Genomic DNA, 524724 nt, shown 5'->3' on the forward strand with positions numbered 1-524724 from the left:
CAAAGCATAGTCCAAACCTAAAGAGGGATGAGTGTGTGATAGAGGGTAGAGTGAAACAGAGACTTCTTCAGTGTCTGAAAAGTGAGAGATTGTGAGAAAAATAATGTTTCAAATGATCAGAAATCATAACAGATGTCTCACCAATGAGCAAGAAGGAAAATCTATCTGGGAGAAAGGAAAGAGATGGCATCATGCTGTGTTGCAGCCAAGCACCAGGTAAGGAAAGGCTACGGCTGACAAATGGACACAGAGGATCAAACTCAAAACTTATACTAGATGGATCGTGCCTCATTCTGACCAATATCTAGGTGCTCTGTCTCTTTTTGGTTTGTCAAGGCAACAAAGTCTCATAACTGAAGCATACCATTTTAAATTGTCCTCTCCTCTTTTGCTGTGGTGTTCTGGGAGTGACCATATGGTTAAACAGTCAGGAAATGACATCACAAAACGGCAACCCCCTGAAATTTGGGCAACATCTAGGCAAGTCAAAGATTTTCTTGAAAGCATGTAGCATAGTAGGAAAATGGGACATTTGAAGAGAGTCCTTTCCTATGTTAAGATTTCTGTTTAAGAGCTATAGGAGAAAGGAAGCAATGCCTTTGCACCATATAGTAATAAAACTGCTTATTATACAATATACATTAATTGTGCAAGAACTGTTTAGTAAGTGTAATCTAGACTTATTTTTAGTGTCATTTCACTTTTTCATAGTCATTTTTATTGCCCTTTCAAAGCCTTTACTGCTTGAACAAATCTACTTGGTGTCGATCTAAGTTGTTCTACTACTTGACTATACTGATTCAAGAAAAAAGGCTTGAGCCCTCCTCATCCAGCAAAGAAAAACAGGGATTATGCAACAGAGCCATCCTCAGGGTAGACTTCTGAGTCGCTGAAAATTGGCTGAGGGTGCAACTCTGGTGGCACGAGGCTCTCTTGAGATGATCGCATAGTGAAATGAGCAGCCCCCAGAATCAGCTGATCTTTTTGGTCCGTCTATTTTCTGCCTATAGAAGTTTCATCCAAGAGGGGAACACAGACAAGCAGGAGATTTGCCTTGCCCTTCAAAAGTCCTTCTCACCTTAACTGACATCACCCCTTCCACACACTCCCTCCGTATTTATGGAAACAAATATAGGTTTATCAAAAAGATATTTCGAAAGGTAACAGATATTTTTTAAAGCCTGTGGTGAACCCTGTGACCATTGGATGTTGCTGTTGCTCTAGCTGAAGCTGAAACAGCATCTCTCTGACAAAGGAGCAGGGGAGACAGAACATACTGAATCATTCTCATTCATGTTGCAAACTCTGCATTCAAGGAGTCCTGGTCTTAACATTGATTAGCCATTCACATTTGTAAAGACATTTAACGAAAAAAAGTTCACTTTTCATTGGGGGTCACCTCTTCAGAATAAAGCATTTTGAGTTAACACAGGTGCCATAGAAGACTAAAAATTGCAATCTTAAAACCAACTAGGAAGACAAAGCTTTATCTGAACAAAACACAGTTCCACAGACTTAAAAGCCTGATCTCATAAGAATTCTCATAAGCAAGGAACTGTTCAGAACAAGCATTTGGTTTATTACTACCTAAAGTGTACCTAATTCCATTACTCAGGAGGGGAAAGAAAATAAAGGTGGGGAAAGTCTCACTAACTCTATGGCACAGATTGAGTCAGGTAAAGCAGGAGTGACTGTAGCAGGACAATGGAGACTATGAGGGGTCTACAGGCTCCTTGAATTACTGAAATAAGTAATGGGGGAAAACCATATAGACCATCGAATCCCTCCCCTGTTGAGCACAGGCTATTTTCTAGTCTCTTTAGAGTTTCAAGGGACATTCCACGGCTTGATAAAACTCACAGTCAAAAAGTCTTCCAGATACTCAGTCTAATCTTCCCCTATCTGACTTTCCTGCCATTAATCTTGTTTATATGTGTGACATGAAAGAGGGATTATGGGTCTCTTCAGGTATCAGGACTCTGAGAAATTTACTATGATGATTCCAGGCATCTTTATGTTGGAATCCAAACTATTTCAAGACAGGAAGCCCTCTGTGAAGGTGGTGTATACAATGGTTCTGATTGGCGTTGGCCTGGAATCCACATAAAAGATAATGCCAGATTGTGTCCTTGCCCCCACCCTCACCCCCATTCTCCACAGGACAGCCCTCAACATCAATGACATTAGCCCTCTTGGTAGCAGGTCTAAACTGTACTGGGAAGTTTCTCCTAAAAGCGTTTCCTGCAAAACACTGGCAACTTCCTTTCACCTTACAAAAACAGATAAATGAGTCAATTAAAGGGAACCCATGGTAAACCCAGAAAGGGGCAATAGATGAGCTACTCTAAGGTACCCTGGATCTATTTTGGGGGGGGGTATCATTAACCCCATTCCCAGTGTTAGGTCCCTGTTCACTTCCAGATCCACTTTGAAGTCTTATGGCCACTCTATGAGGCCTTAGTAGCTGGAAGCAGGCTCTCTTAGTTGCTGCCTTTCCCATTCATGCCCCACCAAGAAAGCTAGATGATGCTGAGGGAGAAACTAGAGGGAGCCAGAGGCAGAGTATTTACGGTGGTGGGAGCTAGGTTGGGAGATCAGAAAGAGCTCAAACCAGATCACTTTCAGAGCTCAGTGCAAGACCCACTTCTTTGCATAAACCTTCCTACAACAAGAGAAGTGTGAAGAACAAAAAGAGCCAAGGGTTGGCAAGAGCAGGATGCTTTTTGGGCTGAGTTTTAATACTGGGTGGTACAGTAACAGCATTACATTAAGTACCTGGAGGGCTAGTTATTATTATTGTGATCACATGGCATAATATGCAGTGATTTATCTTTGTTGGATACTGAAGACATCTTGGACCACATTCATCGGTGCTGTAATGCCATATAAGTCAATGAAGTACACCCAGGATGAGTTTGGCCTCTTCCAATTAAACCAGGTGATTGTTATCCTTAAAAGAGCATGAGACAACTCACTACAGTAATACACTTAGAGTAATTCTGCATTTTGGTGAAAGCATCAAATTCTCACTATCAGAATTATTTAACTTTTTATTAATGTTAAGAAGAGTTCAATAAAGTTTATATTGAAATGTTCACTTTAAAATTGCTTTTAAGAACACATTTTATTAACTTGTATCTGAAAAGGAAATAGTTCCAATGAAAATACCATTGCAGGTGAATGTATTTTTTCCCTGCGTTTCTGTTACCCATGTATCAGACATCAAGAAAGAAGTCCAGTTCATTGCCATTCATGTTCATTATTTTGAATGCATTTCAGTTTTCTGTTGATGATACACAATTATAATTATACATCTAATTCTGTTTGAGGACAAAAATAAATTGCTTCCAACAAGCAAGTATGAAAATAGATTTCTCTCATCAACAAAGAGCTGAGCTCTTTTGAACGATTAACAGCTCCTAGTGGAAATGAGTGGACATTGTATAACTCCTCAAATTTAATCCACAGACCCATCTCTGGGGAGCTTCTATTTAGTAAATTCCAAGTCTCCTGCACTTTTAAAAGCAATCCCAGTAGTAATGATTAGTCTGACCTTAATGACACACTGGATATGTTGTATTCTAATAAAAACCCTGTAAGATCTTGAAAAAAAATTGATCTAATTGTCTACGGGGGGGGGGGAAAGCATTAATAAGAGGAAGCCTGATGGAATGTGAAGTGCATAGCATTTTATCCGTATCTGCAATTCCTATGTACAGAGCAGGGACAGAAATGAATCTGTGGAGACGCTGGTGTTCCATGCAGTGCATCCTGGAATGAATAGCTCTACCTTGGTCCTCTTTGTGGCTGTTACTACACAAACACAGCCAAACCCTGCAAATAGCACATCTCCTGCAGATACCAAGCTGTCAGGGTTCTGGTGGGACCAGAGACACAGCTGTCCACATGGATAACTCCTGCGTTATGAATCCCAACGTCCACTGCTATAAGGCCTCATCTCCAAACACTGCAGGACTCCACAGTACTCCCCTTAACAGATTCTATATTGGAAACCCCAGGACAGATATCTTATGGAATCTCTCTGTGTCTCTGGCCCTCTTCTGAGCACTTCTCCGGACAGAATTATATTTAAATTTGATGCCACTAGTGTAGCATTCAGGAAGTTGAATTTAAGGTTACAGTGCCAAAGGTCCTTTGAATCACTAAACTGCTGAGATACTGCTAATAACTGTTCAGTAAGGTGTTAGAAGGCAAGGCAGGAAGTGAGGAATTTGTGCCAGGTTTATGGGTAGAATGTTTCAGGCTGCAGCAGAACTAAATGTGTTTAGTTACTTTGATTACTCAAAATCTTCATACTGAGAAGAGGAAAGTGCTCCATTATTAAAGGAACAGGTGCCCCAGATTGTGCATTATCAAATACTGGTTACATGCGACACTCTGGCAATAGTTTTCTTTTATGGCATTTCTTACTCTTACTGACATCTAGCTACTGTTGACCAGCTGTTAAATCTTTTAAAGTCATATTATGTGCTGAAAATGCACACACTTTTGACATTTTATCATTGTGCTTTAGGATGTCAGTCCTTTTCTTTTTTACTGGGTCTCTCTCTCTCTCTCTCCCCCTCTAGTACACTAATACTGGGAATTTGATTCACAGTAATGAATGGGAGTTTGAGTCACTTGGAGTCTGATTCACAGTAAGGTTTCCTCCTTGGTTTACACTTCTTTTAAAAACTTCCAAGTACAGTCCCTGATCAACGACTAAATTCTGCATTTTAAAAAATTTTATTCAACCTCATAGGTAATCATTGGTAAATATCCTACATAGCCCTGAAAATGAGAAAGGGGGCAAGGATTGATAGCCATCTGTTTAAAATTTATAATATACATATTTGTATATTTATATTACACCCATACCCATATAAAATACACAAACAAGATAAAATTGCCCTCACAGCAGGGCATACTGTACAGCCTACATAAATGTATGGTATACATTAATTCCTATAGTACAGCCTATGTATTTTATGGGATACATTAATAAACAATGATATATTAAAGTTTACATTTAAAGACTATAAGAAGAGACAAATACTATACACACTGGAGCTGATTCACTGCTGCATTACTTCCATTTCATGCCTGTGCAACTCTGAAGCAACATAGTGGGGAACCAGGGCCAATATATTCATAAAGAGTCAACATTATAGGAGCAATCTGAATTTTTGGAAGGTGAGTGCTTGAGTTTTCAACCTTGAAATTGAATTATCCCTAGTGTTTTACATTTAGTTTCCCTGTTTGTCTGTTTGAATATATATGGAAAGAAATCCAGAGTTATTTGGCTTAAGGAACTTACAAGCTTTGAAAGTTTCACAACTGAGGAAAAGAGACAACATTCTGGGTATTGGAGAAAAAATTATGAGCAATTGGCAAAATAAATTAGAATGGAATTCATAATTAATCTTAAGCTTCCATACCCTATACACAGGCCTGTTTCTGAATCCATTTTAGTCAACTGGAGTGGGTCCACTCGCTTAAATGGGTGGTGGGTTGACTTCCAATGAGACTTAGGTTTATAAATCACTTTTGCAAGTGGGGCGTAAGTTCCCAAGTCACTGGAACACTTTTGAAAATTCTGCCCACTGTCAACAGTTAATGTTAAATTTAACTTACCTTAAAATGGCAAGAAACTACAGATTTTACTTTTTAAATCCACTAGAGTGAGTTTGTGTGTGTGGTTTTTGGAAAGGGGGGGGTGAGAAAACCTGGATTTGTGCTGGAAATGGCCCACCTTGATTATCATACACATTGTAAAGAGAGTGGTCACTTTGGATGGGCTATTACCAGCAGGAGAGTGAGTTTGGGGGGGGGGGAGGCGGAGGGTGAGAAAACCTGGATTTGTGCTGGAAATGGCCCAACTTGATTATCATACACATTGTAAGGAGAGTGATCACTTTAGATAAGCTATTACCAGCAGGAGAGGGGGGTGGGAGGAGGTATTGTTTCATGGTCTCTGTGTATATAATGTCTTCTGCAGTTTCCACAGTATGCATCCGATGAAGTGAGCTGTAGCTCACGAAAGCTTATGCTCAAATAAATTGGTTAGTCTCTAAGGTGCCACAAGTACTCCTTTTCTTTTTGCGAATACATACTAACACGGCTGTTACTCTGAAACATGTAGCCAAGAAGTTTACCAATAAATGAACAACTCTCTCTATAGATCCTTAATCTTATTACTCTATGACTCGTCACAGATTTTTTTCTTTGTAGTAGCAATTTGCAATGTCATGAGAAGGGGTATGTTTTTCTTCTTATTTTAGCTTAGCTGACCAACTTCAAACTGAAAATTGAAAAGAAGTAACCTGCCACAGGAACAAGACCTGCCACAGGAACAGAAACATTAAATGCTGCTGAAGAGTTTTGGAGTCACCATCCAGCTGGTCCCATATATTAGTGGTAATTTTCTGCACTGCAAGAGATGCTTTTGATTTCTATATCTGCCTGACCTTTTGTTGTTTAATTGCAGTTCCGCTAGCTAGTTAGGGAGCCATGCTGATGAGATCTAAAGGCAGTTCCACTTAACCATAAGGCAGGTAGTCATACAGAATGCTTTGTAGATGGGTATAAGTGAATAAGATGGAAAAGTTATCTTCAGGGCCCTGACAGGGACATGGAGCACCCTTTGAAGGGGGGAAGGAGGCAGCCCTACAGTTTCTCCTACATTAGATTTAAAAAGTAGAAGCATACTTCATATTGCAAATCAATGTTTATTTTATCACAGAACCATTATAATCTACATGGTGTGCCACAGTGCATCTTCCCTAATCTATCCATACATTCCAAGAGCACAATTTTCAAGGATACATATTTATACATCTGTTAACCACTTTGTCCCCATTATTTCATTTAAAGAATTAAACTATTTAGAAACTCTTTTGGACACATATACACACAACAATCAATACATTTTCCCCCCAGAAATATAAAGTGCTGACGGTACATCATCGTTTTTTAGACCCGCTGTTCCCATTGGCAGACTTGTTGAAACTTCTACTCATTTGTGGAAAGTGCACCGTTGGAGTTCTTTCAGTTGGGCCATACAAACCTAAATTGCGGGCTGCAGTTGACTTTCGAAGAGGTTTGACACTGGGGAAAGGGCTAAACACTTGTAATTTAGGATTGATGGGTTGGGGAGATTTAGCCAATGTTCCACTGTCACTGGATAAACTAGGTGATTCTGATACGTATGTTGGGCAGGACTGATCGGTCATTGGCTCAGCATCAGGTTTGTTATTTTGTGTGAGTTCTAGTGCTTCTAATTTCAGCTGAACAACTGACATATTTGCATTGGTGTCCTTGTAAAGTGGCTCAGTTGACTGTCCATCAACTTTCCGAATAGTCCTGTTATCCAAGCCACTTCCCTCTCTTTCCCCCAAATCAGAATTGCTTGGAGGGTCCTCCTTTGCACTGCAGCTATTTGGTTTGCAGACTTCACGCTGCTCTTCTATGAGTCCTATGGTATCCCCATAGCCCAGCTGGCATTTGGCTCTAGCTATGTTCTTTCGATGTACTCGGATATGGGTGCGCCAGGGAGAGTTGAGTTTTGTTTTAAGATCTTCATGGGGAATGGGTGACATTTTGCCCCCTGTGTGACTTGGGATATGAATGACCGCATTCTTGGCAGCTCTATTAGTCGCTCTCATCTTCTTTCCTAAAAGAAGGTGGTTTATCACTGGAGAATGGTTTACCTGAGAGGGGAGAAGACTGGTAACTGGCCCTTTGTCTGAAAGAAAAGGTTAAAAAAAATTACATAGTCTTAAACAACAAAAACAAATCATTACATCAGTGATCACTCACCAATCAAACAGTCTTGTTGCTGTTTCTTGTGATGATTTGTAGGACAGACCCTAGTGGAAACTGAATTCCTCTAACACTATAGTGTATCTTCAAGTCAAAAACAGAGAGGAAAAGTATGGTAAAAGCTTTCCCTCATCCCACCTCCTTTCTTACTGTTAATTCCTAAATCAGTAACTACTGCTAAAATAATAGAAATCTGGAAACTGGTTCTATCATTTTAGGAATTGCAGATGGGAGCATGACAGGAGGTGGGGCACTGTGAAAATTTGGAAAGTATTGCCAATATGATTTTGCTTTGTATTTGTTTAGATCTGAACATAGCCCTGCACAGGTTTTTTTACTCTTATAGGGTACATATACCTGCTACAATACGAAGGTTAACTTTAACCTTGGCCTTAGTGAGTCCCCCATTTCTCTTAGATTCTTCCTTCAATAGCGAGAGGCAATTCCGTCTCTACAGTAGGTCAGTCACACAGGCCTCTCCTTGAGCAGAGGGCTGAAAAATGCACCAATTTATTTTTAATAGACTTCTGTCCATGCTGAACTGGAACCAGGACAAACTATCTTCTAATTTCCATCAGAACTTCCGATTTTACCAGAGTGACAGACTCAGAATTAGTGTGTTAAAACTATATATTAGCCCATTAATCATGATTAGCAAAATCAGAAAGGGTTTGGCAATCATTGGAAATGAGGATCTTACTATTGCATTGTTTCGGTCTGGCCAGAGCTTCTGTTTGCACAAGATGCATGGCCAGTATTTTAAAAATAAATATCTTTTTTTCCTTTCATGTGAATTTAACAGTCATGAAACCTGCTGGACTGACTGTTCTGGGAACTAAAATCCTCCATGTACAGAACAGGTATAGCACTAGTGGAACAAACTTTCCCACAGGGGCCCATCAACGTGTTTCAACTGTGACTTGGAGGGACCATCTTTAGCAGTGAGATGGTAGTTCAGTCTCCATGCCTATTAAAATCCTCAGCCTGTCTGCTGATGCTGCCCCCAAAGCTGCCAATCAGTGCCAATTGTGGTAGTAGTTTTTATCATGTGGATCTCTCTCCATGGGTAAATGGACTGGGAACAAACCCATTTCCCACATACTCACTACCATCCTGGTACTGGATTTGAATTGTCAATCTTGGAGCTACAATTGACTATTTGGTGGCACAGTTCCCTTCACTTCAATAAACTGATTTAAATGGAGCTATGGCAATTTACACCAGCAGAGGATCTACCCCTTGGTTCTTGAAGTATATTATTGTCATTTCTTTAACAATGTATAAGTATTGTCAAATCCAAGGATGCCGCAGATTTTAACACTTTCATCAGTGAAACCAATGTGATATACCCAGATAGCAAAGACATCTTTAGATACCATTATTCAGCTGGTCCCTGGGACCTAACAAGATCCCAGGGTCATCATCTTCAGACCCTGATAAAAGAAAAACAAAGACATCATCTTATATACAATTTGTTTGTATGAAATTGCTTCTGCAATATCACTAATGTATTGCAGGTTCATTCATTCTCTTTTGTCCTCTCTCTACATATGAATAATTTAAAGACACAAAACATTTTTGCCTCTCTTTTCAGATAGTGAAGTTGGCTTGTAAAGAATAAAGGGGAAGAGCATGTTCTGATATATTACCTGCTCTGATATACACCTGGTGAACCTGCTGCTGCTGCTTCTTCTTTATTCGGGAATACTGCCTTTTCAATGCATTAATGTCAGTGGTCATACGCTCCATCATCATACTGTTAAAAGCAGCATGGTATTCACTTCTACAGGAGTCTATTGCCCCTGGACTTAGTTCCGCAATGTTACTAGAGCCCAAACTCTGTTCTTCATTCTGATCTGTACACAGTAGGAAAAAGTGAGGGGGAAGAATGCATCAGAATATTCTGTGCTCTCCTAATCATTAACCAAGGAAATGCACAAGTAAATTACATGCCCAACTCCTGTTATTTTAACTACACTGTGTAATAAAAACAGTTATTATAACTGTATTATAATATGTCTAAATATTTAACTTAAATATAATTTATTAAACCTTGCAATATACCTTAAACATATAAACTGAATTTCTTGTTTGCATAAAAAACATACAGCGCAGTCACTAAAGTGGGTATTTCACATGACCAAGTAGTAAACAAAGATTCTCAGTTACAAAGTGATTAGAAGTTGAGGCCACCACTCCATGAACTGATATGTAACTCTGTTACAGTCAAACTAGTCATTTGGTCAAATGAGACTGACTATCTGATAGTGATCAGCAAGGAGGGAGGGAGCAACAAAATCAGCAGGTGTGGGGGAAGTGGAAGAGGCAGGCTGCGAGGGAGTTTATATGATCAAAGAGTGGCAGAGCAACAGGAGCAGCGGAAGTTATTTTCCCAGCTGTCTCTGATGCACTGCTAAAATGGCAATTCAGGGTCAAAGGGATAACTTATTTCATAGGATGTTTGTTTGGATTACATCTAGTTTGCAAGACTGGTTTAACATTCTGAGTAAGTGTCAGTCTGAGGCAGCAGCTGGGGACTTGCAGTCCTCCAAGAAAAGAAAACAAAACAACATCAAACAGAGAATTCTAGTATACAGATCTCGGCAAATACAAGCAGAAGGAATGGTGAAATTAAATCCAATAGAAATAGTTTCTGGTAAAGAGGCAGACAGCATAACTGTAACCATTCCACTTGTTGGCAAAGGCCTGGGAGATCCAAGGAAGATTTTTGACGTTACCTGAACAATAATAAAAATTAACAATGTTATTGACTGCCAATCAGGGACACCAAGAAGGTTTTTCTTGTAACCACTCCTGTGCATCTAAAGAACTATTGAAAGAAAATGACATAAAACCTGAGAAAGTTACATCTTGAGAGAAAATGTTCAGAGAGAATCCTGCAGTGGGGATCACAAAAATCAGACTCTAAAGCCATTATATCACAAATAGGAAAGCTATTTTAGGTAAAATTTTACATTTCTAAAATGTATTAGAATTTTGCTCTCCTTTTGAGGCTTGCACAGTAGGACTCATGGTATTGAGTGAAAGATTGAGGGATATGAAAATAGGATCAATGAATTTCTGTATAACACTCTGAAACATATCAAAATAGTTTTCTATAAAATTTGTTATTTACAGAATAAATGATGGAGTGGAATGGTATAAAGGTTTTATGAGAGTGGGGTGGGTATGACCTGCATAACTCACTCGTGGATTCTGATGCTATATAAACATGTGGTAACAAAAAACAGTTTGTTTTTTTTTAAAAGTTAGACTCTTAAGGCCATATTTCATTATTTTTGGGATCCTCAAAAGTGCTGAGCACCTAACAGCTCCTATTCAGCTTAGTTTTAGGATTGTTGGAATATTTTGGGTAATAATCATGGCTAAAATCTTTATTCCACACCATCATGCATTGTACACACACACGCATTCAATTTAGTAGACAGAGTATCCAAAGATTGTACAGCAAGTTACAGAAGATCCATAATGGTCTCTGCATACAATTCAAACTACAACTTTCATAATTTCAATTAACCTGCAGGTGAATCAAGCTCACACAAATATGACTGGATAATTCAGAATGAACTGAAGTTGCATTTACCTTTGATTTGTTTTTGATACTTCTGTAGCTCTGGTGCCAAGAGCCCACTGAACGGTCCAAGGCAGCCAACTGCATTGGCAACCGAATCTTCATCATCCAGGTCATTCTCCTCATCACTATCTCTGGTTCTGCCGAGCCTTCTGCCAAATGAAAAGAAATGGAAAAGAAAGCAGATCTTAGATACATCAGTGAACTGATCATTACTAAATGCCTTCATCTATTTTAGATGTGCAATGGAAAAAGCAACTATTAGCCTCTCGGTTGTACAAACTAATAGTGGCTCTATTAGACTACAGGGAATAAAAGATTTTTCTGGATGTATTTCAGACTTACCCTGAAACTGAAGTTGATTTTACTGCTGCAGGGAATGGAGTAATGTTGTATGTATATTTCTCCCTTAATTCTGCCAGTTGTGGAAAAGGAAACTGAGCCATGGAATAAACAGTCTAGAAAAAAAAAAAGCACCTTTTAAAATTATGCTGTTAACAATGGCCCCACTAAAAACTGCAGCACTGTACAGATTTCATAGGCTTGCAGGATTAAACATTGCACATTCACATGAAGAAAAGGAAATGTGAAAGGTCTGATTTTATGATGTAATCGACACTTCCTCTAGGAAAAACAAAGAATGTCTCACTAGAAAAATACATAGTCCAAAGAGGAAACATACATAACTGGTAACATGAGAGCTAGTGTATAAGCATATGCCTGTACAATGGTTTGCGTGTCTCAAAGAAATACCTCCTGGGTATATAGGATATTTTGAAAGAGACAGTTTATGAAAATGTGGTTTCTGACACGATTGTTCACTTGCCCTAATACAAGGTCAGACCCTTTCAACTACTGTATTTATTTAGCATCACTTCTAATCCACTCACTGCCAGCAACTTACGAAAACCTCAAACACTGATTTACATTAGAAATTACTAAAATAATTGTCATTAAAACAAAAAGCAAACAAAACATATGGCAGGTCACACACTTAGCAAGAGCCTCTAGGTCAGGGGTGGGCAAATTTTTTGGCCCAAGGGCCACATCGGACAATACAAATTGTATGGCGGGCCATGAATACTCACAAAATTGGGGTTGGGGTGCAGGAGGTGGTGCGGGTTCTGGGGTAGGGTTGGGGATCAGAGGTTTGGGGTGCAGGAGGGTGATGGGCTGGGATCGAGGATATTGGAGAGCGGGAGGAGGATCACAGCTGGGGAAGGGGGTCGGGGCATGGGGAGAGGCTGAGAGGTGCAGGCTCCGAGCGGCGCTTACCTCAAGTGGCTCCCGGAAACAGTGGCATGTCCCTTCTCCAGCTCCTACATGGAGGCGCGGCCAGAGAGTTCTGCATGGTGCCACATCCGCAGGCACCACCCCTGCAGCTCCCATTTGAGCATGTAGGAGCCAGAGCGGGGCCATGCCACGCCTTCCGAGAGCTGCGTTTTGCGGCCCCCAACCCAGCATCTCGGCCGGAGCAGGGCCAAGCTGGGTGGTCCAGCCCCCGACCCAGCGCCCCGGCCAGAGCCGAGCCGTGTGGTGTGGTTCACGGGCCAGCTTAAAATGACTTGCGGGCCGTATCTGGCCCACGGGCCGTAGTTTGCCCACCCCTGCTCTAGGTGCTTTTGTAATACAAATAATAATTATAGCAGACTTACAGATGTTGTTTGCAGAGGCAGTGGAGAATAAATACAATGGAACATTGATAATGCATTTTAACCAATGGCATAATAGTAAAAGATTGGAAAACAAAACTTATGGAAAGTTACCCACAACAGCAATTTGTTTGTAAAAGCATCGAATTCATTATCTATATTGAGGCTGAGAAAGACACTGAATAGTTAATTAGTTTTCAGTGCTCCTCTTTAATTTGTGTTTTCTCCACCTGCCTAGATAATTACAGTTTCTCAATCCCTATGGGTGAAATTCTGCCTCCATTCAAGTCAGTACGAGTTTTGCCATTGACTTCAATGGGACTAAGATTTTACCCCTATTTATTATTAATGGATTCTAAAGGGGGGCATGGATCGGCATTCATGTCGTGCTCACCATTAGTACCTGGCTCGGGCCGCGGAAGCTAATGATCTAATCAGTGGTGGCTGAATCCTGGTCATGTGCCACCTGAGGCATGTTGGGCATATTCTAAGAAGAATGGATTCCAATTACAACTACTGCTGATGGAGGTGCATATCAGGTTTTCCCTGCTCTTCCTGTACTGCTCTGCTCAAGTGACAAACAAGGGCTGACCCCATTAGAAACACCATGGGGTAGGTCCTCAGCTAAGGTTGCCAAACCTCCAGGATTGTCCTAGAGTCTCCGGGTATTAAAGATTAATGTTTAAGTAAATATTATGTCATGTGATGAAACCTCCATGAATACGTCCAGCCAAAATTGGCAACCCTATCCTCAGCTGGTGTAAACTGTCTCAGGCCCATTGACATAAATGGAGTTATGACAGTTTACACCAGCAGAGGATCTGCCCCCACGAGTCTCAGAAAAGGAAATCCCAACACTTCCTCAGCCATGAAAACCATAGCCAAACAGGAAGGTCTTTGGCAACACAAGTTTTATCAGAGTCCAGACAAACTCTGACCTTATAGCATAGCATAGCATATAAAACTTCTCAACATTAACATTAAGTGAAGCTTGGTAGAGTTCTACTACATAGTGACCAGAGAGGAGCTGAAAGAGTATAGATTTTTAAAACAGACAAGAGTCACACTAGTAGGAATTTTACTTTGAAAGGTAACTGCTTCTCAAGGGTGATAAAAGAATATGGTTGCAATGTGGACTGATGACAAATTGGCAGCTATTAAGTTATCTTTGACGGTAACTAAGGACCTGATCCAAAGCCCACTAAAATCAGTGGAAATTTTTCCATTGACTTCAAAGGGTTTTGGAACAAGCCCTAAGTGCCTGATCCTGCAGGATATTGAGAAATTCCTGTAAGTTGCTGAACATCCTCTACTCAAGGCCTTATTAATAGTAATGTTGGATCTGCAAGTAAGTTTGGCATGCATAGCAGATATGAGAGAATGGTACTGCACTTCAATATAAAAGTTGAAATAAATTTGGCAATTATTTGGCAGTTATTTGGCAAGCTAGCATTATTCTGTCCATTATCAGATCAATAAAAATGTTTCTGCAATTAAAAAAAAAAATCCAGTAAACACTTGTTTTTAGTAAAACCAATAATCCCCTAAGTGTCTGATATCCAAACAGTGCAGCCCTTAAAATTGGAAATAAAGGTGACTATAAGTAAAAGTTAAATGGATTTTATTGATTTTGTTGCCCAAGTGGAGATAAATGCAAGTAAACAAAACATAATGACAAGTGCACTGAACTTTAAAATTCTTTCACTTTTAATCATTTTCTGAAAAATGGAATTTGTGGCAGACACATTGTGTGGTAGCATCTGACACATTTTGGGGTGCAATCCAGACCACTGAGAGGTTGTGTCACCATGTGCCCTACAACCTTGAGCATGTCACAATGCTCTGCTGTTGTAGCTCCCCTCCTGGGCTGCTCACAAAGAGCTAAAGAGCATGCAGATCACACCCTGAGAGTCTGTGCATAGCTACAGTCCTGGCCCAGCAACAATGACCCCAGCAGCCCGTCAGCAACACACCAGCCACACTCTGGCTTCCACCAGCCTTGGTTACTATCTGCAGGGTGACCTCAACACAGTCCCAGTTCCAAATTTCCCTGAAAACATGTGTTCTCTACTCTCCAGTCCCCTCCTGGACAGTCCAGATATTAGGGGTTCATTGCCCCTATAAGGGGTCAATATCCAACCGCCAGCTACTTTGAATGGCATTACCAAACAGCTTGGTTTAAATACAACATTGGATTAGTTTAGCTTGAAAAATAAAAGGTTTATTTAACTACAAAGAGATAGATTTTAAGTGAGTACAAGTATAAAACATTGAACTCAGAAATGTTTACAAGAGAAATAAAAAGATAAAACGCTGTGATTGAGTGCACACTTCTATTCACACCCTACACACTATTGTAACAATCTTTGTACAAAATATGCCTCGTGGGATATCATTTGAAAACTAGACTCACTGGTCAACAATCTCATGGCGAAATGTATGTACAAAATGCCTGTTAAGAGTTATGAACATAAGCTGAAATTATGAGTCAATGTGTTTACCAGACAAGTCTGGGGAGTGGGTGTATCACGGTCTCAAAGACAGAGGACAAGCTGACACCTCTAGTCAGGTGTCATCAAAGCTGATGGGCAATCACCTGTTAAGTGGCCATTCTTTGGCAACGAAGGGGGGCAGGAACAAATACATCTGCATTTTAGCAAGCAACCACATGGAACCTCTTTCACCACGAGACTCCATGTCTCCATTCTCACAGCAGGAAGGAACTTTATCTAGGGCAGTGGTTTTCAATTTTCATTCATTTGCAGACCCGTAAAAAAATTAAAATGGGAATGCGGACACATTTGTAAGTCTGAGATATAGTCTGTGGACTTCAGAGTGAAAACTATTGTTCTATGGCAATGACAACCTTTCACAGATCTCTTACGCACAATCCACAGACCCCCCCCAGGGGTCTGCAGACCACAGGTTGAAAACTGCTGATCTAGGTATAACCCTCAGGAAAATGCATTTCAAAGGGTGACTGGACTATAAAAGTAGAGGGCAAAAACATCCCAGGGTCTCTCTTTTTACCTCCCCCTCACACTCTCTTTCACCAAAGACAAGAACGGAACCAGCCCTTTGACTTCAGGGGTGGGGGGGAGGTCCTAATCTGATAATTTGGTCAGCAGTGTTGCTGGGAATATGTGGTGAGGATTTTACCTTGAACCAAGTCTAGCCTATTAAATTTAGCTACTAGAAAGTGTTTATCACATTCCAGGGTATTGCCAATCAACTTTGATGATACCTGGCTAGAGGCGTTAGCTTGTCCTTTGTCTTTGAGAAACTGGTTTACATCCCCTTGCTGTCCTGAGGACCCTGTTTCCTATTTACATGTAAACCAAGGTAAACATACATTCCTTTGTTTACGATAGACCTGTTAACAATGTCTGCCTAGTCAGGGCTGCCTGGGTTTGAACATGTGCTACCAACATAGATTCATAGATATTTAGGTCAGAAGGGACCATTATGATCATCTAGTCTGACCTCCTGCACAACGCAGGCCACAGAATTTCACCCACCACTCCTGCAAAAAACCTCTCACCTATGTCTGAGCTACTGAAGTCCTCAAATCATGGTTTAAAGACTTCAAGGAGCAGAGAATCCTCCAGCAAGTGACCCGTGTCCCATGCTACAGAGGAAGGCGAAAAACCTCCAGGGCCTCTTCCAATCTGCCCTGGAGGAAAATTCCTTCCCGACCCCAAATATGGCGATCACTTAAACCCTGAGCATATGGGCAAGATTCACCAGCCAGATACTACAGAAAATTCTTCCCTGGGTAACTCGGATCTCACCCCATCTAATAGCCCATCACAGGCCATTGGGCCTATTTATGAATATTTAATTACCAAAACCATGTTATCCCATCATACCATCTCCTCCATAAACTTATCTAGTTTAATCTTAAAGCCAGACAGATCTTTTGCCCCCACTGCTTCCCTTGGACAGCTATTCCAAAACTTCACTCCTCTGATGGTTAAAAACCTACGTCTAATTTCTAGTCTAAATTTCCTAGTGGCCAGTTTATATCCATTTGTTCTTGTGTCCACATTGGTACTGAGCTTAAATAATTCCTCTCCCTCTCTGGTATTTATCCCTCTGATATATTTATAGAGAGCAATCATATCTCACCTCAACCTTCTTTTAGTTAGGCTAAACAAGCCAAGCTCCTTGAGTCTCCTTTCATAAGACAAGTTTTCCATTCCTCGGATCATCCTAGTAGCCCTTCTCTGTACCTGTTCCAGTTTGAATTCATCCTTCTTAAACATGGGAGACCAGAACTGCACACAGTATTCCAGGTGAGGTCTCACCAGTGCCTTGTATAACAGTACTAAAACCTCCTTATCCCTACTGGAAATACCTCTCCTGATTCATTCCAAGACCGCATTAGCTTTTTTCACAGCCATATCACATTGGCAGCTCATAGTCATCCTATGATCAACCAATACTCCAAGGTCCTTTTCCTCCTCCGTTACTTCTAATTGATGCGTCCCTAGCTTATAACTAAAATTCTTGTTATTAATCCCTAAATGCATGACCTTACACTTCTCACTATTAAATTTCATCCTATTACTATTACTCCAGTTTACAAGGTCATCCAGATCTTCCTGTAGGGTATCCCTGTCCTTCTCTAAATTGGCAATACCTCCCAGCTTTGTATCATCCGCAAACTTTATTAGCACACTCCCACTTTTTGTGCCAAGGTCAGTAATAAAAAGATTAAATAAGATTGGTCCCAAAACCGATCCTTGAGGAACTCCACTGGTAACCTCCCTCCAGCCTGACAGTTCACCTTTCAGTAGGACCCGTTGTAGTCTCCCCTTTAACCAATTCCTTATCCACCTTTCAGTTTTCCTATTGATCCCCATCTTATCCAATATAACTAATAATTCCCCATCAAACAGGAGAATTCATAACTTTGCATGTAATGTTACTACATACATTCCACCATGATATTATTGACCAGTGAGTTATTAGTTTTCAAATGATACCTCAAAAGGCATATTTTGCACAAAGATTATTACAATAGTGTGTAGGGTATGAATACAGGGGTGCATTCGGTCTCAGCATCAGTACATCATCCTTTGAAATGATATTGCTCAGCTTGTAACTACCTAATTCAGCAGTGGATAAAGTTTCCCTGTTTTCATGTGTACAATTATTCAGGACTTCCTCACTCCCTTAGAAACTGGTATTAAGAGTAAAACACTGTAAATGAAACATTGTTTCAGAGCATTTTTAAAAGTATGACTTTTACCCATTTTGAAAATAAGTGGCTTCTCAAAGCCAGGTATTTTGAAATTTCTCGTTAGCTCTGGGAGGAACTCTTGGTTAGTATGTTTTTCCTGTGCTATAGTCAGTGACATTTTGATCTGAAGGCAAAATGGTCTCAATTAAGATAAAAGTAAATTCTGAATGATTTCTAAATAATCTGTTCATGACTCTGTGCTTAATGCATAAAGAATGTCACAAATATTGATTCAATGCCAAGTCCTTCCTGACAGAGGAGGAAAAATATGTTTGTCCAGATGCGGTGATGCAAGCAATTAGAAGCAGGAGTTGGAACATTCATAGCTGGATTAGAAAAAGAGGACAAGTGGTGCAGTAGACCAGGTTTTGGCATTAAGAAACTTGTATACCTTGAGGTATGTGCACATATCTCAGGTCAGAAGAATGCCCCCAAAATCCCACAGCATGAAATCAAGCTTTCCCTTTAGATGAAACTACAGAACCTTCCTGCAACTGTGAAAGAGAAATGTTCTCTGGGCCCCAAACAGTGATACTGCTCAAATCTACCAGACTAAGACTATGTCTACATTACCACTGGATCGACGCTTTGGCGATCGATGCACCAGGGGTCGATTTAGCAGGTCTAGTGAAGATCTGATAAATTGACGACAGAGCGCTCTCCAGTCAACCCTGATACTCCATCAGGAACGAGAAGAGTAAGGTAAGTCGACGGGAGAGTGTCTCCTGTTGACTCAGCACAGTGTAGACACTGCAGTAAGTCGACCTCAGCTACGTTAACTCCAGCTATGTTATTCACATAGCTGGAGTTGCGTAACTTAGGTCGACTTACCACAGTAGCGTAGACATAGTCTAAGAAATGTTGTGGTTTGGGGGTGAGGGGAGAAACCATCTCCAGCCCAACATACCTACCCATTTTTGTTTGATCACCATCATACCTTCCTGCTTTTTACTATATCCCTCAATCCCCACCCCATGGAGAAAGAACTCTAGATTTGTCTGGAATTAATCTCTATTCTTTATATCAGTACCCTTTCCAGACAACATATTCCATATGCTTGTTACCCTTTATGTGAAACAGTTCTGCTCAACTCCTCCATTTGCTCCTAGTTTCCAGAGCTTTAATTTATGCCCCATGATACACGCTCGCCAATCCCCTTCCCCTTTTTCTATTATCTCCCCATTTCCTTCCAGAATAAAATGTTTAAAAAATACCCCAGACTTTTGTATTAATTTCACTACAAGAAGCAAGCGTTGTTATAAAGTCATTAAGACAACTTGGCAGGCTAACACAAATTGTTGCAGATACTTGGCATGCAGCCTTGTGCTCAACCTCAGAACTAAGGTGTTTATTAACAGACCAATAATATTGTATTTGTTTAGCTTCTAGTCCTAGAAATGCTATTTTTGTCTATTATTTAAAACTTGTGGAGCTGATGCTCACTTTCCTAAATTGTTTAATCTGAAAAATGGGTTTACTTTGAGACTTGTTTGCTCCTCCAGTCTAGCTCCTCCACCACCACCAGACAAAACCCTCACCACTGAAGAGTCAAATTTCCAAAAGCTTGCTTATGTGCTGAGCCCTTTGTGTATGCATATTCTCCATGCAAGAGGAAATGTTTTTTTTAAAGGAGTGGCTGGGTGTACACAGAATATGTGCATATGAGAATAGGCAGAAGAGTGCAGTGATTCTCAACCAGGGTACGCAGAGGTCTTCCAGGGGGTACATCAACTCATCTAGATATTTGCCTAGTTTTACAACAGGCTACATAAAAAGCACTAGTGAAACCAGTACAAACTAAAATTTCATAAAATTACTTGTTTATAGTGCTCTATATACTGAAATATAAGTATAATATTTATATTCCCATTCATTTATTTTATAATTATATGGTAAAAATGAGAAAATCAGCAATTTTTCAGTAATAGTGTGCTGTGACACTTTTGTATTTTTATGTCTGATTTTTTAAGAAAGTTGTTTTTAAGTGAGGTGAAACTTGGGGGTACGCAAGACAAATCAGACTCCTGAAAGGGGTACAGTAGTCTGGAAAGGTTGAGAGCCACTTGAATAGTAGGTGCAGAGACTAACTGTCCTTATTTAAATGATTGGGAAAACCAAACAGATTACCATGCTATAGCCCAACCTTTCCCTTCTCCCCCCATTAAACAAAACAAACAAAACCCTCAACATTTGTTAGACAAGTGTTCGCTATATTTGTAATTTGGTAAAACACCTTTCAAGTACGTAGGAGCATCACTCCCAAACACACTTCTGGCTGACTCCTCTGAAGATGCTGAAAACAATCTGCAACACCAATTCTAGTTAACAAACTTGGTCTTTTCAATACACTGGTTCAGGAATGCCTGCAAAAATTTTTCACAGAGAATGGCCCAGGACTCCCACCACCTCTCTCCTGGTAGGCTCCCCCTTGTGGACATATACCACCTCTCGTGAAGCTGTAGAGTTTGCGCAGAGCAGAGGGGACACTGGCTACTGGAAGAGGAGTCAAGTTGGGCAGGCCCCAGAGGGAGCGGGGGAGCCCCTGTTGAGGGAACTGGCCCCATAGCAATGGCAAGGAAGGGCAGTGCTGGCCACTTCACTGCCCACTCAGGTTTGGCCCTGCAGCCCTCTGTCCAAACCTGAGTAGCACTGAGCAAGTTACAATGCCACCCAGTTTTGGCACTGTAAACCCCAACCCCATCCTGATGGAGGGGCCCTGGGACCAAAATTGAGTGACGCTGCAACTCCCTGTACCAGGTCACACGACCACTCACCCAGTTTTGGTCCCGTGGTCCCCCTGTCATTATGGAGGGGCCACGGGGCCAAACCTGAGCAGGTAGTGACGCAGCCAGCACTGCTCCTCCTCACCACTGCCATTGGGAGGGCTCAACGCTGATGATTTGGCACCCATGCCAATGGTATGCACCATACTGGTGCCAGTGCACTGGTTTACGATTGTTTTCCATTTCTTCTTCTGTTTAGAGAAAAATTAGTTCAAGTGCATTAAGACATAAGACCAGGTATGCTTTCTTTAATAGAAAGGTCATGGGAAAATTAAACATACTATTTATACTTTTGAAGGGAAAAGTATCAGAGCCTTGCTGGAGATGCTACAACATTAGCCTCTCCTAATGGTTATCATTGCTACAGAACAAGTATACACTTCACACTGTTTACGACTTTCGCTGAGATCAGAAGAAATTATTAAGTAAGTTAAATATAAAGGGAGAGTACCATTAATAATTACAACAGTTAAAAGACTCTTCCATCCCTTTCTTTCCCATAATCCTACACTTACCTGTGGTTTGTCTTCTATTATGCACAAACAGAAAGGAAAAGAAAAATCTGTCACTGAGAGTCACTTTACCCGCTTCAGGTCCACCACCATTATTTTTGTGACACATGCCACATCTCAATTTTGTATTGCTCATCAAGCCCGGAATTGAGACATAATGAATACAGAGAAGGTAACAGCTTGAACTGGCATTCATCATTTCCTCTTCAGTATTTGACTTACATTGAGAGGAACTGTAAAATCTGTTTAGAAATGTATGTGGGCAATTCACATAGTAAATTATCCCTTTTATTTTTTAAAAGGAAACTAAAGCCAAATTATTCACCTCTTCCATCCCTAACACTTTCAACAAGGAAAAAAGGAAGGCAAATTGTCCAAGATTACATATTGTTACAGTGATTCTCTGCTTCAGCGGTAAATTGGAGTTTGGAAGATGATTCTACTGTATAGTCAAGAAGAACTCTCAGAATGAATGCACTGGTTAGAGAGTGACAAAATCTTACCATAGGCTTCTTATTTTGAGACAATCTAATTTAAGATATTTAGAACCAGAAGTTTTTAGTTAAGCCTCAACACAGCCTCCAATACTACAGTTGAATTATTCAGTCCCACAACTGCACCCATTTAGTCACTGAGGCCCTGATCCACTATCATTAAAGTCAATGGGAGCTTTGCCACTCAGTTAAATGAGTGTAGGATCAAGCCCCTAGCTCCCAAGTTTATGTGCGCACACATTTACTTACGCTTCTAACTGGGTGCAACTTCAGGGGTAAGAAAAAAAAAAGTGTCTGCAATTTAGTACTTGAACTGCAAGCGTAAAACTGCATCTGCAGTACTGAAGGCCTTTTTTTAAAAACACACTTAGGTTTCTGTTTATTATTCAATGACTTTGGTTTAAGAAGGTAATTAGAACAATCATCTACATTTTGTTTATAATTCACAACTAACAGTTCGATGGGTTTTATTTTTATTTTTTTTAAACAAAGGGATTTTTTTTAGTTGATGAGCTAGTCAACCACCAACAAAGTCTACTGAATGCAAAGATTACACTGTAATGAATATAAGAGAGAAAAATTAGAAATAAAATACAGAGCATTATATAGCTCACAATTTAGATAATCCTATTGAGTGTAACGCACAAATGTAAGCAATTGACTGGCACCTCCTTGTCCAATGAGGTCTAGCTGTTTTCTACATCTAACTTATAATTGAGGGGTATTTTAGCTTTGACCGCTGATAATGTTTATGTATCTGCTCCACTGATAGGTTAGTTTGACAGTAGGGTGTTATCTTAATTTTTCTTCTTGAAACAAAATTTTAACAAAAGTCTCATCCTTTAGACACAGGAAGCTGAAGACTGTTTACAATATACAAATACACAAACAAGAATTACATCATTAAGCGCTGCTTACTAACCTGCATGAGTTCATTGCTGTCAATCAGATTGTCTTCCAGCATCTCCTGGGTTAGTTTGCCCATGGTACTGTAGAATTCATCTGCAGTTTCACAGCATTCAATCTGCCTGTATCACAACACAAATTTTTCTGTGATCTAAACTAATTATACATTTCATAGTGAACTGTATTCTCTGTAGGGTAATCATACAGAACGCCCCCTATATTACTGACTTAAAAACTGCGGTTTTTTGCAAAGAAAACCACCATTATAAAAACCGGAAGATCACAAGAAGTCTTATATGATAAGGGGGATGAGCGCGCACAGTTCACTGTACTGAGAGAGTAGGCCACTCTCACTCTGTGTTAGTGCATGTCAGGAATTCAAATATGGATTAACATGTGAAACCCTTGATATGCTAGGAATGGCTGCCATAGTATAGTAGCAGAGTAGGGAAGGAGAGTATTTTTGGTAGGGAGATTATTTTTGTAAATTCAGGCTGAATGCTGGATAGTATGGAGTGGAAAAGAAAAATCTGCAGTGTCATAATCTGCCCGTCACTAGTGTTACGCACTCTTAGGGCCCTACCAAATTCACAGTCCATTTTGATCAATTTCACAGTCATAGGATTTTAAAAATAATAAATTTCATGATTTCAGCTATTTAAATCTGAAATTTAATGGTGTTGTAATTCTAGGGGTCCTGACCCAAAAAGGAGTTGAAGGGGGTTGCAAGGTTATTGTAGAGGAAGTTGCAGTACTGCTACCCTTACTTCTGTGCTGCTGCTGGCCTTCAGAGCTGGGCAGCTGGAAAGCAGCGGTGGCTGGCTAGGAGTCCATCTCTGAAAGCAGAGCCGTCGCTTGCAGCAGTGCAGAAGTAAGGACGGCATGGTATGATATCGCCACCCTTACTTCTGTGCTGCTGCCTGCAGAGCTGGGCCCTCAGTCAGCTGCCTCCACTCTCTGGCCGCCCTGCTCTGAAGGCAGCAAAGCAGAAGTAAGGATGGCATGGTATGGTATTGCCACCCTTACTTCTGCCCTGCTGCTAGGGGGGTGCTTTCTTCAGAGCTGGGCGCCTGGCCAACAGTTGCCACTCTCCAGCCATGCAGCTCTTAAGGCAGCACAGAAGTGAGGGTGGCAATACTGCGACCCCCTAAAATAATCTTATGATCCCACCCCTGCAATTTCCTTTTGGGTCAGGAGCCCCGATTTGAGAAACTCTGGTCTCCATTGTGAAATCTGTATAGTATAGAGTAAAAGCACACAAGAAATGAGATTTCCCAGGGAAGACCAGATTTCATGGTCCGTGATGCGTTTTTCATGGCCCTGAATTTGGTAGGGCCCTATGCATGCTATATGGAAAGTTGTAAAACGTTACAGCTGTGAAGGCTATAAGGATTACATTTTTAATTTTAAAAGTTGCACAGAACTGCATTTTGTCAGCACAGCAGCACATACTGTATAGAAAGCTTTATTTTTTAATGGCAGAAGATGAGTCAGGCCTGTGACTAGACCCAAGTGTTGCTGTAATTACACAATTAGAAGCTAAAGGTGCCAGGGAGCAGATTTTCAGGCTTATTTAGTTTATACAATCAGGAGCAAATCACTTTAAGCAGGGTAAGTCCCCTGCAGAGACAGCAGCTCTCCCAAACGTTATATACCTGTTGTATAAATGGGAGACGTATTCTTCCTGTGTGAAAGAAATTATGTGGAAAGAAAGGTCGAAATACACTTAACATAGAGATATGATGAGAAAAGAAAATGAATATGTGGATTTAAGTCACCAAGATGACATCAGAGAAATAGTTGCAGGCGAATATTTTCGTAAGTGACCAGTGATTTTGGGTGCCCATCTTGAGACACCTTGAAAGGGCCTGATTTTCTGAGGGCAGGTGCACAACACTTTCTGGAACGCAGGCCCTTTGTCAGGTGTCTCAAATTGGACACCCAAAATCACTAAAAAGAAAAGGAGTACTTGTGGCACCTTAGAGACTAACCAATTTATTTGAGCATAAGTTTTCGTGAGCTACAGCTCACTTCATCGGATGCATACTGTGGAAAGTGTAGAAGATCTTTTTATATACACACAAAGCATGAAAAAATACCTCCTCCCACCCCACTCTCCTGCTAGCTTACCCGCAGGAGAGTGGGGTGGGAGGAGGTATTTTGTCATGCTTTGTGTGTATATAAAAAGATCTTCTACACTTTCCACAGTATGCATCCGATGAAGTGAGCTGTAGCTCACGAAAGCTTATGCTCAAATAAATTGGTTAGTCTCTAAGGTGCCACAAGTACTCCTTTTCTTTTTGCGAATACAGACTAACACGGCTGTTACTCTGAAACCAAAATCACTAGTCACTTTTGAAAATCTTAGCCACTGTTTCTACCAAGTCTACTTTATTTTATATTACCTTTATCCATGTCAAAGTTAAACAAACAAACAAAGAGGACTTTACAAATCCCTTTACAAGCTGGCTATAGTATAGAGTTTCCTGGATTTCTAAAGAACATAAACACACTCACTAAATTTCAATCTTATAGGGCTCATCTTCATGAACAGCTCTGTAGCAGCACAGCTACACCGGTGCAGCTGCGCCACTGTAGCGCTTTAGTGAAGATGCTCCCAAGCCTATGGCTTCTCCCCGCTGCGCAGTGAATCTACCTCCCCAAGAGGTGGGAGCTATGTCGGCAGTAGAAGCTCTCCCGCCAACATAGCGCTGTCTACACGGTGGGACTAGGTCAGTATAATGTCACTCAGAGGTGTGGATTTCTGACATCCCTAAGCAACATATTTATACCCATACAGGTCTGCAGTGTAGACCTGGCCTTCGCCTCCATGCTACCAATTTAAATCTACTGACATTGAGGGACACAGGGATGGTACTGGAAGAATGGTATCAATGCAAGTCTTCCAACCCTGCAGAAAGTGACTTCCATTGGTCAGTAGAATCAAGGTCTCCTGGGCCAGCATGGAGTAAGGAGTATCTTTCTAGGAACTCTTGACAGAAAAGGTGTGGTGGGGTGTCCACTCCACACAACTCTGGAGTGGGTTAACGTGGGCCAGAAGGGGCCAATTCATTTTATATGCTGCACCTGGAGGGAAACCAGAGCTTGATAAGCACGGATTGCAGATGAAGCCCAGTGGGGGGAAGAGCTGGGATAGGAGTATAAAGCCAGGCACTGAGAGCAGGAAGAGGCAGCAGGGAGGAGCTCTTCAGTCACTCCCCTTGAGAGTAAGGGAATTGGCCAAGGACAATGAGGAGATCTAGGGGGAGAGTAAGCTCCGGGGTCCTGACACTCACCAAGGATTTTGACAAGAGGCTGAGAGGGGCATCGTAGCCACACTTTCAAGCAGAACAGAAGTTGCATGTTGTGGCTCGAGGCAAAGGGGTCTAACTTGAGAAAGTGCCCATCTGGATAACATGCCACTGAACATCTGCTGATCTAGCTCCAATTTGTCAGTGACAGACTTCCTACTGAGCCAGTCTTTCTAGGAATTCAGTTCACTGACAATAGATCCCGCTTTGAATGACTCCTTTTGATCTCTAACAGCAATGAGACTTTTTTGACCTCCTGGCTCAGCAAAGAACTCCAGGTGTCTTCTTATTTGTTTACATAGGAGTTATATGTAGAGCTGCTTCTGATATGAAGGAGAATCTTTACTGCCTTGACCTTCACAATTTTTCTCTCTACATTGTTGAGCAGGGAGGAAGTAATCAATTATAGAGTGGTATTCCTGGAATTACAACAAATTAACCTTTCCAGATCATCTATGACTTCCAGCAGCCACTGAAAACACTATAGCCTGCCTCTTACAAAGGAGAATGAGTACAGAAAGAAAACCTGAGTCACCTACTGTGGGTGTCTAAATTTGGGAGTTGTCATAGGAATTGGAGCTGCTACTTCTAACTGAAATGTCAGGACATGTTAGCTGAAATGAACACTGATCAGTGCAAAAGAATAAAGATAGAAAGTTTTTCATACAGTGTTCATAAGTACATGTTTATTACATGCATGTGATATTACAGCTTCTTCGGTTTCCAGATACTTGATTCTGACTGTTTATATCTGACGTTGGTCTACATATGTACAAGATCAGAGGCCAGAAAAGCAGTGCTCCATTTCCTCCAAAACAGCACCTCCATGAGCTCCTGAAGACTTGAATGCAAAATGCTGACATTACTTCACTTTTATTTCCAGACATTTCTTTTGTTGTTACTACTACTACTACTAGAGAGTGAAAAATTCTCAAAGAGAATGGAGAGAGACAGTTATAGTCTAAGGGATTAAATACAAGATTGGAAACCTGCCTGAGCTCTTGGGGAAAAGTCATTTCACTTACTTCAGTTACCCAATCTATAAAGTGGGGATAAGACATCCCCTGCCTACCTAACAGGGTTGTTGTGAGGATTGACCAATTCTCACTATAATAACTACAACTATGAGCTAAATATATAATTATACTTCTGATGAGAAGCACCAATGTCTGCAATCCATGACAGAGCTTAGGGCAGCAGTCCTACGCATTCACAAATTAATTCATTTTATACAAAAGCAGAACAACATGAGTCTGTGCATTATCTCAAAAGAAATTCATTTGCGAAAGATCATGTGAAACTAGATTGCAGAGGTGGGCTAAAACTGTCAAAGATAAGACCAAAAATAGAATTCTGACTACAATATACCGTTACTGAGAGTGGTGATCTATTAAAAATTGCCTTCCAGATAACACCTACCCCATGTGAAGGGAAAAAAATATGTTCTCTTCTTCCAAGTAAAACTGCATGTGTTTTATCCTACTTCCTTATCAGTGACACTGAGGTTTCTTGTCTCCTTTCCTCCTCTAACCCTTCACCTGCTCCAGTCAACCCATCTCCTCCTGCCTCATGATATTCTTTTTGCCCACTCTCCATACCACCCCTTTCTCCTTAACCTCTCACTTTCATTAGGTTTCTTTCCCTCAGAACAGAAGTGTGTTATGGTCTCCCTGATCCTAAGCAAAAGCACCTCCCTCTCCAACTAACAGCCCATCTCTTTTCTCCCCCTTCACCTCTAGATTCAGTGAATGTGCCATCTATAATCGTTGCCTCAAGTTCCTCTCCCCCCAGCTCCAACCTTGACCCCTTACAATCTAATTTCCTCTCTCTCTACATGCTACTGAAAAAAAAAATCACTAACAATCCCTCCTCAGCCAAATCTCAGAACCTCACCCTCTTTCACCTCTTGGCTGCCTTTGACATGGGTGCTCAGAACCTCCTTCTTGAAATCTGGTCATTTGGCTTCTATGACTCTGCCCTTCCTGCGTCTCCTCTTACATCTCTGGTCACTTCGGTATCTATTTCTGTGGAAGTCCCACAGAATTCTGTCCTCAGCCCACTCCTCTTCTCCCTCCATGCCTCTTCTCTAGGTGACCTCATTTTCTCAAACAGCTTCAACTACCACATCTTTGCTGAGGACTCTCAAATCTGCCTTTCAACTATCTGACTTTCAGTCCTGCATTGCAGCCTACCACTCTAACATCTCTTCCTGGCTGGCAACCGAAACTTAATGTCCAGGCCATGCCAAAATCTTGCTGTTTGTTCCTCCATCTCTTTGTCTACCCAAAGAGAACTCATCCAAGTCCTCATCATCTCTTGTCTCAACTATTGCATACTCCCCTCTTTGGGCCTTCATGATACCACTTCATTTTCCTTATGTCCATTCAAAATGTTGCTGTTAATATCATTTTCTTGGTCCATCATTCTGACTATGTCACTGCTGACTTTGAGTCTTTCACTGGCTCCTCCTCCAGCACATCAAGTAGGAGTTTCTGATCCTTACCTTTAAGGCCTTTCACAACATAGCTCCTCCTTGCTTATTAGTATCCAATCCTTTCTACATCTATTTAGCCAGCATCTCTTGCCTATTTGACTGCTTCTCCCTCAAGTACCGCTGAGGTTTGTTCCCTTATGCTGCCCCTTACATTTGGAACACTCTGCCCAAACTAGCCCATAAGTCCTACCCTTTTCTCCAAGTCCCTCATCACAACCTACTTCCACCATGATGCCAGCTAACAATGGGTATAAAGATGCCCTGTATGATTTCTGATGTTTATCTTATTTATTAACCTTTCCCTCAACTGCCTGCTGCCATTCTTTCCAATTGTTTGTTATTTCCACTTTGTAAGTCTTGTCTTATTTAGATTGTTGGTAAACTCTTCACATCAGAGAACTTCTTTTGTTCTATGTTTGTATAATACCCAGCAAGATGGGGCTCTGATCCTGACTGAGGCCTCTAGAATTCCAGGTGAAGTGGGAAGTCCGTGCACAGAGGTCCTGTGGGACCCATTGTCTGTAGATAACATAATACAAAATAATAATAACGCTATGTCTAGTTTATTCTAAATGCGAACAGCTCAATTCATGAATAAAGCCTGAGTAAGAACAGGTCTTAGCTAATTATTCACCATTTGCCAGTTACAAAAAAAAGTAATTATTTTTCAGATTAAACATGCAAGATACAAAACCAAATATAATGTAAAAGCACTTGCCTGTGGTGCTGAAGTTTTAAGTGGTAATTTATTTTGCAAATTTAGAAGACCTCTTGGGATACTGCTACATATACATTTTGTCAATATTTTTAATATTTTAATTTTATATTAAAGAAAAAGGTTTGTTGCTAGGAAGGTAGGCGGTGCTGGGTATCAGAGGAAAAGATTGGATGCAGCTGCTGAATCCAACAGAGTTTTCCAGCTGACACTAGTAGATACTTGGCCTGCTCCTGCTCACATTTCCCAATGAAGTCAGTGACAAAACTCTCATTAACTCCAAAGGGATTTGGCCCTCTGTTTGGAATGTAAACATCTGCAGTGATGAAAGCAGTTCAGAAAAATCATTCCATTACATGTGTCCTTAAAAAAAAAAACACCTAGATTTGTATTCAATGATTGATCCCTTACAAAATGAGACAGCTTGCATGTTGCAGATTTCTCAGCACCTATACATTATCCTTAATAAAATCTTGGTTAAAAATGTTCTTTAAAGCAATTGCTTCCACAGATAGTTTCCAGAAAACTTATTGGTTAACACCCATTCACCAGGCAATGCATTGTATAGAGGAACATGAGGCTTGTAATGAGCTCAGCACTACTGTAACTACACTTTAGCAATGTATGTTCCTTTCTCAAAAAAAGCACAAATTTTAACAGTGAGGGTAATTAACAATTGGAACAATTTACCAAGGACTGTGGTGGATTCTCCATCACTGGCAACTTTAAAATCAAGATTGAATGTTTTTTTCTAAAAGATATGCTCTAAATAAACAAGAATTCAGAGAAGGCCTGTGAATCTAATGTTTCTTAAATACAGTACAGACAAGGAGCCTCTATGCACAGAACTCCCATTGATTTCACCTAGAATTCTGTGTGCAGTGGGCTTACAGAATCAGACCCAACATTTTAACATAGATATTATATATGCTATGTAATTAACTATAGACATTTAATAGGGTGAAGCCCAATAAGTCATCCCACCCTTCTTTCTGTCATTGCCAGATTGTTCCCTAGAATACATTTTATAGAATGCTATATTGCCACTTTGTACATCTATTTTAAAAGTAATAGTTTCCTGCAAGGCCATGCCTTGTTTATATCTGGAATTTGCACTTCAGAAAAATAATACGTATTAAAACCATATATGTTGCATGCATTGCACAAAAAAGAAAGAAAAATCACTTACTCGCCTAACTTTGCCCAGATAGCCAGTGCTACTCTCAGTATAACTTCAGACCCTTCAAAGAATACTGAATCCCAGATCTTTAAAACTGTATGGTTAGGAAGGCATGTAGCAAAGAGGGTCAGGAACCACTGCATTGTGAAGACATTGGTAAGTGGGGGTTCATAGCCTCCTAAAATGGAAAAATTAAGATAGCAAGTCATTCACAGTTCATTATTCCCCAAAGTTACTTTACAATGTTGTGCAAACTGGTGCAGTGCCGCATTCTGAAGACTGCCAATAGTTCCAGTGCCTCTGCTGCTGCTCAAAGCTTTCCCAGTCTGCAGCTGTCCACAGGGTTCTGAATAACAGCAGTGAAAAGTAACATTGCAAATCACTCTGCTGCAGTATAGGAAAACTGAGGCTATACCTACACTAGAGACCTTACAATGGCACAGCTGTACCGATGCAGCTGTGTCACTCTAAGATCTCCCGCATGCCCACTCTATGCTGACAGGAGAGAGTTCTCCCGTTGACATAATTAAACCACCTCCAACGAGCAGCAGCAGCTAAGTTGGCAGGAGAAGCTCTCCTGCTGACATCGTGCTGTGCACATGACCACTTATGCCACCGAAACTTATGTCGCTTAGGGCTTTGGGTTTTTTTCCACACCCAGAGCAACATAAATTTTCCTGACATAAGTGACATGGCCTAAGCAGCAGCAGAGGTGCTGGTGATGTCTGTAGATTCCAGAAGTTAGCACCACTTAGTTAATACCCATTTCATATTTGGAAGGAGGGTTTTTTTGTACCCTGCAATCACAACAGCTCGATTTATAAGAAAAAAACAAAACTCAAATTCTGCAGAAGTTGATGACAATTGTCAAAAAAAATCTCCTACTTGCCCGATGGGGACTGGTTCTTTTAAGTCCTGTCTATTGTATTAAAATCCTAGTGTCCTGCCTCAGCAGACACAGCTGTAATTTATTCGGTTTTCCTTTTGGTTTCCTAGCAGTTTCATAAAAGATTTAATCCTTCAGTTTGGAATTCTAAAGTTTCACTTTCTGGTGCCTGGAGCATGTTTCATGAATTTTGGTAGTGTGGATTGATTCATAGGAGGTCAGCGACGCTCCTCATCACCCACCAAAATTACTTGATCACCAAGCCAGCAAACATGAATTAAAGGCTTTTTGTTTATCTGTTTTTACACAGTTCAGGCAGCCATTCACAAGACTATCTCCTAGAAGATTCATTCTTTACAGGGGCCTTCGTAATGTTCAGGTTTGGAACTCAAGGGGCATTCAATTGTAGAATAACAAAAAACTCGATCTTGTTAAGGAAAGAACGTTCTGAGGAGTGTTACGCCTCGGAACTCAGAGTGCAAAGCCATTTTCAGATAACAAAGATCAGCTCTCAGATTCAAGGACATTTTACATCCTATGTCACTAGGCATCTAATCAGAAAAATAACAACTAGACATGATCCACTGCCATGAATCAGTCTTCCCACAAGGATAACATAATTCCAATACAGATTCCACCAAGAAACTGAAGAGGACATCAAAGGTCATGCAATTAGGCAAAGAACTTTCCAGGACATCAGCTGTACTATGCTATGTGATGTGGTATTGTCAGATACCTAATTTATGGCATTGTCAACCCAATTCTGTCCACAGCTACTTATGGGGCTAAAGTATCTCCTCATTTGCTTCACTTGAGAGAGCTGTTGGTTCAAGATATGGTCACCAGTATAAGAACCATCTCCTATCATGTTAACTATGTTAGTCAATTAGTAAAAGGTCAACTGTATTCTTACACAATTTTTAAAAATGTTGTTGTTCTCAAACTTTTAATACATACACATTTAAACCACAGTGTTCTTAAAACTGATGCTCAATGAGGCAAATGTGAAAAATAATTCAACACCATTTTTGTTGAACGCACCTCTACTTTCCCTATTTGCAGCTCTCTGAAGCGTATCCAAGTGCTGGGACAGTTCAGGAAGTTTCATTCTTAAAAGATCTCGGAAAACAGCCATATCCACAGACAATGCACGAAGATTATTGACAAAATAGCTATCAGGCAGTACTTTATCGATTAGGTAAATCATGATCTGTAAGAAAATGAGAAAAAGAGCAGTTAATCATTTAGGATTGGTAAGAGAACAAATGATCTTCCAAGAACAGCAAAAACTCCTGCTCTAAAATATAAAATGCACTAACATGTTCTATTCCACTGAGCTATAGCTTAGATACGCTGGCAAGATGTGCCTTAGGTATCTGATGTTTAATTCTATATCTTATAATGAAAGAAGGCAACGTTACTTTAAGCATCCGTAGACATTCCAGGTGCAAAGCACCTGCAGGATTGGGTCCGAAGTGTCAACTCTTCAACAGCAGCTTGCACTGCTAAGAGAGGAGTCTGGATAACTTCAAAAAATAACAGAATGTAAAAGACTGAGATCAGTCTAACAGAAGCCACACCACACAATAATGGAAGCAATATTCTGTTAATCAAAGCCAATTTTTGATACTTCTGTTGTTGTATGTGTTAGTGAGATGCCCTGAATTATTTAGGAAATTCTTAAATCCATTAAGTCTGTGCTTTTTAAATGTCACAAATGGAAGACTTGCTATCCTGGTCAGCATCTAAATTAATGGTTATGTATGTGATGCTGCTCTTTAGAAAGCACTCTTCCTGCATTTTAGCTGGCGTGATGGGTTGCACTTCATCATCTCATTATACAAGGTAATAAACTGAGAAATATAACAATGCACAGCTCAACAAATATGTTTAATTATATAAAGAAGGCAACTATATTGACAATAGTTCACCAGCTGATTATGGTGAAATATTTAAGGATTGTAAAATGAGACAAATATAATTGCTACCATCTCAATGGAAATTGTTATATGCAAGTATTTAAAGGACTGATATATCACCACCTGCCCTTCCAATATACATACAGATGTTTTTGCACTGAATGACTGTGTCTTCCCTGCCAGTGACTTTTTAAGCATTTATTAGAAATTTTTACACTTCTACGGATTTCATAGAATTAGCAGAAAAAAGTGTTATATGCAAATAAGCATGACATTTATTTTGCAGCAATTCATTATTTTTTTCTGCATGATTCTCAGAACTACCTTTATTCTTTCTTTGCAATATAATTAAGAGTCCCTTATTTCTCAGAATACATTTATCAATCTTCTGTTTGCATTAGGATTTTTTTCTCCCTTGTGAAAAAAAAATTGTGCCTTATTTCTTTATCCTGTTCCCAAGCTTTTGGAACAAGTAATCTAATAATATGAATTAGATCTGTAATAAATATCCTTGCAGTTCCGCTAATTTCTTAATACGTCAGTTGTAAAGTACTATATTTAACAAAGCCACATGCACAATGGGTTCTATTTACATAATGGATATTGCTTTAAATACTCCGGACATGAAATAGAGAGCTAGAAAGAAAACAAAGCTTTTTATAAGACTTAAATATCCATTTCTGCCTACTTCATTGACATCAAAAGTGTTTAGGGGAGGGATTTTTTAAAATAGTGATGTACTTTATTAGCATCCTGTGGTACATTTTCCAGCAATTAGGATATTTCTCACTGGTGTTCAATTCTGTAATTTCTTCCCCATGCCAATCTGTTGTTTAATCTGTTTTTATAAAACCTCTTTAGTATTTTTTTTAAACTAGATGAATCACATGTGTGATTTTTTTTTCACACAAACTATGGCACTCTTACCCATCATATCCATTTCTACTTCAGTTAGGTTAATTTAATTTACAGAATTTATAAGCAGTTTCTATCTGTATTGAACTGGAGATTTAACATTAACATGCTTACTTTAACTAGTGAAGTGTCTTAGGAACTGCTCCATTAATAAACTGGAGAACATGTGGTTGTCATAAAATAAGAGATTATAGTTGTAAATTATTAAGGCAATCACATAAGGCAATTATGTGGGGAAAAAAATTATACAAGGCAAATTTTACTCCATGATATATATTGGAACTGTTCTAATATTTTCCTAATGTTACAACTCTGTCTCTATAATAAAGCAACATATAAGATATCTATCTAGAAATGTATATGTGCTGGACTTTGACTCTGAGAGCTGTTATTTTTCCCACAGTTTCTAAGACTTAAATATATATAATAATATCTAGAGCAAGTTAAACACCACAGTATCTGAGAGAGTCATGATCTCCTTTAACAATTCAACCCCCATGGTAAACTCCTCATTTACATGAACAAGCTGTATTTTAGGAAGGTCATGCATAACACTGGCAAATCTTGGTCCTGATGCCCTGTAGCAAGGCAGGCGTCAGTTCTGTGGCTTGGACTCTGGAAATATAGCAGCAGCAGCTTTAACTTAAAATGGGAGGGTTCTAAACAACTTAAACATGGAAATGAGTAATACACTCAGTACAACAGACCCAGGATAATTATTTTGATATTCAATTCTACTTACTTCACACTGATCTCACACTTTGTTTCAAAGTGCTGCAGATTTTTGGACTGACAACACACAAATTCATCACAGAAGTTGTCAAGGAAAGTTGGAGGCTCTGGTTGCTAAGAAAAGGGCCAGTTGGTGCTTTGGAGGCAGTTTGGGATTGGATGAAATTCTGGCTCCACTGAAGTCAATGGGAATTTTGCCATTGACTTCACCGGGGCCAGGATTTTACCCATTATCTGGGTATTTTTGCAAAAATGGTCATCAGTGGACGTTAACAGGAGTGACATTTAAAATGACCCATTCAGATGGATCAGTTCTCTGTGAGCTGCTGTTTTAGGCTGTCTGCAAACGTATGCATTGTTTACACTAAGTTCACCTTTTAAAGGTAATCCTCACGATCACAAGGGTTAGAAACATAGCACACAGTTTCACTCACTTTCAGGGCATCCCCTTCATTGCCTTCCATTACTTCCAAGATGAGTGCAGCTAGTATATTAAAGCCTTGGCAATATCCAACTGATTTGTTCCATCTAGCATAAGCCAGCAGAACTCGTTTCAACACGACTCGGTCCTGCTCTGCCTCCTGGCCACAGTAAGAACTGCAACCAGTTCGGTGAAGATCCTAAAATAGGAAAGATATTTGAGATGTTCTCCTATTCCACTCCCTTACTTTTTGTCTCCCGCATCCTGTCAAACACACACATAATTATGTTACCACTGTTTGAAGAGATTAATTTTTATTTTAAAATGTTTAGCTGATTGAAGGAATGAAGTAGTTTGAGCAAAGGGCTGGAATCCAAGAAAGCCCCGAGTTCTAGCAGGAACTGAGCCACCAGCTCACTTGACCTCCTTGTTCCCGATCAACAGAGCAGGAAAATTGGGTGTAAAGAAGACCACTCTGTAAACCAAATGGTGCCTCTGAAACTAACCTAGATAAATAAATTACCAAAAGAGATGCCAGTATCTGATTGTCCCTGAAATATCAATAAGGTTACAAGCTATCTTCAAAGAGATAAAACATAGCTGCAAAATTATTTTTAGAACATTCTCATTTGTAAAGTGCTGTTTACTTCTGAAAAATTATCAAATCCAGAAAAAAGTGTTAAAAGAAAGTTGTACCCATATCTTAACCAGAAGCCTAAAAGAGAAATATTACATATCTCTTTTTTTCAAACACTTTTCTGCATAGAGAACGAATTAGAATGTGAATTTTAGTCAATGGAATATCGTGATTTGTTGCCACTATAAAGTATGGAACAAGGTACTAGAGTGAGTGGTTGTAGGCAACTAACATTAAAATTAGCAGCTGCAATTTCAAGTGCAGTTCTAGAGCTGAATATAAATGTTATCCTGTTAAACATATTATTTTCTAAAGACTCTTTTTAACACTGTGCTTTAGCAAACCCTTAGTCCTTTAGACATTAACAGTGCATTCTTTGTAATTGCACTTTGTGTTAGCAAATGAATAAAGCCAACATCTTTTTTGACATGCGAAGAAAAAATAGGAATCATTTGCATCAAACTGCAAAAATATTGCCAGACTCCTCATTTTTTATGCCAGCAAAAAACACATTGTTCTGGAGGTTGTAACTCGTTTGTGAGTGAAAGGCATAAACATGTACAGCACTTTTAATTTTTAATAAGGCATTGTACAGCCAATATCTATAATTTAGAGTTACCAAGTCTGGGTACTGTTTTTCAAACAAATATTCAGAAATGTAAGCATCATCACTTAGGTATACTGGTGCTAAAGCAAAGATGGATTTAGAAGATATTCTTTTCATGAAATTATCACTGTAAGAAAGACTAAGCTGCAAGACACTAGAGCTATCGAAACCATAATTTGAACTATGATGTTCTCTTCCCAAAATTGGCTCTTATTTTAAAAAGAAAAAGAAATGACACAACAACTGAAACACATACAGAGTGAAGGACATTTTACTACTGTACGCTAAGTGACAATAGGGTCAACTTATTACATCACAGCACGGTTGGATACCAGCAAATATTTTCTTTATAGAACACAAGGTCCACCCAAACCTTAATCAGAAATTTGCTAGACCATTATTAAATCAGCAAATATGATCCTCAAGCGAGCACGCAAACATCACTTTATATATCAGAACATTACATCATCTCTAGGAGGTCTAGAAAGTTTCTTTACAAACACAACTAAAACAACTCTGGGCTACAAACTTTACATGACCGACAGTACAGTATACAATTGAGAGAATGCAGACAAATGCAATTTACTGAAGGAAAAGATGAATTACCCTATGGCAGCTGGTCGTTTCTCTGCTAGTAGATGCCAACAAACAAACAAGTATTTTGCAAAAACTCTCTCTCCAATACAGGCTCACATTGTGCCCCCAACATCTGTGCATAGAGGGTCCCCTCCATATGCAGATATCCCCACTCTCCCAAGCGGAAGAGAGGACTCAGCTTCCTCCCTGGCACCACTCCCCTCAGGCTTCTTCAAAGAGCCAGAGATATGAACTGGGGAAGGACAGGAGACTGGGTGGGCTAGAAGGGCTGTCTCCCAACCAGCTCCACAGACTTTGGGTAAATATATTATCCAGCCCCAGGATATATTGTCTTTTCCATGTCACCCTCCCAACTGCTGCTAGAGTAGCACATGACCAGAGGCAGGAGACCTTTAAGGGACTGAGTTGTATAGGTCCAAGACTTCTGCATGGACGTGCCTGGAGATTTGCAAGGTTTAGGGGCAAGTGATGTGACCATTTCTGCAAGATGAAGAAAGAAGCAAATGGGCCCCTCCAAATAGGACTATGTGTGAGGACCTCCACAAATAGATCCCCATGGAGATTTCCTCCCCCAGCCCAACTTTGTGTGTTGGGAGGAGACAAACTGAGCAGATGGCATCACTGGCAAAGCAAGAGCAAAATGTGCCTTTCATTAACCTTTCTCTCCACTACTTCTCTCTGAAAAACAGGAATGCTGGAGGTGGAAATCAGGCAAAAAGAATTTTCTACCAATAGCAACAGCACTGAAACAAATTATTTTCTCAAATTTCAACAATTAATATGCAAGAATGCCCAGAGGAACAGTAACACTTGGCCAATAGACAAGAAGAAGTAACTTTTAGGAATGCAGTAGCAGAAAATTAAACAAATTCAACACCTCCCAAAAAACAATTATTTATTTTCCATTGAGAAATTTTAAAAAATTATATTTTATGCACACAAACGTATCAGCTGAAATGCCAATTACCTTTACAATCTGAATGCCCATGGAGTCATCATCAGGATTACTTCTGTCATTGAAAGTGAAGCGCATAGTTTTATCCCAGTCAATTGCTATACTATGTAAGTAGTGATCTGCTAGGGTCAGCCAAACCTAAAGATACATACAACATGACAATACGATGCATTATTCGATTCCTATTTTAAAATAAGATCAGTTTATACATACTGGTATGTAATTCTATGAATCTCACAAGTTCTAGCCAGATGTGATTTTCCTTTAGATTCAACAAATGCAGAAGGGGGAAAAGAAGGATATACATCTTTTCTGAGTCTAAACAATTTCTATATAATAAAAGCGATACCCCTGCTTTCTAAAATGCAATAGATGGCTCAGTCCTGAAGGTGTTACTCAGGTAGAATTCCTACCAACTTCCAGGGGAACTTTGTGTGAATAAAAACCAAGGCCCCAGCCATTTCCTGAGGATCCTCCATATGACTGTCTTCCGTGCATGAGAAGAACTGAGGGTGCTAGCTATCTTCACAGCACTCTCTCTCACAGACATAGGGATCAGGAATCCAAATGTAAGGGAGAGTCTGATCTGCAAGACTGGTAAAGGTAGGGCCAGGTGTACTGCTCACATCATCTCTTCCACCACATGGTAATCAACAGGGAATCTGTTGAAAAGATAACACAGCCCCAAGCTGCCCATTCCACAAACTTCATGCTGGAATGATCTGCTGGAAAACCTGCAAGAGAAACCTTGCAGAATTTCTCTCCCTGATAGAAAACCTGGATTTGTGCTGGAAATGGCCCACCTGATGATCACTTTAGATAAGCTATTACCAGCAGGACAGTGGGGTGGGAGGAGGTATTGTTTCATATTCTCTGTGTATATATAAAGTCTGCTGCAGTTTCCACGATATGCATCTGATGAAGTGAGCTGTAGCTCACGAAAGCTTATGCTCAAATAAATTGGTTAGTCTCTAAGGTGCCACAAGTACTCCTTTTCTTTTTGCGAATACAGACTAACACGGCTGTTACTCTGAAACCTCTCCCTGATAGCTCTCTTTGGGCAAAGGAGGGTTCTGTTTTTGGTTTTTGTTTTTTTTTTAATACAAAGGAGCAGGTGATTTGCCCCAGAGTAGGGACTTCAGGGTTGGATCCAAAGAATTATTTGGTTTATACTAAGCAACTGTGACTAGATGGGTTCATGAACTCTTGGCATCCAGATGTATTTTTGAAACATTAGCCTGGTTTCAAGCACAGGGACTACATACATAGCATGCTCTGAGGCGCATCTGTGACTCTAGGCTAGTATACAGCCTATGAAGTTAGGAAGAAAATATTGGATTCTGTAAAGAAATGCTGGACTTTAAACAAAGATACAAGGAACCTTACAGAAAGGGATATCATGGTGAATGTCATTTTCTCTAAATGATAACTGGATGAGCCCATCTTTAAAGGGGAGATTTCTACATCCACACTAGAAAAATAAAATCAGTGCTTAAAATAGCGGAACTTATCAGAAGAGCCCACAGGTACAATGCAGATTCAGAACCTCTTTGCTAAGTAACTTTTGAACTCCCACTCCAATTTGTTGATTATTAACAGGCTAACAGATAACAATTTAGTAAAGAGCATTGGTATATAATTTTACCTAATTCTAGGCAGGGTGGTAGGCCACAACATAACAATGGTTAACAATGACAAAGGATTGCTTTGCAGGGGGGTGGAAGAAATGGTGAAAGGGAAGGGGAGTTGATCTACATATTCCAAATGAGAAAAGCCATTCCCACACTTCCCCCAGTAATAAAACACTTAAACATTCACCTACAGCTCTCAGAATCAGAGATTCCCTGCATTTCCCCTCTCCCACACACTACAGATCTCTGGTGTAGAGGAACTACTTGTGCTGCTGCTGCACCTCCACACAGCATTTGCTAGTCGGGAGAGCAGTAAAATGAAACTCCACTTATGCTTGCTGGTTTCATACTCCATTTCTGTTGGGCCAAGAGGAAAAGTGTCCTGTACAAAAGGAGCAGCATGGATACTGTCCTCCACCTGTGCTGGAGAAAGTTTAACCTTTGCCCTGGCTCTGCCCACCCCTATCAGCTGAGGAGGATCTCTCACTGGGCTGGAGCAGTGTAGAATGCTTCCTCCTAGTTCAGCAGAAATGTGAAAGAGTGTGAGAGAGCCAATGCCAGTTCCATTCCACTTGCTCCTCTGGCTAGCTAAACAACGAGTGCATGAGCAACAGCATAGATATGGTCTAGGTGAGGGGGAGGAAAAAGAGCCTGTACATTGCGTCACTCTTTGCAAAGCTTCATAGAACAAGTAACAGAGCAATAGCAAATGGGTTATTAGAGGGGAGGAGGGAGAAAGACTTCATTATAGGGAAGAAAATGACAGCTGAAAGACTCCAATGTGATGCAAATGGACTACTTATTAAAACAATTAGGGGGGAATGATACCCCTATGATTGTTTATTTTATTCTCTCTTAACCTGAAAGAGCAAATGGTTTGGGTTGGAGGGATAGGGAGTGTGAGACTATCCACCCCGGTGAGACCTAGGTGAACTATGGTTTTAAACTGAGTTAGGATATTAGCAGGAGCAATAGGCCCAAAGCCTGTGACCAAAAAGAATGAGATCATGAGAAAGAAGAGTTGTGTTAAACCTGTAGTGATCCTGTGAAATACCAGTCTTATCTTAAGGTTTGGGCTGAAATAGAAATAAAACACAGTTAACTGGGCATCATGTGCAATAAATAATTGGCTATGTGAGAAACTACTTCATACCGCCTTAGCTAAGGTGCAATAATTTGCAGTGACATCACTTGTTTCTTAAAGGGTATAAAAAAGTAAACTCTTCAAGGGTTCATTGCTAATACCTGCCTGACCACGTTGGGAGTAGACCAATATGGGTCTAAGCATCCTTAGCCCATTTGTAAGTAATTTTGATCATATGCCTATAAATATTTTGTTACTGTTTGGCTGGAGTAAATTGCTATTATTTAGGCTTTACAGGCATATTTAGAGTAATTGTTATAAATACCATTTGCCCTTTGGATTTAATAAAAGAATTTATGGTTAAATTAGTGTCATGGTAATACCCTGCATAAATAATAATAATAATTCCAAAAGGGAGTAAGAAAGGAAAAGGAGAAAGATCCCAACATACAAAAATTATATTAAACCATGTATATATCTTACGTATGTTTTAATCCTTCTGTAGGGTTGCTTGCATGAAATTGAGGCCAGAATATGTCCCACATTTAGTCAATGTTCAGCTATTGAGAAAGATTCATCAGCACAAACTCTTGGTGTAGATGGAGTAAAGTGATAAAAGCCAAAATCTGTGCTGGTACAGCTTATGTAAATTTCAAGAATGAGCAACACCACTAGTGTAAACAGCAGCTTTGCCTGTCTGTGCAACAGTGCAGCTCCACGAGTGGCTGGTCCTTGATAGTTTTGAACCAGCAAAAATCCCCAGTGCATACAAAGCCTAAGACTCTCAAATTCATACCATCTCTAAACCACATGCGATTGCAATTATCTTGTGAAGTGTACAGATCTACCTACCTTCCTTCTCCACTCCTTTGGTATTCCTGTTGGCAGTCTGGCCACTGCTTTGAGAGCATCATACCACTAAAAGCAAAAACATCCAGCATAGGAAACATATGGAATTAGTTTAATTCAGAAATGTGGGCATATGTGCAATACTGCAAGTAAGAAACATTCATTTTATTTCCCATGTTTAAGAAATTAAATGCTTAGCCATAAGATGGACCAGTGCCTAGAGTTAATACAGAAACCCTAATTAAAGGCAAAATATAATCTTATAAGACTAATACTTTATGTATATAAAAAAATATAAGACTCTGACATTATGAGAATTCTGAGATGTCAGAGAAAACAAAGGAATTGCATTACAATTTCCAAAATGTTAGTTGGAACAAATCTTTATGTAGTGGCAACTAATATACCCACATTAAGATACAAAATAAAGCAATGCACATTTCAAGTAACACAAGTACACTGAAAAGGAAATTTTAGTCTGCTAAAAACAAGTGAAAATAAATGAAGTTACCTGCTGAAAACCATTTTGACCTAAAGATGGTTCAAGAGTGAACTTCAACTTTGTATCAACCCCTAGAGACAATAGTAAAACAAAAGGGAAAAAAGACAAACCAAAATCATTGGTTTACTATTTAGAAAAGGAAAAAATTAAATCAAGTCAAAAGAAAATACAGAACTCTAAATTGAACTACTGTATGTAATTCTGAATGACTGCATTCTATTCCTGTTTCCATCAATTCCTGTTTTCAAAGCAAACTGAAGGTGTATGTTAAAAAGTGTACATATAACGCTTTAAAAATGGAATAATCCCCTGTTCAGTATATTACTGTTGTTCAGCATAACATATTTTGCTAAGATCACTACATACTGAGGGATCCCCTACGTGGACATTGTACACTCTGCGCACATTGTGAGAAAGTCAGAGCTCTTTTCCATTACCACAGGTTTTATAATAAATAACCTGTTGTAATGGAATGTTATATAAATAAAATAAAAACTTGTTACAATGGAAAAGTCCACAAGATAAGAGAGGGAAGGTAAAGAGCTCTGACATTTTTATAATTTGAGCACAGTGTTCAATGTCCATGTAGGGATTTCTCAGTATGCAGTGAGCTGCATGACCCTTAAAGTATCTGATGCTAAACCACAGTAATATACTGAACAGGGGATCATTCTGTTTTTAAAGCATGATATCTATATATAAAAATATAAACTAGCTTTTCTTTCCATATGCTTCAATTTATGGATATTAAAACACCGGATGCTCATTTTTATTTTGTTACATTAATAAAATCAGTATATTGCTCAGTATGTAATATTTAATAACTTATCCTTTATCCATATTCTATTTAAGTTTGGCTAGTACTCCCATTTAAACTTAAGAGTTTCTTCTGGCTATAAAAGCAATCAATGTTAATTAATCTTTTTAATATAGATAACACATTTTTAAAATGCAAACTCAGGTGTGAGACTGGGATCTCAGGCTTGGCCTGTAATAGATTCTGATTATGGCATCTGGACACAACATAATATATATAATAATACATATAATCTGATTTATGTCTGTATGTTAGATTAAATCAGTCCTCAATCATTCAGAATGTCGCTGTCCAAAACCAAGGTGCTGAACAGTCCAATATTTCATTCTTCACATTCTCTTGCACTAACTGATATCAGAGGAATGCATACAAAAGAATAAAGCCCTTCTTAAAGACATTTTTCCGGCAACATTTGATTAATGGCATCATGTGTGCTCTGTATTTAAAATGTTTTCCATATGAAGGTTGTCTTTCCAAAGATACAGATTCATGGATCAACACTTTGTACATAATTTTTTATATCAACGTAAAGAGCTCAGTGCTGCAAGCTGCCAAATGCCTTAAATGTAAGGTAATTCATCAGAAACACTCCACGTTTTACTGGATTAGGCCTTGTGTGTTTGGAAAAAAAAAAGTAGCGCCATTTGCTAATGCTTGGTAGTTAAGTTTTGACAGTATTTCCATATGAAACTAATTATGAGGTGTTTAGAACCTAACTGGTGGGGGAAAGGTAGTATACAAAGGTTTAGACTGAAAACAAAGTTTAAAAAAAAAAAGCAAATCTACCCTAGATTTGGCCATTTAAAAACTGTGTCAGGGAATTTACCATTTGGATGCTTTTATCTACACTGTTCATCTAATAACAGCCTTACTGGGTTTGGGGATATTAAAGCATTTGTCCATATTAATATTTTCAATACCTTAAAAAAAAGGAGCCGTTTTTGAACATTTTGGTGCTTATACCTTGCAGTTACTACTTATTGGGATTCACTTCCCACCCCCCGGGACTCAAAAAGAGCCCGATCACATTTGCTGCAAACACGTGTCAGTTGAACAAAACAAGGTCTCATCCCTAAACAGTCTATTACTGAGTACAGGAAACAATAAGGACTTACGGCAATTTATGTAAATTCAGGCCAATAGCTAGCTGCAACTTTTGTTAAAGTGTAACTCCAGATGACACTTTAAGGTAACATGTTCTGGTATCAGCAAAAGGTAGATGGAAGCAATAGCCCTCCAGAATAGTCATGCACTCTCCCCCAACTGAGTACACAAATACAGAAAGCATTCCAGCTTTCCAAGGCTTAAAGACCCACCTAATACCAAGGCCTCTGTATTCCTGCAATTTACACGAGGAAAATACCTCTAGCAAAGCCAGCCGGGAGTAGTGAAGGGTGTGTCTGGACAAATACAATCTTGAAAACAGGCAAAATGTTATCCACCTGGTGTTTGAACCTCAAGATCGAAGACCTCAGACATGGCAGCAGATACAGTGGAGACTTGTTCCAAATAAATGAGATCTAAGGACTCCCAGATCTCAACTCACAAATATCTTCCAGATGATGGCATTGAATTAATAAAGGTATGATGTCACTAGGCAGAAAAGAGAGACTGCTGTCTGCAGAGTGCCCAGGGAGATACACTGACATGGCCATCCTGAGTTAGACCAATTGACTGGGCATCTCTTGAAGATTAATTAATGACTTCTTACCATATTGTTTTGCCTTATATAAAAGAGCCACAGATCAAAATTTGGAGGCATAGAGTAGGCGTCATCTCCAAGGTGAGTGTCAGAATGAGGCCTGCCCAGTACCCTAGCAATCTGCTCACTAATTCACAGCACACCAAAAATTGCTGTAGAGAAGCCGTTTGATGTAGGAGAATCTCCCCCTCCACAAGTTAGTCAACCAGACAAAAGCTGCCGCCACATATCATTCCAGTAATTTTCCACTGTTAGGACATCCATCCTTTCAGGAGTCCCAAAACCTAGTACAGCCCTCCATTTTCTGTCTCATGAGCATCTGACACACATCACGGACATCAGCTACTTGAGCACAGAAAGATATAGTAGCCAAGTAAGAAGACTTGGTGGAATAATCAAAACCCCATTCCTCAATTTCAGCAATGAACTACTCCACAGGGACAGGAGTATTGGGCCAAAAGTTTGGGAACTCTTCAGTAGCTCCAAAGGAAGGATGCACAGGAAGGTTGTGTGTTATGACCCCCATGTTCTTGGGGGCATGGATTAGTCAACTAGTCTTAACCCACCCAAACATTTCCAATCCAATCATCACAGGCTCTGACTGTATCATAAGAGCAGCTGCTGAAATCTCTTCCACTGACAGTAACTGAAAGTGAACAATGCTAGTATCAACACCTAACCTGTACCTAACCAGAAACTGATGTTACGTCCTAAACAAAGGAGGAAAGGCCGTACAGCAGCTGGGCTCTCAAAATTTAGTGATGCAAACTACAGTCTAATTGTTGGTTCAAAAACAAAAAAAAGCCATGCTGTTTTGTCCCACAATTTGTTTTATAACTTATATTCACCCATGTAAGGGGTAGTGAAAGCAGTGTCCGGAGCAATCTTCCATGCAATCCACTACCCTAGCAACCACCGCGCACACCAGGACATAATGAAGTATGCAATGAAACTGGCCCCCAGAGGCTTCCCAATACATACGGATATCAGCAGATACATACAAAGCCAGAATGAGACCCTTTAAGTTTATTCAACAATGAGGCACAAAACGTTCAAATCCTCCCTGATCTCCAGGATGATGATATGGTAGCAGGTAACCCCAGCTATGGCATCACTGGGCTTCCTGCTAGCAGCTCACTTTGGGACTACAGAAACTCCAAACCACGACCTAATCCACTGCTAGATGTGAGACGGTGATGTGCTTCTGGTATCAGCTCCTCTACCCTGTCCTGGGGATGAAGGATGAGTGTCACAGCTGCAGGCAGGAATCTCTTTGCAATTTATCTTTAAAGCTTGACAGAATAATGGCAGTGTCTCCAATATTAGGAGGCTACTGCATGAGCTGATGTCAGCTGGGGGCAGGACCCACAGAGCAGTTGGGACCTGGGGGCATATTAAAAAAAATACAATGAAGTCTGTGTCAAAGAACCCTATTTTTGGTAACCAGCAGCCCTATGAAACAGGTTATCCCCAAGAACTTTACAATGTAAATATATTAAGCAACTACTTCTCCAACATAACCAGAGACCATCCAGAATTGCTCTCAAATACAGAAGAAATTTGCTTAAGTTATCAGCTTACTCACTTTGCATTTGACTGCTCATAAGGCACATTGTATATACACATGTAGTGCAATGGGAAACTCTGCACTTTGTATAGAGCTATGTATTCCTTTAAGTTTTAATACTCATTCATGAGACACTAGTTAAAAATAATTATGTTACAGTTTTACTTCTTTTATGTTCATGATAACCCGCAGACAAATTAATGTTTCACCTACAAATGATTAAACATCTATTATTAAGTATATGTATTTCTAGTATTTTATAAAAATAAAATGATTTAAATATTTATATTTTCAGTGTTTTATAAACAAAACAAAATTTTGGAATTAAATAACTGAGTCCCCTTGGCTTTCTAGTAAGCTGCAGATCCACCTTTGTTAAAGGCCACCTTGCTTAAGAGATCTCATTTTGCTGGTCCCCTGAGCAGCCACTTAATAAAGGCTTTGCTTTATTTGAAACTGAAGTAGTTTCTAGGGAAAAAATAGATGCAAAATTTATGACTGCCCCTTTAAGAAAACAGTCTTCTTTGTAAAAAGAAAAGGAGTACTTGTGACACCTTAGAGACTAACAAATTTATTTGAGAGTAAGCTTTCGTGAGCTACAGCTCACTTCATCAGATGCATTCAGTGGAAAATACAGTGGAGAGATTTATATACATAGAAAACATGAAACAATGGGTGTCACCATACACACTGTAACAAGGTGAGCTATTACCAGCAGAAGAGCGGGGGAGGGGGGGACAGACCTTTTATAGTGATAATCAAGGTGGGCCATTTCCAGCAGTTGACAAGAATGTCTGAGGAACAGCGGGGGAGGGGGGAGGAGAGGGGGAGGAATAAACATGGGGAAATAGATTTACTTTGTGTAATGACCCATCCACTCCCAGTCTTTATTCAAGCCTAAGTTAATTGTATCCAGTTTGCAAATTAATTCCAATTCAGTAGTCTCTCTATTTCCCCATGTTTATCCCCCCCCGCCCCCCAACGTTCTTGTCAACTGCTGGAAATGGCCCACCTTGATTATCTCTACAAAAGGTCCCCCCCCCCCCGCACTCTCCTGCTGGTAATAGCTCACCTTAAGTGATCACTCTCGTTACAGTGTGTATGGTAACACCCATTGTTTCATGTTTTCTATGTATATAAATCTCCCCACTGTATTTTCCACTGAATGCATCCGATGAAGTGAGCTGTAGCTCACGAAAACTTATGCTTAAATAAATTGGTTAGTCTCTAAGGTGCCACAAGTACTCCTTTTCTTTTTGCGAATACAGACTAACACGGCTGCTACTCTGAAACCAGTCTTCTTTGTGTATTTAGACAATACACTTCTTCAAAGAGCAGATAAGACAAAGGAATTTCCCCAGGTCAAGTGCTCCCAATAAGGGTGGGGAAATGTGGAGAGTAGGGCTCTGAGAGCATGGCTTCCACAGAAAGTGGAAGGGAGAGAGAAGAGATTGCGCAGATGCAGGGAGCTCTGCCATTCAGAGGAGGATAAGTAATGCAAAAAGACCCACCCAGCTACAGTGTGGCTGAAGTGCTGTCACAAAGAGGGATAGGGGATGGCAAAGCAATGCAAGGCAAAGAAGAAAGCAAAGACTAGGCGGGGGGGGGGGGGGAGGAGCAGGCACGAGCCTGATGGGAGAAGAGCTAGAGCAGGCCAGCTGGACCAAGAACCCTTCCCAGAGAAGGTCAGGAAATGAACAAGCCCAACTGCGGGTGGCATGGCCCATTGCGGCAGGCCTCCCCATAGACTGCACAACATTGCCGGGGGGCAGGCGGGCGGACGGACGGACGGACGGGGGGGGGGCTGCTTCCACCCATCCCCTCGCCAGAGAGGAGTGGCCATCTGCCCTTCTGGGAGGGCTCATTGGCCGGTGGGTCCTGCCATTGCCCCCCAGGGGTGAGGCCGGTCCTCAGGTACCACCCCAGCTGCCAGGGCCCAACGGCTCCAAGGGCACCTCAGAGAGCCACATCCATACGCGGCGTTTCTCCCTGTCTTAGCGGGGTGCCCGACAGGGCCTGTCACGGAGGGATGGCCAAGTGCCCTCAGCCGTTCCTCCCAGAGGCGCTGACTCTCAGCTCAGCGGCAAAGCCCAGACCGTGCGGCCAGGACCCGGCCTGGCCTCGCCGCCGCCCGCCCTGCCGCGCCGCAGAGCGGCCCCAGCAGGACACGGCGACTCGCGGGCGGGTCCCAGGCCGGCCGGACCGAGGCGGCGGCGGCAGGGCGGGGAGCTGCGCGCCTGGGGGGCTTCACAGTGGGCGCGGGGACGGGACAGTCGCCTCTCGGCAGCCCGACGCCAGCGGCACGAGGAGGGGTTTTTAATGCCGATGCCGAGCGCACTCGCTGCCTCACGGCAGGGGGCCGCGCCGCCTCTCCCAGCACAGCCCTGCAGCGTGGCGCTGGAGCGGCTGCGGCTGAGAGCGAGCGGCCATTTGCCGTGGGCACGTCCTTGAGAGACACGCCCGAGGCGCCCCCGGCCCCTCGCCCCGCGAGCGGTGCCTACCCGGGGATTTCATCTCCGTCCTGCTCCCCGCCCGGGAGAAGCGCGTGTCCGTGACGGGCAGCAGCCGCCCGCGCTCCTCTCCGCCGCCCCCCACGCCGCGCCCCCGGCCGGGGTAAGCCTGGCTCAGAGCATTAGGGAAGCAGCCGCTGCACAGCGGCGCCACTTTCAAACCCGAGCCCAGCCCGGCCGGGCCAGCGGAGCAGAGCCCGGGGAGGTCCTTCGCCCGCCCCTGGCCCACGCACACGCTACCTGGCTCCAAGGTGCAGAGCAGGCGAGGAGCCGTCCTGGAAATACAGCTCCTCTTCTTTAACACATTGCTCAGGATGGTGCCCACGCCGCCGCCTGTGTTTTGCCTCTTTAAACATCTTCCCCCACGTCTCAGGGAGCCCGTCAGCTTGTCTTGTCTCATGGGTGCCCACGGGGCTGGGACCAACCATCCACGCTGTGCCAGCAGCGGCCTCTCCCCGGCAGGTGCAGCCCAGCTCCCTCCGGGAGGCAAATTCAGCTGGAGTTCTGCTTTATTTACAGCTTTGCAAGGCTTCCCTTTGAGGCCGAGATCTCTCTCAAACAAGGCACTAGGGCAGCAGGCGGGCCGGTCTGCGAGACACTACAAGGAGACAGGGCGTAGGGCGCTGGAGTATGTTGCAGAAGCTCTCTTTGCTGGAGGACATCTGCAGTGCAGAGACAGCAAAGTCGAGGTGCCGAAGAGAAGGGGGGAAGCGGAGCCCGCCCACAATCCCTCCCAGCATCACTGACTGAAAACCCAGCAGAGTTCCCTCCGCCTCCTCCAGCACCACCTGGGAGCAAGCAGGCAGCAATCTGAAGGAAGCAGCAGCTTGGTTTAAAAATAAAGTGAATCTCAAGAGTAACTGGATTGCAGCATCTATCAAAGATTTTGTCACAGCAACACAGGAAGGGTTGGGAGGAGCAGTGCCACTGAACACTTGGGTACATTCTGTGTGCTACGTATACAGCACTTTAATAATGCAGGAAAGCAGCTGCTGCTGACTCTGCTTTGTAAACAGATAAACCAGCACAAGCTATAATGACATGTCTAAGAACCTATATGCCTATTATTTTTCAACAATGGTCAAGACTGATATTTCTGCAAAGGATTAATAGCAGTTACACCCTTACAGGCCCAGATTTGAATGTGTTTTAAAATCATGCTCAGCATTAAATTCCAACCTAAATGCATAGAAACACATATGATATGTACTGTATCATCACCCACTGCTGACAGCCCTCCTGAGAAAGAGGCCCATATGTGCTGCAATACCCTGAAGCAATGAAAGGAAGAAGGATGCTACTGCTTACTCCTTTCACTAGGACAGTCTGACACCAAGTACTGCAGTCCAACCCTGGAGATAGGAAGCGTGCCCAGAATGTCAGTTTGAAAATTCAAAAACTGAACTCTACCCAGTAAAAGTCGTTAAAATTTAAATTTGAAAATTTAGCTATTTCCAACAACATTTTAAGCAGGCTTGTTACACAAATAAGGAATAACTCCACAGAATTTCACTTCAAACTAGATTTTGATTTAATGGTTAGGGGAAAAGCACTTCAAACAAGGGTAGTTTTTACAATTCTTGCTGTTCTATTATTCAGTGAAAGGTTAACGGATTTATGTCAATTTAATTGACTCAATCTCAAAAACTGAGTTACAAGTTGTTCCAGCTACTAACACCTACTTCTGATTGCACCTGAAGTTTGCTATTTTTTTAAATACATTTTTATCTCCCTTGTTTCTTTGTGAAAGACATACAAACAACAGGCAAACTGACTACAGTGAAACACACAAAGTGGGCGAAGTAATATCTTGTACTGGCTCTTCTGTTGGTGAGAGAGGACAAGCTTTTGAACATACATAGAGGTCTTCTTCAGTTCTTCCCAGACCTGAAGAAGAGCTCTGTGTAAACTCAAAATCTAGTTTCCCTCAGCAACAGAAGATATTACCTCACCCACTTTGTTTCTCTAATATCTACTCCTGGGGGAATTCTGTGCCAAAAACATAAAAATTCTGCAGATATTCTACAATATTATAAAATTGTGCATATTTTATTTGTCAAAATAACACAATAAAATCCCTCTGGTTTCAATTATTTCAGTTATTTATTTAAATTACAATACAATGGATGGAGAATGGGAGTGGGGAGCATTGGAGGAAATCCCCAACGCCGCTTGCCTAACAGTAATATAATTAGGTTTGACCATCTATTTCTAGTTAGTACTCAACATTATAGGTAAGGCTGCAAGTTTGCCAATGGGAGCTGTGAAGCCAGTCCTGTGGGTGGAGGCAGTGCTGAGCAAGGGGGATGTCGCTGCTGCTGAGGAGCCCCCCAGTAAGCACCGCCCAGAGCCCACCTCACTCCATCCTGTACCCCAACCCCCTGCCCTCTCCCACACCCAAATTCTGTTGCTGCTGGGGTGGGAGGGGAGGCACAGAGCTAGATAGGGAGTCTGCCATCCCCACCATCCCTCCCCCCCCGCCCTCCCCCGCAGCACCAGCGAGGGTCCTGGGCCGCACGTCACTGCCCACCCCCCACTCCAGCACCCAGGCCGCCCTCCCGCAGCACCCCCAGGTAGCCCCCCTCCAAGTTTTAGTCACAGGTATTTTTAGTAAAAGTCATGGACGGGTCGCGTGCTGTGAATTTTTGTTTACTGCCCGTGACCTCTCTGTGACTTTTACTAAAAATACCCGTGACTAAAACATAGCCTTAATTATAGGCAACTGAAGATTCAGCAAGTGAGGGCTGGATTTATATTGGCTACTGACCTTCTCTAGAAAGGTAAACAGCAAACAGTTCGTGGAGCACATTCTGATATGAAATTATTTCAGTCCAAAAATTTAGACCAGTTCTAATCACTAAAGCACCATAAGCATTTATAAGGCCATACTGTCCTTTACACCACTCTGGCAATGTAAAGGAGCCTTAAAACTTTTACACATGTTTTATACTCCTGGGGGAATTCACAAAGAAAATGGGAACAATTCACTAAGCAGGCAGGCTGCCATATTCTGCTCTGCCTGAGGGGACAGTGCCTGTCCCATGCCTACCTCTTCAGAAACACCCTGAAGCCCTGCTCCTCCGTGCCAAAGGTGCTGCAATAGCAAACGAGAGGGACACAGTTTCTCTCTCTCACACAACTGCACATTTCTTCCTCCCTCTCGCCAAGCATATAATTTATTTTAAATGAAGATTAGATTCTACAGGAGTGGATGGTACTGGTCCCTTCCCATGCACCAGCAAGCTTCTTACTTCCCAGCGAGGCCTGCTCTTTACTGTTCACCTATCAGGATAAAGGCTGCGATTCTCTCACGGAGGTCACAGAAGTCACAGATTCTGTGACTTTCCATGACCTCCGCTACTTCCACAGCGGCTGGTGCAGCTGACTCCAGGGCCACCCGGGGGGTGCCTGAGCAACAGCCTTCGGTGGTCCCCCAGGGCCAGCCACACTGGCCACTGCTGAGGCATCCCTGGGCAGCTGGTTCTGGGAACTGCCTGAGCAGCAGCCGGTGTAGCTGGCTCCTGAGAGCGCCCAAGCAGTGGTCCTGGGGGCACCCTGGGGACTGCCCGAGCAGCAGTGGTCCCAGGGTGGCTAGAACAGTGGCTCTAGGGATGCCCAGAGGCCATCCGGAGAGCAGTGGTGGAGGCAATCAACTCCCAGCACTGGAGCAGGGCCCCCTCAGAGCTGGGGGCCCCTGGAGCAGCAGGATCGCAGAAGTACAGATTTAGTCAGGGTTATTTTTGGTAAAAGTCATGAACAGGTCAGGGACTGGGAAATTTTATTTTTATTTTATTTATTGCCTGTGACCTGTCCATGACTTTTATCGAAAATATCCGTAACTAAATCTTAGCCTTAATCAGGAACCTTGTGGCTGCAGACACATTGAACCTGGTAAACTTCTGCAATAGAGCATATAATCTGCTGGCCTGCTCCACACCAAGCTACAGATTTCCTGTGTTTCTCATACTTTACTGCTTTGCACACACTGCAGCATCCCAGTGAGGGGATAAGTAACAAAACTTTGAGGGAGAGGGAGACTTGCCTATCCATGCTTTTAGATCCCACTGGTGGTGAAACTACTCAGAAAAATGTACCTCTTAATCTTTATTTGGCAAATTCTGGGTTAGAAAACTAGCACTTAGAATCTCTCACACATTTAAACATCTGATGAAAACACCTATAAATATGTACACATAGAGAAAACATCTGATATTAGGAGTTCTCAAATCTAGTAGCCAAAGGCATAGCAAGATCCAGTGTCTGGAAGTTGAAGTTAGAAAAATTCAGATTGGAAATAAGATGGAACTTTTTAATGAGGGGCAATTAACCACTGGAACCAAGGAAATTGGTAGATTAATATAATTTAACACAGAGATTGTACATCTTTTAGAAAGCTGTCCAAACAGGTATTGGGCTTACATTCACTTACAGGGTAGGGAAGAATACATTTCCTATTATTAATATTATAGTAGCATCTAAAAGCCCCAACCAAGATCAGGACCTCATTGTGCTAGGCACTGTACAAACACATAGTGAGAGACAGCATCTGCTCTGAGGGGATTACATCTAAATAGTCAAGAAAAACAGAATGTGGGAAAGAAAACACTGAAGAATTACTGGATGAAATTCTATGGTCCACATTATGCAGGTCAAACTAGGGAATAATGGTAGTCCTTAAAATCTATGAACCCTTAAAAAAATCTATGAACATTTAATTACCGGGCACTGGCTAAAAGCACATCGTCGTTCACAACCATGGTCATGTTGTTTGATTGACTCAGGACATGGTGCCCTTCAGCCTGGGCTGGAACTTTTGAAGCACCAGCTTGATTGCTCTTAGTTCTAAGGAAGGCTATGCTGTGGGTCCTTTCCTCTAAGTTCCAGATGCCTTGAGCTGTTTGGGTCTCCTGAATTGTGCTCCTCAGCCCTCTAGGCTGGCATCAGTTGTGACAATCAGGGGAACAGGAAGGCATATGGGCATGCCCTTGTGGACACTGCACTGAGCTAACCACCTGTGCAAGAACTCTCACTTGATCTCTCACACATTCCAGGAAGTGGTCCCATACCTTTAAGAGGAAGTCTTGAAGGCGCCTGATGTGTGAATGAGCCCATGGAGTGATCCCTATGCACAGTACTAGGAGGTTGAAGTCTCAGCACCAGCAGTTCCAAATCAATGCCAGGAGGTTTTGAATCTTCTGAACCTCTCTAGAGATGGATATATCCTTGCTATTAAGCTGCCTGTGTTCACTTCCAAGTGAGTTATTTGGGTGGATGGAATCAGGGAGCTTTTTTTGATGTTGATAATAAAGCCATCCACCTGCAGGAGATTCAAGGTCAGGGATATAGCTCTGCATGCCCTTGCTGGGGATGGAGCTCTGATTTAGATGTCACCATGGAAGGGGTACAGGAAGATCTCCTGTGACCTGAGTCTGACTATGATTACCACTACCGTCTTTATAAAGACCTGGGGAGGTCGAAGGACAAGCCAAATGGGAGTGTCTGATATTGATAATGCTACCATAGGCAAACCTTAGGAATCTGAGATGGCAGGGTCTGATCAGGATGTGGAGGTATGTATCCACCAGATCCACTGAAGTCAGAATATACCCCTGGGGCAGGAATGCCACTGTAGAGATTAGGGTCTCCATCCAGAATTTCATTTTCTTCATCTGCTTGTTGAGCTTTTTGAGATCTAGAATGGCTCAGATTTCCCCCTGAATGTTTCTGAACAATAAAGAAAATGGAGTAGAACCCTGAGAATCTTTCTTCTGAGGGAACACTCTATTACTCTGATATCCAGCAGGTTAGAAATGTCATTCTGGATTAGACTATTCTTTATGGGGTCATTTGGGATGGGGGACTATGAAAAACAGATGGGGTGGAGCCTGTAACACTAGGGATTATTCCTAAATCGCTATCACCCTGAGGCACTGATCCAAAGTCGAAGCAAACAACCCACCCATTCCTTCAGGAAATGGGAAATTCTGCTCCCAAACTTCCGCTCTGTGTAAAGACCTATGTAGTCTTTGTAATAAAGTGGCTTTGGGAGTGGCAGGGTTCCCTGGGGACTCCTCTCCTGAGCCATGGTAACATGACTTTCCACTGGAGATCCTGCTGTCTCTTTGCTGGTATTTCTGCAAGGATGAAGGCTGAAAGAAATGCCTTTGTCTGAAGGCCAGCCTGTATGCTCTCTTAAAGGGCTGATGTGGTGTTGGGAAGGACTGTTTAGATATTGCAGCATTGTCCTCCACTATCTTGTCTAGTTTCTCTCCGAAAAGCAGGACTTCTGTGAATTTAGCAGAGCACAACACCTGCTTGGAGTGCCAGTCCACCTTCCAGGGATGGAGTCATAGGTGGTGCCTCGTCACTGAGCCAGAGCCCACGCCTTTAGCTGAGAATCTCATGTCCATTGAGGCATCTGCAATAAACACTGTTGCTAGGGGAACTTTCTTTAAAAGAGCCAAAAATAGCATGATCTCTATTCTTGAGGGCTCTGAGATCTTCCAGCAAGGAGAGTGACAAACTCACAAAGCAAGTATCTGATCGGGACACCCTGAGGGAGGCTGAGGAAGCCTCAGAGTGTTCTTTGAGAGTGGCCTCAATTTTTCTCTGTGGGGTTCTTAGGACAGAACTCCCCTTCTGAGGGGATAACTATATCTTTAACCAGGAAAGTACATCAACATCAGCCTTCGGTATCTCAGTATTAGGGACTTTTAGTTCCTGAATCCTATAGAACCTAAGATCATTTCTGTTCATGTGCTTGCCCTGGTCTGGCTTATCCCACTCATCCCTGAAGGAGGACTATAGGGGAATTGTGGCTTCCAGGAGAAGATTTGGAATTTGCTCAGAAGCTTACTCCTAGGATTTTGTTTAGGTTGAATCTGAATAGTAGATAAAACTTTATTGTACATGGCCTCAAATTTCTCAGAGTATAGAAAAAAACAACAAACTTTGAGTCTTTCTCTGGTCCTGATCAGAGTTAGAGCCCAACAATTCACCACCCTCTGTGGAAGAGGAAGTGGAGTCAGGACTCATACCTCCTAGATCTTTTATGCTTCTTCTTCCCCCTTTTCACTTTCTTTGATTTTTTTAGCTCACTTAAAGAGTGGATGAGCTCCATTATGGCTTTTGTGAGGCCTTTTGTGGCTAGCCTTGCTGAGGGCCTGAAGTCCTCTTGCAAGATCTTCTGAGCCCTCACCTGCTGGCTCCCATTCCTTCAGGGAGGTGGGAGGGGAAATCCTTCCACAGTCTTCCTGGACAAATTTGGAAGGAGTGGAGGATGCTTATGAGCCCAGGGTGCTTGGGACATATGTTAAGACTTGTGGGGAATGGAGTTGTGACCCTGCAAGTCTGCTCCAGAAGCACATTTGGGCTTACAACCTGAGTCAGCTGAGTGGGATCCCTCCTCATGTTTCGTGACTCTCCCTGCTCTTCCCAGAGACTCCTGGTCCACATTTACCATGTCAGAGTCATGCTGCTCTGCTAGATAGGGGATCCCATTTGCCTGTCCGCCTCATAACCCTTGGACCTAACAGAATTAGGGACAGAAGGCTGGGTGCAGGCTGGACACAACTCACTGTATGTGCTAAGTCTGGTAGGGCAGTCTCATGATGGAGCATCATTTGGATTTCATTTGGTGCTTTTTAGGCTATGCTGCCATACCTGGATGGTGAAGAGAAGCCAGCAGGGAGCCATTGCAACTGAGGGTTTGGGGGTTCCAACCCCTGGCTAAAAAACTGTGCCGGGGAAGGGGAGCTGAGGGAAATCACTGCTCACCACTGCCCCAAATTTTGACAAAAAAAGTCGATCATCAGCAGATGCAACGGTGGGAGCTGTAAAAACCAGCATCCGCACATTGCCATAAACGCAGAGAAACTGGAAACAAGCAGGAGCTGAGGGTGCATGGCCAGAGCACGTGGCTCCAAAACTCTGATCTGCCTCTGTGAGCTGCAAACAGAGGAGAGCAGCCTAGATGTCAAGAACTGTGGGAGACGCTAGGCTGCAAAATGGAAATATTTTTTCCTGTGGGATCAGTAAAGAGAAGAAATCCTGAAAGAAACCCTTTATGCAATATGATTTTTCCTCAAAATCATGAGCATGAATATTAAGAAACATCCCTTTGTCTTGACAAATGAGGTGTTTTGACCGATGTTCAGGTCACAGAACACTACTGTAACTAATGTCATACAGTATTTATTAAAAATAAATCACCACATTAACAGAACAAGGAGCAGCACGTGTGCAAACAAACCCACAAAGAACCACCATTTTGACAGTTCCAATTTGTAATTAAATATAAAAAGATATTTGCACTGGGATGATAGTCACATGATGTGTTATGGACCCCTCAGCTCTAAAACAGAGCTCTTCTTCTATTCCTTGAATTTGATTATTTGCTTGGCAGCTGGAGTAGACATTGAATTTTACAGCTAACTTAATTAGTCTGGACTACTATAGCAGAAACAGTGAGGCTTTAATCCCCAAACATGACAAATGAAAGCAAAACCAAATCATGTCCCCCAAAGCGTATTACAAGATCTCTCCACAGAGAGCACAACTTCAAAAGGCAGCCATCAGTACTTTTTAGACTTCTGATTAAAAAGTAACAGTCATAGCTATAGAAACATTAGGACACCTTTGCACTGGGCTGGGAAACAAGTTAAGGAACTTGTTTAACATGCACGTTTTCATATGTTATTTACTATTTGTATTGCAGTAGCTCCAGGGGCACCAATCAAAGATCAGCACCAAATTAGGCTAGGCACCATCAGACACACAATCAAGAGAGGTTTCAGAGTGGCAGCCGTGTTAGTCTGTATCCGCAAAAAGAAAAGGCACCTTAGAGACTAACAAATTTATTTGAGCATAAGCTTTCGTGAGCTACAGCTCACTTCATCGGATGCATTCAGTGGAAAATACAGTGGGGAGATTTATATACACAGAGAACATGAAACAATGGGTGTTACCATACACACTGTAAGGAGAGTGATCAGGTAAGGTGAGCTATTACCAGCAGGAGAGCAAGGGGGGGAAATACCTTTTGTAGTGATAATCAAGGTGGTCCATTTCCAGCAGTTGACAAGAACGGCTGAGGAACAGCGGGGGTGGGGGGGTTACAAATTGGATACAATTAACTTAGGCTTGAATAAAGACTGGGAGTGGATGGGTCATTACACAAAGTAAAACTATTTCCCCGTGTTTATTCCCCACACCCCCACTGTTCCTCAGACGGATCTTGTCAACTGCTGGAAATAGCCCACCTTGATTATCATTACAAAAGGTCCCCTCCCCCAACCCGCTCTCCTGCTGGTAATAGCTCACCTTACCTGATCATTCTCGTTACAGTGTGTATGGTAACACTCATTATTTCATGTTCTCTGTGTATGTAAATCTCCCCACTGTATTTTCCACTGAATGCATCCGATGAAGTGAGCTGTAGCTCACGAAAGCTTATGCTCAAATAAATTTGTTAGTCTCTATGGTGCCACAAGTCCTCCTTTTCTTTTTACAATCAAGAGACAATTCCTGCCCGAGAGAACCCAGTTTCTAACGTGGGACCAGATCATCCCTTTCTGCAGTAAACCAGTGGAAGGGATGGAGCAGTAAGGAAAATTCTGCAAGAGTCCTTTGGTGCAGTTTTTTACTTACCTATCATTACAGATAGGAGAGGGGTGCATCCCAGTGGAACAGGTTGCAGGACCCACCTACAAGCCACAGGGATCCCCAAGAGAAATCTTGCGGGGTGGGGAGGGATCAGCATGGAGGCCCTGTACCTCTATGCTAGCCCAAAGCTCCAGGCACCCTGGTCCCAGGGGAACTCCTCTGTCTATGGCTGCCACCAGGACCCCCTGAAAGGAGAAATCCAACTGTAGAGGGGGTTCAGTGGAAAAGCTAATATAGCCCCAACTCTTCTCAGCCTACCTAGTCACTGACCCCATCCCCATATGGGCCACAGACCTACAAAGCACATTCTGTAGTGTTTGGAAGAGCAAGTGACTGCTATGGAAAAAGCTGAGCACCCACCCCCACCTTTGCGAGGTGGGAGGTCCATGGTTGGTTCTAGGGAGCACAACCTAACCATCCCCCAAGAATTTCGCTAGTCAGTGTGGACGGGGCCAAAAACAGGGTAGTCCCATCCATGTTGGGTGGGATGCACTACGTTAAACTGGGTTACAATAAACTGTTTTAACTTGATTCTTTGCCAGCGTGGGGAAGATCTTACGTCTGGGTTCTGCTGAAAGCCCCAGCTTCAAAGGAAACAGACACATTATTGGCTGTTGCAGGGGGAGAGGGGGGGAAGGTGGAGGGAGAAATAAAGACAACAAACTTACAGTCTGACTCAAAGTCACTCTGGTTTGCTTTAGGGGGACTCTCTTGAAAATGTCAAAGTAATGACCCCAGAGCTGCACTGAGAACTTCCACTGAAATATTTACAATATAGTCACAGGCGGAACATGGAACATCAGATTACAAATGAGTTTTACAACATTACAGGGCAAATGCATTTATACATGTTAGAGTGGTGGTGGTTCTTGGAGGGTGGCTTTCTTAGTCTTTTGGATTGGTAACTGAAAGAAATTTCAATGCAATCTCTTCACCTCTCCATCCCTGCTATTCATTTCTGTTTCTCTCAATTGCTTCCAACTGTATATAATGCATCTCTCTCACTCTTGGGTCAGATTCCACAATTTAATAGGATGTCAGAATAAAAATTTAATAGCTTGCCTCTAGATTACTATGCAGTAAAATAATTTGTTCACTCATTTTTAGTTTAAAAAGGTCATGATACCAGAGGATACACTGATTCACCCTTTATCTGATTTTGCAGGATAGTAATCTAATGGATTATATACTTCACATAAACAGAAATGAAAATATGAGGAAGTTTCCCTGATCCTTTTTAAAAAGGGAAACTGCCACTTCAAATAATCAAACATGTCCTCCTCCATTATATTAATTTTACAGTTCAGCAGTCAAATTCTGCAGGATTAGATTGGATTTGTAGAACATATTGACAGCTATTCTCTTCTGTAAAATACAGCCAGCAATTATTCAGCATTGATCTGATACAGGATTTTGTGTGGCCCTAAATATGAAATTTGGAGGACCTGAATTAACAGGAATAGACTGCTATACATCTAAATGTCAACTCATTATCTTGCTAAAGAAGATTATTTTAGATTAACCCGGTACATTTCTAATGTGAAGAAGAATTAGATTTTTACACTGTGGCTAACAACAAATATGTACTAATGCCTAGTGGAAACTATCAGAGCAATAAATATATTAAACAACTGGAAACAAAAGCAAGTTGGACCAATAGACAGATTCTTGGACTATGTATAAGAATAGCATAGGATAATAGGTTATTATGATTACTCTTTTTATTCTAACTTTAATTCCTGGGCAAATGAAACAAGACTTTGAGATTTATGTTCTCCTTTTATAAGGCAAATTTACTGATGTGACTATTCTGAAATCCAAATGTTGAAAATTAAATAGTTGTTAAATGTATGGTTGCTCAAAAGCTAATCAGCTACAGGTTTCTACTATATTCAGCCCACTAGGGTTGTCAGTACATCACTTTGAACATGTACAGTAGTATATAAAGTGCTAAGTACTGTTAAACACTCCTATCAAGTTTCTCTATAAGAAAGAATGTCCCTTATCACCAGCGACCTAGAACAACTGCTACAGCAAAATGGAGGATTTGTAGATAATTCAACTCTTCTTGCTTCCAGAAAAGGGAGAGATGGAGATGAGATATTTGATAGTCAAAAAGACACAAAGTCAATACTGCAATTTTACTAAAAGCTACTGTACTTTGCTGAAAGCTGATGACAGATTTTTTAAAGGGACAGAGAAAATGCTTTAGCCTCAACAAGATATACCATTTACATCTGCCTGTGGAATCCAATATATAATCAGAGTGCTCACAGAATCCTACTTTAATCATCATAGAGAGGGAACAAAGCTCATCAGCTACAGGTTTTGATTTCTGGCAAACACAACATGCAGTTTCCAGCCTCGCACAAAGAAAGACACAAATAAATAAAATAATGTGCTTGTATGGATTTTTGTTTGTAAATAAGTATTCAGTAAAATGTATACTCAAACTAAATGCAGCCTTCACATTCCTACCAAGTTGTGAGTGCAACCCGTGGCAAGCAGTTATTCAGGCATACACACTCAACTCTGCAAGTCCACAGCAGACTCAGTTAAAATGACCAATCTCAGAGTCATAATGCAACTACAGTGACCATAATATTTTAAAATCTAGTTGCCACATCTTTCATCCTCTCCAGGGCTTCTTTAGTACACATTATAAAAAGAAACAGATCTGAGTGGACTAAATTTGATAGACAGTTTTGCATCACCTTGTTTTTAAAGTCAAATCTATCTTGCAAAGCTGCAGTTCAGTAGCTGCTAGCACTTCCTGCCTCTCCATAAATTAGTAATTACTAGTGTTAATTACCCCAACAGCTGTTCCCTCCATTTGATCTTCAGGATCCAGGAAATCTCTCTTTCACAGAATAACTCAAGGAAACAATTTATAGAAAAACAGTTACTAATCTTTCTGTAACTGTTGTTCTTTGAGATGTGTTGCACGTGTCCATTCCAATGTAGGTGTGTGCGCGCCCTAAGCACAGTTGCTGGAATTTTTTCCCCTAGAGGTATCCATCGGTTCGGCTCCAGCACCGCCACGCGCTAATAGCACTGATATAAAAGGCCTTGCTGACCCTGCGCCCCTTCCGTTTCTTCTTACCAGCTGACTCCGATAAGAGGGGAAGGAGGGTGGGGTTTGGAATGGACATGTGCAACACATCTCGACCTACTTGGTATGCCGCCCTTGATTTAAAGGAGCATACTTCCACATATCAATTTTCCAAAGCCACAGAAGGCTTCTAAGATTCATCATGAACCAGGTATATTACCAGTCTGCGGGGCTTCTGTTTGGCATGTTGGCTATTCCACAGGTTTTCACCAAATGGATAACAGTGGTGGTGGCTTTTCTCAGGAAATGGGGAGTGCATGTCTTCCTGTACCTTGATGACTGGCCGGTCCAAGGCCGGTCCAAAGCTCAGGTGGAATCCAACATCCATCTCATCCAATTGACCTTCCAGGCCCTAGACCTACTGATAAAACACACAGAAATCCATTCTTGTCCCGATGCAGAGGATAGTTAATTGGTGTAGTCCTCGACTCCATTCAGGCAAGAGCCTTGCTCCTGGAAAACCAGCTTCGGACAATCATGGTCTTGGTAAGGTCCTTCCAGATCCACCTGGTCCCAACAGCTCGAAAATGTCTGAGTCTTCTGGGCCACATGGCATCATGCACTTATGTAGTGTGACACAGGAGGCTGTGTCACAGTGTATTCACCTACCTGGCATCTTCTGGATTCAGTGCTCACCGTGCCTGCTCAAGTCCTTGCTTCACTTACTTGGTGACTGAACCACCACATGGTCTGTGGTGAAGGAGTGCCCTTTTCGCAGCCTCAACCATCATTGTCTCTGGTCTTGGATGTATCAGCGCTGGGTTGGGGAACCCACTTGGGGTCCCTCAAGACTCAAGGGCTATGGTCCCCAGAAGAGCTCTCTCTTCATATCAATGTCAGGGAGCTTGGTGTGGTCCATTTAGCCTGTAAAGCATTCCTGGCCCCATGTTACGAACAAAGTCATTTTGGTTGTCATGGACAACACAACTGCCATGTTCTACACCAACAGGAAGAGTGGAACTCACTCCTCCCCCCTACGCCAGGAAGCAGTCCAGCTGTGGGAGTTCTGCATAATGCATTCAATCCATCTCCAGATGTCGTACCTTCTGAGAGCGCAGAACCAGCTGGCAGATCACGTCAGCAGGTCTTTCTCCTCTCACCACAAATGGTCCCTTCAGCTGGACATTGCAAGGGGCATTTTCCAACAGTGGGGGAACTCCCCTCATAGACCTGTTTTGCTACTTGTGATAACAGGAAATGCCACCAGTTCTGTTCCCTGCAAGGTCAAAGCCCGGGGTCTTTTAAGGACATCTTCCTGCTATCCTGGATAGATCACCTGTATTACACCTTTCCCCCATCCTGATGATACACAAGGATCTGATGAAAATCAAGCAGGACCAGGCACAGGTGATTCTCATAGCCCCAGCATGGCCCAGGCAACATTGATTTGCAACCCTGTTAGACCTCTCAGTGGAGACCCCACTCCTGCTACACCTAGACCTGATCTCAACAGCACTGTGAACTGATTGGTGTGTTGTCTGCCTGAGGGTGGTGTCTCTAACGCTGGAGTCAGTGGGGCCTGCATAGGTCCTGGAGTTGCCAGTACTGATTGTTGCAGTGCCAGGGTGGAACAGCAGCCTGACGCAGGTTTCACTTTAACCCGGTCCCCATACCTGCTTGACTTTGGCACCGGGGATCGACTCTTCTCTGGCTGCTTCCTATGTTTCTTCTTAGGCACCGGAGATGGGGACCAGCACCAAGACTCATGACCGGTGAGGGGAGTGCTCCACAACAAAGCTGAGGTACTTGGTGACAAGTCTGAGTGCGGCTCTGAAGTGAGTCTCAGGGCTGCCTTCATGAGAAGGACCTTCAATCTCACCTTCTGGTCCTTTCTGGTGTGAGGTTTGAAGTCCTTGCAGATCTGGCAGTGGTCCCTTTCTATGAGACTCCCACAAGAACTTGAGACAATTCAAGTCCAGGTCACTCAATAGCATCTAGCATTGCTGCAAGTAGCGCAGGGCTTGAAGCCTGGTGACCGAGGCTTGCCCTGGCACCAGGGAGTGAACCAACCTCACTAACTGAGTGCGAAGTAGTCCAACAAATACATAACTAAAAAAACTGACTATCACTACTATAACAACTGCATACACTGGAAAAGAAGAGAAATAGCAGAAAACTACTGGGAAGTTTGCCTGAAGCAATGAGAGAAGTTCCAGCAACCGTCTGTCACGTCACATGTGGTAAGAAGGAACTGAAGGGATGCAGGGTTAGCAGGGCCCCTTATACTGGCGCTATAAGTGTGTGGCACCAGAGGGTGCTGGAGCTGACCCGATGTATACCATTAGGGGAAAAAATTCCAGCACTGTGCGGTCAGGGTGTGCACTCACCTACATTGGAATGGACATGTGCAAGCACTCAAAGAAGAATACGCAGTTTTCTGAGATTAAATTCTTCAGTATCATTTAAAGCCCCAATATCCCAACAGAGTTTGTTGGACATTTTTAGTTTTACTCCGTCAACAGTTTCTTCAAATTTCACCTACAGAAAAACTCAGGAGTTTTTGACAAAACATTTTTTTCATTGGCAAGGTTTCTCAGGTTCAGGAAGGAATGTCTGGTCAAAACAAGAGAGAGAAAAAACAGCCAACAGTCTAGTGGACAGGGCATTGCCTGATTTAGAGCAGGGACTTAAATCTGGTCTCCCACAAAAAAGACAGGTACCCTAACCTCTGGGCTATTGACTATTCTGGATTGGGTCTCTCAATCTCTCGATGGAGCTATTCTACTTTGTATACATAACTCTAACCCTCACATTAATCCTAAACTCTAGCCCTCAAAGCTGTGCCTCACCCCTGTATACTGAGTGACAAGATGGTGACTTTACTGGAAATCCGTCTTTTCTGGTTTTCACATAAATCAACAGGTTTCTGTCCACTGATGCCTTGAACATTATTTGGGAGACAAGGTAAGTGAGGTCATATCTTTGACTGGACCCACTTCTGTTTGTGAGAGAGACAAGCTTTCAAGCTTATGCAGAGCTCTTCTTCAGGTCTCAGAAACTAACTCAGGCCTGGTCTACAGTACAGAATTAGGTCAACCTAAGGCAGCTTACATCAACCTAACACTGTAAGAGTCTATACTACAATGTTGCTCCCACAATATAAGTCACCCACTACACTGACTTAATAACTCCATCTCCACAAAAGGCATAGCACTTAGGTTGGTGTAGTTAGGTTGATGACTGTTCCAGCTGACAGCCGGAGCCAGGCAGGGGGCTCCAGCAGTCAAGAGCCCCACAATGACGGTGCAAGCGCTCCTGGTGAGGACACACACTGCCGACAGAAGGAGCTAGTGTGGACGCACAAAACTGATTTAATTACTGCAGTGGCTGTACGTTGACGTAACTTAAGTCGACTTAATTTCATAGTGCAGACATGAACTCGAATGAACTCAAGCAGGAACACACCACATCACCTGTGGGTGAACACAAAGTGATCACTCTATCTCTGACCTCTATGTCTGACCACTCAGTCCTCATCCTCAGAGGAAACCTGCACAACACTTTCAAAAGATGAACTGAGGAGCTGAAACGGGCCATCGAGTTGAGTTAGGCTTCACTGCTTCTGGCTAACTAACCAATAGGTAGAAATAGTACTTGAACCAAATGCTGGTAATAGTCTGCTACCTTAAATATTAATATAAATATATCATATAACAAGTATTATATATCAGTTTATTAAGACACACTCACTTATATGTTTCACAGCAAATATATCAAAATTCACATGCATCAAATGAATAATCATAAAAAAAATATGAAGTCAACCACCAGCTTGTACCAGTGCCCAATAATGTGTTCAGAAGGAGGAATCTGGAACAGAAGGTAAGAAGTCAAACCGTGAGTGTAATTCCACAAATGGATATCTAAGATTGAAAGTGAATAGATAAAATAGAGCGGAATTTACCACTTCAGTGTTACCATGGTAGCTAACAGACCATCAAAGAAAATAATGCTCATGACCGCTAGTCCCAAAAAGTCAAGGATATAAATTTGGCAGAGATCCAGGAATTCTAAACTTACATATGTTTAACGACCTGGGTACTCCACAACACATTGAGCCTAGACTCTGCAGCAAAAACATACCAGATTCTGGAGGGTTTTATTGAATTAAATATTCAAATACCCAGTAAGCACTGTAGCCTCTTATTTATTTTGTTATTAAATAGCATTTATTTTACTGTGTATCCGCATTCAGCTTTTGATAGTCAGCCAACTTTTGTATAATGCATAAGAGCACTGCAGATGTTTTCAGGGAGAACTGGAAATTGTGACAGCTGGGTAGAGGATAGCTAATGCTTTAGCACCTCAAGAGATGGAGGCAATTTGAGACTGTGGAATAAGCACAGAAGCTGATGTTTCTGGTAAAGTGATCATCACTGGAATGTTAAATTTAAGAGTCATCTCTAGGATCCACAGTTAACAATCCATGGGCATAAATAGAGTGATTTGCATTTCCCAGAGCTATTGTTTTGGGCAGTCTGCAGACTCATGAAGACAGCTTGGTCATAAGTTACATTTGTTTAACTTTTTTAAGGTTTTCTTTATAACGATAAGGACTAAAAAGAAATATTAGACTCTGGAACATAGTTTTGCAGGAAAGGATGAATTGTACAGCCATAGAATCTCAGAACATGTGGGGTCCTGCACAGAGTTCCCTCTAATTTTTTCCATCCATGTGCGGAATGAATTTTATTATGTGCACCATATCGAGGTAATGTGTGGATGTGCACCATCAGTAGAAACCGAAAACCTAGATATAATATATATTTTCTAAAAGTTACCAGAGGGATAATTACCCCAGCCAGGATGGGTTAGGCATTTTAGAACTCACTACTCAAAGAATTAAATTTAAGCGTCAGAGAGTAATAAGAGTTATGAAATGCATAGACCAGTCAAAAACTAAAATAACACACTTTGAAAGAAGTATCAAGAACAACAACAACAACACAAGTATGTGTTGGGAGGTGTGAGAGTGTGTGTGTGTGAGAGAGAGAGGCGCGTTGCCCCTTTAAGTACACTGACCTTTTAAGTAGATAGGCACGTTCAGACACAGCAACAGCTGCCAGCAAGCTCCCTCTGCCCTGAACCCTGTTGTGTCGTCCCCCCACCCCACTGCTCTATGGAGATGGGGTACAGGGGTGGGGTCGGGGGACACCTTGATATCAGCACCCCCTCCCCCAGCACAGCAAGCAGGAAGCTCCTGGGAACAGCTCCAAGGCAGAGGGCAGGAACAGCATGGTAGTGAGGACAGGGACACCTGAAGTGCGTGGCACTTGATAGCCTGCTAGGCGGCCACCGAGCAGCGTAGCTTAGAGGGAATTTAAGACCTGTATATATTTTATGTTCAACAGCAAAAAGTAGGGTGCTGAGCCACATAACAGGCAGTATTATTGCATTAAACAGAAACAATTTATTCTTCAAATTAGGTAAAGTAAGTGCACACATTCTAGTTAGAAATTAAAGCACATCCAGGAAAATGTCCTGGGGAAACAGGTCTCTGGGCAGGACATAAGCCATGTGAGCAACACAGCTTTTCATAATGGGAAGCAGGGCTATTGCTGATGGTTACTGAGGCAGTAGTGCAAGGTGCACTTTAGGGCAGGGTAGACTGAGGCGTTAGCAAAGGGCCAGGGCTCATGGGGAGGGTGGAATGGAGCTCTGTGAGGAGCTCCCCGTCAGCTGCACAACCCAACAAAAGCCCCATGTTACACTCCTGTACAAGTCTCTGCTTTGTATGGGATTTATGTAGGACTGTGCTGATGAAGGGGTAGGTGGGCTGAGATTTATTAAGGTGGGGCAAAGGAGCAGAAGCTGGGGGTATCTATAGCAGAGGTAGAAGTAGGAGAGGTTCCAGGGTCTAAGGATATGCCTACACAGCAGTTAGACACCAAGAGGGTGGCCCGTGCCAGCTGACTCGGGCTAAGGGGATATGTAACTGCTATGTAGATTTTCAGGCTTCCAGTGAAACAGCCCCAGCCCTGGGAGCCCAAATCAGTTGGCACAGGCCAGCTGTGGGTTCTTCTTTGCAGTGTAGACATACGCTGAGAGATTTGGAAGAGACACACTAGAGCAGGGGGAGCTGGGGCTTACACGAGGAAGCAGGACTTGGGGGCAGCCCAGGAACACTTGCACAGGAGAGTAGGAGGGTCATCAACAGCCTGAAACAGGCAGCAGGAGCACAGCTGGCTCAAGGAACAAAGCTTGGCTCCTCAGCAACCTGAACCAGCTAGGAAGTCCCAGTGCAGAATTACTTAGGGTATGTCTACACTGGGGAAAAAAAAACACCACCACAGCAACAAGTCACTGGCTATGTCTACACTACAGCCAGGATCGACGCTCTGAGATCGATCCACTGGCGGTTGATCTAGCAGGTCTAGTGAAGACCCACCAAATCTACAGCAGATCACTCTCCAGTCAACCACTGTACTCTACCCCTGATGAGAAGAGTAAGGTAAGTAGACGGGAGAGTTTCTGACGCTGACCCCTCCCCCCCACCCCCACACGATAACTCAACCTAAGGTACGTAGCTGGAGTTGCATAGCGTAGGTTGACTTACCACAGTAGCGTAGACATAGCCTCAGAGCCAGGGTCTGCACACTCGGGCTTGTGCTATGGCACTAAAAATAGCAGTGTAGACTTTTCTGTGTGGGCAGGTGCTCAGGCTCTAAAACCCAGCAAGAGGTGTGGGTCTGAGAGCCCGGGCTCCAGCTTGAGCAGGAATATTTACACTGCTATTTTTAGCACCACAGCATGAGCCCCACAAGTCTGAGTCTGTACATCCAGGCTATGAGTAGGATGGCAAGATGCCCAGTTTTCACCCAGAAAGTCCAGTCGAAAAGAGCTACTGACCAGACACCCAAAGTCTGATTACTGCAGGCGGGGAGGTGCCGGGTCATCACATGTGCCAGCCCCTACTCAGCCGAGGCCGCCTCCTACTTGTGTCAGGTGGCTGCAGCTCCCAGTCCCACCTCTGCAGACAAGTGGGTGATGGAGGCAGGGGGAGGGACAGAAGAGTGAATGTGGGGGCTGGACCTTGGAGGGGAAAAGGAGGTTCCGGCACTCCTGTTGGAGTGTCCGGTTTTCAAATATGACAAAAGTTGGCAACCCTAAGAGCTATGAGACTTGCTACCACCTTTTCTTGTTTGGTTGGTTAGGGTTTGTTTTTTTTTGCAGAGTGGACGTACCCTAAGAGACTCCTGGAAATGAGCTGCAGAGGGAACTGTTTCTATACTCACAGGAAGGCCACTGGTAGACCTGGCCCTAAATTTTCCAATGGAAAAATTTTTCATTGTAAAATGCTGATTTGTCAAAAGTGCAACATTTTGCAGAAAGATGTCACCTTTGACAAAAATTAATTTCTAAACAAAAATTTTAAAAAGTGGTTTTATAAAGTCAAAACATTACACTTTTACCTTTTCAAAACTTTTTGATTTTCCATTTTGAAATTACTCTATTTCTTTTTTAAAATTTGAAATTATAAAATGTAAACTTAAAAAGCCATAATCAGAACAAAATCTTCCATATTTTATCAAAACAAATGTTTCACTTGACCCAAACCAGATTTTTTTTCAGAATTCTGGTCTGCAGAAAATTTCTAAAAATGGTCTTGTTCTGTTCCAGAATGGAAGAAATTTTGAAATCGCAAAACTTTCCCCCCACTCCCAAAAATAAAAAAAGCTGGTTCCCACACAGCTCTAGACACTAGTTTCTGACACCTTTTGTGTTAGGACCACCTTGGCAAGTACCGAGACCACAGGAAATGTTTTAGGTCTCATATGAATGACCCAGGCATAGCACACATTTGTGCCTTTTCCTTTTTGGCTAGACAGAGGGAAAGAGAAAAGCATTTAGCACCAAAAGCACAAAGAACCTTTTCTTCCTCTTGATAGCTCAGAAATGAAAATTAGATCCAGAGCCTAAAGTGGTCTCAGAAGAATTCCAGATCTAAAGTTGCCCAACAACAGAATTTCATTAGTATGTAACAAAGTGAGAGAGGTTGAACAGATTGTTAAATTAAATTTCTATAGATATTGCTTCCTTTAAAAGTAAAATATTAGATAGCAGAAGAATAGATCGCCAGTGGATGTTCTGAATTAGCCAGCCAGGGTGTGTTATACAATGACATCAGCCAGCACAAAAGGCTAGCAACAGGTAAGCCCAGAGAAATAGCATAAGGAAATTAGATATGGTACTTCCCTCATTTGAATTAGAAATACTCCTCTTTGCTAGAGGACTGAAAGTCAGAACAAAATAAACCTATAAGATTCATTGCCAACCTGAACTGCACACAAAGTACATACCCAGGGCACATGCCCCAGGCAACGTGCACACATTATAGCACCATTGATGAGAATGTTATATCCTGAAACAAAAGCAGAAAATTCTTACTGGGAAATCCCTCAGGAGATGTGACGACGATTCACTACTATGTTTGCTGGTCAGGGAGTTGTACTTGAGACTGTTAAATAACTGCCTCATAGGCAACAGATACACGTCAGTTCTCAGAGTCCTATCTGTACTGTGTACACACTAAAGATCCCAGGATACTTTTGATAAGAATAGGAAATAACCCTGGCATCTCTGTTGCCTAAATGTTCCCCTATGCTGTTCTGCATACTAGCTGGACACCACCCCGAGTACAGAGGTGGCTGTATTTCAGTGGTGTAGTGTGCACAGAGATTGTAAAATGCTTTAGCACCCTCTAAAGCTCCACTATAATGTACTCAGCTTTCAGCATTTGTAGGCAAAGAGAGGTTTATGAACAAAAATGGTTGGTCACGCAGAGTTTTATATTTTGTAGTTCCCACAAGTGGCCATCTTGTTGCTCAATATTCTATACCTCCTTCTAGACTTATGTTGTTTTATAGTATTCACTCTTCTTTCTCTTGCCTCTCCACTAACAGAGATATTTAGCATTTCCAGCATAATTTACATTGTCAAGTGTTATAAATATAACAAGCAGCTGTTCACTGCAACACTTCCCCATGAACAGCTATGCAAGGAATAATGGTGTAAGGGTGCTGTTGATAGTCCCCTAGGCAACAGAGTTACCATAACACCTATTTTGTGTTTCAATTACAGTACCTTCTGCCTGGTGTCAAAGGAATACAATATACAAAGCTTGCTTCTCATCCCAGGAGCCCAGGCTCTAACCACAATAGAACTGGTTAACAAAACGTGCTTTCAAGTTCCCTGAAGTCTGGGATAGCTATAGCCACTGGTTACGGAAATATAATACTCCAATGGCATTTTATTTTACAGTTCTATGTTTGTTATAGCAGTGGTCTCTTTTCAAACGTTTTTTCCTTACTATTTTTAACTACTGCACAATTCAGTACTAGCTTCTATGCTAGATAACGTTGGGTGTTTAGCTTCATTAAATATTTTGCACAAACAGTTACATTCACTTCATTTACATACAGTTTGAGTAACTGGACCCAATACAGGGGTTGGATCCAAAGATGAAATCTACCACCCCCAACACAGGTACAGTCAGCAGAACTACAGCCTATAGACGAGTACTTACAGTTGCCAAGTGCAGTATGTTTGGGGCCACTAGATCTGCTTAAATATAGCTTTCTATGGTCCCCTATCTGTGGCTGCCCCAGCACTCCACTCCTTGCCAACCCATGTGGGGACACAGAAACTCTCTCCATAGCATTCAGGGGATGAAGAAGCCCAGTAGTGGTCATAGATGACCTATTTAAAGCCCTCCGAGCTCACCCTCAAGTAGCCCCAATGCAAATCTTAAAGTGGTGCTGAGTGCCTTAACCATCCCTCTGTACCAGGGTTAACTTCACTCCATGGAGAGAAACCAAGTGTTTGCTATTGAGAGAGACTAATTAAAAGCATAGGAGTGTAACAACATTCCATTTTCATTTTTTATTACAAACAGGCCACCAATCCTGAAATCCAAAGGAGGGGGAAAAAAAGAGTAAGAGCAAACAGCAATCATGATAGCTCATCCCCAATACCAGTCAAATAACAAAGCAACTAAATATGATTTGTTCTGTATGTGAGGTGTATGATTCTTTCTATTCCCCATTCTTCATAGACCCACATGCAGGACAGAAGATCAAAAAGAATTAGAATAACCACCAGTCATTGAGACAGAAGAGAACCAAGCACACTCAACATTAGTTATGTCTGTATTTTTAAAGGACACAGTATCTCAGATATGAAATTCATAATGCTTTTGAAGCACAGGTAATAGTAATTTGACTGAATAGAGAGATACAAATGGAGAGAGAGAGAGAGAAAGGTCAGACACACTTAACCAGTTGAATCATTTGACGATGCCTCAATTAAATGCCTCAGAGATCAATTTCTGTAACAACCAAACAGTCTACTATAATTGCATCAGACGAGAACATATTCTTGAATAGTTCAATTAATTTGTTTCTGTAAAAAGTTACTATAGAGAATTTGCTTTATTTCACACATCAGAACTGCGTGTGTTCGTTTTGAAGTCCATTAACCAAACCCATAGACAATAAGGGGTATTTTTCAAAGTGAGTGATCTGCTTCACGCTCACTTGGACACCTAAAGACAAGTTAGATGCATACTACTAATCTTTAACTCACGTTTGTGGAGGAAACAGCAAGAGAAAGACATCATGATTTTATACTCCTGAGGGCATTCTGGCCAAAAAAATTAAAAATTATGCACACAATATTTTAAAATTCTGCAAGTTTTATTTGTCAATAAATAAATGCAGAGGCTCCAGGATGGCAGTGGGGAACACAGGCCACTGGCTGCATGAAAGTGGAAGATCACCCTGCAGCCTCTCCACCCCCCACCCCTGGGACATGGACTCAGTCATGAGGCTGCACCCTACCCTGATACAGCACGAGGCCTGGGCCTGCCCCAGAAACACCCTGGGGCCCTGCCCCTCTGCACCAGGTGCATGGCAGGCAGCCTCAACCAGGCAGGATCTAAGTGTGAGGGGCTCAGTGCAGGGGGATCCAGGTGTGGGGCGAGAGAATTCTGAGTGGGACAATCTGGGTGCAGGCAGCTCAATGGAGGGTCTGGGGGGGGGGAGGATCTGGCTGCACAGAGGCTCACTGCGGTGGTTCCAGGTACAGGGGCAATGGGACTCTGCTGGGGCTTCCCGGTGAAAGTGCTTGGGGCTCAGCGGAGGGGTCTGGGTGTGGGGGTCTCAGTAGGGGGGTCTGGGTGCTGGGGGAGTGGGACTCAGTGGGGTGGGGGTCTGGGTGCAGCTAATTGGGGGTCAGTGTTGTGGGGATCAGGATATGTGGGCTCAGGGTGGTGCAGGGTGTGGGCTCAGGGTTTGAGTGCAGGGTGCTCAGTGGGAGGTGTTCTGGGTGCAGGGGTGGGGGTCTGGAGGTGGTGGGTTCAGGTGCAGGGGGCTCCAATTGCAGGGGTTGAGGTTCAATGGGGCGGGGTTTGGGTATGGAGGGCTAGGGGGGTTCTGGGAGTATGGTGTGAGGCTTGGTGGGGGTATCTGGGTATGGGAGATCCGGATGCACAAGTGCTGGGTGGATGGGGAAGCAGCTCCCCAGACAGTGACCCCTCCCCCGGCAGCTGAGGAGCTATGGGGGCAGAAAGCAAGAGAGGATGCTGAGCTTCCTGCAGCTGAGGAAGGTTTCTGGGGGTGGGTCTGACACAGCCCCAGCCACTCCTTGCAGGGGGAGAGGAAATCCTGTCCTATTCAGTCTCGGCTAGGCTGGAGGCAATCAACTGATCCTTACTATCAGCTCAGGGTTGGAGCCACTGGCTGGGGTATCCCCAGCCCTGCAGTGATTTACCTCTCTGCCGGCTGCTCCAGATGCCTGAAAGGATGTACGTGCGCAGCTAGGGAGTGGTGCATGACTGCTCTTGCAGCTTCCCTTTGCTTCCCTGTCAGAAAGTCATTTTTCTGCAGGGAAGCAAAGAAATCTGCAGGGGACATGAATTCTGCACACACGCAGTGACGAAGAATTCCCCCGGGAGTAATCTTAGATTTCGAAGGGCTTGTCAACACTATAAACTTAAGTTGACCTATGTTAGACTGACTAACAGCCACCGAAGAAATTACTGCGGTGGTTGATGTCCACATTGCTTTTTCGTCGGTGGTGCGTGTCCTCACCAGGAGCGTTTCTACCAACTTAACAGGGACAGCATGGGAGGCTGAGAACCAGGGCACCCAGCACTGCGTGCAGCTCCCTGGCGGCAACCTGGCTCCCCACTCCCTGCCAGGAATGGGAAGCACCCCCCCCCTTCCCCCCAGTTCTCAGCTCCCTGCAAGGAGCACAGCAGCCAATTGGACTCTGGGTATGGAGCTTCCCACTGGGCACAGCTGTACTCCAAGTGGGGACTGGGGAGCCGAGAGCCCGGAGGGGTGGGGGGGCAGCCAGACTCCTGGAGGGGAAAACTACACCCAGAGTCCAGTCAGCTACCATACTCCCAGTGGGGGTCAGGGAGCTGAGAGCCCAGGCTGCAACCCAGCTGCAAGCAGGGAGCCAGGACCTGGCGGGGGCAGCAGGGCTCTCTGTGGGGAGGGAGGAGCCTGGGAAGCAGATTGAGCCTGAGTGACAGCCCAAGCCTGAGTGGCAGCCCGACTAGGGAGCCAGCTTTCTTGTCAATTTCAAGGCTCCAGCCCTGACTAAGACTAAGAATGACAGCCCACAGATGTAAGTAACGCAGTGTCTATAGGGACATAAGCCCTCCACCTCTTGTGAAGGTGAAACTATTATGTTGGTGTAGCATGGCACTTATATCAGAAGGAGCAAGGCTGCAGGGTGTACACTGACATAATTAGGACGACGTAAGCTGTTTTACGTCAACCTATTGCTGGAGTGTAGACCAGGCCTTTTGCAGACACTTCTCTTTCTTCAATGAAGAGGCAGGAACATATTTAAACAAGTGTGATTTTAAACCCTCATTTTATATCAGCCACTAGCCTACAACAATGGAGACCCAGATTTCTTGTAGGCCCAACCTGCATAGGGAGCAACAGTCATTGATTACAGGTTCCTCCTCACAGAAAAAGGAGGGAAATGGGAATTGTTCTTTGTACTATATAATGCTAAGTGCTCTGAAAAAAATCAAGTACTAAGTGTCTTAAATTAGGCACCCAAAATTAGTGGGATACTCTTGACCTTAATCACTCTGTGCCTCAGCTCCCATCTGTAAAATGGGGACAGTACCACCTCCTCACTTCACAAGGGTGTTGTCAAAATAAATTCATTCATGTTTATAAAACACTCAGATATGATGAGTGCCATAGAAAATCTCCCCAAAAAATTAATATGTTTATATGCTGAGCACGTTTGAATATTGTGCAGTCAACAAGGCCTGTGGGCTCATCGAACAATGAGAAGAAAACAAAATATTGAATAGCTGCTCATTAAATGTCAGTCCTGTGCATTGAATGAGGTATGGGCCTGTGGAAAGAAATAGTATGTAATTATGTAATAAAGGACTGTATCATAATGCACACACACAAGGGAGCTGAATTAAGGTTGCACAGGCAACCTTAATTCTGGCATGTCATAATTTTGAGTGCTTGACTTTGCAACCATAATAATGTTCTTTTAGGATCGTTTTGTGTGAATATAGAACTACCAAAGATGGACATTTAAAAACAGATAAATCATCAAGAGACTCCTATTTAAATCTAGCTATTTAAAAAAATATACAGTTACCTTTGAGTGTCTCTGTAAATCTATTAATTTGACAAACCATGTTTGTCTTTATTTCCCCAAGTGTTTTGCTCTCGTCTGGTGCTATTTGTGAAAGATAAACAAAACTGGGAAAGAAAAAAAAGTGTCCCTGCTTTGTCATTTATAGTAAATGTAGGTTTAAAAAATGCATATCGAACTGTCCTTTCTAAGCTGATGATGTACCTTTAAAAACCACCCAGCCAGGCACCTATGCAATTGCCATCTCAAGTGGGTCTTTCACAATTTTCTTAGAAGTCCCCAGGGAATGTATAGTAGGGAGATAAATATATATTATGAGAGAGAATTTACTAGTGGTAAACAGGCAGCATAGGCACAATCCTTTCCTCTACTCATGGTATCAAATGTTTCCTGCAATAACACATAATAAACTCCTATACACTAAGATGATTCCAGTATATGGTGGCTTTATATCAGTTTAAATCAAACTCAAAGAGATTACTAATACTGCAAGTCAGCAGATGAAGAAACCATTATGTATCCATATAGTTTAATATGTTCAGCCACTGAAATCCAGAATTTCTAAGAACATAAGAACGGCCATACTGGGTCAGACCAAAGGTCCATCAAGCACAGTATCCTGTCCTCTGACAGAGCCCAATGGCAGGTGCCCCAAAGGGAATGAACAGACAGGTTATCATCAAGTGATCCCTGCCCTGTCAACCAATCCCAGCTTCTGGCAAACAGAAGCTAGGGAGTAAGTCAGTAGCCACGCTGAACATGCACAATCCAGTCAGCACTAGAAACAGTGGGGGATGGAACATGCTCAGTGGGGATGAACTCTTTGGAGATTTTTATCTGCTAAACCCAAAGAAGTCTGTACTAAGCACATGCAAACAGATTTTTTTCCACCCCCAAAGAGCAACTCAGCATGCTCCAAACCAGGACTGTAGGGTGAAGTCAGACTTTCCCAGGGCAGGGTGATGCCAGACACCAGAACTGAGAGCAGGGAGCCTATCTCTCCACTGCTCTCAATGACCTCTCTACTGATACATGGGCAGTATGGAGGAAAAATCTGTCTGTCTCTAATGGAGAGAAGACATGACCCAGAACAGCGAGAATGGGAAAGGAGAAGATTAGGACATGCAGCTTGGTAAGACTGTGACTGGGCAGAGGGGATAAAGAAACTGTGACTGGCAGTTAGAAGGTGAAGACTGGGCCTGACTGGGCAGGAAGACTAGGATTGGGAGCTGGGGTGTGGTGGGGAGAAGGACACAGGGAGCCATTAAGGGAAACACAGACACTGGATAAGGAGTTGGGGGCAGGGGCAGAGGGGGACTAGGACTGAGAACAAGTGGGCCGTGGGAGGTTATGTGTGTGTGAATTCACCAGTGTCAGCTATAAATTTAAAGACATTTTTCTATTATTTTTATACCTGTTTTATATCTTATTTCTGGAGCCAAATACACTCTTCATGAATACTATTTAAAAATCTCAATCTGTGCCTAATACTTATCAATGAGGTTCAGATCAATCTAAGAAATGCCATATTGCAAGTCATTTCTGAATCCTTTGAAAAGAAAAACAAAAAGGAGGGACAATATAGCCATCATTGTAACTGGGGGAAAAAACAAAAGAAAACAAAAAGCTAATGCGGTCTTGGGATGCATCAGGAGAGGTATTTCCAGTAGGGATAAGGAGGTTTTAGTACCGTTATACAAGGCACTAGTGAGACCTCACCTGGAATACTGTGTGCAGTTCTGGTCTCCCATGTTTAAGAAGGATGAATTCAAACTGGAACAGGTACAGAGAAGGGCTACTAGGATGATCCGAAGAATGGAAAACTTGTCTTATGAAAGGAGACTCAAGGAGCTTGGCTTGTTTAGCCTAACTAAAAGAAGGTTGAGGGGAGATATGATTGCTCTCTATAAATATATCAGAGGGATAAATACAGGAGAGGGAGAGGAATTATTTAAGCTCATTACCAATGTGGACACAAGAACAAATGGATATAAACTGGCCACCAGGAAGTTTAGACTTGAAATTAGACGAAGGTTTTTAACCATCAGAAGAGTGAAGTTTTGGAATAGCCTTCCAAGGGAAGCAGTGGGGGCAAAAGATCTATCTGGCTTTAAGATTAAACTCGATAAGTTTATGGAGGAGATGGTATGATGGGATAACATGGTTTTGGTAATTAAATATTTATGGTAAATAGGCCCAATGGCCTGTGATGGGATATTAGATGGGGTGGGATCTGAGTTACCCAGGAAAGAATTTTCTGTAGTATCTGGCTGGTGAATCTTGCCCATATGCTCAGGGTTTAAGTGATCGCCATATTTGGGGTCGGGAAGGAATTTTCCCCCAGGGCAGGTTGGAAGAGGCCCTGGAGGCTTTTCGCCTTCCTCTGTAGCATGGGGCATGGGTCACTTGCTGGAGGATTCTCTGCTCCTTGAAGTCTTTAAACCACGATTTGAGGACTTCAGTAGCTCAGACATAGGTGAGAGGTTTTTTGCAGGAGTGGTGGGTGAAATTCTGTGGCCTGCGTTGTGCAGGAGGTCAGACTAGATGATCATAATGGTCCCTTCTGACCTAAATATCTATGAATCTATGAAAAATGAAAAAAGACCACCACCTTTAAGTCTTCACTTGTGCATGAAATAAAATATTCTAGCTCCCCCTGCTGGCTCAACAGTTCAATACTTGACAGAGGAGGCTGGATAGGAAACCAGAAGAAGGGGGGAAAAAAACCTGAAAAACTAACACATTTATTGTGTCTTTAATGGAACTCTGCAGGAAACAATGTTTGCAATATTGATAAAATAGTTTATTTTTAAGTTTCTAAAAAGGCATTACAACAGAAAATATTTAATATCTTTTTAAAACATATCAAAAGAAAAGTTTGTACCTTCATGAATAATTTTATTCCCTATTAAATCTCATAAAAATGTTCACAGAAAGGAAATTTCATTCATCTGGTTCTGCTAAGAAAGTATATTGCTTCAAAGGGAAAAATACTAGAAAATGTTACTACTCACTCCTTTGACATAAATTTCAATCCAGTTTATGCAATAATTTTAGTTTTAAACATCCCTATTAGGAAACCAAATTAAATGTGTGGAAATCTAACTGATGGATGGCTAACCCTTTATTTACAAACAAAAGTTAAATGGAAATAAAATTAAGCCACTCAAACATCTCTTAAAAAAAAAAAAAGAATATGGGGTTAAAATTTGTCGTTTCAAGCAACTCTGGTTTACACTTTGGCCACTCAGAAAGGAAATGTAATAGGTGAAACAAGCATACTGTCAAGAAAGCAACCAAAAAGTTTGTGTAATCTCATTAGAGAAAAAAAGGTGTCACCCTTACACATTCTCTGAATGAGAACTGCTAACATAATATTCGGCAATTTTCTAATTTCAGATATGTGACACAGACACATGCCCCTTCATTTATTCTTTATTGAAGTCTATTCTACAATCCCGGATTGATATAAATATAGTATTCTTTGTGATTAAGCAAGCATTGTTTGCTTATGGCACTTTCGTGCACACACCAAATGTGGACCTGAAGTAGTTCATCCCTAATAGACATCTATAATGCCCCAGCATCATTCCTACTATACCAAATAAATACAATAAAGTTACTAAATTACAGGTAAGTGTCTGCTTGGAAAAAATATCTGGCATCAGGAGACCACTATGGCATTCTATCCCACTGACTTACCCCTTAACATTTTTTTCCCCCAAACAGATTCCATTGAAATAAAGGTAGTCAACCACTAATTATTTCAAATTAAAACTCCAACATGGTGTACTGTTCTTAGCATTTATCCACTGTCTAACAGAACCCTGGCAATGTATACTTCTAATCAAAATGCATTTTATTCTGCAATACATTTTATATTCTATAGCAGTGTCTACTTGTGACCACAATGCATTTCATTCTACAAATGCATTTCATCTGCCAATGACAAATGTTTATATCAACATACAAAATGTCTAAGTATATGAAGTGCATTCTGTTAGAATCCAGTGTTGCAACATGCATGATGACAGTTCATTCCTGCACACTTGTTCTATTAGTTCTTTTTACTACCAAAGAAGTTACTATTATGTGCATTGTACTGATTCTTGATGGCCCTGGAATAATAAAGTCAGTCATGAGCCTCTAAAGCTGCCAGAAGACCACACTTCAAGTATTTAATGAATTCCAGCAGAGACCTGAGAATGAATCCCGCTCAGTATTTGATCCATCCAGCAGTTATCTGCATGGTATAATAAAAGTTTTAAATTTTAAACTCTTATGTTATCACTTAGAATTTAAATGATCATTGTAAAAGGTTTTGACAGTTTATTCACTGCAGAGGAATAGACAAGTGTATAGTATGGTTAGCCACAAAATAATAGGCCAAATTTATCCCTGTCATATAACTCCACTGATTAAGTGGAGTTGCATAAGGGATGAATTTGATTACCATGTTCAGTTAAGGGTTTGAATTATATCACGTAAACAAAGCTCGGAATTGAGGCAGAATCACTACCATTAACTATTTCACCACGGTACTTGTTTGCATTTGATCTATTATTATATGTGGGAGGGGGCCACTGAGCATCTGAACATCACAGGCAAATTAAGACTGGATTCTTATCTTTAGATGCAAATTTCAGTGCTGTTGTGTGCAGCATTTTTTTTTAAATATAGCACAAACATAGTGTGAAACTTTGTACACCAGACACGGCGCCATTGTATAAATAAGTAGGTTTAGGCAACATTTTAAATGACTTAACTTATGTTTCCAAACAATTTTTTAGCCTGTCACTAAGAAAATCTTTTTAGACATTTTTTAGAGAGCAATGTGGTTTGCCCAATTTGCCTTAATGAGTTCTTGACACAAACATTAGTAATACAAGACACTGCAATACTAATATGGAGCAGCACATTAGAAAGCTTTACTGCCCATAACAAAAACATCGCAAGAATATATTTTTATTGTAAATCTTTTGTGATGCTTACCAACATTTTTCTTTAGATACTTTTAAAATAATTATTGGTTCTTCTATCAGAAACTGGATATTTAAAAATGTAGTTGAAAAAGAAATTCAGTGCCCATTAGAAACAACATTTGAACTTGCTTTCAAGTTGGCTTTCAATTGCTTTCACTTGGCTTTCAATTACAAGAACTTTTGATGAGTTTCAAAAATAAGTTATGCTTCTAGTACAATAATGTACTATGTCCAGTGATTTCTACTAATATTTTTAATAGGTACTGAGGCACGTAGACAAAATATGCATTCATGAGCGTGTGTATAGCTGGAGCGCTATACACTAAAATAAATTCAGTTAAATTTTGATTATTTCATATTATGCATTTATTTCAATGTCATCACAATGTATTCTAAAAAGTCTTTTTAAAAATTGAAGACAAGTGGAAAAATCTATGTTAATGCCATAACATTTCTGAGATTTTAGATGCACAAAATGTCAGAACATTCAAAGTTGTATTCCCACAGCAAATGTAATTCTGTACATATATGGTGTTAATATTTTTACATTAAGGCATAAAAATTAACACTTTGTGGACCTGATCAAGAGCCCACTAAAGCCAACAGGAATCTTTCCACTGACTTCAGTGAGTGCTGGATTACGTCCTAAATGTACAAATTGACTAAATTACAGTTGCTTTGGGATACATTTGAACTTCCTGATTTTTGTGTGTGTATCTAGATGTCTACCACAATGTTAAACAACTTTTACTAAATATAAAAGCCTAATTTAGAGAACTATACGTAGGGCCCCACCAAATTCACAGCCATGAAAAACATGTCACGGACCGTGAAATCTGGTCCCCCCGCCATGAAATCCGGTCTTTTGTGTACTTTTATCCCATACTATACTGATTTCACAGGGGAGACCAGCGTTTCTCAAATTGAGGTTCCTGACCCAAAAGGGAGATGCAGGGGGGTTGCGAGGTTATTTTAGGGGGATCATGGTATTGCCACCCTTACTTCTGCGCTGCCTTCAGAGCTGGGGGCCAGAGAGTGGCGGCTGTTGGCCGGGAGCCCAGTTCTGAAGGCAGCACCCCGGCAGCAGCAGCCCAGAAGTAAGGGTGGCAATGCTATACCATGCCACTGTTATTTCTGCACTGCTGCCTTTTTCAGAGTTGGGTGGCCGGAGAGTGGTGGCTACTGAGGGCCCAGCTCTGCAAGCAGCAGTGCAGAAGTAAGGACAGCAATACTATACCATGCCATCCTTACTTCTGCACTGCTGCTGGAGGCTGCTCTGCGTTCAAAGCTAGGCTCCCGGCCAGCAGCCGCAGCTCTCCAGCTGCCCAGCTCTGCAGACAACGTCACCGCCTGCAGCAGTGCAGAAGTAAGGGTAGCAGTACCGCAACCGCCACCTACAATAACCTTGCGACCCTCCCCACACACAAATGTTTTTTGGGTGAGGACCCCTACAATTACAATACCTTGAAATTTCAGATTTAAATAGCTGAAATCATGAAATGTACAATTTTTAAAATCCTCTGACCGTGAAATGGATCAAAATGGACTATGAATTTGGTAGGGCCCTAGATATACTGCATGCCTGTAACCAGACTTCAAACATACACACACACACACACAGCTGTTAAACAATAACTGCACATTTCAAAACTGAAATTGCTTTCTCAGGGATAGCTAGTTTGTTTTCTTTCAGACAAAGGTGCCACTTTCCAATAGTATGAATAAAAACAAAAACATCTAAAACAAAGATTCACAGTTCTTTTACACTTAGGGTGAAAAATCCTGAATCTAGTAAAATCAATGGGAGTTTTGCCATTGACTTCACTGTGGCCAAGACTTCACTGTCAGAATTTAGGACCCAATCTTGGGACTACTCACAAAGTTAAAGTTATGTTTGTGCTGAAGCATTTACAGAATTGAGGCCTTGAAAATTTTTCTGGGGAAAAAGGAGAGATTAGAGGAAGAACATGTATTTTAAGTACTATATATCGACTGAGAACTCGTTTGCTAAATTTCATGTAGAGCACATCAACATTTATAAACGCTCAAAGATCTAATTTTACAATAGAACCAGACAAACCCTTAACTATACCACATTAGCATATATGTCACTACAGTAAGTTTTTAAAATAAACCTTTTACATGCACCTCAAAGCTGCTGCAGGCATTTTTGTAAGTGGTCATGCTTATATTTACTTTACCTGAACATTTACTGTACCTGTCACGCTGCGTGTTAATAAAAAAATAAGACTGAATATTAGGCAATTTTCATATATCCTTTCTAAAGGTATGACATGGTTTTAGATATGACATTTTACAGTTTCACTGTACAAGAACCTGCTGAAAGTAGTTTAGTGCCTTTCGACAATGATCAAAAATTAAATACAAAAATATTCTGTTTAGTCAGAGAAAAAAACTAACACTCAGAAAGCAACATTTCTCTTCTTCCCCACAGCTCCTATTTTGAAACCCTTGCATAAATGACAGATGTTGATATTCAAGCTTCCTAAGAATATCTATAGTTCTGAATCCACTTCGTAAAGAAATGGCATACTAGTAATACTGCTCTGGAATGAAAAACATACATACAACACACAGTTACTAATGAAGAGAAAATAATGGCACTTACTATCTCCCCCCAGCCATACAAAAGATAACAATTAAACACAGCAAGCAGAATCAACATGTTTCCCCTATGCTAAAGTTGAAAAGGCATTACAGAGCGTACTTTATGAGAGAGAGAACTTCTTCAATGCATACATCTTGGAATATTATAGCATATCTTATCAATTATTTGGACCAATTCTTTTTAACTGATTCACATGCAACTCGCATTGACTTCAATGGGAACTAGGTACATGAATCTAATAGCATCAACTAGATTCTTGATTTTAGAACTTGTTTAGAAGTCTCATGCTAGGAAATTCAAGGGTTTAATCGAAATACTGCCATATTAATTAAATAAACTACTCACAACTAATGCACACATACACAAAACAGTACTTACGGCGTTTCTGGGAAACAGCCTGCAAACAGGCTGTGACAATATCACAGTTCTTCTGCACTTTATGTAAAAGCCTATCTTTCTGCTTCAGATGACGAAGCAGCTTTGCTGACTGAACACAAATTCTGTAATTCAGTTCTCGTACTATAGTTGCCAGTTCATCAGCATCTGTCAATAAGCAGAACACAAAATTATTACAGTCCAGCCTGAAACACATATGACTTGAGTTGACTGAGTCATCTATGGTAACTGCTATAGCAGCCACTCCAAGGACCCATTGCTGCAGATATTTACATATGTAGCTTTTCTAATGATAGTAGCTTTATTGGATGGGACTATTCTAATGTATAAGTGCTTTCAGGAGCAGGGCCAAAGTCAATAATTAACTTGCACACACTGTATAAGGGCAGAATTTTAATTTTTCTGACTTATAAATTTGTGCTTATTGTGACAGATGTAGCCAAAAATACCTACTAGTTATGCTGTTACATGTATGCCTTAAAATATGGTTCTCTCTGAAAACAGTGTATGGAAAACTGGAATGTTCTTATTCATAGATCTGATCCCTGTATGTATTCAGAACCACGTTCATGGACTTAGGAGTAATAATTTATTTTTTTACTCTGGTTACCATGTAGAATCAACAGAGGGAGTGACATTGATTTTATTCTTTCTTGTGTATCAGAGCCATTCACTAAGTTACAGTTACACTCATGCAAACACTGACAAGTTTTGGTTCATTAAATATATTCTAGACTGAACTAATAGTATGCTGAAATCGCAAGTTTCCACTAGAGACTGAGATTACCATCCATAAAATCAGATGGAGCAATACCACCTTAACAGGCCAGATACAGAAGCAAAAAGCTTTTTGCACAGATTTGAAGAAATTGGCAGGTTTCACTTCCTGGTTTTTTCCATGTCAACAACAAGACTGATTTAACATCAGGAGACAAGAGGCCTATGTATAGTCCTCCTTTCCTTAATATCTAGTGTCACGGTTGCTTACTTTTCATGAGCATTCTTGGATAGGTTCATTTTGCTATTGTCTGAGTTCAAGTTTTCCAAAGTGTAAGACAAATGCTGTAACAGCTTTGTTTACTTTTTACATTTAAAATTTCCCCCACCCGACTCAATTTATTTCCAAATAAGCTAACATGTCAAAAACTTCGTCAGAAATAAAAAAGTGACCCAAATATTGACTACCTTTAATAATGTGGAATTTGTAATGCATGACCAAGTTTATAGAGTTATTATGCTTCGCTAGTTTAAAACTATAGAAATTGTGCATAAGGTCACACAGAGCTAAATAAATTCACAAAACCGGTTTCCTGAAGGCGCCCTCTATCTGGCAACGTTAAGGTCAACAAATCTTTCAGGAACAAGTGACAGCTGGTCACTATTTGAGATTTATGTAATTTCAAAAAGAAAAAAATCTGGAACCCATGTTTTGTGAGACAGATTCCAGAAAAATATGAACACGTTTAACTGAAAATAATGGCCCAACACACTCACGCTGCACCTGACATTATCATCATTCAAGCACTGAATATTTTGATAAAATCCTGATTATCCCACCCTCCTTTCCCAGGAGTTATGCAGGTGGAGGAAGGGGCAGTTTCTCAGAGAGGAGAAGCAGCTGTGTAGATGGGAAGGAAAACCATTCTGGTTTGTTTTGTTTGTTTTGGCAAGGGCGGGGGGAGGCTGGAGAGGTAATTTTTGTGCAGATGGAGGAAAAGGTAACACTTGCACAGGCAGAGAAGGTGAAGAGGTGGGTGGAGAAATAAGTCCAGGATAATAGAGAGGAGGAGATGGGAGTGGAGGGAAAGGAGGCAGGATCAAAGAAGGTGTCATCCATAAGCAAATGCGAAGGATTTGAGTGATATAATCACTGTGCCTCTGTACAAGGAAGAGTTTGACGCAGATTAGGGAAGGGGTTGTACAGTGGGCAGGGAAGAGGCTGGGGGCAATGGACAGAATAGGTTACTCCCTCTGAAATTATGGATAATTTTGGAGCAATGTAACCCGCATGTTGGTGGCTGGCCAGGGATGAGTGTAGGGTGCAGATCAGGACACTCCCAATGCTAGTGGAGCGGCTACACAGGGATAGACTCATAGACTTTAAGGTCAGAAGGAACGATCATAATCATCTAGTCTGACCTCCTGCACACTGAAGGCCACAGAACCTCATCCGCCCACTCCTGTAATAGACCCCTAACCTCTAGCTGAGTTACTGATGTTCTCAAATCATGATTTAAAGACTTCAAGTTATAGAGCATCCACCATTTACACTACTTTAAACCCGCAAGTGACCGGTGACCCATGCCCCATGCTGCAGAGGAAAGTGAAAAACCTCCAGCGTCTCTGCCAATTTGACCCAAGGGTTCAGGTTGGGGTGCAGGGTAGGATACTCTTTGTGCCAATGGAGTGGTGGGGCAGGATGTTCCCCATTCCAGTGGGGCAGGAATTCAGATTCGAAGGCCAAAATGGACCATTGTGATCTTCTACTCTGACCTCCTGTATCACACAGGCCATAGAACTGCTCCCTAACTATCCTAGAGCATAGTTTTCATAAAAAATATCCAATCTTGATTTAAAAATGGTCCAGGATGGAGAATCCACCATAACCCTAAGGAAATTGTACCAATAGTTAATTATCCTCACTGTTAAAAATTTGCACGTTATTTAAAATTCTGAATTTGTCTAGCTTCAACTTCCAGCCATTGGATCATGCTAGATTGAAGAGCTCATTATTAAATATTTGTTCCCCATATAAGTACTTCGAGATTGCAATCAAGTCACTCCTCAAGCTAAATATATTGAGCTCATTGAGTCTATCACTGTAAGGAAGGTTTTCTAATCCTTTAATCATTCTCGTAGCTCTTCTCTGAACCCTCTCCAATTTATCACATCTTTCTTGAACTGTGGACACCAGAACTCACACAGTATTCCAACAGCAGTCATACCAGGACCAAATACAGAGGTGAAAAAACCTCTCTACTTCTAATCAAGATTCTCCTGTATATCTCTGAGGATCACATTAGCTATTTTGCCCACAGTGTAACACTGGGAGCTCATCCTCAACCTATTGTCCACCGAAACCCCTAAATCTTTTTTCAGAGACACCGATTCCCAGGATAAAATCCCCAATCCTGTAAATATAGCCTACATTCTTTGTTTCTATATGCAATACATTTACATTCAGCTCCATTAAATCGCATAGTGTTTGCTTGCACCTAGTTTACCAAGTGATTCAGATCATTCTAAATCAGTGACCTCTCCTCTTCATTATTTACCACTCTCCCAATTTTCAAGTCTTTTGCAAAATTTATCAGCGATGATTTTATGTTTTCTTCCAGGTCACTGATAAAAAATGTTAAATTATGTAGAGCGAAGAACCAATCCCTGTGGGACCTCACTACATACATACCGACTTGATGACTATTTCCTGTTTACAATCACATTTTAAGATGTATTAATTAGCCACTTTTTATGTGTACCATAATTTTATATCATCCTAGGTTTTTTAATCAAAATGTCATGTGCTACCAAGTCAAATGACTTGCAGAAGTCTACGTATATTACATCAACAGTACTTGCAAAGTTCATCAATCAAACTTGCAATGTCACCAAAAGAAATACCCAGTTAGTCTGACAGAATCAATTTTTCATAAACCCATGTTGGACTTTCATTAATTACTTTACTCCCCTTTAATTCTTTATTAATCGAGACCTGTATAAGTCGCTCCATTATCTTGCCGAGAATCAACATCAAGCTGACAGGTCTAAAATTACCTGGATCTTCTTGTTTACCCTTTTTAAAATATGGCACAAAATTAGCTTTCTTCCAGTCTTGTAGAACTTCCCCAAAATTCAAAGTCTTATTGAAAATCAGCATTAATGGTCCAGCAAGCTCCTCAGCCAGCTCTTTTTAAAGTCTTGGATGCAAAATAACTGGACCTGCTGATTTAAAAATGTCTAACTTTAGTAGCTTTTGTTTAACATGCTCCAGAGATACTAGTGGAACGGAAAGAGTGTTATCACTATATGATGAGACTATATCATCTGTGTTTTCTCCAAATACAGAACAGAAATATTTACTGAACACTTCTGCCTTTTCTGCATTATTATTGATAATTCTACCATTTTCATCTAGTAATGGACCAATACCAGTGTCAGGGTTCTTTTTGTTCCTAACACATTTAAAAAACTCCTTCTTATTGTCCTTAACTCAGCTGGCCATATATTTCTCCTTGTGTCCCTTTGCTTCCCTTATCAATTTTCTACAATTCCTAAGTTCTGATTCATATCCATTATCATGAATTTCCCCTATCTTCCATTTGTTACATTTAAAAAAAATGTATAGCTACTTTCACTTCCCCTCTAAACCAGATTTTTTTTTTAAACCAGCACAGCTTCTTCTTCAATTGTGAGTGTGTGTTTTTTGGAGCATATAGTAAGATGTTCTTAAAAGATTCCCAATTATAGTTCAAATTTTTCTGATTAAATCCACTCTCCCAGCTGATTGGGCTCACAGTTGTTTTCAGCTTTATGAAACTGCTGCTTTAATAGGGTCATGTATACATGTTGCGGGCCTGGACTTTATTCTGTTTGCAGGAATGAGTTTGACATGCAGGTGGCAGTGGGAGGGCCGGGCAGGAATGAGGCTGACATGGGGAGAAGGATACTCAGTGCTGATGGGGTGGCCGGGCAAGGATGAGATGGGGGTGTGGTGCAGGATACCCCCAGTGATGGTGGGGTGGAAAAGGCAACATGAGGTGGGGGTCAGGGCAGGGTACTGCCCGTGCCAACAGGGTGGCTGGGTAGGAATAAGGTAGGGGTGAAGGACAGGATGTTCTGGTGGCTGGGCAGGGCTGAGGTTGGGCTGCAGGGCAGGAGACTCCTACTGCTGTGGGGTGGCCACAGTACCGGGTTTACAATGGTGCCAGTGGTGCCAGACCCACACTTGGAAGGGGCCCATAACAACAACTTGGAGGCCCACAAATGGTTAATCCAGCCAAGCCACTGGCAAGCAACGTGCTGCATGGTGCGTGGGGAGTTGTAGTTCGCGTGCCGCTGCCTTCCACTGGGGCCCTTGGATCTGCGTCACCAGCTACACTAGTAGTCCCATAATGCCCCGCACCATGCTGTGAGCTGCTGCCCCAGTTGAAGTGAGTGGCAGCAGAGTGGACCCAAAAAAAAGGAAACGGTGCAGGGAGAGGGTTCCCAGTGCTAAGGTGCTGAACCCGCCATGTCGCCCTCCCTATGGGGCACAGGGTAGAGACTCCTGGCTCGGCCCTTCCATCCCCGGGTCTCCCCCACTCTCCTGGGGTGGCAGCAGTGCTCTGACTCCCAGTGTGCGGCCCCCTGGCAACCCAGATACCCAGCCATGGGCTCCTGGGCACCATCTTGACCCTGCAGCTTCATGCCTGGGGTGTGTGTATGTCTTCGGACACCATGCAGGGTGGCGTGCGGGAGGCTGGTTGTCAGTGGCCCTCAGGACGGGGATGGCGGGGGGGGGGCAGTGACAGCAGGGCTGGCTGCCGCCCCCCTGCCAGTGGGAATGCCCAGAAACTTCTCCCCCACAATCTTCCTCCCCACACTCCACCCCAGTAACTTTACTGTTTCACTTAAAGTCATGTGAGATGGTGAGGCAAAGGGAGAAATAGGCTAAAGAAAATAAGAGTTTTTTTAAAGTTTTTTAAAACATTATTGTACCAAAGTAGAAAATCCAGCTTTAAAAAAAAATGTATTTAAGAAACATAACTTTGGGTGGAGGGAGGTGGTGGTGCAGAGATGCAGGTGCAACTCCACTGACTGCTACATCCAGGATTAATATGGCTCATAAATGTGAAAATTAAACACTTGTATTCAGGTCCCCAAGCAGGCCCCAAGTCTTTAAACACAAAAGGCAAAACTAACAAACAACCCCCTCCCAGACAAGTAAAGCAAATTCAGGAATATTCTGGGTATATTGATGCTAGCCCAGTTTGTTCTCTATGAACTGAGTGGAGGTCTCAGTCAAGCATGGCTCAGATATCTTATTTTGTTTTTAAATAAATGTTTTCATCCCCATCCCAGCAGTACCATATTTACTGTGCCACCAACGGTTCCATCGCGCTGGGCCCACACTCGGAAGGGGCCCATAACAACTACATGGGGGCCCACAAATATGTTTGGTGCCGGGCCCAAAAAAAGGTGAATCCAGCCCTAGGTGGCCGACCAACATGAGGTGGAGCCACGAAGCAGGGTACTCCCAGTATGGCGGGGTGGCCGGGCAGAGCGGAAATGGGGGCAAAGGGCAGGAAACACCCAGTGCCTTGGGGTACCCGCGCAGGGCAGAGATAGGGACAGGAGGCGGGAGACTCATGGCGCCTTGGGATGGCCAGGCAGGGCGGAGATGGGAGCCAGGGCAGGGTACTGCCAGTGCAGGTGAGGTGGCTAGGTAGGGATAAGGTTGGGGTGAGGGCCAGGATGCTCCCAGTGCTGGTGGGGTGGCTGGGCAAGGCGGAGGTGGGCCTGCAGGGCAGGAGACTCGCGGTGGCCAGGCAGGGCGGAAAGCGGGCGCGGGGGCGGGAGACTCCTGGTGCCAGCGGGGTGGCTGGGCAGGGCGGAGGTGGGGGCGGGCGGTCCGTCCGGTGCCTTTACCTTTCTGGCCCAGATACGCGATCTGGTGCCGCTGGCTCGGCCGCTGCTGCAGCTCCTGGAGGAAGCGGGACTCGGCGCTGCTGCCTCTGCCCCCGGGGAAGACATCGGAGCCCGCGGACGCCTCGGTGGAGCTGTCCACGCTGTCCCGGTGCCGGGCGCGGCCCCCGCAGCTATACAGCTCAGTCAGGAGCCCGCTCACCAGGGACGAGGTGCTGCGGTACCTGCCCGCAGGATCCTCCTCCTCCTCCTCTTCCTCCTCCTCGGCCAGGCTGTCCGCGCTGCTGCCGCCCCTGCCCCTAGCGCCCTGGCGCTGCGGGCCGGGGCTCCCCGCGCCTGCCGCGGGTTCCCAGGAGCTCCCGCCCTCCAGGTCTATCTCCAGCAGCTCCATCCCCCGGGGCCGCCGCCCGCCCCAGCTGCCGCCTCGCCATGCAGGGCGGCTCGCAGCTCCCGCCCCTGCCTGCGGCCGTCGGGCCGAGTTCCGGGTTGAGCCAATTCTACACCGGGCAGCGGGGGGAGACTCTGTACCTGACATGAACTTGTCTCCGGCCTGACGCAACACCCCCCGCTGAGTGGTACAGGCCACCCTGGTACAGGGTTGGGGCATTGCACCTGCTGCGAGGGACCTCGTCCTGGGACACTGCACCTGTTGCAGAGGTGTGGGGACCCGGACCCCCCGCCCCAAGAACACTGCAGCTGCTGCGGGTGGGGGGGACTTTCGCACAGCCACAAGCCCCATCACCTGTCAGAAAAACATGCAGACTAAATTATGGATATTTGAGTTTGATTAAATGTTATTTATATAAACCCGGTGAGAGTAGGTTTGTACCTATGTATCTAGCTGTGTGGGATGGGGTGGGGGCCCTGTTATGAATTTGCTCGGGGCCCAGCGAAATGTTATTTGGGTCTGCTGTGGAAACTCATCATGAAGCACCAGGAGAAAAACCACACTAACTTTCAGTACTGGCTGAGCAGCTAAAGTCTCCCAGGAATGAATGACCTGGTTGGAGAGAAAATGCAGAGTGAGTAAAAAGAAAAGGAGTACTTGTGGCACCTTAGAGACTAACAAATTTATTTGAGCATAAACTTTCGTGAGCTACAGCATCCGATGAAGTGAGCTGTAGCTCACGAAAGCTTATGCTCAAATAAATTGGTTAGTCTCTAAGGTGCCACAAGTACTCCTTTTCTTTTTACGGCTGCTACTCTGAAACCTGTCAGAGTGAGTAAGTAGTGTTAGAGAGTACACTGATTTCTTTATTCTAATACAGTTCTTTGCTAATATTAGAAGGAATCAATTGTTTCTGTGATCTTTTCGCCGTTGACACGACATGACAACCTAGCACCTGATTACCTTTCTTTTTTGAACAGCCTGCCAGGTGTATACGTTTGTGCTACTGTACCTGAGCCAGATATGAGAGGAAAAGCAAGCCATGTCCACTACTCTCTCTTTCCCTTACTCATCAGTAGCCAGCTGCACAGATGGCATTGGCCTTTTGAACATAATAACAATAAGTAATATTTAGTTTTGTTATAATAGAAATTGTGATTCTCTTCACTAGCTCTGCTACACCGGACTTCAGTGTAGTACTAACAACCTCACTTTCAAAATTCTCTGTGTAGTGTATTTCTTGGCTAGACTCCTGTATAATTTTCTCAGTTCAGAAGCTGCAGACTCACAAGACTGCACCTGAATTTCATCCAGTCCTCAACTCTGCCGAGTCATTCATCAAGGTTATTGTTTTTCACAGTTACCATGGCAATTTTATTTTCAAAAGAAAACAAAAGTTGCTGAAGACGACCTGTTCTACTGTACAGTTGTCCCCAGGGGGGAGCAACTGTAATAGCAACCTATCCCAAGCCTAATACAGTAATAGAAAACAATGCAAGAAACTGTCTTTTATGACCAGAGATCATCCACAGCGCATTTGCCTCAGCTGTTCACAACAGCACCCACTCCATGCAGTATTTTTCCAAATGGTTTTTATGTTCTGTTTAATGTATTAATTACAACATACTGTGCAGCAATCCAAAAATGTCCTAAGCTGTCTGTCACAGACATCATCTGTGAGCTCTGTATCTATCCATATCAAATGATTAATGAAGGTCTCTCTATTAAGTCTCCCACCTTTGTTATATCTTCACTGTAATGTGCATTGCTGAATCTCTCATGTACTTCTTTCTTCAGTGTTATCGGTTATCTCAAAGGCAGACCAGAGAAGGGAAAATTTAATGACATAAAGTATACCAATATATTTAGACTACTATAGTTATGGTTAAGTTTAAGATTTTGTCAGGGTTATTTTTAGTAAAAGTCACAGACAGGTCACGGGAAATAAACAAAAATTCATGGAAACCGGTGACCTTTGACTTTTACTAAAAAAACCCTGACAAAATGGGGAGGGAGGTCGAGCAACCACTGCTGCTGTGGCTCCGGGGTTCGCCAGGCACCCATAGTGGTTTGGAGATCCAGGGTCCTCCCACTCCCACAGTGGCTGAGAGCACCAGGATCTCCCCACTGCCTATAGTGGCTCAGAGCTCTGGGGTCCTCTCACCACCCACAGCAACTGGGAGCTGCAGGGGCCTCTTGCTGTGGCTCAGAGCTCTAGAGCCAGAGGTTGAGAGTTGGGAGTGGCCCTGCCACCTATGGGGGCTGAGAGCTCCAGGGTCCCCACTGGCTGACAGCTCCAGCCCCACTGCCCCCGGGGCTGAAGTGGAAAATGTAATGCAGGTCTCTGCAATTTAGATTCTGTGACTTCCATGACCTCCATGACATAATCGTAGCCTTAGTTATGTTTATTCTGAAATAAGAGTGTCTACAAGAAGAATTATACTCGTATATCTATAATGGTATAAATATCCTGGGATACCAGGATACCAGTATAATTATGCTGTTAGATTTCTGCATGTAGACATGCCCTTCGTCTTTGAACCTGTGCCAGCTCCCATTGAAGTCAATTGGATTTTTGCCAATGACTTCCTTCGATGGGTTATTTGTAGTGCTATTGTAGCAGTCTTGGTCCCAAGATATTAGAGAGACAAGATGGGGGAGTAATATTATTGGACCAACTTCAAGTTGGTGAAAGAGACAAGCTTTAGAGCTACACAAAGCTTATCTCTTTCACCAACAGCAGTTGGTCCAATAAAAGATATTACCGCACGCACCTTATCTCTTCCTTTAGTTGGGGCAGTATTAGGAGCTATTTTCGTCCACTTTTCCACCTTCACTTTGAAAAAACACTATCACTAGATATCATTAACAGCCCTTTCAACTCACTTGCATTTAGTGGACTCCCAAATAGAAAATGTCATCCTCCCACTCAAACAATATCTATGATCATAAGACCTAATTTTATCTGCGGGAATCTCACATGGCATCCTATTTAGAATTCCTCAGGGAGGATAAGCAATTGTTGACATATCATAACCCTCTGGATCATCTTTGAAAGGAGGGTTGTTAGCATTACCTATTACCAAAAGGAATTTTGCAGCAGCATGTACACCTTAAAATAAAAAAAGAGCTACCAAGACAAAACACTACATTGTGTATCACATGTGACAGATGTTAGTTATATTGCTTAATGCATTAGTGGAAAGTGTTCAGGTACTTCTGTGATGAGAGCAAAATAAAAACCAGAGTAGAACAGAATAACAAGCACAAACCTTGTAAATATCATGATGTTAGAAGTTCATTTAGTGGAGCTGTGTTTTTTTTAAAGGACACCTTTTGGTAATATAACAAACAAAATTAAAAACAACAAAAACAAATAAGACCAAAACCAAGAAACAAAAATCAATTAACCAAAGCAAATAGTAAAAATAATAATCCTACCACAAACAGATTTTTTTTTACCCTCAAAAGAGAAAAGCCAGAGGTTCCATGATGTCCATTAAGGACTTTGCTATTGTTATTGTTTTTAAGTGGAAGGTTCCAGATACTGCAGTGATGGGCAGCAGTATAAAACCCTGAGCCAGGCACTCAGGCAGGAAGATTTTAAAGAGGAGGTGAACACCCACAGCTGCTATTCACTTTAATTGGAACTGTGGGAGCTCAGCACATCTGACAATGAGCCCCAAGGTGAATACCTGGGGCCAGGGAGAGAAATCCCAGCACCCCAAGCAGGCATGTGGTCATGGTGCCTTGTGAAAAAGACCCACAGGCTCAGCACAGGCCAGTTGCTAGCTTTACCCAGCACGCACCAGTGGCTGTATGGCCTGAAGTGTGGAGTACCAACAATGCCAAACATAGCGCTGCTGTGGGCAGTCACTGGCCCTGTGCACAGGCTGGACCTCCGTCCTCAGCTGGCTGCCTCCCAGCAGGGTGACACCAAATGTGGGGGCTTGACAGGCCTGCCTAACAGAGTCCCAAGCCCCAGGCGCAGCGCCAGGTCCCAGTAGGATGACCAGATAGCAAGTGTGAAAAATCAAGACAGGGATGGGGGTAACAGGCAGATACATAAGACAAAGCCCCAAATATTGGGACTGTCCCTATAAAATGAAGACATCTGGACACCGTAGGTCCGAGAGAGCACGTCAGGAAACCCGGGCCACACGCTGCGCCTGGATGTCACCTATGAGGGGGGCAGTGAGGTGTGGGTGGGTGTGTGGGAGGGAGGGAGGCAGGTGGGTGTGTCGTCCGGGGCTGTGAGTGAGGCACCGTAGGCCAGTTTGAGGGGGAGGGTGTGAGGTGGGAGAGGGCATGGCAGGTTGAGGGGCCGGGAGTGAGGCGGGGGTGCGGCTGGCTGAGGGGGTGTAGGAGTGGCGCCGTCCGGTAGGAGTGAGGCGGGGGCGGGGGCGGGGCTGGCTGCGGGAACGTAGGAGCGAGGCGGGGGCGAGGCAGGTTGAGGGAGGCGAAGTGGTCCAGCCTGGGGAGTGGGCGTGGACGGTCTGAGGGGGCGGGGTCGAGGCTGAGGACGCCAAGGCCGCGGCTGAAGCCGGGGGGTCACGTGACAGCGCCTGCTGCGCTCCCTGGTCATATGCCGGGGGCGGGGCGCCGCCCGAGTCGGTTTCGGTCTGCGCTCGTCTGCGGTAGCGCCGGCTCGGAGGTCACCGCGCCGCGCCCGGGTCCTGCACGATGTCTCCCGCGGTGCGGGCGCTGGCGCTGGCTGCGCTGCTGGTGCTGAGCCGCGACTGGGGCTGCGCGCAGGCGGCCGGGACCAGCGGGGCGCGGAAGCCCAGCGTGGTGCTGATCCTCGCCGATGACCAGGATGTCTGCCTCGGCGGCATGGTAACCTGCTCTCCCTACCGCCCGCGACGTGGTGCGCCCTGGGGGCCCGGCCCCACTGCTGGGCCTGGGGGGGAGGCGCTGTGTCCCCGTGGGGGGCTCTGCTCCCTGCCCAGGGGTGGTCCTGCCGTGCCGCCCGCCTCTGGCGCAGGCAGCCCCGCGCTCGGGCCCGCTGGGCGCGGCAGCGTTTGCTCCTGGCCTGACCCGGCTGGGGGTGAGGGGCGGGGGCTCGGTGGGGCAGACGCCCCCCTTGCCGTTACCTAGCTGGAGGGCAGGGAGGGTCTCTGCTGCACCCAGGGCCGCTCATCGCCGCCTTGGCAGCGGGCCCCCCGCATCTTGGGAGCGGGAAAAGCGCTTTGAACTCAGGCCATTTTGCGGGGGGTGGGGGGTATCTGGCTGCATAACAGGTGTTCTGAGGCTGTCGTGCAACTCCCCTCCGGTGTGTGTCTGGGCTGGGGGCGAGATGTCGCCTCTCACGCAAGGAAAACGTGTGCGCTGGCTGACCGGGGGCTTGTCGTTAGTGCAGCGTCCCTGACAGAACGGGTGGTATTTGGCTTGTGCGCTGCTTTATTAGCTAAGCTGAGTGTCAGCCCTCCTCTAGAAAGTCCAGAGAGTCCGCTAGGGTGGCGTGTAAATGGAAACGTCTGCCGGTGCCTTTCTGTGACCCTGCTTCATTGCGTTATTGCAAGCGTGACTTAGTTAGGTATGGTTCACTCAGCTGTAACATAGGGGTTTAATTTATAGGGCAAATATTGAGACACTGTTATCAGAAAGGCAACATACTGCATTTTGGGGAGCAAGTCCTCCACGGTTCGCAAGAACATGAGGTAAAAAGAATACATAATATGCCTTCTGGCAAGAGAACTAGTACATTCAGAACTTCACACTTAGTTATCTATATTAAAGAGAGAGAGAATGAGAAAATTCTTGCTCACAGTGCTTTAGATTAAACACTCTAAAAAATCCCCCTCTTCTCATATTTTATCCTTCCTGTTTTTTGCTCTTCATACTAGTTGGGCAGTGAAGAAAATCATTTCCCTCTCCCTCATCCACCAAGACTGACAGTGTTCTGTAAGCCTGGCTGTGGCATGAGACACGCATGGATTCATTAGTTTTAACTTGCTCTCTCTCATATATGTGTTCCCTTTTCCTCACAACCTGAAGTAACAGGTCTTCATCAATCTAAGATGTTTTACGATTTGCAGTTGACTGTTTTAAACTGACCAGCATCAACACACGCATGGTTTGCTATATGCATAGTGTTTATCACGCCAGGATCACTTAATTAGCCTATCTGTATGTAGTTCTTCACTTGGGATGTTGAGTGCTTCAGGATGTCCATTGAAGGAATCGACATTAAAACAGAAATGACTTGGCAAATTCCACAAATAAAACAATGAATGTTACTTACTTAGAGCACCTTTTCTTTCAAAGATCCCAAAAGGCTCATTTTATTGTAGTCTTTAAATTCTACTTGCCCAGGGTGAGTACCTGTTTTTGATAGAGTAAAATATTAGGGATTTCATTCCAGTGAGGGTGGGAAAGTAAATCTTATGGCTGGGCTACTTAGTTTTAATGACCATTCTGAAAGATCGTTTCATTAACTATATATGAGGAATCAATTCACACTATGAGATTGTAGCAGTTTGGCTCCAGGATGAAAAGTGGCATTTAAAAAAAACAAAACACCATTTTCTGGCTAGAAAATGATGTCTAATTGATCCATTTGAATGAAGAAACGTTAGGTAGAATGTAATTACTTAAAAGGCGAATTCTGTCAAAACTTGCAAAAAATAAACTAAGAATTTTGATAATAAATTTAGCCTTGCATTTTAGATGTAGCGTTTGAAGTTTCACTGCAAAGAAATGGAGGCATTGGTTTGGTCTAGCCTATGCCTAAATACTGTGGTGATTGGTACTCTATAAATACCTCCCATGAAATCAACTTAAGGTTGCCACTTTAGATAGCACACTAGCATCTCAGTATCCAGATATTTTTAGCTGATTGTACTAATTACTACCTGTTACAGATACCACTAAAGAAGACCAGTGCCCTTATTGCAGAGATGGGGATAAGCTTCTCAAATGCAGTAAGTGGTGACATTGACTTCTGTAACCTTCAGTGGCATGTATTTATTTAAGCTATTTTAATTTAAATACCTATGGTTGTAATGGTATAAGAAACTTAATCTGTGACTTGGCTCTGAAGTAGGTTTAGTTTCAATTTTTTAAATATGGCGAATACAGGGGGGCAGATTAATTCCTGTGGTAAATTGTGACTTGGACCCAAGATCACTTTCTGTGCCTGGGATGGAACATTTCAGAACACTTAATTTGATGAATATTTTTAGGAAATGAAAGTTTTGGCTAGAAACTAATAAGGAAATTTTCAAAAATTTGGTTTTGTACAGATTTGAAAATTGACTAATGGTTCCCCATTCTTCCAGTTTACTGGAATTGTTACAATAATTAGTATTTAAATAAACTGTTCATTCTCAAATAACTGATGCTTCCTGCTTGTGTGTATAACATGCATTTTCTAAATTGCAAACTCTAAAGAAAATATAAACCCAATCCCATATGCAACCTCTAATTGATAAAAATATTTGGGTTGTAGTTCTACATGCCTAAATAAATGGGAGTAATCTGATCTATGATGTGAGTGACTCATCAGCATATCTTTTAATGTCTCTTGCTATTGGCTAAAAGCTAGATTTCCCTCTCTCCCCCCCCCCCCCAGATTCAATTTACAATTTGTATTTTTTCATTCTGTGTTCTAGTATGTCCCCAGTGCATTGTGCTGTCCTAGCAGAGCTAGCATCTTAACAGGAAAGTACCCACATAATCATCATGTTGTCAATAACACTCTGGAGGGAAACTGCAGCAGCAAATCATGGCAGAAGATACAGGAGCCATATACCTTCCCAGCAGTCCTCAAGTCTATGTGTGGCTATCAAACATTCTTTGCTGGGAAGTATTTGAATGAGGTATATCTTACTCATATTTGCTGTGACACAGGTGAATTGCCTGTACTGAAAGTAACTTTGTGAAATAAAGTCTTAATCCTTATTTTTGTAGATAAAATAAACCCCCAAAATATTTAAAGTACTACTGTTTTTAGATGAAAAGGTCCTTCTCAGAACTGTTAAAGAAATAGAGGAAATAAGACATGCAATGTAACTTTTCTCAACTTAGTTTTGTCAAAGTATCAGCATCCATTTAACAGGTAGTCTTGAGAGAGTCAGTAGGTTAGTCCTCTACTTCAGGAGTACTAGAATTTGAGGATTATATTTGGGGAAGGGATGTGGGACAGCTGGACTTCTTTGGTTAGTGCACATGCTGGGTTTTCCCCCACCATAGGCACCACATGGTCAGTGTGTGTTCATCAGATTAGAACTGGGCCTTTGCATTTCTGGCTGCTGTGGAGGAAAACAAATCCCCCTAAACGTCTGAGACTGTGCTGGGTCACTTTTTTTTTTTTTTTTTTTTCAGTATGGAGCAGAAGATGCAGGGGGAATAGGCCATGTTCCTCCTGGATGGAGTTTTTGGTATGCTTTGGTATGTGACAGCTCCTATTAAATACCTAGTTGTAGGTACTTTACAAAAGTAAATCTAGCTTAATTGTGCTGAATTATAAGAACTGATCTGCTTTTTGCATGCTTCTGTTAACTAAAAGAGGAAATTCCCTTCCTTGCATTTTCTCAGCTTTGTATGGAGGCTGTTGATGTTAATGAGGAGTTATTTCTAATGCAGAGAAGTATCTGAAAACCTAATTTCAACAAAGAAAAACTTGCAATTATTATAGTGTAGAATCACTTTGGTTTTACAAAAGGCGAAGCTTGTAGGCCTTTTGCAGAACACATATTACAAATACTTAAATAGGACAAATTGTTTGATAAAATCATGCTTGACAAATACTTGCTGACAACTTAGTTTATTTAAAGTGGTCAATGAAATAGTAGATTCTTGTCTTTTTATATAAGTGATACCTTTTTCTTCTCTCATAGGAAAAAAATTCAAAGTACTATAATTATACTCTTTCAATAAATGGAAAAGCACGAAGGCATGGTGAGAACTACAGTGCAGATTACCTGACAGATGTACTGGTAAGAACATCACAACAGCTGCATTACTGTTCTATTTGTGACGAAACACTACTTTATGCTTGGCTCTGTTACTGAATGGATATTGCCTAATGTTGGTGTTGTCATTACTTCACACATAACCAGTGAAGCAAGATTCCAGCTCTCTTTAGAGGGCAAACATGTATATGCAAATATGGGAAAATGAAATTGTTAGATAGCTGTTAGCCAAGGGCCGGATTTGAAGGTGAACACTGACTTCAGTGGTAGTTCAGGGTGCTTGACCAAAACGTTGCTGATTGGTAGGTCACAGACTTCCAGTTAGAACAAGTACTTCAGGCTACCAACCTGTGAAATGGCAATTTGGCTTAAGACCTAAGAGGATGTGCTTCACTTCAGCAAACTGTTGTTGTAACTGAGTTTTAACATCACGCTCATTTGTTTTTTAGATGTTACAGTATATCTAGATACATGATTTCAAGAGACTTTTATTAAGATAGGAACTTAAGAATGGCCATCCTGGGTGAAATCAATGGTCCATCTGGCCCAGTATCCCTTCTTCAGACAGTGGCCAATTCCAGATGCCCTGTTCTGTTCATTCCCTTTGAAGCAGCGATCAAGTGATCTGTCTCCTGTTATATAGTCCCAGCATCTGGCAGTCAGAGGTTTTGGGACACCCAGAGCATGGAGTTGCATCCCTGACCATCTTGGCTAATAGCCATTGATGAACCTGTTCTCCATGAACTTATCTAATGCTTTTTTTTTGCCCCAGTTATACTTTTGGCCTTCACAACATCCCCTGGCAACAAGTTCCACAGGTTGACTGTGCGTTGTGTGAAGAAGTACTTTACTTTTTTGTTTTAAACCTTCTGCCTATTAATTTGATGGGTGACCCCTGGGTCTTGTGTTGTATGAAGGGGTAAACAATACTTCCTTATTCATTTTCTCCATACCATTTATGATTTTATAGACCTCTATCGTAGCCCCCTTTAGTAATTTCTTTTCCAAGTATAACAGTCCCAGTCTTTTTAATCTCTCATAGGGACGCTGTCCAATACCTTTAATCATTTTTGCTGCCCTTCTCTGTACCTTCTCCGTTTTTTAATATCTTTTTTGAGATGGGGTGAGCAGAACTGCATGGAGTATTCAAAGTGTGGGTATACCATGGATGTATATAGGGGCATTATGATATTTACTATCTGATTATCTGTCCTTTTCCTAATGGATCCTAACATTGTTAGATTTTTGGCGGCTGCTGCTGCACTGAGCAGATATTGTGGATAGGTTTCAGAGTAACAGCCGTGTTAGTCTGTATTCGCAAAAAGAAAAGGAGTACTTGTGGCACCTTAGAGACTAACCAATTTATTTGAGCAAATAAATTGGTTAGTCTCTAAGGTGCCATAAGTACTCCTTTTCATATTGTGGATAGTTCTCTGAAAACGACTCCAAGGTCTTTCTTGAGTGGTAACATCTAATTTAGACTGAATCATTTTGTATGTGTAGCTGTGTTTTCCAGTTTTCCAGTGTGTTACTTCTCATTTATCAACACTGAATTTCATCTGCAATTTTGTTGCCAGTTTTGTGAAATCTCTGTAACTTTGCAATCTGATTTGGATTTTACGAGTAATTTTGTATCATCTGCAGTCTTTGACACCTCACTGTTTATCCCTTTTTCCAGATCATTTATGAATATGTTGAACAGCACTGGTCCCAGTACAGATCTCTGAGAGAGACTGCTATTTACTTCTCTCCATTCTGAAAACTGACTACTTATTCCTATCCTATTTCCTTTCTTTTAACCAGTTACTGATCCTTGAGAGGACCTTCCCTCTTATCCCATGACTGCTTGGTTTGCTTAAGAGCCTTTGGTGAGAGACCTTGTCAAAGGCTTTCTGAAAGGCTGTTTTGCTGATTTACCCTTGTCCACATGCTTGTTGATTCCCTCAAAGAATTCTAAGAGATTGGTAAGGCATGATTTCCCTTTACAAAAGCCGTGTTGACTCTTCCCCCAACAAATTGTGTTCATATGTGTCTGATAATTCTGTTCCTTTTCGTAGTTTCAACCATTTGCTTGGTACTGAAACTAGGCTTTCCAACCTGATATTGCCAGGATTGCCTCTGGAGCCTTTTTTAAAAATTGGCATCACATTGGCTATCCTCCAGGCATTTAGTACAGAGGTTGATTTAAGTGATAAAAAAAGTTACATACCACAATTAGTAGTTCTGCAATTCCATATTTGAGTTCCTTCAGAACTCTTGGGTAAATACCATCTGGTCCTGGTTACTTATTATGGTTTAATGTATCAATTTGATCCAAAGCCATCTGGGACAGTTCCTCAGATTTGTCACCTAAAAAGAATGACTCAATTGTGGGAATCTCCCTTATATCCTCTACAGTGAAGACAGATGCAAATAATTCATTCAGCTTTTCTGTAATAGCCTTGTCGTCTTTGAGTGCTCCTTTAGCACTTTGATCATCCAGTGGCCCCACCGACTGTTTGGCAGGCTTCCTGCTTTTGATGTACAGTAGAACCTCAGAATTACAGACTCCTCAGGAATGGAGGTTGTCCGTAACTCTGAAATGTTTGTAGCTCTGAACAAAGCGCAGTTCAGGCTCCAGATCCAGCAGCTGACACTCCGAGATAGGAGTCAGCAGCAGCTGAGCAACCTAGTCAGCCCTGGCATGAGTTTGCAAGCTTGTCCCTCTCTGGGCAGGGGGAGGGTGGGTGTGTGTGTGTGTGTGAGAGAGAGATAACAGTGTGGCCCCCTCCCAGCTGGGAGAGTGGGGGTAAAAACAATGCATCCCTCTCCTGGCTGGGGAGGGGGAGGTAAAAACCATGTCCCCCTCCGGGAGGGGTGGGGGGAGGGTGAAAGCTGCACATACCCAAGCATTGCCCCTGCTCTGCAGTCTCCAGCTGCCTTGGCCTGGCAGCTCCAGCATCTTGCTGTAGGTGGCTGTCCGGAGGTGGGGGTGGGGGCAGCCGCCCAGATGTGCCTACCATTAAGATGCAATACAGGCACAGTACAGTACTTGCTCTTTTTTATTCATCTCTGCTGATGTCTGACTGGTTACTTCCGGTTTCACATGGTATCTGGTGGACCAGTCAGTCCGTAACTCTGGTATTCGTGTCTTTGAGGTTCTGCTATACTTAGAAAAAACATTTTGCTGTTAGTTTGTCTTTTGCTGGTTTTCTCCTCACATTTTTTGGCATACCAGATTATACTTGACTTGCCAGAGTTTATACTCCTTTCTATTTTCATCATTGGGATTTGACTTCCAGTTTTTTAAAGCATGCCTTTTTGTATCTAGCTACTTTTTATTCTGTTTAGCCATGGTGACATTTTGGTTCTTGTACTATTTTTTCTTTTTTTAATTTGGGGTATACATTTAATTTGAGCCTCTGTTATGACATTTTTAAAAACTTTCCATGCAGACATTTTACTCTTGTCATGGTTTTAATTTCCATTTAACTAGCTTCCTCATTTTGTAGTTCCCCTTTCTGAAGTTAAATACTACTATGGTGGGTTTCTTTGCTATTTCTCCTCTTCCCCCTGCCCCCCGGATATTAAATTTAATTATATTATGGACACCTATTACTGAGCGGTTCTGTTATTTTCACCTCTTTGACCAGACCCTGTGTTCCACTTAGGGCTAAATCAAGAATTGCCTCTCCCTTTGTGGGTTCCAGGACTAGCTGCTCCAAGAAGCAGTCATTAATGGTGTCTAGAAACTTTCTCTGCATCCCATCCTGAGGGTTGACATCCCCATATTGACTGGATACAGTTGAAATCATCCATTATTATTGAGTTTTCTATGTTTATAGCCTCTCCAGTCTATCTGAGCATTTCACAATGACAATCACCATCCTGGTCACTACTATATTTCTCCTGCTATACTCTTATTATTCAAGCATGGAATTTGTGTCCATGGAGATTCTGAGATACAGTTTGATTCATTTAAGTTTATTATATTTGACTCTGTGCTTTCTTTCACATGTAGTGCCACTCCCCCACCAGCATAACCTACTCTTTCATTCCTATATATTTCATACTGTGGTATTCCTGTGTCCCACTGATGAATTGTCATCATTCCACCAAGTTTCTGTGATGCCTATTTAATCATAGCATCACTAACTATCTATGCAAAGAGAACCCTCCTGCCCTGCTATACATTCTCAGGACAGTTCTCTGTCGATACGGTTGTAAAATACTTAGTTATCTGCCTTCATGTGATGTAACTGAATGGGACTTTTTCATTTGACTGATGCTTCAGTTCCTACCTGTACTTCGTTCTCCAAGGTGATAGGCAATTTAGAAATACCAAAGAGACTAAAAGTGGATAGAGTATTTTACAACGGTATCAACAGAGAACTGTCCCTGAGAATGTATAGCAGTCGAGGAGGGTTCTCTCGCACAGGTAGTGACGCTATGTGATTTAATGTTAAATATTTCAAATTAACTTGTCTCTATTAGTGATCCTGAAAAAGGCTTGTGTGTTGGTGCCTGCTGGCTTGTTGCTTTTGGCCATTAAACAGTGGGGACTCTGGACTGACAAAAGACAGCACTCGACTACACAGACTTCAGAGGATGTATTGACATGTCCTGAACTGCGTGGAAGATGAGAATTTAGTGTGATCACATATAGCACTAGACTACCAGTCTTCTGTCAATAGCTGCAATATTTGCCTCTTTGGTGGGAGTTGGTCTCTCATTGGTCCTGCAGGCCATTAATCTTATTCTAAGTTACTTAAAGGTCAGGAAGGCTCTATTTGTGGGGATATAGGTTTATTACCAGTGAGCCACAAAATCCATAATTGATTTTAATAGCTTCTCACAAATGGGCAGTAGACAATCTATTTATGTAGCGTTCTTAGAGTCCATTGCTTCAGAAGTAGAATAAAGAGCACACCAGACCTGGATGACTCATCAGGCAGAAAAGGAAAAACATGAGACTAGAAAAGGGAAGAACTGAGATGTAAGTGGTAACTGTGCACATACTAAGATTAGTTCTAATGATTGGCAAAGGGAAAGCTACAGTAATGGGCTGAAAGGAATAGTAAGTGAGACTTGCTGTCATGTGTAGGCTAAGGTGAACAATAAGTATTCAAGACACGACTTGAAAATGAGTGGCTTGGTGAGGGAGATCAAATGGAGCAGCACAAGTGTGAATGAAGCTTAAAGCTATACCCTGTTGGTGCCTCTTCCCTAATCACCTTTTACCAAAAAAAAAAGTGGATCATCATCAAACTGGCACAAGATTGGAGGATGGATGTAACAAATAAGTTGGCAGCAGTAGAGCAGGGAATGAAACATTGACCAGCAGAGCGACTGCCTCCTGAGGAGAACAAACTGCCAAATTCCCATCTAACATTTAGGGTCTGGATCCTATATCCCCTGAAATGTAGAAAGATTTAGGAAGGGCATGAAATGGAATTGTACTTGACAGTATGAATAAAACTGTCAGTGAAGGCAGAATTTGAAAGGGAGCTCTGTCAACATAAGGACTGAGTGAGATAAGAGATCAGAGTCCTTCTTTACATGAAGCTTTCCAGCTCTGAATGACATGAAGGTCTGAGGCATAGTGGCAATTAGAGGTGTGAGGGACAAAAGACATCTTATGTTGAAATAGGATTTATAAATAACTCGTAACATTTGGGATTGATTTACCACAAGTTCTACTTCAAACAGTTGTAAAAGTTCAATCAACGAGATTGTAAAATAGTCTACAAGTGCTTTTTGTATTCATACACTTCTAGTCTTAACTATTTTGGACAGTTCACAGCTTAACATTAGGGTTTGTTATCACTAGTGTTGGAGAGCTTTTAAACAACTAATTTTGTGTGTGCAGGCTAACATGTCCTTGGATTTCTTGGAATATAAATCTAACTTTGAACCCTTCTTCATGATGATCTCCACTCCAGCACCACACTCTCCCTGGATACCTGCCCCTCAATATAAAAAGAGCTTCCAGAATGTCAGTGCACCAAGAAATGGCAATTTTAACATTCATGGAAAGGTAAGAGGATTTGCAAGAATCCAAACAGATTACTACATTAATTGGTGGAAATAATTAAACAGTGGGTCTGAGTTACATGTGTAACACTATGAAGTTTAAGTGGTGTGAAGAATGGGTTAACGTTGTTCTGCTGCTCATCTGATGCCAGCATCAGATTTTTAAAGGATTGTGATCTTAATCTTTCAACTCTTCTGTGAAACATCTGATGTGGAAATCTGAGATTAAGATCACAATCATTTAAAAAACTTGATTTTTGCTAACCCTATTAGTGATAGGAGACTGGCTATCCGGGCCTTCAATAATAAACACCTGTCGCTACACACTTGTATTTTAAGATTCAAGAACTAAACGATTCTTCAGTAGGATAGAAATTATGATTTGTTACTAACTTTATTGAAGTTTTACCTTCAGCTTCCAATCCATTAAGAACTTTATTCTTCCAGAATGTCTTGCACTCATGTGCATAAGCTCTAATGATGTGCTTCCATAACTTGCCAAGTTGTTCAGCTAGAGTGCCACCTTAAATAGGTTTCACACAGAATGAAGAGGGAAATGCCTTAAGTTGCTCTGTCAAGTGCCCAATGGAGATGGGTGTTGATGAGCATTACTGTCTCTACCAAAGAGACTCGGATCACTCCTTTTTTAATGGAAAACATTACCAGTAATCAATTTTACCAAACTAATTAGAAGACCTCTTGGTTAAGTCATGAATCATAGGTCCCACTGCCACCAAATGCTGTTGACATTGTTTTATTGTCTCTTCAGTAGACATGGTGGCACCATCCAGGTGTCAGCATATGAGGTTAATGTGAGAAGCAGTTGTCTTGGTAGAGTCAAATTTAAACCAGTGGTAAAAGAAAAGCTCTCGAAGGAAGTAACTGAGCAATGACGTGATCTTGACTATTTGCCTTTCAGTTATCAAGGTGGTTTGCAGTCTTGGGTCAGACTCGCTGAATTAGTATCTGTTTATAAAACACATGGATAATGAGTTGGACAAGATACTTTCACTTTAGCTAGGAGATAGTAGCCATTCTTATCTGAAAAGCCAGCCACAGTAATTCACATGGTCAGCTCCATACTAGATGTTTGCAGTTTGTCCTACCTCTAGCTGAAGGAGAAGGCCATACAAACCGCAGCTAGTAAGACCTGTTGCCTTCTTGAGGCTTTTTTGGGCCGAGATATACATTGAACTGTGATTTGGTTCAAAATCCTGGTCCAAATCTTGAAGACCCTTAGTGGGCAATATGGAATCTCAAACTTCCTCACTGTTTACTAGAAGGGGTTAGAATGACTCCAAGCTTGGTGTTCAGAGCATGATGTACAGCCCAGCTTTTTGCAAACCCTTTGATAATGATGGGGGCGTGAATAGAAAGAGGGAAGATGGCCATTGTTGTTTAGCAGAAGCCACCAAACCAGGCAGTATGGAGCAGAACCACCTTTTTTCCATAAAGAATCCTTCGTTCTATCTGGGGTTTAGGTACTGCAGTGGTTGGGCGCTCTAAAAATAGCGAGCTAGAAGTGGTTATTTGGTCAGCAACCAGCTAAAAAAAACAGTGCTGATTGGCTAATAGTGCGGGAGTTGCCCTTTAATGTGGAACAAAGGCAAAAACCTCTGCACTTGACTGCATAGCCGTCCAATGCATAAGGACAGCCGCAGAGATTTGCTTAATACTGGATGCTTACAGCACTTACTCAGTCCATAGATATTGAGGATTCCACAACAGGGGAGGGAGGAAGTGTTAGGCCTTGTCTATACGTACAGTGCTGTAGTGGTACAGCTGAGCCGCAGCAGTGTGCCTGGTGAAGACGCTATGCCGATGGGAGAGAGCTCTCCCGTCAGCATAAAAAACCCACTTCTGTGAGCGGCATAAGCTATACTAGCGGGAGAAGTTCTCCCACTGACCTAGTACTGTGCACATGAGCGTTTATGCCAGTGTAACTTATGTTGCTCAGGGAGGGGAATACTCACACCCCTGAGAGACATAAGTTTTGCCAACATAGGCTGTAGTGTAGACATATCCCTAGTCCCAGCTAGAGACTGAAATGAAACAGCTGCATATGGTCCTCAACAGTCAAATGTTTGTTGACAGAACCGTAATAGACAAGATTATTCCTTTAATTTGCAACAGGATGTTGTAATGAGGCCTTGTGGACTCCCCCCACCCCCTCACCTTCACTATTGGTTAATCTAAGATGAGTTAAATTCAGTAATAATCTTGTAAATGAGGCCTAAATTCATAAATAGGTTGGAAGGGTAAGACTAGGGAGAGCAGAGTACTGCAGGACAAGAGGAAGACTTTCAGCTCCTCAATAAATCTTTAGTTCTCTTGGTCAAGTCTGTAATTGCAGGCTGGGTATTTGTTCTTAATTATCCTAAATCAGCTTTCTTGCCTAGGCAAATCTCAAGCATTTAGGTGTTTTAATTTGAATAACAGAAACAGAACAGTTGCCAAAAAGGCACATGGGTGCTGCATGTAATTGAACTCTGTTACGAATTGGATTCATTAGCTCTGCCCCCATGCTCAAACACCAATCCCTCCCCAGTCTGTGCAAAAATAGAGAAATGGGGACTCGAAATGGTCATAATTACATGACTCATAGGAAGGATTTAGGAGTTCTAACAGCCTCAGTTCTAACAGATTGAGTCTAGGGGAAGAAATTGCAAAGCTGAAGTTCTACCACTGAGAAGACCCCACTCAAGCCAAATCCAGGCTGGTGCTTGGGATAACAAGTAATCAACTCTGCTGATCTTGGTTGCTTTACACGTTAAAACTGAAAGTGAAAATTTATGTAACTTGTATACACTTGATTTTTGTCCCTTTCTTTCACTTTTCATTAGTATTTGTTTCAGAGAGCAAGCTTTTCAGGTCTAAATTTCTGTGTGTGTGGCAACTAGCACAATTCTGACTGGAGTTTCTGGCTGCTTGAATGTGTGGCTTACCTGTCCTAGTCAGGTGCATGATTGCTGCCTCAGTTTCTCCCCTCTGAAAATGGTCAGGCTGGGAGGATGATTTGACCTTTTGGTCAACGCAAGAGGCCGCCTTCTGGGGTTAAAAGTCCAAATGAAAAGCTATAAAATCCTTTCACTCTCTGGCAGGGCCCTGATAGTCTCCTGCCCTAAGTGCCTGGACTTGCCTCTCCTTGTACCAGGGTCTGACTGCTGTTCCTGTTGCAGGGGCTCAGTAGTCTTTTTTTCTTTAGTGCAGGGGGTTTCTGCATCACCTCTCTAGGTAGTGTCAAAAGGCCTTAGCAGCAATCTGTTCTAAGCCCAAAAATACTCTGCTCCACTGTCCTAAGGCTGTTTCTTATGTTGTTAATCTCTTAGGCCTCTTCTAGCAGTTCTCTGCTACACCCCTGCAGGACTCCTTCCTGGTTCCTTGTCAGGTAGAGAATCATCACTGGTCTCAGTCTAGGGAGTCTTCCCCAGGCAACAGCTATCCTTCCCAGCTTTCTCCAGGCAGAGTTCCTTTCACAGTCCTATTTCTTAAGCCACTAAAGTGATTCCTAGGCACTTCCTGTTCCCTGTGGGTATGTCTACACTGCATCTGGTAATGAGCCTCAGTCTTGTGCTAGTGCTAAAAATAGCCTGGGGATGGTTTTGGCTTGAGAGCCCAAGCTCCATTCTAAGACACAATGTCTGCACAGCTGTTCTTCGCATGCTACTGCAAGCCCTGCTACCAGAGGTCAGTGGGCTCAAGCTGGGAGGCTCAATTCTAGATGCCATGTGAACATACCCTATGGGGTCCCTTTCAAACTGAGCAGAAACTTACACAGTCCTGCTGTCATAATTCTCAAGATACATGATCTAAGAGGTTTCAGAGTAGCAGCTGTGTTCTGTCTGTATTCGCAAAAAGAGAGAGTACTAGTGGCACCTTAGAGACTAACCAATTTATTTGAGCATAAGCTTTCGTGAGCTGTAGCTCACGAAAGCTTATGCTCAAATAAATTGGTTAGTCTCTAAGGTGCCACTAGTACTCTTTTTTTTTTCTTTTTATGATCTCAGAGGAAAATTGAGTCTAACTCCCACCTGTACTTGAACTCAATGAGGGGCGGGAAAGACAATAACAGAAAATGTGGAAATGGCAGAGGTGCTTAATGACTTTGTTTTGGTTTTCACCTTTGTTTCCAGTTCTGCATGCCATATTTCAGGAAAGATGTGGATAAATTGGAGAAAGTCCGGAGAAGAGCAACAAAAATGATTAAAGGTCTAGAAAACGACCTATGAGGGAAGATTGAAAAATTGGGTTTGTTTAGTCCGGAGTAGAGAAGACTGAGAGGGGACATAACCGTTTTAAAGTACATAAAAGGTTGTTACAAGGAGGAGGATGAAAAATTGTTGCTCTTAACCTCTGAGGATAGGACAAGAAGCAATGTGCTTAATTTGTAGCAAGGGCAGTTTAGGTTGGACATTAGGAAAAACTTCCTACCTGTCAGAGTGGTTAAGCACTGGAATAAATTGCCTAGGAAGGTTGTGGGATCTTCATCATTGGGGATTTTTAAGAGCAGGTTGGACAAACACCTGTCAGAGATGGTCTAGATCAGGGGTGGGCAAATTATGGCCCGCGGACCAGATCCGGCCCACAAGATTGCAACCCCATTGGCACTGCGGGGCTAAGGCAGGATTCCTGCCTGCCCTGGTCCTGCACCACTCCTGGAAGCAGCTAGCACCAAGTCCCTGCGGCCCCTGGGGGAGCAGTTGGCAGAGGGCTCTGCACGCTGCCTTCGCCTGCAGGCACTGCCCCACGCAGCTCCTATTAGCTGGGAACAGGGAACTGTGGCCAATGGGAGCTTCGGGGGAGGTACCCGCAGGCAAGGGCAGTGCACAGAGCCCTCTGCCCCCACCTTTTCCCCAGAGGCTATAGGGACATGGTGCCAGCCGCTTCTCGGAGTGGTGCGGGACCAGAGCAGGCAGGCAGCCTGTCGTAGCCCCTCTGTGTGCCACTGCCACCCCGGAGCCGTTCAAGGTTAGTGGTGCCAGGCCAGAGCCTGCACCCCATCCCCCTGCCCTGAACCCCCATCCCCTTTCCCTGAGCCCCCTCCTGCACTCTGCCCCCCAACTCCCTGCTCTAGTCCTACATTCATGGCCCTGCATGCAATTTCCCCACCCAGATGTGGCCCTCGTGCCAGAAAGTTTGCCCACCCCGGTCTAGATAATACATAGTCCAGGGGACTGGACTAGATGACCTCTGAGGTCCCTTCCAGTTCTACAGTTCTATTATTAAAGTGACTAGTTACTCTGCTATTCTAATGTAAATACTTTATTGTAATGCAAATACTTCACTCAAACTATTACTGTTGCAATTAACAATTCAGTGAAGGTTTAGCACTTAACAAAAAAGCTCATTTTATTTTGTTTCTGAACTAATCTCAATGTGTTCTCTTTTAGGACAAGCATTGGCTAATCAGGCAAGCAAAGACTCCAATGACTAATTCTTCAATACAGTTTCTAGATGATGCTTTTAGAAAAAGGTAGGAACTGCTGCTTGAGGCCATTTAATAGGTTTCCTGGCAAGACTAATAGCCCCAGAGGCTATTCTGAGGAAAACAAAAATGAACAAATTTTAAAATGTGTAACAGGTCTAATCATAAGAATTAAATTACCTGCAATAGTTCTCTGGATGCTGCCTGTAGAGTCATGTCCCCACCCCTTTTTTGGTAGTCAGACTCATAAGTAGTCTGCTAAACATACAAATCTCTTGTATCTAACTGCTACTGTCATTCAACATATAGAGATCTAGGAAGTCTTGCTCTGTCTCTTTACTGTTTCTTTGAACTTTAGTGCACGAGACCGTAAAATGCATTCACATTCTCAAAATGAGTAGACAAATATGATCTGATCTGTGTTTTTTTTTGTTTGTTTGTTTTAAAGACACTGTGGGAATTCATTATCTCCATGACTTTCATATCAAATGTGCTTAGTTAACAAGTTAGAAAATATCTTAACGTCTAGCTCCCCCGGCCAGCTAACCTTGGATCTGAGTCTGTTCTGTCCTCTTTGTATATTACTGTCAATAAAGGTTCTGAGTTTGCACTTGAGCAGTCCCATTGAGTGCAGTAAGTTTTTAGACAAGTGTAAATGATTGAAACTTAGGAACCAGGTTCTTTTTAGCTGTACTGGCTCTGTAGTGCTAAGTAAAAAATGAACAATTAGAAGAACTTTTTACTAAAGGTGATGGTGGAAGAGAGTATCTTACTTGGCAGAACTGCCCCCTGGGTATACTATGCATATATCTACTCTGCAGAGTTAACTCTAGCTGTCCTCTCGGTATTGTTCCCATACCTACACATCTCTCACACACGTTTCATGGTGCTTTCAACTGGGGCTACCTGGCATAGCTGAGACTGTGAGTTAGATCCCGGGTTCTTCTTTCACTTGGGCTGGTAACTGGTACAATTTGCTGGGATGATGAGGGCTAAATGCTGATAGTCCTCCAGTGCCTTTCCACAGTTCCCCCTCTGTCTCAGAAGAATTCAGAATTCTTCCACTATTCACTGGCAAAGAATCAGAGTACAACCTTACTTTAAACTTACTGGTAATTAACACAGCAATTTACCTGTTTTCAGAGCTGATCTGTCTAGTGGTTAACCTTATAGGATCCTTGGGCAGTCCCTCTCTATAGAGGGAGATGTGATATTTTAGGGCACTTTTCAGTTACTACTTGTGATCCATTATAGATGGTAACAGCAGCTAAGAAGTGTACAATATGAAGGCATAGCTAGCTACTGTGTGTAAGTTTAAGTAAGCTTTTTAGTCTCCTCTTTATTCTTGATCTTTGCTGTAAGGCTAACTTCTAATGAAAAAGGTTACAAAACTTTAAATAGTAGAACTCAATTTTGGACATGTTGACAGGGTAAAGCTTGCTATCTTGGAGAAGGAAAACTCTGGGCTGGTTTTCAGGTCATTGCTTTATAAAGCATGCTGGTAAAATAATGCAATTAAATCTTAAATCAAACCCTGAGTGCATGCTGGGAGACCTCAGAACCCAATAATAAAATCTGACTGGTTAACCAGTAATGAATCTAAGCACTTTGTGGAGATTCAACCAAACATCACTTTTCTATCATGAGGTATGCTTGCTGAGAAGATGGCTAGTAGTGTCAGAATAATGGATCCTGGCATTGCAGGAGCAATATAAAGAAATGGATAGACCTTGCTACTCTCTTTTGTGCACAGAAGAGATCACTTAATATAGAAACCATTTAAAACATGATATACTTTTTAAAAACACTTCAGTTCTGCTTTTATAAAATGGTGACCTTGCAGGAGAACACTCTGACGCTAACATGCTGGTTTGCATTACTTCAGAAATGGTCTGTGGCTACTTCTAGATAAGATTAAATGCAATCTGCTTTTTGACCTTTCAGGCACTACAGAGTAAAACCAACAAAAGCAGAATAAGACAAAACAGAAGATCTGTGTCTCTTTTAGAATGGCTGGAGCTCGCTATATGTTTGGCTTGTTTCCAGAGTGTGTGGTGATAGGCTACAAATCAATTTGGACTTCTGTTATGCACCGTAGGCATATCATGCCTAATATGAATGCCCATTTACAACTAGTACTATACACTTTAAATGGAACAATTTTTGCTCCCATACAGATGGCAAACACTACTGTCAGTAGATGATCTGATAGAGAAACTGGTGAAGAAACTGGAATTGCTTGGAGAGCTAGATAATACTTACATCTTTTATACCTCAGACAATGGCTTCCATACTGGTATGTATACTTATCCTTTGCAATTCTGCTGCATCCTTTGCAATTCTGCTGCAAACTTTTGGTGAAATCTTAGTTACTTAACTTCTGCCCCTATTTACTCATCTGTGAAATGAAGACAATAATTGTATTCCTCTGGTGCTATGGAGATAAACTAATTGACTGCAAACCTACAGTGCCATCCATCTTCAGAGTATTTTATAAAGTGGTGTTCTGTGCCTAAAATGTAATGATGTGTGTAAATATAGACCTTTCCTTCATTCCTGCTCTGACACACCAAGTTATTTTTACTGGTGAATTTCATTATAGCACCTCTTTCCTTTCTCAGTGTTAGAGCTGCCCTCTGTCTTGTATGTAGATTTGAAGTTTTACAAGTAGCCCAACTTGTACAGCATCAGAATCTGACTACAGTAATAGACTGAAATAAAGGAAATCTGGGTGAATATGGTCTGAGGGTCTGTGTATGTAAGATCAAGGTAAAGGGGACATTTAAACAAGTCATTGTTCATCAAAGGCCAGATCCTGAGCCATGTGAGGCCCTGTTTTTTATAAATTAAACCACAATTAAATGGTGTCTCATTCTTAATGTTTTCTAGGACAGTTTTCTTTGCCAATAGACAAACGGCAGCTCTATGAGTTTGACATTAAAGTTCCATTGCTAGTTCGAGGACCAGGCATCAAACCAAACCAGACAAACAAGGTAGGATTATAAGTGAAGGTGCAGTAATACAGGTCTCCATATTCTGTCACAGTAATCAGTGTCTGGCATATATGTTGTAAAGGGGTCTAGCAACACATTAGTGTTCTGTAGTATAAAGGGACCTCACTTTCTTGTTCAGACAGACACTAAAACTTGACAGTTTTTAAGAACATTAATCTTTTTGTGAGTCAGTAACACTTTGTTTCCCGCCACCATCCAGATGCTCGTTGCAAACATTGATTTGGGTCCCACTATTTTGGATATCGCAGGGTTTGACTTAAACAAGACACAGATGGATGGGATGTCACTGTTGCCACTTCTGGTAAGAGTTCAGACAGGATTAATAACCAAGCAATTTGCAGATTACTCTTGTACAGATTATTCTTCAGAGTGAATAAAGTTTCCTAAAATGAATTAGGAAGATGCGCATTCCAAATCTCTTCTCCCTCATGGTATTTTCATACAGAGCCCTTCTGGCTTAATAAAAATTTCATTGCTTATACATTCCAATAAACTCTGAAACTCCCTCTCAGGGAGGATACCTTTTTTTAAGGAAAGCTTTTTCTTTGACTAGTTGCACTACTGGTAATGAATGACTCTTGTTTTGATCGTTGTACTACTTGGCTCTTCAATTCTGAAATGCTCTTGTTGTTGTTACCAATAAAGTAAAAACTAGCAGGATCTTATTAAAGAGGAAAAGGCAAAATGCCACATTTATTGTGAATACAGAAAGAATCCTAGTAAGCAGTTAGTTATAGCTGTAACATTCCATTCAATTTCATATTTATTCACTTGCACACCACGTTCTGCAAGGTTATCATAGTTACCAGCCTTACAGTTGCTCATGCCAAGCCACTGGCCAGGTGGCCTGGACACAAGGAGGGAGCAGGGCCTTGTCAGAGGCACATCTGATGCTCCTAGAAGTTGGTTTGCAGAATCAGACCCCAAAGTTCTCCGTTTCTAGAGTCCATTTTTATAGGAATGTATTCCTATGCCAGTCTATGGGAATTGCTTCATCATGCTGTTGCTGAATCAATCAGTAGATGGCACATTCCTGACGGCTCTGTGCTGCCAGATGTTATCTTGTTTTTCAGTTCTCCCATCCTTGAGGCTGTTGGGTGGATTCCAGTCTGCCCTCCAGAGGGGTCCTCTGGTTGTCTTCACTCTGCGCATTCTTCAGCCGATCCATACTGAACTCGGAGGCTGGCACCTCCCTGATCATTCATTTATTATCCACACCAAGCATCCATCCACATACATCCGCAATCTCCACTTTAATCACAATGGTTAACAAAAAAGCGAGATAAATGCAACAAAAGGGCGGGGAGTCTGCTGTTTCTGTTACAAAGTATTGCTTTGAGAACAGACTGTCTTAGGATGGACTAACACAATTAGCAGCTTGCAAGTTTCACTAAGAGAGGGAGAGAAACAGTACCAAAAACCAAGAGACCTTAGTTTAAATTTCAGGGTATTACTAATTATGGGGAATCAAACTCATTTGTGATTTTAATACAGAACTTCTTTAATATGATCCAACACTCTAAGACCTGCATATGTGACCAAGACAAAATTATGCCCACTTGATATTTATTTAAATCCTAATAAGTGGGATATTCGTAGTCTTTTTCCCACTGACTGGGGGGAGAGGGAGGGAAATAAAACTAACCTTTCCTAAAGGTGAGCAGAAACCTATTTTAAATGAAGCTTCTTGTAGCTAATCACTTTACTGTTTATACTTGGTCTATAAATTGGAGGTAGCCTTCAAGAAATTGCAATGAGTCATGATTTAGAACCAATGCACTTTTGTGGTATAAGGTTTCACTAGCAAACCTTAAAGGGACATCATCAACTTAAATCTAATTTGTGGGGGGGGTGGGGGTGGAGGGTGAGAAAACCTGGATTTGTGCTGGAAATGGCCCACCTGATGATCACTTTAGATAAGCTATTACCAGCAGGACAGTGGGGTGGGAGGAGGTATTTTTTCATATTCTCTGTGTATAAATAAAGTCTGCTGCAGTTTCCACGGCATGCATCCGATGAAGTGAGCTGTAGCTCACAAAAGCTCATGCTCAAATAAATTGGTTAGTCTCTAAGGTGCCACAAGTACTCCTTTTCTTTTTGCGAATACAGACTAACACGGCTGTTACTCTGAAACATGTCTGACTTAGTTCTACGGGCTGTTACAAATAATGAAGATTGTGGGTGTTGGACTTCTGTCCATTTATGGTGTGCATTTGTGATGGTACTTTTGTGTAGTTTTGTTTCTCTTCTATAATCTGCTCACCTCTGTATAGGTTTTTCATGCCTTTTTAAAATGATTCTAAAACTGCAAACGTGGGAGGGATTTAAAATTTTCAGCTCTCTTTTTGAAATAGACTGGCTTTCCAGTTGAGTGTGCCCTTTTATACAAGTATTTCTGATTGTCTTGTGTAGTTCTTAATCTGGTGATACCGCCCCAAAGGAAGAGGCTATATTATAAAACTTTTTCTAGAGACTTTGGGTTATAATTTACTGGTATTTGGCAACATGGCTTGTACTTCATGACGATCCTCATCCTTCAGTTTAGTGCTAGCTTGTATATGAACTGTCATTAGCGCACTCTTCAAATGAAACAAAATACTCATGTCCTAAACCAACTTATCAGTTTTTGGGACTGGATCCCTAATGTGGCTTCCAGTTGTTGTTACACAGTGCACTTTCACCAAGCTTCGTTATGCTTTTGTATTGGTGCCACTGGATGTGCATTTACGTACTCCTTGCTGGTTACAGAGTAATTTATCTCAGGCATGCATGATTTTTACTTATGGCATTATCAGAAGAACTAACAATTAAACTTCCTGTTTTAGAGAGGAGACAAAAATGTGACCTGGAGATCAGATGTCTTAATTGAGTACCAAGGAGAAGGACATAACAGCAGTGATCCTACCTGCCCTGCTCTGGGACCTGGTGTTACTGTAAGCAGAACTGAACTTAAGCATGAATTATTTGTAAATGTTTCCTTGAATCGCTTAAACTAAAACCTCAGTACAGAGTCAGGCCTGTTAGTAGCCTAGAAATTGTCTTCTAGTGATATGGGAGATCTGGATTTATTTCCTGGGTCAGTTGAACCTCAATTTTACAAACACTAGAGGCTTACAAACAACCAGTTTTGCAAACCATTTTTCTGGACAGGGAGTGGGGGGGAAAATCACATTAAAAGGGATATCAACTTGTTCTTTGATGTACCTTTTAAACATTGGAAATTACTTTGCAGTGGGTTGAAGGACAAGAAGGCAATGCAGTATACCATACTGCAACGTATGCACAGTAATTGTAACTTCAAGATCAATTTTATGAACTTTTTGGTTTTATGAACTCCTCAGTACCCAATGTTAAAATAGGGTTTTTACTATATCTTGCTCTGTATGTCAGTCGGAGCTATGCCTGTTCTGAGTGCAACATGCCTGGTTCAGAATAGAATGTTTTTGAGTGGCTGGACATCTGCCTGTTTGATTTTAAAATAACTAGTGCCCCAAGAATCCCATTGGAAAGATGGTGGCTGCAACATAGGGCCATGATCTCTTACATCTGCAATTCTGATGGCCTCATCACACAATCAAATATTGATTTGAAGCCAGTAAGTAGGTGGCTACATTCTGCAATACACTAGCTGTGTTCTGTAATTCTGTCATACTAATGCTTACAGTAAATAGACCCTACCATAACGTTCTATTTTAGGGAACTGTTCCCACTGTGTTTAAGTAGCCTGTTTTGGGTATTGAGCACTGTTTTCATTTCCTGGGCTACTGTATGTATTCACCAGAAAAATAATACAAAGAAACTATCTCCCATTTTAAAAACTTCTCTGACACAGTGACACTTTCAGATTTTTAGAAAAAATGGTATTTTTGTTCCATAAATCTCTACTTGGGATTTTTAACGTTTAGTTTTCAGTATTCTGTCTAGTGTCCATGAACTACATGCAGCTGGCTTCAGCAGGTACAAGTTCTGGGGAGGGAACTGTTGCTTTCAGTTTCACCACATGAAGTAAAAAAGAATGTTCACTCTCCTTTTTCTGTTTAACCTCTGTTTCTTTACAGCATTGTTTTCCAGACTGTGTGTGTGAAGATGCGTATAACAATACATATGCTTGTGTGAGGACGCTGTCAGCTTTGTGGGATCTGCAGTACTGTGAATTTGATGACCGGGAGGTAATACTTTCTGTCTCATTTACTTTAATGGCACACTGTGTTGAATGTTCAATTCTCTTGCAGTTCTCACTATTTGAGAATAATTAGCATCTATTATAGTGTAACTCCATTGATGTCTGTCTGCAAAGTTTATCTACTCTCAAGGTTGGCATAAACTACTCTGAAAATGAGACTGTGGCTTCGCTCGTAGGCTAAACAGTCAGTTTTTTTAACTGTTGGTGGAAATAGTTAACCAAAACATACTGCATGATCATGAGGGGGAAATGGGTTAAATTATCTAGGGCCAAATTCACCTTTGGTGTAAGTGGAGCTTAAGTAGGAGTTGCAGCAGGGCTGAATTTGGTCCTCCATATCTAAATGACAGACAACTTTATTGTAGATCATAAACTAAACTGGTGGCTAGCCACGTATTTCAGAGCTTACTGCACATTCCTAGCAAGTTCTCAAGCAGTGCAAGTGTGTGGCCTTGCCAGCAAAACAGCAAAAATTTCACCTTTCCCTTATAATAGATTCAATCATCAAGCCATTTCAGTTCAGCAGAAGACTAGGCAGTTTAGTCTTAAATTGCTCAGTTGCTGAGGTAAACTGCTAAGTGTTAATAGTTGGGGGGCAGTTGGTATGGGGCAGCATGTAGTCACATGATAAATAAGGTTGTAACAGTATTTGTCCCAAGTCATGTTTTCAAACTGCCTCGTTAGGACTGCCAAGGAGAATTGGGAACCCTGCAATGCATTACCAATCCCTAACAAACTGCCATCTTTGTGCTCACTGCAATGCCAAATTTGGACTCCTATTCATGCACTACAGGGGACCCTCAATGAGCTTTGTGCATCACCATTGATCTGGGAATGATCTGCTCCTACTTCCAAGAGATCCCACTAGACAAAGGCTGAGAGAGGGATAAAGTACATATCTCCCTAAGGAGATCAAGGGGGCTGAGTGGAAAAGTGTAGCATATAAAATCTGTGTGAGCACTTCCGAATGGTGTAAAGCCCGCTGATGGGGAGATCACATTTCTACAGCTAACTCAGGCCATGACCACAGAGGAGAGACTAAGCAAGCTGCAGTCTAATAGGCTGATTGCTGTTTACTTTGGAGGAATGCAGCTGCCTGGCCTGAAAATGACAAGGCCAGCTCTTCAGAAAGTTTTAGGGCAATTGGTCTAAGAGGCTCTTTGTCAATAGGACACAGACTTTTCCTCCATTTAGAAGCAAAATTCATTAGTAGTATGTTAGCTTCATGAACAGTCTCTTTCAAAGCATCCCAGGGAAGTTACTCTGTGTGTGGTGCCACCAAGGAGTGTAAACAGTGAACCCAAAGTCCCAGCTCTTCTCTTAAATCCCTTCCCTGTTCCCAGTCTCTGACAACCATGATCAAGCCCTTCCTCCCTGATAGGGGAGCTGTGTGAGTGCTCTGCCCTTCCTAAAGGCAGACATCAAAGCTAATCTGCTGATTTAATTGCATGCATGCTTTAGTTGAATTCTTGTGCCATGTCTGACCTTTACTGCCCCACAGAATGGTCATAGATATATTTTGAATCAGTGTCTTGTCACTGCATGCTAACCCATCACCAGTCTGCCCCATAAACTCTTAAAAAAAAAACATAAATATTGTGACACTAAGCAGACCACACAAAGGTTTTACTGCTTTAGTTGGAGTTTATATAATACACTTATGTCCAATTCTGTTATATGCAGTGTTGGATGGGTAAAAAGATGTGCTCTGTGGGAGTTTAAGACTCCACACATATAGTTCTGGTTAATGAAAGTTCTTACCTACATGTGCTTATCTTAGGATCCATTCATAAGATGACATTCCTAACATTTGACATGCAAATAATTCACTCCTTAATATTTGCCTTCTTTTAATTTGCCACTGCCCCCTCAAGTCTGTCCTGAAATTGTGAGCCCCTCAAGGAAGGGTCTATTTCATGGCTGTCTGGTAAGCACTTAGCCTGTAGTGTCCACTACATGCTAACTGAAGATATAAATCGAATACATAACCCTTTGGCCTGCTAAACCCAGGGTTGTGAGTTCAATCCTTGAGGGGGCCATTTGGGATCTGGGGCAAAAACTGGGGATTGGTCCTGCTTTGAGCAGGGGGTTGGACTAGATGACCTCCTGAGGTCCCTTCCAACCCTGGTATTCTATGATTCTATGAACAAAGCCAAAGTAGAAATAAAACTCAAAACCAGAAACCTCTATGAACAGTAGAAAATAAGTTGTCGCTCTACCACATACGTTTCCTCACTGATTGTGTACTAAGTATTCTGTTGTAATAGTGACATTTAATAAAAGTACAGGAACTGTTTCTTCCACTTAAACAGGTGTTTGTGGAAGTCTACAACTTGACTGCAGACCCACACCAGCTTACTAACATTGCTAAAACAATAGATCAAGAAATTTTAGAGAAGATGAACTATCGCCTAATGATGTTACAGTCTTGCTCAGGAGCAACTTGTCGCACACCAGGCGTCTTTGACCCAGGGTAACCTTTTTCGACTATTTCAGCTTTTAATTTTGTAATCATTCACAATTGTGTAGCAGTTTAGGAATGTGTCTTACAAAATCAGTTCCCTTGACAAGAGACTCAAAAGTTTTACTTTTTCCCCTTTTGTTGGAATTAGGGACTTCCCTTCTCTCTAAAGGTTAGTAGCTGGATGGTGCCATAAATGCTTTTAAACTTAAATCCTTGGAAATTGTCAGGCAGTGTAGACACTTGGTCTGAAGAGGAGATTGTATTAATGGAAAGGAAGGTGGGTATAGGACAAACTAAATTCTAAAGCTGAATGTTTTGTCTCAGACCTACTATTGCATTTTTCATCCAGGAAACTCCATCTAGACTTCTAATTTAGTATCAATTAATTTAAAATGTAAATTTAGGACTATAAAGGCTAAATTTATATCAATTAACTGTACCTGGTGGCTGTAAGATATGAGAAACTATGGACCTATCAAATGTATCTTCAGTAATGGTGTCATTAAACACCCCTTTCCTGGTAACTTTCAGTCACTGTTGGTTTGAAAAGAATGCTGCCTGTCTAGCTCTTCAGCTGTGCTGACTAATCAAAGGAACAATGGGTTAAATAAGGAAATAATCACTTGCAGATTATTAAAAGCTTTAAGTGTGTGCTCCACACAGGAACTTTCCAACTAAAGTATTTGGTAGCCTTATCTCACTTCTACTTTGGATTAAAGTCTTGAATATTCAAAACTGTCAAACTGCCAGGAAAACGGAGCTTGTATCATGCAGCAAAACAATCTGTGCAGTTAGAAGGTTGCTGCTTTGTTTTGAGTTCAGAAACCACTTTTTGAGAATTTTTACAGCACTTAAGAGGCTGTTAGCCTTTATAATAGGCTTGCATTTACGTGCTAAACTGCCAAAACATTTTGCTGCTGTAAATACTGCAGAATATTGACAATGCAGCTCCTGGACACCCTTTTTCCTTTATTCATATGTAGTGCTTCTGCAGATACACCCTAGTGTTGTATTTAGCTGCAACATCTACACTGTTAGCTAGAAGTGCCGCTACACTGACTTTTGTCAACTTCTGTAGTATTTGTTTGTGACCAAATTGAAATGCTGTAGCACTGTTGTGGTAGAGGAAAACTAATTCCCTATTGTGCACTGCTGAGGGAGGCAGCCATTCCAATGAACTCTGGTTTAGTACTATATGTTAACCTATTATGTTGCTGGTAATCCTTAGTCTAAATGTAGCTCACACAGACCTTCTCCCTACTCTTAGGTACAGATTCGACCCACGCCTAATGTTCAGTCATGGTATTTGGGCTCACAGACTTTCCACACAGTCTCTGTAACAGCATTTATCAGCCTCTTCAGTTGGCTTCCTGTGCTCATTTCTTCAGAGGGACTCCAGCAGGTCTGTCTGTATCTAACCTACAATAATTACATCTGGAATACTCAATCAACTGGCTTCGTTAAAACTTTTAGCGGTGGGGAAGGGCAGAATCCCTAGTCTTTAGAGGGCTGCTTTGTGCCCTGTGTATATTTTACAGCGGACCTGTAATTCTGAACAGTCAGACATGGCTAATCTGTTCTTGCTCATATACCTTGTCTTTCAAATACTTTTTCATATCAGAGGTATAGTGTTGACCTGTGACCTATAAATCTGACTTGGATTTATTTTGTTTTTGTATGAATAAAGACCAAGTTTATAAACTGAATCATGTTAACCCAGGGCAGGTCATATTGCACAGAAATCTTCACCCATCTTCATTCACTCTTGTACAAACTTTCCTAAAAGCTAAATGTTTAAGAGGAGTGTTGAACACCTGTATTAAGTTAAGCTTGAGCAAACTACCATAGTATGGCATGGGAGAGTATAAATCAGAGAGTTAAGAGATCTGACTGGAAACTGTCCATCTTGCAGACTTCAAAGCACTGTACTTAATAATCTCCATCTCACAGGTCTGCTTAAGCAGCTTTCAGACACAAGGATACTCTTTCAGACTGTTTCCAATTCAGAACATTATTAGATACAGAGGTAACTACTTTTAAGTTTTAATTTAACTTATTTTGAAATAGGCTTTATTAATGTGTTAAAACGAATCTGAAGTGTTGGAATAAAACTGAGTGCCTGTATGTTGATCATGATGAACCAGCTCTGCTTCACTAATCTGAACAGGAGTAAACATCAGAAAACAAAGAAATGGGCACCACAATAGTTGTCATGTGCATGTCATCTTCAGCCTTCTCAAGTATCTTGTGAATAATGAAACATTTCAGATTGACCTGATGCATACACTTAAATTGGCTTTGCTTCCTGAAAGATAAAAATCCATAAATCCTTGCTTAGCAGAAATCATGGTAGGATGACAACTTAGGTCAGTTTGATTTGCCTCTGCCAGAGAGCTACTGCTATGCTGAAAACTACCTCCATTATGCCCTTTATGCCAAAGGATTCTGGTATGTTACGGCTTTGGTATTTGGGTGAGGAGGTAGTTGTCTGTCTTCAACTGACTGATAACACTATTTTCACCCTTATTTATTCCATATGAATATTGAAGTAATGTTTGCATTTTCAAAATATCGATTGCCTTTCTAAACTTAAGTGATTTTCTAAGTTCAAAATCCCAGCAAGCTTACTAAATTAATCTCCATAGAACTGCATTACCAAACCAACTGCTAGAAACCTACTGAATTATCATCTTGATCTCACAGGATCCTATAAGAAAATCATCCTGCTTGAAGGTAGTTGAACTGTAGCTTACCCTTAAATATTTTTTCATTGTCAAATTAAAGCTCTCCTTATTTTAAGCTGTTACTATTTACTGTTTCTGTTTTTAATATATCTACTTATCCATTTAGAAAACAGTATCCTTAAGTCAGAAGAGTAGGTACTTCCTGAATTGGTGCATTGTCAAATACATGAAGCCAAGTAAGTTTTTTCAGACAGCTGAATCGTAAGAATAGATCTAATTTCAGAAACCAAAAAGTACATCCCATTTCACAGCTTCTTGAATCTGGTAAAAGCAGCACTTATGAACATGGTATTGACTACATTTTACTTCAGTACTGACAGACTTGACCAGCTACTCTTCATCCTTCTTCCTTGTGTGACTTCCAACAGGAGGTAAACTTGATTCCATCCATAATCATATGGTGAACAGATTAAATTTTGCCTCCCAAATCAGAACATATTTATTGTTGATCCAGAGGAATTAGAGATACCTGGGGAAAACTAACAGCTGCCGAAAGGGACTCTAAAACTAAGGGAACATACTGAGAGGGTGTTTCTCTGAATGCATATTACAACACCCCACTACTTTAAGTCTTCTTCCATTAAATTACTTGGATCCTTTGAAATATTCAGTCTTCTTTATCTACCATAATTATGATTTTTCAACTTCTTTTCTCCTCCATTCACTAAAACATCTTATCCCACTTCAATGTCTTTGAGCCTCTGGTCTCTTCTACAAACACCACTCCTTCCTAATCAGTGTGTTCCCTGGCATCTTACCTTTTTCCTTAACCATGTGTTAGGTCCTGTAACAGTTTTTGCTTGTATTCTTTGGCCAAGCCAAAAGTGATCTAAACGCTCATTTAACAATATATTTGTCTGACACTACTACACTAAGATTTGTGTTCTGCTTTTTAGTTAAGTTTGCTGGTGGCTGTACTTAATTGTAGGTTGTGAAGGGTCTGGTGAGGTAAGTCTTCAATCAGCGATGTATGCATTAAACTTTGAGCATCTCTGTCTGAAGTATTCTAGCTGGTCATAGAATTGAAGTTCCAGTGTATATATTTACTAAGTGTCAGCAGTGCAATGGTGGCCATTGTCTGCAACACTGGTGTGTGGTTTTTTTAAGTAGACATTTCTCTTTTTGTAGAAAAAGCTACTATATAATCATAACCAAAAGTATAATCTGATATAACCACATTTCCTGGTATGGCATACTTGGTTAGCAGGAAGAATTTTAGTCTTTAATAACTATGTATTTTGCATATTCTACCTCTACAATTCATTGACATGGAAATTGATTGTATAGAACTGGTATAGAATATCCAATAAGGCTGATTAGCAGGAAGAATTTTGCCCTAACTTAACACATTCTTAGTATTTTCATGCAGAAAACATACTGGTCATTCATTTCAGTTGCTGCCAGACTTGTCCCCTTATGTTGCCTTTTTCTCAACTTACCATGAGTCTACCACATCCACATCTGAAGTCTGCCAGTTAACAAATAATGTGATTTACCACAGAAAACCTTCACATCACCACATTCTACTCATCACTCCTGTTGGGACTTAGCAAAAATACAAACACTTCTGAAGAAACCTGCACTGGAAGTGCATTTTAAGCTTAGTTGAATATCAAAGGCACACAGCTGAAGGAAGAACAGTAACAATCAACTGCTACCCTGTTTTTTGCTCTGATTTAACTGTTCAGTATTTTTTTCACAGGATGCAATAAATCCTATGGATATTTTCACACTCCTAAATGGTCAATATTCACTTTTTCTTGATAACTGAAATAACATGTTATGAAGGAACTTTAAATTACAGCTAGACCAAATTCCAGAACACAACTGGTTCAAAAATTGAGCCTTCCTATGTTTGAACATGGCTGTGTCCACTTGCACCTTATTACTTGAGCCATTTAATTGTTGAAAATGAATAGAAGCCTTACTAAGTACTAGTCTTTCATATAAAATGTGATTATAGGTCATTTTTAAATGTAAACTGTTGCTTCTCATGATATTCTAATCTGATTAAGCAGATACGTTTTTCTGCAAAACATTAACACACATTCCTTTATTGCAGCAGAAGCAAAACTGTTGCGTCTATTAACACAAATATCCTTAGTCACTTAACTGAAAGTATTGTCACTTTAGCATGAGTGAAGATATCTGATAAGTGCTTAGGGGCTTTGGAATTGACTTCTTGCATGTCAGGGAGTAAAAGTTGCTTTCACAGATTGTTGTTCCCTAGAGTGCTGATCTTAAATAATCTATAGTATGGGCAGTAGTCTCTTAAAGACTACGATAACTTGGTAAAGTCTAAATCTGTTTAAATTGATAGACTAAGGCAAATACAGACATTTGGTTGTAATACTGCTGAATCAATGAAGATGGCTGTTAAATTATTTTTTAATGTGCAACTTTATATGTATTCCTAACTTGTTCCTTTTTTGTAGTATCTGACTACTTCACTGTGGATTTACTAATTTCTGCTCTCTATTGTACCATAACTATTTTGTTTAGAAAGTGCCCTTCAAAGGACCCTGTTCACTGCTGCACCTTTTTGAAAATAAAAATTGTCTACTATGAATCTCTCTCATACCTTTTATGGTGAACTGAAATTGTGAACATCTTCAAGGGAGGCAGTTGTGTGTCAAAAGTTCTAGAAATCTACTGCCTAGTTTATAACATTCTAGGGCCCAGTGCTCTGGTATCTATCCACCTTACAAGGCCTAAATTGAGACATTAAATACTACTTAAGACTATTGCTTTTGGACTTAATGAAATCTTTAATCACTTAAGAAAAGTATACCTTGCAGTTCTTTCTCTTAGGTCTTCCTGATAGAGACCATGTCTGAACCTAATTCTCCATCTACCAGGAGCAACTGCAGGCCTACTTAAAAGCTCCAGCATTAAGACAAAGTGACTGACTTACTCCTGCAGGGAATGTTCGCATTCATCCAAATCTGCTTAGAAACTGATGTTGAATTGTTGCAAAACCCTAGGTTGGACACACAGACTTGTTGAAGTGCCTTACTGATTTTAACATAGGGAGAACTAATCTGTTAACATTGCTGTTAAAGTTCTTAAGTGAACTGGAAGTTGAGGTACATATTGCTACTATTGCCAACTCTTTAGAAAGTGCTGGAGCTCATCTTGTGATGACATAAGAAGATCCAGCCCCTTGGTAACATAGAGCCATGCTTGAAGCCAGCAGTCTCACCCATCTGCTCACCATTATCACAGCAGGTCCACTCCTACTGCCCCTCCTATAAGACACAGACAAGATGGCACATCTGATCCTCCCCCTGCAACTCCCAGGCCAGGAATGGGGGGCTGAAGAATCCCAGGAGGCACAGAGGTGAGGATGGGGTGGGGTGCATAGGGAGTGGGAGACAAGATTAAATTGCTGGGAAAGAGACTGGGGTGGGAGTTGAACTTCAGCAGCAGGAGCTAGAATCAATTTTACCCAGTAGATTCAGGAGAGATCAAAAATCAAGACAGACCAAAAAAAGTCTTTAAAATATCATTACTTTTGATCTCTTAATGCTGTATTGCTTTTCAGTACCTAGAAAGGGAAGTGAAGTATTGAAATGCCATTGCCAGTTGAAGGTAGCAAAGAATGGAGGAGTGTCTTTTTCCTTTAGCTTATCACCCCCACTCAAAACCTGAAAAACATGGTAGTGTCTCTTAATACCACCTTAGCTGTCACCAAAGTAAGTGTTAATACCAATTTAGCTTAAGTTAACATAAAACAAGTGGCCAGAGGTAGTTGTATACAGTGTTATATTCACTTTAATTATACCTGTTTCTAAACTACTTTAGGTCAACTAGTATAACTAGCTTATAGGTGCATTTATACTTCTGTCTGGCTAAGGACCTAGTAAGGTATCTAGAGCATAGGCCAGTTGTCATACCTAAGTGTTAGCTTTTCTGTGAAAATAGTTGATACCCAAGATTGCCAGCTTTAGAAGATTCCTTGTGGCTTGCCTATTTACTAAGCAAAGGTCTTGTCTACACAAACAATGTGTGGCAAGCTGGGGTGTAAATATACCCCACCCCAGCCTGATACCAGTATCTGTGTGGACCCTACTGCCGTACACTAAAATTCCTAGCACACTTTGATCTACCCTTCTTTGAAATGGGGAGTATGTCAAAGCACACTAAGGAACTTCTAGTGTGCAGCAGGCTACTAGGGAATAAAGTTACTACAAGCCCTTAGTGCAGAATAGAGTTCTAACTTTCCCCACACTCTTAGAGGGCAAATGCACACCCAAAACATAAGTAGTTGGTGAGAAGAACATGAAATGTATACTCAAAGTAACCTCTAAGTATCATGGATGTCTAGGCCCTGTGGAGATTAGCCTATATTCAAGCAATCTGAGGAAAGCTTAACTTCTACATCTGCCTGTGCAACTTCACAGCTTATACAATCCCTTATTACTGGATTTCAACCTTAATTTAAAGTGGATAATTGCTTAATCATCAGTATAATCCCTCTGCTACCAGAGCCAAAATGGAGCATTACCTGATCTAAGTTCTAGCTGAAATACTTGTACAATGTTAGAGGAAAATTCCAATATTAAAGTAGTATGCAGAAGAGCTGTGTTTCTGAAAATGCTTTTAAGTAGTTTGAAGAAACACCATTGTTTTTCTTTCCATGTACATGAGTTAGGTATATTGGAATCATACAAAACTAGACAGTTAGGTATTAGTTTAGCACCGCAAGAAATGGCTGTTCTGTATTACCTCTGTTTCCCCATTGTGCTCAAAGACATCTCTAATGGCCATGTCATGCTACCATCAGGGTCATGAAAACTCTCTACAGTTTCTCCTTGGTCATTAATTTCTAAGAATAAGTCATGTTTATGTAGAAAGATGCTATAGAGTGATACTGGCAGAACTTGTAAAAATGTAAGACGGCATTGGTTATTTCAGAACATGGTCCATTAAAGGAAAATTGGTATTACTATAAGGGGATGATGTAGGTACAGATGTAACAGTGCAGATCTGGCACTTGCCAGATAACTTTACTGTTGTGGGCAGATGCAAATAAACCAACAGCTAAAGCACACTGATAACTTTCACTCAACTGTTTCTGCCACAGCCGGATGTCTGATAGCTCTATGGTAAGTAACAGGTTGGTAACTCCTGAAATACAGTCACTGCTTTAGCATCTCAGGAAAGGGTGGGCATTAGTGGGGCTTATTATAAACTGGCAAAAAGGACTTAGACTGGAGTCCCAGGGGAGCCACACTGAGGTTACTCAATTAGGGCAAACTACAAAGAATGGGACAGACAATCCCCAAAGCTGATGGGTATTCCAATACTTAGATTTACCAAGCCAGCACAGAACAGCTTCTATAATACCTTTCTGGATCCCCAGAAAACACAGTTCCCTTTAGCAACCCAGCCTTGGGCTTCCACCTAGACTCACAAATCACATATGATGATTACTGAAAATCTTATTAAGCATATAAGAAAGTTCTACCAATCCCAAAGGATTGGACACATTACCTCCCAAGTTAATGAATATTTCAAATCTTACCCAAATACACGCTTACAGCCAATTCTTACTAACAAAACTAAAATTTATTAAAAATATATATATATATATTGGTTAAAAGATCATGCACAAGAATATAGTTTTGAGATTAGCTTCATAGTAGGGACGGTGAGCTTTGTAGTTGCAAAGAGTTGTTTCACAATTAATCCATAGGTTGTAGTCCAATGTTCATATCCAGGTGGGACTGGATATCTCAAGCTTACCCTGCATAAAGCATTAAGCAGATCTGAGATGAAAGGATCAGGTCTCAAGAGTCTTTTTATAGTATTTTCTGGCAGCCTCTTATCTATACAGTCCTGGGTGAACAATAGGCTTTTGAAAGTATCCTTCTATTTCCTAAACATCACCAGTAATTACTACATGGATTAACATAAGGAAATTTATCCATTAAGCAGTTTATCAAAAATTTTAAAGAGACATAGACAATGACATTTCACTCAAGATTCATCTAAATGTTGAATATTCCCTTTTGATCATTGAATCAATAGCTATAGTAATAAACAGGAACTGTTTACATGGCTAATATCTAACAAGACAGAAGTAAAGATACTATTAGTATCACCTTTAATTCTCTAACAATACAGGTTTGCATTTCAAAGTTCTAGCCCATCTAACATGGAATTGCCCTAATTACCATTTACATAGTTCCCAACATGTCTCTAAAGGTTGAACCTGGGTCATTTAGCCTGCGAGCTGCTTAACCCTTTTTGGCCATCTGTCACAATGTGGACTTGCTAAAGCAGAGTTGAAATCACTTACCGATCCGAATCAAAATTATGTATCAAGTACTACGAAAGAAATGAGGAGCTGAAATTTCCCTAAGCAATTTACTTAATCTCAGCCAACTGCAGGGTGATAATTTTACTCTGTGGGAGAAAGATGAAGTCTTAGCACTGACTCTGTACATGCAGACAAATAACGGTGCTCCAATAGCAAAATGCCAGCTGGGCATCATAGTTTAAGGCTTCTTCAATTGCCTTAGAATAGAAGTAATCAAAATGCAGGAGGTAGCATACTTAGACTATAAGAGCTTTCGGGTGGGGACAATGTTTGTATGGCAACTCAGACAATGGGGTCGTGGTCTATGATATCTTGTCTACACTAAGGGCTTGCTTCTGGAGTGGTGCACCTTCCTAGGTCACACACAGCTTATACCAACAGTGCTTTTGCCAACACCACTTATATCAATTCCCTGGCCAAGAAAGACACTGCCAACATCACTTCTTTGCTGGTAGAACTTACAGCAGCACAGCAAAGACCATTTAAAACAAAAGATAATAGCCCGAACTAACAGTTCTCCAGAAGTAGTTTTAAGTTTAGGTCAGGCCTGAGGTTTGAACACGCTACTGCAATGCTACTATTACACAATGTCAGATTTAATTCACCTTTGCAATAAATTTCTTCAGGGACAAAGTCCTAAAGCATTCAGAAAAGGAGCAAAAGAAACTAGGAAAGCAAGAAGTAGATATTCCCAGTCTGTATGTGCCTCTCTTTGATAGTCTGCTGTTACCTGGATAGCCAGGTAGGCTTCAGACCAGCACTAAATCCACTCAGCCAATAGCTGCCAAAAAAAGTGAATTCATATTTTTATATCCGTTTAGGTACAACAGTCATTGAGGGACACAGTACAGATTGAAGTGACACTAGAGGAGGTTTTGGAATTAATTGAGAAACTGAACAGTAACAAGTCATTGGGACCAGATGGCATTCACTCAAGAGTTCTGAAAGAACTCAAATGTGAAATTGCAGAACTATTAACTATGGTTTGTAATCTGTCCTTTAAATCAGCTACTGTACCCAATGACTGGAAGATAGCTAATGTAACACCAATATTTAAGAAGGGCTCTAGAGGTGATCCTGGCAATTACAGACCGGTAAGTCTAACGTCAGTACCGGGCAAATTAGTTGAAACAATAGTAAAGAATAAAATTGTCAGACACATAGAACATCATAAATTGTTGCACAAAAGTCAACATGGTTTCTGTAAAGGGAGATCATGTCTTACTAATCTATTAGAGTTCTTTGAGGGGGTCAACAAACATGTGGATAAGGGGGATCCAGTGGAAATAGTGTACTTAGATTTTCAGAAAGCCTTTGACAAGGTCCCTCACCAAAGGCTCTTATGTAAATTAAGTTGTCATGGGATAAGAGGGAAGATCCTTTCATGGATTGAGAACTGGTTAAAAGACAGGGAACAAAGGGTAGGAATAAATGGAAAATTTTCAGAATGGAGAGGGGTAACTAGTGGTGTTCCCCAAGGGTCAGTCCTAGGACCAATCCTATTCAATCTATTCATAAATGATCTGGAGAAAGGGGTAAACAGCGAGGTGGCAAAGTTTGCAGATGCTACTAAACTGCTCAAGATAGTTAAGACTAAAACAGACAGTGAAGAACTTCAAAAAGATCTCACAAAATTAAGTGATTGGGCAACAAAATGTCAAACTAAATTTAATATGGATAAATGTAAAGTAATGCACATTGGAAATAATAACCCCAATTATACATACAATATGATGGGGGCTAATTTAGCGACAACTAATCAGGAGAAAGATTTTGGAGTCATCATGGATAGTTCTCTGAAGACGTCCACGCAATGTGCAGCGGCAGTCAAAAAAGCAAACGGGATGTTAGAAATCATTAAAAAAAGGGAGAGAGAATAAGACAGAGAATATCTTATTGCCCTTATATAAATCCATGGTACACCCACATCTTGAATATTGCGTACAGATGTGGTCCCCTCATCTCAAAAAAGATACACTGGCATTAGAAAAGGTTCAGAAAAGGGCAACTAAAATGATTAGGGGTTTGGAATGGGTCCAATATGAGGAGAGATTAAAGAGGCTAGGACTTTTCAGCTTGGAAAAGAGGAGACTAAGGGGGGATATGATAGAGGTATATAAAATCATGAGTGGTGTGGAGAAAGTGAATAAGGAAAAGTTATTTACCTGTTCCCATAATATAAGAACTAGGGGCCACCAAATGAAATTAATGGGTAGCAGGTTTAAAACAAATAAAAGGAAGTTCTTCTTCACTCAGCACACAGTCAACCTGTGGAACTCCTTGTCTGAGGAAGTTGTGAAGGCTAGGACTATAACAGGGTTTAAAAGAGAACTTGATAAATACATGGAGGTTAAGTCCATTAATGGCTATTAGCCAGGATGGATAAGGAATGGTGTCCCTAGCCTCTGTTTGTCAGAGGGTGGAGATGGATGGCAGGAGAAAGATCACTAGATCATTACCTGTTAGGTTCACTCCTTCAGGGGCACCTGGCATTGGCCACTGTTGGTAGTCAGGATACTGGGCTGGATGGACCTTTGGTCTGACCCAGTATGGCAGTTATTATGTTCTTAGTATATCAGTTGCTGTACAATTCACACAAGAGGATTTTCAAAATGTAGCGGAAGGGGCTTCACCAGAAGCAGCAAATCTGTTTGAACAAAGGGGATACTATTTATTGGCTATCCATCACAATGCTAATTGCATACAATTTACATAACTTAAATCTGTTCCTCAGAGCAGCACCATATAGTGGCTCCAGGCAGGGAAAACTACTTGCAGAACTCAACACATTCTTTGTAAAATGAGAACTCTGCTCTATCATGTTAAAATTAGCTCTGATGTTGTATGAGATGACCAAAATTCAAGACACACACGTGCACGCGCACACACACACAAACTTTTTAAAAAATGGAAAACCATGGTAAATTAAACTTATCTTAATTTGAAGAATGGGGTATTTGGCTAATAACGGTAATCACACAAATGTTCTCACTTTCTGAGGGCAACTTTAGGAAGTCCAGATGTGCAAATGTTTATAAGGAAGGATTATTTAACCAGGACAATTGCAATAAGGTTTGATGAAATTAGGAACCAAAGTACAGTAGCCGTATATGAGCAAGTATCTAGAAAAACTTTATACTGGGTGGAGTGGCTTTCCACCTCCACTTAAAGCATACTTCCATTTCAAAATTAACTAAACCTCAAGCATTGGCCTTCAAAAAAGTTAATTTTAAACATTTCCAATACTATCATTTTTAAATGGATAGTTTCAGCGAAAGCATTGGAAAATTATGTTTGGGACTAGAAATTAAATCAACAAATCAACAGGCTAACCTGATTTGCAATGTTTTAATTCCAGGAGGGAAAATTGAGGTTTTACATATGGTATAATTCTGCATGTGCTGGTTTCTGAGATTAATATGTAGTCTTCATTTGGAGACCATGCATGTGCCATGTACAGGCCACTGAGCAGAGTTCTGGCTATTCTTGTTACAGGGTCATAGGCCAGCAGACATCCAAGATGGTTAGTTTCTATGACCTTAACCAAAACAAGTCATTAAAAAATGAAAGGACTTAGCTAGATATTTTAAAAGAAATCTGGATTCAATGACTAACAGAAAATCGCCAGCAGTTGTTTTAACAGTTTAATTAAAAGCAGACCTTATACATAGTACCGCCATCTTAATATAAAAGACAAGCTTGCAACACTGTAAAGGAACAGACTGCTCTGTTCACTGTTTATTTCAATGAATCCCCAGGGTTGTATACCTGGCTGATCACAGCCCTCATGAAGTGAGAGAGAAGCCTCTCTGCTTCCTCTACAAGTCAGAGGAAAAAGTTTGGCAGTAAAGCCCCGAATCAGAACTCACTCTGAGGCATATCCTGCTTTGTCAAGCTGCTTGAAGCCTCTCCCTCAAGCCAGGCAAATCAGGAAACAGCATCACACCTGCTTGTCATGGCAAATAAAGATTTGACATTTCACTTCAAAATACCCCAGATAATTTAAGCAAGCTTCCTTTACTAAATGATCTGTATGACAAATTTAGATTGTTTTAACTGTAAACTCCACAAGGCAGGGGCTGCTTTTATGTTTATCTCTTGTGTGCTGCCAAGCCCTTTGTCAGCATTTAAATAAGGAGGAGACTACACGATACTATAGGACTGCAGCACTGATGATTTAAGGACTATTAAATTCCATCACTTGATTTCCAATCTCTAACAGGAATCTTCACACCCTAAAAAGCTCTGTGGATTCACTGCACCCTAATATTCCTCTGATTTAAATTACCAGTCATCAAGTTCTCACATCCTTACAGCCAAGGAAGACTGGATGAGACTCCGTTGAAAGTTCATTAACATTACTTCCATATGGCCAGGGAGGAAGCTACAGAGCAATGCAGCATGTTCATCACCTCCGGAGCTGAGCATATTGTCTCTACAGCTTGCTTAGTTCAAACCAGTCAAACAAGCAAGAGACCAAAACTAGAAATCAAACCCATTTCTTCCAGGTGGTAGTTCAGAGTACCACCAGCACCAAATGATGCTTTAAATATATTTAATCACCCCTACAAATGGCTAAGGAGAGCATCTCACCTCATATCTGTGAGGTCCCCATTTTCTACTTGAATTAGGAAATAAATGGTCCTGTTACACGATATTTCTAGTCCAAGAACCTAAAAGGAATTCCATCTACACTTGATTAACAAAAATACCTAATGATCAAATGCAACGGACAACGTCAAAGTCAGAAAGTGTTCCTGATCTAGCTTTTAAATGAAACTATCCACTTTCACTCATCCCATCAGTCCGTTTTCTGAAAGTGAAACTATTCTAAAACATTCAATATGTGACAGAAAGTAAAAACACAATATTTGCAGTCTTGTATCCCTGTTGGTCCCAGGCTACTAAAGAGACAGGGTGAGTGAAGGAATATGTTTTATTGGACCTACTTCTTTTGGGGAAAGAGAGAAGCACTCAGAGGGTGTATCTACACTGCAAAGAAAAATTCACAGCACCACATTTCAGAGCCTGGGTCAGCTGACCTGTGCTTGCAGGGCTTCAGCTGCAGGGCTAAAAATAGCAGTACATATGTTCCCACTTGGGCTGGAACCTGGACTCCAAAACTCTCTCCCCTCGCTGGGTTTCTGAGCCGTGAGGGAACACTTTTCACAAAATTCTCTCTCCATACCTGACCTCAGTACTCATCCTCAAAGGAAACCTGCACAACAACTTCAAAAAACGAGCCTGGGAGTGTAAATTCATAACTTTGCTAGACACTAAAAATCATGGCATGGAATGCCAAATGTTTTATAATTAATGTCACAAAATGTTAGTTTTCAATTAAAAGAAACATATGAAATTACTTTCTCCTCATTTAGCATCTTGGTCTCCCTCAAATACTTCTTACTGAATCATTTTAAGCACTACATGCCTATGAGTCATTAACACATTGGGCTAAAAACTGGGAGCAAGAAACTATATTCATAAGGCTAATTTTCTTAGAATAGTACTGCGATTTTCTGAGAATTTTCTTTTAGGAGAGAAGTTGAATAGCTCCAGTACCACATTTTTCCAAACTTCCTCCAAAGCTCAGAGGGGCATTCTGGAGGTGGAAGATGGGTGTCTAAGAAACTGACCAGTTGCTGTCAGTGAGGATGCATCTCAGTGACCTTTCACATGGGTTTAGCACCAGTGCAGCTCCACTAATGTAAGTAATGTTGGAAGCACTAACGTAGCTCAGGAAAAAGTGTTTTACCACTGCATCATTTAACTCTGCACTTACAGCAAAATAGAGACAAGGCCTCACCCTCTGCAGACATTTTAACAGTGCAGAAATTTTTTTAGTCCTCTGTACACTAATAGTTAAAACAGTTTTCAGCACTCGTTCAAGGAGCAACCAGTGTAAATAACAGTTATTGTCTACAGTGGTTCAATTATTGGTGTAGATGGGAATGGAAGTTGTCTGTAACTCTGAAATGTTTGGAACTCTGAACAAAGCACAGTTCGAGCTCCAGATCCAACACTGAGACTCCAGGCCAGGCTTCAGCAGCAGCTTCCTTCCCTGGGCTGGACTGAGTTTACAAGCTTGTCCCCCTCAGGCTGGCAACACCAGTGTCTTCACCTCCTAGCTGTAGGTGGCTGCCCTGTGCGTGGGGGTGGGGTGGAGACAGAGACCCCAGATGCACCTACCTTTAAGATGCAATTCAAGCACGGTACAGTATTTGCTTTTTTTTTTTTTTTTTGGGTGGGGGGGGGTGTCTCTGCTAATGCCTGATTGATTACTTCCAGTTTCACATGGTGTCCTGTTGACCAGTCAATCCGTAACTCTGGTGTTCATGTCTTTGAGGTTCTATTGCAGTTCTCTCCTTTCGAAATCAAGAACCACTCTTGTTTCAGTCATCATATGGATTTCAAACGAACAACAACTAGAAATACTCCAGATCTGAGTCTACAAGAAACTACGTAGTGTTATCAGTCTTTAATAACTTTGCATGTAAAACTCAGAAAACATTAACAGCAATTAAAACAGTATTTCTGCCCCTTATTCAGCATTGTTATACAAATGAGTCAGTCTTGATTATCTCATTGGGAAAAAAAAAGATCACTCACCACATTCAAACACTTCCTGCTCTACTGAGTAATGAAATGAAATTGGTCACCACAGATCATCTACAGCTTCCCATCCACAGTGCCAATGTAAAGATTACCTTAAAAAAAAAAAGAAAAAAGACTAGTTCAGAAGTGATTCTGTAAGTCAGATAAAATATACCATTGGAGTGAAGAACCTGGCATTATTTGTTCCCTTCCTCCTCCCCAAACACAAATTATTCTCTCCAGCATAAAGGTAAGAAACCCTATACCTTAACAAGGAGCTTAATAGAGCAGAGACAGAAAGAATGAATTATTTTTATAAGGGATCTTGTACTGAAATCTGAGTTTGACAAAGTGTAGGTTACTCAGGAAAACATATTTAAGATTTATTTCAGGTCTCTGCTGGATCAGGGGAGAACAAGCACAAACACAGAGCTGGACTGCCTGGATTTGCCAGGGTAATGTGGTCCTGTCAGTTAACATTAAGGAAAGCATCAGTGAAGCACATACAATCTGTCCCAGCTCATAAGGGTTCTACAGTTGTAATCAGCTAGCAGAATGTGGGGTTGACAAAGAAAAGCAGGGTATCTGCATTTTCAGGTAGATTGCAATGGCTGGGCTAGTACGGGAAGGTAACCTTGCTTATAAAATTGTCAACGTTCTAAGCACTCACCTTGTGCAGTAACACATTCTTCAAGATGCATGTTCCAGTTCATTGCGCATGCACCTTGGGTCAGAGATTTGCTGTAGCAGTACCTGTTCAGCCCATCCTCATGCTCTGTAATGATGATATATAGGGGTGCGCGAGCAAACCGCCTCCAGTTTTCTCTCCATCATAAAGTCCTGCAGAGGGCACTCCAAAGTGGAGGGGAAGGAGGGCGGGTAGTGTAGCACCTATAGGGACAAAACATCTCACAGAACTCATTACTGCACAAGGTGAGTAGCCTGTCCTTTTTCTTTCAGTAGTGTTCCTGTGATAACTCTTGAGCAGTATCCCCAAAGGAAGGAGGGAGCTTCAGAATGTAGTCTAATACTGAAGACAGAACTGCATTGCTCACCACAGCATCTGATCTAGAGGAATGCACCATGACACAGGGCTTGAAAAAAGTATGTTCTGAAGCCCAAGTTGCTGGTTTGCAAATCTCGGTCACCGGAATATTCTTGAGTCACGCCATACAAGTACATTGAGACATTGTAGAATGGCCTAATACTCTAGAAGAAGGTTGAATGGTGGCAGAGTTGTAACATGAAATGATACAGCCAGAGAGCCATCTTTAAAGCCTTTGGGTGATGACTGTGGATCCTTTGGATCTGTCTGCTATTAAAACTGCAGTCTGGGAGACTTTTTGAATGGTTTGGTTCTGTCCAAATAGAAGGACAGTGGTGGTTCTTGTTGTGTGCCGGTGTTGCCAAGAAGGTCAATGGCATTTTGGGATGTATAAGTAGGGGCATTGCCAGCCGATCGAGGGACATGATCGTTCCCCCTCTATTCGACATTGGTGAGGCCTCATCTGGAGTACTGTGTCCAATTTTGGGACCCACACTACAAGAAGGATGTGGAAAAATTGGAAAGAGTCCAGCGGAGGGCAACAAAAATTATTAGGGGACTGGAACACATGACTTATGAGGAGAGGCTGAGGGAACTGGGATTGTTTATTCTGCGGAAGAGAAGAACGAGGGGGGATTTGATAGCTGCTTTCAACTACCTGAAAGGGGATCTAGACTGTTCTCAGTGGTAGCAGATGACAGAATGAGGAGCAATAGTCTCAAGTTGCAATGGGGGAGGTTTAGGTTGGATATTAGGAAAAACTTTTTCACTAGGAGGGTGGTAAAACACTGGAAGAGGTGGTGGAATCTCCTTCCTTAGAAGTTTTTAAGGTCAGGCTTGACAAAGCCCTGGCTGGGATGACTGAGTTGGGGATTGGTCCTGCTTTGAGCAGGGGGTTGGACTAGATGACCTCCTGAGATCTCTTCCAACCCTGATATTCTATGATTCAAGGTATGGAAGGCAGCTTCTTGCCTAGTCTGATGTTTTGAAGAAAAAAACTGGGCGATGAATGGTCTGGTTAACATGAAACTCTGAAGACATCTGACCTTAGGAAAAAACTTAAGGGTACGCAGGGCCCTGATTAAAAGATACCCTACGTGCAGCTATTTGGGGCCTTCTCCTGGAGTATTTGGGTGGGCAAAACTTTCATTGGTTTTGATGGGCGCTTTATCCAAGTAGGATCAGGTCAGTCATTAGCCTCACTGTCACCAGCTCTCAACCTAGTAAAACATTAATACTGTACTGGTTTATACTGTATTGATTTAAACACACTTTTTAGCAATGTTTCTCTTGTCTAATTTCAGCTGAGAAACACATTTGTGGCACATTTTCTTGTACATGAGACCAACTAATGTGCTTTATTTGCTGCTACAACATGAATATAGAAAATGTATTGAAGAGAAGGTTACTCACCTTGTGCAGTAACTGAGGTTCTTCTAGATGGTTGTCCCTGTGAGTGCTCCGCTTGAGGTGTCTTGGTGCCCTGTGCTTCTAATTGGAGATTTGCAGGAGCAGTGCCCCAGTTGGCTGTGCACGGCAGCCGCCTCCCACCGCTCCGTGTGCACAGCCAACCATTCCCCAGTTCCTTCTCTACACCAGAGGATCGACGTGAAAGTCTGAAGTACAGGAGAGGAAGAGGAGTAGTGGAGCACCCACAGGGACAACCATCTTGAAGAACTTCAGTTACTGCACAAGGTGGGTGCTCCATTTTAGGTGGCTGTAAAGCAGTGCCCCTCAGTGGAGAGGAGGGGCTTCGGAGTTCATTTATTTACAGTGGAGAGCACAGAGAGTCCGAAGTGAGCATGTGCAGCTGACTGCTATTCTAGGGCATAGTATTTGGTGAAAGTATGGGGTGATGCCCAGGTAGCTGTTTTACAAATATCAGTGATGGGTACATCTTTGAGAAAGGCTATCAATGTGGACATAGCTCTAGTGGAGTGTGTGCAAAGTCCGGAAGGAGCTTGCACGTTGTATTTTTGGTAACATAATTGGGTACAGTTAGAGATCCATTTAGAAAGTCTCTGTTTGGAAATGGTTTGACTTTGTGACCATTCTGTTGTGGATACGAATAGTCTGGATGTTTTTCTGAACGTTTTTGTTCTCTCTGTGTAGAACGCCAGCGCTCTGCGGATATCCAGCATGTGTAGGGATGCCTCCCTGTTGTTGGCGTGTGGCTTGGGGAAGAATACAGGTAATTAAATGGGTTAGTTGAGATGGAAGGAGGAGGTGACCTTGGGTATGAATTTAGGATGTGGTCGTAGGACTACTTTGCCCTTGAGGAATGTGATATAAGGCGGGTGTGCCATTAGAGCACCCAACTCTCCCACCCTTCTTGTTCATGTGATCACTACTAAAAAGGCAACTTTCATGGATAAGTGAAAGAATGACCAGGTCGCTAGCCGTTCAATGGGTTTGCTCATGAGGGCACAGAGAACAAGGTTCTACATAGGGGTCGGGTCCCTTAGTGTGGGTAAGTGTTCTCTATATCCTTGCGAAAGTGCTTGGACAGCAAATGGGTGAAGACAGTGAGTCTGTCCACCTTAGCATGAAAGGTAGTGATAGCTGATAAGTGCACTGTGAGTGAACTAGTGGAAAGGCCCGATTTTTTGAGAGGTCAATATGTAATCGAGGATTGTGCGTAGTGGGGCCAATTGTGGAGTAATTTGCTTGTCCTGGCACCAGATGGAGAATCGTTTCCACTTGTGCGCTTATGTTTTGTGTGTGGACAGTCGTCGGCAGTTTGGTAGAATGTCCTGCACTTCCTTGAAACAGCGTGTTTCAAGTTCTGTCATTCATGGATTATCCAAGCCTTGAGATGGAGTATTGGAATGTTGGGGTGACTGCGGCATCCTGCATCCTGTGTCAGCAGATGAGACACCGGGGAAAGGGTTCATGGTGGTCTCACAGCCATCTGGTCCAGGTATGGGAACCATGTTTGTCTGGGCCATGTTGGTGCAATTAGGATGACTCTGGATTTGTCTTTCCTGATCTTGTGAAGGCTCAGTAAGGGGATTGTGGGGGGAAGGCATACAGGAGCGGGGCTTCCCATTTGATAAGGAAGGCGTCTCCCAAAGAGTTGTTCCCCAGTCCAGCTCGGGAACAGTATTGTGGGCATTTGGCATTGTGGGTCATTGAGGAAAATCCCCATTGTTTGAATATAATTTGCAGTATTCCTGGGTCCAGCTCCCAATCATGCATTTGTGAGAAGTTCCTGCTTAGGTCATCTGCTGTAGCATTCTGGCTTGCAGGTAGGTAGGATGCCGTGATATGTACATATTGTTGGATATGCTGCATTGCCAGAGGTGAACTGCTTCTCTACAGAGCAGGTAAGATCAGGCCCCTCCTTGGTGATTTATATAAAACACAGTCACCAAGTTTTCCATGAGAATCTAGACAGTTTTGTTGCTCATAAGGGGGAGAAAGTGGTGGCAGGTGTTTCGGACTGCTCGTAGCTCCAGTAGATTTATGTGGAGATTAGACTCCGTGAGGGACCAGCAGCCCTGGATGGTGTTTTTGGACAAGCGTGCCCCCCCATCCCACCAGAGAAGCATCCGTGGTGATAGTTACCGATGGGGGTTCCCGTTGGAAGGGGACACTTGAGCAAACGTATGTTTGTTTTGTCCACCATGTGAGCGAGTGTTTCACTCTGTTGGGCATTGTAAGACATCTGTTGATGGAGTGTCTGTGAGGAATATAGACAGTGCATAGCCAGGTTTGTAGACATCTCATATGAAGCCTGGTATGTTTCACAACAAATGTTGTAGCTGACATGTGCCCTAGAAGTTGTAGGCACATTCTGGTGGACGTTTGTGGGCTGTCATACTGTTGTAATTAGGTTTGTTAAGGTAATAAACCATTGTTGGAGTAGCCGTGCTGATGCCGTGATACAGTCAAGGTGTGCCCCTATAAAGTCCAGTTGTTGGGTTGGAGTTAGGATGTATTTCTGAAGGTTGATTTGTAACCTTAGGTTTGTAAACAGGGTTAAAGTGGTGTGAGTGGTGTCAGCTGCCTCCTGGTATGCTGGTGCTTTGAATAGGCAGTTGTCTAGGTAGGGAAAGATTATCACACCCTGCCTGTGAAGGTGTGCTCCTGCAACGCTGAGAACTTTGGAAAATACCCTTGGGGCTGCGGATAGGCTGAAGGGGAGCACCCTGAACTGGTAGTCCAGGTAATGAACAGTGAATCAGAGGAACCTCCGGTGGATAGTGACGTGAAAGTGAGAATCCTGTAGGTCGAGGGCCAAGAGACAATCTCCTTTCTCCAATGCTGAAACTGTGTTTGCTAGGGTTAACCATCTTGAAGCGCTGTGTTCCCATGAATTTGTTTAGTTTGTGCAAGTCCAGAATGGGCCTCCATCCACCTGTTTTCTTCTGAGTAAGGAAGTAATGTGAATAAAATCCTGTATGAGCTGGTACAGGTTCCACAGCTCCTAATTGCAGAAAATGATTTATTTCCTGCTGTAGCAGGTGCTCGTGACATGGGTCCCTGAAGAGGGATGGGGAAGAGGGTGGGTAGGTGGAATGGAGACAAAGGGGATGGAATAGCCCATCTGTAGAATTTCCAGAATCCACTTGTCTGAGGTGATGGTTCTCCAAATGGGGTAAAAAGTTGTGAGGCGGTCCCTAAATGAGCTGGAAATTAAAAGTGACTCTGGAATTGGAGAATGTGGGGCTCTCGTGTTCTCGACCAACACTTCAAAACATTTGCCTGGAAGTGTATGGTTGAGATGTATACGACTGTTCTTGTATTAGTCGGCATCTCGTCTGGTGCTGCTTGCGGTGTTGGTCATAATTTCTTTGAGGCTGGCTGTATGCGGCAGTCTGGAATCGCTGGTTATAGAACATGCCCTGTTTCTTTTTGTTCGCAGGGACATATATTCCCAGTGTCTTTAACGTTGCATGTATCCTTCAAGGTGTGTAAGGATACATCTGTGCTCTCTGCGAACAATTTTTGGTCTTTGAAAGGTAAGTCCTCTATGGTAGCCTGAACTTCCCTGGGGAAGCCAGTGAGATAGACCCAGGAAGCCCTCTGCATGACGACAGATGTGGCGATTGATTGGGCTGAAATAAGAGGAATATCTAGAGTTGTTAAGGGGACTGCTGTCATTCTGACTGAAGCCAAAGGTGGTAGAGAAGGAACTGAGGAACGGTTGGCCGCGCACCTGTGGTAACCGCTTGGAGTGGGCTCCGATTAGAAGTGCAGGGTGCCAAGACGCCTAAAGTGGAGCACCCACAGGGACAGTCCTTGAAGAAGAAAGTTAAATTACTTCTCAGCAAACATACACATTACTGAACTTAAAAGTAAAAATAAACGAGGACCTACATGAATGGCTCTGGATCAATAGGCGACAGCAAAAGGTAAATACCAATAATGTTTGAAATGGCAGCAAGAAAGTTACCTCTGCCAATTGAGTTAAAGGGTTCTCCTTTGTTATTTACATTCAGAATCGGGGAAAAAACATCTTAACTTTTGAGGTCAAATCAAGTTTTATAAATATGTCATATTACATTCAGCCTCTACATTATTTTCAGTCTTTACAGTGGCACAAAGGTTGACATTTACATATTTCCAAACGTCCGTACTTTCAGTTTCTGTTTGTGCAGAAAAGCTTTTCCCTTAATTACATTTGGTTTCAGTTTAGCTAGCAAATGCAGAGAGTATTTTTGTCATTTGGACTTGTTAATTCAAAGTTGAGAAACTGGGAGTTGAAAGAGCAGAAAAACTTTTGTTTTTCTTTTCCAATCTATGAATAAAAAACAGGTGGGAGAGGATATGATTTGCTAGTTCTAAAAAAACTTGAAGTTCATGGAGCGAGATTTTCAACAATATTTAGGCACCAAAAGATGCAGATAATTGACTAGTGGGATTTTCAAATGAAGGTTAGGCAGCTAACTCCCACTAATTTCAAATGGAGGAAATTTTTCCTAATGCTTACATATCAATACTAGGAGTCTAGGTAGCAAGCAAGAGGAATTGGACTTTTTCATGGATGAGAAAAAATGTTATATAGTCGGCATTACTGAAACCTGGTGGGATGATTGGAATGCAAAATCTCTGGTTATAACCTGTTTAGGAAGGACAGAGTGGGTAAAGAGGTGGGCATGGCACTCTACATTTAGAGTTTGAGCATTATTGATAACTCAGAACTGCAGGATCTTGAATGGATAAGGTTCAGAGTGCTAACTGCAAACCCATGATGTACTGGTCGGGGGGATCTGTTAAGATAACCAAATCTAACTAGAGAACAGAATGAGTTACTCCTTAAGCACCTAAACATGTAGTGACTTGATTACAGTGTATATGTACCTTCACAGGGAGAAAATACCAGATACTAAAAGGCTCTTTAATCTAGAGGAGAAAGGCATAACAAGAACCAATAACTGGAAACTGAAGTCAGATAAATTCAAGTTAGACACAAATTTTCAAGAGTGAGCTTGAATAATCACTGGAACAAATTATCATGGCAAGTGGTGGATTCTCCATCTTTGATGTCTTTCAAATCAAGACTACCAGCCTTTCTGGAAGTTATGCTTTAGTCAAACAAGTTATTGGGCTCAATATGGGGTAACTTGGTGATAATTAAGGACCTGAGAAATACAGGAAGTCAGACTAGATGATCCGATGGTCCCTTCTGGCCTTAAACTCTATGAATTCATGAGCCTGCTTAAACACTTTTGAAAATTCCATTGGGCACCCATCTGCATCTTTAGAGACCTAAAAACCTTTGAAAATCTGGCCCCTGGTGACCAGAATCAGTCTGTCAATTCACTAACTATACTTAATAGTTCCTTTGTTTAATAAATCAGGTAGTTTTAAATGCAAAACGTGTTTACGTAAAATTTTTTTCTTATGTATCCAGCACATTTAATGTAGTTTTATTAGCTCAATTTTTTGTACATGTAATTGAATTCCCATTTCTGTCCAAATGCATCTTGACACACATCACGAGTAAACAAACATTATCTAGTGCGACAGGGTTGGGCCGGATGGCTACAGGAGAGTAATAGAAAGCAGATACATTAGCCCCAGGTTAAGTAGGTCCCTTTTCCCTGGGTAAGGTAACAGGGAAGGTTCCAGAACAATCAGGAACCTTTTGGAGACAATTAAGACAGACAGGCTGATTAGAACACCTGCAGCCAATCAAGAAGCTGCTAGAATCAATTAAGGCAGGCTAATCAGGGCACCTGGGTTTAAAAAGGAGCTCACTTCAGTTTGTGGTGCGCATGTAAGGAGCTGGGAACAAGAGGTGCTAGGAGCTGAGAGTGAGAACGCATACCGTTGGAGGACTGAGGAGTACAAGCATTATCAGACACCAGGAGGAACGTCCTATGGTGAGGATAAAGAAGGTGTTGGGAGGAGGCCATGGAGAAGTAGCCCAGGGAGTTGTAGCTTTCGCACAGCTGTTCCAGGAGGCACTCTAGACAGCTGCATTCCACAAGGCCCTGGGCTGGAACCCAGAGTAGAGGGCAGGCCGGCTTCCCCCCAAACCTCCCAACTCCTGGTCAGACACAGGAGGAGTTGACCTGGACCGTGGGTTCACAAAAACGGCCAAACTGAGGGCTGCCATGAAGCTCCAAGGCGAGCAAATCCGCCAATAAGCGCAACACCCACCAAGGTAGAGGAGGAACTTTGTCACACTAGTAAACAAGAAACATGTCACTCACAATTCTCTAACATAAAACATTTAAAAATTAAGAATTGGAATAGATTTATTTTGTGCTATATAATTATTTAAATGTATATAGATAAGTGTCCTCCTGTTTAGCAATAAGATGTACAAAATTAAGTACAAAGGCCCTATTTGGTTTCAAATCAACATTTTTTAATAGTTATACCAACCAGTGAAAATGAACTTATCTTTAGGAAAAATAACTAAAAAGTACAAATGCAAAATAAGGCTAAAATCAAATATTTAAATTAAGGTTTTCTCCTTGCTGATTTAAGTCATGATTAAAATTGGTGCTTTAAATCACTGATTTAAAATCAAACCACCCAGGCTTTAATAATCCACCCTTTACACTTTTTCAATGGTTCTCTCATCTATAATTTAAAAGTTTGACTAGTATTTTGTCATAAAAATTAAAAACAGCAAATTAGCATTTAAGGTTTAATAAATTTTAAAGGGCAACAGATTTTTAAATAATTTAACTTTTATGTCCTTTAATGGTTTAAGAGGTACACTGTTTAAAAACAGGATTTAAAATGTCAGTTTCTTTAATCATGATACTAACAGAATATTAAAACCAGATAATTTTAAATACTCCAATCCCTTGTTGTTTTTGCTGTTTGTTTACTTTTTCCATTTTATCATCAATTTGGACAGTGACAAAATCTCAATGTTATAATGTTTAAAGTACAACCATTACCAAAGAAAGTGTTTAATTTGTTAAAAACTTTCCACTGGAATTTTTTAAGAAAACAATCCATGAAAACATTTCTTCTGATTTCATGTTTCGTAGAATCATGTTCTTCCAAAACCTAAATTTTGGGCCACCTTTCAGTTGAACGTGTCCCTTACAAATTCAAAGCACCCTTAATCCAAATGCTGGTGCTAGAAAATAATGTACTGAAATAAGCCTTTTCTTAACAAGGTTCTTCTTAGGAGTCAAGGAATTTTTCTTTTGTTTTATAAATAAATAGCAGCTAGCTTTTAAGTAGCGTTTTTCATCATTAGATCTCACAGTGCTTTACACTTCACCTCCCTGTTCCTTGTAACCTCCATCTTACAGATAAGAAAACAAAGGAACAGAAAAGTGACTTGGCCAGTGTCAGCCAGGATGACAGTAGAGAGGTGGGAACAGAACCCAAGTCTCCAGAATCCTAATCCAATACTCGGTCCACTAAGCCACTTGGAGTGCTTATATTGTTAATCAAACTAGGAGCCAAAATAAAAAACAACTTTCTACTGATGGTGTGCATATATATACCAAAGTAAATATTTCTTGTCTCATAAATTATGCCTTGGGGAATTCTGCACCACTGTGCAATGCAGAGTTTTGCAGAAATTAATGTTGTGCATGCAGAATTTCCTTTCCCCCCACAGAAATGGGCTACAGTGCTGCTGGCTGTCACTAGGGGCTGCTGGACCCAGTATCACTCAGCTCCCCCATAGAAGACATGGCCAGGGGAAAGGGGAGAGAGCTAGAGGGTTCCTGGCAGCTTCAGTTCCCAGCATGCCCTGAAGGAAGGAGGCAGTGGTGCACAGGAAACTCCACCCAAGCACGGGACTGAGCATCAGGCTGTTTTTCCCTCTGGATCCCTGAGCTCTGAGGGGCAGAGGGGGGGTGGGTGTCTAGGCTGGGGGGCCCTATGACTGGGCTCTAGGGAGAAAGGGGTGTGGGTATCTGGGCAATAGAGGGCCCTACAGCTGGGCTCTGGGGGGAGGGGTTGCGGGTATCTGGCAAGGGGGGGCCCCATGGTTGGGCTCTAGGGGAGGAGGGGTTGTAGATGTCTGGACCCTTGCCTGGGCTCTGGTGGGGCGGGGGGACGGGACAGAGAAACAGGAACTGGGTTGTCATAGGGGTTTCTTTAACTCTCTACTCCTGGGGGAATTTGTGTGTGTGTGTCTGTATTGTTACAGACATACTTACTGACAAGTATTTTGAAATAAATTACCAAAATAATTGAAACTGGCGTGATTGTGTACTGTTATTTTGACAAATAAAATTTGCAAAATTGTAAAATATTGTTTGCAGAATTTTAATGTTTTGGAACAGAATTGTTTATTTTTTGGCACAGAATTCCCCCATGAGTAATAAATCTTAATTTGTGCTTAAAAGGAGGCTATATTTTGCCAAGTAGCTTCCTTATAAAGAGGTCTTATTGAGCATTAAATGAACACAACATGAACTTCAGGTAATACAATATTAGCAAGGTAAAACACCACACAAATGATAAAGTACTGCCAACTTCAACTTTAATAATGGAACTATCATTTGCCATTCAATAACAACATCAAGGGGAATAAAAACTTCCCTATAAAAATAAAAATTAAACTTGTCAAAATTATAAATAGTATAACTTTTTTTTAAAGACATAAATTTTAAAGGTTTCCCTGCATTGTCCCCAGGTCATTTAATCATAATTCTGGTACCATCACATAATTAATACAAAACAGTTCTGCAACAAAGGTTTGACAGCTTGATCATTTGATAATAAAATTAAAAAGAAAAAAATGAGCCAGATTTGACCATTTCTTTTAAATTAAAGCTGTTGTAGTAACCAGTGTGTAAAAAAATAAAACAAAACAGTCTTAACAACAATTAACTGTGGACTACGACAAAATTAAAATACAGTAAGTTTTTTTTTTTCCCCAAATTAAAACTTGTAGTGCATAAGACACTGATTGAGGTTTTGGCTAAAGCAAATGAAGATGCCCACTTTAAAGACAGATAATTTAGTTCAAGTAAAAAAGATTCACATATCTATAAACTACAGACTCAAACAGTGTTGAAATCTGAAGAACAAATGGTTCAACGTTAACTATTATCTAATGATTACATTGTTATAGTTAACACTACATAAATTAAGTGGATGTTAATCGAATATCCATCCATATGATGTAGTATTTATAGAAAAACAATGTTAACAAAATGTAAAAGTACTCCCTGAACCATTATGATAAAGTGTCTCACTTCGATGATAAACGTCCCACATGCCCTACAATGTTACATGTGAAATAAAATAAAAACAAACAAGATATACCATATATATTTTTATAGTTAGTCCTACTTTTTAAGTTCTCTTAACACTTTAAAACATATGATTGTCTTGCTGCATCTGCAAAAAAATATTTTGCCAAAAGAAAAAAAAGGAGGTGTCCATTACTAAATAAAGGAAACAAAGGCACAATGATGTCAAATTCATATAAAGAACAGAAACATCTTGGAGTTTCACAGAGTATCCACTAGGTGTCACCAAAGTGTCAACTATTCCTTGGGAATTTACAATGAACATTTTTACAGTAAGAGAAACAATTGCTGTTCTTGAATCGCCAGCACTATTTATCCATTTCTTTACTAGCATAAATCCTGACTTTTCCCCACCATGTGGTTATGACTAAAACTTGTCAGTTATTCAAACCTTCTTCATACTTTTATTGCACACCCATTTCTTTGGTATCTTTGAACGTGCTTCTTTCGATAAATATTTCTGAAAGAATAACAATGACAGTTACAGTAAAGTACAAAATTTTCTTTTGCTACATTTTTTTCCTACTCTTAATCAAGTAAATCAGCAGTGTACAGAATTTGGTAATTAGCTGTTGGACCATTTTTTTAAAATAATATAATTAGAAAAAAATTTAAATTACCAAAACTGGAGTTATTAAGCGATTCATCTACAACATGACCAATATATTCTAATTCTCTGCTTCCTTGGAAATACAGACAAGAAATTCTACTTCTCTTTGCCTTACTGAGCCTTTAAATAAACACACTAGTGGAGGAAGCTTTCATGTCTTCATAAGATTGGACAATTTGAAATTGTCCATCCTAAAAAATGTCTCTTTGGACCTCAGCTGAAAGATCTGATTTCAGTTAGACCAATGTACCTGCATCTATATTTCTAATTTAGACATTCAGTGACCGATTAGGTGGGTGTTCCTTATAAAAATGAGATATACTCACTACCCACATTTCAAAATTTAAGCAGATAACAGCTCATTATATTTGTTGCACATCTCAAACCATATATGCTTTCACATGTTTAGGAACTAGCTTCTCCAATGTAGGCAGTTTAATTTCCACTAATATGTAACCTCCTTCCTTCCTTCCCTCCCAGTCCTTGTATAAATTATCCTCATTTCTATTCTAGTGAGAATGTACACAATTCTAAAAACTTATTCATAATATTAGAACATCCTAAAACTTTATTCTTTTACAACTACTCACTAGGAAAAATAAAATTCCATTTCTTCTTCTATATTAGTATTTCCACTTTACATCAATCTTCCATCAGCTGTTATAGTCACTTCCTCTGCTCTTGCTTTCTTTTCAACTTGCTCTTTACTTTCTCCAGTAAGACTACTTTAAAATCTTCCACAATTTCACAGAACCTCAAAGGTTTTACATCCCTTCCACCTATAACTGTTTTCTCACAAATTACACAGTAAATATTTGAAAACAGAAAGGTAGTGCAAATCTATTTAGTCTCAAACATAATGCTCCAATCTGTTTTTGATCATACATGGCTAAGCTGTTTTATTAATTTTTAAAATGATCAATTTGCACTTCCTTACTTTTAAAGCTATCATTAATATTAAAGCAAATAATAAAAAGTGGTCAAAAAATTCTTATTTGTTAGCATCCTAGATAACAGATTTAGAGCTTACACAAAGGTAACCTGGAAAGCCCTTGAAGGCACAATAGGGGGTTGCAAGTTGATGTACAAACATGCAGAATTCCTTACTTATGGGTGCAAGACACTAAGTGCCCTGATTTATGGGTCTAAATGTATAGAAAAGTACAGGTAACCCTCACTTCACAAACCAGTCTTCTGAATAAAGAAAACTACTCTTTGCTGCTGTTCTGTACGGTTAGGTTTGGCATGCTCCAGGGCATTTTTCCTGAGTGTTCTTTGGCCCCACTTTAACCTGGTTTCCACACTCCATCAAGGGCTTCTTCAAGTTTGTCTTTGTAGGCTGCGTAACGCCTCTTTAAGATCTGTAGTTGCTCATCTTCCTCTTTGTCCAGTATACGCAAGAAGTTCTGCAGTTCAGGAAGGCTAAAGGCTTCCCACTGGGGGAAAAAAAATGGGAAAGCCTGATGTAGTGAACAGGAAATACACAAGTTACTCATATTGTATTTTTAAAGGGACACTGTCAACTCAGAATCTATTCTGCATCAAGAAAAGAGCAAAAAATAGTTTCATACTAGGCTGGAAGTCCTCCTGCTAATTTCTGTGGTTTTTGCAAACATTTTTTCTTTTTGAAACGTTTCTCTTCTCTCTTCTGTGAGAAACAATGGGGCATCTAACTACACATGAAGTGTTTGCAAATCCACAAAATAAACACAATGGGGGAAAAAAACAGAAAAACATTTCTCTACACTCTTTTACAGCATTACCTGTAACAATTAGTACATTAATACAATACATTTCCAGACACAAGACTGAGTTTTAATTTGATGGTAGCCACTTAATCCTAACAAAGTCAATGAATGAAAATTGGAACTAAGTAATTTCATCTACATCCTAATAATAGTGTTACTATTTGGCAGGGGTAATCAATAGGCAGACCATGGGCCAAATCCAGATCGCTGGAGACTTCTGAATTAATCCCGGAATCTTTTTATTTACTTATTATTGTTTTTTTTTTAATTATGTTTTCTGGAGTCTGGACCCAGACTACACCCTGCCCAAGAAACGTGGACCTTGAGAAAAAAATAATTGACTACTCCTACTATATGGTGTACAAAAGCCAAGTTAGCACAATTTCCACAGTTAAGGAAATATAAAGTTAAGTTTCCTACAGAAACATCAACTTGGCCACATTACACGGATGTATAAACTTCGATCCCTGTTTTTCTTGTAGCATACCATTTTGACAAATGGTAATATATTATAAACTATACAGAATGTGCAGAGTAGCAGTTAATGTTGCTGTATTTACATTAAATTTCACGGTTATTGACTATTTTAATTTACAACTTGCAACTTTAAAAATGTTGCACTGACATAGTTTTTGCACTTCATTTTCATCTCTTTTTTTAAATGGTCTGATACTTAATAATATTTGTATTGACATGGTCCCAAGTAGGCTTTGAACTTCACACCTGACTAAGGTAAAAGGATTGGGAGGGAAGAATTCCAACCTTTGCTGTTGCTGGAGCTGTCTGGTTAACAAGGCAGCAGCACATTGGTTTGCACTGTGGTGATTTCAGCTTGACAATGGAAAAAAAAAAGAACCATAGGGCCCAGTCCTCTGTAACTACACTCATTTGTGCAGCTCCACTAACTTCACTGGGTCTATTCATGTGATGAGAGATACACTCAACCCTAATCATTTCCAAGTACTGATTCCCAGTGGGATCTGCTTTGGGGGTGAGGGTGGAGGAGATTTTGTTCCAGTGAAATATTTACAAATCACTGTAATGCAAACTATTCCAGTAGCAGCTTAAGAGCACCAGCCAACCCCCTGGCCAGGTTAGGCAGGGAAAATGTACATTGTGATGTCACAAAGGGGGGGGGGGGAAGGAGTTGATTAAATGCTGCTAAAAATGTGAGATATCCAAATATGCTCACAAGTGATTTTTAGTGATTTACACACTAACTTCAGTACTCAGTCATCATAATTATATACTTTTATTATCCAACCAGTTATTTTAAAACTTGGTTGGTTCGGGATGTACTTTGAGTACTATTTAATTTCAAATTTCAGTAACTTTTTAGTATTGGGGGAGCGGGAGTGTGTGTTTTAAAAATGGGAAGTTTTTCTCACCATTGTGGAACTCAAAACATTAAGAGATGTTGCTTAACCTTCCCCCATGTTCCCTCCAAAAGTATGTATTCAGCTTTGAACAGAGCCCAAGAATGGAAAAATTCAGCGCAAGGGGAATTGTTCAGAAAGGTGTACCCCATGTGAAAGGGGGGAGCTGGGGTGTGTGTGTGTTAAAATTAACACCTGTTTCTAGCTGCACAGCAGAACTCACTGCTTTAATATTCCATGTGTGAAATAACCTGCATAGCGACTTTTGGTCAGTATTTCACAATTTTGTGTATAGTTACATAGACACTCAAATGAATCATCATGCAAAGACACTTGGGAGACAGAGAATGAGTGTATTTAACATATCAGTGAAGCTAAACCAAAAAAACACTGATGTAACTTACCATAACCTCTCCAGTTTCATGTTCACGCAGAACAAAACTGAGTGTTTCTGTGCTGGGGCCTGCCACCAAACGCATATAGAGGGGATGTTCTCTGTCTGAGAGCTTGCATGTATAAACTGCAAAAGGAGAATGTTACAATTATTATTCACTTTTACAAATAAAAGATTTCAACTATTAATAGAAAGCGTGCTAGGGAGCAAAATCTTTAAAAAGCAAACAATCCAATCTCTACCCCAAAACATACACTTGTTGCTACAAAACCTTTGCGCTGCTGGGGATATTTTTGTACAAACAGCCGTTGCTGGGAAGGCTGAGCAGAATGTGTTGTGCATAATAGAGTGCAATAACTGAGACTCCAAACTGAATGAGCTGGCTCTTAGCCAACGTTCATATTTATTTTAATGCATAGTCAAAAGAAACAAGAAAACAGCAAAAAAACAGCAGCATAATAGCACATAACAAGAACTGAAACAAAAGTTTTAAACCTGGGAAATTAGCTGGTAATTTGCTGACTTCCTTCCACATCACTATTCTATGTATGGTGTCCAAGGGCACAATGTGGCTACAGGTATTTCCCACCCCCACCCATTCAGTGACAGGAGGAGAAACACAGGGCTTCAATCTTGTGGAGGGAAGCAAAGGCCTTCCCTCCACTTCCATGTCTGTATGACATGGGGGCCCTATTTACAAGCGGTAGAATTGGAGCATCTGGCATTTTGTATTTTAGGTCCCGTCCTTGCTGGGGCAAGCCACTGCCATTAGAACTTCTAAAGAAAAGGCTTCAGTGAAGGTTCCACACACACCCCTTGAGACATGCACACTGTCTACAAGACAACACTGCCTGTTTAGATAGAATGCCTGCTGGCCAGAAGTGTCATATTTCAGCTGGCTGCTGTCATTGTCAGTTCAAGCAGCTGGATTCCAAGTGTGAGAGCAAGAAGCTGACAAAATGAAAATGCTCCTTGAGTATCTATTTTTTATTTTTATTTGGCACTTCCTGATGTACATGCACTCTTAGCTTTTAACAGCATTTAGTGCAAGGAGAGATTCCTCTGCGTACAGATTAACTAACCCAGGAGAAAGAAAAGGAGTACTTGTGGCACCTTAGAGACTAACCAATTTATTTGAGCATAAGCTTTCGTGAGCTACAGCTCACTTCATAAATTGGTTAGTCTCTAAGGTGCCACAAGTACTCCTTTTCTTTTTGCGAATACAGACTAACACGGCTGTTACTCTGAACCCAGGAGAGAATCACATCAAGCACATTAACAGATTAAAAAAACACCTGTTACATTCTAGGGGAATGTTACCTTTGAAACTCTACTGCTACCTGTTTTCCAATATCACTAAGCATACGTCAAAAAACATAAGAAATTAATATTTTCTATCTTGACATTGAGCCACATTGTAGACTGTAGGTGACAGTATATAGATGCCTATTCATTTTTGGAGCATTAGCTATTCAGCTAAAACAGTATTTTAAAAGAATAAGTTCATATAACTATCCAATTCTTCCGCTTGCTTCCTCCAATTCATTAAACATTATCTCAGTCTTGTCATAAATCTCAGCCAGCTACCAAGTACATCTCATCCAAGTCCCAATTTCTAGAAGATATTGAGTCAATCCATTCCACTCCACCACCGGGATCCATCATGATGGAAATCTACAACTGCCCGTACATTGCAGCCACCATTAACTCATGTCTCTACTACCCACCTTAGCAACCTCATGTTCGCAATGAAAAGCATCTTTGAGGAGATTAGTGGTCACCCAAAATCACTCTCTGGATCCTCCTAGATAGGAATGAAACCACCTCAGAGTGGTTCCCGACTCCCTTCTATGAGACAAACTGCAAAGTCCTACTCCCACACATCACCTACCCAAGAGACTTACACTCCCACCATATTATCATCCATTCCAGCAAATCCTCATTCCCCATAAGTATAATTATAAAACAACAAATACCGTTCCCTTTATATATTCTTATCCCCTTATGTCCTTATTCCCAAAACATCTTACCATCCATTGCCTAAACCAAGATGGCTCTACAAAGGAACAAACTCCAGGGCCTCACTCATCAGATAATAATGCTTTCTCATCTTACTCTCCAAATACCTGAAAAATAGCCAATCTGATCACAAGGCACTCCTGCTCCCACAACCAGAAAAGACATCCCCCCCACACACACTATCTCTCACAGAGTACAAAATAAGAACCTGTAACCTGCATTTATAAAATGAGATCATTACCATCACCTCTGCCGTATCTGCTCCCTCCCATCCTGCTTATCTCAGACATAGCTATAGTACACACCTCCCAACCCTTTCCCCATTCCAACATCAAAAGACAACAAATCTAAATTATACCTTGATCTTCCTTGTGACAGCGTTTATAAAGTGCAAACTTGGCAGGGTTGTCAAACACTACAAATTTTTTGAGCAAGGCCTCAATAACTTCACGAACAGTGTTAATGCTGCTTATATGAAGCTTATTCACATAGCCTGGGGGCAAGTAAAATGAAGTCTCGTTGTTATTGTGAGCATGCTCTCCTGGATTCACAGCAGTCTGTATAGTAATAGGTCTGCATAGTTCCATCTGAACTTTGATGAAGCCAGTGTAAGTCCCATTTGAGTTCTGCAGCAGGAAGACAAGCACAACATTTTATAAAATTAATAAATAGTGACCTATTTATTATGACAGCATCAATAGCAATAAAATACAGATTGCAGTGCACTCTTTAAAATGTGCTGTCATAATACATGAGGCAAATAATTTTTATAAGAGCCAGACACATTCCCTTATTCCTCCATGCCACAAAATTCACTTTAGTTTTTGGAATTACAGTTGAATTCTAAGAGATCTAGATAGGCATCAAGCAAATAATCGTATGAAAGCTAATGGTAAATTTTCAGTTTTGGTAGAAAAATTAAGCAGCTGCATCACCAGGCTACCAACTAATGGTGGAAATGGGGAAACACTGCCAAGAGAGAACTGGTATTCCCAACAAGCTGCCAGAGCTCTGCTTTAGCAGGTTACAAAGTGGAGATCCCACTACTGTATAAAAACAATTAATCCATGTTTTGAGCTCACACTGTGGTTAGTTGGGGAAAAAATTGAGATAAGTTTGCAAGATACTGGTTTGTTATTTTATATTATAAATTTATTATTCATATTAGTCAGGAAGCATGTGAGATCTTGTAATTCAAACTGTGACTTCACAAATTAACCTTTACAGTTCATAACTCAGATGTTAGAAAATTTATAAAAAATTTTAAAAATAAAAACTTGTTCAATGGTTTCATTAACTTTTAAATATAAACTTTTTTTTTAAAAAGCACAAAGGAAAAAACTTAACAGTTTTGAGAAAAAATGCCACTGAAAGACTTTGTATGAAAGGAGAATAAAACCAAAGCATCTCCTTTTTACCTATCCCTCTTCCACCTATTTGACTTGTTCTATGGTATACTTCCATAAGAAACAAAATCTAAACTAGAGAGAATAAATCTTGAGATTATCAAACTAGTATAGTCATGAACTCCCCCCCAAACATATTCACACACTTTTTAAAATTTAAAATAGGCAGAGTTGGTAGCAATACCTAATATTAAGGTTACCCAACATTTCCCATTACAAGACCCTGTTTTCAGTAGCTTATAACTTGCCGAACCCACTGGGAAAGCACATCCATCTATCTGTTCTCCCTTCCCCCCTGCTCCGCATGCTGGTCCTCAGAGGATGACATCCTACTACTGCTAGCAGTTACTCCATTATCTCAAGTAGCAGGGGTGGGTGCGTGGGTGTGTGTATCTAAACGTTCCAACCATGCTAATGACCCATGTCAACATGGTGGAATTTGTTTTTTCTGTTTGCTTTTTTAAAAAAACCTAGGAACACACACACTTAATGTTGTAGTTATGTTCCTGAAAAATGCAACTTTAAGTGAAACAACATTAAACTAATCCAATTTCCGCATAAGATTTAATGTAAGTGTGGGGAGTTAGGTTCCAAGGAAATTTTTTGGGGGCAGACAAATGGCTTTATATACTGTACAGTACTGTACTGTGGTTGGGAAGTGTCCCTGGCTTACCTCACACAGGCACAGCCCGCTGCAGGCAAGGACGCTAGGAAGCACCATTGCAGCAGCAGCTTCCCTGGAGAAGAACAGGCGCTGACTTTGCCGGGGGATGCTCAAGACCCACCTCTTCCCGTCCCTGCTCCACTCCAGGCCCACCTCTTCCTATGCCACCTCCTCTCCGGAGCACGCCGCATCCCCACTCCTGCCCCCACCCTGGAAAGTCGTAAGCACCGCCAAACAGCTGTTTGGCAGTGGTGGAAGCACTGGGAGGTAGCGGGAGGAGGCAGAGAAGAGGAACTTGTGCAATGCTCCCTTGTAAAGTCGGTGCTCTTCCACAGAATCCTACAAGCAGTGGACAGAGCAGGCAGCCAAACAACATAATAAGGGAGCATTGCACAACTTTAAACAGGCACGTTCCCTAATTGAGTAGCGACGTAACTTTGAAACAACATTAAGCAGGAGGACGTTAAGTGAGGAGTTACTGTATTAAGGTAGCAAAGTCAAGCACTCAAAAATTAGGAAATGCCAGAAGTTGCTGTACATCCTTAAATCAGCCCCCTTGTGCATATGCATTATGTTACAGTCTTTAATTACCTAATCATATACTGTTTTTTCCACAGGACCCCTGAAGGACTGGCTGTGGGAATAAGTCCGGGTTGCGTGGTAAAGGAAGCTGTTGTCTAAAGGTCTCCTACCTCATTTGTTGCAGAAGCTGGAAGGTGTGTAGTAAATGAAGCAAGGGTTAAGGTAGTTGAATGCTGCCCTGGAGCATTGGATTCTATTCCTGCTTCTGCCGCAGAGTTCCTATGGGATGCTAGCCATGTCATGTAAGCCAAAAACTTTTCACTAATTGTGTGTTCTTCATTTTCTAGGGGTCTGACTTGAGACCCTGGGGTCAGATTTGCAGAAGTGCTAAGCTCTCACAGTTGCAATGGAAGCCAGTGGAAGCTGTGCTTTGAATATGTGAAGTGCTAAATAATACTAAGTATTCTGAAAAGTCGAGTTCAAGGTGTCTCAAATGGGGCACCCAAAATTAGTAGGTACTTGTGATCTCTCTGTGCCTCAGTTCCTCATCTATAAAATGGGGTAATACTAGTCCCTCACCTCATGGGGGAGTTGTGAAAAATACCTTCATTAATATTAGTGAAACATAATACTATACTGATAAGTGCCGCAGAAAAGCCTGTGAGGAAATTAATAATTCTGTTCAAACCCTGCTCTGAATATACTGTGCAGTAAATAAGGCTTGGGGGGCCAAACGAGACAACAAAATATTGAATACCTGCTCATTCAAGACTGCATAATGCATATGCACAAGAGAGCTGAAATTCTGGCATTTCCTAGCTTCTGGGCGCTAGACTTTGCAACCTGAATAATGTTTTAACAGAGTTTCTGTTTGTAATATTATATATGTCAGATACATTTGCATACACTTTATATTAAAAGCACGCTCTACAATATAATTTTGCACACATACATAACACAAGGTCACACACAGCTGTGCAATGCTTAAAGCTGTGATTGTCAAAGGGGGTTAGGTGCCCAAATTCTATTGCAATTCAGTGGGAATTGGGTGCCTAACAGACTTAGTCCTTTGAATATCTCAGGCTAAATGCTTATTTTAACCTAACCAACGTGGAAAGTTTCTTACTATAATTAGTTCTGAAAACAAATGATTAGTCAAATATTACTGTGTTACAGGACTTTCGGCAACATGATTTTACAAGTATTAATTCCAAACCATATGAAAATACATAACAAAAATCAGTTTAGTAGATAACGCTTGCATATCTAAAGTAATTTGGAATGTAACAGAACTTCTAAGTTTGGATGTACAGTACATCTAATGGAACATAAAAGGATCTGACAGTTTATATATAGATTGAGTTATAACATTTTAGCCAGGTAAATGTCGATTTTATTAATAGACAATCCTAGAACTACTATAGAAGATCAGTGTGCATCTTAACTTCATTATGTAAAATTTTTATTTATATTCTTATCACATTGAAAACCTACTTCTTAAAACCATCCCCAGAAATCAAACTTTCTGAAATTAATGTAAAAAGTGTCATAACTAAAAGAGTTATTTTTGCTTGATTTAACATATTTGGGTGCCATGGTAATGTAGTTTTATAGAAGACATACTTATAGACAGTCTGATAAAAATAAACAGCCATATTCTCCCTGTGCTGGTTGTACTGGTATAATTGAGGGTTTCTGACGGAAGGAATCCATTTATTTATTGACAGTTGAGAGTATTTTAAACCTGTTAACTTTTCACAATACCATGTACAAGTTTGTGGTTTCTACCCTTATTATCCTTTAACCCCAAACATCTGAGGGGTGAAAGTGGCTTACATACATTTCAGGGCTAAAAAACGGCCGGTTTCCTGTAGTACACTACAAAGTCATTATGCCATAGTTTCACACGAAAAATGCTAAAGACAAAGTGACAAATAATGCACTATATGAGTTACACTCAGCTATTCAATTATAAACTACAGGAGTTCTATGTGACTCTTACCAAAGTCATCTTTAATTTGTCAGTAACAGATGAATTATAGTTTTGAATCTTCTCTTTAATTTCTTCTTTACTGAGATACGTGTGGGTCTCTCTCTCTTTCTGAACATCCTAGAACAAAACAAATGCAGAAAAAACAACAAGTTAATTTACATTCTAGGCTCTGAGCAAACAGTGCAATCAATCATTACCTTATACAGGCTCCATATACAGCAGTTATCCATGTAGTAATACAAAGTTCTAGCAATGAGGTATGTCAAAAAAGCTGCTGTGCGGATCATAAACAGTTAAACTGACACACCCAAAAACACGTGTGTCATTTTTTGCCAACTATTTTTGTTCAAATATTTATGAGCAGTATGCAAAACAGCTCAACTCATTTCATGCTTAGATTTTTTCATTTCAATGCTAGTAATATTTTCCAATCACAACATTTGTACAGTATTACATTTAAGGCATATGTAATTAAAAGAAACTCTCTGCACAAAGCAGAAAAATATATAAGAAATCCAGTACCTGATAAATAAGTAAAATCAAGAATTTATAAGTATTGGAATATGGGCATCTCAGCATTCCAAAGGTGAAAGCATTTATCAACTTATAATAGTCTATCATCCTGCTTATATGACACATCACAAGTATGCCTCTAGGCATATACTGTTTCTCCAAATTCAAGTGGTTTTTTGTTTTTGTTTTTTTAAGAAGCCCCTATCACTTTTTCAACTGTTGTCTTTTACAAGCTATATACTGATTTTACAGGGGCATGTAAAATCAATCTTAAGCACTGGCTATTATCCAAAAAAGCATTTGTTCCCAGTCCACATTACTGCGGCAAACCAGTGTTATAAATACACTCAGATTTCTATCACTTGCACAAACACCATATATAGTATGAAACTGATTCAGCTCTCAACTTTAAAGATTTTAGACCTCTCTTAGGAGAGGAGTACATTGACTTGGAAACTTCTGGGTACCTCTGAACACAGGAATACTCATGCACCATGTGCACAATGGTCCAGGGTCAGTATTTTAGACTACCCATCCAAATGGACCCTGGAGGAGTTTGGCCTAAGAAAAGGATTTTCCTGACCTCAAAAGCCACTCCTAGAACATAATCTCTTTGAGACTTCCCAGCACAGCTGGCAGGCATTTCAGTTTGCCAGAACTGAACTCTGTGACAACATTGTGTGATGCAGAGCTATACATTTTTGCCTGCCAGAAAGCTTATACAAAGCTGAGAGTTTTAGATTCTTTGATTTTTTTACTATATACATGAATAAAGAGACATGCCTCCGCCATCCTCCCTACAGCTAAAAAAGAGATGTGGTCTGAGCAAAGGATTGGAAACAAGGAACTCCCAAACTCTGATCCTGGCTCAAACACTAACTTCCTTTGGGGTCTTGGATAAGACACTTTCTGCCTTAGTTTCCCCCTTTGTAAAATAAGGATACCACCTACCTTAGATATGAACATTACAGCTTTTATGAGAAGAATGCCATTAGTTCCTTAATTACAGCATTTTTATCCTGAAGTTACAATATTCTGGCACAGTGATCAACTCCACTACAAGCAGGACCAAACCACCTGGGAAGTTTTCAGAATCAAGACTCCCCCCTCTCACTAGAGAAATTAAGAATCTTGATCATCATTTTTTCCCCTCCTGTAACCTGTTCCCAGAGAGCAGTAAGTACAGTAATACTTAGCACTTTAATATAATGCTTTTTATTCCCTTACTCCTTTAGGGGCTTCTCTAGTTTTGCGAAGGGTTCCCTTTGTGCTAAAACTAAAAAATAAGTAATTTTTTCTTTAAAATAAGAACAAATTTGTTGGAAGAATTTTAATGTTTAGAAATGATTAAATATAAAAGATTGTAGAGATATCACATGTGTAGCAAATAATAAGAATCTGAAAACACCAGCATTCCAAACATTATGTTTTTTGTTTTAAATTTAAAAAAAATATTTTGAGGCAACTACTGCACCCTCAATTTTAATCCCATTACAAAAGATATGTTATAAGTAGGGAACAGTGTATTCTGTAATTATTTGGCCACAGAATTTATGGAGCAAGCACCTGCCACAGAATTGTGCTCAAGAATCTAAACTTCAATTTTAAAAGTTTTTAGCCTTTATAGTTGTGAACATGTTCTTCCAAATGGGCACTGATTCCGATCCATATTCCTGAGGGGCAGACAGCCTGAAACATTAGCTTTGAGAGATCTGAACCGCCCCATTCATCTCGATAGTGGAAATTCTGAACCCTAATAATGCCATTTGAAAATCAAAACGTATAATTATTTTACTGCTGATTGTTTAGCAGATACTTCTACTCAGGGGTGGGCAAACTATGGCCCGGGGCCTGCATCCGGCCCTCCAGACATTTTAATCCTGCCATTGAGCTCCCCCTGGGGAGCAGGGTCTGAGGCTTGCCCCGCTCCAGCCAGGGAGCCGAGTCTGGGGCTTGCCCTGCTCTGCATGGCTCCCGGATGCAGCGGCATGTCCCCTCTCCAACTTCTACACATAGGGGCAGTCAGGGGGCTCTGGACACTAACCCTGCCCCAAGTGCCACCCCCGCAACTCCCATTGGCCGGGAACCCCACAGCCAATGGGAGTTGCAGAGGTGGCACCTGTGGATGGAGCAGTGCGCAGAGCCGCCTGGCTGCGCCTCCGTTTAGGAGCTGGAGAGAGGACATGCTGCTTCTTCTAGGAATTGCTTGAGGTAAGCGCCCCCCAGAACCTGCACCTCTGACCCCCCCCCGCTGCCCCACCCCAATCCCTCTCCCGCCCTCCAAACTCCTCAGTCCCAGCCCGGAGCACCCTCCTGCACCCCCAACCCCTCAGTCCCACCCCAGAGCCCACGCCCACAGCTGGAGCCCTCCCCCTCCCACCCCAACCTCCTGCCCCAGCTCGGAGTCTCCTCCCACACCCTGAACTCCTCATTTCTGGCCCCATTCCAGAGCCTACACCCCCAACCGGAGCCCTCACCCACTCCCACACCCCAACCCCCAATTTTGTGTGCATTCATAGCCCGCCATACAATTTCCATACCCAGATGTGGCCCTCGGGCCAAAAAGTTTGCCCACCCCTGTTCTAGCTAATGTGTTTGCCCATTTTTGTTGCATGCAGTCATGGATGGGGAAGGAGGGAGCTGACCAGTGTCAAGGATTGCTGTGGTGGGGAAGCTTGTATCACCATCCACAACTACTGTCCGGAGGAGAAAACAACAGGGAACAGGAGGGAAAGAAAAGATTAATCTGCCTTTTCCCAGTGTCAAAAGCCTCAACCCATTTATCTGGTTCCAAAACCAGCTTCCTGTTTCCATGACAGGGCTACACAGATCATGGAGGGCATAATTTGGCCTGCAGAACGGCTATTAGTGGAGATAATGAAAAGAACCCAACCTGCCTTTAACAACAAAGGGTAAGTCTACAGGGCTGACAGCTGAAAAAAAATTGTCTACCTGCAATCTGAGCAAATTTGGTATGGAAATCAATGAGACAATGAATAGGAAAGCCCATTAAGCCATTTTAGATTGTGTGTTTTATTTAGAGAAGAACAAGACTTTCATATGAAAATAGCAATGAATATTGTAGTGGTGAAATTACTCACTCATATATTTAATTCAATAAGACCCTCTATTTTGAACATGCCTCAGAAATTCCAGTTTCTTTCACCAAAGTACCACAGAAAACCAGGGAGCCTTGCGCAGATTTTAGTCCAGCTTGCTGGAGAGTACGCAGGGCCTTATGGAAAGGCATAAGATGCATCATTACATAACAGTTAGAAATATAAAGTAATCATTGAGTTTGCCACCATGTGCATCTGAACTGTTAATGGAGCATATAAACAGTATGCAGATTAACCCCAAACTGCAAATTATATACAAAAAAAGTGGTGTCGGGGAAAAAACAGCAAAGCAATAAGGATCTGAACTTTGAGGTCTCTATGAGCATGATCCAACTCTCCTTAAATTCAATGGAAAGACTCCCAATTTACTTCAATCAGTGTTCTGCAGCCTATGTTAGTTTCAGGTCAGTTAACAGCAACGAAACTGATGAAACTGTGGAAAATATTTTATTTTCAGCCAAAAAAAGTTATGTCTCCACTTCAAGTCCATTATCCCAGGAAACCCAGGTCTGGGAACTTGAAGCATATATAGCATTAGATTCAAATGATAACAAATTACATAACCAGAGCTCAAACACTGCAACTGTTTGTGCAGTGAGGGATGCACTTCAAACCAACAAAAAAATTCCTTCACAAGCAATCTAACACCACAAATTGTCTAATCAGCAAAGGTTATACAAGAGAGGGGGAAAATCCTGCACAACTGCAACTGAGAGGCAACAAATGAAGAAATACCACATGAAAGTTGTAAGGAATGCTAGTGCAATCAAGTCTACTGTGATCAAGGAGTCAGTCATTCTGATTAGGAATCTCCAGCTAAGTGTTAACACATCTATCTACTCCTGGATATCTGTCGCACCCGTGGATTTTGATCTTTAGTTATATTTAATTCAAACATCCAACATCCAAAATCTGCTGGTAAGATACCATGTCATTTCTTCCCAATACCCACAGAGCCAAATCACTTGCAGTACATAATTAATCTTTATCATGTTCTCTGATCCAAAGTTTGGCTAGACAAAGCTACAGTAGCAGAAGTAATCTTCTTTTGGCCAGTGTGCCCAGGCTAAGATCAAGGAAAAGAAGTATTTGGTGAGAGCTGCTAAACATTTTCTTCAGCTTCCCACAATCCTCTCCTTGCCTTCTGTATTCTTTACCTCAGGGGTTCTCAGCTGATCCATCTGTAAACCCTGATGGCCTGTCACAATCCAGAGACTTCCTGAGATTGCCCCAGAGCCGATGCTCCCCCACAGGCGCTGCTCAGCTGCAAAGCGGGGGATACATCAGGGGCCAGTACTTACTAGAGAACATGACACCCCCTCCTGGCTGCTGTCCCACGGGCTAGCTGGGCTTGGCTCCCTGATCTGGGCACTGCAACCTCTGGGATCGCAATACTGGTCACTGAAATTTGGCCCAGATGCCCCCCATCATCAGGACAGAGCAGCAGTGAGGCCAAACCTGGAGCAGTGCTGTGACCCCATGCACCAGGTCATGAAGCCCAGAGCAAGGAGCTGAGTCCAGCCAGCCCCGTAACCTTTCGATGCAATTTTGGGTCACAACCCACAGGCTGAGAATCCTGCTTTACCTTACAGAAAGGGTCCTCTGCCTATTATACTTTGATTCAATGTAAGTCCGTTTTCAGTTACATCAGTACAACTCCACTGACATATAAGGAAATAAATATCCATTACAGTTTGGAAACCTTGTATGCATCCAACATAGCATGTACAGAAAATTAACAATGGAAACAACTAAGTACCATGCTGTTCACATGGATTATGGGGGACATGATCAAGAGGCCAGTAAACTCTTCTCTGCAATGACTATGTGGCTGATACTATGAAAAACATTCTTTCTGAGACTGGGAGTGCTGGCAAGGAACTCATTCCTCCTCTATTGCTTTAGCTACACTAACAGGAGGGAAAAAACTATTGCAGATTATGTGTTGCAGCTAAGCAAGTCTCACTCCATTTGTTCCTGCAACAGTTCTCACTGGCCAGTGAGAGGACAGACCGGTTTGCGTAAACCGGTTCAGTTAATCCCCAAATAGATAAGAGTACTACTCCCAACTGTTGCTTTGTCTGTGACCTGAGCACCTGTTCTGTAAGTTCTGGCACAGCTCCTTGGAGCAGGTGCATTACAAGTGTACAAATAGTATCAGACGCATACCTCACAATGCATTTCATGTATTACACAGGTACAACTGATATACGCATACTGTGCATCTAACACAGCATACATCACGGGAACAGATCTATATAAATTTCATATTTTCATCAGTTAATACAGATTTTGCAAATAGTTGCTTCAGTAGTTAGTCCCAGTGATTGCGTCCAATGGTCTGTCCCACTCACAGTATGTGTCATGAGCGCAGAAGTGAAACACAACCACGTCAAGCCATCCTAGCAGAGGCCATAAGCTCTTCTTCACCCAATGCTAGACAGGTGAGCGGGTTAGTTTTACAGTATTTTTGTATAATTGTATTTTGACCAAAACACAGGAACTATATGAGGTGTGGCATCATACTATCACCAACTGCATGCCAGAACATGGGAATGAAGTTCTCATTAACAGCTGCAGGCCATGTCATCATCATCTGCTGCTCCCAGGTCAACTGAGAAAATGTGTTTTGCTGCTCAGTGTTCTGGGCCTGTTTCCATTCCTGTGCCTCACATTTGTTGTTTTCTCGTCTTGAGGGCAATTATGAATGGTGATAAAAACAATATCCAGTGCAATTCTAGGGAGCCTATGTATAATTTCTTCAGATACACACCACCAGCCTCTCAGCCCAGGGCAAGCTGTTAATTTGCTATGAAATTCAAGAAATATTTTCAGTAGTCTATGAAATAAGCACACATCTCTGGTGCCCAGAACTTCCATTAAATTTGGCAACAAACCTTCAAACTAAGTATAAGAACTCCTTTGAGTCTCAAACACAAGTTTCTAAGCAATAGTAGCAGGCAGGAGATGGGGGACGAGTGTGCATTTGTTTCCATCAGGGAGAACAGCTGGGCTGTGATTAAGATACCGGAGAACTGGGTTCAGTTCCCAGCTCTCCCACAGACTTCCTGCATGACCTTTCACAAGTCACCACCTCTCCATGCTTCAGTTCCCTATCTACAAAACGGGGAAAATAACACTTCCTTTTCCCCTCTTTTATGGACACCCAGCCAGCCAGTTAGCTGTAAAGTACCTCTTGGTGGCTGCTTGCTTTACCTGCGAAGGGTTAAAAAGTCCCAAGGTAAAGAAAAACCTGACCAAAAGAGCACCTGACCAAAAGAGCCAATGGGAAGGCTAAAACTTTTTAAAATGGGAAAAAAGCTTTCCCTTTGTCTCTCTGTTGTTCTCTCTGGGCTGCAGGGAAACGAAGCAGCGATGCTATAAACAGGAATGCTGTGCAAGGTTTGAACCAGTTATGAAAAATTATCTTTCATACCTAGAAGGAATCACTGGGACAGGGAATGTTTAGACAGACGCGATCAGGTTTATTTCTTTATTTTGGCTTGCGGATCTCCTCTGTGCTAACCCCAGATGCTTTTGTTTGATTGTAACCTTTAAGCTGAACCCCCCCAAAAAGCTATTTTGGGTGCTTAATTTTTGGAATTGCTCCTTTAAAAACCTAGAAAAAGCCTCAGTTCCAGATGAATTTTCTTCCTTCTTGTTTTTAATAAAAGGTACTTTTTTAAGAACAGAATTGGATTTTTGGTGTCTTAAGAGGTTTGTGCATATGTTGTTTAAATTAGTTGGTGGCAACTGCTAATTTCCTTTGTTTTCTTTCTTAGCTCTTCCATGGAGGAGGGTGAAAGGGCTCAAGGGTACCCCACAGGGAGGAATTCCCAAGTGTTCCTTCCTGAGTTCAAGGGGGTCTTTGGCATTTGGGTGGTGGCAGCGTTTACCATGCCAAGGTCAGAGAAAAACTGTAACCTTGGGAGTGCAATACAAGCCTGAAGTGGCAAGTATTAATTTTTAAAATCTTTGCAGGCCCCCACCTTCTGCACTCAAAGTGCCAGAGTGGGGATTCAGCCTCTAGATGCTAACATGATACAAGTGCACATGAATAGTATTAACATCATGCAAGTAACTGTTCAAGTGAGCTGCAGAACAAAATGTGATTCCAACCCCCTCCCCATCAGTGTCACATGAAGTCCAAGCTTTGGTCTTAGGTGAGCATCTTGTTGCTATACCCAAACAGCTAGACACCCTCACGCTAAATTGAAAAAAAAACCAACAATCCAGGACTTGATCTAATGAGTTCTAGATCACATTCCAAACAGAATTCTACTTTTCTACTTGCATCCACAAGGGAAACCAACTTTTCCAGTGAAGCAGTGACCTTAAGTGAGAGCTCTAATATAGGAAAAGCAAGCTCCACTAAACAGAACACATCACAAAGGCTTGATAGAAGAAGGGAGACATAATGGAGGGAAACTGTACTTGAGCCAAAAAGGGAATAAAGTATTTTCTTAAGAAATTCAAAGAACCAAATAGCCTTGGGAGCTAAAGCCAACTTTTAAACAATGCCAGCACTCTACCCCCTCCTGTCCTCAGACCCACGCTCACCCCAAACACAAAGCAACACTTGATCCTGTCATATCATGAAGACTCTATGATCTTGGATTACGCTATAACATGTGACCTTGAACACGTGGTTCAAGATAGAGGGGTTAAAGTTTAACCTATGAGTATAAAATCCATCCACTCTTCCACACCAGAGACCAAGACATGTATACCTGTGAAGAATACAATGAAAAATAAACAAACTTAATACCTACTGACTACAGCACGTCTCCATTAGAAAAGGGACTTCATTAGTACCAGGTTTCAGAGTAACAGCCGTGTTAGTCTGTATTCGCAAAAAGAAAAGGAGTACTTGTGTCACCTTAGAGACTAACCAATTTATTTGAGCATAAGCTTTCGTGAGCTACAGCTCACTTCATAGGATGCATACTGTGGAAAGTACAGAAGATCTTTCTATACACACAAACCATGAAAAAATGGGTATTTACCACTACAAAAGGTTTTCTTTCCCAAGGGGAGTGATCACTTTAGATAAGCTATTACCAGCAGGAGAGTGGGGGGGGGGGAAGAAAACCTTTTGTAGTGGTAAACACCTATTTTTTCATGGTTTGTGTGCATAAAAAGATCTTCTGTACTTTCCACAGTATGCATCCGATGAAGTGAGCTGTAGCTCACGAAAGCTTATGTTCAAATAAATTGGTTAGTCTTTAAGGTGCCAAAAGTACTCCTTTTCTTTTTATTAGTACCAGGATGAACATGGAAAAGTCAGTGTTTGTTGGGGGCTTTTTTTCTGGGGAAGGGGAAGAGGAACGAGGGGTAGAAACATATCCTGATTTCTTATGCACGGACCTCAATAAAATGAACGGCCAGCTTAAATAAAATGAATGCACATTCTACCACCACCAGAGAGATGTATAAAATTTAAAAATCACTGACTTGAATTACTTTTAAAGTAAATATGTTGTTTCCTCCATATACTGATGTTCCTGGGAAACAAAGGAACTCAACACCACCTTTCCCCTACCCAAGAAATGCCACGCTGTCCTCAGAAAATGCCCTCAGACTTCATTTGGCAACCCATCTGTGGATCATCAGGTGGAGAGACCGGCTGTATCTATCTGTTAATTGACAGATACAACCTCCAAACCAGAGACAGGGAGGAGACAGAAGAGACTAGAGGTGTTAGCCGAAGAACTGTGAGCAAAGCAGTTCCAAGATCTACTCATGCCCAAGCCCATGATCTATCTATGATCCACAGAGGGCACTTTCTGGAGTTGGGAAGGAGACATTTCTTGGGAAGGAGAAAGATGATGGGGTGGAGGTAACTGACTCTACCGATTGAGTTTTCTTTTTGCAGTCAGTGCTGCTTGTGGTGTCTGCCTCCTATTCCATTGCCCTAGGAATAGAAAGCAGTTTATGTAAACCCATCATTTTGCTGGGCAGAGATGCCTCCTCTTATGCTGAATAGTAGTTTTAGAAGACCATATGATTTCAAAAGCGTTCTACACCACAGCCTGTTAACACTGCAACACTTCAGGTGTTTGTGCTGTTTGGCCACTATAAAAGGGTTCTGAAAAAAGGTAAGAGACTCACATCATTAAATACTCAAATTCAGGATTTTGTGGGGATTATATTGCTAAGCAGAGGTGTAACTTTTTTTTATTCTTTCAGAAATGCTTTAAAAAATGTACAGACATTCTAGAGAGTATTTGTCACTTTACATTATTTAAAAAGAGAAAAACCACCAGTTTGTGTGTTTACCGGCATATTGTCAAAGCCCTGTCATAGGGAAAACTAAGACATAACCTGAACTGTGACAACCTGCTAGCAGAACAAATTCCTAAAATGTTTAAATTAGTTGTATATTTTAAGAAGCACAGAACAAGCCAAAAAATCCTTACAGTTTACTCCTTTAAATATTCCTCTCCACAAACCAGAGGCAATATAAATACAGTATTCATTTCACCGTATGAGTGTATTTGTTAGAAAGATTAATTGTATTTGCTAGTGACAGTACAGCAGCAGCTCAAGTTTCATTTAAGTTTATCATGACCTCACTCTGAAAACCCCTTAGCACAAATTCTGTCATACCCTATATGGCTGTACTTTAAAACTGGGTTGCATGCCAATTGTTAAACAGCAGTTATTTGTTTAGAGTCCAAAACTAAACTGTATGAAGAATAGCATTTGAAGCCGTGGCCCTAGATTTTCTATCAAAAGGCATAGCAGGTTACAGGCCATTCTGACACATTTTTAAAGTAATACATTGTATGGTTTTTGAATTAACATTTCACAGCTGTTTAGGTCTTGCACAGATTTTAATCAAACTAGATTTATAAACCTGCAAGAACAGAAAATAATCAGCCACTGTCAAATACCCTGCACAGGAAAAGTGTAAGTTAGACATTTGGCTATCCAAATACAAGTGGCTTAATGTAGTGAAATGGATTAGCACCCTCTCCTCACCCTACTCAATAGGTCTGGATTTTAACTGATAAGGTTATATGGTGTAACAGTACTTAACAAACAAGCTTATATGGGGGCTTGTCTATACTACACTACACTACTTTTTTAAGTACCCACAAAAGACACAAGTTTTGGCGACAACTGTGCAGTGTAGACATACCCTGAGATACAGTGTAAAGCTAATCAGTGGATCTTGAAAGACGGTTAAGCACTGACAAAATTGAACTATTCAGTTATTAACAGCACTAAATAATGTCAGGGGCTCGGTTAATACCCATAAGCACAGCGGATTCAGAAGGAAAACTAAAAATCCATCCCAACATTCATAGTCTAGAATTCCCTAGGGGGTAAGGAGCCACTGGCTGAGCTGGAGTTTTACAATTTGCACCAACAGAGAATTAGGATGAAATCAAATTCCATTTCACCTGTAATCAAACCCAGAATCTGAACCTGGGTTGGAGTAGTTGAAAGATTAACTCATTAATTCTTTATTCCACCTAGATACAGACTATGTCTACAAGGACCAGGTTAAAAAAGAATTCCCTACACCTTGGCTCTAACACCAGATTTGGTATTAGAACCGGGGAGAGTTAGAAGGTAGACCAGGTTCTGCCAGACAAAATGTTTTTTTTTAAAGTTACTGTTTTGATTAGACTTGTTTTAAAGCAAATTTAAAATCACACAGTGAAAATGTTTCTGGTCTCTGGAGCCTTGTCTAACACTACAACTCCCATGAAATGGTATTAGACTCAGTAGGTAGTTTCCCCAGTGCAAGCAGGCCATAGCTTTAATATAAAACAGTAGCATTTAAAAGACAGAGTCCTCTGAAGCAATTACAGTCCGCTAGGTAAATTCCTCAGGGGGGAAGTGTTAGCTCTCTGAATGCTTCTGAGAAATTATGGGATCTCTTTTGGTCAATGTGTGTGTGCAACTCATGTAGACCACATTCATGTGCTGAACATTTTTATGAAGTCATTGTGACGTTTCACTCCATATTTTTATGAAAATATGCTTATGATATGAATATGACATAACATATACTTTATGCAAGATACATCTTGTAAGATATCATTGGAAAGATTATAATTCACTGAATGTGATTATCCAATTTGTATGCCTGTATCATTTCTGTATCTCAAATTAAGAATATTGACTATGTATCTGTATTTCAACTATGCTACTTTGGAGTGACACCCCTGCTAACACTTCAGGTACAACAACGGAAAAGCCCGACAGAGCTGATGACCCATCAGTGAGGACAATGGACCGTGAAAAGGCTTGGCCTTCCTGCGGGTGCTCCATACTGCCGCTGACTCATGGACGCTGTGACACTACAGAGTCAGGTGGTCTTGTTACCGGATACTAAACATTACCTGAAACTTCTTGTAACTTTCCACTGGAAGGGAAGGGGAGTCAAGTTTGAGAAACAAAGGATTCCCGCCTTATGTAAATCCTATTTAAGGATGGGGGGGAAGGCAAACGGGACTCCTCTCCATGGCCAGGGTGCCCAAGAGAAAAGACTGCTAAAGCCACCTGCAGGGAAGGCAGTGTGGGGGAGGTAGGGAGTCCAGACTAAGACAAGGATCCAGTCTGAAAAGAGATATAACTGGAACTCTGAACCACAGAAACTTTTCAACCTGCCTAAAATAACATTTAGGGTAAGAAATTACATTTTGTAACCTGTTCCTTAAGTATATTGATCTTAGCTTGTGTATTTAGCTTTATTTGGTCAGTAATCTGCTTTGTTCTGTCTGTTACCTCTTATATTCATTTAAAATTCACCTTTTGTAGTTAATAAACTTATTGCTTGTTTATAATATAACCCAGTTTATGTAATTTCTAACGGGGGGGGGAGAAGGGGGCAAGAAGTTGTGCATATCTCCCTCCACATTGAGGGAGGGGGGTCGGATTTCATAAAACCTTTGGGTTTGTACCCCTTAAAGGGAGTGGGCACCAGAGTATTGGGGTGAGCCCCTAAGGCTCAATCTTTCTAGAGTGGATCTCTGTCTCTCTCTGCAGCTGGGTGTGGCCGTGCTTGGCTAGAAGAGGCTTGTGAGCCTAACCCAGCAAGGCCACGTAAAGGGGATCCAGGCTGACAGAATAGGATGACTTCGTGGCACCCCAGCACATCAGGTGACACCCGAAAGGGCCCAAACCCGTCACAGTCATAACTAAAAGAAAAAAGCCCCCATTCTTTTTGAACAAGTGCAGCCAGCTATCTATTTTCAAAAATAAAGTCTCAGCTTTATTTTGCCCTTTTTTTTAATAAAGGACAAGCAGTTTACATTATAAAATGATCACTCCTAAAGCATTAAACAATTTTTACAATGATGACCTCCTTAAAAAAGTATACATGTCTCTGTCCCCCCAAAACACAAAACTTTTCCTTCATATTTTTAATCTGACCACAGCAGACAGGCATGTCTAGCTTCAGTCTGGTATAAGTTTACAGCCAACTTACATACCTTCTGAGATGTCTTTTTAAGGCAGTAAAGTTAAGAACTAATCTGAACTTCAAGCTCCCTTCCTTTCTGAAGTTTTTTCTCTTTTGCAGCTATTTTTCATTAGAATAACTGTCTTTCAGAAAACAGTCTTCACAAAGTACTTTTACAGCAATGTTAATTGTCTCAATAGGCCCTGTAAAATAACTGATCTACTGAACTACTACAGAAATATTTAAAATCTTTGGACCCCGCAATGGCCACTCTCTTCAAAACAAGCACCCAAGCTTGATGCAGCAGAAACAAAAGAGAAGCCTTTGCAGTTGAGACTGTGTCTAGGAGTTACATTTGTTCTTATGGTTTCAGAGTAGCAGCCGTGTTAGTCTGTATTCGCAAAAAGAAAGACTAACCAATTTATTTGAGCATAAGCTTTCATGAGCTACAGCTCCCTCCACTGAATGCATCCGATGAAGTGAGCTGTAGCTCACAAAAGCTCATGCTCAAATAAATTGGTTAGTCTCTAAGGTGCCACAAGTCCTCCTTTTCTATTTGTTTTTATGTTAGGTAATTCAAAGCACTTTACACCACCATTAGCTCAATGTTAGCAGTGTGCTGACTGTGTGAAAGCAATATAAATTCTTCACTCACTCTCTCATGAACAGTCTTAGACATCAGAACCTGTTTTATTAAGAAGATTGATATTTGTGCAATCATCAACACTGGAAAATTGACAAGACGTCCATAGGATCATTACCTTCACCTAGATAGCCCGAGATGAGCAGAAGAAAATTCAGTTTAATATTTCATGGCACCTAAACATTGCCGACTTTTTCCCCCAAGTACTGCATTTTTCTCTTTAATGAAGGAAGGCCAAAAGACTGCTGCTAAAATTACAGAGGATGAAAAGAGTAGCTTACTCACAACCTGATTCAATGGCTAGAGTCCAAAAGCAATTTATTCTGCTGGGCTGGAGAAAGGCCACCAGGAAACAAAAGATTAGTTGCTTTGTTCTTAAACTGGCACATGGAAGAATGTGTTGATTTTATAACAAAGTTCAAAAAGTTATTCTCTCTTCATTCCAAACAGCAATTTCCCCATTTGTATGCACAGGAAACTAAAGTCACAAGGAAGTGTAGCTGCTACTCCACCTTTCCTTAAACCCAACTTATGTTTAAGGTAATTCAATTATGAAGCCCATCAAGACATGAGAAACCCATAATGGTTCCTACAGTTTGTATGTGAAGAGAAGCGAGTCTATGGAAAATGCAAACTTTCTCACATTTTGAAAGTGACTAGAACTAGACCGACCAATATTAAAGAGGTAAGGTAGTCCAATCTAGAGTCAGATTCTAGCCTAGACTTTTGATAGGCAATCGCAGAAGTTATAATACTAAAGGCTGTGTAGGCTTGGACTGTGACTAGCATGGGAATTACCCAACAGTAATAGCACCTTTAAAAAGCTTAAAGGCTGCAAATTAACAAAAAAGCAGAAACATAGTCAATTACTTTAAAAGCCTCACAAATATTGTCTGACACTTTACTTTCTGCTATTTTGTCAGATATCCTAAGATCTATGCCCGTGTGAAGCCATTTCACAAAAGAAGCATTTTGATATTTAGCCAACATACTTAGAGAGAAAAGGAATGTGCTTGATACAAATAGCTACCTAATTTTAATACAAGAGCAATCATTTTACAGACACAATAAAACTGCATAGGTGCACACATGCACCCTAAGTTTAACACCTAATTGAAAAACTTTGTTTACTTATTTAAAAACAGGGTAACTTCCTGAAAAAAAATCCCCCCAATGCTATATAAAGTCCTGAGTAAAAATAAAATAAAAAAATTTAAAAAAACCAACCCCACACAACCCACAACTACCATCATGATTTACAGAAAAAAAGAAAAATGGAGCCACATTAAAGAGTTAGAGAGAAGATGGAAGAGTTCAGATTTCTAAACCACTGAACTCCCGTAATTCAAGTTGTGTGTTTGGTTTTGTACACAAAACATTGTGACTGGTCTATCTACAGGGCTAGAATTTATTTACATGTAATGTTCTTGGTGGAAGAGGAGGAAGTTACTCACCTGTAACTGGAGGTTCTTCGAGATGTGTGGTCCCTCTCTGTATTCCACATGTGGGTGCGCATGCACACCTTGTACCTGAGTCCAGAGGTGTTTCCAGTCAGTATCTCTTGACCTGCACATGTGTAGTGCATCTCCTCGTTCTCCTGGCCGATGGTATAAAGGGCAGTCTGGGTTGACACCACTCCAGTTTCCCCTCTTACCACTGTAGAATAGAGTCTGAAGCAGCAGGGAAGGAGGGTGGGTAGTAGAACACTGAGAAAGACCATACATCTCCAAGAACCTCAAGTTACAGGTGAGTATCCTCCTCTTCTTCAAGTGATGGTCCCTATGTGTATTCCCCACAGGTGGGTGACTTACAAGTCATAACCAGTGAAGAGGTGGGTGGGAGGATGCTAATGACATAGCCGTCTAATACAGCGTGGCCCACATCCGTGTCCACTGCTGCTGTGTGTGTTATGGTGTAGTGCACCATAAACGCGTGGATAGAATGCCACATCACAGCCTTGCAGATGTCCTGCCATGGGACATCAGCTAGAGAGGCTGAGGAGGCAGCTTGCACTTCTGTAAAAAGTGCTGTCATAGCCCTGGGAGGGAGTAGATTGGAGCGTTTATGCCAGCATGCACCCTGAGACCCATTTAGAGATCTTTGGGAACAGATGGCTAGTCCCTTTAATCTCTCTGCAATGGTGACGAAGAGTCTCAGCGAACTCCTAAAGGGTCTAGTCCTGTACAAGTAGAACACCAGGGCACAGTGAATGTTGAGAGAGTACAGGGCTCTGTCAGTAGGGGAGGCATGTGGCTTCAGATGGAACAAAGTAAGTGGATGGATTGATTGAGTTGGAATTCGGACACCGCCTTAGGAATGAATTTGGGATGTAGTCTTAAGGAGACCTTCTCCTTGTGAAATACCATGAAGGGAGGATCTGTCATCATGGCAGCGAGCTCACTGACTCATCTGGCCAAGGTGATGGCAACCAGGAATGTCCCTTCCAGAGGGAGGTGGGTCTAGATAATACTTAGTCCTGCCTTGGGTGCATGGGACTGGACTAGATGACCTCTTGAGATCCCTTTCAGTTCTGTTATTCTATGGAGCATGTTGTCATGAGTTCGAAGGGTGGTCTCGTGAGGGCAGAGACAATGAAGTTAAGGTCCCATGGAGATGTTGGCTTCACAACTGGTGGAAAAAAGTGTTGAGCAGGCCTTTCATGAAGCGCAGTCATGGGGTGCGTAAAGACAGGTGCCCTCCACTGGTGGGAGGAAGGCACTAAGTGCTGCCAAGAGTACCCAAATAGACTTGAGAGCTAAGTCCGATGTATTGAGAGTGAGGAGATAGTCCAGGACAAGTGAGATGCTCACTGTGTCCACAGAGTTGTGGTGATGGGCCTGTTCTAAGAAGTGCTGCCAATTAGTGCAGTAGCACATTCTGGTGGACTCTTTCCTACCCTGGGTGAGGATTTGCCGATCCAGGGTGGAGCATGCATGGTCTAGCATACATACCATGTTTACTATAGTTTCTGTTTCATTACTCAGCATGTAATTACATTACAATTATAAAGATAAAAATCTCAGGTCTGTTCACAATAAGGAAGGCAAGTTTTGGTTTAAAACAAATAGCTGCTCTTAGAACAGTGGTTCTCAAACTTTTGTATTGGTGACCCCTTTCACACAGCAAACCTATGAGTGCGAGCCCCCCCCCCCAATATAAAAAATGTGTTTTTAATTTATAACACTATTATAAATGCTGGAGACAAAGCAGGGTTTAGGGTGGAAGCTGACAGCTTGCAACCCCCACGTAATAACCTTGCGACCCTCCAAAGGGTCATGACCCCCAGTTTGAGATCCCCTGTCTTAGAAGGTGGCAGAAATCGGGCCTTCACTTATGTTTAGTTAGTCCCCTTGAAATCAACAGAACTATTCATGTGGTAAAGCAGGGATCGGCAACCTTTGGCACACAGCCCGCCAGGGTAAGCTCCCCGGCGGGCCGGGCTGGTTTGTTTACCTGAGGCATCCGCAGGTTCGGCCCATCGCAGGTCCCACTGGCCACGGTTCACCATTCCAGGACAATGGGGGCTGCGGGAAGCGGCGTGGGCCGAGGGATATGCTGGCCGCCGCTTCCTGCGGCCCCCATTAGCCTGGAGCTGCAAACTGCAGCCCATGGGAGCTGCTATTGGCCAAACCTGCGGACGCAGCAGGTAAACAAACTGGCCTGGCCCGCTAGGGGGCTTACCCTGGCGGGTAGTATGCCAAAGGTTGGCGATCCCTGCGATAAAGGGACTACTCAATGTGAGTAAGGAGGCAGAATCTGGCCCACAGTCAGGTACAGAAAAAGGGTATAGCTTTTAGCCAAGAGAATGTACAAATACCACAGATGTGCAGATATAGGAGGATTTAAAGGAGTTCCTCACTAGTTACATGTTCTCAAATCAAATGTATGTTATGATGTGAAGCTGGGAACAAGCCAGCTGCAGCTGGCTGTGGTATCTAATTATTTTCAGAAGAACAAGGCTAGTCTAACCAAGCTAATTACACAGAGTAAGTCATTTTAAAAAAAGAGATAGTGCTGTAGGTAATATATTTTTAAGATGCAAACTATGCCAGCTTTTGCTTCAGTAAAATATTATATACATCTCTCACGCTCAAGCTATAAAGTGATTTACTAACAAATCACTAATTATATTTTACATTCGCAGTATAATTAACAAGTCTAAAGGCAACCAAACAGTACTTTTCTAGCCAAGCATACATACTACAGCATCAGCAGGTCTGGAAAATATCACAGTACTACCAAACTGCAGCAAGATTCATCGTATCCAATCAGAATACATTAGTCAAAAAGGGCCACGTCTTGAGGTTAATGGCAACATACTGAGAAGGTAAAGTAAGACTAATTTTTTCTTAAGTAGCTTCATACTATTTGCCTACCAGTTCTATTAGATATGAAGTGCATCAGCTATTTTTCCCATCACAGATGCAATCTTGTTAAGATAATGAACTAATCATAGTCACAACTGGATAATAATACTGTCACTTTTCTAATGCGGGAACTTGGGGATGATTAGTAATCACTATTTGTTCTTCTTTCCCAGTCCTGTCCATTCAAACCATCTGCATCTGATTTCATTTTAGAAGTCTGCTTGAAATATCTTCTCTAAAACTTCATCTTTGTACAAATAGATAGGTGCACCACTGTCCAAAGAATCATACTACAATTTTAATTCGTTCAGGTTTCCTAGGATAACTGTCACCGAGTTTGCTAACTACTGTGATGGTAAAAATGGAGAAAGAGCTGATTCAGCAACAGTGCAAAGTTTCACAGAGCAACTGTAACAGTAGTCATCTTGTGAGTATGGGATTACTTGTTCCACAAAGGCAGAGGCATTTTAGGCATTTGTGGTGTCATGGAATTAGCCCATCTGCTCTGGTTATCAAATGCGCTTCTTTTAGCCAGTAGTTATTCATATACAGGGCTCCTATTCCTTCAGGAATTGGAAACATCCTTGCAAACTACTCCTGAAGATTACAGGGAATATTTTGAAAATCCACTGGCCCCTCTAAATTTAACGAGCTATTTTAAAATCAATCACACAACTTAGTTGCATTATCTCTAACCCATAAAGTCTCGAGAACTTGTTTTGTTTTATCACTACAAAAGTTCTTTTCTCCTGCTGATAGTAGTTCATCTTAACTAATTAGCCTCTCACAGTTTGTATGGTAACTTCCATCTCTCTCTCTCTCTCTCTCTCTCTCTCTCTCCTTACTATATGTTCCATTCTATGCATCCGATGAAGTGGGCTGTAGCTCACGAAAGCTTATGCTCAAATAAACTGGTTAGTCTCTAAGGTGCCACAAGTCTTCCTGTTCTTTCTGCGGATACAGACTAACACGGCTGCTACTCTGAAACTTGTTTTGTTTTGCAATTTAAGACTGTGCTTAAGAGCTTACATTTGTCTGCTTAAGGGAATGTTACTGAACAAGATTATACAAACCACAATAAGTAGCAGTGTAACTCACCTTTTCACATTGGTTTTCCTAGCACTAGTTAGGACCACTGATGTTTACCGCTTAACTAGATAGATCTGCCTTTGCCTCTGGAATACAAAAATGTCAGACAAATCCAGTCTAACAAGATTAAAAACTAGTAACTGATGGTAGTGAAGGGAGCCAGGAGGTGACAGCCTTCTTCATTTGGATTTAGGAGTAACATAGAACACAGAGCTACCTCTGAAACTAAGCAAACCTATAAAGTCTTAATACTAAGCCTCCTTTTTAGAAACAAGAACAATCTAATTGCTTAAGAGACCCTCCTCCATTTTTCTCTTTTCACAGCTGAATAAGGGGGACTCAACATTTGCATTTCCCCACTTTAACCAAGAACAAAAGCCCATTAGGATTTTACTCTGAGTATACTTGGGATCTTAAAGAATGATGATTTTAATCTAGCAATCATCAATTAAATCTTTTAAGGGGGAGAGAGATAATGTATGGGGTAGCATGTGTTATTGTAAGGCACAAGTTTCCACGCTACTAAAACTACTGGCAATAGTTTTACTAGAAATGAGCATGTGGGGAGACGACTGTTGGTTAAGCATGTTTCTAGAGAAAAGTATAGCATACCCCAAAGTCTGAAGTTAACTTACAAAATTTTAAGGTAGAAACTGACACAGGAAATTGAAAACAGTCTATTTAAGAACAACATAAATTTAGCTGTCACTTTTTTCTCACTTTCCTCATTGTCAAATACATGTGCATGAAAATCCAATCTTTGTCTCTTAAGAACTCATCCACGTTTATTGGCTTTGCTATGTGACAGCACAATGGAGTCTGTGTTATGTTCTCAACCAGGAACTGTGCCTACAAAGTTCACGTATGCATTTGATACCAGTATGGCTTACCCAAGGACTGTTCTTCCACCATCCCTGCCAAATTAAAAAATAGAATAGCTGTAATATCTAAAATAATTCAAAACTTTGACTTTGCACACAGTTGGTTTCTTTATTAACTACATAAAATACTGTTAAGTTCACTTGAATTCTGTACAAAACAAGGCTCAGTGAATACAAGCCAGACCTATGCAGCAGAAGATAGGAAGGGAGACTGGGACTGGCAGCCAGTGGGGACAGGGAAAACGGATGAGATGTTGTCCATAGGACCCTTGCTTCATTTGTGGCAGACGTTGGCTGGGGTGTAGTGGATGAGGCAGAGGATTACAGAAAGAGAAACAGTGGTCTCCTGGTTAAGGCAGCTGAATTCTGCCCTTGAAAACTGGATTCTATCCCTGCCTCTTCCATAGAGTTTCTCTGTGATGCTGGGCAAGACACTTAAACCAGAGCTTTTCACCTGTGATCACTAATTGGGTGTTCCTCATTTTCTATGTGCCTAACTTGGGACACTACAGTCTGATTTGCTGAAGTTCTGAGCAACTCACAGCTACAACCAAAATCAATGGGAGCGGTGCTTTGAACAGATGAAATACTATATCATGCTAAGTACTCTGAAAATATCAGATTCTAGGTGTCTCAAACTGGGCACCATTAATTTTTGGATTCTTCTGACTTTTCTTCTCTCTGTACCTCAGTCTTCTATCAGTAAAATCAGGACAACGCCCTCTGTGACTGACATGGAGCTGCTATGTAATAATTTAAGAATACGGAGACGTAATAATTTTATACATGATGTCTATGACCAGCAAGATGAAGCTGTTGTACAATGGGTTATAAGATTTTCCTGTACAAATATATTCATCTGGCTTAATAGAGAGCTCTTGGAAAAACATCGTAATAGCTACAGATAAGAAAATCTCCCAGCAAACATTGAGGGAGAGGGCAATTACAGGACAGTGGTATACTTCCAGGCTCTAGCCTGAAGTGACACAGCTGTTTTGCCATGCTGGGAACAAGATCAAAGGGAACTAAACAGTTAAAAAGCCCTACTCAGAAGGAGGGGTGGGGGTAGGTTAATTATCAGGAGCTGTCCAGAGCGAACTTTCTATTTGCAGAAAACTGAATATCCTTGCCCCACCTGAGGCCACACCCCACCCCTGCCCCTTCTCCAAGGCCCCGTCCCACGCTCACTCTATCCCCCTTCCCTCTGTTGCTCACTCTCCCCTCACCCTTGCTCATTTTCACTGGGCTGGGGGCAGGGGGCTGGGGTATGGGAAGAGGTGAGGGGTACGGGAGGAGGTGCAGGCTCTGGGATAGGGCTGAGGGACTTGAGGTGTGGGAGGGGGCTCCAGATGGGAGGTGGGGGTGAGGCCGGGGCTCGGGATTAGGGTACAGGCTCCAGGTGGCACTCACCTCAGGCAACTCCCAGAAGTGGTGACATGTCCCTCCGTCTCCTAGGCACAGGGGTGGCCAGGGAGGCTCCACGCGCTGCCCCCATCCACAGGCACCGCCCCCGCAGCTCCCATTGGTCATGGTTCCCCACCAATGGAAGGTACAGAACCAGTGCTCAAGGCAGGGATGCATGCGGCGCTTCCCTGGCCACCCCTGCCCTAGGAGCTGGTGGGACATGTTGCCGCTTCCCAGGAGCTGCCTGAGGTGAGTGCCACCTTGAACCCACACCCCAACCCCCCCACCACGCCCCAACCCCTGCCCCAGCTTGGCCGCCCAGAGCCTGCCCCCCGAACCCCTTCTTGCACCTCAGCCTGTCAGCCCTGCTGCGGCCAACCAGACTTTTAACGGCTTGGTAAGCGGTGCTGACCAGCATCGCCAGGGTACCTTTTCAACCGGGCGTGCCAGCTGAAAACCGGATGCCTGGCATCCCTGAGTCTGACACAAAGGGTACATGTATACTGTAATAAAAAACCCATAGCAACAAATTTCAGAGCCCAGGTCAACTGACTCAGCCATATGGTCCTAAAAATTGAAGTGTAGATGTTTGGGCTAGAGCTGGAGCTGGGCTCTGCAACCCATCCCCCTCGTGGTGTCTCAGAACCTGGGCTCCAGCCCTAGCCCAAACATTTACACTGCTGTTTTTAGCCCCGCAGTCGGTGTCCCATGAGCCCAAGACTGCTGACCTAAGCTAGTCATGGGTCTTTTATTGACATGTACCCAAAGAGATGCTTGGTGGAGGGAGTCTGAAGCAAGATCCACACAATGGTAAGCCCCCAAGATCCACACAATGGTAAGCCTATGGGAGAGGCAGATATGAGTATGGACTTTATTGGTTTTAAGATCTATTTTTTTAAAAATACGTTTGTTCTAAATAAATACCACTGTGCTTTAAGAAGTCTCTTTGATCACTGGACACCACTGTCATAGTTACCGGAAGGACACAAACAGCAGGTACTGAACCCAAGTCAGGCTTGCTGAGTTAAATCACAGTTGATAACAGGGGACTGAAGCCAAGGGTGCAGTCAGAGTGGGATAATTGCATAATTCCACCCCATTAGAGAGATGAATGCTTGAGGCCCAAGAGCTGTTTGGGGTTGTGCTTGAAAAGACCAAGAGGGGTCAGAGGTGCAGTTGGCCTGGAAAACATGACACTTATCTCATACGAGTGTTTCTTTGCTCTATTTCCACCACTGCAAGTGGATAATGAGTGCCTCCTTATCCATTCAATCAGAAAGAACAGAAACTAACAAAATCCTTCTAGATTTTAACATCATCTGTTTAGCTAGGCTCTGTTCCCTTTTCTGCCTCTGCAAATTGAGTTTCTAGAGCAATACTTTAAATTCTGCACTCATCATTACAACTACAGTCTTACTTACAAAACAGGACTCTGAACTAAACAGAGGGTACCTGTGATGCTTTTCAGGGTGCCTAAGGTTGTGGGGCACCTCACCACCAACTGTCCTTAGTGTGAGGAAGTTATGTCTGTGCCTGCCATGGAACAGCTCCCTGAAACCATAAGCCTGTGGAAACACAAACCCAGCCTTCCAGGCCTTGCTCTCTCTGTGCAGGTTAACAATAGGCACACACCAACTCTTGAATCCTCCAACCCTCTGAAGTGCTCTGACTCTGTTCCACTGAACGCTCACAGATTAAGCAGGACCACTGTTCCCAAGTGGGGAGGGGAAAATGGTTATATAGAAAACAAAATCATAACATGCTTTCTAGAAACTAAATTTAACTAACAAGTTATCTTCCTGGCTAAAGAACCTTCTCTCATTCAAAGTTCTTTCCAACGTTTTCAGCTAAGCCTGGCTGAGATCCCTCTTTCGTGAAGCAAACTCACTGTCCGTTTACTTCCTAGGTGAAGGATGACAGGGTGTCTCCTTTGTTCCTTAACATATACTAGAACAAACCTTTGATGTGCACCTCAAGATAGGGTGTCCCTGCTCCCCGTTGTTTACTTCTTCCTGGTACTTCTCTCTCTCTGTGAAAACTTCAATCCTTCATTAGCATTTGGTTCAGACTGGTGAGTAGACACTCATTTTGAACCATAGATTCATAGATACTATGGCCAGAAGAGACCAAGAGATCATCTAATCTGACTTCCTGAATAACACAGGCCATAGAACTTCCCCAAAATAATTCTTACAGCATATTTTTTAGAAAAACAACCAATCTTGATTCAAAAATGGTTAGCAATGGAGAATCCACCACAAGCCTTGATAAATTATTCCAATGGTTAATTACTCTCACCATTAAAAATTTATACCCTATTTCCAGTCTGATTTGTCTAGCATCAGCTTCCAGCCATTGGATCATGTTATACCTTTCTCTGCTAGACTGAAGAGCCAATGATTAAATATTTGTTCCCCATATAGATACTTCGGTACTGTAATCAAGTCAGCCCTTAACCTTCTCTTTGATAAGCTAAATAGACTGAGCTCCTTGGGTTTATCATGGTAAGGCACGTTTTCTAATCCTTTAACAATTCTTGTGGCTCTTCTCGGAACGCTCTCTAAATGATCAAGATCCTTCTTGAATTGTGGGCACCAGAACTGGACACAGTCTTCCAGCAGTGGTCCCACCAGTGCCAAAATACAGAGGTAAAATAACTCTACTCCTACTCAAGATTTCCTGTTTGTGTGTCCCTGGATCACATTACCTCTTTTGGCCATAGCATTGCATTGGGAGCTAATGTTCAGTTGATTATCCACGACGATCTTCAAATCTTTTTCAGAGTCACTGCTTCTCAGGATATAGTCTCCTTTTCTGTAAGTAGAGCCTAAATTCTTTGTTCATAGATGTACACATTTACATTTAGCCGCATTAAAACATATTGTTTGCTTGCGCCCAGTTTACCAAGCGATCTAGATCACTCTGAATCAGTGGCCTGTCCTCTTCATAAGGCCAAGATCCCTGTGAGACTGCACTGGAAATAGACAAGACAGTGACTGCTCATGTCCATTCAGCTTAGGTTTGTGCGCTTGCCACATGCACCTGTGCCGGAAGTTTTTCCCTCAGCAATATCCGTAGGGGACCAGCTCCAGCTCCCCCTGCAGTGGCACGCATATGCCACAGTATATACAGCGCCACCAGTTCCCCCACCCTCAGTTCCTTCTTGCCGGAAACTCCAACAGTAGGGAAGGAAGGTGGGTTGTGGAATGAACATGAGCAACACATCTTGAGGAACACCAGTTACGTAAAAGGTAACTGTCTTTTCTTCTTCAAGTGATTGCTCATGTCCATTCAACTTAGGTGACTTAGGTCCATTCAACAGCAGTACCCCTTGGAGGTGGGTAGGAGTTTACGGATGTGCAAATTGCAACACAGCTCTGCTGAACCCAGCATCGTCCCTGGCCTGTTGACTGACGGCATAGTGAGCCATGAATGTGTGCACCGAGGACCACATTGCAGCTCGACAGATGTCCTGGATCAGGAAGGGTGCCAGGAAGGCCACCGAAGATGCCTGCGGTCTGGTCAAGTGGGCTCTGACAATTGGCGGTGGAGAGACTCCCACCAACTCGTAGCAGATCCAAAAGCAAGAGGTGATCCACTTAGAAATCCTCTGCATGGACACTGGGAGGCCCTTCATCCTATCAGCTGTAGAGATGAAAAGCTGAGTTGACTTACAGAAAGGCTTTGTCTAATATAGGTAGAAAGCCAGAGCCCTTCTTATGTCCAAAGCTTGAAGGCACCTCTCTTCACTAGTCTCATGGGGCTTAGGGCAGAAGACTGGAAGGAAGATGTCCTGGCTCATATGGAAAATGGCACCACTTTGGGAAGGAAGGCCGGGTGGGGCCAGAGATGGACCATGTCCTCATAGAAGACCAAGTACGGTGGTTCTGAGGTCAGGACTTGCAGCTCAGAGATTCGCCTTGCCGATGTCACCTCCACCAGGAAAGCTACCTTCCATGATAAGTGAGACAGGGAGCACGAGGCCAAAGGCTTAAAGGGTGGGCCCATGAGCCTGGACAGAACCAAGTTGAGATCCCACTGAGGGGCCAGGCACGGGACTTGAGGAAAGAGTCTCTCGAGGCTTCTAAGGAACCTGAACATCGTGTCATGGGAGAACACCATCTTCCCCTGGATTGGTGAATGAAAGGCCAAAATGACTGCCAGATGCACCCTGATAGAGGAGTGCGCCAGGCCCTGGCTCCTTAAATGAAGCAGGTAGTCCAAGATCAATTGCACCAAAGAATGCAAAGGGAAGATGCCCCGTTTGGCTGCCCAGTGGGAGAACCTTGTCCACTTTGGCAGGTAGGTCTGCCTAGTCGAGGGCTTTCTACTCTTGAGGAGGACCTTCTGGACCCTTTCCGAACAGACCCATTCATCTGGGTTCAGCCACACAACATTAATGCGTCGGAGAGGGAGCCCTTACCCAGATCCCTTCTGGAGCAAAATCTGTGGCACCTCCTGTTCTGCCTGGTGGTGAACAAATCCACATGGAGAGTTCCCCACCTCTGGAAGATCATGCCGGCTACCTCCGGGTGGACCACCCACTCATGGTGAGAGAAGTCCCTGCTTAGGTGATCTGCTAATTTGTTCCGGAAAGTGACATGCTTCTAGATGGATTCTATGGTCGATGCAGAAGTCCCAAAGACGGAGTGCCTCTTGGCAGAGGGCTGAGGATTGTGCTCTGCCTGGCCTGTTGATGTAGAACATCGAGGCTGTGCTGTCTGTGAGGACTCTGACCGCTCTGCCCAACAGGTGAGGTAGACTGTGCATGCTCTGCGCATCTCCCTGAGCTCTTTGACGTTTATGTGTAGCATTGATTCCCCTGGGAGCCACATACCTTGGGTCTGGAGGGTGCTGAGGCGTGCCCCCCAGCCAAGGTCCGAGGTGTCCAAAACCAACTCAACTGAGTGAGGAGTACTGATGAAGGGAACTCCTTCCAGGACTTTTCTGGGGTCGGTCCACCATCGCAGCGAGGTAAGTACTGTCGCGGGGATGGTGACAACATTATCCAGGTGGTCCCTGGACTGGGAGTAGACCGTTGCCAGCCATTGCTGCATTTGGAGCCTGGTGTGGAGCACCCAATATGAACATGGTGCCATGTGACCAAGTAGGCGCAGACAAACCCTGGCTGTGGTCAGGGGAAATGTGGAGACTTCTGCAATGAGGTCCATCAATGCCCTGAATCTCTCCAGCGGCAAGAATGCCCTGGTGCTGGTCGAGTCAAGCACTGCTCCGATGAACTTGATCCTCTGTACCAGAACGAATGTGGATTTTTTGTCATTCACCAACAGGCCAAGGCGATGGCAGGTGGCTAACAGCATTGCGACATCCCTTTCGACCTGGGACTTGGCTCTGTCTTTGACTAGCCAGTCGTCGAGGTATGGATAGATCTCGACACCCCAATGTCTGAGGTAGGCAGCCACCACCACCATGCGCTTGGTAAATACCCGCAGTGCTGTCGCTAGGCCAAAAGGGAGGATTGCAAACTGATAGTTGTTGGGAGCTACTGTAAACCGGAGGAAGTGTCTGTGTCCCTCAAAGCTAGAGACGTGCAAGTACGCATCTTTCAGATCGAGGGCAGCATACAAGTCTCCTGGATCCAGAGAGGGGATGATGGAGGCCAGGGAGACCATGCAGAACTTCAGCTTTGCTAGGAGGCGGTTCAAGTCTCGCAGGTCCAGGATACATCATAGACTGCCCTTGGCCTTTGGGATTAAAAAGTAGTGGGAACAGAACCCCTTGTTCCTGAACTCTGGAGGAATGATCTCCACCATACCTAGCTGCAGTAACCCCTCTACCTCCTGTGTGAGGAGACTCTTGTGAAAGGGTCCCTGAAGAGGGACGGGGAGAGGAGGTGTGGAGGGGTAGAAAGCAACTGAAGGTTGTAACCCCGCACCACCATTCTGAGGACCCATCGGTCCGATGTTATAGATGCCCACACAGGGAGGAAAGGAGAAAGGTGGTTGGCAAAAATAAGGGAGAGAGGGATCCTGGGAACAGTTTGGTATGTCACCCTTGGGTGTACCCTCAAAACGGGTGCTTGCCTGCCTGCTTATTGAGGGTCAAGCTTGACTGAGAGGCCTGCAAAGGCTGTTGGCTAGGACGCCACTTGTAGCCTCTGGATTTCTTATGGGGAGGCTCCTGGCGAGGATGGCTCCCCTGCCTTGAGGCTACTGTGGCTTAAACCGCTTGCGGGCAGGGCCGGGAACATACAGGGCCAGCGTTTTAAGGGTCATGCGGGAGTCCTTTAGACCATGGAGCTTACTGTCCATCTGCTCCGCAAGCAGGGCTTGCCCATCGAAGGGAAGGTCTTGCATCAACTGCTGAGCCTCTGTGGAGAAGCCAGAGAGGAGCAACCAGGACGCATGGCACATGGTGATAGCCAAGGCCATGGTTCAGGTGGCAGTGTCCACCGCATCTGACGACGTCTGGAGTGTTGCCCTGGCCATAGTCATGCCCTCCTCCATGACAGCCTGGAACTCTTTCCTAGAAGCCTCAGGAAGAAAGCCCTCAAACTTGGCCCTGGCTTGCCACATGTTAAAATCATAGCATCCTAGGAGGGCCTGATGATTGACCACCCTCAACTGGAGGCTAGAGGACGAATAAACCTTAAGCCCAAACAAGTCTAGTCTCTTGGAGTCTTTGTTCTCAGGGTTAGCCCTGGGCTGACTGTCACTCTCTGTGATTAACCACTTCCACCACTAGGGAGTTGGGAGCAGGGTGGGTGTACAGGTATTCGTGGTCTTTGGATGGCACAAAGTACTTGCGCTCAGCCCTTGGAGATGGGTGGCAGGGAGGAGAGGGCTTGCTATAGGGCATTAGTGATCTTAGAGACCCCATCATGAAAGGGCAGAGCCACCCTGGCCAGTGCTGTGGAACAGAGGACATCGAAGAAAGAGTCTGAGGGCTCCTCCAGCTCCTCCACCTGAAGACCCAGGTTGGCAGCGACCCTCTTCAGTAGTTCCTGGTGCACATTAGCGTCATCTGAAGGAACCAGGGGAGGGGGCCCCGTGATTTCCTCGTCGTCACCAAACGAGGCTGATGCTGGTGCCATAGGGTCCTCCACAACCATTGATGGCCCAGTGGCTTGCTCCCCTGCTCCTTCTCGGACTTGCAGGGCCCTTGCGCCTGAGGCTTCGTGCACTGGAGGAGGGCAGGAGAGAAAGGCAGCTAGTCTCTCCGAGGCTCCGGACACCGAGCAGGCAGCCTGGGAGGACTGGGTGAACTCCCATGGGTTCCATGGTACCACAGCACCAGCCACCGTGCCCGAGGCCATGGGGCCGGCTTCGGTGCCGACAATGTAACCAGCACCGCCAATACCGGAGCTTGTCCTGCCATCAAGGAGCTTTGCTCCAAACCAGGGCTGGATCCCGAGCGGTCACTTCCAGGTGACCAGGACGGAGCGGAATGGTGGCTCTGTCCTGACCGGTGCCGGTCACTCTGCCTGGAGTCCGATCTGGAGCAGGGTCTTAGGGACTGGTGGCACTCGATGGATCCGTGACAGCTTGGGATTAAAAAGCAATACCAGGATGAGGAGTGGGACCAGGAGTTGGAGTGGGCTTGGTGCCAGGAAGCGCCTGCATGCGGTGATGCCTTCCTAGTGAATCAGTGACGGTCTGAGGAATGGTACAGTCGATCACTCAAAATGGGTCCCTGAAGCGGTACCACAGTCTCGGAGATACCAGGTGCCGGGACCGGTACTCCTGCAGGTGGGCGCATGCCTCCAAAGGTCTGCGCCCGGTGGCCGGTGAGCAGCGCCTCGAGCCTCTCTGCCTGTGCCCAAGGTCCGGGAACCAAATAGGGCTGTGCTGCATCTGCCTATTGCAGTCAGATGTGTGGCGGCTACAGGAGAGTGAGTGCTGGAGGGACATCCCCTGCGACGGGGAACGGTGCCACTGAGGTGGGAACCAAAGCGGTCTGAACGTGGGCTTACCCCGTGACCAGGGAACTGTGGGAGCCGGTGTGGGTGGCACCACGAGGGACATGATCTCCTGTGCTGCCTGCAGGGCCTCTGGCATGAACGGCACCCAGAGCTGATGCAGGCCTCTGCCACTATCTGGGGTAGCTGGTGGGGAGTAGGTTGGGCTACATCGCTCCCCTGGAGCTTGGGCCCAAGATCCCGACGTGGGTGAAGAGTTGCCCGGCATGGGACCTTGCTCACACTCAGTCTTATCCTTTCCCTTGTGGGAGGCTGGAGACCAGCCTTGTCTCACCTTCTTGGGCAGAGCCACAGATGGGGACCGGTGGCGATCAGTGGACAGTCCCCATGGGTTGCTGCGCACAGAGGTCACGATACTCTGTGCCGAATCGGAGCATTGCTCCAGTGCCGAGGTCAGGGCTGATTCCATAAGGAGTGCTCTTAAACTAATATCAAGCTCCTTCTTCGTCTTTGGCTTGAAGGACTTGCAAATTTGCACTTCTCACTAATATGTCCTTCGCCCAAGCAACACAGACAACTGCCGTGTGGATTGCCTAATGGGCATGGGCCTCTTGCAGCAACCACAGGGCATGCCCCGTCCAGAGGCAAAGTCCTGTTCAGGACCTATGAAGTCTCTAACTATAGCTAAGGGATTTATAAACACTAATAAAAACTATATACACCGTATAATACAAAAGATAACTAGTTCATATGAACAAGCAGCTACAGCACTAACTGAAGCAGCAACAGTTCCAGCACCGTCACTGGCGGCAAGAAGGAACTGAGGTGGGCAGAACTGGTGGCACCCTATATACTGCGGCATGTGTGTGCCACTCCAGGGGGCGCCAGAGGCGGTCCTCTACGGATACTGCTGAGGGAAAACTTCCAGCACCGGTGCATGTGGCGAGCACACACACCTAAATTAAATGGACATGAGCAATCACTCAAAGAAGAACCTCTTGATTCTTTTTGCTGTTTATGATTACATTTTGAGACTTACCAGCCAGTTTTTAATCCATTTAATGTGCGCCATGTTAATTTTATATCATTCTAGTTTTTTTAATCAAAATATCCTGCAGCACCAAGTCAAATACCTTACAGAAGTCTAAATATATTACATCAACACTATTACTTTTATCAAACTTGTAATCTCACCAAAAAAATAAAATAAAATCACAGTTTGACACAATCTATTTTCCATAAACCCACGCTGATTTGCATTAATTACTGTACCCTCCTTTAGTTCTTTATTAATCAAGTCCTGTATCAGCGACTCCATTATCTTGCCCGGGATTAATGACAAACTGACAGGCCTGTAATTACCTGAGTCATCCTGTTTATCCTTTTTAAAAACTGACACAACATTAACTAACTGCCAGCTTCTGGAACTTCCCCAGTGCTCTAAGACTTATTGAAAAATCAACATTAATGGTCCAGCAAGCTCCTCAGCCAGATCTTTTAAAATTCCTGGAAGCAAGTTATTTAGACCTGATAATTTAAAAATGTCTGTCTTTAGTAGCTTCTGTAAATCCTCCAGACATATTGGTGGAACGGAAAGAGTGTTATCACCATATGATGAGATTGCATCGTCTGTTTTTTCCACCAAATACAGAACAGAAATATTTACTGAACACTTCTGCCTTTTCTGCATTATTACTGATAATTCTACCATTTCCATCAAGTAATAGACCAATACCAGTCTTAGAGTTCTTTTTGTTCCTAATATATGTTAAAAACTCCTCCCTATTGTCCTTACCTCTGCTGGTCATAGACTTCTCCTGGTGTCCTTTGGCTTCCCTTATCAATTTTAGAATTCTTAACTTCTGATTTATATTCATTACTATCAAATTCCACTTTCTTTCTTTCTATATATATTACACATATATACATATACACACACACACACACACTTTACAGTTGCCTTCACTTCCCTTTTAAACCAGGTTGGTTTTTTTAAATCAACACAATCTTCTGCCTTGATTGTGGCTTTTGGGACATCTAATGAGGTGTTCTTAAGTGAGTCACAATCATCTTTCATATTTTTCTGATTAAGTTCTTCCTCCAGCTGATTTGGCTCATAATTGTTTTCAGCTTTTTCATATTGACCCTGTTAAAGTACTAAGTCTGGACTTTATTCTGCTTGCACATTATAAATGTGATCAAGTCATGATCACTTATACCTAAACTAGCTACCAACAACTTTTTTAGTAGTGATCAGTTCCTCTGATCTATTAGAACAAGTTCTTAGACACAATTCTCATGTTCGCTGCAACACTTTTGGGAGTTAGGAAATTGTCACCTATAATGTTTAGAAGTTCCAAGGGAGTTTTAGTACTGGCAGGATGAGACCTCCAAAGTATCCTACTTTAAAAGAAGTCCCCCACAATCACACAGTTCTTTTTCCATACACATTGTACATAGGTGGGTAAAGATGTGGTCATCCCATTCCCTAGTGTGATTTGAAAGTCTGTAGCAGATACCATCTTGTGCTTTATCTGTTAGGACACTGGCCAATGTGTATTCAAAATCACTTTCATCCTGGTTATCAGAGACTTGGAAACAGGTAATGCCACTTTTGACAGAGTGCCACTCCCCCTCCTCCCCTTTTGCACACTTGATCCTTCCTAAATAGATTATAACCATTAATTTTAACATGCCAGTTGTGCAGATCATCCCACCAGTTTTCGATAATACACCGAGATTGAATTTATGCTCATAAATAAGCAATTCCAGTTGGCACTAAGCAATTGCTAGGTCACAGTATCTGAATTAACAGAAATGGGGCACAGAAAGAAATTAGCATGTAAAAATTCTCCCCTTTTGCCACCACTGGAGACAGATGTGATCAGCATATTATAAATAGGGCCCTACCAAATTCACGGTCCATTTTGGTCAATTTCAGTGTCACAGGATTTTAAAAATCATAAATTTCTGATTTCAGCTATTTAAATCTGAAATGTCACAGTGTTGTAATTTTAGGGGTCCTGGCCCGTAAAGGAGCTATGGGGGGGGGGATCACAAGGTTATTGTAGGGGAGGGGTTACGGTACTGCTACCCTTACTTCTGTGCTGCTGCTGGCAGCGGCGCTGTGTTCAGAGCCCAGCTCTGAAGGCAGAGCTGCCGCCAGCAACATCACAGAACTCAGTGTGGCATGGTATGGTATTGCCACCTTACTTCTGCACTGCCTTCAGAGCTGGGTAGCTGGAGAGCAGCAGCTGTTGGCCGGGTACCGAGCTCTGAAGGCAGCACCCCGCCAGCAGCAGTGCAGAAGTAAGGATGGTAATACTGCAACCCCTCCTAAAATAACTGTGACCCCCGCAACTCCCTTTTGGAGTCAGGACCCCAATTTAAGAAATGCTGGTCTCCCCCATGAAATCTGTATAGTATAGGGTAAAAGCACACAAGACTTGATTTCATGGGGAGAGACCAGATTTCATGGTCCAGGATGCTTTTATCATAGCCATGAATTTGGTAGGGCCCTAACTATATACATAAAAAAAAGAGGAAAGAGTCCAGGTTAACAGATTACTTTCAAGTGAAGATTCCCCTGCAAAATATGCAACATATTCAGTGGAAAGGGAGCCCACAGAAGGACAAAGATGCCACAAAACAACCAACATTAATGTTAGCATCTTCGTGGATAATTGCCAGGACAATTCAAAGAAGTTTCTGGGGAAGAGAGATGGTCAAGTTCTCAAAGAAAGCCTACATGTTCAAAATGACAGCCCAGCACACATCTTCACTTAAGGCATCTCCCCTTTCAATCTCAGAGCCAGATGTGAAAGTAATACATTTGGCTTTAATTATGACAGGGCAATAGAAATCTGCAATCCTGTAAGCCTCTGCAACATGAGAATGAATTTATTTCACCAGGACAAAATGAGAAGAAGCTTGTTTGCACTCTTCAAAGAGCACAAAGATTCAAATTTCCTAAAATCTGCCATTAAAAACAGGCAAATGTCAGTAACTCTCCAATACAGACTAAATAGTTTCTCTTTCTACAGGAACATTGGAAAAGAAGCTAGGTAATGTTATCTTCTGATTTAAACAAAATGGGGAAATTCTGCACAAAAGTTAAGCCAGGGGCATAAAATGACCTTATCCCAATGGAAAAAAAAAAAAAAATCAAAGAAGAGGAAATTTCAGAAAAGAAAAAAACCAAATGCTGTCACCTTCCTAGCTACAGCGATGGCTAAAAGAAAGGCCACTTTCAGGGGCGGGGGGAAAAGAGAGCGTGTATAGACAGGTCACCTAGTCAAGAGTTCAACACTGCAGTCAGGTCTCAGGGAGGCACTAGTGATCTATGTGGAAGCTTAACAACAGAGTAGGACACCATCCTAAACAAATGAAAAATTATTGCGTGGAAACCAACAGGTAGTTCCCAATGGTGGTGTGATGACTGTACAACTTATGAATTCTGATTGATATAATGAAGTTGTTATGAAATTGCTGGATCATGGAATCTGACGGTGCTGATAAGGCTGTAAGCATGATCCTCCCAGAGGAAGTACAAAGGAGGGGTTCGCAGAACTCATCCACCACCTATTCACATAGAAGCACGTGAGGACAATGGATTAACACATGCCTGGGAGAAGCTACTTCCTCCTATTTGTCTGCAGGGAGCTGCCTTTCAGACAGTTGAAAATTCTCAAAACACCACACAATGAAACCAAGCTGTTGATGCTAGCCTTTACAAATCACAGAGACCGGGTGCATTGAGGAGAAGCCTCAGAGTTTTGGGCAGGATGGAAAGAGCCAGGCATGCTTTCATAACTGGGGGCGGGGGAGAAGGAGTTTAGCTGCAGGACCAACCAAGATCAGAATAAGCAAGCTGCCCTAGGGAGAGAGGCTTCATTGTTCAGAAGTCAAGCTATTAGCAGCAGCAGGAGGTTCCTGACACACACAGAGAACCCTGACCCCAGTACAAGAATGTTCAAAGTGGTGAGGAAACCAAAGCAGGGAAGTGTGTGTAGGGGGGTTTTTTATTTGTTTTTTTTTTTTTAAAAAAACTAGATCTGTATATTTCTCATTTCATAAAAGGCAAGAAGTGGTTGTTTTTAGACTCCTATGTAAGGTCTCTCTGCATACATTTTATATGTTTCACCTATCACACGCTCCTAAAGAGGTAAACTGTGGACCCACAGTCTGCACATGGCCAGTGTTTTGTGAGAGGGTGTGCTTAAGCTACAGGGAACTCTGGGATGTCAGTAGTTGTCTAGGGGTGGGACAGCTGGATCACAAGGTTTCAGCTCTCAGGAGACAGGGCTAGATTGAGGATCAGCACCCTGAGAGTATGCCTGGTGTCCCTAAGAAAGGGACACTGCCTGCATTCTGTTCATATTGTGGAGTCTTAAAGCAGATGGTTCCCTCACCGCAGTCTGGTGAGTGCCCAAGAGGGATCGGGCGTTTGATGAGATCCTTGAGAAATGTTCCTTATGGAAGTGAGGACCAAACCTGGCTTCTGAGGTAACTAGAGGCTAATCCCTCATTAGACACACATTGCAGGATGCGAAATGCTGATGAAGGTCAGGTTTTTTTTTAGCGGCAATCCTTATAGTAACACCAGTGAGAGAAAATAGTCCAGATTCTATAATCAACGATTGCATTTTCTTCTTTTTTGGATAAAATAAATAGAACTTTGTCCAAAAACCCTTATTACACATGTGCACAACAGCCAGAACAATAGATAAAGCTGTTCTGGATGTTGGTAGAGGCAAACAACTAACTTGTACAATGGACAAATTAATTTGATGGTGCTAAGACTTTTCCATTAGGCCTGCAAAAATAAAAATCAAGCCAACCTTCACTTGGTCCTTTTAACCTTTTTGCAATGCCTTCCCCAGTAGAGGGAGTAAGGGAGAAATCTGCTTGAAGTACCCTGGGAATGAGAATTCAGCTTGGGTGAAAGCCAGAGGGCCCCACCACCTGTTGCATCTTGCAGCAAAGATCTATTTTAAAACAGACTATTCCGGAGACAGAATAGGACACATCATTCCTCTGACAGTGCTCTCATGGAAGATACAGAGAATTCTGCTTTGAGTTGTAGGGAATACATTTCCTCATCCTCTTAGCCAGTGGATTGGACTGAGGTGGAAATGTGACTTACAGGTCTGGTAGCCAAAGGCAAACAAATCTGTAGAAATGAAAACTGCACATCTCTAACCTGCCTTGTTTGCTCTAACATTGAACTCTGTCCACATAGGCAGCAATGCAGCTGAGCTGCCATGAGTCAGCCTCACTCAAGGTGAGCCCTAGGAAAAAGGTTGGGGTATCTGGCACAGTTGTCAGCATGACCGAGAAATAGCGTATTTAGACTCAGGCACTACTGGAGTCGTACTAGCTAGAGCACGGGTTCTCAAACTGGGGGTTGTGACCCCTCAGAGGATCACGACCCCACTTTGCCTCCAGCATTTATAATAGTGTTAAATATAAAAAAAATGTGGGTTTAAATTTATGGGGAGGTGCGGGGTTGCACTCAGAGGCTTGGTGTGTGAAAGGGGTCACCAATACAAAAGTTTGAGAACCACTGAATTAGACAGAACTGCAGTATCAGCAACCCCAAGACTTCAGAAACCAAGAGTCAGACACCCCCCCCCCCAAAATCACAAGATTAGCCTAAAAATCATTATTCTTTAAAAAGTTAAATCATGATCTTTAGTCAGAGTTTTGAACTCCCCGGCCTACTCCAATTGCGTGTGTGTGACAAGTACAGTATTGCTAGCTCTTGCTTATTTATTGCAGGTCTAAGAAGATCTTGGCCCCTCTCAAAATAATGCAAAGAGCTCTGGCCTTTCCAAAATTTTGGAGCAGGTGCCTGCAGGTCCCACTCCCTAGTTCTCACTCTCCGAGGCTGTGGCAGCCACCTGTCCCCATAGCTGCCAAAGTCTGTGCAGCTCCACATATGAGATTTCTTAACAGCGTGAAAAAGTCACTAATCTCACCACCACTGCTTGAGTGGGACATTAGAGACTCTCACGGACAAGAAAAATCACACATGGAGCTGCACAAAACTTCACTGCCCTCAAAGTCAGTTGTTACTGCCACCTCCTTCCCCCCAAACACTCAGTTAGTGCCCCCTAGATTTTTGTGGACCCTACTACTGCCCCAGATCTTGCTGCTTGTCTGCAGGAAGCCCTCAGTCAGGAGTGGAGGGATGCAGAGGAAAACAATGGAATACCAACTCCCACCCCCATCCCTTTGATGGACAGGGCCCTGGGAAAGCCTTTTTTCGGTATCAGGGGATTCACACACACATATACAGGCTATCCCAGAGAGAATCCCCAGCCTTTAGAGCTCAGCTGGTTAAGTATGGAAACTGGCTGTGCCAGCCCAGCAAGAGAGAAGGGGTCCTTCCTCTGATGCTGATGACAGCAGAACCCCACTGGATGCGTGGACTGTGGGGGCAGGTCAGTAATCTCCTTGGACCTGAGCCAGACACTCGCCCTCAGAAGCCTGCAGAGGGGAGAGGGGACTCAAGACCAGCCCCCATCACACAGACTTCCAAGGCAAGGTGGGGAGCAGAAGCAGGTTGGGAGATGGGGCAGTGTGAAGCTGATGGAATTGAGGGGAGGGGGGGAGGAGAAGCTCTAGCTGGTTGGGGAAGCAAGTGGCTGCAGGGCCCAGCAAAGGCTCAGGGCAGCAGGTTCCTGCCGGGGAGCCCAGATTGGGGAGGGAAAGAGCCAGGAAGCAGGTACCTGTCAGGGCCACGGAGTGGTCAAGACTGACAGGAGGGATCAGGGAAGCAGAAACTCTGAAGCAGGGAGTAGGTATGGCTGAGGTGGCGGGAGGGGATGGAATTAAGGATCTGAGTTGCAGGTACTTGCCCAGGCCAGGTCTGTGGAAGGAAAAGGAAAGGATCAGGGAAGCATAGCTCTAAGGAGAAGATAACAGAGTGGGATGGGGAAGGGGCTTTGTAATAAGTACCTGCTGGATAGTAGCGAGAGCTGCAACTAGGTGGGAAGGGGTGGGAAAAAAGTGGGTGGAGGAGCACGAGGAGTTCAAGAGATCTGACACCAATCATAGGGGAGGTTAGGTGACAGGGAATCGGATACATGATGGAGCCAAAGACAGGGACAGTAGGTGGCTGCTGGAACAGGAAGAGAGAAATCAGGTAGCTACTGTAAGTGGGAGGGAAGGGAGGGCAGCCACCTGCTGCCTTATCAAGTAAGGCCAGGAGCTCTTCAAGCCATCGCACAAGAGCGTGGGGAATCATGTGATGGCGATACATTTGTGAGAACTGGCAATACTGCAATTATGTCAAACAAAACTGTTTTCAAGTAAAGTAACGCCATAAGAAAAGGGGGCCCCATGGACTCCAGATCCAGGCGAGGGAGCTTTCTGGAGGAGAGGAATCTTAAAAAGATTCCCATTGGACTGTGCTGTAAATTTGGATAATCCAAGATATTATCCCAGGAGCAAGTGTTTTTCTTTAGCCCAGCCTCTTGGTTTGCTGTGCAGAGTAGGAGAAGTCCTGGAAACCCACTTCACAACCTCCAGCTGTTTGGAATTCAAAAGATTTCTCAATAGAAGGCTCTGCCCTTGCTTGGAGGCTTCCCTAGTGTTGTGCAGTCTGGATTAGCTGAAGCTTGTCCTTTGATTTCCCACCAACAGCCATGCCTCTTTGGACAGGCCTGAGGCATTCTCAGATTGCACAGAAGGAGCTGGCTATAGTGGCTGCAAAACACTGCAACTTCTTTTCTTTGGGGTTCCTGCTTATGCTGTGAAAAGAGTACCGGCAGGGTGGGGAAAGAGACACATCTGACTAAACCTAGACAGATTACCAAAAGGGCAGAAGCTTCCTCTGCTGCTTTGCTCTAGCAAGAGGTAGGAAGAAAACTGGAGGCAGAAAAAGCAAGAGAGCTTTGTTTGACCAGGGGGAGCCAAGACTTGAAAGAATATTGGTTCTCACTTGGCCTGACTAATAAAGGAGGCGCTACCCATCTATCTGGATTGGTGGGCACCAGGGCACAGAAATTAAGCTCTTATTCATATATAGTTATCATAGAGTTAAGGGATCTGGAATTGCACATTAAAGGGGAAATGAAAAGTAGATCTCCTCCAATGTTTGCACACATTAACTGAATTCTAATGTTCTCTAAAACCAGCATCAGGGAGAAGCCATCACTCAGACATCACACCCAACCAAACAAACCATTTGGAATGCATATAGCCATTCATATTCTCCAACTGGAGGTTGCCAAGTGTCACCGACTTGAACTCTATGTGCGTAAATTAAAGGTCAAAAGCAAGATTGCTCCTACTGTCATATTCAAGCAGCACTTCCATTATTAAACTTGTTTTGACTTCATTGTTTTAAAAAGTGCCTAATAGCTAGAGACTTCTTAGCACTGTAAATATGTTTGTTAAAAAACAAGTTACACAGAGTTTTAAATTAGACGTCTATAGGCCTCAAATATTGTTTGTTACACTCAAATTACCTTTAATTTAAATAAAAAATTTATCAGCTCACTAGGTCAGAATGCAGAGAAGGCTTTTTTGGAATTTGAACAAGCAACCTGGGACCTAATTTTCAAGGGTGCCACGCACATGAGCTCTCACGGACTTCTGCTGAACTTGTGGTGCTCATAAAATGATCAGGTTCTTTTAAACACCAAAAATCTTTCACCTTTTCCCACAGGAAGAAAAATAACAAAAATATAGTATCTGCTTAAACAATTGTAATATGATTACAAGTGTCAAGAATTTTAAAGCTAAGACTTAAAGTCTTTTCTTTAACATTTAAAATCACAGAATGCTTGTGACAGGGTGCCCACAAAATTGAAAACAAAGCCTCAGCCTTGTTTAGACCTTTATTATGATCTTAACATTACACTCTTTCATGCAGCATATTAAGCCAAGGGGTATTTCATGCAATTGATCAGCTTTGGTAATAAGACTATGTTCCCTATGTAAAACAAAGATTGGGGTTTGTGGGGGAGAAAAAGGAAATAGAAATTTAGTTAGATCAGAGACTTTCCTAGTCTTATTTAAATACTATATTGCTGCTTTATGGTGTATTAACTACAAAAAGAAAAAAACATATATACAGTATTTGAAGCCTGGGAACGAGAAATACTCATGCTTCCCCTCACAGCTCCTTAAGGTTGTTACGTTCCTCACGGGAAGAGCAAATGAAAATGTGTATTAAACATGTGAAATTCATATAATCAATTTGATACTGGGAACATATGTAGTGTCATGTGCACCGTCAGGCTCAGATCGAAAATCATCATTTTGCAATGGGTTGCAGGATATCCAGCAGTTACAAAGGATTCCCAGTAGCCCCGCGTTCATGTTGAAAATGGTAAGAGTAGCATGGGAAGAAAGAAATATCACATCCCCTGCTCTGGATACTGATAAGTAATCCCTGTCATGTGACTTCTGTCCATGGCTCAGAAATACACTTTTAAAGAACAAATTTTGTTGATTTTTTGTAACACCAGATTGCACCAAATGGCGAGTTTTCAGGTTAATTGTGTTTTTTAAAAGAGTTCTCAAGAACGATATCCTAGTCCCCTACAGAGACTTCATCCCTTCTCTCTCTGCAAGTAGCAAAAACATTCTCTTCCCTTCCCTTTTCACAGCAAACGTGTTAATGAGATAAGAGGAAGAAGAGGTCAAATCTATTCTCATAACAAAGAAATGCCAAGGTGTGCTTCACATAGAAGTACTTTGCCTGGTAAAAAGCCCTCTAGGTTCCTGCCAGAAGTTCCATTTTTCCCCTACACACAGATTTTAACAAACTATTGTCATTCTTTTTTAATATTAAAGGTCAGTAACTTTTGAGGCTGCTCCAGAAAATTCGTTAGAAGCCTGCCACACTGTTTGCATCCGGGAGCCATTACTATGCTACAGTGTCCATCAGGAAACATCTCCAATATTGTACAAAACATTTATCATGGGGGAAGAGGAAGAGAGAAGACATAGAACAATACTGAGGAATGGGTGCAACAGTCAGTTCCAAGAGGGAGAAGACAAGTTTAATATTGGGATGCCTGCTTTAAAATGAAAACTATGTCCTTCAGAGTTTGTAACTCTTAGATGCACATTTTGTCTTCCCCTTTACTCCACTAACTATTCCTTCCTATGGCAGGACATCCTGAAGGCTCTCCATCTGCTCAGTCTTTGGGTGAAGAATAATGCTTCATACTCTAAAGCCTAAAAAGGCTAAACAGAAAGCTTTCTGGCCAAATAAAGAGTAGCACTTGAGAGGGAGTCCTGTACAGCCTCTGTCTGGAAAAGCAGATATTGAAATTCAAGATCTTTTTAGGGGGGAAAAGAAGACCAAGTATGTGGCATTGGAAAGTGATCCTCTGCACTCCAATAAACTTATGGAATTTTAGGGAGGGTGGGGAATTGTCAGACCATTCCTCACTTTTCAAAGACATTTACAGACTTCACCTCATATTTTTATGAGTTGTAAAGTGGAATGACTGCTCCTAATAAGAATAAAATAATTGAAAAGGCTATTAGGTCTGTCTACAATAAGAATTGCCAATACAGCAGTTAACTGTGTGAATATGCAAAACAAGAAGCTTACTGTGCACTAGACCAGTGGTTTTCAAACTGCAGGTCGTGACCCAGTACTGGGTCATGGAATTTAAGGCACTGGGTTGCAGTGGCTCTGGTCAGCATTGCCAACTAGGCTGTTAAAAGTCCCATCAGTGGTGCTGCCTGGCTAAGGCAGGCTAGTCCCTACCTCTTCCGACACCGCGCTGTGCCCCGGAAGCGGCCAGCAGCAGGTCTGGCTCCTAGGCTGGGGGGCCACGGGGCTCCACGCACTGCCCCTGCCCCGAGCACCAGCTCTGCACTCCCATTGGCCAGAAACCAAGCCAATGGGAGCCGGGGGGAGGGAGGAGAGAGCGGTGCCTTTGGGTGAGAGCCGCGCAGAGCTGCTTGCAACCCTCCACTTAGGAGCTGGACCTTCTGCTGGCTGCTTCCAGGACACAGCACGGTCCATGTTGCCAGGACAGGCAGGAAGCCTGCCTTAGCACCCCCGCTGCACCACTGACCGGAAGCCACCCGAGGTAATCCTGTGCCCCAATCCCCTGCCCAAGCCCTAAGCCCCTTCCCTGCACCCCAAACCCCTCATTCCCAGTCCCGCCCCAGAGCCCTATCCCCTCCTGTACCCCCACTCCCTGCCCCAGCCCTGAGCCCCCGCAACCCAGAGCCCCCTCCTGCACCCCAACCCTTCATACCCAGCCCAGAGCCTGCGCCCCCAGCCCAGACCTCCTCCTGCACCCCAACCCCTTGCCCCAGCCCAGAGCCCCCCCCCCGACACCCGGAACCCCTCATTCCCAGTCCCATCCCGCAGCCCTCACCACAACCCTCTGCCCCAGACCTGAGCCCCTCCCACACTCCAAACCCTCATCCGCAGCTCTGTTGGGTCACGGGCATCAACAATTTTCTTCAACTGGGTCATTCATCAGAAAAAAAGTTTGAAAACCACTGCACGAGACTTCCAGTATCAGTGAGAGTGCACTGATATAGGGCAGTTTGTCCTAAAGAACTGAATGGTGTTTGCATTCTGCAGACAGAGAGAGCGCGAGCTTGGGACTTTCAAGACAAATATTTTTTAAACATTATTTTAATTGACTACATTTAGTACAGATTATGTTTATTCTTGATACTATTTTACTAAAATAAAAATATTTGTGCAGTCTTATCCCTCGCAGCCACTCAAATTATAATTTAAAGGGTAAGTGCACAGCAAAACACAAACACAAAAATAGCAGTTCCTTTTGCTCATTGGCTATATTATTTTTTTCCTCCAGAGACAATATAAAAGGACAGAGTTCACCTGAATTGTGAGTAATGCACAGTCAACACACAACACTACTAAATGAAAAAACAGAAACAGCTTCTCCACAAAAGGAAAAAAGAGCAATAACTGAAAAACCAAAGGCTTCCAGAAGGAGAAAAAGCAAGGAGAATTGTAACTGCACACCCTCTGTAGCGGGGGAGAGACAGATTACTTAGACATATAACTGTGATAGTGTGGGCATTTTCTAAGTAGATCTGTGTATTCTCTTGCACAGAATAAAAATCTCAGGAGATAAGCACTTCAGACTGCGTAAAAGACTTGGACGCTTTCCCAGAATTCAGACGGTCATTAGCAGAGAATCTAAAAAACTAAAAAGGGTGGCAGAATGGACCAGCTTCCACTCAGTGCTCCATGACTGTTTGCCTGGCCCAAAATAAAATGATGCACTTTTCTACATCAACGCAGCGACAAAGAAAAGTGTGCATGTGTCTGTTAAAAGCGGCAATATATCAGACTTCAATCACCTGCTCACTTCCACACTATTTCCTGGCTTATATGTTTGGTCTCAAACAAGATATTTGTAGGAGTACAGCCTGAGCATACCGAAGACTTCGTCTTTCTCAAGCAGCTTGGCTCCAGCTTTAACCAATCATTGTCTGATAAAAGGAGCAACTACAATTACCCAAATACTCACGTTTACCAATACAATTGCTTAACAAAGGTCTGTTGTAAAGTGGAATTAATGTTTTCTAAAAAGCAATTACACTGTAATGTTTTATGACCTCTTAAGGAAGCACAGCCATGAAAGAGGCCTAAAAAGATATGCACAAATATCGAAGGTGGAAGTGATGGCACCAACTTCAAAGCCAGTCCAACAGATATCTCAACAAGTACAATCTCCCACACACACCCCCAAAACATGTGCAGGGAAAAGATGACAAAAAGTAATACACTGACCTGCTCTTCCCTGACTTGTCTGCACAGCACAGAGCCAATCTCTCAGCAAGGCGAAGACACAAGGCTTTAAGCATTCAAATAAGCAGAACCACACTGCATTTTATAAACATCAAGACATTTAAACCCATTTCACAGATCCACCTTCTCTGCATACCTTATTTATCCCAAGTAAGGTGTTGCTAACAACGAATCTCATCCTGCAAGTTATTGAGACCACTTATGTCAGTACAGACTTATATCAGTAAAACTATGTTGGATTTTCCACATCCCTGAGCGATGGCGTTATACCAACCTAACCCCTGGTGTAGACAGCGCTATGTTAAGGGGAGGGCTTCTCCGGTTGACACAGCTACTGCTTCTCAGGGAAGTAGAGTACGTATGCCAATGGGAGAAGCCCTCCCCCTCCCATCAGTGTTCATAGCATCTTCACTAATGCTACAGTGGTGCAGCACTGCAAGTGTAGACAAGCCCTTGGTGAAGTCAATTAAGAGATGAAGGCTCTAAGCCTCTCATCATTATTGGGTCCCTTGTTACCAACCTGCAGGTTTGAGGTATTTTTACATAGGCCTACTAGAGTCAGTTTCAGAGACTTGTCAGGGCAAAAAGGGAAGTGGGGGAGGGAGGCAAACACAAAACAAAAAACTTTTCTCCTCTGCAGTTGCTGTTTAAATGTTATCAAGGTAGAAACTAGCTTTAATCCTCATAAAAGAGCAGATCATTTTACACTTTATAAAATTAAGCTATTCCAGATATGGTATTGGTTCAAACTAAACCATTCTCCACAATCCTGGTCATGAGCAGTGCCTTACTCAGCTGAGTCTTGTCCTATTTTTTGTCTTCTCCCTTTCAAGAGAAGGGCTGATATTAATAGTTCTGACCTTGATAAAAATAATAATAAAAAAAATACATAGACAAATTGGTCAGTATTTTTCCTGAAATATACTGGGCAAAACAAAACAAAAATTGTTTCACTCCAACATATCGAAATTTTTGATTTTACAATTAAATAATAATGTTCAATGCAATACAAAATGAAAATATTTTGGTTTTCTCCAACGTTTGCTTCCCTGGTCCGATGGGAGGAAAAAAGGGGAAGAGAGAGATGGTGGGGAATAAGGGAAGAGATACCAAAAAAGAAAACTAAACAGCTTTTTTTCCCCATTAATTTGTTTGAAACCTTTAAAAAACTCAAAGGAAATGAACATTTTTTCCACAAGTTTTAATTTCCTTCCATAAATAAATATATATATATATATATATATTTTTGGTCAAAATATTTTCTTATGAGTCTGAAGCAGGATTAATGTGTTTGACTTCCATTGTGCTTTGAAAGTAGTAAAAGAGTACACGGTTAGATCTAGTTAATGCAAATCACTTGACAGTCAATTTTTATGCAGATTAACAAATAAAGAGGACAAAACAAATTACACTGGTGGCACACTAACACCTTTGGATACAAATCTAAATTAATCAGTTGTGACTGTAGTAACTTCTACATCAGCCTATTAGCAACTAATGTACTGTACCAATTAATCCAATACTCTCTTACAGGGCTTGAAAAAAATGTAACCAACACCAGCTACCAATGAAGATTAAGCCTATTGGCCATAGTGAAAGATACTTCTGCTCTATATCCTTACAGAGCAACAGCAGAATGAAACTGAACTGAGACTTTTGTCGGTTTAATTGTTGAATTCACAGAATTCTAAAAAAAACAGCAGTAAACATTGAGACCACTTAGGTCAGTAGTCTCTACAGTAGGGTAGGTGGCAGAGTTATCCATCTTCACCCTTGGGAAGACAGCACTGTTTTTCAAGCCTTACTTTATCATTTTATAACTTGACTAAGGCACAAATCTATGAATGCAATAATAATTACAGACAGATGGCTTCAGATGTTAACATTTTGTTATGTGAAACTACAATGATGTAATATGCAGTCCTTTCAACACGTATGCAACATATTTTCTCCACCCATCTCCCGCTACCTCCCGTCCCCCCAAAAAACCCACCACCACCTGCAGGGTTTTAAAGGTAAATCAAAGACTTTAGTACTAAATGTTTATTAGCAAATACATTACTGAAATAGAAATTTTGAAATACTTTTGAATAACTATAGTATCCAAGTCAGGCAAAGAGTGCAAGATGTAGTTTCTGATTTGGCAGGACTTTTTTTTTTTTTTTTTTTTTTTTAAACAAAGTGTTACTAAGTTTAAGTGAAGTTGAAGCCACTCTTTCATTGTTCCCTAAATGAAAAACCAAAATGGCTTCTAAAATCTTGCATCTAACATATATTTAAGGACTACAATTAGATTGCAATTTTGAAGCCACAGAAGAAAGACTTATAAAAGATAAATATAGAATAAAGCAATTTTTTTTATATCATGAAGTAGCAAGTATAAGTTAGATTTAGGTTATTATGGTCCTGCTCAGCATATAACTAGTATTCTTGTCTTATATGTATATAATTTTTTCCAGTTTAGTTAATCTTAATGTCTAATCAATGAAATACAGGAAGAAGAGCAAAAATAAATTAATAATATTCATGGGACAAGTGACAATGCCACCTTATGGTTATCTGTAACATTACTGCGAAACATTAAGTGAAGAAGCTTGTCTAAGTGCATGTCTTGACTGCAGAGTTTACTGGAGTTACCTGCACCCAAGTTACTCTTCTCAAACTAGCCTAGTTTGAGTGAGAGCAGTCACACTGCAAAGTAACACAAGCTACTGTGTCCACACTGGGGCTGTACTCACTCACTGCACAATTAAGTCAAAGCCTTAAAACAATTAATAGATCAGTTATAATTAACATTAACATTACATTTCCAAACTAAGAAAATACTCTTGAATGCACCAAAGCTTTGTACTTACCAGATTTCTGATGCTGTAATATCACCGTCCATCACTCATCTTCATCTCTCCCCCCATCTCCTAGTACACACTGTAGCATGGATCTCTGTTCCATCCTCATTATCCTTTATCTGTCTGCTGCTTTTGACATTGTTGATCATCTCCTTTGTTGACATCTTCACTGAGTTTTTTCTCTTGCCTCTCTCACTCTGCCTTCAGCATCTCTCTTGGTGGTTCCTCCTTTCTCACAGTATCTGGGGGCAACCCTTAGGCTCGGTCCTTGGCCTTTTCCCCTTTTCACTTTACAGTCTCTCTTTGGACAACGTTAATCACACACAGCTTCAACTATTGTCTCCACAACCCTCTGTCTGGTTTTAGATTGTGAGCTGCTTCGGGCAGAGACCACTCCTCCCTTTCTGTTTGGAAAGCATCCAGCACATCATCATCATCTAGTATGTGTGAGCACTACCAGAAATGATGACTGCAAGGAAATACAGCTATGTCTTGTCTTTTGTTTGCTTCACACAACTCAACATCCCATTACTGGGCCAATTGTGAGAAAGGACAACTTCTATTCCATTTTGTGATAGTGCTTTGATGTTGATAAGTGAGACAAGGCTAAAACTAAACACTCTACTAGAGCCCCCAATTTAAATTTGAAACCAACGATAGAGTATAAGCGCATTAAACATAGCCCCTATGGAGCTATTTTGAGCTGTAATTACAAAGCGAAAAAAAGTCTTTCCAGGTCTCCCATCAACTTTGTTTAAGAAAAACCACTAGGCTCTCTGTTGCACTTCTGGTAACTAGATACCATGCTATTTTCATGGAACATGTTATTTTATCATCTTATTCTTGAGCCACACACCTGTCTAGCTGTGGATTTATTATTTTCACAATTCAAAAGCTAGGTCTTCATATCCTAGTGACAATTAGAACTTTATGAGCTCAGCTCTAAGAGTGGGGAGCATATATTTATTTCTTCATTAAAAATAAATATGCTTTGAAGAATTTTTTTAACCAGTTGTGAGTTTTAAAGTTCAGAACTTGATATTACATTTGGAAACCACTTTGATGTTTCACTTCATACAACAATCAGCCTTTCAACACAGTATAAACAATCATGTTTCCCCATCTTGAGATAAGACTTGTATCATGTGAGCTTGTAACTGCATCAAAAGCAGCTGCCAACTTAGGCAGAATATATCAACCCTACACTTAACACAAAACACCAGCCACCAAATTCCTCTGGTATTCCTACTGTAAAATACTGCATCATTCAATGGACTAGACAGATGTGTGCTGAAAACAGAAAAAGCTACTAAAAAGATGCTAACAAAGGCATTTCATAATCTTCATTCCACTAGAACACTTTATATCATAGTTAGCCCTCTAATGTTTATTTTAAGACATGGCATGCTGCTTTCTATGCTTGTGAGCAGCAATGGAACAACAACATCAGAGACACCTGACCAACTAAAACTCCTCTTCCAATCATTTAATTAAAGCTCTTAGATAAACCTGTCATTATAGTTGTAGAAGTGGCAGAACAATTTGCAAGATGGCACACGGAAAGATGATGTAAGTGCTTTCCTAGAACTCAACTCAATAGATGCTGCAGTGTTGAACAGGAGAATTTTGTGCTTACTTTTTGCAATTAAGTCATGCAGTAATAGCAGTTAAGAATAAACCAAATGTTTTCCCGTGGGAACAAGCCAGCAAAAAGCACTGCCAATAGATTTCACTGCTATTGAACATTATTATAAACAGCTCACAAATTCACCCATTGATTTTGGAGAAAGCTATCCAGGAAGTATTGTGACAAAACACAGGACTAATATCTTATGATTCTTATGTGTTTTTGGAAGGAAAGTATTCACAGGCAGTATTGTATTACCAGATCTGCTGTGTGGTCAATTGGATCTCTTACAGCTTGGCTGTAATGGAGTTTCCAAACAGTAACAGTTTCATAGTCAAGCTCTTTCTAGCCCACATTTTTGAGAGGCTGAGAATCAATAACTCTTTCTCTCAGTATTTATAATATGTCCATCATTTCGTCTATGTTGCTATTAATGCACATTTTATCATGGCTTATTGGTTTATTAAGCTCTAGGGAAATTCCTTGTAGGGTATGCTGCATTAGCAGCTACCTGGGTCATGTCACATCTAATTACTACCTACATACAAGTATTGTTTTCCCCAAATATTTAACCATTTGTCCAGATGATCTCTTGCACCTTGTGACCAAGCTCAAGAGTGTGCTAGCCCAGTCTGGGAGCCAGTTTGCCTGGATTTAAAACGCTATTGAACCACCATCATATTAAATAAAAAAATAACTTTAAATATATTAGCTGTCTGAATTTAAGTCACAAGAGCCAGAGAATTCAGAATTAAGACAAATAAGTCCAGGCTGAGGTCCTAGACCCATATCTAACTCATGCCACCACCGCAAAATCAAAATGCACAATGCCATGAACTAGCATGGGAGCATTCATACTGTGTTTTTACCTTTGATAACATTCTTTACTGAGATTGGTCTGTAGAACAATGCTGTAGTTACAGCCATATAAAACTATGGGTACTGTAAAAATGAACTATTTTTCTACTTTCTTTACTTCTTTATATTTGAATTAGGACCTGAACATTAGGTAGTTTTAACTCCCACAGACCTTTATTTATTTATTTTTAATGGTAAAATACCTCTTTCATAATAACGGATGAAAGAACATTCAGCCAATCAGATCACACGATTGGCTGAACATCCTAATACTGTTTTTCAAATTTTATAAAAACAAATTTCCCAGGCTGAGAACATGTCAGACAAGTTAAAGCCCAGAGCAAATCTTTACAGCAGAGATACAGAATCTCTAAAGAAGGTGTTTATAACAGAATTGCAGATAAACCTGACATGTAGCAACACAAACTGGGCTCAGACTGAAATCAGAAGTGGATAGTGATTTTGCTCCCACACCTTAATGAGCATATCAGAAGTTCTCCATCCTGCATCTCGAAAACAGAGGCCTTGAGGAAGGAGCAGACAGTGGAGAGAAACAGCACATTGCATCATGACACTTGTGGAGCCTCTGTCAGGCACCAACATGAGATAAACACAACGTAAAGAGCAAAAAAAGGAATTTAAGAAGGGCAAGGCCATTAAATAGAACCTGAGTTTAAATGAGGACAGCAGAATAATGTAGTGACGAAATACTGTATTTAACTCAGACTGTTGTCCTTCGAGCACTTACTGGTGCTTTAAGAGCTGGCTAGATATATGGTACTAGCCCTTCATGGTTCTGGCTACTAAACTGCACTGAAAGACAGCTAAAAATACATTAATTCAACAAAGCTTTCATAATGTTACTTTTCCATGTAAGCAATTGCTGTACATGCAAATGCAATCATGAATGGGTGGAATGCCAATGATAAATGGGAAGAATAGGTTACAGCTGAGAAACCTTTCATTTTAAAAAAAGGCCTTATGTTCTGCTTCACAAATCATGTGGCAAAAGGATAAATTCTGTGCAGTACAATACATGGGGCCCTGATTACTTGCAGTGTAAGATTATTTGTACTGATAACGCCCCCTACGACTGAACTCCTGGAATATTTCCAATGCCAATAACTGTGTACAGGGATCGGAGGCTGTAGTGCTGCAAGTGTGGAACTCTCCTCCTTTTGTGCTGTGTGTACACATCACCTAGCAGAATAGGGTCCTGGCCCATGACTCGGCTCATAGGCACTATAGTAACACAAATAATAAATGATAAGAACTTCCCTTTTAAAGTCAGTCATTGTAGCAAGAGGGCTGTAGTCCCCTTTCCTTCTTTTTTTCAGTCTGTCTTTCTTAAGGTAGCAAAGAGACTTCAATCACAAACTCCCTCCCAGTCTCCAGAGTGACCCTTATTGGGCCCCTCATGTCATCCTGCCATTTTGTTCTCAAGGGCTGACACAATGTCCTATTGGCCACTTTGAAACAAGGATCCTGTTACAGAATATACCTTGGTCTTCACACCCTACACACTATTGTAATGATGTCTGCACAAGGTATGCCTTGTGAAGTATCATTTAAATACTCAACTTGCTGAGCAATAATGTGATGGCAAAATGCACATAGCAACATTATATGTAAAGTTATGAATATAAGGTGAAATCATGACTGAAGTATGTTCCCCCCACATTTATTTGGGTATGGCTAAACTAGTTCCTCAGAGATAAAGGGCAAACCGATGCCTCAGCCAGGTGTCAACAAGGCTGATGCACCATTACCTGCTAAATGGCCATTCTTTGGCAAGGAAGTGGGCAGGGACAAAAATCTACATCTTAGCAAAGAAAAACAGTAGAGAGTTTCCTTTCTTCATCAGACTGCCTGTCACTTTGCTGCCAGCTGAAAATAATTCTCAAAAGGGGGAACAAGACCATAAAAAAAAAGGGGCAGATACCCTAAGACACCCTCCTCTCTCCCTGTCTGCATCTGGCAATACACCTAAGATGATACAGGACCCGGGGGGAGGGTACGGTAGTCCTGACCTGTAAGACTGGTCAGTAATCTGCTGGAGCATGTGGTGAAAAAAACTTTCTTTGAATCTAATATAGTTTGTTAAGTTAGGCACTAGTAAATGTTTTAACTTTATTTTTCTTGTAATCATTTCTGACTTTGATGCCTCATTACTTGTACTCACTTAAAATCTCTCTCTCTCTCTGTAGTTAATAAACTTGTTTTACTGTTTTATCTAATCCAGTGCATTCAGGCTGAAGTGTGTGGGTTTAAAATAATAAACTGGCATATTATTCCCTTAAATGAATAATGGACTTAATGTGTACTGTCCTGGGCAGTAGAGCACATAAATTTCCAGAAGATCCAGGACTGGGGGGGCGGGTGTTGGGGTCACTGTGCAGTATAACCAAGGTTGGTGAGAGCCAATGTGTAGCTGGCTGCAGCATACACAGACATATCTGAGAGTGACTTATAAACTGGAGGCTCTTGTGAGCAGTCCAGGTTGGAAGCTATAGCACCAAGGCAATGTAAAGGGCACCCCAGGTTACAATGTAGGGGTGACACAGCCCACAACTAGTCTGGATTGTGATCCAGTATGTCACACCTCCCACACTCCAAAAATATAGAGTGCAATACCCCTTTTTAACCTTTATTTCAATTGAGGCACCCTCTGTGGCTGGTATATATCTAAGATGGACTCTGCCATTCCCCATACTTTTTCTTCCTGTTCCTAACTTACCAGCTCAATAAGGGAGCTGTTACAAGTTAACTCTGCTCCTGCTGCTAACCAGGGTTGCAATCAAATTAATCACCTGCTTCAGAAATGGTAAAAGTCAGCATTCACGTATTCTTATTTATGTGCACAAAAATTCAACGATGTAAAATCCCATTGTCATCAGTGGCCCAAGTAACATCTATTTCAAGTAAGTCTTGCATCAACACTTATACTAAGTCACTCTATAGTATTATACCACGCACAATCCCATTCACTGCAATCACTGTGCGTGCAGTTAATGACCCAATACAGGTCACGTAATACATACCATATTTTTACTCTTATATTGCACCGCAGAATACATAGGTTGCATGATCACGTCATGTTGAAATCATTAACACAGCCACTTACTATTAATTTACATAGAATTTGCCAGATATGCCACAGAAAGAATTTGAAGGTTGATGTTTGCAATTAGATGGGATTAGTTCAACAAGCAGAGAGCTTTCCATTTTCTTAACTTCTTTATACGTGAGTATATGAAAGTAATAAATAATCCCACCAAGTCTGTATGGGTTTTAGATAAATTCTGCTCTCTGATTAACATCATCCTTCAGAATGTAGTTAAACAGTATGAAAAATACTACTGTTTTCCTTGAAATGCTTTTCTAAAGTGGTGAGCTGTAGTCCAGTGCACGTGTTACAAAAAAAGGTAATAAGAGGACATGCGCTGTAATAAAGGTTACTACCTAACAACTTGGTATGAATATTGCAAAGATAGCTTAACATAACATAAAAAACTTAAAGCCCCCACTTTTTCCACTAAAAACAAAAAACTAAATCCTGAATTTTTTAACTCAATGCCTAATCCTGTTGCCATGTACGTCTATGGCCAATTTATCATTAACTTACATGGGAGCAGGATCTGGTCATCAGTTTTCACTAGCACTTTAGTAGAATCAATCCACCAAGGAGGTGGGCCGGGGGCATCCCAGGATTTTGCCTGATATTTGGAGTGACATGGCCACTAAAATACCCCAGTGAGGGTCATGACTTAAGAACCTAGATGGCAAGGGGAGAGTGTACACACACACAGAAATACAGTACACCTACAATTAGATCAATACAACGCCTTAATAAACAGGAGTAACCACAGTAGTTGTAGACAACAGAGAGTAATTATTAGTACTGTATTGAAACAAGCACTAAATAAAAAAAAATTTAGTCACGAAAATTCAGACAAAAATGAAAAAAAAAATCATTTTCATATAAAATTTCCACAGAAAATATTTGACTTTTTCCTTTTTTGGGACAAAGTGTCAAAAACTCTGAGTTTCTGAATGAAAACCAAGAATTTCTATTTGGAATTGCTGCCACAGTGCCTCATGCCCCCATTCTCCTGTATGGGCTGAGCTCCCTGGCCAGGCTACATCTCTCATGATGCACCACCATCTCCCTGCTTGCTGTTCCATCATGGGAGATGTAGTCCAGGTGGGGAATCTGACCCATAAAATAGAATGAGGGCATGAGTCACCCAAACCACAACTCTCATGCGGTACCACAGTGCTATTTCTGAATACAAATTTTTTGATTTACAGACAAAATTGTTTATTTTCATGTTTGTTTGTCTTTTTAAAAAAAAGCCAAAATTTTTTCTGGAAAGCAGAATTTTTTTAAAAAAGTTTCATTTGGTGAAAGCCTAATTTCCTGTTGGGAAAGAGTTTCAATGGAAAATTTTCAGCCAGCACTACTTAAAACTTAGTAACTAATGAGGAGGACCAAAAAACAAAACAAAAAAAACAAACAAACAAAAACCCACAGAAAAACATGATGGAAAAGCAGTTATTACACATGCTCTGTACCTCATATAAAAACATACATCCAATTGGTTTTAGAACATTTACTTTTATTGTTATACACCTTTTTGAAGAGGAATTATTTCATTTTAAGAAAGGCTAATGTGTTACCAAATGTCATTTTCAACAGTTACACAGAGTGGAATTTTCAAAGCTGTCTAGGAAACAGGGGAAAAGAGAGCAAGACCAGTCTTTGAAATCCTCAGACTTCCCCTCTCCCCAACTTTAAGTTAAAAATGGCCAAATTACTTTTTCAGAAAATTTTGATCAAACTACACCAAGCCTAACAATGTCTGTTAATAAAACCCCAATAAATATGAAACAGATAACATGCTAACACACCGTAAGTACATCAACCCTATTGTAAGTGCAACCTTGAAGCAAAGGGCAATGACCTTGATTTAAAAAACAAAAACAACCCCTCCCCCCCCACACACGGTAACTGTAAAATACTCCCACATGGGTGGGGATATTTTACACTTGCCATTTCTTCTGAACTAGACATGGAGGAACTCTTATTGCTTTTACTCTGACTGCAGCAAACTGTTTATATGCAGGCTCCCAGATTCCTCTCCTGCACACTATGTGAGGTTTGCTACAAAAAGCACATGACTGTTTAACTTATCCAAATACAAGGTTGTACAGGACACTCTTCAAAACCGTCTGCTGCATTTTGTCAACCTTACAGAAAAGCAATTCTCGACTCTTCCCAGGAGGAATAAAAGAAAACACATGCGATGTCACTTGTCCCAAAGCAACTAAAACCTACCATGTGGTAGGAAATTTGTGTGTGCATCTATATGTATGTATGCCTCTTGACAACGTTGCACTAACTACAACAGCAACAGAACAGTGCTTTGCTGAATTTAGGCCTGAGTGAAGTACATGCTTAACTTGAAGCGTGTGTTTATAGTTCCATTCAAGTCAACTGGACTTAAGCAAGGGCTTATGCTCTTTGCTGAACTGGAGCCTTAAAGGAGGAAAATTATAGCTACATGGATATTGCTCTGCAAATGTTCTTATTTCAAATTTGCTGCACAAATTCTACCATTTTTACCCTCAAATAGAAATTGAGCATATAAAATGAGGGACAAATTCTGCCCTTACTTACACCCTATGCAATCCCACGGATGTCATTCCAGATTTACTTTTCTATATATGAAAGTAGAATTTAGTCCAGATTCTTGGATGTAAGGCAACGGGATTTGTCCACCTCAATTATACCTTTATGACACTTAAATTGCTTAGATTTGCTCCTAAGGATATTGCTACGAGTCTGTGCTGCATTACACATCTATTGCCTCACTTCAAATCTTCTTCTAATAGGTTTACCCAGAACTGTTAATCCATACCGGCGTTAATGGTTTTTGCACATTGTGACAAGATACTTTTCCAAGTAGTATCCGTTTCAACTTTCCTTTTCTCATACACACACACACACACACACACAGAATATTGTGTGCATCTCTGTGTCTCTCTGCATCTGTGTGTGTGTCAAACTCCAGCCATCAGTGAGCATCTGCATCTCTTCCTACCTCTGGCTGCCCTGATACTGTTTATACAGAGACGTGTACAGCAGAAAAGAAGATTAGGAGGACAGGGTTCCCCTCTTCCCCATTAAGCAGTTATTAGTAGTTACTATTTACTTTGTTTTCACTAATTCAGATGCCCCTGTGGCCTACTCATTCCGTCTACAATAGGTGTACTCAGAGGGACACACCCAACACTCCTACTGATGGCTGGACACTTGGAGTCTTTTAGACTAGAAAACGAAGTCTAGAGGACATTTCTGAACCTTAACCATATGTTACCACCTGGCAAAATTATAGTGGAATACTGAAATCTATATGTCTAACCATAGAGATATACTGTACACTTCTGACGACTTATGAACTCTTCAGCACAACGCGTCTAGTTACTGTACTTCAACACTTAGATCTATTAAATCAAAGGTCTTCTGTAACTGAACAAGACGTGTCAGTGCATGTTTGGCGTACATGACTATCACCAGCCTGAAATTTCTAACAAATCCTATAGCACACGAGTGAGGCTCTGCAAGGGTTTGCTCAAACAGATCAGATTTCAGGAGAAGGGCCTACGTGCATTGATATGGTAGAAGGAAACAAAGTAAAGGGATAACATTTTAGTCACCCCATTTGCACACTATCCTTTCTCCGTGCCCTGTTCTTCTATCTACAATGTCACTGCACGTAAGCTAGGACACCTTTAATTTGATTTGCCGAGTGTAACAGCACAGGTTAGATGTTCCAGTAACTCAAACCATCTTAGGGACATTACACTCATCTCCTACCAGCAAGCAAAATATTTAGGACACAAGTTAGGAACTTCTACCTCATTTCTGGAATTCAGGTACTGACATGAGATAAGCCCCCAAAATACAATCCCATGAATATCAGACCCCAACTGTGATCATGCTCAGTTTATAGTAAGCCACTTGCAATAATTCTGCTATGTACAAAAAAAGACACCTAATGTACATGTTAAGACATTTTGATTGAAAAGTACTCTGTGAGCTTCTGAGATTGTTACAAATGCATGGGTGGGTAAAGATTTAATGCTAAAAGCACATCAACCTTGCTCTAAGGCCAGGGCCGGCTCTAGGATTTTTGCAGCCACAAGCAAAAAAATTTTTGGCTGCCCCTGCTTTTTTTCGTGCCCCCCCGCCCCTGGCTCCTCCCCAACTCCGCCCCTTCCCAACTCCTTCCCCAAATCCCCAGCCCGACCTCCTCCCCCGGGCATGCCGCATTGCCTCCCACACATTGCTTCCTGCGGCTCCCCACCACAACCTGCCACCCTAGCTCACCGCCGCTCCGCTTCTCCCCCTCCCTCTCAGGCGAGGGAGAGGCAGCGCGTTCAGGGGAGCAGGCAGAGCAGAGGTGAGCGAGGGGGAAGGGCCCTGCAGGAAGTAATGGGGGGGGGTAGAGGAACTGCTCCCATCCCCAGCTCACCTCCGCCTCCCGCGAGCACGCTGCCGCTCCACTTCTCCTCCCTCCCTCCCAGGCTTGCCGTGCAGAACACCTGTTTCGCGCGTGACAAGCCGGGGCGGGGGGAGAAGCAGAGCAGCGGTGGCTCGCTCAGGGGAGTGGGCGGAGGCGAGCTGGGGCACATTTCTAGGGGCGGCAGGGCCGGCACCAGAACGCCGCCCCTAGAAATGTGCTGCCCCAAGCACCTGCTGGTTTTGCTGGTGGCTCTGTCTAAGGCAAGCAACATGCACCTAAACTCCACACCAGTCTGCCCAATGACAGTAACAAAAAAAGATACAAACAAGAGATACAAACATGAACCTCAAAAAGGTTTGCTCCATTAGTGATGTTGGCAGTCAGAGTCAATTTTCACCTATATACATAAAAAAAGCTCTCAGACCTTTTAGCATCTCCTTTCCCAGCATGGGTATGGAGAGAAAGTATGTGGATGGAGCGCACGGTCTCCTCTTGGCTAAAACAAGAGCAGTATGGACAGCAACTGATTTTTGTCCTGGGTTTTGTACTATGTTCATCACTACAGAGTTAAAAGGTCTCTCTTGACTTTCAGTTTTTTTAGCTGTAAGAAAGAAGTTTTATAGCATAATATCCACTGACTGCCAAAGGAATTATAAAGAGAATAAGCCACATTATTAAAAGTAAAACTAAAAATATCCAGTAAACTTCATGACTGCTTGTCAAAAAAGTCTAACCTTTCAGGGTAAAAAGAAAATCTAAAAATAGAATCCTCATTTGTTCTTATCATCAGGGGAGATGTTTTCTCCACTGAATGTTACTGAGAGGAAACTCCATGGGATTCTGTAGAAAGGGTCACAATGGCCAACTGACGTGAAATTCAGACTAATTGTGGACATTAAAGTATAAAGCCAGCATCAGATTCATAATGTAGACAATGCAGAGGAAGAAACCACAATTTGACTCTTGGGAAGGGCAAGAGAGGCCATGAAGGCCCTGTACCTGTAAGAGGAAAAGGGAGGGAGGGAACCAAGATCTAGAATGGAGAAGTGGGACAAGAAAGACTAAGACAGGACGTAGGGAATGAGGATTCGCGGGGGAAGAATATCTAAGACTGATGGAAAGAAATGGAAAACACCCACGTGCACACTTCACGAGGCCCTATGAAGTGGGTGAAAAGTGCAATGAGAAAACCTTCAAAATGTCAAGCAAGTTGTAACCAAATGCATGGCTGTCTGCATTAGTATGGAGAAAGTCTGAAACAATAGCTCGGAGATATGAACTGTCCCAGGCATTTCAATGTAGTGCTACATTGGATTCCAGTGAGGATACTTTAAATACCAACACTTAACTATTTCCCCAGTTATCAAAGCCTGGAAGAAAAGCAAGGAAGTCTAATGAAGAGCTACATCAGAATTTCCCAAAATGGGGGAATGCACAGGACTAGCTGGGAAGGCATAGAAAGATGTATAAATGAAGATCCGTAGGCCTCTAACACCACCTGATAGGTTTGCAGACATGATTGTGCTTTCCTGAAGAAGGGGCTCAACTTTCAAAAGTTTGAGAAACATTGCACAGGGAATGGAAGACCCACACAGACTAGATCATATAAAGTTACAAGACCTGATATTGCGGAGACTTACACACCTGAATAACTTCACATACTAATAGTCTCAATGGCTGAACCCAACTTTCTACAGTTCTTCCTATTTCATCTAGAAAACATATAACAGTGATACAAGGAGCTACAGTAGTCCAGGCCCTCCTCGATATTTATATAGTCTAGTCCCTCCACAGTTCCTTCTGTCTCTGTGTTACTGGTACCACAGACGATATGAGAAAGCACAGAAAAAAGTACCGTAATATCCCCTTCCATGGGCCACAATGTGGCACAAAGCAAGCTGCATTTTGAGTACCCTACCCTAACCATGAAAACATATTTTCTTCCCAGCTTAATTTCCCTTTTGATAAGATGACTGATTTAATTTGAAAAATTGAGATAATTAGTTTGACTATTAAATACTTTAATTTACTTAGAAATCCTGTAAAAGCTACTATGTTTGCATAACAACCCCTTGGAAGCTTAGTAGTGATTTCATTTGACTTTATATCAAAACTTTGTGTTCTTCCAGCATGCAGTGTTACAATGGTAGGCTGACGGAATTTGGAAAAAGTATTTATTCTAAAAGAAAAGCATTAAAGCTTTAGTTTTGGGAAGAAAAAAAAGCCATACATGTGAATAATGACATGGACATGGCATTCAAGTTGGGATCTACCACCTCCAAGAGTGCCCCTTTAATTGCTTCGTGTCATATAGTAGGACCATTAATTGCAATCTGTACTACATGAAAGGGAAAATGCTTCTTATTTATAGAGTACCAACAGCACAATAGACACTTGACAGACAGCTATGAAGACAAGATCCCTGCCCTGAAGAGACAGTGCTCAAACTCAGCGACAGCAATGTGATGCAACAAATAGGGTTTCATCTCACATTATTTCAATTTCAGTAGTTCCATTTAGATTTTTTTTAAGGTGGGAAAAGGAAAAAAAGGGAGACATAATAACCTGTTACGTTGTTTTTAAAGAACTCCACTGAAGACATTGCACTTTATAAAGATATAAAGAGGGGCCATTATGAGATTTTTAAACTTCTATCCCAGAAGTGGTTTCATTTAATTCCTCTTGTTATGCAACTTAATTCCTGTTGTTATGGTGGGCAGCCTATTAACTGCAGGAAAAAAATTCAATAGTCCACTAATTATACAGATTAACTGATCTTTGCTTCCAATTCCTTTCTCCCTGCCCCCTTAGCAACTTAAACATGACCTAAAGATCCAACGTGAGTGCTGATTTCTTTAGACAGACAAAAGAAGCCTGCAAGCCAGTACAATATGTCTCTCTGCATGCAAAGCTGTAAGCTAAAAGTTTTCACTCTTTCTTTTGGGTGGGTGTGTACAGAGAGGTGTAAAACAAAGTTAAGATGGAGCATTTAAATTGATTACATTTAAATATGAGTACCACTGGTTAGTCTTATGCGGGGGTGGGGGGGAGAAAGAACTGCAAAATTACAGCCTGTGCATTTGAAAAGAGACATAGGAACAGCAACTTGTAGCTGCCCGCTAGCTATCAGGGGATTTACCATGCCTTTTTGACTACGCCTCAAACCCAAACCAAAGTAACATCCTCATATATACACAAAGAGCCTTATTATGACAGCTTCCCTTCCAGGGAAAAGAATCTTTCAGTAGTCACATGACCATTGAAATCTCTGTTCGGTTAAACAAAAAAGGAGGACCAATGCAACTGATAATAAGCATAAGCTTTGTGAGTAGAAATATTTAGCTGAGTATTTCTGGGACTGCAGAGTCACGGATATAGCTGAATTCTATTTCAGGCTGCCCAATATCAAAGTCTCACTGTTTGTACTCTGTGACAACGTGTTGTTTCACTATCAAGCATCATTTCTGGATTAGACACTAGAAGTGCTACTAGGTGAAACATTTATTGCTGGTAAGAGCTTTAATGTTAGACACAAGGGCAAACACTGTCTAGCCTTACTCACGTGAATAGTCTTCAATGGGAAGACTCATATGAGCAGAGTTTTGCCTGGACATAGCTTGCAGGCACAAGGCCTACAACTGCTAACAACACAGGAGAGGAAGATGAACAGTGGTAAGAAGGAGTAGTAAGAAAGTGAAAAGAAATAAAAACAAAAGCCAAAACTACACTACAAAATTAAGTTGATCTAAATTATATCAACATACAGCCAACGCAGTAATTAAACCACTTTTGCATGTCCACACTCTGCTCCTCGTGTCGATGGTGCACGCCCGCACCAGGAGTGCCTCCACTGATTTAATGGTCAGTGTGGGGCATTGTGGGATGGCTTTGGAAAAGCCACAACATTTGATATAAGCAATGCAGTATCTACATTCAGACTGCATCGACTTAACTACTTCGACCTAACTCTCGTGGAGCTAGAGTTATTAAGTTGGTGCAGTGGGTGAATTACATTGGTGGGAGCTATATTTTAGTGTAGACACCTACAGAGTTACGTCGATGTAAGCTGCCTTACGTCAACCTAACTCTGTAGTGGGTGTAGCCCAGGCTTAAAAGGGAACATTTAAAAAAAAAAAAAGGGGGAGGGGGGAATGGAAGCAGAGCTCCACTAAGAAAAGACGCACAAAGAAACAATGGCTCATCAGTTTCCAAAGACAAGAAGAACCATCTCTTTGTTAGTCTCTAAGGTGCCACGAGTACTCCTTTTCTTTCTGCATCTCTAGAAAAGCCAACTCAGGCTTCGGGAAGCAGAAAGACTAATGAGGGAGGGCTGAATCCCCTGATTAAAGACAATCAAAAAAAGAGGAACAAAGTTTACTATGGAATGCTGGACCCCTATTTTGCATCTTTTGTGGGACACTGCATCTATTGAACATTTTTTAATTGAATCCTGGTACTGGTAGAGGTGGGTTGCTGCTGCTTCATTTTCAAACCTCCAAACTTGCAGTATTTTGAACTCATAAGACTAAGGTACACCTAGTTAATGAAATATCTATTTGATAATACGCCAGTACTGACCCTTTAGGAGAGTTTAAAAAAAAAACAAATAAAAGTACAGAGCCACACTACAACTAAAAGGAAAGCTGGAAACAGAAAACTGAGAGCATGATTACTCACTACCAGGAAATTGTGATTTTTATCTCAACACCCAGGCTCCATAACTTTGTTTTCACACTGAAGAATTTTGAGTTTATCTAAGTTTGTATAAGATTGTCCATTAGCCTGGTATCTGGTTGCCTGTCACAAAAAGTAAAACACAAAAGTATCCAAAAAAAAAATGTAAACTCCTAATCAAAATATTTGTTAAATTAAATTAATTATTAATCTAGTGTCAGTGTGCTCCCTCTCGGTAGCACTCTTACTTCTAAACCAGACCAGAGAGCTCAAGTCCCAGTTTTAACAAACATATCCAGCGTTATACTTGTTGAGCACTATTAGGGTCTGCGGCACTATTAAAACTTGTGTCCTTTCCCTACATGTATTGGATATTAAAGATTCCAAGACATTTCCCCAAGTGGAGTAAAGGAATGTTGGCCAGATCCTCTCTCAGTAAGCATTATTTCATATCCAGGCTGTGTGAATTGTTGCAGAGCACTTAATGATGCCACATTGCTATCCCAGCATCAGTATCTGAAGTGTCTGTAATGCACTTTGGGACATCTAAAGCATTGAAGTCAGTACACATAATCTATTTTTATTTCATTTCAATTCAATATACAGAAGAAAAATCTGCCATACTGCCATTTATAGAACATGCCTCCAGCACTAACACTAAAGAAAACAAGTTGTCAAGTCACACCTTAGTCTAACAGATCAGATTAAAAAGAGAACTGCAACACATTTAATACATTAACCGTTGAGATCCCATGTGCATACTGTTTCAAATTACTGATCATGGCTTATCTGTAACAGAATATTTGAAAACCTTTATTTCAGTATTTTATATCCATCTTAATCCAGAGGGGTAGAGGGTTTACTGGGAGGGAAGGGGTTGGGTTTGGAAGGGTGCAGAGGAGGTATCAGTGTTACCTCTAGAGAGGAGGATGGCTCATTACCACCTAAGGCGGAATAAGGAGACAGATGCTCCTGATCTCGGTGCCTGGAATATGTCACCCACTCTTGTCGGCTACCAGGCAATCCTGGAGCTGGGTTAACGCCTATTCAGATTTATTTGAGCATAAGCTTTTGTGAGCTACAGCTCAGTTCATCGGATGCAATCAGCTGTAGCTCACGAAAGCTCATGCTCAAATAAATTTGTTAGTCTCTAAAGTGCCACAAGTCCTCCTTTTCTTTTTGCGAATACAGACTAACACGGCTGCTATTCTGAAACCTATTCAGGTTTAGTGGCTGTTCCACTGCATCCATGCAACAATTACTAACAGGGCAGGACCGGACAGCGGGGTCGGACCCTGGCCCTGACCAGGGCGATGCGGATCAGGCTGTGCATGCACTATCCCAGCCTTTACACGGAGGAGCTTATTCCACAGCTCCCCTACAGAGCATTTTCTAAATCAGGGGGGTCCCAGTGAGGACCAAGGGCAAATATTCCCTGTCCCCACAGGGGGAAGGAGCTCCGCTGGGGTGGAAAAGACATCGGCAACTTCTGCGGCTGCCTCACAGCCGGGCCCGGGACACGTGGAGGCCTGAAATGAGGCAGCCGGGTGGGATCAGTGCCTGGCGAGCGGCTGGCCGGAGGCGGGCGGCAGCCGGGAGCGGGGCGAGCCAGGGCACAGCCCGAGGATCTGGGCCAGCCCGGCTGCACACGCTGCCCGCCCGCCGGGGGGAGCGGCCGGGGCTGCCCCGGCCCGGGGACGTTGCACTCACTTGCAGATCGGGCCTGGCTTTGGCCGGGGGCCTCCCGAAGAAGGAGGTGCGGGCGGTGAAGAACTCCTCGGACTCCTCCTCCTCCAGGCTGCTGTAGCCGCTGCTCATGCTGCTAGCCCAGGGCAGCGTCAGCGGCCGCCGCTGCTGTGGCAGGGGCCCGCAGGCGGAGACCCCCTTCCCTGCCGCCGCATGGGGGCCCGCTGCTCTCCCTCCCGAGGCCTCCGGGACGCGGGCGCAACAGCTGAGGCGGCTGCCGCAGCCGGCACCCGCCTGCCCAGCCTCCCTGCAGCACAAGTTCACACGGGGCAGCGCAGCCCAAAGGGGAGCTCCGGCTACGGCGCCGCCCTCGCCCCTGCCTCCTCCCCCGGCAGCAGGGACTGGCCTGGCGGCCGGCAGCGCCCCCGCCTCGCAGGAGGGGCCGGGTGGTGCAATGCAAACAGCCCGGAACCCCCCCGGCGCCTCTTCCGGCTCACCTGGGGCTGGGATGGACTTTAGTCCCCGAACAGCAGGTGAGCTGGGCGGAGGCACCGTCTCCTGCAGAGCCTGCCCTGAGCAGTTCGTTTCTCTGCGACGAACTCCACATCCAGCGCCCGCGCAAGCCTTTGTTATGGACACCTGGCCGCCCGGGGTGAGAGTGGGAGCGGTAACGCGGAAGGAAGAAGCCAGCGCAGTGGGAGGGCCAGTTTGATGGCTCAAAACCCCACAACTTCAGAGCGTTGATTACTTACGCTGTGCCAATAAGCTGCCAGCCAGGCACTTGAGCAGGAAAAGCGAAGACAGAGACCCTGCCCCTGTCTAAGAGCTGCTCTGCTCTCAAACTAGCACCAGGGCAACAAAAACCATTTTAACTCCCACTTCTTGTTATTTCGGGCCAAGTCTGGGTGTACAGATACTCTTCTTGGGAAACAGAAGTGGCTTATGTTTCTGTCTCTCTAATAGCCAGGGACCAACAGGGTTATAACAAAACTGCAAACCCAAAGCCTCTGACTACCAGATGCTGTGGGACTAGATGATGGATGGCTCCCTCAATTATTGCCCGGTTCTGTTTATTCCCTTTGAAGCATCTGGCATTGACCACTGTTCTTTTTGCGGATACAGACTTACACAGCTGCTACTCTGAAACCTGTCTAAAGCCAGCATATTGGGCGAGATAGGCCATTGGTCTGAGGCAGTATGGCCGTTCTTATGTAGCTTGTCCATTTTACATCAATTTAGTTTAAAGCAATTTTCCAATTTAAGCAAAATCAAACACTGTTATCGCCCAAGAAGAATGTCCACCCCCAGACTGACACTGTGGTAACAAAAGGTGTGAATTAAAACTGATTTAGCTATTTTGGGGCAAGTCTGTGCATACATCAACGCTCAGATGGGGGTAGGGTGTCTGTCTTCACACATCTTTAAAGTGTCGGGCATGCTATTGGCACAATATAAATGTCAATTAACTTAGAGTTTTGGGATCTTTGCACGAACAAACTGTATCATGTTCGTGGGGGTGGAGGGGCAGAAGGAGAGGCCCCGAGATAGGATAGCTGCTTCTGCTGGGCTGAGAGTACAGTTGGATAGGTTAACAATATTGCTGGGTGGGTTGAGGGAACCATTGCCGTGGCCCCTCGTAGCATGTATAACTATTTTACATTTGGGGACAATGTATACCTTCAGATCAGCGGCACTGCTATGGGTACCCGCATGGCCCCACAGTATGCCAACATTTTTATGGCTGATTTAGAACAACACTTCCTCAGCTCTTGTCCCCTAAAGCCCCTACTCTACTTGCGCTATATTGATGACATCTTCATCCTCTGGACCCAAGGAAAAGAAGCCCTTGAGGAATTCCACCATGATTTCAACAATTTCCATCCCACCATCAACCTCAGCCTGGTCCAGTCCACACAAGAGATCCACTTCCTGGACACTACGGTGCTAATAAACAATGGTCACATAAACACCACCCTATACCGGAAACCTACTGACCGCTATTCCTACCTGCATGCCTCCAGCTTTCACCCTGACCACACCACACGATCCATCGTCTACAGCCAAGCTCTGCGATACAACCGCATTTGCTCCAACCCCTCAGACAGAGACAAACACCTACAAGATCTCTGTCAAGCTTTCTTACAACTACAATACCCACCTGCGGAAGTGAAGAAACAGATTGATAGAGCCAGAAGAGTTCCCAGAAGTCACCTACTACAGGACAGGCCTAACAAAGAAAATAACAGAACGCCACTAGCCGTCGCCTTCAGCCCCCAACTAAAACCCCTCCAACGCATTATTAAGGATCTACAACCTATCCTGAAGGATGACCCAACACTCTCACAAATCTTGGGAGACAGGCCAGTCCTTGCCTACAGACAGCCCCGCAACCTGAAGCAAATACTCACCAGCAACCACATACCACACAACAGAACCACTAACCCAGGAACCTATCCTTGCAACAAAGCCCGTTGCCAACTGTGCCCACATATCTATTCAGGACACCATCACAGGGCCTAATAACATCAGCCACACTATCAGAGGCTCGTTCACCTGCACATCCACCAATGTGATATATGCCATCCTGTGCCAGCAATGCCCCTCTGCCATTTACATTGGTCAAACTGGACAGTCTCTACGTAAAAGAATAAATGGACACAAATCAGATGTCAAGAATTATAACATTCATAAACCAGTCGGAGAACACTTCAATCTCTCTGGTCACGCGATCACAGACATGAAGGTCACTTTCTTACAACAAAAAAACTTCAAATCCAGACTCCAGTGAGAAACTGTTGAATTGGAATTCATTTACAAATTGGATACTACTAATTTAGGCTTAAATAGAGACTGGGAGTGGCTAAGTCATTATGCAAGTCACTGGGAGTGGCTAAGTCATTATGCTATTTCCCCTTGTTTTTTCCTACCCTCCCCCCCCAGACGTTCTGGTTAAACTTGGATTTAAACTTGGAGAGTGGTCAGTTTGGATGAGCTATTGCCAGCAGGAGAGTGAGTTTGTGTGTGTGTTCGGGGGGGGGAGGGAGTGAGAAAGCCTGGATTTGTGCAGGAAATGGCCCACCTTGATTACCATGCACATTGTAGGGAGAGTGGTCACTTTGGATGAGCTATTACCAGCAGGAGAGTGAGTTTGTGTGTGTATGGGGGTGGGGGAATGAGAAAGCCTGGATTTGTGCAGGAAATGGCCCACCTTGATGATCACTTTAGATAAGCTATTACCAGCAGGACAGTGGGGTGGGAGGAAGTATTGTTTCATGGTCTCTGTGTGTATATAATGTCTTCTGCAGTTTCCATGGTATGCATCCGATGAAGTGAGCTGTAGCTCACGAAAGCTCATGCTCAAATAAATTGGTTAGTCTCTAAGGTGCCACAAGTACTCCTTTCTTTTTATCTTGGAAAGCTCAGTTTAAACATAGCATATTTTTCTATGGCAGAAGTGCTAGATGGTCAAGTGATTCCCAAGGTCAGATGGAATAAGTGTCACAGCCCATGTAATCAAACAGAACTCCTGCTAGTTTCTAACTGTTTGCTTAATGAACTGTCTTTACTAACCATATATTTTCTCCTGAACAATAGCAAATCATAATGTAATTATTGGGTCATATTCTAGAGTGCATTGGCTGTCAATTAGTCATAGAAAGAAAGAAACTAAATCTGCTGAGAAATAAGTCTGGCAATCCATTGTTGTGATCATTTGAGCAACCGGCAAGAGGACAATAGAGAACACATTTAAAAAAATTAAAACAGAATTTAATCCAAATAATACTACAGATGCCCACGTAAGATGACTTGTGAACAACATTATTTAAAAAAGCATAGTGTCTATAGAAATCTAATTTTAAAATAGGTTTTTAAACTACTGACTTTCTAGGGTCAAAATCAGTTAAAAAGTTTGAGAACCAAATAATACACCTATGACCAGAAACAGTAACAAGCATACAGTGTTCTGAAACAATGTTCTCATGAATAATCATTAACATAAAGCAACTGTAGGAAAAGATGAACTGCGTATAATATAGCTGCATGTATCTTATACAAAGAAAAAGATGCATATTTTCCATTATAGGTAGAGCTAACCTGCAGTCTTATACTTTCATCAAGGATTTTAAAGTTCACTTTATTGAAATGCAACACCAGGTTCAGCTTCATAAGAGCTGCACAGGTAAAGCTGAGGTTTTCCTTAAAACAGGAAAACAAAGGTGAACATTTTGACTAACCTGGCAAGGACTCTGAATTGTCAAACATCAATTCATGAAGTCAGATGTCTAATTTAATAAAGGTGAAGTGTTCTTAGAGTCTAGTGACTTCATTATGTAAACATTTTTTGTTTGCTTGTATTAAAGTATTTTATTCATCACTGATAAACTGTGGTGTTTACATCAGTTCCAGCAATAACTGTGTTGTGTTTGCTCTTGCTTTCTGTGTCATAAACAAGCGCCAGTCCTTTCTCTTGCTCAAAGCTGGAGTATGGGAAAGGTACTGGGCCCTTGAAAGCAAGGAAGTAAAAGATGGGGTGAGAAGTGGGCTTAGAGGGTCCTACAGCGTTTAAGAATGACTGAGCCTCTAGCTAAACAAAACAATCAGAAGGACAGCAGAGTTTTAAGCATGTACATGACTTTGACATTGAAGATAATAAGTCTGCTCTTGTGCTGCATCCTTAGATTCTGGGCTGCTCAAAGGTCCAAAACATCCCCTGGCAATCTCCCGAAAGCTATGTCACAGCCCATAATCTCCATATTGCAATGTCCTATAGGCCCACTCCCTCCCCAACTCTCCTGCACAATATCTATTCCAGGGCCTGTGAGGGGGAGTAGCATAGGACCACTTCTGGTGGCCCTATAGCATGCCTGTGTCAGCCTCACTTCAGTCCCCAGCAAAATCATGGAGCAGGTCCTCAAGGAATCCATTTTGAAGCACTTGGAGGAGAGGAAGGTGATCAGGAACAGTCAACATGGATTCACCAAGGGCATGTCATGCCTGACCAACCTGATTGCCTTCTATGATGAGATAGCTGGCTCTCTGGATATGGGGAAAGCGGTGGATGTGATATATCTTGACTTTAGCAAAGCTTTTGATACGGTCTCCCACAGTATTCTTGCTAGCAAGTTAAAGAAGTATGGATTGGACGAATGGACTGTAAAGTAGATAGAAAGCTGGCTAGACTGTTGGGCTCAACGGGTAGTGATCAACAGCTCGATGTCTAGTTGGCAGCTGGTATCAAGCGGAGTGCCCCAGGGGTCAGTCCTGGGGCCGGTTTTGTTCAACATCTTCATTAATGATCTGGATGATGGGATGAATTGCATCCTCAGCAAGTTCGCAGATGACACTAAACTGGGGGGAGAGGTAGATATGCTGGAAGGTAGGGATAGGGTCCCGAGTGACCTAGACAAATTGGAGGATTGGGCCAAAAGAAATCTGATGAGGTTCAACAAGGACAAATGCAGAGTCCTGCACTTAGGAAGGACCTGGGGATTACAGTGGACGAGAAGCTGGATATGAGTCAGCAATGTGCCTTTGTTGCCAAGAAGGCCAACGGCATATTGGGCTGTATTAGTAGGAGCATTGCCTGCAGATCGAGGGAAGTGATTATTCCCCTCTATTCGGCACTGGTGAGGCCACACCTGGAGTATTGTGTCCAGTTTTAGTCCCCCCACTATAGAAGGGATGTGGACAAATTGGAGAGAGTCCAGCAGAGGATAACAAAAATGATTAATGGGCTGGGGCACATGACTTACGAGGAGAGGCTGAGGGAACTGGGGTTATTTAGTCTGCAGAAGAGAAGAGTGAGGGGGGATTTGATAGCAGCCTTCAACTACCTGAAGGGGGGTTCCAAAGAGGCTAGAGCTAGGCTGTTCTCAGTGGTGGCAGATGACAGAACAAGAAGCAATGGTCTCAAGTTGCAGTGGGGGAGGTCTAGGTTGAATATTAGGAAAAACTATTTCACTAGTAGGCTGGTGAAGCACTGGAATGGGTTACCTAGGGAGGTGACGGAATCTCCGTCCTTAGAGGCTTTTAAGGCCCAGCTTGACAAAGCCCTGGCTGGGATTATTTAGTTGGTGTTGGTCCTGCTTTAAGCAGGGGATTGGACTAGATCTCCTGAGGTCTCTTCCAACCCTAATATTCTATGATTAAACTATAACAATGGTAGAGACTGTAACAATGTATGAGAAAATACAACTTTAAGGAAATTTATTCTATAATAATGTGTACTTAAAAACAAACAAAAGTTATTCTGCTTTTTACACTTTTTCTAATTGCTAACAGTAGGCAAGAGTATTTGGAGCAATAAAAATGAACCAGACCTTCTGTTTTAAGTACAGACACCACAACTGTAGAAGCTTGCATGCTTATGAATACCAGGAAAATGCCACTCCTAATATACTATAATTACAATTTGATTCCCAGAATCTCTCCTGAAGCCAGTAAATAAATAAATAAATGAGAGGTGGGACCTTCCAGTCAGGCAATCAAATCAGCAGTGTAATCTCTAAGGCAAAGAAAAAGAGATTCTCTTGTTACACTTTAGATGTGTCATTTTTTCTATTTTATTACAAACTTGCTTAGCAGTGCAGTGGAAACTTTCTAGGGGTCATCCACACTGCAGCTTGGAACTTAGAGTATTATTTTAATAAACAGTATTGGAAACTGTTGATTAACACAGTGACAAGAGAAGGGTGTATAACTTTTGATTGGACCTAACTTCCCACTCATCCTTTACCACCATCTTTAAAAAAAAAAAAAGTTTGAGGTCATCCTCTCAACCAATTTATGAAACAGAATCGCATCCTCAGAAGGAAATGATACTGTCACTATCCTGACATTGTCATCAACAACTCTGTATCTCTGTAATGTTGTGTTGAAAGTTATCCTGTGGAGGTCCTCCTGATAATCCTCTACTGAGAATACCTCCTGTACCTAGGTGGAGTAGGATATTCCTTATGATGCATTTTTTATGTTTGTTCATTTACAAAATTCAGTTTCCTAGTTGCTAACACAAATTAATGATAGTTTGCTGTACTTCTACAGCACAGCTATAAGGGCAGAATGTTCAGGACTTTCACTGAGACTTGGGTATCTTTGAAAATTGTGCCCTAATTCTAATTTTGCTTTAGCCAGGGCTCACCAACTCACGGCATATTTGGAAGCCAACATCTACAAATTTATTCCATCTCCTGTTCACCATACAAAAGTGTTCTCATCCCACCACATTTGGATGGTGAGTGCTACTGCCTCTATCCAAAGAAGATGAGGGTAGAAGTGGAGTGGACTAAGGAGGGTCAAAATGGTGTAAATACAATGAACAAATACACAAAGGAAGTATTAGGCCAAAGAAAAACCATATCAGATAGGTAACATGTTAAACAGAAAGTTTTAGGAAGAAAGAAAGTGCTGACAAAAGATGTATCAAGACACAGAAGGAAACATGGACATAGGAAAAAGCAAAGAAAGAAAATGGAAATATATTAAAATAAATTAAAGAGTGATGCATACAGTGTCTTGAACCCACATTTTAATGGATTTAAGATCAATTTCCTGGCTTTGAACTGATGGCAGGGGGCATACCCAAATCCCAAGTTTTGACCTACTCATACATTACTGATGATGTTCATCTTTTTAAAAAGCTGACAGGAATGTCTGAGATTGCTGTAAGAGTTCCCTTGTACTAGATTACCCGTTTTCTCCTGAGTCTTGTCTACAGTATTCATTGGTGGAGCGCCATTGGTGGGGAATTATGAACTCCAATTTTCTTAGCCTAGACTCATCCCTAGACAGCAGAAAAGAGCAGGGAAGAAAGGGAAAATGTCTTTACATTAATGAGTTGTCCAGCAGTGTAATGGCTTTAGCTCTGGTCAGGCACTGATGTAAGGAGGCTTCCTGCTTTTGTACAGCTCTGATTCTCCTTTACTTTCCACATAGCAATAGGCACTGCAGCAAGAACAGAGAACAAGAAAAACTCAACATTTTCACAAATTACATAGGTCAAGAGCCCGCCCCACTATCGGGGGGGTGGAGGGGCTAGGATGAGTTACTCTGGACTACCTCCTAGACAGAGCACATGGTGCTAGCAGCTTCTCCCCCACACCGGGATAACAGCCTTCTCCTACTGCTACCTACAGTGGTGTAGCTGTGCTGAAGTTTCAAGAGTTCAGACCTTGTGATGATGCAACAGAATTCACCTTTCCCTGAAAAGGCGCACCTCCCCTCTCCTGGAAATTATGTACAAAAGCTTACATCAAAAAAGAATACAGATTTCAGTGACAATCAGTCAAAAACTAGGAAATGCTAGATTTCCAGTTGCTTGTGCGTCTTTAATTCAGAATCAGCCCATCATGATTTAGTTTTTAATTACATGATCACATTCTGTTTTCCACAGGGCCCCGCCTCATTCAGTCTATAGGTACAGCCAAGGGGTCAATTTAAGGTTGCACTGGCATATGTAAATCTGGTGTTTCCTAATTTTTGACTGCATGTCTTTGCAACCTAAACATCATTGTTTTCACATATGCTTTTTCAAAGGAATAACTAATTGTTTAATTGTTAGCTCTATACTGTTAGATTTACAGAATTTGCAACATGTCTGAGTTAGGTGCCTTGTATTGCATTCCCTGCCTATAATTTTAAAATTGAAAAAAACACCTTAAAGTTTGATTTGTTTCACATATAATTCCCATGTTTTAAAACAGAAAGCATGGTCTTATTAATGTTAATATTTATATGATCCATATCTGTATTATGCTTTGAAGGTCACACCTCATTGATGAGAATGGGTTGGAGTACAGAGAATGTATAACTTTACTCTGGTTATAGTTGGCTGGAGACCAATTTTTCCCACCCATGTGTGGAATGAATTTTGTTGTGTCACACATCACATCACCTCCATATTGGTGCACATAACAAAATCCATGTGGTGGGGATGGGGCCTAGGGGTTCGGAGTGTGGGAGGGGGCTCCGGGCTGGGGCAGAAGGTTGGAGTGCAGGGGTGTGAGGGCTCTGGGTGGGGCCGGGGATGAGGGGCTCAAAACTGGGGTAGAGGGTGAGGGATGGGGGGGTTGCAGTACAGGATGGGGCTCTGGGGCTATGGCAGGGAGAGAGGACTCCCCTGCAGCTCTCCCCCACAGTAGCACCTGGGCTCAGGGTGGAAAAGGCACCTCTCCCCGCCATGGCAGCTCCAGGGCTGGGTTGCCAGGATAGGCCCTCCTCCCCCAGCGTCCAGGCCAGGGCTGGCTTCGGGCCGGGGAAGGGGTGTCCTGGCCGTGGCAGGTCCAGGCGCCCCAGCAGATTCAGGGTCAGGCTAGTTTGGGGCTAGGGGTGTAGCGCCCCTCCCTGGGCCACAGCAGGTCCCCAGGCGGGTTCTCTGAGCACCTGCATGGCGCTAAATAGGCTGCTGTGGGGCGGCGCAGCTTTCAGGGAACTTAGGTGGAGACAGGGGTTTTTTTGTTTTTGTTTTTTTAAGGCTGGGGTAACAGAACAGTACCATATATGTTTACATTGTGATGTGCATGTACGTTGGCAATTAAGATAAACAGTATTTAAAGTAAAAGCTCAGAATTTGCAGCTTATAGGAAGATCTGTGGAGAGGTCCCAATGTTTTCACACCACAATAGTTTCTAGTTCTGGATGTCCAACCAGTGGGGTTTTTTTTTTTGTTTTGATTGTTTTGAAGCTTGAGATGTCTGTAGACATCTCACCGAAACAATTTCAGCTGCAGCTTGGAAGCAGTTGGTGAGGAAGTGAGAATGTTCATTGGATATCCCAAAGGAGGCTAGGACTTAGGCTCTGCTAACAATAAAAACCTTAGTTGCAAGAGGAGCACACTCAGAAGGGAATTTTCAAATTGCTTGTAAGAATCTTTATCCAAATGTGTTCATGGAGAAACTCCAAAAGAAGTACTATTTACATTCACGAGTTTCAGAATTCAAATGTTTGAGTTCTGTGTCAAAAAAAAAAAAAGCGGGGGGGGGGGTGCTTTTTTTCTTTTAAACATACAATGGACAGTTTCTATTTCAGCACTGCATATCCAAAATGGCTGGATAGATTTTCCTCAAACTTTTTTTAAAAATTCACTGTTCAGCTAAGATCAAGTGTGGAAAATATTATACCCCAAAGGACAATTTTTTTTGAAGTCTGAATGAGTGAGAGCAGGCACTTCTAACTCAAATTGTTTCAAAGCCATATAAACTAACATTTCAGTATAAAAAAAAAGTTATGTTTTCCAGATGAAAGCTAACTGCCTTTAAAGGGGGAATTGTTGTATGTGAATTGCACTATAAAATTAAATAGGCACAAAAGTCTGCACTAACTAGCTGTTTACCTCTGTGTTTTACTACACCACATAAGTTATAATCAGAGGAAGGAAACTCATAGGAGGTCTGAAGGTTTTTAATTGTTCTAGAGTGCAGATGGTTTGAATCACTGTGAATTTACATAGCTCAAGATCAAAATGTAGAGTGCTAATAAATGCTTGAGTAAGTGATTTTAGCTTGTTTATACCTCTTCTGGGAAAGAGCTTTTCCAACCATTTTTAAGGGCTTTGTTAGTTACTTTGAAGAGCTCTGTGAAGTTTGAAAGCTTGTCTTTCACCAACATAAATTGGTCCAATAAGAGAGATGACCTCATCCACCTTGTCACTGTGAAAGTAGACATCGCCATAGCACAAAATGAAATTTAATGAGCAAAGATGCCAAAGACATTTTCTTTACTACTTGTACCACTGCAGTAGCAAGATTTGCAGTGGTAAATCTTGCTACTATATTTCCACACTGTTTGATTTAACGTACTTTCTTCTCCAGTTCCTGGCACTCTCATTGCCAGTATAAAACCAGGCTTTCTGCTGACATCTCTGCATCCATCACACTTGGTTCACAGTTTAAAAGTTTTCTTTACAACCACAGAGCTAAAGGCTTAATTTTAAAAAAGTAAGTGAGATTCCAGCAAACAAGATAGCAACTTGAGAGGTACCAGTACCATGTACCAGCTGAATGGAGCCCTACCCTGCTGGCTACCATCATGTGTTAATGATAGCAGTATTACCAATCCCAAACATTCAAAAAATCATGAGTCAGTCCTCAGAAAAAACAAAACCCACCCATCCCCACCTCCATGATTTGGCTTAAAAGTTTTTTCTTCTTTTGTGGTTGGACTTAAGTTCCAACTCTCCTAGAATGTTATTGGGGCAAGTTGTATGTCCCGGATATTAAGCAATCAATAAATGATTATCATGTGCATGTCCATTTGAGACCTTCAGAGTATTTCATGAAACATTCATTTGGCCTTGCAATACTGCTGTGAAGTATCTAAAGAAAAAAGAATACTGCATGCTCAGCTATTTACACAAAGCCATCTTGTTTGTGTTTGGACTTGAGTCCTCTAAAAATAATTTGTCACCCCTTGAAAGCTCAGTTTTTACATGAAAACTGAATTTCTTAGCAAACCCTACACAATTTTAATGAAAATATTTAGACCTTGTTGCAGCTTTAGTAGGGCTGTAGGTCTTACACAGAGTCTTACTTCCATCCTCATTCCAAAGCGTCCCTCTGTGTGCATTCTGTATGGACAAGTTCCTGATGTGGCCTTCTCTCTTGCCCGAGTACCTCTTCTTAGGGCAGCCTCTGGCTACAACATGGTTTAGAAGAGCTGCCTTCACTTGCATGTAGTCCTGATGAACTGCATCCAGGGCCCAGTAGGTGGAGGGGAGCTTCCTTACTTACTTATGGCCCCAGCTTTTGAAGTCACCGAACTCCCTTTTGAAGGTGACCAGAAAAAGTCTCCAGCTCATTCTCAGGCCGTTTTCTTCAGTGGTCCTGTCACTAAAGATGGTCTTGAGCCTGCATTAGCTAATCTCTTCATAGGCCTGCTTTTCCAAAGATGCTCAGCTGCTAGCTCCTCTCCAGGACCAACAGCATATACAATCCATGTGGCAGGTACTTTTCCTTCGTGGGAAATGTATTCACTCCATCTTCTTGTTGGGAGTGTGGTGCATTTACAATATCATCTGCCTAAAAACCATCTTTACAGGGTCCTTTTAAAATAGCTTCAGGGGCCAATGGCTGTGTATTCTTTGGTTCTAATTCTTCACGTGTAACATTCTAAGAGCCACATCCTCTTTCAGTGTAACACTGACAAGAGACTGCAAATGCCTGAGCCACCAGGTATCAGACTCTGCCAAAGTGAAACAGACAGATGGGAGTGGAGCAAATATTGAACTGTCTATAGCATCCTTGACAGCAGATTCTGCAGGGCACTTATCAAATTTATTTTCAGCACACTTCGCATTTTGGATGCAGCCATCTCCGACCATGGTGAAAATATGGGAGAGTGAGGGAGGGGAATGCTTTTGAAAAGAATCCATTTCCTAATCAAAACAAGAAGGAGGGTTTTCCCAAATCTGGCACTGACAGCCTATCTGTGACAGGGACATAATTCCTGGAAGTAACTAGAGTGAAACTGCCAAAACTAGAAGGGAGTTGGCAAAATTTAGCTTCCCCCTGCTTATTGTAGCCAAAAAACACAGGTGCCTTAAAAGAAATGAAAGTGCACGGAAGAGTGTAGAATGACCAGGAAATATTACTCTTGTAGCTTTTGCTATAACATAGCCTAATGGACTCTCTGTGAAATGCTGCTCTAGCACATAGTGTAACGGGTAGATGTCAGTTATTCTTAAAGTTACAAAGGTTTTGGGACGGGTGGGGTGCAGGCTTACATTCCTGACATAAGAGGTCTTGTGCCAACCAAGCCAACCTTCTGGCTGAGGAGGGAGGGGACAGGTTCCTTCCCCTCAGCCCATCAGTGCTCTGGGACTAAAGTATTCTAATCTGCAGCAGGCAAGCACAGTTTAAAGAGGAAATGAAGTTATTAACAGAGGAGCATTAAAAGTCAAATTATAATTAATAAATGCTTACCGTTTCCAGGTGAAATGCTGAACCTACTGACATCAATGGGAGTTTTGCCACAGGCATCAATGGAGTCAGGATTTCAACCTCATTAAGTGACATGTACAAAGTCTAGTGTAACTATATGCTCAGTTTGAAGCGTGAGTTTCAGGTGCTTCTAATTCACTTGTGTCTTCCAGAGACACTAGGGATTATTTCTGTCAGTTATTTCTGCTGATCCTAACCTCAGACATAATTAGCTATTGCAATATCACCACTCACAAAGGACAGGGTCAAAGACACCCCAGAATTGATACTCACTGGAAATTGCCCTATTTGTAATACCTTACGCTCAAGAATTTCCTCCCCCAAAATAAAATGTTTCTTTAACAGATACAATCAAAGCCTCTTCCAAGATAAATCATTCTACAGCAGTTCTTGAGTGAATCTTACGCATATCTAGATTTCCAATACAGTAAAAGCATACTTATGGCATAGATTAAGAAATAAATTTCAGAATATACCACTAACCATTTTTATAGTATTGTATATCTTCAGTATTAAACATACTATGAAAATTGTACCAAATGCTTTATAAAGAATAGTTAATCTTCACAATACTACTGTGAGGTAGGTAGATAGTAAGTATTGCTATCCCCACTTTCTATATAGGAAACAAACAGAGGTAATTACCACCATTTTTGAAATGTCTGCTAATTCTGTGTGCCTAACCCGAGACATGTTGAAGCAGGACTTGGGGAGGAGGAAGGGGAATCAGACCCAAGCTGTCTCAGGTTGAGCACCCAAAAAATGGAGGCACTCAAAATTAATGGGTGCTTCAGAAAATTGTGGCCTAAGTGACTTCTGAAGGCCACACAGTAAATCAGTGGTAGAACTAGGCCTACAAGCCTGGTCTCTCAACTCCTAGTATCATGCTCTAATCCAGGGGTCTCAAACACACGGCCCACGGGGTTATTTTCTGCAGCCCGCCAGCTCCCCGCAACCCCCCTGCCCCCCGAGCATTTACCGAGAGCAGCTCTGGCCCGGTGCACACCAGGGGAAGGGCAAGCTCTGGCGGTTCCCCATTCCCGGCCAATGGGAGCTTTGGGGGAGGTACCTGGAGGAGTGGCCAGGGCAATACACAGACCGCTGTTCCTCCCACCCCTCCCCCAGGTCCCGGCTGCTGCCCAGAGCCACGCAGGGGCAGGGCAGGCAGGCAGCCCAGTGCGTGGCAGGCTGGATCCGCCCCCTGAACCTCTACTGCACCCCGACCCCCTGCCCTGAGGCACCTGCCACACCCCTGCTGCACCCCAACCCCCTGCCCTGAGTCCCCTGCTGCACCCCGACCCCCTGCCCTGAGCCTCCTGACGCACCCTGTACTCCCTGGGGGCAGGGAGGGGGCGGAGTTGGGGCAGAGATTTCAGGGAAGGGATTGGAATGGGGGCAGGGAAGGGGTGGGAAGAGGCGGAGCAGGGGTGGGGCCTCACAGAAGGGGCAGAGTGGGGGCAGGGCCAGGGCAGCAGGGGTCAGTGGTGTGGCCCTCGGCCAATGTACTAGTTCTCATGTGGTCCTTGTGGTCATTTGAGTTTGAGATCCCTGCTCTAATCCCTACATCATTCCACTTCCAACAAATTGCTTCTTAATAATCATATGATCTTTCTGATTAGTTATATTTGTAGGCAGAGGAATCCTATAAAAAAAGATAATGATCGGGGGGGCAAGTAGAAAGAGGTTGAGGAGGGGAAAAAAAGGGTGGATAGTGTTAATGAGAAACACTACTTTATGAAGGAGCGGTGCTGAAAGCCACATTCTGGGAGGTGGAATAGGGGTAACAAGAGTCCTCTCCCCGCACCCCCAACTCAGAAGTCAGTCATTTGACTGCAAGTGATGGAATGCATTTTACATTACCCACTACCCATGCTGCCAAGTCCTCACCTTTTTAGCACCTATCTTGAGCAGAGCTAGCATGAGTCTGGCTACTCGGGCTAGGATGCCTGTTCCCAGCTACAGTGTAGACATACTGTAAGGCTATATTTTCACTGACAGAAAGTGTGTTTTTACTAAAGGATAATTAACCTATCCCACTTTAAAAATAAAGTGGCTTGTCTCCACTATGTTTTTATCATGACGTAAACTAGGCAGGGTCAGCCCTGGGTTGGGGGTATATAGTTGACATCACCTAGCTATCTCACAGTAAAAACTACAAGTAACTTATCACCACTTCGGATTTGCCAGATAACTATTGTGCATTAGTTATCTCAATGTTAAAAATATCTGTGTGTCTGTGAAGACAAAGCCTTAGAAGGGGCATGGCCATGACTCCACACACATCCAGCATGCTGGCAGGCAAAAACAGGTCAATACTAAGGGGAGCACAGGCTACACTTTTTCCAAAGGTATAGCAAGTACTTCTGCTGACCATACTCACTTCAGCACATCTGCAGGCAATATATCTTAAAACAAGAGTAATGCCTCTCTGCAGGATCAAGAAAAGGAGTACTTGTGGCACCTTAGAGACTAACAAATTTATTTGATGAAGTGAGCTGTAGCTCACGAAAGCTTGTGCTCAAATAAATTGGTTAGTCTCTAAGGTGCCACGAGTACTCCTTTTCTTTTTGCGAATACAGACAAACACGGCTGCTACTCTGAAACCTGTCTACAGGATCAGACATCACAGGTCTTTCCCCCTGCAGTTCTTCACTGGCTTATAGGGCTACTACTGATGTTCTGGAAGGGTTCGTGGGGTCCTCTCATTAAAGTTCTCCCAACAAACTGAAGGGAGGGTTAGGCTGTTTTTGCCTCCTGTCATGCAGCCCCCTGCAGTATCCACAGGAGGGAGACACACAAATGTCCAGTACTTCTGCACTCTTCCCGGAGCACTTTCTGGCTGCCAAGCAGCATGGCTTCAGGGACTCCCAAGCCAGCAGCTTCCCCAGAACTCACCCAAGAGAGATTTACAGATGCAGAGGAGGTTCACAGAGAAGCTGATACAGACTTACGATGCACACACTTTCCTCCAGATTCTCCATAAGTCTTAAGGACAGAGCAATGTGCATCCCCATTCCGATACCTCCTCCCTTCATGACCCCACCTTACTCCATCCCTCTAACTAACTCCTGGCCCTATGGAGGGCCTGTCCCTGTCAGAACAGGATAGTTCTGTAGAGGCAGCTGCACCCCACCATACATGCACACAATACGAAGATAAAGTCTGCACAGTTGGTCTTTTCCATGATGGTCTAGTTGAAGAATGTCTGGGGGATTATATATGAAATGTTTGTAGTGATACCTATGGGAAATACCTTTAATAAGAGGGAGATTTCAAGCCAATTAATTTCATTTGCTTGGTGGATGTGTCACATTGAGTACAAGCTCCCAGCAGGGCAATTTGCCCCTTTTGTTCTGGCCGACTATGCCTGAATTCATTTTCTAATCAGCATACCAAACAAGATGTAAATATCGTGGCTTAATAAATAGAAGGACTACTGTGAAAAAGTCATCCAAACCCAGAACGCAGAACCCAGAAGATCTGATTAAAGATATCACAGCCATAATACGAATATGTAGATCATGAAGAAGGTTAGGTGACAATGCTGGATTTTGTTTGATGGAATGGATACAACATTCACATGATAAATGAAAACTAGAGAACCCAAGTAATGGCATCTGTGAATCAGCATATCAGTTTTTAAATACTGGCTGGCATTAAAAACAAAAAAATTCAGAACAGTGATGCTTGCAGGAAAATATTCCTTAGAATTGCTGTCACACTGCTTTTGAAAGCTGCAGCCTTTTGTCTTATGACAGGTTCTGTAGCCCCAAGTGCTCCAAGGAACTTGCAGGGTAGTGGAAGATCATAGTCACAAGAATTAGGAGATGAAAAGTCTCTACTTGAACCTACATCAAGCAATGGAGGTATACAAGAGACTGAATGAATATAGTACTTGTGGCACCTTAGAGACTAACCAATTTATTTGAGCATAAGTTTTCGTGAGCTATCCAATGAAGTGAGCTGTAGCTCACGAAAGCTTATGCTCAAATAAATTGGTTAGTCTTTAAGGTGCCACAAGTACTCCTTTTCTTTTTGCGAATACAGACTAACATGGCTGTTACTCTGGAAAGAGACTGAATGACAATCAAGACCAAAACATGACACCACATAAGGTAATTATGACTCCCAAGCCCATGAGGAGCTGAGCTTCTTCCTGATGAGCTCAAGACTCCCAGAATCTGGTTTTATGTTTTCTCCAGGGAGAGTCTGCAACTTATTTATCTTGGGTAAACACAGTGGCTTCACCCAAAAACTTCAAACAACATGACATCATTGCCATTGCTTTTAAAAGACAGTGACAGTACAGCTTCCAATAGATGTGTCATTAATAGCTAGGGCATTAATACTACCTAATATAATTTTACAGAAATTTTACTAATACACATTTTTATTACACAAATACATGCGTTTATATCCATATGTGGTTATTTGTTTTTCCATAACTTTGGTAGGCTAAGATATAAAAAGCTATTCCTCACCTTTCTTATAACCAGAGTGGCATTACTGGGCCACATCAAGGGCTTGATCCAAAGCCCACAGAAGTCAATAGGAAGAATCTGATTGACTTTGAAGGACTTTAGATATGGCCACTGCTGCACTGAGTCAATAGTCAGCAGTGACTATCTCTTTCTGCAGGTTCCAACAGCTGCAAATAGATCAATAGATGAACACTGACATTAGAACTGGCAAAAAATAAATGAATAAAGTTTCAAGTACATTCTATTTAAATTTAAAAAAAAAGATGAAATTTTCACTAAAAATCTTGATAATTCTTTTGACCAATTCTACTTGCTACTTTTTTAATACTTCAGGGCTTGTCTTCATAGGGAGATTGTCTGACATAGCTGTTCCAGAATAGCTCTGGAATATTCTCCCTAGATGGATACACACTACTCCAGAATAAAAGTCACTTTTATTCCAGAGTAATTAGCACACTTCCAAAGTAGAGTAATTATTCTAGAATTTAAAAAAAAATATCACTCATTTTGGAACAGTGTGTTCATCTGGGAAGCTCGCAGTTTGGTGTGCCCATGTCCCTTTTGAAGCACTTGTGCCCCCCCTTCTTACCACCCTTTTAAATGGTTTATCCTGATCACTGCACCACCCCTGATGCAATTGTAGTCCTTCCCCGTCCGAGTGCAGCCGGAGAAGCCAGCGCCCCGCCCTGCGCCCATGATTGTTCCCCTCTCCTTTGTTGTCCCCGTGTCCTTCTGTTGTTAGCACCCTCCTCCCCTGCCTGCAGCCTAGCGGGGAGGAGTGGTTGCTTCTTCCCTTCCACTGGTGCCCCTCTACAGTTCCCCGCCCCCAGCTCACGCTGGTATCCTCCTTCCTGCATACAGTCTAGCAGAGAGGAGTGGTTAGCCCTGTCTCACCTATTCCCAATACCCTGTTTCCTGGACCTTCCTCCCCTGCCTGTCGTCTAGTGGGGAAGAGCAGCTGTCCATTGTCCCACCCCCGATTTGGGGCCTCCTCCTGCCTCTTTCCACTATGGAGGAGGACCCTACCCCTGCCCCTACTGCTCCCGTAGTTTCTCCCTTGCCCACCCCAGCGGCTACCCTCTCAGCCACCACTAGCCTAGACTCCGCCGCTGCCATGGCTGCCCCTTCCACCGGCAAAAAGGGCCAGGGGAATAAAAAGGGCAAAGGCCCCGCCCGGAAAACAAAACCTCCCATTGGCGGGGCTGCTCTCCCTGCCACGGCCCCGACATCTGCCATGGCCCCTTCCTCCCCAGCCGTTCCCTCCACCAGCTCTGGGGGCGCTCCATCCCGAGCCCCCAGAGCGTATGCCCAGGTGGCCACCGCCCCCCCGTATGCCGCCGCGCCATCTGCCCCGACTGCCGTCTCCGGTACCATTCCTGGTGGCTGGGACCCATTCCCCTCGCTGACCAGGAAGCATGACGTTCGCTGCCTCCTGGTGTCCGCGTCACCCCACGTTGAAACGTAGGTGCAGGCATTGGTGAGGGTGGTAGGGCCCACGGCCATCGTGGCGGCCTCCAAGATGTATGGTAAGGTTGTGTTCTTCCTAGCATCAGAGGCCGCCACTCAAGAGGCAGTAGAGAAGGGCATGGCGGTGGGGGGCGTGTTCGTTGCCCTAGAACCCCTGGAGGACTTGGGCGTACGGGTGGTATTGACCTCCATCCCGCCCTTCCTGCGCAACGTTGCCTGCCCTCTCCACCCTGGGGAAACCCATCTCAATCATCAGCCCTCTCCCACTGCGCTGCAAGGACCCTGCCCTCCGCCATGTTCTGTCCTTCCGCCGGCAGGCACAGATTCAAGTGCCACCGGTGACGTGTGGCGGGGTGGCGCTCGAGGGGTCCTTCTTGGTGCCCTATCAGGGGGCCCATTACTGGGTCCATTATTCAACAGGGGAGGCCCGGTGCTTTCTCCGCCGGGCGACGGGGCACGTCCGGAGGGACTGCCCCCTGGCCCGGCCCGGAGGAGCGTCCAGGACCCCCGACACCCGGGAGAGCACCGGCCCTGTCACCACTGGTGACCCTGGCAGCCCGGCTGCCACTGCTGCTGCCCCTCCTCCTGTGGAGGAGAGGGCAGCAAGACCTCTGTCGGCAGAGGGAGAGGGCCCGCCCCAGGGGGAGGTTTCCTTTCCTCCCATTGTCCCGCCATTGCTGCCCCGAGCCCCAAAACAATCACCCTTGCCCCCTGGCCCTGCCCCTGCTGACTGGCCCTCCACCTCCACTTGGGAGGGCTGGGTGCTCGTCTGGGGGAAGCGCGGCACCCGTAAATCGTGGGCTCGATCCCTCCCCTCCGACGAGGGGGGAGAGGAGGCCCTGCAAAAAATGCTGCGGGGGGCTGACGCTGTTACATCTTCTGCCGCGCCTCCGGATGGAGCTCAGCAGGAGACGCTGGCTATAGCAGCCATGGCAGCAGACAGAGGTGTCACCGCCCCCCCTTGTTGAGTCCCCTCCCGAGGAGGCCTCTGTAGGAGTTCCCCTGGCCCCTTTGCCACCTGTGCCCCCTGCTGTTGTCGATAGCAGGGCTATTACTGCCCCGGCTCCTGACGCGGAGAACTCTGGGGCCGCGAGGACTGGATTTACCTCCATATTAGAGGAGATTGAGGCCCTGGGTCTGACCCCAGTCACCCAGGGGGAGGACGACCCCCAGTCAGCGGGCCTCGATCTGGGAGGCGGCTCTGTTCCACTGCCCCCTCCTCCTTCTCCCTGCCCCTCACTCCCAACTGTAGCCTCCTGGCTCTCCCTATTTGTCCGGCCGCGGATGGCACCTCATCTGAGGCCGTTGAGCCCCTTTAGGTGACGGCCAATGCCGAGCGGTCGGGCCCCGAGCCTGTGGGCGTGCCCTCTACCACCTGGATGGAGCGGTTTTCTTCCCCTCTGGAGGGGGGCCCCACTGAAGTTTCCGTAGTTCCTGACGCCGTGGCTGTGGGTGACGTGTTTCTCACAGCTCCCGTGCCCAGCGTCAGTGCAGGCCCCTCTCTGACCTCGGTCCCGTTGTCCCCCACTCCCAGCCGAGAGGAGCCGCACCCCGATAGCCCGGTTGCCGGGGACCGTGAACCCATCAGTGTCCCTGCTCCTGTTCCTACTGCTGCTCCCGGTCCCTTTCCTGCCCCAGTCCCAATATTAGCTCTTGTCCCTGCTCCTGCCCCTTCTTCTGTCCTTGCCCCTGGCCCAGTCCCCACCCCGCCCCCGATCCTATTTCCGTCCCCAATGAGTCGCTCGCCCCCTTCCCTGCCACCGCCCATGTTATTGCCGCCCCCAAGGTTGTCTCGTTTCCTCTGTCTACGGACAATTCTCAGGGGGCGGTTTTCGTGTCCCCTCTTCCTAACATCATGGCTGCACTATTCCCTCCGCCACCCCCTCCTGTGCCAGGGATGGGGACGGGCTGCCCAGCGCAACTGCACCGGGGTTCCGCTCCATGCTTGCCCGTCTCTGCAGGCCGCGAAGATCTTTTAGGGGCCTTACCGGAGGATGGCAGTGGGTTGGCTGCCGCGTCCCCCTCTGCGCTGAGGGAAGAGCTGCGCCATTTCCTGCTGGACACCCGTGGCTCAAAGGGCAAGGTGCAGCTCGCCCTCCAGCGCTGGGGGGACTTCCATCGCATCCTCCGGGCCATGAAGGGCCTTTTTGGGGAGGGGAGAGAGACTGGGAGGCAGGGCATCGTGGCCTACTGGCGGGCCCGTAAGTTCCACAACTCCCTGATGACCTTTGGGGTTGAACATGGGTTGTTGCGGGGCCCGCTGGAAGCCGTCGATTCCCCTGCCCGTGAGGATTCACCCCAGCCCTCCCTATGAAAGATACCATCTTTGCCACGCTGAACACCAGGGGCTGTAGCGTGGGTCTCCGCAGGAGCCAGGCGCTCTCCTTCCTTCGGGGGGGGGGTACTCTGTGATCTTCCTGCAGGAGACCCACACGGCTCCAGCTGTCGAGGCTAGCTGGCGGCTGGAGTGGGGGGACGAAGTTTGCTTTAGCCACCTCGGCGCCCGTTTGGCTGGGGTGGCCACCCTGTTCTCCCCCGAGCTACAGCCTGAGGTGCTAGGGGTAGCTGAGGTCGTTCCGGGTCACCTGTTGCACGTCCGAGCCTGCGTGGAGGGGCTGAGATTAAACCTGGTCAATGTTTACGCCCCAAACACGGGCCCAGAACGACTGCGCTTCTATCAGCAGGCGTCGGCCTTCCTCGGCACCCTGGATCCTCACGAGTGCCTGGTCCTGGGCGGGGACTTCAACACCACCCTCGAGGACCGGGACTGCTCAGGAGTCGAGACATCCCAGGCAGCCGCGGGTGTCCTCAGGGAGATCGTGGATCATCACTCCCTGGTGGACCTCTGGCGCGACCACCTCCAGGACGATATTACCTTTACTTATGTCCGGGTGGAGGGGGATCGATTGCGCCACTCCCAGACGCATTTATATCTCGCGTCTCCATCTGGCACGAGCCTACGCCTCCAGCATCCGGCCGGTTCCGTTCTCGGATCACCACTTGGTGACCGTGACAGCCTCTCTCAGTCTGGAGAGGCCGGGGCCGGCCTATTGGTATTTTATTAACAGCTTGCTGGAGGACGTGGGCTTCATGGTGTCCTTCCGGGAGTTGGCTGGCCTGGAGGGGGCAGTGGCATGACTTTCCCTCGGCGAGGCGGTGGTGGGATGTGGGGAAGGCGCGCGCATGGCTCTTCTGCCGCGACTACACTCGGGGCGCCACCTGGCGGAGGGATGCGGTGATAGGGCAGTTGGAGTGGGAGGTTTTAGAGCTAGAGAGGTGTCTCGCCTCCGGCCCCGAGGATCCACCTCTCTGCACAGCATACCGGGAGAAGCGGGAGGAGCTCCAGGCCCTGGAGGACCATCGAGCCCGGGGCGCTTTTGTTCAATCCCGTATCCGCCTCCTTCGGAAGATGGATCATGGCTCCCACTTCTTCTACGCCCTGGAGAAAAGGAGGGGGCCCAAAAAGCACGTCACCTGCCTCCTGGTGGAGGACGGGACCCCCCTCACGGATCCGGAGGAGATGTGTGGAAGGGCCAGGGCCTTCTACGCTAATCTTTTCTCCCCGGATCCGACCGATGCCGATGCCCATGCCCGCAGGGTACTCTGGACTGAACTCCCGACAGTCAGCACGGGTGACCTGGACCGGCTGGAGCTACCTCTCTCTTTGGCCGAGCTCTCGGAAGCCCTCCGTTGCATGCCCACTAATAAATCTCCGGGCATGGACGGGCTGACCGGGGAGTTCTACCGCGTGTTCTGAGACATCCCAGTTTGTGGGTTTTCTCCAGGTGCTGTACACCGACATGGAGTGTCTGGTTAGGCTCAACTGGACCCTGACCGAGCCGGTCAGCATCGGGCGGGGAGTATGGCACGGGTGCTCCCTCTCGGGCCAGCTGTATACTCTGGCGATCGAGCCCTTCCTCTGTCTCCTCCACAGGAGGTTGACGGGGTTGGCGCTTTGGGAGCTGGAGCTGCGGCTGGTCCTGTCAGCGTACGCCGACGACATGCTCCTCGTGGTCCAGGACCCGCACGACCTGGTGCGGGTGGAGGCCTGCCAGGCCGTTTACTCGGCGGCCTCCTCCGCCCGGGTCAACTGGGTCAAGAGCTCTGGCCTGGTGGTTGGGGACGGGTGGCAGGCGAGCTCCCTCCCACCCGCGCTTCAAGCCATCCAGTGGAGCGTGGGTCCGCTGCTCTATCTTGGTGTTTATGTATCCGCCACGCATCCTTCTCCGCTGGAGAACTGGCAGGATTTGGAGGCCAGGGTGGGTGAGCGGTTGCGGAGATGGACAGGACTGTTCCGGTGTCTCTCCCTGCGAGGGAGGGCGCTGGTGCTGAACCAACTGGTCCTGTCTGTGCTCTGGCACCGACTCAACACCCTGAGCCCGGCCCCGAGGATCCTGGCCAGGCTCCAGAGGATGGCTCTGGAGTTCTTCTGGCTGGGGCTGCACTGGGTCTCTGCAGGGGCTCTGAGTCTTCCCCTGGAGGAGGGAGGACAAGGCCTGGTTTGCTTGCGCAGCCAGGTCCATCTCTTCCGCCTCCAGGCCCTGCAGAGGCTCCTTTACAGTGCAGGTAGTCCGGCATGGAGCACGTTGGCGCACGCCTTCCTCCGCTGCCTCCGAGGGCTCTGATATGACTGGCAGCTCTTTTTTCTCCACCCGAGAGGCCTTCTGCAAGACCTCTCCGAGCTGCCGGTCTTCTACCAGGACCTCCTCCGGACCTGGAAGCTTTTTTTGGCGACAAGGTCATTTGTGGCCACCGAGGGAGCGGACCTCCTGACGGAGCCCCTGCTACACAATCTCCATGTGCAGGTGGCAGAGTCTCCCTCGGTGTGTCGGAGGGTGGTCCTGGCAGAAACCACCAGAGTCGGAGACCTCCTGGACTACGACACATGGGGCTTTCCACCCTTCCGACCCCTAGGCGCGTACTCCAGGGGGTGAAGGCCGCCTTGTCACCCGATTCTCTCGCTTTACTGCGGCGAGCCCTGCGAGAGGGCACTCCCTGCTCACCTCTGGCCCTCCGGACATTTTTCTTGGCCCCCTGTTCCGCCTGGCCCTCCAGCCTCCCCGCTCCCACACTCCGAGCCAGCTGTGTATCCTGCAGCCAGTCCGGTTTTGAACCGCGCCCAGACACCATCTGTACACGCTCGTGCTCCATATGTTACATTTCCTCACCCTCATGTCCCGCCCCGACACCAAATGGCGGGACTGGCTTCCACCTAGAGAGGGCGAGGAGCCCCGGCGGGCCAGCCTTTATTCCATTTTGGTCCCATGGCCCGCCGGGGACATTAGTTGGTGGCTCCTTCATGGAGCAGTGAGCACGGGCATGCACCTGGCGTGGTTCACCCCTACACCTGAGGCCTGCCCCTTTTGCGGCGTGAGGGAGAACCTGGCGCATGCCTATCTCAAATGTACCTGTTTTTCATTAGTTGTCCCCCGTAATCAGTTGGTCCCTGGGTCCAGTGGTCCCTCCCGCTAGGCTGGGGGAGGGGCCTTTAGCAGTGGGAGGGCTTGCGCCCGCCCACTTCCCAGGTTTTCCAATACGACCCCGCTACAGATGCCTATCCCCAAACAACTGGGCATCTGACACATTTAAAAAGACATTCAATCATATAACAGCAAAATATCAGCCTTCCAGCTTTCACCACAACTCTTTTTCCAGGCAACTAAAACCCACTTGTCTGAACACATCCCAACAAAAAATTGTCTCCAGTGCTGCCCCAACCATTGCTGTCCTTGTTTGCACTTTGAAAACGCATATTAAAGACAAGAAATAATAATAAAACTGCAATCTAATCCACACAATGCAAAATTATCATAACTGCATCTCTTTGCACCCTAGCAAGTTGCAGTGTTCCCCCTCCTCAGGCAAAGTAGGGCTACCCCGGTTATGTGTGCATGTATACTATTATATAATTTGCACAAACATAGACAGCAAAGATTTAAAGAATCATTTCTGCTTAAACTCTTCACTGCAGCAAGTCCAGCAATAGTTTTTTCAAATTACAAGGCACCACCTCCCACTTATAGAATTTCACAAACCTATATTACTTGCGTAAGAGGGGTTTAAATATGATGTAGGTGCTGTTAGCTCTACAGTTGCATTTTGCAGGCAAATTAACAACTCTGAGTTAGCAAAAAAACTTATGCCACAGAAGCACAGATGGCATTTTACATTAAATATTTATTGTGTTCAAATTACCCCTGGCCCGCACTGCCTTCTCTGACCACGGGCTGACACCTCCCTCCCATAGTCCCTGACCGCTGCTATCTCTTCCAGCACCGGGCTTCAGCTGTGATTTGGCCCAGGATTTGGCCATAGGGCTTTGGGCTCAGAGCCCAGGATCTGGCCACAGGGCTTTAGGCTCAGGCCCTGGAATCCAGCCACAGGGCTTCGGGCTCGGGCCCCCATGCCGTGTGGCAGCAGGTGTTGGCCCTGAGTTCACACCCCCTTTCTCCAATTGTCCCGGCGCCCCTTGCTACCCCAGGCTTTGGCCGCGTGGTGGCGGGCTCTGTCCCCCAGCCGCAGGGCCCCAAGCTCACAATCCCTCCTTCCCATCACTCCTGGCCCCCACCGCCATCTCTGGCCATCTCTTCATCCCCAGCCCACGGGGCTTCAGGCTTGGGCCCTGCGATGTGGCTGCAGGACTTTGGCCTCTGGCCCCCAGTCTAATTCCACTGCTAGTCAAAAGGAGTTACACTGATATAAAAGGTTTCAGAGTAGCAGCCGTGTTAGTCTTTATTTGCAAAAAGAAAAGGAGTACTTGTGGCACCTTAGAGACTAACAAGTTTATCTGAGCATAAGCTTTCGTGAGCTACAGCTCACTTCATCGGATCCGATGTAGCTCACAAAAGCTTATGCTCAGATAAATTTGTTGGTCTCTAAGATGCCACAAGTACTCCCTTTCTTTTTACTGATATGAAAGTGGTGCAAGAGGATAAGACAACTGGAGATGCCCTTTGATGGAGAGGTTAGATCATCAATTTATTAAGCGACAGCCTATGGAAGAGCCTATGGTCTTGATTTGTCTATCTCATGTTTCTTTGAATATTTGCCTAACTGTAACCCTTGGCCTTGCAGTAACCCTAACCCTGCATGTGTTGCCTTGTCAATATATTGCTGTTTTTGATTAATTCTTTGATGGCATTAAATGTAAGGCAATATAATAATCGTGGGGTCTGTCTACATGTAAAAGTTGCCCTGGTTTAACTGAAGGGGTGAATTTAAACTGATTTAGTTAAACCAGTGCAAACTCCTGCGTGGCTGCTCTTATTTCAGTTTAAGGCTATGTGTTTACTGCAAAAATGATATGTTTTGATATCAGGATCACTAACTCAATATAAAATTGAATGGAGAGAAGGCACAAATAGTTCTGACCTTGATGTAGCTAGTAGGGCTAAACCCCAGTTGGGGGATATTGGGTGACCTCATCTAACTGCACTGAGGTGTAAACTACAGTGCCTTGTTCCCACTATGATTTTACATCGAGATAGAAATCTCGAATTCACCACGTCTGTGTAAAGCCACAATTTCTTTGCAATAAAAACACAATCTGAAGTGGCTTTTTCAGTTTAGTTTAAGTTGCCTGGGAACAAGTTGAAATTAAACCAAAATAGGGTGCTCAAACTAAAATCAGACTGTCCACGGAGAAGTTTGCACCAGTTTAACTAAACTGGTTTAACACTCGATTTAAGTTAAAGTGATGCAACTTTCCTCTGTACACAAAAAGTAGCAGTGTCTCCCAGAGAGACAGCACCCAAAAGACAGTCCTTGTCATAAGCTAGGTCTTCAATGGCAAAGAGTTGTTTTTACTACTTTTGTGCTCTTCTCTCCGTCTGTATTTATCTGTTGTCTCTTGTCTTATACTTAGATTGTAAGCTCATGGGGGCAGGAACTATCTTTTTGTTCTGTTTGTACAGTGCCAAGCATGACAGAATCTTGATCCATGACTAGGGCTCCTGGGTGCTATGAGAATACATACAATAAATAATAATAAATATATTGATATCTCTATCTTGATATGAAATCGCAGTGGAGACAAGGCACAGGTAGTTTCTACCTTGATGTAGCTAGTCAAAGTCAACACAAAGCCTCACACCTAGGGGGCTGACCTCTACTAGCTACAGAGACATGGAGGTAAAATCTACAGTGCTTTGTCTCCACTAGGATTTTATTGCAAGAACGCTATCTCAGGTTAGTTATCTCAATGTAAAAATACATTTTTTTGCAATGAAGATATTGCTGGAGTGATTTTACCCCACTAGCTGGGCAGACTGAAGAGCTGGTCAGAAAATGGTAAGTATTTTCCAGACATTTTTTTTTTTAAATAAATGAAAAAAAAATTGCAAAATCTTTCCAGGTTTCGATTGAAAAAGTGAAAACATTTTGGTCTGCAGGAACATTTTTTGATTTTTGAAAACTGAAAAAAATTACCGAAAATGGAACACTTTTCAGTTTTAGGTTAAAAAAAAAAAAAAAGATTCTGTTTAAAAAAACCTCCCAAACCCCAGAACATTAAAATGGCCATTTTTTGTCTAAAAAAAGTTTTGATGGAATAATTGTGACTAGCTGTAATGCAATGCGGCCCATTGCCCAGAGCAAATCCCTTTGCTTATTCCAAGACAAGCTGAGGAGATTGTAATGGAGAGGGGTATAACCCAGCAATCAAGCAAAGGCCAGTACTGATCAGACAATGTCAAGAGGCTTAGGAGGAGGAATCTCCCAAGATTCAGCTGGTGAAGTCTGAGAAGAGGGTATCATCCCAGCGGCCAGGTCTGAACAAAGGCACACAAGCAGTGTCAAATCCTGGTCCCTCTGAACTTCACAGGGGCTTTGCCATTGCTTTTAACAGGACTGAGATTTTGACCTTTCGGGCCTGACCCAAAATGAAGCATAACCAACATCAGACCCCGACCCCAGACCAGGAGCTGGACTTGGCAGGCCCATCTCTGCATAAAGAGGGAAGAAAGGGTGACTGGAATGTTCAACTTAAAATACCGTGCGGGAAGGAGCTGCTGTGAGCTCTGGGGGAATGTCAGGTGCTGAATATTTCATGGGCCTTCCTATCCCTGCATTATTTATCTGGCTAGAATGGAGCAGGCACCCAGCTGTTCTATACCATCCGTCAAAAAGGAAAACATTAAGGTAAGTGAGTGGCATGTGACTCACCAACAAGCCAAAAGGAAATGATCCCAGCCCCGCCACTTTGGACCGACAGTTCTGCCTCTGTCTTTGTTCATGTGTATTACATAAAAACTTCAAAATAAACCCCACAAACCACAGTCACAATGGGGACAATACACAGCTACAAAAGAAAACACTGGAACCCTCCCCATGCCAGACACTTTGTCCTTAGAATGAAAAGGTCATTTTGATGCCACAAGGTTTTGTGCCAGCTGCCATTTTGCCAAATTCATCTGTTTTCTCTCCGCCATTGCTAGCAACTGAATGACTGTAAGAATAGTCTGAACTAGAATTTCAGGTGAGTCATCCTGTGCCTGAAAACTGGCTGAACAGCTTTGCTATAGGTAACACAAAACTACTGTGTTAGCAACTGCCTGGGGCTCAAAGAAACTACATGGCAAAAGTCTGTTCTGCCTTCCTTTGCAAGGTAGATGCTGAATCCTCTGGTGTCTGAAAAAGTCCAAAAGCCAATTGTCCATCAGCCTGCCCACGCAACAGTGAAACTCTCAGTGTTGAGGCCAACAGATTCCAAATGTTGACATTAAAGGAGCAGCAAAGTATAAAACATTCCATCATCTCCTGCTCAGGGGCCAGTGGTAGATTAATGCAAGCCCAGCCAATTTGGGGGCTTCCATAGGAGCGCCAGAACCTGTGTAGAAGTAGCGGAGGCCACCAGTGCTGAAATTGTGGCCGCACCCCTTACCCCTCCTCTTCCCCCTCAGTGGCCTGCCCCCTGCTCCTCCTCTTCTCCCTGAGGCCTGGCCCCCAGGCCAGGTCAGAAGCCAGAGCCGGACAGTAGTAGGAGCCACCCAAGGAGGCTTGGTTGCTGTGGGGAGCCCTAGACCCTCCACCTGCCCTGGGCAGGGGGCTGGGGTGCCTGAGAGCAGCCCCTACCTTATGTCCCCACCTCCTGGGGTGCACTGCCCACAGCAGGTGGAATGTCCAAGATGGCCCACAGCAACGCAAGCTCCCTGAGTGGCTCTTACCACTGCTCAGCTCCGGCTTCTGGCCTGGCCAGAGGGTGGGGCCTTGGGAACATAATATAAGAACATAAGAATGGCCCTACTGGGTCGGACCAAAGGTCTATCTAGCCCAGTATCCTGTCTTCTGACAGTGGCCAGTGCCAAGTGCCCCAGAGGGAATGAACAGAACAAATAATCATCAAGTGATCCATCCTCTGTCGCTCATTCCCAGCTTCTGGCAAACAGAGGCTAGGGACACCATTCCTGCCCATCCTGGCCATTGATGGACCTATCCTCCATGAATTTATCTAGTTCTTTTTTGAACCCTGTTATGGTCTTGGCCTTCACAACACACTCTGGCAAGGAGTTCCACAGGTTGACTGTGCATTGTGTGAAGAAATATTTCCTTTTATTTGTTTTAAACCTGCTGCCTATTAATTTCATTTGGTGACCCCTAGTTCTTGTGTTATGAGAAGTAGCAAACAACACTTCCTTATCTACTTTCTCTACACCAGTCATGATTTTATAGACCTCAATCATATCTCCCCTTAGCCATCTCTTTTCCAAGCTGAAAAGTCCCAGTCTTATTAATCTCTCCTCTTATGGAAGCCATTCCATACCCCTAATAATTTTTGTTGCCCTTTTCTGAACCTTTGCCAATTCCAATATATCTTTTTTGAGATGGGGCAACCACATCTGCACACAGTATTCAAGATGTGGGCGTACCATGGGTTTATATAGAGGCAACATGATATCTTCTGTCCTATTTTCTATCCCCTTCTTAATTATTCCCAGTATTCTGTCTGCTTTTTTGACTGCCGCTGTACATTGAGTGGATGTTTTCAGAGAACTATCCACAATGATTCCAAGATCTCTTTCTTGAGTGGTAACAGCTAATTTAGACCCCATCATTTTATATGTATATTTGGGATTATGCTTTCCAATGTGCATTACTTTGCATTTATCAACATTAAATTTCATCTGCCATTTTGCTGCCCAGTCACCCAGTTTTGAGAGATCCTTTTGTAGCTCTTCACAGTCTGTCTGGGTTTTAACTATCTTTAGTAATTTTGTATTATCTGCAAATTTTGCCACCTCACTGTTTACCCCTTCTTCCAGATCATTTATGAATATGTTGACTAGGACTAGTCCCAGAACAGACCCCTGGGAGACACCACTATTTACCTCTCTCCATTCTGAAAACTGAGGAAGAGGAGTATGGGGCACGGCCCCATTGCAAGGGGGGTCCAAATGTTCTTTGTGCTCAGGGCCCCAATAAATCTTAATCCGCCTCTGAGCTTGGCTTCTGACTGGTTTTGTATGTACCCTGTGTTTTGAATGGTGTCTCCTACGGTTTCAGGTATCTTACTCCAAAAAGGCGCTTACCTGCTTCTTATATTTATGCTGAATGAAGGGTGGCCATCGCACCAAACAGCTTCAATGAGATTTCACCCAACCCCCAGCACAACATCTCCCCACCTGTCTCAATTCCACCCATTGTGCCAATTGAGTCCAAAATGGTGATGTCTTGTATGACCCAATTGTGGTCAGGTGTTCACCCCATGCTTGCCCTGAAGAGGTTAATGTAAGCTAAGAAGGGGGTAAGTTAACCAGACAGGCCATAGCTAAGGGGAATCAGGTGCCTTATGTAATCTCCAGAGTGACCAGGAGGAGGTGCACGAGCGGTGAGCTGGAACCAGGAGTAGAGGATGGGCCCAGGTTCCCCTGCCAGCCACTGGGGAAGTGGCACCAGCTGTGCAGCAAATAGGAAGACTGCCTGAGCCTGTTTGGAAGAGACTTTGATACCCTGGAAGGGGAGGACACGTGACTTGCCTCACTGAAAGCTAGGAAAAGAAGGCAGGACATGTGGCAAGAGGTGGAAAGGAGGTGTCAGACTTAGCATCAGCTAATCACCAGAGCAACTAGGAGGAAGTGCACTAGTGGTGAGCAGACCCCGTGACTTCAGTCCAAACAGAAAGAAAAGAAATAATTTACAAATTACAAATGACACAAGCATGTCTATTTACATAGTGTTTTTCTGCCAGGACTTCTTCAAATCACCAACCCTGACTGAGTTACTCCCATCCAAATCTCCTTGGGGTGTTCTCTCTCCCTGCCCAATTTTCTTTCAGCTATCCAAGGGAGGCCTCTTTCAGTGAGCCCCTGGGGATTGTCTCGTTTCTGTGAAATCTGTTGTTTGGGACAGACCCTGCCTATGTTGTTCTAATGGGGAATTCATTGTCATAATAACTGTTTCACCTCCCATTTTAAATCGCACTCTATGTATTCTCTTGAATTTGACTGCTTTCCATTTCTTAGGGCTGCAAGTGCAAATGCTTTAATTTTCTCATCAGACTGTGGTTTCTTACCACAGCAGCCATTTCCCCAACTGTAAGACACTTTAGGCATATGTTCTCCTAGTCACATAATTTCTATTAAGAAGGAGCGTAACATACAAGCATCAAATATATCCCTTAGTTAGTTTTTGTGTGTGTGTATATATATGTATTACACACAGAGAACAAAACTATGTTGAAAGAACATTATTTCAATACAATGTCAATCACTGAAAAAGTTAAAAATTCCCGGAATTAAGGTTGCCTCTATAACCTTAATTTGGCCCCCTTATACATACACATTATGATGCATTAATTATATAATCACTTGCTATTTTTTACGCGGGACTCATTTCAGTGACCCGAAAGGACAGTACTCACTCAATGAGCAGCTATTCAATATCTTGTTTTCACCTTGTTCAACAGGTGATTCCAGGCCTTATTTACAGCACACTATTCACACTCTGCTGTGAAAACAAAATTATTCATTTCCTAATGGGCTTTTCCATGGTGCTCATCACCATAGTATCTGTGTGCTTCACACACATTAATGAATTTATTTTCACAACACACCTCTGAGGTTAAGGGGTGTTATCTCATTTTACAGATGAGGGAACTAAGGCACAGAGATATTAAGGTCAAAGGTGTCCAAATTGAGGCACCTAGGACCTGATTTTTTTAGAGTACTTAGCATTATATAGCAGTTTATATGTTCAAACACTTTATATGTACAGCTGCTATTAACTTCAGTTGTAGCTCTGAGTTTTCAGTAGCTCTGCAAATCAGACCCCAAGGTTTAGAGTCTGGCATCCAGAAAATTAGGAATTAGTGACCACTTATGAAAATTCTGGCTTAAAGTACTTGACTCACATCACATAAGAAATCCATGGAAAAAGCAGCCATAGAATCTAATTTTCCAGGGCAGCATTCAGCTACCTTAACCCTGAGGCCACCCTTTTTCTTCCTGTAATCTCCTGCCTCATTCAGTACATACCTGCCAACTTCTGAAACAAATGAAGCCGGGGTCCTACAGACAAAAGCCTTCTTCATTACACAACCTGGTTTACCCCCAGAGCTCGGTCCACCCTGTACAGTGAATGAGCCAGGATTCTCTGGAAAAATGTGATCATGTAATTAAAGATATCATAATGCATACACACAAGGGGGTGGAATTAAGGATGCAAAAGCAAGCATTTCTTAACTTTTGCATGCTTGACTTAGCAATCTTAGTAATGTTCTCTTAGTATAATTTTGTGTGTATAATTTCCTTAGTTTTTAAAAAAGGAATCTGAAAAAACTAGAAGTTCCATCTTGTGGCATCATATAGACACCAGCATGGGTCATCAGCAGGGTTGGAACCTTTTCATCCATCACAGACCTCTGTCACTTGGCCTAAGAGAGTGATAGATAACAGTAGTAGGTTGTCATCCTCTATGGGTATGTGTACACTGCAAAAAAAGACTTGAAACAGTACATCTCAGAGCTCGGGTCGACTGACAGGAGCTCATGAGGCTCATACTATGAGGCTAAAAATAGCAGTGCAGATGTTTGGGCTTAGGCTGGAGCCTGGGCTCTGAAATATGGTGAGGGGGGTGGGTCTCAGATCCCAGGCTGCAGCCCGAACATCTACATTGCTGCTTTTAGTCCTTTTTGTAGTGCAAGCCCCATGAGCCTAAGTCAGTCAGAAACTTGCTGTCCTATATCTCTTCCTGCACTGTAGACATACCTTATGTGTACCAGCACTAGAAAGGGATGGGACCCTTTGCCAGTGGGTTTCACAGATATTTGCTTACAACAGAGGCATGGTGAGACTCAGGAATCTTGGGTTCTGGATATGACTGTTATAGTGGGAACAGACTTTTCTGCCTGTTCCTCCCAGTTTGGCCCTTCTATCCTCTCCCCTCTGCGATCCTAAGAGCTCCTTTATGCCAACTAGCAAAGGGCGCACCCAACACATTGTTGTCAGAATATTTAGCCAAACAGCGTCTTGTAAGATATCATATGAAAAAACAATGACATGCTGGTAATGAAGATCATTGCATGATGTATGTATGGTTTGTGTATAAAGAGTTATGTATGTATGCTGGAAATACGGTCTTAAAAATGTTGTGGAGACAGCTAATAAGCAAGTCTGCCCTATTCAAAGGAATGTGCATTCACCTATCTGCATGGATCAAGCTAGCAGGCAGATAAGAAAAACAGCATGGTTTGATCACAAGCAAAAGAAAACAAAAGTATATTTGCATCTAAGGTAAACAAAGTAACCAAGCCAATCGAGAAAGCAAATTAACCTGAGGAAGAAGCAATCCCAGTCTCTTCCTGACTTCCAATCCCAGTCCAAGTCTCCTGACGCAACTAGACCAATCTCCCCCCAACTCCCAGTCCCAGTTTTCCTCTCTCTCTCCAGCCCCAGGCTCCAGGCCTAGCCCCCTGCCCCAAGGTTCCTTGTCCCGATCTACTCCCTTGATCACTCATAAGTCCTAGTCCCCTCTGCATTTGATTTATCTGCTTCCTCTTCCATCAGCAGGAAGTCCTTGAGAACACAAGAGAGACAGGCTCCTTGCGCTCAGGTCAGATGCCTGGACCTAGCATGGCCTGCAGTAGCCCAGAGCTACAATTGTAGGAGTCCTGCTCAGCTCCTGGCTGGAGCATGCCCAGTGGGGATGGACTATTTAGGGCATCTAGCTGCCAAAATCTAAGAAGTCTCTGCTAAGCATGTACGAAATGCCATTTTTCAAAGCTTATGCCACTTGGCTTTTAACTTGGCCAAATTTGGGTCGATTTTCATGGGGATGGTAAAAAGCACATCCCTGACACAAAGACTACTCCCTGCCAAATTTCAAGTCCCTTTCCCAAAGCTTGGGGGCACTAGAGCTTTAAAAAAAAGTCACCAGAATGTAATAAGGGCAAAACAATGTATTTTCCCCTAGCCTTGTTTTTGGAAACAGCTGAACTGTTTTGGCTGAAATAAAAAAAAAAAATTAAAATAATAATTTAAACTGAGGCAATGACCTGGCATGGAAAATTTCAGCCTGAACAGTTAAAGTTTGGGAAAGCTATAAACAATTGAAAATAGGGTCTTACCATGGGAAGTGTTGGGTAACCTTAATAATAGGTGGTGCTATCTGCCCTAGCTATAGAGCAGACTGACAGGGAGTGTGAATGCATGCAGTAGAGTGCATTAGTCATAGGGTGTAAACTCCTTGCCTTTTCAGGTGAGGAGAAAAACTCTGTTGGTACTATTTTGAAGTACACCACAAGTAAAAAGAAAAACATTAATATAAGGCCATCCTCGGGGTGGAAAGCAAGCAGTAACGTAACACAATCGTTATGGAAAAGAAAGGAAAAAGCACACTGTGTCTATTTAAAACTTGAGAAGAATCTACGCAAGCAAATATGAAATTACCCAAACTGGAATTTGATCACAACAGAAGGATTAAAACCCTTACTCTCTTGCAACAAAACTTGAGTAGGATCTTTATCACAAATGGTCACGCCCTTGGCCTTATTTCTTATCCAAAATATAATACCTCCAGCAGCACAGAACTTCTGGTACATTTATTCTGTATTGACTTAGCAGGAAAGTGTCAGCTACTGAATTACCAACAGAAGTACATTTTGATCTTGAATAGATGGGTGGAACAGGAAGAAGGTTCTTTATTATGTAACTGACAGATGGAAAGTAGCAATTCTGCAAATGCAAAACATATTACCTGACCATTGTTGGTTTGATCTAACTCGTCATATATGGAGACATATTCCATTAATTTTCCATTCTGCTGACAGTCCAGATGCACCAGATCTCGACAGTGAGAGTGACATGTATATCTGCAATCTGAAACATATATATAAAGAAGAGATATTTAGAGAAGAACTTCCTGTTGCTTTGAGTAACATAAATTATTTTAATGCAAATTAGAGTCTGAATCATAGAATCATAGAATATCAGGGTTGGAAGGGACCCCAGAAGGTCATCTAGTCCAACCCCCTGCTCGAAGCAGGACCAATTCCCAGTTAAATCATCCCAGCCAGGGCTTAGTCAAGCCTGAATGCAAATGGATCTCTTTCCAAAATAGCACATCTTTAATGTAACGTATGCTACAATTTTTTTTAAATCCCTCCCACAAAGTAAGCTACAAAGTGAAATTCCTAAGCTGTTTAAACAGTTTATGTTTAGACAACTTATGAATTTCATGATCTATCTTGTATACCTGTGAGAGGCAGTGTGGTCTTGTGGACAGGAGATGAGACTGGGGGTTAGAATCAGCAACAGAAACCAGATCTCAACACTGATTTCCTGTGTGACGTCAGGCAAATTAATTAATTCTCTGAATTTCAGTTTCCCCATCTGTAAAATGTGGCTAATAATAGTAATCCACCTTTTTAAAGAGAACTGAGGTCTACAAATGGTATGTGCTAGGTATTATTAACTATTATCATTTAAATACCAGAGAGGAAATATTGTCCAAAGCAGAACAGGGGATTTTGTCAAGTTTCCTGCATGATTTTCCTAGGATTGCCACTGACTTGCTGTATGATCTTGGGCAAGTCATTTAAACTCAATTTACCAGTCTGTTAAATGGACATAACAACACTTAGCATTTTTCAGATCAAAAGTTCAGATAAAATGTGGTAGATGACCCCAGCTTCAGTGCCCTTTAGGAATAAATTAATGCACACTGACAGCTGGATAACAAACACACATCAAGTCAAAGGTACTCTGGTAAAGTATTACCATCAGAAACCTGCATTCAGGAGTGATGTATAAACCTCACTTCCCGGCTCACAAAGATCAGCTGTGATGACCACTGGATATTTAAATCAATAACAATAGGTATGTAGAACATAATTCTATTTTGACAAAAGGCTCATCAGGTTTCAATTTTCTACCCTCAAACCTATAAATATTTATTTTTATGCCATTTTTAAAGCAACTGCTGGCTTGCTCAGAAACATTGCTAGATTTGCTGTTTTCATATCTATCAAAAACCTGCAGCGCTGGTAGTGCCAACTATAGTTAAGTTTTCACAACACTTTCCATTTTAAGACCTTGTTTTAAATTGCTTATAGTTTTCCCAAACTTTAACCATTCAGACAAATTTTTCATGCTGGGTTGTCTACTTTAAGTTGAGTTTTTTCAAAAAATTTCAGCTAAAATGGTTCAGCCATTTCTGAGCATGAGGTTAGGAATGTTAAAAAACAAAAATGTATAACCATTTAGTTGAAAACTTTAGTATCTCTATCCTTTGGAGCAAAGGTTTGAAATTTGGTAGGGGCTTTGCTCTGGTGAAAGGGTTGTGCCTTTTCCTGTTCATGTGAATACAAATCCAGATTTGGCAAAGTTATAAGACTTTGAATCTTAGTTCATGTGTTTAGTAAAGACTTGTTAGAGTTAGGCAGCCAAATTCTCCAAAGAGTCCATCTGCAATGAGCATGATCCAGCTTAGGGCTACAGGGACCAAGCAGGACTTTCCCTGAAACTGCCCATTTGTTGTGGGCCGTATCATCATTAAATAAGGAGTTAGGTGGGGGCACAGAGACTGGGACCAGATTAGCAAGGACACTGGAACAGGGAGCTGTGGGGTAGGGAAGACTGGCATGAGGAGCCTAAGCAAGTTTTTTTGGGGAGATGGAGAGACTGAGATGATAACCTAGTGGGGAGATACTGGGGCAAGGAGTCTGGGGGCAAGCCTGGGAGCCAAGGTGGTAGTGATGGAAGACTGGTTGGGAAAAGAGACTGGGATCAGGGAAGGACATTCCTGAGTCTCATCATTCCTCAGCTGTCAGCAGATATTTGTGAAGCCCACTAGCAAAGTGTGTGTGTCTTATCCCTTTCTATTGCTGTCAGTTTCTCCATTAGCTCAATTAGCAAGAGGTCTATGTAGTGGATCTAAAAGTTCAAACCCTGCTGATGACCCATGTGGGTGTCTACATGATGGAATTTGTGTTTTCATTTGGCAGGGTGTGTAATCAATAAGGCAAGAGACTAAAGGAAGAGAAAGGATAGTTCATGGTTAGGGCAGCCGAATGATGCCCTGGAGAATTAGATTCTATCCATACCTCTGCCACAGAGTTCCTGTGTGATGCTGGGCAAGGCACTTCAACCAAACATCAACTAATTGTGTGTTCCTCATTTTCTGGATGTACAATTTGAAAACCTGGATCTGTGCTAGACATTCAAAGCTGCATCTGAAATCAATAGATGTGCTTTGAACATATAAAGTGCTATATAATGCTAAGTCCTCTGAAAAATCAAGTCCCATGTGTCTCAAATTGGGCAACCAAAATATATGGACGCTTTTGACCTTGAACACTTTGTGCTTCAGTTCCCCATCTGTAATATTAGATACTACCCCTCACTGCACAGGTGCATTGTGAAAACAAAATCGTTAATGTCGATGAAGACCTCAGATACTACAGTGATGAGCACCATAAAAAAGCCCATGAGGAGGTTAATAATTCTATATTCAGAGTAGGGTCTAAGTACCATTCAGTCAATCAGTCCTAAAGCACACACTCATGAATAACAAGAATAAAATAATACATTAAATAGATGCTCAGTTAGTGAGTATGGTCCATTCAGTACACTGACTGAGGCAGGGATCCTATGATGGAAAAACAGTATGTGATCATGTTATTAAAGACGGTCTCATAATGCATATACACAAGGTGTGAGAGGGGGTCAAATTAAGGTAGCATTGGCATTCCTAACTTTTGAGTACTTGACTTTGCAACCTTAATAATATTTTTATGTCGTCTGTGTGTGTGTATGGAGCATGTTCCCATTATATACACAATCATTTTGACAAATCATATTAAGGAACAGTGTGTTGGTTAAATAGTATTCTAAGACAGGATTAACTAATGAAATTAGGAAACATTCTCTTTCAATGCTATTTTGTTTCTTATTTATAATTCATTTCAATCTGTGTATCTTTAATGTCATTTATAAGACAGGCCCATAACTTCCTCCTGCCTCCTAGAGACATAATTGCAGAAAACATAAAAGCTTCATCTCTGTAAATCCAATTAAAGCTTTCTGTCATAAACTAGATTTTAACAGACTGAATGTAAGTTTAATGAGTGAGACTGGAAAAGAAAAGATTATCTCTACTATAACATTTTACCGATGCAGTTCAGTTTTTTTTTAAACTATTCCACAAATAAGAGTACAATGTACAACAGAGGTACAGGTATTATCAAACAAAAGGGAATTTACTTATTGGGTGATCTTTTACTGAAAGTTACTACTCCCACTCCCAAAATATCTGAACTTCAGAAAAAATTATCTGTGCTTCTAAGATCAGTATTTTGCTAGATTATCAATGGATTTCTGCTTGGAAATTTATCAGAATCTGGTACTCTTTTCTGATGGCATCTGAAATGTCTGTTGTCCTGGAAGAAATCAAAATCTTTAACAAGTACTGCTAACAAAAACATTCACTGACTTTTTTTAAAAAAAGAACCTGCTCAAATGAATCAGTAAGGATATTCGCAAAAAGAAAAGGAGTACTTGTGGCACCTTAGAGACTATTACCAGCAGGACAGTGGGGTGGGAGGAGGTATTGTTTCATATTCTCTGTGTGTATATAAAGTCTGCTGCAGTTTCCACGGTATGCATCCGATGAAGTGAGCTGTAGCTCACGAAAGCTCATGCTCAAATAAATTGGTTAGTCTCTAAGGTGCCACAAGTACTCCTTTTCTTTTTGCGAATACAGACTAACACGGCTGTTACTCTGAAACCTGTCAGTAAGGATATTAAGTCTGTCTTCTGAAATAAACCTATTGTAAAAGTGAGGTATACGTATACTGAAAACTGTTAGCTATACTTATCTCACTGGTGTTATAAATTAAAAATGCAAATGTAAATGTGTAAATATTTATTAAATATACAAATATCTTTCAAAAATTGTGTTGTCAATTGCTGAGGCAAAATCTAACATTTTATGTTACTTAGAATTTCACTACAGCATTAGATTCAAGTTGCCTTATTCAGCAGCCTAAAGTTGAAGAAAAAAGCAATTCAATAAATTCTAAAATTATGTGAAATTGAGACCACTTGTATTTTGTTTTTGTGGTAAACTGTGAGAGTCCCAAGCAGTCATTTAGGTGCATAGTCCCTACCTGATGCTTGTGTTTTCTTCACTTGAAACTTGATTTTGCTTGATAGCTTGTAAATAGCAGTTCCCATAACCGATTCTCTGCAGCGTTGTGCAGAAACAGACAAGCAACTGAACCAGCAGGCAGCTGAGCAGATGCTACAACAAACAGACCTTGGTAATTGAGCTTCATTGACTCAGACAGGAGCAAGGAAGAAATATGGTGCTCAAGAGTACAAGTCCCTACATTCTGATGTGGTCTTTTTTCTGGCCCTTGTAAATGAGAACACTAATTCCTATGATGACCTGGGCAAATTTGACTTTCAAATGAATATGCCTACTATAGATTGTGTGCAACCAAAACAAAGAGTACAGAGAAAACAGACGTATGCTTGGATCTTTTTTAACTGAAATAAATCCTTCAGAATAAGTCTTTATTTCAAGGAAGCTATGGTGTGTAGTTCTACTACTCCATAAGATTAGGAAGTTAGCCAGTACAACCTATGTTACTTGATTGATTGTGGTTTGCTTCCCAGCATCACGAGAAAGATGACTACTACAGTTGCTGCAAGAGAAGTATACTTTTAGAGCGTCCTGGAAAATACTTCATATTTTTATTCAAAAGTCTATTTTCAGGCAACAGGTCACAGAAGGAAGGAGAAACCAATGTAATTTCCATGTGGCAATGACTCTTTTTGATTTAGACTGTATTTATCATAGAATCATAGAATATCAGGGTTGGAAGGGACCCCAGAAGGTCATCTAGTCCAACCCCCTGCTCGAAGCAGGACCAATTCCCAGTTAAATCATCCCAGCCAGGGCTTTGTCAAGCCTGACCTTAAAAACCTCTAAGGAAGGAGATTCTACCACCTCCCTAGGTAACGCATTCCAGTGTTTCACCACCCTCATAGTGAAAAAGTTTTTCCTAATATCCAACCTAAATCTCCTCCACTGCAACTTGAGACCATTACTCCTTGTTCTGTCATCTGCTACCATTGAGAACAGTCTAGAGCCATCCTCTTTGGAACCCCCTTTCAGGTAGTTGAAAGCAGCTATCAAATCCCCCCTCATTCTTCTCTTCTGCAGGCTAAACAATCCCAGCTCCCTCAGCCTCTCCTCATAACTCATGTGTTCCAGACCCCTAATCATTTTTGTTGCCCTTCGCTGGACTCTCTCCAATTTATCCACATCCTTCTTGAAGTGTGGGGCCCAAAACTGGACACAGTACTCCAGATGAGGCCTCACCAATGTCGAATAGAGGGGAACGATCACGTCCCTCGATCTGCTCGCTATGCCCCTACTTATACATCCCAAAATGCCATTGGCCTTCTTGGCAACAAGGGCACACTGCTGACTCATATCCAGCTTCTTGTCCACTGTCACCCCTAGGTCCTTTTCCGCAGAACTGCTGCCTAGCCATTCGGTCCCTAGTCTGTAGCTGTGCATTGGGTTCTTCCGTCCTAAGTGCAGGACCCTGCACTTATCCTTATTGAACCTCATCAGATTTCTTTTGGCCCAATCCTCCAATTTGTCTAGGTCCTTCTGTATCCTATCCCTCCCCTCCAGCGTATCTACCACTCCTCCCAGTTTAGTATCATCCGCAAATTTGCTGAGAGTGCAATCCACACCATCCTCCAGATCATTTATGAAGATATTGAACAAAACCGGCCCCAGGACCGACCCTTGGGGCACTCCACTTGATACCGGCTGCCAACTAGACATGGAGCCATTGATCACTACCCGTTGAGCCCAACAATCTAGCCAGCTTTCTACCCACCTTATAGTGCATTCATCCAGCCCATACTTCCTTAACTTGCTGACAAGAATACTGTGGGAGACCGTGTCAAAAGCTTTGCTAAAGTCTAGAAACAATACATCCACTGCTTTCCCTTCATCCACAGAACCAGTAATCTCATCATAAAAGGCGATTAGATTAGTCAGGCATGACCTTCCCTTGGTGAATCCATGCTGGCTGTTCCTGATCACTTTCCTCTCATGCAAGTGCTTCAGGATTGATTCTTTGAGGACCTGCTCCATGATTTTTCCAGGGACTGAGGTGAGGCTGACTGGCCTGTAGTTCCCAGGATCCTCCTTCTTCCCTTTTTTAAAGATTGGCACTACATTAGCCTTTTTCCAGTCATCTGGGACTTCCCCGGTTCGCCACGAGTTTTCAAAGATAATGGCCAATGGCTCTGCAATCACAGCCGCCAATTCCTTCAGCACTCTCGGATGCAACTCGTCCGGCCCCATGGACTTGTGCACGTCCAGCTTTTCTAAATAGTCCCTAACCACCTCTATCTCCACAGAGGGCTGGCCATCTCTTCCCCATTTTGTGATGCCCAGCGCAGCAGTCTGGGAGCTGACCTTGTTAGTGAAAACAGAGGCAAAAAAAGCATTGAGTACATTAGCTTTTTCCACATCCTCTGTCACTAGGTTGCCTCCCTCATTCAGTAAGGGGCCCACACATTCCTTGGCTTTCTTCTTGTTGCCAACATACCTGAAGAAACCCTTCTTGTTACTCTTGACATCTCTGGCTAGCTGCAGCTCCAGGTGCGATTTGGCCCTCCTGATATCATTCCTACATGCCCGAGCAATATTTTTATACTCTTCCCTGGTCATAAGTCCAACCTTCCACTTCTTGTAAGCTTCTTTTTTATGTTTAAGATCCGCTAGGATTTCACCATTAAGCCAAGCTGGTCGCCTGCCATATTTACTATTCTTTCGACTCATCGGGATGGTTTGTCCCTGTAACCTCAACAGGGATTCCTTGAAATACAGCCAGCTCTCCTGGACTCCTTTCCCCTTCAAGTTAGTCCCCCAGGGGATCCTGGCCATCCGTTCCCTGAGGGAGTCGAAGTCTGCTTTCCTGAAGTCCAGGGTCCGTATCCTGCTGCTTACCTTTCTTCCCTGCGTCAGGATCCTGAACTCAACCAACTCATAGTCACTGCCTCCCAGATTCCCATCCACTTTTGCTTCCCCCACTAATTCTACCTGGTTTGTGAGCAGCAGGTCAAGAAAAGCGCCCCCCCTAGTTGGCTCCTCTAGCACTTGCGCCAGGAAATTGTCCCCTACGCTTTCCAAAAACTTCCTGGATTGTCTATGCACCGCTGTATTGCTCTCCCAGCAGATATCAGGAAAATTAAAGTCACCCATGAGAATCAGGGCATGCGATCTAGTAGCTTCCGTGAGCTGCCGGAAGAAAGCCTCATCTACCTCATCCCCCTGGTCCGGTGGTCTATAGCAGACTCCTACCACTACATCACTCTTGTTGCACACACTTCTAAACTTAATCCAGAGACACTCAGGTTTTTCTGCAGTTTTGTACTGGAGCTCTGAGCAGTCATACTGCTCCCTTACATACAGTGCTACTCCCCTACCTTTTCTGCCCTGCCTGTCCTTCCTGAACAGTTTATAACCATCCATGACAGTACTCCAGTCATGTGAGTTATCCCACCAAGTCTCTGTTATTCCGATCACGTCATAGTTCCTTGACATCACCAGGACCTCCAGTTCTCCCTGCTTGTTTCCAAGGCTTTGTGCATTTGTATATAAGCACTTGAGATAACCTGTTGATCGCCCCTCATTCCCAGTATGAGGCAGGAGCCCTCCCCTCACAGACATTCCTGCCTGTGCTTCCTCCCGGTATCCCGCTTTCCCACTTACCTCAGGGCTTTGGTCTCTTTCCCCCGGTGAACCTAGTTTAAAGCCCTCCTCACTAGGTTAGCCAGCCTGCTGGCAAAGATGCTCTTCCCTCTCTTCGTAAGATGGAGCCCGTCTCTGCCCAGCACTCCTCCTTCATGGAACACCATCCCATGGTCAAAGAAACCAAAGCCTTCTCTCCGACACCACCTGCGTAGCCATTCGTTGACTTCCACGATTCGACGGTCCCTACCTAGGCCTTTTCCTTCCACGGGGAGGATGGACGAGAACACCACTTGCGCCTCCAACTCCTTTATCCTTCTTCCTAGAGCCACATAGTCCGCAGTGATCCGCTCAAGGTCATTCTTGGCAGTATCATTGGTGCCCACGTGGAGAAGCAGGAAGGGGTAGCGATCCGAGGGCTTGATGAGTCTCGGCAGTCTCTCCGTCACATCGCGAATATATATAGTATATATATATATATAATATTATATAGTGCCTTTACTATTAATGTCCTACATTTGAATTTGTACTTAACGTATACTTGACTTAAGTGTTTGGATTTGTTTTGGTTATGTTTACATTACTGAATAAGTCTCAGATGCTTACATTCTATTTTTGTTTCCAAACTGGGGCTGGTGCCATGTTATATTCACCAGGTTCATTAGAAGTCACGGGAAAATTAGAAAACAAATTGGATTACTTGGGTTTCAAGTAATTGCTAAATATAGGTTGTTTACAGCCCAGTTCTGCTGTTATGCTGGTTCTACTTCTCTATAATTTCCTTTGCTCAATGGATTTATTCCTGATGTGCAGTATCTTTATGCTCCCAGCCTAAATATCCTGTAAGTAGTGGCAGTGCACCTAAAAATTTATTCAAGTCAAAGAGACACTCAGGCAATGAGCAAAAGTTTCTAGCCTAAAGAGAACTGCATCACAATTAACCGTATTTCTTCCAGGATCTATCTACTTATATATTCAATTAAAGAGAACTTCTGAGATTATCTGTAATAGCACCATCTGGTGACTCCCAAAGTCTCAGTAGGGAGGCCAGCCTTCCTGCTTGTCTAAGGTGGGAGAAGAAGCCACAGAGGAGAAGTTACAAATGTGGGAGTAACATTAATTTCTATGTGGACTTAAACCTAGAAATCTATAGTGAAGACGATGGAGCCTCCCTGGCTTTACCCACCACCCGTATCTGCTCCCAAAACTCCCAGATGCCCTGCAGTATTCATAGACGCATTTCCATAAGCTTGAAAATTTTTAGGTGCACTGCCACTACCTACACTACCAACTCTGGAGCTGGCCCAGGGTTAGCTCAATCTGTAGCAGAACATAGAACATTCTCCCAACTGCTGCAAATTGTGCCCATCTACAATAACCCTCAAAGGTCATTCTGCCAGCCAAGGATTGTCTGCAGTAATATGGCCACTCCCTTCTGTCTTCAAGCTCACTTCAAAGGCCATGAGGCCTTTGTCATCTGGAGAGAGATCCCACATAGCCATTCCAGAGGAATAAAGGGAGTATGAAGTTGGCTTAGCTAGGTTCTAAGGGAAATTTGCCAGGAAACTAGCTAAGACAACTGGAAGAATCTCCAGGAAGGCTGTTAAGCCAGCTTCACAGCACCTTTGTGCCACTGAATGGCACAAAGGAGATGTACCAGATCAGAGGATCTGGCAGTGGGGGTATCTTTACAGTGCAGTTAAAAACCCACAGCTGGTCTGTGCCAGCTGATTTGGGCTTGCTGGGCTCAGGATAAGGGGCTGTTTAATTGTGGTGTACACATTAGGGCTCAGCTTGGAGCCCAGGCTCTAGGACCCTGCGAGGTGGGAGGGTCCCAGAGCTTGGACTGCAGCCCGATCCAGATAGTCTATACTGCAATTAAACAGCCCCTTAGCCTGAGTCCTGCGAGCCCAAGTCAACTGGCATGGGCCAGCCGCGGGTGTCTAATTGCAGTGTAGACATACCCTAGGTTTCTTATCTTTCAAGCAACTAATGCTCTGCTGGAAAGTACACAGCTCTTCTCTCTTTCTATAACTGTTCCAATCCACTTAAAAATACTAGTGGAAATATATATATAAGCAATAAATAAGTAACAGTTTACTATCTGGATACATAAAGTTAGTCAACAAAATCCGTATTTAGACACCTAGAAACGGGCAGGTTTTCAGAGGTGTTGAACATTCAGAATCCATATTGACTTCAAGTGATGTTTAGGCTGTTCAGCACCTCTGAGAAATCAAGTGATTATTTAGATGCTTAGGTTTGAAAACTTTGGCCAACATGCCAGGCATATCATCTGCTTTTCCTCATTTGCAATGCAGATCAGAGCATGGGATGCCACACAACTGACCTTCGTCTCTTTCCTGTCTGGCATGCAAATAAATAAGCTCCAGTGGCCAAAACAAAAAAGATGCAATAAGCTTATTCATTATTGTAGAATAAGAATAAAAAATGGAACAGCTGATCTATTGTATTTTAAAAATATAATCTTTGCTCTGTAGCAGATAAAAAAAGTTGATCAAGAAAGTATGTAGTTATGATATAGGGTCTCATAAAAGGACACTGTGGGCTTATAAGTAATAAGAAAATATATATAAATCCACTGAGCTTCAAACAGAAAAGTGAAGGATGTAACTGCAAATGAAAAAATTGCTATTTGATAGTACATATTAATAGTATAAAAGGACAAAGTGCAGTTTTTAATAATTTTTGATAAAATAATCTTTTTCTTTTATACAGCTGCCAAATATAATTTTGATCATTACTATTTTTAATTAATGTAAAACTAAAACACTAATCCATCATTATGCCTGTCTCCTGCAAAAGCTTTTTACTGGTTACACTGTAGACTGACAAGCCGTGTATTTGCTGTATAAAACTAAATTTCAAGCTAAAAAATCAAAGGGGTACAACTGCAGATAAATGGTTTCGCAACAAGAGCTAAACTATAATCAACTTAAAGAGTTGTAACCTTGTTGACATTCATAGGAGCCAGGATGTAATATGTTACACCTCATGTTGAATTCTGATTGGCTTCTCAGATATGGTCCAGTTTACTAAAATCAAGTGTAGTACTGAAAAACTACAGTGAGCCAAATTATCCATTCTAACAATATTGTTCATGATAGAAGTGGGGGGATGGGACAAGGTGGAAGTGTTTGCATTTGAAAATATCTTGAACACAGACGTGTGATGTTTAAAATTTTTTGCCTTAATCTGTACTTATGAGGGGAAAGGGATATATATATAACAATGTTTTATTCCTTCTTATATTTTTCTCCTTAATAGAAATTAGAAAATAAAGATTTTTCTATAAATCTATGACTTAGGCCTGGTCTAGGCTACAAAGCTGGGTCAACATAAGTCACCTAGCATTACCCTAGTTGTATGTGAATCTACACTCACATTTGTCTCTGGTTGATGTAAAGGCTCCATTATGGCGATACAGTAACATCACCTCTGTGATGGGCTGGGTCACAGAAACCCGCTTGGGACGTCCACCTGATGTGCTGGGACTAACTCTGAGCCTGTTTTCCCTGGCAGCTTGGGACTTCAGTACCTTGCCTTGTTCAAGCCAGACACGCTAGCCTGCTGCAAACACAGACCCAGGTCTGAACCACGTTCCCCGCAAGCTGCAGGCTTAACTGAAAACAGATTAAGAAGTGCTCCTGTCTCCACATCCCAGATACCCAGCTCCAAATGGGGTCCAAACCCCAAATAAATCTGTTTTACTCTGTATAAAGCTTATACAAGGTAAACTCATAAATTATTTGCCCTCTATAACAGTGGTCTCCAAACTTTTTGGCTCGCACACCCCCAGGGTGAAGACCAGAAGACCTGCCGCAGACACGCCGCCAACGGAAGAAGACCGGAAGACCTGCTACAAGCGACGTAAGAAGACCGGAAAACCTTCCGCCGACGCGCCACCAACGGAAGAAGAACGGAAGACTTACCGCAGGTGGGGTGCCGGAGGGGAACACCAGCCGTGGACGTGCAGAGCTGCCGCTGAAGAAAAAACAACGGCGGAGTGCTGTCTGGTGGCGCTCCTACTGCCGTGCACCTCCTAGGATCATCTTGCGCACCCCGTGGGGTGCACGTATCCCAGTTTGGAGACCACTGCTCTATAACACTGATGGAGAGATATGCACAGCTGTTTGCCCCCCCACCCCTCAGGTATTAATACTTACTCTGGGTTAATTAATAAGTAAAAAGTGATTTTATTAAATATAAAAAGTAGGATTTAAGTGGTTCCAAGTAAAGACAGACAGAACAAAGTAAATTACCAAACAAAATAAAATAAAACATGCAAGTCTAAGCCTAATACAGTAGGAAACTAAATGCAGGTAAATCTCACCCTCAGAGATGTTCCAATAAGCTTCTTTGACAGACTAGCCTCTTTCTAGTCTGGGTCCAGCAATCACTCACACCCCTGTAGTTACTGTCCTTTGTTCCAGCTTCTTTCAGGCTTCTCTTTGGGATTGAGAGGCTACTCTTGAGCCAGCTGAATACACAGTGGAGGGGTTTCCAGGGGCTTAAATAGACTCTCTCTTGTGGGCGGAAACCCCTTCTGCTCTCCTTTGCAGAATCCAGCTACAAGATGAAGTCTTGCAGTCATATGGGCAAGTCACATGTCCATGCATGACTCAGTTCTCTACAGGACTTCCCAGGAAAGCTCAGATGTGGATTGGCATCTATCAAGGTCCATTGTTAGCCAAGTACTCCCAATTACCTGAATAATCCCCTCACACTATGTTGACCAAATCTGCCTTAGGTGCTTTCTACAGCAAACACTTTAAATACAGGCATAAAACCAACACTCATAACTTCAGATGTAAAAATGATACATGCATACAAATAGGATGAATACATGCAGAAGAACATAACTTTTGCAAAGATATGTTACATGGCATATCTAGCATAAAACATATTCCAGTTATGTCATATTTACACTCATAAGTATATTTCTATAAAGCATTATGAGGTGCAACGTCACAACCTCCCTGAATTGTGTTGAGCCTTGGTCAACCGACAGTGTGAGTATACGCATTGCGTTACCTATGTCAACCCTAACAGTTCTCCAGCAGCTGTGCCACAATCCCTAACAATGACCATTCTAGTCACAATTGTCAACTCCACTGGCCAGGGGTCAGAGACTGGAAGCCATTTAGCCAACCCCACCCCGCCTTTAAAAACCTGCATGTTTTTAAAATGCATTTTCCTGACTGCCCAGCTTGGTAAGCACACACAGAAGCGTTCCCTTGCGTGCAGCTACCCAACCGATCATGCTGGCTACATGCTTCCGACATGCTCCTGCCTATAGCAGACAAGAGGTATTTGATTTCTTGGGCCTGCAGGGAAAAGAGGCTGTGCAGATAGCGCTATGGCACAGATGTAGAAATGTGGACAATCGATGAGCAGAGTGCATGGGGATGCAGGCGAAGGGGTACAACAGGGATCAGCAGCAATACTGCATGAAAGCAAAGGAACTGCAGCAGGCACGCCACAAGGCAAGGGAGGCCAACAGTCGATCTGGTACTAAACTGCAGCTCTGCCAATTTTACAATGATCATTTCTCCAGCTTTTCCAGATCATTATGAATTTTAATCCTATCCTCCAAAGGACTAGCCGCCCCTCCCAGCTTGGTATCGTCTGCAAACTTTATAAGTGTACTCTCTGTGCCATTATCTAAATCACGGATGAAGATATTGAATAGAACCAGACCCAGAACTGGTCCCTGTGGGACCCTACTTGATATGCCCTTCCAGCTTGACTGTGAACCACTGATAACTATTCTCTGGGAATGGTTTTCCAACCACTTATGCCCCCACCTTATAGTAGCTCCATCTAGGTTGTATTTTCCTAGTTTATGAGGTCATGCGAGACAGTATCAAAAGCTTAGTTAAATCAAGATATAACACATCTACCATTTCCCCCCATCCCCAAGGCTTGTTACCCTGTCAAAGAAAACTATAAGGTTGGTTTGACGTGATTTGTTCTTGACAAATCCTTGCTTACTGTTACTTATCACCTTATTATCTTCTAGGTGTTTGCAACTTGATTGCTTAATTAATTATTTGCTCCATTATCTTTCCAGGTACCAAAATAAAGATGACTGGTCTGTAATTCCCCGGGTTGTCCTTATTCCCCTTTTCATAGATTGGCACTATCTTTGCCCTGTTCCAGTCCTCTGGAATTTCTCCCATCTTCCATGACATTTTGAAAATAATCACAAATGGCTCAGCTATCTCCTCAGTCAGCTCCTTGAATATTCTATGGAGTATTTCATTAGGCACTGGTGACTTGAACACATCTAAGTAATTTTTAACTTGTTCTTTCCCTATTTTAGCCTCTGATCCTACCTCGTATTCACTTTGTTAGATGTCCAATCACTACTCAGCATCTATGCTTTGTTTTTGTTCCGAGGATGCTTTCATAATGCAGGAGCACTTGCCTACTATACACAGGTGGAACACACAGAAATGTAGTGATATTTTTAAGAATCTGTGGCGCAATATATTTTGTATAGCCACTGTACTAATAATTGGTTTTGCCTACATATTGGCTGGTACATCACTACTATTTCAGATGGAATGACAGACTGGCTCAAGCTTGTGACCATCTTGTAGCAGGAAGACTAAGATTTTACATTTCAGCTGCTACTACTAATGACAGCATATTTCTTCATTACTTCAATTGGTAAAGGCCTATATTTCTGAAGTAGGAAACTGTAAGATTTATTCTCTGTGCTACAGGTTGGCACAACTGGAGCAGAGATCCACCACAAAAGAACCAAAATAATAGACCTAAAGTTAGACTATTAAGTTCAATCTCACCTGAATAACAGTTTCTAGGATTTTTTTTTATCGTCTGATTTACCGTAATATGAGTAATATCTCTTCCTTATGCTCATTTATTTGTATAGGATTCTAGGAATTATTAGGCAGCTCTAAACATTGCGATATTATATTGTAACTAAATGAACTACAAATGCAGTCTAGTGATCAGTCTTAAATATGTTGCAGAATGGGAATTGCGCCTGAGAAAGAACTGAGCCCTGGTTCAGCAAGGTATTTAAGTACATGCACAACACCTTTTAGGCACGTGTTTCAGTAGACCTGCTCATGCACTTAAAAGTTGTGCGTGGATTTAAGAACCTTGCTGAATTGAGGCCTGAAGGATTTGACCCTGTATGTTTAAAAATTGCTTTCCCTTTACAAGAACACACTTATTTTGCATAATTGTAAGAACAATTTTTACCCATTGTTTATTACAGTTCCTAAAGCTTAAAACAAACCCCCAATATCTATGGCAACCTACAGCTCAACTTAAAAAAAAATTAACACACACAAAAAGTAATTACTTTTTTTTAAAAAAAGCATTGTGATAAGACAGGGCTTCTCTCCAGATGACTCTCTGCCATTCCCACAGTCTTTTAGGCAGTTTCATTGTCCAACATAACAAAACAGGTCCTCAACTCACTCATCTGGGGCTCTCCCTGCCTCCTCTCACAGGGGATTTTGGCAGTTCTCCTTCCTGCAGCTTCCCGCCTCACTCTCTTTCTCACATCCAACTCTGTTCCCTTCCAGCTCTTAGACTCCCTCAGATCCTTTATAGACCAGGTGCAGACCGACTGGGAGCACCTGCTCTGGCACAGGGACCTACTTCAGTTACAGCAGCCAGCCACCCTGTGACCAGTATTTATATTTTCATGCTGTTTATGAAGTATTGCTAGAGCTGAGCATTTTCTAGCAGCTAATGAGTGGCTGAGTTACAATCCTACGGTAAAACTCAAGGGTCCACAACTCCAACCAAACTGATCATTAACTGCAAGGAAATGCTTGACCTAGAGGTTATTATTGCTAAAATTTGCATACTCCTGCTGCTTGATTCAGGAAAAGCTTAGATCTTCATAAATATTATTTAAGAGATGGGATCTACAGACAATGGGAAAGCTCATGGCCATGTAAGACCATTACACAAATTATTATAATACATGGACTTGTTTTAGTGAAAACCGAATGACAATGAAGTCAGCATCTCTGTAATCTTTTTTTTCTCAACTAGTAGTTATTTGTGGCAAGGATACAAAAGACTACATATATTTTATCTTAGACTTCCATATTGCCAACCCTAAGAATTAAAAAATCATAAGTCAGACCTCAAAATATCACAAAATTGGTTTTAAAATAATAAGATTAAAAAAAATGGGGTTCATTTTATTTCTCTTCTGACTTCTAACCCTTTAGGGTGCACTTGGGTCAAGTTTTCAAGCTACCACAAAGGCTATCAACTTACTTTTTTTAAAAAATGAAAGCTAAATTTCAGCACTTGAATCCCAGAGCTGGGCCTTTGAGAGAAACACAAGATTTGAAATTAAATTGAGAGATGACAACATTAATATTTGCATTTTTAATCTATTAAAAATGTATGAATAATTAATAACAAATAATGTATTACACAAATTTTGCCTCTTGTAATGTTTGTGATACCTTTGTGAACAGATCATGGTTTTCTCAAATTTTTTTATTATTTAAAATTATTTGGTAAAATCCTTTATAGAAGTAATTTATTCTATTGCTTGCTTTTTGAAATTCAATCTCTATGTTCATAGTTGTGATTGACTCCTTAAATCCTATAGTAATTTTTCCTGTTTCCTTATTGGATAAGTTTTGTACTGATAACAAGGGTATTTTTGTGTGGGTACTTTCAGAAAATGCATTTAAATGCATACTTCTAAGAGTAGTAGAGTCAACAAGCTTTACATTCACTTTCAGCAAACATCTGTGTTAATAAAACATAGTTGAATAAATTTCTGCAGAGGTAAACACAAAATATGGTAGAAGATAGCAGATGCAAATTTGTTTAAAAATTAAAAATAAAACCAGAGAAAATGGTTTGCAATATTTGCCTAGATCTACTGTCTCTAATAATTGTCTTTCTGGAATTACCTGTGCACTAATATTTTCTCTTTGTTACATTTAAAAATAATAAAGTGGAAAAAATTGACACTCTAAGCAAATTTCTTCCAGCAGTTAATTGTTGCGTGTGAAAATTACAGCAGTGCAAATTAAACTGGTTTCAAAAATTATTTACTCTAGTGCCCTCTAGTGCTGAGTACCAAAATGGCAGGCATAAAGTTAACAAATTTGTACTCTTCTTTCATTTGTTCTTTAATTTAAAACAAAATTATCCAAAATGAAATGACATGAAAGGGGAAGCTGAGTTTTAGTTATTTGTAATGCAAAGGAAACTTGAGTTAATTCCCAGTAGAGTCTGTTGTTTCTTACTTGAATTAATAACATTGCAGAGGCAACATTTTCAATTCACTGAGTTATAGAAGTGATTATGCCCTTTCTAGATGATTTATAGAACAGTGCTTAACATAGCTTTGAATAGAACTATGATACAGCTATCCTGTACAGCCAGGAAATTCAGTTTGAACATAAGAAAGGATAGTTTCTACTGGGGGACAATTAATACCCCTTAAGGTGATGGATTTAAATGCTAAAATAGGACTTACATTCTAATAGGCGCAGAATAAACCACTTAACTGGAAGACTAGTCTTCATGAAAGCTAAATCCTGGGACTTCCCTGCTAAATAAATCCTGGATCCTGTTTCCTCTTAGGATTCAAATGTGGGTGGGGGCCAAGAGTTGAGTCAAGCCAAAGGAGGTGAAGTGCCAAATGATCCACATAGGAAGGTAAATATGCACGTAAAATAGGTGATGAAATATGTATGTTATATTTAAAATATGATGGTGAAGGAGCTAGAAGTACAGATCCCATTAGTGATCACTCACTAGACTCCTCATGTAATGCACCGGGAATCTAATCAGATCAGGCCCCTTATTAGGGTATGTCTACATTGCAATTAGACACCCACAGCTGGCCCGTGCCTGCTGACTCATGATTGCAGGGCTTGGGCTAAGGGGCTGTTTAATTGTGGTGTAGACGTTTCGGGCTTGGGCTGCAGCCCCAGCTCTGGGACCCTCCACCCTCTCAGGGTCCTAAAGCCTGGGATCCAGGCTGAAAGTCTACACCGCATTTAAACAGCCCATTAGCACGAGCCCCTTTGCCCAAGTTAGCTGGCATGGGCCAGGAACGGATTTTTAATTGCAGTGCAGACATATCCTAAAGTTTCACTGAGAACTTCCACTATGCAGGCAGCAGAGTTGGTGGGTGGTTGAGGAACAGAGGGGGCAACAGAAGGGAATAGACAGACTAGAAAGACCAGGTCCCCACACCCCACCCCACCCCACCTCAACCTGACCAGCATTGCGATAGTGCTCCATACTGTAATGTTTTATATGCCCTCAGGCCTCTAGTTTCTCAGGAGAGAAGGTACAGCACTACGTATTAATTGCATAAGCAAGTAGCTCAGTCTGAGTCTGCACACACTACTAGAAATGTGAATTCACACTGGGCTTGGAGGCTTAACATATTTATCGGCATAATCATTCTCACACTAACACTCCATCAGTTTATTTGGTAAGTCACGCCTATCTAGTAAACTAATTACTACTACTTTACATACACCACTGCTCCACAGCTGCTTCTCCAGATAACCTGTGATGGCCACTCCTCATTTTGCACCCTGAAGCACATGGCCAAACTGAGCGTTGATGAGGGAAGTGCTTTGTTTAATACTACAGCTGCACCTTTCTTGGCTTCCTATTCCATCCAAATTGTTACAAGACATATAAGGAATAAATCTTGCCAAAAAATTGGAGGTTTTTTTATTTAGTGGGGAAAGGGAAAAAAGATATCTACAAGTATACCATGGGGACTGGTGTTGTCTAGTCTTATTAAACATCTTATTTAAATTATCTGAAAGCAGGAGTAAAAAACCCCATTAATGAAATTTGCTGATGGTATTAAACTGCGAGAAGTTATGAATACTAATCAGTCCAGAGAAATTATGCAAAGTAATTTAAAAAGATTAGAAGTGTGGGCACAAAACAAAATAACTTTTCCCTAGAAAATATAGCAGGAGAAAACTAACCCAGTACAGAGATAGCAAAGGGAAGAGGAAATAAAAGGAAAGCAGTGACACTGAAAGACGATTGTATTTCTCTCTCCCCTTTGATATTGCACTTTGGGAGTCAAATAATGCAGTCTCACTCAAAGGATTTGTACCACAATATAACAAATTACAGACATGCTCTGAATAAAAAGAAACATGTAAAACAAATGCAGAATATATTTTTAAAGGAAACTGAACCTTAAAGAATACACTTACTGTAATCAGAGTCTTAAAATGGTATGTTTTCACTAACAGTCTATGTATACTTATCTGATCATTAGATGTGGAAGTTACTCAATGAACATTAAGAGCATTCAGATCAGTAGGGCTGAATTTTCAAAATCAGACAAATAAGTGTACCTGAAAAGATTGCACATGGACATATTTCATACATTTGCAATTAGACTGTAAAGTCCTAAGGGAATGGCCACTGTTTTTTACTTGTCTGTAATCTGTTGAAGTACCATTTACATCTATAGCATTGCATAATAATAAATAATAATATTAATAATAATTAATAAATAACTACTACAACAAAATGGAAATTATATGTGCATCTCAACACTAGGTAATTAAAATTAAAATAGTGTACCATAATTAAATTAAATAAGTGTACCATAGCCTATCACTTTTTAAAAATTATTATCTATAGAAAGTAATTACAATAGAACCTAAGCATTATGAAGACCAGAGTTATGAACTGACCGGTCAACCACACACCTCATTTGAAACTGGAAGTACGCAGCAGGCAGCAGCAGAGACAAAAATATACAGTACAGTACTGTGTTAAACATAAACTACTAAAACAATAAAGGAAAAGTTAAAAAAAAGATTTGACAGCTTCAGGAAACCATTTTTGTGCTTGTTTCATTTAAATTAAGATAGTTAAAAGACGCATTTTTCTTCTACCTAATAAAGTTTCAAAGCTGTATTAAGTCAGTGTTCAGCTGTAAACTTTTGGAAGAACCATGTTCAGAATTATGAATATTTCAGAGTTATGAACAAACTCCATTCCTGAGGTGTTTGTACTTCTCTGAGGTTCTACGGTATTCTAAATTTGTTCCCTACAAGGGAAAATAATTTGAATGCAACACTTTGTTTTGATAAGAATAGAGTAATCTAGTGACACCGTTTATTTCTTTGTTTCCCAGCTATGTATTCTTACAAACAGTAGGTCAGATTCTGCTACCTTTACTCAAATGGAGTAGCCCAGTTTAAGACAATAGGACTATTTGCGGAGGCAGTGCTACTCCATATAAGCACGGGTGCAGTATTAGGATAAAAGCTTTAATTCACAAATAACTATAAAGTAAACACAGAAAAAATGCATATTCTTATCACACCAAAATTATATTCTTTTAGTAGCTCTGTGCACTCATTAGGTATCAGGGCTCTGTTGGTCAATTAAACATTTTGGATAGGTAGTTAAAAACAGGCTTTCCTTTTATCTGGTCAGTTTTCATATTATTTTAACTTTAGTTTGTATAGAAGTTTAAACCTTCATAAATGTATTTTTATGGTATATTCATTTAAAAGGATGTCATAATGTTTCTATACTTGTTTCAGTTTATTGTGCAGAACATGTATTCTTACATGTCTGTACCTTTAACACAGATTTATTCGATTGGGTTCCAATGACCTGACCCAAAATCTATTGAAATCAATGAAAATACTCTCACTGATTTCAATGTGCTTTAGAGGAGGCCTCAAAATTGCAACACATAGGCCAAAAAATCATACGCAAATTCCTGCTGGAGGTAAAGTGTAACATTTTGCTGCTGACTGTGAGAAAGATCTGGCTAGTTTATAGATCTGCTAATGACTTCTCATTTTCTTCTCACTGAAAACTTTTTCAGATGTACACAGAACTGCTAATCTTTAAGCATTCCCTTTAGTTGAAAGCTTAGAATAAAATTCTTACAAGACTCAATTTGGGTTAGAAACAGAGCTGTATAAATCTCACTGATATGTGTGCCCCTGTTTGAACATTTTATAATAGTTTCAGTACAAGTGGGATTCAATTCCCACCCACCCCCACCACATAAACTGTTGTCTTTTATACTTCTGGGGGAATTCTGCGCCACCATGTGGGCACAGAATTCATGTTGTCTGCAGATTTCTTTGCTTCCCTGCAGAAAAATGACTTCTATGGGGAAGAAAAGGGAAGATGCAAGAGTGGTCTCTCCTCCCCAGCAGCTTGGAGCGGCTGGCAGAGACATAAATCCGCATGGGAGTGGGGGAGAGTGCATGCGTATGTGGGGAGACATCAGTTGCTGTAGGAGGAGGAAGCAGGGCTGGGCATGCATACGAGTTTAGCGAATGAGAGAGATTCTGTCCCTCTGGCTTGCTATTGCGGTGCACCCGGTATGGAGGGGCAGGACTTCAGGGTATTTGGAGGTAGGCATGAGGTGTGCAAAGGAGCCTTACTGTAAATGACAGTATGGCCTTATAAATGCTTATAGTATTTAGTGATTAGAACTGGTCTAAATTTTTGGACTAAAAAAAGTTCCTATCAAAATGTGCTCTGTGGACCTGGAGATGGTCAGTAGCCAGTATAAATAGTAAGTTTGAGTCCCCAGCCCTTATTTGCTCTTCGGTTGCCTATGATGTAATACTGAGCATATGGCTGCATATATTTGTTGACTAATAACTATAAATAAAGGGTCAACCTAGCTACATTATTATCAGAAAAAGGGGATTTGGGAATTTCCTCCAATGCTCCCCACCTCCATTCATTGTACTGTAGTTTAAATAAATTATCAAAAGAATTGAAAATGATTATATTGCATTATTTTGACGAATAAAAATGTGCAGAATTTTGCACAATTTTAAAATATTGTGTGCAAAATTTTAAAAATTTTGGCACAGAATTTTTAATTTTTTGGCCAAAATTCCCCTAGGTGTAATTTTATATGTTTTCCAGATGAAGCCATGCACTGGGGCCCCTGTTCCTATAAACAGGCCTAAACTTTGTTTCCCTTCCGTAGCGCCAGAGGAACTGCCATACAAGATCAGAAATATGTAGACCCTAATCCACTATCCTGTCTCTGACAGTGGCCAGCATTCAGGGGCACAGACACAATTTTCCTAAGGAGGGGCCCAGAGCTCTCCTTCATCTCACCTGCACCCAACTTCTCCACAAGCTCCCTTTGCACTCAGCCCCCCAGTTTCCCCTCCCACACCCAGCTCTACCAAGGTCCCAATGCTTCTTTTTCAGTGGACAATTATCCTATTCTGAAACCTGATGCATTTCAGGTCTCACTATATGTATCTAGAACCTCCAGTCAGGTGATTTGCATCACAAAACACAGATTCTATGAGGATATTGTGAGGAAAAATTCAAACATTTCAAACAAAGAAACACAGAATGCATTTTAAAAAGGAAACCATAACCTTAAACAGCGCATCCTCCTTGCCTAACATCTTTTAAAATGTTTTATATCGATGAATAAACTAAGTGCACTTAAAGCATTAGCAGCAGCAGTTAATCAATAGATGTGAACAGTGCCTAGAACCTATTGTTTTAGTTGTGCAGCAAGTGCCTAGAGGATTTGTGCTGTAAACTGTAAAGATTAAGAATTAAAACCAGCAGATCAGCTCTGATTCTATTCCAGACTTTACCAAACATTTTCTTGAAACAAATCAATCAATCTAATTGTGGCAATTTCTTCCTAAAAAAGGCTTCTCTCTTTCTGAGCCCTCCTCAAGAAATGGTACATTGATTTTGATTTCTCCAACATCCAAGCAAAAAATTAGTATGATAGCTATAGAGAATTTTCACTGATCAATAGGTAGTAGATTTGAAATCTCCAAAATGTTTTTACAGTTGATTTTTTTAAACAAAATGACTTCATATAGTACTCCTCTCCCTCTCTCTCTTCAAGGTCAGCAGCTGAGGGCAGGTTGATCTACAGGGCCTCTGAATCAGGAGCAGACGCCTAATTATACCCTGATATATCTTTTTACATGTGACACTATCAAATTTCTGCCTTTTGAATATCAAGGCCGACCGTAATCATGTGACACAATTAACTTGTTTCTTCTTGCTTAAGTTAACAATAAAGGCAAACCCAAGGGAACTATTGGAACTGGAAATAAATGGGATTTGGAGCAGGCCCAAGTGTGAGTGTACCATATTAGAAGCAGGGTGGGAATGCCACTAGCTTAGATTGGGCTGGGGGTGGGGGAGGGGGAGGAACTGGTTGGTCTGTTAAATATGTATATATGGAGATTGTATAATGTCTCTTTAAAGAAAAACTAACTGTAGTAATGATTGTTTTGATTCTGATATTTACATGGCAAGGATCTGTAAACTTGTTAAAACTTCCTAAATAAAGAGGTTTTTGTTATTGTTTTTTTTTAAAAGTGTTTGGGGATCATCAAAGGCTAGTTTGATGATCATGGGTGGAGGAAGGAACCCTGAATGAAATTCTGGCCCCATTGAAGTCAACAGCAAAATGCTCAGACTTCAGTGGAGCCCACATTTCCCTTCTCTTGTGAAACAGGAATTCTAGTACAACTCTTATTACATTTCTAATGTCCAGATTGGGTTATGAATTGTATCAGTGCCTTTGCAACAGAAACTGATAGGTTCTCCTTAAAAGTTTTTTCAACCTCTGGTGTGTTAAAATGTGCCTGAGTCCTACAAAATGGATCAGGGAATACCACTTATAAAAACATTGTGTTGATTTTACTGTTTATTCTTTTGTGTTAGGGTACAACTTTCTCCAATATTTCTTCATGCGCCATCTTTCCAGTAACACCACAGGCCTTGTGATCATCAGCACAAGGAACTGATGGAGAATGATACCCAGGGCATTTCTGACAGCATATGCACCTTTAATGCCAAAGTAATAAAAATACATATAAAAATTAATGCAGAAAATTAAGTCTTATTCCAATAAAACTACTGGATGTAGGGGGGAAGGGAGAGAAAAAAATACACTGGAGTTTATTGTTTTAGGTGCCTGGCCCTCAGAATCCTCCTCCTTCCTCCTCACAAACTGTAGACAATGTTACATTTCGGTGGCACTGAGAAAAAAAGACCTGCATAATCATTTTGACATATACATGACCTGACTGAATTAAAGTTTTCAGTAATGTGTCTATTGTTACCGTCTTACTTGGTTTGTAGATGTACACAAGAGTAATATTTAACATAAAAAAGCATCATGGGTAAAGTTTAAACTTATCTTCCAGGAGTAATATTATTATTCTGGGAGTGACATTATTATTATTTAGTACTACTGAATACTTTAAGAGGAAGGGAAGACTAGGGTTGAAATTCTGGCCTCAGTGAAGTCAGTGGGAATTTTGCCATTAACTTCGATAGTCAGGATTTCACCCTGGATGTTTAAGGGGTGTGGATTCTTTCACAGAGGAGGATGTCAATCTGCCATTTAGTCATGTTCCACAACAGTGTTTCAGTGGTAAATTTCAGATGGTCCAACTTGTTCAGATTCACAAATACATCACTTGAATTAAAACACTGCATTTTTCAGCTATAATGTTGATCAAAGAGACCATCCCATACAAGTTAAAATTTGGTTTTCAGACTAGAAGACCTTCAAAACTAACTGGCTCACCATTTTACATCAACTTAGTGCCTGTCAAAAGTGCTTGTGCTTTGTAGAATGAAGTCCACTATTATTAACAGAACAAGTGCAGCAGCTAAAGCAACAAAAGTGTCTGCTTCTGCAAACTGCCCAAGCAACATGCCTCGACCCTGACCTTAAGGGACCATCTCTATGGGACAGGGCAGTCCTTGGCCTTTAAAGCTAAAGATTCTATTTATTGCTGAATGGGGTGTTGAGAGTCATGGATTCTTTTCCACTAGTAAGTGGATTGAAACCACTGACTCATTTCACATAGAGCACTAAATAGTCTTCAGATGCAATGACATTCAGTCACTGCTGAGCTGGGCTGGATTACAAGCGGTAAACAGAAATTAAAGACTGTATCTCATTACCAAACCCAAGTCCTCTTCTAACTTGCTTCCCATTTTGTAAGACCAGCTAGTTTGACATAGTAGTTCAAGGTCCTCAGCAAATTCTCTCTTCATCTAGCATTCTGACATTTTAGCACTAAATGAATGGATGTTAAAATTTAAAAGAACTGATTGATCGATCTTTGAGACAGAAGTTCCTGACTCAGAGCGCATAAGTACACATATGTGAGAGAGACAAAGAATTAAACCTAACCCCATAAAAAGGAAAACCAAATATTATAGAAAAGAAAGTTAATAAGATTGAATGATAAAGCTGTAGTAGTATCCTGCATCTGAGCAATCCTGACCAATACACTATATGTACCTCCAAATAATTTCAACAGTTGTGTCCATATGGACCTTGTACGGGATGCCAAAGAGCAAAGAATACTATTTTGGAAAAGTTTTCTCAATAAAGTAAACATACTTTCATCTTTAGTTTCTCTTCTTAGCAGAGAAAAAGAAAGAAAAGATAATTGTCTTAATCACAGCAGCACTTACCAGCAGACTTCCAGAGAAGCTTGAATTTCCTTCTTCTTGAGCTGCTCAGTGATTTTGGGAACCAGTAAAAAAACTGTGCTATCCTTCTGATGGTTTTGCTAAAATCATTTCTTATTGCCATAGCTAAAGTACTCTGTAGTTACATCAAGAACAACGGAAATATGCAGACAGGATGAGAAACGAAAGCCCATGAATACCCACACATAATATGTTAGATGTGAACTGAGGCTCAGCCAGTATGTCTCGAGACCACCTGTTAGTCCTAAATCCCCTCCCTCTCAGTCATTCAGTTGGATTTCCTTTAGACCTTCCTCTTTAAAACAAGAAGCAGCAGCTATATTAATAGATGCTTTGGCTAAAGAAATAATAATGCTTCAGGGCTGATGAAGAATCCTAACCTAGTGCTGTCTTTTCAATAATTTCAAAAAAATAAAATGTATTCCATGGAAAGGCTTTTTAAAATCCCTTGTTGCCCTCTAGCTGCCTTGACTAGCTTGCAAACTGAAACTAATGTCAGACAACTGTATAATAATTATCATTGCAAGAGCTCTTTTTGAGACAAAAGGATTTTCCTCTAAACCGTGTCATATGGATGGTTTCTTGTAAAATTATTTTATGAAGCTTCTCTGCATTTAAAAAGAGATTTCTATAGAAGAACACTAGTTTTTAAAAAACCCAACAGTATAAAGGCATTATAAAGCAGAGTCAAAGTCATTTAAGAGTCTATTTGTTTACTACTATCTAGTTTTCTAAGGTTTTTATGTGGCATCTCACTGCTATGTGCTTTCAAACAAGACATGAATTTAAATATAGCCAGAGATACAATATACTAATATATGCACCCATGCACTAATATACAAACACACAGCATGTGTTCTCGCATGTATTTTTTAAACTGTATGAACATTTACATTTCCAAATTTTGGTATGTTTTCCTCCAGTTATGTTACATCTTCCAATTCAGCTCCTCATATCCTATTTGATTTTTTTCTGCTAAGCCCGAATGTTACAGCATATTGAAAATCAACACTAACTAAATTATTGAACACAGATCCTTTCAGATAAAATTTTAAAATACAGTAAGCAAGTGTTTTAAGTTCACAAAACTTCAGTAAATAGAGCTCATGTTGTACTCCTATAGGCTAAAATATGTCAAATATTTAACCCCATTTTATACATCAGGCATTTTAACATACTGCTCTTTCTCAGACACAAGCTAGATAGATTGCATTTCCTTTGGTCAATATGACTCTGAAAACAAAACAAACATTTCCATTTATACCAGATCTGTCACAATTCTTCAGTCAGTGTCAATTAAAGTGGAGGAGCCAGGACTCCAGCTGAGAGAGCTGTCTATTGTTCTAGTTACACACATGCGTGCCATCAGGCATCTAGTAACAAAGTGACAGTTTTAGCACAAATGGGTCACCAGTTCAGAAAATGCAAGGACCAGAGTTAAAGACCCATTAGATAACTTGTTTCTCGCATCAGATGAAATAATTTTGAGTTAAATAAACAGGATTTGCCAATTACTGGATAAATGAATAATCAATAATTATGTCACTGAAAATTGAATCTAAAAACCATATGAAAAGATGGGAGCATATGAAAAGATGGGAGTTGTCTTACCAAGTGGGGTGTGTATTTATTCCTCCCTACAGTATGTTCCACTCCATGCATCTGATGAAGTAGGTTTTAGCCCACGAAAGCTTATGCCCAAATAAATTTGTTAGCCTCTAAGGTGCCACGAGGACTCCTCATTGTTTTTTTTAGAAATCAGTGTTTTAAAACTAATACTTCAACGTAAGGGCTTTACTGTTAGTGCTAGCAGGGGGCTCAGAAGACAGGAATATTTGTTCATCTAAAAAAATTAAAACATTAATATTATTTTTGTTAGTATGTGTCCCTTTTAAGATAGAGTCTCTGAGCTGCTGATGGCTTTAAATCGAAAAGCAGGAAGTGTCTGTGAAAATGCAAATTACCTAAATGATAAAAGAAAAGGAGGACTTGTGGCACCTTAGAGACTAACCAATTTATTAGAGCATAAGCTTTCGTGAGCTACAGCTCACTTCCTCAGATGCATATCGTGGAGACTGCAGCAGGCTTTATATATACACAGAGAATATGAAACAATACCTATTCCCACCCCACTGTCCTGCTGGTAATAGCTTATCTAAAGTGATTTCCAGCACAAATCCAGGTTTTCTCACCCTCCACCCCCCCACACAAATTCACTCTCCTGCTGGTGATAGCCCATCCAAAGTGACAACTCTTTACACAATGTGCATGACAATCAAGCTGGGCTATTTCCTGCATAAATCCAGGTTCTCACATCCCCCCACCCCCATACACACACAAACTCACTCTCCTGCTGGTAATAGCTGCCCACCCCCATACACACACAAACTCACTCTCCTGCTGGTAATAGCTCAGCTATTACCAGCAGGAGAGTGAGTTTGTGTGTGTATGGGGGTGGGGGGATGTGAGAACCTGGATTTATGCAGGAAATAGCCCAGCTTGATTGTCATGCACATTGTGTAAAGAGTTGTCACTTTGGATGGGCTATCACCAGCAGGAGAGTGAATTTGTGTGGGGGGGTGGAGGGTGAGAAAACCTGGATTTGTGCTGGAAATCACTTTAGATAAGCTATTACCAGCAGGACAGTGGGGTGGGAATAGGTATTGTTTCATATTCTCTGTGTATATATAAAGCCTGCTGCAGTCTCCACGATATGCATCTGAGGAAGTGAGCTGTAGCTCACGAAAGCTTATGCTCTAATAAATTGGTTAGTCTCTAAGGTGCCACAAGTCCTCCTTTTCTTTTTGCGAATACAGACTAACACGGCTGCTACTCTGAAACCTGTCTAAATGATAAAGGAAGGAAAGAACTAGCAGCACAAAGGAGCTGCAGATAAAGGACACACCTGATCAGCAAACAAATTGTCTAAATAAAAGGCATGGGATAACAAGATAATTTTAATAAATTTAATGATGATAAGTACCCCTGTAACTACGTATAGTGTGTATGATTTTTGGAAAAACCCTTTAAAGTCGTACGGTAATAATGCTTCTCAGCTATTACCGGTAAATAAACTTAAAGCTTAACACAGCAGGAAAAACATTATAAACTTGGTCTGCTGTATAAGAAAGGAAACTGAGGTACCCCACCTCAGGGATTTAATGACTAAACAGTGGGATAATTTCCCCATAACCCTTAATAGATAAAAGCCATTGAAACCTGGCCTGCCTATAGAAAAAAACAGGAAAATATGGGGGTAATTCCTCTGTTTTGCCTGCAATCAGCAAGGGTATTTGTAAAAGAAATATTTTAAGCAATAATCTGCCACCCCAAAAGGGGTAGAAACATGTTCTTTTGTCTTTCAGAAAATCAGGAAAAGCTGATGCCAGTTGAAGAGCAACCCAATATCATGAATCTACTGTCGCAACAGAAATTGTGTTTTGTGTTCTATGTTTTGTCTTGTCTTGTTGCTAGCACTGTTGTGTGTTTAAAAAAAAAATACTGCAGACCTGCAGGTAATTAAAAATAAATTAAGCTCTCTGTCCCAGCTACAGGACAGCCTGATACAAAAACAAGTACATGCCAGTGTAGACTTGGTCCAAATTGGCCTGGGTAACCTAAAAGCCCGATGGAATCTTTGGCAATGGCTTAATACTACCGCGTGGCTTATGCATAGGAAAAAATTTAGAAATAGGAAACTACACAGCCATAGCTATGGGATGCACTGAAATGCAGATACTTGCCCTAGCTACTTTGGAACACGAAATGTTCTGGGTCATATTGGGAAATATTAAGCGTTAAGAAAGAGATCATTGTTTGACACTTATCAATATGAATGGAGGCAATATGTTTCCAGTATTGTAAAACCAGACTTGTTAATGGGAGAAATTGTTGTCAAAATTGCACACCAACAGTCCCTGGAGGCAAAGGTATTGAAGGTTAGCCCACTCCCCATATTACACATGGGATCCTTCTGGCTACCCTGGACCTTGAGCCAGTGGGCTCGGGAAGGAGGGAAGCTACTGGACACTAGAGGTTGTACCGAATGGACTCCTCAAAAGTAGGTGTGCTTCACCTTGCCTGTTACCCCAGAACCTTGTAGTAAAGATACATCACTAGGATCATGTATGTGGGATGAACTGGAATCAAAAACTCAAATTGCCTCACAGTACCTTCTCTTGAATAGGCTACATAGAAAGTGACACTGACGATTATAAATCTTAGTGTCAAAAGGGGGATTATGTTGGATCATATTAAAGAAGTTCTGTATTAAAATCAAAAATGAGTTTGATTCCCCACAGTTTAAATTCCAGGGTATTACTAATTAAGAGGTCTCTTGATTTTTGGTACTGTTTCTCTCCCTCTCTGTGTGAAACTTGCAAGCTGCTAATTGTGTTAGTACATTCTAAAGACAGGGTCTGTTCTCAAAGCAATTCTTTGTAACAACAACAACTCACACAGAGAGAGACTCAAAGCAATACTCTGTAACAACAGAAACAGCACCCAGAGACTCTCCGCCCTTTTGTTGTATTAACAATTGTGATTAAAATAGAGATAGAGGATGTATGTGGATGGATGCTTGGTGTGGATAATAACTGAATGATCAGGGAGGTGCCAGCCTAAGAATCCAGTGTCCATTGGCTGAAGAAGGTGTCAAGTGGAAATAACCAGAGGACCCCCGGAGGACAGACTGGAATCCACCCAACAGCCTCAAGAATGGAAGAACCAAAGAACAAGATAACATCTGGCAGCACGGAGCCATCACAAATGTGCTATCTGCTGATTGATCCAGCAACAGCATGATGAAGCAATTCCCATAGACTGGCATAGGAAGAAATTCCTATAAAAATGGACTCTAGAAAGTGAGAACTTTGGGGTCTGATTCTGCAAACCAACTTCCAGGAGCATCAGATGGGCATCTGACAAGGCCCTGCTCCCTCCTCATGTCCAGGCCACCTGCCCAGTGGCTTGGCATGAGCAACTCTCAGGCTGGTAACTATGATAACAACCTTGCAGAACCTGTGTGTGTGTGTATGAATGAATGTGTGAATAAATATGAGATTGAATAGAATGTTATAGCTATAACTAACTGCTTACTATGATTCTTTCTGTATTCACAATAAATGTGACATTTTGCCTTTTCCCCTTTAACAAGATCCTGCTGGTTTTTATTTTATTGGTATAACAATAGCTACTTTGGAAGTACTAGTGTTTTACTAGTGATTTTAAAAATTCAGTATAAAAAAATCAAAACATATCATCTCAATGAAGTGGTAAAATGGCTTTGCTGATAAGAACGACAACTGAGAAGTTTTACATTTTACAATTTTCAATATCTTAATATCTTCAATATCTTAATAAAACATATATTACTTATGGCAGATATTGTCCAGTCTGTCAGATAGCAATTATAGTTGCTAAACAAATCTTAATGATTTTAATTCTTAGTGTTCTGTAGTTAGATTCATAAATGGAGGTTACTTATCTGTACCTGCAGGATCTTTGAGATTTGTGGTCTCTTTCTGTATTCCACACCATACACCTGAGAATGGAAATTTGTAGCGAGTAGTGTCTGTTAGTCCTCACCTGTACAATTGCCCTCCTTGTGCTCTGAACAGAGGGCATAAATAACAGCATGGGCCGACATCTCTCCAGTTCTTTCTTCTACCACAAATCAGATAAGATCCAAAGCAGAGGGGAAGGAGGATGGGTAGTAGAATACAGATAGGGACCACACGTCACAGAGAACCTCTACAGTTATGAGTAAGTAACCTCTCATTCTTCTTTGAGTGCTGGTCCCTAGGTGTATTCCACACATGGATATTCAAACAGGAGGAGGGTGTGAGGCTGTAGCTGGTATGGATGTCTATAATACTGCTCTCCCCAAAACTGCATCTGCAGCAGAGTCTTGGACTATGGCATCCTGCTTCAGAAAGGTGTAACTGGAGCTCCAGGAAGCTCTTACAAATGTCCAACATCAGTACTTCACAAAGAGATGCAGATGAGGTTGTTTGTGCTCTTGTAGAGTGGGTCCTCTCCTCATTGCGGAGCGGAGGGCGAAGAACAAGTGACACTGATAAAGAATGATGCATCCGGAAAAGCACTTAGAAAGTCTAGGGACAGATAATGCTTGTCCTTGTGAAAAAGCTCTGAAAAAGAGGCTTGTGTTTTCCAAACCATTTTTGTTCTTTGCAGTTAAAAGGCCAAGACCTGTCTGACATCAAGGGAGTGCAGTCTCTTTTCCTCACTGGATTCGGAAGCATGAGGTTTTGAAAGAATACCAGTAAATGATAGGTTGGTACACATAAAACTCAGAAATTATCTTAGAGATGAATTTTGGGTGGAGGTGAAGGACAAGTTTTTCTTTATGAAATATGATGTAGAGTGGGTCAGCCATGGGTGCTTCCAGTTCACTCAATTGTCTGGCCAGTCTGATAGCTACTATGAAGGCAACCTTCATGGACAGGTACAACATGGAGCATGTGGCCAATGGTTTGAACGGTGGTCTGGTAAGAATCGAGAGAACCAGATTTAGGTCCCATTGCAGCATAAGTTTCACCAATGGGGGAAAGGTCCTAATAAGACTTTTCAGGAAACAAAGTGTGATTTTATGAGTAAAGATAAAATGGCCTTCCATTGGAGGGTGGAAGGCACTGACTGTTGCCAGGTGGACTCAGAAGAAGATAATAGAAGTTTTGACATCTTGAGGAATATGAGATAATCTAAAATAGCAGGAATACCTGGTGATTCTGGTGAAAACTCTTTCTATTGTGTTCAGGTAAATAAATGCCTCTGTGACCGGGGTCCTCGTGGGGAGCCAGCTGTGGTCACTCAATTAGGGTGAACTACAAAGAATGTGGCAGGCAATCCCCATAAAGCTGGTGGATATTCCAATACTTAGATTTACCAAGCCAGCATAAAACAACTTCTTTATTACCTTACTGGTTACTCAGAAGTCCAAACAACACAGTTCCCTTAAAGGTTTCAGAGTGGTAGCCGTGTTAGTCTGTATCAGCAAAAACAACGAGGAGTCCTTGTGGCACCTTAGAGACTAAAAAATTTACTTGGACATAAGCTTTCATGGGCTAGAACCCACTTCATCAGATGCATGGAGTAGAAATTACAGGAGCAGATATAAACACATGAAAAGATGGGAGTTGCCTTACCAAGTGTGAGGTCAGTCTAATGACACAATTCAATTAACAGTAGGATACCAAGGGAGGAAAAATAACTTTTGTAGTGGTAATGAGAGTGGCCCATTTCAAACAGTTGACAAGAAGGTGTGAGTAACAGTAGGGGAAAATTAGTATGGGGGAAATTAGGTTTAGGTTTTGCAATGATCCAACCCTTAAAGTGATCCAGCCTCAGGCCTCCATCCAGGTACCCACGTCAAATATGCTGAAATTTTCTGTAAATCTTATTTCATCATGTAAAAGAAAAGATTCTACCAATCCCCAAAGGATCAGACATATTACTTCCCAGGTTAATGAATGTTTCAGATCTTACCCAAATACACGCCACAGCCAATTCTTATTAACTAAACAAAAATTTATTAAAAAACAAGAGAGAGAGAGTATGGTTAAAAGATCATTATACATATAGACAACTAATTGAGGTTCAGATTCATAGCATAGATGGTGAGCTTTGTAGTTGCAAAGAGTTCCTTTAGAATTCAGTTCATAGGTCATAGTCCAGTGTCCAAATCTCATATTCAGGGCGAACCAGCATAACTGGGACCTCAGTCTTGAGACTCAAACTTCCCCTGACAAGGTCTAAGCAGATCTGAGATTACAGAATTAGGACCCAAGGATCTTTTATACAATTTCATGTCCTCTTTGACAAGTTGAGAGTTCCTTGGGGAACAAAAGGTAATTAGGATTACTTTGAAGGAGGTCCACCACCAGTACTTAGCTATACTAATTTACATAAGGCCATTTGCTTGTTCTTCCCCCATTCACAGTCTAAATGGGCCATCTTGATTATCATTACAAAAGTTTTTTCCTCCTGCTGATAATAGCTCATCTTAATTAATTAGCCTCTTACAGTTTGCATGGCAACTTCCACCTTCTCTTTATGTTTCAGAATAACAGCCCTGTTAGTGTGCATTCGCAAAAAAAAAAGGAGTACCTGTGGCACCTTAGAGACTAACCAATTTATTTGAGCATAAGCTTTCGTGAGCTACAGCTCACTTCATCGGATGCATACTGTGGAAAGTACAGCAGATCTTTGTATACACACAAACCATGAAAAAATGGGTGCTTACCACTACAAAAGGTTTTCTCTCCCCCCACCCCACTCTCCTGCTGGTAATAGCTTATCTAAAGTGATCACTCTCCTTACAATGTGTATGATAATCAAGGTGGGCCATTTCCAGCACAAATCCAGGGTTTAACAAGAATGTCTGGGGGGGGGGTAGGAAAAAACAAGGGGAAATAGGTTACCTTGCATAATGACTTAGCCACTCCCAGTCTCTATTCAAGCCTAAGATAATTGTATCCAATTTGCAAAAGAATTCCAATTCAACAGTCTCTCGCTGGAGTCTGGATTTGAAGTTTTTCTGTTGTAATATCGCAACTTTCATGTCTGTAATCGTGTGACCAGAGAGATTGAAGTGTTCTCTCTGGTTTATGAATGTTATAATTCTTGACATCTGATTTGTGTCCATTTATTCTTTTACGTAGAGACTGTCCAGTTTGACCAACGTACATGGCAGAGGGGCATTGCTGGCACATGATGGCATATATATCACATTGGTGGATGTGCAGGTGAACGAGCCTCTGATAGCGTGGCTGATGTTATTAGGCCCTGTGATGGTGTCCCCGAATAGATATGTGGGCACAGTTGGCAACGGGCTTTGTTGCAAGGATAGGTTCCTGGGTTAGTGGTTCTGTTGTGTGGTATGTGGTTGCTGGTGAGTATTTGCTTCAGGTTGGGGGGCTGTCTGTAGGCAAGGACTGGCCCGTCTCCCAAGATTTGTGAGAGTGTTGGGTCATCCTTCAGGATAGGTTGTAGATCCTTGATAATGCGTTGGAGGGGTTTTAGTTGGGGGCTGAAGGTGACGGCTAGTGGCGTTCTGTTATTTTCTTTGTTAGGCCTGTCCTGTAGTAGGTGACTTCTGGGAACTCTTCTGGCTCTATCAATCTGTTTCTTCGTTTCCGCAGGTGGGCACTGTAGTTGTAAGAAGGCTTGATAGAGCTCTTGTAGGTGTTTGTCTCTGTCTGAGGGGTTGGAGTAAATGCGGTTGAATCGCAGAGCTTGGCTGTAGACAATGGATCGTGTGGTGTGGTCCGGGTGAAAGCTGGAGGCATGTAGGTAGGAATAGCGGTCAGTAGGTTTCCGGTATAGGGTGGTGTTTGTGACCATCGTTCGTTAGCACTGTAGTGTCCAGGAAGTGGATCTCTTGTGTGGACTGGACCAGGCCGAGGTTGATGGTGGGATGGAAATTGTTGAAATCACGGTGGAATTCCTCAAGTGCTTCTTTTCCATGGGTCCAGATGATGAAGATGTCATCAATATAGCGCAAGTAGAGTAGGGGCGTTAGGGACAAGAGCTGAGGAAGCATTGTTCTAAGTCAACCATAAAAATGTTGGCATACTGTGGGGCCATGCGGGTATCCATGGCAGTGCCGCTGATTTGAAGGTATACATTGTCCCCAAATGTAAAATAGTTATGGGTAAGGACAAAGTCACAAAGTTCAGCCACCAGGTTAGCCGTGACATTATCGGGGATACTGTTCTTGATGGCTTGTAGTCCATCTTTGTGTGGAATGTTGGTGTGGAGGGCTTCTACATCCATAGTGGCCAGGATGGTGTTATCAGGAAGATCACTGATGGATTGTAGTTTCCTCAGAAAGTCAGTGGTGTCTCGAAGATAGCTGGGAGTGCTGGTAGCGTAGGGCCTGAGGAGGGAGTCTACATAGCCAGACAATCCTGATGTCAGCGTGCCAATGCCTGAGATGATGAGGCGCCCAGGATTTCCAGGTTTACGGATCTTGGGTAGTAGACAGAATATCCCAGGTCGGGGTTCCAGGGGTGTGTCTGTGCAGATTTGATCTTGTGCTTTTTCAGGGAGTTTCTTGAGCAAATGCTGTAGTTTCTTTTGGTAACTCTCAGTGGGATCATAGGCTTGTAGAAAGTGGTGTTGGAGAGCTGCCGAGCAGCCTCTTGTTCATATTCCGACCTATTCATGATGACAACAGCACCTCCTTTGTCAGCCTTTTTGATTATGATGTCAGAGTTGTTTCTGAGGCTGTGGATGGCATTATGTTCTGCACGGCTGAGGTTGTGGGGCAAGCGATGCTGCTTTTCCACAATTTCAGCCTGTGCACGTCGGCAGAAGCACTCTATGTAGAAGTCCAGTCTGCTGTTTCGACCTTCAGGAGGAGTCCACCTAGAATCCTTCTTTTTGTAGTGTTGGTAGGGAGGTCTCTGTGGATTAGTATGTTGTTCAGAGGTGTGTTGGAAATATTCCTTGAGTCGGAGATGTCGAAAATAGGATTCTAGGTCACCACAGAACTGTATCATGTTCGTGGGGGTGGAAGGGCAGAAGGAGAGGCCCCGAGATAGGACAGCTGCTTCTGCCTGGCTAAGAGTATAGTTGGATAGGTTAACAATATTGCTGGGTGGGTTGAGGGAACCAGGGCCTAATAACATCAGCCACACTATCAGAGGCTCGTTCACCTGCACATCCACCAATGTGATATATATGCCATCATGTGCCAGCAATGCCCCTCTGCCATTTGCATTGGTCAAACTGGACAGTCTCTACGTAAAAGAATAAATGGACACAAATCAGATGTCAAGAATTATAACATTCATAAATCAGTTGGAGAACACTTCAATCTCTCTGGTCACGCGATTACAGACATGAAAGTTGCGATATTACAACAGAAAAACTTCAAATCCAGACTCCAGCGAGAGACTGTTGAATTGGAATTCATTTGCAAATTGGATACAATTAACTTAGGCTTGAATAGAGACTGGGAGTGGCTAAGTCATTATGCAAGGTAACCTATTTCCCCTTGTTTTTTCCTACCCCCCCCCCCCGACGTTCTTGTTAAACCCTGGATTTGTGCTGGAAATGGCCCACCTTGATTATCATACACATTGTAAGGAGAGTGATCACTTTAGATAAGCTATTACCAGCAGGAGAGTGGGGTGGGGGGAGAGAAAACCTTTTGTAGTGGTAAACACCCATTTTTTCATGGTTTGTGTGTATACAAAGATCTGCTGTACTTTCCACAGTATGTATCCGATGAAGTGAGCTGTAGCTCACGAAAGCTTATGCTCAAATAAATTGGTTAGTCTCTAAGATGCCACAAGTACTCTTGTTCTTTTTGCAGATACAGACTAACACCTGCTACTCTGAAACATTTCAAAGAGAGATGAATACCTAGATATGCCATGTTTACAATTCATTTAAATGATATCAGAATACTGAATAGACAGGGTCTGTTGATTACATTATCGACCGTACTCATACGTATGTAAAAATACAAAAACATAAACATTATCTCCCTACATGTCTTTTGAGGGTTATTTATTTTGCAGGAAGTTTAACCCTTTCTAGCCATGCATCACAGCCTCCATTTAGCTAGATAGCACTTTCTGGTGGAGACTTTTCTGCTCTGATTGAAGATAGTGTGGAGAGCCTCTCAACATGAACATTTAAGGTCTGGGCCTATAAGTTTGCGTGTGGTGTTTTATCTTCAGGGCTCAGGTATAAATGACCAGGGAGCTGAGGGTAGTCTCTGAGTCCTTGAGAGAATGAAGTGACTTGTCAATCCTCTCATTGAAGAGATTAGACTCATCAAAAGGCAGGTCCTTGATGGCATTCTGGACCTCCCTGGGGAACCCCAAAAGTGAAGCTATGATTTGTGCTTCATGACTATGGCTGTGGCTATGGCCTTAGATGCAGTATCAGCTGCATCTACTGCCACCTGGAGTGATGTTTTAGGCATCAACCAGCCCTTGTTGATGAGAACCCTGTCTTCCTGGAGAACTTTGTCTCTGAATTCCAGAAATTGGAATAATGTGAGAGAGCATATTTTGCTAACAGTGCCTGAATTGGAAGCTGGTTGATGACAATACTTTTCTCCCCGCAAGATCAAGGTATTTAGTGCCCTTATCATTTGGAGTCATCCTGGGTTGTTGTTACCTGGACCTCTCTGAAGCTGCCTGCACTACCAAAGAGTTGGGTATAGGGTGGGTAAATAGGAATGCCCCTTTAAATGGCACAAAATAGCATTTTTCAGTCTTTATCAAGGTAGGGGCACAAGGAAGCAGGGGTATGCCATACATTCCTAACAGGTTAAAAATGGCCTCCGTCGCTGTGAGGAACACCCTACAAGGACCAGAGTGTCACAGGATGTCCAAGAGACTATGCTGGGTGTCACAGGCCTCCTTGAGAGGGATCAGGAGCTCAGCTGCCACCCTCTGCAAAAGCTCCTGGTATTGCCATTGGTAATCAGGCAGAGAAGGGGATTATGGATTAATTGCCTCATCTAGTGATGAGGATTCATAGATTCATAGATATTAAGGTCAGAAGGGACCATTATGATCATCTAGTCTGACCTCCTGCACAATGCAGGCCACCGAATCTCACCCACCCACTCCTGCGATAAACCTCTCACCTATATCTGAGCTATTGAAGTCCTCAAATCATGGTTTAAAGACTTCAAGGTGCAGAGAATCCTCCAGCAAGTGACCCGTGCCCCATGCTACAGAGGAAGGTGAAAAACCCCCAGGGCCTCTTCCAATCTGCCCTGGAGGAAAATTCCTTCCCGACCCCAAATATGGCGATCAGCTGAACCCTGAGCATGTGGGCAAGATTCACCAGCCAGATACCCAGGAAAGAATTCTCTGTAGTAACTCAGATCCCACCCCATCTAACATCCCATCACAGGCCATTGGGCCTATTTACCATGAATAGTTAAAGACTAATTAATTGCCAAAATCACAGCACAGTCAGTTGGTTGGCTTCACCCAAGCTCCCACACCACAATGTTATGTAAGAACAGCCCATTGGCCGACCTGAGCAGTTCAGTGTACCCCGATTCATTTATGTCAGACTGTTTATGTGACACGGGTCATGTATGGTTTCATTGGCAAACTACCACCACATTGGTCATTAATATTTTTGCGTGGCGTGTGTACGGGAACTGCCCAAGAGACCACACAAATATGAAGAAAATGTGATGCTCAAATGTGTTTACCAGACAAAGGACAGGCCTTTGTCTAGTTCGACTTCCTCCTCCATGGACTCTAACGGAGCTGGATGGTATTTCATGGGAGAAGAGAACCAGTGCAATTCTTGTATGGCTCTGGGGCATCTAATGTTTGGATCCCAAGGACCCCAGGAAAGGCCAGAATGAAGGACTGACTGGTCGTAACCAGGAGGGGTTCATTCCAAGACCTCCAATAGTTCTGCCTGGGCTTGTCTCCCTCAGAGGGAAAAGCTTGTCAGGAATATTGGAGTCATCCAATGGAAAGGTAGGTTCCTAGCCTAATAGCGGTGCCAGCGGTACTGGAGGGAGAATGCTCTGGCTAGTGGATGTGTAAGGGAGAATCCTCTTCTCCTCAAGATGGTTTCTGCTGGTGCTGAAATACCTCTGAGGAAGACCAGTCCTGATAGAAGAGAAGATTGCCAGTAGGGTAAAGCAAAAATATACTCCAGGGAGGTAAAGGTTTCAGTCCTTCCCAGAGTTCAAGGAGACTCGGAGGTTGGAGGCAGCAGATCCGGTGCTTCCAATGTTCTGGCACTTATAGGATCCCAAATGGAATATACCAGAGGTGTAGAATGGGAATCTCCCAGTGGAGCTCCCAGTTTGAACAAGCAGGTGCTGATCTTTCGGTCTATGAGGTGAAGCTGGAGCTGGTACCAATAACTTCCCTTCTTGGATGGAAGATTTATGTGGACCTAAATCTTTAGAACCCATTTGCAAGTACTCACCCGGCTTGGAGCAAGACAGGGAGGGATCCTTTTTCTTAGAGGCAGATCTGGACAGGGATCTGTCTTGGTGCCTATGTTCATTTTCCCTCCTCTCGAGAGAGGGTTTATTAGGCTTAACAGTTTTGGCCTCTGCTCTGGAACTGATGCTTGGAAGGGTGCTGCTAACCATCTGAGGCTATTGTACAGGAGGGTCTCCCTGGTCTGGATCTGATAAGGGTCTCATGGCCTTCTCCGGGAGGTGGTTCTGCACATGGCACTCTCATCGTCCCTGGGTTCAGGAAGGGAAGGAGCAGCAGATGTTGCATTTGACAGAGATGTGAGCCTCCCCAAGGAAGTAACAGCAGCACTGGTGTTTGTAACTCATGGAGAAGGAGCAAGGGCAGAAGATACAGTTCTTAAACCTTGGGACTCTGGGCATAGTCCTCCTCTATGGGGAGAAGCTCCCCAAGAAGGGGAGGAACTATACAACTATACTAGCTATAAAAAATACTAAACGTACTAAAATTATAAATAGTAGGTCTAATCTTACTAAAAACTACTTACACTATATATTTACAAATTCAGAAGCAGAGTAGGATAGTAATGGACACAGAGGATTCCCAGGCCATGTGGAGGTAAGAAGGAACTGGAGAAGCATTGGCCTGCACAGCCATTTATGCCCTAATTTCAGAGCATGAGCAGGACAACTGCACAGGTGCAGACCAATGGACACTACTTGCTACATATCTCCGGTCTCAGACACATGGAAGGCATGTGTACCCATGTGGGGAATACACATAGGGACTAGCACTCAAAGAAGAACAAACAGGTTAACCTGCAAAATTCAACCTGAAATAAGGTTCAGTTTTTTAACCGTCAGTATTTAACCATTGGAACAAGTAATGTGGTAGACTCTCCATTACTTGAAGACTTTAAATCAAGATTGGATCTCTGTTTCTATAAGATATGCTCTATTTTGGCCATAAGTTTTGGGCACTATGAAGGAACTAGCGGGCAACACTCCAGAGCCTGTATTACACAGAAGTCAGACTAGATAATGATTCCTTCTGGCTTCAGAATCAGAAGGTGGAATCCACAAAGGAATTTAGGCATATCAACGCAGAGCATCATGGCACCTAACTTTTAGGTATCTTGGAAATCACAGGAACAATATTGTGTTCCAAGAAGCCAAGTTAGCATGTAGGCGCCCTATATAATGAATGTGCAGAGACAGGCACCAAAGAAAGTGATCCACAAAAGCTGGCATGCTAGGTGATTCCCTGTCTAAGCTACCCAATGGGAGACAGTGTTTGCTAAGCCCCACCCCTTTCTCAGTGACAGGTGCCTAAATCCAAGCTGTAGGGTGCTGCCTAGTTCTGTCACCAATGCACAAATGGGAACCCCTCTCCTGGTTTAACACTTGCACAGTTTCTCATGGGAATGAGTTAGGTGCTTGCCTTGTTCCAGAAGGAGGAAGTGATGGTGGAGTCCCAGCTTCAATTCCCTCTTCCCTGGAAGAGGGGGAGAAAGGATTGGAATTGGAGTTCTAACCACTGACCTATGACATATTCGGATGTGGGGCTCCCTCGGTCTCTCCTGTTGAAACTATTCTATTCTGGATAAATAAGAAAGAGTGATTGGGCCAGAGAGACAGAGAGAGAGCTACAATGGAACGTCATCCATTAGTTGGGGCATCCATCTGGGGAGCAGAAGATCCTGAGTCCAGCCCCCTTTCTCCAATCACTCTTTCATAAGGCCCTACTTAATTCGTGATATTGCGGATCACGCAATATTACGCTTCCACCGCAATTTTGATGCTGAATTCAGATGCAAGTATGTTACATTTTAACAGTCAGCCCCACGTGTGGCCGGGGCTCCTGCTGTCAGCCCCAGATGCAGCCTGGGCTCCCATTGTCAGCCCCACACACAGCTAGCTTTTCCAGATTACCTCAATTAATAAAGGTCCATTATTACTTTTCCGGGATTTTCCATGTCTTGTCCACAGCTCAGCCACAATTATTTGACAATCATCCTGCAATTCAAGTAGGCCCTTACCTTTTCACTATTTATCCAGAGCACAACTTCAACAGACGAGACGGAGAGAGACCTGTAATGCTGGTAGACCAGGTGCCAGCTCATGCCAAGGCCCCTCAGTCTCAACTGAACATTGACAAATACATAGCTGGAACCAGCCTGGCCCATCTGTATCTCAGTATTGTTAAAATAGGCATTAGAGTTATAAAAATGTACTTAGTGTTTAGACTTTAAGGAATGCTTGTAAATTGCTGCATGCATTAATCTCACTTATAATATCTGTATTCCGTGTTATATGGTAATATCTGAGTGTTTGCTCTGTAACTGTAAATCACCAGACAGGAGAGAAGCATTAATGAGTGTGCCGGCCAACAAAAGAAGGCCCATTAACACCAGATGAACCATTGTCGAACAGAGGACAAAATACTTGGCTGCCCCCGCCCCATGAAAAAGAGACCTACTGCAGGGCTGTTTCACTGCTGTGTAGACATCTAGGCTTGGGCTGGAGCCCAGACTCTAGGACCCTGGAAGATGGGAGAGTCCCAGAGTGCGGGCTCCAGTCCGAGCCAAGTCAACACAACACACCAATGAAATAGCCCCGCAGCCCAAGACCCATGAGCCCGAGTTGGCTGGCACAGGCCAGCCACAGGTGTCTAGTTGCTATACAGAGATACCCATAGAGTTTGCTTATTACAGAAGCTTCTATTACCTTTTGAAACTTTTGAAGACTGTAACTCATTTGTGCGTGTATGTTTACCTGTTTCAGCCTTGTAAATAACTTATTTCCTTTCTCTAGTTAATAAATCTTTAGATAGTTTATTAATTATTATTATTATAATATTGGCTACAAGTGTTGTAGCCATCTACCACAACGACAAGCTTCCCCACTTACCTACTGAATAGCTTTGCTGGATCTATTCACCTGAGCTGAAACAATAGAAATAAGTCAGGTTCCAAGAATGGGGTTCCAGAGCAATGGATCTTCTGGCTGAGCCATGGAGAAGTTGTAAGTCCCCTCCTCCCACCCATGCAACATAAGAAACCCTCTTCTTGACTGGTCATCTCATGTTGCAGCACTACAGGATGATATTTACGTTGCAACATCAAACTATTGTGACACACATTCCTTGCCAGAGCATAATTTCTTAACAGTAACAATCCTATGCCTGTCAAGCCTATGCAGTTGCTATAAAGACTGAGATAAAGACTATAAAAACTACAGTTCCTGCATATTTGTTCAGCAAATTCCACCACAGATGGTTCAGATTTCCACCTCCACTGTTCACCCGCTCCTAACAGAAACGTTCTCCTAGCAAGTAGCTATATCTTTGTGCTTTTTTTTAAAAAAAAGGTTTTCTCAGCAGACACACACACACACAGACGGGATTAAATATTAACCAGCAATCAGTAATCCATGACTCTTCCAGACTCTTGCTTCCATTTAAAAGAGTTTACAAATGAAAATCTACTGTATCTCCCTGCCTCTCCGTAACATAAAACAAGTTGTCATACAATTTAACAATTTATGCCTTTGTGAATAAACTGGCATAGCTCCAGTGGTGGGATTTTTTGTTTTGTTTTGTTTTATTTTTGTACTTTTATGTAGGTGTGAGATTAAAGGTCTTTCACACGTATTGGCCCCTATGTTTACCACTGAAATACTGAGATTTCTCATTATTTATATACCAGAAATGTAAATGTCACATTGAAACAAAGAAAACAAAGACGAAGAAGGGAAAGGAGAAAAATGGCAGAAACCTTATAAAAATATTACATGAATTATAGTTATAAGTGAAAGACATAAAAATGTGCTAAAACCAACCAAATTAACATTGCACCTGACAATCATGCTGGTGCACCAAGATGCATTACTTGGTGTATTTAAATCACTGAACACTGAACACCCTGCAGCTGTTCCATACACAATGCTCCTACTGACTTCAGTGGGAGTTACACAAGGAATGGGGCTTTGGGATTAGGATGTAACCTGTTGTTAAAGTGCCAAAATATTGCCTTCATTTTTTGGGTCCAAAACTATACAGAAAGCATGTAATGGGCAAGATGGTCTTAACCAGCTTTGTTCTCTTTTATAAACCTATGCAACTTTCTCTGTGCATTTCCTCTCTGTTAACCCATAGAAATTCTAGCATGTGATATGTTAATGCTGACCAAAGGAGCCATTTTGTCCTGGGGGATGGCAGAACAGTGAATAGCATGGATGTACCAGTTCTCCCTGCAGCTGGCCCACAGCAGTTGTAGAGCCATAGTACCATGTCCTTGACTCTCTTGTGCACTGGGAATGCCATCAGGTCAACACCCTAGAGTTTTTCAGGTACGCCTTCTTCTGTGGGAGGGAATGATACGGCCAAAAGTGTTTAATACAACAGGATCTCTATAAACCCAGTCAAATAACAAATCTTTCAAGTTGAGGAAGGAATAAATATTATTTAGATATCCTGAGATATATTACTTATTATTATAGCCTGAAAAACACTTCTAAAATAAAGACTTAAACAAAGAATTGAGTCTCATACTATATAGCTGTGTCCATGTCCAGTCCTGCCACTGTAGTAAACCAAAAATGATTTCAAGTACTCTGGCAGTGTGATCTAGTGCAGTGTTTCTCAACCTTTTGGATACCAGGGACCAGCTTGATGCCTTCCTAAACTGTATCAGGGAGATCTCAGGGACTGACGCCAATCCACGGACCAGTCGTTGAGAAACACTGATCTGGTGGACTCAGTCCAGGGCAGACAAACAGAAACTCAAGTTCTAGTCCCAATTCTAATGAACCTTGGTGAGTTTGCGTGAGTCAGTTAACCTCTTTTGTTTTTCCAATGTTCACTTCTGTAAAATGGGACTATATCAGCCTGGGATTCAAGGCAAGCCTCTCTACTTCCTTTCCCTCCTAACCTACTCCCTCCAGGATTAAACCTTCAGGCCATCTGCTTGAGAGTCATAAATACTCTAGATTTTCCCCCCACCCCAAGGATTCCTTCAGGAGCCTTTCTACTCCCTGCTACTCCCTCCCCTAACTCCACTGAGCTACTTGCTGACTTTTCTGAAGATAGAAAATCACACTGCAAAGTACAACTTTAACTTCAACCAGTTAATTTATTATTTCATTATATAACATATTATGAACATACATGCAAAACAAGTGTCTTTGCGTACATTTCAATAATATTTGTGGCTGTTTTTATTTGTTTATACTGTGCACTGTACAGTATAAAAGCTGATTTTTTTATAACTCACAATGTAAATATACAGGAGAAGTTTGCTTGCATTTTTTATAAGGTAAGTAACTTGGAGTATGTGATTTATTTTGTATTATTTGGTGTTTGGAATGTGAAGATGTCAAACCAGAATAGTGATAATGCTGAAACGAAAGTTAGAGAGGATATACATACGTTGATGTGGTTAAGTATGATGGTAATGGGCTAATTCTTGGGAAATGATGTGGTGCTTCACATTGCAACTTTAACATTCTTTAAGGTAGTTTGTTGTAGATGTACTCTTGTGTGTGTGTGTGTGTGTGTGTGTGTGTACGAATTAAATATGAATTAAACATGAAAAGCTGTTAATGGATTAAAAGAGAGCGTTATAATGGAAACAGCAAATTAATCTTAATTTTAGCCAGCTATCAGGTGCTGTTGTCATAGTAATAATAATTAATAATAAGTGACTGGTATTTGATTTGACAGTCAGCAAGAAAGGTCACTCTTGTAAGCAGTTCCATTCTAGAATACAGAGGAAAATAAAGCCAAAGGCTAGGACTGGAGAGGGGATATTGAGCAGTCTTATAATATGATTTGACACATAGCATTAGACTCAGTGGATGATAGATCACCTTGCCTGTAGACTTTGGTTTACTCTGTGCCAAAATGAGTAGATTTCTCTTTGGGAGCTTGCACAGAGCTATCTACAAAGGGAGCGGGGTCAAAGACAGAAAACAGAAAATATTACTGTGTTAACCATGAAGCATTCTTATATTATTGCATTCTAATTTGGTCAGTTTAAGACAAAATTAGTTTGAACCTACTTTACTTAGTGTAATACTGTAAGTATCCTTTTTTGAAGCTTGCATTTGGAGTTTTGAGACACTAATGAGCAAAACCAAAAAGGTGTTTGTCAATATTCAGAGCCAGCTAGGAAAAACTAAACTGTCAGCCCAAAACTCCATCCAGACAAATAAAGTGTCATTATTTACTTCCTGAGAGACGTTGCCAACCTACACTTAAATATCCTGGTAAGTCCATCCAATGAGATAGCACACTGATCTCCCACCTCAATTTCATTATCAGTCAGCAGGATTGAGGCCCTGTTGTGCTAGATGTTGTACAAATACATCTGTCCTGAAAAGCTTACTTCCCATAAAGCTTACTACTGCCCTAGGACAATCAGAGAGAGAGAGAACCACTGCAAAAGTGGCTTCTGTAGCCAAGTTAGGAGGGAGAAAGATTAACAAGGGGAAGGAAGAAACTGTCCAAGAGAAAAGGAGGGAGGAGAGAACTTGACAAGGGGAGAAGGGAAATGATGGATCCACTACAATTAAGTGCTGAATGGCCTGGAGCCCATTAGGCCAAATGACCAAGTAGCAGAACACTTTCTCTACTAAATATTGAGCAGCATGAATTGCTGTGTAACAATAGTAAAATAAAATATTCTGAATGCAAGTATGACCCATACACAATGCAATTTGATTTTCAAAAAAACATTTTTGGGATATTTCTAATGTGGAGAATCTGGATCTTGTAAGACAATTCACCTAAGAAAAAACTAAACAACCCTTTCTAGTTTGATCCAGAGGCTGTTTCAGTTCTCACTCTGTAGAATAACATTTTAAGAGCGCGCCTGGAGCCTAAATTGCTATTGTATAAAATTCAAGAGTATGTTATACACATTTGTTTCAAAGAGAAAAAAATAAATATTTTTGAGAGGAACATGTTAAAAACACTTAAGCTTTCCCTCTCCACAATCTACCTTCACTTCTTCAGGAGAGGACCTCAACCTTGTTGCTAATTAGGAGGCATTTAGAATACCCTGATACACACTGGGTTTTTATTTGTTTGTCTGTTTGATTTAGGTGTTTTTCTTTTTCCCACACACCAAAAAGACTTCTGGTTACATACATATTCTACATATTGAAGGAGAATATCTAAATCTTATATCCCTTTAATCTGCACTGAGCTTGTTATGCTTCAGTAATAGCTTTCTATTGAATATTCTGAGTATCATCATAAAATACTGTTAAAAATTAAACTTGGCTCCTTTATCCCAGGATAGCAGGGTCTGCAAGTGCTATGAGGATATTAATGAGCTCTTCACATCCTTCTCCACCACATCCTTCTGGTGGAAAAATGCAATGTCACCAATGAGCTCCAAAAGAAACTATGCCAGACCTCTAATGTCCAATGAAGACTGAGTGAACAAGGATCCTTTTGGTGATGAGAAGTGGAAAATGGAAGATCCTCTGAATGAGAGAGAGAGAAATGCAAATAGTAGATTCTTGTTTGGGGCATTTCAACTGTAAAAGACAAACCAGCACCCTACTATAACCCAATACGCTTTATGCAGCATAACGTAACAATCAAATCTAAGCAGTAAGGAAAGAACTAAAGAATATAAAAGGAACTACAAAATGGAGCCTCAATCCTGCAATCAGATCTGCCAGCATGGAAGTCAATTGAGTTCTCCAAGGGAGCAGGGGTCTGGCTGTGCAAAGATCTCTGCAGCATCAGGGCCCAAGAAAGTCTATATAGCCCAAGTTTGACATATCTTTTAGGCTGCGTCTACCCTAAGGGCTTCTGCCAACATAGCTATGTTCGTCAAGCAACAGACCTCTTCACACCCCCCAACATAGCTGTGCTGGATTAGTGTAGATGCAGCTATACCAGCAAAGATTTTACCAGTATTACTTGTCTTGTATATATTTAATTTCATATACAGAGTATGGTCTTCAGAAGCACTAGATTTCATTTCATAAGTGCCAGCTTTTAAACTGGTTTCAGAGTAACAGCCGTGTTAGTCTGTATTCGCAAAAAGAAAAGGAGTACTTGTGGCACCTTAGAGACTAACCAATTTATTTGAGCATGAGCTTTCGTGAGCTACAGCTCACTTCATACTCTAGGGTACAGATGTGGGGACCTGCATGAAAAACCTCCTAAGCTTATCTTTACCAGCTTAGGTCAAAACTTCCCCAAGATACAAAATATTACACCCGTTATCCTTGGACTGGCCGCTACCACCACCAAACTAATACTGGTTACTGGGGAAGAGCTGTTTGGACGCGTCCTTCCCCCCAAAATACTTCCCAAAACCTTGCTCCCCACTTCCTGGACAAGGTTTGGTAAAAAGCCTCACCAATTTGCCTAGGTGACTACAGACCCAGACCCTTGGATCTTAAGAACAATGAACAATCCTCCCAACACTTCCACACCCCCTTTTCTGGGAAATGTTGGATAAAAAGCCTCACCAATTTGCATAGGTGACCACAGACCCAAACCCTTGGATCTGAGTGTCTGGCAGTTCCCAGAACTGCTTCATCACTTAATGCTTAAAAGGAATGGCTTATTCTTAACTGATGACGCCTCTAAATATCATCTGATTTAATCTTTTCCTAAAGTTGGGACTCTCCTCTGTATAGACAGTTAGGTTCCCTAACTTGTCTTTGTTCAGATACGCAATGATTTGCATATTTTAAAAGTATACTTATAATAATCACAAAATATAGCATATGGAAATACACACCCATGCTGTTAATAAGGCCAAAAAAAAACCAAAAAACATTTAATCACCATGGATAAATTTCCTGAAAATAATCAGTGACATTTTTCTATGATTTAATGAACCAGTGTATTATAAATAATAATGCCAACCTCCAGACTGAGGAAAGGGAAAAAGAAAAACTATTCCAGAGATGTGTGCACTAGGAAATGTAGAGCTAGTATATACAAAATCACTCACTTTACTCCCATTGCAACAAGCATGCATCCACTCTGTGACATTGCACTCCATATGATTTTATGACAATATGCTGATGAGTGTGAGTATAATGTAACTGGAATATGCTTAATGCAAAAGGTCTCTTATAAGGTATTATTACAAAGCTTATAATCTACTGAGTGTGGGTCATCCAATTTGTATAAATGTACCATTCTTGTATCTGAAACTAGAAATATGAAATATAAACTCTGAGGTCCTATTGTAATTATGCAAAGTGTGGGCCATTAATGGTGTTTTGGAATCTTGATGGCTCCTATCAACTAGGACAACTAGTTGTAAATGGCTCTGTTTACTTGCAAACCTTCCTGTGAGTCAGGCCAGGAAGAATGAAGGCTTGCAGTCTCCCAGGACATGTGACCATGTCACCTGGTACTGGAATCCATCTTAAACCTGCTTTTCCATTTAGGAGGGGGGGCAGGGTCCCAGAGAAACAAAATATTCCTGCCTTGTGCCAAAGCTATATAAGGGGGTAGAAAAGAAAAAAAGGGGCTGCAGTCTTGAGAAATCCCCTATCTAGCACCTGAGCTGGAACAAGGACTGTACCGGGGAAAGGATTGGGCCCAGACTACAAACGAGTCTAGTCTGTGAAAGAAGCTTATTGGAATATATCTGAGGGTAAGATTTACCTGCATTTCGTTTCGTACTATATTAGGCTTAGACTTGCATGTTTTTGTTTTATTTTGCTTGGTAATTTACTTAGTTCTGTCTGTTATTACTTGGAACCACTTAAATCCTACTTGTTATACTTAATAAAATCACTTTTGTTTATTAATTAACCCAGAGTAAGCAATTAATTCCTGGGGGAGTAAACAGCTGTGCATCTCTCTCTATCAGTGTTACAGAGGGTGGACAATTTATGAGTTTACCCTGTATAAGCTTTATACAGAGTAAAATGGATTTATTTGAGGTTTGGATCCGATTGGGAGCTGGGTGTCTGGGTGCTAAAGACAGGAGAACTTCTTAAGCTGTTTTCAGTTAAGTCTGCAGCTTTTGGGGGATGTGGTTGAGACCTGGGTCTGTGTTTGCAGCAGGCTAGCCTGTCTGGCTCAACAAGACAAAGTACTGAAGCTGGCAGGGAAAATGGGCTCAGAGGTAGTCTCAGCACATCAGGTGGCAGTCCCAAGGGGGTCTCTGTGACCAAACCCATCACACAATCCATGAACCAGATTAAAAAAAATGTTGTTCTTCCAAACCCACAAACAATATTCCAACTCCTGGCAGCCTAAAGTTAAGAATCTGTCTTTTCCACCTAACAATATAAACACCTATTTTTTTCCCCAAATGCCAGAACAGGTCACATGATACAAGAACACCACATTTTCTACATAACACTAAATTATGATGCCAATAGCAAAACTCAAGCAATTAGTGATTATTACTTCATTGAATTCTTACATTCAATATTTTGGATCTTTAAAAAAAAAAGACAAAAACTGTATTTTATTATAACTCATTAAATCAAGTTAGTTTCAATCTGAATAATCCAGACCACACAAGTCTCAAACCAATTTGTCCGTACAGGTCAAATTAGACAACAGCATTATGCATATCTGGAGTATCTGTCTATTTCTTAATCTGGAAAATTAGGAATGGGAAGGTTAGGAGGGCTGTGTGCAGCTTAGGTCTCCTAAAAAATGAAAGACTTCTCTTGAAAAGTAACCCAAAACAGCAACAAGGGCTCAACCACAAAGTCCCTTGTTAACAGAAGTAGTTCATAACACTTGATTTGTCTTTCTGGGCTGATGTCCTTCCAGATAAAGATACAATCAGTGTTGTTTTAGTTTATTCTAAGAAATACAATCTGCTTCTTTGCTGATTGAATAATGTGCACCTTGTCCCTTTGCTTCTGAAATTGAAGAACTTTTTCCTTTGAATTGTAGGTTTCAATCCTGATCTTATTCATTCAAGTTGTTCAAAAATATGTTTCAGTCTGTATCAGATGTCTGAAAACAAAAAGTTACAAGACTTTTGGGTAGGGGGTTGGACTAGATGACCTCCTGAAGTCCCTTCCAACCCTGATTTTGTATGATTCCCCACAAAACATCAGGTTCCTTAGTATTTAGTTGTGAGGGAGCCAGATGCAGCAGGGGCAGTCTCCTAGCAACACACTGGACACAGCTGATCTTTACAGGGGCTGACTAATTGACTGCACTTCCTGATTGATGGAGGGGTGGAGCTAACTACTATTAAACCCAGCAACAGCCACAACTTGCTGACTGCTCAATGTGTTTCCTAGCCACAGTAGTGCTTGGTCCTGCTTCCTGTGCCTCCTCCTGCCCAACCTGCTCTTATGCCTGTGTCAGACCCTACCCTTCTCCATCCTTGATACCCCCTGGCTCTGCTTCCTGACCAAGTCTCTGGCTCAGGTATTTGGCTTCTGATCATGGTTCTGACCCTCTCAGTTCTGCTCTTGACCATGCCCTGGGGTATCCTGTGGCCCTGATTCTTGGCTCTGCTCTAAACTCCAGGCCTGGCTAACCCCATGGCTCTGACCATTAGCCCTGACTGAGTTCTGACCTGCCATCCCGGTCATGTCCTTGACAGTCCTTCAGGTAATGTAGTAATTCTGTATTATTATTTGTACTGTGGTAGGGCCCAAAAGCCTCAATGAAGATCATGGCCCCATTGTGCTAAATACAACAGACACAAAGACAATCCCTGATACAAAGATCTTGCGGTCATTTTCTCTTAGTTGGTACTACATGCATGGCTGTGCACACACACTATTTTAGTGCATTGTCTTGATATGGCCATAAAGAACTTGCTGAGTTAATTTTATTTTGACATTCTCTTTAATTGTATGTTCCTTTGTCTACAGTGAGAGCACCTCAAACTCTGATGTTGTCTGAACTGTCAAGCCAAACAGATTTGATCCTGGTCATAAGTTGGATGGATGGAAAAAACTTTAAAAAAGAAAACAAAAAACCCCAAACAAAAAAAACCCAACCACCTCTGGTGATCCTGGAATATCTTGGTGATTTGGTACATGGTTACTTCTTTCCCAGTAGCATACCAATGATCCAGCTGGGAGATGCTGCTGTGTTGGAGGTGCTGACTTTCAAATGAGACATACAACAACCCTTGTGGCCATTAGAGAACCCAAGACATTTTTGGCAAAAGTAAGGCTGTTAGTCCTGACATCTTAGTCTAGTTTTTGTTTAGGTAAACTACATTGTGATTAACTAAATTCTGAGTTTTAATATAATGTTGTTGTTTTTCACTTCCTTTTCTAAAATGTCGTGTAATGGTGTGGTCTACTGTTTAACACACTGGGTACATACCATTTTAGTGGTGGGTAAAGTGAGTTTTAAAGCATTTAGGAATTCCTCTGACTGCTAAATTCTGTATAACTATGGAAACATTTATAGGTTATTGGAATTGCAATATCAGACCTAGCCTGCTAGTCAGCCAGTCCTCCCTCTGCTTCAGCTGTCAGAACATCTCATTGTTGAATTGTGGCAATATAACACAAGTGAGTTCCCCTTGCAGGATTCAATGATACAGTGGTAAAAATGCCTGGACCTTGCAACTTCCACCATTGCTACTACTGTACTGGCATAGCTGTACTGGTAAGGTAACTCCCTTCTCTTCATGTGCCAATATATTTATGAAAAAAGAAAAGGAGGACTTGTGGCACCTTAGAGACTAACCAATTTATTAGAGCATAAGCTTTCGTGAGCTACAGCTCACTTCCTCAGATGCATATCGTGGAAACTGCAGCAGGCTTTATATATACACAGAGAATATGAAACAATACCTATTCCCACCCCACTGTCCTGCTGGTAATAGCTTATCTAAAGTGATTTCCAGCACAAATCCAGGTTTTCTCACCCTCCACCCCCCCACACAAATTCACTCTCCTGCTGGTGATAGCCCATCCAAAGTGACAACTCTTTACACAATGTGCATGACAATCAAGCTGGGCTATTTCCTGCATAAATCCAGGTTCTCACATCCCCCCACCCCCATACACACACAAACTCACTCTCCTGCTGGTAATAGCTCATCCAAACTGACCACTCTTCAAGTTAAAATCCAAGTTAAACCAGAACATCTGGGGGGGGGGGGTAGGAAAAAACAAGAGGAAACAGGCTACCTTGCATAATGACTTAGCCACTCCAAGTCTCTACAAAGATGGACTACAAGCCGTCAAGAACACTATCCCCGATAATGTCACGGCTAACCTGGTGGCTGAACTTTGTGACTTTGTCCTTACCCATAACTACTTCACATTTGGGGACAATGTATACCTTCAGATCAGCGGCACTGCTATGGGTACCCGCATGGCCCCACAGTATGCCAACATTTTTATGGCTGATTTAGAACAACGCTTCCTCAGCTCTCGTCCCCTAAAGCCCCTACTCTACTTGCGCTATATTGATGACATCTTCATCATCTGGACCCATGGAAAAGAAGCCCTTGAGGAATTCCACCATGATTTCAACAATTTCCATCCCACCACCAACCTCAGCCTGGTCCAGTCCACACAAGAGATCCACTTCCTGGACACTACAGTGCTAATAAACAATGGTCACATAAACACCACCCTATACCGGAAACCTACTGACCGCTATTCCTACCTGCATGCCTCCAGCTTTCACCCTGACCACACCACACGATCCATCGTCTACAGCCAAGCTCTGCGATACAACCGCATTTGCTCCAACCCCTCAGACAGAGACAAACACCTACAAGATCTCTGTCAAGCTTTCTTACAACTACAATACCCACCTGCAGAAGTAAAGAAACAGATTGATAGAGCCAGAAGAGTTCCCAGAAGTTACCTACTACAGGACAGGCCTAACAAAGAAAATAACAGAACGCCACTAGCCGTCACCTTCAGCCCCCAACTAAAACCCCTCCAACGCATTATTAAGGATCTACAACCTATCCTAAAGGATGACCCAACACTCTCACAAATCTTGGGAGACAGGCCAGTCCTTGCCTACAGACAGCCCCGCAACCTGAAGCAAATACTCACCAACAACCACATACCACACAACAGAACCACTAACCCAGGAACTTATCCTTGCAACAAAGCCCGTTGCCAACTGTGCCCACATATCTATTCAGGGGACACCATCACAGGGCCTAATAACATCAGCCACACTATCAGAGGCTCGTTCACCTGCACATCCACCAATGTGATATATGCCATCATGTGCCAGCAATGCCCCTCTGCCATGTACATTGGTCAAACTGGACAGTCTCTACGTAAAAGAATAAATGGACACAAATCAGATGTCAAGAATTGTAACATTCATAAACCAGTCGGAGAACACTTCAATCTCTCTGGTCACGCGATCACAGACATGAAGGTCGCTATCTTAAAACAAAAAAACTTCAAATCCAGACTCCAGCGAGAAACTGCTGAATTGGAATTCATTTGCAAATTGGATACTATTAATTTAGGCTTAAATAGAGACTTGGAGTGGCTAAGTCATTATGCAAGGTAGCCTGTTTCCTCTTGTTTTTTCCTACCCCCCCCCCCCCCAGATGTTCTGGTTTAACTTGGATTTTAACTTGAAGAGTGGTCAGTTTGGATGAGCTATTACCAGCAGGAGAGTGAGTTTGTGTGTGTATGGGGGTGGGGGGATGTGAGAACCTGGATTTATGCAGGAAATAGCCCAGCTTGATTGTCATGCACATTGTGTAAAGAGTTGTCACTTTGGATGGGCTATCACCAGCAGGAGAGTGAATTTGTGTGGGGGGGTGGAGGGTGAGAAAACCTGGATTTGTGCTGGAAATCACTTTAGATAAGCTATTACCAGCAGGACAGTGGGGTGGGAATAGGTATTGTTTCATATTCTCTGTGTATATATAAAGCCTGCTGCAGTTTCCACGATATGCATCTGAGGAAGTGAGCTGTAGCTCACGAAAGCTTATGCTCTAATAAATTGGTTAGTCTCTATGGTGCCACAAGTCCTCCTTTTCTTTTTGCGAATACAGACTAACACGGCTGCTACTCTGAAACCTGTCAATATATTTATGCTGTATCTAATAATTTTCACTCCATGCATCTGAAGAAGTGGGGGTTTTTACCCACGAAAGCTTATGCCCAAATAAATCTGTTCATCTTTAAGGTGCCACCAGACTCCTCATTGTGTTTGTGGATACAGACTAACATGGCTACCCCTCTGATAGAGATATCTCTGTCTACATTGGCACAATTGGACCCAGTCTCACTACTGTACTTTAATCACAAGACTATCCTGCCTCTCCAAATACCACAGCTGATGGAGGGGAATTCATACTTGGGAATACTCACATATATACTCTACAAATAGTCAGTCAGTTTTTTGGGAACTAGAGTAGAGTGAAAGATCAGAACCCTGATGTCTCTTTGTGTGCCCCCTACTTCTTGTTGCTGATTCATTTAATTTTCACCACGATAGTTACAAAATGCAACTCAATCTGGCAACAAGAAGGAAGATGAGGAGGAGCTGAGGAAAGGAGTGGCGATAACTTGCCTCTAGAATGTCACTAGGGGAGACTTACACATCCAAATATTGTGTAAATATAGACATATCTTAAGAGTGAGGAGATCTGAATTTTTGTTCTGGCTCTATCAGAGATGATTTTCCCAAAGCCACAGAAGACAATAACCTCTCTATCTCAGCTTCCCAATAAATAAAATGGGAATTATAATAGCATGGGCAAACTCATTAATGGTCCAGATCCTCAGCAGGTTCAAATCAGTGTATTTAAGTTAGTGAATATATGACAATTGATAGCAGGTGAGGACCTGGCCCAATGTTTAGAAAGTGTTGTAAGATCCTCAAATGGAAGGGATGATAGATAAATATAAACCATTACTATTGGATCTAGTTTAGTTTCAGTCCTCTAAATATTTGCAGAAGGGTAGGCTGTAAAAAATATGATGCTGATGGCCATGGTATGTAATTACCATTTTCCAGTTTTGACGTAAAATCATTCACCATGTGCTTGCTTTTCCCAGCCCCCATCCTTTCTCCAGGATTTTCTAGTATTTTGGGCTTTGGTTTGAGTGCATGCTGAAAAAAATAAAGCCAATGACTGCCTCAATACAAGAAAAATATTACAAAACTGTGACGTATCAGCTTCTTGAAATATCTGTGTATCTGAGCTATTGTTTACAGCTTTTAAAAAGATGTATTCGTGTAGAGGTTATAAATTATTTATCTGCCCATTTCCTGTGCTACTGAAACCGCAATTTGACAGAACTGCTTGAAGTACTGTAAGTCATAAAGATGGAGCTAGTTTTAGAGAAGATATAATCACTGAAAGCTGTGTCTGTGCAAGGAAAGTTTCGCTGGAGGATATATTATCAAGGCTGAAATCTTAAGGGTTTTTTTCCTGCTAGCAACAGAATATTTGATCCATCACATAAGCTAATAAATACCACATTTTTTTTAAAATGTCAATTTTTATATAAAAACATTATGGGTCCTCTCATAATTATACCAAACCTAAATTGTTTTTCACACACAGTCAAGTTATATATATAGTCTAATTCAAACCAATAGCGTACTGCATAAAGCTGGAGCGCCAAGGAGAATAATTAAAGCAACTCTTACACTTAACAGAAAACAATACAAGTTTACTACCATCTCTTCAACCAGAATGGAATGTTATATAAGAAAATTATCCTTTGATCTTTCTGTCCTTCCCTGAGTTTCAAATATCAGGTGCTAATCGAAGGCAAAGGAGATTATGGTTCATGCAGTCTAACACTTCAGTCCATTGAGGATTACACTAGGTTAATCTCAGTAGCACAGTATGACAACTCTTTCAGTTTTTTGAACTGGAACTATTTCACTAAGAATGGATCTCACAGCAAGCATCATACAAGGAGAACTTTGCCCCTCAATATACTGTATACAAGTATTAAAACTGAATAAGATGCATAGGGGTGTTGATACAATAGCAGCTAAAGCAGAAGCAGTGATCGGATATGGAGGCAACTACCCTCTCATTAGCCTTTTCCTTGTCTTCACTGGCTTTTTCCCTAAAATTTCCCAATGTTGCCAACCCTATTGCACCCCTATTACAGTGGGAGATGTAGTTTAGACAAGGTAGCTCTCACATTGTCTAGACTTGCTCAGATCAGGATTAGATGGCATGATGGTAAAAATGCAAGCAACTCACCGTGTGCAATAAAACTCCCACTGTTCCTACCACCATTAGGACTACAGTACTGTAAGCAATAAAGTGAAATTTTAGAAACAAAGGCTAGTATAGTCACAAGCATAGAGGTGGGCCTTACCAAACATGGTAGAGCGACATTGGTAGGATAGTGTGGGGGAGCTTGCACTGCAGCAGCTCATCCTACTCCTGTTATGTGACAAAAAGAAAACTTCAGACTGCAAGGATGTTAAGCTAGCATTGTTCACAAGCACTAAATTAAAAATTTTAAACAGAACATTTTCCTAAAATAACAAATAACAACAAGGAGGTGTGTGTATGTACTTTATATTACAGTTTTGTAATTAAAATGAAAGAACTGAAGAATGGAAAAATTAGTTAGTATTTCAGCTGGTAGAAGAAAAGGACATCTTAGTCTAAAATGAGTTATGAGAAGCTGAAGACTAGCTAGTGAAAGTGCACAAATTAGAAACCTAGTTAATGGCATATTGTCTCTATAGAGGACACATGAAAACTCAAGTGTATGGGAGTTGACTACAGTATATGACTACTCTTCATTGTACAGATAATGTGCAGGAATTGGGTAGTACTCCTTCAAAGAGGTTGCTGGCCCTCTAGCCCTCATTTGTCTTTTGTGTTTCAGAAGCTACCACAACCCAGCCACAGCAGCAGTGTATATATGTAGCTAGGGCGCTTGGCCTTACATATTGTGTATAGTTATTTGGATCTTACTGTGCCCATGTGGTTCCTTCACATTAGGTTTGTTGTGTAAACAGCAAAAATACATATCAGTACCCCTCTGAAGAAACCTGAACCAGTGTCCTATCCCATCTCAATTCCTAATTTTAATACACATAAACAGAAAAAAGGCATTTTCAGTGTTAACATCAGATTACAAATGTGATCCTAAAATGACAAAAATTAGCAGGTGGCTGCAAGGGCAAGTGTAGTATCTGAAGCTACTTTTAACTCATTTTGTAAAACTGAGTAGGCTTCAGACTGATGGTATCTCTTCAACGAACTTAAGATACTTACTGCAGAAAACCAGATCGAGGATGTACCACAAACCTGTCCATGTTTCAGAGTAACAGCCGTGTTAGTCTGTATTCGCAAAAAGAAAAGGAGTACTTGTGGCATCTTAGAGACTAACCAATTTATCTGAGCATAAGCTTTTGTGAGCTACAGCTCACTTCATCGGATGCATACTGTGGAAAGTTTAGAAGATCTTATTATATACACACAAAGCATGAAACAATACCTCCTCCCACCCCACTCTCCTGCTGGTAATAGCTTATCTAAAGTGATCACTCTCCTTACACTGTGTATGATAATCAAGTTGGGCCATTTCCAGCACAAATCCAGGTTTTCTCACCCCCACAGCCCCACACAAACTCACTCTCCTGCTGGTAATAGCTTATCCAAAGTGACCACTCTCCTTACTCTCCATTTCCAGCACAAATCCAGGGTTTAACAAGAATGTCGGGGGGGGGGGGTAGGAAAAAACAAGGGGAAATAGGCTACCTTGCATAATGACTAAGCCACTCATTATGCAAGGTAGCCTATTTCCCCTTGTTTTTTCCTACCCCCCCCCCTCCAGACATTCTTGTTAAACCCTGGATTTGTGCTGGAAATGGCCCACCTTGATTATCATACACAATGTAAGGAGAGTGGTCACTTTGGATAAGCTATTACCAGCAGGAGAGTGAGTTTGTGTGGGGGGGGGGGGTGAGAAAACCTGAATTTGTGCTGGAAATGGCCCAACTTGATTATCATACACATTGTAAGGAGAGTGATCACTTTAGATAAGCTATTACCAGCAGGAGAGTGGGGTGGGAGGAGGTATTTTTTCATGCTTTGTGTGTATATAATAAGATCTTCTAAACTTTCCACAGTTTGCATCCGATGAAGTGAGCTGTAGCTCATGAAAGCTTATGCTCAAATAAATTGGTTAGTCTCTAAGGTGCCACAAGTACTCCTTTTCTTTTTGCAAACCTGTCCATGGTGTCAGTGATCTGAAGAAAACACATTTGTCTGGACTGAATCTCAGGACTGCTTCAGGGAAGGTTAGTTTGATCCATAGCACACACTTCCATAAATTATATCACAAATCTGTTGTATCTAAGGTATGTACTATGGTGTTCTGCTAAAAGGAGGAAGTATAGATTGAAAATTGGGTTGCAAAACGGCTCTACTAAGCAAGATAAAATTAGTTTCAGAGCACCAAGTTAAAAACCACCTCAGATCTCCTTCCAGTCTTCACACACAAAATCAAGTTCACAGAGCATAACTATTGTTTTCCTTCTAGTGGTTTTGTTACATGTACAAACTTTCAAAAACACACCTATACAAATATATGAAGTATGCTATTGGAGCAATGACAAAATAAAAATGAGACTGAAAATGATGGAGATGTAACTAAAACTAGTTGAGATCTCAAGAAAATGGTTGTACTTAAAACCCAATAGTTGGCTTTCCTCTTCCCCACATCAGAAATAATAAAAAAATAAAACCCTGCTACCGGAAAACATGCTGCAAGGACAACCCTGTGATGGCAGAGGGATGAACTAGATGACCTAATACATTTTCCTTCTCTAATTTCTAGAATATGAAAAATTATAATAATTACAATGATTCTACCTACAACAGTTCTGGGTAATACAGAAGTCAGAGCTGGGCAAGATCTAGAAAATCATAATCCATTCCTCTGCCAATATAAAATTGTTCCCTATTGTGTGTTTTCAGTTTTTTGTCTAGTCTAGTTTTAAGTGTTCCAAGTCATGAAGCTCCCACCACGCCCTTTGGGTAACTATTCCACAGGAACAGATCTCAACATTAGCCAGTTTTTCCTGATGTACAACCTAAATGTTTCTGTTAAATTCCACCCTATTACTCAGTCACCCTGTATTTCCTTGTAACCACCCTAAGCAGCTTCTTGCCCTCCTAAGTGTTTACACCAGCAAATACTTGTAGATATTTCTCATGTCATTAGATGCCTTACAATCCTATTTCATAACTTGTCACCTGGCTTAAGCACAACTGTGACCAAACTAGGTTCCCAGTCAGCTTTAGCTGGTTCATGTCAGGTACCCAGCCATGTTCAAAGGCCCTGTGCAAGGCGAGGTACAGACCTAGACCATGGAGTTTTGTTTGAACATGGCTCTAACCCAACATCGCCCTGTCCCTGGCGGGGGAAGGAGGGGAACAGAAAGGAGGAGAAGGGGGGAAGGAGGAAAGCTGAGACCACTGGAGAAGAGGGGGTGAGAAAAGCAGAAGGAGAAGAGGAGGCAGGACAAGACGGGGGAAGGGGGAAGAGAGAAGACGCCAAGGGCAGGGGAGAGGGCGAGGGAGGCCACCAGCGCTGGAGGGGGGGGAGGCTCTCACCCGCGCACCGCAGGCTCTGGGAGAAGATGAAGTGGCAGCAGAGGTCGCACCAGGTCCTCACCGCCTCCTGCAGCCTGAAGCGGTGCCGCTGCCCTTCGGGCTCGGGCTCGAAGATGGTCCGAACGTGGCGGGGGCGCTGCGGGCCGGGTCGCCGGCGGCCGCAGAGCGGGCCCGGGGCTGCGGCTCTGCCCGCGCAGGGCTGCGGCGGCGGCTGCTCCCCCAGCGGCATGAAGAGCTCCAGGGCCGGCAGCGCGGGGGGCCCGGCCGCCCGGGGCGCCCTCACCACCGGCACTCGCGGCAGCCTCCTCCTCTTCGCCCGCGGGAGCCCGCGGGGCTCGGGGGCCGCCGCCGCCATGCGCAGCCCGCAGCTTCGGGAGGCGCCTCAGGCAGGACGCGCCGCCTGGGCTCGCCCGGCTGCAGCCGCCCAGGCAGGAGGCACCGCGCAGCCTGTGGCGGCACCTGCCCAGGGCGGGCGCTGAGCAGACCAGGGCCGAGCCCCGTCCATCCTCTGCCAGCGCCTGGGCTGGGAGGCGGGACTGGGGTCACAGGGCCCCTCTGCCAGTGCCCAGGGGAGTGTGTGTGTGTGGGGGGGGGGTCGTGTCCCACGCTGCCTCCTCCCCGGGAATCAGGTGTCACCACAGCCAGGGCAGCGCTCGGAGACGGCGGCCGGATCCGGTGTCACAGAGCCCCCCTCCCTGCTCTGCCCGGCCCTGCTGGTGGGAGCGGAGCAGCTGGAGGGCAGGGACCCGGTTTACTCGTGTCAGTCTCTGCGATGGGCTGTTCAGCCTCGGAAGGGGAATGAACAGACGGCACCGTGCAGAGGGCAGGAGAGGGCCGAGGACTCTCCGACCAGAAAAATGGCACGTGACCATCTAGACGCCTAGGACTGGAAGGGACCTGGAGACGTATCCGGCCCGCCAGCCGCTTTAATCCGGCCCTCTGGCTCCCACTGGGGGGTGGGGTCTGGGGCTTGCCCCCTCCGGCGCCGCAGTCAGGGAGCAGGGTCCGGGGCCGCGCCACGGGAGGGTCCTGGAAGCAGCTGCATGGTCCCCCACCCCCCCTCCGGCTCCTACGTCATAGGGGCAGTCAGGGGCCTCCGCTCTGCAGGCTGCCCGCGCCCCAAGCACCGCCCCTGCAGCTCCCATTGGCCGGGAGCCAAAGCCAATGGGAGCTGCCGGGGCGGTGCCTGCGGACGGGGCAGCGTGCAGTGCCGCCGGGCTGTGCCTCAGGGAGAAGCAGGAGAAGGGAAATGCCCAGTGGTGGATTTAGAGTTAGTGCGGCCCTGTGCTCAGCTTCATCTTCCTTCCCCCTGCCCTCTTTTTTCATTTTTTTCCTGCATTCTCCTTCTGGGGCTCAGGGTTGGGGGTGCAGGGTCTAGGAGGGAGTTAAGGTGTGGGAGCGGACTGGGGCTGCAGGGTCTGGGTGGGAGGTAGGGTGCAGGAGGGGGCTCAGGATTGGGAGTGCAGGGTCTAGGAGGGAGTTAAGGTGTGGGAGCGGACTGGGGCTGCAGGGTCTGGGTGGGAGGTAGGGTGCGGGAGGGGGCTCAGGATTGGGAGTGCAGGGTCTAGGAGGGAGTTAGGGTGTGGGAGCGGACTGGGGCTGCAGGGTCTGGGTGGGAGGTAGGGTGCGGGAGGGGGCTCAGGATTGGGAGTGCAGGGTCTAGGAGGGAGTTATGGTGTGGGAGCGGACTGGGGCTGCAGGGTCTGGGTGGGAGGTAGGGTGCGGGAGGGGGCTCAGGATTGGGAGTGCAGGGTCTAGGAGGGAGTTAAGGTGTGGGAGCGGGCTGGGGCTGCAGGGTCTGGGTGGGAGGTAGGGTGCGGGAGGGGGCTCAGGATTGGGAGTGCAGGGTCTAGGAGGGAGTTAAGGTGCAGGAACAGGCTGGGGATGGGGCATCTGGCCAGGGGGATGGGGTGCGGAGCACCTACCTGTGGCATCTCCCGTTTGGTGCGGTGGTGCAGGTGGAGGAAGTTCAGGTGGCTCCGTGTGGTCCTGTGCTTGCCCCGCATGCACCACCTCCCGCAGCTCCCATTGGCCATGATTCTCAGAGCCGCCTCCACCCCGACCCTCCACCAGGCAGGACTGGAACGCAAGGGCTTTACGGGCTGCAGCCCAGGGCTTAGTGGGCCCCAGAGTCGAGGGCTGCAGCCCCTAAAGCCCCACCCCCTTTCTGAATCCGGCCCTGCAAGCATGGGCTGGAGGACTCAGGAGGAGCAGGGGCAGCCACGCAGCCAGAGAGAAGCGGCTGCCCTGTGCTTCTCCTGAATCCTCCGGCCTGCATTCGCAGCGCTCCCACTACCCGCACCTCCCGCCTGGTTCCCTGAAGCTGCAGGGGAGCCTCCCTCCCTCCTCTCCTGTTTCCCATAGCCCCCATCCCATGGAGCAGCCCCCCCAGAGGGGGTACGCCTGTGCTGAGCTGCCCGAGTGCCTGGCCCTGTGCCAGGGCACTGTGTGTTTCATGGTAAATCTGCCCCTGGACATGCCGCTGCTTCTGGGAGCCGCTCGAGGTAAGCACAAACCAGAGCCTGCACCCCTGAGCCTCTCCCCCTGCCCCAACCCCCTGCCCCAGTCTTGATCCCCCTCCTGCCTTCTGAACCCCTCAATCCCAGCCCAGAGCACCCTCCTGCACCCCAGCCCCACCCCAGAGCCCACACCCCCCAGCCGAAGCCTGTGCCCCTTCCCACACCCCAGCCCCCTGCCCCAACCCTGATCCCCCTCCTGCCCTCCAAACCCCTCGGACCCAGCCTTGCGCACCCTCCTACACCACAAACTCCTTATCCCCAGACCCACCCCAGAGCCCACACCCCCAGCCGGAGCCCTTACCCTCTGATACACCCCACTCCCCAGCTCGGAGCCCCCACCCGCACCCTGAACTCCTCATTTCTGGCTGCACGCCGGAGCCCTCACCCCCAGCCTCAATTTTGTGAGCATTCATGGCCTGCCATACAATTTCTATTCCCTGGGTCATATTGTCACTGCTAAACTTGGAGGATTGCTCTTTGCATGTTTACTTACAGTAACTTAAATGAAGGTAAAATCTTACACACACAAGGATATTACTAAGGCATAAGCCTCTCATATTCTTCTGTCAGGTTGACATAGAAGCAACTTCATAATCACTGTTTCTCCCTGCGATTCCCCAGCACGTACAGATCCTCATTTCCCTGAATCTGAGGAGCTATCCATTGAGATACACCAACACATTATAAAAAAAAAAAAAACTAGACAATTAACAAACAAAAACTACATTTAGTGACGGGTAAGGTTGTGTCAGGAGGGGACACACCCCAGCAACCCAAAATATTAAATACAAAGAGATAAGTTAAGGGGGAAAACTCATGCATTCCTTTCCACCTTCACAGTGCCTGATCACTGTTGATAACATCTTCTAATGCTCCTTAAAGCTTTCACTTCAATCTCCAACAGATACCCAAAAACAATTCACATCTTAACTCTGTCAAAGTTGCAGTCTAATCCAAAACCTTGACAGTAACTTCAGTAGTGCTAACTCAGAATAACTTCCCAAATGTTTGGAATGTGTGACAGTCAGACAGACAGTATGCTAATCTGTCATACAATGTATATAAAAGCATATGAAGTCACTGTTAAAGTTTTGCATTAATGTCCAAGTTTGACAAAGCTGTGTTATGATGCAACCCTGTCACTAAACAATTCTGTTTGTTAATATTGAATAGAATGGATATCCTCCCCAGGGCTGGACACCAAGAATTTCTGAATTCTAGTCTTATTACTTACACTCCTACTCTTAATTTTCTGTGCTTCCCAGAAACTGCTGGGGAGTGTGGTGGGAGTCAAATATTACTCTTATTTACAGATAACCTCTTTGTACCTCAGGGAGCCTAAGGGACTTCTCACCGTCACAGAGGAATTTTGTAGCAGAGCTGGAAACAAAGCCCATCTTTCTGTTGTGCTAAACCCATGAGTTATCTCCTAGATCAGCTTGCATCTCCAGCAAATTGCTTCATATGTCTCTTCTTTTTTATTGTGCTCTGCAATATGCTAATAACACTTCTTTGCTTTTTTTTTTAAAATGCTTTGAAAACTACAGGACAAAAATGCAATTTAAGTATATTGGTCAAGGACAATTACATTCTGGCAGCTTTGGTCAACGGTGGCTGGGTTCATCAATCACAGAGCATTACACAAAGTTTGAGATTTTTTAATATATGTATTTTTTTATGAGGTCTGTGCTTAATCTTTTGCAAGCTAGCGGAGCAGGAAGCAGTGGAGACTGAAACACCTTATTTTTGAGCGTCTCCTACGTAGGCACTTGAAGCAGCATTAGAGTTAAGCCCTTCAAAGTCAAGAAGCCAGTTAAAATGAATGTTGCAACTTTAACTCTACCTCCTTGTGCCTCTGCTTCATGACACTCTTTCATTACAAATTCAAAATTTAAAATTCAAAATGATCTGGAAAAACTAGAGAAACGGTCTGAAGTAAATAGGATGAAATACAATAAGGACAAATGCAAAGTACGCCACTTAGGAAGGAACAATCAGCTGCACGCACAAAAAATGGGAAATGACTGCCTAGGTAGGAGTACTGCAGAAAGGGATCTGGGGGTCACAAGCTAAATATGAGCCACCTGAACTCCCTGCACCTGCACACCCCACACCAAATGGGAGCTACTCCAGGTAAGTGCTCCGCACCCCTGCCCCAGCCCTGAACCCCCTCCCGCACCCTAACTCCTGGCCAGACCCCCCCATCCCCAGCCTGCTCCTGCACCCTAACTCCCTCCGAGAGACTGCACCCCCAGCCCACTCCCGCACCCTAACTCCCACCCAGACCCTGCACCCCTAACCCCAGCCCACTCCCGCACCCTAACACCCTTCCGGATCCTGCATCCCAACCCTGAGCCCCCTCCCGCACCATAACTCTCTCCCAGACCCTGCACTCTTAGCTCTGAGCCCCAGGAGGAGGCTTCTATGCGTGGTGCTGTCTGGTACCTCTGCACGTCCACAGACAGCACCCCTGCAGCTCCCATTGGCTGCGGTTCCCAGCCAATGGGAGATGCAGGGGCGGCTCTTGAGGCGGGAGCAGCATGCAGGATGAAGGCCTCTAACTGCCCCTATGACATAGGAGCTGGAGGGGGGGCCATGCTACTGCTTCCGGGAGCCGCATGGCTCGGCTCCCAACCCTGCTCCCCGGCTGGAGTCCCAGAGGGGGGGCCATGCGGCTGCTTCTGGGAGCCACGTGGAGCGGCCCCCAACTCTGCTCCCCGGCTGGAGTGGGGCAAGCCCCACATCCTGGTCACCAGTGGGAGTTAGAGGGCCGGATTAAAACGGCTGGCAGGCCGGTTGTGGCCCGCAGGCCGTAGTTTGCTCACCCCTGATATAACCTGTCATCTGGAGGGAACTTCTGAGAAGGAGTCTGTGTAATCATTCACTTACTGAAACACTTCACAGCCTGTTGTGGACTTCCAGAACCTGGATACAGCCAGCAGCAGCTCCAGCATGCACACATCTGCATTATACCCTGAGGTCTGCCGGTTGCTCTCCCCCTTCTCCGCCAGTATGAAGCATTCCTCTCAACCTTCAAACATACTACTATGGACACCTGAAAGTATGATGGCTGCCATGTGGCCAACACCAGTGATTGAAACAACTTTCAGAGCTAAAAGCATGAGTCTTTATGGCTTGTGCTGATAAGCCACATTCTCATGATGAGAATTGTTACAGACTCTCATCCTCCCTGGGTTGGGCACTGAGGGGACACAACACGTACTTTGACCAATGGGCTACAAGCAAAGTGAGAGAGATAGAGGTGAAATGCAAAACATGCATTTTGGCGATCCATACCATAATTTACAGTTTGTCATAGTTTTTAGGTACAAACCTGTTTTAAAGGCATCTTTTTACTGTATGAATCACATGTGACCATGCCAGCCTTCACATAGTCCAGCAGCAGGATTTGAATTCTTTGACCTTCAGATCCCTAGCTTAGGCCTTTACTTTTTGAGCTACAGAAATACAGTAATTACTAGTCCTGTTATAGAACAGCCACTGGAAGAGGAATTGACACACACTAACAATGGATTACACAACTGTTTACCAGTCAGTAGTAGAATATTGGCAATCAGGAATCCTGGATTCTATACTTGGCTCTGGGAGAGGAGTGTGGTTTACAGTAGTTACAGAGAGGAAAAGGAAATCTGGTTTACTCACTCTGAAAGGAAACTGTGTGATGTAGTGGACAAGATTGGGGTTTGTCATAGTAGAGACCTAGATTCTCTGCTTGCAGAGGGCGAGGGGGAAGAGTTTCAACACCTCTTCCCTGTCTTCTAGGTTGGGGTTTGTGGGTGTAGTCAATCATAAGGGTAGTGAATTGCAAGAGCACTTAAAATTGACAATACAAACTCCTGCTCTCCTCTTTCCCAGCTCAGGAAAGTTCTCCTTCCCAGAGCGAATGTCACCAAATTAAAATTTGACATATCTTGTGTTATGACTAAATAGAAATAAAATATTCTATAGACACACACTACTGTCAGGTTTCAGAGTAGCAGCCATGTTAGTCTGTATTCGCAAAAAGAAAAGGAGTACTTGTGGCATCTTAGAGACTAACAAATTTATTTGAGCATAAGCTTTCGTGAGAATCAATACACAAGGAACAAAAATGTACCCAAAAGACAGATTGCATAGTATTTTAGGTTTCTTGCAAAAGGGGTACAAAGAAAAGTGGGACAATCTTGTGTATAAAATCACCAGAAAGGATGATTTTTTAATCTTTCTGTATCAATTCATCTTTTTATCAAACCACCATGAAAATTTCAAAATGCTCAAAGTTTGTATTTTTTGCCATTTTTGAGATTTTTACAAATACAAGTTTAAAATTCCTCTTAAAACTATAATGTGATCTTAACTATGGCCCAGTTACCACTATACCATAATAGACCCTTATACCACCCGCCCTCATCCCCATAGTACGTGAGCGCGATCCAGTAGTACATTGAACATGACTAAGGTCTGTCTTATGTAGTTTGTTCTCTCGCTCTCAACCTCTTCCCCCAGAGAATTTTGTGCAGTGCAGTATTTCATTTTGATAGAGTTTGTTTGTTTAATGTACATGTTTATTAGAGAAGACAAGGTGGAAGAAGTGGCACTTAGAGGGGAAGGTGCTAAGGTTTCTGATAAGTTCTTTTGAAAGTTTGTGCCACAGTCTTGGACTCATAGCTCAGAAAGCTGTGTCCTGCACAGAGAAGCTTTACCTTATAGCAAAATGTCCCAATGTGCCCCAAGCCATGGGCAAAAGTAGTTTGGTGGAGAATACTGGAGTAGTCCAGGAGGGAGATCCCTTTTCCAAGTTCTGGGATTCCTTTAAACTTTTGAAAAAATGCCCACACTGGTTTTTAGCAAGTAAGGGACTAGGGATTTTATTGGTAAGCTAAATTATAACTCAGAATTTAGCTGTGTTTAATATGAGTAGCTGGGCAAATTTTAAACAGCAACAACTCTAATTTTTTCACCCCATATTTCTAAACTGTAGTGAATCATGTACATTGCAGAGCAAGGTCTATAGCCATACAAAGTTTCACATGTAACAGTTCATCTGTTTTTGTGATACAAGTAAGTCACACTATTATTAAATAGGAAAACTTGCTTTTTAAACTCTACAGAACTCAGATTTGATTGAAGTGTGCTTCAGTTAATCAAAATAAACTTTGTGTTGGCACTAAACATGAAAAACTTCAGTTCAAGACGCAAAGCTTTTAGAAAGTTTGAATGACTGAAAAAGGAGGTTTACAGTAACTTTTGTAACCTTAACTAAAGCAGTTGCTACATGACCTTGCTACAGTACTGCAGAGGTTCTTCCATGCATGCTTAGATCTTGTTGAAACTAGATTTTTTGCTAGTATAGCTACTCTGGCAAATTCTTGAAGTGGAAATATAGCTTATACGGGCAAGAGTTCCATGCATGAAATAAGCAATATAGGTAAAGGGATTTTTTTGCTGGTAGAACTGCATCTACACTAGGGCTTTTGCCCACATAGCAATGTTCGTTAGGTTGTGATTTTTTCACACTCCTAACCAGCACAGCTGTGGTGGTAAACCTTTTTGCATAGACCAGACCCTAGTCTCCTCTGTTACCCTAGTCTCCTCTGTATACAATAATGCTTTTTGGAAAGCACTAGGGCTAAGGGTTGATACCTTTCCTCTCTGCTTCAATTAAACGATTAGTCTCAGGTTGGTTGGTTGGAGATTAGTCTTTTTTGGAACTATTACAGTTAATACATCCATCAAAAATAATCAAAATCAGAAAGTGAGAGGTAGGAAACATGCATGAAAATTATGTATTGGAATACTTAGCAGTCAAACTTAAATGAAAGAGCGAGCTGTTTCAGAATTGGCTAGAGACTGGTTCTAATTTTACCCAAACCAGTTTGTCTAGCTTGTTTGTTCCTTGTTTCACTTTTACTCCCTTTCAAGGCTTGTTCAACTTTTTAAAATGTTTATGAGTGAAGTGTCTCCTGCCGCCTTTTGTAATCCATGCTGTAGCATTATACCCTGTAGGTATTTTATGAAGTCCCACATACTGTGTCTACAGTGACCTTTTTCTTAAAACTTCTGCTACGGAATTAGCAAGATTCAGTGGGAGCTCCTGTGCAGAAAAGGTATCAGTAGGATGAGCACTGAGGGGACACAACATGTGCACACCCACACTGCTCAGAACAAGTTTAAACAATACAGTGGTGAAAAAGTTTGTTGCTGCTGGCACCTAGTCTATGCTAGTGCTTCCATTATTGCGCAGGACAGAAACGCTCTTTTCTGTATTAGGACAGTACTGAGCACATTTTTGCTGCTACTGCAACCTAAATAATGGTTTGAAACTTGTAATTTTATTCCTTATATTTCATTTGCGTTTAAGGGGGAAATAGTGGTATATCATGAAAATTATAAGCCAATTTTTACAAAACAAAATGAAAATAAATGATGAAAAGAAGCCTGGAAATTAAAGACACACCTTAGAATAAATGGTTGATATTGTATTTATGTATATAAGTCATTCACTCATGCAATTTTACAATTAATATGTAGACGGGCTTGCTAATGTATTACTTTAATCAGTTACTTAACACTATAACTCTAAAGTAGTAATTCAGTTTCAGAGGGGGAAAAAAACCCTATAATACTGTCAATTGTCTTAGCAAACCTATACTTTCCATATTAAGGATTGACAATATGATGACAGTTGGTATGAACGCAGCCAATCTCATGGTACACCACACACCACGCATCAAGGACTAAAGCCAATAAGGGATGTTTCATAAGAAAGTAATCAGTAATATGCTTAACTGATTACTTCAAGTCCATTAGCCAGTTTGTAACACATTACTTTTTCAAAACAATTTTAACAAGCCTTTATACATTATTGGTGGATTTACAAGACTAAAACCAGCAGTGTTTTAAAATGAACATGTTATGAAGCAACATGATAGAAAAAAAAACATTAAACATTTTCATCCTTGTGAAAATAGTAAGCGACTGTACACTGTGGCATACAAACTATGTTTACAACGATTAACTCTCCCCATTCAGACTGCTTCTATGTAAGAGAAATAAGACTCCTCTATTCCTCTTACAATTGTCTTTTCTCTGAAAATTCAATCTTTCAACCAATATAATTTGTTTTACAAAGTTAAAATTCCTTAAAATAATGAACAAAATAACATAGAAATAATCTGTTATTCCAATATACATTTATGTACAATTTAAGAACCTGATTCTTCAAACATCTATGCACATAAAGTTTACTAACATTCAGCAGGATTACCGACATGAAGTCATTCATGTGCATGCTAACACAATCAGGCTCTAAAATATTCCCATAATTTAAACACTTTGAAGTAAACACTTTTAAATGACATGGCTAACCCAGAAAAAATGGATTTTTTTTCTCTCTTTTTTGGGCAACAAAATTGTTGCACCGATTTTGCAGAGCAATTTTTTCCAAAAAGTTTGCAAGCTGAGGAGCATCTTTTACCGTACGTAGGGGTAAATGATATTTGAACAGGCAATGAAAGCAACCCAGTATTAGAGACTGTAAAGCAGTGTATATATTACTTTAAGACTGGAGCAACCAACCAGAAACACCAACTTCATAATTTCTATTTTAAGTATAAAATACATTTTAATGTTTTGAAATTTTTATTCCTGTACTGAGATGGGGGCAGAAAGACAGGGGAATAAACATCACAAAACTGAGTCTTACACATGTGTACCTGTTACTGGCTGCTTTTTATTTGGTTGCATGCTTCAGGGTTTTACTGTGCTTATAAAAAGCATGAAATAATCTAGGACTAATCTATCTCAGAAACTACATGTTACCTTACATGCCTTATTGCAAACAGGAATGGCAGAGATGGAACTGTTGGCCATCCATGGCATTGTCTCAAAAGAGAAAGAATGAGGCCTTTGCTCCAGAAGGCCCATGATCCTTGAATGCTCTTCCTCAACAATATGTAGCAGACTACATCAGTGGCAAAACTCAGGATATTTGCTTCCTTTTTAATTTCATAGGTTTTGGAGGAGACAGTTTTCTTCTCCATGTTTTGGGCTGAGTTGTGCAGTGTTGGAGGAGCAGGGTGTAGTATTAACTTTGTATTTGGGGTTGGGCTGCGTGCAGTTACTGGTTTTGAATGTGCTAACTTTTCTGTTTAGTAGCTGCTTTTGGTTTCAAATAATTTTTGTTAGATGCCAGAAGCCTTCAGTATGGGGCACCACAGATGTAAGAAAGTATTACTAGGTTTTCCCTCCCAAGTTTAACATCTTATTAGTCGTAAGCTGTGACACTGTACTTTGTTGGTTTTGGTCCCTTTCTGAGAATTACATTTTTAAAAAATAGTTATTTTGCTGATGTTAAACTAGCACTGAAGCAAGACAAAGTGATTTATGGACTCCAACACTAAACTCCCATAATACTTAGCCAAATGATTATCATGGAGAACATGGCACCCAACATGGACAGGACTAAAAACCTTGTGAATTTATTTTCTCACACACAAGTGGACTATTAACTTGGTAGACAAAGGGGAAGAAACGTATCTCCTCTCTTTGTCCTAGATGCATGCTGTTCACGTTGAATTACAGATGCAAAGACAAGATCAAATGGTCTTCATTCAAGTACTGTAGTTGATCATGAGTCATTGACTAGGTTCTGAAATAACACACTGGTATTAAGGGAAGCCCAAGCGCCCTTTAAAACAGTGGTGCCCAGACTTTTCCTGTCGCAACTCCCCCCTTACCAGTAATGGAATCTGTCTATGCCCCCCTCCTGCATTACTGCACAGCTGGATGGTACTCCCACTCCATCCCCTGTGGGGACTGACCTGGGCCCTGCTGTGTGCCCCCAAAACATTCTTCCACACGCCCCTAAGGGGGTCTGCCCCACAGTTTCGGGACCACTGTTTTAAAAACTATTAATAACTTCTCTGAATGCAAGCTAGTTCAAGCCACAAATTCTCTTTCAAGAAACAAAAGTAAATCATGACCCAAAAGTCAACATTCAATGAATGTCTATTTAGCATTATTGCCGTAATCCTTTGCCATAGTTCCTTGAAGGGATAAAATTTATAACCAGGTCAGAAAATTTAACAGTAATTCTATTTTAACATTAACAAAAAACTGATATAATTGTTATATTTACAGTATATACATATTTACATAATTTTGTTAAATACTAGAGTTGCAGAAAAAAATTGCTGTACAGAATGCTTTTTCTGCATTTAAATGCCCCTTATAGCATTTTTTTTCTGTGAAAAATGATCAGTCTTTTCATGGTCCTTTGTTGACTAGATACAGTCTACATTCCGCAGGCCACCATCCACAGTCAAAGCACCAAATCTAAAGTGAAAGAAACATTTTATTCTTAGCTGATTAAACTTGATTTAATACACAATAAATTAACGCTTACTCTAGAATAAAATTAATGTGTTTCTTTTTTGAGTTCATTTAACTATAACTTAATTATGTTCTTCCCCCCCTCTTGCCACACCCCAACACACATTTATTTCTTAAAATAGTATTCTTGGAGACACATGAAGATCGTGTATACAACAGGTCACTGAATGATCTAAGCACAGGACCGAGAACCAGGAACAAGTGAGTTCTTAGCCCAGTACTACCACTGACTCACAAACTCACTAGGAGGCCTTAGGCAGATCGTAACACCTGTGTAGGAAATGGACCCATTACTAATAGCTGCCATCTGCAATGGATACCCCTGAACCAGTGAATGAAAATGATTTGACTGCTAGCATAGACAGAACAGAATCATTTTCAGTGCCATTAAAGAAAGCATTGTTTCAGAATGGTTATAAGAAGTATGATTGACTTGTTTTCTCAGTGCTATTTCATTACAGCTAATGCTAAAACTGCAGAATGACTAATACAGATTGGTATCATTCCATAGTTATTAAACTTAAAGTGATATCTGAAAATTAAAAAAGGTTAGATGCGAGCCTGTGGATCACTGCAAGAAATACCGTGTAAATCCAGCATTCACCACTCTGAGCAACAGTTATTTCCACTAAGTGACCCTAGGTAATTTCAGCTCTCTTGGTGCTTTTACCTGCATCACAAATTAACTTCCACAGTAATGGAACAAATAGCATTGTTTTCAAATAAAGACAACAACTGTGGCCATATCAGCTTGAAACATGTCTCAGAGCAACAATTTGGAAACAGGTGTCTATACTACAGCTGTCCAAGAGATAAAATTGCCCATTTTCTAGCTCCCTGCATCCATTAACTTCCATACCAAATTATAACACCCCACACCAAAAAGTAAAAATGACTATTTGCCTTTCTAAAATGTGGTTATTCTCAGCTAGTTCTTTAACAACACCTTCCATTTCCTCCTTCAGTTTCTTCATACTGTATAACAAAAAGCAAAAGAAAGGTCTTCAGCGATTATAAACAGTTTTATCCATTGCATGCCAGTTTTAATGTTACATTCATTATGAAATAAATGTGTCAAAATGGTATAATAGAAACAGTTTAATAATAAAATTGGAAGAAAAAATATTCTGAAGATGCCCAAACATTAGAGTGACTCATCACAATGAAGTTTCCAGTAACTTGCAATTGTGTACAAAATAAAGGAGAAGCATATTAAGTTGACTTGAGAACAAAATCTGACAAAAGTAATAAATGAAAACAGTGAATGGTATGATTTTTCCCTCATGTCCATAAGTACATCAGCATTCAGAAATACCAGTTTGTTTTTGTAACCGACAGAAAATGCCTGACCTTTAGGCCGTAGCCACTTAACTGCTTTAAAAATGGAAAGGCAAGTTAAGTCAACAATAAAAACACAAATTTTCTCTAATTCCTCTATAGAAAGCACATGAAAGTATTACAATTATCCACCTAATTCTTACCCAAGAGTCATTTCCACTAAAGTGTTTGAACTTGGATAGATTGGATTCATTGTATGTTTGATCCCAGTGGAAGCTGCAAACGTTTTCTGTCGCAGAGTTTCTTGTAACTGCAATAAATAAATAAGGTAAGTAAGTAACATGATCACAGGCCAACAAACTGCCATGTGCATTTCAATGTCCATCTTCAAATCCCTCCTTGAAATATTCCCCTACAAAAGCCATGACTATGGTTAGGCAGCTGTGCGCTGCCTATCATGCTGAGTAGTATTGACTCATGCTCTCTCCTGTCTGTCTGTTGCATTCTCTCATCTTACTCTTTGTAAGCTCTCAAGAACAGAGACAATCTCCCTGTTGTATGTTTGTCCAGTACCTAGCATAAAAGGGATCTTATCAATGACTGGGGCTCCTAGGCACAAGTAACATTATTAATAAATATAGTAATGACCCTGCTCCTCTCAGACTTTTGCTCAGGGAGATCAGCTGGATTCCCCCCCCTTTTTACACTTGTGTTTTTTTTAAAAAGTAATTTTGTTGTACTAAAATATGTTTATTTGCCCTCAGACTTCTTTCTGTATTTGGGGACACTGTATAATGAAGACTAATACATATCATGTCTGAATGTCTTAAACGTTTGACACATCTTTAATGAATGGTTAGACTCTGCAGAAGAAAGCAAGATATACACTTTCATGCCTCTGATTTTTCCCCAGGAACCTGGTTTTGAACTGATTCTGGTGGCTCTGAATAGATCTGCGCTCCAAATGGCAACTGTCCGAGTGCTAAAAAATTCAATAATTCTGGCCTCATGGCAGAGATTTTAAGTTTCTTCCAATTGTATATTGTTCCTAAAATGTGGTTTTACTGTGAAGAATGACTGTAAAAATGACACTGCGGGGTTTCATTGTTCTGATGCTCAGGCACAAGACTGGGACATAAGAATCCTGGTTTAACTCTGCCACAGAGTGAAAGAGAGCTTAAGCTAGTCTCTGCGCCTCAATTCCCTGTCTATAAAATGGGGATAATACGTCTCAACCTCAGAAGAATGTATGAAGATAAATTCATTAATGTTCAGGATGCTCAGAGATTATGGTGATGGGAGCCACATAGAAAAGATTGAGATGGAATCACTGAAAAACATCTGAAGTTGCTCAGTTGTTTTTTTTTAAACTGCTGATCCTGTAAACTCAGTCTGGACTCTGAATCAGGTGGCGTTCTATCCAGCTCACACATCACTAGCAATACAGCTTCTACAGGCCAAACTATTACATCTGTGCAGCCCTATTACTCTCAGTAGGTTTGCACAGATGTAAGTGGAACTTGGTAAACTATCCTGTTGAGGGAAATGGAATAGAATCCTTTGCTCACTCAGTCTAAAAACTGGACATAATTTAGGACCAGTATACCTCATTTATATAGTCCTGGTATTTGGATACCTCTTCTTCAATATCAAAACACTGTCTGGTGATCGTCAGTAACTGTTTCCTTAAATGAAGCATCTTTCTGGAAGCAAAAAAAAAAAAAAAAAAGTATTTTAAAAAGGCAATCAGCAAAATCATGGTGCTGTCACAATGTTGAACTCTAATGAATCAGTCTCTTGCCTCAACCAGTCCTCTGCCTTGTCCAAAAATGTCTCATACTTGCTGACACATTCATCTTTGAACAGAGAGATGGCTTTTGTGGCATGTAAATTCAGCTTCTGCCTGCAATACAGAAATAATCAACTGAATATTGTTATATCACTTGCAGGACCTTCATTCCCCAAATGATTTTTTTAAAGTTTTGAGGCATACGAGGTATATATGAAGATTTAAAATGTCTAAAAAACCTTTATCCAACTTATTTTGTGTGCTACCATAATGTGTTTATACTGGATGAACTGCCAGGTTATATTTCAAAATTAATTTCCAAGATGTTCCACTTTCAAATGTCCCATTTGAGGCAAAAATTTGGCTAGCTGTAACTATTATTTACAAACTATGCACTCATACTACTTTTTCCATTTGAAATTTGAAACCTTGATTATATTTAAGGAAAGGAAATGATGGATAGAAAGGACAGAGGAACTTCTTATTATAATTCATTATTTGTATTACCATAGTGCCTAGCAGCATCAGTCATGGACCATGACTCCACTGTGCTAGGCACTGTACTAACCGAACAAAAAGGCAGACCTATACCCCATTAAGCTTACAGTCTAAGTGTAAGACAAGAGGTGGATACAGATGAGCAAAGAAGGAGGACATAGTCAGACAATATTGGTCAGCTTGATAGGCAGTGGTCTCAGCACTAACCATGCTTGTGTGTGTGAACTAGGAAGTGGAATCATGGAATGTGAAATTTTGGAAGACTACAACTCCCATGTCAGCGTTTAGGTTTTTACAGAACAAAGTCTTGAATGATGGCTAGTTGGTAATCTTACCTGTATGGTTTATATATGGACAAAGTACCTGGTTTTCTCATTAATATCACACAACCGGCATCCACCCAGGAAACAGCTGAAATGCACACTGCTCACTTGCCTACCCAGTGATAAAGTGCTACAATTAAGACTGGAGTGGCCAGCCAGTAATTCTGCTGCCACCAAAAAGACCCAAGATCTAGGAGCTGAGTTCTCAGACCACCACCGCTGAAATTACTGCAATCGCAGAACAGAAAGCAATACTTTATGCCATCCTCTAGCAATTTCCTTTTGGGAGTGTATGGAGTAAAAAGAGATGTGCTCAGGATCCCAAGTGACACTTGGAGACCCCACAGGGAAAACACTGGAGCTCCACTAGTAGTAGCAAAGGCAGAACACTTTAGGGAGAGAAATCAACTATAGACATTCCTTAAAAGTAGCAAATTGGAAAGGAGGCAGGAATTACAAAATGTCTACTGGGTACAAGATATTTTACATACACATGCACTCAAACCCATATATGCCCTCAGTCAAAGACCAATTAGTTAATTAACATCCACACTTCAAGGTATATAAAGTTACCCCATCTCTAGAAAGCAGATAATTATGATTAACAAATATGCATAAAATCTGTCATCGTGCTTGACAGAAATTGAAAGAAAGTTGCTGTTTGAAAGAGCTTATAATCTATATCGAAGAGGAACCAGCAGGAAAGGTAACTGCCAAAGATTTGTCAGGGACCTTAGCACAAGTGATATTTTTTAAATGTAATTTTAACACTTACTTGTCAAATTTGTGGATTTGTTCCTCATTATAAGGAAGTCCTAGTATCAGAGGAAATCAAAGATATTACTGATTTAATTCTATTAAATTTAGCCATCATCCTACAGAATTGTTTTATCCCTGTCTGAGTAAGCATTAGGTAGCAAGCATGGACATTTATTTTTTTCAATGCAGATGTTTAAATTTATAAAACCAAAGTTGTGGTTCACTTGTTCCCTCAGATTATTTTCCTAACTGTTGTCCTACAGAGCACTCAGGACATATTCACTGTGGTTGGCCATTTCTCCCCATCACTACTAAAAATATCTGAACAGACTTAAGGCTGACTTGTCCTTTATACTTTTAATTATTCTTAATGTATACTAAAAATAGAATTACTTACTACGTTCTGCTTTGTCTTTCTTGAACTGATAATAAATATCTGTGATAGAACTCAGCAATACTTGTAGCTTTTCTGGACTAGAAGGGGGTGGGTGGAAACAAAAGGTTAATTATAATGAACGTAGGTCAGTACAGAAATGAGAATATGTTTAAGTAATGAATGTGAAGTTGTCACTTACTTTCTGTCTCTGGGATGTGTGCCTTCCTGATTTGCCCAGGTATCACTCAGCAATCCACCAGGAGACAGTTTATCTTCAATGTCATGAAGACTGGGCTCTATTGTTCCCCGAGAGCTAGAAAGCTGCTTAAGAACAACAGTTTCACCACTACTATTGCCAAAAATCACAAATGATCTTGCACTTGAGATGGGATTCAGTGCATTTTCACTTTATTATAGTGATAATAAATAATACCACCACCACCACCACCTAGTCCTCACTTCACTAATTGTCTCCAACTATAGGAATATGCCTAGACAACTTATGAAGTATTTAGCAGCTCAAATGTTCACTTTAAGAACATACAAATATGGCATTATTAGGAAAAGTATCTTCTTTGGAGTTAATATTTCTGCCGATTAACATTTATTTTCTCAATAAGCAGTATCTTCTCTTTGTCTCTCTCTTTCACCTATCTTCATGCTTTTTTTCCTATACTGCCCAATCCTGGAACTTCCTCCCTGCTTCAGTGCATCAAACTCTTTCTCCATGAAGTCTCTTAACACCAACCTTCAACCATACAAATGCTGCAACCAACACATTACAAAAGACAAGAAAAATACAGTAAGATAGTCTTCCTCTAGATCTCCCAATGCATTTCGTGTTTTTTATTCACACTGTTAACACTACAGAAACAATAGCACTTGAAGACAGCAAGCTGACTTTTGTTTTGGCTTGCATATCAAAAAACTATTAACTGAATTCTTATTGCATGATCTTTATTTTGTTGGAGGGCAGTCCAGAAAGAACTCAGACTGACTTTCAGATTCCAGGTTGAGTCTGCATGAGCTGGCAGCTAAATATTATATATGTACACACACACACACACTTTTAAACAGAGGAGGATCTGAAGTCACTGAGAAACATAAATCATGGAACTCTACAAATGTCATAAAAAATAACTTTCTAACCACACGACCTACCTAAAAACCCCCCACCTTTCCATGGTATTTGCCCAGATGAATGTATTATGTGCCTACCATTTTATTTTAATATTCTCTGTTTCTGTAATTTGCTAATAAATTCTGTTTTTATTTCATGACAACTAGGTTCAAGAGCCCAGTAGTAGCAGAGAATCAACAAAGAGCCCATCAGAGACACCATCATTATATCACCCTGAGTATGAGATTCCTGGCATGGCAGAGATGTAATCGCCATCCCCAAGATGAGCCACAAAGGGGAGTTAGGGTGGGCACAGGGACAGCTAAAATCCAGTAGGGTACTAGATATGATTATATGCCATACTAGCTCTTTCTGTGAGAGGCTCAAAGCTTCACTTTCTCTAGATCCCACAAGAATATTCCTGGTCTGTTTTGTATCTGACAATTAAAACTATAGTTTTTCACTCTCCTATTTACATAGCCTATAGAATAGGAACAACTTTGCTATAATACTATCCTCAGACAAATATTAAATTCTCCATTATTTAGTATTTTAAAATTTCCTTTTTTAATTTAAAACTCTGTAGATTTCAAAGGACATGGTAGTGACATGATTCATACACATTTTACAAAATACGTGAAGAACTTTGGGATCCTTCCAAATGAAATGCAAAATAAGCACATTTAGATTTTTTAAAGCTTGGTGCTAAGGATATTTTTTTTGAGTGTCTGATATCTGGGATGACTCCTTCAGTGGACACATTGCTCTTTCTATTCGAATGTGCATGGGAGAGGTTTTGGGGTGCCAGATCTGGGCAGAGCTCACCTCGGGCAGCTCCTCACAAGCGCCAACATATCCCTGCAGCTCCTAGGCGGAAGTGCAGAGGAGCAGCAGGGACATGTTGCCACTTGCGGGAAGTCGCCCGAGCTGAACGCTACCCAAATCCGGCACCCCAAAACCCCTCCCCAACACCCTGTCCTGAGCCCTCTCCCACGCCCAAACTCTCTCCCACAGCCCACGCCCCATACACCCTCCCAAAATGCTGGTTTATAGAGCTTTCCAGTTGGTAGAGTACCAGATAACACAGCTGTATTTTTCTTTAGAAAATAACAACATCACAATTTTCGTATGCAAAGAAACTCTCAGAAGAAGAGGAAAGCTGCTAAGAAAATCTAGAGGTTTTTCCTTGTAGAAAGCATCTTTCAAAACTGCATCTTTGGACTTTTATACAGGTACACTCAATATTTTGAGAACTTCTTATTACAATATTAGACACTTACAAGCAATAGTTTAGTATGTATCTCTGAAATTTCATCCATTTCTGTTTCCAAGTGGATCTGCATCAGATTCTCGTATCTGTCCATAAAAATGTAATTCAGTTAAAAACATGACGGCTGTTCATACTTTTGTATTAAACAAACAAAGAACATGTTTTGGGAATTATTTTGTTCCTAGAACTGAAAACAAGAAGTTAATACAATTGTCTACCCTGTCCTAACAAAAGTTAGAAAGTTAAAAAAATCCACCAAAATTATGTGTAACTTTGAGAAGCAATCAATTTAAAAGCTTCCCTAAACAACAAACAAAACATTAGTTCAGTAACAGACTCTTGCCCCTTCATTCCATATTTTCGCTGAACCGTAAAAAAGTTTTAAACTACTTGCATTCCTAGCATTCCTGCTTTTTACTCATTACTTGTATTCTATAGACAGCTGAAATGTCTGGTGTAATCACCTCAATCTGTTTTTGAACTGTACCCCTTAAAAACAGTCAAACACATAAAGCACCAGTTCTCCAACGACTATGGAAACATCTTGGAAAACCTGGGTTATAACCAAATATGATAGGTAGGGCTGGTAGCATGGCCTATTAAGATTTCCCAACCACTTCCTATTATAAGACCCAGTTTTCAATTGCTTATAACTTTGCTAAACGTTAACCCTTCGGGTTGAAGTTTAATGCCAGGTGACTGCCTAAGACTGAATTGTTTCAGAAAGATTCAGCCAAAATGATTCTGCAGTTTCCAAGAATGATGATAGGGAAAAAACATGTTGTCTGCCTGTGTTAAAAAAATCTGGTGACCTTTTTATTTATTTAGAAAAGCACTTGCATCACCATACTTTGGAGCAAACTATTAGAAATTTGGCATTGAGGTGGCCTTCGTATCAGGGATGTGCCTTTTGCTGCCCCTGTGGAAATCTGCTCAAACCTCACCAAGTTATAAGCCTTTGAAAAATTGAAGTTTTCATATGCTAAGTAAAGCTGTGATTTGCACCTCATGTAGACATACCCACACTACCTGTACTCTAGTTAGCTTGCTAAAAAGAGAACTGAGGATGCCATGGTGCAGGTTTCAGGGTAGGCTGCAGAAACCTACCCAGTCCTGCTGGGTACATACTCGCTTGTGCAGCCGTGCTGTGGCATCCTCACTTCTATTCTTAGCAAGCTAGCTAGAGTACAGCAAGCATGGGTCTGTCTACATTAGCTGCAAATCACACCTGCAGCTGCAGTGTAAACAAACCCTTAGAGTTTAACAACTAAAATATCCAAAGATTCTGTACACACTGAGCATGCTCCAGCCCAGGGCTGAGCAGTACTTTTCCTGCAATTACAGCTCTGATTGCTGTGCTCCGTGGAGGGACCAGACGCTAGACATAAAAACAGGGAGACTGTCTCTCCCATTCTCAGAATTCACTCCCTACTGGGTCCAGTCAGTGTGGTAGACGAAGCTGCCTGATTTGAATACAGAGACTACAAGAGGCAGCCCAGCAATGGGAGAAAAGGTGGGACAAGGAATCTAGGGATGCAGACTGGGACTGTAGGCTTGGGGGGGGGGGGGGTGAGACTGGAACAGGGGAGGCAAAGAGACCAGTGGATGGCAGGGGGGAAAAGGTGGAGGCAGGAGAGATAGATATAATAAGCCAGGGTATAGGGGTAAAACTGGGACCGGCTGGGCAAACAGACTGGGATAAGGAGCTGGAGTAGGTAGGGACATTGAGATTGAAGCCTGGGGAGAGAAAACAGGACTGGGGAATGTGGAGGCTTTGGCCAGGGGAGGGGGGAGGAAAGAGAGCAACAGATCAGACACGGAGAGGGGAAGGAGAGAAAAAGAGACTAGAACCAGGATGAAAAATCTGAGGACTAGAGACGGTCACTTACTACATAAGGAGAATGGGGCTGGGATGAGAAAGAGACAGGACTTTGACAGGGTCAGGTTGGGTCAGATGGGGCAAAAGGGTTCATGCTCCAGGGGAATGGGAAGAAAAGTCTGTATCTGCTAGAGCACACTCCTCTGCAGAGCCTGGAATGGAACCCCAAACACCCGAGCCTCACCATTCCTCTGCTCTCAAATATCTGTGCAACCAATGGGAAAAGCGTTTCATCCTCCCTTAGTGCAGGTCCACATAGAGGATAACAATGTACTACTGCTATCAGGTAGGCCCAGATGCTCAAAAGGAGTTAGATGCCATGTCCCTATTACAGACAGCTAAAACCTGAGTTTGGTACCATGGCAATGCACAAAACCCCCTGCCAAACCCTGCAGGTGCCTACACTCGCTCTACGCCTAAGTTTTTGCACTAAAAGTTCCCTAGGTGCCTACATTTCTGCCTCTGAGCATGCACACAGCTTACTCCTGGGGGAATTCTGCATCACTGTGCATGTGCATATGTCATGTACCACGCATATTTTTTATTTTTTGCAGAAAACAGCTTCAGCTGAAAAGTTGCTGCAGTTCCACCTTTTGCCTACCAGAACGCGCAGTGGCACTCGAACAGAGCAGCAGCTCCCAGCAGAAAAGAACTTCTGCAGTTCCACCTTTTGCCCACCAGAGGGTGCTGCGGCGCTAGACAAAGCAGCCGCTCCTGGCAAGCCCCAGCTATGATAGGGAAGAGAAAAAGCCTGCCTGCCTTCACTGTGAAGGCCAGGTCGGGAGACAGACAGTGTGGGGCTGCTGGGAGGTCAGACAGGGCTCATAAGGGCTAGTGGGGGACGACAGGGCAGAGGGGGAGAGGGGTGCAGAGCTACAGGGGAAAAGGGGTGGCTGAGTGGGGGCATAGAGACACATGGGGATGGAGGTGCAGGGACACATGGAGATGAGGGGAGGGGTTGGCTGAGAGGGTGCAGGGACACATGGGCAGAGGGGAAAGGGGTGCAGAGCTACAAGGGGGTAGGGGGATGGCTGAGTGGGGGCACAAAGACACATGGGGACAGGGGCACATGTGCCTGACTGAATGGGAGACGCTAAGGGTCAGCCAGGATCAGCATGGGGATGCTCCCTAACAATCTCTCCCCACCCCCCAAAAATACCTGTTCCATATTTTTCCCGCCCATACCCAACAACCCTTCAAGTTCATACCCAGCCTCCTTCCCATCAATTACTTCCTTCTCCCTCAGCTCCTCCGTTACCTCGACTCCCCCAAGTCTTTGCACTGCTTCTGAGGGGTCCGGGGAATACGGTTCTATACTGTAGTTTAAATGAATTATTACTCAGAATTCTGTATTAATATGCCTAGTAAGGAATCTATTTGTCTAAAAACATTTCCTGAATCTTTATTATTATCTGTATTGTTACAGACATACTTGCTGACAGGTATTTTGAAATAAATTACTAAAATAATTGAAACTGGTGTGATTATATGGTGTTATTTTGACAAATAAAATATGCAGAATTTTAAAATATTGTGTGCAGAATTTTAAATTTTTTGGTGCAGAATTCCCCCAGGAGTAACAGTTGCATCTCTGAAGGTGTCTTGTCACCTATCTCCTAACTAAGTCACACACTGATTGACAAACAGGCACAAAGATAGGCATTCAACCACCTAAAATCACATATGGGGTCCAAATGAAATGAGAGCAAGTGACAGAAAATGCATATAGAAGAATGAGAATGACTGTATAGCATGGTGGTTAACACATTCACCCAATGAGTGGGAGACCCAGGATCCAGTTCCCCTGCTCCAGTGACTAATTATTTATCCAGAGTACAACAACTTCAACAGGAGAGAATGAGGGCATGTCACATAAAAATATCACATTACCCAATGGTTAGAACACTAACCTGAGAGATGGGAGATCAAGTCTGATCAAGTCTTCCTCCCGCTCTGGCAGAGAGATGGCAATTGAACCTAGGTCTCCCACATCCCAGGTGAGTGCCCTAACTATTGGTCTAAAATTTAGAAGGTGGGCACCACCACCAGAAACAGCTCCTTGCTAAAACGGAGTAAGGCATCTAACTCTAAAGAGGGTACCCAACCCAATCGCAAACAGGCACCTATCTCCATGAGAGGAGCAGGGCTTAGCACATACCCTTCTCATTAGCATCTTCCACTGGCTAGCTTAGGCGCCTCCATGTCTAGTGTGGTGGCTTTTGTGAATTGCAGTCTAAGGTAGAACTCTGCAGCGGGACTGTGATCCCATGGGTCCTAAGACCTGCTGCCATAATAGCAGGAGCAGGTAAAATGTAGTTTGTTGTGGGCATGATGGGGGGGGGGGGCAGGAAAAAATAAAAGACTGTGGTAATTTGTGGGAAAATACTAAATCTCTCATCAGTTTGTCATAAATAGAATTTCAGCAATGTAAAGCAAGTTTTTCTCTTTTTTTAAAATAAAGATTTTAATATTTAAATTTAAGTGAGGCCTAGAAAGAGATTTGATGTCTATTATCACAAGAGTTAAAATATTTTTATATGGTTTAAGCAAGATTTGTTTTATTCTATTAGTGGTAAAAATTGTGCCTGAATTCTGTGTGTGTGTGTGTATCCCATATATATGCTGGTGGGAGCGTGTGTGTGTGTATCCCATATATATGCTGGTGGGAGCGGGATAAAAATGCAAGAACCAATGCAGGAGCGGGTGGGAGTGTGTAATGCAAGGTGGGATAGGAGTGGGATTTTTAAAAAAATAGTCCCGCGCAGGGCTCTAGTCTAAGACACCTATCTCTTACCATTCATTGTAAAGGAACTTATGCACCTAACTAAGGCTTTGAGAATCAGAGTGATTTTTCCAGGTATCTAACTTCTTTGAGCATTCAGCCCTCACTCCTTTAGCTCAAGCAGCGGAGGTCTGTGTGGTGGATCTAAAGGTGTCAATGTGATGCTACAAGATGCAATTTCTGTTTTTTCAGTTTGATTTTTTTAAATTAAGGCAATCATGCAAAAATCAGTACATTAAAATAATATTTTTAAGGTTGCAAAAACAAGCACTCAAAAATTAGGCAATGCCAGAATTAAGGCTGCTTGTACAACCTTAATTTGACCCTGTGTGTGTATACATTATGATACAGTTTTTAATTACATGATCACATATTCTTGACTTATAGCAAACCTATATATGAGGTATTAAGTACACATATTAAGCATTAATATAACAGATATTTAGCCCAAATTAGCCTGTGCATTTGTTATAATCCTGTTCACTTATCCCATAACACTTTCCATTTGATGAAGAAAGCTTTGGCTTAAGTAGGTAGGAAAACTGTCAGTATCATATACACCTCTACCCCAATATAACGCGGTCCTTGGGAGACAAAAAAAATCTTACCGCGTTATAGGTGAGACCATGTTATATCGAACTTGCTTTGGCCCCCCCGTTCCCTGTTCCTTGACCGCCTCCTCCAGAGACCCCCCCCCTCCCTAATCTCCCCCAGGACCCCACCCCCACCCAACCCCCCTGCTCCCTGTCTCCAGACTGCTCCGACCCCTATCCACACACCCCGACCCCTGACAGGCACTCAGCAGCAGCGGCGGGAAGCGGAGCGCCATGGCGGGAAGCTGGCAGAGTACAGCGGGCTGGGGCCGGGCTGCTCCGCTTCCACCACTGCCGGTGAGTGCGGGGGGGATCCTTCCCCCAAGCCCGCTCCCCCGAGCGATATGGCTGGGGCCGGGGCGAGGGAAGTGGAGTGGGCTGCTCCCGGCCCCCTGCTAATCCTCCAGGCCACTCTGGGACTGCAGGGCCCCAAAAGTGCCCCCCCCACAGCTCCTGCCTCCCAGACCCTGGGGGGGGGAGCCCCTGACCCCCCCCCGAGACCCTCTGCCCCTTATCCAACCCCTCGGCCCCGGCCCTGCACCCTTTACACACTGCTCTGAGCTTTGTCGGAGCTTTACCACGTTGTATGCAAACCTGCGTTATATCGAGGTAGAGGTATAATTGTTTCCTCATAGCAACAGAAAGGAAGTTACCTTCACAAACCTATTTATCCTGGTACAAGCCTAGGAGGTGTCTTCACCCCCTTAGTACCTGGAATGAATGTGCTCAGAATAATGTTAAGGGTGCATCATGACCTGGAATGAATGGGTTCGGAACAAAAGATAAAAGGGGTACACCATGGTACCAGAAATAAACAAGGTAAAAAGCTGATTAATTAAATCCAGTTTCAGGTGATGTATATAGTACCTTTTACTAGTAAAGAGGTAGAGTATAAAAAGATGGCTTTAAGGATCTAATTTCAAGGAGCACACATGCTGCACAGGACTGCTCTCAGGAGATTGGTATTGTGCAGAACCCTTTTCCTGTACTATATTAATAAACCTGACTGAATTGGTTATTTGGTCTCGAGTATATTTCATAACGAAACAACAAACCAAAGTGTGGCCAGACAATTGACTATACAAATTATTAAAACGTACTGTAATTTCCATAGGACCCCTGTCTCTTGCAGTGTACAGGACGAACCTGCTCTAGGGATGAATCAGGGCTGTATAGTGAAGGAGACTATTGTCTGTAGTATCCCAGCTTCTTCTGTAGCAGACTTTGAAGGGTATGTAGTGAACGAGACAGGAGATTGCAGGAAGAGTAAGACGGTGTCATGGTTAAGGCATGCAACCTCAAGTCTACCTGCACAGGCAATCTTAACTCTGGCATTTCCTAACTTGTGAATGCTTGACTTGCTACGTTAATAATGTTCTTTTAACATAGTTTTTTGTTTGTCATATTTATAGAAATATTAAAGACAATCATGTATTACAATGTTAAAATCCACTCTCTGCAGCAGGGAGCCCAGGTCTTTAACAACCTGCTTTCATTACACTTTTATTTATCTTTAAAATCATATGCAGGGCAAGCTTACTGCTTTAGCCACTACCATATGACTGAACTACTAGATTATTTGTCCTACCTTTTACTGTAGCTCCCTAAGCCATCAAGAGAACTCAGGCAGGGAGGTGGGAAGGAGAGAAGAGTAATACACACTACTCAACAGTTACTCTCCTTTCCACTAAATTAAGGAACAACATTCAGTGAGGTCCAAGACCACTCCTGTCCTCACTTGGTGCTAGGCCTCTGCCATCGGTGAAACAATTGTAATTAAAAAGAAATAACCTTTTTTGTGTGCAGACACATGGTAAAAAAAGTTATCTTTAAATACAGCTGTCACTGAGAAGAAACAACTACAAATTCAGCCAGCAGCCACTGGCAGTGCAATGTATTTACTTCCAAAGAACAATACAATGTTTCTACTCACATTTTCCCAGCTATCTCAATGTTCCTGTTGCAGAAATCCAGCTTGATGACAACCTCTGTCTTTTTGTGCACCGTTTCATTGTAGTCTTCCCTGATTATTTCACTGGAAAGAATAGCATCAGTCTATCTAAGTTTTCACTTCCTTATCACATACCTTTGCCTACAGTAATAATGGCTGGTAATAATGAAGAGCAATATCTCTAAGATTTTACATATTATTGTCATATAAAATTTTATGCCAATGTTCTGGCGGACATTACTTCAGTAATAGTTTAGTAGCTAGAGAGATCTTTCACAATCCTATTAACAACATGAACTACCAAAATCATTATTTAAAATTTTGAAATTCATTAATTATTTGTCCATGCTGGTCATATGTTCCGACACTATACTTAAGTTAAAATTATCCAAACTTCTGTAGGAGCTGATTAAACTAAACAACATGGATACCTAGGATCTAGTGTTCAGAAACTGGGTCTTCAGAGTTTCCCCTGATGAGGGAGAAGGAAACATCTGAGAGACTGTGAAAGTCGACTCATACTCATGGTCAAGGGGAAGGAAGAAAGCTTCAGAAGTCATTGGAAGCCCACAAAATTATGCAAGGGGTGAACAACCAGAACAAGTCTTGGTAAAGAAACCATGCCCAGCAAAATTCAACCAATCACTTACATTAACCATCGTATTCCTTTTCGCATTAATTCCTGGTAAAGCAGCAAAGCATTGGCAACTCTACAGGCATAGCATACAACACCTGTTACTCCCTGACAGAGAAATAAACAATGTCAGTACTAATTCAGTGTTCACAACACTGTAGTTTGTTTCTAGTCAATGGATCACAAGAAAGCAACATTGATTAATATTAGAAGAAATTAGAACATGAAGATGGTAAAACAAAATGGGGTAACTTTGCCCATAAATTAGTGTGTATGGGGGGAATCCACATACTTATTATGGTAGCATAGTTAAAGCAAAGATGAGTTTTCCATTACACTGAAATTTCACTGTCTTTGTTAGGCATGAAAATAAGTCTGTCATAATCAAAGTTATACCACATACTCTTGGGAGTTCAGATTTAATTTTCTGGAAAGTTACAAGTAAATGTATTCAGTAGTGTATAGGAATGCAAAGAATTTTTTTTTTAAATAATTCATTTTCAAAATTGTAGGGCCTCATTGTAGGGTCCCATTTTTTGGCATCCACCCAATTCTGCTTACAAACTTTGTTTTAACACCTGGAATTCTAGGTAGATATACGTCTAAACAAAATCTCAAGCAGAAGCTAGTTTAACTTTTTTTTTTTAATTAAAAGTTACTGATATTATTACTCATAGCTTACTACTTATGCCATAGACTGTGATAAATACTTAAAGGATTTACCAATACGCTGGAGTCATGAGCAGGGGGCGTGGCCTCAACCGGAAGAGGCAGGGCCTTAAATCCCCAGGCCCTTTAAGTCCAGCTACAGTAGTGGCGGCTAGGAGCCCAGGGCCCTTTAAATCACCCCCAAGCTACCAGCTGCAGAGGCAGCTGGGAACCCCGGGGCTCAGGGGCTATTTAAAAGGCCCAGGGCTCCAGCTGCCGCTACTGCAGAGGAGACCTGGGCCCTTTAAATCACTGAGGAGCCCTGGGTGCTCCTGGCTGCCACCGCTACCCCGGGGCTCTGGGCTCTGGCAGAGCTTTAAAGGACCTGGGGCTCCGCTATGGTAATGGCTGCCGGAGCCCCAAGCCCTTTAAATCCCCGCCTGAGCCCTGCTGCCCAAGCCCTGGGGTAGCGGCAGCCGGGCTCAGTCGGGGATTTAAAGGGCCCCAGGGCTCCAGCCACCATTACCACCCCGGATCCACTCTGGAGCCCAGCCGCCGCTACCCAGGGCTTCAGCAGCAGGGCTCCGGCGAGGATTTAAAGGCCCGGGGTGGTAGTGGCGGCTGGAGCTCCAGAGCCCTTTAAATCCCCACCAGAGCCGAGCCCACCCCTACTCCAGGGCTCGGGCAGCAGGGGTCAGGTGGAGATTTAAAGGGCTTGGGACTCCAGCAGCCGCTATCGCCCTGGCCTTTTAAATCCCCACCAGAGCCCCGCCGCCGCTACCCCAGGGCTTCGGCAGCAGGTGAAAATTTAAAGAGCCGGGGCGGTATCAGCGGCTGGAGCTCCGGGGCCCTTTAAATCCCTGCCACAGCCCCACCGCCGCTACCCCAGGGCTTTAAATTGCCCTCTGGGAAAGTTGGTCCTGGTATGGCACACCCGAGCGTACCGGCTTACTTTCACCTCTGCTTTTCAGATTAAAAACTTATTTATCTGAAAGTTATCTAACCTGTAGGGTATTTTTAAATAAAATATTTTTGTATAAGACTAGATGATTTTCTGCAATAACCTTAACTTTTAAATATTCTTATTTTGTCTAGGATAAGACTATGAAAGACCACCAGTTAATTGATTTTTTTACCCTTTAAATATTCACTTACCATTAACTATGCACTGTATTGCATATTATAGCAAACGTTTCTTAAAAACTGAAGTGGGGAGGGTAGGAAAACATTTTCTTTCACTGTAAATGAACTCAACTTGTATAAATCCATTAGACATATAAACCTGCTATAACAGTGGTTTTCAACCTGTGGTCTGCAGACCTTTGGGGGTCCGCAGACCGTCTATGATTTTCAAAGGGGTCTGCAACTCCTTTTGAAATATTTAGGAGTTCACAAATGAAAAAAGGTTGAAACCCACTGTAGTATAATAAATCTTAATTCAGCCCTTTCTCAGGAAAAAGTCCCATTGATTTCAATGCAAGTTTTGCTTGAGCAATGATTTTGGGATTTGGTCCTTAATTTCTTCAGCACTGACTTTCCCCTCAAGAAAATCATAACCAACAAAATGCAGATGAGGAATAATAATGCACAGCACTTATATAACGCTTTTTGCCTTCAAAGCAATTTACAATCATTAGCCACTTAAAACTCATAGTTTAATATAAATATAAGGTACTAATTGAGAGAAAGAGCTAATATATATATTTGTCATTTGTTACCCTCACACACACACACACGCACACACACTTATAAAAGCAATGACCATTAAAAAACAAACAAGATGGCTGGCATTATTCAATTCAGCATTAGGTAGCTTTAGTTTATTTGAGATAGCAATTTAATTCTTGTTCTAATTAAATAAATACTCACTTTAGCCATACTGGCATCACTGTCCAAGTCATACCGCTGATGTACTTTAGGAAGTGAAACTGAAACATAAGAGATGGACTTTTATTTTATATTTCATATGTAATAAGTCTGTAATACATTAGTGCATACACAATATAAGTTTTGGTTTAGAAACATTTCTTTTATGTGTTCAGTGAAACATCAAATTTAGTAAGAACTGCTTCTGTTAAAAGACTAGAAAGACTAATCAGAGCTCAAGAACACCTGCATTTCCAGAAATTACTGGAAATTAGAACATTAGTTAGGAGTGCTATTTTATAAAATTCCTTTCAACTTATTTAAATACTGTGGTTCACAAAAGGATTGTAGAATTCTATGCAAATTACTAAATCCTACCTATATTAATGCTCAGGGACCAGGACTTTTAAAAAAAATTGTCTAAAATTAGATTTTAAATGCATATTTAAGCATCAAAATAAGTGGCCTGATTTTTCTGAGTGCTGAGCACCCAGCAGCATCTATTGATGTCAATGGGAAGCGATGGATACTCAGCACTTAGGAAAACCAGGCCTGTTTAGGTGCCTAAATATGGACAAACTCTTGATCCAAGATTTTAATATATTTATCAGAGGTCAGAAATATTCAGTAATCAATCCTATTTTCAAAGAACATTTATAAGCAGCCTAATCTTGTTTATTTAACAACAGTCAGAAAAGACTTCAACATACTTTCTTCATAGATTAATCCTATGATGTTTGCAGCCTCTCTGCTTATTATAATTATAGGATTTTCTTCAGTGGTTTTGGGAAAATGTTGTGCTAATCTTCCAGGCTCTAGTACTAGACGGCGGCCTTCGTATATCATTTCTTGGTTCTGAGAAGTTATTTTTGTCTGTTTGTAGACCAATTCATGAAATATGGCAGCTCTGTAAGAAAAACATTACACTTAGGAAACAATCAGATCAAATTCACTAAAATGCAACAGAGTGCAAACAATTCATAGTTTGTTTTTTTAAATATACCTTTTATATTTAGTGAATTAAGTATTGGTTTTGTTCCTATATAACTTATTAGATTTATACAAATAATAAGCAGTGTGCAGCCTACCTAAGATTCTGGGAACTCCTGCATAAATTACAAAAATTAAATTAAATTGCCTGCAGAACCCCAAACTCCTCTCCACACATCTGATTTCTCTCAAAGGCCCATCTCTGCAACAGCCTGCATAAATAGATATATTTTGAAGGGCAAAAAAATAGGGTGACTTTGGACCCAGTGACGGAAGCCTAACCCAGAGCTCGGAGCCTCTCACAGAGAACACTCTACTCTCAGCCCTTCTTTTAAGTTGATGGAGTCAGCTCTACTGATCGCAAGTGTGGCAGTATGGCACAAGGAGAAAGGCAGTGTCTCAAGAAACGAAGTCACAGAACATTTAGGGCATTTATATATCAAACCCAGCACCTTGAATGCAAACTAGAAACTCACAGGTAGCCAGTGCAGATCATGGAGCACTAGTGACCAGGAAATAAAGCATTTGTTGTACTAGAGACTATCAGTTCTTCAACTCTGGTATCCTATTTCCAACAGTGGCCAATAATACTTAGTGGCCATAATCTATCACCTAGTCCAGCACTTCTCAAACTTTAACAACCCGAGGAGCCGCATTTTGATTTAAATTTTTTTGAGGACCCCCAGGTCCTGCGCTCAGCTCCAGGTTCCACCTTCCTTCCTCCCTCCCCCAAGGCTCCACCCCATCCCACTTCTTCCCGCCTCTGCTCCACCTCTGCCCCTCTTCCTCCTTGCCTCCTCCCTTGAGCACACACCATCCCCGATCCTTGCCCCCCCATCCTGCACACCACTGAGCAGCTGTTCACCCGTGTGCAGGAGGCCCTGGGAGGGAGGGGGAGGAATTGATCAGTGGGACCAGCAGCCCTGAACATGATTCTGCCCCCTAGCCCGAGTGCACCCTGTCCCTGCTCCTTCCCCTCACTCCCAGAGTCTCCTGCACGCTGCTGAACAGCTGTTCCCCGGAGTGCAGGAGGTGCTGGGAGGGAGAGGGAGGAGTTGATCAGTGGGGCCCGTGGACCCCTTGGAGTACCCTCACAGACCCCAGTTTGAGAAACGCTGACCTAGTCAATTGTCCAGTGCTGTGCATTACAGAACAAATCTTCATCTTACACCCTGAAGCATGAGAATATACATACTAAAATAGGTCTGAACCAGTTACAAATATTGTTATCCACCCTTTTTAAGAATCCATATGATAAAAAGACAGATTTTTCTTAAGGAACAGTAGAAGCGGAATTTGTGAAGAGAAAAGCTAGATTGGAGCTCAATGACACTGTGAGAAGAAACAAAATAGATCCTTTAAAAAGTTTCATATCTTTAAAATATTTTAGATTGAAGAAAGTCCCTGCCCTGAAGAGTTTACAATTTGTTTCTTGTACAGCACCAACATGTTTTTGGCACTTAAGGTGTATAGTTAAACAGACAAAAATACAAAACAGAAAAGCAATCTAATTAAAAATGGTAAGACTGATCAAAGAGAAGCATTACAAAAGATTCCTGTGACAGAGTGCTGCGATCAAAACGGCTGAGTCACCACTCTGACCACATCAATTAATTCCCCCTGGATGGACCTAACTGTGCCTAACCAGTGGATTAAAATGAGCTGGAAGAGGACTAATGAGCTAATTGGCACATTAATGCAGAACACAGAAGAAACCACAGGAAGGAACCAATGTGGGCTATAGATATAGGCTAACAGAGCCAGAACTAAGAAGGATCTTGGGACAGAGAGATCTCTTCTGTCTCCTCAGCAGAGGGGTGATATATGTGTAATATGATGCTGTAAATATGGTGTATAGATCTCTAAAGGTGGCGGGGAAAGCAATGTAAATAAACTACACTGTGGTGAATAACAACTGAAAGTCTCCAAATAGTCTGACACAGCAGAAGACAGGAGCGGGACCTTGTCCTGTCACAATTTCTTCGAGAACATAGTACTTGGGCTCTGTTGCCAAAGGCTGAATCACAGAGAAAAAGAAAGGGACAAACCAATAAGAGGCCAGACCAAAAGAAATAATGTACACCTATTCACATCATATTATATATATATATATATACATACACACATACATATATACACACAGTGCTTGACATGGGAAGGCCTTACAAGCTTGCAGCACACATCATCATCATCATGCATTTCTCTTCCCCCCAACCAGATAACTGTCAAGGAATGGCTACTGAATCTGTCAAACTGATGTGATCTGAGGTCACAGCATTATTTGCCTGGATAAGACAGAAGTAGTGAAAATATGGAAAGAATGCTTACGTATTATAGCTGTGAATATAAACTTTGTGTGAGGTCATTTGCTGTAGTGAAAAGACATGAATTATTCTTCGGTGAAGTATGTCACTGGTCTCTGCAAAAAACTGGTCAAATCCCCAGCATTTTTCCTGATCTGCTTCAAGAATGTTTGCAAGAACAGGCGTGAGCAGTACTTGCAGGCCCCTGTGGATACACAAAAAAGAGACAACACAAGTTGGAATGTTTCTCATTCTGACATTATAAGATCTCCCTATTGGACAGATCACAAGTAGGATGTTTTTGTGCTTTGAGAAATTCTACAACATTCCTTTCCTTTACTGTTTGACAGCTTCTGTTCAACAACATTGCCCACTGTTTTTCCTGAATAGGGACAGTACATACCATATTCACTTTTTTGAAATTTGAGTACCAAATATTTTGCCTTTGGAATTTGGCAAAACTGAATCCTAATTTCATCATGAAGGCAGGGATAGGGGCAAGAAGCACACAAAGAAATGGTCTGAAGTAAACAGGATGAAATTCAATAAGGACAAATGCAAAGTACTCCACTTAGGAAGGAACAATCAGTTGCACACAGACAAAATGGGAAATGACTGCCTAGGAAGGCGTACTGTGGAAAGGAATCTTGGGATCAGAGTGGATTACAATCTAAATGAGTCACCAGTGTAGCACTGTTGCAAAAAAAGCAAATATTATTCTGGGATGTATTAACAGGAGTGTTATAAGCAAGACACAAGAAGTAATTTTTCTGCTCTACTTTGTGCTGGTTAGGCTTCAACTGGAGTATTGCGTCCAGTTCTGGATGCTACACTTTAGGAAAGATGTGGACAAATTGTGATATGTGATACAATTTAGTTGGGGTTGCTCCTGCTTTGAGCAGAGGGTTGGACTAGATGACCTCCTGAGGTCTCTTCCAGCTCTAATCTTCTATGATTCTAAACTGGAGAAAGTCCAGTGAAGAGGAACAAAAATGATTAAAGGTCTAGAAAACATGACCTATGAGGGAAGACTGAAAAAACTGGGTTCGTTCAGTCTGGAGAAGAGAAGAGTAGGGGCATGGTAACAGTTTCAAGTACATAAAAGATTGTTACAAGGAGGAGGAAGAAAAAATATTCTCCTTAACCTCTGAGGATAGGACAAGAAAAAAATGGGTTTAGCAGCAAAAGTAGTTTAGGTTGGTCTGGGTAAGGATAAAAGGGGTAAAAAACAAGGGTGATGTCATGGTAGGGGGTCTACTACAGACCACCAAACCAGGAAGAAGAGGTGAATGAAGCTTTTTTTAAACAACTAACAAAATCATTCAAAGCACAGGACTTGGTGGTGATGGGGGATTTCAACTACCCAGACATATGTTGGGAAAATAACACAGCAGGGCACAGATTATTCAACAAGTTCTTGGAACGTATTGGAGACCATTTTTTAGTTCAGAAGGTGGAGAAACCTACTGGGGGGAGACTGTTCTAGATTTGATTTTGACAAATAGGGAAGAACTGGTTGAGAATTTGAAAGTGGAAGGCAACTTGGGTGAAAGTGATCATGAAATGGTAGAGTTCATGATTCTATGGAATGGTAGGAGAGAGAACAGCACAATAAAGACAATTAATTTCAAGAAGGCAGACTTTAGCAAACTCAGGGAGTTGGTAGGTAAAATTCCATGGGAAGCAAGTCTAAGGGGAAAAACAATTGAAGACAGCTGGCAGTTTTTCAAAGGGACATTATTAAGGACACAAGAGCAAACTATCCCACTGCGTAGGAAAGATAGGAAGTATGGCAAGAGACCACCTTGGCTTAACCAGGAGCTTTTCAATGATCTAAAACTCAAAAAAGAGTCCTACAAAAAGTGGAAACTCAGTCAAATTACAAAAAGGATGAATATAAACAAATTACACAAGTCTGTAAGGACAAAATTAGAAAAGCCAAAGCACAAAATGAGATCAAACTAGCTAGGGACATAAAAGGAAACAATAAAACATTCTACAAATACATTAGAAGCAAGAGGAAGACCTAGGTCAGAGTAGGGCTGTTACTCAATGAGGGGGGAAAGACAACAACAGAAAATGTGGAAATGGCAGAGGTGTTTAATGACTTCTTTGTTTTGGTTTTCATCAAGAAGGTTGGTGGTGATTGGATGTCTAACATAGTGAATGCCAGTGAAAATGAGGTAGGTAGGATCAGAGTCTAAAATAGGGAAAGAACAAGTCAAAAATTACTTAGACAAGTTAGATGTCTTCAAATCACCAGGGCCTGATGAAATGCATCCTAGAATACTCAAGGAGCTGACTGAGGAGATATCTGAGCCATTAGCAATTACCTTTGAAAAGTCATGGAAGACAGGAGACATTCCAGAAGACTGGAAAAGGGCAAATATAGTGCCTATCTATAAAAAGGGAAATAAGGACAACCCAGGGAATTACACACCAGTCAGTTTAACTTCTGTACCTGGAAAGATAATGGAGCAAATAATTAAGCAATCAATTTGCAAACACCGAAGATAATAAGGTGATAAACAACAGTCAGCATTGATTTGTCAAGAACAAATCGTGTCAAACCAACCTGATACTTTGACAGGGTAACAAGCCTTGTGGATAGGGGGGAAGCGGTAGATGTGGTATATCTTGACTTTAGTAAGGCTTTTGATACTGTCTCGCATGACCTTCTCATAAATAAAATAGGGAAATACAACCTAGATGGAACTACTATAAGGTGGGTGCATAACTGGTTGGAAAATGGTTCCCACGGAGTAGTTACCAGTGGCTCACAGTCACACTGGAAGAGTATAATAAGTGGGGTCCCGCAGGGATTGGTTCTGGGTCCGCTTCTGTTCAATATATTCATCAATGATTTAGATCATGGCATAGAGGGTACACTTATAAAGTTTGCGGACGATACCAAGCTGGGAGGGATTGAAAGTGCTTTGGAGGATGGGATTAAAATTCGAAATGATCTGGACAAACTGGAGAAATGGTCTGAAGTAAATAAGATGAAATTCAATAAGGACAAATGCAAAGTACTCCACTTAGGAAGGACCAATCAGTGGACACACACAAAATGGGAAATGACTGCCTAGGAAAGAGTACCGTGGAAAGGGATCTGGGGGTCACAGTGGATCACAAGCTAAATATGAGTCAACAGTCTAACACTGTTGCAAAAAAAGCAAACAACATTCTGGGATGTATTAGAAGGAGTGTTGTAAGCAAGACATGAGAAGTAATTCTTCCGCTCTACTCCATGCTGATTAGGCCTCAACTGGTGTATTGTGTCAAGTTCTGGATGCCAAATTTCAGGAAAGATGTGGACACACTGGAGAAAGTCCAGAGAAGAACAACAAAAATGATTAAAGCTCTAGAAAACCAATGAGGGAATATTTTAAAAATTGGGTTTGCTTAGTCTGGAGAAGAGAAGACTGAGAGGGGACATGATAACAGTTTTCAAGTACATAAAAGGTTGTTACAAGGAGGAGGGAGAAAAATTATTCTTCTTAACCTCTGAGGATAGGACAAGAAGCAATTAAATTGCAGAAAGGGCGGTTTAGGTTGGACATTAGGAAAAACTTCCTACCTGTCAGAGTGGTTAAGCACTGGAATAAATTGCCGAGGGAGGTTGTGAAATGTTCATCATTTTTTTTTTTTTTTTTTTTTAAGAGCAGGTTGGACAAACACCTGTCAGGGATGGTCTAGATAATACTTAGTCCTACATTGAGTGCAGGGGACAGGACTAGATGACCTCTCGAGGTATCTTCCAGACCTACAACTGTATGATTCTATGGAAATTTCAAGTGATTACTTTAAAGTGGGGCAGCAGCCATCTTAAGTATCTTGAATTTGTACCTGTTCTTCATTACAGGCTAATGCAGATATTAATATTAACAACATGCTGGTATGTGTACACAAATCAAACCTGCAATTTTCAAGGGAGCCTAAGTGACTTAGTAGCACAGATCCCATTTAAAGTCAACAGATATTGTGCTCTTAAACCACTTTGAAAATCCCACCCTACATACTTATAGCTGAATAGTTTTCTATTAGATGGCTAAACATGGCCTCTCTGCACCACTTTCAAAAATAATGTACAGCTTTCCCAACCTGTTCTAATGGAGACAACTCTATTTTCTTCACAAGAGTTCATGGGAAAAATTACTGCCCCCAACTATGAAATGACTAACTGTGAGGCAGAGACTTCACTTAGAAACTAAAATCAGGTTGTGTTAGTGTTATAGGGAGCTCTTTGAAATCCGTAGTCTCAAACTGCATCTGAATGTGAGAGGGACACCCTCAACTTAAAAACCATAATTCTACTTGATAATTGTTTTTAACTTCTACTGTAACAAGTAATACCACTATAATTTACATTATACATGGAAAACACTCTTTTCTCCCCATTTGTTTACTTTACTGATTGGAAAACACTGCATATAGTCATTTTCTCTTCTTCTTCTGTATAGTCAGTGACATTCCCGTATGTTTTTCCATGCAAAAATACAGAAGATAAAAATATTTTTAAAATAGAAAAATATTAATGTAAAACCCACAAAAATTGACAGAAGGACACAGGCATAGTACCTGAAACTACTTTTAACAATTTTTTGTTTTAAACTAACTAGACTTCAAGTTGACAGTGTCCCTTTAAATGACTCACCATTTCTGTATATTACAGCTAGTTACTGGTTCACACTTCAGTATTTTTCTACTTCTATTTATACTCCTATCAAAACTGCCACAATGGAAAATAATATTTGTTTAGGGACAATAATGCAACTGGAAAGGGTACTACACAAAATGAGACAAAGAAAATGTTAATGCAATTTACATGATAATTCTCTGAAATTCTTATCTCATTCCAATATTCCTCAGTAAGGAAATAATTTTAATAACTAAAGTGAATATATAAATTAGATCTACAAACTCCATTTCATTTTAGCTCCATTTAAGACAGAGCCACTTTTCCTACAATGAAGCTCTAGAACAACTTCTCTCTTCCCTATAAAAAGGGAGATTAATTTTGAAATGGTAATTAGTAGGGCTGTTGATTAATCGCGATTAAAAAAAAAATTAATCGCGATTCATCGCAATTTTAATTGCGCTGTTAAACAATAGAATATGAATTGAAATTTATTATACATTTTGGATGTTTTTCTACATTTTCATATCTATTGTATTCTGTGTTGTAATTTAAATCAAAGTGTATATAATTTTTAATACAAATATTTGCACTGTAAAAATGATAAACAAAAGAAATAATATTTTTCAATTCACGTCATACAAGTACTGTAGGGCAATCTCTTTTTTGTGAAAGTGCAACTTACAAATGTAGATTTTTTTTTGTTACATAACTGCACTCAAAACCAAAACAATGTAAAACTTCAGAGCCTACAAATCCACGCAGTCCTACTTCTTGTTCAGCCAATCGCTAAGAAAAAAAAAGTTTGTTTATATTTACAGGAGAAAATGCTGCCCTCTTCTTATTTACAATGCTACCTGAAAGTGAGAACAGGTATTTGCATGGCACTTTTGTAGCCGGCGTTGCAAGGTATTTATGTGCCAGGTATGCTAAACGTTTGTGTACCTCTTCATGCTTCAGCCTCCATTCCAGAGGACATGCTCCCATGCTGATGACGCTCATTAAAAAATATAATATGTTAATTAAATTTGTGACTGAACTTCTTGGAGGAGAATTGTGTGTCCCCTGCTCTGTTTTACCCCCATTTTGCCATATATTTCATGTTATAGCAGTCTCGGATGATGAGCCAGCACATGTTGTTCATTTTAAGAACACTTTTACTGCAGATTTGACAAAATGAAAAGAAGGTACCAATGTGAGATTTCTAAAGATAGCTACAGCACTCAACCCAAGGTTTAAGAATCTGAAGTACCTTCCAAAATCTGAGAGTGACGAGACATGGAGCATGCTTTCAGAAATCTCAAAAGAGCAACACTCCGATGCGGAAACTACAGAACCCAAACCACCAAAAAGGAAAATCAACCTTCTGCTGGTCGCATCTGTCTCAGATAATGAAAATGAACATGTGTCGGTCCACACTGCTTTGGATTGTTACTAAGCAGAATCTGTCATCAGCATGGATGCATGTCCCCTAGAATGGTGGTTGAAGCATGAAGGGACATACAAATCTTTAGTACATCTGGCACGTAAATATCTTGCAACGCTGGCTACAACAGTGCCATGAGAAAGCCTGTTCTCACTGTTCTCACGTTCAGGTGACATTGTAAACAAGAAGTGGGCAGCATTATCTTCTGCAAATGTAAACAAACTTGTTTGTCTGAGCAATTGGCTGAACAAAAAGTAGGACTGAGTGGACTTACAGGCTCTAAAATTTTACATTGTTTTATTTTTGAATGCAGTTTTTTTGTACATAATTCTACATTTGTAAATTCAACTTTCATGATAAAGAGACTGCACTACAGTACTTGTACTAGGTGAATTGAAAAATACTATTTCTTTTGTCTTTTTACAGTGCAAATACTTGAAATCAAAAATAAATATAAAGTGAGTACTGTACATTTTGTATTCTGTGTTGTAATTTAAATCAATATATTTGAAAACGTAGAAAACATCAAAAATATTTAAATAAATGATATTCTATTATTAACAGTGCGATTAATCACACGATTAATCATGATTAATTTTTTTAATCGCATGACAGCCCTAGTAATTAGGCCCTGATTCAGCCAGGTACTTAGGCATAATGTGAGCAGTCCCATTGACTTACGTATTTTTGGTTCATTTACTTATTTTATTTCTCTCATTTATCGTATTGAAGTCAACTGAACCATTTCAATGCTTCAATTTATGCATCTGTTGAAATGGGGCATTAGTCACCAAAATACTGAGAGCTAGATTATTCTGATTTAAACACCTTCATTTTTCCTTTAATGTTTGACTGCAACGTATATGAGGGAAAATTGTTGTTTTGTGCCTAAATTAGCCTGGTACGGTTCCTATGATCAAATAATATTCTGTAATGTTAAAGCCAAATTTACATACAGGAATACCAGCAAGGAGGAACATTTTCATAAGCCTCTATGGGGATCAAGAACTGGATATTTAAGTGGAAGGTATTAGGTCTACGAAGATGACTGTGTTCTGGAGGAAGGAGAAGAATTTAAGTCTCTTTCCACTGGCTTGTTTAGCCTAACTAAAAGAAGGTTGAGGGGAGATATGATTGCTCTCTATAAATATATCAGAGGGATAAATACCGGAGAGGAAGAGGAATTATTTAAGCTCAGTACCAATGTGGACACAAGAACAAATGGATATAAACTGGCCACCAGGAAGTTTAGACTTGAAATTAGACGAAGGTTTCTAACCATCAGAGGAGTGAAGTTTTGGAATAGCCTTCCAAGGGAAGCAGTGGTGGCAAAAGATCTATCTGGCTTTAAGATTAAACTCGATAAGTTTATGGAGGAGATGGTATGATGGGATAACATAGTTTTGGTAATTAAATATTCATGGTAAATACGCCCAATGGCCTGTGATGGGATATTAGATGGGGTGGGATCTGAGTTACCCAGAAAAGAATTTTCTGTAGTATCTGGCTGGTGAATCTTGCCCATGTGCTCAGGGTTTAGCTGATCGCCATATTTGGGGTCGGGAAGGAATTTTCCTCCAGGGCAGATTGGAAGAGGCCCTGGAGGTTTTTCGCCTTCCTCTGTAGCATGGGGCACGGGTCACTTGCTGGAGGATTCTCTGCCCCTTGAAGTCTTTAAACCACGATTTGAGGACTTCAATAGCTCAGACATAGGTGAGAGGTTTTTCACAGGAGTGGTGGGTGAAATTCTGTGGCCTACGTTGTGCAGGAGGTCGGACTAGATGATCATAATGGTCCCTTCTGACCTAAATATCTATGAATCTATGACTTTTTTCCCCATTAAATTCATGTGTATAATTTTTAGCTCTTTGAATCCCTTTAGGACACTCAGGCAGGAGGACGGAGGTCAAACTTGAGGTTTAGACAAACTACAGTATATCCACAGTAATAATTATCCTCTCTTCTGGCGATGGAGCTAATGCCTACCTGTTCAATAGCATATTCTCCCCCTCCCTGCACAGGCTGGTTCTTGGCTATATTACTCTTTTTCACCACTTGAGTGCTCTTGGGTAAATGAACAGTTACAGAAGCACTTGGATGGAATGGAAAGAGAGGCATTTCATAGCCCATAAAAGAACATAATATAGGGCTACTGTAAAAATTCAAAGAAAAAAGTCAGAGACAGCCAGTGTCCCAAACATCTTATACTGAGAAAATAATGAGAAAAACCTTACTCAGGTAGCACTGCAACATTTGGTAAAAAATTCAAATAAGCTTACTTAGAAAGACTACAGGAAATAGGCATGTCTCGACTCCACTCAATTGGTCCATTTTCTGCTTTCTGTACTCCAGATATGGCACCAGAAGGCTTTCCAGTGATTATTTTATACCTATGAGATATTACAAAAATAAATATGCAAAATAAATATGCAATCCTTAATTACTATCTCTTCAAGTACAAGTCTAGTAAATGGATCGTCTAATGGGACCCTGTAATGTAAATAAAAAGTCTAAAGCGAGTACAAGAATTTAGACCAATCTGCTGCTCAATAGGAGTACAATGTTCAGGGCTCATCTCCAGATTGGCAAAGGTGCTGAAATAATACACTTAATGTTTCATGAAAAGAAACACCTTATGCTGAACTGGAGAAGCCCCTCTGGCTGACTCGGGATTGAGAAAAATTAGGGAGGGGATCCAGGAACTCACTGGAAAAAATAAAAATGTCAAAGTCATTTTTATGTCCGTATAGTACAGGCATTTACTGAATTCAACTTGCAACGTTCCAGGGAATTACCAAAAATGTTCGTTTGGGAGAAAAGGAATACAGCTTGGGTTCAGCAGAGATTACATTAATATTAAAATAGCCACAGATTTTGGCACAAATTTGTACAGTCACAATTTTTTCCCAACTCTGACCAGAAAATTTAGGAATAAGTGTGAAAGGAGAGAACTCTGCATTAAATTTTATTTAGCTCTAGGAGAAACGTTACTTTATACACACATGGTGTAGAGACAAGGAAGATTCAAACAGCGAACTGACATCAGAGACAACTGCTTTCATTCTTCATAGCCTGTCTGAAAAATTAAATGTACAATATACGATAGTAAGGCCCTGTACATTATCCAATTATGCAGCTGCATAAACTGTTGCTGAACAGCTGATTTTTAAGTTGCTGCATAATTACACTCTAGAATCTGAACTTTCATTTAAAAAATATTAAGCCTATAACTCCAATTTATCCCAAATCCCTGTCTGCAAAGGGAGAGGGAAAGACAAGATGCATTTCTTCCTCAGCAGCAAAAGACTTTACTGCCTCCTGGATACCAAAAACAGCTCCCATACTTTCCTCAATGCCAGAACTCCCAATTGGCCAAATTTCTGGCGGTCATTTGAAAACACCTAAATGGCAGCTACTTGTTAAAACAGAAGTTTGAAATTCTGAAAATATAAGATCTTATGTTACATTCAATTAATTTTGTAGTCTCCAAGAAAATTACACAAGGTAGATTTCACAAATTGTACTGGACCGCGAGTGCAGCAAAGAAGGCAAGAGGCTTCAAAAGGTTGTGTCACAATTTTCTGGAGGCTCTGCTGCATCATTAGGTCTAATGTACCACACAAGGTACTAGTCTTGTAAAATATGAAATCTTCCCATGGCACTAGCCTTGCTAAATATGAAATCTGCCTACTATTTGCATTATTTTTACACTGTTTGCTGTGTGTGTGCGTGCACAGAACTCTTTGTTATAGATATTTTTATTGGTTGAATTCATTTATGAACAGACAGAACTCTCCCTCTAAATTACCCACATCACTTCCTTGTTCCTGCGAGGCCCTTCAAAAGGTCGGAATGGTAAACTCCCTGTTGCTGCATGGTAAAATGTCACCCCTATGCTCCACAGATCAACTGTTGCTCCATACTTCTTCTGATGCTCCTTCCTCAACACTGCTCGCTCATACATATCAGGATGCTTAAGGGGAAAAAAGGGGAAAACTTAGCACTACTTGCTTTGTAAACAACTATAAAGACCAAAACTCAAGCGAGCAACCACAGCAGGATACACCACCTTTCTAAGCATTTCTTTCATCAAAAAGGGAAGTTAGCATCTGCTGTGTAGTATTTGCATAAGCTTTTCACACTACAGGCACTTCAAGATCATACTGCAAAATTGCTCAGCCTGAGCCAGTAGCCGTTTATAGTCACCCTTGTTACAATGAAGTTCAAAATCAAATAAAGGGAATTTAGTCAAGAAAATTCAGATGAAATTACAGATTAGGAGATAAAAGCCGCACAAAAGGAGAGGAAGAGAAACACTACAAAAACTACTATTTCAGAAAATGCATTAAGAACAGAGAGAAAGAGCATTGAGAACATTTATTAGCACACTGGCATGTGAGGGGCATGGAAACAGAAGCAGAGGGGACAACTGTTTTCTTTCTGTTTTTCCACAAAAATATACTTACTTTCAAATTCAATGTAAGTATTTTAGATATACTGGCTCCCTCACCTGTCACTTTTTGGAATTAAAGTACTCTGACTTTAAAACACTACACTGGACATTCCAAGTTACAGTGCTCTTGCACGCTGCTTGGTCAATACAAATATCAGGAAAGTGGATCTGAGCAATACGCAGCATCATCCAAACAGTTCACAAGAACATTTAAAAATATCCAGAGAGGGAGAGGCAAAGAAGCTCTAATAAATCTATGCTACAATTCTTTATATCACCCAGTGAAACATGAAGAATCTGAGTCAGGAAATGACCTCAGCACACTTGTTCCCCAGATCAGTGGAGGCCTGGCATGACACAAGGTGCAAAAGGTAGGATTGATGTTATAAAGTAACTACCAGACTAGATGTGTCATTGGTAAATGAATTCCCAACTGGGGTTCTATCTCTCAGCTATTCAGTTTTCACTAAGAAATATCCCATGCTTCAACAAGTCCATCAGTAAGAAATTAAATGGCTTACCAAATATTCTTCTGTACCATAGAGAGAAACAAACTGTTCGTCATCTTCCAACTCTCTCGCAGCTCCAAAATCTGTCAGTTTGTAAACAGACTGACCATCTTCACCTATAACACGCATTATATTGCCTGGTTTGATGTCACGGTGCACTATTCCATTTTCTCGGAGATGATTCATCCCAGCCACTTAAATACAGAGTTGTACAGCATTTAGTACATATGTATCAAAACCAGCTGGAAAAATGTTAAAATACCAAAAAAGCATATATACTTTCACAGACTATGGTTTTTCAGTGTGTGCAAAGGAAAAGGGCAAAGACCAGTACTGCTACTAGGATTAGAATATCCTATTGTCTCTATTCTAATAATTTTTGCCTTTTCTTCTTCAAACAGCAAATAATGGTACATCTTGCTCTCAAAAATGCCTTTCTTGAAACTTATTTTCTTCCATTATTTTAGGTCAGAGTTTATAATCCTTAGTGATCTTATTCTCTTCCCAGAGGAATGTCTACAATGTAGGAAACAACAGATGACAATGGGTTTTGCCATCATCCTTTGGAACACTGAGCAGATAAAGTGGACGTATTTTAATTGCCAGATTTCCTGCGGTGATAGGGGCAGACAATGGTGGACTTCATTACTCCCCGTAATCTATTATGTGATGATCTGTCAAGAAGGAAGTCCAGTGTGTGACCAAAAAAAAAATCTTTGCATTTAAAAAAAATCTAATTTTTAGAAAAAAAAATCATAGTTTTATAATGCAACTACATTTGTTGATATAGATTAAAAGTAATACTATAATCCACAGGATTTCATCTATATTGTCAAACTAGGAATTTTAATACTCCAATTCCAAACAACAGCTGAGCAACAGGGCAAATTGTACAGTGTTTAAAAAATTAAATCCCACATACCCACGTCTCTCAGCACAATTAAGAACTCAGACTCAGGCAACCCATAGGCATTAGATGGCTCTTCTAAAACAGTGTATAAGCTCCCACATGGACAAAATTCCATAACAAGTACTTTGTGTCTAGTGGTTGTCTGAAAAATAAAAAATATAAAGATTTGACAATGATATGAAGACTGTTAATAATTCCAGAGATTACATCAAGTCACAGTCTCCTATTTTCAAAGCTTTGTAACCTGATGCTATTTTATATACAAGTCTCACTCTGATGGCTTTTAAAAAATGAAAAGAAAGAAAAGAAAAACTGGTTCCATTTTAAAATTTATCTTGAGTGTAGAAGAAACTAGGGAGGCCACAAGATTTAGCCCTTCTTTACCTTAAAATGGCCTTCTCGGAGTAGCAGGTAGTGTAGAGGCAAATGAAAAATGAGGAACTACAGTGGGAGAAGAGCCTGGAGCAGCACTTTTACTTCTCTCCTTTGATTACTCCCCCTCCCCAAAGTCTTTACCGACCTCTGCGTTTTACCCATTTTCCTGTGAACCCCTAGCCAACCTCACTTTGAAAAGTGCTACTTTAATTCATCCCTGGGTGCAATTCTACATCTGCTCTATCATTATGTGAACTTTATGCAGCAAGATGCCTATCTTCTGATGGTCTTGTGGAACACCTGAAATCTTATTTATATTTTTAAAAAGTGAGGGGTTTTGAATAAGCTGCAAAATTATCAAGCAAGAGCAAATCAAACAGTAGCATGCATTCCATATTAATATAAAAATATACAGTAGTGTAATTAAAATCTATTATCTTAAATAATTTCAATTTAAGATTTTATAAATTAGGACAGTATTTGCATAATATGCACATGTGAATGCAGTGGATCAGATTCAGTGCCTGTTGCACTGATCCTGATTGTATGCTAAAGACAGCAGGGCAAGCGTACTGATGTGCTAGGCTGTTAGGAGTCAGTTATGTATTTCAGTAGCAGTATCACCACTCAGTCTCTGCTATCTTTCAATCTGTGGCTCCAGATCAGGTGAGATTCTCAGCAAAAGGAGAGGAGCCAGTAGGAAAAGGCTCCTATATACTTCTTAATAAAAATACAGCCTTACCCGATACAGCAGAGTTTACATGAAATACATATGCAGGAATCATGGATGGCATTACTACAAACCACATCAGCTAATTACCTCTTCCTCAATAGCAAACAATTTGACAATGTTCTTGTGATTCAGTTTCTTTAATACTTCAAATTCTCTCATCTGAACATCCACAGGACGAAGGAAGCTTATGTTGTTAAATACTTTGACGGCATATAAATCCCCTGTTTTCTATCAGAAAAATATTCAGATTATTTTAAAAAAATCAAAGTCAAGTACAAAAAAGTCTTAATAATTAACATTTATACAGTACCAGTCATCCTGAAAGATTCCAGAACACTTTTCACTTATATACAAGTATGATATAATTGCAGCTTCTCCGCAATAATTTATTAATATTGTATGTTCATCTGGTTATTGGAATGTTTATTATATGAATATATTGGTTTAATAGGGGGCTGTAAGGAAAAACAAGCAGGAAGGAAAAAATGGCTCAAGATAAGCTACTACTTTACAAACACTTGAGGGTTGTTAACAGACAATACCAGGACACATGAAGAACTGAAACTCAAGACAATTTGAGAGAGAGAGACAAAATATATAATCTGATGACAAAGAACAGCCTCAACTCCCATCTAAATTCAGGTAATAAACACCGATTAGGGGGTAATTTTTCACAAAGATGGAGAAATCTGAGGGGTAACTTTAGATTTTACTATCTGTACAAAGATTAATTGAAAATCTTCTTCTAGAAAATTTGTGTAAGGCCCCAAATCCGTAGCCAGGTTTAAAAACTACAATTAATACAGTTTAGAACAACACACTTAAAAATTAGTTCCTGCTTTATGCCCCAATCTTCGAAAAAGTTACTCACATGGATTCAGTGGGGATAATAATGTAAAAGTGTTTGCAGGATTGTGGCTTTATTTATCTGCTGACCTGAATCCTGGGATTTTGCATTTTTCCTACACCACTGGATAGCCATTACATCTCAAACAGCAGTGCAACTCCATATGCTTTCATAGTTTGTGATATCCTGAGCTATTTCAGGGGAAAACAAAAGCCACCCAAAAAACACCTTGGCAGATAAAAATCCTTTCAGTTTTTCTTTAAAATTATAAAATGATTGTTAATAATTTATAGTCAGGAGAAGGTATTAGCAGTTGGGTTATTTTTCTCACTGTTTTTATATACATTAGTAAGGCAATTAAAGAAATTAAGACATAATTAAGCACTCTGGATAACATTAAAACCAATCTACCCTATACTTAGCACAATGGTTACCTGAACCTGACTATGGCATTGGGGCACTATCATAATATTAAATAATAATAAATTCAGATATTTAATAAATATCAATTCAGAAGTTTAGGTAAAGAGAGCCCAAACAGAATATTTATCTGGAATGAAGATTACCACCCCACCCAAATGAGTTCAGAAATAACAGTTTCTTTAAAAAGACACGGATATATATTTCTTTCCAATTTAAAAAGGACATATACGTTTAGTAATTTAGGCCCCAAAAGAGTCTTTTCTACTTGTTTATTTAAACATTTCCCTGCATTGTTGGAAACTCAACAGCATTGTACTTGTGCATAAGAACCAGAAACAGCATTGTGTACTTGTGCATAAGAATCAGAAAATGATTGCTTAATTTCACTGTCCAAACTGGATAAAATGCAAAAGGCATGGAGCAAGCACGTAAAAGCAAGTAAAAAGAATGGTACATTTTACAAATGCTTTCAGTATTAATACCGATTGGGTTATTAATAACAATGATAAAGATGTTTAAAAACACGTATCTTACACATTTTTTCCTGATTACTAGGGACATTAAAATAAAATATCATAAAAAAATTCAAAAAACTTTTCCATAAAAGGCTGATGAACAGATTTCAAGGGCTTTCACATTACAGGTGCCAGGTTTAATGATTGTTTTCTTACTGAATCCAGCCTGTGGATTTCCAAAACAACTTCCATGCATTAACAAAGGAAACAAGACAGGAAGACTATTTAAGAATTAATACAAGGATCCTTGTTCTTGAAAAAAATATTTATTATACGGTAACGAGTTTGTTTATCCACACAAACCTTATGTCGTCCACGAAAAACATTTGCAGTGGCTCCTTGTCCTAGAACGTCAGATAAAAGCCATAGATAATTGGAAGTGCTCTGCATGTTTTCTCTCGATTAGTCAATTCTCTTTTCAAGCTTAAAAATAAAAAACATAAATGTTACTGAGTATATTGCACACACAAAAATTAAAGGAAAATCAATACATTCTTAATGAAACAGAGAAACACTACTCCAGAGATTTAAAGAATTAACGAAGGAATTAAAAATCCACCAATTAGAGAGATGGGGAGGCAGGAAGAAAGGAAATGAAGGCAAGCTAAATGCTACCAGAAATGAAAATTAACACTGTATAAAATCTGTCACAGAGTTTGAGGTCGTCTTTTTCCCTTCCTCCATTTGAAAGAATCAACTAAAAATCAAATAAAGGTCTCAATAACGATTCTTTTGTAGGCTTCTAAATGTGGCACAAAGAGACTATAAAAGATAGAAGAAAATAATACAAAAGGTTTCAAATAATGTGGGAATTATGTCTTTCCTTTAAGAGAAGCAACATTTCTATAAGTTTCATGGTCCAGCATATCTGAGAGACTACACAGTGGAAGTGAGATAATGGCAGGTTTACATGATATCAAATATCAGAGGGGTAGCCGTGTTAGTCTGTATCCACAAAAACAACGAGGAGGCCGATGGCACCTTAAAGACTAACAGATTTATTTGAGCATAAGCTTTTATGGGTAAAAAACCCACTTCTTCAGATTCATGGAGTACTGGAATCCTCATTGTTTTTGTGATATCAAAGTAAGCCTGGCTCTGAAATAAGGAGTTTGTGACCCAGGGTCCTTTTGATGCCAACTGGGTTTAATAGGGATCCTTTCGTCAGGTATATACATAATAATTAACAAAAGAGTGGCATGTAAGGTCTTTACCAAGAGCCAGTAGCTTACATGGAAACATATGGATGGATAATATTTAAGACATTATGTATCTACACCAGTGTTCCCTCTAATTTTTCCCCCACACGTGCAGAATGAATTTTGTTATGTGCACCAATATGGAGGTGATGGGTAACACATCACCTTCATATTGGTGCAGATAACCAAAATTCATGTGGTGTGGGTAGGGCCAAGGAGTTTGGAGTGTGGGAGGGGGCTCAGGGCTGGGGCAGAGGGTTGGGGTGCAAGGGTGTGAAAGCTCTGGTTGGGGGTGCAGACTCTGGAGCGGGGCTGGGGAAGAGGGATTTGGGACGCTGGACGGGGCTCCAGGCTGGGGGGTTCAGAGTGCTGGAGGGGGATCAGGGCTAGGACAGGGGGTTGGAGTGCAGGGGGGAGTGAGGGCTCCAGCTGGGGGTGCAGACTCTGAGGTGGGGCCAGGGATGAGGGGCTCCGGGGATGAGGGGTTTGGAGTGCAGAAGGGTGCTCTGGGGCTATAGCAGGGAGAGAGGACTCCCGCTCAGCTGTCTCTCCCTGCAGCAGCACCTGGGCTGGGGGGAGAGGCGCCCCTCCCCCGGACGGTCCGGACTGGGGATGGGTTCAGGCTGCCCCTCCCCAGGCTGTGGCAGGTCTGGGGTTGAGTTGGGGCTGGGGGAAGGGGAGCCCCTTCCTCCAGCCACAGCAGCGGGGCCAGGGGAGAAGCACCCATTCCCCAGCTGGTCCTGGTCAAGCGGGTTCCCTGAGCACCTGTGTGGCCCTAAATCAGCTGCTGCGTGGCTGCGCAGCTTACAGAGAACTTAAATCTACACTGGAAATTATGTTCTTAAAGTTAAAGACGGGTGACCAGGATGTGACAGGCTGTGGATAGATTCTGTTCAGGCATGGGATTAGGAGTCCCTTATCTTTCTGTGTCTGGTCAAGTATATATTGTGCATTGTATGTCTCACAATGGAAGTTGCGAAATCAACAACAGATTGTGAAAGCTATAGAAAGGACCACAGAGCAGGAGGTGATATATCTGGTATTGCAAGGAAAGAGATAGTATCCTTCCACTGAGGAGGCAAGAGGACAGCGTGACTTTTCTCATAACAGAAGATCACAAGGCAAGCCTTGGTATATAATATGCTGTGACAGGGTGTCTACCCCACACAAGACTGGAAGGGGTTAATATGGCTAGCTGGGCCAATTAACTCCATAGGCTGCACCTGGAGGAGCAACCAGGGAGTAGAGGATTGATTGGGAACAGGCTCAACTGGGCAGAAACAGGCAAGACTTCCACAAAGCCAGGGCGTAGACCACAGAAGGGAGCTGCAGGGAAGTAGACAGCAATCACTCCCTGGGAGGAGGGAGGTGTGTTAAGGGGCTAAAGGTTAATCCACAGTTACTCCTGGAGATGAGGGAGGCTGGTGAACCCAGAGAACAGGGAAGCCAGGAGAGGGCTTAGGGGAAAGCAGCACGGTAGGACAGTGCAGGCCTTGGCTGCTGACTGGAGGGCCCCTGACCTGGAATCCAAAGTAGAGGACAGGCCTGCCTGCAGAGGTGACTTGTTGGAGGGGCATGAAGGGTTAAATGTGCTCCCCCACCCCGCCCCGCAGCCAGCCCTGGAGGGAGAGGAGGGGTGGGGTGGGGTGGGGCCAGAGCTTCTTCCAGCCAAATTACCTGGGACGTTGCCCGCCCAGTGCAACATAGCGGCTGACTGGGACAGAGCCTGGCTAGGGCAACGGCAGGCTGCCCCCCACCCAGGCTCAGCTTCTGGGGGCAGCAGCCGAGTGAGCTGGAGCTCTGCCCCTCTGGCATGCTCAGAGCTGGCACAGTGGGAGGACAGAGCCCCTTTCCCCCCACCCCTCCAGGTAATGTGTGGAGGGGATGGGGAGTGCCCTGGGCTGGGGGCAGGGTGGAGTCATGTGGGGGTGTCACATGGGGAGGTCACGTGTCCTTCCCTTTAGCTGGTGCCCCGAGCAGACTCCCTAGGATGGTTTGTCCAGGAAAGACTTTGTTGTTACATCACCCCATGTCGGGAAATATGTATGGTGACCCAGGCGGAGGCCAAGTCCCAAAGAGGAGGCTGAGATTCCTGGAGCAAGAGGGGCCGCAGGGTAAGACAGGATGGGTGAAGACACTTCCAAAGAAGGGTGCAATGTCTCGCAGAGCCAGTCCCCAGGATGGCCAGGAGGAGGACTACTAGCGGTGATCAGACCCTGTCACAAATGCTGGAAGGATTAAGTCAGTCTAGATTCTAGATCATGTGTTATGGTTGTTTTATATTTATCCGTTTGTTTCCAATACTTTTATTGGCTCACCTCAAATCTCTACATTTTATAAAATACATTTTTACTTGTTTTCACTATAAACATAAGAGTTGTGTATCAAGCAGAGCTATGCTCTGAGGTGTAACTGGTGAGCTGGAGGTACTGTTCTTTTGGGAGCAGTGGATTTGTGAATTCTGTGAGCATCCAGTGGACCAGGGGCTGGACACTTCAGGGGGCCCCTCAAAGGGCTTGAGGCCTAACCTGCAGAGGAAGAGCGGAGCCTGAGTAGGCTGAGGGAGGAGTGCTTGTGTTGCCTGTGGCCAGTAGAGTGGGGGTTCTGACCCCTGTCAGGCTCAGAAAGGCTTCCTTCTAGTAAGGGCACGGACAGGTAGTAGCGAAGTGCCGCCCAACTCTGGGTAACCCCAGGAAGTATGACAGGAGACTGAAAGATATGGCCCTACCTCAGTGTAAGTATGGATGCTCCAGATTGGTAGGTTCCAAGAAGCTAGTTTCACATGAGTCAGATAATTAAAGAACCATTGTAAACTCTAATATTTTAACTACTTGTTAGAAGTAGTAACTATTGCAACTGAAAGAAACTAAAGATTTTTCTCCAATTTTCAAGGGTTTGTTTTTTTTTTTTGCTTTCTTAATTGTAGATCATTTGGGGTAGTGTCAATTTAACTATTTCCCAGTTATAGTCTGGGAATTTTCCTTGTTTGTGTGGGTCTTTCCCACTGGAGTGTGGGTTTTTGTTTTTTTGCCCTCCCCCTGCTTTCAGGAAGTGTGACTGTGAGCTCACAAAAAGCAGCAATGGGGTGCAGGAGCAGGTGAAATACCTGAAGCTACTTTTAAACACATTTGTTTTAATTAAAATTTCAGGCTGAAAGATTCTTTTTAAATCTAATAAAAATAACAATTTGCAAAACTGGTCAACTCAATCCGTAGTATAGTAGTACTCTTGGATTCCTCACTGAGCTCTCACATAGCAACCGCCACAATCTCCAGCTGGCTGAGACTCCATCCTATCCTGACAGGTTTCAGAGTGGTAGCCGTGTTAGTCTGTATCAGCAAAAAGAACGAGGAGTCTTTGTGGCATCTTAGAGACTAACAAATGTATTTGGGCATACGCTTTCGTGGGCTACAACCCACTTCATCAGACGCATGGAGTAGAAAATACAGGCGCAAGTATAAATACATGAAAAGATGTGATTTGCCTTACCAAGTGTGAGGTAAGTCTAATGAGATAATTCAATTAACAGCAGGATACCAAGGGAGGAAAAATAACTTTTGAAGTGGTAATGGGAGTGGCTCATTTCAGAAAGTTGATAAGAGGGTGTGAGTAACAGTAGGGGGAAATTAGTACTGGGGAAATTAGGTTTAGGTTTTGTAATGACCCAACCGCTCCCAGTGGGTGGACAAAGACCTGGCCTCAGTTATTCATGCCTTCATAGAATATCAGGGTTGGAAGGGACCCCTGAAGGTCATCTAGTCCAACCCCCTGCTCGAAGCAGGACCAATTCCCAGTTAAATCATCCCAGCCAGGGCTTTGTCAAGCCTGACCTTAAAAACCTCTAAGGAAGGAGATTCTCTACCACCTCCCTAGGTAACGCATTCCAGTGTTTCACCACCCTCTTAGTGAAAAAGTTTTTCCTAATATCCAATCTAAACCTCCCCCACTGCAACTTGAGACCATTACTCCTCGTTCTGTCATCTGCTACCATTGAGAACAGTCTAGAGCCATCCTCTTTGGAACCCCCTTTCAGGTAGTTGAAAGCAGCCATCAAATCCCCCCTCATTCTTCTCTTCTGCAGGCTAAACAATCCCAGCTCCCTCAGCCTCTCCTCATAAGTCAGGTGTTCCAGACCCCTAATCATTTTTGTTGCCCTTCGCTGGACTCTCTCCAATTTATCCACATCCTTCTTGTAGTGTGGGGCCCAAAACTGGACACAGTACTCCAGATGAGGCCTCACCAATGTCGAATAGAGGGGAACGATCACGTCCCTCGATCTGCTCGCTATGCCCCTACTTATACATCCCAAAATGCCATTGGCCTTCTTGGCAACAAGGGCACACTGCTGACTCATATCCAGCTTCTCGTCCACTGTCACCCCGAGGTCCTTTTCCGCAGAACTGCTGCCTAGCCATTCGGTCCCTAGTCTGTAGCTGTGCATTGGGTTCTTCCGTCCTAAGTGCAGGACCCTGCACTTATCCTTATTGAACCTCATCAGATTTCTTTTGGCCCAATCCTCCAATTTGTCTAGGTCCTTCTGTATCCTATCCCTCCCCTCCAGCGTATCTACCACTCCTCCCAGTTTAGTATCATCCGCAAATTTGCTGAGAGTGCAATCCACACCATCCTCCAGATCATTTATGATCATCACCACTTGGCTGGACTACAGCAATGCAGTATAGGTGGGCATGGAACCTTCAGCACTCTGGAAACTCCAATTAATAGAAAATGCTGCAGTCTCTTTTCTCAGCAACACAGGCTACTGGGAGCACAATAGATCTGTCCTCTGCTCTCTACACTGGCTTCCCATAGAACTTTAAATGAAGTACAAGGTCTCAGTTTTTTCTCCCAAGTGGTTCATGACCTGGGCCCAGGATGCCCAAAAGACCATCTAAAGCTCTGGAACAAAGACTGTGTCAACAACTCCACTCTTCTGGCAAAATGGAATTCTACAACCACAGTAAAGCTCACTTGTGTGGGAGACAGAACTTTCTTGGGGACAGTCTGAGACTGTGGAATGACCTCCCCCATCCCCCAAGAACTAAGGACTACCCCAAACCCTGCCACTTTCCACTTCAACTGCAAAGCACACTTCTTTCACCTCACCTTCTCTAATAAAAACACATAACAGATATATGTATAAAAACAAACCAACCCATAATCTTTACCAAAACAAGACACTCCACTGCACATGCTCCTCCACCTGAGGCGAGGATGAGAGAACAGACAACATGAACTACTGGAAGGCGCTCAGATACTACAATGAGGAGCCAGACGGTATAAAGACTGATATAGAACAGAATGCCCATGTTTTGCACAGGCAGACCCTGGCACCTGAATAAAGTAGCCTACCGAATCAGGGCCTAAGTAACATAAATAAAAGCCACCCTATATGCTGTCCTTGGAAAGGTACAGATGATAACAGGCTCAACTCTCTTATACTACCATCGTAGACAGGAAAATTGTCAGCAACCAGAGTCCCATTCCTAGCCCTCAGATGGATTATAAACTGCTTCTGACGACAGGTGTGCCAGATAAGCAGCATTTTCCTGGATAGTTTCCCACAATTATTAATAATAGAACTCAATTGTGTTATGAGTTAATTCCTGATTTTTAATACAAAATTCTAAGTTGTCCAAATTTTAAAAAGGCCCACAACATATCTGTTTTAATTAAAGCAAAACTCTAATTTTTCATACACAACCAATACTATAATCTTATTGTTTCAGCAGAAGCCCAATACAACCAGCTATTACAGTGTCTCCAAACACTGTAATATCTCTCAATGCCTAAAGAAAACAGTAAGTTACCATAAATTATGGAACAGCAAAACTATGAACTCTTCAGAATTAAGGATAACCTGAATTAGTTCAGTTTTGTCATTCATCGTATCAGGATTTTTTTCCCCCTATCGTCCCTTCCCTGCCAGCCCCCCAAGAAAAGCCTCTTTACTCTTCTTATGAAAAGCACTATCAAGCCCTGTGATAACAGGAAGAAGAGATAAAAGAACTTCCTGTTTTTAGCGAGATCTAAGGGAAACATATTTATCACCTAAGATGTTCAGCTGTTTGAAGAAATCATTGGTTTATACAACAGCAAAGAAAGTCTGTAACAACACAGAAGGGGGTTTACCACAGGAAAATCAATAGAATGGAGGAAGTTGTGCTGCAATATCAAATACAGTTAATCAGTCACATTATAGTGCTTAGCACAAGGCAGGAGCCTGCCTTTCTAACAGTACTCAGGGCAACACAGCATTAAAACAGGAATTTTCAAATTATTTTGGCTGAACAAGTTTCTACTTGTAATAATTTCTAATATTAGATTCTTATTAAGGTACATTACTATGTGTATCCCAAGGCATTTAGACAAGTCCAATCATCTTGTAATGTGTGAAATGCGGAGATACCAGGTAAAGACTTGGAATTCTTGCAAAATAGATCCAATGTTATGAAGCAGCTCCAATCTACTGTATTTTATCTATTTCCATCATTACTCATTCTTAACACATGAGCTAGGGAAGAAGAGCTCCATATAGCACAAAAGACAGCAAGCTGGCTGGTCACATGATGCTGGTGGGTCCTCCTCCTTTTCTCAAGCTGCTAAAAGGCATTAAAGAAAACTCAGAACAACAGCTCGTCAAAAAGAGGTGGAAATCTTCTCTAACATCTTTTCACCAAAACTTCAAAAATTCTCAACCAGCTCTACTAAAAGTACCTAAAATACTAGTCAAACATAATTTTCCCATATTGGTAACTGCTGTAGATGCCAAAAGAAATGTTATGCAGACCTGAATGGCAGGAGACAGGTCCCTGAGGCAATCTGCGGCAGTTTCTGTATTAAAACAAGGTCCATGCTATGAAAAAGCTTGAAAAAACACTGGACTAAAAATGTCTTCCAGATAATGAGACACACTACCTGTGATGTGCCAGGTGGCATGGACATAGTGAAGATGGGATTGATGCTTTGCATGATGCTATCTTGACTACCTCTTGCCAAGAGTCAAATCTACTGAATCTTGTTTGTTCAGCAGAAAAGTGCACATAGATAGTAAGTACACAAAGAATTCTGTCTTACCAATTTTATTCAGAAACTAAACAATTTAATAGCTGACTAGAAAGTGATCATCTCACAGCCCAATAGATACTAATGTGACATTTTTACATAAGAGGTCCCTTGTCCTCCTCCCCTCTTATTTTTAAAGGTAATGTATGCCAACACCAATAGAAAAAATTGCCTGAGCCATAGCACCCTACAAAACAGTATATCACGAGATCAGATCTAGGACTTCATTTGATGGATGACAAAAATCTAGCAGACAGGAAACCATTTACAATATGGTACAAAATATTGACAAAAATCTCAAACAGTGAAAATAGGAATCAGATCTAAGCCTAGGATATTTGTACTGATGTAACCACACTGATATAGCTGCACCAGTGGAAATGCTTTATGTACATGTGGAGCCTTGGTGCAAACAAGAGCTTGCACTTGTGATGACTGGGCCTACAAATTTACCCTAATTGTGAGTTCAACTGTAAATAGTTATAGAAAGTTTATAAAATGTCTCAGTAACCCATAACAACAAATGTTGACGCGAGAAGGTGTAAAAGGGAGTAAGACTGTATTAACCTAAACAAAAAGGCCTACTGATCTAATTCAAGAACTATGTTAAGGTCATGGATGGTAAACAAGAGAAGTGCTGGACTGGAAATCAAAAGAACAAAACCGTTTTGTTGGAAATTAGGCCTAATGGGGGGGGGGGGGGAGAGAGAGAGATGATGAGCTACTCCAGTGGTGCTCAGCCTTTCCAGACTACTGTACCCCTTTCAGGAGGCTGATGACTTGCAAGTTGTATCACAAGTTTCACCTCACAAACTATTTGCTTACAAAATCAGACATAAAAATACAAAAGAGTCACAGCACACTATTACGGAAAAATTGCTTACTTTCTCATTTTTATCATATAATAAATCAATTGGAATATAAATACTGTACTTACATTTCAGTTTATAGAGCAGTATAAACAAGTCATTGCCTCTGAAATTTTAGTTTCTACTGACTTTGCTAGTGCTTTTTATGTAGCCTGTTGTAAAACTAGGCAAATATCTAGATGAGTTGACGTACTCCCTGGAAGACCTCTGCATACCCCCAGGGGTATGTGTACACCTGATTGAGAACCACTGAGCTATTCTGCCCATCACTCCCTTTTGGGGTCTTCAAAAAGAGACTTCAGGAGGAAAAGCTGGCTCTGGTGAACGCTGGCTGGCTGAAAGACAAGAGAGGGGAAGGAAGAAACTTCACCATCATGGCTGCCATCCCAACTGTCTCCTGGGTCCCCAGACCTTCTTTATACTAATTCTGAGAAATGTCTGATCAGGACATCAGTTCCAAAGAGAGGGAACCAGATGAAACTGCCACCGTCACTTGCTGAATCCCAAACACTACCTGAGATGTGACTTTGTCGTCACCCCTCCTTGTGTGTTCTTTTCCTTCACCACTTTATTTCTTCTCTTTCCTATCTCTCCTTTTTCCTTCTGTTTAATATACAGTCTTGGCTGGCTAAGCAGACGCTTAGTTTGCAACACTGCTATAAGCCTGTAACCAGAAAAAGGAAGCTAAAAGCAATACCCTGAACAGCCTGATGCTAGTACAAGTATGTCAGGTCTCAGAGCAGCTGAAAACACTGTGCCACATCTTTGTTTTTTTTTCCAGCAGTGAGGTTGTAAGTGAGAAACAACACCAGAGACAGATGCTGCATTTTCTGTCTTTGCTGTTCTTTTCTTTCCTTTTCTGTGTGTGTTTTGTTTTCCTACGAATGGACATTCATAACAGCAATAATGCCAGCTCCAGCCCATCTCAGCTAACTTTTCCCAAAAATAACAGTAATTACAATCTTCAATACCATCTAAAAGACTGCACACAAGGGGTTTTTTTTTCTATTTTTGTAATCTTCTAAGGACTCTCCACAGCTAAAGGGAAAGGGAATAAGGGATTTTTTTTTAAATGAAAGACTTACTTAATACTTTACATTTCAAATGCTCTAACTTTCTCTTTTCCCCCTATATCTTTAATAAAGGGGTTTTAAATGTTTAATAATGAGTTTGCCATGGTTTTAAGCAGGCTCAGATCTTTGCATTCCAAACCTTGAACTTTATTGAAAACTGTTTCATGTTGGACAGTTATAGGGTCATATTAACATCTTTGTTCCTGGGCTCCATATATTCCTTCCTAAATAAATACAATACACCATTGCAACTTACTCTGGTTTCACCCTATCCAAGGTGAAAAATAACCATTCCCCCAACATCACAACCCTCAATTTAAAGGAATAACGCAGTTGTATTCTGATCTGCTTTTAACAATCTTCAATCAACTTTCTATTTAACTTCTAAAAATATAACTTGCTATATCTTTCCCTTGTTTTTGTTTTACTTCCTTTCCCATTCTGGCTTCACTCCACCTTTTTTCTTACAATAGTTCAGAATGTTTCTTTTTATGTGTATGCTGCATCTATTACTTTCTCTTTTTTCTCTGTCTTTACCACCTCCTCCTCTTCCCAAATCCACTCACTCTTTTCTCCCTTAGAGATTTAGGATACTGACTGATGTTACTAAAATGGAGACACCCAGAAAGAGAGTGCATTTAAAACTGTGGGGAGAAGTGGACAAAACAGAGCACATAGTACACAACATAGCAGGACAAAAGAAAAGTATACAAGGTAAGGCAAAAACTAAGAAAAAAGGAAACCGATACTAAAAATGCCGGAAAAGATACACATTCCCTTCTCTGTAATCTCTCTCCTTTTTCCCCAGAGCTAGGGAGCGGATTTTTCATTTAAACCTATTTTTTCAAATTGCTAGGAATAATTTCTCACATGTCTTTGTACCTTGGATATTAGATTAGAATGTCTCCCTGTCTCAACCTGTCCTTTGTCCTCCTTGCATGACTGTGCCTTTCTGAACTAGCTCTAAAAATTTTGTTTCATTTTCACTTCTAGTTTATGATCACAGATGAGGAAGTAGTTCTGTACAGGGACCTAAAAGCAGTCTAGCTTACTATTTGTTTTAATTTGTTCTTCCCAATGACTCATATGTTGATATTTTAGGTTTTGGTTTAGCATCCTGACCATTTTTCAGTTTTTGGTGGGGAGGTTTGCTCTATTTGTCAGCAGGTTAGCGTTTGGTGAATTCAGGAAGGGATTGTATATAATAAGAACGTATTGCGGATTATTTTGCATTGACTGCTTTGGTTGAGATGAGAAATTTAGTGCTCTTTCTTGTATGTTAGTCAGCAGGAGGAACTGACCCAGTTTTGCTTTGCATGCATAATACCTAGGACTCGAAAAATTTACCAGACCTGTAATAGCTGGAAGACTTAACAAAGCTGAGAGGTCCCTCTGTCTAGGGGCAATGCCTAAAGGAGAAGGCAAACTCTGACCACCCCCACACCAAAGCTGCTGGGATTCCTACTGAGGTACTCTTCCTGGGAACTCATCCATTGTTGTTTCTAGTACATTCAAAAGCCCTTACCCACTGGAAAGGAGGAGCATTCTTTTTCTCTGAAACTCCTGGCTTCTAGTCTGCTGCCCTTCTCTCTGCTTCTGCTTTTTCAGCCTCCTCCCCAGCAAATATCATTTGTATTATGAAGATGCCCAAAACCTCCAATGTGCTAGTTGTTGTACAAACACTTAAGACATGAACTATGCCCTCAAGATCTTAAGAATATAAGGGTCAGACGGGGTCAGACCAATGGTCCATCTATCCCAGTATCCTGTTCACTTCAGAGGGAATGAACAGAACAGGGCAATTTATCGAGTGATCCACCCATTGTTGTTCAGTCCCATCTTCTGGCAGTCAGAGGGTTAGGGACACCTAGAGCATGGGGTAGCATCCCTGGCCATCTTGAATAATACCCACTGATGGGCCTATCCTCCATGAACTTATCTAATTCTTTTTATAACCCAGTCATAGTTTTGGCTTTCACAACATCCCCTGGCAACGAGCTCCGTGGGTCGATTGTGCATTGTGTGAAGAAGTACTTTTTTATGTTTATTTTAAACCTGCTGCCTATTAATTTCATTGGTGACACCTAGTTCTTGTGTTGTGTAAAGGGGTAAATAACACTTCCTTATGCACTTTCTCCACACCATTCATGATTTTGTAGACTTCTATCATATCCCCACTTAGTTGTCTCTTTTCTAAGCTGAAAACTCCCAGTCCTTTTTATCTCTTCTCATATGGAAGCTGTTCCATCCCCCTAATCATTTTTATTGCTCTTCTCTGTACTTTTTCCAACTCTAATATATCTTTTTTGAGATGGGGCAACCCAGAACTGCATACAATATTCAGGGCACGGACATACCATTGATTTATATAGGGCATTATGATATTTACTATCCCCTTATCTATCCCTTTCCTAATGCAGCCTAACGTTGTTAGTTGTTGGGGTTTTTTGACAGACACTGCACAGATGTTTTCAGAGAACTATTCACAATGACTCCAAGATCTGTCTTGAGTGGTAACAGCTAATGTAGACCCCTTCATTTTGTAGGTATAGTTGGAATTATGTTTTCCAATGTGCATTACTTTGCACTTAACATTGAATTCCATCTGTCATTTTGTTGTACAGTCACCCAGTTTTCTGAGATACCTTTGTAATTCCTCCCAGTCTGCTTTAGACTTAACTATCTTGAGTAATTTTGCATTGTCTGCTACCTTTGCCACCTCACCGTCTACCCCTTTTTCAAAATCATTTATGAACATGTTGAACAGCACTGATCCCAATACAGATCCTTGGGAGACCAAACTTTTTACCTCTCTCCCTTTATTTCCTGTCTTTTAATCAGTTACTGATCCATAAGAGGACCTTCCCTCATATCCCATGACTGCCTACTTTGCTTAAGGGCCTTTGGTGAGGGACCTTGTCAAAGACTTTCTGAAAGTCCAACTACACTGTATACACTGGATCACCCTTGTTCACATGATTCTTGAACAGCGCCCCGCCAAGAATTCTAATAGATTGGGGAAAAGCCACATGGACTTTTCCCCAACATATCATATCCATCTGTGTGTCTAATAATTCTGTTCTTTACAATAGTTTCAACTAGGGCTGCTGCACGATTAAACAAAAGAAATCGTATTTTTCAATTCACTGTTGTAACTGGCGTTGCAAGACATTTATGTGGCAAATGCGCTAAAGGTTCATATCCTTCTTTATGCTTCGGCCATCGTTCCAGAGGACATGCTTCCATGCTGACGACGTTTGTTAAAAAAATAATGCATTAATTTAATTTGTGACTGAACTCCTTGGGGGAGAACTGTACGTCTCCTGCTGTTTTACCCACAGTCTGCCAAATATTTCATGTTATAGCTGTCTCGGATGATGACCCAGCACATGTTGTTCATTTTAAGAACACTTTCACTGCAAATTTGACAAAATGCAAAGAAGATACCAATGTGAAATTTCTAAAGGTAGCTACAGCACTTGACCCAAGGTTTAAGAATCTGAAATGCCTTCCAAAATCTGAGAGGGATGAGGTGTGGAGCATGCTTTCAGAAGTCTTAAAAGAGCAACACTCTGATGCAGAAACTAGAGAACCCAAACCACCAAAAAAGAAAATCACTCTTCTGCTGGTAACATCTGACTCAGATGATGAAAATGAACGTGCGTCAGTCTGCACTGCTTTGGATCGTTATTGAGCAGAACCCATTGTCAGCATGGACGCATGTCCTCTGGAATGGTAGTTGAAGCATCAAGGGACATATGCATTGTTAGCGCATCTGGCATGTCAATATCTTGCAGCACTGGCTACAACAACAGTGCCATGCAAACACCTGTTCTCAATTTCAGGTGACAGTGTAAACAAGAAGCAGGCAGCATTATCTCCCATAAATGTAAATAAACTTGTTTGTCTTAGCGACTGGCTAAACAAGAAGTAGGACTGAGTGGACTTGTAGGCTCTAAAGTTTTACATTGTTTTATTTTTGAATGCAGTTTTTTTGTACATAATTCTACATTTGTAAGTTCAACTTTCATGATAAAAGAAAAGAAGCACTTGTGGCACCCTAGAGACTAACAAATTTATTTGAGCATAAGCTTTCGTGAGCTACAGCTCACTTCATCGGATGCATTCAGTGGAAAATACAGTGGGGAGATTTATATACATAGAGAACATGAAACAATGGGTGTTACCATATTCACTGTAAGGAGAGTGATCACTTAAGGTGAGCTATTACCAGCAGGAGAGCGGGGGCGGGGAGGGGAACCTTTTGTAGTGATAATCAAGGTGGGCCATTTCCAGCAGTTGACAAAAACGTCTGAGGACAAGGGGGGAGGGGGGAATAAACATGGGGAAATAGTTTTAGTTTGTGTAATGACCCATCCACTCCCAGTCCCTATTCAAGCCTAAGTTAATTGTATCCAGTTTGCAAATTAATTCCAATTCAGCAGTCTCTCATTGGAGTCTGTTGGAGAACACTTCAATGTCTTTGGCACTCGATTACAGACCTAAAAGTTGCAATTCTTCAACAAAAAAACTTCAAAAAACAGACTCCAATGAGAGACTGCTGAATTGGAATTAATTTGGAAACTGCATACAATTAATTTAGGCTTGAATAGGGACTGGGAGTGGATGGGTCATTACACAAACTAAAACTATTTCCCCATGTTTATTTCCCCCTCCCCCCTTGTTCCTCAGATGTTTTTGTCAACTGCTGGAAATGGCCCACCTTGATTATCACTACAAAAGGTTCCCCTCCCCGCCCCCGCTCTCCTGCTGGTAATAGCTCACCTTAAGCGATCACTCTCCTTACAGTGTGTATGGTAACACCCATTGTTTCATGTTCTCTATGTATATAAATCTCCTCACTGTATTTTCCACTGAATGCATCCGATGAAGTGAGCTGTAGCTCACGAAAGCTCATGCTCAAATAAATTTGTTAGTCTCTAAGGTGCCACAAGTACTCCTTTTCTTTTTGCGAATACAGACTAACACAGTTGCTACTCTGAAATCTTTCATGATAAAGAGATTGCACTACAGTACTTTTATTAGGTGAATTGTAAAATAGTATTAGGTGAATTGAAAATATAGCTTCTCTGCAGTGGCCTTGTCTTCTCTGAGTGCTCCTTTAGCAGCTCAATTGTCCAGTGGCCCCATGTTTGGCAGGCTTCCTGCCTCTCATGTACTTAAAAAATAATCTGCTGTTAGTTTGTGTCTTTGGCAAGTTGCTCTTCAAATTCCTTTTTGGCCTGCCTAATTATACTTTTATACCTGACTTGCCAGAGTTTATGTTCCTTTCTATTTTCCTCAGTAGGATATTACCTTTTAAATTTAAAAGGTATCTTTTTGTCTCTAGCTGCCTCCTTTTATTCTTCTCCATGAACTTATCTAGTTCTTTTTTTAATCCTGTTATAGTCTTGGCCTTCACAACATCCAAAAACTGGAACTACTCCAACAGATAGAATTATTTTCTTAAATGAAAGTTTGAAAGCTTATATTCCACAAAAGATAATGGTTCCCACCTCCTCCTCTCTTCCCCCCACTCTTTCCCCATAGGTGCCTAGTCGAAGAGGCTACAAGATTTAAAAACATAAAATAATTCAGTGGTTCTTAAACTTTTGTACTGGTGACCCCTTTCACATAGCAATCCTCTGGGTGCAATCCCTCCTTATAAATTAAAAAACATATTTTTATATATTTAACACCATTATAAATGCTGTAGGCAAAGTGGGGTTTGGGGTGGAGGCTGACAGCTTGTAACCCCGCCATGTAATAACCTCAGGACGCCCTGAGGTGTTGTGACCCCCAGTTTGAGAACCCCTGAAATAAGTGAATGAACTGTGGTTCAGTTTTGAGATGAGGGCATTAAAGCTCATATGCATCCATGAACAAATCAGGATACCATCCTTGGAGCCGGAAACCATGTCACCTAGGCACCAATTCGATGCCTTACCCACCATGCCGATCACTTCTAGGGCAACTCCCTCCTCCATCTGGACAGACTTTAAAGGCAGCTTGTAAAATCTCTCGCTCCAGTACCAAAGGATTTTGCTGCGTTTAATGTTGAAGACGTTGCAAGTCTCAGGCACGCGGCCACAACTCACCAGCGCTGTCACCCCAAGGCGAGCCCCAGCAGCCCCAGGCTGATGCTCGCTGCCCTAGGACTAGGGCCCAGCTTGGGGAACCAAAGGCGCCTCACTGACCTGCCCCCTCCCGGCACCGGGGGCAGAGCACACGGGGCCTGGTCAGGTCACCGGGACGGTGGGGGGCCGGCACAGTGCTGGGCTGTTGGGGGGCTGGAGCGGAGCCGCCAGGCCGCCCCCAGGAGCGGCGGGCTCACCGGGCGAGCTCCTGTTCCCTCTCCCGACTCGGTCCCGAGCTCGGGCAGCAAGTCACTGGCGGGACCGATCCCCGCACCCTTCCCCCTTGGCCCCGGCTTGTCACAGCCCAGCCTCCGGCAGCGGCCCTAGCCCCGGCTCCCACCACAGCGCCGAGACCACCCCGAGAGCCGCCACCCCTCCCGCGCGGGACCGGCCCGGCCCGGCCCTACCTGCAGACAGCGGCCCCGTCCCAGCGCCGCGATCCGCGACTCCCGCCTGGCCCTGCCAAGCTAAAGCTTGTTCCCGCCGCTTCCGGCTTCCTGCAACGGCGGCGCTGGGGAGGCGGGGCGGTGCCGTTGCGTGTCAGGCCTGGCCGTGCCGCCCCGCGGGTACTTCCCACGGGCTCCCCGGGCCCAGCCGGGGGGCCCCGCCCCGCACGGAGCTCTGCGGCAGGCCCCAGCCCGCTCCGATCCGGCGACACCGACATCCCCCTCAGAGCCCCAGCCGCCCTGCTCATCCCCATCCAGCACCTCAGACCCCCCCCCCCGCCCTGCTCATCCCCATCCAGCACCTCAGACCCCCCCCCGCCCTGCTCATCCCCATCCAGCACCTCAGACCCCCCCCCGCCCTGCTCATCCCCATCCAGCACCTCAGACCCCCCCCCCGCCCTGCTCATCCCCATCCAGCACCTCAGACCCCCCCCCGCCCTGCTCATCCCCATCCAGCACCTCAGACCCCCCCCTCGCCCTGCTCATCCCCATCCAGCACCTCAGACCCCCCCCTCGCCCTGCTCATCCCCATCCAGCACCTCAGACCCCCCCCTCCCTGCTCATCCCCATCCAGCACCTCAGACCCCCCCCCCGCCCTGCTCATCCCCATCCAGCACCTCAGACCCCCCCCTCGCCCTGCTCATCCCCATCCAGCACCTCAGACCCCCCCCCCGCCCTGCTCATCCCCATCCAGCACCTCAGACCCCCCCCTGCCCTGCTCATCCCCATCCAGCACCTCAGACCCCCCCCTCGCCCTGCTCATCCCCATCCAGCACCTCAGACCCCCCCCCCGCCCTGCTCATCCCCATCCAGCACCTCAGACCCCCCCCGCCCATCCTGCCTCAGACTACCCCGCCATCCCCTCCTAGTCCCAAACGTCCGTCGTTGTAGCCCACCTGTCCCCTCCCGACTACTGCCATCCCTCTTCGCAGACACCCCCTCCCCATCATGTATTTCCAGAGGGTTTCGCTGCTCCTTGCCAACAGCCGAAGACTATTGAGACGCTGGAGTGGTGTGTTCAGGTTGTGGAGGGGGCTGTTCTCTTGTGGTTAGACTTATGCTCCTAGCTCCCCACCCTAGCTCCTGTACCCCTTATCCCTCTAGATGGCCTCAGTCCATTTCCCCCCCCCCTTAACTCCATCGCAGCTTCTCTCCACCTACCATCCTACCCCCCTTTTTTGTATTCTCTGTCATCCCTTCCACCCCTTGCATTCCAGTCACGCTTCCTGGCCCGCTGCAGCAGAAGCACTGAGAGCACAAGAGAGGTAGTATCCCTCATCTCGCTTACGGTGACACTGTATCTATCCTTCGGCACCTAGGAGGAGCCTGAGCAGGCGACGCTTTGCTCAGTCTTGGCAGCCCTGGGTTGGAGCATGCTCATTGCCGATGGAATGTAGCTGCTAAACTCTAGGCAAGTATCTACCGATCATATACAAACAGATTTTTTTTTGTATTGGAGGCTTAGAACTAGGCCAAATGTAGGTGAATTTTCAAAGGAACTACAGAAGGCACAGTCATGACACTCGAGTGACACCCCAGCCCCATCCTGCACCACTTCCAAATTTCAAGTTCACACCCCAAAGCATGAAGCTCCAAAGCTTCTCAACAAAACAGATGTGAACATTTTTTTTAACAATACCAGGAAGGGTAGAATCATGGAAAACATTGCTAGCAGCAAGAAAGTTATTGTGTAAAAAATTTCCCCTTTTGTAGCCCAGTATCAGACATATGTGAAGTAGCGAGCAGTGAAAATAAATAAGAGATGGATAAAGTAGTAGACTGAGATAGGGAGAGTCCCCCAAAAAATTAATTGCCAAAAGGGCAAACTGTTTCTGGATCACCAAATGTAGCACCTTCTTGCCAAAGGATGCCTGTGTAGAGGACAGAAAGTCCATTTTCTAGTGTCTGTTATGTCCTGACTGAGAGCTTCTGGAACGAATCATGCAAAGTATATAGTTTTAAAGTAAGATTCCGTAGATCACTGGTTTAATCCAGTAGGTCACAGCATGCAGCTTCTCTGGTTGTAGCTAACTGAACTCCCCCTAGTCAAAACAAAAGCGTGGAATGGGCTAAAGTGATCCAACTGCCAAACTTACTCTAAAAGACTGGCACAAATAACAGAATGGATTCTCCATAAACACTAGCGTCTAACAAACAGAAGTTAATAGAGGCCCATGTTGCTGCCCTACAGATTTCCTCAGTGGAAGAACAGATTGGTGACTTCATAAATAGAAAGAAAGATCTTGTGCCTTGATGACGTCAGGAACAGGTAAACCTGATGCCTTCTTTGCCTCTACAATGCATAACTTGACCAATCTGGTCACAGTTTGAACACCTAGAGCCCTTGGCACTTCAGGTGAAAGGAAATGATCTTGTCAGTTCAGTGCACTTAAGACAGATCTTTGGTGTTCTATGAACATCCAGATTATGCCAGTTTTTCTTCAGGATGTTGTGGCTTTGGACTGAATGACAGGACTACCTTCTGTGAGGAATAGAAAGAGGAGTTTACTTTTGGCAAGAAGATTCTGGGGTCATGATGAATTTCCGGCCTGGATAACACTGCCAACTCCAAAAACTCATCTTGCAGATGTGATAGTGACCAAGAAACAGGTTTTGTTGGATAGACAGAATGGTGCGACTAATGTTCATGATTCAAAACTGTGTGTGATCAGGGCTTCTAGCACCAGTGGGTCCCATATAGAAAAGATTTGTCTGACAACAGGTCTAGCCAGTCTGAGTGGTCTGAGAGATCTGGGTACTTGAAGATTATCTGCCAATAGACCCAGTATGTAAGATGCTACTTATATCTGACACCTAGCATGCAACAGTGGTGGGCTGGAATCCTTTTTCCCCACTATCTTGAAGAAACCCAGAATAGCTGGGATGCTAGGGTCCTTGGGGCTTCTGTTGTTTTCCTGATATTAGCTAAACCTAGTCCAGATGGAGAAGTAGGCCTTTAGCGTCGAAGCTCATGTAGAGAAGAGGCAAGTCCCAACAATTTTGGAGGACAGACTGAATGCAATTAATATTCCCTCTCAATAGCCATGCTATCAGCTGTAGACATTTTGGGTCTAGATGAAGGATAGGGTATGCGTGACTGGTGTTGGTCTCACTGCTAGATGCAGTGGGGGTTTTAGTGCCAAGTCTATCAGAACTGAAAACCAGTGTCCTGGAATGATCACCTTTGCTACTTTTCACCTTACCTTCTGACCTTCCCTAGAAGAAATGGATATGCATAAAGGCAGCCCTGTGGCCATCTGTCTGAACTCGTAGAGGCAGTACTACCACCTCTGGTTGTGCCATGTAATCTGCAGTACCAGAGGTTTCCCCTGGAAGAGGAGAGCTCTCCTTCCTCACTAGAAGAGACAGTGCTCGAGTCAGAGTTCTTATATTTCTTTCCCTTTCATTTTTTGGCCCTTTTCATCTGCTTCACAGGAGTTGCCACCCAGCCCTGGCAGGGTCTCTTGTGACACTTTATCTAGTGCCTTGAGTCCCTTAGATGTGTCTTCTTTTGTGTCCTCCCCCTCAGAGTCACACACTCTATGCCAGGGGGGAGTGGGGGCTCATTGCTAGAGTCCCAGGGTTTGTTTCAGAAGGGGAGCTGTGTACCAGCCCAGAGCACTTAGGACTGCCTTCAATATTTGTGGGGGCATATGAGCCCTTAAAGTTTTTTTCCTCCCTTCTGGCTCAGGTCTACCCCAGGACTTGACCCCTGAGCTGGTCAGCTGGTATCCTCTTGACCCTTAGATTGCCTCCTTGACATGGTCTGCTGCTCCTGATCAGGTCTTTCCACACTGGAGTTATGGCTCCTTAGGACAAGTGGGGACTAGATATGTCTGTTCTTACTACCAGGGCATGGCCCCGTAGAGCTGAGGGTCAGCAGGCTGTGACCAAGGAGGGCATAATTTGCACTCTGAAGAGCCTGTAAGTTCTGCCTCACATACGGACAGTTTTGGCTCTTCAAAGTTCCACAGCCAGCTAAGAAACTGCAGCACCTTTTCCAAAAACACTTAGCTTGTATCCTAGGAAAATACCTGGGCTTGTTAGGCACTTAAATCTGCCATACAGTTATAACTCCTTCCACTCATGCTTGTAGCTAGTACGTAGGCAAGTGGAGTACATGATAGAGAAGGTGTCATAAGGAGATTGCAAAAGAGGCATGTGCTAGAAGGGAGTATGTGCTAGAATAAGGTCATAAGAAGCCAATGCCTGAGGAGGAAGGGGGGGGGGGAACAAACCTCAGCGTACCGTAGTGGTTGACTGCTCTCACCCTCAAAGTGCCCATTTAGCATCTCACAAAAAAAAAAAAACCAAGAATTTTGGCTGGCGAGCCCACGCATGGTCTGGAAGGACAGTCATCACCAGACTCCCCTCTTTGGAAGTATCTGGACATGTTTAACACTCAGAGGATGCTTTTCCTGCTTCAGCAAAGACTACAGGTACCACTTAAGAGTTGGAATTACAGTCGAAGCTCAGTTTCACAAACTCCCATCTTACAAATGACCAGTTATACAAACCATTTATCCTCAAGGGGTGGAGGGAAGAGAACAGTCTCACTAAACCTAAAATCCAGGCATGTAATGGTGAGTGTGAGCTGCAAGCCCATTATTCATTTGCCTCAGCAGGTGGGAGAGATGTGGGTGGAACTTGGGCTCTACCCCAAACATGCCAGCCAGCACAGCTGAAGGGGCACATGGAAGGTAGTAATTTGCTATTATCCAGGACCAAATGCAGCCAGGAGCAAGCAGGAAGAAATCTGGCCTGAGGCATAATTGCTACCTTGCACCCTCCAGTCTAGCCCTTACATAATTAGTAGGGCTGTCAAGCAATTAAAAAAACGTAATCGAGATTAATTACATTGTTAACAATTTATTTCAATATTTTGGAGGTTTTCTACATTTTCAAATATATTGATTTCAATTACAACACAAAATACAAAGTGCACAGGACTCACTTTATATTTCTGATTACACGTATTTGCACGGTAAAAAACAAAAGAAAGGAATAGTATTTTTCAATTCACCTAATACAAGTACTATAGTGCATTCTCTATCATGAAAGTTGAACATACAAGTATAGAATTAGGTACAAAAAAATCTGCATTCAAAAATAAAAAATGTAAAACTTTAGAGCCTACAGTCCACTCAGTCCTATTGTTCGGCCAATTGCGCAGACAAACAAGTTTGTGTACATTTGCAGGAGAGAATGCTGCCCACTTCTTGTTTAAGTCACCTGAAAGCGAAAACAGGCATTCTCATGGCACTGTTGTAGCTGGCGTCACAAGGTATTTACGTGCCAGGTGCTCTAAAGATTCATATGTCCCTTCATGCTTCAACCACTGTTTGAGAGGACATGCATCCATGCTGGTGACGGGTTTTGTTCAACAACAATCCAAAGCAGTGCGGACCAATACATGTTCATTATCTGAGACAGATGCCACTAGTAGAAGGTGGATTTTCTTTTTTGGTCGTTCAGGCTCTGTAGTTTCTGCATGGGAGCGTTGCTCATTTAAGACTTCTGAAAGCATGCTCAACACCTCTTCCCTCTCAGATTTTGGAAGGCACTTCAGATTCTTAAACCTTGGGTCTAGTGCTGTAGCTATCTTTAGAAATCTCACAATGGTATCTTCTTTGTGTTTTGTCAAATCTGCAGTGAAAGCGTTCTTAAAATGAACAACATGTGCTGGGTGATCATCCAAGACTGCTATAACATGAAATATATGGCAAAATTGGGGTAAAACAGAGCAGGGGACATTGAACTTCCTGGGGGAGAATTGTGTCACAAATTTAATTAATGCATTATTCCTTTAATGAGCGTCATCAGCATGGAAGCATGTCCTCTAGAATGGAGGCTGAAGCATGAAGGGGCACATGAAGGTTTAGCATATCTGAGACATAAATACCTTGCAATGCCGTCTACAAAAGTGCCATGCAAATGCCTCTTCTCACTTTCTGGTGACATTGTAAATAAAAAGCGGGCAGCGTTATCGCCTGTAAATGTAAACAAACTTGTTTCTCTTAGTGATTGGCTGAACAAGAGGTAGGACTGAGTGGACTTGTAGGCTCTGAAGTTTTCCATTGTTTTGGTTTTGAATGCAGTTATATAACAAAAAAAAAATCTACATTTGTAAATTGCACTTTCACAACAAAGATTGCACTACAGTACTTGTATGAGGAATTGAAAAATACTATTTATTTTATCATTTTTACAGTGCAAATATTTGTATTTAAAAAGAATATACGCTTTGATTTAAATTACAACACAGAATATATATGAAAATGTAGAAAAATATCCAAAACATTTAATAAATTTAAGTTGGTACTCTATTGTTTAACAGTGATTAATTGTGATTAATTTTTTTGAGTTAATCGTGTGAGTTAACTGTGATTAATCCACAGCCCTAATAATTAGATTACAGGTAATATAATGAAAGTAAGCCAGGACTCTGTTAGAGCCAGTGAAAATTTAAATCACTGAAGAATCCACACCAAGAGGGCAGTCCCTCAGCTTTTTCTTGGTATCTCTCTAGAGAGCCATATAATATTTGACTTAACCCCCTCTGTCCCACAGGACTATCCTTTTAGTCAAGAAATGTGATAATTAGTTCAGAAGATATTTGATAATCATAGTGGGTGGGGGTGGTTGAGTTCTTCCACAAGTGTATTGGATTTTGTTCCAGTTGTACCAAACTGTGAATCTGCTAATGACTGCCAGAAAGTTTGGGTCCTTGCTGGACATTCCTAGGATTAGTTATTTGGCAGCCTTTCTACTCCTAGTAATTTGGTTTGCTGTAGCCTAGTTGAAGGACACACTGTCATTATTTTAAATGAGTATTGTGACTCTTGAGTCTTATTTTAAAGTACTATGTAATGTAGGAAAAAAATTTGGCCACTCCTGATTATCTGTGGGGTATGTTGACTCCACTATCTTATGTAGATATTTATTCTTGGGAGAAAACTAGGACTCATTGCATAACTATGTTTTTCCCCACCAAATTTTCTGATAGTAGCCTGCATACTACAACATCAGGTGGGGAACCACAGAGACGCAAGCGAAATATATTGTGATAAATGCAATTTTTGCTTGGTTCATCTACACACAGGACAGTAAACATCCTAACTGACCATAACACTGTATCAAAGTGCCAATAGAATTGCTATTTCTTGCTCAAAACTAATACAGTGTTCTGCAGCTTACTGATTGTAACACCTAAAGATGCAACACAATGAGTCAGAGACCTGTACGTTTTCACTACATAAAATTTATTTTTATAAAAAAGTAGAGCCAGTTCCTATTTTTAATCATAATTTATTAAACCAATCTGTGTTTTGTAGAATATACACTTCAGCATTAAGACAATTTCAATGAAATGACTATCTACAAAAATGAGTTTGATTGTTTTATTTTTCATGTCACTATACATGAACAAATGAAATTCATGTCTCATGAAAACATTTTTTACTCAATATCTTTAAAAATGTACACAGCTTAATCACCACTGCTATGGTCTTAGATTTTCATATTTTTTATTTCAAAAATAAGTCAGGTATTTTACTGCTGTATTTGTTACAGCATAAACTTAGACCATCCGACACAAAGTAAAAGGGTTTGAATAGGCATGCAGGCAACTTCCCATGTTGTCACATACCTTACATGTATCTTATGAGACACAGAAGGGGTGCATATTCATTTGCATTTTTCCAAAGACTAAAATATTTACTGATGTAAGCAGAGAGCAACATCTTTTTAAAAAAAAAAAACAGTTCAAATGGCACAAAAGGTTAGCATTTGTATAAATAACTGGAGTTCCTGATTATGGAAGCAGGTACAGAGGATTCCAGTATTTTCCTTAGGGCTTTGCTCTTTGAAAGAATACCTGTTTTAAAAAAAAGAAAAAACACAAAATAGTATTTTTTATACAAGCCTTGCTAAAGCTTGAGGAAATACAGATTATACATTTTCATAGTATGGTTAGGGTTAATGTCTTTACACTAATATGTGCACATTAATTTGAGGAGACTGATTTTCCCTGAAGCTCAACAGAGAAGTGGTTCCATCTAAAAATCTATTGATGGTGGTACTCAAACTCTTTTGCAGTATAGAACAGCTATGATGAAGGGAAGTATTATCATGCATATTTTAGAACCATGCCAGTTATGCCCTTTCTGTTCAAGTTATCTATTTGATTATATAGGCCAAATAGATACCATCTCATTGGATATATGACCAAAGAAATCAAATGACAATTTAATAGTATTTAAATTGTTTGGAAGGAGTGGGGGGGGGGGGGTCATTTTTAACTTTGCTGGTTACTTGCAGGTTTACAGGACACAAAACATCCATAAAATCATTTTGTTAAGTTAGAGCACCAGAGATATGTTCTCACTTGCCTTCAAATCGCTACCATAACTCAGTGAAATATGTACACTGTAATAAGGAAACACACTGTATTTAAACTTACCTTTAAGTAATTTTTAAAAACTTTAGCATCAGGCTGCTGAAGTGCTTGACAAAACTCCTGTAAATGAGCAATGAGAATTAATACTGAAATACACTGTAGCTAGATGGATAAACAAAACAAGTGCTTGAGAGGTAATGAGTAACAGAAGTTTATATTTCAGCCACAAAATTGAAGTTCATATTTTCCCCACTGTGCTTTTTTCTTTTCTTTAAAAGAGGAGGTAAACTATGCATTTCACTGGCCAGTAAGGATGAATCATAGGTTTTGGCTCCCCTCTGATATGCTTCAGAGGAGAACATATATTTACAGTTTTTAGCAACCCATTTTATATTTATTTTGAATAATAACAGAGAAGCATAGAATGGAGGACTGAAGTCAGGAGGACCATGGCTCTAAATTTGCCTTTGCATGACTTGTGGCACTGCAGTAGTGTTATTTCCTCTGTTTATCCTTAAAGTTAAATCAGGATAACACCTACCTCCCTAATTTTGTACAGTACTTTGACCATGTAAAGCACTACATGTGTTAAGTATTGTTAATATGAGTATTTCAAGATAAAGAGTCATTCTGCCCTCACTCTGTGGCACAATTCCTGACAAAGCAGTTACAACCTTGGATCAAAGGGTAGTGTATGGATATGTAAGAAGCCTTCCTTTATCTTAAGTATAAATTATCGCACAAGTATTATTTATGTTGTTAAATCACCTGGTTTCACAATTTAAGTCACACTACGATGGTAAATACTATCTTCCAAAGAAGCAGGTCTGACCGCTTCCACCTCCAAAGAACTCACAGATCAGAATTGAGATCCTCTATTTCTTCTTGGCACTCAACATCTAATCAAACTAGTTCACCCAGATAACATTTAGTGTACCTTTTAAAATGCCCTAATCACATTAACTGTTGAAATAATCAAGCTTGAAAAAATACTTTAATTGCTGAAAACACTTCTGTATCTCTTGTCTATTTAAGTGCAAGAATTATTGTAATGTACAAGAACCTTGCACATTAGTAAGACCAAAAACACTACAGAAAATTGATACGTTAAGTTAATGTGATCTTTAATATAAAAAATATTTCTGTACCCATTTTTATAAAATCAAAATTCCTTGTACCTTAATTTCTCAGATTTAAGTCTTATTAAAAAGAAATGACTGCTATGAAATGTTTATTTTTACTACCAATATGGTAGTCACTTAAACTAGACTAACACTTGTAATAAGATCTATAGCTATATAGTTTTTACTCCAGAGATTTGGACTGTGGAAACATTTCACAGATACTCAACAAAAATAATATTTAGAAGTACTTGTGCTCCGTAAGCTCTCTGAGGGCAGAACTAGACAAAGCATACTAAGATGACACCTGTGCAACTCTGAAGGGGCTAAAATATTTTTTTCATTTGCTGATTTCTGGGCAAATATCTTCACAAAAACAAATGTTAACACTTTGTGGGTATCAAAATACTTGATTATTGGTTTCAGACATATCTCCTGCTTCAGTCCTCCATCTAAATAAGTTTCCACTCAGATTATTTTGGAAAGCTGGCTGCATGACTTTAATTAATCTTTTACACTGGACGTTTTTTGAGGTAAGGCTTTAAATCACTGAGTTTAACGGCACTGAGTTGGTATTTGTACCGCCAACTTGTGGATGGTTTTCCTGTATGCTGTATTTTAATTAGGGATGTAAAAGGTTAAAGGGTAAGCATTAGGCTTACTAGTTAACCAGACTTAACCATTAACCCCAGCCATGCTGTCCCAGACCCCATGGAACTATCTCGGTTAACGGTTAACCAGTTAAACTATATAATTTTAATCGTTTAACTGGTTAACTTTTTAAACCAATATTTACATCCCTAATTTTAATAATAATATTGTTTTTGTCATGTTGTTTTAGTACTACATAGCAATTGTGTGTTTTACTGAAATGTAACAGGAGAAATTAAGCTTACCAACACGACTTTTGATATTGTCTTCAGTTTTCACTTTTAAATATTTGAAATACCAACTAGAAAATGTTCCTACCTGGATTATTTCAGGAGCTACCTGCAATGAAGGCAGATATTCTTGCTGAAGATAGTGGATGCATTCAGGGCCCTGGAAAAGATATCAAACCACAATTTTGCTTGGACAAATGTAGCCTTATAAATTAACAATAAAAGCCATTAGGGATATATGTTTTAGGGTACATAAGTAGTTTTAAGAACAGTGACTTAGTTTTGGCCCTTCATGTAGAAGGTATCAGTAGCAACTGTAGGACTTCAAGTAGCAAGTGTTTATGGACTATAAGTAAGGATACAGTTTAGTCACAGAGGACCCAGATTCTGAGACTTTACCAGACCTCCTTGACTTCAGCTGTCAGTGGTGGGGCCAAAACCAGGGCCCCCCCTCTCCCTCGCAGCTGCGGCCAGGGCCATATGTTCCCCCCGCTCCTTTTGCCAGTGCCAGAGCTGGGGCTGTGCTCCCCTGACCCACAGTGGTGGGGATGGGGCTGTCAGTCCCCACATAGGGATTCTGCTGTCATTCCTTCCCCCGGCCCTCTCTTCCCCTGTTATTTTTAATAAAAGTCAGGACAGGTCACAGCTCGCATGAATTTTTTGTTTATTGCCTGCGACCTGTCCATTACTTTTACTAAAAATAACCATGACAAAATCTTAACCTTAATTATAAGTTGTTGTAAAGTAAAAGATTTCTCCAAGTTTCAGCATTAGTTAAAGTTAAGAGCCCTATTATATTTTAGTTTTACTTGTTGCATTAGAATAAAACACATGATTTTAAAAAGAAACCTGGCTGAATTAAAACTGCAAGAGTAATGGAAGTCAAATGTTATTATAGCCAATTTAACTAAGTGGACCTTAGGGCCTCCATTTTGTCATACTTCACAACTCAGAAGCGTGCAGCATTTAGAGGAAATATATGCCAGCACATTTACCACACTATAGCTCCACCTTAGGTTACTGCTCCTACTAATGACAAAACTCATTGGTTTCAGAATGATTGAGAAATTCAGCACCCCAGATGTACTCCCAGAGGCTGATGGCTAGTAGTCATCTCTGTAATGATTTTCTAAATTTATGCTGTTTTGTTAGGGCAAATGGCATATAAATGTAATGTTACCAGGGATTTCATAGCCATTTACCAAAAAAGGTGTCTCCAATTCACTAGAGTATTTTTTCAGTGTTTACCGGGTACCTCCCTATGTTCAAGAACAAGATTCAGTCTGCCATCTAGAAGACGCAAAAAGAATCAAATGAGTTTGTACAAACACCAGTTTTTAGCCCTGTAGTTGGAACTTAGTACACAATTTTGTTTGTGACGTATAAGAAATAGAATCCAGATAATTCTCACATATCTATGTTGGCTCTGCAGCATTGTGAACAAGAGTAACAAATAGCAAAAGCTTATTTTAGTCACTAAAACCTGCGTTTCCGACACCGAATACACAGATCTGTTAAGAAAAAAAAAGTTACTAACCTTTCCATAACTGTTGCTCATAGAGATGTGTTGCTCATGTCCATTCCACGTTAGGTGTGCACGTGCTGCATGCACTGTTGCAAGACATTTTTCACTCAGTATCTGTTGGGCCGGCTCTAGCACCCTCTGGTGCCGCGTGCTTATGCGTCAGTATAAGGGGCACTGCTGGCCCCACACCTTTTCAGTTCCTTCTTGCTGGCCAACTCCAACAAAAGGGTAGGAGGGTGGGCCATGGAACGGACACAAACACTACATCTCGAAGACCACCACTTATGGAAAGGGTAGTAACCATTATTTCTTCGAGTGCTTGCTCATATCCATTCCACGTTCGTTGACTCATCAGCAGTACCAAGGAGGTGGACTCAGAATTCATGGACATGCGGATTGCAATACTGCTCTCCCAAACCTGGCATCATCTCGAGCCTGCTGGGGGATGGTGTAGTAAACGGAGACGGTATGCAGCCCTGCAGATGTCTTGGATTAGGACCTGGGTCAGAAATGCCGCTGATGAGGCCTGAGCTCTCGCTGAATGAGTTGTCAAGATAGCAGAAGGTGCCTGCTTGTAGCACGTGCAAATACAGGCGATTATCCAGGATGAGATTCTCTGGGCTGAGACCGGTAGGCATTTCATCCTTTCTGCTATTGGCACGAAGAGTTGTGCAGATCTACGGAACAGCTTGATCCTCTCAATATAGAAGGCTACAGCATGTCTAATGTCCAACGAGTAAAGCCGCTGCTCTTCTGAATTCTTGTGCAGTTTTTGGGAAGAAAACTGGCAGGAAAATGGCCTGGTTACTATGGAACCACCTTTGGAAGGAAGGCCAGGTTGGGGCGCAGTTGAATCTTGTCTTAAAGAACACTGTATGGTGGTTCTGATGTAAGGGCCCTGATTTCCAAGACCTTTCTAGCTGAGATAATCACTACCAGGAAGGCGACCTTCCAGGAGGGAAACAGCAGAGGGCATGGGCGGCAGGTATAATAGACACGGAGAGGCTGAGCTGCAGCCGCTGGACCCCCGGTTGTGGGGTTTTGGGGGAAAATTTTTGATTTATTATGCCCCTACTGCCTCCTCAGCATAGGCTGCCTCCTCAGCTCAACCTGCATGGGGCACAGCAAAAGCTTCTTCCAGAGAAGAGAGACGCACGCTTTTCTCCAGGCAGCTTGGGGTCTGGGGAGGGGAGGCATGGTGCAGCTGCAGCTGGCCCGGTACTCTGGGTATGGGAGCTCAGGGCTTTGGCCAGCTGAGGGCTCCTCTGGGCAGGTGCGGGGGGTGCCCTCAGGGCCTCAGCCGGCTCGAGGGTCCTCCAGCTGAGGGGGGTGGGGGTGTGTGTGTCTTGGGGCTCCTCCAGCTGTGGGGGGTGTCTTGGGGCTCCTCCGGGTGGGAAGGTGAAGGAGTGTCTCAGGGCTCCGGCCGGCTCGGGGCTCCTCCAGCCGAGGGGAGGGGAAGAAAGGGGCAGAGCCGGGGCTAGCCTCCCCAAAGTGGGGCTCCACCCACCGCCCATGGCTGAGGGCACAAAGTCAGCTCAAAGGGAGGGCCCGAGAGTCTTGCAAGTACCAGGTTTAAATCCCACAGTGGAACTGGCTCGCAAATTTGAGGGTAAAGCCTTTATAAGTCTTTAAGAAAGCGAATGGACATCTCATGTGATAAGACTGACCTGCAGCTCACCAAAGGGTGGAAGGCTCAGATTGCTGCTAGGTGGACCTGGATACATGCGAGGGCCAGACCTTGTTGTTTCAGATAGAGCAGGTATTCCAGTACAGACTGATGGGAAGACAGAGTTCGAGAAAGACCTCACTGGGAAGACCATACCGAGAAATGTTTCCACTTGGCCAGGTAAGTAGCTCTAGTAGATGGCTCCCTACTACCTAGCAAGACCTGGTGGATTTGCTTTGAACAGGGATTTGAGGGTAGCCCTGGAGTCCTTCAGGCCATGGAGCTTTGTGTCCGTTTGCTTTGAGAGAAGAGAGGTACCCTCGAATGGGAGGTTTTGGATCAGTTGTTGAATCGCCAATAGGAGCCCTGAGAATTGAAGCCATGAGTACTAACCCATGACCACTGCAGAAGCCATCTTTCTGGTTGCCCCATTGGCTGCATCCAGGCCCACTTGGAGTGAGGCTCAGGCTATGTTCTTTCCTTCCTCTAAGAGTGTGGAAAACTCTTGCCTGGAGTCCTGAGGCAGCAAGTCTGTATGGTGAAGTTTAAAGTCCTACATATTGTAATTGTACCTCCCAAGCAGGGCTTGTTGGTTAGAAATACTAAGCTGTAACCCGCCCGTTTGTCAGAAAAATTTATTCAACAGGTCTAGCTTTTTTAAGTCCTTCTGCTTGGAGGTAGTGCTTGTCTGGTCTTGTCTGTCCCTCTCATTGGCCTCTAAGACCACTAGAGACCTGGGAGAGGGGTGAGAATATAAGTACATATATTTCTTCTCTACTGTTTGGAGGTGGGAGGGAGAGAAGATGGGGTCTGCCATAGGGCTCTGACTGGACCCATAGCAGCCTCATTAATGCGTAGGGCCACTTTGACATTTTGGCTGCAGCAGCCCCATCTAATAAGGCTATGTGAAGACTCCTTGAGTACCTTGACCTCTAGCCCTAAGTTAGTAGCTATCCTCTTTAGAAGCTCCTGATGGGCTCTAAAGTCATCTTGCAGTAATGAGCTGCTCAGCCCCTCCCTCATCTGGGAGGAAGGAATAGGTCTGAGCTGGAGGAGGAGTTTCCTCCTCTTCTTCTGCCCTTATTACATCCCCTGGGCCCACATCTTCCGTGTCAGTATTGTAGTCGGGGTCAGGTGCTGAGCAGAGCAGGGCATGGGCCTTCCTCTCGGATGCAACTGAGTAGGACCAGTGGGATGGCAGTCCCAGTACAGGAGAAATCCCCACAGATTTCACAACGGCCACTGGACCTGCACTGGCCACTGTCCTTCAGGCCAGGTACCAATGGGGGGGTCCGCATGGGGGTCCGGCAGGATGTAGGATGGGTAGCGATGGCAGCTCTTAGGGTGGGTGTAGGGCTTCACCTCCAACTCCGAAGAAGCATCCCCCGAGGTGACCTCGCTTCCACCAATCGGTGCCGAGTGTCCAGGGACCAGTGCCAGATTGTGGAAGACCTCATAGATGATAGAGGGCCCCAGTGCCAGGTACATGCTCAGAGCCCCATGCTCCCTTCTGCTAATCATGCTCATCAGAGCTGGTAGTTGTCCCACTGGGGTCGGGGTACTGGGAGTGATAGTAAGTCACTGGCCACTGCAAAGGCCTCCAGGTGGAAGGCGCTGTGATGACTTCTTGGTGTCAGCAGGAGGTCCCACACTGGACCCCTGCAAGTGGCGTGGAGTTGACAGTGCCACTAGGGGCTGGGGACAGAGGAGCGGCCTGACACGTGTCACACTCCACTGCCATCCCAGTTTGTCCTTGCTCAGCACCGGTGAGACATCCTCTCTTGGATTGTTTTTTCTTATTCTTCTTCCTCAGCATTGGAGATGGAGAATGGTGCCGAGAAACATGCAGTGCCAGAGGGGCGCTTTGCGCCAAAGCGGAGGTGTTCGGAAGACTAGCTCTCAGTATAGCCTTTCTTTGTACAAGGTGTGAAGTCCTGACATATTTCACAGCACTCTCATATGTGAGCCCCTCGCAGACACTTCAGACAATGGGAGTGTGGGTCACTCACCAGCATAGGCTTGCCACAGCAGGCACATGGTTTGAAGCCCAGGTACTGGGGCATGCCCAGCCCCAGGGGCGAAGAGAGCCCCTCTATGCTAAGAGAGGGGACTGAATATCTGCACTAATACTATTTACACTACTACTAAACAGACTAAAAAACTAAGCTGAAAAGAAAACCACTGAATAACGCCTTGCCGAAGTAAGAGGAACTGTTCCATCAACTGTTACAGGTGGTAGGAAGGAACAGAGGGTGCGGGGCCAGCAGTGCCCCTTATACTGGTGCATAAGCACGCAGTACCAGAGGGCACTAGAATTGGCCCGACAGATACCACTGAGGGAAAAATCTCTGGCGATGACATAGGCGACGCATGCACAACTAACATGGAATGGACATGAGCAAACACTGAAAGAACATGCCATTTTTAGTGACTTTACAGCATGAAGCTACTTTAAGTGAAGATATCTGCCAAAGAATATAACTCTTTCAAAACCACGGATCCCTTGCACTTGGTGTAATTTTGTACTGAGTAACAGAGTAATTAACCACCACTGGATTAAAACTGATTTAAATAATTTTTGAACATATAAATTCAGCTATTTTGTGACAACTTTAAAGGTTTTACACCACCACCACCGAGAAACAAAACACAACATCCATTCCAGTCAGTGATTTCTGTTAACTCCCCTGGAGTTAATCTTATTCTTCTCTCCACATAAAGACGTTTAGTAGTTTCTGCAGATTAATTTAATTCTGTCCTTTAAGAAAAACATTTAGTTTTACACAAAGTTTTACAAGCCTTACCCTTTTGAGATGAATTGTTTTTAACGTCACTGCACATTCTGATAAAGCCTGTTGGGGGGGGGGGGGGGAGAAAAACAAACAAACCCTAAGATTTCAACCCAAACACACTCTTGTCAGTATCTAGTATTGAATGTTAATTTTTGTGAATACCATACATTTATGTTAGGGACTCAGTCCTGCAGTCATTTGCATGCAGATCTTAGAACTCAAGTTGATTTGAATGAAAGTGTAGGAGGACCTGCAGAATTAGGCACCCTCGAAAGAATGACCAACTTAATTGTTTTACATAGTGAAAGAGCTTTTGTGTTATCAGTCAAATCAATTCTTTGTTGTATATATATTTCAACTTCTAAAAGTTTTCATGTGTATGTTAAAATAAATATTTCATAATACGTACCAATACTGTCTGTGCGTCTGCCAAGTCAAAAGTTTGTTTTAAAGGTGCTAAGAAACATGCAGGGACAATGTGCTTGTAGACAAAGTCTGCAAAACCTACTGGTCCATCTTTGCCCCCTGTGGGGAGGAGAGGGGGGGAAAAAAAGCAGTAGTGTTCAGATTTTATCCTTCTAACAATTACTGATCATAAAGCGGTCAGAATATAAATGCAAACTTACCCCAAAGTTCCACGAGCTTAGAAAGAATAATAAAGCATGTTTTCTGTGAAATAGGATCTGGATAGTCCACTGCTCCTTGGATGATAGTGAACAACACACGTTCCACATTCTCTGCATCTACAATAAATACAAAAAATCTAATTTACTGTAAAGATCAAACTAACTTGAGTTCTCCAGCATGAACAGAGAAAACCTAATTTTTTAAGCCTTTGAGACTACGCATCACACAAACGGCAAAACAGTTTGTTATGAAATTCTTATTTAAAGAAGAAAAGATTTCAAAAGTGATTTTCAATTTACAAAATGTTATAACAGCATATAGACGACTTCGAAATATTCTGCAAACTTAAATGACAAACAGGTTTCTATGGAGACAGGTTTTAGAGTGGTAGCCATGTTAGTCTGTATCAGCAAAAACAATGAGGAGTCCTTGTGGCACCTCAGAGACCAACAAATTTATTTGGGGATAAGCTTTTGTGGGCATAAGCTTTCGTGTCCCTTGAATAGATAGACAGATCTCTATTCAAGGGACACCATCATGGGACCTAATCACATCAGCCACACCATCAGGGGCTCGTTCACCTGCACATCTACCAATGTGATTTATGCCATCATGTGCCAGCAATGCCCCTCTGCCATGTACATTGGCCAAACCGGACAGTCTCTACGCAAAAGAATAAATGGACACAAATCTGACATGAGGAATAACAACATTCAAAAAACAGTAGGAGAACACTTCAGTCTCCCTGGATACTCAATAGCAGACTTAAAAGTGGCACTTCAACAAAAAAAAACTTCAAAAACAGACTCCAACGAGAAACTGCAGAACTGGAATTAATTTGCAAACTGGACACCATCAAATTAGGACTGAATAAAGACTGGGAGTGGATGGGTCGCTACAAAAACTAATTTCCCCGGGTGATACTCATACCTTCTTGTCAACTGTTTGAAATGGGCCACCTTGTTTACATTGGCCTCATTAGCACTACAAAAGTGGTTTCCACCCCTTCTTGTCAACTGTTAAGAATAGCTCACTTCCACCTTAATTGAATTGGCTCATTAGCACTGACACCCCCCCACCACCACTTGGTAAGGCAACTCCCATCTTTTCATATGCTGTGTATATATACCTGCCTACTGTATGTTCCACTCTATGCATCTGATGAAGGGGGTTTTAGCCCACAAAAGCTTATGCCCAAATAAATTTGTTAGTCTCTAAGGTGCCACAAGGACTCCTCATTGTTTTTGAGGTTATTATGGAATAATTTATAAGATAGCTATAAAATATATTCTCTAGCAACATCTTGGTTCATCATGTTTTTATCAGTAATAAATGTTTATGATTTTTAGAAATAAGATTATAAACTGCTGAGGTAGTCATAGAATAAATTCCTCCTGGCTTTTGAAAAAGCTAATTAATACACTGGCAAACTAATATACAAAATAAGAACTTTGTTTGGTCTTAATAAAAGTACTGTTGTAACAAGTTCTATGGTTGTGTGACTGCCAGACACATAAAATATCTTGTATGTATTTTTTTACAAAAAACACATCATCTGCTGAAGTGTACATTTTTAACAGAACTCTCCAGAAATCCCTGAACCTGCAAGAACCCTTGGAGTGGAAATGTTGACGGTTCCCATGGAGGAAGATGCTAAGATAACAACTGAAAAAAGATCCTTCCCAAAGAAGCAAAGTTTAACTAGACACCAATAGGGAGATGGATTTCTTCTGAAAGCATTAAAACTATCAGCTCAAAAACTTCACCAGTTCAAAAGTAGCTATGTGAAATGGGCCATTATAAAGTGAGCCAATTTCACTTCTAATAAGAAGGAAATTGAAAAATTATAATGGTAAAAGTGACATGTACCCAAGGTGATGTCATTTTTCATAAATATTGTGAGATATGACACCTGCCTAATAAGCCCTTTCTGTCTGAAGACACTGAACATGGGGAGTGGGATAAGAGGACAGAAACACATGTTATGAAAGCTGACACTGGGGAAATTCACCAGCATGTGGTCTGAAGTAAAGGTCTCTTGACAGCATTTGCTATAAAATTGCTATACATTTATAGCTACCAATCTTACATTTACATTTAACACAAAAATTGCCATGCTGGATCTGGCCAATGGTCTACCTAGTCCAGTATCCAGTCTCGGATAGTGGTCAGTACCATGTATTCAGAGGAACGTGGAGCCCCATAGTGACAATTACGGAATAGCCTATTCACAGAAGTTTCTTCCTAAACACCAGCATGTTGCTGGCTTACACTCTGATGTACAAGGGTTTGATCATCTAACAATTGTAGATATTCTCATTAGTAAGGGTCTTATACTTCTTTTACCCAACTCTTGGCCTCAATAGATCTGGTAGCTATATATTCCTCAGCTTAATCATGCACTGTATAAGTAGTACTTCCTGTCATTGGGTTTTGGTTTATTGCTTTTCACGGTTATATGTGTTTCCCTGTTCTTGTATTATGAGAAAGGTAAAGCCAAGAGAACGATTTACATTCTCCGTTCCATTTGTTATTTTGTATCAATTGAACATGTCTACTGTTTTCAGTCTCTTCGTATGGAAGTCTTTCTGAGCCTCATTCTTGTCACCTATTTCTGGATCTCTTTCATTTGTTTTTCTTTTTGAGAAAGTAACAAGAGCTGAACATAGCAATCCAGGTGATTGACAATGGCATTTTAAAATATTTTCAGTATTTGCTATCCTATCCTTTACACATTCTAATGTTTTGTTTTCTCTTTTGACCTCTGATGCACGTTGAGCAGAGGTTTTCGTTGAGCTGTTCACAACTGGCACAGCCCTGCCCATCCCTTATTTCTACCTCTCCTCCCCGGTTGGTACAGTTAGTTTAAACTCAGCAATATTCGAGTTCTTTACAACATGTATGGTGATACTTGTGTCAAAAATAAATTTCTCCCATTGCGTTGCCCCTATATACTTAGCTTTATTAAGATCCTTTGAAGTTCCTCAGTTTAAGTAAATGTCACCTACATGTTTTCCCACCTCACTATTTATTCCTCTTCCTCTAATAAATGTACTGGTTTGCTTAACCCATATTAGTTTTTTTTTTTTTTTTGCAGTCTTGCCTAGATGAAAATCTAAAGCTTTTCATGTTTTCATGCATTTCTTCTCTCAACCTGCTAAAGCTCCATTTAACAAAATAATGTTTGACCAGATTCTGTACCAGTGAAGTCAACAGAACACATGAAACTGCTTTCAGTGGCAAGTGACCCCAAATTTTATTTGTCTGTTAATGATGGGAAACAGGTGTGGACTAGACACCCGGTGAGTCAAAATGAACCTCAGACATCAGGGCAGAAGCAAATCCAGATGCTACTAGCAGGTAACCAAGGTAGAGGAAGGAGGAGCTCTAGTTTCTGCCCACTGATGTGCCATAGGGGCTGTGCTGGCATAGAGTGAGCTGTAAGACTATAAAAGGTACTGGGGCAAGGTTACTCACTGTTATAATTACGTATTGCATATAACAGTTGGTCATAAGTGATACATTTAATATAGCTGGCAAAGTGTAATTCCATAGAAAAACATTTGATGTGCTTGTATTACTTATCTGAAATCTCACTCCACCACTCAAACAAATATTAAGTCACAAAACATCACCAAAATGATCACTATAAATAGTTTACTCATATTGCATTTCTAAATGTTACAAACAAGAATTCTTGTTTAGATAGCCAAAATTAAGTATAATCCATTTATGCAGTTGATTCTACCTTAAATATTTAAATAGCATTTAGCAGGAATACTGCTAATGATTTTGACAAACAAAACTGCTTGTTGTATTGGGTAAAAATGATTCATGGTGTGTTCCCATAAGTGACTGCTCACCCTGATTAGCTATGACTTCACTCATTCCACTGCCAGTGACCGTCTGCAGGAACGCAAAATAACTTCTCCGTAACATTTGCTTTTCTAAGGCAGCAGATTGGTCATTTTCTTCTGCTGGACGGAGCAACACTTCGAAAATAGCATGAAGTAGTGGCATAAACATCTGTTGCAGAAATGGGGAAACCTGGGTCTGTAGAGGTTGTGGGGGAAACACAGTGTCAGCTGACAGCTCATTACAGAGACTGATGCCTAGAAATTAAAATCTAGCACAGAAAAGAGATTCATTTTAATTAGCTTTTGTTGTCACTTCCAATATTTTAATCACAACGAAGTTAAAAACAGTCAGGCACCAGCCAAGTGTAGATATAAACACATAGGTACAAGTGGTACCCATGATATAGCGTTCATCATGCAGCGCTGATCACTAATCAATCCACCTCAAGAACTAGTCTAATATTTCAAATCTGAGCTATTTAAAAAAGGCTTTTCTGAGAAATGGCTATTTCCCCCACCCGTCATGTGAGATTCTCCTATCCTTCCTCCACCAGAATTAAACTGAGGTTCAAGAGGAGAAATATTTAGTCCTGCACCAACAGACTTATCCATTCTTAGCCCTGCAGATTGTTAAGTGGGAACTTTATCCTTCTGGAAAAGGGAGATTTTCAATTCTTCCAATGATACAAACACTTGCTTCAAAATCCTGGAAAGCCTCAAGATGCTGGATTGCAAAATCGTGGCATTTAAATTACAGAAAATTTATTTTAGGTTATTTCTAAAGAGATTTCAAAATGTAGAAGTTGACACAAGAACAAAGAGTGGATGGACTGCTGTCATCATCTGTGACACCCTTAACTTCAACAGTTTTCTTGGTTAAAGCCTGAAAATAGGTAAGAGGTCATCAGGTGACCTTAATTTCCTCCAATTTGAGGCTTCACATGACTGCTGGAAGAACAGAATTTTCAAAAATTGTTAGATGGAGGACCTTTTGGTGACATGATATTAGTGTCAAATTTGTTTTTCCTGCAGTCAGCAGTCCATAACAACTGATTGTAGCTCAAGAGAGCACTCAGATGTTGAACTCTACTGAAGACTTAAGGCTTTGACACTACTAAGTAATGCATCCATTCAAACCTCATGCCTATAATATATACTTACTACACTACTCAGTCAATATGCACACCATCAAAAGGGTAGGGAGGTGAAATATCGTCTTTCTTGTCCATTAAACCTTAAGTCATTTTCCTACTTAGCGCTATGTTTTTTTAAAAAATTAGGCACAGTTTTTATGCATTTACAGATACCAGCTGTTTAGGAAGATTTAAGTCAGTCAGTTACTGAGAAAGATGAATGAAAAAAAAAAAAAAAAAAAGCAATTCAAGATGAAAAAAAGCTGCATGTAATTAGGATTATCATCAACTCTAAAGTTATACTAAGCATTGCCTAGTTTACTTCTTTTCATGGCTATGTGCTTCCCCATTATGCCTGACCCCAACATTTCATTCTTCTTCTCCTTAATCCATCATAGGCCTTTACTGGGGTCATCATCTATCCCACCCATATGGTTACTTAATTCCTTACTCCATCTTGAACTGCCATCAGTGCCATCTGAAAAACTAACAGGATACAATGCCGATGTGGAAACACTTTCTCTTTCCCTAACCTCCTAAAACTTGCCATAATCTTTACATCCCATCACCATCACTCCATAGAGTTCAGACTGTGAAATTCCCAACAGTGCTCCAGAGCCTAGATTCCCCATGCTATAGTATACATTTCTGCCATACCACCATGATAGCTCATTAACATTTTTTCTCCATAGTATTTTCATTTTCACACCAAACTCTGCCTTTTAGTATATTTAACAAGAAACCTTCATCTGAAAGATAGGTTTAAAAGATTCTATGCATCAGGGCTTCTAAAGCTTTTCCACACTGAGGCCAAATTTGGTATACAGATGATCCATGAGACAATCTCCCGTCCCATTCATGAATGAACAACATTCTTGCAGGAACTACAATTGATGACATTGAAAAGTAATACTAGCTCAGTAATTTAACGTATTTTAGTTGTCCCACTCAATACAATTTAGCAATTTGAAATGAGGAGCCAGCACAATGTGACCAACCACAGTTTGAGAAGCTCTCCAATCAATAGTGAAAGTTTCTGTCAATCTCATTTACATACCAAACACATCTGCACACATTCCTAGATACTAGTTCTGCTCCAAAACCCCATGTTCCTACCTGTGTTTAAGAACTCTACACTATTTGTGGACCTATCTTGTATAGTAGTGCATTAAGTATCAGTGTATATTTTTGTATAACAATTATGCACCAAGTTCCTGTACACCAGTGTTCTCTATCCACACACAGTGTCTAAAACTTGCATACCTACCTGCACTTTTTACATGTCTATATCTATGTACATACCTGTAAATCTTGCTACAAAAAAGAAAAGGAACAGAAAGTTCATTTCAGGTTTAATCACTGTTGAGTGATTATCATTTTTTCAAATTAAATTTAGCACCATGGCATTTTGCCTATTCAATACTAACTTCATCACGGAAAACAAGTATCATGTTTCTTGTTAATATAAAAAGTGTGTGTTTAAGCAGTGCAATACCAAATCCAAAAGCTGTATTTTTTTTTTTTTTTTTTTAGTTATTTCTGATGTTTTTTGGGGTAATTACAGTTAAAGAAGGAATACCCCTTTAGTTCTTGGGAATTTACCAAAAGATATGTTCTTTCCCTCCTTCTCAAGCAGGTATTTACTAATAAAAGCATTTACAGCTACAAAATAAAGCTTGAAGTACAATTCTATGAAGTTCAGGTTCCTCCACATACAATGACCCTTTTTCTGAGGCCAGAAAGCAGGAGTTTAGAAGCCTGCTACCCCATAAACTGACAGACTCAGACCTTGAACTTAGCTGTAATTTGATTTATGAGAGGAATGAATTCTTGAAGGTCTTTTGCTTCGCAATCTTTGAGCATGTGTTCTGAGGCAGAAGGGATAAATGGAAGAACTTCTTCCTCTAGGCAAATAATCATGCGGTGAAGGAACGTGCGAACACCACTTCTGATGACTTCCTTTTGTAATGGACAGCTGAGTGCTGGCAAAAATGTCTGTAAGCAGTCCAGGTATACTTCAGAGCAGCCACATTGCTTTACTGTCTGCTTGTTGCTGAAAGCTTTGCTGGTTCGGCTGTGCAAGCAAATGAACACACAAAGTTCTCTATTAACTCACATTTCAATGGAAATAAAAAGCAACAATGCAGGTCTAGAACAAGACTTACTATAGATATTTAAGAACTCAAATGTACTGTTCAAACATTAAAATTTCCTAAAATGGGGAGCCAAAACACTTAGGGCATCAAATTTTTTGATCACTTACCAAATGTAATTTACTTCACACTAAAAAGCACAGCATACTGAGATTTAAGTTTGAGTGAACTGACCATTCACAAATGGTGCCAAAATGGACAACACTAGAATATTCTCTTTATTTTAACTGAAGTTCTTCATAAGATGTTTCATGAGTCATTTAATGGTAAGTGGTTTGGTTTACTAGAAATTCAGTGAAACTCAAGGATTTTGAAGACCTTAAATCCTCTATTGACACTCTTTCCTAAAAGGTACCTTCCCTGATTTTCTGGGCTGTTTGGAGAGAGTGCCAACCAAAAACAGATTTTGGGGCAATAAATGCTTGCAGAGAAATTCAACCAACGCAATGACAAGCTTGATTCCAAACACTTTTCTCTTAAAAAACAAAAACAAACAATGTATACCTGTCGAGTAAATTTTACTGTACCCACCTAGCAAAGCCAACAGCATGATTGAGGCAGTCAGCGAGTGCCATCTGTCTGTCCTCATCTTGTGCCATCATCAGTTTTTCTAGCAGCACTTTAAACTTCTCCATTAGTGGAGATAACAGATTCCTCATTAGAACCTGTTTCCTTTCTGCAGAGTATTCACTGTTAACTATCAGCACTCCAGCTGTCTCATAAATGAATAATTGATCATCACTGCTTAATAAAGCCTGGTAACCATTTTCCTAGAGCCAAAGAAAGATAGAGAATATATATATATAAATCACCAATTACTGAAATTTTATTCTACTAAATCTTTATAAAATTCCAAAGAGAATAATTGAAGGACAAGGAGTGAAGAGAAATCTCTACAGAAAAAGTTTATTGTTTCACAAAAATGGAAAGTTAAGATATAATAGTTTTAGTTACAAATTTAAGTATAAATTAGAAAAAAGTACAGAAGTGTCTGAAATACAGGCTGTTGGGATTCCCTCCGAGACCTCTTCCACTTGGTTTATCAGAACACCACATCTAGTGTTGGGAGAACACTTCATCCTGATCTCTGGGATCCAAAAACACTCAGCTGGACCCCAGATTGTGTCACTCAGGTTCCTTTATTTGGCATACAGCAAAGCTATGCTGAGTTGATCTGACTCAAGTGTAGGGGGTGGGTATAGGACATACCACACATCCAAAGTTACAAAGAAAACCTCTTCCTTCATATACATGTCTACTATATATTACATCACATTTCTGGACTGGCTTGGTTATTTTGCAGGAAACAATTCCTATGCAGCAAGCTTTGTCCATGCTCGACCTACTTGTATCTTCATCTCTACATTCTTAACTTACCTTGTCCATTATTAGTAAAGGATTTCCTTGGTGTTCTCCCTCTTATCTTAGCTTGCTCAGGCATTCTGCCCTTTTAGCCTACTGACCTATTTACTTATTTTATTTAGCATAAACATTCCGTTTTCAGCCTAATAATCTGTTTACCTCCTTAAATCTATTCTCCAAGAAATGAGGCCTCCCTTTATGTGTTAATTTCTCATGTCAGTGCAGGCCTCAGCTACTCAGGGCCACTACAATTTTCCTCTCCAGTGCTTTTGACAGATCAGTGCACTTTAACAGAAGTATCAATAGGAGCTGCAATTGTTTCTGGACCTCGTGCCAGTTTCAAAGATTTTCAAAGGATCATCAACAGGTAGAAATCTCATTTACACGGGTATTTCTAAAGCCCATGCTTCCTAGGACCCTATTCAACAAGATACTTAAGCATGTGCCTAACTTTAATGAGATGAATAGTCTCACTGAAGTCCCAGGAATTCAATGGGACTACTCATAAGTACATTTCTAAATTTCTACACAAGTACTTACTGATTAGAGCCTTAGTACCTTAGGCACCCAGATGAATATAAATTCACACACTTCATCTGTGAGATGTTATAGAAAATAAGAAGTACTTACAGGTGGAGAAAGTTCTAGCAGATCTTGTATTCTGTTCAGAACATCTTCAATAAAGGGGTTCATCTGTTTACTGAAGTAAAACAAGTAGTATTACATATTTCTAGAAATCACCACTTGCAAAATCTTTGCCCTACTGCAAGAGAGAATCCTGCTCTAACTTGGAGAGACTAGGGTTTGGGTTGGACCAGTATGGTGAACTGCCACCTCTCAGGTTCCTGTGTGGTCCTCCAGAACAACAGTTTTCATTTTAAAGAAGTCTCTGGTTTTAGGATTGTAAGGAAAACCTCAAAAACGTGAATGTAATGAATGCAGAGATGTCTGCATGAGTCTGCAGAGAGCCTGGAAAAATAGCTGACAAGTGGGAATGGCCCTGTTCATTTCAGAGCTTGTCTACACTTACAGGCTACAGCATCTGCGCCGCTGTAGCACTTACTGAAGATGCTATCTATGCAGACAGAAGAGCTTCTCCCATTGGCATAGGTATTCCATCTCTCCAAGAGGAGATCGTGATGTCGACAGGAGAAGCCCTCCTATGGACATAGAACTATCTACACCAAGGGTAAGTTTGATATAACTGCATTACTCAGAGATGTGGATTTTCCACAAGCCTGAGCAATGCCATTATACCAATATAAGCATGTAGCGTAGACCGGGGTTAAATTACATGTTTTCATTAACAGTTGAAAAAGGGTCAGGTTTCTATGTCTGATGTATTGTTCCAGAGTTTTTCCTGCATTTAGGTGCAATATTTGTGCGTGAGAAGTAGGACCAATATGATTTCCTGCTACTAATCATACCACAGATTGAAGAGTTTTAACTGTATTATTAAATAACCTCCATATAAAACAAGTTTTGCCTACTAGGTTAAAGAGAACAAATATATATTCAAAATTTGGTTAACTCTTGTGTAAGTTGTTTTCAGGTTGTCACACTGAGGAATGATACTAATACTGGAGCTCCACTCATGATCTGCCCACAATTGCTGGCTGGTTCCACTAAGATGACGAGCAGCGAAAGTTGCTATTGACCGGTATATCACCATCATTAGACTTCAGCGTTAATACCAAACTGAGGTGAGTTGGGAGAGTTCACATCTGTTTTTCCTCTTTCTACAAATTCAGACAACTCTGCTTCAGTCCACATTTTAAGATTCTCTGCAGTACTGGCTGAATTTTACAAAACCTAATGGGTCTTCCAGAAAAGTACTTTTATGGTGTACCACTTAATTCCAGCTCATTTCAACATGTTGAATTTTGAATAAAAGAAACAGGTCACTGCTCTCTCATCACCTGAAATTCTTTTGCAAAAACTGGATACACCATTTGAAACCACTTTCACTTACTTAAGAGATTTGACAAATCTGGAAAAGAGGTAAGCTGTTCTGCTTCGTACTTTTGGACTAGTATGGCGAAGACCTCTGTGATCTAAGAATGTCATCTGCAATTAAAATAAAAATTTCAGTTTGTATTCGTTGTACATAAGCAGAAAATTTAACAAACCAACAAAATTTCCATCTACCTTTTTCAGAAAATAGATAAGGAACAACAGACAAGTTCTCCAAACACAAAAAAACCTTCCTAATATTTACTTTATCTAGTTGGAGAAAATAAAGTAAGAAGTTTTGTATGAATGATCAAACTTACTAAAACATTTGGAATGTGCTGAGGTTCAACAGCGAAAAATTTTTCATATCTAACCACCGTTTCAAAGAATTCCAGTGTCACTGATGTATGTTGATAGGCACTAACACCAGATGTCACCAGCTGTAGGGAAAAATGCATTAAGGAATTAGGATTAATCATTTATAGTGCAGAACTACAGTTTAGTGAGGTACTGATAATCTTGATGAGCCTTTCCTGTTGAAAGAAAAAACTGCTAGTAAAGAGTGAAACATTTAAGTAACTCTTACTGCTGAAATACTTACAGTTCGCATCATATCCTGCAAAGCGCTTGCTTTTGAAATATCACCAGAGAAGTGAGCACCATGAGAAACAGGGAGAGCCTCAGCCAACATATACAGGAGCCTTATTGCTACCTCTATTTCCATAAACCGTGTAGCCTGCCAATTCCTATAAAATGGACACGAGATTATGCTTCAACAAAGGTCACATTAGCCAACAGAGCTTCATGAAACACTTAAGCTACCAATTTTATTGCCAAATATATTTCCCAGTATTTTCTTGTGAAGTGCCTTGAACTGCATGGCATGGAGAGACTACAGATTTCATCATCATCATCAGTGCAGTTTTCATTAAACATAGGAGCCAACAATCAGTTAAAGTATAACTAGGCAAATAAAGACTATAAGAACACTGGCATCCTGAAATATTGGCCATTGGAGAGTATTATTTTTTACATACACAGACATGCAGCATTTCTTTTCACCATTATAGCAGTATCGTTGAAGCAGTAGAGGAGCATTCTACAAAAATACTATAGGTTTCTCATAGCTGCTATTTAGGATTGAGGAGGAAGACAAATTTGGTATGGTTTGAGTGTTCTAAGTTTTAAAGGAACACTTGATTGTTGTTTTTCCCCAAAGTTATCTATTCGCACTGGGCCTTGATAGTAGCAATATTTGATGCAACTCCCCTTTCCACGGGCACCAGTCTATCACAGCTTCTCAATCCCTCAAATATTTTGGTATTTATCACTATTAGCTTTAAAAATGTATAAGAAGAAGAATATTTATCCACACAATGAAAAGCTAAGGAGAAACTATGCATTTGCTAGATCATGGTGGTCCCTAAAGTGAGAGGATGGTGATAACCTTAAAGTTAGAGAGAGAAGACACCTCTTTTAGAGTTTAAGCCCTCATTTAATATTACAAACAGATCAAGAGGTTTTCTAGAAATCTGAGCCTAAAAGAATAATCAAGATTATTTTACTGCTGAAGACACAGCAAAATGATACTGACCACTAAATTAAATGTAAAGAATGGTTTACCTGAGAGTTCTGACAAGGCCTGCATGAGAAGTTTGTCATCCGTTACTGCATCAAACAATCTTTCCTGAAAGTGCAACCTTTCTTAAAGCCAACTAGAAGAAATATAACTTACTGCAGTGTAGTGTTAAAAACTCTACGGACTGAAGCCAATAGTAACTCTGGTGACACCTGAGCTAATCTGTCCAACAATAGTTTCAGCTGTTTCCTGTATTCCACGAACATTGCTTCATCTTCACCCTGCAACAAATAGATTCTTCATGTAATCCACATTTACATATTTAAGACAGGTTTCAGAGTAGCAGCCGTGTTAGGCTGTATCCGCAAAAAGAAAAAGAGTACTTGTGGCAGCTTAGAGACTAACAAATTTATTTAAGCATAAGCTTTTGTGAGCTACAGCTCACTTCATCGGATGCATTCACCACTGAATGCATCCGATGAAGTGAGCTATAGCTCACGAAAGCTTATGCTTAAATAAATTTGTTAGTCTCTAAGGTGCCACAAGTACTCCTTTTCTTTTTATATTTAAGACATCTGAAAATTACATCTTTAGAAAACTAAGTTGTGATTAGTCATGATACAAAATAGATTATGAAAAGTTAATTGGGTAGATACGTACCAGTCATCTTATTTGCTTGTGTCTTAATGTCATGCCCTTTCTTATTTTCCGTATTACAGTGACATCTAGAGGCTCCAACTAAGAACAGGGCACCGCTGTGTTCAGGATACAGAGTAAGACAGTCCATGCCCTCAAAATTGTAGTTTAAATAGCCAACACAAAATGAAAAAAAGAAAAAGGGCTTCCAGCCCACTCTTGCTTTCTACCCACTTGTTCTGTCCAAGAAAAAAGTTCTCCCTTAACTTTAAAATTAAGTCATACATCCCAAATGATTAAGTGCTGATCATGGCAACTGCTGCAAGTAGGCCAAGCCAACTCCTAGGTAGGCTCTTATCACTCCCACAGTAGCATCTGAGAAATGGAGGCAAGGGAAGATTGGAAAAAGTGTTCTACCTTTATAATTTTCTTTCTACTCAGCACTGGAGAGGCCTCAGCTAGAGTACTGCATCCAGTTTTGAGCACTACACTTTAAGAGATGGACAAGTAGCAAAGCGTCCAGAGGAGGGCAACAAAAATGATAAAAAGTTTAAAAAGTCTGACCTATGAGGAAAGGTTAAAAAAAAAGGGGGGAGGGATATTTAGCCCAGAGAAAAGAAGATGGGGGGGGGGGGGGAGAAGAAACAACCTTCAACTACATTAAGAGTTGTTATAAAAAGAGGACAATGACAAATACTTTTCCACATGCACAGAAGTTGGACAAATAGTAACAGGCTTAATGTCCAGCAAAGTAGATTTAGGTTTGATATTAGGAAAGACTTTCTAACTATAAGGGTAGTTAGGTATTGGAGCAGGTTGCTAAGTGAGGTGATGGAATCCCCATGCTTGGAGGTTTTTAAGAACAGGCTAGATAAACACCTGTCAGGGATGGTCGAAGTATACTTGGTCCTGCCTCAGCACATAGGGTATGGACTCTCAAGGTCTCTTCCAGCCCTGTGATTCTTCCCTCTCATCAGATTCCCAGTCCCTCTCCACTAACAAGATGCAAACCTGTCAAAACCACCTTCCTTCTTTAGCCAGCCTACTTAATCGTACAGAAATTGGACCTCCTCTCTCCCACCTTCCAAATGAAGCCAAGAGGAACCTCCACATAATTTTGTTGCAGAAATCACTCCTCTGAGGCTACAAAAAATGTTTTCCCCCTTCAGCACAGGATCTTAAACTGCTATCCTTGACTTCTAGCCAGAGATTAAACCAGGGGTTCTCAAACTGGGGGCTGGGAGCCCTCAAGGGGTTGTGAGGTTATTACATGGGGGGTCGCAAGCTGTCAGCCTCCACCCCATACCCTGCTTTGCCTCGAGAATTTATAATGGTGTTAACTATTGTGACTAGGTCAAGCCAGACAGCTACAGGAGAGTGCTGCTATTTTTTTCTTTTACACAACTGTACCCTGATTACACTCCCATCTTGTACAACCAGAGACAGTCAATAGAAACTCCTTGCGTTCCTTTAGTGATTTTGCTTAACTCATCCAACAGTCAAATAATATAGATCAGAGTATCTGGCTGCCTGCTACTTGCAGCAGTCCTTTACAGGAAAAGGGCCCATTTTCCTTCAGAATAGCTGTAAAGGCTTCTGGGGACAAAAATGTAGTGGTGGTAGTAGCCACTTTAGTTGACCCCCTTCTATAATTTAACTGCCAAGTTTTCCCCCAATGTGACTGCACAGTTACACATAGTTATATTTATATATCCAGGTTTTATTATTAAACCAAGAATTTTCTTTTTATAACACCACCACTGTTACGCTTACACTTTCACAATCATTACTTTTAACATTTTTGTCCAAACAAACATTTCACATGAGTATCCAAAGTACCTTCCATAAAAACTTCAGAAAACAAAAAGGTGTGGAAAGGAGGGGGGATGGAAAGCAACCAATTAACCCAGGAGAGTGCTTTTTTAAATTGCTCCCTTATCTTAGAGGTACAAGTCTGCATTTGTGTACAACACCCTAGGCTTAACAAGGGTGGAGCCAGGGCTATGGTTAAACCCAATTAATGCACAGAAGGCAGGTATATTAGCCCCAGGATAAGCAGGTCCCTTTTCCCTTGGTAGCTGTCCAGGGGTTACTTTAGGTTAATTAGGACACCTGGGGCCAATCAAGGGCCGGGCAGGAGATAGGAGCTGAGGGAGAAAGGCCAGCTACCGGAGAGCTGAGCAATGCAGACGCTGATAAGCATTAGGAGAGAAGCCACGCAGGTACAGAGGTGAAGGACAGGAGAATCCCTGCCCAACAGGGCAGACGGCCCTTCCAGACCCCGGAGATCTGAGGGATAAGACCCTGCCAGAGGGGAGAGACTGAACCGGGTGTCTGGTCTGTTGCCACTACTCCCGCAGAGGCTACCAGAGACTGAGAGGCTCCCTTCCCCCTCTCCCTGGTCAGCTGGGAGGGACCCTGCTCTGACAGGGTGTGGACAGTAAACCCAGGGGCGTGGGGAAAATTCTGAGGGAAAAGAGGAATACCCTAGCCTGCCACTAAACGGAACCAAGGCGGAGAGGAAGCTTTGTCACAATATATTAAAAACGTGTTTCTAATTTCTAAGGTGGGGTCGCACTCAGAGGCTTGCTATGTGAAAGAGGGCACCACTACAAAAGTTTGAGAACCACTGGATTAAATTTATTGTCTAATTCTGCAGATTAGCTAGTTGGTCAAGAAACTAGTAATGTAATGAGATGCATTGAAAGAGCAGCTGCTAGTTAGCAGGTATTTAAATATCTGAAAAAAAAAATCCTTGTGTGGGTCTGAGATCCTGTTACACTATCATTTGGTTTCTTGCTACAAGTCTGAGTCTGACCCAAATGCAGTTCACTTAAAGCTATTCAAGTTAATACCAAACAATTTGAGAGATCTTTGACCTGTACCAAAACCATTAGGCCTGTCTAAAAATTAGACACTTTGTTTTCTTTGTTCTGCACTTGGAAATTCTGTGTTAATTTGAACCACTGATGTGGATACCCCAGTCATCTAATGTATAGTGTCACAAGGAACAGTATGCATGAGAATGTCAGTTTATGAGCTCAGTTCAATGCACTAATTTAAACTCAGACTTCAGTTCAGACAGATTATTCCAAAAATTCCTGTAAGTAGTTGTTACCCAAACACTAATTTTTAAGAGTATTCCCCCCTTTTGATACATATACTGCTCTGATGGATGTTAAACAGAAGATACGCTTGCATTGAGATAATAGGTTTCAAATCTTAGTTTTTTTAAATTTAGGATAAATACACTGATTGGTATTCACAAATTTTAAACAAAGTTATCTATGTGAACCTTAGGATTCCTCACTTAAGCCAAACAGCCTGTAATTTAAAATTGAGATTTTATATTTACAAAAATCAAGTTTACCTAAATATGACATCTTACCTCATGTTCAAAATTATATTCTTCATCATAGGTCAACTTCTTCATAACAGCCAACATAATTGCCTATAGTGAAGAAAAGTTGATAAAATTAGTGTACTCCAGTACTCCAACAAAGCAATTGATAACTACATATAACCTAGCACTATACTTTGCAGTAAAGCAATCTGGGAAATATTTTAAAATGTAGTAGCTGAAGTTTATATAATTAAAAATTAATCCACCCTTGAGGAGGAATGTTCAAAGAGACTTAATGGAAGTGATGTTTCACAGGGTTTTTGTGAATCAGATAAGTGACCAAATCTTCAGCTATAATCCAGATTTTAAAAGCCTGATTTAGTATAATTGACAGTGCTCAGTTTCTAGCAGTATTATCCAACTCATTAGTTCCCACATATAATCCATATGGTTTAACCCCAAAATTTAAATTCCCACCATATAGCTCCATCATATCTTACATATAAATGTTGTGGGGTACAGGGCGGGGAGAGAAGAGTATTTTTAAACAAGAACCTCCCATAGGTTTTTCAGGGTTTAATGTTTTTTGTTTTGTCCTTTTTTCAATTCCATTTTTAGAAATTGTTATTCTGAGGTATTCAAAGTTTAAAAAAAACATATTGGAAGTACTGGGCTCTAATTTCTTTCTGTGAACGAAAAGCTATTCTAAAAAATTACAAGGGAAATGACATGAACATCAAGGTTCTTGTTATGCCTATTAGAAAACAATCATAACCGCCCAGAAGCCTATAGGGGAAATGAGTAAAATAAACTATCACTGGAAATCCAAGAGGGGAAGGGTGAAGTTGTGCATTATTTTGTGAGAAAGAGGAGTGGATTTGATAGAATCAAGCAGCTTCTACGGTCAGATAGGGAATCTGATTATATGGTTTTACATGAAGCGGACTAGCTTATCTTGTTTTTCTGTTAGTTTCAGCGGTAACCTGCCTTGATCTAATGAAACAGAACTGGAACTACACAAGGACAAAACTGATAGGCCTGTTGGCACACAGTGTCCAAAGTGAAAAGCTAACACTGCAGGAATATATTTCTAAAGTGAACATACTATGTGTTGTGTTTTATTTCATAAGACCCTCCTTCCAAACTCTTAATTCCAAACCTCCCAACCCCCGCTTTTCTCTGAGTTGGGATAATTAAAACAATGTAAAGAGAATACTCTAAAGTTCAGTTTGGAAAACTTCTCAACTTGCCTATAGATACAAAATGATATCACTATATTATAGAGCAGGGGTTCTCAAACTGGGAGGTCAGGACCCCCCAGGGGGTTGCGAGGTTATTACATGGGAGGGAGGGGTCGCGAGCTGTCAACCTCCACCCCAAATCCTGCTTGCCTCCAGTATCTATAATGGTGTTAAATAAACTAAAAAGTGTGTTTAATTTATTGGGGGGGGGGGTCACACTCAGAGGCTTGCTGTGTGAAAGGGGTTGCCAGTAAAAAAGTTTGAGACCCACTGTTATAGAACACACAATCTGGATACAAAAATTCCCAGAATTATGAAAAAATGGATTCAAGTTACTAGAGCTGATTGGGAGGAAGAGAGCTGGAAAATCTGGGCTAAAACAATGTCCATCTTTATATGAACAATTCAAAATAGACTGTAAATTTAACAATTTTTGATTTTTAATATGTTTGGTTAAATGAGGGCAACTCATACTGTCCCTAATGACAAGTCACGACAACTTTATTGATGTATGTTTTGAGACTAACGTATAAAATAGGTAGTCTTAATAAAAAGGGAAATGTTTGTATTTCTGAAGAGTTTTAGGGATCACATTTGCCAAAAATAATGATACTTATCAAATTAGAGCTCTGCTAAGAAGGAACTTCAACTAGTCTTACCTCTACATTAGCTTTTTGCTGCTCCGAAAGCACAGAGAGCTGTAATGAGACATTTCAAATGTTATCTCTCATCAAGTTTGCACTTTCTAATAGTTAAAGGAATAACGATGTGTTTCTTTACAACACTGCTAATGCTTGCAAGCATATTTTTAGGAGAACACAAAACTTCACCCAATCTCATTTCTCCAAAATTCTACAAACAACTGTACATAAGCAGTATGTTCAGAAACCAATAAACCAGAGCTACTATGTGTTAAACACCAAGCTACAAAGTATTTTTATAACAAGTAAACTCCTTAAGAAACCTAACATGCAAAGTAAATGTTCTTAAGTTAGGGAGAAAATAAGTTGCCATATATATTTTTTTAAATTACCTGTTTCAAGATGTGAAGGTAATCGTAACAAAACCCAATAATATTAGATGAGATATCATCATCTTCATGAATTAGCAGCTGCAACATTAGGGCCACTTTCGCTTCAATAGCTTGCAGGGTGTCTTGAGCACTTTTCATATCTCCACTCTTTACCAGTTTAGTCCAGCTAGTTATTAATGCTTGCCCCATTCCATTGACCAGCTTAGAAAATCTGGCTAGAAAATCCACATCATCTTCCTGTAGGAAGAATAGGGATCTGATTAGAAATAGTAGCAAAGACTCAAAGCTCCAACTCCCCAAAGCAGTATAGATTCATGGGCAGTGCTATGCATTGTCTCCTATAGGTACATAGTGCCACGTAAGGAAGTAGCATATGTGTATCCTAAATTGGCACAGTGGTTGCCTGGTTTGTTCTTTCCGTGATGGAATGGGGAGACAAAGATTAAAGCAATGCAAAAAAAATACAACAACTGAGCATCACATTATTATAACTAATTCCCTCTCCCGGGTTAGTCTCCCTGTTCCTTCTACCTCAAAATGAAAAGCGATTTTACTTATACATTCACTCCCCTGAAATCTGTATAATTTTAAGTACACAAGCCCAAGTGATTTCTATGGGAAAAGTTCATACCCAAAAGTAATAAATAGCTGGCAGACATTTTTAAAAACACACTGTGATGAACTCTTCTCTTCTGAAGATAAACAAAGCAGACATGTTTCTGTATTTGCAGAATCAACCCACTTCAAGTAAAAGAGCTAGAAGACCTCTCAGAAAGGAATGTGTTTATTGTCATCCTTCATTACAGATATGAAGTGTTTTACATATGTATAAAGCCATTCATTCTAAAGCACATTATAAATTACACACTGGATCAGGGTAGAGTAGTAGAGATCCTCTTTAGAGCAACTGAGGGAAGGTTTGCATATTGGAATTCCCCAATCATCCTTGCAGCAGCCTGGAGGCTCTTGCAGCAGTTCCCAAACTGTGGATTGTGACCCCAAATGGGGTCGCAGGTCCAACGAGCCAGAATCAGCCGGCAATATGCCATCTTCCCCCAAATATGTCCAGACACGCTCCATGAACACCGTACCAGAAGGCTGCCATTTGGTCTACTAAATGGCAGCTCCTGCACAGAGTGACCTCGCACATACAGTGCATGTAAGGCCATGCTGTGCAGAGGCCACCAGTTTGTAAAATCACAGCCTCCTGACACAGCGTTTGTGGAATAGGTCTGGACATGCTGGATTTGCGGATACTATTTTGCCATTTGCACCAGCTGGCTGTGCAAGCATCCAGCAGAAAGACTTTAATCCAGAAGATCCTTATCTGTGGACAGCAGCCTTATTAACAGAGTATCCTCTGTGCTTGAGTTGGTAGGTATCTGTGCTAGCCTTTTCTTAGATGGGAATCTGCAGCGGCTTGCAAACTCCTTAATGCAGGGCCCATATCTTCTTTTATGCCACTTTGAATATCCTGCTGGTACTTAATAAAGAATCATTTTAAGTCACTTGTTACCTTGCTGCTCTACTGTCACCACACAGGACCTTCCTAAATCCTGGTCTCGTTTGCTTAACAGTGAATTCCTCTGATTTGTGATAAGAGGTACAATGGACCCATTTTTACACAGAGTATCTGCTTCAACCTCCACCAGTAAGTCTAGTGATACAGTTACGAACAAAAAACCCAAGAGTGCAAGACACATGCTTGCAAATATGACAAGGCTTTCTTTGAGTATGGCTTCACCAGTGTTTGTCAAGAATGAAGAAAGGCCAAAATGGCTGTTATGCCACACAGTGTTAACAACTGAAAGCAAGAAGCCTAACTAACTTAAATGACACTTGGAAATCCTTCACAAGGAACACACAGGAAAATCAAAGTCATTTTCCTGCGCTGAAAAGAACTTTTGCATCAACAAGTACCATTCAAGAAAGCCATGTTAGTCTCTGGCCCTGCTCAAAAAGGCATAATTTGAGGTGAGTTACCACATTGCATAGGCCAAGAAGCTTCACACAATAGGAGAGACTTGGATTTGACAGCTGCAATCGATATGGTGAAAATGTGTGGAGAAAGTGAGGCAAACAAGCAAAGCCAGATCACTCTCCAACAGCTCAATGAAGCAAAGGGTTGAGATGAAAGCAGCAGATCAGGGAAAACATCTGAAAAAACAAGTTATTGCTCTTCCTGTTGATGTGAGCACAGAGGGTCGTGATGCACATTTCTTGGCTTTTCTGAAATGCACATGAGAGGATGCAACTCTCGAAGACATTCTGTTCTGGGCCTCCATCTTCCCAGACACGAGATGGTGCACTGAATGCTTGATGTGTTACATGCAAGACAAAAATATCCCATGTGATTGCATGATGGGCTTTTGCACAGACGGAGCTCCATCTATGGCAGGCCGCAAAGCGGGTCTGAGTGCACAGATAAAGAAAGTTGCTCTGTCTACTGTGTGGACTCACTGCATGATTCACAGAGAACAAAAGGCATCTAAACCTTTGAGTCCAGAGCTAAGTGAAGTTTTGCAGCAGGTCTCATCTATTGTAAACTACATCAAGTGTTTGCCTCTTCACACATGCCTTTTTGGAAAACTATGTGAAGACATGGGGTCTGATCATGATGTGATGTTCCACACTGAAGCTCACTGGCTCTCGAGAGGAAAAGTACTGAGACGATTTTTTCAACTGAGACAAGCTGCATACCTGTGCAATGGACAACAAAGAATGAATTCACTGAATTTTCTATGTGACCAAAGCAAGATGTGCCTTCTTGTCTATTTCACAGACACATTTGAGAAACTGAACGAATTGAATACAGGTCTGCAAGGAAAGCTCACATCCTTTACCTTAGTGATCAAAGAAAAGGATTAATGAAAACAATTGTTTTTCGGAAGAATAATCTTTTGAAGGCAAACGATGAATCCTTTCCACAGCTTTGCAAGTTCTTGGCTGACAACAAAATTATTCAGCCTCCCACACTGGTGATGGTTGAGCTGAGCATCTCATCAGATGGAAGAACAGCCTACATCCAAATTACCTGGATTCCTTGGTCACTAGGTTGCTGTCTGGGGTCACAGAAAACAGTAAGTCTCAAAATGGGGTTATGGAGATAAAAAGTTTGAGAACCCCTGTTCTAGAGTCTAGCATATGAGGAACAGAAAGCAGGAATGCTCCTTCTGCCTTCAAGCAGCCAGGGAGGAATAGTGGAGAGGCTTCCAGTTTATCAGACACTTAGAACTGGAGACTCAATGACAGCAACTTGAGCAGGAATTGCAGCATCTTCTCCTTTCTCTATAGCTGGGTGAAGGAGGCTGGGTTCTCATCTAAGCATTGCTCTGACGAAAGGGAGCCCATCTTTTGCTAGTAAGTTTATTTCTCTGACTATTAAGTGTCTGGTAACATTTTCAAACCCTACGTGAGAGGAAATAAGCACACATGACACAATAAATTAGAAGAGTACAGAATTGGGGGCGGGGCGGTGTGGAGGAGGAGAAAAAAATAAATAAGGCGAGGCAGGGTGAAAAATGTTAGAGTCAGAGCTCAAAGCCAGAAGGGATCACTATATCATCCAGTCTGACTTCCCTGTACATAACAGGACAGCATCACCCACACATTAAACCCTGCAACTGAAATGAGACTAAAGTATTACAGCCCTCAAGAGACTAGACTTATGTGCCACAGGTAGAGAACAGGAGGAATCAAGCTGCACCTGTGCTCAAGGCCCCTGCAATGGCAGGGAAGCGATTGAGGTATACTCACATAATTCCAGCAAGTGACCTATACCCACATGCTGCAGAAAAAGGCAAACACCCCCTATAGTCAATTCCTAATCCCCACATGATCAGTTAAGACCCTGAGCATGTGAGCAAGAACCAGCCAGCCAAGCACCTGAGAGAATGCTTGGTGCCTGTAAGCATGTCGGCATGTATGGGTCTCCCTCACTGTCAGTCTCTGAGGGAGGCCACGCCCCTTTGCTGACATGCTCCTGAAACAACAATCTAAGTAAAGGGGAGAACTCATCCATCTCTGGCTCCAACCCTTAGGCAAGGTAGAGCCACAAATAGTTCAGAGGCCTAGGCCCTCAGGCAGGGTGGGGCACCAAACAAAGAGCCTAAGGTGCCGGCAGGGGTTGAGCGCCAGCAAATAGTCTACGGTCCTAGCTTGTCAGACATAAACTAGGCCAGGCCTCTTGGCTGGAGATGGGGAAGCTGCCAGCCCAAAGGTGGGGTGGCAGAGGGTAGGGGGACGCGGGCCCACCCGACTCTGCCACATCCCATCCCAGGGCCCTAACAGTGGTCTGCCATTGGGTCAGAGGGGATCCGCCCGCAACAGGCTGACCTAGAGTCAGCCAGCAGCATAGCCACATAGATGGCTGCCCCGGGCCACTTCCTCCTATCAGGGTGTATCTGAAGCCCAGGTCGTCCTCCATCTCCCTAGGGTATACTGCTTATCTGAGCTGCAGGGCTTGCCTTTTGCACTTCCTGTTCCTGTACCACCCTTCCAGTTCCAGCATAGTGGCCGAGATCTTCCTGGTTCCGCCTACCAGGGGGCATCTGGCTCTCCCACCTCAGAGCACTGGCTTACACCCCACAATCTCCCATCTCTAACCATGGCCATACTTGATGCTTCAAAGGAAGATGGTAAAAACCCTCCTGGAATACACTGAGGCAAAAATATCCCTTCTGGACCCCTGCCGGTGGCCGGCTGAAACCCCAAGGCATGAGCTTTAGGAACATAAGACAAACCAGAAGTGAGCTGCAGGGCTGTTGAGCCCTGTCCCTTACCATCACAAACAACCCAACATAAAACTGTACTCAAATTTGTCCAGAACTCCTAAAAATTGTTTACCCCCACAACTCCTATTGGGAAGCTGATCCAGAACCTCACCCCCTCTGATGGTTAGAAGCCTTCTAATTTCCAGCCTAAATTTGTTTATGGCCAGTTGATATTAATTTGTTTTTGTCCTTACCTTAAATAGCTCTTCACCCTCCTTGGTACTTACCCCCTAATGCATTTAGAGCAATCAGCCATATCCCCCTCAGTCTTCTTTTTGTTAGACTAAAGAAGCCAAGCTCTTCTAGAGTCCCCTCAGAAGATAAGCCCTCTATTCCCCTGATCATCAAATCTTATTTATGTAGCTGTGTGACTTATCTCCAAAATACCAGTTTACTAACCTGATCAATACTGAAGAGACCAGCAGACTGTAACACTTGACACAAAGATTCTACCAGTTTTGTTTTATCAGTTGGGTCCATTCCCTTATTTACAATTTCAAACAAACAGTCACATGCTTCCTCCCGAAGAACTTCTACAGACATGTGACCTAGCAGCATATTTATAAACCTAGAAAGGTGAAAACAAGTTAATATATAGACACACTACATCATCACATGCGTAAGCGAAGTCATATAATTTGTATGTTTTCCTACTTACAATGTAGTTTCACTTTAAATTAATTTAAAAGCCTATATAGTGCATGTGGTTTGTAGATCTAGACAATAGCGTGTGTCATTTATAAACGTAGTAGTCAGACCCATCTAACACTATGGCCTACATTGCTTTGTGAAATCTCTCTCCACTGCCGAAAAATCAGCAAGTATTAAAAAGTTACTTAGAACAGGAAGTTTGGGTGGCACAATTTTTTTTTTGTATTTCCAGAACAGATTTTTGACATAGGTTGTTGTAAGAATCATATTACCATGCCACTGACAGGACTGCATACAAAAATACTATCAGAAAGACAAAGATTTCTAATGAAAAAGAATCCTTACCTTTCATTGGCTATCAGACTCAAATCTATCCAGGAGACATAAGCTCCAACTACTTCAAGGCACTGGCATGTCAACTCTGCATTAGTATATTGATAATTTTGTAAGATTTGGTACCACGACTCCACCAGGCTTGGAATGCACTGTTCTCTCATGGTGTCTTTTAATAAAGTATTTCTACGAGCCTCCTATAAATACAGCAAGAGCACATGTTCATCTTTTTATAGATTAGTCGCTTTTGCACATTCACTATCAAATGTAAACACTTGGAACAGTTCATGTCCTTGAAAGATGCAAATATTCATAATCCACATTTATGTTTTCCTTATTTTGTTTCCTACTGCTTATTAACTTTAAAAGCTTACTCAAAAGCTGGTAGCCCCAAAACTGCAACTACTTTTCCCGTCTGCTGACAAAACCAATACATACAGTAATTCAAAACAATTTCCAGTCAGCAATTTCCTTTTCTGAAAAGACACTTATAAATGCCAAAAAGGGAAGCAGAAAGACTTCCAAGCCCTATTTTTAAAAAAACATATGAAGAATTATAAGTGATGCCTCATCAGAAACTGGAACATTTTAAAAATTAATCAATTTTAAAAACATCAAGTGGACAATAGTCCATTAGACTTCCCACACTACTTCTCATGCACAAACAAAATGCTGCTGTTACGGGGTCACAAACATTACAGAGTTTGTTTAAATTCAAACACTAATTGTTTTGATTGAAATTTAAGAACTCATGAAGAAAGGTTTTTATAAAGTTTTATACACACAGCTGTTGAATGTAAACTACCCTGTAATTCTTTTAAGGCAGAATCCTCCTGGTGAAGAACAGAATCCCTTTTGTTGCAAATAAGATGAACAGTCCTTAAGCCCCAAACAATATTAATATGTTGCAACATAAAAAACATGACATAACTTGCCTCTGATGTATGAACTACATCCCGGTCTACCAGCTCAGCATCAACAGCCATAAGGATTCTGAGGTACAGATCTACTCCTTGAGGGTTAAGGTCTACTACTGATAGAATATCAAAAAAAAACTTGGGCCATTTTGTGAGATATTCAGTGACAAAAAGCAATGCAAAGACTTGTGCTGCTTTGTTGCGAATAAAAGTCTTCTCTGGTTGGGGATTCAGCATCTGGGAGAAATAAAATATTTTCTTTATATTTCTTTTACACATTAGAAGAGAATAACTGACTGATTTCGTTGTCCCCCTGTACTTAATCAACGCAAACACCATCTCCCATTTCACAGTCATGCAGATTATGTGAAATAAAACAAGTGTGCAAAAAAACCCAAAAAAACACTTTCCCCCCCAATAATCTTATATTTTAAACATTATTAATGCTTTTGAAGAAGATTCAGTTTAAAGACCATTTAGGTGACAATATTCTTCCTATATGATATGGATAAAGGTACTCTGTGCAGTTGAAAAAAGGAAATCATGTAATTTTTGACAGCAAATACTATCTTGGCTATCTTGATGGTTTGGAAAAAAAGAGCTTTACAAATACAAAAACCACTTGGTTCTCAACTTGTGCTTTGTTACCCCAATTGGCTGCTGTTTTTGCAGGTGATGAGAAGCTGTTCCCAATTCTCCTTTATTCAGAGAACGAACTGGGCAGGTACCAAATTCCACCATCCTTCTACTATACATTTTTCTCCTCATCTCCCTTCACAAGCTCCTTAGCATGTAGCAGCCTTCTGCAAAGGGAAACTAACTAGGTACACTGACCCATATTAGCAGACTTCAAGCAAGCTACTAGCATGATACTGGATGCCACTTGCTATAACTAATTTTAGAGAGCGCAAGAGGTGAGCGAAATGAACACTAACTAATAAATGTGTATCAACTGCTGTAAGGTGGAAGTATGCCCCTGTGCCTGGTCTACAATGGAGAAGGTGAAATCAGAAAGGTGGAATATCTTTTCAAGAGAGGAAAGACAAGTGATCCTGCCATTTACCCCACAAGTCTAACTTCAATCTCTAATAAAATAATAAGACTAATACACCATGAAACAACTGCACCTTCTTTCAGAAGTTTAGTGAAGAGCAGCAAAAGTGGAGAGATTTAATTAAGAGTTAAAATATTTAGAGTTTGGCTGAGTGTTGACTAAGATGGGTTCTATGTAGGCATTTATATCATGCCTATCACTGTGATATTGGATAACAGTTTACAAAAGGTTACGTGTTTCAAGAAGGGAGAGAAATAATTTAGTGCAGAAACAGAGGGAGATAATTGGGAGTGCAGTTAAGGGAATATTCAAAAAGTCTTCTTCGCAATGATCTATTTGATCATGGCAGAGTATCCCTAGGAAAATTCTGGAAATTGTATTGCTTGACATTTAAAGCTACACTGGACAAACTACTACTCAATATACCAGGGACGTATCGTGCATTGTCAAACAGATGGACCAAGTAATCTTTTTTGTCTCTATATGACTTTTTCCCACCCTCCCAATAGCCAGAAATTAGGGCTGATGGACAGGAGTCTCCAAAAGAGGAAGAAGGATGCTCCCAACTTCAGGCAATGAGAGAATAGTGGAAGTTGAGTTATATCCCTAAAAAAGAAATCTGTAATGCTCCAAAAGAATTGGCATAACTGGTTTCTTAACTGAGGTGTACGATAGGAATAAAAGCAGAGATAACAATTTCAACATTATTTTAAGCACATTTAATTACAAACTTGTTTTCAAAACAAGAGTTTTAAAAAAATATAAAACCTGAAGAATTATAATGTCAATCATATGTCTGAATACATTTTTCTATCAGGTAGCTTATCTTTTTATGGGGTACATAGGAAGCAAGCTTTACACCTAGTTTCAAACCTTTAATCTGGTAACAGTTAGTAACCCCGAATAAGCCTGCTGAACATTATTAATTGTTGTAAAAGAAAAAACATTTACCTGAGCTTGTAGCCACGTTACAAGTGTTTCCCTGATTAGCTGCTGTTGGACTTCAGTAAGTTCAGAATATCTGAAACAAATCATTCTGATCAAAACTGATCCTATATCTTGTTAGTTTGCTTACTTCTGGTTCCAAAGATTAAAAAGGCAAAAGCTAAATTACTTAGACATCTGTACTGCCTTCATACACAGACTGTTCTGTGCAATCTACATAAAATCTTACCACAGAAGGAATTCTCTTAACTGTTTGCATATTAGTGTTCTAAATCAAAGTTTAAAATACTTTCTAGTAACCTATTTAATGAAAGCCATTCTGCACCATATGGGAATAATTTTACTTGTCTGTGTCAGATTGCCATAGCTTTTCTACTACACAATTGTACTTCCTCCCAGTCTTCTAATATCACCTTTAAGACATATAAGAAAAAAAGGGAATTTGTCTATGCTGACTGGGATTACTATTTTTAATTAAGATTCAAATGAAAATTAAATTGCATTAGACATTAAAAATTAATTCACTGTCTTAACTGTGGTTATTCCTTAACTGTGAGCAGTTATTACAATATTGTATTTACATCAAAGCCATTAGTTATCCCATTTGACATTAATACTGAAGGACCGAAGGGTAGTTTCAACTACCACTATCATTGCTCTCTGTTGCTAAATTCAGTTTTGTCCTGATTAACTTACCGTAAGATACGGAATTAAAGATATATAAAAATAAAACACACAAATAAAAGTATCATAATTTGAAGCAAAACACCTTCATAAATAAATGTATTTCCCCACTATTTAAGAATAATTTTACATTTAAAAAAGTAACAACATAAGCCAAACCTACAGTATCTCCAACAAAAACTATCACTTCAAAGACCAAAAAACAGTAGTAAATACAACACATACAGGTATAGAAGTTAATTTATGTAAGTTTAATGGGAAAAATAGAATGTATATGGCCAAGTGCAGACTTCTCAATGCAATTAATATACATTGTCGTAAAAAGCCAAAATAACTAACTGAAAAATGGCTAAAAGTTTGAATAACCAAGTTTCCACTGTCTACTTTTTTAAGTAAAAATATTTTGAATATTACTGATAAAGCTTTTAATTTCTTTCCACAGATTGAGCGGGAAAACAATTGTTCTATACACTATTACTATAAGAAGAAAAGGGTTTCTCACTTGAATTTAATTTGATGTTCTATAACTTGAAAGCAGAAGAACTTGATGTGATCATCACTGGAATTAGAAGAGAAAATGCACAATCAACACAATGGAAATATTGCAGCCCATTTCTCCAGGAAGAATACGCTCCTGGAACTGTGCAATCAGTTATCGATTCTTGTGAAGAAGAACTGCTCTACTATAGAGAAGAAAATCAGTTCTATCTGCTGCAAAAATTTCAGAGTACTTGACCAGACATGAAAATGAGCACAGTCATTACAAATACACATTATCAAACATACAACCAGTTTTGATTTTTTTTTCCTTTTTAACAACTCATTTGTTATATTGCCTCATTTATTCAATTGTTATATTTTAACCATAGCACATAGTCAAGGGGTGCTTTACTTACAGAATTTCATGCAGAGTTAAAAGCTTTTTTGTTTTATATTATGCTGCAAAAGATAAGAGTCTAATTCCAGCTCCTTGCAGCAAAAAAATTTTAAACCCATCATGACGACATCCACTTGAGTCTTCAGCTGAGTCACTACTGAACGTAATGGTCGGGATGGTTCACAAATAGCAACCACTAGCCTGGCTTCAGCTTTCAATTGTACTTCACCTAGTGCTTAATTTCACTTATTACAAAGTGATTGAGAGGTGGAAACCAACTCAACTATTTTTATAAACAAGTTCTGAAAAGTTTGGAGTACCATCACTGTAAGTGAACCATTAAAGGAAAGCTGTAGCTGGCCGTTAAAACTGGAGAGGGGTTGTAATGACAGTCAAGAGAACTTTAAAACAAATTATGACAGTCTGAAGACTCCAACATGTTCCACAGTAACAGAAATAATTTGAAGCTAAAAATCATCACTGAACGTGGGACGATATAGTTATCTCATGCCAATATAACCTATTTTTCTTGACAAAAAAATTAAAGACACCAACAGCACAGAGTTTAGTTTTAACTTTTTTTTTTTTAAATAAAAATCACATTTTTAATCCCAGTAAGGCATTTCAGAGTATAGTACCTAGCTGTTCCATCTTGGGCAATAAAAGGCTCTACTCCTCTCATGATACACTATGTACTGAGGCAGAGCAAACACTCCATTCCCTCTCATGGTTTATTCTTGAGTTACTGAATTTCACATAATTTACAGTGTAACAAATATTCTCCCAAATGGCAAATACCAGGAGAAAGATTTTAGCATGACATTAAAAGTTCAAAACTTGTGTACATACAAGAAATTAAAAACTGATAGATTAGAACTCAAACAGGCTAGGTCATCAGCAGGTCTATTTCCAAACATGTTTTTTCACTCAAGGAGGTGAGAAATGGGAGTGCTGCAGAAGCAGAATACCAAAAAAAAAAATTAATATTCCTGAAATGTTTTGCCCCTTATTATTGCGGACATTAACTCTTCAACATTTTATGCAGTAGGATAAAAGTTACTTTTAGAAGCAAATTAATCGCAAAATCATACTTTAAAGAAATGTTAGGGTTCTAAATGAATTTATTTTTTGTAGAGCATTTTGAAGTTAAAGAAGAACTGGCAATTACAAAAAGCAAGCAAATTTAAAGATGTGATTAATATCCAAAATAGCCAATCCAAGGACATTTAATACAACTTAAAACAATTTTTTCTTTTCTAGTTTCAACATCCAAACTCTGATGAAATGCCTAGCAAGCTAATGATACTTCAGCCACAGAACCTGGCAGTAACCAGCCTAGAGTGACAAGTTAAATGCCATTTAATGCAGCTTTTCAAAGTTACCTTATCTATCCCACAAAGTTGTGTCATTCACAAAGGATTTTTAGGAGCGTAACATATACCACAGGATTTGCTGCATCTTGCCCTCAGTCTAGCAGAGTTCAGTGGTATAAGAAAGTCAACTGCACAAAGCATGTTCAGTAATCCCACTGAGCAAGATCTGGCAGTCAGTTTGTGTCTAGACATCAAACAAAAAACACCCGATTTAATGTTTTAAATTAACATGTTAAATGTCCCTCAACCTGGTTAACTGTGGTATATAATTAAGTGTTCTGACCATATTTATCTTTACAAGTACCCTCTGAAGGATCTTGTTTTGGCCATCTGTTGCTGAAAAATGTCAGTCTATATTTGGCAAATTTAGTCTCAAAATGCCAATTTTTCAGAGTTTGTTTTTAACCACCATTGCATGCTCTTCTAAGCCTCAGATCACTGGACGTTACTAGAAGTGGCATACAGAAGTAGTAAGCCACCATAAGCTATTTCATCATAACGAGACATTTATTAAGCCCTAACCTCAGTTCTGCGGATACATTAATTCATTAATTTAAAATCTAAAACAGAGGTGTTTAGTTAAAATATATATACATATCTGCTGCTGCATATTAAGGGTGCAGTAATAATTTCATGAGAAACAGTGTGGCCTATTCTCAGCACAAAAGTGGGTTTAAAATAAGGTGGTGTTGGCGCCCACTCACCACTGGCTTGCTGTAGCCTTCAGTAAGCCTTGGAATTTTTCAAAGTAAAATTCCAACAACCTAAGGAGTGGAAATTTTGTTTCTCCAAGTACATAATGAAACACTGCTAATGCTTCAAAGCATTGTTTAGCTGAATTTGGCAAAAATGTGTGTATGAAGATTTAATTTCCCTATGAAAATTGCCATTTTGATATATAAAATGGCATTTTCCCCATAAAAAAAAAAAATGCAGCCCTGATTATAGAAGAGCACTGAGACTACTCATTTTTTGTGTGTTTTTAAAACAGCTATGTCAAACTGCCAAATAATTTGGACCAACTTTAACAACAAGTCTGCTTCTAGGTGGAAATCTTACACTATGTGTAGCTTCGGCATGGAGCCAGTTATAGGAGAGTTCTAAATCGATGACAGAAAGGGTCAGTTACAAAAACACTAAAAAAGTAGTTATGTGCACACATTAAAACAGATTTATTATAAATCAAACCCATTTATACAATCTGATTAGCAACAAAAAAAGCCATAAAGAAGCACAGCGTTCAGAATACTTTTGAGAATAACTATAAATCCATAAAAATAGTTTATTACCTGTATATCCTTTGGGCTAATGCTTCTGCACAGACCTGCCAAGAATCTTGGGAGATCTTCAGCTGTTCAAAATAGGCCAATGCCTGCAATCATCCCAAAACATTTTATTTAGAATTGCCAAGGACCAGGTAAAGCATGTGTAATTCCAAGCAAGTTCACGATCAAAAGGTAAGGGAGGTGTCATTTGATTCATAAAAGCTCCAGAATTATAAATTCCCTGGTGTCACCCTGTAGTGTTGGGCAGGGGGACTTGCTGCCCACTCCCCCAGCTCCAAGTTCTCTGCTTGATGGAAATTTGGATAATACTGTGTCATCAGAAATGGCTGAAGTTGAGTATCATTTGAAAGCCCCTTCTCCCATAAACACAAACATGTACCAAACATGACAAACACAGAACAACTATGTAGATATATAATCAAGAAAATGTTTTTTAAAAAAATCAACATTACTATTTTACATTTTTATTTGTAGTTTAACAGTGTCACATCAAACATACAGCCCTTGCAAAATTAAAGTGTGGCCCTCAACTGACTCTTATCAGTTAATGTTCAGAACATAACTGATTGTTTTATTGTTATAGATGATTATAAATGGAAGGAATGCTTCAAGATGATCTGACATCAGCAAAAAACTGTTTACTGGTACTGATCATCAGCTTTATTATGCCCCCAAAAGTTGTAACAAGGTTGGTTAAGATGCCAGCATCCAGCCAGAAATTACGGGAATCCATCTGCAAATGGTACGCACATAGTTACATAATATAATTATAATCCCAAAGTATTTTATTAAAGCTCCTTGTTTTTACTTTGGTTTTGACCATTTTTAGGCATCAATGGGAGACTAATAATACTGTCTAGTAGCTGAATCTTTGGAGAATGCCACTGCAGAGGACTTAAACACAACATTCTGTGGCACCTTATATGCTATAAGAAATGCACCCATAACCTGAATTTGGCAAGGTTGGAGAGGAAGTGTATTGGGCATCAGGAAAAGTTCAAGATGCCAGGACAAGTGCCAGCTGTGACCAAGATTTGCCTTATTCTAGGTCCCAATGCATGCATTTCGAGAAGAACACCTACTTCTGCAGTAAGCCAAAAGCATCCATGAAACACAGTCTGAATACATGAGACAGGTGAAAAACTGTATGAAGCAGAAAGAACGAGGAGTACTTGTGGCACCTTGGAGACTAACATGCCTCCGATGAAGTGGGGTTTAGCTCACAAAAGCTTATACTTAAATAAATTTGTTAGTCTCTAAGGTGCCACAAGTACTCCTTGTTCTTTTTGCTGATACAGACTAACACGGCTACCACTCTGAAACCTGTAGGAAGCAGTTATCTCTTAGCAAGAATGTTGCATGGAAAGTAAAGGGGAACACTGACTCAAAAGATGCCCTCACACAACACTATATCACATCCAGTGACACACCTGAGAACATATGTAAAATGTTGCATCGAAAGGTAAAAATAACAGAAACAAATACTGATTTTACTACTGCAAACTATGCAACTCATCTGGAGTTCATAAACTGCCTCACAGAGGCTCTAATGCAGAGGTGGGCAAACTATGGCCCGCGGGCCCCTCCGGCCCGGCCCCTGAGCTCCTGGCTCAGGAAGCTAGTCCCCAGGCCCTCCACTACTGTTCCCCCTCCCCTACAGCCTCAGCTCACTGAGCTACTGGTGCAATGCTCTGGGCAGCCAGGCAGCGCAGCTGCAGAGCCACGGCCTGACCCAGTGCTCTGTGCTGCGCAGTGATCTGGCTGGCTCCAGTCAGGCGGCACGGCTGCAGCGCCGCCAGCCACCGGTGCTGCAGGCAGCGCAGTAAGGGGGCGGGAGCAGAGGGGGTTGGATAGAGGGCATGGGAGTTCAGGGTGGTGGTCAGGGGACAGGGCGGTCAGAGGGTGGGAAACAGGGGGGTTGAATGGGGGCAGGGGTTCTGGGGGGGCAGTCAGGAAGGAGAGGGGGTTCAATGGAGTGGTGGGGGACAGTTAGGGGATGGGGGGGTTGGATGGGGCAGGGAGAGAAGCTGGAGGGGACGGATGGGGGCAGGCCCTCCATACAATTCTGGAAACCCAATGTGGCCTTCAAACCAAAAAGTTTGCCCGCCCCTGCTCTCATGGGTGGGAAGGTGGTGGTGATGGCCAATGCAGAGGCTTAGTACACAGAAATATGTGCTCTGAACAGGATTAAAGGGGAACAAATGCTTAGCAGAAAGCCTCTTAAAGCACTTATTGAAGATCACTCTGGGATATGGACCAGTTTTTAGCAATCTGATCTGTGGAAATGAATCACAGTGAATATCTTTAAAAGCAGCAAAAGCCATAGCGCTATCAAGAGCGGAAGAAAGAGCTGTCAAAGGTAACATGAAAACTGTTTGTGGCTGCTAAATTTTTACCAAAAATAATTTTGTCCTGTAGTATGTGGGAGTTTCAGGGATTCATGGCTGACGTCGAACCTGAAAAAATAATGCTGTGTGACCTGCACTATTTCTGTAAGTGGTTCATTGGTGGTTGCAGTGACTGCACCAAGGGTGACAGTGAGCAGGTACAGCAGAAGGCTGCCATTTTATCGCAATGCCTCATGTACAAGTGCTTGACTGAAAGGCAGGTTTCCAACACATACATGACAACTGTGCAGCATGTGTGTAATCCACCCCTACAATTGGCTGCTGATTTAACAATTCATTCCAAAACCAGTAAAAAATTGTGCAGCTTCTGCACAGCATTGGCTCCTCCACTGATGACAAAGTACTCCACTGGGAGACTGCAATTGCAAATGAGGCTCTTGGACACATGTAACGGAATGAAGGGTTGTGCATTCTGCCAGACCTTGTCAAAGGTAGGTTTATATTTTGTGCTGCCAATAACTTAGACTTCCTTGAAGATCCAGCAAATAGCAAAGGTACCTTTCATGCTACTGTTATGGTCTGCTACCAGGAGCATATTAATGGGGACTAGTCCCCCTTAAGCATTGTCAGGACCAGCAAAAGAACTGTTCCTTTAAGGAGGTTCCTGACCTCATGGCTCACTCTCTTATCAAGGTCCAAAAATTCTGAAGCCAAGAAGTCCAGTTTTCAATGAAGTACCTTGACCTCACTTGGTTATTGTGCAAAAGTGGGATGTACTATTGAGGTGAAAAATCAGAGTATAGCTTTAGCTGAAGAGATGGAAGACATACCCTCAAATGATCCCAACACCCAGGACAGAAAACCATTTCAGGAGAAAGGTACATTCCAAGACAGCCACCCTTTAACTTGCCACTACACAGGATGTCAGAGTGCACAACCCATGTATGCTCCTCCTGTCAATCATACTTGCTAGCCCCACTGATCCCTCAATTCAGTTAACATTCCTTACACACCTTGAACACATGAACAAATACATCTGCAAAACTGAATCAAAATGTGTTGAGACACTAGACATGAGCCTTTACAGGCCTGTTCAACAGCTAATAGTGTCCCGTAATGATCTCTGAAGGGTGGATTCTATGTCCTAGCAAACTGTACACATTCTTTGCAGAGATATGTGCAACTGGCTCTTTCATTGATGGCACTAGTATCCTTGAGATCTGGGAGATTTTGTACAGCAACAATACTGTGAACCAAATTCTAGTAGGGAGAAAGCTGCAACTGCTATAGAATCATACACCTGAACACTCGATGCCCTTCAAAAATGCTGCCTACGTGTCTTCTCTGAAAAGCATACTGATGTGTGAAGTCACTTCCCAAAGGGCACAGGACTTGCAAGATCAGTTCCACGCATTCCATGTATGCTCTCAATGACTTTTCAGCATAGCAATGATAAATGCTATGGCTGAGGTACAGGCTCTTGACAAACCAGAAACTTAACACCTGCCGAGATTTGTCCAAACACTGTATTATGAGACTGCTGAGAAAATACTAGACCTATGATATCTACCTTGCGTTTGACACATATGCAGAAGGCCATTTAAAATTTATCAGAAAGGAGAAACTCCATGGTATTGTACCTGTCCAATACAAAATAATTGACTCCATGAATATCTCCTATGTCACAATGAAGAAACTCTTGTCTTGTACTCACACAAAGGGGAAGTTAACTGCATACATTGCAGGAAAAAACTACAGCATGTGAACAATTGCTCAAAGAATTTCACTGTGGCATAGTGTAATGAAGCTGCTGCCTCACACCATTCAGTGGAGTTTCTTCATAGTTCCCGAAAGAAGGCTGACACTATATTTATTTTGCATGCCATCAATGCAACAGAGAGGTGCTACTAAACTCCAAATTTTTGCACAAGACACTGATGTTCCAGTGTTCTCTGAAAGACACTACCCAAGATTTCCACAAGATTGTTTCTGTGCCTACTGTCAGGGAACAGAATCACCATATATCCCTCACAGATGTGTTCCTATCACTCAGACCATTAAAAGACACCGCACTGCCAGGTTTCCACACACTTTCAGGATGTGACACTACCAGAAGGTTGGCTGGAAAGACCAGATTATCTTACTGGAAAGCACTGGATTCAGCCTCTGAAGACTCTCTCCTTGCTCTGAAGGTGCTCAGAACAGCTGAGACAGTCACTGATGATCTTTTAGGTGCACTGGAGGCATTCACATGCCAAGTTTACTATTTTGAAGACCAACAATATGATGTTTTCAAAGAAGCTCACAAACTGAGAAAATTGACACCAACGAGTGGAACATTTATATATGCTATCAAGAAGACAAATTATCAAGCAATGGAATGGCTCCAGGATGACTGACCACGTCCAAAACCACTCTCCTTTTCAGGCATGGATGGGTCTTGGAGGATGGACTGATCACACCAGTTATATGTGAAACACAATGCACTCTTGAATCAATACTTCAGCTAATCAAATGCTCATGTGCAAAGCCCATGCTCACTACCTTGCAGATATTTGGCCAGCAGCCTGCCTTGTACAGAGACAGGCAAGAGCAGCATGGACAAGAATCAGCATGACAACACGTCTAGCGGTGGAGCCCTAAATGAAGTGGACACTGATGAGGACTTAGATGAATAAATGTTTTTAGTACTACATGTCAAGTCTAACTTCTCTAGTATTACCAAAGATCAGTGTATTTTCTTATGCAAGCAATGCATCCCTGTATTAAAGTATAATTACAAAAACAATTATTTTTAAACATGTTCTCAAATACATAGCTAAATTGTTCTAGGTTTGTCATGTTTGGTAATGTGTTTGCGGGAGAAAGGGCTTTCAAATGACACTCAACTTGATCCGCTTCTGACAACACTTATCAAAATTTCCACCAGAGGGCCTGAAGCGGGGAGCCTTTGGTGAGAGGGGAGAAGTGAGTGCCCCCTGCCACATCACAGACGATGGCACCACTGAAGTTATTATTCCATAGATGTTTACGAATCAACTGACACCTCCCTTACCTTTCTATCACTAATTTGACCACAAACTGAGATTTTACTACATCATACTCCTATGATCTGGGAAGCTGCACAATCACAGACATGCACACACTTCAGACAACATCTCTTGAGCTGTCCAGTAGGCTTTGAAACTTGTCATGCTGCAATGGCTTTTCCTACCAGCTAGGAGCACCAAAGCAATACAGTAACTCCTCACTTAACGTTGTAGTTATGTTCCTGAAAATTGCAACTTTAAGTGAAACGATGTTAAACTAATCCAATTTTCCCATAAGATTTAATGTAAATGCAGGGGGTTAGGTTCCAAGGAAATTTTTTGGGGCATATACTATACTGTACAATACTGTACTGTAGTTGGGAAGTGCCCCTGGCTTACCTCACACAGGCACAGCCCGCTGCAGGCAAGGATGCTAGAAAGCACCTTCGCAGCAGCAGCTTCCCCGGAGAAGAACAGGCGCCAACTTTGCTGGGGGATGCTCCAGGCCCGTCTCTTTCCATCCCCGTTCCACTCCAAGGCCCACCTCTTCCCACCCCCACGCCACCTCCTCTCCGGAGCACGCCGCATCCCCACTCCTTCCCCCTGTCAGAAAGTCAAATGCTACCAAACAGCTGTTTGACAGCACTTAGGACTTTCTGGGAGGACCTTCCCTCCTCCATCCCTGCTCCTCCCCCTCCCTCCCAGAAAGTCCTAAGCGCCGCCAAACAGCTGTTTGGCGGCAGTGAAGTGCTGGGAGTGAGGGGGAGGAGGTGGAGAAGAGGAACTTGTGCAATGCTTCCTTGTAAAGTTGCTGCTCTTCCACAGAATCTTACAAGCAGTAGACAGAGCAGGCAGCCAAACAACGCTATAAGGGAGCATGCACAACTTTAAACAAGCATGTTCCCGAATTGAATATCGACGTAACTTTGAAACAACGTTAAACGGGAGGACGTTAAGTGAGGAGTTACTGTACATCTTATAGTGGTCAGGGAGATATGAGCTGCAGCTTACTGAAAATTTTACGTGACCCAGCATTTGTTGATTTTAGGTTAAAAGTGCTGTAAAAGAAGGTTTTAAGTTTGTGTTGAGAGCCACACATGGCTGTATTTAAAAATGTACTAAACTTTAAACAATATAACTTAAGATAATGTGTACAACAATTAAAAGCTGAAAAAGGAGTCTGAGAAATGGAGTTTATATTTAAATTCTGATTAATATTGAACCATATTCTTGAAGAGTGCTGTTATGTAACTAGTTTAAACTACACACTAATAGTACATAAGCCACAATCTACCTCATAAGTGTTCAATAGAAACAATGAGTTTTAAATGTAATCGACTGAATGAAAAACAAGGATGAACTACAGTGAGTAAAGCCATGCTTAGCATGGCAGTATTTATATAGTAAATGGTAAAATAGTATGTATGTAAAACGAAGGACTGCATCTAGCATGCTTACATAATGACAATACAATTAAACATTCCCATTACGTTCTCTTTACTTCAGTTATCTAAATAATCAGACAAATCAATAGGATATTGGACAGTTGCATAGTAACTGGCTGCCATTCCTAATATGGAGGAAAACAAACTTACCCTTTGCCTGAAGTCTGCATCTGCATTTGGGTTTAGCCCTAGAAGGGCTTGTTCATCCATCTTCGTTGCTATACTTTTTGTTTCCTATTTTTAACTGGTTTGCCCTCTTCTCCTACAGTAGAAACTACAAACATCTGCAAACAGGAAAAAAAAAAGCAAAGTTGGAAGAAACAATATTCGCTAAACACATCAGCAAACTACCTCAGCATAATCACAGCAGAAGTATCACCATTGCCAGCATGCATGTAAGCCTTTAAAATGCACATGAGCCACACACTAATACATATGGTCTACTGTAGACATTAGGACTTCATGTCCTTCACTGACACCACTTATGGCCCAGAAAATATTCCAACTTTCCTTTTATACTATGAACAAATTTAAGTTTTTCATACATTTGAACTTTCATCTTGTAATAAAAACCACAAAAGAATTTCCTGTCAATTTAACAGAGAAGCTCCATATCAGAAAATCTGTATTTAATTCAAATACTCAGATTCAAATTTACAATGCATAGAGAATGTTGGGTTTTGCTTTTTTTTTTTTGGTTACCCACATTTGATTCAAGTGCAGTATTAAGCTATTACTTTTTTAAAAAAATACGATTTTCTAGTATTTCTAACCTTATGGCTGTAGTAATCAGCAACTTCAATTACTATTTCTACTAATACTTTATGGATGTGTTGATAAAAACCTACTCTCCATAGTAGTCAAGATATTGAGAGGACTTGTTCCCTAAAACTGCACATAACACATCCTACCTTTTCCTGAACAAGGTGATAAATTAGCTACAAAATACATTTTATTCAGAAAGAGTCCACTTATTCTTAGGCAGTGGTTTTCAAACTGGGGTACGTATACCTCTATGGGTACAAGAGCTCTCATCAGGAGGTAGACGAGAAAAATCCGGTAATTGCGGACAATACATTTTATTTAGTAAGATTTGACAATCTAATCATAGATACATTATGACTTTATGTGAGATGTGGGTATGTGGTAAACTACAATATTTGGAAAGAGGTATGCAGCCTAAAAAGTTTGAAAAACCACTTTCTTAGAGTGATGCCAATTTACTCGAAATGCTGCTTTCTGGAGTTCTGAATAAAAAAGAATTTTCAGATTGAATAAACTACGAACCCTGCAAACCAAGCTGTAGAAATTGTGTTAAAAAACAACAAGATTATTCTCAGAACAAATGCAGAATGAATATACAGGCCATTCTGCAAAACTCAGATTTTGCTTGAAACCCTACCAAATATAGTGGACAAACCAAAACACTTGCTCAAAATATCCAGATGCCATTAAAGCAGCAGGGTAGATTATAAAAGTTATGTCCCAAAGGATGTTCTCAGGCTATGTCTACACTACCGCTGTAAGTTGACCTAAGCTACACAACTCCAGCTATGTGAATAGGTCCTACACCATGGGAGGTCGACAGGAGAAAGTCTCCCGTTGGCTTACCTTACCCTTCTCGTCAGGGATAGAGTACAGGGGTCAACTGGAGAGCGATCTGCAGTCGACTTGGCGGGTCTTTACTAGACCCGCTAAATCGGCTGCTGGTGGATCGATCTCAGAGCATCGATCCCAGCTGTAGTGTAGACCTGCCCCTAAATCTGTTCTCTTCATTTGTGTGATATAATCTACTGTAGGCCTGACAGTTTGTGGGAGGTTAGGGAAAGGAAGGAAGACAACAGGAAGAAGAGATTAAGTTAGAGGAAACCATAGTTAAAAAAATGCTTGAAACCTTATTGGTAAAGTCTCCCATTTCTTGGTATTTATGTGTTACATACATTTTCCTGCTGGGGCTCCATTGTCAGGGGTAAGCCATAGTGCTAAATGGCAGGATCCAGGGAGAGGGAAGCCCTGTACTTGAAATTAAGACAAAAATACATTTCTACTCAGCCCTTTATATAGGGTGTTATAAAAATGGTGTTATGGAGGGCAGCTGGATGGTTTTTAATAGATAAAACTGAATGCATGTATAAAGCTTTGTAATGATGAGCTACCTACATGTAACAGGCACAACTTTTCTTATGAAGTGAATTTAGTCCTTAAAGGTTCTGACAGAAATGGAAGCAAAAATCCTCAAAACAGGAATGGTGTATAGGACAACAACAAGTTTCCCACATTACCCCACATTATGCCTTTATCCTGTGTTGGAGAGACGATCTTCATGGATTTAAAAAGTTACATAGGCTAATTTTTTAAAAAACTTTTTTGTTAGAAATAGCTCCCAAAACAAAAGAAAGATTACAGATCATTTTTTTTCAATTTTTATTTAGTCCATTAGACAGCATTTTGCACAGTCAGTTTGTTTCCCCATCTTGCCAGTTTCTCCTCCTTCTGTAATTATCTTGCATATTAACAGGGAACATATTTTAAAATATGATCGTAAGACTACAAACATGGCAAGGAGACTCAGAGGCAAGTTTAGGACCCAAGACTACTTCAACTCATTTTTGGAAAGAGACAAGATTTCAAGAGATCTCCCTTTCACGAACAATAGACATGAAATGTTTCATTTCTTATTAGCAAACCTCTAATCTGTCTACTCTAAGACTTTTCAAAACTGTTTAAGGGTTTGTAGCTTTCTCAATTACAGATTTTTCAGCCTTGTTTTAGAGCAATTGCACTAACAATGCAATAGCGTCTAAGAGTCCTGTGGCACCTTATAGACTAACGGACATATTGGAGCACGAGCTTTCGTGGGTGAATACCCACTTCGTCGGATGCATGTAGTGGCCACTACATGCATCCGACGAAGTGGGTATTCACCCACAAAAACTCATGCTCCAATATGTCTGTTAGTCTATAAGGTGCCACAGGACTCTTTGACGTTATTACAGATCCAGACTAACACAGCTACCCCTCTGAAGCTTAACAATGCAATGTGGATCTGGGGCTTAATAATGATATCAAAAATCATAGAAACAATCTTTCCACACCACCTACACTTTTGAAGTTCATAGAAGACTTTTTAAAAGAAGTTAAAAGGTCTAATAGTAAAACCAAATAAATTCATATTGGAGGTAGTTCTGAACTTCTGGGCACAAAGTCTCCTTAGGCCAGGTCTACATTAGAAACTTTTAGCAATGTCTGTTAAGGGGTGTGATTTTTTGTGAAATGTGCTAGCGTAGATGTGGTTATGCTGGCATAAAAGTGCTTTTGCCATTATAAACTGCATCTACAGTAGGTGATTTTCAGGCATAGCTACACCAGCAAACCTTTTCCAGTTTAGACTATGCTTTAACTACCTTATTATTTCAATAGTTTCAAGGAGGCGTGGCCTCCCTCAGAGAGCGGCAGAGAGGGACCACAACACACCCCCTGTGGGCCAAACCAGGAGAGCAACATCCACCCCCACCCCAGAAATGGAAGGGGTGAACAGGAAGGAGACATACAAAAGGCAGGTCCTGCAGCTCAGTTGGAGTGGAGCAACCATATGAGATGGACATACCCTGCCTACTGCTGGAGCCTGCAAAGGAGCTGCTGGGGCAGCCTCCTGAGAACTGGCCAGAGCTCCCAGCTGATCGAGATGCCAAGGAGCTGCCGCCTGTGGCCTTCCCAGAGACCCCCTGAGACAACAGACACAGTAACATCCAAGGGGGAGAGTAGGAAGCAGCCCAGGGAAACCAGGCAATAGTCTGATTAGGAGCTGACCTGATGCAAGGTCAGTGTGTTCCTGGTGGATCCCCGCTGACCCAGTGGCAGACCACTCTGCCACTGTTAGGGCCTTAGGCTGGGACATGGTGGAGTTGGGGGACCCGTGTCCCCACTGCCCACTGCCACTCCACCCCTGGAGTGGCAGTACTCCCCCTCCTTAGGCCAGGAGACCTGCGCTCCGCAGGCACCCTTACCTGAGCCTCTAGACTTTATTGGAGCTCACCCTTACCTGGGGCTCAGACTACTTAGCCGCTCCTCCCCGATTGCAGGCCAGAGCCTACGCATTGCTTTCAGGCCAGAGCCTGCCCATTGCTTTCAGGCCCTGCCCTGACCGAGAGCCTGGGGCTCATTAGACTGCCTTACTGTTCTGCCTGGCCAGAGAACCAGAGCACTAGGTGCAGTTAATTCCCCCCTTTGAGCTCACCTTTACAGGTACAAGATAGCAAGGAGGCATGGCCTCCCTCAGAGACTGACATGGAGGGACAGCCACGCAGCCTACAAGTAGGGATGTAAAAGTTTGCTTATCGGTTAACCAATTAGTCTTACTGGTGTTGGTTAACAACTAAACCATGGGCATGGGGCTGGAACACCAGGCACCGGGTCCCACATAAAACATGGGGGTGCTCCAGCACCCCCCACACCTCTAGTTCCCCGCCTGTGTGAACTCCTTAATGGTTAACCATTTAACCAATAGCATTTTAATACAGTAACTCCTCACTAAAAGTCATTTCATTTCACTTTTAGCAAAAGAAGCTTCTTCTGCCGGTATAGAAATATGTTCTTCATTTGGACTAATTCATTCCAAATTGAGAAATCGTTTGGGACCAGAAAAAGCAGGAAAGCTTGTTTTTCTTTTCTAGATTATGAACCAACAGGAAAATGAAGGTGAAGATAACCAAATTAGCTGCAGAAACCAATGTTTTAAGTTTCTTATATTGACCTGGCTGACATAGTCTATTTAATTTTTGTTGGTTTTTTTTTTTTAAATTTCATTTAACTATTAGTTAAAAACCATTTTAACAAAAACAAACCTGATTTTTAAAAACTTGAATGTTTAACTAAATTCAAAAATTCATATGCTTGTTTTGTTAAAATATTATGTTTACTGTTGAAGAAAAAAATCCAGAATACACAACATTGTTGTTTTAGTTAAATAAAACAATTTAAACATCTGCCTGGTGATGTTCTCCTCCTAATACAGCATGGCAAGAAAGTCCTCCAAATATTCATGATGAACTATCTCCATTTCAATAGGTTAACCTCCCAATGACTTCATAAATATCTGCTTCAATTACCTTTGGTAAATGAAATAACCAAACAATCATTCATTTTCTGATATAGCTGTAAAACTAATCTGAAAAGTTTTCAGAATAAACATATAGTGTGTACCTTCTAAAAATGAAATCTACATCAATCTGAGTTGTGAAGAAAATGTATTAAGGTTATAACAACCAACAAAAATGCACTTTTGTCATAAATATAAAGGGAAGGGTAAACCCCTTTGAAATCCCTCCTGGCCAGGGGAAAGCTCCTCTCACCTGTAAAGGGTTAAGAAGCTAAAGGTAACCTCGCTGGCACCTGACCAAAATGACCAATGAGGAGACAAGATACTTTCAAAAGCTGGGAGGAGGGAGAGAAACAAAGGGTCTGTGTGTCTGTCTATATGCTGGTTTCTGCTGGGGATAGACCAGGAATGGAGTCTTAGAACTTTTAGTAAGTAATCTAGCTAGGTATTTGTTAGATTATGATTTTTTTAAATGGCTGAGAAAAGAATTGTGCTGAATAGAATAACTATTTCTGTCTGTGTATCTTTTTTGTAACTTAAGGTTTTGCCTAGAGGGGTTCTCTATGTTTTTGAATCTAATTACCCTGTAAGATATCTACCATCCTGATTTTACAGGGGGGATTTCTTTATTTCTATTTACTTCTATTCTTTATTAAAAGTCTTCTTGTAAGAAAACTGAATGCTTTTTCATTGTTCTCAGATCCAAGGGTTTGGGTCTGTGGTCACCTATGCAAATTGGTGAGGCTTTTTATCCAACATTTCCCAGGAAAGGGGGGGTGCAAGTGTTGGGAGGATTGTTCATTGTTCTTAAGATCCAAGGGTCTGGGTCTGTAGTCACCTAGGCAAATTGGTGAGGCTTTTTACCAAACCTTGTCCAGGAAGTGGGGTGCAAGGTTTTGGGAAGTATTTTGGGGGGAAAGACACGTCCAAACAGCTCTTCCCCAGTAACCAGTATTAGTTTGGTGGTGGTAGCAGCCAATCCAAGGACAACGGGTGGAATATTTTGTACCTTGGGGAAGTTTTGACCTAAGCTGGTAAAGATAAGCTTAGGAGGTTTTTCATGCAGGTCCCCACATCTGTACCCTAGAGTTCAGAGTGGGGGAGGAACCTTGACAACTTTCATGTAGAAATCCAGGATTAAACTGCGTCTTCCTGACTAGTGATTTAAATCAATTTGATTTAAATCAAATCCACCCTGAAACTCTTTACTAAAAATTTTAGTTTGTGTAGTTAACTCAAATAGTTACAATCTATTGGGCCAATGCAAGCACCATAACATGAAAAGTAACTCCTGGGACTACAAGATTTTATTTAAGCAGATAGTTTCTTGTGCAGTAATCCATTTTAATCAAAAATAAATGACATTTTTCTTTAAATCAGCAGAGCTGAATAGTCTTAGCAAGCACTTATGGAATGCTTTAAGAAAAAATAGTTACAGCGCTCGGTGGCAGGGAGTCTACCACTTCAACTAGATCAGTAAAACTTGTGTGTAGGCAAGCCCTAACAATACAAATGCTTACAGACCCTGGACTATAGAGGTTTAATGATTAGAAAAACAGACTAGAATAATTAGTGATGAGAGAATACACTACTCAAAGCACCTATTCTGTGCATGTAGGTTAGTGTTTGATTAACAGGAATGGTGACAAGGAGGACCAGTGGTATGCTCACCTAATCCCCTTAAGTTTTTTTTCCATTAGTCAATGGTTGTAGAACTTCTAGTTCATCTCCCTTCAAATATACTAAAAGGGATGTCTCTCTAGCATTCTTGTCAAATCTTTGACATGGTACAAGCTTTGCAGCAAACATAGGATGTGAAGCCACTTGCTACCTCAGTGCTTTAGGAGTTTATAGCCACATTGGATCAAAAAAAAAAAAAAAAATTAAAATCAACATCCTACAGTCTAGGATTGTTCTCAGAACTTTAAACTGGCCTAACTAGAAAATGCTTCCACAATAGACATGTTTAAGTACAGTAATTCCTCTCAATGCTGTAGTTATGTTCCTGAAAAATGCAACTTTAAGTGAACCAATGTTAAACAAATCCAATTTTCCCATAAGATTTAATGTAAATGCTGGGGGTTAGGTTCCAAGGAAATTTTTTGGGGCAGACAAAAGACATTATATACTGTACATTACTGTACTGTGGTTAGGAGGTGTCCCTGGCTTACCCCACACAGGCACAGCCCGCTGCAGACGATAATGCAGGCAAGGACGCTAGGAAGCACCTTGCACAGCAGCAGCTTCCCTCTAGAACAGCAGGAGCCAACTTTGCCAGGAGATGCTCCAGGCCCGCCTCTTCCCATCCCCACTCCACTCCAGGCTTGCCTCTTCCAACCCCCACTCCACCTCCTCCACAGAGCACGCTTAGGACTTTCCGGGAGGGAGGGGGAGGAGCGGAGACACAGCACTTCCCCGCTCCTTCCCCTTCCTCCCAGAAAGTCCTAAGCATCGCCAAACAGCTGTTTGGTGGTGGGGGAAGCACTGAGAGAGAGGGGAGGAGGAGGAGGAGGAGAAGAGGAACTTGTGCAATGCTCCCTTGTAAAGTCGCTGCTCTTCCACAGAATTCTACAAGCAGTGAACAGAGCAGTCAGCCAAACAACATTATAAGGGAGCATTGCACAACTTTAAATGAGCATGTTCCCTAATGAAGCAGCGACATAACTTTGAAACAACGTTAAGCGGGAGGACGTTCAGTGAGGAGTTACTCTATCATCCAATCTACCCCTTGAAAATAAGCCATTGTAAACAAATACAAGCTTATTAAACTCAATTTGATTCACAAGAGAAACTTTTCGACAAGTTTCAAACTAGTCACAGTATATTTGAGGTTAGAATAATTAACAAATAGTCCGAAAGAACCTAGAAGAAAAGAACTCTCAAAAGAGATTCAATTCCAGCAAGCACAGAAATAGTCTACATTAATTCCAGTCCACGTTTCTTTCCCCTGCTGGCTTCTTCAATCCAGACACTTAGATACTCCAGTTTTGTAGGCAGAATTGTGTCTTTCTAAGGAGCTCACCATATCAGCATCTCACCACCATTTACACACAGTTTAGAAACAGCAATAATCCCCTGACGATAAAGGAACAAAATTGTGAAACCTCATTTCCTGTAGCAACAGATTTAAGACCTTTACTCAGGTTTAGGGCTGTTGATTAATTAGTTAACTCATGCTATTAACTCAAAAAAATTAATTGCAATTAATTGGTTTTAATCGCACTGTTAAACAATAGAATACCAATTGAAATTTATTACATATTTTGGATGTTTTTCTACATTTTCAAATATATTGATTTCAATTATAACAGAATACAAAGTGTACACTGCTCCTTTATATTTCTGATTACTAATATTTGCACTGTAAAAATGATTAAAAAGGATTTTTCAATTCACCTCACACAAGTACTGTAGTGCAATCTTTGTCATGAAAGTTGTAAATGTAGATTTTTCTTACATAACTGCACTCAAAAACAAAACAATGCAAAAAAACTTTAGAGCCTACAAGTCCAATCAGTCTTACTTCTCATTCAGCCAATCGTTAAGACAAACAAGTTTGTTTGTATTTATGGCAGATAATGCTGCCCACTTCTTATTTACAATGTCACCAGAAAGTGAGAACAGGCATTCGCATAAGACTTTTGTAGCTGGCATTGCAAAGTATCCACGTGCCAGATATGCTAAACATTCATATGCCCCTTCATGCTTCGGCCACCATTCTAGAGGACATGCGTCCATGCTGATGTCACTAGTTAAAAAAATAATGCATTAACTAAACATGTGAATGAACTCCTTGGGGGAGAATGGTATGTTTCCTGTTCTATTTTACCTGCATTCTGCCATATATTTAATGCTATAGTAGTCTTGGATGATGACTCAGCACGTTGTTCATTTTAAGAACACTTTCATTGCAGATTTGACAAAACAAAGAAAGTACCAATGTGAAATTTCTAAAGATAGCTACAGCACTCGACTCAAGGTTTAAGAATCTGAAATGCTTTCCAAAATCTGAGAGGGACAAGGTATGGACCATGCTTTCAGAAGTCTTAAAAGAGCAACACGCTGATACGGAAACTACAGAACCCAAACCAACAAATAAGAAAATCAACCTTCTGCTGGTGGCATTTGCCTCCGATGATGAAAATGAACATGCGTCGGTCCACACTGCTTTGGATTGTTATCAAGCAGAACCCATCATCAGCATGGAAGCATGTACTCTGAAATGGTGGTTGAAGCATGAAGGGACATATGAATCTTTAGCACATCTGGCATGTAAATATCTTGCAACACCAGCTACAACAGTGCCGGGCGAACACCTGTTCTCACTTTCAGGTGACATTGTGAACAAGAAGCGGGCAGCATTATCTCCTGTAAATGTAAACAAACTTGTTTGTCTGAGCAACTGGCTGAACAAGAAGTAGGACTGAGTGGATTTGTAGGGTCTAAAGTTTTACATTGTTTTATTTTTGAATGCAGCTTTTTTTTGTACATAATTCTATATTTGTAAGTTCAACTTTCATGATAAAGAGGTTGCACTACCATACTTGTATTAGGTGAATTGAAAAATACTATTTGTTTTTTATAGTGCACATATTTGTAATTAAAAATAAATATAAAGTGAGCACTGTACATTTTGTATTCTGTGTTGTAACTGAAATCAATATATTTGAAAAAGTGAAAAACATCCTAAAATATTTAAATAAAAGGTATTCCGTTATTGTTTAAAAATATTAATTTTTTTAATCACTTGACAGCTCTACTCAGAGTATGTTTACATGATAGAGCCTAGGCCAGCATAGCTGTGTCACATACCCCATTAAAGTAGATGCAGGAGTAGTAGGGTTCCTACACTGACAGAAAAACTCCTACCACCTCAAATGATGTTAGCCATGTCATCAGCAGCCCTGTTCCATTGACATAGCTGCAACTATACTGGGTGTTTTGTCAGCATTGTTATGCCAGTCAGGGGTAAGGTTTATTTTCATACCCCTGACCAACACAGCTATGCTGACAATCTTACGTGTAGGCCAAGCCTTAGAAGGAATAAAATCTAGGTGGGTATATTTCCTAAAGGACTCATCCAGAGCTATTCCACTTCCATGAAGGCTTGCATGAACTAATCAGTCTTGCAACAAACTCTGGAAGTGGCCTACTTAGGCTCAGTTTCAGGCCTAATATATACTTAAAAGTTTTGCGGGCACAGCTAGGAATTGGGGGGAATGGGGGAAACGTACATCCCTAATACATAGGGCTAGCTGGCAAAAGTCCTGGAGTAGATGCAGTTACTCTAGCAAAAAAGTCCTTTCATTGGTATAGCTTATTTCAATCAGGGAAGTGGTACAGTTCTTTTGCAGGTATAAACTGTGTCTACACTAGGGGTGTTCACCAGTATAACTATGCTGGCAAAACCTTTCTAGGCCAGCACAGTTATACTGAACAGAAGGATAAACAAAAATAAATCTGCGACGAGGGTTTTTTATTTCAAAAGGGCTGACTTTCAAAAATTAAGGAATTAGTTAGGGAAATGGATTGGACTGAAGAACTTATGGATCTAAAGGCAGAGGAGGCCTGGGATGACTTTATGTCAAAGCAGCAGAAGCTATCAGAAGCCTGCATCCCAAGAAAGGGGAAAAATTCATAGGCAGGAGTTGTAGACCAAGCTGGATGAGCAAGCATCTCAGAGAGGTGATTAAGAAAAAGCAGAAAGCATACAGGGAGTGGAAGATGAGAGGGATCAGCAAGGAAAGCTACCTTATTGAGGTCAGAACATGTAGGAATAAAGTGAGACAGGCTAAAAGTCAAGTAGAGTTGGACCTTGCAAAGGGAATTAAAACCAATAGTAAAAGGTTCTATAGACATATAAATAAGAAGAAAACAAAGAAAGAAGAAGTGGGACCGCTAAACACTGAGGATGGAGTGGAGGTCAAGGATACTCTAGGCATGGCCCAATATCTAAACAAATACTTTGTCTCAGTCTTTAATAAGGCTAATGAGGATCTTAGGGATAATGGTAGCACGACAAATGGGAATGAGGATATGGAGATAGATATTACCATATCTGAGGTAGAAGCGAAACTCGAACAGCTTAATGGGACTAAATCGGGGGGCCCAGATAATCTTCATCCAAGAATATTAAAGGAATTGGCACACGAAATTGCAAGCCCATTAGCAAGAATTTTTAATGAATCTGTAAACTCAGGGGTTGTACCGTATGATTGGAGAATTGCTAACATAGTTCCTATTTTTAAGAAAGGGAAAAAAACAAGTGATCTGAGTAACTACAGGCCTGTTAGTTTGACATCTGTAGTATGCAAGGTCTTGGAAAAAAATTCTGAAGGAGAAAGTAGGTAAGGACATTGAGGTCAATGGTAAATGGGAAAAAATACAACATGGTTTTACAAAAGGTAGATCATGTCAAACCAACCTGATCATCTTCTTTGAGAAAGTAACAGATTTTTTAGACAAAGGTAACGCAGTGCATCTAATTTACCTAGATTTCAGTAAGGCGTTTGATACCGTGCCACACGGGGAGTTCAGTTAAAATGGAAAAGATGGGGATCAATATGAACATTGAAAGGTGGATAAGGAATTGGTTAACAGGGAGACTACAGCGGGTCCTACTGAAAGGTGAACTGTCAGGCTGGAGGGAGGTTACCAGTGGAGTTCCTCAGGGATCGGTTTTGGGACCAATCTTATTTAATCTTTTTATTACTGACCTCGACACAAAAAGTGGGCGTGCGCTAATAAAGTGTGCGAATGATACAAAGCTGGGAGATATTGCCAATTTAGAGAGAGACCGGGATATCAATCAGGAAGATCTGGATAACCTCGTAAACAGAGTAATAGTAATACGATGAAATTTAATAGTGAGAAGTGTATCATCATGCATTTAGGAATTAACAACAAGAATTTTAGTTATAAGCTAGGGACGCATCAATTAGAAGTAATGGAGGAGGAGAAGGACCTTGGAGTACTGATTGATCACAGGATGACTATGTGATATGGCCATGAAAAAAGCTAATGTGGTCTTGGGATGCATAAGGCAAGGTGTTTCCAGTAGAGATAAGGAGGTTTTAATACCGTTATACAAGGCGCTGGTGAGACCTCACCTGGAATACTGTGTGCAGTTCTGGTCTCCCATGTTTAAGAAGGATGAATTCAAACTGGAACTGGTACAGAGAAGGGCTACTAGGATGATCCTAGGAATGGAAAACCTGTCTTATGAAAGGAGACTCAAGGAGCTTGGCTTGTTTAGCCTAAGTAAAAGAAGGTTGAGGGGAGATACGATTGCTCTCTACAAATATATCAGAGGGATAAATACCGGAGAGGGAGAGGAATTATTTCAGCTCAGTACCAATGTGGACACAAGAACAAATGGATATAAACTGGTCATCGGAAAGTTTAGACTTGAAATTAGACGAAGGTTTCTAACCATCAGAGGAGTGAAGTTTTGGAATAGCCTTCCAAGGGAAGCAGTGGGGGCAAAAGACTTATCTGGCTTTAAGATTAAACTCGATAAGTTTATGGAAGAGATGGTAGGATGGGATAACATGATTTTGGCAATTAATTGATCTTTAAATATTTATGGTAAATAGGCCCAATGGCCTGTGATGGGATGTTAGATGGGGTGGGATCTGAGTTACTACAGAGAATTCTTTCCTGGGTATCTGGCTGGTGAATCTTGCCCATGTGCTCAGGGTTCAGCTGATCGCCATATTTGGGGTTGGGAAGGAATTTTCCTCCAGGGCAGATTGGAAGAGGCCCTGGAGGTTTTTCGCCTTCCTCTGTAGCATGGGGCATGGGTCACTTGCTGGAGGATTCTCTGCTCCTTGAAGTCTTTAAACCATGATTTGAGGACTTCAATAGCTCAGACATAGGTGAGGTTTATCACAGGAGTGGGTGGGTGAGATTCTGTGGCCTGCATTGTGCAGAAGGTCAGACCAGATGATCATAATGGTCCCTTCTGACCTTAATATCTATGAATCTACACTAGGTGTGTTCACCAGTATAACTATGCTGGCAAAACCTTTCTAGGCCAGGCCTACACTAAAATGTTAGTTTGACCTAGCTACATCGCTCAGGGATGTGAAAAATCCACACCCCTCAGTGACACACTTAAGCTGACCTAACCCCCGAGGCAGACAGAGCTCAGTTGATGAAAGAACTCTTCCTCTGATCTTGTATGGCCTCTCGGGGAGATGTATTAACTACAGCCCCCTCCACCACTGTAGTCTCTACACTGAAGTGCTACAGTGGTGCAGCTTCAGCATTTCTAGTGAGGACATACTCCTAATGCAGACAAGGCAGGTCCACACTACAGAATTACTTCAATATAACTACATCACTCAGGGTGTGAATAATCCACACTCCTGAGCGGCAGTTATACTAATCTAAATGCCGGTGTAAACAACTAAATTTCTCCCCCCGATATAACTACCACTCCTTGCAGAGGTGAATTAACTATGCCAACAGGCGAGCTCTCTCCTGTCAGCATAGAGCATCTTCATTAGAGCGCTACAGCAGCTCAGCTAAGCTGATACAGCATTTCAAGTGCAGACCTGCTCTCAGTCTGATCTTCAGTGATAGTTAATTCTACAAACAATGACTCTCTCCTGAGATCATCCTGGCTGCCACTAGAAAGTGAGAGTTCCCTCAGTCTTAGAAATAGACTTGCATAGACTGGGGTTCTCAAAACATTTTTTGTTGGCCTCAGTGCAGGCACCAACTCTTGCTGGTGGCTGCCCTGGAGCTGAAGCCCGAGCCCCTCCAACCCTGAGAAAGTGGGTCAGGAACTCCACGGCCACCTGCTGAGTCCCAGGTTCCTCTGGTGCCACACACACACCAACCCATGTGTCTCCAGAGGCACTACCCGGAGCTCCCTAGGAGGCTGTGCGGTGCAGGATACCGATCCCTGCTGCTAGTGCCAGCAAACACTAAGGTGGCTCATCCAGGAGCAACAGCTTGGTGCTGCAGGGAAGGGCCACTGCTTTGCTTCCTCCCCTCCCAGGAGGCTGTCGTGGCCGCAAAATTCCACTGGTGGCCACATGTGGCCATGGTGGAGGCATTTGAGAAACGCTGAACTAGCAGACCATTCTGTAGGAGTAACACTTTCTCAATGTACTTATGTTGCAATTTTGGACAGGTCAGTTATTTCCTTAGAACAACTTGCTTTAACTATTCATATACATTGTGTAATACAAATTTGATGTAATAACCCACGTGTAATAATTCTTCAATGACACAGTACTTAATGTAAGAGTTGTACCTCTGCCTGGTGCTCCTGCTAGCAAGCCCCAGTATAATATAAAGTTCTCATGTAAGACAACATTTTGAAGCTCTAGGGTAGTATTCTTAGTACAGCATGTACTATTAATTAGAAGTTATTACATTTCAATGAAGAATGCACAAAACCTTACTGGAGCTCATCATAAGGGCTCCCAAACCAGAATCAGCCACCTTAACAGGAAATTACATTGGAATGAAAGAAAATTAACTGAATAAGTCTGAAGTGATTAACTTCTTATGGTGAAATAGGGTTCTCTACCTCCTCAATGGCTGTACTAATATTGCTTCCTCTCAAAGACCCCAACACCACCATTATTTAGTAACTCAAAGGACTGCCAGTGAAAGAAGCGAGGTATTTCCACCCCATTATCCCATCTCAGGATGGGAAACAGAAGTAATTCAGTTACTATCCTATCTGTTACTGGCACATCAATAAGGAGTGACAGCACTCTCTTCCTATAGCAGGGGTGGGCAAACTTTTTGGCAAGAGGGCCACATCTGGGTATGGAAATTGTATGGCAAGCCACGAATGCTCACGAAATTGGGGGATGGGGTGGGAGGGGAGGGATCCAGCCGGGGGTGCAGGCTCTGGGATGGGGCCAGAAATGAGGAGTTCAGGGTGTGGGAGGGGGCTCCGGGCTGGGGCAGAGGTTCAGGGAGTGTGTGTGATGGCTCCGGCTGGGGGTGTGGGCTCTGGGGTGGGGCTGGGGATGAGAGGTTGGGGGGCAGGAGGGTGCTCCGGGCTGGGAACGAGGGCAGAAGGGGGATCAGGGCTGGGTCAGGGGTGCAGGCTCCAAGTGGCGCTTACCTCAAACAGCTCCCAGAAGCAGCGGCATGTCCCCTCTCCCCAGCTCCTATGCGGAAGCACAGCCAGGCAGCTCTGCACACTTCCCTGTCTGCAGACGCCACCCCTGCAGCTCCCATTGACTGTGGTTCCTGACCAATGGGAGCTGCGGGGGCGGCACTTGGGGCGGGAGTAGTGCGTGGAGCCTCTTGGCTGCCCCTACATGTATGAGGGGGAGAAGGGACATGCCACTGCTTCCGGGAGATGTGCGGAGCAGGACAAGCCCCAGACCCCACTCCCCAGTGGGACCTCAAGGGCCAGATTAAAACATCTGGAGGGCCGGACACAGCCCCGGGGCCATAGTTTGCCCATCCCTGTCCTACAGCATGAAGCCTCTGCAGCGTTTGGCAAAGGATTAAGGCAAATTCTGATCACCCATCTAGCAGTATATATTGTGCTTGTTTTAAGAAAGAAGGAATAACCCTAGCGCCTACCAAGGAGCATGGGACATTGAAATGATTAGTCAGTTCCCTTACTGCATGCTGGATTCTGAAGAATGGTTAATTTCACTCTGTATACAGATGTGAGAAAAGGAGACTTCATTGGTTCATATGTTGAAGGTGATCTTTGCAACCATAACCGCTAGAGATTTATTTCAAATTAAAGCAGAAACTCTACAGAAATGGATGGTGTTGGAGACGACAGGTGTTAACAACACACGCACAGCGGGTTATGTTTCAAGTTTAAAGAAAACCCACTCCCATTTCCCAGAGCCTTTGAAGGCCAGGGGGGAGTCGAGGAGCGCTCCGAGTCAGACGCTGCCAGGCGGACGAGCAGCCCCATTACAACGCCCCCCGCGATGCCGCACGGGCGGAGGAGCCACCCTGCCGCGGCAAAGGCGCGGAGCCCCATTTCAAAGCTGCCGAGAGAAGGCCAGGCAGGCTCCGGCATCAGAAAAGCCCGGTCCAGAGCCAGCCAAGTATGCGGCGAGGGATCCCCGCCCGGCAGGGAGCCCCGCGGCCCGCAGCGGGGGACACGCGCCCCTACCCAGCCGCGAACACGCGCTGGCCCACGCCGCCGTCCGGCCACCCCAGCCGCGGGCAGCGCCCCTCTCCCACAGGAGCGGCGGGCTGGGCTGAGTCAGAGCCGCGTGAGTCCCCCGCCCGCCGCCCGCCCCCGTTCCCCTAGTACCTTCCCGGTCACTCCATGCCGGCAGCGCCGCCGGCTCCGCTTCCCACAGCTCAGAGACCGCCCCAACCATGCAGAGCGAGCCGGGCCTCGCCGCGCCCGCGCGCCGCCTCCGTCGGCGGCAGGGAGAGGGGACGCCGCTGCCGCCCCTGGAGCGCGCGGGGCAGCCGCGCGGGTGAGTCTGGCTGCGTGTCCCGGGCGCGCGTAACCGTGTGGTGTCGCGCCTCTAACCAGGGAAGGAGACGCGTCCCCGCCCCCTCAGCCACAGCAAGGGACTATAGTTCCCAGCATGCTCTGCGGCTCCCCCTCGCGGAGGCGCCAAGGCGTCACTGGCAGAGAGCGAGCGGTATTTCCCCTTCCTGACACTCACCTTTCTCCTCCAATAGATCAGAGCGCTGCCTCGCATGCGGTGATATAGAGTCTCCACAGGATGCATGGCATGTTGGGATATGTAGTCTCCACAGGCCTCAAAAATGCAGCTGTTGCGTGGCACATTGTATAAATCTGAGTGTTATTAACCCACTGCAGGCTGCCCTTTGGCTTCCTTTACACGCACACTTTGCTTCTCTACAAAAGAAAAAGGACACTAAACTTTCTAAACTACTACATGCTACAAGGGGCCACAGCAATGGTTCCCTCAACCCACCTAGCAATATTGTTAACCTATCCAACTATACTCTCAGCCCAGCAGAAGCAGCTGTTCTATCTCGGGGCCTTTCCTTCTGCCCCTCCACCCCCACGAACATGATACAGTTCTGTGGTGACCTAGAATCCTATTTTCGACGTCTCCGACTCAAGGAATATTTCCAAAATACCTCTGAACAACATACTAATCCACAGAGACCTCCCTACCAACACTACAGAAAGAGGGATTCTAGGTGGACTCCTCCTGAAGGTCGAAACAGCAGACTGGACTTCTACATAGAGTGCTTCCGCCGACGTGCACGGGCTGAAATTGTGGAAAAGCAGCATCACTTGCCCCATAACCTCAGCCGTGCAGAACACAATGCCATCCACAGCCTCAGAAACAACTCTGACATCATAATCAAAAAGGCTGACAAAGGAGGTGCTGTTGTCATCATGAATAGGTCGGAATATGAACAAGAGGCTGCTCGGCAGCTCTCCAACACAAGTTTCTACAAGCCATTACCCTATGATCCCACTGAGAGTTACCAAAAGCAACTACAGCATTTGCTCAAGAAACTCCCTGAAAAAGCACAAGATCAAATCCGCACAGACGCACCCCTGGAACCCCAACCTGGGATATTCTGTCTACTACCCAAGATCCGTAAACCTGGAAATCCTGGGCGCCCCATCATCTCAGGCATTGGCACCCTGACAGCAGGATTGTCTGGCTATGTAGACTCCCTCCTCAGGCCCTACGCTACCAGCACTCCCAGCTACCTTCGAGACACCACTGACTTCCTAAGGAAACTTCAATCCATCCGTGATCTTCCTGATAACACCATCCTGGCCACTATGGATGTAGAAGCCCTCTACACCAACATTCCACACAAAGATGGACTACAAGCCGTCAGGAACACTATCCCCAATAATGTCACGGCTAACCTGGTGGCTGAACTTTGTGACTTTGTGCTTACCCATAACTATTTCACATTTGGGGACAATGTATACCTTCAGATCAGCGGCACTGCTATGGGTACCCGCATGGCCCCACAGTATGCCAACATTTTTATGGTTGATTTAGAACAACGCTTCCTCAGCTCTCGTCCCCTAAAGCCCCTACTCTACTTGTGCTATATTGATGACATCTTCATCCTCTGGACCCATGGAAAAGAAGCCCTTGAGGAATTCCACCATGATTTCAACAATTTCCATCCCACCACCAACCTCAGCCTGGTCCAGTCCACACAAGAGATCCACTTCCTGGACACTACAGTGCTAATAAACAATGGTCACATAAACACCACCCTATACCGGAAACCTACTGACCGCTATTCCTACCTGCATGCCTCCAGCTTTCACCCTGACCACACCACACGATCCATCGTCTACAGCCAAGCTCTGCGATACAACCGCATTTGCTCCAACCCCTCAGACAGAGACAAACACCTACAAGATCTCTGTCAAGCTTTCTTACAACTACAATACCCACCTGCTGAAGTAAAGAAACAGATTGATAGAGCCAGAAGAGTTCCCAGAAGTTACCTACTACAGGACAGGCCTAACAAAGAAAATAACAGAACGCCACTAGCCGTCACCTTCAGCCCCCAACTAAAACCCCTCCAACGCATTATTAAGGATCTACAACCTATCCTAAAGGATGACCCAACACTCTCACAAATCTTGGGAGACAGGCCAGTCCTTGCCTACAGACAGCCCCGCAACCTGAAGCAAATACTCACCAACAACCACATACCACACAACAGAACCACTAACCCAGGAACTTATCCTTGCAACAAAGCCCGTTGCCAATTGTGCCCACATATCTATTCAGGGGACACCATCACAGGGCCTAATAACATCAACCACACTATCAGAGGCTCGTATACCTGCACATCCACCAATGTGATATATGCCATCATGTGCCAGCAATGTCCCTCTGCCATGTACATTGGTCAAACTGGACAGTCTCTACGTAAAAGAATAAATGGACACAAATCAGATGTCAAGAATTATAACATTCATAAACCAGTCGGAGAACACTTCAATCTCTCTGGTCACGCAATCACAGACATGAAGGTCGCTATCTTAAAACAAAAAAACTTCAAATCCAGACTCCAGCGAGAAACTGCTGAATTGGAATTCATTTGCAAATTGGATACTATTAATTTAGGCTTAAATAGAGACTGGGAGTGGCTAAATCATTATGCAAGGTAGCCTATTTCCTCTTGTTTTTTCCTACCCCCCCCCCCCAGATGTTCTGGTTTAACTTGGATTTAAACTTGGAGAGTGGTCAGTTTGGATGAGCTATTACCAGCAGGAGAGTGAGTTTGTGTGTGTATGGGGGTGGGGGGGATGTGAGAAAACCTGGATTTGTGCTGGAAATGGCCCACCTTGATTATCATGCACATTGTAGGGAGAATGGTCACTTTGGATGAGCTATTATCAGCAGGATAGTGAGTTTGTGTGTGTGGTTTTGGGGAGGGGGGTGAGGGGGTGAGAGAACCTGGATTTGTGCAGGAAATGGCCCAACTTTATTATCATGCACATTGTGTAAAGAGTTGTCACTTTGGATGGGCTATCACCAGCAGGAGAGTGAATTTGTGTGTGGGGGGGTGGAGGGTGAGAAAACCTGGATTTGTGCTGGAAATGGCCCACCTGATGATCACTTTAGATAAGCTATTACCAGCAGGACAGTGGGGTGGGAGGAGGTATTTTTTCATATTCTCTGTATAAATAAAGTCTGCTGCAGTTTCCACGGCATGCATCCGATGAAGTGAGCTGTAGCTCACGAAAGCTCATGCTCAAATAAATTGGTTAGTCTCTAAGGTGCCACAAGTACTCCTTTTCTCCTTACAATGTGTATGATAATCAAGTTGGGCCATTTCCAGCACAAATCCAGGTTTTCTCACCCTCCCCCGCCACACACACACACACACAAACCCACTCTCCTGCTGGTAATAGCTTATCAAAAGTGACCACTCTCCTTACAATGTGTATGATAATCAAGGTGGACCATTTCCAGCACAAATCCAGGGTTTAACAAGAACCTCGTTGGGGGGGGGGGGGGGTAGGAAAAAACAAGAGGAAATAGGTTCAAAGAGAAACAGCAGAACTAAAACTCATTTGCAAATTTAACACCATTAATTTGGACTTGAATAGGGACTGCGAGTGGCTGGCTCATTACAAAAGCAGCTTTGCCTCTCCTGGAATCAACACCTCCTCATCTATTATTGGGAGTGGACTACATCCACCCTGATCGAATTGGCCCTGTCAACAATGGTTCTCCACTTGTGAGGTACTCCCTTCTCTTCATGTGTCATTATATAATGCCTGCATCTGTAATTTTCACTCTATGCATCTGAAGAAGTGAGGATTTTTACCCACAAAAGCTTATGCCCTCTGTGTATATAATGTCTTCTGCCGTTTCCACGGTATGCATCCGATGAAGTGAGCTGTAGCTCACGAAAGCTCATGCTCAAATAAATAGGTTAGTCTCTAGGGTGCCACAAGTACTCCTTTTCTTTTTGCGAATACAGACTAACACGGCTGTTACTCTGAAACCAAATAAATCTGTTAGTCTTTAAGGTGCCACTGGACTCCTTGTTGTTTTTGTGCATACAGACTAACACAGCTCCCCCTGATACTTGAAGGCCTTCATTGTAATTGCTGTTGAGGAGAGCTGAATGGGAGAAGGGAGGTTCTGCAGAGAAACTTGGCCTGGGAAGTGGAATGGGTAAATACACAGAGCCACCTCTCCTGCTTAGATGTAGTCTTGGGAACTTATTAGAAGTTGACTTAAGAATACTTGCTTTGTGTATTTTGACATGTGATGCTGACAATTTGTGTTTTAATGATTATAAAGCTTTACCTTTTTGAAGTTCCATGTCTACGGTCATTAAAAAAATTAGTCTGTCCTCTTCCCATTGTATGATTCCCCTGCATAATTTCCTACAACTATGAAAATTTAAATCAATACAAATTGAAAAAATGCTTTAAAATAAACATCAGTGTTATCTGTCAAAATTATAAAAAATGACTTCTGCCAAGCTTAGTTATATGTTAAACAATCTTTATAGAAACTGTCAGTAGAGCAGTCTCTAGGATGCCAGTCAAACACACTAAAGGGAAAGGAGTACTTGTGGCACCTTAGATATTGACCAATTTATTTGAGCATAAGCTTTCGTGAGCTACAGCTCACTTCATCGGATGCATACTATGGAAGTGTAGAAGATATTATTATATACACACAAAAAGCATGAAAAAGTACCTCCTCCCACCACACTCTCCTGCTGGTAATAGCTTATCTAAAGTGATCACTCTCCTTACAACGTGTATGATAATCAAGTTGGGCCATTTCCAGCACAAATCCAGGTTTTCTCACACACACCCCCAACACAAACTCACTCTCCTGCTGGTAATAGCTTATCTAAAGTAACCACTCTCCTGTTATAATTATTCAAGAATTATAACATTCATAAACCAGTCAGAGAACACTTCAATCTCTCTGGTCACACAATTACAGACATGAAAGTCGCTATTTTACAACAAAAAAACTTCAAATCCAGACTCCAGCGAGAAACTGCTGAATTGGAATTCATTGGCAAATTGGATACAATTAACTTAGGCTTGAATAGAGACTGGGAGTGGCTTAGTCATTATGCAAGGTAGCCTATTTCCCCTTGTTTTTTCCTACCCCTCCTCCCCCCGACATTCTTGTTAAACCTTGGATTTGTGCTGGAAATGGCCCACCTTGATTATCATACACATTGTAAGGAGAGTGATCACTTTAGATAAGCTATTACCAGCAGGAGAGTGGGGTGGGAGGAGGTATTTTTTCATGCTTTTTGTGTGTATATAATAATATCTTCTACACTTTCCACAGTATGCATCCGATGAAGTGAGCTGTAGCTCACGAAAGCTTATGCTCAAATAAATTGGTTAGTCTCTAAGGTGCCACAAGTACTCCTTTTCTTTTTGCGAATACAGACTAACAAGGCTGTTACTCTGAAACCAGTCAAACACACTGATTTACTAACTCATAGTTAAATCAACAAATAATGCATAAATACAATAGCTGTTAATAATTTTACTTTTTATACAAGTGCACAAGCAAAATGGTGGAAACTTATATCAGTTACTGTTTCTGGGTAGGTTCAGCTTGAGAGGCGTCGAAGCATGTTCAGGTTAACATCGGCAAGCTTTGCATATGTAGATAGGCGGTACCTATTGGAGGCTTAACCTCCCCAAACCTTGTGCCACCAGGGCGGAGGTGCAGTGGTGGATTTGGAGCCCTTGGAAAAATCTCCCCCCCCCGCCATGACCCCCGGGCCGCAGCCAGGGCTGGCCTTACCATGAGGCGAACTGAGGCAGCCACTTCAGGTGTTAGACTGTGGGGGGACGCCACTAGGACCCAGAGTGTAGAAAATTGTGTCTGCTGCTGGTGCATATGTATTCTCTCTGCTCTAGGTGCACAGAGATGATGGAGTGCTGTGCTGTGCTGGAGGAAGGAGGGCACAAGAGACATAACAGCCTGGCAAGAGAAAAGGTGAGAGGGAATAACAAAAAGCAGCAGAAGCTGCAGGGAGAGAGGAGGAGTAGCCTCTTATGTACCTCTCTAGCACCCCCAGGAGCCTGGACTGATTAACACCAGCTTCTCAGGGAGCTTCCTGTTTCCTGCTGCTTCCCTGAACCCACCTGAGGCGAACAGGAAGTCAACTGAAGTAGTAGGAGCCAGTTAGGCCCTTAAGACGCTGATATCTTCCCTCACTCAGACACCTCTCTAGCTCTAAGACCTCCCGCTCCAACTGCCCTATCACTGCATCCCTCCGCCGGGTGGCACCCTGGGTGTAGTTGCAGCAGAAGAGCTGTGCCTGCACCTTCCCCACATCCCACCACCACCTCGCCGAGGGAAAGGCACGCCGCTGCCCCCGCCAGGCCAGCCAAAACTCCCGGAAGGACGCCACGAAGCCCACATCCTCCAGCAAGCTGTTATTAAGATGCCAATAGGCCGGCCCTGGCCTCTCTGGACTGAGATACACATGGGGGATGTGGGGGCAGGGGCTAACCTTCCCTGCCTACAGCTTAACAGGGAGGAGTGGAAGGCGCCCCTGGGATTGGGGGGGACAGGGTAGGGGGAAAGCGACCGCTCCTCCCTGCTGGAGGGCACGCAGGGGAGGAAGGTCTAGAGGGAGGGGCAGGGTGGTGAGGGAGAGGGATGGGGCTAACCACTCCTCCCTGCTAGGCTGTGTTCAGGGAAGGAGGGTACCAATGGGCGGGGGACTACAGGAGGGACGGGGCGGGGGAAAGGGAAGAAGTAACCGTTCCTCCCCTCTAGTACTGGATTTACCACGGCACTGGGCCCACGGTCCAAAGGGGCCCCAGCCCGGCCTGCTCTTCTCTGCTCACCCCCCGTGGGGGCAGAAGCTTGATGCTGCCGGCTCCTGCTGCAACAGGACAGGCTTTGCCGGCAGCCAAGCTCCTCCACCGCCTCTTCCCTGGAGGGTGCTACCTTCCCTCCCTTCCCCGCCCTCTCTCCCTGCCCCCGATCAGCTGTTTGCCGGCAGGAGGGAGGAAGAAGAGCAGAGCTGCACACTCCCTGCTCTGGAAAGGAGGAGGAGAAGAGGTGGGGGCAGGGCCTTGGGGAAGGGGCTGGAATCGGGGCATACTCCCTCCAGCCCCTGCCATGAGCACCTCCATGCAGTGATGAGCTGCCAAAATCTTAACAACCAGTTCCCTCCTCATCCCACGAGGGGGTCGTGGCCCACCCTCACCCTCCAGGACTTCTGCCCCGCCCCAGTACTCCTGCCCCATCCAACCCCCCACGTTCCTTGACACCATCCCTCCTGGGACTCCCTCCCGCCATCCCCCCCAGAACCGGGCAGGAGGGTCTTGTGGGCCACCGTAGTGGGTGCCCACCCTGCCCTGCCCCTAAGAGCCAGAGGGACCTGCCAGGGGGCGAGGTGGGGAGTCCCCGCCGTGCTGACCTCGGGCAGCTCCCAGGAAGCATTTGGCAGGTCCCTCTGGCTCCTAGGGGCAAGGTAGCGTAGCTGGGGGGGGAGCAGCCACTCCCCCACTGATCACATCAAAAGTGGTGCCTTAGGCACCAACTCCGTGGGTGCTCCAGGGCTGGAGCACCCATGGGGAGAATTTGATAGGTGCAGAGCCCCCACTGGCAGCTCCCCACCCCGCGCCCAGCCCCAGCTCACCTCCACTCCACCTCCTCCCCTGAATGCACCGCCCCGCTCTGCTTCTTCGCCCCTCACCCCTACCCCCAGCTTCCGCGAATCAGCTGTTTGCGCGGGAAGCCTGTGAGAGCTGAGAAGCAAGTGGTGGCTTCGCACTCAGGCCCAGGGAGGTGGAGGCGAGCTGGGGCAGGGAGCAGTTCCCCTGCGCGCCCCCTGGGGTTACCTGCTGCGTCATGGGCAGCCCTCCTCGTGCCCCCCCACCCCAGCTCACCTCCGCTCCGCCTCCTTCGGCCTGAGCCCGAAACAACCCCTTGCTTCTCAGCCCTCCCAGGCTTCCCGCGTGAACAGCTGATTCGCAGGAAATCGGGGGGTGGGGGAGAGAAGCAGAGCGGGGTGGCACACTCAGGGGAGGAGGCAGAGGTGGAGCAGAGGTGAGCTGGGGCCAGGCGGGGAGCTGCTGGTGGGTGCTCTGCACCCAACAAATTTTCCCCATGGGTGCTCCAGCCCTGGAGCACCCACGGAGTCGGCGCCTAAGGTGCCACTTTTGACAGGTTGTTAAATTTATTAGCCCTTTTAGAACCGGTTGTCCCTCGCTTCTAAATTTAACAACTGGTTCCAGCAAACTAGTGCGAACCAGCTCCAGCTCACCACTGCCTCCGTGACCCCAGCCCACACCCCCAGGCCTCTGCCCACCCTGACTCCTGCACCCCACCACATACCCCCAGCCCTGACTCCTGCACCTCCACACCTACCCAGGCCCCCCATTCCCTGACTCCTGCAACCCCCCCCCCCCACACACACATCTCCACCCTGAGCACCAAGCGGGAGCTCCTGCACCCCCCCGCCGCCATTCCCTCCTGCACCCCTCACACCAAACAGGAACTGCCCCAGGTAAGAGCTTCACATCCCAACCTCCTGCCTCAACCCTGAGCCCCCTCCCTCACCCTAGCTCCTGGCCAGAACTTGCACCCCAATGTTTTTTTACATTTTTTTTTAATCAAGCGCTCTTATCCAAAGCGCTTTACAACAGTTAGCTAACGGCTCCCACGCAGTAACAGCCGCAGCTGCCAGCAGCAGTCAGCCAGCCTGGCAGCAGGGACCCATAGGTGGTGGTGGTGGTGGTGGTGTCCTTGCTTCTCCCTCTGCAGGCCCGCGGTAGGCTGCCAATGCCCCCCACAGCAGCCTAAGGGAGTCATTGCTCCAGCCACCAGCAGGGAAGCCCAGGGAGGCCAACAGAAGGCCAAGGAGGCCAATAGAAGCTTGTCTGAGCTTTGATTGACTGATGCTACGACCAGTAGGAGTCTTTCGTGCAACCAATAGGCGTTTAGCATGATTAAGCGGGCGTCCCTTCCTGCGGAGGGGGTGACGTGAGGCTGGAGCGCAGGCGTCCCTTCCTTTTCTGGGTGGCAGCGAGCGAGGCAGCACTATGAAGGCGTCGGGCACAGTAAGCGTGGCGCGCCGGGCCTAGCGGGTTGCGGCTGGGCGGCCTCGGCCCGGGTTTGGGGGTGGGGAAGGCTCGTCACTGGTACTCGGGCCGTTCTGGCGGGTCCTGCCCGTCCGGGTCGCCGCATCTTTTCCTCAGGGAGCGAGCGGCCAACATGGCGGCCGCCAAGAACGTGAGGCTGGGGAGGCCGCGCAGAGCGGCGCCGCAGCCAGCAGGCGCCCCCTTCGTTGGGGCCGGCCTCAGGCGCCGGGTTACGAGAGGCGGGTCTGGGTTCGTCTCCGCGCAGGCCGCGTGTGCCCCAGACGCTCCCCCTTCAGGCCCCGCAGACCGCGGCCATGCTCCGAGGCCTGGCGGGAGCGCACGGCCTGGCCGGGCCAGGACCTAGGCAGCCGGGTCTCGAGGCCCCGTAATCGCTCGCGGCTTTCTGGTTAGAGCGAGTGCCGCAAGAGGCTCTGACCCCATTGTACAGCGCGCAAAGCCTGAAGGCCGTTGCTCTTCCTGAGTGATGCTCTCCGCGGGGAATAAGAGGAGCCGAAGCGCTTGTGGAAGCGAAGGGCCTGGCGAGATCCTGTAGGAGAGCTGGACTCGGCCATAGTGTTTATTGTCCGTGGGACTCTCAGCTGTAAGCTGCTTCCCTCAGCATTGCTGTCTGCAGTAGCTGGGGGCTTCCTACATACATCACTGCTTATGCGATCTCGCGCCTCGCTGTAGGGCTAAAACTGTCTTGCTTTTGCCTCTGAACATTGGAGGGTTTTTTCATTCTCTCTCTCTCTCGTTTGTAGCTGAGGGAGTACAAAGTTGTTGGGCGATGCCTTCCTACTCCTAAATGTCCGACACCACCCCTTTATCGGATGCGTATCTTTGCTCCTAATCATGTTGTTGCCAAGTCCCGTTTCTGGTACTTTGTGTCTCAGCTGAAGAAGATGAAGAAGTCTTCTGGAGAAATTGTGTACTGTGGACAGGTATGGTCTTAAAAAGAAAAAAAAATACGTGGTCTTGGAAATTTTTGGGATTTTAGTTGTTTTTATATATTGGAATGGAATTATTTATAAAAGAGCTTATCATGTCACTGACAGTGAAATTAAACTTTTCACCTGTCACATTTTGTGTACCTGAAAATCGAACTTCTACTTTCCACAATAATTAGGAACCATGAATATTTTAAAACTAAATGCATTAGATCAGCCTTGCAAAATCATGACAGATAATCCTTAGACATAAACTACGCTACTGCTGGTCCCTTCCCCACCTCCAAAAAATACAGTAATAGAGAACTAATATTTTATTTCCTGCTTAGAAAATACTTGCTCTAAGGTCTGTTTTCAAGACTGGTTTCATTTTTAAGTGGTCAACATCATAATTGTAAAACCGTTCCCTGGCTTACTTTGGTATATGTCAGATTTGAGATTCGTCTAAACCTTCTAATTCTAATCTGTTTTGTAATTCTATACCATCCCTGTTGCAAAGTCCATGATATTAAAATGAAATTTTCTTTTTGTAAAACATTTTCATCATTGGCACACTCTCTCTTACTCTTCCCTCAATTGGAATTTTAAAAAGTAACTGAAACAATTAGATTTAATCTGATTTTTTTTTTTTTTTAATAAAATCTAAGTTTTGGGGCTAACCTGATAATTGAAGCATAGTTTTCAAAAGTGACTAGGGAAAGTCATGCTGAAAGTAACAGGGACTTGTACTCCTAAATCACTCTGTGTCTCTGAAAAATCTGTCCTCCTCCCTTTGGAAAGCTGCTTACTTACCTGGGTAGAAAAATCTACTCACCTACCCTTTACCATGATTGATGACCAAAAAAAAAAAATGATTGTGTGTGTAAAAACAAAAAACTCCCAAGATGATAGAATTCTGCAATATGCTTCAACTAGAAGTTTAATGTGGTGTTCTCCCAAGCTGCTGTTTTATTATTCAATACACAGTGCATCAGTGAGGTAATGTTTTTATCTCTGGTTCTTTCTTCACTTTTATAACCTCAGGTATTTGAAAAGTCCCCTTTGCGGGTGAAAAACTTTGGTATCTGGCTACGCTATGATTCTCGTAGTGGAACCCACAACATGTACAGGGAATACAGGGACTTGACAACTGCTGGTGCTGTTACACAGTGCTGTAAGTAGATATTTGTTGGAACAAAGAATAATCTTTTAACAGTAGTATGTGTAAGATCTCATGCAGCATTTGAGAAATTGAAATAGATATATAGGAAAACCTTGGTGAAGGTGGTGACTGCATTCAAATAACAGTACAACTAGATTCTTTGAAAAGCAAATTAAAATGGTTGGAACTATTTGAACACCTGACTAGTAGTGATTGCTGGAGACTTTCCCCCAACCAGTATTTCTTATTCTCTTAAACCTCTTTTGAACATACCCTTCTGAAACTGTTTATGCTTAGCTTCTGCAAAAAAAAAAATTTTTTTTTTAATTTTTAGTAAAATTAAAGAAGCTGTTTTGGTTATACAGTTGTGTAAAGTTCTAGTTTGATGCTCTTCCAGTTCAGGTTATTTCTTGCATCATACTTGAGTGCTCAAAAATTGTTAAAAATAAAAATTATTGGTTCCTCAGAAAATATTTTTGGAAGAATCACTAAGGCTCACCCTTCTTTTTTGCACAACACTTAATAGTATTTTGGACTTGATTACTTTTTAATGTTCTTGTTGAAGTCTTACAAGCACCAAAGTGAGGAAATTCAGATATATTTCATTTGGCCATATGGAGCATATTAATACTTTATCATCCATGCCATGTGGAAAATACCTTTATGTTTTGTAACAGAGTGAATTTTTGCGGGAACTGAATTGCCTGAAATCTTTTGTATAGAAGATAACTGGTGTGTTGGCCAAAAAGACCTCATACCCTCTGTTTACAAAGGGTCACAAGTAGACCTTAAGTGTGAGCCGGTACGACATCGTGCATCAACTATGGGAAAAGGACTGAGACTTTTTCCATTGGACCATATGAACTGGAACCATAAACTCAATTTAACATTAAATCCCACCAAATGAGGGTAAATCCATCCTCATCATCGTATCCACTTGTTATACTCCACACATGAACGTAGCCATTATATGAACAACATACCCCCATATCTCAATGTCTGTACTTTGTTTGACCTGTTAAACTTTTACCCCCAATCGGGGAGACTGCATATTATGTATTCCTTATGCCACCCGTTCCTAAACCGAATTTCGCACCCCTTGATGATCTGTACCTTATTCCCTGATATCCAGAAACTTCTATGCTTAAACTCTGTACTGTTTTCTTTTTACTTCAACATCTTAATTATTAAATCTGATAGACTAATGATCTGTTGTGTTGAGATATCTGGGGCTACCTCAGATTCCATGTGCAGTTACTATAGTGGGTGATATTTTTTTCATTCTCAATATAACATTACTAGTGCATTTTAATTTGTGTTTAAAACACTTTGCACACAAAAACCCAAAGAATATTATTTTTAGTAATAGTGTTCTTGTCATGTGTGCAAATATCATATGTACCTTGTCGCCTTTCAAGAGCTGACATGCTTTTGAAAGTGAAACTGAAGGTCCAACATAAAACTTTCTGCATATTCTCTGTTAAATTAACTCATTTTATCAAATTAAGTTTTAAACTCAGCAGTTTACTATTCTATGAGTATTTTAGATATCTAATCTGGTTCAAGCAATATAGTTGAGAGCTTGGTCAGAATTCCTTGAATGCCCATCTTACATCTGAGTTGTAAACTCCTGAAAGCTGAGGATTTATATGGAAATGTGTGTTTTGCCTTTGAGAGCATTGTAGTAGGCACAATAATATGGTGAGATAGCAATGTCTTTTGAAACTGGTAATTAGCACTTGAGATCCTGGTATCCACAGAATTACTGAACAAAAAGGTTAAACTGTACTTAATGTTGTGTATGTGGTTTATACATGATGAGCACCAATAATTGGAGCCCTTGCTTTGAGGTATAAAGATGGCTTCAGATTTCTTTGAGAATCTATTTCAAATGTGAACCTTCAGGTCTATCAGGCCCTTGCATATTTCTTGTATTAATCGAGGACTTTGAACAGTGCTAAAGTTAGTGACTTTTTTAAAAAAGCTAGAAACTTGGGGTTGTTATACTTAAAGAATAACTCAGCCATTTGAAAGTATGGAAATAGTTATTGTACCCAACTTACATTGTCCAGTATTCCATAATTTTAAGTATAGCTCCTCATTCACTAACTTCTTGCCCAAAAAATGTGGACTACACATGCAGAATTGTACCTTTTTTGAAGAATTCTGGTGTATGTGGGAGGTGTCAGCACCTGACTTATAATGAAAAGCTTCAGTAGAGACTGTTGCTCCTCTGTTAATAATCTTCCTGACTAGAATAACTGTAGGGAAAGTATAGGAAAAAATGTATTACCAAGCTGCAGTTTCAATTATACTGTGCAAGTCAGCTGTTAAATATAATATGCAAGAATAATGAATTTCATAGTAAGGACCTCTGTTTAAGAAAACATGCTACATGTAAGCAATTTCAAACTGCACAGTGGAGATGAAAAAATATTGTGAATTGTGTTGTTTAAAGTAAATGAGATAATGTTAACATCACCCTGATGTTACAGACCGTGATATGGGTGCCCGCCATCGTGCTCGTGCTCACTCTATTCAGATCATGAAGGTTGAGGAGATTGCTGCTAGCAAGTGCCGTAGACCTGCAGTCAAGCAATTCCATGTAAGTGAAACAAAGTAAAACAGTGGTTGGTGGTGCTCATTGTAACACACAAAATGAGACAAAATCTCTTACCTAGAAGTTTGCACTAAGTTTACAGGATGTACTATGCTGATTAAAAATACAGAGTGTTGCATTGCAGTCCAACAATTATTTTATATAGCAGAGATGTATTGAGTCAAACTTACATGTATGCTGTTGTAACTTGGAATCATGGGTCCTTTAGTGCTAGAACTAGTTGAGTGAAACTACTGATCAAAATCAGTTTGATTTCTTTCCGTACTCACGTGCTGTGAGTGAGCTGTTTTAAGTACAAAAAGTACATCTAGTCTTACAGCTATGCTGAAACAGGCTTATTTCAATATAGTTATCTTAACTTGCAGAAAAGGCAGCTCTGTATAGAAAGGTGTTAGTAGTTATGTCTTATATTTGTATTACCCAGGACCTCATTGTGTGAGGTGCTGTAAAAACACAGAATAAAAAGACAGTCCCTTCCCCCAAAGAGCTTAGAAACAGTAGCCTTCAGTTGTTTCTAGCTTCTAGTAACCCTGATCCATGGAAATGCTTGTTGCTCTGATATCTAATACAGATTAGATATGAAGGTTAGAAGTTGAACTTTCTAATTCACTTATCGTGACTTATTTTTCATAGTGTGTGTATGACCTGAGATAATTGCAAGATCGATATAAATGAAAACTAACACTTTCTCCCTTACAGGATTCGAAAATCAAGTTCCCTCTGCCACACAGAGTTCTGCGTCGTCAGCACAAACCACGTTTCACCACCAAGAGACCAAATACATTCTTCTAAGTGCAAGAACGTTCTGTTTGCTCTGTGTTACAATAAAATTCTTATTGGAAAGCTCTTTGACTCTAATTTGCAAGACCTAGTTTTGAAGGAAATGCTGCTTAGAACACTTACTACTGCATGGACAGCCACGGGAGGGAAGAAGTTTTAAACTCCAACTGAGAGGCTTGTTGCTGTAGTTCTATGACAGTTTTGCATCTTAATTTTTCTTCATGTGAAAGCTGCATAAGTATGAATATAGAGGCATGTGTAGTTCATAGTTAAAGCTGCTTTGAGCTTTTCAGTCTAAGGGATTTTAATCCTGCTTTGTTGTGCACTTGGTTAATGACTATTAGGCTTTGTATACACTACCACTTTATAGTGCTGCAAGTTTCAGTGCTGTAAAGTGTACCAGCGCTGGGAGTGCCCCTTGCTGGTGCCACGACTAGACAGCCACGTTCCTAGTGAAGATATGCCCTTAGTGTCAACATTTATTGTGCACATCAATGAAAATTTACAAAAATTTATAATACTTTTCAACAGACCCTCATCCCTGGAGTTAACAGCCTTGCCTATTGGTTGTTGCTTGCATATTGAACCTTTCCAATGTTCTAAAATATATCTACACTTTCAATATTTAAAACATACTCGGCCACCCACATCTGCTTCTCACCACTTATATAATCAAAAGTTATTCCCACCCCATACATTCCTTCTGTCTCTTCCTTCAGCTGTCTTCTGTGGGGAGAAAGTCTTCCAGTATGTCTGGAATGTCCACAAATATGGACCAAGTGGGGAAGAAAGAATTAGGAGTTGAGAGTCCCTCAAAGAACACTTTACAACTTTGTTGTACATATAAAGCACTAGTGTCTGTATTGATTCCATGTACAGAAGGAAAGGAATGGTCTCGCGACCTTGACCAAACTACTTAGACCTTTAAAGATAAATGCTTGCACTTTTAATGTCAGCCAGAAAACATCAGACAGCTGAGACAGCACTGGTGTTACAGGGTGCTGAATTTCTGGCCTACAGTACCTGAATGGACTAGAGCACAGTAAACTAATGCATAAGTGACAACGGTCACGCTGCACAAAGGGGAAAAAAGCTGCTATTTGCAGCCCAGGCTTTCAAAAGTTTCTCAGTGACTAGTCTGATTTACAATTAGTGCCTTTCTTCCAACTGATGCTGTTTTACTGCAACTCACTTGTTCTGGGTGCTTTCTCTGCATGCTCATACACCTGATTTTATCTGGATTAAACCTGTGCTCAATCTCATTTATGCTGGGACATATGACCTAATATTTAAGGATTAAAGTGTAAGATACAAAACTATTATCTTTATGGAAAGTTTGTTTTGAAACAAAATGGAAACTGGTAATTGACCAATTGGAGTTAACAATTGAGTGACAGTTGTTTATAAACTTCAATCTCAACATAGGATATGCTACTGCAGCATCCTGGATCATGGTAACTACTTTGCATTATGTACTTTAAGTATGACACAAATCCCCTTTCACGCTAAGAAGCTCAAACTGGGGAAATGTTAACTATGTAAAATCATAATTTGAAAATTGCATACATCCTACATTAAACTGTCTCACTGAAAATAACAGTATGTTATTCTGCCCTGCTACTAGGAGTAAACTATACTACATCAGCTAGAATTAGTCACTATATCATAAGAAAGGCCTGAATACAGCTCCTAATCAAGCTACATGGGCCTGGACACTACAAACATGTCAGTATAACTATGTTGTTATGGTATGTGGAAAATCTACACCCCTGAGTAATGCATTTATACTAACCTAACTTCCAGTGTGGATAGTGCTATGTTGACGGGAAGACTTCTGTTATCAACATAGCTACTGCCTCCTGAGGAAATGGAGTACCTATGCCAATGGGAGAAGCTCTCCTGTTGGCATAGGTAGCGTCTTCACGAAGTGCTACAGTGGGGCAGCCGCAATGCTGTAACTGTAGACAAGTGCTTAGTACCATCGTGTCCTCTCTTTCCTTCCTCTAGGGATGGGCATATTTCCAGTGTTCCTGGACTGTGCATTGCATAACTTTTAAAACATGATTCTTGTAGATCCACGCTGATCAAATCATACAGAGAATTGAACTGTCCCACCTCTGAAAAAATTTGGGACATCTCCTACTCCCAATTTGCTTTATCATAATTTTAATGAAGTCCTAGGGGACTTGCTGTTATGTTAGTATAGGTCTGAAAAATCAACAAACACTGCAGCAAGTTATATTACATTGGCAACAAATGTAAGTAATAAGTTTTCACCTGCTGTAGATGTAGTGGAACCTAGTGCCTCCCTATTTGCAATTTATGTGACCAAATCCCTGAATGAGTATTTAGGGAAAAGTGCAGCAGTGTATGCAATTGTTTTCTTAGTAGGAACACACTATAAACTGTTTCACTGAGGAGGAATATTTTTAAAAGATCTGTTGATAGGGTATTTTTGTCAAAAATAGGAACGGAATGAGGTGTATGTTTTCACCATACTTTAATGGACTCAACATGCTTATCACACAAGTCCCATTTATTTCATGATTGTCAGACAATTTAATGTAACTTGATTTTTTAAATTCATGTCTGGTCAAATTCTGATAGCATATTATTGCACAAGTTGTGCAATGGGACTACTTGTAGAATAAGATGCTAAGGTGATCAGAATCTGGTCCACATTAATGAGTATAACAAGATCTTTGTACAAGTTGACTGTTGAGAAACATGAGCCATTAAAATAACTTCATGTGATAGTGAATGCAAATACAATTTTAATATAAATTATTTACTTTAGTTTATCATGCTTGCTTTAGCAGAGCAAAGAATAAGGACACCTCTTTTTTGTCACCCAAGTTACAGGAAAGCACCCATCAAGACTAAATGATTTTTACCTCAAGTGGAGAACTGTAGATTGATACATTAAATGTATTTATCAGATTTGTGTGTTCACCTTCAGCATTTTAAATCATTAGGTGGCATTTAGAACATTTAATTTTATTCTAGTAATGTACATTTTAAGATTTTTTTCCTCTAGTATACTTCCTGTTATAGTGAACTAGGCTGTGGTGTGATGCTTTATTCAAGCCCAAGACTACAGCTGTTTTCTTTGCTATGAAAGGCTGCATCTGGCTCAAGAGCCATGAGTTGAGCAGTATTAGTCTAACTAGCACAAAATATGTATTTTATTTGCTTGACTAGTTTTTTTGGGATAGCCTTGATTAGATTACCAGATTTATGGATGGGTAATCTGACATTTCCATCAGTAAATGAGACATTAGCAGAGAACAGTGCTGTTGAAACATTTCTTCTCTAGGCCACAAGATTTTTGAAAGCCACGATTATATTTTTAGATTCTTATTTGGTATAGTGAGGAAAAAAATAAGGGGGAGATTTTCTAAGGAAATTAGGCACACACCACCCTTTGAAATTTGGGCACCTAGATCCAGATTTTGAAGGTATTTAAGATCCTAACTTCCATTGATTTCAATGGAAATTAGGAGCCAATATACCTTTGAGGACCTGGGCCCTAATTCCCATCTGTACCTTTGCAAATCTTTCTTGCGTATCCAAACTCTATTCTTAATTCATTAGTACATTCTCATCAGAATAGGTAAGAATTTATGGCTGCATCTTATTAACATCAATAAAACATATGTGGAAGTCTCTGCATTGACAGTATTATGCAGCCTTTATGGATTGAAGCTCTTTAAAAGTATTTTTGCAACACTCTGAAAATCTAGGTTGCTTATGCCACAGGGTTAAAACTTTAATATATTTTAAAGTAGTTATTATAGTCAGACTACTATTACCTGATAGCACTGATGATTCAAGTAAATTACATGTATGAATATCCCTCTGTTGCTACTAGTTCAGATGCTCAAGTCTCTATTAGTATGAATATTGTATTTCTTTGTAAATCAATAGAATGCCTATTATAAATATTGGCTTCTGTGGTAACTGAGTAGAATTCAACACCTTTGAAAACATAATTGTTAGAGTACTATATTATTGGTTTTGCAGAGTCTTGTAGAGCTAAGCCTTTTTACAAAAATTAGCTCCTCACATAATACAAAAACTCTCACTGAACAGGCTACATTAGTGGCAGCCTCTTTCCACTACTTCCCATAGTATGAGATTTGTGTAGTAATAGCTATGACCACAAGGAGATGCAAGGAAATGACAAAAATCCAGTTTATACACTTCGGCCCCAATCCTGTAAACAGTTATGCATATAAGTAATGTTACATGTCTGAATAGTCTCAATTCATTGGGACTACTTCCGTGTGTAAAATTACTTGTGTTTGTAGGATCAGATTTTCAGAACTGCTGCTAAGCACTCTGGAGCTGCAAGTGACGAGCACTTCTGAAAACCAGGTTCTGTAATATAAGTTACTTGAGCTTGAGGTTCTGCTCTTGGGGTTCTTGCAATCTATAATAGTGTGTGGTATCTGAACTGCCAGCTGCCTAAATACTTTGCAACAGGAACAAACTAAACACAAAAATCAAGATAATTTAAGTAGCAGACTGAAACTGTCACACTTCACATACACAGGTACATACGACTTTTCAGAGAGCAAATTGCAGTGTGGCTATTTGAACTCCCTCTCTAGAACAATTTCATTTTACTCAAGAAAAATGATCCATATGGAACTACTGATTTGAAAGTTTCAGAGTAACTTCCCCTTTGAGTAAAAAAGAAAATCAGTTAAAAATACTCCTCTGATAAAGTGGGAAAAGCTGATTTTTTTTTTCCACCACTTTAGAACACACGGAAACACAAGGCAGACTTTCAACTAGAAACAGGCTACGAGATTACATTATGATAAGAAGGAACTGAAGAGCCACAAGAACCACATTTAATCAGAACGTCAAGGAGCAGGAGCAACTAGGAAAGAGTTATATAATTGCTTTACATAATTTGGCAGAATGTTGTAGGTCTGGATCACTACACAATGCAGTGACTTGTGACAAATGTCTTGAGACTCGAAAATGCAGTTGCCAGTGAGAATTCAAATTCTGCTGGTTTAATTATAGTCAAAACAATAGATGGATCATTTTAAAACTAAATACCTGAAACATTTATTTCATGTCATGCATTATTGCTTACCCGTAAGCATTGTAATGATTCCAGCAGACATTTGTGCCACAAATTACACAGATTTTGTATTGTTATAGTCATAGTCAAATCATGCTAGTATCACAATAAATACTACGGCAATCTCATCCCATTATTCCTCAAGATGAAAAGACAACAAGAAGTCAAGAACACGGTAAAATATTAGTTGATTCTATTTGCATTGCCCATCTATGCTCCTTCAGTCACCCATTGTCCCATGCCAGATCTGGGATCAGAGAAGCTCCAGTTGGTGCTATTCTTCATAGTACAATTTTGAGGAATAAAAGGTACCCACTGTGACCTAGCTACCCCTTGGTGCAAACTGGCAGCAGGCACAGAGGGTGCATTGAATTTTACAGGTATCCCTTAGGTTGGATATCTGCATAATAGTTTAGCAAAGCATAGCATGTCAGGTCTCTGCCAAGAGCCCACTGATTATCATAATCACTGCAAAATATATGTACAGATCATAATTAAGAAGTTATTGATCTATATGGAAAATTATGCTCTTAAGGTTTTGGAGTTAAGGCAGGTCACCAGGAGGTGACTAACAAAGAGGCACATTGATGGTTCATTACTGTGTGTCAGCAACTCTTGTCAGGACTGAAAGACTCACTACACTTTACACTCTGTTGTGATGTTATATATACCCAAAAGATGGCATATAATATATCATTGGAAAACTAATAACTCACTGATCATTAATATTCTTGCATAATGTATATATGTGGTGTGTACACCAAAAGTTATGGGTATGTGCTAAAATTATGTTCTTAAAACATGTTTGGCAAGCAGTGCATAAGCTCAGTCCCCATATACAATGAAATGTGTATTTTTTTGTCTGACCAGCCTGGTCATCAGGCAGAGAGAATTTAGGTACCTTTACATAAAAGGTAAACAAAACCATCAGCCTAGTAAGTGTGGAAGGGGGTCTGAACCTCAAATAATAAGCAATAGAATCAACTGATTGTATACAGTTTTACTGTATTATAAAAGTATATCAAGCAGCATCTTTTCTGAAAGCTTGTGACATATTACATGATCAATATCGTTGTGAAATATATAATATATATATAAACATTATACAAGGAATTATGGATACTTACTGATATTATGCTTTAAAGTCTGACCAAACAAAAGGTGAAACAGGTTTTCTCCCAGACAGGAGGGAAGGTAATATTGTGGAATCAAAACAATGGAAGCCCAATTTACAGACAAATCAGTAGGAAGATGGAAAGTCCACAGGAAGAGAAGAACAGCATGAGGTCATCCTGCCTCTTGAAACAGAGTCAATGAACTCTGAGAAATATAAGGGGAAACAGAGCCATTTTGGCATCTTTCACCTAGGAAGACAAGGGAAACCAGAGCCTTGTACTTCCAGGGAAGATCCTGACTGAGAGAAAGTCAGCTGTGGTTGCAAAGCGGAAAGATTGGTAAGTAATCTACCTTGAATAAAGACGGTAGCTTGTTAAGTTACATCTTTACCATTAGAAAGTGTATTTTTACTTTTGTTTGCTTCTAACCATTTTGTCTTTATCCCTTGTACTTGAATTTACTTAAAACCTCTCACTTTTGATTAAATAAACTTGGTTTTACTTATAATCTCAACCAGCCCAGTCCCTATGTTTGAATTGAAGTGATTGTCAACTCCAGTTAAAGGTATCAAAAGAATTGCTTATGGTAGAGACAAAAAATGTTTACATTAAGTTGCCTGCCCCTGAGGATGGATTAATGTAAAATTGTTTGCTAAAGTATATTTTCTACTGAAGTGCCTAATCCAGTTTTAGCAGTCACTTCAGTTAAAAAAATGGAAAACTAAATATAGCCCATAGACAAAGACTCAAGTTCCTGGGCTGTCAGGCTGAGCCTGGGTGAGGAATAGTATAGCTCAAAACTGGTAAACAAAAAAGTAAACTATTTTATGGACCCGACCAAGATGATGGAGTATCTGGCATGGGCCTCCTATGTGCTTTTGTCTCTTTAAAGGGGCAGTGACCCTTATTATTACTCCAAGTGTGCTAGGAGAGGGCTGGACACTTCAGGGCAGATGGTTTGGGGGAAATTTGGGACTGAGAGTGTGTTGGGGACACCCTGCAAGTAGCAAACCAGGTGGGGCTGTTGTGTTGTAGGCAGGCTGCTTGGGTCAGAGACCTGAACTAGGGCTGCACAGCACACAGCCACTCAGGGAATTGCATACTTGCCTGCTCGCTATTAGTGTCTGGGCTGTGAGCCACAACGGCAGACCATTTAAGGCTGTAGGGTCACAAGAACATAAGAACGGACATACTGGGTCAGACCAATGGTCCATCTAGCCCACTGATTCTCAAACTTTTGTACTGGTGGACCCTTTCACATAGCAAGCTTCTGAGTGCGACCCCCCCCCTTATTAATTAAAAACACTTTTTAAGATATATTTAACACCATTATAAATGCTGGAGGCAAAGCAGGTTTGGAGTAGAGGCTAACAGCTCATGACCCCGCATGTAATAACCTCACGACCCCCCGAGGGATCCCGACTCCCAGTTTGAGAACCTCTGATCTAGCCCAATATCCTGTCTTCCTACAGTGGCAAATGCCAGGTGCTTCAAAGGAAATGAACAGAATGGGGCAATTATCAAGTGACCCATCCCCTGTCATCCAGTCCCAGCTTCTGGCAGTCAGAGGTTTAGGGACACCCAGAGAATGGTGTTGCATCCCTGACCATCTTGGCTAATAACAATTGATGTGTCTATCTTCCATGAACTTATCTAATTCTTTTCTCAACCCAGTAATGGTTTTGGCCTTCACAACATCCCCTGGCTATGAGTTCCACAGGTTGACTATACCTTGTGTGAAGAAGTACTTCCTTTTGTCTGTTTTTTGCTGGGTAACTTCCCTCCTTTTATTAAAAGTTTCTTTGTAACACTCAGACTCTGTGCTTTCAAAATGGGAAGTGTTGCCTCTTAGAGGTGCCCAGGGGGTGGTGTGTAATTATCCCAGGTCACTGGGTGGGGTCTTGAGCTGGTTTTGTGTTGTATACTGAACCCAGCCCTTGTTGCTGCCAACTCTGACTGGCAGAAGGGTTACATCTGTAATAAAACTGAAGGGGGTAGAAAGATGACTCAGGACATCTAGGTTCAATTTCCAGCCATAACAGATTACCTGTATTGGTTTGGGTAAATCACTTCATATCTCTGTGCCTCAGTTCCCTGTAAAATGAGATGATGATTCTTTCTCCCACCATTTGTCTATTTAGATAGTAAACTGTTTGGGGGTAGAGACTGTCTCTTACTATTTGTATTTACAGAGGCTTGCATAATTCAACCTTGCTTGAGGCTCGTAGGTGCTACTGTAATACAAATAATAATGTTGTTGTTTGATAATGAGAATTCTAAAAATTGCAATTATTCTTCCCATGCAGGAACACTTACTATGTGTCATACAAAGCAGTAGGAGGCCCATGCCAGATACTCCATCATCTTGATCGGGTCCATAAAATAGTTTACTTTTTTGTTTATCAGTTTTGAGCTACACTATTCCTCACCCAGGCTCAACCTGACAACCCAGGAACCTGAGTCTTTGTCTATGGGATTTACCGCAAGGAGAACAAATATTGTTCTATTGTTTCTATTTAACCTTTGCACATACACAGGATTTGAGTCATTTGCCTTGGCCTTCAGAGTGCTGTACATTGTAGACAGCCACTTGCCTGGGCATTATGTTTTGATGTTGGATGGTAACTCCCTACATCTCTCTCGTCTCAGAATGTAATTTATTTGTACTAGGTTTGCTCTTGTACACACTTTCAACTGTACTTCGCCCTTGTGTGGCATTTACAGTATATTTAGTTTTCCATTTTTTTAATTGAAGTGACTGCTAAAACTGGATTAGGCACATCAGTAGAAAATATACTTTAGCAAACGATTTTACATTAGTCCATCCCCAGGGGCAGGCAACTTAATGTAAACATTTTCTGTCTCTACCACAAGCAATTATTTTGATACCTTTCGCAAGCTACGACTATGGATGGAACACAGGATGGATAGAACATCCTTCTGACATAGTAAAATTTTCAAAAGTGCTTAAGATTTAGGCTTCCAAGTCACTATGCACACATAATGGGACAAGGTCTTTTGGGTGTCTGGCTCAGTAACCTGAGGTATATACAAAGAGTCAGGGCGTTCAAAGGGCTATGGCTCACTTTTTAAGCTAAGTTCATTTACCTCCTTCTCCCACCCATTTGCTGGGCCACTCACTGCAAATAAATAAACAACTCCGCATATGCAGTTCCTCCACCCACCATCCCTCCCTCCCATGAGAGAACAAAAAATCTTGTTACTTATGTCAGTAACCAGGTTCTTCTGCCCTCTCTCTCTCTCTTTCTCATCTATCATCTTGGCTCCAGTGTGTATCCTGTGTCCCCTTCCCCTTTGCATAAACAGGTAACTGCAGGTCCCATATCCAGCATGGGGACCACAGTCAACTAAAGGAACAGTAAAGTGGGTGACCAAAGTTGTGGGGCACCTCAGTATCACCTGCCTTTAGCATGAAGAAGCCTTGTCTGTGACTGCTGGGGGTCAGCTCCCTAACCCCACCAGCCACAGGCAACACAAGCACTATGTTCTAGGCCTCACAGGCCCTGCTGTCACTCTCAGATTAGTGATAGGTGCACTTCAATCCTCAAGCTCGCCCTGGAGCATCCAACCCCTGTTCCACTGGACACTCACAGTATTCACTGATACACTGCTGCCAAAGAAATACTACACCTCGGTTTACCAGTTTAATCTCAGATCACTGCTCCACTTAACTCACAGCACTTAGATTTGTTTATAGTGAAATCAAGTATAAATTTGTTTAACAAAGCAAAGAGATTCAAGTAGTAGTAAGTAGGAATATTGGAAACAAATGGCTACATATAAAATGAAATTATAACACACATTCTAGAGTCCAGATTAACTCTCATGTTTAGTAAAGTATTGCTCACCCAAAATTCTTGCAGCGCTTTACAATCAAGCTGGCTGTGACCCTTTCAGGAGACAGTCTGTCTCCAAGGTGAAGGATTCAGTGTGTTTCTTTGTATTCAAAGATACACCAACCCAGCTTTTTGTTTCTTCCAGTCGATTTCCCTTCTATTTAGATTTTACAATCTCTCAATTTTCACCTGGCTCACTATGCAAATAGGCATGCAGCGTGAGTCATAAAATACACAACTGGCCAAACAGGGAGATATATGTCAGTTACCTCCTTCCTGAAAGGAACATCTCTGGTATGTCACTGTGACGTTTTGGGGTTCAATTCAGACCAGTAAGGGATTGTGTCACCACCAGCCGTGTGACCCTGAGTGAAATGCCTGCGTGGAAACTTTTTAAAAACACTATAATAGAGACTCAAATTAAATGTATATCCCATATTAAAAAAATAGAGAAACAAAAAAAAAAAAAATCACCATAGCTAAACAGAGTAAAAGAGATGGTTGGAGGCAAAAATGCATTCTTTAAAAATTGGAAGTCAAATACTAGTGATGAAAATAAAAAGGAGCATAAACTCTGGCAAGTCAAGTGTAAAAGTATAATTAGGCAGGCCAAAAAAGAATTTGAAGAGCTACTAGCAAGAGACTCAGAAACAAAGTACATCAGAAGCAGGAAGCCTGCCAAACAGTCAGTGGGCAACTGGATGATTGAGGTGCTAAAGAAGCACTCAAGGAAGACAAGGCCATTGCAGAGAATTTAAATGAATTTTTTGCATTGGTCTTCACTGTAGAGGATGTGAAGGAGATGCCCACACCTGAGCCATTCTTCTTTCTAGGTGACAAATCTGAGGAACTCTGCCAGATTAAGATGTCACTAGAGGAGGTTTTGATCAAATTAATACATTAAACAGTAATAAATTCCCAGGACCAGATGGTATTCACCCAAGAGTTCTGAAGGACCTCAGATATGAAATTGAAGAACTACTAACTGTGGTATATAACCTATCATTTAAATCAGCTTCTATACCAGATGACTGAAGATAGCTAATGTGACACCAATTTTTTAAAAAGGCTCAAGAGGCAATCCTGGCAATTTCAGGCCAGTAAGTCCAGGCAAAATGGCTTAAAGTGTAGTAAAGAACAGAAATTACCAGACACATAAATGAACATGATTTGTTTGGGAAGACTCAACACAGCTTTTGCAAAAGAAAATCATGCATCACCAATATTTCAGAATTCTTTGAGGAGGTCAACAAACGTGGACAAGGGTGATTCAGTGGATATAATGTACTTGGACTTTCAGAAAGCCTTTGACAAGGTCCCTCACCAAAGACTCTTAAGCAAACTAAGCAGTAATGGGAAAAGAAGGAAGGTCCTCTCATGAATCAATCATTGGTTAAAAGACAGGAAACAGAAGGTAGAAATAAATGGTAAGTTTTCAGAATGGAGAGAGGTACACAGGGTTCCCCCAGAGATCTGTACTGGGACCAGTGCTGTTCAACATATTCATAAATGATCTGGGAAAATGGGTAAACAGTGAGGTGGCAAAGTTTGCAAATGATACAAAATTACTCAAGATAATTAAGTCCAAAGCAGACTGCAAACAGTTACAATGGGATCTCACAAAACTGGAGAACCGGGCAACAAAACAAGAAAGCTTATACATGAAATAATAAAATAATAAATAATAAATTTGTTAGTCTCTAAAGGTGCCATAAGTACTCTTTTCTTTTTGCGGATACAGACTAACATGGCTGCTACTCTGAAAATTGCAGCTGAAATTCAATGTTGATAAATGCAAAGTAATGCATAATGGCAAATAAAATCCCAACTATACATACAAAATGATGGGATATAAGTGAGATGTTGCCACTCAAGAAAGAGATCTTGAAGTCACTGTGGATAGTTCTCTGAAAACATCCACTCAATGTGCAGTTGCAGTCAAAAAAGCTAACAGAATGTTAGGAACCTTTAGGAAACGAATAGATAATAAGACAGTAAATATCATAATGCCACTGTATAAATCCCTGGTTTGGCCACACCTTGAATACTTCATGCAGTTTTGGTTGCTCCATCTCAAAAAACCACATATTAGAATTGGAAAAGGTAGAGAAGGGCAACAAAAATTATTAGGGGACATGGAACTGCTTTCATATGAGAAGACTGGGACCGTTCAGCTTGGGAGAGAGACGACTAATGGGGAAATATGACAGAGGTCTATAAAATCATAAATGGTGTGGAGAAAATGAATAAGGAAGTGTTATTTATCCCTTCACATAACACAGGAACCAGGGATCACCCTTACCCACTTCCGTACCCCAACCCCTTGCCCCAGCCCAGAGCCCCCTCGTGCACTCCAAACCCCTCAGCCCCACCCCCCAGCTGAGCCCCCTCCTGAACCCCAAATCCCTCATCCCAGCCCCACAGCCCATACCCCCAGCCAGAACCCTCACCCCCCCACACCCCACCCCCTGCCCCACCCCTGAGACACCTCCCGCACCCCAAACCCTCATCCCTGGCCCTATCCCAGAGCCCATACCCCCAGCTGGAGTCCTCACCCACTGCCACACCCCAACCCCCTTCCCCAGCCCAGTGAAAATGAGCAAGGTGGGTGAGAGCGAGTGATGGAGGGAGGGGGGATGGAGTAAGTGCCGGCAGGGCCTCAGAGAAGGGGCAGGGTAGGGGTGTTTGGTTTTCTGCACTCAGCAAGTTGGCAACCCTGCTGGTTTTGTCCCAGTACAGGCCACCAGACAAACAAGCCAAAAAGACTGTGTGGCATAAAACTAGATGAGTGGCTCCCTAGGGTACAGCAAGTGAGAGCAGATGATGTAATGGTCCCTTCTGGCCTTACACCCCAGTACAACCCAGCTCCCTTTCTATGCAATGCTTCCTCCTGGGGGAATTCTAAACCAAAAAATAAAAAATCATGTGCACAATATTTTAAAATTCTGCAAATGTTATTTGTCAAAACAACACTATATAATCATACCAGTTTCAATTATTTTGGTAATTTATTTCAAAATACTGTCAGCAAAGGTATTTGTAACAATACAGACACACACAAAATTTCCCCCAGGAGGAGAGACAAAGAAACCCCTATGACAGCCCAGCTCCTGTTTCTCTGCCTTCCCCCCCCCGCTCCCCACCCCAACCCAGCACCAGAAATCCTCCCCCCCCCATACACCCTCTACCTCCTAGAGCCCAGGAATCCAGAGGGAGAAACAGCCTGATGCTGGTCCCGGGCTTGCAAGGAGTTTCCTGCATAATGACAGGTTTCAGAGTAGCAGCCCTGTTAGTCTGTATCCGCAAAAAGAAAAGGAGGACTTGGGACACCTTGTTAGTCTCTAAGGTGCCCCAAGTCCTCCTTTTCTTTTTAAGGAGTTTCCTGAATGCCACCCCCTCCTTCCTTCAGGGGGTGCCGAGAAATGCAACTGCTGGGAACCCTCCAGTTCCCTCCCCTGCTTCCGGGCCGCCCCAGCCTCCTATTTGCCAGCTGGGCTCTGCAGGGTCCAGCGGCCTCTAGCAGAAGCCACCATCACTGCAGCCCATTCCTGTGGGGGAAAGGAAATTCTGCGCACACGTGGTTAATTTCTGCACAATTCCCCCAGGAGGAAACGCTCTGTCCACCCCTGAGGCAGCACAGAGGGAAGGGGCCGGGGTCCCTGAGGCGGCGAGAGCCTGAGCAATCCCCGCAGAGCCCGAGGGACCGGGACCGGGACCGGGCTCAGGCTGCCCGCCCCTGCCGCAGGGGAGCCGTGAGAACGCGGGGCCGCGAGCTCAGCCCCGCTCTCTGGGGCACCCACCAGCCGCCCTTCGCCACGCTCAGCGCCCGAGACAACCGCGCCCAAACCCCACCGCAGTGCAGGTGCTTTCTACCCGCCGACGTCACCCGGCTTTTCCTGGAGCACGCGCCTTGGCCCTCGCGACTTCCCCTCCCCCCCCATGTCACATGCCCAACGAGGGGCGGAGTCAGCGCGGCGACGCCCCGCCCCATCCCGCTCACGTGCCGGGCGAAGGGGCGGGTGCGGGGTGGCCTGGCTCGTCGCGTGCCCGGCGGGAAGCTGGAAGCGGCCGGCGGCGCGGCATGGGCGAGTCGATCCCGCTGGGCGCCCCGGTGCCGCTGGAGCAGGCCGTGCTGGAGACCTTCTTCTCCCACCTGGGCATCTTCTCGTACGACAAGGCCAAGGACAATGTGGAGAAGGAGCGGGAGGCCAACAAGAGCGCGGGAGCCAGCTGGCTCTCCCTGCTGGCCGGGCTGGCGCACCTGGCCGCCGCCGAGAAGGCCTATCACAGCATGACCTTCCTGGGCCAGAAGCTAGGTACCCGCCGGGCTCGGGCCGCGCGGCCCTCGGCGGCCGCCGGGCGCCCACGCTCTGGCGGCCGCCTCCTGCCGCTTGGGGGGCCCCGCCTGGCAGCGAGCGCCCCTGGGGGCCGGGCTTTGGGGGGGGGCCTGCCCAGGGCGGGGACCGGGCCCCAGGGGCGGCCAGCCGTACTGGTGGGGGACAGTGCAGAGGGGCGGTGCCGCTGCTGAATGGGAGCCGGGGCCGGCCTTCAACGTCCGGCCGCCGGACCTGGTGCCCGAGGAGGCAAAGGTCCGCTGCTGCCGCTTGTGGCCACTGACAGCAGCATCCCCGGCGCCGCGTACGGCTCGCAGAGAGGTGGGGCTGGGAGCCCTGGCTGGCCTCGGAATGCGGTCCTGGGGCTGCTGGGGACAAGCCCTGCAGGGTGCTAACGCCTTCCCTGCTCAAATCTAGGTACCCCACGTTTCAGGAGCCTGAGTGAAATGAGTGTGGTGGTCTCAGGCTGCTTTCTAGCTGACTGTCCTAATTACAGCCATCCCTTACATCAGTGGATCTCAAACTTTCGTACTGGTGACCCCTTTCACATAGCAAGCCTCTGATAAATTAAAAATACTTTTTTATGTATCTAACACCGTTACAAATTCTGGAGGCAGGGTTTGGGGTGGAGGCTGATAGCTCATGACCCCCCCCCCATGTAATAACCTCATGACCCCCTGTGGGGTCCTGACCCCCAGTTTGAGAACCCCTGATTTACATCCTCCTGTGTAGTCTCAGCAGCAAGGCCAAGGATTGACTGGTTGTTCAGACTGAACAGTTCTGTAACCTGCTAGATGTTGCCCCTTAATGTCTGAGTTGAGCATGCTAGCAGTGCACTGGGGAAAGTTTGCACTACGTCTGACCACATTCAGTGTGTTCTATACAAATACTAGGATTTTGGCCTCCAGAGTTATAGTTTACAAGCATTTATATTCATACACACAATATTTGATTATCTAATCCAGCAGTTCTCAAATTCAGGGTCAGGATCCCAGAGAGGGTTGTGACCCCATTTTAATGGGGTCGCCAAGGCTGGCTTGGACTTCCTGGGGCACAGAGCCAGGGCTAAAGCCAGTGCCCCACCACCCAAGGCCAAAGCCTTAGGGTTTCAGCCCTGCATGTTGGGACTCAGGTTACAGGCCCCCCCCCCCAACCTGGGGCTGAAGCCTTTGGGCTTCAGCTTTGCCTCCCCGCCCAGGTCAGTGGGGTTTGTGTGGGCTTAGGCTTCGGTCCTCCCTATTGGGGTTGTGTAGTAATTTTTGTCAGAAGGGGGTCGCGGTGCAATGAAGTTTGAGAACCCCTGATTTAATCTTCTCCCTCTCCCCGCTGCTTTATATACATATATTTAAAAACAAAACAAAAAAACCAGTGCTAGATGGTACCTGTTACACCTGTAGGGCCACCCTTGGGTATATGATGGTATGAAGGTAGATGCAAAACATGTGAGTTGATGAATAACTGCTGTGCCTTATACTATCTGGCAACTTAACAATGTATGGCTTTTGAGACTGGGCAAAAAGTGTAAGAATCCCCACAGTTAGGTACTGTGGCCATGGGTCTGGCCAAACTTCTCAGTGCAGTGCCTAAAAGGGGTGGGACAGAGGGTTCATGTCATCTTTGCACTCATGGTCCTAGTGCAGGGGTAGTCAATAGGCAGACTGTGGGTCAAATCTGGACCGCCAGATGCTTTTGAACAGACCCCAAAATCTTTATTTACTTATCATTATTTTTTCTCTTCCTCTGGAGTCTGGACCTTGACTATACCCTGACCAAGAAATTTGGACCTTGACAAAAAATTAATGATTACTCCTGCCCAAGAGGCTAAAGTTAGCAGCCCCGAGGCTGCTCTTTAATTTACACAGGCTGCTAACAGCCCCCCTAAAAGCTGTTACACAGATGGGGATGGCAGGAACATAAGAAGCTCTAGCCGTAACCCCTTCTGCCCTCTGCTTGGTTATGCTGATTTAATGCCAGCTGTGATTTCCTCTTACGTAGGGGCATTCCAGATGGCCTGTTGAAGGCAGCTGATTTCCCTTTTACATCTAGAAGTGGCACACAGGGCATATTGAAGGCCAAGGATCTGTCCTATAACTCTCTAGGGCACCTGAAACATTTCAGTTCAGTTTATATTTAAGTAGAGACTTTAAACGCTCTCTCTTATAATAGGAATGTAAGCTTCAGGAAGAAAAATTTCTGTCCTCCTGTAAAGCTGTTACTTAAAAAGTGAATTTAGTGCTTGTAGAAAGTACAGAATTGACGGACCCAGAGTCGTCATTCTTATTTATTCACAAACAAATATTTCATGAACAACAGTGAAAGTTTCTCCATGCTCTGCCGTTATTATGCCCCTACCATGAGATGGGGAAACCACTTTTAGGCTTAAGAAGATAGTTAAAATTTCATGCCCATTCAGTTCTCTGCTTGAGACTGCTGACAAGAATGCAAATTAGTGCTGTTGTCAGTGGTGGCTTTTCACTTGGATTCCTGCAACTTTTGATTACCTGAGATGGATTTGATGTGAAAAGAACCTTTTGCAATTACAAATGTCCTAAGTAGTTTTGAGGCACAATCTGGTTTTGGAATTCTTTTCCTAAAATACTGTATTTGAGATACGGGGAATGAGATAATAGGAACGTGATTGGGTTAAAGATTTTAATATGAAAACCATGGGTATGGACTGCTGCAGTTCTGAAGTAAATATACAACTTTGTGCAACTTGCTGCAAATTCTGGTTTGGTGATGATGTATGTAGTAGTCTGATTCTGTCCACTGTCCGTATCCAGGGGAAAGTGCTGTATGATGCTGTTCTAAAATAGTGCAAAAATCGTAAGCTCAGTCCTTGGGGTTTCACACAACTATCACGTCTTTCACTAAAATGTGGAGTGTTTAAAAACATAACACCAGCTCTGCAAATATTTTAAACTCAAGTTGATGGATATCCATCTTCAACAGCCACCAAAGTAGCCTGGTCGGTTTCTCTAAAAAAGAACGGGATAATGATAACTCTATTAGCCTTGCTGATATTTTGCTTTACAATAAAACAGATTTTAAAGTTCTAGGCTTTGTGGCTGAACGTGCACATGGGCACTCTCTTTAACACTGTTGGTGCATGAGAGGCATTTTAAAAAAACAATTCTTTTTCGTCCAGAAACTGATCAGTCATATCCTGTGCCACAACTTGGTTACGTAGGTTTGTAATTTCAAATGTAAGCAAGATAACTTGTTACTACTCAGGCTAATATGTCATACCTGCTGACATCAGACACCAGGCTAAATTGACTTTGGATAATCAGGTATCATTTGTTCAAATGGCTTGTTGTGGACTTGGGGGGCCAGCAGAGACGAGAGTTTTCATTTTGTTTCTCTGGTGTTTGAAAAAGTCTCTGTCAAGTTTGCAGTTGCAAAGTATTTGAAAACTTGAGGTCCTGAGTCAAACTGTTTCAATATCAGCATAAAATCTCATCTTTGAAGCAGTGTTTTTAAAATATATATTCTTTGTTACATGGATTTTCCTTAACATGTTAGCGTATCTTTCAGCCTGAAAAATGAAGGGAATTCCATTTTAAGGCTTGCGCTCTGTGAACTTAAAATTCCTGACTTCTGTTCCCAGAATGAATTAGATTGGAACAAAGGTGCTGATCCTGCAATCTATCCCCTAGGAGTGGACCCCTGCATAGAGATGAAGTGAGCTGTAGCTCACGAAAGCTTATGCTCAAATAAATTTGTTAGTCTCTAAGGTGCCACAAGTACTCCTTTTCCATTGAAGTCAGTGGGGTTCTGCCTGGGCATTGTTTTAGCCCCAGTAGATTCACCTGCAACATGGGGGCATAAATGCTCTGTGAATGTTGAATCTTTTGCCTTCTGTGTTGAGCCTGCTGAGTTTCTGGTGTTTTTGCCTGGTTCAGTGAACTGACATGATTGCAAGCTGCAGATGTAAGTGGAAATAATGCAAATAGTCAGTGAGTAAGGTTTTCTACAGATTTATGGTTGGAATCCTGCCTGTGAAAGAGGAGAGAGAGGTTTGCAGTGTCACTATACATAATGTTACATGACCTGTGGTGGAGTCTGTCCTCATAACGTTATGCAGCATCTTAAAAGCAGCCGACAAAGGCTGGTTTTTTTCTTTGTTTTTGGTTGCTGTTTTCTTAAAAAGACTGCACTTTTTTGCTGCTTAGTTTTTTGCATGTAATACATTATTATGTTGGAAGGATGTTTCTTAGATTGTAAAATCAAGTCCTCTGAAGTTAGGAAATGAAAGAGTTTAGGTTGCTTATACAACCTTATTTTGGCCCCCTTGTACTTTGACAGGCTTTAATTACAAAACCACTTACTATATTTTTCACAGGATTTATTCTGCAGTTGTCTATTCTCTACTTCTGCCTTGATTGCAACCTGGGCCCAGATTTAGCACGTTCATGTTCACCTTGTTGCTGTGGTACATTGCTTGAACTGTCAGTCAGCAAGAATTTGGCAACAGAAGGGAAATGACTTTTTAAAAAAGTTTCTCTCTCTGCTAACCCTGAATGGAATTTCATGGGACAATGAAAAGGTGCTTCCCTAGCCTCTGGACTTGCTGCCTGCCAAATTTCAGTCCTGCTGCAAACAATGAAATTAAGTTTGTTTGTTTTTTTTCAGAAAGGGTCACAAGAATCTTTTATAATGGAGTGTGCATAGCATCCAAAATACAGATTATTAGTAAGGCTAAGATTTTGTCACGGATATTTTTCGTATTTTTCGTACGTATATTTACGTAAATATTTCGTAAATATTTCGGGCAATGCCTGTGACCTGTCCATGACGTTTACTAAAAAATATCCATGATAAAATGAGGAGCCTGGGCAGCCGCGGGTGGGCTGGGAGCTCCAGGGTCCCCCTCTGCTGAACTTTAGGGGTCCCCCTGGGGTGGTGGGGGACCCTGCAGCTCCCAGCAGGGGCTGGCTGAAGTCATGGAATCTAAAGGGACTAAAAATCCCTTCCCCTTTCAACTCTGCATTTAATTCCACTAGTTGTCCAGTCACGATAGAATGGATAAGAGTAGATAAGACCTAAATTTATAATGTAAGAATCAAACAGTAAAGGCTTAACAAAATTTTCAGGCTCCCTTTGTTACCTCATAAAGAAGCAAAAAGAGCACAGGCACAGCAATTTTTTCTTTTAGCAGGTCCCTTTTAAAACATTTTAGTTTACTACGAAACAGGTTAAATATCGTGGGAAGGTAGTTGGTGTGGGCATATGATGACATCCAACAGTACATCAGGGGAGGCTTGTGATTGAATCACAGCTTAGTAGGACAACAGTCTTTTTGCTCTGTTTCACCCCAAGATATCTCTTGGGCCCTAGCATCCTGTCATTCCTACATAGCACATTTTCTTTCTGCTCCATTCATGCAGGTAGCTGCCCTTTGTTGCAGGATGGAGTTATGAAGCAATGACACCTCTGCAGCAGATCCATGCATATGTTTAATAATACAGGTGGCCTTCAGTGTAGATTATTTATCACAGCTAGTGAAATGGTGCCTTCATGTGGTCCGTTCCTGGCATCTAATGAAGTATCTTTACATTTTTTCTGTGTTGGTTCTTTTAAATCCCAAGTGGTGTCAAGTAGCTGTTGAGAAAATATGAGCCCACGTTCCCCTTGTTCTCAATAATTTAAGATGTTGTACTTGTTTGCGTTTTGTCTTGTTATGGAATAACCTGCCATGCAGTCCTCTGAAGTATGTGGGTATTGTTTTCCTCTGGGATTTTGATTTGCAGTTGGGTTGTTTGGGGAGTTGAAAAACCTTTGGTAAACACACAATTGTATGGTTCACATTTAAGTTCTGTCTTACAAATTTTAAATGTTTCGTGTTTTAAAGAGCATTGTCACATTAAAAGGTCTAGTGTTATTAGTATCATACATTATTAAAATTGCATCATGACTCGTGTGTCTAGTCTTCAGAGGAAGGAGTGTTTCCAGGTCACAACTGATAAATTCTCATCTAGCCTTCCTAACATATTTATATTGTGACTTTCCTGAAAATTGGAGATGGGTGGGAGGGAGGCAGGCAGATGGATGTCTTATACCAGTCTTATACCAGGGAAGTCTTATACCAGTCCCTTGTTGAAAAATGAATTGCAACAAGCATGAATTATGCCAGTCACTGAACAAAATTACGTGTAGTGCCTATGCAAATGCTTATTCCCAGTGTACTTATCTGAGAGGTATTCTGTGAGTGGAAAAATACCGCAGTGAAGTGCCTTAATGTAGACATTTAGGAGCACCTAGCTGAAAGGAAGCATGGATGTTCACCATTTTCCAGTATTGTTATCTATCTTTGCCATCGCTGGGTTTTGGTAATACATTCGTATTTATCTGAACAGGTGGTCAGTCATTCTTCAGCCGAAAGGACTCCATCCGAACCATCTACACATCTCTGCACAATGAGCTGAAGAAGGTGGTGGCGACAGGTCGCAATGCACTAGGAGGAACAGCTCCTCACTTGGAAGAGCTGCTTTCTCACCTGTCTGAACAGCTCTGTTTTTTTGTTCAGGCTCGGATGGAAATTGCTGACTTCTATGAAAAAATGTTCACCCTCAGCACCCAAAAGTTCATTAACTCTGAGGAACTGGTAAACATTTTGGAATCCATCCTAAAGAAATACAGCTCAAGGTGAGTTCCTGTTTGTTAGGATTAAATACTCAGATGTGTCATGATGTTCTCTGCAGTACTGTAAATAAGGATGAGGCCTAAGCAAGTCTTCTCCAGCAGGTATAATAATTTTGCTGTCCTATGCTTTTGTTAAGCAGCACAGTCCTCCACCTGAGTTCATGCATTAAACAAATGTGACATGAGTAACACAGCATTTCTCCAGTACTCAAAACATGACCCTTCTTGCAAGAAAATACTAAGATAGTTTAGCTCATCATGGTCACAGAATTGTCTTCTCAATCATTTCCTGCACTTGGCAAATAGGAAGAGTTGTGTTAATTATAGGCAGAGAAGGGAGTTTTGCAGCAGCAGGGTTTCATGTGGAAAATTTATGTTAAATTCAAAGTGGACTTAAGTGTATGAGGATGAACATGAAATTAGTGTAGAAATAAAATACAAATAGTTGCATCTGAGCAGTTTTGTTTTCACACTGGATAATGTGCCCATCACCTAGTCTCCAGAAGCATATGTAGAGATTAAAATAATGTGTAGTTTATCTACAGGTAAATTAAAATCTCACTCCAGGATATATTTCTTTATGAATACCATTGTTGCCTCTCTGGAAAGACTTTACACCATACCCTGAAGTAAATCAACTTGAGATTTATTGAACCAACAGGACAGCAAGTGCCGGAGTTTCAGTATGCCATCTAGTTGCAAACTGTAGATGATCAAATTTATGAACGATAGCAGGAGCTCCCAACCTGATCGCAGCTGACACAAAGGTCCATACAAAGAGAGGCTGTTTCTTAGTTATCTAAAATATAGATGCCGTTCCACTAATAGTGATTTTGAAATGTACTGTGGGATAAAATTGAAAAGAGGATGACTTAATATATAGAATAAAACAATGACAATTGTTTTAAAATGGTCAGCTGTTGTAGACAGTCTTTGAAAGCTAACTAAAAATGTTCAGTTTACTTTCTCTTTTAGTTAACAATCATATTCTCAGCAGAAATACATTTGAGGGGTTCCTATGTATGGAAGCTAAACTAGATTTTAAACCTACACATGCTTTAGGAAGAATCAACATAATTTTCAGTGCTGCTTTAAAACATTCCAAATCTAGGCACTCCAGTTTAATAATTTACCATTTCAAAGTAATTTCTGCAGACTCGGCTCTTGTTGGCTACCAGTGCAAGTGGTTAGGTAAAAAGGACACTAATAACATAGTGTAAGAAACATAGGCAGAATCACTTTGGAACTGCTAGAAGCTTAGAACATTAAAGGCACTTAAACAATGCACTTTAAAAATTGCATGTTTCAGAAACTTTTCCCTCTTAATGCAAAAATCATTATCTAAGATGGGAGAAAAAGATCTGTTTCCATTTGGTTTATGCTGTATGCTTGACAGCACTTGTGTAGCCTGTTTCACAAGTCAGTGGAAGAGCAAAACATGCTAAGAAATGTAAAATGACCAAAATTGGCAAAGAGATTATGGGTAATACCTGGAAACTTCAAACTTTTTAAAATAGATTTCGTGTCCCTGTCACTAGTCTTATAACTTTTTAATGTATTTTTTCATCCTTTCTGTTCTTTAGATTTGAGATGGCTGCCAGAGATGATAGCTCAGATCCTGCTCTGGATTAGATGGCTCCCTCTATGACAGATGAATCCAAAAGTGACATAGAGCCAGCATAGTGACTTCTATGCCAAAAGGGGATGTAGCTAGGGCTTCCTTCAACTCTGGTGTTCCTCAGTTGCCAGAACAGTCTCTGCGGGCTACTGCCAGCAAGTGTAGACTAGAGCAGTTTGCACCTGATCAGTCCCTATCATATATTAGAGCAATGTGAAATCTCAGAATCAGGGGGAGTGTAATAAAGCCACCTTTGTGCCATCTCTTCTCCTTGTCCCCTTCCTGGGAGTATGTGAATGTTCTTCATCTGCATCTCAAAATCTGGGCCGTTATTAGTAACTTGATTCGTAGATTTTTAAGGCCAGATAGGACCACTGTGATCATCTCCTCTGACCTCTCTGTCCTTCCTTCCTTCATTTTATTTACTTGGAAAATTTAAATATGGGTATGGATATAAAAAATGGAGCAAGGTATCAGGCTGTCTGGAGTGGCTCATGACTATGAGTGCCAACCTCCGGGCAAACTGTCAAGAAGCAGGGCAAAGACCCCAAACTGGTTGTATGTTCTGCAATTAGATTTCACCAACCCAGTAACAAGTGTGAACTCCTGAAGCACTATAACATTCTTACCATGGATCAGAGTAACAGCCATGTTAGTCTGTATTCGCAAAAAGAAAAGGAGTACTTGTGGCACCTTAGAGACTAACCAATTTATCTGAGCATAAGCTTTCGTGAGCTACAGCTCACTTCATCGGATGCATTGTAGCTCACGAAAGCTTATGCTCAAATAAATTGGTTAGTCTCTAAGGTGCCACAAGTACTCCTATTCTTACCATGGAGTCTCAGACAATCCCCTGGGGCATTCCAGTCTCTCTTGCTACCCAGGCAAGCTGGGTTTAGTGGTAGTTGGTTGCTATACACCAAAGATCAGAAAAGACTCAGATTGTTTCCATTCCCAAGAGACCAGTCACTTACCCCAGGTCAGTTTGTACCTTAGATCTCACTCCAAATACCATGCTTGAAGCCAATTCTATGATAAACTGTTTAAGGATTTATTAACTAAGAAAAGAAATAAGGGAGTTATTACAAGGTTAAAGTGGGCGAGCATATATACACAAATGAATTAGTCTATGGTTCCAAAAGGTGACAGAGTTATCGGTCAGCTCGGAATGTCTTTTAGAGCTAAGCCAGGATTCCTCCTTCTGTTTTTTAGCTCCAGCCCTGTAAGAGTCCAAACAGCAAAACAGAGATGAAAAATTATCAGCTGCTTTGATTTTCTTCTTCCAGAATTCAAGCTAAGGGGATGAGCCCTTTTGCAGATAGCCTCTTTGTGGCTGCTAGGGGGCAATTAACAAAATCTTTGTATTGTGATGTCCCTCAATGGCCCATTTAGTTTTGATAGGCCTTCTTGCTAGGCAAGGGTAGATCCCTCCTGGCTGGGTTCACAGTTTCAGAGCAAAAAGTTAAATATTACCTTGTATGTGACATCTAGGTGTTGTAAGCAGTTCACGGTTCTTAATACACAGGCTGACTTCCCTGCTCAGTCTGGGACCAGTCTCCCTAGTTCAGTCTTCCAAACATTCTTGTTGACTTCAGAGTAGGTGGGGGAGGAGAGAGGTGATGTCATCGCCCCTCATTTTAAAACAGTAACTCCTTGCTTAACATTGTAGTTAGGATCCTGAAAAATGCTACTTTAAGTGAAACAAAGTTAAGCGAATCCAATTTCCCTATAAGAATTAATGTAAATTGGGGGGGTTAGGTTCCAGGGAAAGAATTTTTGCCAGACAAAAGACATTATATACATATACAGTGTAAGTTTTTTAAATTTTAAACAATTTAATACTGTACGCACAAATGATGATTGTGAAGCTTGGTTGATGCAGGGGCGTAGCGGGGTCAGGGCACGGGGCTTGCCCTTCTCTGTGCACCCGGTGCTCTTGTCATGGAGCGGGGTCGGGGCGCAAGGGCTTGTCCCTCTCTTCCTGCTTGGCATCCTAGCATCGGGGGCTTGCCTGCTCCCCATCTGGAATGCTGGGCGAGTGGAATGGGGCAAGCCAAACAACCTTATAGTGGAACATTGTGCGACTTTAAATGAGTATGTTCTGTAATAGATCAGCAACCTAATAACAAAACAATGTTAACCAGGATGACTTTAAGTGAGGAGTTACTGTACTCTCTTCCTGGTGCTGGAAAGATCGTTGCTGTGTCACAGGGGTTAGACAGCTCCCATCATGTCTGTGCTCTCTCAGGAGTCTCTGGGAGGGATTCACTGGGAGAGTAGATTCTTCTTAATGGGCCATGAATACATGGCTGGCTAGTACTGATGTAAATCTGTTTTGGGGGTGTTAGTTGCTCCTTTGTTGCCATAGAAAAGCTAGCTTGTGGGCATCTCCCAAACACACACATTGCAATAACTAACATATAGCTAACTTCACATACAATGGTAATACGTACAATTGAACAGGATAGTAATGTTCAACAGACTTTTCATGATACCTTACAAGCCATACTTAGTGTAAAACCTATATAACAGTGATAAATATGTGGGTACAAGGTATTATTTTGAGGGACAGTGTCAGTGTTCTACTAGAATATTGTAAAAATCCTGTCCATTTTATGCAATGCTATGCTTCAAGACATTTCTGTGCTATGAGACTTACTTAAAGCAGATGTTCTTGGTATATACCTGTTCATTTATTCTGCAGTCAGCATACTTTCAAGCTTTTAGTCGAGGTTGATGTGTATTTTTGGATTAAAACCATTTAACATATCCTGCTGTGTAGTGAGACATGAAAATATCGCTATGAGGCATGAAGCAAAGTGGGAGTTGGGAGCTGCATATCATAATGTTAATCCACAAGACTTGGCAGAACTGCATTTACATGAATATTTTAGCTGCTTTTAATGATGAATACCCTTCATCGGTCAGTATCGCTATAATAAGTGTGTTCAAACGCTTGATGGTTTAAGTATAGCACATTTTGGGACTATTTAGAAGAAATAGGGTTTCAGAAGAATGAATTCGCTTAATAGACAGCATCGAAAATAACATTTGTCCTAACAGACAGCAGATCAGTGAAAATAAATACATAATGCTGTGTACATGGTAGAATATTCTTATTAATCAGCACGCTCATTTTCTCAGAGAACTGTTCTAATAGACCTGTGGCTCCCCCCCATCTGAAATAGCCAGTAAACCCTGGATCTTTGTTGCAGTAGAAAGCCAAAATGTGTGTTAATATAAAGCGTTAATGTTGGGTAAATTGTCTAATTTATCTTTGGGGCAATGTTCATCATGTGATCTGCCAGATTTCTTTCAAAATAACTCTTCTCTTCCTGCTCCCCCATCATCCCCCCCCCCCCAAAAAAAAAAAAAAAAAAGCTAGAAAGGTTGTATTAATGCCGCACAACCAACTGCTGATGGCTACTTTTAACACTGTTCTATAATCTGTCAGACTCCGTTCTCAGGTTTTTGTCTCACTGTCAATGTTTGTATGCACCAGAGAAATGAGTTATACTGGTTCCTGTTTCCCTTAGATACCTGCCAAAAAAATGGGGTGGGGGGAAATGTGCTTTTTTGCTGTTTTAAGATGACTTACATGAGGCCTGGTCATCTGAAATCTACCTTTTAATTTCTTTTCCCTTAAAAATATAAGGAATATTACATCTTGTCTGTCCTGTTTTTGCTTAGTGGCCCATAAAAACTAATTGGGAGCATTCTCAGCCCTTACTTGAAGGAGTCAGCATGTTATACCTTGTTCAGGAAAAACAGGATAGACAAGTTCTGAATTAATCGTGTCAGAAGAAAATTAAGAACCCAAACCAAACAGACTTATGTATCAAACAGGAGCAAACAAGGGGGACACACCCATGTCCCCCTTTTGTTAGTTATTATAACAGGGAGAGAGAAATGAGTTCTCTCTCACTTTCATTAGATAGAACTAAATTTATTTTTTATTTTAGAAAGCATATAAACACTTATGCTTCAGGATATAAACTAACCACTTATTTTGAGAGGTTAGGAAAAAACTTTCCATGTGGGTGGTTTTTTTCAATAATTTCCAATTAGGGATTTCTTGCAATTTCCTCTGAAGTATCTGGTACTGGCTACCATCAGAGAGAGAATATCACACCAGTGAGGCCACTGCTCTGATCCAGTAAAACAATTTCTGTGTGACAGCACAACACACAGTACAGTATATGGTATGGTACAGTATATTAGATCTTATATGCAATTTCCATCTTGATTCAAAACCAAGATCACATTACTGTATCAGTGAAGATACAGTGGTGTACTCTGCTAGTATCGCTACCTTAGCAAAAAGAAAAGGAGTACTTGTGGCACCTTAGAGACTAACCAATTTATTTGAGCATAAGCTTTCGTGAGCTACAGCTCACTTCATCGGATGCATACTGTGGAAAGCCACAGTATGCATCCGATGAAGTGAGCTGTAGCTCACGAAAACTTATGCTCAAATTGGTTAGTCTCTAAGATGCCACAAGTACTCCTTTTCTTTTTGCTGCCTTAGGACTCTCCCAATCCATCATGACCACTGATGGTGCTGCAAAATTCCATCAGAACAACTGATGCATACCATCTTGGATAGATAGACTCCTGATGAGAAACTTCCTGTGGTAATTTGAGATTTGCTTTTGAATAGGACAATTGCCTGTAAACATTGTACCTATTCAAAATGAGGATTTAAGTGCTCAGTTTGGAGGAGATATCTGCTTAGGAGCAAATCCAGTGATGGCTGGAATTCTTTTGCAGTGCCTGTAGGACCAGTCACAGATTTTGCACATATGGCTATAATGTTTTTGAAGGGATATTCTATAATACATGAGTTTCCCCTTCTAGCTAAAGTAAGTTCCAAACATACATGTTTGTTACTTGACTGGAAACTGAGTTTCTGTACATGTCACACACGCAAGAGCGTGGAGCTGCTCTGCTTCCTCTAAATAAGAGGCATATTAAAAGTTCAAGTTAAATTAAGAAAAGGGAGATGAAGAAATTCTCTAATTTCCTGTGTCCCATCTCACCCAGGCCTGCTCTGCATGGTAGGATCCCTATTGTGCATAAAACACATAATGGCACTGTCAAGGTTCCTCCCCCACTCTGAACTCTAGGGTACAGATGTGGGGACCTGCATGAAAACCTCCTAAGCTTACTTTTACCAGCTTAGGTTAAAACTTCCCCAAGGTACAAATTAATTTTATCTTTTGTCCTTGGAATAACCACTGCCACCATCAAACTCTAACTGGGTTTACTGGGAAACGTAGTTTGGACACGTCTTTCCCCCCCAAATCCTCCCAACCCTTGCTCCCCCACTTCCTGGGAAAGGTTTGGTAAAAATCCTCACCAATTTGCATAGGTGACCATAGACCCAAACCCTTGGATCTGAGAACAATGAAAAAGCATTCAGTTTTCTTACAAGACGACTTTTAATAGAAATAGAAGTAAATAGGAGTAAAGGAATCACCCCCTGTAAAATCAGGATGGTAGGTACCTTACAGGGTAATTAGATTCAAAACAGAAAAGGAGTACTTGTGGCACCTTAGAGACTAACCAATTTATTTGAGCATGAGCTTTCGTGAGCTACAGCTCACTTCATCGGATGCATACCGTGGAAACTGCAGAAGACATTATATACACACAGAGACCATGAAACAATACCTCCTCCCACCCCACTGTCCTGCTGGTAATAACTTATCCAAAGTGATCATCAAGTTGGGCCATTTCCAGCACAAATCCAGGTTTTCTCACTCTCCGCCCCCACAAACTCACTCTCCTGCTGGTAATAGCCCATCCAAAGTGACCACTCTCTTCACAATGTGTATGATAATCAAGGTGGGTCATTTCCTGCACAAATCCAGGTTCTCTCACCCCTCTCCAAAAACCACACACACAAACTCACTCTCCTGCTGGTAATAGCTTATCCAAAGTGACCACTCTCCCTACAATGTGCATGATAATCAAGGTGGGCCATTTCCAGCACAAATAGAATCCCTCTAGGCAAAACCTTAAGTTACAAAAAAGACACACAGACAGAAATAGTCATTCTATTCAGCACAATTCTTTTCTCAGCCATTTAAAGAAATCATAATCTAACGCATACCTAGCTAGATTACTTACTAAAAGTTCTAAGACTCCATTCTTGTTCTATCCCCGGCAAAGCAGCATACCAACAGAGACACAGACCCTTTGTTTCTCTCCCTCCTCCCAGCTTTTGAAAGTATCTTGTCTCCTCATTGGTCATTTTGGTCAGGTGCCAGCGAGTTTATCTTTAGCTTCGTAACCCTTTACAGGTGAGAGGATTTTTCTTCTGGCCAGGAGGGATTTTAAAGGGGTTTACCCTTCCCTTTATATTTACGACAGGCACTCAGACATAAGAGCTGGGTTTTTTTGTGTGGTTCTCCTGCCCCCCCTTCAACTTCTGTTGTACAAGTGAAGGGATGATCTTGTCCTCAATTTTCTGGTGTCTGATGGATTCAGCTATGATAACAGCTCCAGTGTGATGTTGGCCAGATCTCCATCAGATCTTGCCCCTCAGCTGTTGTGATTTAAAGTTTGAGAGCAGGTTTGGCAAGCAGATACAATTACGGTTTTATTTACCAATTCTCCCTATTCAGCCCCTGCTGCTCCCATTTCATTATGAGGAAGCCTAGTTGGACAATGATCGTTCAATTTTGGGTGTGTTAGTTGTTTTGATAAAGATGTCTGGTAACTGGTCCATAACCATCAAAAAGTGTCTTACTGCCAGTAGTTACGTAATATTAAAATAACTAGCAGGATTTTTTTTTAAAAGTTCAGTATTCTAGTGATTGGAAAGGGAGGTGGCATTGGTTTTGGAACTTATTGCGTTGGAACTTATCAAATTCTTTCTTTTATCAGGTATGAAGAGATGCTACATTTTTAATTTAAAATATTTATGCAAAAACAATGATAAAAGTAATGCTTTTTAAATTAATCAACATAGAATTCTTCTGCCAACACTTTGACTTTCAATGATGCTTTGCCGGCAAGTTGGTGTACTAGTGAATATAACACTTTTGTTGTCATGTGCAACATCCATCACACTTTTAAAAATGTTTTGTTTTCTAGATTTCACCATCCAATCCTCAGTCCTCTTGAAAGCAGCTTCCAGCTGGAAGTGGATGTGCTTGCACATCTTTTAAAGGCTCAGGCTCAGATCTCAGAGTGGAAGTTCCTCCCATCCCTAGTGAACTTGCACAGCGCTCACACAAAGCTGCAGACATGGGGACAAATTTTTGAGAAACAGCGGGAGACCAAGAAACATCTGTTTGGAGGGCAGTCTCAGAAGGCTGTACAACCACCACACCTTTTCCTCTGGTTGCTGAAACTCAAAAACATTCTCCTTGCCAAGTTTAGCTTTTACTTTCATGAGGCCCTCAGTCGACAAACAACTGCATCCGAAATGAAAACATTAACTGCTAAAACTAACCCTGATTATTTTGGGAAAATTTCCAGCTTCATCAGGAAATATGACGCTGTTAATGTTTCTCTTATCTTTGACAACCGTGGGTCAGAGAGCTTCCAGGGACATGGCTACCATCATCCCCACTCTTACAGGGAAGCCCCAAAGGGGGTGGATCAATACCCAGCTGTGGTCTCTCTGCCCAGTGACAGGCCTGTAATGCACTGGCCCAATGTAATCATGATTATGACTGACAGAACCTCTGACCTCAACAGTTTGGACAAGGTTGTTCACTTCTATGATGACAAAGTCCAAAGCACATACTTTCTGACACGCCCTGAACCTCATTTTACCATTGTAGTTATTTTTGAGGCTAAGAAATCAGAGAGGGACTCACATTTCATCTCTTTTCTAAATGAAATCTCACATTCCCTCAAGAACTCCAAAGCTTTTGCAGGCCTAAAGCCGGGATCCAAAGGATAAAATAAATACTGAGTTACAGATTGCAAGGCCATACATTAGACTGGAAAAAATAAATATAGCTTTCAAGGAGTACATTCATTCACAATTCTCAGAGTTTGTTTAAAAAGGAACCATTATTTTAATATTTGTGAATGCTTTTTTAGCTAAAGAAAACTAAAGCTAAATTTTATTTGAATAAAAATATAGAAAGAATTTTCTAGGCTGTACACATGGGGATGACTTAGCTGTGGTGCACCAAAATGGCCCAGGTAGCTTTTTTTGCATGGTGCTGTATTGATAGTATGAATTAATATTTTTCAGTCCATGACATTTTGTCCTTAACTAAGTGGAATGTATGCACTTTATATTATGCTGATCACTGACTATAACTTATGCAGAATTTATTGAAAACATGGTTAGAATGATTAAGTTGTCTTTTCAGAACACACTGCTGTTATACTAACCATCAGGAACTATAATGGAATCTTGTTTCTTAACAATGATACTCATTGGGAATTATTGGAAACTTGCAGATCTTCAAGCAAACAACTGCAATAAAGTTAATACGTCATAAAATGTGCTCTTATTTTGGTAACTAGTATGTCACTGTACAAAAACTTGAAAAATAAGTCTTAGTAATGAGACATTTCTTTGACACTCACTTTTAAATCCCCACTAAAGTAGGGAGAGATTGCACTCTATGCTTGTGCTGCAGCTTTGACTTTTTTGCTTCTATATCGTGTAGAATTATGGATAATCTGCACACTTTATAGTTCACAATATTGGCAATGTCCCCATGATTATAACGTATAAAGTTAATTGGTAATGTCAAAACTACAGGATACTGTGTTTTAAATTTCTGCTTATGGAATTAAATTGAAGATAGTAGCTTCAATTTGTGCCGATACTTTGTGCTAGCAGGTAGTTTGAAATAATCTTGTGGAAAAATAACAAAGCCCTTATATTTCCTTCGTCTATTTGCCTTTCTGATGACAATTTAATAGTGAAATCCAAACCAAAAACTAAAAAAGTCATGAATTTACCCTCTTACAATTAGAATAAAGCTGTACTATTGGTTTTCATAGCTATTTTTTCTTTAGTACAGCTTCAGTTTTGCTTTCTGTTCAGATATCATTACTAACATTTTTGAATAACTTTCCAGTTAAGATAAAAGCCATATTCATAGATACTAAGGTCAGAAGGGACCATTATGATCATCTAGTCCGACCTCCTGCACAATGCAGGCCACAGAATCTCACCCACCCACTCCTGCAAAAAACCTCTCACCTATGTCTGAGCTATTGAAGTTGTCAAATCGTGGTTTAAAGACTTCAAGGAGCAGAGAATCCTCCAGCAAGTGACCCATGCCCCATGCTACAGAGGAAGGTGAAATCTGTTTTAGTACTAGGATCTAAGGACTTCTGCAACACTTGCAGTGCAGTTATGGAGTTTTGAAATGTCTCCCTCCCACTTTACTTTTTTTTTAAGTTTAAAAAAACACAGTTCCCCTCTCAACTTTTTAAAGTCATTGTGCTAGACGAGTGCTCTCTATTTCCTGTCCAATTATTATTTTTAAAAAATCATTTCTGTACTTGTGGCTGCCTTATAATGGGTGATTCTATCTCTTGTATGATCAGTACCTTACTCCACAAGCACTTTCACTGGAAATCAAGTGGGACTAATCATGGAGTAAAGTGTGAGGTGAGTAAGGTTGAACCTTAATGGATGCACGTCATAGATGGTAAGCAGGTGTAATAAGCACATCATCAGGTTTACTTTATATGTAAAGTAGGTCATTTTAAGCCAAAATTTTGATTGTCCTGTTCCATTAAGTCTTGCACAATTCCAACCTCATATGGCAAGCATAGTGAAAGCAACTACAGAAAATCTAAAGAGCATATGAAGTTTTTCATTTTTTCTTTGGAAGGATAGAGCACTTACCTTTCCCCCTTGATGCATATATAATTTTTCTTAGCTTCCATGGCAGCTGAATTCATATATTGAGGAAAAAAATATACAGTGTGATTTGCTTCCCTATAAAATGTTAAAGAGCCGTCCAAACTTCATTAGAATTATATCCAAATGCCATGCTTCTATTGTAAATGCTTCAACATATTGCCCATCTAGCTGAGAAAGTTTTTATTCTATCTACACTAGTCCTAAATTAGCAATGGTAACACAGGTTATGGTTGGAAAGACTTGCCACTGGAAAGTGCTAGAATGTGAAAATACACAAGGTGGGACATGGCAGTACCTAACTTTGCTATGTTACAGTTTCCAGATCACACTGTCTTTTAACAGGGTGAAATTTGCTCTTGCTGCAGGGACCCAGGCTCTTGAATTTAAGGGTATTTAGGCTCCTAATTTCCATTGAAACCAATAGGAGTTAGGTTCCTCAGTACTTTTGAGAATCTGGGCTCCAGGGTGGAGATGGCGTCTGTGTTTTTCCTCTTTTAGATGGACCATTTTAACAACCCAACCCCACCTTCTCCCTCCCCCCCCATCCCAAAACAAACAACTGTAATCAATGAATGCTCCAGCCCTGTCTCTTTAGCCTGAATATGAGCAAAGGTGCAGTCATCAGTATTGGCCTCATCCTTCATTAGTGTAAGGAGTTGTTGCACAAACCATTTCTGCCACTTTTGCCCCTGATAGCAACTGGGGCTTTGGTGGAGGGGTGTGGGTGTACATCCTTCTGTGCTGGTGTTCGGGAGGCAGAGAGCAGCGTTCTGAGCTGTGCCTGCACAGAGGTCATGGAGAGAATGGCAAGGGACAGACCTGCTGTTCATAGGAGCAGAGCAGCAGCTGCCAGCAGAATTGCCGAGCTTGACTAGCGAGTGCACCTGTGCTCTTCTCCCTACAAGGCTCTCTGTTCAGCAGCACCTGTGGAGGAGTAGTGGGATCTGCTGTATTCACCAGCTCACCCTCTGCTGGCTCTGAGGGAAGCTAAAGGCTCTCTGAGGCTTTCCTGTGCTGTAGAAAGTCCCTTAGAGTCACATTGCTGCTTCCCATCTGCATTCATGGTGGCTTATTGGGAGGGTGAGCAGCTATAGGAGCAGCATGATGCCCAGCGAAGGCTTCAGGTAAGAGCTGCTGCAGATTTAGCTGGAGCAAGAGGGGCAGGGTGGAGTTGAGTGGGGCTGGTGTGTTGGCTGCTGTGAGGAGCATAGGTGTTTGCCAGAGGAGGAGTGGGGTAAATTTGTGGGGCCTTGCTGAGGAGAGCGAGGGAGAATTGTATGTGGCCTGGGAGGTCAAGCTGGGGGGGACATTGGATTATGTGGGTTGGAGGGGAGGCGGGATTGGATAGGGCCTGTAAGTAGAAATTGTGTAGAGCAGTGTTTCCCAAACTTGGGATGCTGCTTCTTCAGGGAAAGCCCCTGGCAGGCCGGGACGGTTTGTTTACCTGCCGCGTCCGCAGGTTCGGCTGATCGTGCCTCCCACTGGCCACGGTTCGCTGCTTCAGGCCAATGGGGGCTGTGAGAAGCGGCGTATGCCAAGGGACGTACCGGTCACTGCTTCCCGCAGCCCCCATTGGCCTGAAGCAGCAAACCGCAGCCAGTGGGAGCCGCCATCGGCTGAACTTGTGGACACGGCAGGTAAACAAACCACCCCGGCCGGCCAGGGGCTTTCCCTGAACAAGCGGTGTCCCAAGTTTGGGAAACACTGGTGTAGAGCTTTGAGAGAAGCATTGTATGGTTGTGGTATCAGGGATTCAAAGAAAATTAGAAGCTGGGTGATGTCTGGGGGAGGGATGGGTTGGCTTGGGGTGGATTCCTGCTGTCTAGGGGAAGGAATTTCTGTCTAGGGTGTTGAGACTATAGTGGTGCTACAAATTATGAATATACTAAAAAAACAGTACGTACGTTTTAAGTGTTAAAATGTTAACTGGTACATAACATACTTATTCATTCACAGCAGCTGTTTAGCTTCTGCGAGTAAATGAACACATGTTTTCTAGAGCAGTGTATGATATGCTGATGCACATGAACAGCAGGATGTGCAAACAAACTTCCATTGCATGGACACTTGTGTCATACAGGCTGCTATGCTGGAGAAGTAAATCTGGAAGATGGATTTCTGTGTCAAATTTCTTCAGTGTTATAGTAAAACAGAACAACAATAATGATTTTTAATAGAAACACAGTGAAATAATATGTACTGTAGATGAAATATATCCCTATCAGTGTAGCATAGTTGTTTGGTTTCATAAATGTAATCAGTGCTCAGGGGGACAGGAAAATAGAAACTATAGTATTGGAGCAAAATTTCAAATATCTGTGGATTACTAACAACACCCCTCCTTTCCCTTCCCCACCACTTCTAACAGGAGAAAATCTTTTAAAATGATGGTGTTGGATATAGTTTCTTCCAAATAATGCTGAATTCCTGCACGTAAATGTAATTCAACACTACAGTACTTTAGTGAAGTCTAATTCTGAACTTAGCATTGGACCCTTCCCTGTTTTAATATGCTAAACCAGAGCCCTAGCTCTGAACTGCCCTGAATTTTGGAGTTCCAATTTTGCAGTATTTGGCACGTAATGCTTAATTGTTGGCACATAGAGAACTTTTCACTGTGCTATGCAAGCTTTAGGTTTGGATTCTGCAAGGAGAACTGTATAGGCAGACACTTGTGGGGCTCTGTTTGAGTGCCAGCATCTGCCTGTAGGGTTGTCATTGTAGATCAAGGCCTTAAATTAGTAGAATGGGGAGAGCAGAGACTTTTTAGGCCCGAGGGTTAGGAGATGACTGGAGACTTCTGCAGACAAGGAGTTGAGGCAGTGGTGTACAAGAGCAACGTGATCGAGTTGGTGGTTTGTTTTTTGTTTTTTTTTACAAAAGAAAAAACGAACATTTATTACAGTTGAGCCCCCGGCCCTGGGGGGAGCACTGCACACATGCTCGCCCCCCATGGGCAGCGGTACCCCTGGGCAGCACCCAAGGGGGCACTGGAGAGTCCATGGAGGAATCTGCCCTGGGCCAGGAGCTGTCATACTAGACAGATGGAAGGGGGGCAAGACTGCTGGCCACCCAGTGCCATGTCCCTCAGGGCAGGCAGGGGCCGAGTCTGCCTGGTGTGTGATAGCGGGCAGATCTATAGACCAAAGAATTGTGGGAGAAAAGTTATATCTAAAAGCAATTTTTTGGGTGGGAATGTATTAATTAAATGTCCCAAAATGTGCTAGGCCCCATACAGACACTAATTAGGCATGGTTCCAGTTTTGAAGAGCTTACATGCTAAGTGACATATCATACAAATTCTAATACCCCTTTGTGTAATATGTACTGTTGGGTTGTCAATAAAAAGCTGCACTATCAAAATAAACTCCCAAATATGGAGTAGGTAGGGTGAGACAACAGACATAGTAACAGGTGTGGTTACTTGGCAAAATGTGTGCAGGGTTGACTTTAATATTGAAAATGGGAGACTTTGGGCACATCACATCATATCACATCCCACCTGCCACCCATTCCTCTTGATTTCCCCAAATTAAGTATATAAGTTTTTAAAGTGCTAACGTACTTGTACAGACTATTTCATTACATAGAAAGTGTAAATGTACTTATGGAAACAGTTAGAACCAACACTTCTGGCCATATTTAAAAGATTAAAACAGGTATCGAGGCATTGATCTACTCAGTACCCACTCAAGTCACTTAGAATAGCAACCTAAAAGCTTTTCACATTCCAAACTCCATACCCCAGTCACTTACTTGAGTCAACAAGGATTTTGGTAGAATTGTTAATTTAAACTAGTCGGCTGGGGTGGTGGATTTGACTGCAAAAAGTATTCTCAGTTCTCTTACATATTTAATACTTATGTTGTATAAGGTTTTTATGTACAGTGTTTTTTTCCTTAAATAAAATATCTGTCTTACTCCTCTCCGTGCTATGAAAACAGAGCAATGTGAGAGTTGAAACTGGTGAGATGCTTTATGTTGTGCTCTAGGGAGTTTTTAATATGAGCACAACACTCCTGCTATTCAAACTGTAATGTTAACAAAAAAACCCCAACAACCCCCATATCCTATCAGAAAGCACCAAAGCTCAAGGTTTACCTAATTCACTGACTTAATATTTTTATACAGATCCACATTATAAATGTAAATAATTTCATGACCATCTCCCATCTAGTTCCCTATTGTTTTCTCCCAAAGGGTACACCTACAGTTCTTTTCTCTGCTCTGTTTCAGAGTAGCAGCTGTGTTAGTCTGTATTCGCAAAAAGAAAAGGAGTACTTGTGGCACCTTAGAGACTAACCAATTTATTTGAGCATGAGCTTCTGTGTTACTCACCACACACTAAGCTCATGAGCCAGTCTCACTTCCCCCAGGTGCTGTCCCAAAGACTCAGCTGATATCAGCTATTTAGGGATCCATTTTGTGCACATCTGCAGTACCTCCTGCTCTAGATCAGTCTGTTGCTGTTGGCCAGGCAGAGGCTGTGATCCCCTAACCAAGGTTGTATAGGTGCAGCAGCTATGTATAAGAAAAGGAGCTGAGAGTCCTGCAAATGCTATCAAAGGGGCAGCAGTGTTCCAAAATCAAAAGGCCTGCTTTCCCTCTTACTTTTAGAAGGGGATTGAGCCCAAAGATAAGACAAATAAATCCTTCTTCTTAGGATGTAGGGTACCAATAGTCTCACAGATGTATTTTTTAATTATTCTCTCTTCTGACTCCAGGAGCAACCCCTTCTGATTTTCTCCCCTCCCTCCACCTTTTGCACCTTATTTTTATTTATTTAATAAAAATCATAGCAGTTATCTGACCCATTCTTGGAGGCAACTTTGCTAGCTTCATCGCAGTGGCACATAGCAAAGATGCATTCCTATCTCAGGATCTTGCACTGCAGGTGCTGGTTTTCAAAGGAGGTGCTGTAGTAACTGGCACAAAGATCCCCAGGTCACAGCTGGGATCTGAATGTAGCCAGGCTCATAAAGCTGAGAGAAGAATAGCAAAGCTGAATCAGAGGAGGAGGCAGGTCACTAGGGGATGTGGTGGGGGCAGATAACAGTAGCTTTACAAAAGAAGGGGGGTGGCAGAATAGCTGAAGTAAAAGAACTGCAATGCAGACAGAACTTCAGAGTGGAACTTTCATTGGTCCTTCAGCATTCTAGCTTGTGAACTGTTGGCCTAATTTTACATTAATCCATATATATTTTATATACTATAAAATCTGCACTATACTCTACCTGCAGTAAGCACCTCCCTCTGATACATGACCCTCTGAAATATCCACAAGGTTTCCAGAACAATTTTGTTCAATCCTTAGGTAATAACCCCTCTGCTAGATAACTGCTTTTTGCTGATGTTGTATTGGGTGGTTGCTTAAGGTGAGCATCACTGCATACCGTTACTTAAATGGGGAGATATTTTGTTCTGAGCTAGCATTTAAAGTTTGAAAAGTAGAGCAATATGCTGCAGTTTTTGCAGCTCGCTGCTGATAGGATAAAATATTTAGTGGCACAAAATTTTAGTACTGTGTATGCATTATTTGCGACAAAAGTACCGAGATTTTCTCTGCACGTGAAAACATCCACTCAATGTGCAGTGGCAGTCAAAAAAGCAAATGAATGCTGGGAATAATTAAGAAAGGGATAGATAATAGGACAGAAAATATCATGTTGCCTCTATGTAAATCCATAGTACTCCCACATCTTAAATACTGTGTGCAAATGTGATAACCCCATCTCAAAAAAAAAAAATATTGGAATTGGAAAAGGTTCAGAAAAGGGCAACAGAAATGATTAGGGGTATTGAATGGATTCCATATGAGGAGAGATTAATAAGACTGGGACTTTTCAGCTTGGAAAAGAGATGGCTAAGGAGAGATATGATGTAGAGAAAGTAGATAAGGAAGTGTTGTTTACTATTTTTCATAACTCAAGGAACTAGGGGTCACCAAATGAAATTAATAGGCAGCAAGTTTAAAACAAATAAAAGGTAGTATTTCTTCACACAACGCACAGTCAACCTGTGGAACTCCTTGCCAGAGGATGTTGTGAAGGCCAAGACCATAGCAGGGTTAAAAAAAGAACTAGATAAATTCATGGAGGATAGGTCCATCACTGGCTATTAGCCAGAATGGGCAGGAATGGTGTCCCTAGCCTCTGTTTGCCAGAAGCTGGGAATGAGCGACAGAAGATGGATTGCTTGATGATTACCTGTCCTGTTCGTTCCCTCTGGGGCACCTAGCACTGGCCACTGTCAGAAGACAGGACACTGGGCTAGATGGACCTTTGGTCTGACCCACTATGGCCATTCTCATGTTCTCTGCCCTTTCCCTTACTGACCTACCTCACCCTTGACTAATGGAGACCAATTCTATGGGGTGGGGAGGTAGCTCAGTCTTTGGCTTCCCTGCTGTAACTGTCTACAGGGTTGTCAACTGAAATTGTGGTTTTTGTGATGTGGATATGCAATAGGATAAAAACAATACATTGGAGCTTTGACTCCTCATGCTTCAGGGCAGAACCCAACCACTAGCATCTAGAATAAACTTCCTCATAGACAGGTTATTCCATAATTGTACTTTATGACATTGTTCTACATCTTTATCTGAAGCCTCTAATACTGGCTACTTTTAGAGACAGGCTACTGGACTAGATGGACGACTGGCTTGGAATGGTGTGGCAGTTACTATATTTTTCACTGGGAACTGAACTGAGATCAGTAAATTCAATTCAGATGGGCTACTAGTTCTTTGTAATTTTTATACCATTTCCTGCTTCTGAAAATCAACTTTAGCAAACAAGTCTGAATTTTCAAATGAGTGCAGCACAGGAACTACCACTAGAGGGCGGTGTTAATAAAAAACATTTTCAGGTTAACATCATAAAAGCTTATAAAAAGGGTTGAATTATACTTTGTTCCTTAGTAACACTTAGTTTAGCGTCTTTCATCCAATGTTTGATGCAATTCTATGTCCGCTGTAAACAATGACAGGTATTAGCTCAGTAGTAAAACAGAGGACCTTAATTTAGCTGATCAATTTAATCTGAGTTTTCACAAAGAAATTCCATTTTTCTCTTTTGTGAGTGAAACACTTGAATCAATCATTCACAAATTATTAGTCCATCACGAAAGCTTTAAAGCTTTTTCTTCTTTAAAGTGCATACTCGCTTTTGACTCCGTCTGAAGGATCTGGTTTTAATTTCTCCAAAGGAAAGGAAAATGTTCCTTTTGAAAAAATGGTTGTGTTCAGCAGAAGGCCTAATGTATTATTTCCAGATGACTAAGGGTAGCAGAGTGTAGAGAGAACTTTGTTTTTTAAATGTCAAAATTTACTTTGGGAAGTATGATGATATCCTCTGGGAACCCCGATATCCATGCCACCCCATGAAAGGATGTTGAAATCTAGTGCAAATTCAAGATCATCATCAAGTTGGGTAGAATCTAACAAAGGTCACACCTTTTAAACTGGCTTTCCAAAGCCTTTTACCTCTCACCTCTCCCCCCCCCCCCAACATGATCTGTTAGAATGGTAGAAATTAGTGGTGGAAGGGTGGAGGGTTAAAATATGTGGAGACATCTGATTATCATTCTGGGACCCATAAAGGCTTCTTCCAACTTGTTCTCACTCCCTCACTGGTTTGTCTTAATTAAAATAGACTTGATTAAACTTCTTTTATTCTGTGAAGAAATATAGCAGCCTATAAGGAGGCAGTGTAACTTGAATGTTACAACAAAAATGGGAAGCAAAAGGATCCAGTTTCAAAGCCAGCCTGAGTTACTTACTGTGGTTTTAGTTCAGAGTTGTGATGATCTGTATGACTTGAACTTAGCTGCCATGGTGGGTATTATTCAAACAATAACTAACTAAACCCACACTTTTATGCTGAACATTTGTGGAACATTCTCTAAGCGATACTACAGGACAGGATGTATCTACAGTGACTCCATTGTGAAGCATCATGTTAAGGCCAAGTGTGTTTGACCACTCAGGCATTCAGGTGTCTGATGTAACTGCCCTTTTCTGATGTGAATTAAGGCTTGTGTGCAGTGCTGTTTGTGGGGACAATCTGGTTATCTAGTGGGCTGCACTGTCCTGTAGAGTTCATAGGGCTGGAGAGTGCCACAGAAGAATGTCCTTCTGGCCAATTAAAGGTGGTGATGTTTGTTTCCATGCTAATCCAAAGGATGCTGTTGTGAGGAAGAGCCCCCAAGGGGGAAAGAGGAGACAAACTAGTGGCTACAAGGATTTTCAGGACTGCACTGGAGATCTCCCCTTTTCTTCCTGTCCCGTAAAAGGGAAATAAATTAACCCAATTCATAGAATATCAGGGTTGGAAGGGACCCCAGAAGGTCATCTAGTCCAACCCCCTGCTTGAAGCAGGACCAATTCCCAGTTAAATCATCCCAGCCAGAGCTTTGTCAAGCCTGACCTTAAAAACCTCTAAGGAAGGAGATTCTACCACCTCCCTAGGTAACGCATTCCAGTGTTTCACCACCCTCTTAGTGAAAAAGTTTTTCCTAATATCCAATCTAAACCTCCCCCACTGCAACTTGAGACCATTACTCCTCGTTCTGTCATCTGCTACCATTGAGAACAGTCTAGAGCCATCCTCTTTGGAACCCCCTTTCAGGTAGTTGAAAGCAGCTATCAAATCCCCCCTCATTCTTCTCTTCTGCAGGCTAAACAATCCCAGCTCCCTCAGCCTCTCCTCATAAGTCATGTGTTCCAGACCCCTAATCATTTTTGTTGCCCTTCGCTGGACTCTCTCCAATTTATCCACATCCTTCTTGTAGTGTGGGGCCCAAAACTGGACACAGTACTCCAGATGAGGCCTCACCAATGTCGAATAGAGGGGAACGATCACGTCCCTCGATCTGCTGGCTATGCCCCTACTTATACAGACTAAATTAAATGTTAAATTAAATGTTCCCTTCAAGGTAACGAGGCAATGAGAATTGTAACCACAGTTCCTCCCTATGTGGAGATATTATCCTTGCAGGAGGACAGACTTTCTCTTCCAAGAGAGCATACCTGATCTGTGGTCTAGTGTGTGGGGTAGGAAGCTGGGAAACCTAGGTTCTGTTCCTGACATGACTAGATTCCATGTGTGACCTTGGGTAAGTCATGTACCACCCTGTGTTTATTTCCCCATCTGTAAAACGAAGATACTGAAGATCTGTAAAACGAAGATACTGATATTTACCCTTCTTTGTAAAGTGCTTTGAGACCTAAGGATGGAAAGTATTATACAGGAGCTAAGTGTTGTGGTTATAATACATAAAATGCAAAATATTATAATTTATTATTTTATTTTATTATTTATTATTAGGTATGTTCCATCTCTAACTAGTATATTCCTACATGGCAGTGTGGAACTCTGCCGGAAAGGCAGCAGACTGGCCCCAACCGGTACTTTAAAAAAATTATTATAAGTGTTCTGGTAATGGATAGTAGATACACTCTGTTAACAAGCCAGCATAAGGTGAGCAAGATACTTTCTTTGAACACGTACAGTGGCTCTGCGTATGTGTACACATTGTGCACAAAGTAATGCATCAGAGTTTAATAGAATAGTCTTTCAATGATTAATCAGGAGGTATATACTATTGTCACATTTCAACTTAGCCTGATAATTAATTTGAAAAATAGTAAACTGTACTGTATAGTGGCCCTAACTGTGAAGGACATTTTTATACCATAGGCCAATAGAGAATGAAAGATTGTACATTGCTGGTGTCTGACTTACATTTAGTTAGTGTTGCTATAACATGGAATGATGATGAAATTAAACTGCAAGTCATGAGAGAGGGTGTGGCTGGCTATCATGACAACTTCATATTCCTGGGATATTATGAGACAAGAAGCATCTGCTCCAATACTGATATATTCAAGACAGCCACCTTCTGAAACAGTTGTATAGGCGTTTAAATATTCTGCTTTAAGTCACTGTGCACTGGAGTTGGGAAATGGTTTTTAACTGGAAATTGTGAATGCTGATCATCGCTTTCAGATGACAGTGGCAACAACTTCTCTTTAGTATGTTTCTCACCCAATCAATGTGCTTGTTTTAAAAACTAATGATATTCAGCTGGTTACTATGGCAATGATGTACTACTAGTTGTCATGGTGATGAAGTGGAATTTTTGTCAGTTTCTTTCAAGAGCGTGATGCATACATATTTTAGTCTCTAAACTTGATCATATTACAGTGTATTTTCTTAAAAATCCTAAATCCACTGCATATAATGTATACATATGCTTCATAGTTATTTTCTTATCTTCTGAATCTTGATGCTGAGGTTTTATTTCAGAATTATAAAGTTAAGAACATCTCTGCTAAGCCAGAAACTGCTATGACTACCATATTATGTGAGGCATGTTAACTAGAAATTCAACTAATATGGCCATTTTCAGATTTTTTCTTAATCTTGCATGTGCTCTTCCTATCTGTATCTACCTACAATACTCGTATAGCTAACAGGATGTTGGGTATTAAACAAAAAAAATTAGAAAATATTAGATTGTGAATGAGCATAAATAAGTTTGCTTTAAATGTTCTTTGCTTAATACACAGTGCTGCATGTTTTGTCTTGGAAGTGGATCTCTTATTGTTGCAGTTTTATTTGAATTGCCTCTGCTTTCTGGTACTATCCACATTTTACAAACAACACATTTTGTTTTTCCCGTCTCATGGACATTGCTTTGGTTTCCCTTGGGGATTTTTTGTGCATGTAGGTCATCAACAGGAAAAGTACATTGTACATAAATTGTGTTGGTTTGAACAATCTCTTTCCTTAGGAGACCCAAGGTAACTCATTCTCACTGCTTATTTTAACCCCTTGGAAACAAACAGGATAGGTGTCAGCTGCCAGTTCTCAGCTGTATAGGAAACTGAATTTTCAGATTAAAAAAGGGCATTTTGCAGAATGTACATTCTTATTTGATAGAAATAAGTCTAAGCTGAACCACAGAATATTATAACTGTTCTAGAGAAGCAATAATGCTTTTCCAGAAATTCTCTTGATGTTCAGATACTGAACTATTAAATGCACTATTAAAAATATATATTACTAAACCTTTTTGCCAGAAAGAAGGAATTTTGCAAGAGTTAGGAGTGTAGTTCATTTTCAACATGCTTTGTTTTTTAAGGCTAAAAAAAGGTGTATTCAACTTTTCTCAGTATGATGATTGGTTTAAGAAACTAAACAACCCACTCAGCTAATCGACTATTTTCAATATCCCTCAACCTTTCCCACACTTAAGTTTCCCAGTCTAAACCATACACCTCAAGATGGTGCAGTTTGAAAAGATTATTGGCACTACTTCAGACAAGAAGTGTATGTTGGTTTCATAAGATATTTCCTATTTGAATACATTAGACAACCTGGGAACAGAAAACATTCTGAAACTGAGAGATGCAAATTTGTCATACTAATAGGTTGAACATTTCCAATAGGTTCTCAACATCTTATTGTGCTCTGTGCTTTTCAGCAAATAAACGCTGGCTCTACCGGTGCAGCTGCTTTTATGACCCCTCAGCACAGGAGTGATATTGGCTCAGAAATTTGTTGTTAGAATTTGGTCCTGCAGAATGATAGGTTAGGATTTGGGTTTGTGCTTGCGTCTGACTTTCTTTGGATTTGAGAACATAAGCTCAATTCATTAAAAGAAAATGTCCCTTTTGTTTTAAAAACCACTGATTGGTATGTAACTTTTGTATGTGACTAATGTAAGAGCTCAGTCATGGACACACGTGGAGTTCACTTTCCAATTTCCTGGAACCAAGTTCCATCTTTAATGGAGCATCATTATAAATATCTACAAATAATAGCAGTGATCTTATTTCTCCCTTGTGAACAACTTTAAAAAGGCCCCCCAAAATGATGCTAGCCCATAGCACTGGCCTAACACTTTCTACTGTAGGTTTGTAGAAACATACTATACAGTAACACCTTACTAATCTGTGCTTTGCTAAACCATCAGTTTTATAAAAAGCCTCACAAAAACGTGGTGGCGTCTCTTCACTTCTTATCAAAGGTTTAATAGCAGATGCTGTAGTAAGGGCTTGTATTACCAAGACTTCATTATTTTTATTTTTATTATTATTTATTTATTTACAAAATAGACTACATTATACTTAATAGCATCTGTGAGGTAAATCAATAGTAGCATTAAAGTCAGAATGTGTTGACTTGACAGTGTCCCACCAAGAGAAAAAACAGGAGGTAAAATGTAAGAAGTGTGTCATGACCAATCATTTTTAAAGTACCCATCCAGTTCTTTAGATATTATGTACATGCTAAAAACGATTATTTAAGATGAATTAGTGCGGTTCTACTGGATTAATATTTGTTCAGGTTAATATAATATAGAATTCTGATACAAAGGAGCAAAAATGACTTCCTTTAGTCCGTATATGAGAGAGCTCCTCTCAGGAATGTTACCATGGTATGTATTTGGGTCTAAAATCTAGTCCATTGCAGTCAAATGACAGTGGCACCAGGGTTTCAGTGGCACCTTAACGGCAATGATCTCAAGGAGGTGATATGGGGAGGTGTTTTTTACCCACCTGGTGTGCAGCATATTCTTAACCTTTATTAATTTAATGAGTTTGCTCCATTAGAGAAGCTTTCTTACTCTGCAAATACTGTTGTGTGTGATATTAGCAAGCAACTTCTTGAGACCTTACAGCAGGGCCAACCGAGAACTTGCCTCTATCTTCTTCTTGCCTCTTGTTTCTCCAGCCATTTAAACTGATATAAATCAAGAATAACTCTGAAATCAATGGAGTTACACTACATCATATTAGAGGAGAATCTGGGCATTGTTTAAGTTCTCTGTTTCTTCTCTCCCCCTCCCAAAAAACAAGGCAAAACAAATTGGAATCTGTGGCCGTGTTTTGATGGGCTACAGAGGTGTTGTTTTCAATTGTGTTAGCTCAAAACTATTGAAAGGCACTGTTAAAGTTCATTTAAGGTGCAAGCTAATGTGACTGAAGACATGCCAGCTGGCTGCGTTGCTGCTTGGTAGGGTGACCAGATGTCCCGATTTTATAGGAACAGTCCCGATTTCTGGGTCATTTTCTTATATAGGCTTCTATTACGCCCCCCCACCCCGGTCCCGATTTTTCACATTGGCTGTCTGGTCATCCTACTGCTCAGGCTCCTACCCTGCTAAGCTGTTCCTAGAGTTCTCACCTGTACCTTTCAATGAATTAGCCTGTGTCTGTGCAAGCATTAAGAGGGCTTTTCAATCATGTTAAGTTTGCACAGCTCAAAGACACCCCATCTGGAAAATGCAACCAAAGATTTAAAATATTTTATACAGTTCATTTGTTTGGAAGTGGTTGATTTTTCTCATTTTGCTGTAAATGAGTCCTGGTGAATGAGTGCCTGATTCAGGCAGAAGTTTTTTTTTTTTTTTTTTTTACTCTATTCGTGTCAGTCAGGGAGCAGAATTTAGGTACCTATACTGCAAATAAGTAAAGTTCCAAATAGATGCTATCTTGTTTGCAATAAGAATATACCTGAATTCCTAATTATTAATGTATAAGTTTCTGGTCCTTTACATGGCAGGTAGTGTGATAATATGTTGTAATATGCTACAAAGAACTTGTGATGTTGCACTCCATGATGTTTTATGGAAATATGCTTATGAGTGTAAATATGATGTAACTGGAATATGCTTCATGCAAAAGGTCTCTTGTAAGGTATTATTACAAAGCTTATAATCTACTGAGTGTGTTCATCCTATTTGTATCTATGTATCATTCTTGTATCTGAAGCTAGAAATATAACTCAGAGGTACTATTGTAATTATGCAAAGTGTGGGCCATTAATGATAGTTTAGAATCTTGATGGCTCCCATTGACTAGGACAATTGGTTGTAAATGGCTCTGTTTACTTGCAAGACTTTCTGTGTTTGTGTATGCCAGCCCAGGAAGAATGGTGGAATCCATCTTAAACCTGGAGTTTTTCCATTTAGAATGAGGGTTTGGGATCCAGAGAGACAAAAGATTCCTGCCTTGTGCCAAAGCTATAAAAGGGGGTGGAGGAGAACAAAGGAGGCTGCCTGTCATGAGAACACTTCTAGTTTCCTCCTAAGATGCCTGCTGGAACTAACAAGGACTGTATCAGGGGAAAGGATTGGGCCCAGACTAGGAAGGAGTCTAGTCTGTGAAAGAAGCTTATTGTAACATCTCTGAGGGTGAGATTTACCTATAAACAGTTTCTTAATGTATTAGGCTTAGACTTGTGTGTTTTGTTTTATTTTACTTGCTAACTTACTTCAATCTGTCTGTTATTACTTGAAACCACTTAAATCCTACTTTTTATACTTAATAAAATCACTTTTGTTTATTGATAATCCCAGAGTAAGTGATTAATACCAGGGGGAGCAAATAGCTGTGCATCTCTCTCTAACAGTGTTATAGAGCATGGACAATTTATGAGTTTACCCTGTATAAGCTTTATACAGCATAAAATGTATTTGGGGTTTGGTCCCATTAGGGTCTGGGTGCTGGAGATAGGTAACCTGCTGAGTGGTTTTCAGTTAAAGCCTGCAGCTCTGGGGGCATGGTTCAGACCCTGAGTCTGGGTTGCAGCAGGCTAGTGTGTCTGGTTCGACAAGACAGGTGTCAAGGTTCTTTCCCCGCTCTGAACTCTAGGGTACAGATGTGGGGACCTGCATGAAACCCCCCTAAGATTATTTTTACCAGCTTAGGTTAAAACTTCCCCAAGGTACAAACTATTTTACTTTTTGCCCTTGGACTTTATTTCTGCCACCACCAAGCATCTAACAAATATATAACAGGGAAAGAGCCCGCTTGGAAACGTCTTCCCCTTCCTCCCCCCAAATCCTCCCCAAACCCTACACCCCCTTTCCTGGAGAAGGCTTGATAAAAATCCTCACCAATTTGCACAGGTGAACACAGACCCAAACCCTTGGATCTTAAAAACAATGAAAAAGCAATCAGGTTCTTAAAAGAAGAATTGTAATTGAAGAAAAAAAGGAAAAGAATCAGCTCTGTAAAATCAGGATGGTAAATACCTTACAGGGTAATCAGATTCAAAACATAGAGAATCCCTCTGGGTAAAACCTTAAGTTACAAAAAGACACAAAAGCAGGAATATACATTCCATTCAGCACAGCTTATTTTCTCTGCCATTTAAACAAAACAGAATCTAATGCATATCTAGCTGGATTACTTACTAATTTCTAAGACTCCATTCCTTTTCTGTTCCCGGCAAAAGCATCACACAGACAGAGAGAGCCTTTGTTTCTCCCCCATCCAGCTTTGAAAGTATCTTGTCTCCTCATTGGTCATTTTGGTCAGGTGCCAGCGAGGTTATCCTAGCTTCTTAACCCTTTACAGGTGAAAGGGTTTTTCCTCTGGCCAGGAGGGATTTTAAAGGTGTTTATCTTTCCCTTTATATTTATGACAACAGGGTTTTGGAGTCCCAAGCTGGCAGGGAAAATGGGCTCAGTGGTAATCTCAGCAAGTCAGGTGACAGTCCTGAGGAGGTCTCTGTGACTGAATCTGTCACAGAACTATTTAAATTGGAGCTGTAATATGACTTTTCTCTCTTATAAGCAAAGGAGCAATCATGACCCTTACTGTTGATCTAGCTAAAGTGGCTGTTTCGCTAAAGAATGCTGATCACTAAAGGTTCAAAGAAAGACAAGAAGGGATAAGACATCAATACTCAAAGGGAAGTAACGTATCCTACAGGTTAACCGCAAATGCCAGGAAATACATGCTGCGTGTTGGAGAACTTTCAAACAGAGATCTCAGTGGTATAACAACCGAGTAGCCTTTTACAAACATGAATTAATTTATACCCATAAAACACCTAACAAATGTTACCCCCCTTTTACAGAGGCAGAGAGGCTAAGAAACTTTTCCAAAGCTGTGAAGGGAATGTATCTTAAAGTCAGGATTAGAACTGCGTTTTGTCTGTTCGCAGGCTCTCCCTCCTGCTGTAACTGGTGGAAAGGGGATACCTGACAGAGAGAGAACAGGATCAGTTCTTACATTTCTCGGGATACACAAGTAATTAATCATGATAATACAGAGCAGAAAAAGACAAAGTTTATAACATTTCTGCAGTTTAATGAATTTGCCTGCCCAAAAGTGAAAAAAGGAGAGGTTCTTAGTAGATCATTGTAAAACATAAGTATTTGCACTGTAACAGCTAACCATTGGGTGGCACCACTGGAAGTTAATGAATTTATTTAAAAAAAAAAGTGTCAAAAATTTGTAGCAGAATAAATGGGTAGATTTACAAACTATAAACTAGTTAAAAATAATTTCATTCCTTGTTTCATGTGGGTCACATACAGTGCAGTAAACAGTTAATCAACAGCTCTATGTGGGTGTCCTAGTTAAGGGTAACTGCATCTGTATTTTCCTCCTTGTGGTCCCGTGCCTGCTCCTGGCTCCTCAGCTGTCAACTTTCTTGGGTGGAGACCTGTGTCTCTCTCAACCCTAACTGGGGTATTTCCAGGCTACACAGTTCCCTGCCCACACTGGGAGTTCCCCAATAAGTCAGATAGCCTAAGCAGGTCTGCTTTGCTTTCTCCTCAGAGGCTACAAACAATGTAATTGCCGACAGATATAAGTTACTACACAGCCCAGCTAGGAAAACACATTTACTATTAAAGTATGAAGGCATTACAGGGAAAACATATTGAAAACAATAAACTAACCTACACATATGCTAATAAGTTTACCAGAGATCATGCCAACTCCATCAAAGGTTCTGGCAGGTGATCGCTCCTACAAACCCCACACAGGTTTTTCTGTGGTTACAAGTTTCTAACAGCTGTTAACTCAGAACAAGCCCACCTATTAATCTGTGAGTCCCTCCTTTGTATAGTCTGGGTCTTTGATCTTGGGACCCTGGCAATAGATAATCAGCAGACAATTGGCCTCTCATCAGGGCATAGATTCAAAAGGCTGGGTTTTTACATAACTGGGTGAGGGACAAGGGGCCAAATCGGTATTCACTTCCCCCTAAATATTTCCCAGGAACTCCACTTCACGTATATTGTCTCAAAAGTTCAGATAATACTTATCCCTGCCTCCATGAAGGGGACAGGACTAGATGATCTACTGAGGTAAGAACATAAGAACAGCCATACTGGGTCAGACCAAAGGTCCATCTAGCCCAGTATCCTGTCTTCTGACAGTGGCCAATGCCAGGTACCCCAGAGGGAACGAACAGATAATCATCAAATGATCCATCCCCTGTTGCCCATTCCCAGTTTCTGGCAAACAGAGGCTAGGGACACCATCCCTGCTCATGCTGGCTAATAGCCATTGATGGATACTCCATGAATTTATCTAGGTCTTTTTTGAACCCTGTGATGGTCTTGGCCGTCACAACATCCTTTGGGAAGGAGTTTCACAGGCTGACTGTGCATTGTGTGAAAAAATACTTCCTTTTGTTTGTTTTAAACCTGCTTCCTATTAATTTCATTTGGTGGCCCCTAGTTCTTGTATTATGGGAAGGAGTAAATAACATTTCCTTATTTATTTTCTCCACACCAGTCATGATTTTATAGCCCTCAATCATATCTCCCCATAGTCATCTCTTTTCCAAGCTGAAAAGTCCCAGTCTTCTTAATCTCTCCTCATATAGAAGCCATTCCATACCCTAATCACTTCTGTTGCTCTTTTCTGAACCTTTTCCAAGTCCAATATACCCTTTTTGAGATGTGGCGACCACACCTGCACACAGTATTCAAGATGTGGGCGTACCATGGATTTATAAAGGTCCCTTGCTGTCCTACATTTCTGTGATTCTATCATCATCAGAACACTCACACTGGTGGCAGACATACACTGAGGGCAGGATTTTTACCTAGTACCTACTGTGTCAGATATGGCAATTTCCTACAGTACCTTTGGGAGATCTTACTGTATTAAATTTACGTATCTTTGGAGTCCATTGTATTAAATGTGAAGGTTATGTATTATTGTGGGCCTGGATGATCAAAGGACTATATTGAACAGTGTGAGAGACAAGAATGTCAGATTACTGGGTGGGCTTGTTCTTTGAACTTGTAACTGCAGAAAAATCCCTGTGTGGGGTTTGAAGGACTGATCACCTGCCACAGTCCTTGATGGAGTTGGGTGATCTCCAGTAAGCTTATTAGCATGTGTGTAGGTTCTCTTATTGTTTTCACTGTGTTACATACATACCCTGATGTTTGCTATGTTAGTCATCCAATCACTGCTGACTTTGTTGGTGAAAACGGAACCAAAAAAGGCATTTAACACTTGATGTACTGCTTCTGCCATATATGTCACAGGTCACGTGGGTTGTCCCTCACTATCCTGTGGAGGGAATTGGTTGGGTGTAGTTCTGTAATAAGCCACAACATTCCTGTGTTAACTTGTTTATGTAGCTGAATTACATTTCCTAATAAATAAAACCTAGCTCTTATATAGCATCTTTCATGCATAGACCTCAAGGTGCTTTACAAAGATGACAGTAAAGTGGTTATTTTCTAATTTTGTCTCTGAATTATAAAATATCACTACTCCAATCATAATGCTTGCCTATGAAGACCTAAGTTCAGAATTCAGTGTTTCCCTTCCTACAATCAGCCTTAAATAATGTGAGCCTGTTTTCTAGAACTGATAGGAAATTTTTCTGAGTGTTTATGTTTGGGAAAAGCGGTTTTGTCGAAAGTAAAACAATTAGCAGAAATATGTCTTTTGATAAAATTTCATTTTGGTGGGAAAAAGGCAGGAAGAATTTTGATGATGTTAAAATGGAATATTTCATATTTTTGTTTTGAAATATCTTCATTTTTAATGTCAAAATTGGAATGAAACATTTTTGTTTTTTTGAAACAAAACTTCTTTAGAATCTGACTCTCCCACAATTTTTTTTTTTTTTTGGTTTTTGTTTTAGTTCTGTTTTGGAATTGTTTTCAAACTGGTGGAATTTTCTGTAAACAGAAAATCCAGTTCCCATACACCTCTATTCTTTTCTCTTTCTGTCCTAAGTATTGTATTAATGATGCCTTCAACCGTTAAAGCAGAAAAACAGAGCGCACCTTAGTTTCTTTCCCTATTCGCTGTTGACCTTTTGATTAAATGCTTTAATTTATTCGCCATATAATATCTTTACAGCATCATTTTCCATAATTTGTTGCCCTGTGTTCTCTTGTGTATATATATCTCTGTACATTTTTGGTAAAGATGCTATGCAGAGTAAATAATTGTACAGTAATAGGGATATAATTGTAATTCCATGTGCAAGTTCACAGAATCCAGTTGGACTGGTATTTTGGAAAAGAGATGTTCTAGTTTAGAGGGCATTGCTTATGAAATAATTAGAAAAGTTGTAACCCAAATGAATTGAAAATAATCTTTTAATGCTTTTGCTGTGGGACAAAATAAATATGTTCCCACAATGTCTAAGAAGAAAGTTCCAAGTACAAGGCAGGTATAACTATGTCCTTTGTTCTTGCTCTTTGGAGCAGGTAAATCCTTTTTGGCTTGCTGCTTGTTTGGACGTGTGTGAGAGCGTTCCCCTCTCATTCTCAAGGTGAGTGCGGTTCAATAAGTGCCAGGACTTTGGTAATGAAATATGCATTCAGAACTCTTTTAAAAAGGTACAGAAAACTCATGTACATGGTGAGCAACTATTATGAATAGACATTAATTTTTAATACTTCTCGTGCTCTAGGGTGCAGGCTAGAGCTTAAAATAAATTACTTTACCATTCATACTGCAGGTACTATATGTAACTACCTGAAGTGGACTGAAGTTTTCAAAGGACAATTTACTTTGGATTAAATTAGGTCACTTTACAAATAGTCACCCAAGAAAATATATTTATAACATGCCCTTAGGACACTGGGGATGAGCGAATTCATTTTCAGTCCTCCTCCTTCTGTCTTTCTCCATCAGGAGCTCTGCTTCTCTCCTCCTTACTACTTCTTTCCCCAGAGGATGAGAGCGCTTCAACCTCCCTGGTCTTTTCCATAGGACCCTCCTTTCCTTTCCATTGGACCCTTTCCCACTGTTGCCAGCCTTGTGCTTACTACCCATTGACTTTACCTCCCTTCACAGAAATGCTCTGGCTCCTATATTGGTTCCTCTTCAGTCCTGCTTAACTTCATGATGTGGCCTACCTACCAGGTGCTTGATCCTAGCTTGAGATTCAAGGCAGGAACTAGCAGCAAGAAGACATGCATTATGTTGGGAATGCAGCTCAGGGAGATATGAGCTTGTATAATGACGTGCTCCATTTTGAAATCACAAACCACCCAATCCTCCAAGTGCCCCTAAACCCTCCCTTGTACTTTAGGGTAAATTCCCTCAGTCACTACATAATCCAGTGGAATCACTTGGGATTGGGGAATCTAGTCGAGTGTTAAAATCTTAAAGCCTTATTATCTTAACTTAATATTTATGACACAATTTTCTTAATGGAAAGAGAACAGGGCTTGCATCTCCCATTGCTCAATTATTTTTTTAATATCCTGCCTATCACTGTGGTATTGTCTCACTGACAGATTTATCCCTTTCATCTCCCTTTTCACTGAAGTATATTGTTTTTTTCCTTTAATGTGTGCTCATCAGCAATATGCTATTAAATACTTTTGTGTCCTTTAGTTCACCTATTGAAATGGGATGAGACTAAGAACTGCATATTCATACCAGTAAGAATTCCTTATAAACATTATTTGCAGCATTTAAGTAAAGGATATTGCATAATAAAAAATAACACAAGTGAAAGCAAGCGCAACACCCATAAGTAGACCTTGTAGAACTTCCCCAAGTATCTATCTCCTATATAACACCTTCTGTCACAAGGCGTCCAGACAGGGTCTTAACACCCACTAATATAGTTCTCAAGTCGTTTTGGGTCCCTATTGTGAGTTGAAAGCACCAGTTGTCCAGGGAGCTTAAAAAAATATCCACTATAAAGCCATGTAGTTTTTACTGATGACATTGTACAGAGCAGGGGTTCTTAAAGTCTCTTAAGGTGTAGAGGGAGATTTTCTGAGGCACAAGTACCTGACTTTGAAGGAGTGTTTGGTGCCTAACTGCTCTTGGTGCCTGTGAACATCTCTCCTGTAGGCCGCACTAGTTATAGACGGTGTCTTGTGGACCTTTTCCTGCCCACATCTGCAATTGCACAGACCACCTCTTATGCACGATTGTGTGTGCTATGTCCCCTTCCAATTAAGATTGCATAACATACTTATGGCAACTGCTTACCTTGCAGTTAAAAAGGGAAAGTGTGTATATTTTTAGCTGTCTCTAATGTAATTAACTTTTTTCCAAAAAGAACCACACACTTCATCACTTTGTCTGCTCTAATGCTTCATTTTTTCTTCCCTGGCCTATCAATTCTTTTGCCCCGACTCCCCAACTTCTCCTGCAGATTCTTCTCTGCTGCCATTCCCCTTCTCCTCCCCTTTCCTCCTTTACATGTTTCCTTGCCACAAGGTTCTCTTTGGCCTCTGCTCTCCCGGACATTTCTTTCCTGTTGCTGATTGGCAGCTGCAATCCCTGAGTGCAGCTTCTGTTTTCTCTTTTATTGTGTAGTAGTAACTGCTTGTAGAGGCAAATGTACTGTAACTACCATAGTGGTTGAATCTTTACTACTCCCCTTGGATTATCTGTTAGGCAGTAAACCTTGCAACTTCTTTGGGGAAGAGAAAAAATGGCTTTCTATCATGCAGGATACAAGGGAATAATCCAGACCTATTTTATTCCTTTTGTAAACAAACAAAAATGTTCTCCAGTTCTTTACAAAAGGGTGGATAGTCACTGAAAAATCTGACTGATTCCATGAAAAATAGTCCTTCAGCTTCCCTGGCAAAGTCTACATAATCTAGTTGAATCCACATATTAAGTGACTTGACAGTAATATTGTAAAATTTACTTCTACCCAGTAAACTATTTTTGGTAGGGATTTTGTGGCATCAAAAGCCAAAGGAAAAGGCAGTGAATGGGAATCAAGGGCTTGAGATAATCATTTCCTCAGATAAACATTTCCTGTTTCACGCTGCTCCATGTTCAAAGAAGCATTTTGTAGAATTCCAGGGTTTTGTCCTTCATTTTATTTTCCAGATAGGTCTCTCCCTCTCCCCACCCTTGAATTTAACTTGGTGAGATACCAATTGTGACGGACTGGACCCCCATTCTGAGATGTACTCCCAAAATAATATTGTCTTGCTCTGTAGAGAAATCTGTACAACGTAAACTTGTAAATTCTCCTCCTCCCTCAATGTGGAGGAAGATATGCACAACTTCTTGCCCCCTCCTCCCCCAGTTAGAAATTGCACAAACTGGGTTTAACAATCAACAAAATAAATATATTAACTATAAAAGGCAGATTTTTTTTAAATGATTTATAGGGGATAGAAAATGGAACGAAGCTGATTACCAAGCAAATAAAACAAAACACACATACTAAGCTTAAGATCTTAAAGAAACTGGTTACAAAATGTAATTTCTCACCCTAAATGTTGATTTAGGCAGGATGCAGAGTTTCTGTAGCTTAGAGTTCCAGTTATTTATCTTTACAGACTAGACTCTTCTGTCTCAGTCCAAGGACTCAGCCCTTGCCTTTCAGCCCTTGCCCACCCTCAGTTCCTTTGTCTCTTCAGGTACTTTTAGCAGTCTTTCTTCTTGGGCAGCAAAGCAATGGAGAAAAATCCTGTTTGTCTTACTCCCCCCGGACTTAAAAAAGATTTACATAAGGTGGAAGTCTTTTGTTTTCCAGTCTTGACCTCCCACTCCTCTTAGTGGAAAATTACTAGAAATCCAAGATGGTGTTTAGTACCAGGTGTCAGGTGTCACAGCTACATCCTAGGATGCCTCTCAGGAAGGAGAGGGATTAGTATCTTCAAAGTCTTATTGTTTCTTCCTAATGGCCCATCAAAGCTGATGGCCTGTTGTCTGGTGGGGGATCTCCCAAATACACACACAGTCGTAATTGTTACATAGCCAATATTCCTAACTTTAGATACAGAAATGATACATGCATACAAATTGGACAATCACATTCAGTAAATTATAACCTTTCCAATGATCCCTTACAAGTCTTACCTTGCATAAAATATATCTGTTATGCCATATCCATATAATAAGCATATTTCCATAAAGAATAAGGGGTGTAACGTCGCACCAGTATTTGATGATGGGATGGAGAAGGGTAGAGGCATGATTTGATCCCAAAATTGGTTTGAGTGGTAGAGGTAGAAAGGGAAAAGGAGAGTGGGCAAGGGAGGAAGCGTGGAAGGGTGCAAAAAATGAGACAAAGGGAAGGAATGTGAGGCCAGTTGATGGCAGCAGTTTGAGAAGAAATACCATGCAGCAGCTTTACTATTCTCCCCAATCACGCATTATGCATAGGATAAAATTTTTGGCTTTAATGTTATTATTTTGGGAAACCACTTCAGAGAGGAGCTTTTTCCCTGCCCACAAGCCTTTCTATTTTCATTTACCCAAGGAGAAACAGAAACCTGGTGATTAGATCTCTCCCTTTAAACTTCAGTGCCAAGGAATAAACCAGCAGTTGTAAAGAAATGGACTTTAGTCTTCTGCTTCAACAGCAAAAAGAACCATATCAGAGATAATAGTGGTTAAGGTTTTGAACCCCACAATAGAGTTAAATTTAAAATGATTGTCAGATTTTCTTTTTTAAGAGCTAGAGGATTTGTGAGTTGAAGCCTGTAATGACTCTTGTAATATTTTTTCCCTTATGTGGTAGCCAAGAAAGTAGTCCTGTAGGCAGCAGCTCTAAGAAATGTTTGTCAGGGAGAAAGTAACAATTGTACTGGTGAGATGCAAACCTACTAAAAAGAATTGCATCACAATTAGCAATAAGCATTTATCAAGGACTGACTACCTCAGTAGTCGGTGCCTTGATAAATGCTTATTGCTAATTGTGGTGCAGATGCTGTAGATTCTGTTTAATAATGTTGCAACGAAAAAGTTCTCTCTCATATTAATTTATATTGAGCTGGATTCTATTGTCACTTTCAGCAGTTGTACAACTGCATAATCATAGATCTCAGTGGACTTACAGCTGTTTTTCACCACTGTGAGGAGAATCAGGCTTATTGTTTTAGTTTACTCATAGTTGTCCCCCAAGTTGTCTTCAGAACATTCTTCATTCAAGTTCCTTTCCCATCTAGTCTTTGTCTTCCATCTATATTTGTTAAACACTCATGCTAACCCCTTATTAAAGTGAAGCATGAGTCTGCTATCACTTTTTCCACTGCAGTGCATTGATACACAGCTGATAGGTATGAAGAGTAGTGTCTCCCAGAAATCAAGATTGAATTACAAATGACCTAGGACAGAAGAGCATCACTTCATAACTTCTGTCAAGATACCAGGTTGAACAAAGCAGATTATTCCTGGAATCAGTACTCAATACAATATGTAAGCAGCACTAAAATAGAATTTTTTTTCCCCAGACACAAGCGTAATGACAAAGTATTATATATAGTCTTTCCCACAATTACAGTCTCATTGTAAGAGGTTTTGTGCCTTGCACAAATGTGGTTCACTGCCTGGTGTTTTTATCTGGCACTGGAATAATTTGCCTTTATGCAGTTGAGTATGGCTATTCCTAGTATGTTTGAACAAGCAGATGTCTTAAATGTACTGGGTAAAATTTGAGCCACCACATCAGATACAGGCCCTTCAATAGTCTTCAATAGTTAATGAACAAAGTAAAGAAAACCTGGGGACACCACTAATTAAGACAGTCAATTATTCCTTCATGAGGGGCAGCCTGCCAGCTTCCTTAAAACATATCACCTGCAAATTACCATGCTGTCTTCAGTCTTGCCTTCTGAGAAAGGTTATTACTGAGGACATGTTAGTGGGCTGAGCCAAGCTGCTCTTAAATGTTGCCATTATCCAAGGCCCTGCCAATTGGGATTCAGACTAGGTTATGGTAGAGAGGCAGATTTGGCAGCCCAAATGGCTGTCTTACTGATAGTGGTGAAAGAAAAATATCAGTGCTGATTTTATTCTGCCAAAAGGCTTTGAAGGATGTAACCATGAGATCCATATCTATGACCCGTCCGGGGTATATGGAGTTGCATTGAACTTGCTATGCTCATACCCATTGGATATATCCTGAAGGCTGTTGACTGGCAGCGTCTCTTTTCCTTCTCAAAAACTCTGGCTTGTAGACTTGTACAAGATTCAGTCCTGGGGCGCGCCTGGCCCCCTTTTTACGTTGCTTTTAAACCATTATGGACACTGTGAGATGACACATGTTTCAGTTCCAATGACACACAGCTCTACATTGTTTTTTATTGAATGTGGACATTACTGCTACACCGACATCCAAATACCTGAGCACATTAGGTCCCTGGATGCTAGCAGACACTATCTGAAACTTAACAGAGATAGAACTGAAGTGATGCTAATAGCAAAAGGGAAACTCTATGAGGAGA

The 524724-nt window shown here is 42.1% G+C and overlaps 7 protein-coding genes and 1 long non-coding RNA gene across 17 annotated transcripts; 3 read left to right on the forward strand and 5 right to left on the reverse strand.

The window, feature by feature from the left end:
• Positions 1–6708: 6708 nt before the first annotated feature.
• Positions 6709–90564, reverse strand: TBC1D30 (TBC1 domain family member 30). Of its 5 annotated transcripts, XM_084613021.1 has the most exons (14): positions 90090–90564; positions 83445–83609; positions 42450–42511; positions 41942–42007; positions 38387–38512; positions 35592–35777; positions 32633–32801; positions 30715–30883; positions 23022–23127; positions 11759–11871; positions 11426–11565; positions 9471–9677; positions 9198–9254; positions 6709–7744 (listed from the first exon to the last, which is right to left on the reverse strand). In XM_084613021.1, exons 1-14 carry the CDS (start codon positions 90475–90477, stop codon positions 6963–6965), a joined length of 2736 nt encoding a protein of 911 aa, XP_084469147.1. In that variant the 5' UTR covers positions 90478–90564; the 3' UTR covers positions 6709–6962. The 5 variants fall into 5 exon arrangements, with proteins under 5 accessions (XP_084469147.1, XP_084469148.1, XP_084469149.1 ...); XM_084613022.1 differs by lacking the exon at positions 9198–9254 and having other exon boundaries at positions 90090–90563; XM_084613023.1 differs by lacking the exons at positions 83445–83609; positions 90090–90564 and adding an exon at positions 49277–49560.
• Positions 90565–95055: 4491 nt separating this feature from the next.
• On the forward strand, positions 95056–125800 carry GNS (glucosamine (N-acetyl)-6-sulfatase). Its single transcript, XM_084610289.1, has 14 exons — positions 95056–95310; positions 97338–97397; positions 98088–98294; positions 98800–98865; positions 99315–99413; positions 105238–105405; positions 110792–110874; positions 113004–113122; positions 113716–113819; positions 114040–114141; positions 116666–116773; positions 117899–118009; positions 120336–120496; positions 121755–125800. The coding sequence occupies exons 1-14, from the start codon at positions 95158–95160 to the stop codon at positions 121825–121827; spliced, it is 1614 nt and encodes a 537-aa protein (XP_084466415.1). The 5' UTR covers positions 95056–95157; the 3' UTR covers positions 121828–125800.
• Positions 125801–128847: 3047 nt separating this feature from the next.
• On the reverse strand, positions 128848–136988 carry LOC311514419. Its single transcript, XR_014709881.1, has 4 exons — positions 136821–136988; positions 136166–136263; positions 132016–132203; positions 128848–128980 (listed from the first exon to the last, which is right to left on the reverse strand). It is a non-coding gene; the product is annotated as an uncharacterized lncRNA (long non-coding RNA).
• A 10106-nt stretch (positions 136989–147094) lies between these two features.
• Positions 147095–317041, reverse strand: RASSF3 (Ras association domain family member 3). 3 transcript variants are annotated; one of them, XM_084639889.1, is made up of 6 exons: positions 316030–317041; positions 256000–256121; positions 158628–158735; positions 154392–154659; positions 152025–152140; positions 147095–149932 (listed from the first exon to the last, which is right to left on the reverse strand). In XM_084639889.1, exons 1-6 carry the CDS (start codon positions 316382–316384, stop codon positions 149783–149785), a joined length of 1119 nt encoding a protein of 372 aa, XP_084496015.1. In that variant the 5' UTR covers positions 316385–317041; the 3' UTR covers positions 147095–149782. The 3 variants fall into 3 exon arrangements, with proteins under 3 accessions (XP_084496015.1, XP_084496017.1, XP_084496016.1); XM_084639891.1 differs by lacking the exon at positions 316030–317041 and adding an exon at positions 281539–281662; XM_084639890.1 differs by lacking the exons at positions 256000–256121; positions 316030–317041 and adding an exon at positions 220953–221189.
• A 7971-nt stretch (positions 317042–325012) lies between these two features.
• TBK1 (TANK binding kinase 1) lies at positions 325013–380766 on the reverse strand. 3 transcript variants are annotated; one of them, XM_084636090.1, is made up of 22 exons: positions 380581–380766; positions 373032–373298; positions 364134–364253; positions 362133–362273; positions 360950–361079; positions 360040–360221; positions 358878–359038; positions 357345–357455; positions 349026–349205; positions 346418–346614; positions 345711–345769; positions 343210–343301; positions 342542–342643; positions 335365–335440; positions 333164–333288; positions 332986–333062; positions 332605–332644; positions 331021–331122; positions 330826–330922; positions 329423–329529; positions 328845–328916; positions 325013–327884 (listed from the first exon to the last, which is right to left on the reverse strand). In XM_084636090.1, exons 3-22 carry the CDS (start codon positions 364218–364220, stop codon positions 327833–327835), a joined length of 2190 nt encoding a protein of 729 aa, XP_084492216.1. In that variant the 5' UTR covers positions 364221–364253; positions 373032–373298; positions 380581–380766; the 3' UTR covers positions 325013–327832. The 3 variants fall into 3 exon arrangements, with proteins under 3 accessions (XP_084492216.1, XP_084492217.1, XP_084492215.1); XM_084636091.1 differs by lacking the exon at positions 373032–373298 and having other exon boundaries at positions 333164–333285; XM_084636089.1 differs by lacking the exon at positions 373032–373298.
• Positions 380767–387994: 7228 nt separating this feature from the next.
• On the reverse strand, positions 387995–454580 carry XPOT (exportin for tRNA). 2 transcript variants are annotated; one of them, XM_084631252.1, is made up of 26 exons: positions 454502–454580; positions 452359–452555; positions 435784–435917; positions 428815–428897; positions 425778–425834; positions 424598–424667; positions 422611–422829; positions 421688–421872; positions 421091–421259; positions 415920–416156; positions 415546–415584; positions 413691–413753; positions 409823–409947; positions 408689–408833; positions 408408–408527; positions 408107–408201; positions 406765–406834; positions 405304–405542; positions 404408–404693; positions 401493–401682; positions 397629–397745; positions 397412–397527; positions 397015–397062; positions 391108–391179; positions 389081–389137; positions 387995–388495 (listed from the first exon to the last, which is right to left on the reverse strand). In XM_084631252.1, exons 3-26 carry the CDS (start codon positions 435841–435843, stop codon positions 388469–388471), a joined length of 2889 nt encoding a protein of 962 aa, XP_084487378.1. In that variant the 5' UTR covers positions 435844–435917; positions 452359–452555; positions 454502–454580; the 3' UTR covers positions 387995–388468. The 2 variants fall into 2 exon arrangements, with proteins under 2 accessions (XP_084487378.1, XP_084487377.1); XM_084631251.1 differs by lacking the exons at positions 452359–452555; positions 454502–454580 and adding an exon at positions 451992–452150 and having other exon boundaries at positions 387996–388495.
• A 6528-nt stretch (positions 454581–461108) lies between these two features.
• On the forward strand, positions 461109–466815 carry RPL18A (ribosomal protein L18a). Its single transcript, XM_084631269.1, has 5 exons — positions 461109–461243; positions 462026–462205; positions 463235–463364; positions 465848–465957; positions 466672–466815. Exons 1-5 carry the CDS (start codon positions 461226–461228, stop codon positions 466762–466764), a joined length of 531 nt encoding a protein of 176 aa, XP_084487395.1. The 5' UTR covers positions 461109–461225; the 3' UTR covers positions 466765–466815.
• A 13971-nt stretch (positions 466816–480786) lies between these two features.
• On the forward strand, positions 480787–498148 carry KICS2 (KICSTOR subunit 2). Its single transcript, XM_084617895.1, has 3 exons — positions 480787–481138; positions 487516–487804; positions 496521–498148. The coding sequence occupies exons 1-3, from the start codon at positions 480904–480906 to the stop codon at positions 497335–497337; spliced, it is 1341 nt and encodes a 446-aa protein (XP_084474021.1). The 5' UTR covers positions 480787–480903; the 3' UTR covers positions 497338–498148.
• The last annotated feature ends 26576 nt before the right edge of the window (positions 498149–524724 follow it).

Source organism: Lepidochelys olivacea (assembly GCF_965140295.1).
Source record: "Lepidochelys olivacea isolate rLepOli2 genome assembly, chromosome: 1".
Taxonomy (NCBI): domain Eukaryota; kingdom Metazoa; phylum Chordata; order Testudines; family Cheloniidae; genus Lepidochelys; species Lepidochelys olivacea.

Excerpts from the sequence above, each read along its gene's own strand:
- TBC1D30 (XM_084613021.1), bottom strand. The coding sequence starts at position 90,477 with ATGGAGCTGCTGGAGATAGACCTGGAGGGCGGGAGCTCCTGGGAACCC. Across the intron at positions 83,610-90,089 it reads CGCGTATCTGGGCCAGAAAG|ATGCTGATGAACTGGCAACT; the intron begins GTAAAGGCACCG and ends GCTTATTGACAG. Across the intron at positions 42,008-42,449 it reads GTCAAAATGGTTTTCAGCAG|TGGTATGATGCTCTCAAAGC; the intron begins GTAACTTCATTT and ends TTTTGCTTTTAG.
- GNS (XM_084610289.1), top strand. The coding sequence starts at position 95,158 with ATGTCTCCCGCGGTGCGGGCGCTGGCGCTGGCTGCGCTGCTGGTGCTG. Across the intron at positions 113,123-113,715 it reads AGACAATGGCTTCCATACTG|GACAGTTTTCTTTGCCAATA; the intron begins GTATGTATACTT and ends AATGTTTTCTAG. Across the intron at positions 118,010-120,335 it reads GTGAATTTGATGACCGGGAG|GTGTTTGTGGAAGTCTACAA; the intron begins GTAATACTTTCT and ends CCACTTAAACAG.
- RASSF3 (XM_084639889.1), bottom strand. The coding sequence starts at position 316,384 with ATGGCGGCGGCGGCCCCCGAGCCCCGCGGGCTCCCGCGGGCGAAGAGG. Across the intron at positions 158,736-255,999 it reads ATCAAACCAACAATGGTCAG|GATGTTCAGAAAGAGAGAGA; the intron begins GTAATATGTTTT and ends GTTTTGTTCTAG. Across the intron at positions 152,141-154,391 it reads CTGTCACAAGGAAGATCAAG|TTTATACATGCAAGCTCTCA; the intron begins GTATAATTTAGA and ends CTCCTTTTGCAG.
- TBK1 (XM_084636089.1), bottom strand. The coding sequence starts at position 364,220 with ATGCAGAGCACTTCCAATTATCTATGGCTTTTATCTGACGTTCTAGGA. Across the intron at positions 359,039-360,039 it reads ATGGTACAGAAGAATATTTG|CATCCTGATATGTATGAGCG; the intron begins GTAAGCCATTTA and ends TTTCCCCTTAAG. Across the intron at positions 327,885-328,844 it reads AATAACCACATTTTAGAAAG|ATTTGGTGCTTTGACTGTGG; the intron begins GCAAATAGTCAT and ends CTTTCACTTTAG.
- XPOT (XM_084631252.1), bottom strand. The coding sequence starts at position 435,843 with ATGGATGAACAAGCCCTTCTAGGGCTAAACCCAAATGCAGATGCAGAC. Across the intron at positions 413,754-415,545 it reads AGCAAAAAGCTAATGTAGAG|GCAATTATGTTGGCTGTTAT; the intron begins GTAAGACTAGTT and ends TCTTCACTATAG. Across the intron at positions 408,834-409,822 it reads GTTTTTAACACTACACTGCA|GAATTGGCAGGCTACACGGT; the intron begins GTAAGTTATATT and ends TCCATTTTATAG.
- RPL18A (XM_084631269.1), top strand. Across the intron at positions 463,365-465,847 it reads TGGTGCTGTTACACAGTGCT|ACCGTGATATGGGTGCCCGC; the intron begins GTAAGTAGATAT and ends CTGATGTTACAG. Across the intron at positions 465,958-466,671 it reads CTGCAGTCAAGCAATTCCAT|GATTCGAAAATCAAGTTCCC; the intron begins GTAAGTGAAACA and ends TCTCCCTTACAG.
- KICS2 (XM_084617895.1), top strand. The coding sequence starts at position 480,904 with ATGGGCGAGTCGATCCCGCTGGGCGCCCCGGTGCCGCTGGAGCAGGCC. Across the intron at positions 481,139-487,515 it reads CTTCCTGGGCCAGAAGCTAG|GTGGTCAGTCATTCTTCAGC; the intron begins GTACCCGCCGGG and ends TTATCTGAACAG. Across the intron at positions 487,805-496,520 it reads CTAAAGAAATACAGCTCAAG|ATTTCACCATCCAATCCTCA; the intron begins GTGAGTTCCTGT and ends TTTGTTTTCTAG.